Source organism: Lissotriton helveticus, chromosome 4_2, assembly GCF_964261635.1.
Source record: "Lissotriton helveticus chromosome 4_2, aLisHel1.1, whole genome shotgun sequence".
Lineage (NCBI taxonomy): Eukaryota > Metazoa > Chordata > Amphibia > Caudata > Salamandridae > Lissotriton > Lissotriton helveticus.
The window spans coordinates 14,739,147-15,315,862 of record NC_136064.1 but is presented as its reverse complement, the minus strand read 5'-3'; the positions used below and the strand labels follow the sequence as shown (position 1 = coordinate 15,315,862).

The 576,716-nt window shown below is 46.1% G+C and overlaps 1 protein-coding gene across 1 annotated transcript; it reads left to right on the top strand.

Annotated features, from left to right (window-relative positions):
- The first annotated feature begins 166,137 nt into the window (after positions 1-166,137).
- Positions 166,138-550,525, top strand: LAS1L (LAS1 like ribosome biogenesis factor). The gene is made up of 13 exons (XM_078640120.1): positions 166,138-166,432; positions 178,567-178,692; positions 186,396-186,465; positions 210,297-210,378; positions 223,340-223,507; positions 236,670-236,716; positions 321,558-321,667; positions 366,236-366,321; positions 372,903-373,118; positions 378,428-378,569; positions 466,612-466,961; positions 469,264-469,414; positions 549,860-550,525. The coding sequence occupies exons 1-13, from the start codon at positions 166,281-166,283 to the stop codon at positions 549,942-549,944; spliced, it is 1,785 nt and encodes a 594-aa protein (XP_078496246.1). The 5' UTR covers positions 166,138-166,280; the 3' UTR covers positions 549,945-550,525.
- Positions 550,526-576,716: the final 26,191 nt, after the last annotated feature.

The following is a 576,716-nucleotide window of genomic DNA, read 5'->3' as shown; positions in this document are numbered from 1 at the left end:
TTGAAAGAAGTGCGTATGTTTACAGCGCCAAATAGTACTCGTTATTATTAGTACAATCTTACTTAAAATGCATTAAAATGTAATTGCATCTAGGTTCTAAAGCCGGTAGACCACTATTTTACATATTATGGTTGTTACGTACATCTTAAGCATTAAAGAGTAAATAAACCGGGGTAGGAAAATCTCGACATTTGCGCTTTTGCAGGTGATAGGTTTGTTGAGCTTCATATAGCGCTGCATGCCACATGGGATTGGTTGTCTGATGAAACGCATTCTAATTTATGTTAGCAACTTGGTAAAAGTATATCATGGGGCCTACCACACAAGCAATGAAACGCCCGACAAACACACTGCTAGATCGTGAACGCGCGCACACCATCTGGAATGCATTACACGGCCACCCTGACAGCTCCTAATTAAGATTAATGCACTTTCCAGCACGTAGCCGCACGAAATATGCCCAAAATGGCGCCCGAAAATTACAACTGCCCAATAGCATCTAAACTACTAAAAATACATCACCGCGAACACCAATGACCATTCACATAATAAAAAAACTAAGGAATGTTTAAGGAATGTGTCTTTCGCTAGCCCTTAACACACTTTTTTTCTTTCTGTACTAATAGGATCTCGGCGCTGCGCCCCAAGCCCTAAAAACGTTACATAAAAGAGGTGCCCAAAATTCCGGTTCTTGTTTAATAAGATCAATAGAAAGCCCATCTGGACCTGGGGCTTTGTTCCCTACACTTTGATGTATGGCATCCTCTACTTCTATCACTGATATAAATACCTTGATGGCTGGAGGGCTAATGCTAATATCCGGGATCATTGATGATGCTGTATAGATCCTAGTGAAATGTGCCTCCCATGATTCGCTCGTTATGTTACAGCTTATGGGAGTGATATTTAAACCCATCGATCTCATAGCTTTAACTGCTACCCTAAATCCGTTTCCGTCATTCAGTGTAGCAGCACAGGCAAGGTTGTCCCAGCGTTCTTTAAAGATTGTGTCTGTTCGCAGCCTGGTTGCTTTCTTGTAACAATATCGTAACGATCTAACAAGAGTTACATCCCTGGGTGAAGCTGCTAATGCTGCACGCAGTTCTCTATTTACCCGCGAGCAGGTGCCATCAAACCATCTGGGGTTCGTACTAGTTTTTGGAGCTGGTCTTGAGATCATGTGTTTGATACCTGCACATAGGCTACTAAACCCCTCAATGATCGCTGCGTCAGAAACGCAGCATGACAGGCAAGTTCTAATAAGCAGTGGATAAGATTTTATCATTTTGGCAAATAAGGCTTCATTATCTATTCCCCTCCAAATTACTCTTAGCTTATCAGTAAATGCCACTAAGTTAGTTACCCCAGGTTCTATCACGGGGCTAGGTTTAGGGGAGAATCTAATGGATATTAAGATTGGGTTATGATCACCCAAAGTGGTACGTAAAACCTCTGCCTTTACTAACAGATCCTCCAATGAGGCTGATATAAAAACATAGTCAATTACAGAGGAGCAACCTCGACCCCTGTAAGTGGGTATTATGCGGTTCTTGTTTTGGTTTACATCAACTATTTCCATTACATTAATTAAGTTGCAAGAGGATGAATGGTCCGCTAGTTCCACTCCTCTTTTACACATAGGCTCCATGGACGAGGAAATAGCAGATAGGCCAGGGTCGCATGAGAGTCTTACGTTAAAATCACCACCTAAGCAAATTCCGACCAGTTTATTGTGGATATTATAATTTTGTAAGTTGACGATAAACTCAAACAAATTAATAAAATGCCTGTTTGGTAAAGTTGTAAAATCATTGTTATAAAAATTAATAAAGCAAATTGAAGCCCCACGTGTATAGATTGTTGCTTGAAAATTATAATTATTTGTTGCCAGGGTTTTTATACTCCCCCCTGCTGAAATATTTATCCAGGTCGAAAGACCACCGGATGGGCGACCCACCTTAGGACCAGGTACAATACTATTATTGCACACAAAACATTCTAAAAACAATTCCTTTGTACACCATGTTTCTTGAAACATTAAAATGTCATGTTTTTTGACTAGGTCAACCCACTCAGTCGAGTTTAATTTAGAGTCTAGACCAGCAACATTCCAACTAAGCACATCTAAGTTTAAATTGTAAGTGAGAAGGGTACAGTGGATCGGGGACAGGGTGAAAAAGTTCAACGGGGAGTGTGTCGTTCTCCACTTCTCCGACCCTGGGGTTTTGCCTAACATCCTACCAAACATCTTACCACCACAAAGGCGAACAACTTCAATTGTTCCATTGACTTTGGACTTCTTTTATCCTAGAAAGGGAAGCGGACCAAACTCAAGTATTTTAAGAACCAAATGGAACATTGTGACTAAGAGGGGGAGGAAGGATGTTGCTTCAGTGGACTGGGGTCTGGGGTTGGAAAATCGTTTTTCTGCATTTTCTAACTTAAGCGACTGCGATTGACAACCATTTACCTGTAATACTGTTGCCGTGCCTCTTTGTGCCAAAAGTATATCTGATTTAGCCTGTAATTTTAAAACAACTAGCCCTTTGGGGCTTCAGACTGTTGATTTACCTGGGTTATCTAATCTTACAACCATTGACCAGGCTACTGGGGGTAAGGTGTTAAATGTGCATACTACAAACCCCGGTATTCTTATGACACCTACCTCAGGGAATCTTTTGTCATGGAATGTGGCTGGAATATCTTCCAAAATGGACAGCGCTGATTGGTTTGAATTTATTAATAAGTATGACCTTTGTATTTTTCAGGAGACTTGGGCCTGTGAGCCTACTTTTGCATTGGGGTATGTAAACTTTTATGTTCCTGCTAATAAGGGCCCTAAAGGGCGGCCGATGGGGGGCCTTACTATATGGGTTAGGCAGTCTTTAAAAATTGCTGTAACATGTGTGGAACTTGACCAAAAAGATATCCAGCTTATTAGATTGACCAGTGATTTACCCCTCTCCATGGATATATATAATATCTATGCTAGAGGTGGTAGCAAAGGTAGATCCGAGGTTCTAATGTGCCTTTTTACACTTCTTGAGACCCAATCTGCAGGAAAAAACATTTTAATTGCAGGTGATTTGAATCGGACATTCGAACCTCTCATCACTGGTGATTCTCCTCTGGGATCGGAGGAAGACAAGCTTTGGGACATTCCCACACTAGAGTCCCCCCCGATAACTCGGTGGACGGCCGACATCCTAGGTCTAAACGCCATGTGTTTGGAGCATGGGTTACGAGCCCTAAATGGCCGAACCCAATCAGACCGTGTTCCCGCCATGACGTTTAATAACGGGCGAAGCAAAAGCCGTATTGACTATGTCATTTGTAGTACATCGTTATGGCCATCTCTTAGTGACATGGTAGTTACAGCCAGGATAGAAAGTGACCACGACCCGCTATGCGTTTCGCATAATTGGTGGACATCTAATGTAAACACTCCAAACCCTTGTGACTTACTTGTGCCGCCAACGATCATGCAATCCAATAATATGCGTAGGTTAAGATGGTCTGGTGTTAAGACGGACCAACAGGCCCTGGAAAAGATAGGAGCAGCGGCAGACAAGGCCATTCTGGCATTGGAAAATATTACTGCTTTTGAACAAGGACAAGAAGATGTTAATAAAGTTCATACGACTCTCTTTGATGAAGTCAAAAACTTTTTCTTAAAACCTGCACGAAACAACAGGGCTTGTCCATTTAAATCAGCAAAGTGGTATAACCAAGATTGCAGGGCAGCAAGATTTAAACTAGGAGCTGCAATCAAAAACAGTAATCTGAGTGAGATTCGGTCTGCCAGGAAGGATTACAAAAACTGTATCGCCAGGGCAAAAAGAGACTGGGACGAAGACCACTGGCAGAAACTGAGATGTGCTAGTGAAAGTAAAAATTCTAGACAATTTTGGCATATTGTCAAATGGGGCCATGATAGATCTCCAGAGCCTCCTAACAACAATGTCCCTCATGATGCCTGGGTTAAGTTCTTCAGCGAGCAGTACTCTTCCAGAGATCAGCCTGGTAGTAATTCCAACCTTATGTATCTGTTTGCAGATGAAGATATTTTTATGCTAAGTGAAATCCTGACTGCCCTGAAATCTGTTCATAGGGGCAGAGCCCCGGATAATGACAGAGTCCCGGCGGATGTCTTCTTAGATGACATCGACAGGTGGAGTAAATACATCTGCCTTTTATTAAACCATATAGCCAGGGGGGCTGAAATCCCGGTATCCTGGCGGGGTGCTGTCATTATACCAGTATATAAAAAGGGGGATCGTGCCCAACCCTGTAATTATCGCCCAATCAGCTTAATAGACACGGTCCAAAAAGTGGTAGGACGTGTACTCATTAATAATCTGCTTGATTGGGCTGAGGAGCAGAACGTTCTATCCCCTTTTCAGGCTGGTTTTCGCAGAGCAACTAGCACTGTAGACCAGGTCTTCCGCTTCCAACTGATACAATGGCGGACAGTGGTCCTGGGCGGATGCAGTCTCTATGCAGCTTTTGTTGACCTACGGGCTGCATTCGACCTGGTGCCGAGGGCAAAGTTGTGGGAGGTGTTGGCAGCCCTGGGGGTCCCGATGATTATTTTAACCTTGATCATGAGACTTCATGAGGGCACTTATGCTAAGATCCAATGGGGTGGCTACGGTAACGATACCATTGACTTCCCTGTCGAGCGTGGGGTTCGGCAGGGTTGTTCAATGGCACCAACATTGTTTACTCTTTTTATAAATGGAATTGTTCCCCTTATGCAAGCTGAGCCCGTAGATGCTCCCTCACTTGCTGGTGCAAAAGTTCCTATTTTAATGTTTGCAGACGACACCTTAATTTTATCAAAATCCCCAAGTGGTCTGCAAAAGGCATTGGTAATCTTTGACAAATTTTGTTGTGATCATGGTTTGGAGGTAAACGCAGCCAAAACAAAACTCATGGTTTTTAATCCTTGCAGGAATTTAAAATCCAAAATAACCATGAGTGGGCGCTGCCTTGAAGTTGTGAATTCTTTTACCTATCTAGGGACACATATCTCAAATGACAACAGATGGAACCACCACTTGAATCTGGCAGTATTAAGACACAAACAACTGTCTGGTACCATTATTAAGGAGCACAAGAAATCTTTAACTAAGCCAATCAAACCGCCGCTAATCATATATGAGGCTAAAGCAATAGGGTCTGCACTCTATGGGGCAGAGCTGTGGGGGCAAGAAAACCTCCAGGAGCTACAGAGGTCAGAGAATAGTTTCCTCCGAAAACTAACTGGTACCCCACAGAGCAGTCCCCTTTTGCCACTCAGATATGATCTTGGCAGGAAGGAAATCTCGGCTATGTGTAAACTTCGACCGATATTATATTGGCGTAGAATTTGGACCACCCCCGAGTTGTCACAATATGCAGAAGGATTTGCTGATGTGATCAAAGCAGATCGATTTCATGAAATTAAATGGTTTAGATCATTGAGAACAGCATTAAGTGAACTAGGGTTAAGTGAATTGTGGTCTGATCCAACCGGGTCATCCTTTCCATCAAAGCTGTTTATAAAAAACCTTTATTGGGAACAGGCTGAAAACAAGAGTCTCCTTAACAACAATAATGGGTCTATGACGACTGCCTTCCTTGAAGCTAAATTGTTTCCAATGTTTGAAATGTACTGGGACATCATAACTAAATCCATGGACAGGAAACTGTTTTTCCAAATGAGGGCTGGCTCTCTACCTCTTGGTAGTTTAACATCTAAATGGAGAAATGGAGGTCCAGCAACTTGCCCAGTTTGTGGGGAAGGCAATGAGACGCTGGGTCACTTTTTGTTTGTTTGTCATGCATATTCTGTTCCTAGACGTGTGTGGTTGGCCCCCATGTGTAGAAATTTGGGTACTAAAAGCAGCATGGTTGCTCTACGTATTGTTAAAACTACCTCCTTAAATTGGATTATCATAGCGACCGCAAAGTACTTGGGGTGGGCGTGGGTAACTAGGCAGAGATTGCTAGTAGGGTGACTACTCTCTGCCTAGCTGATCAGAGACTGCTAGTTTATCTATTCTCTGTTCCCATGCTAGGTGTCTATCTGACGAAAAAACTTTTTATATTAATTTTTAACTATGTAATTGGATTGTTTTTTATATGATTTTATAATATGAACTTTGCACCTTGATGGTAAATAACTGGATGTAATGTTATTTTAAACTTCTTTTTTAATGTGTATTGTGCTTAAAGTCATGCCGACTTAGAAATTTAATTGTATTTTATTATGTGTTTGTTTGTCTGCTTTTATGAGTAAACACTCGAATAAAGCACTTTTGAATTGAATTGAATTAGGCAGTTCAGGGCCTGCAGCAATGGTAGGATCTAATAAGGGTCCGTTATCCACAGGTACAACAAGTGATGGACAGAGTGGTGGTCAATCTAGACTCTCTAAGCCAGACAGTGCAGAAAACCGGTTATACAAGGTGTGTGTAGGAATGGCAAAATTATGTAAAACCGGGGGTGGTTTATAGAAAACCCCCAGAGGCTGTGACCAAATAAGAGTTGGAGAGTTGTTATTAAATACCTGTGCTGACAATAACCATTTTAACAGTGGTGGGCATCTAAAATGTACAACAATAGAATCTCCTTTGATATTCTTTTGGGAAGAGCCAACCCAACCCACCCTGCACACCATTAATATCTCACTGACACTTGCCATCCTTAAACCTTTATGTTTGGCCAACCAGTCTGCGCTCTTATTCCTAAGTTGCTCCCAGGACTCAGTTTGATCTTTCTTTAATGGAGGGGTGCCCACTAAAACTAAAACATAAGGGGATGCTTTAGGAGGTAAATTAAGAAAAACTGTGGATGGCATAATGTCCTGGTTGTTATGATTCGCGCTAGTAGTGTTTGTGATGTTTGGTGGTGTAGGGTGAAAATTTCTAAGGTAAGCTGACGCAACATTACAAGGCAAGCTATTACTTGTATTGTTAATACTATTGTGGCTGGGCACTATACCTATTGAAATGGTCTCGCTAGGGATTTGTTTGGAAAGTGAGCTAGTGTTTTGATTGCCACATGTTACGCAGACGGTGTTACAAGGAGAGGGCGTAGAGTCACTGGTCTGCTGTGTCGTGTTTAAATTGACTGTTCTCGGTGACTTTATAGGCATACCCCCCAGTTTTGCCAATAGCACTAGATAAGCCTCTTTGTGTATCAGGTTTCTTAATCAAATTCTCCAACCAGTCTAAGCGTTTCGAGAGGGCATTAAAATGTTTGTCAACCAGGTTTTTCAAGTGTTCATACACCGAGTCCACTATAGTGTCAATTGAAATGTCACCAGGTCTAATCCAAGTAGTTGGAGCTATTGTATGCTTGGTTTGGGTCTGGATGGAGTGGACAGGGTGAGCTGTGGCTTCTGATACAGTTAGATCAACAGTAGTGTCAGTTATTGTGACAATGGGACCCGCGGGTATGGCCGTTGTGCCTTGTATCCAAGAGCTCAAGACTGTGGGCTGTAGATTAGGGCGAGGTGGCTGTTTTCTCTTAGTGGTGATTTGTTTTACCACAGTCCTTTTCCTTTTAGCCCCTGTTATTTTGGGGTCTGTGACAACACTTTGGGCAAGGTGCTTGATGTGATTCAGAGATTGCCGGTCTGTTAAGACTTCAGTGATCTCATTACCCTCGGAGTCCATCGGCTCAGGGGCATCTGGCTGGATTTGTAGGTGGCTCACAGTGCTGACTGTGACATTGGGTGACAAAGGTATCAAGGGAGGGTCGCTAAAGTTCCCCCGCTCATCTCCTTCCAGTAGAGTGGAGTGGGGTACAGATAGTCCCACAGAAAGTCTCCTCTCCGTTAGCTCTATCTCTGTGGAGAAAATACTGACTGCTCTCTCAAGCATACTATCAATAGTAGTGGTAGGCTGTGGGCCAGAGGTGGCCGTACGTCTTCCCATACTTCGGTCGCTGGTTTACCACTCACCTTTCTCGTATGACACTTTTCAGGTGGATACCGCGTCCCGGCCTCCTCCAGCCTCTGACGGGCGCAGACGGGCCTGCCCTTGGCCCGGGCACGCCCGCACGCGTCCCGTGCTGCGGGAGGGCCGGGCCGATTTTGAGGGCCTCAGGCAGCGTCACGGGCTCTGCGTATCGCAGAGCCCTCTGGGGGTTGTGGTTTGAGCCAAGCCGTTCCCCTCACCGCTGAGCTGGCGGCTCAACGATGCAGCAACAATGTCATCGATGGCAGCAGGCTCCCGCTGACTCCCGCAACAGTAGGTGACGTTGGCCGTTCCCCTCACGGCTAATTCAGGCTCTGCAGCGTCCCATGCTGCGGGAGGGCCGGGCCGATTTTGAGGGCCTCTGGTGCCCTCCGGCAGCGTCATGTGCTCTGCGCCTCGCAGAGCCCTCTGGGGGTTGTGGTTTGAGCCAAGCCGTTCCCCTCATGGCTGCGCTGGCGGCTCAACTATGCAGCAACAATGGCAGCGATGGCAGGAGGCTCCCGCTGACTCCCGCAACAGTAGGTGACGTTGGCCGTTCCCCTCACGGCTAATTCAGGCTGTGCAGCGTTTTGAATTAACATATGCTTACCAAATCTGAAAGTATGTGTTTGAAAGAAAAATGTGTGTATTTTGAGAATTCATAAGCTGATATTTGAGAGATAAAAATCAAACACTGTAGGGGAGACTATTGCAAATTTTATTACCTTGGTGCCAGGGCATTGCAGCTTTCGCTTTTATCTACAACCCATGTAGAGGCATTCCACATTGACAAAGTGTTTTTTTACATTACTGCTGGCAACCATGCCTGAAGCACAGAGGTGATATCTGCTACAATCCCTCTCAGGTTTGGCGACTAGAATGTGGAGCTCCTTACCCTCGAAACTAAGTACCATCACCTTACTGTCAATCTTCGAAAAGGAACTGAAAGCCCTTCTCCTTCAGACAGTTTCGCTTGCTGTCCCCTTAGGCAACTTCCCCCAAGATATTTTGCCCAAGACTAAGCCTAAATGTACTGCTCCTGTCTTATCTCGCTGCCACTGCCTTTACCACCTACCTCACACTCCTGTAATCTGTATGTATTACCTATAATCTGTGTATATGACATGCCTTTGTAACTAACGTTATAGGCAAATCCTTTTGGAAACCTTGAAAACGTGTTAATGCGACCTGTTTTATTGTAAAGTGCTCTATTTATTTATTTATTTATTTATTTCCAAGGTTTTATATAGCGCTACTCGACCCGGGGGTATCAGAGCGCTTTACAAGATAGGTAAACAATTACAACAAAGTAAACCAATGTGCATTAAAACATGAGTTACATAAAATAGGGTGATAGAATGTGCTGGGTGTTTAGGGGCGATGGTGATCCTTAGGGGGTGGGAGTGTCGAAGTTCAGAGGGAGAAGGGAGTGAAGAAAAGGGAAGAGGCAGAATGAGAGGCGGGGAAGGGGTTGAGGAGTGTAGAGAGTCAGACATCAGTGAGGTTCTTCCACTCCTGTCTGTCTAGGCCAGTTTCCATAGGGTGTCCCAGCTGTGGTTCTGCACATGGCCGGACTAGGAACCGAAACGGCCCTGGCCAACGGCTCTGCTGGCCCGAGAGAGGGGGGGGGGGGTTGTGTGGTGATCAGTGCGGCCTAGCTGTTTGCCTAGGACCGTATTTGGCCAATTTTGTTACAGGGGGCCGATATTGCAGCTGTGCTGCAAAACATGCCCCCGGTAACAAAAACGGTCCCCAGGGGCCCAAAACCAGCCCCTGTGGACCCTGGCGGCCCACCGGGGGAACACCTGGTGCCTGCTACGGCCAGTCCAGTCCTGGTTCTGCGTCTTCATTTATGTTTCCAAGTGGTCTCTATGTGGTTTTACGGTGAAAGACATCAAACGCTAGGAGAGTTTTTCCTCCTACCCCAATACTCCATGGCATGTGAGGGATTAAAAAAAGCATTTTTAATCAATGTGCGCTCCTTGCAAAAACATGTGGTTTTCATTCATGATCTTCTCTACGATTAGACGCCAGATATGCAATCTGCTACTGAAAACTGCCTGTCTACCACATTGAAGCCAGTGATTGAAATGGCCATTGCACAAGATACTGAACCTTGACTGTCCTCATGGGAGAGGAGGAGGTATTTACAAGCATGTGTATACTTGCTCCACCTTCCCGGTGGATGATTTATCTTCCACAGAAGCAATTGGCTTCTGCCTTTCATTCAATGATCAACAGTCAGTGGGTGGAGTGGCTAAGATGGCACCAGGAGCAGTCCCCTTTCCGTGATCCTCCACTCCGGATCCTTGGATCATCATCCTGCTAATCAACACCCCACGAGTCCCCCAAACAAAAGAGGGACCCTTCCCCGCGACTCCTACCAGCAGGGCTTTAAGTGGGATGAAAAAACTGCGGGGTCTCTCAAAAGGGCGTGGCCAATGTAACTAAGGGTGTGGCTTAAAAACAGTAAGCGAAAAATCTGTGATTAGCATAGTGTGCCGCCAGACTTGTATTTTGCTGTTTCTGTCATTGCATCCATATACATGATACAACAAGTAACACCATACCTACAACAAGTCAGGACTAAGGGCTTCGTAAATGGTTGTTAGTTGCATAAGATAAATAAGCAACAACTATGGCTTGCATATAATATTGAAAAAGCTTCCACTTAAAGCCCTGATGACACCAGACAATGTTGCTGTTCCTGAGATTCAAAAAGAGAAGAGAAATCCAGAGAGAAAATGACTCTCTTTAAAGGATTTCTCTTCCACCTATAACACTCACCTGGCATGACGTCATGCTGTAATTTCTCCACTAGTGAGAAGTGATCAGTGTGAGCAGGCGCACACCGATGTGCCTGCTGTCACTGCAATCTGGAAAAAAATAGACCGCCTGTACCAGGGCACAAAACTGAGCCTGATAGAGACCCGTTTTGAGGGCCCCTGTAAAAAACTGCTGGTGCTCAGCACCGGTGAGACCCGGCCCACTTAAAGTACTGCCTACTGGGCAAACGTGTCAGAATTGCCCCCTGGTGAAGCTGGCGAGGCTGTGGATGGCCTGCATGGGAATGTATGACGTTACAACGCATACTTTTACCAAGCATGCCTTTACAACGCGGTATTTACAACGAATACCTTTACAACGCATAGTGCTTTGGGGCGCTGGATAGTGAATAGTTTAGTTTACTATTCCAACTCCAGTCCCCGTGGATAGTAGGGAAGGTGTTGGATAGTAAATTAAATCTATTCCCTATCCTAGAGCGCCCCCCAGCGCTATGCGTTGTAATGGTTTGCGTTGTAAAAGTTGCGTCGTAAAGGCACTGCGTGGTAAAAGTTGCGTTGTAAAGGATGAAAACCCCTGCATGGTGAGCCCGGCTGCGAGGCCCAGCACATGCCAGCAATGAGATCCAGACTGGAGACTGAGGCACCGGGACCGGGACCGGGACCTGGAGTGGCAGGTGAAGGGCCACTTCCCCCTATATACCGCCCAACCAGAGGGGTGGACCTAGGGTCTGGGGTGCATACTACATCACCGCCTGTTGTGTCGCACCCCTGTTCTGGTGATGGACAGCACAGGGCCTGGCCACGTGGTAGGCTGTTGCTAGAAATAACGAGGCACACTCTGTGTATGTTACTGTGTGCCCGGCCGGAGTCAGCCATTCATCCACCCTCGGCCCGGGGACTATATATTGAAGCGGCCCACGTGACATCGGGGCCATACTAACTACTCTCCTGAACCAGGGGCCACACACTCAGACCCCGACTTCTTCGCCAAACACAATGCAAGAAAAACCCAGACACAAAAATAGTGCATTCACTGTCACCTCCAGAGTCCTCTTCAGCAGTCCAGAGCTCAGACACAGGTTACTAAATACCTGACCCATAACGAGTTACCATTAGCATTAAATGCATCCCAGTTACTTACACAACGTGATCCCTCAGTCGGGTGGATGGACCGGGAGAACTTCGGAGACCATACCTCAGGGGGCTTCAAACTGTGGGGCCCGACCCCCAGGGGGGCCGTGGAGCGATGCAAAGGGGGTCGCGCCTTCACAGTGTCACTTCTGCCCTGGCCTCCAGGGCTTCAGCCCCCCTCCTCCCCCATCCTGTGTCTCAGCCCCGGCTGCTGCAGTGCAGCTCGGTCTGGAGTCTTATCTCTGGCCGGAGTTTTTCACAGGTCTTTAAAGACCATTAGCATATTTACATACCTTTGCTAACTGATTACCAAAGCTTAGTTTTTTTATGGTTCCAGTACCCCCTGGGCCCCCACTCTGCCTATTCCTCACATTTGTATTTTTACACTTACTGCTGTAGTGTGAGAATGCATTTAATGAAAAGAAATATAAAGTTGGGTTGCCAAAAGAAACATGCCTGCTATGTGTTGTTTAAAGATCCTGCAGAGACCTGCTTTTGACACTAAATTGAGTTATAAATAAAAAAGTATGTATTAATTAGTTATGTGATCATTGAGGCATCACTAAAACACAATTAAAAGTGATTTCTATTTATATTTTCTGTTCTAAGTATTCACAGATAAGTGCAAAAAATACAGCTGTTGGTGACTGCTTATATCTGGGCCATCAAAATAATGAGCTGGTAACCCTAATCATTAGACTAGAAGTTTGTTGCAGGATCAGCACATTATTTATTTCCTCCACCCTCGAACCCTGATTAATGCCATTATAGCAATAGTTTAACTTATATCTGAAACCCTACGCTTCAAGTTTCTGGGAATGCACCCTGCTTTCAGACTACTCACTTCTCATTCTTGCCTTCACTTTCATGTTCACCCTGCACTCCCAGCGATCACAATGCACTCACACTGATCACCATGCACTCATAGCGATCACAATGCACTCACACTGATCACCATGCACTCACAGCAATCACAATGCACTCACACTGATCACCATGCACTCACAGCAATCACAATGCACTCACACTGATCACCATGCACTCACACTATTCACCCGCTCACCCTGCACTCACACTGATCACCATGCACTCACACTGATCACCATGCACTCACACCAATCACCATGCACTCACACGATTCACCCGCTCACCCTGCACTCACAGTGATCACAATGCACTCACACTGATCACAGTGCACTCACACTGATCACCATGCACTCACAACATTCACCCACTCACCCTGCACCTACAGTGATCACAATGCACTCACACTGATCACAATGCACTCACATCATTCATCCGCTCACCCTGCACTCACACTGACCGTAATCACAATTCACTCACACTGATCACCATGCACTCACACCATTCACCCAATCACCCTGCACTCACAGTGATCATAATGCCCTCACACTGATCACAATGCACTCACACTGATCACCATGCACTCACACCATTCACCCGCTCACCCTACACTTACCGTAATCACAATTCACTCACACTGATCTCCATGCACTCACACCATTCACCCGCTCACCCTGCACTCACAGTGATCATAATGCACTCACACTGATCACAATGCACTCACACTGATCACAATGCACTCACACTGATCACCATGCACTCACAACATTCACCCACTCACCCTGCACTCACAGTGATCATAATGTACTCACAGTGATCACAATGCACTCACACTGATCACCATGCACTCACAACATTCACCCGCTCACCCTGCTCTCACAGTGATCACTCTGCACTAAAAATTTGCTTGCATTGTTCACTCTGTACCTCACCCTGCAGTCACATGAGCACGCTTCTCACCCTGCACTCATGTGACACTTCACTCACCTGCCCCCCCCTTACTGCTCAATCTGTAGCTCACTCAAACAGGGCTATCACTAACCATGCACTAATTCGTCCCACTCTGCACTTACTGCCGAACCCAAATTCATATGGTCACCTCACTCACCCTGCAGTCACTCCTTTTACCCTACTCTCACACTGCTGCATTGCTCACCGTGCAGTCACATGGGCACTCTTGTCACCCACACAGTGCAGAAGGTTAAAGTGCCTGGTACAAAGAAGATGTACCATGCACATCACAGAACTGAGTGTGAGTAAACTATGAGCAGCGCTATAAAAAAATGAAATGTTTGTCAGACAGGTGCTATAGAGAGATGAGGTGTATTGTTGGTGAGTGGTAGTGAGGGAATTCATGGAGAAGGTGGAAAGACTGTTGCACCGTGTGCTACCAGTGCTTGGACAAGCCCTGGCTGGGAGTGTTAACCCCCCCCCCCCGAAGTTCGGGTCTAGTGGATCCCCTGCTTCTGCCTATTATTTACATTTGTAGTGTGCTACTGTTACCAATAGGTGTCCTGGGGCTAATAACCATCTGCCTGCAATGTGAGAAAGGTATCCGGGGTTGGGAGAGGAGAGAAGAGAGGGATGGAAGGAAGGGGGTGAGAGGAAAGGGCATGGGTAAACTGCTTAACTCTGCACAAGACCGCCATGGTTTGAATGCACCCTTGCTGCTCGCGGCCATGGCCAGGTGAGCTTCTAATGTGGCAGCGCGTATTCCTGCGGATTGGGAGGCCCTTCACAGAGGTTGACTAGACATCTTTCTGATGTTAATTGCTGTATTTTGGTTATAAACTGGTACTGATAGGGTGAAATCTTTCCTCAGTATTACTGTGTTTAAAAAATTTCTAAATAATAAAGCAATGCTACCCCAAAATACGCAGCATCACAGAATAATATTTACATTTACAAATTTAGTCAAGCCTGTCGCATAATTTGGTCCTCACCTTCCTCATAACCTAGAGGTTTAGAAATTTTTGTCAGGAGGGGGTCCTTACGCTTGAAAATGTTGACAGGGGGGTCTCGGCATCCAAAAGTTTGAAGACCTCTGCCATACCTGGTATAACTGGCTCCGCCGCTCTGGGGCAATGAAGGTCCAATAGGGCTACTCACCACCGGCAGTTCAGACCTGCCAGAGGCCACAGGAATAGAGGGGTCCCCTGCAGCCATCTCTCGCCCAAGACCTTCATCATCACTACGAATGCTAGAGTCATCCCTGAACGATGTCATATCAAAACTTCCCCTCTGACAGTCACTGCATTGATAAAACGTTTTAAAATCTGACATGTTACAGGTGATGACTTCACGGCCTCTCCAGGAAGTTTGCTGGTATCCAGGATACCAACGATGGCCCAGTGATGCGTTTGTCACCGACGGTTCACCTTATCATTGGACTTTTTCTCCTGTCATGCACGGCAGAATCATTAACAGGCTCAGGCACCCGGGTAAGATAATGCAGGAAGATGTCCTCAAATGAACGACCCATAGAGCGGTGGAGGGTAGTGCACCCCGTGGTCGAGTGGGTAGTCTGACGCTAGTCTCCCATGAACAAGCAGATTGCCAATTCTATCGGTTGGTGACTGGCAGAGGCAATTCTGATCACTTTATTCAGAGTGCTCATAAATCGTTCCACCTCTCCGTTGACCTGGGGCCACTGATCCGCTTTTGACTAATTCGCAGAGATTTTAGATAAGATGCCAGCTCTGGTCCTTGGAAAGGCAGAACGTTGTTTGTTCGCAACTCTTTTTGGGCAGTAACTCACTGGCACTCGGGGATGAAATAACTTCCACCTCCGGATACTTGGAGTAATCCTCGATCATTACGAGGATGTGTCATCCATCCGATAGATTTCCAAAATCTAAGCTGGTGCAGACCCAGGGCCTTTGGGGGCCAGGTTCAGTGACGATTAAGGAGTGAGTGTTGGCACCCCCTGCTGCCTGACACCACTATCAAGGCCGGACTAGTTCTTTGACCCGTTCGTCCATTAATGGGAACCACACCTTGCTCTGTAGTCGACTCTTTGTCTTCAGCATGCCCTGGTGTCCAGTATGAGTTAGGTGAATGACCCAGTCTGTGACACTGGCAGGTATGACCAGGCGATGTACCCTCAACAGGCATCCATTGATGTCAATACTTTACTCTTGGCAAACATGGAACAGACTTTCCGGTATTCGGTGCGCTTGCGGAGTTACGGCCGTCCACTGCTTCTTTAGCTGATGCCATTTGTTGTTCTTGACAGCATCCAGCGTCTTCGGGAGACATTCATCTCAGCGAGTAGCCTTGCAGAGGTTTTCCACGGAGAGGGGGGTCGGGTGAGAATGAGTACGTGACGTATCCCACGTACTCCTCAGTCTCTTCCGCCTCCGCTTCTTCCTCCAAAGTGGCAGTTCAGGGATGGTGTAATAGGTAGTCTGCTGGATTTAGTGACCCCGGTTGGTACTCCAATTGACACTCCTGTGCGCTGTAGCATCCACTTCTCAATCTGGGGAGGAGGATTGGCGGCAGTGCCGTTGAACAGAGGGATGAGAGGCTTGTGATCAGTTGTCACCGTGAACAGCTTGCCATACATGTACAGGTGAAAGTGACGACATTCCCAATAAATCACAATGCCTCCTTCTCTATTTGAAAGTATCTCAGTCTGGTGGAGGTCCGCGTTCGACTCGCAAATGCCACATGGACCCACTCCTCGTCCTCCGTAGCAGTGGCGGCTAGTAGACGGTAAAATTTGTGAGGCGGAACACTGCAGGACTTCCCGCACCCCCCACACGTTACAAGTGTAAGAGTCTCACCCTGTGTGTAGCGACGCCAAAGAAGTATGAGCCACAAACATGATCTCAAAGTGTGGCCTCACGGAAGGGAGGAGGTTCAATAGCACTCAACATTCACACAGGTAGGCGGGGATGCTGCCCTATCCTGTTCAGTGCACCCCGACAACTTCCTCTTCAATAACAATAGACGGTAAGCGTGTACAAATACCCTACCTACACTGTCCCTGTAGAGAGCATGCATGGGTCAGGAGAGATGGAAAAGAGGGGTCACAGGAGACAGATGGTGTTATATCAAAAGTGGGAAGGGAGAAATTAAAACTTATCGTCCCGCTTCGTTATAATTCACTCGACTCCCGCCATCCTTGGTTGAATTCCTGGCTGCAGTGGCGGCGCTCGTCATCAGGAAGGCAGCCTCCTTCCCCTCCACCAATCACAACGCTGCAAAGGCAGCATTGTGATTGGTGAGGCCGCTGCCCCACACGGGTAATTTTTCTTGTGCTTTTAAAGTCCCACCTGATTGCTCTCCCCTCGATCTTCTCCTCCCCGCGCAGCCGAGTCAGGCGCTGCAGCGGTTTGCAGGAGGATCGCCGTGACCCCCGGGCACCGCCCACTGACCGAGGCCACGCCCCCCCTACTACTTAAGGCGCGCTTTCAGACCGGCGCATTGTAACTGATAGAGCTCTTGAGGCGGAAGCCGGGAGCAGGGGAATTTTTTTTTAAAAGATTACTTTTTAAAAATTTGTGTGTGATATTCTTGTGCTTTTAAAGTCCCACCTGATTGCTCTCCCCTCGATCTTCTCCTCCCCGCGCAGCCGAGTCAGGCGCTGCAGCGGGTTGCAGGAGGATCGCCGTGACCCCCGGGCACCGCCCACTGACCGAGGCCACGCCCCCCTACTACTTAAGGCGCGCTTTCAGACCGGCGCATTGTAACTGATAGAGCTCTTGAGGCGGAAGCCGGGAGCAGGGGAAAATTGTTTTTAAAAGATTACTTTTTAAAAATGTGTGTGTGATATTCTTGTGCTTTTAAAGTCCCACCTGATTGCTCTCCCCTCGATCTTCTCCTCCCCGCGCAGCCGAGTCAGGCGCTGCAGCGGGTTGCAGGAGGATCGCCGTGACCCCCGGGCACCGCCCACTGACCGAGGCCACGCCCCCCTACTACTTAAGGCGCGCTTTCAGACCGGCGCATTGTAACTGATAGAGCTCTTGAGGCGGAAGCCGGGAGCAGGGGAAAATTGTTTTTAAAAGATTACTTTTTAAAAATTTGTGTTTGATATTCTTGTGCTTTTAAAGTCCCACCTGATTGCTCTCCCCTCGATCTTCTCCTCCCCGCGCAGCCGAGTCAGGCGCTGCAGCGGGTTGCAGGAGGATCGCCGTGACCCCCGGGCACCGCCCACTGACCGAGGCCACGCCCCCCTACTACTTAAGGCGCGCTTTCAGACCGGCGCATTGTAACTGATAGAGCTCTTGAGGCGGAAGCCGGGAGCAGGGGAAAATTGTTTTTAAAAGATTACTTTTTAAAAATTTGTGTGTGATATTCTTGTGCTTTTAAAGTCCCACCTGATTGCTCTCCCCTCGATCTTCTCCTCCCCGCGCAGCTGAGTCAGGCGCTGCAGCGGGTTGCAGGAGGATCGCCGTGACCCCCGGGCACCGCCCACTGACCGAGGCCATGCCCCCCTACTACTTAAGGCGCGCTTTCAGACCGGCGCATTGTAACTGATAGAGCTCTTGAGGCGGAAGCCGGGAGCAGGGGAAAATTGTTTTTAAAAGATTACTTTTTAAAAATTTGTGTGTGATATTCTTGTGCTTTTAAAGTCCCACCTGATTGCTCTCCCCTCGATCTTCTCCTCCCCGCGCAGCCGAGTCAGGCGCTGCAGCGGGTTGCAGGAGGATCGCCGTGACCCCCGGGCACCGCCCACTGACCGAGGCCACGCCCCCCTACTACTTAAGGCGCGCTTTCAGACCGGCGCATTGTAACTGATAGAGCTCTTGAGGCGGAAGCCGGGAGCAGGGGAAAATTGTTTTTAAAAGATTACTTTTTAAAAATTTGTGTGTGATATTCTTGTGCTTTTAAAGTCCCACCTGATTGCTCTCCCCTCGATCTTCTCCTCCCCGCGCAGCCGAGTCAGGCGCTGCAGCGGGTTGCAGGAGGATCGCCGTAACCCCCGGGCACCGCCCACTGACCGAGGCCACACCCCCCTCCCTGACATATATTTGAATGTGCTGTTTCCGGAAGCGCAGCGGACGGGCGCAGCGGGCGCGCCGGCGGTGCGCCGAAGGCGCGCCAACGGCAAGCCCGTCTGCGCCCATCCGCGACCAAACGGGACCAGGGTCCACATCCCCTGGGTCCCACACATCCCATATCAGGACTTACAGCTCAGCAGCCATCCACAACATCGGAACTACAGCTGTTGCATGCTGCACACACATCTACTCACCAGCCGAACTCCCTCCCCGCTGCTTTGGCTGCAAACATCCCTTCCACAACACTATGTTGCCAGCTATGACGCAGGAATATTGTATGTATCTGCTAAACTGTAGGTCACTACCGAGACACAGCACGCAAATTGCTTTGCTGCTAGAAGAGTGCAAGCCGGATGCCGTCTTTCTGACGGAAACATGGCTTACATCCCAATCTGAGCCATACCTAGTCTCAGCCTTACCCCCTGGTTTTCAAATATACAGACTAGATCGGACGGAGGGGAGAGGAGGAGGCTTGGCTATTATACTGAAAGACCAGTACCGATGTCGCACTACAGCTGAAACAATCCCTGAGTGCGAGAGCCTAGCATTCAGCATTGATTTCACTGCTAATAGCTCCTTTTCCGGCACTCTGATATACCGTCCCCCAGAGCCGGCAAAAATGTTCCACAGATCGCTTCCAAACATTATCGCCGAACGAATCATGTCCACAGCTAACTACACGGTTCTGGGAGATCTTAACCTTCATTTTAATACTCCCACAGATCACATTGCCATGGAATTAACAGACGATTTAGCAGCCTTACAACTAAACCAGCTTGTCACAGCTCCTACACATGAAAAAGGCAACCTACTTGACCCGATTTTTAGTAACTGCACCGATCTGGTGGTGAGCCAACCCATTCCCCTCCCCTGGTCTGATCACTCCTTAATCCCGTTTACTTGGCACACCTGTAAAGCCCCTCCGTCCACCCCCCAAGTCAAAACTAAGAGGAACTGGGCTAAACTACCCATGGAGGCTTGGCTAAGCAATTTAGACTCCACTTGCCCATCCCTCCGCACAGACCCCAACTTGGCAAATAAGGAATACGAGAGCTGGATCATGAAATCTCTGGATACTAGTCTCCCCTTCCGGAGTTCCATATCCAAGAGACTGCATAAATCAGCACCCTGGTTCTCAGATACCCTAAGAGAAAAAAAATGCCTCTGTAGGAAACGAGAGAGAGCGTGGCGTTTAGACTTCCTACCCGAGAAAAAGCTCCAATATAGAGAGGCAATTAAGGCCTATAAACATGAGGTCAGGTCGGCTCAAGCTGCCTACTTTGCGGATAAAATCATGGAAGCCAAATCCAAACCTAAGGAAATCTTTCACTTGGTAAAAAAACTTACTAAAGTCAATAACACAGCCCCACCCTTGGCAAAAACGCAAGCACAGTGTAATGAGCTAGCGGAATTTTTCCATAACAAGGTTACCCAGATCTATTCCTCTTTCCCGACAATAGCCACAAATCCAGGAGTAGTCGACCAAATACCTCTGAAACATCCTACTCTCCGTGACCGGCCAATCCTTGAACACTTTCCCCCTTTAGATCTTGAAATTTTGAATCAACTGGCCTGCCAAGTCAAATCTGGCTCTCCACTCGACCCAGCACCTCCGGAGATCATGTTGCAGGCAAGCCAGGCCACCCTACCCGTAATTCTGGATTTGTTAAACTCTTCCATCTTATCTTGTACAGTGCCCACTGTATGGAAGAGAGCTATGGTGCGGGCACTGCTAAAAAAAAACAACCTTGACCCAGAAGATCACTCCAGCTACCGCCCAATCTCACTGCTCCCCTGGGTAAGCAAGATCTTGGAGAAATATATAAACATCCAGCTAATTCAATTTCTCGAGAACAACTTGCTACTGGATACCACTCAAACAGGCTTTAGACCCAAGCACGGAACTGAAACCGTTTTGTTAGTGGTTACCGAAGAGTCACGCAGGATACTGGACCAAGGAGGATCAGTGGCAGTGATCCTCCTTGACCTAAGTGCAGCCTTCGACACGGTCAGCTATACCACTCTGCTGAACCGTCTATTTAGCATCGGAGTAACCGGCAAGGCACTTAGGTGGCTTGACTCTTTCCTGAGCAATAGATCTTTTCAGATCTTTGACGGGGACACAGTGTCAGCCAGCAAACCACTGAGTTGTGGGGTTCCGCAGGGCTCCTCCTTGAGCCCTGCGTTGTTCAACATATATATGAAACCACTGGCTGGGGTCGTCGAACCGCACGGTATCAAGATCATATCGTATGCGGACGATACCCAGCTAGTGGTTTCCTTGGCTCAGGATGGTAACAGGCAAACCTCGGAAGGCCTGATGAAATGTCTAGAGGATGTCAAGGAATGGATGACAGCCTCCTCTTTAAAACTTAATGGAGATAAAACAGAGCTCATGCTCCTGGGCCCAGTATCACCAGTGCCATTTATCTCCCTCTGGCCTCCCTGCCTGGGCACCCCCTACCCCCAAGGAAAGTGTAAAAAGCCTGGGAGTATGGCTGGATAAAAATCTCTCTTTTACCATCCAGGCCACCAAACTGTCTGCCACATGCTTCGGCTTACTCAGAACATTGAGGAAAGTTCTGCCTCTTTTGCCAATGGAAGCCAAACAGGTGGCAGTACAGGGCTTGATACAGTCCCGGCTAGATTTTAATAATGCCCTTTACTTGGGTGCCCCAGAACTGACATTGCGGAAGTTGCAGGTTGTACAGAACTGTGCAGCCCGTACCCTGCTACAGATCCCCCGCACTCAGTCAGCCAGGCCCGGACTAAAAAGATTGCACTGGCTGCCGGTGAAGCAGAGAGTCGCATTTAAGGCATTGTGCATCGCCCACCGGGCATTCTGGAAGACGGGCCCAGCAATTAATGACAACCTAGTCACCCGCTACCACCCAAGCAGGAATCTTCGCTCTACGGAGGCTTTCTTGGCCGTAGTGCCCAAAGTTAAAAGAGCTAGAACCGGAGGCAGGATGTTCTCCCTAAATGCCTCCAAGTTGTGGAACTCACTTCCAGCACAACTTCGTTCCAACCCTAATCTGCTCTCATTCCGCAAACAATTAAAGACCCTTTTGTTTGCAAAGTCCACCGAGGCCTAGCTTCTTCCTTATCGCCCAGTTCTGTCTAGAGACTCAGCGCTTGGACGCCCGTGGGGCAGCAATCGCGCTCTATAAATCGACATACAATACAATACAATACAATTTTCTCTCTGTATGCTGCAGCATAGAGTGAACAGGGAGAGTGGGCGGTGTTTCTCGAGGGCAGGGGGGAGTGGCTTGTCCACTGTTGTTCATAGTGAATGTTTGGGCAGCCTCAAACAATCAGTATGTACAACAGTGGGCAAGCCACTCCCCCCTGCCCTCGAGAAACACCGCCCACCCCCAACCAGGAACTTCTGCTTTCTCGCCTAGCGAGAAGGCAGAAAAAAATTGTAGTTATTACAGTAATAACTACCATTTGTTTCTGCCTTCTCGCACGGCGAGAAAGCAGGGGGGCGGTCCCCAAACGCCCCTATAGAGGAGCCGCCACTGCTCCGTAGACCACTGCATCAGGACTGAGAGGGTCTCCTTGGTGGCTTGGAAAGCAGCTTCTTGGTCGGACCCCATGACCACGGGATTGCAACCTTGGTCAATTCCCTCAGGGGCTGGGTCAGGGTGGAAAGGTTTTTGATGAACCTACCACAATAATTGACCATCCCCAGAAAACTCCTCAACTCTTTAACTTTCTCCGGATCCGGTGTGACTCCATCTGCAATACATATCCAAAAAGAATAGGCCATGTTATAACGCATGCGTTCAGAATGTATGCCATTACAACGCAGTCATTATAATGACCACGTTGTTACATTGCATACCATTGCAATGATTTGCTGTAGGGGGGGCGCTGGATGTTGGAATAGTATATTTTACTATTCCAACTCCAGTCTGTGCAACAGTAGGGAAGGTGTGGATTTTTAATCCAACACCTTCTGCCCCCTACAGCAAGTCGTTGTAATGACTTGCGTTGTAATAGCATGCTGTGGAAACTTGACAAACCCCAGATTTCAACATTAGGATCGCCCATACCAATTCCCATATTTCTTTTATGACTTACAGGAGCCTTCTACTCTGTTACTGAAGCAGCAGCTCATGCATTTGTGGTTAAAGTGTCTCAACACTTACCAAGTGGATTAAATAATCAAGTCTGAGACATATTTGAAGTATTGTTGTGACTTGTAAGTGTATAATTCTGTCACGCAAGAGTGATTTTACTGCCCTACATTTCTTTTGGTGCCTCGTCTAAGGTTGCCTGCAAGAACCATTGTCTGAAAGTCTGTCACGAACATGAACAGAGATTTCACAGGCTGCACTTGTACATCGCCCCGAAATACAGGTGCGCACTCCTGAATGTAACGGCTAAAGAATTATAGTTTAGGGAAGCACGGAAGAGAGGTAGAAAAGGGAGAAACACTGAACTCCTGATAAGATTCCCGATGGGAGACTGCCTATATGGTCACTGAAGGCCTATCTAAACTCAGTGAATTATTAAAGTATAACAGGAAATTTCACAATTTCAGTAAGAAGTACTCACCACTAGAGGGTATCTGGACTTCCCTCCCAGTGGAAGTAGCAACCATGAAGAAAGATCTATGGAAGTTCAAGGCGGGGAATCAGGATGAACAAGCCAGTCTCAGCCCCAGGATAGTACAAGTGATAAGGAAACTGAAAGGGTGCAAGAAAAAACAAGCATTAGGAATGCATTAGGGCTCGGGTTTGTTTGAGTTAGAGATAATGGCATTGTAAATGGCAATGTGTTTTAGGCATGTGTTTTGGAGTGGAAGCATGTGGTGTGTTTTGGAGATATGTGTGTTGGATTGGAATGTTATCAATGGTGGCATGCTGCACTTTAACGCATTATCTTTAAACGGTAAAGTGCAGCATAGTGCGATAGGTACAATATTAATTGGTGGATGCGTTATCAATTGGTGTGTGCATTGATGGGTGGTGGATGTGTGTGCCTGTAGGAATTGTGCAGTGATGGCTGTTGGTGTGTGTGTTTGGTGGAAGCGTGTAGTGGTGGCTTGAGGTGTGTATGACTGGTGGTAGCGTGCAGTAAGCGCTGTTACTGAGTGTGGCTGTCAAGCGTACAGAGCTGGATGGTAATGCGTGTGGTTGGTGAAAGGGTGCACTGACAGCTGTTGATGATTGTGCCAATTGAAAGAGTGGCTGGTGCACTGTCAGCTGTTGGTGTGTGTGTGTGTTTGGTGAAAGTTGCACTGACATTGTTTGTTGTGTGCGTGGGTGTTTAGCGGCACTGATGCATGGTCGTGTTTGTTTTTGGTGAAAGCGTACATTGATGGTTGTTGGTGATTGTGCCTGGTGAAAGCATTCATTGACGGCTGGGGGTGTGTTGTTGTGTGTGTTGTTTTGTGTGTAGTGGCGAGTGTGTGGTGGTGAGTCTGTGGGGGTGAGCCTGGGGGGGTGAGTATGTGGTGGTGAGTGTGTTGTGGTGAGTGGTGACGAGTGTGTGGTGTTGAGAGAGTGAGGTGTGTGTGGTTTGTGTGTGTGTTATGTGTGTGTGGTGTATGTGTGTGTGGTGTGTGTATGGTGTGTGTGTGTGTGGTATGTGTGTGTGGTGTATGTGTGTGTGGTGTTTTCTGCACACTCACACACTGCCCCTACACATTCACACACTGCTCACCCGCACACTCCCAATGTCACCCTGCATAGTCACACACTGTTTATCCTGCACACTCATTCTGCACACTCACACAATGTGCACCCTGCACCCTTACACACTGTCTCTGCAGTCACTCTACACTCACTGTCTCTTTACACTCACTCTGCACTCACTGTCACTCTACACTGACTCTGCACTCACTGTCACTCTCGCACTCACTCTGCACTCACTGTCACTCTGCACTCACTCTGCACTCACTGTCAATGTGCACTCACTTTGCACTCACTGTCACTCTGCACTCACTTTGCACTCACTGTCACTCTACACTCACTTTGCACTCACTGTCACTCTCGCACTCACTCTGCACTCACTGTCACTCTGCACTCACTGTCTCTGCACTCACTCTGCACTCACTGTCACTTTACACTCACTCTGCACTCACTGTCACTTTACACTCACTCTGCACTCACTGTCACTCTACACTCACTCTGCACTCACTGTCTCTCTCGCACTCACTCTGCACTCACTGTCACTCTGCACTCACTGTCAATGTGCACTCACTTTGCACTCACTGTCACTCTACACTCACTTTGCACTCACTGTCACTCTGCACTCACTCTGCACTCACTGTCACTCTGCACTCACTGTCACTCTGCAGTCACTCTGCACTCACTGTTACTCACCACTCATTTTACATGCACTTTGCAGTAACTCACACTCTGTACTCACTCACTCTAATTTTGCAGTCATTGTACTTTACATTTGCACTTATTCTGCACTCACTTTTGTAATTCTGCAATAAGTCACACTAGGCACTCACTCTCACTCTTCACTCAAGCTAAAACTGTACTTACTCTCACTCTATATTCACTTTCAGTCTGCATTTACTGTTACTTCGCATTCACTCTCATGTATCACTAATTTTGCACTCAGAGTACATTCACTCTTATTCTGCACTAGGTGCACTGACTCTCACTCTGCACTTACTCTGGACTTACCTTGCTCTCATGTTCCTGTCACTCTGCGTACACTATACATACTCACATTTCCCCGCAAACTTAAACAGTGATTGCCATTGACACCTAGATTTCATAGAATGTTGTCTCTAGACACCCACATAGTGCTTATCCTGAACACTCACACACTAGACATAAAGACACTCTCGCACTCAAAAGCACACAGCAGTCTGCACTCAACAGCACTCTGCACTCAACAGCACTCTGCACTCAACAGCACTCTGCACTCAACAGCACTCTGCACTCAACATAACTCTGCACTCAACAGCACACAGCACTCTGCACTCAACAGCACACAGCACACTGCACTCAACAGCACACAACACTTTACAGCACTCTGCACTCAACAGCACTCTGCACTCTGTACTCAACAGCACTCTGCACTCAACAGCACACAGCACACTGCACTCAACAGCACACAACACTTTTCAGCACTCTGCACTCAACAGCACTCTGCACTCAACAGCACTCTGCACTCAACAGCACTCTGCACTCAACAGCACACAGCAGTCAACAGCACACAGCACTCAACAGCACACATCACTCAACAGCACACAGCATTCAACAGCACACAGCACTCTGCACTCTACAGCACACAGCACTCTCCACTCAACAGCACACAGCACACTGCACTCAACAGCACACAACACTTTACAACACTCTGCACTCAACAGCACTCTGCACTTAACAGCACTCTGCACTCTGCACTCAACAGCACACAACACACTGCACTCAACAGCACACAACACTTTTCAGCACTCTGCACTCAACAGCACACAGCACTCAACAGCACACAGCACACTGCACTCAACAGCACACAACACTTTACAGCACTCTGCACTCAACAGCACTCTGCACTCAACAGCACACAGCAGTCAACAGCACACAGCACTCAACAGCACACAGCACTCAACAGCACACAGCACTCAACAGCACACAGCACTCAACAGCACACAGCACTCAACAGCACACAACACTTTTCAGCACTCTGCACTCAACAGCACTCTGCACTCAACAGCACACAGCACTCAACAGCACACAGCACTCTGCACTCTACAGCACACAGCAGTGCTGCACTCAAAGGCACACAGCACTCTGCACTCAGTTACAGAAGCAAAACAGTAACGTAAATATTCCCATGGAGGCGGGGGCCCAGGGCTGCCACCCGGCCTGGAGGCGTGGCTGCTCCAGTTATGTTTTTCCCAGTGCAGAAATCACATCTCCTACAGCTCCAAACATTTTTGGAATGTTTCTGCTCGTTGTACGTCTTGTTCTTGCACACTGACGCCGCGTCCCCTTTCCGGTTTTGACACAGTTTGGTTGTGAGGCAAAGCCGTATATCACAAATCACACAGAGCTGTTCCGGCTGACATGCAGGTCTGTGTGCAAAAGCGAATGCAATATTCTGAGACACTGTGAGACACATTCCGCTCCATCGTTTTTAGCTTGTCTGCGTCATCACGGGCAGGGACAACGCATGGGAGCATTAGTTTGGCCCAGCCATTCAATGGACGTTCTGTTGGAACAGCTGGGCAATTTTTAGCTGCTCAGGTAAAAAAATACTGCACCAATGATGCGCTCCCCATATAGGGTTTTAAGGCAAATTACCAGTAACTACTAGGTGACTCCACAAGGGAGCGTCCTTACAGGGCTTTGCTTAGACCATGTCCACTCTGTAGGGGAACATGTGCATGCTCAAACGCAGCAGGCGTAAAACACAGAGCATGGGTGCACGTTTGGTGTGTAGTCGTAGAACATACAATAGGACAGTCGGCACCAGCACACGCCGTGTGTCTCTCGGGCAGTGACTCAGCGCTGACCTCTCTTGAAGTCCAGGAAGATGGGCAGGAATAGTCTGGTAACGTGATAGGAGTATTTGTGTGCATTGAGGCTGCCATGAACTGCTGCTCTGAAACAGATCAATACTGCAGGGATGCTGAGCGCGGATGTGTCCAAGTCCCTGAAGCATAAATAGATGTCGCGCCGGCCGCACACTTCTCACTGCCTCACCAGTCAGAAGCAGGAACCATCTATTACTTAACAGAAAATATGTACTCCTGTGTTGGAACACCAGACTGCATTATGTGTATGTAGTGCATTCCTCTTCACAGCCCCATCACACAACTAATGCAAGAACAACAGTAATAATAATACAATAATAGTGATGATCAGTTGTGTAGCTCACAGTAAACATGCAGTGGTCTCTTCTTGGCGCTTGTTAGTAAGGAGAAGGGACACTGGAATGATGTAGTTCTGTGACTGACATTTCCTGTAACTGTTCACTGTTGGTTGCTGATTCTTGAGTACAGGCGTTATACTGGTACTAAAAAGGTGAACTCTGCTCAGACTATTAATGTGCATTAAAATGTTTTTAAAAAAACGCTATTTGAATTGAAAGGATGCAGATGAACGCGCGCCCACCAAACTCACTGCAGACTGGTGAACGCGCCCGGAACATCTGGGTTCAATTACCGCGGCACCCTGACAGCTCGTAATTGATAATTTATTGCACTCCCCTGCGCGTAACCACACAGAAAATACAGGAAGTGCACAAACTAAAATCCAGATGGGCTATTTTGTGAAGGCTACTAGAAACACAGCACTGCGAGGACCAATTAGCATGCAGATGCCAAAATAAAGTACGGAAAAATCTCGCGCACTGAGGAATTTTGACTTCACTATTCTGAGCCCCGTAACAATACGGCTCGGAGCTCCGCCCCACTTCTGACGAAGTGGTGACGTAGGCCGAGCCCTAAAAATGGTACTGCTAAAGCATCCAGGTGCAAACTCTGCGTTCAGAGGAAACCTATCAAAAACGCACCATTGCCAAGCACACCAGAGAATGCTTAGCATAATGTATACTATTGCCACTGTGCCAACTTCTTTCCTTTACCCGGAAGTGAAAGTGCTTCCATCTTGGAGTGGAAGAGTTACATTGTTCTTGTAAGGTCGGGGTGCCATATTGCACTGGGTTACACCCCAAATCTGGTGATAATTTGTTAATCTCTAGGACTCATGTCGCCATCTTTTCTGATAGCCTCTTGGACAAGTCGTTCCTGTAGTTATTCGTCTGACTGGAACTCTTCTTACGTGTGTGAACCCAACTTTCCTTCCATTATTTTCTCTTATGTTCATTATTGACTGGTCATTGTTGTTCATTACTTCTTCGGACTTTAATATTCATTCCTGTCTGGGCTCAATGAGGTTCATTATTGCCTGATCTACTGAGGCATATTACTGCCAGAGGACCCTGAAGCATAACTATTACCTGTAGGTCAATATGTGTAGGTACCTGTTTGTCTACTGATGTTTTGGTGTGTTGGTCTGTGTGTACATTGATGTCTATACATGTTCTGGTCTGTCTGCATAAGTGCATTGATGCATAGTCTTTTTTAATGTGTGTGTGCCTGTGTGCATGTTGTTTCCTTGCAAAGTCAAAACTATTGCTTTGTCAATGGATTTATGTCTTCGGTCTCATTAAAAGAGCCTCCCTGCAATAGAAAGATGAGCTGAGAGATATTACGCCTAGGTTCAAATTAATTAACTTTTGGGTTACCTAAGTTTGTTGGCCTGTTTTGCACAGTGTAAGTAACAGTTTAGCACAAACAGTGCTCCCTTGTGTTTGTCTGTCACCAGTAACAGCAAGATCACAATAGGGGCTACGTATTAATAATGCGAAAATTATGTATGGTTGTCCACCCTGTCAGCAGAGGAAAAGAGCTAGCTTGATAGTGACTTCACCAACGATGAAATAGCACAGACTATCAGGAGTCTCCAATCCGGTAAGGCCCTGGGCCCCAACGGTGTACCCATCGAGCTGTACAAGCTAAAGCCAGACAAAATAGCCCCACACCTACGGGCCATGTTCGAGGAGAGCCGGATTTTGGGTATGCTCCCGCTGGACCACAGGATAGCAACGCTGCTTACCATATACAAAGAGGGTGAGCCAAAGGGTAAATGCTTATCCTACAGGCCCATCTCATTACTCAATGCGAAACCCAAAGTCCTTGCCAAATTGCTAGTGAGTCACCTTTCCCAAGTAATATGTAAGTTGGTGCACCCTGACCAATCGGGCTTCATGCCCAATCGTAATACTGCACTAAACCTACGTAGGCCACGATTCTGGAGGCTGCGGTCGTGGTCTCATTAGACGCCACAATGGCGTTTGACACCATAGAATGGCTGTATCTCTATGCAGTCCTAGCGAAAATAGGTTTGGGCCCGGCTTTATCAAGTGGGTCCGGCTCCTCTACGCTGAACCCCTGACTCAAGTTGTGGTTAATCTACTCCCCCCTACAGAGATTGAGGCGAGACATCTCGAGTTGGAGGGCGCTCACGCTTTCGCTGTTGGGCAGAGCAGCGCTCTTCAAAATGATGTCACTACCGCATTTTCTCTACATTTTGCAAAACTCCCCAGATTTGGTCCCCGCAAGGTATTTTAGGGAGATAGAGGGCCTGCAGACAGAATTGCTGTGGGATTGTAGGCCCCATATAGCCTTGAACAAACTTGCTCTAACCTGGTCTAACCGGGGATCGGTCTTCCGGACCTCAATTAATATTACTGTGCAGCCCATTTGGCTGCGATCAAACACTGTACCTATCACCGCTGGGATGACCCAGGATACGCAATGGACAAATGGCTACTGCCAGATAGAAATTACAACAGGGCTCTTTATTCTAGACCCCGACGATTCCCCCTAACAGGCTTAACTAAACCCTCAGCCCAGATCTGGCATGCAGGGAACAGAAGCTTAGGGTGAGACCGGAAATTTGCATTGGCGACTCCCTTGTGGGATGTGGAACAGTTAGGTACCCTAAGGAGCTCAAAGGGGTTGGATAAATGGGATTTAATTGGAATTTCAAAAATTGGTGACCTCTGGGTGAAGGGCGAGATGATAATATTCACATCGCTGCAGCATGAATTCGACCTAGCAGACACAGAGGACTTTAGATATTTGCAAATCCGGCACGCTCTAGTGTCATGCCTAAAGAAAGGCCCATCTCCCCCCAAATCCTCGCCATTAGAAGACAGACTGTTTGATGGATACTTGTCAAAGAAAGCTATATCCCTGACCTATGAAAAACGGATTAATAATACCTCCAACCCCCTTATGCAGATAAGAGAGCTGGAACTCGATGACGAGGAATGGCAGGAGGCGGTGGCCTCCTTCCTCCACGCGAGAGGTGGCGATCTCTGCTAGGCTGCGCCTCTTTCAGCTTAAAATATTACATAGAGTGTATATCACGGGGCCCAATCTGGTTCGTATGGGAAGGGTTGATGAAGGAGAATGTAGAAGGCGATGCGGTCATGTTGGCACATTTATGCATATAATATGGGATGGTGGGTGCATCCAGCGATACTGGAAAAAGATACTTGATATTATGAGTGAGGTACTAACAGTTGTTATTTAACCTGAAGCTAAACGATGGCTTCTGAACGTATGGGAACCAATCGACCTAAATAGCAAAGACAAAATATGGGTCACACTGGGTCTAATGATGGCAAAACGAAACATTGCACAGCAGTGGTGAGCAGTGGTACCACCCAAAATCGAGGAATGGATGGCAGATTTGGACTGGTGTATGTTCAGGGGAAAAAAACTGTGTACGTAGCACAGGGTTGCCCTCCAAAAATGTCCTCTATATGGAGCAAATGAAATGCCTACCGGGGAAATATATGTATCCCTCCTCCTGTTCCCTCAATTGATGAGCCATCTACACCGTGATCGTTGTACCCCCAGATGCAATTTCTGTGTGACATTTGAACACTGTGACTATGATTTAATCTTTGCACAAATTCCTCTTAATGTACTCTGAAATTTCTCATGTTTAATATAAAGAGTTATAAAAAAAAATAATGCAAAAATTGTTAGAATAGGCCGTTCCTCATTTATTGCACTAATCAGGAAATTGAACACAAAATCTCGGACATCACCCTGCGCAAATGTGTTTGAGCTTGGGGTGTTTTGTCCCTAACCATACGCTGAACCTTTGAATCAGGCCGCTGCCCCATTGCTCCTTCTTGTGCAAGAGATCAACTAGTAGAAGTTATGTGGCAACACAAGTGAGTTGCCCACACCCTCGGCACACTGGTCTTCTTGTGACGCAATATAATCCTTGTAGCCCAGTGTGTCTGACAGTAAAGTAAAGTCCACATTTGTAAAGCGCACAATCACCCGTAAGGGTCTCTAGGCGCTGGGGGCCGTCGGGAAGATTAAGCGAGCTATTGCCCAGAGTCACATGGTGCTGGGCTGACCTGCCGCCGGAGCCGGGGATCGAACCGTGGTCCCCAGATTCCAGCGTCAGTCGCCCTGGCCGCGGCGCCACACCTCTCACAGTAAATGCCCTTGAAGATGTTGCTGGAGGTGGAACAAGATTCTGAAAGTAGAGTATGGATGGAACCCGCGGTTTAATGCCCAACAACCGGAAATAATATAGGAAATCCGCCTTTATTATTTATAGTATAGAAATATAGACAGTGTTCTAAAAAAGTAGAACTGTTTTTATTGTTAAATTATCTTACATTGGTGGCAGATGGAATCCTTCTGGCCACTTTCTGTCCAGACTTTGAAACATTCCCTGAGATGGTTACAATCCTGTGTCTTGTTCTAGCCATTGCCTCTGCTCCCTGTTGAGGTGTTGCTCTGGTTTTGTGACTGCTGCAGGTCAGATATCGCTACTGTGAGACAAACGGATGAGTTTACACCCAGATCTTGGGAGTCTCCAGTAGTTGACTGTATTGTGTGCCTCATCTGGGTGTGCTGCACTGCGTCTGGTAACCATGTCTTGGTTGCAAGATCCAAGAAGGAGTGTCTCATTCTCTTCCACTTTCTGGTGCCTCCAGGGGCTATCTGTGCGAGTTATCTCTCTCCACCAGGAGGAGAACTCCAGTTCACCTGTGTTCCTCCCACACAGCTCTTCCCAATTTTGATGATCTTCCCCATCATAGCTTGATGTGCCCTTCTCAGAAGTGTGTCTGTTATTGTGGACATTTTTGTTAACAGCACCACTGGTGGGGATCACTCGCTCAACTTTTGTCTTATTTACTTTCTTTAAATTCTTTGATATTCCTATTCTCTCCAGGTTGTCTTCTGAATGGGATATGCAATTTTTTTCCATGGGTTTTTGAGAGGGGTTGCTCTTTGCGTTCGATATCCTTTGGTTTCTAGAAGATATGTACTTAGGAGGTGACTGGGTTGCTATCATGGAGGGTAGCTGGTCATGCTCAATGTGGGCCATGTCAGCCTCTCTCTGTTTCTCTCGGTTGGATCTTGGGACCGAATCATCATTCAAAGTTTCTTGCTTTAGGGGAGGTGCTGCGGCTTTCCCAGAATCTAGAAATCTGTCTACAACTGGGCCAATTCCTTGAGCCCCAATGGTAATGGGCCTATCCTGGAAATCTTCCCACATCTTAGATAGGCGTATCTTGAATGATGACATAACCGTGTGAAGCAGCGTGTTCTTTTTCAATGAGGAATCAATGAAGTCCTCATTTTTTCTCTTTTGAGTCATGTTGCTAATATTGTTGTTCAGACTATTTTCGCTAACCTGTTTCTGCACCAGTGGACCATCATCTATACAACCAGTTGGATGCAAAGGCTCTTTTCCATTGGTTCTTTTACTTTCTAGATTTCTCTCTAAAGAATCCAATCTATTTATTTGCAGTGGTGAACCCACAGAATAGACCTGTGTACTAGGGTTCTTAGAACAGATATTGCTTTTAAGGAGTCCAGGAGCAGCGGCATTGTGTTCCGTGGCGGGATTCTGATTTGGAGACAAGCTATTGGCCGGTTTGGTTTTTAAGCACTCACATCTCGAAATGGGCATTAAGCAGTGATATCTTTCATAAAATGTCTTGTTTGTTGGGCATTTTGTACTAGTTTCTAGAGAGTTAATGAGTAAATATTTATTAATGTTAACTAAGTGCTTTTGTTGCCTATCAAGGCAATCCACTACTGTCTCTTTCTTCAGGTCTTGCCCAGCTCCCATGGAAGCTTTTAATGTTACTTTGATTTTTTTAGTTTCTTCCCTCTTCTTCTGCTTCAGGCTATTTCGGTGACTAAGTCTTGACTTGATGACATAGTGCGGCAGAGAGAGAACATTCATAACAATTTTCTGTTTCACATGAAACTCAAGGCCCCTTTTTGCATCCTCAGAATTACTAAATACACTGGTCTCAACGACAGATATCCACAGAAAGGGCCCTACAGAACTGGTGACCCTGCTTGAGAACAAGGAGATACTTCCAAAATGGTAGTACCGGGAGAGACTCAATGCTGCTTTCTTGGTCAGGGTCTGATGTCCATCCAGCAAGGGGAGCTCAGTTCTATTCTGATTCTTATATTGGTTTTGCATTTCCATTTCCAATTCCCCTGTCATATTTCTGTCAAGTACATTTAGTGCTAGAAACTGTCCAGGCATGTAGGACTCATATGCTGGCTCATTAGATATGCTAAAAGGGTAATACCAGCAAGTGAAATTCTTACTTTTTAAGGTGAATGGTGGCTTGTGTTCCCACCCATTTGGTAATGTGCAGGGAGAATATCTTTTAAGTATCAGTCTCCTGAACTTAATTTCCAACTCTTGCGATATATTTTTTTTATCTACAGAGGACATGTCCAGAACAGCTTCATTCACTTGTGATTGATAATTACACACAGAATTTAAAAAGGGTTGTGCGTGGCTATGCCTATTTTTGTTCTTCCTATTCAACAGAGTTGATTCAGTTGTGGGAAGCAAAATATTTAATGATCTTAGTAGAGGCTTGGCCAGTTTGATGTACTCATGAACATTGAGGGACATAACTGAAGGGGCTTCCTGAATTGACAAAAAATCAAAGGCCAAAGTCATGTGGGGAATGTTTTGAAGTATGTTCAAGTTAGGAACAATGCCATTAATGATCACTGTATATAGCTGAGATCGTTCATCTGTAAAGAACAAAGTTGTTGATGGGTTGCACAATTTCCTTGGGTGGTTCATAAAGCGTAGCATTGTGTCCAGCCATGACAGCGGCAGCCTCTTTACCATTGAGCAGTCAATATACTCAGTCATTTCTTGACTTTCAGAAACATCTGGAAGTAGATTTGCAAAGTCCAAAACCACTATGGTTGAAGATATTTCAGCTAAAAATCGATTCAAATATGATTGTCCTTGGGAAATCATCACATATTGTATCCTACCAGACACTATAGAATGTGTGTCATCAGTGCAATATGCCCTATACATATCTCTGTGTCTCCATCTAATAAGATAATGGTTAGGACTGCTGGCCTTTTGTGACAGCTTGGCAGATGTCAAGGAACCAGCTCTAGCTGTTTTTTGTTTTTCCACCTGAAGCTGTTGTTGCATCTTTTTAGGCCATTGGCCTCTATTCTTGATATTTCCTAGTTCCTCCTGCAGCAGCATTTTACATTGTGACGTACATGTTTCTGTAAAGAATTTGAGTAGAGACACTGAGTGTTGTCTCAGAAACGTGTCACCTCCCCATACTTTTACAGGTAAATGAGGCTTGCTTGTTGATCTTGCAGCCGCCAACACCATCAACGGTTGCTTGACCCCTGTTATATGACTCTTTGTCTTGCATATTTCTTGCCTCTGGAGATGGCCCTCCAGCACCCTTGTAGTATTTTTGTCAAGTAAAGTAACATCAAGTCTCTTAATCTCTATCTCTGTTTGGGTTTTTTGGCTTCTTTGGTGTTGTGGTTGATATGGTGCTTCTTGGATGAAGACTACAAGGTCCCTTTGGATGTTGGATGGCAAACGCAGGTGTTGATGTAACATTTTCTTTTTCAAGTGCCACTCTAAAGTGTTTCTGTTCTTTGAGTCAAGAAAAGGGGTGTCCATTTCTGAAAACTCAATAGAAAACCTCTGTGCCAGAATATAAGGAACCGGTATGGAAAATGTAGGCATCATAGTTTTCAAGGACTCTGTCTGATGAGGTATCAGCCCCCAGAGCAACAAACACTGCTTGTATTTGAGATTGAAGTCAAGTTGATGGAGATTCTTTGGATTAAGAAAGGACAGAGATGTGCTCCCCTGCTTAAACTTAGGCTTTAAGAAGATGTGTGATTTCTCAGTCAGAAAGGCTATTCTCAAAGACCTTTGTACCACAAGAGGCAACAGCCCTAACTTAACTTCCAAGACTTTCTTAGTAGCGTGCTTCTCTAGCTTCCTATTGCAGTTCGACTTCGCTCTCATGAAAGTTGATTTGGAAGACAATGTTTCTTCAGTACTGCCACTCTCATTCATGTCTTGCACTGCATCTGAGACTTTGGGTAAAGCTCTTGCCAGTGGCTTCAGGTCTTGAACTTGACCCTTTTCTTTAGGGGGAGAAGGGAGAACCTGCCTCCACAATGAATCCTTGATATGGCTGGTGAGACCAAATCTCTTCTGCACGAAAAGCTTGCAGGTATGAAATTCCAGTTTCTTCTTAGTGTCTTTATTAATAAACAATAACTTACTTGTGAGAGGTAGACTTGTTAATGCTGGAGCTTTCCGGCCACAAACACCAAAGAGTTCTTGAGTCAAGGGAATAAATGTCTGTCTGGACATCCATACCTGAGCTGGAAGCTGGCACTTTTGCTGCAACTTCTTTTTCTTGATGTGCCACTCCAGATGTGTTCTTAATTTGAAGGAAAGGAAAGCAGTTGCCATCTCGGAGAACTCAATGACCACTGGATCTGGAGTGGAAGGTTTAGGAATTCCAGCAGAAAGGACCTGTGGATTCTGAGCATAACTGATCCAGAGAATGGCCTCTTTTTTGTGTTTCAGGTTCAAGGGATTTCTTTTGAAAGAGGCTCGCTTTATACATATAATATCGTGGAGCTTCGCCTGGTTACCTTTTTCACCTGAAGATATGTTTTTAGGGCGATGGATTGTCTTCTTTGAAAAATAAATGTTCTTAGAGTTTTTCGTTGGTGGAGTAAAGATTCCACACTGTAATTCAACGATTCGCTTGATATCAAACTGTGATTTATCTTTCATCTCATTGGACTTAGTTTTTGGTACATTGTTAGGAGGGAGGCACAGACAGGGAAAATGTGCTGCGTTATCAGCAGCTGATTTAACTTTTCGTGTACAATTCATTGGTACCCAACAGTTTGATACACCGGTGTTTGTTTTGCTCATTATACCAACTGCAAAACTTCTTTGTTTATTGGGAAAAAACAAAGGAGCCTGCATTGGCAATGGAGGATTAGCGGTCTGAATCTTCTTGGGAAAACCAAGTGTGTGGTGAAGAAAGTTGCTTGTTAGGCTAGAATTCAGAGATCTCCTGTTCACCTCATCAAAATACATGATTTCGACTGAAAGGGGGATCACATTCGTCTGAGATTTTAGTTGTACAGCTCTGAGTTTTAAAGATGTTGGAGCCCCTTCAGTGATGGGGCTCTGGATCAGTGCTTGCAATGCCAATCCCTGCTGCAGGATCTTCTCCAGACCATGCCACTCTGGCATATTTCTTTGGTCCTCTTTTTGAAAGTTGATCAGCATATCACTTGCTATATCTGTCAGAAACTGCTTGAGTTTTCTGGGGTCAGAGGTGAGAGATGTGCGAGCGTTGATGATGTCCCAAGATGCTTCATGCACTTTGGGTGCTCCCCATATAATCATAAGATATCTGTGTGCAAATCTGAGATTCATTAGATATATTGCATTGTGTTGGATTTGTTGAAGGAATGCGGAGACTGGCATGTAATGTCCAAAACTAAATATTTTGGATAGACTATCAACTTGAACAGAATACGCCTGTTGCCAAGACTCCATTACATGTGACATAAACAGTTCCAGGTGGGTATCACAAAATATTTTATCTAAGTTTCTTTGTAGCAAGCACATGTTTTGTGGCCGAATAATACGGAGAGTGGGTTTTTGAGAAAAGTTTATTTGCCCATGTATTGGTCTATATCGTGTTGAATAGCTCGAGACCACAGCCCGTATGGCAGCTGGTACCCTCTTTTCCTTCACCTCTTTAGTCCACCTAAATTGAGCAGCGGTGAGCAAAAGTCGAATTAAAATATTACGTTTTTTTTCACCAAGCCTATATTTTTGCTGTCCTCTCATTCTCCGTGCTTGGAAATCCATACTATGTTTTGTACTGGTTGATTGAAGCCCTTCTATCATGGAGGACACAGTTTTCATCAGGTTCTCAGACTGCTTTGGATCAAGGATTGCAGGAGTCTCGGACATGAAATAGTGAATGTCCTTTTGGGTGTGGTCTAGCAGTGTCAATCCAAGCATCTGCACATTCGTCCTGATGTGCCACTCCAGTTGCTGTCTCGTATTTTCATTAAGTAATGGCATTTCTTGTTCTCCAAGCATCATGTTATTCATGGCAATAAACTCTGCTTTGTCCTTCAGCGCCAGACAGGGTTGTGTTTGTAGGTAGTATGAGATGGTTGCCTGGGATGCGGTTTGTGACTGTTGAAAAGAGATGGGTGGACCCTTTTTATCCTGCAGTCTCTTTAAGTGATGATTGAATGTAGGCTTCACCTTAGAGAACTCAGTCACAGCTCTGCACTCATAAGACTTTGGAGACATATGCTTGGCTTTGGGAATCACATTTAATAAGGAGCCTATATTTGGAGAGGGAATATAATGCTCTAAGTTATAGAGGACATAGTCATTCAAAGAAAACAGGCTACCCGTTGAGATGAGGCCATACAGCGGCTGATTCATCCTCTGAAAATAGACACCTTTGCCAGTAGTGTGTAATAGTATGAAAGCCTGGCGGGATTTTTCTTTTAGTTGTGATACATCCCCATACTTGTGATGTTTTACCTTCTCCATGTACTGTGTGTGCTTCTGTCTGCTGTCATACTGGAGGAAAGACATGTTCACTTGCCTGTACTCATTCCCTGCATGACAACTTTTAAATTCCTTAGTCCCAGGTAGGGCTCTTATGATAATTGTCAATATCAATACACTCTGGCTAAAGGGTGTCTCTAAAAGCAGCATTGGATCTTTAGGATATATTGGTCTTTCTTGAAAAAACAGTAAATTGGGTTTAAGGAATTGATTGCGGTTGTTTGCAGGGTCGTTGAATAGCGTCCTAAAGTAAGCGCTTTTGGAAACCACCACTTTCATGTAGAAAAAAACAACTTTCTTGTACCTTTTCATTGCGGTTACTTCCATGTAAATTTCCAAAATTGTCATCTCCCAAAAAATGTGTTGAGTTGTTTGATCAACAGATTGATGTTGATTAGCATCATATTGGATTAACCCACAACTTTGTGCTCTAGATCCCACAGTTTCGATTCTGTGAATTTCACTGGGAAGCGATTGGCATGGTGAAGCATAGATTGATCCAAGGTTGGTACCCTTCTTTGTGCGGAAAATATGTGTGTGAAAGATATGAGACAATTGTGGGTACAACCGCAAAGGTCCGAGAAACATAAGTGGCAGCTGTGGATCACTGTGTAAACACCTTCTCTGTGAATGATTTCCCAGATTTATACCAGTTTCCTCTTTCAGAAAAGAGTTCTGTTGAATGAAGATGAGTATTTCAGCAGCATCTAGGTACCATCTTGATAGAATGGGAGTCAAAGCTGGTAGAGCATCCTGGAGGAAGGCTGGTACCTCCCACTCATGTTCCATCCTCTTTACATAATTGTTCAGAGAATCTCTCAACCTTGGTTTCATTAAAAGCTTCATTGCTGCTTGGAACTCTTGAGAAGCCCCTGTTACTTGGAGCAGTCTAGGAAAAAGGGATGTTTTTGACACTGAACGTCTACATGAATGTAACTGACCTTCCAGAAGACACAAATGAGTGAGAAGCTTATGCGTCAGGATATGCTCCAGCTTCTGAGTGTTTGCCAGATCCATGCCTCTTGAGATCGAGACTCTGAACATCTGCTCCAGTTCTCTAAGATAAATGAGTTGTGGTAGGAATCTTCTCTTTGGGCTCTTCGAATGATCTTGCTTGGTCCCACGTTCATCTGTCCAGGATGTGAAGTCTGGGATACTCACACAATATTGACGATCTGCACGCACAGGAGTGCACTCTTGTAGGAGACAATACTTGAGTGAAAAAGCAGGTGTGCTCATAGGTAGCGTTTCTGCATCACTGGGGGTTTTGAGAATTGGGGCTCGGAGCTTGTACCGTCGGTGACATTTCGGGGTGTTGGCTGGAATCAGACATGTCTTCTGTAAAGTATTCTTCTTCAGGGGGCATTCTTGCCTTTTCCTTATCGAGTTGCAAAATAATGGTGTCTCTTTCTTGGTGAACTTTTGTATGGACAGTTGAGCTTTTGTATTCTTTGGTGACCCTGATATACTTTCAATGCTTTGGGGGTGAGTTGTGGGACAAGTAAAGGTTGACTTTCTGTACTTATTTGCCTTATTTTGTTTTACCATTAGATGCGAGGTTACAGTGGATGCATCTGGGACATATGGAAGTAGTAAGAGTCTCCTCGATGGATCTCCAAGCTTAGCAGCCATAGCTTTATAAGGAAAGTATAGGAAACATACCATAGAATGAATGGAAGAAGTGAGATGAAGCCAGAAAGTAAGGTCGAAGAGGTGACAGGTGTGCATGAATGCAGGTTCCTGAAGACATGGTACCTTTGAGGCAGTGGGATGCAGGTTGACTGGAGTAGTGGAAGCAAGAACTGAAAGCACTTCATCTTCAGAGGGCAAAGATGTGGATGCTGCAGAAGCCACGAGTGAGGCCTGCACAGCTCCTAAACCTGTTTTTTCAGAAGGTAAAGATGGCCATAAACATGCGGTAGACTTCTGCAGGTCAGAAGCCATCGAGTCCCTGTAATCCGAGTGAGTAGCTTTCTCCTGAGACGAGTTGGAGAGCTTTTCAGATTTGTTATAAGATGATAAGACATCAGGGTTCGATACCCATCTCTCCTGATCCGGCACCGCCTTATCTAAGGAATAGGAAGAGCATGGTGAAAAGTTTACGTTTTTATGGAAGGTTCTGTCTTTCTTTCCAGATTTAAGGACTAGAAAGGACTCGCATCTTATTTGGCAACACTTGCGGCTGTCATATGGCTGCTCCCTCAGTCCCAGCGGAAGGGACGTGTTTGTTCCTCTGGAGAGTTTTCGAGGATAGTTTCTAGACAAGTCTGTTGTAGGTACTAACAAGGAAGGTGTTGAAAAATGAGAACTATTTTCTACAGTTTGTTTTCTGGCTGTACGTTTTCTCATTGTGCTTTGTTTTCGGTTTTGATGGTGCTCTCGTTGCCTCACTTCCCTTAGGTGGTTGTCTTTAACTTTTGGATTCCAGGCTTTCGACAACTCAGAGGTGGAAATAGAAACAACAAAAGCCTCATGTACTGTTTTTCCACAAATCCGACAAGTTGCCAGGCCTAGCGGTCTGCCTTTGATTTTACTCAATGTGGAGAACTTCTTTGTGATAAAAGCTACTGCTCTGAAAAATGAAAACAAATATGTTATGTTATATATGTTTTAAAGTGTATTTACAACATAGCTTATTGACACTGGAAAGACACAAAAAACACAACAGTAGTTCCCTCACCTAGTCACCTACAAATTTAAATGCCGGGGGACCATGATAAAAGTGACGCAAAAGTGGCGCAAGGGTCTCGTAATTCTGCCCCCACGTTTTCAAACACTTGACAGTGTAGATGGGCTGATTTGGCCTACAGCAAAGGGAAAAGAACCACAATTTGGCTACTGCAACAGAAAGCCCCTACCTCATATTAATGCCACAATAACATTGAGTACTACCTGGAGTAGCCGATCTGGTTGTTCGTTCGCCGATCACAATACCAGAGAGGAGAGTCATATCGATCGAACCTGATAGCAGGGAATATAAAGACATGAATAGGTGCAGGTGCCCAAAACCTTTCTTGGGAGCCTACCAGAGGTGCCTCCCAAGGGGTAGTGGGACACCAAGGCTGCCTAGTCTTGATTCCACATCGTGCCCCATTATTCGCCCCTCCTTACACTTCCTGTCTCTTCTTGCAAGTTCTTTTTATCCCTGCCTGCTTTCTTAGTTTGCCACTATTTTCCTATTGTTTCTTTTTCTCCTTTCTATCTTTCCTGATATTCTCTCTCTTGCTCTGTTTCAAAGTCTAATGAAGAAAAATAACTAGGGGGCCCATTATGATGTCGGGCGGATTGCCCCCGCCAGCCTGGCGGTAGCCACCGCCAGCCTGGCGGGGCAATCCGCCCGACATCCACACTCGTTTTCCCCCCGCCATATTAGTATGGCGGGGGGACCTCGGAGGACGGAAAGACCGTCCGCCGCTTTTCCGCCCCGGTCACCTTGCGGTATACTTCTCTCTCACCGCATGCTAATGGCTGTTTAGTGTTTCATTCCTCCTCCTCTTACTATGTGCTACATGAGGGACCATTTTCCATCTCAAAAGAACAGCAAATCATCATACATTAAATTCCTTATCGCTTAAATGCATTGTATACAGAAATTAATTAATAGTCGTTTTTTCACTGCAGCAGGTTTTGTTAGTGGTTTAGGTTGGACTCAAAAAGTAAAGCAAAGTTATTGGGTTTGTCGGTGCTTTTTCCTAGTGTATCCAGGTAAATGTGGTTTATAATAGCACCAGAGATTTTCTAATAGCTGGGTGCAAATGAGGTCTGAAGTATTGCAGGGTTCTTCTCAGAGCTTTAAAATGAGAAAGAAAGTACTGGCAACACTTGCTACCTGGACATCTAAGGTGTGTTTCTAATTACTAGGTAGGCTCATATGCTTTACAGAATTTACCCGAGGTAAATAAACAACTGATGAGTGGCATGTTTGAAAGAATCCAAGCTACTGGTAATTACTGTGGACGGCATTCCAGAACATGTTTTTTTTGCCCACTATGTCACCTCAGACGTGGACAGCTATATGCTAATCCGTCTTGGTCCTCCCTGAATAAGAAGAGTCCAGCCCAAACTGCCAAGCCTGGTCCCCTCTGAACGAGAACACACACAACTCCAGACCAGTTTCTGCCTATGTGTGTTTCTTCAGTAGATGATATGGTGGGCCTAGTCAGAAGGGGTACAGCTTGAGTCCTAAGGCACAATGAGCATGGGACCCATGTCCAGGCATACTTGCAACACTTAGGGGCTCATTACGATGTTGGTCAGGAATGTTCCAAATGGCAGTCGGATTCGCCAAAACTGTGTTGGAACCTATGTTTCCAACTCGGTCGGAATCATTTCCGACTGACCGATTACGATATACTCGGTGAGAAAGCAATCTGTTCTGTCAGCCTGAATTGTTTCTGACTGGCATTCTGAAACTCAGAGTCGGTCGAAGCCGAATCGTGCAGCTCTACGAATCGCGTTGCCGACCTACGTATTATGATGTCGGATTTGGCCAGCCTTTGCAAATTGGTCTGTCCAACACGGAAAGGCTGTCGGAAACTGACTTTGGGGGCACCTAGCAGGCTCCCTGTCATCCTGAGGCCTCTTGTTGGGGGCCGTGAGGGTACCCATGGAACCCCTCTTTCAAACCATGCACAGTGTGGCAGGCACCATGGGGAGCCCGCCACAGGGTGTAGGGTTTTCTGGAACCACCCCTTTTTTCAATGAGAGCCTGTTTTGTAGGTCGGAACACAGGCTCCCATTGAAGTCAATGGGAGACTTTCCGAACGGTGTTTGGAAGCATCGTAATCAGTCGGTCGGACTCGCCAAACGCAAGCCGGTCGGAGCCGATTCCGACAAGGAGTCGGTTGAGTTGCTTTCCGACCGACATTGTAATGAGGCCCTAAGTGTGTAAACAAACAAAACAGTGATGGGTGGAATGCTTACATTAATCTCAGCCACTTGTAATTACTCTTGGCAGCATTCCATTCTACCATTCTTTTGGTCACCACACAACATCAGACAGGAACTAGCCATATGAAAATCAGTCTTATTCTGGCTTCATTAGGATTCCAGGGTGGGTTGAATGATGAATTAGAGTGGCATTCAGAACAATTCCCAGTGGGTTAGACTATTTAAAAGCATTCCTCTCATCACCTTTTGTGTGTTTGATGTAACATGCTAAGTGGTCTCGAGTATGCCCAAATGTGAGTCCCTTGCTAGCGAAGCCACAGGAAGCAAGCTAGATCTCACTTATGAGGCTCAAACCAGATTGAGTTAGCTTGTGATACGTTTTGCAGCGGGTCTCACCTGCAGTTCAGAATAGACTGTTCCCAGGAAGAGCAGGGCTAATACTGAGTTACAAAAGGCAGGTCTCTGTCAGGAGTGTCGCGGGAAGTGACAACAATATGCTTGAATGCTACCCAGAACAATCGCCAGTGATTTGGATTATTTCCAAGCACACCACCATCACCTTTTGTGTGTTTACAAATTTTAAAGCCATGGGCCATTCTTGACTGAATAGAACCAGAGGGTACATCCCAAAAAGGCGATTCTTAGTCAAAAGAACCCACGTCTAGTTGGGTTAAACTTTAAAAAGTTATCCAACATCCACCATTTTGTTGCAAATGGACAGTGATTGTTGTGCTTCCTGGCAATATTTAAACAAGACTTAGAAAAGTATTGCCAGTAGCTACATTACTGTGGTGGACCATGAGAGTCATAGTTTAATTTCCATGTGTGGGGCAACACCCAGGCTGGCAGGTGGACATGTTGCCAGCTTTGCTTAAGCACTGTCAGTGGCTCTGTCAGTGGTCAATCAGCAGTCTCCCCACTCTAAATTGGGACAAACACACATTTTGTGCGACAGGAGAACATTGATTTACGTTTCTACCATCCCTGTTAAACTCCCAATGACGCTCTTAATATTGCAAATCGTCCTAGCTCATTGCCGTCAAGTCACAAATGCAGATCCCAAACCAGCAGCAACTATTTGAAAGCGCATCAGATTTTGATATCTGTATTATGATTTTTGTGTTTAGAAATCTGAGAAGGTAACATTTCATACTAATTTATTGTGTGGCCATAATTTGATGTATTGTTTATTTCTCTTTCTTGATGTATTGTTTATATTTATTGGCATGTACTTCTCAATAAAAATATACAACTACAAAAAAGAAAGCACATCAGAGACATGAAGGGGTTTCTACCTCGAGACATGTAACAACTCAATGAGGTCCCTTAAACGTGATCCAGTCTTAACCAGGAAACAATGCAGGTTGCAATAACCCCTCTCCGGCGGTTCCAATGTAGCAACTAAGAAACTAAGAAGCAAACCTTCTTAAAAAGACTGTGTGTCCAAAGTAACACATTCACGGCCCAAACTACCCCCAAGCAGTACCTGATAGTTCATGTTTACTACCCTCTATGTACCACTCGCCAACATGAAAAGGTGCACATGTGCTCAAATAGTGCACCTTGTTACATGCTGCATTACCAAACATGTAAAAATAGCATACACTATATAAAAAACAAGCCATTGTTTTGGATAGTATTGTTCCTGCTAACAATATTTTAAATTTAAACCATATTTGTAGGAGTAACAGACGTAGTAGTAGCAGTAATAGGAATAGTAGCAATAATGCCAAAACAAATAAAATGACTACTCTTAAGATTACCACCTTACTAATGAGGATAATAATACTAATGATGACATTTTATTACGGTCAGTTAGATTTATGATATGTCATGATCGATGCTTCTTTGTAAGATTTTAATTAATCGAATACAAATAAAGATTGATTTGATACTATTAATGACAGTAATAACAAAAATAGGAAGAAGAAGAAAAATAATACCAAGACAACTACAATTACCACTCCTAAGATTACTACTACTACTAATTAGGTTAATAGTACTGATCATGACAGTAATAACAAAAATAATAAGATGAAGAAAAAGAATACCAATATAACTAGAATTACTACTCGTAAGATTACTATCACTACTAATGACAACAATAGTAACAGAAATAAATAAGAAGTAGAAGTAAAGCAGAAGAAGAAGAAGAGTATAACATTAAAATGTAGTCAGCAATCCTTGCTTGCTTTGCTGAAATGATTTACTAAAACTGATGGGAGTTTAGCAAATCAAATCACATCAGAAGGCCCTTAATAGCTTACTTTTAAAAAAGAAAATGAAGCCTGGTGGTTGCTTTTAGGGGACGGCTCTGTAGACCTTCTAGTCCTTACCAAAACCTACCTCTGCCCTCAACCTCCCTGTGACTCTTGTTTACTTTTTGAAGCCCACAGGTATGAAGAGTGTAGATTAAATAACCTTACAGCCATGACTGTGATATTGTTTCCCCTCAAACTTCAGTTCACTGAAGGCTTGGCCATCTCCCTACTCACCCGCCTCTTTGACTCACAACCCGACTCATTTTCTAGCAGTAAATCCTAAATTCACTCCAACATTGCCCTCTCCGTCTCCTGTCATCCTTTCTACCACTCCTGTTACTCTTTCCAATCTTCAACCCATCCCTCTTCCACCTTAGCCTATATAATACCTTAACCCAAGATATTCCCCTGTTCATAACCAGTACATACCCTCTCTCACGCCTCCTTGAACTACTGAACTAACATGCAGCCTCCTCTTCCAATTTCCCATCCCATAGGCCTCTCCCTGCTATTTCCTAATTTCACCTACCATCTTTTTGCAATTTCCTTTTCTATTTCTGTGGCATCCCCAATTTGTCTTGGCTTTACATTTCTCGTTCAGTCCAGCCCGGTTCAAGCTGATGAACAATGAGGTCCAGAGATCTGTAACCCCCCTCTACCCACATCTTCCTAATCCTTTTACATTTCTCCTAAGACTATTTGAGGAAGACTCAGCTATTCCCCTCTTACACTTTTTCCCTTTCTTCTTCTTCCCCCTTACCATTTTCAGTATTACTTTCATCTCCACGAGCCAACCTCTCTTTCTCTGCTTTTACTTAACAAACCAGACTACTGGGCTCTGATTGCGTAAACTGACTGTCCACACTACCCGGGCATCATGCAGGGCTACCACTGACTCTGAGTGGTCCAGACTGCCCGCTAGAGTAGCCTTGGTGGTGGGTATTGGTATCTGGCATTAAATGTTTGCCGGTGAGAGAGAAAGTAGCCATGGACAGCAGTGAGCTGTACAGACAAGACCACAACATAGAGCTGTGCGGCAAAAGAGGTCCTCCATGCAGATGTGCCTTTTCTTCTTTAATCCCTCTTTGTCCAGTCGGTACTGCCTGGCGGGAAAAAAATAGCACCTGCCATAAATAAGTTCTGCCTTAGCTTTTTCTAAAGGTCATTATTTGGCTGTTTGAAGCTACCTTGCAACAGTCCTTGATCCAGTCAAATGTTTTCAATAAAGACTGTTTTAAAAAAAGAATAAAGCTCTAAGGGCAGATGTACAAAGCCAGTTTGTGGTAGTGATGGAGCAAGTACTCATAGAAAAGAGACTTGCTTGGATGCAATCCTCTCACGTAACCTCTCACCTCATGTTAACCTTGTATTGTGTAAATTAATACGCCTAACAGACGACACAAAAGATAGAGAAGCTTGCTTATGTGGTTTACTAATGAGTAACTCGAGTGAGACTCTAAAATGGCCGCTAACTGACAAACTTTAGTGCGCATGCGTCTACTGCATCTATGTAGTATGACGTGCTGTCGCTTGGAGGGAATTTCTTGCGCTTGCGCAGTTGCTATTAAAATGGCTGCTTCGAAACTCACATGCTCGGCATCTGCTTTGCTGAAAACGGAAACAAGCTATTTACTAATGCTAATTTCTTTCAATAGTGCGTATAGGGGGCCTTTTTACGTGAACCAAGGACTGTTTCCCTCCTGATTGCTGCACATGCATAGTGCAACTGAGCCAGAAGAAGTGATGTGATTCTTGAACACCGTCCGAGGACAAAATGAGAAACTGTGCGACACTCCACTGACACGGATGGGAACCCATGAACATTTATACTTTTGTGACAATTAAGATGTGAATGCGGTGGTCATAAAGACTTGTGAATAAAAAATTAAGGGGTGGGAATTTAGAACAAAGAACCGAAAGACTATTTAGAAAAATAAACATGGTGTGATGATCACTTCCCCTTGCCTGTGCGATCGGAGTTATTATTTTTGCGAGTTTGAAACATTAATGGGTGGTGCATGAATAACGAAGAGTATAATTGAGGTAGTTCTTAGTTAGTTAGTTAGACGCAGATTTACTGAATGCTGCAGAGCTTGGGATGCTGTCCTAGTGAACCAGAAACGCTGATGAGGAATCGAATACAGAACCATCAAATTCATTCATTTAGATGAAGATCGCAGAAGAATTTCGAGGAGGAAGAGAGTGTCAGAAAGGGGTGCTATGCAAGCGTCGGTGGTAGAGAGGTCATCTATCCTGTCCTGATTCCTGTCCTGAAGCCTTTGGTCACCAGATCCTTCCTTGGGGACCCTTCCCAGCTCCTTGGCCAGGAGGTTGGTTTTCACACAATTCTTGGTAAATATATTATACATATCTCTATATGTGCCTATGTTCTTTTCTCTCTATATTCTCTCCTTTCTGAGCATGTCATTGCAAAGTATAAAATTAATGCATTTAATGATTGTTTAATTGAATCTTCCTTCCTATGAGAGACGGAGACGGTTCTGTACTTTGTAAGTGGTTCACATGAAATTACTCTTAAGAAAAAGATTTAAAATATTTCCTGACTCTGTGATCATTTCATATTGCAAGTAGGTTATGTAGGTTATGTTTTTAACTGAAACCTGGTTGCGAGATAGTTCCAATCCGCATATAGCATTAGCTACTCCAGCAGGATATAGGATTTCTAAGGTGAACCGAGTTGGAAATAGACTGGGAGGTGGCCTTGCCATAATTATGAGAGAGGATTGGGAGATCCTGTATAAGGGAATTGAAAATTTAGGGCAGATTGAGGCTCTGTCCTTCTGCATTAAACTCTCCAAAGCCTCCTCAATGGCTGGACTGCTGGTCTAAAGCCCCCTAATGCCCCAGCTGCCCAGATGTTGAAGCTTTATGAAATAATTGCTGACCTGTCACTGAGGAATACCAACTTTACAGTCCTCTGTGATTTTAATGTCCATATGGACAATGTCAATTGCCCCTTAGCTGTTCAGCTTGCGGATACACAGAAAGGGCTCAATTTGACTCAAAAGGTAGCGTCACCTACCCACGTGGCTGACGATATGCTTGATTTACTTTTTACCCCTCACTGGTGACGGGGATCTACCCTGCAAGCTGGAAAAATGCATTTGTTCAGCCAATTCTCAAGAAGGAAGATGCTGATCCAACAGAGCCCAAAAATTTTAGGCCAATCTCTCTCCTTCCTGATCCAGCTAAAATTCTACAAAAGGAAGTCCAGAAACAACTAGGGGACTTCCTAGAGTCGAACTGTCACCTCCATGATTCCCAGTCTGGATTTAGATGCGGTTACAGCAAGGAAACTGCTTTGCTGGAAGTCGCAGAGACTATCCGTGAAACTTTAAATCAAGGAAGCTGTGCGATATTGGTGCTGTTGGACCTACCGCAGCTTTTGCTACGGTGTTGCACAGAATTCTCCTAAATAGACTTAAATGTCTAGGGGTGTCAGGAATGGTTTGGGCCTGGTTTCGCTCTTTTTTAGAGGGGCACACACAGCAGGTGACCCTCCTTCCTCATGTTTCCACCTCTAGCCCCCTTGTGTGTGGGGTCCCGCAGGGCTCGGCCTTAAGTCCTACGCTTTTTAATGTGTACCTCACCCCCCTTGCGGCAATTATTGTGCAATATCGGATGAAGGTCGTCTCGTACGCTGATGATACACACCTGGGGTTCTCCTTCAGAGACCACAGCGAGACAGCCTTTGTCAATTTTAATCAGTGTCTTCTGAATATCTCCTCATGGATGACGGAGAACTGCTTAAAACTGATCACAGAAAAAACGGAGGTCCTGTTTTTTGACCAACCTACAACTCCACGGCCAGAGCTCTGGTGGCTGGCTGAATTAAATCCACTACCTCTTCCAGCTACCTCTGCTAGGAGTCGAGGCTTCAAGTTTGATGCGCAGCTAACTGGCAAAGTGCAAATTGCCCATGTCTCCGCGCAATGCTTTTGGAAGTTGAAGGCTCTACGTAGCTTCCTTCACTATCTGCGAATGGACTGTAGGAAGACTGTGGTGCATGCATTGGTCACTGCCCAGCTTAACTATGTGAACAGCCTCTATTTGGGGCTTCCTGAGTATCTGTTCAGAAGGCTGTGGATTATTCCGACTGCGGTGGCTAGGCAGGTTCAGAATGTGCCAATGCGTCACCACATAACCCCCATCTGCTCAGTCTACATTTGTTACCAGTGAAAAGAAGAATAGAATATAAAGCACTCACTTTGGCCCATAGAGCAATGAATGACACTGGTCCGCAGTATTTGAGGCAGACTTCAAAAATATAGTAAGAACAGAGTACTCAGATCAAATGACCAGAATCTTCTGGTCATTCCACGATTTGCGAAAGCCAGGACACGCTACACTCTACACTCTGGAACTCTATGCCTGAAAATCTGAGGAAGACCAAATAGGAATCTATGTTCAAGAGAGCTTTAAAAACATGGCTCTTCGTTCTTCCCTAAGCACTTTCCTCCTTTGACTCAATGCCCAGGTCAACTGCACTATTAGCACGGGGACACCTCCGTCGGAGGTAGCCGTGCGCTCTACAAGTTGCAATTATAATGATAATAGGTTGATTGATGTCATTTCACCATCAACTAGTTTAACTAATGGTCCATCGACCAGGGAACAGAACTCTGATCAGTGAAAGATTAATTAGGAACCAGAGATAACTAATCTTGATATGGTAAGAACTCATAAAACAAGACCCCAGCGGTTATTGCCAGATTGTTGTGAGTATGTTTATGGGCCCAGGTGAGTGTATGGTGTTGGATTACCTGTTGCTGGTAAGCCACTGGATCAGTAGCAAAACCTGAGATTCTTTAATAACTGGGTTTATGACTGCCATTAGTATCCACTAAATCCATTTAGCATTTTTGTAAGTCCTTACAAAATGGTAAAATAAGTTTAGAAATCTATACCAAATCACAGTTTGTAAGGGCTGTGTTTGCTACACTGCTTCCAAATTGTGGTTCGGATAAGGATCCCCGTCCTCTTTGCGAAAGTGAAGAAAATAATTTCACTGGGGAAAGTCTTCATGTTTTTTAAAAGTATTTTTTAATGCACGTCTGTTTCCAATAAGAAAAATAAGCTGCATTAAAAAAATCATTTAAAAGCATTCACAGGCATGGTGGTCTGCTAACCCGTCAAATCAGAGTGAATTGCAAATTGTGACCTCCCTCATAAATAGTAATAATGTAAGTTGGATTACGACCCACTCCAAATCGTTCGTTTGCAAACAGTCCGATTAATACATAGGTTGGTTCGCAAAATAATTTAGTGGCCGCAAAAATACTGGTTGTAAATTGCAACTAATTTTGTGTGAGCACATCTATGTGCATCTGTCTCCTAGTGGGAGGTCAATCTCTGTAATGTCACTGAGGTAAAGCTGCTGCTACCTCTCTGACGCTGGTGAAATGATGTCACTGCAAAGACCAGTTCTGTTCTTAACCCACACTTTAGCAAAACTCACCTCACTGACCCACTAATTATTGACTGCATCATTACATACGCACCAAGCCATTATCTTTATGAGTGACCCCTATACAATGTCAGCATCCTGCTGACTCCCCTCATACAAAAGTGCCTAACGTAGATCCTAGAGGACCAATTCCACAAACCTTTCTGGATAACCACTGGCCGTGCAATAATGTTTACTTACATCCCTTGTATGCATTTGTTTTGCAAGCAGATCATTGACTTTTGGATTCCTTAGAGCACTAGTACAACATGATAAAGCCTGGCGGAGGGGGCTTATAGTCTAATCTAGTATTTAACACTCACTGCATTAATTTCGCTGTATGCCATTCCTGGTACAACATTCCTAGGAATGGCATACAGCTATTCCTGGCATGCCATTCCTGGCACACTTGGCATGCCATTCCTGACACACTAGTAGTTAGCTGCTGCTCTCAAAGTCCTTACTCCATGTTTTAGTCTTTGGAAGTCTCTTAGGTCTTGATGTGCACTGTTGATGACAACAGGATTTCAGTGGGATGGTTAGATTGTGCTATGCTCAAGGGCCTGGTCTAGTGGTTAAATCGTGCAACTTGCACCGCTAAGAGAGATCCAAAAGCATCAGTATATCAACAAGTAGCAAACTGCAGACATAGCTCTGAAGTTGCCAATTGACAGATATCAGAAGCCCACCTAGTCCTTGTTTTAACTCCGCTTTCTGGAACGTGTAGTTAAATTATTCCCATTACAAATGCAGGACTGCAAATACCAGCATGCAATGTAAGAAAAAGGGTTGGGTGACCTACTCACTCTAGACCTGGAACAATTTCAGCCCTTTGTCCATAGGCATCAGTGGGTTCTGAGGAGGGAGCAGACAATTGCTGCTTCCTGGGCCAAGCTGGCATCTGCCATTGCACGAAGAGATCCATCTGGTGACATTTCAAGGGTCAACACAGGTGCTGTTCTGGAACCTGCTGCTCTGGATGGTGTAGGGGTGGGGTGGCAGAACTCTCAATTTGTTCCAGGTCAGGTGTTAGGGCTTTACATCCTTTACATTCTAGCACGTGGAATATTGCTGTTCCTATTATGAATGCAGAACTACAAGTCCCAGAATGCAAAAGATACAGCACAATTATCAGCTAATGAAGCTAACTATTAAAACTCAAGATCTGTTGGTGCGGAGTTGAAACAGAGGTTAAATATGAGATGGTTAGGTTGACCACCTCGATTCAGGTCATTATGGACACTATCTCCAATCCCTAATTTTTCACCTCCTACTCATGTCATGAGTGATGTAATATGTGACGTCATCAGCAGTGCATTGCGGGGGCGCAAGTTATAGTTAGCTAAGCTAACGGTAACAGCCGAATTTCTATGGTTTGTACGAGTGAAATGTCAGCCTAACTATAATGTCTCTGTAACCTTTGGTTGTTTCAGTGAATTTCTAAGGTTTTTTTAAATTGAGATTGCTAACTATGACGTCGCTGAAACCTGTGTTTTTTTCAGGGAATTTCTAAGGTTTTTTTAATGCTATTTTCTAACTATAACGTCCTTGAAACCTTTGTTTTTTTCAGTGAATTTCTAAGGTTTTTTTAACCAGCAGTCACGTTTGCAGAGTGGTGGAGAAAGGGGTCTGGGCCTCCGACCAGCTCTCAGGAATTCCGATGTGTAGGGCTTACAGGAGGTGCCAGGAGGTCTTCTCAAGTGGCAAGGGGACGTCATGCCTCAACCGAGATCGCGCCAGAAGGCGCGTTTGCACAGTGGGGGAGAAATGGGGACTGGCCTGCATCTACAGCTGCGTGAAGGACCCAAAGAAATGTCTCCTGTGACCTTGTGTGTCTGTAACTTGGTCACTGAGCGGGAAACACGCTGGGTATCTTTCACCAAGCTGTCCATCATTCTGGGAAAACGGCGGGAATATGTTGCATTCCACTAATGTATATGGGGCAGGGCAAAACGGGCGGGGCTTCTCAGCAAATTTACATGCCAGTTATAAAAGGTCAGCAGACTATCTCTTGTTTAGCAGCAGATGACGAGAAAGAACCTTGTGGTCACAGGAACTGCATGAGGTTTTGCGCTCGAGAAAAGCAATGATGCAACCACCTGCAAGGATTACAGCGATATTTTCATGGCTACCCCGCTATCCCCAGCCATAGTGTGGTGGGTGGCCTTGGTGGGCACCAGGGCACCCACCCTTTGTTGGCTGGTCCCTGGGTGAATGTGGACCCCGGGCTGAAATCTGCTGGGGACGGGGCTTATGTGGCCTTTTGTGAGCAGCAACGTTTGGATTAACATATGGTAATTAAATATTACCTTATGTTAAGAAATACATTTACTGAAAACAACAGTTAGAGGGGCTTTACAGTTAGGAAATAGCATTAAAAAACTGTAGAAATAGACCGAAAAAGCGAAGGTTACAGGGACGTTAAAGTTAGGAAATAAAATTTGTAAAAAAACCTTGGAATTTCACAAAAAAACAAAGGTTACAAGAACGTTATAGTTAGGTTCAGAATTTACAGACATAAAATCTCTGAAATTCACCAGTTATAGTTATCTCAAGTAACAAATCATGCCCTATGGTAGCTATAACTCACGCCCTCCCCATGCAATGCATATTACCACACATATTACATCTTTCATGACATCTTCTATGCCATCATTGATATTATCACAGCAACATTTGCAATAAAATTATGGATGAGAAAACTGTGCATGGCAAATACTGCAAGGTGCTTTAAAAAACAACCCCCTTGGTTTCAGCAGAGCAGAAAATACTTATGAACCAATTTAACTTACCGTGTAATGGTGAAATATATATATGGAAACCATGCTTCGTGCACTTCCTGGCTGTTGGCGCGAACACCTTGAAGTAGATAGAAGAGAGTGAGCATGAGTAGACGTGAAGCTAATACAATCTGCAGTCTATATGTACCATATTTATTGGAAACTCTTTTGTGCACATGGGGTGTATCTATGGCTGCAATCTCTAGCAATCTGAGATAAGCATTTTTTTTAAATTAAAACGTAGTATCCATACTGTCATTTAGCTAATTTCCAAGCCCCTACAATTTTGATTTATAAGGGAATTGTGGTGCAAAGGGGTACCTTTATTTGCTCAGCATCACACAATGTGCTCTGATGAGAGGACCAGGATTAAAAACAAGAAAAGATCTCAGACAACAAAGAAGTGTCTGGGCCAGAGTTGTCGAACACAAAAAGGGCCACGGGTCCAGGATACGCGAATGGGGTGCAGAAGGATTTTATCAACCATGTACTAGAGGGGGGTCCCTTTAAGGACGGTTCACCTCACACACCAAAGGTGTCATGCTTCATCATAGGTGTGCCTTCTCACGTAAAAGACCTGGTCTCCATGCGGGCTACAATCCCCTCGCTGCGAGGGAGGAGCAGGGGTATGTTTTAATGTTGATGAGGAGGGTTGGACTAAAACCCTATGTGAGCGTGCTGTGCTCAATGTGAAGTGCAGTGCTAAAGTGAACGTGGCTAAAACTGGCTACAAGCTTAGCTATGTGGCAACTTGAATTGGCTAGCTTGTGAAAGGATTAAAAACAAATAGCTGATAATACAGCTGCCGTCATTAGAGGCATCTGTATTAATGTATGACCCAAATAGAGACTCTCTGGTCTAAAGACAAAAGAGGAGCCTCCCCAACAGGCAGGCGAGTACTTTAAAGGGCTGCTAGACAATGAGCACAGCCTAGAGACCCATAGGAATGAATGGGACAGCAATTCGAAAATTGCGATTACTAGTTAGGGCACCCTAATGCTCCCCAAAAAGCGTATGTGTGCACATGTGGCGCACACACATGCCCTAAGGGCATGTGTATGCCCCACATGGCACTTAGAAAAATTCAATTTTGTGCATTTTTTTAAGGATTTGCAAATTAACATCAACTTGAAGTTGATATTAATTTGCGATTCCTTAATGCAAAGTCGTATTCTGAGAATGCTTCATGCATTGCATTTGCGATTCCCTAACTGCATTCGCAAAATAGGTTATCGCAAAAAATTCCGATTACCTATTTTGAAAATGCATTTTGTGTTGATGCATCAGAAATGGCGTTTCACCGGTCGCATACGGGCCGATTCTGTGCATCGGCTCGTTTGCACCTGCCTTCCTGCACAAAAACAATGCCCTAAGGCATTTTCCTTTATCTGTGTGTGCTTCAAAGTGCAACACACGCAGAATAAGAAAAAAACTAGGAGAAATAAACATACTCCTCCTCGTTATGCCTCCCCACGGAAGGCGTAACATTTTGGTGCATTAAGGGGTCTACCAGTAATGGTAAATCTGGGAATGTGTCAAAATCTATGGGTGTTGCGAGGTAACACCCATACAGCGCCTATGGAGAGCCTTCCTGGGGCAGAGTACTGCAACGCAGCAATTTGCACTGCGTTGCATTACTCTGGATTTATCAAGCCACTCATGCCAGGTGGCCTTGCGTGGCTTGATAAATTCCATTTTAGGCTTGCAACGTGCATGCACCATGTTGCGCGGTGCCAAGGCGACTCAACCCATATATAAACATGGCCCTGAATTCAGTTGCATTATTAGGCAGACCTGTGACCAGTCACTCTTAGTTTGGTGTAAAAAGCAGTGCATTCATCCATATCCCTGAAAACAGGCATGTTTTAAAAAGAAATAAACACTTGCTGTTTGTTCGCCAATCTGTGAGGGCCTTGGTGATTCAATTAGTGTCAATTGAGAGGCGCTGTTGGTAGAACCCCCACACTTCCTCCCAGGATCTGGGGCCTGGTTCCCCAAGAGTGGGGTGACCAGGCATCCCGGATTTGCCCGGACGGTCCCCGTTTTTCACCTGCTGTCTTGCAAGATTTCATGAAATTTAGCTCCTGTCCTGGTTTTTAGAGAGGGGTGAGTGAAAACTTTGGGAGGTGCTTTTTATGTTAGACAAAGCAGGGATAGCTAGCAGTTGTTTCAAGAAAGCAATTTAATTAACAGCCAAGCTTCTGGGTTTAAAATTTGCATTTTATGTATGTTCTAGCTGCCTGTTCTGTAATTAAAAATTTGCTAACATTCGTGCCAAGAATTTTCAATTCTATTAAGGACAGGAGGCGAGGATTATGCTTTCTCCATTTCTTTACTGAAATACACAGCAGCCAATCAGCACACAGTAAAGAAAGTAAAGACTACAATACCCATGAGGCATAACAGTATAAATAGGGTCACAGATGTCACAACTTTCTCTCTCTTCGTCCATAACAGATAAATAATGAAAGTCAAAAGTGTAGAAGAAAAAACCAAGGATCCATGAAGAACATCTGGCCGCAGGTCATCCATAGGTCAAGTAGAAAGGCAAATCCGAGGACCGGAGGGACGAAACAAAGCAGCAACCGGAGACGCCGGATCCAAAGTTCATTTGAGGTCGGAACCTGAAAAAAGCAAACATAGTCGTAATACCTACACCCATAACTCATCAAAGAAGATAACCATGATAGGGCGGGATACATTGCATAAAAAACATTGCATAAGATAGTCAGAAACAACCAGGTATATCATAACTGAGTAGAACAATGCAATTAGCAATCAGAAAAAACAAGGGTGGGATAATCCTCGCCTCCTGTCCTTAATAGAATTGAAAATTCTTGGCACGAATGTTAGCAAATTTTTAATTCTATGGCAGGACAGCGGCTCCGATTATGCTTGTTTAAAGCTTAGCCACCACTACAGATGCAACATCAACAATTGGTTTAAAGTAAAATGTCTTGAACACAGATTCAGAAGACCAATCTGCGGCCCTCATGATGTCATGAAGACTGGCACCCATAGAAAAAGCTTTGGAAGCCATAGCTCCCCTGGGGGAATGAGCACCAAACAGTGAAGTATCAATGCCTGCTTCCTGCATGAGCCAACGTAACCAACGCGCTAGTGTAGCAGGAGTAACAGGTTTGAAAGGCTTCTGCAAAGCAATAAGGAGCTGACCCTGCAAATCATGTCGAAAAGATGCAGTGCTTACCTCGTAATCCTTGATACATTGGACCACACACAATTGAGGATTGTGAGGAAAAGAAGGATAAGAAACGGAGGAGGTATTACATTTCGTCCGTTTAGAGATAACAAATGTGACACCCTCAGGGGAGAAAGTGCGACCGGCGAGGTCCAAAGCCCACACATCAGAAACCCGCTTGCAGGAGACCAAACACAAAAGCATAGTCAGCTTGGCCGAAAGTTGTTTACGTGTCAATAAAGAATTGGAAGCCCAAGAAGAAATGAAACGTAGAACAACAGACCAACATACTTGGGGCAAGGAGGTTTTACCATCCGAATGCTTCTCAGCAATTTAGAAATCAGGGGATGTTCTCGCGCTGGTTTGCCATCAATAGGAATATGACCTGCCGAAATAGCAGAACGAAAGTTGTTAACCGTTCTGTAAGCCAGTCCAGAAGATGCCATAGAGGCTAAAAAGTTGCTAATCAAAGCGAGATCCGCTGAAACGGGATCCACCGACCGTTGTGAGCACCAATCACACCAGCGTTTCCAACTTGACGCATAACACTTGCGTGTGTTGGGGGCCCAAGCTTCATTGATAAATCGGGTAGCGTCTCCCGATAATCCTGGGACTTGCCAGCGTCCCCCGAAATCCTCCATGCCACCAGCAGGAGCTGCCCCGACAGCACCAGAGGATGAGGGTCGCGAAGAGGATCCAAAAGCAGGTTCCACATGTGTGGAAGAAGGAGCGGCGTTGAGCAGCTCTTCTCCAGAAGCACCGGAAACCACGCCTGAGCTCTCCAGAGAGGAGTGATCAGAACGAGTTCCGAAGAGAACTGACGTGCCCGGGCCAGAACCCGGGGAATCATTAGGAACGGAGGAAACGCATAGCATAGGAGAGGAGGCCAAGGCTGGAGAAACGCGTCCGTGGTCCAGGCCTCCGGACCCGGGCGCCAGCTGTAGAAGTGGGGAAGCTGGGCGTTGAGACGGGAGGCAAACAGGTCGAGATGACAAGGTCCCCAATTGAAATGAAAATAAAATTTATAAAGCGCTACAGCTGCCCTCAGGCGTCCAGGCGCTGTGACTAAATAAGAGTGCCCTCAGATGAACAAACAGAGATTCTGGTTACTGAAACAAAACAGTTTTAAGCTGCTTCCGGAAACTGGTTAGGTTGGGATTGCTTCTCATGTGCAGAGGGAGGGTGTTCCATAGTCTTGATACATTATAAGAGAAGGAACGTCCTCCTGCTCTGGCTTTAAAGATCCTGGGAGTCTTGGCCAGAGATGCAGACGAGGAACGAAGCGCCTTGTTGGGCAGATAAGGGGAAATCAAAGAACAGTTGATTTCTGGGCCCATTTTCCAGAAAGCCTGATGAGCGATGCACAGAGATTTAAACTTTACTCTGTCCCTGACAGGCAGCCAGTGCAACGTTCTTAACCCAGCTTTTATTGAAGTTCTTCGTGGGACTCCAAGTAGCGCACGAGCAGCACAATTTTGGGTGCGCTGAAGTTTTTGTAGGGTGTAGTCCGGTGCTCCAAGATAGAGGGCGTTGTTAAAATCCAGGCGGGATTGAACGAGGCCCTGTATAATTATCTGCTTGGCCTCAAATGGAAGAAGGGGAAGGATTTTTGTAATCACCCTAAGGAGGCCGAAGCAGGTGGCCGCCACCTTGGTGGCCTGTGTATTGAAGCTCAGCGACTTATCTAGCCATACCCCCAGACTTTTGATGTTATCTCTGGGGGCAGGGGCCGCCCCCATGCTCGCGGGCCATAGCAGCTCCAAGGTGGAAGGGGCCGCCGGGCCCAAAAGCATGAGCTCGGTCTTATCGTCGTTGAGCTTCAGACATGAGCTCATCATCCAGCTCCTCACCTCCTCCAAACACACTGCTAAGTTGGGTGGTGATTGGAGGCCACTCTTCTGCACAAGGGAGACCACCAGCTGGGTGTCGTCCGCATAGGTAATGCTGTTAATACCATGCGGACGAACAATCCCAGCCAGCGGCCTCATGTATGCATTGAAGAGCGTAGGGCTCAATGATGAACCCTGAGGAACTCCACACCCCAGAGGCCTGCTCGATGAAACGGATGTGCCGTCAAAGACCTGGAAGGTTCTATCAGATAAAAAAGACTTAAACCAAACCAGGGCTTCTCCAGACACTCCTAGGTCGGCGAGACGGTTCATCAGAATTTTATGATGGACCGTGTCAAATGCGGCACTCAGATCGAGGAGGATCACTGCCACTGACCCCCCCCGATCCAAGATCCGTCTCGCCTCCTCAGTCACAGCCAATAGAGCAGTCTCTGTCCCATGTTTTGGGCGAAAGCCCGTCTGGGAAGCATCGAGGAGATGATTTTTTCCTCGAGAAACTTCGTCAGGATGGTATTAATGTGCTTCTCCAGGATCTTAGATGCCCATGGGAGCAGATGCGAGATAACCTCCGAAAGACCCGAGGATGAAGCCTCCAATCGCTGAAGTCGCGGAGATGGCGAGAATTCCAGTCCGCAATCTGATTGCAGGAGCCCGGCAGGTATTCTGCAATAACAGTGATCCTGCGTTGCAGACATAGGTGCCAAAGTCCTTTGCAATCTCCGATAGAAGCCTGGACTTGGTACCCCCCAGTTTGTTCACATAACGAACTGCAGAGATATTGTCCATCCTGAGAAGAATGCAACAATTTGCCTGCTGAGGAGACAGACACCGGATCGCGAAAGAACCTGCCAGAAGTTCCAGGCAATTGATGTGCAAGGACAGTTCCTCCGGTGACCAACGACCCCCCGTCGTCACCGACCCGCAGTGGGCCCCCCAACCCCAAAGCAAAGGCTGGCATCGGACTCGATCACAACATCGGGAGACTTCCCGAACAGGGCCCAGCCGTTCCAGGACTCCATGTGGTCCAGCCACCACAACATTTCCGCGCGGGCATCCTCCGAAAGGGGAACAAGATCGGAATACCGCAGACCCTTTTGGAGGTGTCTGATCTTTAGACGCTGAAGGGCACGATAATGCAGAGGACCCGGAAAGATCGCCTGGATTGAAGAGGACAGAAGGCCTACAATCCGAGCCACCGAGCGCAAAGAAACAGTCTGTCTGGCTAGAAGCAGACGCAAGTCCCTCTTGATGGACCTGATCTTCTGACTGGGCAGGAGACAGAATCTATCCGAAAGCCCAGGAAATCCATCGAATGAGACGGAGTAAAGTCGGATTTCTGAGGATTCACCAGGAAACCCAAAGATTGTAAAAGATCTATGGACCATTGTAGATGAGTACGAAGAAGAAGAGGACATTGCGCCAAGAGGAGGATATCGTCTAAATAGACAATCAGTCGAACTCCGCGCGACCTCAGAGACTCCATCACAGGACGAAGAAGCTTCGTGAAACACCACGGAGCCGAAGAAAGGCCGAAAGGAAGGACCTTGTACTCGTACCATCTCCCGAGCCATTGAAACTGAAGGTATCGACGATGAGGGGCATAAATTGGCACCGAGAGATAGGCATCCTTTAGGTCCAGATGAACCATCCAATCGCCCTCCTGAAGCAGATCTCTGAGAAGATGGATGCCCTCCATCTTGAAATGGCGGTAAACTACCCCGCCGTTGAAGTCCCGTAAATTGAGAACCAAACGAGACCCTCCCCCTTTTTTCTTGACGAGAAAAAAATTGCTGACGAAACCACGGGGATGAGGAATCGCGGGCATGATGGCTCCCTTGGTCAGAAAGGAAGCGATCTCCGCGGAGATAACCTCCGGATCGTGTCGGGAAAAAACAAGAGGCTGAGACCGAAGATGCTGGTGAGGGCGAGCGTAGAACTCTATCCTGTACCCTTGCACCGTCTCCAGCACCCAGGCAACGTTTGAGATCAAACGCCAATTGGGGAGAAAACACTGCACTCTTCCCCCCAACACCACATTGGAAGCGAGAATGAGGCTCACCTGAGGCGGAATCCTGTTGTCCTCCTTGGTTACCGTTGTAACCACCCTTGCCGTACTGTCCTCTGCCCTTTTTGGAGGGATAGAAATTGGACTTGTTGGTGGAGAAATTCTGATTTCCTCTCTGGGACTTGTTGCCGCGCTGCGAGGCCTGATCCGAGCCACGGCCGGACGAACGCCCCCTCCGTCCGGCCCTGCCAAAAAGTGGGCAAAAAGCTCTGCGTAAGTTGGCTTGGGCTTTATCCAACCCACTGAAGGTCAATTCCTTTAGAAAAGGAGCCCCAAAAAGCAAACCCTGAGCTTGGGAACCCGATTCCGAAGAAGCCAAATCGGTTAGCCTGTGGTCTAGCTTCATTAGAATAGAGCGACGACACTCTGAAGACAAAGCGCAATTTGCATTCCCCAGGATGCAAACTGCCCATTGGGACCACCCCACGAGTTCGTCTGGGTCAATCAGAGCTCCAGACTCTTTGGCCCGGTAACCCATGTCGAGAATTTTGGTAAGAGGCCCCAACACATCCAAGAGCTTATCTTGACAAGAGCGCCAAGGTCGATCCAAACCTTTAGTGGGATCCTTGGAATACTTTTTCATATAGGTGATCATGGTAGGATCCACCTCAGGAGTGACTGCAAGCTTGTTGGCAAGGTCCAGGCGAGGAAACTCAGAGCGCAAACGCGCCCGCACATCTTTCTCAAAAGGGGTGCGAATGTGGGCCTGGACGTAGTCAGCAACTTCCGGAGAGGGCAGCCACGAGGAAGATTTCGGATGTATAATATCCGAAGGATCACATGTAAGAACCTGAGGCGTGGAAGGAGCATCGACATAATGTTCTTTTCTCACCTTCTTGGAAGGAGGCGGCTTAGCAGGTTCCGAGGAAGAAGTGGAGGAAGAAGTTCCGTCGTCCGAGTCAGACGAAGGAGTAGTAGGACGAGCAGCGGCAGGACGTTTCTTAGCTGCAGGTTTAGAAGATAAGGTCTTTGCCAACTTGGCAAAATCGGAATGATGGGGGTTTTTGGGCGACTTCTTACTGTGCCCAGAGGAAGGAGGCAGCCAACCTTGCTGCGCAGCATACTCAGACAAATGCCGCTTCAAAGGCGCAATCGCCTGGAATAATGCCGGACCCATGAAATCATCCATGGATGCAGAGGGCTCCTCCTCATCATAATAATCATACCCCTCCTCATCATAATAATCAGCCATGGCGACAAAGTCAGCCCAGAAGTGCCCACAGGAAGTATAGCAATTAACTGGCCAATGCCAAAATTGGGGGAGTGGTACCCCTAATGCAAGCCGAGAATGCAGGCACGAAGCCTGCCAACTATGACAAATAAAATGTGGAGGGAGGGCTTGCACCTTAAAAACACAGTTTTGCCACTCTACGCAGAGCCTATGCAAAATTTATACAACCCTCGAAATTAACTGAGTAAAGGGCGTAAAGGAGCTCAAGCGGCAGGCAAAGGGCACGCTTTTTGGGTAAACCGGTTATCTCCTCCTGAGGCGAGCGCTGTGGAATGCGCGCCGGCAGAGGAAGGTAAATAAACGTTGCCGCGCATGCGCGAACAACAGCCTGCCGATAGGAGAGATGCGCGACACGCGCGTCTCTCCAGCTCCAAATCTCCCACTCCACAAGAAAAAAGACGCATACACAGCGCGTCTCACAAAGGAGGCGACACACACGCTCCCACTCTCCGCGGCAAATAAATGCCAAAAAGGAAAACCGACACACACGCGGCAGAGCAGAACACAGCGGGGCAGGCGCGGGGACAAGGGAGCGACGCTGAACAAAGCGGCAAAAAGGCAAAGAACAAGCGCACACAGCGCACAATAAGGCAATAACAACAGCGCCAAGTAAGAAGTAGTAATAAGAACAAATGCACTTAACTGGCTGCGAAGCAGCAAAGAAAGAGGAAGTTGTGACCTCTGTGACCCTATTTATACTGTTATGCCTCATGGGTATTGTAGTCTTTACTTTCTTTACTGTGTGCTGATTGGCTGCTGTGTATTTCAGTAAAGAAATAGAGAAAGCATAATCGGAGCCTCCGTCCTGCCATAGAATTCTCTGTTGAGGAGCTCTGTCATTCTGTGTGCTCCCTTGAAACAAAACTGTAGTTCTTCTTCTATTTTCATGAAATGTCCCGGTTTTTGGCTTTAAAATTCTAGTTACCCTACCCAAGAGGCAATGTAATACTGATGACAATTTCATGTTTTACGATTACCGTTGTTAACATGCCTGTCCACCTGGAGTGTGCTTTTCTTCCTTCTTCTGTACTGCTTCTGTTGCAAAGCAAGGACAGAAAAGAGGGGTTATTAAGGCACGCTGACCACCAATCAGAATTCGAGCCTGAGAAGTCACTGGCAGCTCGTGCATACCTTCAGATCTTCAGCCCTTGGGTCCTTTGATGTCTTATCCAAACTCTGGAAGTTGAGGACCATCATGACAATACTAACAAGCAGAGCAGACGCACTCCACAACCAATCCTGCATTTCCGAAAGCGAAGCGGGTGTGTCTTCTTGCGGCGTGGCCATTATTTAGATTTTAATTCGTACAGCGGTGAAGATGTCAACTTATTGGCCAACCCCTGAGTGGAGATGAAGCTGCAGGAGCTTGAGGTTCTGCTGTTCGCTGGAGAACCACTGATGATGTCAGCAGAGCATCATAATGAGGTTCACTCTGTTCTATGGAACCTGTTGCAGTGACACAAAGTAAGATTCAGTAGGAATCCACTGGAGGCAAGATTGTAGATAAGAGTTGGTTTATTAAGATAGCAGTACAGGTACAATCATCTTGTTATGTCGTGGTCCAGGCCAGAGTGATCCCTCAGTGGAATGCACTCAGAGAACATAACTCGATTCTAAATCCATGGTAACAGAACTTAAGGGAAGAACATAAGATTGTAATGCAAAATCAAAGACATGAAATACATAGAATATTACATCACCTCCCTTTCTCAAAAGAATAAAATAGTAAAAAATTAAAAAAAATAAAAAATAAAGAAGGCAAAACAGTAATGAAAAACAGAAGTATTACTCTCTAAACCTCAAAGGTCTATTTACAATGCGAGAACTCTTTCTGACTCCAAAGTCAGCGGAGGAAGTTTTGGTGGGGAAAGAATCAGTGGGAGTTTTTTTTTAAACAGATGAGTTTGAAGATGGCTTAGAGACAACAGAAGTGCTACTAACAACCTTAGCAATTCTGTTCAAATTCCACCAGAAACCTCCCTCAACTTGTACAGCATTACCTACAATCTTAACCACTTTTACAGGAGGCCCAAACTTGCTTTCCCCTTTGTTGACATGGACAGACTTCCTAATTCTCACAGAATCCCCTACTTCCAAAACACTCTCTTTCGTACCTTTCCTTACATCAAAATATTCTTTTTGTTTGGACTGGGCAAGCAGAACATTACCTTTTACAATGGACATGAGATTTGAAACATCAGAATTACACTTCATCCACTTAGACATCCATCCAGGACAAAATGAAGTGTTGGGTTTTCGACCTCTCATTAACTCAAAAGGAGAGACCTTAGTGGAGGAGTGAGGAGTGGTCCTATAAAACCAAATCATGCTCTTCAATGCTTTGTTGACCTCAACATTACTACTCCTGGCCCACTTCACACAGTCGCCAATAACTCTGTTCATCCTCTCGACAAGACCATTCCCTTGAGGATGATAAAGAGAACTCCTGACATGTTTAACACCTGAATTGGATAAAAAGTCAACAAACTCATGACTCACAAATTGTTTCCCATTGTCGGAAACTAACACTTCAGGAAAACCTTCCCTACTCCAAACGTCACACAAGAACTCAATGACACTTTTAGTATCAGCATCTTTAATCAACTTAAACTCTGGCCACTTAGATGCATAATCAACTAAAACTAAAATGAACTTGGAACAGCCACTCAGCACAGAATAAGGTCCCATGATGTCAATGCCCAGTTTAGCCCAAGGACGATCTGGGCACTCAACAGGCATAAGAGGAGGAACCCAAGTCTTGAGACTCTTATCAGAAGATTTACAAATACAACAGTCCGCAACAAAAAGATCGATATCCGAATCCATAGCGGGCCACCAGAACATTTCACGAATTCTGCGTTTGGTAAATGAACAACCCAGATGACTTTCATGAGCCTTCACAATGATATCTTTTCTAAATGCAAAAGGAGGAATAATCTTGTCATTGCGAAGTAAAATACCATCTTCAATGGAGATCTCATGGCTAACCCTAGAAAAGGGTTGAAGAGAAGGGGACAAGACCTTTTCACGCAGCCAACCCACCTTAACAAAATTACAAACATTCTGAAGAACACTATCTTCTTCAAAAGCCTTTCTCCACTCCACTTCAGAACAAACTTGTAATTCAGGGATGTCAACACAAGCAACTAAACAGTCATCACAGTCTTCTTCAATAAGATTTGAAAAGGGGATGTCAACATCATCATCACACACAGCAGGAGGAAACCGGGACAAAAAATCGGCCCTTACGTTCTTCCCACCAGCAATATACACAACATCAAAATGGTATTGTAAAAGCCTGGTTACCATTCTTAAAATCCTAGGTGTGCAACACTTGGTAAGACCACCCCCCAAAATGTTAACCAAAGGTTTGTGGTCAGTTTGAAGTAAGAAACGCCTTCCTCAAATGAACGGTCTAAATTTTTCAATGGCCCATGTACAAGCCAAAAGCTCCTTCTCTATCACGGAGTATTGAATTTCAGCAGATCTCAAAACCCAAAGCTGATAGTTCTTTCAACACTACCCTCACTTTGCGTCAAGGTGGCACCGAGACCAACACAACTTGCATCGACAGTCAAACAACATGGCAAAGCAGGGTCAAAAGGTTTAAGGACAGAATCAGACGTAAGGGACAGTTTCACTTCTTCAAAAGCCTTAACGCATTCCTCGCACCAAACAAACTTAACTCCCTTTTTCAAAAGATTACTAATAGGACGTACAATGGTCGCGTAATGAGGAATAAACCTGGAGTAGTATTCACAAATACCTAGAAGAGACTTAACCCCAGTTTTGTCAGACGGAATTGGAGCTTTAGAAATAGCGTCCAAAAGTCCAGGTCTAGGCTTTATTCCGTCCTGTGTCAAAATGTGACCAAGATATTCAATTTCAGTGCACATAAACTTGCACTTTTCCAATTTCAGAACTACACCATGATCTTGAAACAAACTCAGAACATTATCAAGAACTGAATCATGAGAAGGAACATCCTTGCCAAAAATCAAAACATCATCTTGAAAAACTGTCACTCCCTTAACACCTTCCAAGATATTGCCCATAACTCTCTGAAAGACCGACGCTAGACCAAAAGGCATACGTCGATACTGAAAGGTGCCCAAAGGAGATGTGAAAGCAGTCAAATGACGGGAATCAGGATGCAACTCGACCTGGTGGTAGGCACTGGCTAAATCTAATTTAGTGAAAAATTTTGCTCCTTTGGTAGCTGCAAAAAGGTCATTAATTCGGGGAAGGGGATGAGAATCCACCCAGATTACTTTGTTGACAGAGCGGAGGTCAACACAGACCCTGAGTTTGCCATCGCTCTTACGAGCTACGACTAAAGGCGAAAGCCAAAGAGAAGACTCTGCAGGTTCTATCACACCATTCTCACACAACATCTCAAGTTCTTTCTTCAAGTCATCTCTGACACTGAAGGGTACACCCCGAAGCTTATGTTTAACAGGTGTTGATCCCTCTTTAACTATAATCTTGTGTTTGAACCCTTTTATTTTACCCAATCTGGAACTAAAGACAGAAGGAAACTTGCACTTAAGCATTTGTAAATAATCAGAGCATGTAGCAATAAAAACTTGTTCCTTAGCACCAGGCTTAAGTGTCATGCCGAAGAGACCCTGATGAAACCAGCCCAAAATATTGAGCCCTTTAATTGCAACATAGATTTTCCCTCTAATTTTCCTCCCCCGAAAACATAATATGTCCTCAAAAAAAACAAGAAGACTGATTTTCCTTCCTTCGTATGACACAGGAGCACGGTCTGGAGGAAGAAGAGGTTGTGTATCACTCCATGTAATATCAAAAAGTTCTTTGTCTATCATAGTGATTTTCGCACCAGAGTCGACCAGAAGCTTCAAAATCTTATCACCAACAGTAACATCGATAATGGGATCAACACAGGAATCAGGATCACCTTCAATGATAGACTCTTCAGGGCAATCAATAACAACTCCAATAGTTATTTCTGATTCTGAAGAAGAATCAGAATCAACAACACCAACAACAGGCTTATTGAAAACCTTTTTGTTTTTCAACTTTAAACAACTTTAAACAAACTTTTGCAAAGTGTCCCACCTTTTTGCAATAGTTGCAAGTTACACTGGAAGCAGGACATGAAGAACCCTTTTGGTGTTGAGGATTACCACACCTTATACACATTTGAGACTTATTCAAAACTTTCCCTTTAGTGAAGTTAGGCATGGACTTCTTTTTATTGAATCTTGAAGAAGAATTCAAACTTAAAGCGTTAATAGGTTCAACTACTTTGTCTTCAAGTTCCTTGAGAGAAACCATGGACGTTTCTACGCTTTTAGCTAACTTAATAGTGTCATCTAGGGAAGGATCACTCATAGCTAACAATTTTTGCCTAATGTTTTTATCCTTACAATGACAAACAAATTGATCCCTAATAAGCTGTTCATTAAAGTTTTCGAACTTACATTCAGATGCTAAACTGCGCAAGATAGAAATGTAAGTATCAATATCTTCCGAATCAGCTTGTTTTCTCTTAAAGAAAGTGTGTCTACGAACCATTAAATTAGGTTGTTTGTCAAAGCGAATCTTTAGTTTCTGCACAGTGTCACTATATTCGTCAGACACAACACCTTCAATAACAGGTAAATCTGGGAGATGCTTAAAGACAGACCTGCCCTCAAAGCCCAGAGAATGTAAAAGTAGGCACTTTTTTCTTTCAGGGCGAAATCTAGATGCTCCAATCGCTCCTAAATAATTTTCGAAAGCATCATGCCAAATTTCCCATCTTATTGGAGGTTCACCAGGTGTTTCTAAAAAAGCTGGAGGTGGATTAACAGATTGCAGGGTAGACATAACTTGAAAGAACGTTAAAAACAAAATAGTATGAGTAAAAATATTTAAAAAATCAAGCAAAACAGCAATGAATAATAGAAGTAAGCAAGATGTGTATATCAGTATTAACTGGAGATGATACGTGATGATTACATCAAGGACTTGAAACTTGAAGCTTGAAGCTGTATACACACAAAATGAACGTTGTATAACACTTGCTGTAACTTGTTGAAATGTATATTATTAAAGTTGTGCGCACCAGCGGTGAAAAGATGTAATTTGCTGAACTCCTTCTGTAACTTGTTGATAAAGCTGTGTGCACTAGCGGTGAAAAGATGTGGCTTGCTGATATGAATATGGTGAAATGAAAGCTGTGCGCACCAGCGGCGAAGAAATAAACAATTTTGTAAGAGGTGCGCTTTAAGTTGAACAGGAAACACAACAAGAGCTGTGCGCATCAGCGATGAACACGAAGAATACGTTGCTAAGTAACGTGAGCTGTGCGCATCAGCGATGAGCAATAAGCGTAGATTGTTAAGAAACGTGGACATCACAATAGCTGGAAACCAATCCAGAGTATCTAAACTAATATCCAGTAGAAAGACAGGAGACAGCAACGTAGAAGCGGGGTGATGCACTGTACGCAAGATAGACGCTCTAACAACACGGCAACGTGAAGATGCGTTATGCGCTGCACTGACGCCTGCGCGCTGCATTTGGTTCCACAACGAACAAGAATGTTGGAGCTCAGAGACTCGGCCAAGGAAGGTAAGGCTCGAGGAGGTTCTGAGTGGTATTATTTAAATAAGTCAACGGTCAAGCAAGAATGTAGAAGTCCCAAATGTCGAGAATATAACAACAATTATCGCAAAAGTTTCGGAGTAGAGTACAAAAAACAAAACACTTGAAATTGCCACCCTTGTTAAGTAGGACGATAAGTCAAACACACAGACATGAATATAAAAGTCTTACGGTTTAGATGATGTCACGGTTATTTCAAAGTCAGTAGAAATTTGTGGTTTGTCGATGTCTTGGTGTTGACAATGTCAATAGAAGGTGGTACTTTGCCGAGTTAAGTGATGATCCTCAAAGTGACACAGAGTCAGTGAAAGGAGTTGAGGATGTTGAACGGAAAATAGAGCTCTTTCTTTCTTCTTAGCCGGTCCCGAGGAGGTTACAGATGTTGAGTACGCATCGTCGCCAATACAATTATGTAGGAATCCACGGGAGGCAAGATTGTAGATAAGAGTTGGTTTATTAAGATAGCAGTACAGGTACAATCATCTTGTTATGTCGTGGTCCAGGCCAGAGTGATCCCTCAGTGGAATGCACTCAGAGAACATAACTCGATTCTAAATCCATGGTAACAGAACTTAAGGGAAGAACATAAGATTGTAATGCAAAATCAAAGACATGAAATACATAGAATATTACAGATTCCTTCTGCTATCCTGACTTCACATGAAAACTATTCTGAAAAGGGACTGGTGGTTTCCAATCAGCACCTCATTCCACTTCCCTTTCATACCAGGCCAACTCTATGACAGCACAAATTAAAGCTACCCCGACTTAGCTCAGGAAACAAATTAGAAAGCAAGCACCGGGCAAAATGACATTTTCTCGTCTAGGTGCTTGTAATGAATACAAGTACTAGTTAAAGTATTAAAATGCGTTATTGGCAACATCAGGACAGCACTGGTATATAGGTGATAGCACGTCCTCTCCTACACCGTAACTGACTCCCTGAGTATTCTAAATTATACATGCAGAATACAGAATAAAGAATAACAGAATGCTCTACACTCTACACTCTATTAAAGGCATATCACTACACATCCCCCTTCTTTATTTAAACAACACCCTTCTCCTCTCTATATAAAGAAACATAAAATAAAAAAAATGTAATAAAAAAATAATTAAATATAAGTAGTACAAATATCATCTTCAAGTTTCTTGGGTTTAGTAATACTTCTACCAAAACTGCTAATTTTATTAGAGCAATCTTTGTTTGAAGGTAAGTTGGAAACTGTATTGTCAACATATGAATTTGATGTATGACTAGATTCAGCATCAATAGATACATGTGATTCTTCATTGGAAACAGGTATATTAACAGTGTTATCGTGATCAATGGTGATCCACCAGTACCTATCAGTCTCAGAGTCAGCATTAGTACAAAGCTTTTTCTCCTTTACATCAGACCTTTTGGCAATGGCTAATTTGCTCATATGGTAAATAGATCCATCTTCAAGTTGGACTGTGTTTCTATTATCTTCAAAAAAAAAAATTGGGTTCACTAAATCAATTTTCACCTTTCACTATTTTTGCTACTAGATTTCACTCTTACCCATTGTCCTACATGAATATTTACATCCTTGACTCCATGTTTGCCGTCAAAGTATGTTTTGTTCTTCGGTTGAGTTTTATTCATGCATTCCTTGATGTCATTGATGTCCCAATCAATTTTTCCTCCTTTGTTCATCCAACCAGGATTTACTTTGGAATGGGGAATCCTACCTCTCATGATGATAAAAGGACTATTACCAATAGAATCATGTACAGTGACCCTATGACTCCACATCATTTTCATCAATTCTTTTTTTAAATCTTTCTTATTGTTCATGGCAAGCTGTACAATGCCCTTAAGAACTCTATTCATCCTCTCAACAACTGCATTTCCCCTAGGGTGGTATAACGCAGTAAACTTTTGCTCAATTCCAGCATACTCCATGAATTTTTTCATTTCTAGGGATTTAAATTGGACGCCTCGTCGCCAAGTTTATAATGAATACAAGTACTAATTAAAGTATTCAAATGCTTTATTGGCAACCTCAGGACAGAACTGGTATGTAGGTGATAGCACGTCCTCTGCTACACCGTAACTGACTCCCTGAGTATTCTAAATTATACATGCAGAATACAGAATAAAGAATAACAGAATACTCTACACTGTACACTCTATTAAAGACATATCACTACAGTGCTCCTCTCTCTGTACCAGCATCCACAGATAGCAGTCAGCAGTCATGTGATTTACAAGTGGAGCATCAGCACCACACCTCGTATTCATGGCTACCCAGCCAATTCTGCGCTGTTTGACAATTTTAGATATGTCCATACATTAGTTTCTCGGTCAAAAGATGTTGCTATGTATGGTTTGTAATTAACTGTGTAAAAATTCAACATGTGAACAAATATAGCAGTACAATTCTTGACATATAATTTGACCCTATGTCTTCGTAAAAACGACGCAGCAGGTAAATAGCCTTAATTAGGCTGTTTTCGAAGCTGGCCTAAGGTAAACATTTAACATAAACAAGCCTTAATAAAGGCAACTAGGTCTGGCTTACATTTTGATCCCTGATTAACATACTAAAAAGCCTGGTGCAGGTAAAAGGCAATCAGTTTCTGCATGCTTTGCATAAATAGGATTAATAATTTAATGATGGTTCAGTGTACATCTGAGATTGTAAAATAGCCCCATATGCATTACAATCACGCCATAAGAAGCCACACAATACACCAAATAGCCAATAGCACTAGGTGAAAGCAACACTCTGATGGGCGGAGGCAAACCACTATATGTTTAAATGTTTATACCAATAGCTGTGCAGGTAACAAGCATTTGCAATGCAACGGTCTCGCCTTTGCAAAAGTTAGAGCTATTGGCATTGTAAATATCAAACTTTTAATTTATGTGTTGGTTTTGAAAACAGATAAATAAATAGCATTGTCATTTACAATGCCAATAGGTTAATCTCTCGCAAATGTGAGACCTATTGCATTGCATTTCGCTGCCTCTGCAAGGAAAGTGTGGGGTGCAGGACGAGATACAACAGGATGCATGCATATTCCTCTAACAAGTGCAGTGGATAAAGGAGTGAGCGAGTGGGGGAGAGGCACGGGGCAGGGGGCGGTGGGGTTCAGGGCTCGAGTCGGGGTACCACGCGGGTGGATGGCGTCCCCCCACTTATTTTACCAGGTGGACGCCGTCCCCCTGCCAAACAACTGGACTTCACTCTTTGGCCTCTCTGGGACGAGATTGGAGCCCATTCAGAATGCTGCTCACACGCTGGCTTCTCAAGATGCAATCACATATAAGGGGTGAGCAAGGGGGGGCCATGAGCCCGATGGTGCAAGCCACCTTTTGTGACGTCACTTCCTGTCGTGACGTCGCTTCCGGTGACTGCGTCCTCCCACTTCTGTTTTTTGTACTTGTGCCCTGGTGGGGTTGCTGGGGCCGAGAGTGCGGAGGGTGGGCAATTCAAGCACATAGCACAGCAAATGTTAAAAGAGTGGGTGGCATAGCAAGCACTGAGCAGGGCTACGGCGGAAGGGAAGTGAAATTTTGTTAGTCACTACCTGCAATATCAGCTGACTATCGACGGCAGAAAGGGGCTTCGAAAGATGGGGGGAGCCGCTGGTGTCCTTGGTGCTTGCGCAGGATGGTGAGGGTCAGGCATGGCGCTTTTGAGGGTTGGTTCTGGGCGGTCGAGGTGCAGGGGGGATGGAGATATGCGGGCAGCTGCATGGCTTGTTGCGGCTTGAATGGTGGTGCAGTCTGACGGGAAAGAGGTCTTATGCCGCACACGGGCAAGGACCGTGGACCAGGGGTTAAGCGCTGTCGGGTAATCACGAGGCTGCACAATTGCGCTACACTACCGGCTTCGCCCGGATGCCACGGGGGGCCCCTCACAGTTGAGTGTGACAAAGGTCTCGTAAAGAGTGACAGGATCAGGCGGGCATCCATTTGGGCGCCGGGGGGGGGGCTCTGAGGGAGGCAGGGAGCTGCTGCAGGTCGCTGGAGAGGGAGGATTGCTGGTCTGGTGGATTGTGGACGGGTTGTGGTTTTTGGGTGTGCGGGGCATAATTGGCAGCGGAAAGGAAATACTGCGGGGCTCTGAGAAAGCGATGCTCGGGTTGGCAGGCATTGCAAGGAGACCCGGGGTGCTGTTGGAGGCTGCTGGCTTGGTTGGTTGCTTATAGTTGTGGTTGCCGTGGCCAGTGGCTGCATATTGTTCTGCGAGTGAGAGCATTTGGGTTCCCGAGGGTGGGGAATGCGGGTGAATGTCGCGGACCAGTTCCCCTAAGGGTTGCTGTTTGGGAGGCCCCCCACACTGCGCAGCTCCCAGCGGACGGGCCCAGGCGTGGGAGCGCTCCGGGGCCGCAGCTGCGGAGAGGGCTGGTACGCCCCCTGGTGAAGGTGTCAGCTTCCACGCTGCAGGGTGTGCAGGAGGTCTTCGTCGGCGGTCTGCAGGAGTGCTTCACTCATGGTTGCGAATTTGGGCTTGGTGGGCACGTTGTGTGGGGGTGATCGAGGTGCCTGTTGTATGCAGCACTTGGCACGGAGGTGCTGACTGAGTCCTTGGTTACGAGGGTTGGGCGTGCTCTTTGTGTGGAATGGGAGCCCTTTGCGGGTGTTGTGTGTGGTGGGCACTGGGACCGCGCGGAGGGCGGCAGCTGGGCCAGGATGCGGGCCACACTCCAGCACACTATGCCTGTGGTAGCGGGGGATTAGCGCACAGCAAGTCAAACCATTTAAATCATGCAGCGGAACCTGGACATCAGCAAGCGTGGGGAGGTGGAAACACAGTTCTCGCGAGGAGGGAGCGTTGGGGCCCGACTTACTGCTGGAGTGAAAGGTTCCTTATCTTCTTTATGGGGTGAAACAGATGGCCCCATAAAGAAGATAAGAAACCTTTTATGCCACCAGTAAGTCAAATGAGCCAGTATGAAAAGGACGGGGCTTACAGAGAAAGATGAACGTCACTAGGACCTCTTCTCGAATGGCTGGCCACCGTTTAGGACGCCAGCCAATAGAAAAGAGGGGTGGGGCTTAACCTCGCTAGTGAACAATCCTCTATCTCATTAAATCTCGCCAGCTTGACTGCGCATGTGCGCAGTCTTTCGCAGGCCGAGACCTAAAAAGGAGAACACGTGTGAAAGTTGCAGCTTCAAACTGAGGTAAACAATGCATGCTGTGGCCCGTATCACCACTCTAACATGCCAGCATCACCTGCAGTGATAAGAGGTAGGAACCCCATCGACCCCCCTCTGCTTCTCCACCAACCACGTTTCAACAATTAAAACCTCTGAAAGTTTTGGAGTCGCGCGAGTGCACCGATCAAGATGGCCGCCTCCCGGTGAGCTGCAGCGAAGTATGCCCGTCATCGACAATTCTGTGGTGATTAAGGCTAGCACATAAAGTTTCAAAATAACAACAAGTTTTTTTAACGGGAGTTCTCTTTAGCCATTATCGTTTTGTGCCTCTTCCTGAACTTTTACTGTAGTTACTCGAGGTGACTTCTCTCTGGTGTGTTGGGAGGTCGTTGTTACAAATATGAGTTGTAGGAACTCCAACCGTAGCCATGAGCTATAATTAAGTAGAGGTTTATTTAAGCTTAGATGCAGTATGGTAGTTCCAAGATTGTAGTTCATAAGTTGAGTAGTTAAGATGGTTCAATGCCCCACCAGGAGCAGCATCCTTGCTGCTCAGCCCGGATGCTGCTCAGCCCCCAGCCCCCAACTGTCTCTCTCTCACGCAACCAGGCACTCCAACATTCTGCTCTCTCATCAACATTTTAACACTCCAAATCAACATCACATTCATACTGGCTGAGCAGCAGGGAAAGAAAATCAAGGTACAGCACTCGTGTTGCTGAAATTTTGGTCAGGAGGTTGGATTGAAGCCCAGGAAAGGGAACGGCTGAGTCCTAGGCCACTTCCACAATTGGTTGTAGCTGCTGCACTATACTTATTTAGGCAGAATTTTACTTCTACCTACTTATTACTCACATAATATTGTGTCTAGCTTGCTCCTTTATTTTTACATATTTCTTTTCTTTTGAATATGAATGGCACGCATTCCCAAACTATGTCTACTAAACGAAAACACTTTGCTGGAGGAGTTACAAGCTGTACGTTCTAACACAGACAATATTGCGGCTGAGATTAAAAATGTGCATAAAGATATGGCTGGTCTTTCCATGAAAGTCTCTGACAATGCTATTACATTTCAGGACAATAAAGCTAAAATTGACCATCTTATACCAATTGCAGCCAAAATTGCACCAACGAATAACTTTTTGCTGGATTAGGAAAATCGCAATAGACAATATAACCTGCAAATTATTTATTTACTGGAAGATGTGGAGGGTTGTGGCTGCAGGGTATATTTAGAAAACGTACTTCCTGGTCTTTTGCGTATTACATTTCCTGAAAAATTTGAGATTGATAAGGCGCACAGAATCCCTTCTCACCGCAACTCAAGACAGGATAAGTCTTGTCAAATGATATTATAAGTTTTATATCATCACCATTTAGTTTTGATATGAAAGGCTGCCATAGACATTCAATGGGAATAACATTTTATTCATCAAGACTTTGCTAAAGACACTGTCAATATTTGCAAGGAATTTGCAGATTTTCGTCCCAGGCTGAGAAATACTGGATATAAATATGGTTTATTTGATCCGTCCACTATGCGAATTTGGAAAGATGGTTCTTCTAAGTCTTTTCAAAACACTGAGTACCTGACCTTAATGTCACTAGAATTTTTGTTGCTAGCATTTTTTTTTAATAGAGTATCTTATAAGGGAGTGTTGAGTAGGTCATTCTTGGCATGCTTGTGTGCGATTCAGGAGTACTATATATGTGTCTGTGTTGTATAGTCGTTATTTTTGTTGTCGGTTGGTGTCTTTTGTGTCTTCTCTATATTGATATTCGAGCTACTATTTGTAAGGTATTATATAAAGCAGGGATAGAACCTGTCTTTCTATTAAAGGGTATGTCTTTTCTTTATTTTATGAGGGAAACAAAACAGTCAAAAGAAAACCACAGTAAACAAAGTCTCAAGAGGTCTCTTGGCTGCACACAAGGCTCTTCTTTCTTCTTCTTTAGGAAGTGATGGTCCTAAAAGAATTGAAAAGAATTCAAAACAAACAATGTGATATGGGTTCATATGAAAGAATGTTCATATATGTTCTACTGGCACCAGGCAGGGCAGGTCGTGCATGGGTAAGGTTAAGTGGGGGGCTTGAGCAGTGTGATGTGGTCTTACTCACTAATCTTGCATACCATCTGTCACCAGAGTGCTCCCTATTCCGTGGCACCCCACCAACCCCACCAAAAGCACCATTTGGGTTGCGGCACTTGCCTTGGGCCACGACCTGTCTACTGGGATGTGGTGAGTGGGACTGGGTGGGGTCTTCACTCTTCAGTTCACCGGTACTGCAGGCAACTCCGTAGGTCAGCTCTTTCTTTGAGTCTTCTGCCCCGGTCTTCTCTGGAAGTCGAGTCGTCCCTTCTTCCGTGCCTTCTGATCTGCGTAGAGCTCTGGGTCCGTTCTCTCTCCATGCCTGCTCCTTCTCATCTTCGCTCCCGTTCCTCCAGCAATAGCACTATTCCAGGCCCGCGCTCTCTTCCTCAGCAAAAATGGAGTGTGGCCATTCGCACTCCCCATTCTCCGGGGAAGCTAGAACACTTTCTTTTCTTCCGATGTGGGCCGGAATGTCGGCCATGTTTGAGTCATGTTCGTTCTCACACTATTCTTTTTTTATTCTATATTTCTTGTCTATCCTTTTATCTATCTTCATCCTTTTTTTCAGAATGTCGAGTGTTAATGGTATTACAATTGTTTCATTTAACGTTATGGGTTTATGGCATCCTGTTAAATGAACTAAGGTTTTAGAATATTCAGCTGCGCATAAAGCAGATTTTTGTTTAATTTAAGAGACTCATGTAGATGATAAACTTTTATCCTACATGAATAAAAAATGGGTAGGGGGTAGCGGTTCCTTTTGCAAAAAAATTACTTGACTAGATTTTACATAAACATTTTGATACTGAGGGTCACTTTATTATAGCCAATATTAAAATTGTCAATAGGGTTTTCGACCTAATTAGTGTATATGGGCCCACAAATGATGATCCTGATTTTTGGTCCAGATTTACTTCAGAGGTTCTAAAATTGGGTAATGTGCCTCTGATCATCGGAGGGAATTTTAATCTTATTTCTGATTCATAACTGGATAGAATCTCCCATTCCAAATTTCGTCCTCCAAAAACGCCTTTCACTCTCAAATCCTTCTTTAACAGTACCAAAATGGTAGATATATGACATCTACATAATCCTACAGACTTTTTTTCCTAATCCTCATAATTCCTTTTCTAGGTTGGATTGTTTTTTAATTTCCCGAAGTCTAATTTCCTCAATTTCTAATACCACTATTCAGAATAGAGATGTTTAAGTTTTCAGGACTTATTTGCGACCATTCAGATATTGTTAAATATGAATTGCTCTGTAACTCTGGGGTCTATTATGATGGCGGGCGGAGTCACCACCGCGGTGCTGGTGGAAAATTATTTTTCCGCACACCAGTAGCGGTCCTCACAACCGCCAAATTAGTATGGCCAAACATAGCCCATTTCCCGTCTGCCGTGGTGCGACGCAAACCGCCATCAAAGTGCGCCCGCCACCGCAGCGGTGGGAGCCAATGGAGACACACCACCGTGCGGAATGATGTCCCGTCCGCCGTACAAATCAGGATGCCCCAAACATCCAGTCGCACTGCAGTGGAGAAACCGCCCAACCAGAGACGGCGCAAGCACAACAGCGGAGCGCGAAACCAGAGTCCCGGTCCCTTCCACCCAGTCCTGACCGCAATGGATCCAGCTCTACACGTCTTCCCGGTGCTGTACCTAATACATTACCAACAACTCATGCACCGTCACGGACGCCGCTGAAGGTACGCAAACACACAATCCAGCACACAACCACAACACACAACTCAGGTGCTGATATAGGGTTCCTGTCCACACCAAACACCCTGGTGGGGACAGAAACACATCCACAAGTGTACCCATACATGTCCTACCTGTCACCAAATCACCCCTCCGCATCGAGGTCACCCATCTACCGCGATCATGAAGTAATGTCCCAGTCACGTCACTGCAGTGGTGAAGACGAGTGAAAACAAGCACACAATGCAGAAGGCAGGGCCAGCGCCAGGCATGAGCAGTGCACAAAGACCACAGGGCTACACCTCCACACTCCATAGACTAGCCCCCCCCCCACATGAAGGGACATGCCATGTGCCCCTCCTTTGCTCCACCATGCACAATAACCAGCCAGGTAAACCCACACCCTGCACCACACACAAAACAACTAGGGAGACAGCCACAGCAGGTGGGGCTGCAGAGGAACACATAGCACAGAAGCACCGGGCCAGGGCAACCCACACACCACAACAACACCACACTCATGGCAAGAAAACTGAGTCCAAGCACAAAATGAACACACACACAGATAATGAACAATCACTCTACTGGACACACAATCTGCCAGGTTACACAGACATACCCCACACTGACACACAGCCACATACACAGACCACATGCCAGCAGCAATGGAGTACAACATATAGGAAAGCTAAAGTGAGGTGCACACACATAGAAGGCCAAGGAGCCAACCACCAAGCATGTGTACATCACATGTAAGAGAAGGAACATATAACATCGCCCCTAGCCCATCAAATCACACATGGCTGGCACAGTGAGTGAAGTCAAACCACAGTCACCTCAGTGCAACAACTCAGGGAGACAGCAAGGCAACCCATGTATAGGCACAGGAATGAAAGGAAGGGTATGAAGTCAAACAGTGAACAGCTACACATTGTGGAAAATTAGTGCGTTTTGGTGAACATTATCTGCGCCATCTTGCCTCTTCCCCGATGCCACACTTTTGTCGTGCGCGCCCGCCATTTTAAGATGCCCCGATCAGAGCAAACCCTTTTGCATGCCGCTGGCCCCTGACATAGCCCTTTGCCTTCGCTAAGCCCGCACGCTGACCACCCCCTGCTTGCACCTGCCTTGAGTCATAAACCCCTCTTCGGCGCTGCTCTGCCCCAGGCTCTCATCCTGTTCCCAGCGCGACGCCTCCCTGCTTTCCTTTCATGATCTCCGGCCCTTAGATGCAAACCCCCTTTTTCCCCTGTGTGCCCGTTTTGTCTTCCCCGTCCCCAGGCCGACACCCAGCTCTGCCGATACCATTCCTTGCCCCTCCCCGTACAATAGGAAGCCTCCCCCATCAAAGGATCCCCGGGTTGATCAAAGCCCCCCACTCCATGAGATCCGATCAAACCCCCCACATTCCGTGAATCGGCGGAATATCCAGCTGCGTGATACTCATCACCTGTTATGACTAGGGTGGGGATTTCAACTGTAAATGTGTGTGGGAACGGGCCCCAAAGGGGGGATTCCGGGTATGTCTTCCGTATATCAAAGCTTTGTCACATATATGTAAACTGTAATAAAAACCATAAACACTGTATATAAGGGGCCAGGCCCCAAACGTAAGTTAGAGCACCTCAGAACGATACCTTCTGTCCGTTTCGTTGTGTTCTCCTCCGGAGAGAATAAAAAAACCTTGTTTCCTGCTTTCCAGTCTCCAGCGCCTGCCTCTTCATTGATTTAAATAACTAGGGGGTCACAGAGGCAATACCGCCGGGCAAATATCGATTGTCCCCGACCCGATTGAACTTTTTACAATTGGCGTCCCAAGCGTGGGGCCCATCAGCGACTCGTGGATCCAGTGGGAGAGGTCCCGACGACAGAGTGAACGACTGCAACGATCGGGAGAGCTCTTGCCCAATAGACCCTCGTCTGGCAGCCGATCATCCGAACTTCACTAGTTCCGAGCAGACCTCTCTCGAGTGATCTACGGTCCTGACTGGGAACCATCAGGAGTGCCGTGAGAAATACGAGAAAAAGAGGACGATCGGGCGCTGGATTCGGAAGACAAGAAACTGTCCACATGGTCCGGGTAAGGTCGTGTTGCCACGACAAATTGCGAAAGAATTTGTTTTGATTGCTTGATTGTTCAAAAATACTAGTATTGCCTTGTTTATTTTTATTTAGAGATTCACTGTCTGCAAACGGAGAAACAACAGGCTCCCTCTCCCTTTGCAAGCAGTGGAGGATAAGTAGGGTAGCAGCCGTGCTTGTTCTTTTTCTCCCCCACTCAATAATTGCTTGAAACTGAACTGTTGTTCGCAAACTATTGTTTCCTGGAGATTCCCTGTCTGCAAGTAGGGAAGAGACCACCCTTTTTGCAGATAGTGAAAAGGGTAGGTGACGCAGATCTTTGCGGACCTACTCATTCTCCCCATTGTTATTTTGTTGGTCTTTTGGTTTTTTTGGATCCATGAGGTATTCACTACCTGCAAACAACGTAGAATAGAAATATTCTGTCTAGTCTTTGCACCTAGTGATAAGATAGGCAGTGCTGACTTTTTAGTCCCTCGTTACGAGCCGTCATGTCTGTCTTCTCCCCATTGATAAATAGCCTGTTTTGCCCGGACCGGGTGTTAGAGGTGGACCATATAGCTCCACTGGAAGGCACCCCTAATAAGGACATGTTCATAAACTATGGGTTAGTCACCATAGCTTATAATAAATTATGGCACAGGTATACCGAAGATAGCCAAGACAAACAGTGGCCACTGGCAGGATCCTTTGACCTTGATAAAATAGAAACGTTAGAAATAGCCCTTCGAAATAATAAGACGACGCCAATTATGCTCGACAGTCTCGGTATGTGGCGCAGAGAGGCTACGAAACGACAGAGAAAAGACGAGGATAAACCAAGTAGGGAAATATACCGACAGGACAACCCCAGGACACCGCTACCCACAACTTATCCCCCGACACTACGCAAAGGACGACCAGACTTAGGGTCAAACCAATGCGCTTTTTGTAGGTACGTCGGACACTGGAAAGCCCAATGCCCGACTCTACTGAGCGTGAGTAAAGGCAAAGGGCCGACAAGAACGACAGACCGACAGTACGAGAAAAGGCGCGAGACTGAGAAGAACCCGACTTACATAGACAGACCAGACAGAACCACCACGTTTGATTATGCCCGATGGCACAGATTTCGCCAGGAAAATCTCAGCGGCACGATCAAGTTCTCCTAGGTCGGACAATGTCAAGACAGGAACCCAGCCTCGTTTAAAATTCACAGACGGAAAGAGATAATTATGACCAATAACTGTTTTTATATTTGTCTTGGGTCTTTGTATGTCGTACTTGTACTGTCCCCCGTCTGAGTTTGTGTGTATGTAATGTGCGAATCTGCGTCATCCCCCTGCACGTGTTTCCGTGTTACTCAACCTCTGTTAGCAGAAACCTAGCATAAAAACAACCTGAAAAGAAAGAAATGGTAAAAGCAACATCCGTAGACCATTAATAAACTTGAACTTTTAATTTAACACAACAAACAAGGAATAATAACGATAAACTGTAGAAAATGAAAGTCAAACAGAACATTCCCCCCCCCCTTCTGGAACCTTCCAAAGTAGGGCAGGGTTACGGCTACGCCCAACCAACGGCAACCCATATAAGGCGAGCCCCGCCGCCAACTCTTGGTCAGGAAATCTTAACGTATGGGGGAGCCGGAGGAGAGGCAGGAACCCGCAGCCTGGGCATTTGCAGGTAGTCCCGCCACATGTCTCCTTGGCCGGCCGCAACGGGCCTGGAAAGACTAAGGTAGTCCCGCCACATGTCCAGAGGAGAACGAGGCACCTCTTCCTTTTCTCTTCCGTCACAGCCGCAGCAGTCCTGGACGGCGGGATGTCCTGCACGTACCTCCACAACAATCTGTCCAAGTTGGGCTGGGAGGGAGAGGCGACGCGGACGAGCCTCTCCCACCTCCACCGGTAGGAGGTTTCCCAGCCCCCAGCCCGACGCCGAACACCCCCAGTCAGGCGATGGTGCCCATACTTCCACAGCACCGGACACACCATGGTGGCACCCCAGTACTTGCGCAGCACCGAACGTACAATGGTGGCACCCCAGTATTTGCGCAGCACCGAACGTACAATGGTGGCACTTGGGGAACACCGGATGTGGAGAGGCCTTCATGCGGGGCGATGAAAAGCAGCGGCATGGAGTGCACCGGGAGAAGGAGACGATGTGAACGAGTCTCCCTCGCCCCCAGGTGGGGGCATCACAGCTGCACCCCAGCTGAACGTCCCGCTCTCACAAAACAGGGACCTCTTCCTTTCACTCCGAAGGGTCTCTTCCATTCTTGCAAACTCGACGAGAGTGGCCCCTGTAGGGCCTCAAAATGGCGTCTGGATCCGCTGGAAGGCGGGCCCCGGCCACTAGAGTAACTTTGGCCAGCCATACAACTCGAACATTTGTCCCATGGAGCACGAGCCCCCATCTCCGACAGCATCTCCGCAGCCTTGAAGATCATACAAAGGTCCTCGGCGGAACCTTCGGCCTTTGCAGGTTTCCGGTAAGGAACGGCTGCCTCGATCGCCAACGAAACAAACATGACATTGCCACACCTTCTGTTAGCGTGAATTCTAGAACTGCCGAAAAGGACTCTGGTCCAAACTGCCAGTAATGGAAACATTTCCCCCTGATGCTGCTTCCGGACTGAGCCGGCCCCGCCCAAAATGGCGCTGGTATCAATCGGAACTTACGAACACCTCGTGGTGTTCCTTCGCACTAATATAAACTTGATGTTCTGAGATTTTATATGATCCTTTGTACACTTGGCTAGAAAAGACGAAGAGAACTCACTCGACGAATAGTGTGAAAAGATCCCCGTTACACATGTTGATTACGAATGTACAATGTATTGTATTTTTATAACTGATGTAAACCTCATTTACGACGCACACGTACGGTATGCATATAGGAAATCTGATTACAACTGTTATGATTATGCTTCTAAATTATGAAAATATATGCCCCCGAACCCCCAGCCAATTAATAGACGTTTTAGTCTCCTACAAATGAAGAGTAAAACTTTCCGATGTTTTTATTGTTGCAAACGACACCCCCCACTGTACGCACTTTAGCCATTGCCACGACCGACCAAATACGACCACACCCTCCTAATCCATATGCTGAAATGAATTTGCAAAATAAAGTCTTTGAAACTATGGACGGGTATTGCATGCTTTATTTTAAAACAATATGGGATGGGTAGGAAAGTTCTTTTTCTGTGCACCCTACTCTGCTCTCTCTTTAAGGTTAAAGGAAGATGGTTGCCCAGCCCTGGAGGACGGATCGGATCGACAACACGACACTCGGCCTTAAAAGTACGCGACTGACTCATGAACTCTCGCGTAGAGGAAGACCTTGACTTCCAAGGATGGGTAAAACGAATGGTGTAAATGAGGGAAGGTAAAAGGAGGGTGAAATGAAATAATGTAAATATTGTAAAATACAACGTTCCAAAGTAGCAGGGACCCAAGAACCGAAGAACTTTAGAACGCCACGGCGTTGAAAGAGGTTTAAGGATCCCGATAGTGAGATATATCCTTTGACTAGATACCTCGCACTAGGCACCTCTGGTTTCCTTTTTATGTTTCCCCGCACACGCCCTACATGAACACACTACCCCCCCCGACTCCGAAAACTATATCCCCGGGGACCCTGCCCCAAGGAGGAAAGACGAGTAAGAGGTAAGTAAAGGACTTATGAATCCATGTATTTGAATGCGCGCGAATGCTGTCTCCCCCACCCCCCCCCCCCCTCTTTTCCTCCCTCTGCAGGTTACGTCAGAAATTACAGCCGAGGTGTGGCGAAGATCTGAGACCTTGCCATGTCTAAATACACGAAACGGACTAGCGCCGCAGGGTGGTGTCTAAGCACGCCTGCAAACTACTCACGTATCGAACAAACCCGAAAAATTAGCACAACCTGATAAAAAGTGACCACCCTTAAACCAGACCGGAAGAATGAACCCATGTCACGTATGATGCGAAACTGTGAGGGAATGTGTGTGTGTGACCGAGGCGTTGACCCAACTGGTCAAAGGACCGAGAATGCGAGAAAGTGCGACAAAATGGTACCCCCTTTTTCTTCTTTCCTTTTCTCAAAGCACGTCCCCTCTACCCTGTCTAATGCTCAAACTGCATGATTACAAGATTCTAACGCGGACTCGTGAATACCCTTTACTGTGTAATGCACTAAATAGCCTTCCTTGAATGCACTGCCGCCCTCTCTGTTGCACGTGTACTATTTAGCCTGCCGTTGCACTCTCTCTCTCTCCCTCTCTCTCCTCTCTCTCTCTCTCTCTCTCTCTCTCTCTCTCTCTCTCTCTCTCACTCTCTCTCTCTCTCTCTCTCTCTCTCTCTCTCTCTCTCTCTCTCTCTCTATTTTTGCACTACCACTCTCCCGAGTGGTTAGCCCCGAAATTGGCAGATTGCCACCCCTAGCACACCACCTAATTGGCTTCAAATACCGTCAGTATTTGCACAAACGCTTGTCTTTAATACAATCACCCTGAGGCCGCGTCATTACCTCTCCTTTTCCGATAGAAGTCAATGAACCCAGGTTGGGCCGTAAGGGAAAGGACAGGTAAGACGACAGAGGTTCCCTAATCTGGCCCGAAATGAGGGAACTACATGTCAACGGCTCCTATAGTATAAAACAAGGACCTCAGAATACGCGACCCCCCCCTCCCCGAAACGTCGCAATACCCAAACCAGAAAAACGATCACCCCCGTTACCTCCCCTGTCTATGTCCCTGGTTGTTTCCCATAAAACCCCTGTCCTCCCTAGTTAAGTAACCGGGCTGTAAAAGGTTACGTAGGACCCAGAATGATGTTTTACAAGGTTAACAGACTAGACCAAGGTAAAGAAATCATCAAAATGAACCCCGCAGTAGTTGAAAAACAGGATGCACCGATAGAAAGGAAATGTTTAGCCATGTTCGTCCCTCAGCAAAATATCTGTGTAGTACCATGTTGACGACTCACTGTACCCTTTTGTAAATGTGAAACTCTAGAGAACGGCATATCTTTGCCAGATTTGTCTCCCGAAGGTGGGTTACCATCAGATGAACTGTCATGCCTGTAATAAATGATTATGAAGGAAAGTCATAGTAAATCCAACAGGTCCGCCACCGGTCATTCATACGCCGGTTGTGAACATTAAATGTAACGGACTTTTTCATTCTTTACCTGGAGCTGGGAGAAAAATAGACTTTTTGATTATCTTCATCTGCAAATTTTCTAAAGACTGTCTTTTCAAACTTGTTTAAGGGTACTGCTGTTGGAGGAGAGAAGGACCGGATGTGGGAGCACGAGGCCCGACTGCCGACTAAGGGACACCTGCGACATTAGCCAAGGCGAGACCACGACTGAAAGGAGCTGCAGGACGAGGCACTGTTTTCGACAGCATGAAAAGAAAGGGTCGACCTGATGCCCCTGCTCGACGTCCAGTGCCTTTCGACAAGTCCCCGCTCTCTGAATTCCGTCGCACGCCCGCCCATTTGAAGTCTCTCGTTCCCCTAGTTTGTTCCCAATTTGGCCTTGCTCCATCCCCCTTTTTCCTCTGACCTACCCTATGGACTGTTTTTGAACGCTCTTCTTCCATCGGAACTTTCTGACAATCACCCCAAAGGACACAGGGCGAAAAAGGACCTTTCCGACCAGAAACGCGAGGAAAGGGTCGTGCCCTGCAACGCAGAACTTAGAACAGAGCTGGACTTGTAGCTCCACCGCCGGTGCTCAACAGCGCCAACGAAAGACCACAAAGAACAATGAGAACTCATAAAACTTCGAACATTCGACATCCTCAACCACCGTTTTGCTACGCCTCATTTCTCTCCCAGCCGCCATTGTATTGATCCTGCTCCAATCCGAATCCGAAATATGTAATAACCTGCCAGTTCACGTTATGATATATACTTGCTGCTCTCGCTGCAGAACCGTTTTTTGTATTGCATTCCTATGACTTTCCTGCTGAACAAGTTTATCAAAGTTTATCAAATAGGTGCACCTCCTAAAAACTAGAAACCTAAAAATGTATTATTTACAACTCTTTTCATCTAGGGTTCCTACCGTTTTCTTTCTCATACTCACCACCGCAGAACCGAATAGGAAATGAACCAGCAAGATGTCTTGAATATGTTAAAGGGAGGACTGTGGAAAATTAGTGCGTTTTGGTGAACATTATCTGCGCCATCTTGCCTCTTCCCCGATGCCACACTTTTGTCGTGCGCGCCCGCCATTTTAAGATGCCCCGATCAGAGCAAACCCTTTTGCATGCCGCTGGCCCCTGACATAGCCCTTTGCCTTCGCTAAGCCCGCACGCTGACCACCCCCTGCTTGCACCTGCCTTGAGTCATAAACCCCTCTTCGGCGCTGCTCTGCCCCAGGCTCTCATCCTGTTCCCAGCGCGACGCCTCCCTGCTTTCCTTTCATGATCTCCGGCCCTTAGATGCAAACCCCCTTTTTCCCCTGTGTGCCCGTTTTGTCTTCCCCGTCCCCAGGCCGACACCCAGCTCTGCCGATACCATTCCTTGCCCCTCCCCGTACAATAGGAAGCCTCCCCCATCAAAGGATCCCCGGGTTGATCAAAGCCCCCCACTCCATGAGATCCGATCAAACCCCCCACATTCCGTGAATCGGCGGAATATCCAGCTGCGTGATACTCATCACCTGTTATGACTAGGGTGGGGATTTCAACTGTAAATGTGTGTGGGAACGGGCCCCAAAGGGGGGATTCCGGGTATGTCTTCCGTATATCAAAGCTTTGTCACATATATGTAAACTGTAATAAAAACCATAAACACTGTATATAAGGGGCCAGGCCCCAAACGTAAGTTAGAGCACCTCAGAACGATACCTTCTGTCCGTTTCGTTGTGTTCTCCTCCGGAGAGAATAAAAAAACCTTGTTTCCTGCTTTCCAGTCTCCAGCGCCTGCCTCTTCATTGATTTAAATAACTAGGGGGTCACAGAGGCAATACCGCCGGGCAAATATCGATTGTCCCCGACCCGATTGAACTTTTTACAATATCTGTATCCAACTACTTGACAGGAGTATGTCAGCAGCACAAACCAGAGGGCCCATTGCAACACTCCATAACTGTCAAACACAAGTATGGACCTACACACATACCCCCCAACCCCATCATACCTGCAGCACACAACACCAGTGTCAAACACACAGAAGGGTGGCAATAATGTCCAGTCAATACACTGACACTCACACTCCCTGGGGGGTCCACAAACTTCACACACACACACACACACACAGGGAAGCCTGAACCAATTATGCACAAAAACAACAGCCAAATACATAACTCAATAAAAACACACACAGAACCACAATAAGACCAGACATGACCTGTGCAGCAAAACTGAGGAAAGGCAATGGGAGCACAGACACAACAGGAGTACACAACCTCATCAGTCAGGAACAATGCACAGACAACATACCACAACACAGACAAGACGTGCATCATCACAAAACAATCATGTACACAAACTGGGAGAAATGGGCCCATAATGACACACAGACAGACATACCACACCACCCATCAAGTTAACATGGTGTCATAGTGTACCACATGCCTGCACATGCACGAGAATGACAAGAGACAGCTCAAATATGAGAGGAGGAAACACCAAGGACGCACCAAACAAAACCACAGGAACTAGAATAGACCTAAGTTCATGTGACAGACACACAAGTAAGGCACAATACACTGGCAACACACATCTGAATGAACACACCAACAAAACACACACACTGACATGCAAATAGAACACTACACACAGAGCATCTGTCAACTGCAAGAGACAACACAGCCCAAACACTGCACAGAGCCACTTCAGACACACAACAGATGCACATGCCACAAAATCACATAGCAAACAAAGCAGTACATCAGGGGATGCACATCAGGCAAGGACAAGGCAACATACACTCACAGCACTGCATGCACACCAAGCAGTGTGTGCACAACAAACATACCAGAGCCACACAGATATGAGTGACACACCATCAACACCCAGAACAAACAAAACAGCACACAGACAACACCACACCCAGGAAGGTAAGTAGTGCTACAGCAAACACACATACAGCTAACCCAACACACACAGATGCACAAGTCCGGGACCCCAAAGTGGATAAAACATGATCAGAGTAAACAAGCCATTGGCAATGTTGAAGTGGCATATAGTGCATGTGTCACAGTAAGCCATACACACACAGAAAATGTTTAATTTAGCAAGGACACTGACAAGTCAGACAACAGGAGTAACTGTTTTTTTCACATATGACACACATAGGCACCAAAAGTAGACAAGAGCAAGGTCAGTGGCTAGGACAAAGTGCAGATGAGGCACATGAGATCCAGCACAGGCAAGTGGCAAACAGCAGTGAACATCAAGGCCAGTGCCCAGCATAAAGTGCAGATGAGTTACATGAGATCCAGCACAGGCAAGTGGCAAACAGCAGTGAACAACAAGGCCAGTGCCCAGCAGAGAGTGCAGATGAGGTACATGAGATCCAGCACAGGTAAGTGGCAAACAGCAGTGAACATCAAGGCCAGTGCCCAGCACAAAGTGCAGATGAGGTACATGAGATCATGCTCAGGGAAGGGGCAAACAGCAGTGAACAACAAGGCCAGTGCCCAGCACAAAGTGCAGATGAGCTACATGAGATCCTGCACAGGCAAGTGGCAAACAGCAGTGAACAACAAGGCCAGTGGCCAATCCAATGTGTATAGTATGTCCATGAGATCCTACACAGGGAAGGGGCAAACAGCAGTGAAAAACAAGGGCAGTGGCCAGTCCAAGGTGCAGTTTATGTCCATGAGAAGCTGCACAGGGAATGTGTGTGACTGTACCATGCCATGGTCAGTAACACAGTCAGGGTGGTAACAATGGGCAGTACAGGCACCGCTGTGGGCGAGACAGGTGTGTGAGGGGGACTTCCACTCAGACTTGGCTGTCGGTCTGACTGGGAGGTAGCTGTGTGTCGGGGACAGTTGGAGGACTGGACCGGGGAGAGAGAGTCCCAGCTGAGGCTGGGGCATCAGTGGCCTGGGAAGCTGGAGGGCTGCTCGGACCAGGTGGTGCAGTGGTACGTGGAGGTGGAGTCATGCTGCCGTGAGACACAGTGTGGGTGGGAGATTGTTGAGGGTTGCCTTTCCACTACTTGGGGATTCGAAATGGCTTCCTTGTCTGGGGATTAATGGAAAGTGGTGTGGACGCAACAGGCACACTCACCACCAAAGCTGCATCGGGTGCAGACGGTGGCCCTCCCTCTGGGGACATGCTGGATCCAACAGGACGCTTAGCCTGGCCTTGCCTATGCCCCTCCATCCCCTGTTTGCCAGGTGTACCCCGTACAGTGCCCTCCTTTCCCTGCTCCACAGGGCTTTGGATGGGAGTTGAGGTTGTGGGTGAATCTGCCTTTGAGCTCTTCTTATATGTACTCTTAGCAGGCACCACCTTTTCAGCGGCCACCGAAACAGACTGCTTTTCTTTGCTAGACGCTTTTGGGACAGGAGAGTCCTGGGATCGGGATGCCTCTGAGGTATGTGACCCTGAGGCCTGCTTATTTCCTTTGTGGCCCTTGGCGTTGCCTGACGGCCTTTGCCTTTGTGCTCTGGGGTGGCTTTAGTTTTCGGTGGGGATGGTGTCTGTGCCCTGGACCTCTTTGGCTGCTGCTGCTGTGTGCTGTGTGTGCTGTATCTTGCCCTTGAGGTCTGTGGTGTGTGGTCACTATCGTCAGATGTGGCCACCGGCAGGGGGGAGGACAAAGGGACTGGAGCAGTACTCTGAGATTATGCCAGTTGAATGGCTGCCGTCACAGCGGAGGACAAGGACTGGACAGTCCGGTGTAGTCCACCCACGTCTGAATGAATGCCCTCCATGAAAGCAAACACCTGTGCCAACATTTTGTCATGGTCGACAAAGGCATTGAGGTTTGCTGTCTGGCCCACACCCAGCTGGTGCAAAAGGTCCACAGACTCAGCACTGATGGCAGCATGAGGGACAAGGGCAGGAGCAGCGGTGCCTGGGGTGAAGGACATTCTTCCCTTCGTCCTGGTACGAACACGGGCAGCACTAGTGGATGTAGGTGGGAGGGTGGGCACTGGATGATGTGTGGTGGAAGATGGGGCAGAGTCCCCGTTCCCTGTGCCTGCCAACATAGATGCGTCACTGCTGGCGTCCAATGACGTTGATGTCTGCATCTCTGGCTGTGATTCCTCAAGCAGACTCCTGTCCCCCTCCGAGGCGCTGGTCACATCTGTGTCACTGTGCTCGTGTCCAGCTGTTGTGCTTGATGTCTCACCACTGGTGTCCGTCCCCTGACCTTCCGTGCCCACGGAAGATGCTGCATGAGAGAGAGAGTTGTAGGGTTAATTAATTGGCAGCAACAGAACATTCATATGCAAGCAAGCATCACTAAAGATGATGAAATCTCGTTGTTACACACCACCCTGTGCAAAAACATTGTGCATCCCCAATTTTTAACTCAATCTTTGCCTGTCAACCAGCTAACGGGGCACAAGTCAGCAATGTGATGACCACACAGCACAATAACATTCCCGTGGCTGTGTTCAACCAGACACATAAATAGCTCTGAGCACACCTAGGGCCCTGAAGGGGGCAAAGATGTACCCCACCACATGTTGCCACTGTCATATCTAGATGGAGCAGAAGGGGACAACACAGATAAAGACTACAACATAACAGTCCACAACAGCCATTCTGAGGTCAGGCAATGCACACTCAGATTATGCACACTGCCATTCCCTTAAATGGGATTTCCCACACTAACCCAATGCAGACGAGATCTGAAGCCCACAACTCTGAATGCAATGTCAATGTAAATGCCCATTACTCAAATTATATTAGGAAGTACAGGTAGGGCAAAGGCATGACAGCTGCACCCAACACAGAGGCCACTTACAAGCCACTGCATCACACTACCAACATCACATAGCCCAGTGCTGGCCCAGCCTGCGAACACATGCAGCCACTCACAGCCAAAGTCACCCTTCCAAGAATACTCACCCCTGGCTTGCTGCTGATGCTCCTTCAAACGTGCATCCAGCTCAGGCTATGTCACGGCCAAGATGCGGGCCATTAGTGGTGTCATGCTCTGCCGCCCCAACCTGCCAGTCCGAGGGAGCAGCTTCAGCATCATCTCCGCCACGTTCTTGCTCAGACGGCAGATGTCATCCCACCTCTTGTGGCAGTGTGTGCGCCGTCGGTTTGAGACACCCAGAGCCCACATGCATGCAATGGCCCTTCACACGGCCTTACGCTGGTGTACTTTGAACTGCAGGTATGGGAGACAAGGGGGGGAAATCATCAGTGACACAGTGTTATGTACCAATATCTCTCGGTACAGGAGCATGATACTAACTCATCCCAAATTCACAGATATGTCTAACAGTGACAAGAATGCATCTCACATGGAACAACAGCATGGGAGAATCACACGTAAGTGCATGCAGGTGTGAGGGTGGACACAGTACCTGCCCATCTCAAACACATGCAGGATGCCAGCACAGAAAGCCATGTGTAGCCTGCCCACATCTACTGTCCATTTTTAGGTAGAGCAAGACATACCTTACATATCAATATATGTTTGGGGTTGACTCACTGTGTATCAACACTGCTTAGCCCTCTATGTCCTTGCCCTGTGAATGGCTCACTACGTCATGGATGTCACATTGAGGGACATGATCTCACAAAGCCACACACTTCTCCCAAAGCCTGTCGTGTGCAATCTACAGGAATTAGATGACTCATTGATGGAGAGTAAGTAAAACAAAAATAAGGTAACACTGTGCATTCAGTGATGTGTCCTTGTCAGATTGGGCGGTGACTGTGCAGGCCAGGTGGGCTCACACTGAGGGGAACAACAGGGACCCACACAGCCATTCACACAAGCAATCACTGTCCAGACTCCTGCATTACCAACTTGCTGCGTCACTGTATGGCTGACAAGACAATTCATGTCCCTCAAATCCTGATGTGCAGGCAGGTAAATGTGTGAAATAGGCTACACACCCCTTTCCGCATGCTAAGCAGTGCATGACTAAACCCCACACTCTCAGGCACATACTGCAGAAGCTCAACTTCATTTTTGCCCCCCCCCCTGCATCTCACTCCCTGTTACCACCTTTCTTGTGATTTAGCAGTGTGCAGAAACTTGTGACATTCCCTGGGATACTGAGAGTACTTTCCCTTTAATCCCCACTTGAAAACGATAGATGGGAGGGGGTATATAAGTCCCTCCCTTCCGCTGAGCCGGTGCTTGGCTTTGAAGCATTACCCCTGTTCCAGGCCCTTCCCCGTAGCTATTCCTCATGTCCCGCAGTACCTTCCTTTCCCTACCTTACTTTCCAGTTCCAGTTCCAGTTCCCTCGTTTTGTGCTTAGTGTAAGCTGTTACAGGGTTCCAGCCTCTAATTGTACCTAGTCCTTTATCTCCACCCATTCATCCCGGTCCGCGGCTGGAGCCGTGTAATCCAGATTGCAAGCAACGGCCGTGGCCGCCTTTCTGCAAACTTACGCGGCGGACGCCTTGTCGGTTAATCATCGCGGCAGCCCCCACCTCACAGAGGTGGGAGCCTCATGTGAGTACGAAGAAGGGTTCCGGTCCCTTTACAGAACCAATATTCCTTTTCCTGAAAACCGCGGCAGGCGGTTAGCGGTAGTTGCCGCTTACGCATCACACGCGGCTGACACCGCGTACTAGTAATTAGTGCGGTTGGGACCGCCCCTCGGCAATTGTTGAATACGGAAGTCTGTTCAGTTGCCACTCCACTCCCTGGCTGAGCGGAGAAACTTGTTTCGTTTGAATTGGGTTTTCCATTTAGATGCAGGTATTTGACCGGCTCCTCATTCACCGGTACACTTACTGCATCGAGAGAGAAAACGGCGAGTTTGCTACGCCCCCTTTCCTCTGAGGAGTTAATAGAGGATACTCTTGGGGGTTATCAGCTGTTTTATTTTATTTATTATATACTAGTCCTTTGCCGCAGACAGGGTGAGCAGTACATCACCTAATTACGTGACAGAGTTCTAATTTTCTTTACCACGCCACTGGATTTACAAAGCGAGCTGGGATATATGAGACTAATTAGCTGATCCTCTCGAGGCGCACGTCAGGCGCCGGCAGCACCGCCTCCTACGCTACTTCCGTGGATCATTCTACTGTTCTAGGAGGTTCGCTCGAGGCGCACAGCAGGAGCCGGCGCATCGCCTCCTTCATTCCTGAAGGATCTTCAGTGGTCCAATAGATCTTCATATGAAAAGATTCCAGTGAGGAAAATTGCAAGACCTTTCCTCTCACTTGATTCCCATTCTGAGCGTGACATCATTCCCGCAAGGGTAAGAGAAAGACTTGTGCTCAGTGTTCTGCTTTGTGCTGATTATCATATGTAAACAGTGCTGACTTTTGGGTAATTAGGAAGCTGGTTTTCTTTTGTTGTTTGCTCCAGGGCTGCTTGAACTGCACTCACTGGATGCCCTGATTCCTTGTGGACCCAATCCCACATCCTCGCCCCACCTAGACTCCACCTTCCCTACGGACTATGCCTCTCCTCCTGGAGGTGTGTTCTTCCCCTTCCCCTGGAGAGCAATTGCCCTATCAGTGATTATCCTGTGTGGAGAATTGCTCTGTGGGGGAGAGAGGAAACTCTCGTCGTTCCTGTGGTACCTGGTATTCAGGTGAGTGAGGTTGGTACATAAAGCCAAGCCCATGATAATTACACCACCCGAATGATGATAGATCCGGAGGGGCTCAACGAGACCCAGATCGCCCATGATACCTCTCCTCTCCCCGACGTACAAGAGTTAGCCGCAGCATTATTTACCATGTAACAGGAGGTACAGGGTTTACGCCAGGAAAACAGGTCATTAAAGACTGCCCTACAGAGTAGGCAAATGCCCAATCCCTGGGGTTCTGCTCCAGGAGCAATAGCCAAGGGCCAGCGTTCTATGGTCCAACCCACGACCTTTCTATTTGAGAAACCAGCGGCAGAAGGAGGGCCCGCCCCCTCCAATATTACGGTCGTCACTCCTATTCCAGTGCCCCTGGCTAATCCGGAACATTTTAACGGAGAAGCTGGGAAATATCTCACATTTGTGAATCAATGTTATTTACAATTCATGTGTAAACCCATGGCCTTCCCGGATGACACTGCCAAAGTGGTGTTCATGATTTCCTATTTGGGCGGAGTGGCCGCGAATTGATCTGTTCCATTGGTAACGTCTGACGATCCACTTTTGCTTAACTTTCCCGCATTTCAGGAACAAATGAGGAGGCTGTCCGATAAACATCCTTTTATGCAAGCCAGCGATACAGAACTCTGAATCTTCGGCAGGGAAAGAACTCTTTAATTTCCTATGTGACGGACTTCAATCGCTTGGTGGCCGAAACCAGATGGCCTCAAGAGAAGCGTACTTCTATATTCTATAAAGGGTTAACTGATGACCTCAAGGATGTGTTATCACAAATAGTTGATCCACCCGAGGATTGTTCTGAATTCATAAATTTGGTGGTCAAACTCGATCATCGACTTCGAGAAAGACATGGAGAGCGAGGGAAGGGGGATGCCCCCCGTTTCTTGCAATATAAAAACATCAAGAAGGAGGATTCAAGAGTGAGTTCGGAAGAACCCATGCAAATAGGAGGGATACAAGGCCCTTTAACAAAGGAGGAGAAGGACAAGAGACGTCGCCTTAATCTATGTCTCTATTGTGGTAAGGGAGGTCACTTCGCCAGGGAATGCCCTATACGCCCACAGATGGGAGGCTCTAAGAAGGTAGTGGCGCTAGCATAGAATCGACAGGAGGCGTGGGTCGCACGAGTACCTAAACATTTCACCATTAGTGTAACCTTGATCTTGTCAGTAAGTAACCGAGTAACCATTTCGGTCCTGTTAGATTCTGAAATTTCTGGGATAATAAATTAGCGTTATCCTTAGGACTCTTGTGGGTACAGAAGGATGAACCCGAGTCAGTCAGAGCAGTGGACGTTCGGCTTTGTCATCTGGCCCCATTACGAGACAAACCACTCCCTTAACATTGGTATGTGACAATGGTCATTCGGAAGCGGTCACCTTTGATCTCATAGACACCCCCGCTTTCGGGGTAATTCTCGGAGTACCATGGTTGCAGAAACACAACCCCAAGATAGACTCAGTCAAACGAACAGTGACGTTGGACTCTCATTATTGTATCCAACATTGTTATCAAGAAGCCATTGATTGGGCTTCTCCATTGGTCTGTGCTTCTTGTAATATCCAGAAGACGTTTTTGACGAGGTGAAAGCCACTGCCTTACCACCTCATAGAGATTTTGACTGTCGGATTGATTTAGAAGCTGGCAGTATACTACCTTGTAGTCGGACTTATGCCTTGTCTGAACCGGAAACGAGGTACCTCAGGGAATATCTTAATCAGATGCTGTAATGTGGGTTTATTAGACCTTCGACATCCCCGGTATCATCTCCCCTCTTTTTTATAGCAAAACGGGAAGGTGGTCTTCGCGTGTGTATCGATTATCGGTCACTTAACAAGATCACCATCAAGAATAAATATCCGTTGCCCCTTATTCCGGTTTTGTTGGACCAGATCAAAGATGCTACAGTGTTCACAAAAATCGATCTACGAGGAGCCTACCACCTCATTAGAGTAAGAGCGGGGGATGAATGGAAGACCGCGTTCAGAACCAAATTTGGTCTGTTCGAATATTGTGTGATGCCGTTTGGGCTCTGCAATGCCCCAGCGGCCTTCCAGTTTTTTATCAATGAGGTTTTTAGGGATTTTCTGGATAGGTTTTTAATCGTCTACATCGACGACATCCTGATCTTTTCCAAGAATTATAAGGAACATTACAAACACGTTACTCAAGTGCTGCAAAGGTTGAGAGACCATAACCTGTACTCTAAATTAGAGAAATGCACTTTTCATGCTGATCAAGTGGATTTTTTGGGGTTTGTCATTTCGGCCAACGGCATTAAGATGCACCAGAAAAAGGTAGAAGCTATTCTGTCATGGCCTACTCCCACTAGTGTCAAGGACATTCAGACCTTATTGGGATTCGCGAATTTCTACAGGAGATTCATCTCCCATTTCTCTGACCTTGTTCTCCCCATTACCAAATTGGTAAAAAAGGGTGTACCATTTGTATGGTCCTCAGACACTCAGAAAGCTTTCGAGGCACTGAAAGGCGCTTTCACTTCAGCCTCAGTACTCATACATCCAGACCCTACACTTCCGTATTTTGTAGAAGCAGATGCCTCACAATACGCAGTGGGAGGGGTTCTTTCACAGAGAGACGGTTTTGGACTAATGCATCCTATAGCCTATTTCTCCAAGAAATTACTGCCAGCGTAACAGAACTACACTGTTGCCGAAAGAGAGCTCCTAGCTATTCGAAAGGCCTTCCAAGAATGGCGGCATTATCTTTGGGGGGCTAAGTATCCCATCACCATTTATTCGGATTACAAAAATCTTGAGTTTTTTCGTACGGCAAGAGCCTTAACCCCCAGACAGATGCGATGGGTCTTTTTCTTCAATGAGTTTGATTTCACAATCACCTATAGGTCCGCCACGTGACAAGTTAAGTCAGATTCGTTATCACGCTTATGCGTGACGCCTCCACATCAGAGAACAGAACCTGAACTCGAAGCATTCATACCTCCTGGGAGAATCCTTGGGTATGTTTCCTTTGATAATTTCTGTCACAAATTGGAGGAGAGGCTCAAAGACACGGATTTGACCCCTTGGTTGGAAAAACCTGAATTTCACATGAGAGAAGGGCTCCTCTATCATGGTGATCAGTTATATTTCCCAGATCTTTTAAGAGAACAAGTGTTGCACTGGGTTCATTCATCCGCTCTAGTGGGTCACCCGGGAGTAGCCAAGACGCATGATATTTGTCACCGGTGGTTTTGGTGGGAGCGGATGGTGAAAGATATCCAGAATTACGTATCCCATGTCCCGTGTGTGCCACTCAGAAAACGCCACGTACTAGCCCGGAAGGACTATTACTCCCTCTACCAGTGCCCCTCTACCCGTGGCATACGGTGAGCATCGATTTTGTCACAGACCTTCCATCAGAAGACGGGTACACCACCATCCTGGTTGTTGTGGATTCCTTTACCAAAATGGCGCACTTCGTACCTTTAGTTAAACTCCCCAACGCAGGCGAACTGGTAGCCATTTTTCTTCAGAACGTAATCAGACTACATGGTATTCCCTCTGTGGTCGTGTCCGACAGAGGACCTCAGTTTATTTCTAAGTTCTGGCAAGAAATGGGTTCCGCGTTACAAATGGATCTTTGTCTTTCTTCAGCTTACCACCCACAGACCGATGGACAGACGGAGAGGGTGAATCAACCATGGAGCAATTTTTACGCTGTTTATTAACAACTCTCACAAGCAGTTGGGCCCAAGCACTACCTATCGCAGAGTTTGCATACAACAACAGTGTTCACTCTGCGTTGGGAATGTCACCTTTCTATTGTTCCATGGAATTTCACCCTAGAGCGGTTCCTCTACAACCTAGTTTGAAGGTACCGGCTGTAGATACATTGTGTACGGACCTGAAAAGAATCTGGAAAACGGCCCATTCTCAGTTACAAGAGACAAAGAGGAAGATGAAAAAGGCAGCTGACCTACATCGAATTCCAGCCCCAGAGTATGCGATAGGAGAGAAAGTATGGCTATCCTCTCGAAATTTAAAATTGCCAGGACCAAAGAAATTACAACCCCGGTATGTAGGTCCTTTTGAGGTGACACAGATCATCAATCCCGTAGCCTTGAAGCTAGCCTTGCCTCCTGATTAACAAATACATCCCGGCTGTCATGCCTCGAGGTCCGCAAACGGGCGGTCCCTTTAAGAAACCCCTTCATAAGCTGTTAGAGCCCTGGGAGCGACGCTTTACGTCCTTGCGTCAAGCTCCCGTTACAGCGTTTCCTGTCCTGGTTTCCTGTTGCCTGATTTCCGGATATCCTTAGTGGTGGAACGAGCTCTCCACCGTTCCTCTGCGTTTGAGGTTATCTTCTTGTTCCTGCTATAGTTCCAAGCTCTGGAACTAGTCCTTGAGCCCCGTTTGTTTATAGACTGCTCCGCCCGACGGCCGGGTTTGACTCCGCCGTCCGGCCGGGCAGAGTGTCAGTGTTCCCCTTGGTTTGCTGCTCCGCCCGTCGGCCGGGCTTGTGCTCCGTCGTCTGGCCGGGCAATCACTGACCTCTCCTCCTTTTTCCTTGGCTCCGCCCGACGGCCGGGTTTGTACTCCGTCGTCTGGCCGGGCTGTTTCTCCCCCGTCATTTCCCTATTCACTGCTCCGCAATTCAGCCGGGCTTTTCCCCCGCTGACCAGCAGGGGACCCTTTAGGTATTTAGCCGTGTTTATGTCCTTCCCTCACCCGGCGGCCGGGCTTAGTCTCCGCCATCCGGTGATTCCCTTACCCGCAGTTTGTTTCCTTCTTGGTACTTATCATCTTCCCTCACTTCCTGGCCATACTTGCTGTGTGTGGGTTCTGCACTTGCGTGGACTCGTGAAAGATTCATCTACACTACTCCCAGAATCACGGTAACAGCGCAGTGCGCTATTTCTATGTTATTCTCTATGAAGTCATACTTGTATTAATGTATGTTTGTTTTACATCTCAGCCAGTTAATTCTACGTGAATGTTACCGTCTGGTTCGGGTGGGCTCTACTGCAATACAGATGTTGGTTTAAGAGTCTTCTACATATGACCAAGTAAGACTACTATAATCCTGAACAGTGTAGACAAGTGCACAGTATTCCTCGAGTACTCATTATTGTGTTTCTTGTTTGTTCCTCCACCTTAGCTCAACCTAACTCCTGTCCCCCATACACAGTTATATGCCAGCAAAGTTTATTTACTCTTGGTATGTAGTACACATAACCTATAGATGTGCCTACTGTTCTTTTGTGCATGTTTCTGAGGGTTAGTAATTCCTGTTTTGGTTTTAGCCCCTACAACCATCAGAGGTCCAGGCCAGGTGCATGTACAACCACACAGAAGTCGTCATACCAAGAAGAATATTTTTTCCCCGCCTTTCCTTGTTTTGTCTCCCTGTTTTCCCCTGGCGAGCCTCTCGGTACTCTAGTGCTTGATAGAGTCGGAAGGCCGTAGGGGAAGGCTGTGGAATATTCATCGGATCCTTGGCGCTCCTGTGGAACCTGCCTGAGAACCATTACAGAATGTAAAGCCCACTTGGTTTGTTCTGCCCGAGCGTCATGGATCTCGATGCAGTATCCCTGGCTGATGTTGCTAGTATGTTGGGGAATTTACAGGTAGAGACCCAAGCATTGATAACTAGAATGGATGTATTACAGCGACAACAGTCGAGTGGAGCTACCGGGGGAAACCCGTCGGTGGTTCAAGTAACCACACCCCCTTCTCTACCTTTAGCACCACCTGAAAGGTATTCTGGAGACGGGGCACGATGTGCCGCCTTCCTTAGTCAGTGTCAGCTACATTTCTCCTGTAAGGCTGCATGTTTTCCGTCTGACCAGGCTAAGGTGGCTTTCGTAATTTCCTACCTTAGTGGGGGTGCTGCAGATTGGGCCATACCATTAGTTGACAGGGATGATCCGTTGCTACACAGTTACCCCGCTTTTAGGAGGGAGTTTCGTAAACTTTTTGATAGACATGTATACACCCAGTCTGCGGATACAGACTTATTAGCATTGAAACAGGGCAATCAAGATCTCGTGTCCTACATTACTTCTTTTCGTAGACTTGTAGTCGAATCCCACTGGCCAGAGGAGAAACGTGGTACCATGTTTTACAAAGGTCTCAGAGATGACTTGAAGGATGCTTTATCACAAATCGTAGATCTGCCTACATCATGTAACGAGCTCATTGATTTAGTGGTAAAGATAGATCACAGACAACAAGAAAGAAAGAAAGAGAAGGGTAAACCTGAAGCAAGGTATCTGCCTTTACGTGAAAAGAAGGTCACTGCAGAGAAATCCACTGACGAGAGTGAGCCCATGCAGATAGGCATAGTGAGGGGACCTCTCACACAAGAGGAAAGGCACAGAAGACGAACACTCAGACTGTGTCTGTATTGTGGGAAGGCAGGCCATTTTTTGAAGGATTGTCCTATAAAACCCGCACAGTCTAAGTTTTCGGGAAACTAGGAAGCCTGGAGTCCTGTGAGACAAGGACTCCAGGTAGGTTAGGATTAACCGTCTCTTCCACTGACTATAGAAACACCCCAACGAATCACATGTATGTGTCTGCCTTTTTGTCTAGCGGAGCGCATGGTTTACATGCGCTAGTAATGATTGATTCAGGGGCATCAGGAAATTATATGGACCAAGAATGGGCCAAAGAAAACATGTTACCTTGTACTCCAAAAACAATAGCCAGTCATGTCACCACCATTGACGGTAGTCCCCTTGTCTCAGGCCCTGTGACACATCATACCTCTGTATTACACATGACTATAGACCCCGAACATCACGAAGACATAAGTTTTGACCTTATTTGTTCTCCGCAATTTCCAGTACTCCTAGGCATACCCTGGCTCAGAGCCCAAAACCCTAACATCAATTGGGAAACCTCGACCATAACGTTTCCACCTAAACCAGGAGAACCAGTGGGAGGTACATTAGTTGACATGGGTTCCTTATGTAGCAGTAGTGATGAGAGCAAGACTAAACTACCCTCGTGTTACCAAGATCTGCACTCGGTCTTTGATGCTAAGGAAGCAGAGATCCTCCCGCCACACAGGGTGTATGACTGCCGCATAGACCTAGAGTCGGGAGCAAGAATTCCATGTAGCAGAGTATATGCTCTTACAGAAAAGGAGAATATATATTTACGCGATTACTTGGACGACATGCTTGCTAAAGGCTTTATAAGGTCTTCCCGTTCCCCGGCCTCCTCTTCTCTATTTTTCATCCCTAAACGAGAAGGAGGTCTGCGGTGCTGTATTGACTACAGGAAGTTGAATACTGTCACGATCAAGAATCGTTATCCATTGCCTCTGATCAATTCCCTCCTTGACCGAATCCGCAATGCCAAGTTTTTTACCAAGCTGGACTTGCGTGGCGCATATCATCTTGTGAGAGTCAGGGAGGGAGACGAATGGAAGACCGCGTTCTGTACTAAATTCGGGCTATATGAGTATCTGGTGATGCCCTTTGGGCTCTGCAACGCTCCTGCAGCGTTTCAGTTTTTTATAAACGAGGTCCTGAAAGAAATGCTGGATCTATACGTCATTGCATATATTGACGATCTTCTGATTTTTTCTTCAACTTTGGGTGAACATGTACAGCATGTACGCAACGTGTTGGAACGTTTACTTGAGAATCGTTTGTATTGCAAACTTGAAAAGTGCAACTTCCATACACAAGAAGTCCCCTTTTTGGGTTATATAGTGTCTCCTTGGGGTCTCAGCATGGATCCCGCGAAGGTGGAGGCAGTCTTGTCCTGGCCAGAGCCTCGTACAATAAAAGAGATCCAAAGTTTTTTGGGATTGGCCAATTTTTACAGAAGGTTTATACATGGCTTCTCTACACTTGTAGCACCTATCACTGCTTTGTTGAAGAAAGGCATCCCTTTCGTTTGGTCCCTAGCGGCAGCAGAGTCTTTTCGCCTGCTGAAGAAGGCCTTTACTAGCGCTCCTGTTTTGAGTCATCCGAACCCGGCCTTTCCCTTTGTGGTGGAGGTAGACGCCTCACTGGTGGCAGTGGGTGGAGTATTGTCCCAAATAGACACGGAGTCAGGCGAATGTCATCCGGTGGCCTATTATTCCCATAAGTTCACCCCTGCTGAATACAACTATGCAGTGGGAGACAAAGAATTACTGGCCATCAAGAAAGCATTCGAAGAATGGAGGCAGTATTTACTGGGTGCCAGATATCCCGTGGTGGTATATACGGACCATCGCAACCTACAATATATCAATTCCGCTAAGGCACTTTCTATGAGACAATTACGTTGGTCACAATTCTTTAGCGAATACAACTTTACAGTTCACTACAGACCAGGGAGAAAGAATGGAAAGGCCGATGCTCTGTCAAGATTAGGGTTTGAAGTTCCTACGGACGTAGTTGAACAACCGTACATCATCCATAGGACTAGTATTGTAGGAGGGACTTCAGAGGAAGAAGATTTCATAGCACAGGTTCAGAGGAGCCAGGCTGCAGTGGACATGACAACGTTGGTGGGTTCCCAAGACATGATTTTGAAAGAGGGTTTAGTCTGGGTACAGGGGGGAGTGGTGATACCTTCTACTGACCTACAACAACTAGTTTTGAAGTGGTATCATTCACATCCAGTGGCAGGACACCCAGGTATAAAGAAGACCACCAAGGCAGTGAGGGAGAGGTTTTGGTGGCCTGGTATGCTTAAGGATATAGAGACCTATGTGAAGACATGTCACGTTTGTGCCCAAACTAAGGCTTCTCACCTTAACCCAGTTGGCCTGCTCATGCCGTTGGCTTCTCCTCCTAGCCCTTGGCATACGGTGTCACTTGACTTTATAGTGGATCTGCCTGTGACTAAGAGGAAGAACAACACACTACTGGTAGTGGTAGATTTATTTACGAAAATGGCCCATTTCGTACCTCTACAGGGCTTACCGACAGCAGCTAGCTTGGCTTCCATATTTCTACAACACATAACCAGACTCCATGGGGTCCCTTCCGTCTTAGTGTCCGACAGGGGTGCCCAATTTGTGTCACGTTTCTGGAAAAGTTTCTGTTCCATGCTCCAAATCGATGTCCGACTGTCCTCAAGTCACCATCCGCAGACAGACGGACAGACAGAAAGGGTCAATCAATGTTTTGAACAATACATACGTAATCAAGTATTACAGTCATTGAGTGATTGGGATGAGTTAGTATGGTTGGCCGAGATTTCATACAACAACAGCCCGCATTCTTCTATCAACACAACCCCTTTCTTTTGTTCTTATGGGTATCACCCCAAGCTATTGCCTTCAGTAGTCCATACTGATGGATCCAATCCGGCTGCCATTGACAGACTAGAGAAACTTCAACAGGTACACAAGAATACCATCGACTGTCTAGATATGGCGAAGGTGCGGTACACAGAAGGTGCTAACTTACACAGGAGATTAGAACCCATTTACACTCCAGGAGACAGAGTATGGCTTTCCACAAAACATATAACATTGAGGGGTCCACGCAAGTTCAACCCTAAATACATTGGCCCCTACAAAGTGCTGAAGATGATAAATCCGGTGGCCATGAAACTGGAACTTCCACCCTCTTTCAGGATTCACCCCGTGTTCCACGTTTCCCTGTTGAAACCGGTTGAACCAGGTACCAAACTGCCCCAAAGACCTGCTCCTGTGTACCTCCAAGATTCGGATGAATATGAAGTGGAGGAGATTCTGGATTCCCGTAGAAAAGGAAGGGGATTGCAGTATCTAGTGCACTGGAAGGGTTATGGAATAGAAGAGCGTACATGGGAACCTGACACTAATATCCATGCCCCACGTCTGATTCGTTTGTTTCACCAAGGTCATCCTGACAAACCCAAACCTGGAGAGGGGAGTTGTGGGGGGAGTGTGCTGTCATGCCTCGAGGTCCGCAAACGGGCGGTCCCTTTAAGAAACCCCTTCATAAGCTGTTAGAGCCCTGGGAGCGACGCTTTACGTCCTTGCGTCAAGCTCCCGTTACAGCGTTTCCTGTCCTGGTTTCCTGTTGCCTGATTTCCGGATATCCTTAGTGGTGGAACGAGCTCTCCTCCGTTCCTCTGCGTTTGAGGTTATCTTCTTGTTCCTGCTATAGTTCCAAGCTCTGGAACTAGTCCTTGAGCCCCGTTTGTTTATAGACTGCTCCGCCCGACGGCCGGGTTTGACTCCGCCGTCCGGCCGGGCAGAGTGTCAGTGTTCCCCTTGGTTTGCTGCTCCGCCCGTCGGCCGGGCTTGTGCTCCGTCGTCTGGCCGGGCAATCACTGACCTCTCCTCCTTTTTCCTTGGCTCCGCCCGACGGCCGGGTTTGTACTCCGTCGTCTGGCCGGGCTGTTTCTCCCCCGTCATTTCCCTATTCACTGCTCCGCAATTCAGCCGGGCTTTTCCCCCGCTGACCAGCAGGGGACCCTTTAGGTATTTAGCCGTGTTTATGTCCTTCCCTCACCCGGCGGCCGGGCTTAGTCTCCGCCATCCGGTGATTCCCTTACCCGCAGTTTGTTTCCTTCTTGGTACTTATCATCTTCCCTCACTTCCTGGCCATACTTGCTGTGTGTGGGTTCTGCACTTGCGTGGACTCGTGAAAGATTCATCTACACTACTCCCAGAATCACGGTAACAGCGCAGTGCGCTATTTCTATGTTATTCTCTATGAAGTCATACTTGTATTAATGTATGTTTGTTTTACTTCTCAGCCAGTTAATTCTACGTGAATGTTACCATCTGGTTCGGGTGGGCTCTACTGCAATACAGATGTTGGTTTAAGAGTCTTCTACATATGACCAAGTAAGACTACTATAATCCTGAACAGTGTAGACAAGTGCACAGTATTCCTCGAGTACTCATTATTGTGTTTCTTGTTTGTTCCTCCACCTTAGCTCAACCTAACTCCTGTCCCCCATACACAGTTATATGCCAGCAAAGTTTATTTACTCTTGGTATGTAGTACACATAACCTATAGATGTGCCTACTGTTCTTTTGTGCATGTTTCTGAGGGTTAGTAATTCCTGTTTTGGTTTTAGCCCCTACAACCATCAGAGGTCCAGGCCAGGTGCATGTACAACCACACAGAAGTCGTCATACCAAGAAGAATATTTTTTCCCCGCCTTTCCTTGTTTTGTCTCCCTGTTTTCCCCTGGCGAGCCTCTCGGTACTCTAGTGCTTGATAGAGTCGGAAGGTCGTAGGGGAAGGCTGTGGAATATTCATCGGATCCTTGGCGCTCCTGTGGAACCTGCCTGAGAACCATTACACCGTCTTCCATACCTCGCTATTAAAACCCTTCACTTCTCTTCCCTCTTCCATGACTCCCCCTCCTCCTGTGTTGATCAACAGCCAGGAAGAATACGAGGTGAATAGCATACTGGATTCACGTCGAAGAGGAGGGAGGTTGTATTATTGGGTAGACTGGAAAGGATATTCTCCGGAAGAGCGTTCGTGGGAGCCTGCTAAACATATCCATGCTCCTCTGTTGCTTAGGAGATTCCATGCTCGTCACCCAAATAAAGTTCGCCCGGTCAGGAGACCCTTGAGGTGGAGGTAATGTTACCACCTTTCTTGTGATTTAGCAGTGTGCAGAAACTTGTGACATTCCCTGGGATATTGAGAGTACTTCCCCTTTAATCCCCACTTGAAAACGATAGATGGGAGGGGGTATATAAGTCCCTCCCTTCCGCTGATCCGGTGCTTGGCTTTGAAGCATTACCCCTGTTCCAGGACCTTCCCGTAGCTATTCCTCATGTCCCGCAGTACCTTCCTTTCCCTTCTGTACTTTCCAGTTCCAGTTCCAGTTCCCTCGTTTTGTGCTTAGTGTAAGCTGTTACAGGGTTCCAGCCTCTAATTGTACCTAGGGCCCGATGTAGGTAATTTTTAATTACCGGTTCATAAATACCGACTCATACCGAATCGGTATTTATGAACCGGAAACCCAAATGTAGGTAAAAATCCGGTAAAAAATACCGAATCGGTATCAATCGGTATTCAAACTCGGTAAATACCGATTCGGTGTCTACCGAATCGGTAATATCCGACTCGGTAACACCCATACAACCCTATAGCCTTCCAGTCCCATAGGAATGAATGGGAGACACCGAATCGGAATTTACCGAATCGGTAAATACCGAATCGGTAAATACCGATTCGGTAAATTCCGATCTCGAAAATTCGAATACATGACATGTGAGCCTGTGCACCAATCAGGGACACCCACCACACCCCACAACCAAGCATCTGAGCGATCAGCCAATCAGGTGCAAGTACCACACCCCAGTACCTGGAGGTGGCCACACCCATGCAGGTGCAGAGCAACAGAACTGCAGATAGAGCTGGCAGGGAGACAGAGGAGCAGGCTGCACTGGGACCAGAAGAGAAACAGCATGGAGTCCCAGGAGGCACAAAAGGATGGAGGGTACAGAAAGAGAAAGGTGAAATTCAGCCCAACAGAGCTCCAGGTGCTGGTGGAGGAGGTTGTGCAGCACTACAGCCAGCTGTTCGGGAGACAGTCTCTGCAAGTAGCTGAGTCTGTAAAGAGGAACACCTGTCTGGCAATACAGAGCAAGGTCAATGCCCTAGGAGTGACCCACCGAGAAATTGACGACATGAAGAAGAGGTGGTATGATCTGAGGATCACCACCAAAAAAAACTAGACACCCAGAGGAAGGAATCAGCAGCAACCGGTGGGGGAAGAGCCGTGCCCCAAGCCTCACCGACCTGGAGCAGCTCGTGGAATCCACCATGGAGCCTGAGAGCATACATGGGATCGGGGATGCTGATAGCTCAGCCAGAGCTCCAAGTAAGAAAGGTAAGATGCATGGACATGTACCCCACCCATTCCCAGGCCCCTTCCCCAATGTGGGTGAATCACTCACAATCCAGCACACATGACTGTAGTCCCCAGCAAAGCATCATGGTAGTGGTAGTCATAGGTACATACATCAAAGCTGCCAACACCGAACCCTGCATGCCATGCCACACTCCCCATACACAAACAGTCTAGGCAAATGAAAATGTGTGTTAGGAATCTGTGTTGGGAAAACAGGCAGCTGATCATTGTCGATGTCTGTTCACAGGAGAGTCATCGCGCAGAGCAGCGCTGGGAGGGGAGTGTAGTGCCACAACATCGTCTGCGAGGGAGAAGGCCAAAGACACAGCTGGACCTAGCACTGTCCCTGAGGATACAACCACACCCCAGGCACCCACAGCAATGGACTTGACTAACTACAAGGAGTAAGATGGTCTAATATAATGCAACTGAAAAAACAACTGGTGTGAAAGCAAATACAGTTCACCAATATTGCATCACCTGTCAAACTCGGACATGAGTCCAATTTCCATCAGCCCACCCATTTTGGCGGAAATTCGTCATCTGGAAAACTGGTAGAGAGGGGGGAGGAAAAATTTCACCTCTAGCTAAGGAAGTACCAAAGCTGGTGTACAAGGTGATAGGCCTCCACCGCTCAAACAAGACTCAGCCACTTGTTTTGTACAGGGTATGTCAGGACTGATGAAGTGCAGTGCAAGTGTAGATAGTGCGTGAAATAAAAATGGCTAAAAAGGCAAAAAATATGTTTATTGAAGATTGCCTTAGTGTCATATAATAAAAACCGCCTGATAGTAATGAAAATATTAATAACTATCTGTTGGCTAGGAGTGGGGTCAACATGTTTCAGCCGTCTTGCTAATTTGCTCGGCCTTCTTCAGGACCTAACTAAAGTGAATTATGCTACTGCAAAAACCATAAACAAAGTGTGATTTGAACTTGGTCCAGGAGAAGAGTTGAAGAGAAGGTAAGTTAGTGGTAACATACCACCTTACCCGACATGTGATCCATGTATCTGAAAATACTTCTTCATCCTTTAAAAATAAAGATGTATTATAAAGACTGGTGTTCAAACAAAAACATTTGTGAACAATACTATTGCTTCACACATAGAAGTTGAATAAAGTTGCCTGTTCAGAAGAACATTGTCAGTAACTAATTAGTTGTAACGCATTGGTTGAGATTTATAAAACCGTAATATTCATTTTAACAATTTCAGAAAATACTCACCCAGCATTATGTGGGGATAAGCCTCACCTCACACGGCAATCGCTCGGTGACTGAGGCCCCGCTCTGGTGGTGAGAAAAACAACAGCAGGGGAAAGGGTAATCATGTTATCCAACTGAAGAACCCCTAGTGTACTCTCACTAAAAACCTCTCTCTATTGACCTCACACCATGTGTCTCTAAAACAGCAGTGGACGCAGGTAGGCAACGACTGGAAAAAGTAGGTCGAAAATTGCTTATTGTTGAAGTGTGTTTAATTATGCCTACTAGATGGTAAGGGCATAATTTAGAACAAGACCAATTGCTCAGGTTAAAAGCACCTTGGAACAATGACTAACAAAATAAGGCTTTGATTGTAATAGTCTCTTGAATAGATATTAAGCACAAACATTTTTTTGTGAAAGGTAAATACAATAATAACGTATTCCCTCAGGGTTGGGCACCATATATCCCAAATTAACATTGGGAACCACAAAGGCAGACACTGGTTGATAGAATAGAAGTTAGCCACAAACACGACCTAATGCTGGATCTCAAAGTGCAAAACAGGGTGCATAATAGGCAACACTCACCTCTCCGTCGGTACCTCGTTGTAAACTCCAAGCGAAATGGGAGGTAACGAGGGAGGAGCGGAGTCCGTATTTATACTCTTAATGATTGGCTAAATTGAATAATGGCGATGATTAAATGCGACTGCATATCGCATGTGAACGTTGCCATAGCGACTTCTTCTCAAGTGTGCTCCTATAGGTGCCAAGTGAAGGTGTGTGCTATAGCGCGATTGGTGTATGACTTATACTCCATTGCGCATGCGTCTAGGAAGATTGCTGTTCACTGTCGAAAAGGTGTCATCACAGAGCATGCGTCTTCGCCAAGGCACTGCTCTAGCTTGCCCGGTTTGTCAAACAGCGCTGAATGTGTGAACTTCTCGTCATCAACAGAGGCAGCGTCAGCACAAGTCGCGCTGTTTTGTGCCGGTGTGACGAAAAGTATATGGAATTTTAAAGACTCTGAATAGTTAGTGCTCCCTGTCTAGTTTAATGTCAATGAATAAATCATCATGTCATTATGTACCATGTCTGGAACTGTTAGTAGTGCACCAGACAAGAGAAAACTTTGTAATTTGAAGTCGAGGTTTGGACTGCTCTTTTGTGTCCTGTAATGTCGGGGAGAATTAGTGCACTAAATATCACTATCTGACTTCGAGTCAAGGCTTGAACTACTATGTAATAGTCATCTAGTATCAGGAAAAATTAATGCACTAAAGTAAATGTGAAAAATAAAATTCTTGAGCACTGCGTTGAAGTGTAAGTTATTCATATAGAAAACCAGAAAGAGACTTGTTGAGACATAGCTTCCTTTGATGACTTTCTATCATAGGTAGAACGGTCTAGATAAACAGCACATGTTAATGAACTCGATATAATTATGGGACACCACGCTCAAGTGTAAGTGAATCATAATGAAGATATAAATGTCTTTCAAAACTGTCATGCAAAGGACGATCTAGGAAAAACCCTGTGTCCGAAAAGGCATATATAGGTTTCATCAAAAGGGATGTACAGTGGCACTGATCCGGAATCAAATATATCCCAGACGCAAATGCAGTTCAAATCTGGACCCATGGGATGGTGTCGTTCAAACCCTCCGTGTCAGTTTTTAATCTGAAGATCCATTTTTGTTCTCTGATGAATAGGAACCTTGAGACATCTGTCACATGTTGGGGAATCATAGGACGTTCCAATATAACCCATTTCATGTCGTCTGCTTGGTGCTTGGCTCTTAAGAAATGATTGGTTAGGCAAGTTGATTGCTTGTTGCATCGTATCGTGCTTTTGTGTTCGCTAATACGTAACTTGATTTTGCGAGTAGTGTGGCCTACGTATCTTAGCGAGCAAGGACATGTGATCAAATAGATCACACGATCCGTATTGCAATTCGTGTGATGCCGAAGAATCCATGGGCGGTCAGTGCCAATATCAACTGACTCGGTCTTTGTTGTTTGCGGACAGACACTACAGGAACCACATGGATAGTGGCCCTGTACTGGAGGTAGCCTCCAGAGAGTATTGGACTCTTTGGTGGATTGTTGCTTAGGTCGAGTGTGCACTAGGCTATCCCTCAGACTGGGGCCCCTCTTGAAGGCAAACAAGGGCAACGGAATATTTTCTGTGGCGATGTTGAGAATGCGCCAATGTCTACGTACCAACTTCTGCACTTTGTTAGACAGTGTAGAGAAAGTGTTGACAAATGTCAGCCTAGTGGTAATAGATTTCATAGTTCTTGGTTCGAGTAAGGCATCTTGGTTGACATTAGATGCTCTCTTCCATGCTTTCCGTACCAAAGGTTTGGGGTACTCACGAGCCTGTAGCTGTAGTGAAAGTTCTTGAGCATGGTTGTTGAAAAGTACTGATGTGGAACAATTTCTGCGTACTCTTAAGAACTGTCCTACAGGGAGATTCTCTCGCAGACTTCTTGGGTGGTGACTCCCGAATGTCAATAAGGAGTTCCTTGAGATCGGTTTTTTAAACAGTTCACATAATAGCTGACCATTCTCTGCAAAGATGGAGATGTTGAGAAATGGCAGACGAATCTTGCTGTGTTCAAGTGTGAATCGCAGGAAGGAATTTTGTTCATTGAGCCATGAGTGAAAGGCTTTGAGCTCGTTGGTAGTGCCTCGCCAAACTACTAGAACGTCGTCAATGTACCTCTTCCACAGCAACACTTGATGGAAAAACGGGTTGCTGTGGTTGAGGACATGATTCTGTTCAAAGAGGTGGACATATAGATTGGCGAGGCTGGGCGCAAATACGCTGCCCATTGAGGTTCCCGAGACTTGGAGAAAAATCTGTTCTTCAAATTGGAAGTAATTCTCAGTCATCGCTATTCTGGCACATTCCATAATGAAGCTGACTGGAGTAATGCTCTCAAGCTCTCTTGTTTCAAGTAAATTCCTGATGGAGTCCAGTGTCTCTTGTTGAGGAATACAAGTATATAATGACTCTACGTCAAAGCTTGCTAGTACATCTGTGGAGGCATCAAACTCAATTGCTGGTAAGATACGAAGTATATCCGTAGTGTCTTTCAAGTAGGTGGGCATCTCTGCCACCATAGGACGAAGGAAAAAATCAACAAATGTTGATAAAGGCTCCAATAGGGAACCAATCCCAGAAATAATGGGACGCCCTGGGGGCGGTCTTTGGACCTTATGTATTTTCGGCAAGCAATAGAAATACGGCATTACCGGATGTGAAGTGATTAGGTATCTTGCCTCATTTGGTGTGATCCAACCTTCTGCCTCTGCTTCCTCTACTAGTTGTTTAATTTCTAGACTTAATCTGCTGGTGGGGTCTAATTGAAGAAGTCGATAAGAGTTTGTATCGGACAATTGTCTGAGACATTCTGCACGGCACAGCAATGGAGCACGACACCACTGCTCAGCCACTGTCGCCCCTGCTGTTCGACACACAGACTCAGCCAGCACCAGCAGAAGCCACAACACCCAACTCAGGGTCCCCTGTGCATGTGAGGCCAAGGAGGCAGGACGTACCACCTTTAAGGATCCTGGAGAGCTCCGATGAGGAAGTGGTAGTGGCTCCCAGACCTAGTACACCAACAGGGGCTGGCCACGCTGGACAACTTGGCTCACTGGGATCTGGCCGTGCAGGTGACCGTGTCCGTAGGACACGAGAGCAGGATGAGGGGCAGGATATGCAGGGTGTCTTTGCTGGGCTTGAAGCCACAATGGTCAAAGTCCAGCGTATGCAGGCCAATGGCATCATGGCTGTGGACCGGCAGGTGCGCATCCTGAATACCAGGATGTCGGGCATCGATCGGGGGATAGATGCCATGGCAAGGGGAATGGAGGCCATGGGCAAAGGGATGGAGGCAATGGGCAAAGGGATGGAGTCCATGGCGGAGGGGGTGAGGGGCATGGAGGTGCGCATGGGGACCCTCTGTGACAGGCTTTAAAGTGACCAAGAAGAGAGGCGCAGGTATAGGCGCGAGGTCAGGCTGCTCAATCAGTCGATTAACCGGTTGGCAACTTCCACCACCCTGCAGTGTCGCCGCTCTGTTAATCTGCAGACTGACATTGTACACTGCTGCAGTGACTTGTCCCGGGGGATGGGGAGGGTGACCTCAGCAATGGAGGCAATGCTGACACAGCTGACAGCCACAGGTGGCAACATGGTTGTTGGGGACACTGAGGAGTCAACGAGCAGGAGTGGGTCCAGCACACCTGTTCAGGACATTCGTAGGAGCTGCAGACTCCATGCCAATGACACCGGCACCACTGCACATGTAGACCCCCAGCCCCGTGCCTCGTAAAACATCATGCGTAAGCGCAAGCATTGAGAGACATATTGATCACAGGACAGGTCAAAGTGAGGTAAACTTTGGCCAACCATTGTGCAAAGTGCATTTAATTTGATATATGATTTTTTGGAAGGTGCAGTTGTGTACAGTAAAGTGAGTGTTCCTAACACTGGACATGGCTGTGTGTCATCGCTCAATTAGAAGTATCTGTTGGTGATTTCAGCGCGTCGCAGTCGACCATCTGTTGCTGGTGCTGCTCCTGCTGCATTGTGATCTGCTTGTACTGTCCCATCATCAATGTCCTCATGATATGTCAGTTCTATCTCTGTGCCCTCCTTGGTGGCAAGATTGTGCAGCATGGCGCAGGTCGCAATAATCTTACAACAGATAATTGGCGTGTACTGACGTGCACCTCCACTCTTATGGAGGCACCTAAATCTACTTTTCAGCAGCCCAAATGTACGTTCCACCACGCAACGTGTTGTTCTGTGTGCCACGTTATAACGCCTTTCACTCCTGGTGGATGGGTTCAGGTAGGGGGTGAGCACAAATGACCGCAGGGCATATGCACTGTCACCTGGGTGGGAAAGGATAATTAGATTAGTCACATACTCAGGAGTGCTCTTTCTGCATGAACTGTCAGGGTGTCTCACACATACTTACCCAGCAGGTATCCATCACCAAAATCACCAGCAACGAGGCATCTGTATATCCCACTGTTGGTGAATATGTAGGAGTCGTGGGTACTCCCAGGATATTTGGCTACAATGTCCGTCATCATGTTGCTAGCGTTGCAGATCACCTGCACATTTATTGAATGTGTGGACTTCCGGTTTCTGTATATGTGCTCAGTTGCTGCAGGTGGGCATAGTGGGATGTGCGTCCCATCGATGCAGCCTATGATGTGCGGGAACTGTGCAAGTTGATAGAATTCGGTTTTTGTCCTTGCTAGTTCTGCAGGTGTCTCAGGGAACTCAATGTAGTGCTCCATCCTCTGCATCATGGCGTTTAGGAATTTTCTGAAGAAGCGTGACAGGCAGCTCTGGGACACTCCACCTACAGAGGCTATCACGTGCTGGTAGCTCCCAGAGGCAAGAAGGTGTAGGCAGCACAGCACCTGTACATGGGGTGGGATGGCATGTGCTCTTGGGGTTGGGTGTTCCAGATATGGGTGGAGGTCCCTGATCAAGTCCAGGATGGTTCTGGGGTGGAGTCGGTACCTTTGCAGGATCTCTGCTTCAGTGAGTTGGAAGAGAGTGATCCTCTGCCTATATACCTGCTCCTCCCTTAGCCAGACCCTCTCTCCTGCTGCCTGTATCCGTAGCCGCCTTGCAATTACGTAGAAAGCCGCCATTGTGGGTGTACTGTTGCATTTTGGGAGCTTCCTATATATCCTGTTCCTGGTTTCCACCTGCTTCCAATCCATGTTAAATACCGACTCTTAAATACCGAATTTCACGAAATTCGATATTTCCTGACTTTGCTACATCTCAAATGGCCTTTTTTACCACTTCTTATTTACCGACTCGGTAAATATGAATCCGGTATTTACCGATTCGGTTACTTGCCATTTCTTATTTACCGAATCCGAGAATATGTATTCGGTAAATTCCGAATCGTGTAATACCGAATCGGTGTTTTACCGACTGGTATTTACCGATTCTGTACGTTTTTGGTGACATACATCTCGATGCACTAATACCGGTCGGTAATGGCCGAATTTACCGATTTTCGGCCGTTACCGACCGGTATTTGGCTACCTACATCGGGCCCCCAGTCCTTTATCTCCACCCATTCATCCCGGTCCGCGGCTGGAGCCGGGTAATCCAGATTGCAAGCAACGGCCGTGGGTGCCTTTCTGCAAACTTACGCGGCGGACGCCGTGTCGGTTAATCATCGCGGCAGCCCCCGCCTCACAGAGGTGGGAGCCTCATGTGAGTACGAAGAAGGGTTCCGGCCCCTTTACAGAACCAATATTCCTTTTCTTGAAAACCGCGGTAGGCGGTTAGCGGTAGTTGCCACTTACGCATCAGACGCGGCTGACACCGCGTACTAGTAATTAGTGCGGTTGGGACTGCCCCTCGGCAATTGTTGAATACTGAAATCTGTTCAGTTGCCACTCCACTCCCTGGCTGAGCGGAGAAACTTGTTTCGTTTGAATTGGGTTTTCCATTTAGATGCAGGTATTTGACCGGCTCCTCATTCACCGGTACACTTGCTGCATCGAGAGAGAAAACAGCGAGTTTGCTACGCCCCCTTTCCTCTGAGGAGTTAATAGAGGATACTCTTGGGGGTTATCAGTTGTTTCTATTTTATTTATTATATACTAGTCCTTTGCCGCAGACAGGGTGAGCAGTACATCACCTAATTATGTGACAGAGTTCTAATTTTCTTTACCACGCCACTGGATTTACAAAACTAACTGGGATATATGAGACTAATTATCTGATCCTCTCGAGGCGCACGGCAGGCGCCGGCAGCACCGCCTCCTACTCTACTTCCATTGATTATTCTACTGTTCTAGGAGGTTCGCTCGAGGCGCACGGCAGGAGCCGGCGGCATCGCCTCCTTCATTCCTGGAGAATAGCCGAGTCCAGTGCAAGATCCTAAGGAGGCGCACGGCAGGAGCCGGCGGCATCGCCTCCTTCATTCCTGAAGGATCTTCAGTGGTCCAATAGATCTTCATATGAAAAGATTCCAGTGAGAAAAATTGCAAGACCTTTCCTTTCACTTGATTCCCATTCTGAGCGTGACATCATTCCAGCAAGGGTAAGAGAAAGACTTGTGCTCAGTGTTCTACTTTGTGCTGATTATCATATGTAGACAGTGCTGACTTTTTGGGTAATTAGGAAGCTGGTTTTCTTTTGTTGTTTGCTCCAGGGCCGCTTGAACTGCACTCACTGGATGCCCTGATTCCTTGTGGACCCAATCCCACATCCTCGTCCCACCTAGACTCCACCTTCCCTACGGACTACGCCTCTCCTCCTGGAGGTGTGTTCTTCCTCTTCCCCTGGAGAGCAATTGCCATATCAGTGATTATCCTGTGTGGAGAATTGCTCTGTGGGGGAGAGAGGGAACTCTCGTCGTTCCTGTGGTACCTGGTATTCAGGTGAGTGAGGTCGGCACACTCCCACTGTTGAAGACTTACCACGACATTTGGGGCACCATATAGCCTTGGATACTGTATGAGCACCTCGTCCACCAGGACCTCCAGCACGTCGCTGGTGAAGGGCCTGGCCTGGATCTTCTCAGTCCTCAACATCACTGTGGCCAGGAGACAGCAGCACCAGCAGTTGGTGGTGCGGGGTGGCAGGCAGTAGTCCCTGGAGACAGGGGCAGCAACAGGTGGTGGTGAGGGGTCTCAGGCAGCAGGCTCTGTGAGCTGTGGAAACGTGAGGCTCTTTCCCACACATATAGAGCCCCCTGGGGCCGTTTCAGTGGTTCTAAGCTGCTGCAATTGGTGCTTCAGGTCAGCCTTTTTCAAATGCATCCAATGACCAGCTCCGCGGTGGCGGAGATCGCCTACAGTGATTTTCAAAATTGCATTAGGCTACCGCGATTACGGTTACCATAGGCTGTAAGGGCATGGTCGATGGCGGTGACACACCGCAGGGGCCAGGCGGTAGCTACCGCGATTTGGGTGCCATACATTGATATGAGTGACCGTGATTTGGGTGGAGGAGCATGCCAACCGCCATTTGAGCATGTGTATATGCCTATCACTACCGTAATTGTGTATTGGGCATTGGTGGTGACACACCGCTGGGGCCAGTCGGTAGCTACAGCGATTTGGGTGCCATACATTGATATGAGTGACCGTGATTTGGGTGGGGGAGCACTTTGACACATCATGCTGTGTCAATGGCCAATGGGCAGTTATCAACAGTGCACAGTGGCGACATGAATAATGGCACATCATAGTGCACACAATGCCAATGTAACATTTACCACACTGCTGACTATGCATGCCATGTTTGTGTAAGTGATTTTGGACATTTGGATGTACTCTCTCACATGTTACTTGTGATGTTGATGTGAATGTACATAGAACAGTGTTGTGATGGACTCTCCAATGTGTACACATGTCAATGTGTGAAAGTGCTGGGGAAATCACAGTGATGTATGTCCCAGTGAACAATGTGCAGATTTAACGTATACTTTTCTTGGCTCATACACATACTTGTCAATAAACGCACTGTCTTGGGTCATTGTGTAGTTAATGTGTGCCATGATCAACTTACGCCTGAAGGTGTGGCAGGTACAGCATCTAGGTATGAGACAGTAGTGTTGCAGTTTCACACATATGCTGTATGAAATACTCTTAGGGACATCGTTCTAGTTACCTGTGGCTTCTGGCGAGAACTGTCAGGGGGATTGCCTTGTGTCCGTGAGGCGCTTCAGCTCCTTGACTGCTTTGCTGTCCCCCCCCGCCGCCGCTTACCGGAAACACCAGCGGCCGCCGAGCGGGGGGGACTACACTTCCCAGGACCACCAGCGCACCACAACCTGCCCACCTGATCGCCCGGAGGCGCACAAAACACCCGCGCTCCCGCAGTGGAGCGGGACATCGTTCTAGTTACCTGTGGCTTCTGGCGAGAACTGTCAGGGGGATTGCCTTGTGTCCGTGAGGCGCTTCAGCTCCTTGACTGCTTTGCTGTCCCCCCCCGCCGCCGCTTACCGGAAACACCAGCGGCCGCCGAGCGGGGGGGACTACACTTCCCAGGACCACCAGCGCACCACAACCCGCCCACCTGATCGCCCGGAGGCGCACAAAACACCTACGCTCCCGCAGTGCAGTGTGAAAATCGTTCTAGTTACCTGTGGCTTCTGGCGAGAACTGTCAGGGGGATTGCCTTGTGTCCGTGAGGTGCTTCAGCTCCTTGACTGCTTTGCTGTCCCCCCCCCCCGTAGCCGCTTACCGGAAACACCAGCGGCCGCCGAGCGGGGGGGACTACACTTCCCAGGACCACCAGCGCACCACAACCCACCCACCTGATCGCCCGGAGGCGCACAAAACACCTGCGCTCCCGCAGTGGAGCGGCACATCGTTCTAGTTACCTGTGGCTTCTGGCGAGAACTGTCAGGGGGATTGCCTTGTGTCCGTGAGGCGCTTCAGCTCCTTGACTGCTTTGCTGTCCCCCCCCCCGCCGCCGCTTACCGGAAACACCAGCGGCCGCCGAGCGGGGGGGACTACACTTCCCAGGACCACCAGCGCACCACAACCCGCCCACCTGATCGCCCGGAGGCGCACAAAACACCTGCGCTCCCGCAGTGGAGCGGGACATCGTTCTAGTTACCTGTGGCTTCTGGCGAGAAATGTCAGGGGGATTGCCTTGTGTCCGTGAGGCGCTTCAGCTCCTTCACTGCTTTGCTGTCCCCCCCCACCGCCGCTTACCGGAAACACCAGCGGCCGCCGAGCGGGGGGGACTACACTTCCCAGGACCACCAGCGCACCACAACCCGCCCACCTGATCGCCCGGAGGCGCACAAAACACCTGCACTCCCGCAGTGGAGTGTGAAAATCGTTCTAGTTACCTGTGGCTTCTGGCGAGAACTGTCAGGGGGATTGCCTCGTGTCCGTGAGGCGCTTCAGCTCCTTGACTGCTTTGCTGTCCCCCCCGCCGCCGCTTACCGGAAACACCAGCGGCCACCGAGCGGGGGGGACTACACTTCCCAGGACCACCAGCGCACCACAACCCGCCCACCTGATCGCCCGGAGGCGCACAAAACACCTGTGCTCCCTACGCGCCACGGGACGCGCCGCGGGCTAAGCCCGGGCAAAGGGCGGGCCCTCTTAGGCCCTCAGAGGCCGAAGGAGGCTGGGCTGGGCTCCCTCCTTTTTCGGTCGTGTTTTCATACATGATTAGGATTATAACTACAACTGTGGACTTCGTAATCTTATGTAAAGTATTTTATTTTTCTTTCTTGTTATGAATGCATATTTGGTGAGGTGTTTAAGACTACTCTTATTGTTTTAGCTGTGCTTGAACTAGGTCTCCATTGTTCTTACACTGACTAAGAGACTATTACAATGACGCCATCCCTCCCCAAAGAGAAGTCCCTATCGGTTGGAGGAGCCAATCGAGGTACACTGGATAATTTTGTCATCAGGGCCACCACAGAAATTGATAGGGATATTGCACTTGAAGAGCGAAATGCCGAAAGACGACGCTCAGTGGAACTTATTAAGAATAAGCGTTCGTCTTTGGGCCCATTACAGTTAGCTATCTCACCCGTACCGAGCACAGAATGTGGCAGGGAGGACTGTGATGTATCTTTAAGCGATAGTATCCCAATACTTCTGCGGGATAGATCCCTCTGTCTAGCTGAAACTAGTGTCCGGACCATAAGTGCTTCAGCCTCCTTTTGCAATTCGATACCAGAGACTGAAGTTTTGCCGGATACCCCATTACCACAAGTAAAGTCTGTTCCAAAAAGCAAGAAAACCCCACATGTCCGAGGCCCCCCCCGAAAAAAAAGAGAAAAAGGGGGAACGGTCCACAAAAAATATTCAATTTTGGGAACTCAAAAAGCTTCTCATCTAATGTACCACCCACACCTGCAGTACATACCCCTCCACATGTTCCAACAAATGATTTATCCAATATTAACCTAGTGGGTAGTATAGAACAGCTAATTAGATCACTTATATCCCCACTAATAGAGAGGCTAAAAAGAATAGCCCAACAATTGGATAATCTGGAACACGCTATTGGGGAATTTAAAGGGATAACCAAGGACCTAACAAAGCCCATATTAGCCCACCCAAGTTCTGTTTTAGCTCCTAATACCATTGCTCTAAAAGAGATCGCAACTACTAACCTAGCTAAAACAAAACAGGCGACACTAATTTCTCCGAAAACAACAGGGTCAAACACAAAACATAAAGAAAAGGAGGCTCAAGTAGGCAGAAAATCTATCCCTTCAAGAAATGTTCTAAAACAAAATCCCCTTCAACCGAATGGTCCTGAAAACCCTGTGAGGTCAACTGCACATAAGAGGTACACAGTAGAACTGCCCCCGGAAGCTGTTCCGTATGTGGTGGTCCTTACAAGAGTCCCACCATTAGAGGAGGGTCGTAGAGAAGCTAATTACCAATTGAAAAATAAAACCATATTTTGGTTTAGACAGAATCGCCCACTACCTCCCCATATAAATGGCGAAATTTTAAATGTCAGGCGTCTTCCTTGGTTAGGGCAAAGAGCAAAGGATATAACCGGTAACATTGTAATAATACATTTTAGAGACGTTAGAGCTGTTAGACACATTGTAAACTGGTTTCCCCAAAACAGCAGCAACTCAATGACCACATATGATTTGACCTATTTCTATCCTAGAGGCCCCAGTAACTAATGTTATGCCCCTGCTTTCATTCCAGAGCAACTACACCGGGCCTTTATCTTATAATCAGGATGACTGTTTTAGGGCCCCATTCCAAAATCAGGGTGACCAACCTAGGTTCACTTTTCAACAACAGGCTGATTATTCTATTCCTGTTTACAATCGATATGCTGCCCTATCAGGCCTGGAGGGAGTAGATTGACTGCATTCTGAGGGCAAAGGAAATGTTGCTGTTGATAGCCTATTTAAGGCTTCTTTAATGACCATAGAACCAGCATCCAATGGTTACGTATGTGTCCCGCACTTAAAACGCAGCACGCAGTATCTGATTCTGTGGCTAAGACAGCGGGCCAGAATCAATCCTGTTCACCTAGTTTTTTTTAACAGGATTTAATTTCCAAACCTGACACTGGGCTGCTACTAGATAACGTGGGACATAAAAGGGGAGAGAAAAACCCGCGTCTTGCAGTTTTATTCTGGAATGTGGCAGGTCAACGTTCCAAAGTGACTAATGACAAATGGACGGTTTTCATTCCTAAATTCGACATTTTAGCACTACAGGAGACCTGGTCATGTGAAGTGATACATTTGGAGGGCTTTAAAACTTACTTTTCACCTGCCCAACCATCCACCTCAGGCAGAGCAAAGGGAGGTTTAACAATTTACGTTTCAAACCTCCTTAACACACTGGAAGTAGTCTCCATAAAACTAGATCCAAATTTTCAGATTCTTAGGATACGTCTTAACACCAAGGATAGCTTCCTTATAGTTAATTTTTATAATAATTTGCCCGATGCCGAGGCATTGAATGTGGGAGCCCTGATCCGCTCCATATTATTAACTCAAGCAAGAAAGGCAATCAAGGAAGAGGTAACTATTTGGGGGGGGATTTTAATTTGGGTCCATGCCTGTTCGACAGAAATGACATCTGTGGTATTCTAGACGAACTTGGGAATCCCTTTACACATTTTAGGCATTCAACCCTAGGTAACCTCTTCAATGAAATCTTGTTCAAGCTAGACTTAGTTCTAGCAAACAACCTGAACAAGGCAGATTTGTCACTTGCCCCTACATTCCACGGGAGGGGGCTCCAAACAGTTATAGATTATATTTTAGTCTCAAATGGAGAAAGGACAGTAGATGCAGTGTCACCACACACGCAATAGCATTAAGTGATCATTGTCCGATTAGTATTTCTATGTCATTGTCCCAGAAGCCATTGAGCGGTCTTAGCTCTATTTTAGCACAAAATAACATGGCTTTAAATAGATTAAATGGATACGCGTTGAAATGGAAGAAAGTGGACCCCACAGAAATAACAAAGTCAGTGGTAGTAAGGGCCTTTCCTTCCTTTACAAAATGTCTTGCTTCAGACGCAACAGATCTAGAAATTATTGCTAACTTTGAGATAATTATTAAAACGATTAATGAAGCTTTGTGGGTTGAATTAAAACATAAATCCAAACAGAAAAAGGGCTGGTTTAATCATGACTGTACGGTTGCCTACTCTAATTTAAAAACTGCTTTGAGAAAGACGGTCAGAAACCCACAAGAGGTAATAAACTTAAGGAAGCTATATAACCTCGCATTGAAAACAAGGAAAAGAGAACTAAAAAAACAATTATGGGAACAACTGCATGAAAGTTGTACCCATAAATATTCGGCTGCTTTTTGGCAAGTAGTCAAGTCTCCCTTTTTAACAGATAATACTAATCACCCAAAGTTAGAGGTAGCAATAGAGGAGAAGGGCTAGGTCCTTCATTTTTCTAAGATTTTCTCCTGCAGTCCGGACCCTCTCAATCCTCAGGACCCAAAATTCAAGGATTCTATCCTTCGGGATGACTCTGTCAGCCCCTATCCTATCGATTTAAAATTCTCAATGAACCAAATTGTACAGGCCTTGAAACTTAGTAAATGTGGGAAGGCACCGGGGCCAGATGGTGTTCCCATCGACCTGTTCAAAGCCCAAATGGACCTCTGGACTCCCCTTTTAACAAGAGTCCTAAATGCAACTTGTAATGTAGGCCTAATGGAATCATGGTCGAGGTCAGTACTAGTTCCTATTTTCAAAAAAGGAGATCGGGGCTCGGTTACCTGCTATCGCCCAATCTCTCTTTTAGACTCCCTTGGCAAGGTGGCTGGTAGAGTCATCTTAGAACTACTGCAAGATTGGGCAGATGACGGCAGAATCATCTCAGATCTCCAGTACGGGTTTCGTCAGGGTTTGGGGACCATTGAACAGGCCTTAAATCTCTCACTCCTGATTGACAAGTATGTTTCCATCAAAGGAGGAGACTTGTACATGGTCTATGTGGATTTATCGTCTGCATTCGATTGTGTCTCTCACTCCAAACTTTGGTCATTATTGACGGATATGGGGGCACCATCGAATGAAGTAAAGTTTCTGCGAGAACTTTATTCAAATGCCACAGCTAAAGTGCGCTACGGGGTAGGGGGGGAGCTGACGGCAGAGTTCACAGTAGAAAGAGGGGTGAGGCAGGGGTGTGTCCGGGCACCCTTTCTTTTCACATTATACACCAATGGGTTGGAAAGAGAAATGCTGAAGAGGTGTCAGGACCTTCCAATGGTAAACAATCGCCCAATCCCCGCACTCCTCTATGCTGATGACACTGTCATATTAGCTCGTACTCCCCTTGAACTTCAAAAGAATTTGGATAGATATTCCACATTTATGGCAGGTTTGGACCTAAAAATAAACATCAGTAAAACCTTTGTTATGAGGGCAGGATCAGGCCACAAAAATAAAATGAGGGGTATCTACCTTAACAAGGAAAAAATAGCGACAACACAAAAATACTCATATTTAGGCATAACAATAGATCATAAACTTTCCTGGAAAGCAGCAGTGGAAACACGCAAGCTGCTCTTTTTAAGAACTACGGCAGCACTGGTTAAATTTGCCAAGAAATTGGGAAAGAGATCTCCCTCTGAAATTATCATGATCTATAAAGCTAAATGCCTATCTGTGGCTATGTATGGGGCTGGTCTCTGGGGCTTTGTGGCTACGGACAGTATCCAGAGAGTAGAAAATTCTTTTTTGAGGTTCCTTCTCGCAGCACCTGGGACTACGGGTACTTTTGCTTGTCACACTGAGCTGGGTCTCGCATATGTGATGGACCTAGCCAAAATCGAGCCTCTGTTATTATGGCGAAGGATTTGGACCTCGGACAAAGCAACCCTCACTCAATCAATTCTTTTAGACTGTTTATCCTTGGACAATGTCAAGAACTCAAGATGGTTGTGTTATATAGGAAGGTTTTTCCATGATCTGGGATGGGATCAATATTTTTACAGACCCTCCTCAATCTGCGAAGTATCGAGGAAGTTTTTAAAAAAGAAATGTCTCGCACATCTTGAAGATCTAAGACTGATGAGCGAGGTCACTAAACCTTTTGTCATCCACACCTTGCTGATACAGTCAGTACCAACCATGCAGCTGTACCTTACCAATAACACCACGAGCTATGAGCGCTACCTTTTGGTAAGGTTTAGGTTGAACTTTTTTCACAGACTGGTTGCATTTCCCACCAGAAATAATTGGGCCAAAGAACTTATGCCCGGTCCCTGCGACAATACTTCTCCTCAGTCTACCCTGCATGCAATTCTTTTTTGCAAATGTTATTGTGAATTTAGGATAAAATGGCTTGTTCCCTTTTTAAAATGTCATGGTTTTAGACAATGTCGTTCGGCTTTGCTTTTTTTACAGTTGTTACAGGGAGAGCACTTGGTTATTTTAATGGCTAGTTTTCTTAAATGTCTTGTTCGACATCGTATGAACTTGGACTGTACTTTGCACAGCAGCCAGTTTTAATGCTATAAAAAGCCACGCCATATTCTTAAAACGTATTCATTCTGCTGGTTGTTAATCGTTATATGTCTTTTTTAACTTGTAAAGATTGTTCTATTTTCATATTGTACCTATTCATGATAATTTTAATTATGTATATATGTACGTTTATTTTTTGTCAAGCTTTTATGATTTCCAACCAAAATCGAAATAAAGCAAGAATTGAATTGAATACTCTCAGGTCTGCTCATCCTAGATGTGTCTATATTCCTTTGCGCATTCTCATAGTCGTATGTTGTTTTGGAGGTACTTGCTGTGTGAAAGGGGACCAGTGTATGAGTAGTATAGCTGAAGGTGTTCCTACATGTAAGCTGGTCTGTAACTCAAATGTGATGACAGTATTATTGGCGTTGTGTCAGTCAAAACGTAAGATGTTGTACACATCTCATGGTGTATTGCATCGACATGTGTCCACTTTCATCTCAACTAGGAGGAGACCAAATCTGCATCGTCCCTTCACAGTGCTGGCAAACATGGAGAATGAGGAGGTCATCCACAAATTCTTTCTGGATAGAGCCACCCTACAAAACCTATGTGCTCTGTTGGAGCCCCACCTGCAGCCTCGCAGAACATATCCAACTGCTTTCACCCCAACTTCTAAGGTGATGGCGTCCCTGCATTTTTTGCCACTGGATCATTCCAGCACACGGTGTCCAGCACAGGTGGGATGTCGCAACCTATGTTCAGCATGGTGTTCCGTGATGTCCTGTCCGCTATGATGATCTACAAGGACAGATATATACATTTCCCCGGGGGGCGTGAATTGGTGGCTGTGAAGGGAGATTTTTATGCCCTTGGACAACACATCCCCATGTTGTTGGTGCCATTGCTTGCACTCATGTTGGGCTTGTTCCACCACAGGAACGTGAGCCCATCTACAGGAATCGCAAACATTTCCACTCCATTAATGTGCAAGTGGTGTGCCAGGCGGATATGATCATCTCGCACGTGCGTGCCAAATTTCCAGGCTCGGCCCATGACTCATACATCATGCGTAACAGCATTGTACCACAACTGATGGCTAATCTGCTTCCTGAGCGTTCATGGATTGTGGGTGAATAAGCATAGTCACATAGCGTGCTGTGTGAGTGACATGCTGTCCTCTGCCACAGTAACAATTACAAGGTTTCCCTGTGTTTCTCACACCTAGGTGACTCTGCATATCCCAACTTTCCTTGGTTGATGAGCCCACTGCGGAATGCCAGGAAACTTGCTGAAGTCAGCTACAATGATGCTCATGGGAGGACACGTCATATGCTGGAGCGTACTTTTGGTCTCCTGAAGTCACGAATTTGCTGCTTGGACAAGACCGGAGGTGCACTGATGTACTCGCCCAGGAAGGTGTGTCAGATTGTAGTGGCATGCTGCATGCTCCACAACCTTGCCATTCACAAGGAGATCCCCCTGCTCCTGGATGCTGATGAGCAGCCAAGGCCCCTACCTACAAACCAACCTGTGTCCAGTGACGAGGATAGTGGAGAGGAAAAAGGTGTTGACATGCGTCAACAGCTCATCAACCGCCTCTTTGCTTGAAGGTGAGTGACGATGTACAACAGACACATTGTCTGATGATGTTGCTGTTGTTGTCAAGGTGTATGTGAGCTTTGTGACTGCAGCCGGTTGTTGACTCAGTGGTGGCTGACAATGTATCTGGGACAGGGTATTTTGGTACATCTACAGGATGTGTATGTTGGCACTGTTGCTCATTGTGATGTGTGCATGATTGGTTAGCTTGATGGTAAGTGTTGTGTGCTGTCTGTGATGCCACACCCAGACTAGTGAATGTTGTTCTGTTGTGTTTTCCTAGGTCCCTTCAGCCTCTCCTTGCCTACATACATTCAATGCTCCTGGTACATTGTAATCATGGTGAAGACTGTACATCCTGGAATAAACACAGAGACTAAACAACAACATGTATGTAAGGATAATTTGTTTACAATGGTGACATGTGAGGGGGGACATTTACATTGAGGGGATTAGTGAAGCAATGAGTTGACAGTTATGGTAAATGAGAAAATCAAGTAGTCACCAAATTGATGTGGTGACCCAGTCCAACAGACAGATGCCATTCAGAAGGCAGTGTGGGTAAGAACAGTACAAAAAGTCAATGCAGTATTGAAGAGTGTTGCCATCATGGATGGCTCCGTTTCTGGGGTTTGGCAGCTGCTTTGCCACAGGGTACTCCCAGGGATTTTTTTGGACTGCCCCTTTGTCGTTTGGCAGGGGGGCCACTGCTGCCACTGCTGCCACTGCCTGTGGGGTCTGAAGACTCACCCCTCTCTGTGGGCACAGGGGAGGATGGTGAACTGTCATCCTGCGGCCCACCAGAGGGAGGTGGAGGTGTTGTTTGTGGCGAAGGCCTGTCCCTCAGTACTACCACTAGCTGGCCCAAGAGGTCCACAATTTGGCCCATGCGGGTGTCCATGGGCCTCATCAGCAGGAGGAGCTCGTGCGAATCTTCCTCAGCCCGGCCCCTTTGTCCCTGGGCCCGTTCATAGGCCCCAAGGACTCTGGTGATGCTGTCCAGGGGCCTGTTTGACTGACCCTTGCCCTCCTACCTGCCCTGCTGCCATGGTCCTGTTGCCTCACCACTTAAGGCACCCGAATCCTCTCCCTGCCCTCCTCAGTTGGTGGTGTGGGGTGGTCATCCTCTGGGACAGGGAGGGTGTTGCAGGCATCACTGGTGGTGGTAGTGGAGTACGCACAGGCCGTTATAGAATGGGTCTGCGGATGAGGTGGTATTGCTGCAGATGTGGTGGGGGGATGATGGGGTCCTGGGACCTGTTGCGCCCTGGCACACCAGATGGGCCAGCTAGGAGCTCCTTGTCCTCAGGATCCCAGGAGTCAACATCCGAGAGGGGGACGGGACTGGCTCTGCAGGTTGCTGGTGTTGTCCTCTGCAGTCAGTTCTTGGTCTCCTGTGGGACAGAGGGGAAATGGTCATTGAGATGCACCCCTCAAGCTTGGTGTTAGATTTATCTTATTCACAGGTTATACACCCCACAGTTTACGGGTTATCACATTGTTTGTCTGCACACTACTGTGCATCCTGACATGATGTTGCAGTACATGCATTACTTGTCCATGGTGTGACGTGTCAAGACATACCAATGCGCCACGTGCATATTTTGTGGTTACAAGAAAATGTTGTCATCTAACGACTATCGCCATGATGAATTTATGTGAAGAATCTTTGTTGATTACTCTGCCTGGCAGATTTTACATTTGAGCATGGACTGCCCATTGTTATCTCATGCATACCTTTGTAGAAGTCATGTGCAAATTTCCATATGTACTACAGACCATGCTTGCTTTGTTTTCATATTGTCCTTGCTGCTCTGCCCACATGGCACTTACACATGGCATTCAGTGCTGTGTATGATTGTTCACAAACTTTATTCAACATGTGAATTAGTGACTCACACTCTGGTTGCTGTGACAGTTACATTCGCTAGCTGTCTGCACACTGTAAGTGGCAATTGGATCTGTGTGAATTTTTGTGGGATGTGAGTGATGGTGTTGTCTTATGGCACCATGCTTTTAGAGAGTAATGGCTGGGTGCATGCACTGGCTATTTACCTGTAATGCTTTCATATTTGGGTGGGACTTGTGACACATCTCTCTGTGTGTGTGGTGAGTACTCCATCCTGCTCAGGGGTGGGACAAGAGAGCATATGATCGCTACCTACCTGTTAGTTTGTAGTGAAAAATGCAATGGCTGCCACATGCATCTGGGTGGAAGGGAGTGTGCCATCTTGATGAGCTGGGAGACAAGGGGGCATGGTGGGAGTAGTAGTGCAGGCCTCCCACCCACAAACAGAACAACCTTGGTAAATGGCTACCTACCTGCTGGTTTGTTAGTAGTGATACAATGGCTGAACATGCATCTGGGTGGGAGGGAGTGCCCCATCTTGATGAGCTGGGGGACAAGGGGGCATTGTGGGAGTAGTAGTGCAGGGCTTCCACCCACAAACAGAACAACCTTGGTAAATGGCTACCTACCTGTTAGTTTGTTAGTAGTGATACAATGGCTGCCACACACATCTGGGTGGGAGGGAGTGCTCCATCTTTATTGAGCTGGGGACAAGGGGGCATGGTGAGAGTAGTAGTGTAGGCCTCCCACCCACAAACAGGACAACCTTGGTAAATGGCTACCTACCTGTTAGTTTGTTAGTAGTGATACAATGGCTGAACATGCATCTGGGTGGAAGGGAGTGTGCCATCTTGATGAGCTGGGAGACAAGGGGGCATGGTGGGAGTAGTAGTGCAGGCCTTCCACCCACAAACAGAACAACCTTGGTAAATGGCTACCTACCTGTTAGTTTGTTAGTAGTGATACAATTGCTGCCACACACATCTGGGTGGGAGGGAGTGCTCCATCTTTATTGAGCTGGGGACAAGGGGGCATGGTGAGAGTAGTAGTGTAGGCCTCCCACCCACAAACAGGACAACCTTGGTAAATGGCTACCTACCTGTTAGTTTGTTAGTAGTGATACAATGGCTGAACATGCATCTGGGTGGGAGGGAGTGCCCCATCTTGATGAGCTGGGGGACAAGGGGGCATGGTGGGAGTAGTAGTGCAGGGCTCCCACCCACAAACAGAACAACCTTGGTAAATGGCTACCTACCTGTTAGTTTGTTTGTAGTGATACTGTTAACTATTAAACTATTTTTAGAGTGAAAACTACCTAACCCATAATGCACCACAAGTGTAGAGGCGGTGTACTTTCCCATACTGCACTAACATCCTGTCACCTGACCCACACTGCTTATTAGCAATGTGAGCCCAGACTCGAGTGCTTGGCTTTGTTTCCTGTTGGACCACGCCTTTGCCCCTAGTCGGATTCTTGGCTCCCCTGCTGCGCAAACCTGAGTTTTGGGAAGGTTTGAAGCAGTATCTTTCGTAGTAAATATCTTACCTATCATCTCATCCTGCCAGCGCGAGGATGCGCTACACTTTATTCCTCGTTTGTTTCTTCGCGTGTGGAGAAAAGCAAGCAACAGCTGTCTGCTGAGTAAGGATTACCAGCTTGTAGAGCGAAGACGCGCTGCAAAGGAGATTTCGGTGCTTCTCCGCCATTGTGAGTCACGTGCGTTTCGCGCATGAACCACACTCCACACTGTTACTTGAAGCGTAAAAGGCCATTTTATTAGGACAAGGTTGCAATCCTTTAGACTTTATTACATAGTACATAAATGCAATACATATACTTTCCCCACCCCATACCGACTCATTCTCCATTCCTCCTTCTCAAAACCATCTCACCTGTTTGACTCTTCCCCATTCACTCGGTGACCTCCTTCCTCTCTCCATTCTCACCTTCACTTGCCCTCCGAGCATCCTCTGTTGAATTTCCTTCATTGCCTCCCGCTATCAGTCACCTGTGTACCGTTCTCCCCCCCAGAGGGGTGGATCCGCCCGTATGTGACTCACCACCCCTCCAAAGTACCGCAACGCCTCTGCCCTGCAACCTGCCCTAAACTGGCACGCTCTGACCCAAAAAACCACCCCAAGCCCATCGCTTAAGACCTGTAGGGTGGGTGGGTGGACAAAGTTTCTCTATGTCCCCCTGGTGGTGCTCAGGTGTTAAGAAGAGGCTGTTTCTCCTCTCCCAACACCTTATATGTCCTCCCAGATCCCACCCCTTGCCCCTCTATTCCCACCCCCCACCTTGTCCTTCCGGTCTTTGCGCGAATTCCCCAGGGGAAGACTGGTCTGCGACCTTTACTTCCCCTGGGGGCCGCATCGCGCATGAACCACACTCCACACTGTTACTTGAAGCGTAAAAGGCCATTTTATTAGGACAAGGTTGCAATCCTTTAGACTTTATTACATAGTACATAAATGCAATACATATACTTTCCCCACCCCATACCGACTCATTCTCCATTCCTCCTTCTCAAAACCATCTCACCTGTTTGACTCTTCCCCATTCACTCGGTGACCTCCTTCCTCTCTCCATTCTCACCTTCACTTGCCCTCCGAGCATCCTCTGTTGAATTTCCTTCATTGCCTCCCGCTATCAGTCACCCGTGTACCGTTCTCCCCCCCCAGAGGGGTGGATCTGCCCGTATGTGACTCACCACCCCTCCAAAGTACCGCCAACCAGGGAACCCCCGGAGGGCGGTTCACTGCCCCACCCCCCGCTCAGCCAGGCACCTTTCGCCTCCTGTCCGCCGACCCCGCGGCACCCGGTGGACAACCAAACCACCACCCAAACGTATGTTTTATATAATTCACCGTTGATGAGACAACCGTCAGTCGCGAAAGGTGCCAACCTGCCCAGCACCACTTGAAACCCCAAGTTCCTGTGCGGCTAATGCATCCGCCACCTTGTGGCAGCCAGTGGCCGACCAGCCACCACTTCATCATGGGTCTTGCGCAAACAAATAGCCTATCCAACGCAATCCCATGTCCAGAAAATTTGTCCCCCCTGTCCGTGAAAGACCATGCCCCCTTTTTCTTGTACCAGTGTAACCAAAACCTTTACAAGCCTAACCCTGTCAGTGACAGGAGTCCCCCTTTTTATTCGGTGAACGACCATCCACCACCATTGTCTGACCCAGATTACAGAGCACATTGCGTCTGGCCAAACCGTGGCCAGGAATGTGCCCCCCATCGCGGTCATTGCGTCCCGCGTAAACCAATCACCTATGGCAAGCCACTCCTCGGCTGTAAAAAGTACCCCCCCACGTGGCGAACGACCATCCACCACCTTCGCCTGCATCCCGTGCAAAACAGATAAAATTAACTTGGAGGCCAAACTTTGTTGGCGACCAGTGCCCCCTCTGCGGTGAACGACCATCCACCCTTTTGCTGGCATCCAGCGTAGACATATATGGTTCTCGGGCTAACACCTCGTTTGTGCCAAGTGCACCCTTTCCAGTGAACGACCATCCACCTTTTCGCTCGCCTCCATTGTAAACATATAGGATTCTCGGGCCAAAACCTATTAGTTGCCAAATGCCCCCCTTTCGTGGTGAACGACCATCCACCATTATGCGTGCAACCAGTGTAACTGAACATTTTTTGGGCCCACATGTTGCCTGCGACGAGCACCCTTTCCCGGGTGAACGACTATCCACCCTTTTGCTGGCATCCAGCGTAGACATAAGTTTCACGGGCCAACACCCGGTTTGTGCCAAGCACCCCACTCATGTGGACGACCATCCACCCTTTGCTTGCATCCCGTGTAGACAGACAGGGGTCTCGGGACAAAACCTATTAAGTGCCAAATGCCCCCCTTTGCGGTGAAAGACCATCCACCATTTTGCTCACCTTCAGTGTACAGATAAGATTCTGGGGCCAAAACCTTGTTCATGCCAAGTGTTCCCTTCGTGGTGGATGACCAACCACCCTTTTGCTCGCCACAATTGTAAACAGATCAGAGTTGTTGGGACCGAAATTTTGTGACAAATGCCCCCTTTCGTGAACAACCAGTCCACCCCTCTGCTTGCATCCTGTGGAAACATACTCCGAATATTTGGGCCAAATGTCGCTTGTGTAAAGAGCCCCCCCTTAGTGGTGAACAACCATCCACCACCAGTACCTGCACCCAGATGAACCAGAGACGTGTGTGGATGAACAGATCCCTGTCCATGCAGGTGACCCCCATCCTGGCACAATCCCCCTCCTCACACGAGTCTCTGCGTCCTTCACTAGTCCCCCCCCCCTTTGACCCACCCTGCTGCAAGGGCCCGAGTCATCCCTGTGACCAAATCGCCCCCATTATCCGCATCAGTGCACCATGTCCCCCTCCATGCATCACAGTGTAAAGCCATACCCACGACATCCTAGCATACGTCTGTCTCCCACCTGTATCCTCATACCGGGGCAACTCCTTATTTCTCAGAACACATTGCCAACCGTCCAGGCCACAAATCCCCACGTACATCCTGCAGATTCCCTCATTATTGCACAGCCCTTGAACAAACTGGCCAGTTCGCCTCTTCTGTCCGTCCAAGCCCAAGAAAAGGGGGGGGGGCACCCCCGCCAGGCGATCGCCTGGGGTTCTGTTCCATTCCTAACTCCTGCAGTAGAAAAGAATAATTAGTCCTTCATGAAGTGTATCCCTCTTCCCTTAGCCCCTGTTCGGCCAGCGTCCAGTCGCCACGTCATCACAGAAACAACTATTTGTATACCCGTAGCCCTGAAACCTGCAGCCGCTACCCCCTTCGGCCCCACAACCACTAAAAGCACAGCCACACCATTCTCACAAAGCGCCTCAAAGCATCCAAGTCGCCCTGCTTGAGAATCAGGCGCTCCATTATGTAACCCAAGCACACCAGGCGCCACACCGCCGGTCACCCTATGCATCGCCCATTCACCCACTGCTTCACGGTGACCACAGCAACCCGCCTCCCGGGGGAACTAACGAACTCCCAGGTCCCCTTTAACTCTTGAGAAGCATAGTTGCCAGTCTTTATGCCGCTGCCCCGCACACCATCTCCCCACACCACATTCCAAAAACCATCCCTACACCCACCCTGAACACTCCTCCTGCACCAGTCTGCCTCGCACTCTGCGCACCTATTGAAGGTTCCCCTGCCACACACCAAACTAAACCCCCCTCCCCCATGTGCAGCACTCTCAGACCCGACATACCGTAAAGCCGCCGAACCTCAGGACCCCCAGCGCCTCAGACCCCCGGCCACCCTTGTTCGTTACAGCATGTGCGTAGAGCGCTCCAACACCCACGGTCCAACGCTATTAAAATTGTACTTAAAATAAATAAAGGGGAACAACGTATCAGTCAAAACCATCTCACACCATAGCACAAACCTCAAACCGCACCACTCTCACCGCCAGTCTTAAGCACCTGCTGCATTTGTGTCAGCAACCCATGGCCCCGCCCAAGTAGGGCCTCATCGCAGCCGCCTAATCCGCTCCTGCGTCCTTGGACCCGGGCAAACCCTCCCCCCAGGCCACCCTCAGTCAAAATAATACCTGCGCCAGAGTCCCGGCTGTCTCACCCACGACATCGGGCGCCACCGCCCATGGCCTCAAACAGATGGACTTCCTAACCCCGTCAAACCCCTGCACGTCAGTGGATCTTCCAAATCTCTACTTGTAAGCCATCAAACCTCCTAATGGCCCCCCAATTAGTCTGCTTGCCTCAGCTGTGGGCAAGCCCCTCCTGCTCCACAGATCACCCTCTGCGCCCGTACAGTGTGTGTGTACGCCCTGCTGCTTATTACATCCATAACTGCTTGCGTGGCAGCCATCACCTCAGGTCCCCAAGCGCCCTTCCCACTCTGAGAATGTCCCGTGACCCCTGCCAAAATTTCCAACCATGCTGAGCTGATCAACACCATTATCGACCCTACTAAACCAGCAACTTGTGTCGTCCCTTCAGTACCCCTGTCCAGTCCCATGCCTCCCGTCACATGACCCTAAACAGCTCTCCAGCAGCCTGCCGTAGCGGCACCTGCCTCTCCCTCAACAATCACCACCCAATGCCCCCGCCAACCAGGTGTAGACCCTCAGTCCATGCAGCTCCCCGGCCCCATCCATAGACCCGTACCTGAGAGTCCGTCCAGGACCTCCTTCTCCTGCACAGTCACGGATGTTCCCAGACGTCTTCCTCACGCACTTGTCTGCAGCCGTACCGGCCACCTGGAGCAAAACAAAACAGTCCAGTTACCTGTAAACACCCCCCCCCTGTCGACCCCTCTCAACCGCCTTCCCATTTGTACTGCATCTGTCATTCCACAAACACACTCCCTTCCCCACCAACAATCCGCCACATCCATGACAACAAAACCCCATACGCATCCACAGACCCCCATGCCGCACGCCAACTGTCACACACTGGTCGTAACTTCTGCAAAAATTGCCATAATGCTGAAATGTATATACTGCGCGATCCCACGATGGAGGGGCAGGCCGCCGCAGACCCCCCTGCAGCTTCCGGCCAGCATCCTGAGGCCGTTGTGCGCCCCGCTGGCATCCACTGTACTGCCGGCACAATACCGGTCTTGGCCCCCCCCCACCAGGTCGCTCCAACCAGGTGAGGCCTGAGCACCACCGAGCCTCGCGCCGTACTGGCGGTCCCTCACCCCTACTCACAGTGCCCCAACAACACCTGCGCCCCCGACCACATACCATGTCCCTCCCGCACAGCAACCCCCAAAGAAAGGTCCCTGCAATAACCATCACGCGCTCCCGTGGCGACATTCACCCTAACTGCCATAATTCATTTCTGTTTTTACTTATAGCCATTGGATTCCTATATACATAAGAAGCTGCTTGAAACCCCCTCGGGCCCAACCCTGCGCCGACTCCCGACCACTCCAACAAGCCCAGACAGCAGCCCCCCTTCCCCCCCGCCCCCCCCCCCAAGGCACTCAGTCCACCCGCCCAACCAATCGTGCTAAATAGCAGTAGGACACAAGCGGGGGGGGGGGAGGTTAACACGGTAAAGACAATAATTAGGCTCAGAGAAAAACGTATGCACCAGAGACCGCCCGATGTAATACGAAGACCGGGCAAATTATACCGCCTCTGGCCGCTCAGCCGCCGGGTACATTCAATAACGCTTAACCTATGCACCAGAGACCGCCCGATGTAATACGAAGGCCGGGCAAATTATACCGCCTCTGGCCGTGCAGCCGCCGGCCTCATTCAATAAACGCTTGCAGTGAGTGAAAAAACCCTAACACAGTTCAGATGACAAAACGATGCAGGCGGAATCACGAATATCACTCGGCCTGCTCCTGAACCTAGGGTAGCCAGCCACTGCGCATGGACTAGACATTACTGCCCCAGGAGATATCATCAGCATTAAACTAAACCGGCCCGTGCGCACCACGTGGCAGCCGCCGCCGCCTCCCCACCCCCCCTCCCCGCAAGGCAGCGAACAACGCGTAGGAGGCAAAAAACGCACAGCCGGACCAGCCGCCCGCTTGAACTCCTGCCGGACGCCAACACTGGGTGCCACATAAAGCTGATCGTCGACATATTCAGAGGATGCACATGTCCACACGGCCCAATATCTAAGCAACCCCACGATGCCCTCCCACACATGCCCGCAGGCCAGACCGTCACCCGCCCGGAGAACACGCCAGCCGCAGCCCCTCCCACCGGCCCCGCACCGCCGATCCAAGCAAGACACCGTAACTAAGAAAACCGCTCCCCGCCCTAAAACCGGGGAAAAATGGACCCCGCCCCCGCCAAATCGTCCCCTGCCCCCAACCACCCACCTACCGACCACAAAGTTTCTCTATGTCCCCCCGGTGGTGCTCAGGTGTTAAGAAGAGGCTGTTTCTCCTCTCCCAACACCTTATATGTCCTCCCAGATCCCGCCCCTTGCCCCTCTATTCCCACCCCCCACCTTGTCCTTCCGGTCTTTGCGCGAATTCCCCAGGGGAAGACTGGTCTGCGACCTTTACTTCCCCTGGGGGCCGCAAGGTCGCGCTGTGTGTAGGACCTCATAGAAACTCCCACATGGTAGCGCCAGGTCGCACTATCATTTTCTTCGTTCTTGCCTCTTTTTTCTGAATTGGTGCAAGCGCCAGGTCGCGCTATATTTCATTTTTCATTCTGCCTCTTTGTAGAAAGGCTACCAGCGCCAGGACGCGCTATTTCGTTTTCTTTTATTTTGCTTATTGAGAACACTTACTGGATTCCTAAGTGCATGGCAGTGCGCAAACCCTGGGACATCAACTCTTTATTGTCGGCTGTGCGAGGATTGTACAGCGCAACAATCGGTAATCTCTTCCTACACGAATATTGATAGAAGTGCATGGACTAATTGGATTCTCCTCATTGCACTCTTAATTTGAATTCATGGCTGACGTATGCCATTGGAACTGAGACCTGAGTTTTATTATTTCCTTTTTGTGGATTGCACCTGAGACTTCAGCTGCTACTTCAGCTAAAAATACTGTGAGTATGCAAGGGTACACAGCCTGCATTGTCATTGAGTATAGCTGCTAGGGGGTCAATATATATATCTCTATAACCAGTGCTTCTTATCTCTTTGTCTATTTTGCTGCAGGATTCTCTCAGTCCCTAGCTGTACCCCACTGGCCTTGGAATTCACAAGTGGGTTAACTACGTCTCTTTACTCCCTTGGTGATCCGTTCTACCTTTCTGTATATCCAAATAGAGGGTGTTGGAATCTCAGGGGAGAGGAAAGACTCTCACTTCGCTCCTGGGACTTTGGACATCTGGGTGGAACCTTGAGGCCCGACAGATACAATGGCCACATGCATCTGGATGGGAGTGAGTGCTCCACCCTGCTCAGGGGTGGTACAGGGGGGACTGTTGGGAGTTGTACTGCTGGCCTCCTGCCCACACACACCCCTCCCAGGGAAGATGGCTACCTACCTGTGAATTTGTTTGTAGTGATACAATGGCTGCCACATGCATCTGGGTGGGAGTGAGTGCTCCATCCTGCTTAGGGGTCAGACAGGGGGGCCTGTTGGGAGTTGTAGTGCTGGCTTCCCACCCACCCACACCCCTCCCAGGGAAGATGGCTACCTACCTGTGAGTTTGGTTGGTGAGATACAATGGCTGCCACATGCTTTGGGGGGTAGTGCTACATCCTGCTCAGGGGTGGGACAGGGGGGGCCTTTTGGGAGTTGTAGTGCTGGCCTCTGATCCCCCCACACCCCTCCCAGGGAAGATGGCTACCTACCTGCGAGTTTGGTTGGTGAGATACAATGGCTGCCACATGCTTCTGGGGGTTTTGCTACATCCTGCTCAGGGGTGGGACAGGGGGCCTATTGGGAGCTGTAGTGCTGGCCTCCCACCCACACACACCCTCCCATGGAAAATGGCTAGCTACCTGTGAATTTGTTGTGATACAATGGCTGCCACATGCATCGGGGGGAGTGCTACATCATGCTGGGGGTGGGATGGGGGCCTGGTGGGAGTTGGTGTGCAGGCCTACCAGCCCCAAACAGCCCTCCCTGTCAAGATGGATACCTGCGTGTAAGTTTGTTTGTAGTGTTACAATGGCTTCAAAATGTTTCTGAGGGAGAGAGTGCTACATCCGACTCAGGTGTATGACAGGGGGCATGGTGTGAGTTGTAGTGCAGGCCTCCCACCCACAAACAGCTCTCACAGGGAAGAAGACTACCTACCGGTTAGGTGAGGGTGAACGATACAATGGCTGCCAACTACTTCTGGGTTTGTGTGGAATGCTCCATCCTGCTCGGGATGGGACAGGGGGCATGGAGAGAGTTGTAGTGCTGGTTGCCTGGACACATACAACCCTGTAAATGTTGGCTACCTTTGTGATGATTCATATGGAGTGAATGTTGCATCTGAGAGACATGTGTTGGGTTATGTGATGCATATGGTACTTGGGCCTCTGACATGTGGCTTTGTTGTTGTTCTACATAGTACATAGCAGTGTAATGGTCTACGTTTGTTTGTACTTACCAACCTGCACTCCCCCTGCTATTCCTGTGAGACTCTCTAGATGCAGTATGGCAAGCACCTTCTCATGCAGTGAATGTTTTGGGTGCAATGGGAGGGCCACCGCCAGCAATCTGAGCCAGCTCATGGTTCTTGTTCCTCTTCTTTTTGACAACACTCTTCAGGTCGTGCCACAGCTTCAAGATCTCCTGTTTGTTGCGTGGGGTGGTCCCTACTGCATTGATCTTTTCAACTATCCTTATCCACATTTGGGTTCTGGTGGCTAATGGTGTCTGTTGGACCAGTGCACCAAACAATTGTGGTTCCACTCTGATTATCTCATCTACCATGACTGTCAACTCACTCTCTGTGAATTTGGGCATTTTGTGTGTTGCCATGGTGTGTGATGTGCTAAGGGGTTATCGGTACAGGGGTGTAAGTGGTGGGGGTGGTGGTGATGTGTATTGTGTATGATGTGCAGGGGGGTTAGAGGTGCAGGTGTGGAAGTGGTGGTGGTCCTGTGTGTGGTGTGAATAGTGATGGAGTGTCTCCTTTCATCTGTGTTGTATGTCCCTTCACTTCTGAAGAATTGCAAAGTATTGTGGTCAGGGAAGGGGCTAGTTTTATACTCATCTATGTGGGTGTGTCCAAATGGGGTATTGCTGTCAGGTGTGTAGTGTGGGTTGTCCTGGGATTTGTAGTTTTGTAGTTGCCATGTGGTTGTGTCATTGGGGTGTGTTGGGTGGTTTTGGGGGGCATGGCTAGTTTGCTGTCTGCATTTTCTGGTGTTATTGTGAGTTTTTTATGTCGACTGTCATATTTGTCACGGAGCATCTGTAGCAGTGGCTATGCTACAGCTCTTCTGCCGGCTCTCCCATTCCTCACTGTTGGCGACCGAGGCGGTCGGATACAGCGGAACGTACCACCGCGTCACATCGGGAATATCCTAATTTTCCGTGCGGTGTCCCTGCTATCATGGCGGCGGATTGGTGATTTTCCACTGCTAATACAACCACCACGGATGGATTTTAGCCTTCTCCGCCCACTACAGGTGGTTGTTCGTTGCCTCGTTCCACCGCGGTCTGATTTTTTGGGAGGTTGATCATAATTGTACCTCCGGTTTTTCCGCGGTACCGACGGGCGGTTGATTTCCACTACCATGGCGGTCGGGGGGGGGGAGGGAGGGTTCCGACCGCCATCCTAATGGGCCCCAATGTTTGGTATTTATTTAGAAATATGTCTGTGATGAGTACCTTAAAATTAGTTGTTTGTGACATCATCCCTGCACACACGTCCCTCTGGAGCTCTTGCAGCAATAGATCTTGTAGGTGGCAGCCGAGATGCATTTCCTGCATCATCTTCATCCGCAATGTCATTTACAGGGTCAATTGGGACTTTTATATATGGCTAGATTATGCATTATAATAGGATGCTATTTTTGCAGCTCATACTCTAGGGCAGGCTTTGCCAACGAGTAGCTTTTGAGTTACTGGTAGCTCTCCAGCTACCTGGGAGTAACTCTCCTGTGTGAAGCCGAGACTACTAAATTGGAAACTCTTGCTTGGTTGAATTTGTATATGTACACCAAAATTGAAAAGTGTGAATTCAAGAACACAATGAGGGCGATTACAATGACACCGACTCATAAACGGGGCCGACCGACCTCCGATTGGCAGTCCCGCACACCTCATTAGGATGCTACCGAACACTGTTCGGTCACATTCCAACATTTCCCTATGGGAGCATGCATTATGGCCATAAACTGGCTGTAGTAGATGCTCCCATAGTGAAATGGGAGGTGTTGTTTACCCCTGAACCTTATGGCAGGAACCACAAGGTGCAGGGATCAACAGGAGGCCTCCAAACCCGCTTACCGATATGGTTTCCATATCGGACAGGCCGGCATGGAAACCATGCCGGAAGCCATGCATCCTAATCCAAAGGGCGGAAAGGCTCACCCTTTGGGATTATAAGCTGGTTTCCGACTGGCCGACGGGCTCCTTGAGCCCATCGAAAGCCAGCCAGAATGACCGGCCGGTTTTAATTCCGGTCGGAATTGAAACCGATGATGGGGGTCAGAAAGCCTCCAACCAAAGATCGGAGGCTTTCCTACCTCCATCATAATAGACCCCAATGCGTGTATTTTCAGAACCAATAAACTGATGTTTGGTGAAAAAGAGGCGAATTCCCACAATTTAAATTTAAAGGAGATATTTGAGTGATAAATCATGGGGAGTTTGAGAGACTTTTTACCAAATTAATTTTGATGACAGGGCAATACGGCTATTTATGTAATTTATGAATCCATTTAGAGGCTTTCTACAATCACAAAGCATCTTTTAAATTACTGCTAACAACCCTGCCTGAAGAACAGACGTGCTCATTTCTTGCATATGTTGGCCAGTAATGCAATCTTGTTGGTTTTCCATCAGCACATCGACTACAGAATATCACAGGTCCAAAATAGTGTGGCAAAAATATCAAGGATCAAAATATTGTGAAGGTAAATCTATATAGGTAGGCATAGTTTTACTCTACTTACCTCTGCACGTATGCACCTTGACAACATATATATATGGTCATGGAACACACATGTGAAGTTTATAATAGTAAATCTATATTTACCTATATGCACCTAAATTATCAATATTTTGGTTCCCACATTTTTACCACAATCTTTGGCCTCACAATAGTTTTGGCCTAGATATTCTGATTTTCAACCAATCTTGTCTGATGCAGTCACTATTAAAATACTAATAATATCAGCAGCTTGGGATGATTTTCCTTGACCTTAAGTAGCTCTTATTACAGATAAGGTTGGAGACCCCTGCTCTAGGGTACATCAACTTTTATGCGGACATTGGAATCTGCCTTTAAGTAAACCAAATATCTGCTCGTTATTGCTCCTTGTTTACCTGTGAACAGCATTGTACCTCTTTTGTTTATGGGTGTGGGAAGGAAGGCATGGAGTTATGATCATGGCCTTAATAGTCTGCGTGTGCACTGTTTATGAAATAACCAAATATGACAACTAGGGTTCAATTTTAAAAAACATCCATCTTCAAGCTCTCCTCTTGCTAGCACACTCATATAGTCCACAGTGTCTAAAGACATAGGAGTTATGAGCACCCGCAGGATACCGAGCAACTAGGTCTGTGATTAAACCTGTGGCATTACATATTATTTGGATATATAATGAATGTTGGATTTCGTTATTGTGATAACCATACTCTGTTTCAGGGGGTGGAGAAATTAGAACATGTGTTCAGTGACTTGAGGGACATGTGCTAATGCATAGAACTTGCTTTTCGTAGCTTCCAAACCGGGAGAGGCTCCTAAAAATTCAATATCTGAATTAATTCTAGCCCACATTGAATCAAGAACATTTTTAAATACCCTGCATAGGCCACTCTGTGATATCCATCCTGCAACAGAGTGTTCGTAACTACCAGAAGCTAGAAGGTGCAAGCCACACAAAAATTGAATATGTGTAGGAATAACAGCACAGCGTTGTGTTGGCCTACTTAGTACAGGGTCCACTCGTTAAAGGTAAAATTGTCTCTGTAGTAAACCTGTACAAAGTGCAGACCTCTTCGTCTATTTGTTCTGTCTGACAATACTTTGTCTCCTCCTATTCTGCTGAGCTCCAATAATTCATATCCTCCTTACTGCAGCATTGAGTGTAGTCATTTGAAAAATTGAAATGCATTCTGGGACCCTTTTTAGGTCTGGCACTAGTCAAGATTTTTTGATTTTATTAAAATATATCTAACATACTTACATGCAGGGGCGTTCAGCCACCTCTTTTTATCCATTGGTCTGTTGTGTCATTCACATTTTGTTTCTGCCCACTACAGCATATAGCATGAGACAGTGGATCCGCCTACTTAAGCCACTGGTTAAGTTCACTATGAGTGACTGAATTTTGCTCTTTCGCCAGCAGTGCATCTGCACACAAGCTAGTTCCCATCAGTGCCTGTGTTTTTGTTTTTATATTATAATCACTTTAGTGTTTACTTTGTGTTTAGAGCTTGATGTGATAGCAGAACACTTCTGATGTGAACCCAAGGCACATTCCTCTTTATCAGATCTCATCTTTGGCGTGTATTGCTTTTCTTACTGCTGCTATTTTACAGCACACCAGATTTTGTCCATTTGAAACTGTACTGTATTAAGTTGTCCTCTTTTACTTATTTGTTTCTTTGTTTCTTTCTTTTTTTCTCATCCCTCAGGTCAACCCTCTTCAACATCTACATCACACCACTCGCAGACATCGTCAGATCGCACAACATCAAGATCATCTTGTAAGTTGATGACACATAGCTCGTCCTCTCACTCTCAGCTGACCCTCCCTCGATGAAGACTAACTACCACAACTGCATGAAGAGTGTCACGACATGGATGAAAGACAACTGTCTGAAACTCAACACATACAAAACAGACATTCTGATCTTCGGCAGACACACCACCCTGTGACTCCCGGTGGCCAGCGAAGCTTGGACCTAACCCCACACTGAAAGACCACACCTGCAATTGGCATCATCCTGGACAGCGAACTCTCCATGAAACTTCAGGTCAACACTGTCTCCTCATCCTGCTTCCACACGATCCATATGCTTCGCAAAATCTTCAGGTTCCTCCACATCATCACAAGGAAAACTGTGACGCAGACCCTCATCAGCACCTGGCTTGACTACTGCAACACACTTTAATGCTGCACCACCACCGAGCTCATGCAAACACGCCATACAATCTGTAATACAGCAGCCAAACTGATCCTCAACCTACCCAAGAGGAGACACAACACCCAGCACCTAAAAGACCTCCACTGGCACCCTGTCCAGAAGAGATGCCATTTCAAGCTCCTGATCCATGCCTACAAATCTCTCCACAACTAAGGACCAGCGTACATGAACCACTGCCAGATCTTCCACCAGCCAACTAGAAATCTCCGCTCTGCACACCTCGCCCTTGCTCAGACACCATGTATGTGCTGCAGCCACTCCGGAGGACGCTCCTTCTCCCACCTCGCCACCACAGCTTGGAACCCCCTCCACCTTCGCACTGCGACCTCGCTGACCCACTTCAGGAATGGACTCAAGATCTGGCTTTATGACTGAGACCTGCAGCATAGCATCTGGGCCCCCCCTTCCCCCCCCCCTCACTCCCCCTCCCATCCTCCCACCGGGGTGATTAGCTGAGCTATACAAATACTACTTGATTGATTGATCTAATTTTTCTTTCTTTCATTCCTTCTTTCCTTCCTACTTCTTTAATGCCTACATTCTTCCTTGTTCTATCTTCCTTTTCCTCTTTCCTTCCTGTCTTTTTTCTTTCCTTCTTTCTCTTTCCTTTCTTATTTCTTTCATTCTTGCTTCTTTTCTCTATTTCTTTCACTTTCTTTCTTGCCTACCTTCTTTATTTTCTTTCCTTCCTTCCTTTCTTCCTTCCTTTTCTCTCTTTCTTTCCTTCCTTCCTTCTCTCTTTCTTTCTTAAAGGCAAGAGGCTTGCATCCAGAGTCAGACTGATTGTACTTTTTAGGTCTGTGTTAGCTATTACCTTTTGATTTGACTAAATTATGTGTATAACATAGTTACTTATAGGGGTTTCAGCCAGATTCATCCATTAGTCTGTAGTTGGTGTCATTCACATTTTTCTTCCCCTCACTCCAGCATGCGTTAAGGGGCAATGCATCGGCCCAGTTCAGCCATTGTAAACTCCAGTACGAGTTACGGCATGCTGTCTTTTCACAGAAACACATCTAAACACAAAGTAGTTCCCTTCAGTGCCCATAGCTGCCAGGTTTTCAGAGCCCTAATGTGTGACACTTCCATGGTCTCAGCCTGCTTAGGTGGGAAATTTGATTGAATTATGTGTGACACTTTGAGTGCCACTTTATAGCTAAGAAGGCCTGGAACGACCTCCACCTTGGAACCTCACCTCCTCTTCAGGAATTCAGCGGGAAAACTCGAGACCTGGTTATTCAACTGATCCACCCTAAGAGCTTGGCCCTCAGTGCCTGGATAACCTTGCTGGTGATAGCAGCGCTTTATAAGTCCTGTTTGAATAATTGATTGAAATCCATGAAATGAGAAATATCACTAAGCACCATCTTTTGCTCAAAGTTCTGGAAGTCGTACTGAAACAGCTGCACCACTCCTGGAGTGCTTATGGATGTGAGTCCCTTGCTCACTTTGCCACTGGATTCAAGCATACCGGGCTGAAGACGGCTGAAATGCCAGAAACCGGTCCTCGGAAGCTTGTTTTCGGTCCAGGGAAGGCATGGCTTGGCAGTTCGGGCTGGACTGTTCCCCTAGGATCTACTTAATGCAGGCCGCAGCATGACTGGGCAGTGCAACTGCACAGCGGACGCGCCGCAGGCTCACCAAAGGCAAGCCCGTCAGTGTCTGTCGGCACCAGGACCGTGTCCAGGGCCAGGAACCCTCCAACCCAACACCATAGCCTTAGCCGCCACTGGAGCCAATGAATGTCACCACTACTCCTTCGCCGTCTCAACAACACACACAGGCAAACATCATGCTGTTGTGCGTCCCCTGGCACCATGGTAGGACCTTTCTCCTGCACCCATTGCGCTTTCACGTAGACACCAATACCACCAGCTCCAAACAATTGATGCACGCCATCACCACCACCCCAAATCAAATGTCTGCCATGCTCCTCAACGTACGAACTGGACCAAACCCCTACAGGAATGCCCACCCAACCACACCGGGAACCTCAAGGTCAATATCAAGCTCTTCTGTAAATGGCTCACCGACTGCCCCAACTGCACAGCTCCCACCAGAAACAAGACCTACAAAAATATCAAACGACCCAGAGGGGACATGAACAACCTCAGGGAGTCCAAGCGCCACTGCAAACAGCTTGAAAGAAAATGGAGACTCGACAAAAACACCACCGCAAGATACACATACAGAGCCGCCCTCAACCTCTACCACCAACTATGAGACACAAAGAAACATGCCCTAACACTCAGACTCTAAGCCATCTCCAAAAATAGCAAAGAACAGTTCACCACTGTCAATAAGTTCTCTAATCCCACGGTGGCCAAAAACAACATCATCCATTCTCAAGCACTCAGCAATGATCTCTCAAACTTCTTAGAACAGAAGATTGCCAAGATCTAAAACAGATTTGGCCCACAACATACTGATACATACTCACCCGACCAGCTGGACACCTCCTTCATCACCAAAGAGTAGCTGACCAATTGGAAGCCCCTCTCAAATAAAGTTACCACCGCCCTGATGAATACCATCCACTCAGGAGCCCTCTCAGACCCATTAACCCATTTTATATACAGCCTTGAAAGAAGCATCCTTTCCCCCATGCTCACCGCTATCATCAACACCTCCATTACTGATGGGGCGGTAATTTCTTCTGGTAATTTCTCAATGAAAAACCCTCATGCTACCTCTAATTTACCGCTCAAAAGATGTTGGGCCCTTCACACCATGTATCACCTTCAGGAGACTTAAATAAACCTGAACAGTAAAAACTGCAATTATTATTCAAGCCAATAAAGAGAGTTGTTGAGTATTTTAAAGGGTGTTATTTTCTAGTCAAAAGTTAATTTTTCTCTGACCCTTTATTCATTAGTAAAATATCAATCAGGTTACAGAATTTGGAAAACAGGAAAAATATCAATAATACAGAACACATTATAGTCTGCATATAAGCATTACATGTAGTTATGAAAAATGTGGCGCAAAATATCAGTCAAAATTCTTAAAGAGTTTCTAAGAAAAATAGTCTTGCAAAGCTAATCAATAATTAAATAGTTGGCAAAAATCTCCCATTAAGAGAAATAAATGCATAAACAAATAAATCTTTTTAGACCTAATTAATTAGTCAAAACATAAACTTAAAGTTTAGCATCTAAATCTAAAGAGCCTTTCTATCTGTTGCTGCTCCGTGCATCTCTGTGTCTAAAGGGCAAAAAGGAGGGAGACAGCCCGCCCTTCACCAGACCTCAAAGGAATGTGGCCTGATGTGCCAAGATATGACGTGGAAGCAAAAAACCTCCTCCTGAATCTCCTCGGACGCACCTCCCCTTCAGCAATCTCCCGGGACGTTTCTCGTACCTAACCCATAGAAGCCAGCTGAGCTGAGAAAAGCCAGCCCCCATCCAGAGAGGACATTATTTTATACCCTAATTATTGGCAGACTACACAAAGATGTAGCATCTTTCAGGAAAACCTGTACGTGATTAGTCAGTCATGATGGCATGAGTTCTCATTACCCTGACTCATTCTAAAATCCTGACTTTACCAGTTTTAACAAAAGAAGCATACATGAATAACTAAATTTATAAACATTTGCAACATTTACTAAGAAAAATGTTTCATTCTAATTCTCTTCCTTCCACAGCGCAGTCAGATGGACACTTTTAACTAACACTGGTACATTGGCAGAATCACAAGAATGTACAGTTGAAGATGTCCTTCACTTCTTGTCATGAGGAAAGCTGCCACAGTCTGCGCATGCTCCCTTCTCATTAAATTACAAGCCATAGCCTTGATGGATTCACAGGCAGCCATGTTTTGTGTAGGCCCCAAAAATAAAACAAACACAAAGATAATATTAATTTCATGTAAATCAGCCCATTATGTTTCCCTCCCTCATACTAATACCCCTTATAAATGTTTACCTAGCCAAGCTATTAGTTTCAAGCAGCTTTTCTATTATTTATGACAAGATGCAAAATAAATGTGCAACATAGCATTTTCATGCATTTAGTGTAAAATGTAAAAGCACACATAGTTAATACAGCGCACACAGTTAATACAACTCACACAGCAACATGCTTTAGTGTTTTAGATAGCTTTTCATGCAAAAAAACATTTAGTCCCCTGTGTAGTGTTTGGTGCATTTGTTAATTCACACACATTATAAAAAGAGGTGTTATTAACTGAAAATATGTATCAAAATATGCAACAAGTCAAAGTCTATTAAGACAGGAATATTAAATTTAGATTGGTAAGGGATGAGCTGGGAAGAGAGAAACACATTCTATTAATCTTCAAATCTAAAAAGGCCACTTTTCTCTACATTGCAAAAAAACACATGTTAATTCAGCAAAAGCATTTCAGACTGAATAGGCCTCACTTTCATGTTTTTCATGTGCCATGTTTTTAACTTGCACCAAAATGTACGTGGCAATTTAAATGCAATCTGTCTGAAGCACAGAAAATAAAACAATGCCTGACTGCAGATGAACTCTGCTCCATCAATCCACCCTTCTGATGATTCAAATCATAATAACATGATTTATAATTCATCACACATATTTAATTTCAAAAGTGACAATTTCTTATTGCAAAAGCTGAGCATACAACAATGTTACTTCTATTTCTAAGGCAAACAGAAGTTTGGTCTGTAATCAGATCATATATAGCCAAGCTCAAATGTTTTAGTGCAGAGTTCTGTAAGTAGCTTCTTGGAGCTGTTAGTCTTCTTTAAAATAAGTAACTAAAATAATAAAAGGAGAATTCAACAGGACAGTTTCAGCATTTCTTTGCTCTTTGTCATCAGCTTGCCATCAGAATGGTTCATACAGTGTGGCATTCTGTACTTTTTCTATGCAATTAGACTACTTAGGTGCTGAGAAACTCTGACAGAGCACCATCAATCCTTTTGCACTTTTTCAACCAAGGCCTTTCACTCTTATTTTCACTTTGATCAGATTCAGATGTTTCACCACAGCATCTCTCAGATCAAAGTTGTTGCACCATCCATTATGCAGATCTTGTGTAGCAGCTGCAATCTGGTGAGAAACTGCACACTGTACATCAACCAGACCTACACAGCAATGGCTAGTGTTCTCATCAGTGTTTTCCACAAGTGCATTTGCATATGCATTTTCAAGCCACTTTGGTGATGCTGAAAAACAGTCTTTTGCAAAAGGTAACTCTGTGCTGCCATTGTGTTGCTTTATTATGCTTGACAATTCAGGCAGATAGCTACAATCCACTCCTTGTCCAATCTGTTGTTCTGCACTCATTATCTTTGAGACTTCATTATGATCTGATTTCAGAGAAACTGGCAATCTATACCTGGGCATCAGTCTTTGCAATAACACTTTTGCCACTATGCAGTTGTCACTTTTCTCAAAAACAGTTCTGATACAACCCTGTTGTTCTGCTTCAAAAACATTTTCTTGAGCCTCTTTTAATTCAACTGTGAAGATTCCATTGAATGTATATGCTAACAGAACACAAATTTGTGCAACTGAATTAGCATTTCTCTCTCCCATGACAACAGTGACTCTCATTTGAGCAGATATACTGCAGGTTATGATAAGGGCAATCAATTTCGAATTTTGGGCTGGGGTAATTACTAAAAGCCATGAAGCTTTGACAACATAATGTATAAGGAGCACAGCATGTGCTGCTTTTAATGTGTCACCTTTCAAACATGGGTCATCTACAAAATGGACATTGTTGGGCTGACTCAGACATTCATCCTTAAAGTCTGAATTTGGCTTTATGCATATTTTCATGATATTTAGACACTCATATTCAGTTTCATCACAATCCAATTCATTTGCTGACATTTCTGTGAAGTTAGGGTCAAAGGTCATTGGGCAATATATCACAAGCCTTTGAACACAGTCATCTTTTTCAATATGCAATGAGAGAGCGCAGCCCTCCCTCTCACTGCAAATTAGTGTATTTTCTTTCAAATAAACTTTCATTCCTAGTGCTGGGGCGCGACATTTTTTCTCTTTCAACTCTAGGAATGCTTTTGTGCAGTTGTTGTCCAATGGAAGCGGATCAGACACACCTGAGTGTGTCAGCCTCAGTAAAGGCTTAGCCACTAGGGAAAGGTTTAGTAACCACTCTCTACAGCAGCCAACCATTCCCAAAAATGTCCTGACTTCTTTCTGTATTTGAGGTGGATTTATCTTGTGAATTATTTCCACCCTCTCTGGTGACACCTTTCTACCTCCCTTTCCAATTTTGTGTCCCAGACACTCAGCTTCTTTTTGACAGTACTCCTGACTATTCTCATGCAATGGCACTGTGACATGAACTTGGCAAAAATCAATAAAAGTAAGCCATTCTTCAGCACATGGAATGTGAAAAATATATTGGCTGTATTCGGTACCACAGGACAACATGGAAAACATATGCTTTTAATCTTCTGCACTATTCTGTTCTTTTCATTTATTTTCTGTGAACCTGTGATCAGAAAGTTACACAAACTTCCAATCAATTCCATCAAAAATCTTTTTATTGGTAAAATTCCTGCATCTGATGGTGTTCCTGAATACATGTAATCTGGTTCTAATTTTAATAAGACATGTTCTGCACATTTTATTAATCTGGCATCCTTCTCTGTGAACGCTCTTATTTCTGTGTTTATTATTTTTTCCAAAGCAGAAGGTAATTTTTCAACTATCTTTTCTGACAACAATGCTACAACTGTCTGTTGTTGGGCCATTTTAAAATTTACATCCACATCAGGAATCTGAAAAATAACATTATCTGATGTACAGTAATCTGTGCTGTTTAATTTGCAAAACAATTGTTTTTCTGCTAGGCCTGAGTCACAGACAACAACTTTGCAGTTTTCCTTAAATGGGCCTATTTTTGGTGCAAATTCTTCTAAAACTGGGTTTGTAATTTCTTTGTTTAAAACTCCTGCAATTAAATCTGGACTTTCCACTACCTTCACAAGGGACTTGGCAAATTCAGAATTGTGAGGGTAAAAACTCTCATTTGCAAACAGAGTAACCTGTTGGACTGGGTTCTGTTTTTGTCTCTGGAAATAATTCACATTCGCTCTGGACACCTTATTTAAATTAATTTTAGCATTTTCCATATTTTGTGGGACCATCTGTGCTTGAAAAATTCCTGCCATTGGTACCTGTTTCTGAACTGACATTTGCATTTGCTTAACTGGCATATTTTGCATATGCAATTCTCCATGTTTTTGTGCATCATGTTTAAATTTATTTTTCTTCTTCCAATGCTCAAATCTGTTATAAAGATGGCAAAAGGACACATTTTCCAGCAGTACAACATCCATACCTGAATTTGCACAAACCAAAACACCTTTACTTCCATCCTGTGTTCTTTTAATCTGTACCCAATCAACATCCTTTGTTGGCACTCTGCCCTTTATGAAATAAATCACTGCTATATTTTCCTCCATAACAACAGAAAATGATGGTGCATTCATGCAAACCCTTTTCACTGTCTCTTCACCTGGCTTTTTCACAACAACTTTAGATTCAAACCACAATTCAGTCTGCATAACAATGTAAAAGAACATTTCCAAATTAATGCACAACTCTTTCAATATTTCATCAAATCCATCAACTTGTGGGTACCACAGCATAATTTTGTCTTTTAATTGTGGGAATGTGTTCAGAAATGCTGCAAGTTCACTTTTATTCTGTGGCATATGCACATACATTTGTCCCACCTTTTCTCTCAATGAGTAAGCAAAAGCTTCTCCCTCATTCTGCTTATTATTTTGCTTAATTATATCTGGTGGCTTCTTTTCCTTATCCAGTTTCCTTGCTAGGTCTGGTGGTTTCTTTTTCTTCTCATGTTTTCTTGCCCACTTGTCTCCTAATTTCTCAAACTCATTGCATTTGAAAATATATTTTATTTCTGCAATGTGCAAATGCATTCCTGAAGAACACATTTTCTCATTAGCTTCATCATCCATGTGTACCCTTAACCTTTTCTGAAATGGAAAACTTCCTGAAACATCAGTTTCATATTTTTGAGCCAAATCTGTCAGTCCATTATGTGTAGTTAATGCACATGCAGCTGTTTCCTTACTCAGGGAAATTAATTCTTTTTCCTGACACTAGTTCACATTTTTATTATTTAAACAGCAGGGACTGTTAATTTCTTCATGTTTACATGCTGATTTTAAAAGACTAAGCTGTTTCTCTTTTTCATGGCCTGTATTAATATGTTCTCCCATGCTCTCTATCTTTTTAATCACTGCTGCTTCCTCAAAGCAGGCTTGAAAAATCCCATTTTCAATTACATTCATTTTATCCTGGGCTGCAGATGTTGTAAATACCATTTTTCCCTCACCTTTCAGTGCTTGGGGTAATTTCTGTTCAATCATCTCTGTATTCTGATTGTCTGAAATAAACCCTGCCATAATCACTGATTCTGCAGCTCTTTGAACCTTTTCAGTAGGGGCCATATTAATTTGGACAGTCATCATTTTTCTAGGCATTATCTGTGCATCTGCAGTTTGCAATTCTTGAACTGAATCAGTCATATTTGAAGCAGTAACACCTGGAGGTATCACTGTCAGTACTGAATCAACAGGTAATGGGTCAATATAAAATATTTGCACAGTTTTCTCAATCTGTATTTCTCTCTGTTCAACAGAAGCAGTAGCCACTGTAGTATTTACTGGTGCACTATTTTCAGTATTTTTCATGGGAACCACATAAAGTGGTGGACACTCAGTTAACAATTCATCCATTATTTCATCCCCTGAATCATTATTTATTTGAAGCTCTTTTTCATCACTAATTTTCTTCTCCTGCATCTGGTGCTTTACCTTTTTATCCTCACTTGCTTTCTCTCTTGCTGTCTTTTCCCACATGCTTAAGGCCTCACATTGTGCAGCTTTAGATGGTGTCTTTATTTCACATATCACTTCCCTTAATGTGTAATTCAGTAATCTTGCACCATTGGTGAACCCACATACATGTGTTTTGTCCCACATTGGTAGACATAAAATGCACAGGTGTTCCTTCAGGAGCATCACCAATAAAAAACGAATTTTTCACTTTACCTCCTAACAGCTTCTTTAAACCTTCAAACAGTTTCATTTTTGCAATAGTTCAATGCAATTTCTTTTCTCCAAAGCTGTCAGTCTCAATTTCAGTCAGTTTTACTCCTACCACTGACCCTCCACAAAATCTTACTTCAATATTTCTCTTAATCAATAACTCTGTTAGTAACAACATAAATATATTCGCTACTCTGTTGTGCTAAATAAAGGATAGATTTATATTCACTGCGAGTAACACATTCTGCTTACCCTTCACAAAGTAAGACTTTCCGTTTACTCTTCAAACACTACAGGTAAATCCCTTCCGCTTATCTTTCATCCAAGCTCAGAAGAACCTGCTACTCCTTTGGACTTATCCTTCAGGATATATCTTAGTCCAAAGTTTCACCAGCGAACCCTTTTGCTGTCAATCAAGCTCAGAAGAACCTGCTACTCCTTTGGACTTATCCTTCAGGATATATCTTAGGCCAAAGTTTCACCAGCGAACCCTTTTGCTGTCAATCAAGCTCAGAAGAACCTACTACTCCTTTAGTGTGACCCTTTCTAGGTGATATCAGACCAAAGTTTCACCAGTGAACTCTTTGCTATCAATCACTCACACAGAAAATAGTCCCTAATTTAACACTGCCAGCCCTACCTAGCTTCTCAGTGTTATTCCAACAGACGAGTAACCTCAGTGCAGTGTGGCTTCCATTTACCACCCGCTATTCCTTCCCGGGATTCCACAGGTGTGCATACCTGCATGTTCCAGACAACATAGAACAAGACACTAACTTAACATGAAGAGTTAAAACATGTAATCAATAACCAAAAAAGTATGTCCTATGAAATTACCAATATAATCAATAACACCATCAATTCAAAATTTGCAAAATGTCACCAACAGTAAAAAAAAACTTAATATTTTCAACACTTCAAAAATACATGCTAGCATATTAACAACATTTCACAACCCTATTGATACTCACACCACTTCTTGCATCACCTGCGAGTACTGCTTTGCCAGTCTTCAGATCCTGAGCATTGGAGTCAGGAATCAGGACTTGGACATTTATCTAACTTGGGCAATTATTTTACTTCCCTCTTAAGGTCAATGATCCATTAGTTGAGTAGTTGATGGTGAAATCAATAATCACTAATCACCAAACTAATCAATAATGACCATCAGGAGCCCTCTCAGACCCATTAACCCATTTTATATACAGTCTTGAAAGAAGCATCCTTTCCCCCATGCTCACCGCTATCATCAACACCTCCATTACCACCACCTCCTTCCCAGAGGACGCTCTTTCTCGGATGTATGACGTTCCAACGCAGGCTATTACAACGCCTGCCTTTACAACGCGGTTTTTACATCGCAAACCTTTACAACGCATAGTGCTTAGAGGTGCTGGATAGTGGTAAGTATAATTTTCTATTCCAACTCCAGTCCCCGTGGACACTAGGGAAGGTGTTGGATAGAAAATTAAACTTATTTCCTATCCTAGAGCGCCCCCCAGCGCAATGCATTGTGGTTTGCGATGTAATGACCGCGTTGTAATGGTAGTGCGTTGTAATAGTTTTGTTGTAACGGTTGTTCACCCTCTTTCTCATACCTCGCAGCCAAGACCTGGAATGACCTCCTGAAACACATCAGAATCGCCCCCTCCCACATGGACTTCTGAAGGAACCTCAAGACATGGCTCTTCCAGACGAAAACAAGCATGTTCTGATCCTTCCCCCTCAGGCCTGCCCTACTCAGCACCTGGAAACACGAATGGGTGATTAGCCATGCTCTACAAATTCACATCACAAAAAATGACACGCCCATGTGATGTTGTTCTTATGTGATCAACATTCAGCACAATTATTGATAGAAGACCATTCATCAATTTCTACCTTGAGCACACCACACACTGAGGACATCCCAAGTGAGGGGCCCCATGAGGTGACCACCATTGATTCTACTCACATAGCTGAATACTATATCATATCATACCCCTGTATGCAGCCCGTGTTGTGCCTTTGGTCTCACTCTTCATAGTGGAGCAGGCAATAAGCTGGACTTCTGGTGTCACCCACTGGTCAAAACTAATTAGATTTCGCCAGTATATCGATGTTATGTGAAGGACGTGAAACTTTTAAAATCCAGGGTATCTATGGCTTTTAGAAATTGGACATAGCGATTAACCACGCCATGAAATCTGTTTTTGCCTGTAGTGCTGGGTTACACAACATATAGCTTAATTCTAAAATATAATTGCTTTGGGTTTCTGTAATAGTTTATTAACGACGTAAGAGGACTAGGAAGAGCTATCAGAATTACATTACAATATGGTGCTATGTGGGATTCAAGTCTTTGTTAAATCCTTGGAACACTTAGAGTATTAGGATTAGTTGCTCTCTCGGTGTAAAAAGCTTTTCTGAGTTGTTTGACTTCACTCGCAACTTTATGAGACTGAATATATGTATATATAAACTGTTTTTTTGACATGTTGAATGTGATGTAATGTATTTATGTATTGAATTTCACTGTGTGTTTAAATGTATTGTAAATATATGTGGAGATATATGTACAATATGATATAATTTAGTTATTGTCAGATTGTTTTGTATTAATGTGACATTTTTTTTGGTCGATGATGTGTTCTTATTGTGGTTAAATAAATATCCTTGATTCTATAAAATAATTTAAAATAAAGAGGCGAAAATTATTGCCGAGATAAACCTAATAATTTTTGTTTATCTTACGTTTCATAAGTCTTTATTTCGGTATAATTAACCATAAAAGACATCCCAATATAAAAGACACAGTTTAAAACATACAGTAAAACAATAAAGCCACTATGACACATGATTTGCATAATTCATAATACTTCACAGTAATATACATAGTAAAAATAACAATGAACTATTGTGACGGGGCAGGCGGCCTGACAGGGACTCCCCCCCTTGACTGGTGGTCCGCCGCCCCCCTCTCACCTGCCACGTTCTCCCCACAGCTCCCACCGGACGCCTGGACTGAGGAGCCGGAGTCCGGATGGCCGGACGATCACACAACGTTCGGCGCCTTTAAGGAACAGACTTCGAGGGACGAGACCCCGCCCATCGCAAGCGTGGTGACGTCAAAAGGAGGAAGTAGCGGAAGAACGACGGACGGCGATTCCCTGGTAGCGGAGGTGAACGAGGAGGACGGAAGGCGTGATAAAGAGACCCGAGAGACCAAGGACGACAAGTCAGGAGGCCCACGGTTGGACGCTTCGCCCCGCCACGCACCCACGGGAGGGGCGTGGCTTCAAGAGGTACAGGGCCGGGTCACGGGGTGGATAGGGAGGAGGAGGCAGCCCCCGGTGTAAATAGTGTACAGTCCTAGTTGTTAAAGACTGCCTGAGCACGAGCACTTCTTGCACTCCTGTTTTTGACCCGAGCACTTCACACTAGCGGTTTTTCCCTCACCCCCGGCCCTTTCTACGGTATCCTGTGTGGCTCTGAAGGCTGACCCGAGTTTCCTTTCTGTTTTGGGTACCGGCGAGAATCAGGAGCTGTGAGACCATCCATCCAGGAAAAAGAACACACGGTTCCTGACTAAGCTGGAGTACGTGCTTGTGACTTCGCACCGAACATCCCGAGACTGAGTCCCCGTCCCGATGAAAAAGACCTATATCCCAATAAAACCATCGTTGAAACCCCTACTGAAGGCCCCTGTCTTTCTGTTTACCCAGACTCCCTTGGCCAGTACTAGTCCGGTGGTTGAGGCCCCTCCCGTCCCGGAGCCCCCGGGACAACTATCAAGCTAACTAATGCTGTGCAAATATTTCCCTCTGATCAACCAGGACCATCCTAGAAATTTGGCTACAGATATGGCCACCGGGAGAGTTGTTAACGTCCCCAACAACCTTAGAGCTTCCCCTGCCCTTCTCGTTTTTAACAACTGGCAAATCGGTTTTAGCCATTTTTTCCGTGGGCTGGCATATTCTGGTCTTTACACCATGGACATGAATCCATTTCTGTGTAAACGACCTCAGGGGTAATGTTCCTACTCTAAATTGATTAAAGAGTTTCCTGTCACTGCTCTTTAATATGGCATCCCAACAATTCTCTAAAGTTGTATCCACTTTGTGGCTCAAAAATCTGCCAGAGAGTGTTGTTGAGCTATGTTCTATGATCAGCCTATATCTATAAGCAGCCCAAAACTGATCTTTAAAGTCCTTCTTTCCAGGAAACACACTGTTCCTTGGATCAGACCATAGCTGGGCAAAACCCATATCTACCAAAGTGGTTCTAACAGCTCTAAACCAAGGAAGATTGCCACTGCCTACTAATCGTCTGAGGTCTTCAATACCCTCAGCAAAGGAAACTAATTCAGGGGTTACCCAAATTCTCCTCCATAAAAGGATTATTCTCAATTTAGCTACTTCCTTTATTGGATAACAGCCCAAATCCAACATAAGTGGTAGCATAGGGGTCAATTGGGGAAGACCCACCAAGTTACGTAAAAATTTATTTAGCAATTTCTCAAGTTGGGACAGATTAGCGTATCCCCATAGGTCCGCTCCGTATGTAATAGCCGATCTAATCTTGGTGTTGTAAATTTTGAGGGCTAGGCTCACCCTTTTTGTTAGCGAGGATCTTTGCTCCTTTACCAGTGTCCCACTCAGCTGTGAAAATTTTAAAGACAGGACGTCTAGCTGAGCAGACCATCTTAATCTGTGGTCCAAAACCACCCCCAAGTAGGTCATCTCATATACCTGTTCTAAATTTACACCATCAAGACTAACTTGTCCCAATCTTGATCTATCTTTTGTAAATACCATAAACTTGGTTTTGTTTGTATTTATTTGTAGGTCGTTAGCATCACAAAATTTCCAGAATTTGTTAAGGGCCAATTGTAACCCCTTTTGGGTTTTTGAGAGTAGAAGCGTATCATCCGCAAAAATCAATAGCGGGACCTTCATACCTCCCAAACTGGGTGCGTCTGTAGGGGTATGTAAAAAAAAATCAACAACTCTGTTGATAAAAAGGAGAAAAAGGGTCGGGGCAAGGACACATCCTTGACGGACTCCTCGGGTCATTGGAAACTTTTTGGTGACTTGGCCCTGCATACCCCAACGGACCTGTGCATAATTCCTCTTGTGAAGTCTGACAATTAAAGACAGCAGACCCAAGGGCAAACCCATTTGTGCCAAGGCCGCCCACAATTTGGTTCTAGGTACCAAATCGAAGGCGGACTTGAGGTCTACAAAGGCCGCGTAGATCACTCCTTCATTTAAGACCACCACCTTCCAATAGATTAATAAAAATCTATGGATCTGGTCTATTGTGCTTACGCAAGGCCTAAAGCCGGCCTGCAGTGGTGATAGAATAGATTTTTCGTCCATCCACGCTATGATCTTAAATAACACCATCCGAGAGATGATTTTTTTGGATGGCGTCTATAAGGCTGATTGGACGATAATTTGTGGGTAGGGAGCGGTCCCCCTTTTTGAAAATTGGGATGATTTCCGCCCCCTGCCAGGAGTCTGGTATTGGCACTCCACCTGCCACCGCATTGGCAATCTTCAATATATATGGAGCCCAGACTGCCTGATCTGATTTAAAGAGATCAGAGGGGATGCAATCTATGCCGGGTGCTTTCCCACCTTTGGTCTGAGTTAAGGCCAACTCCACATCTAAGAGGTTGAAGAGGGGGACTTGACTCAAGGAACTTAGATAGGCCTCCTGAATGCTTACAGCATGGTCTTCTGCAGGGCCAGGGTCGCCGAATTGCACTCCAAAATGTGCGACCCATCCTTCATCGGCTACATGGTTTGAGGGGAGCTGGGATTCATATGAATTCCCCCATTTAAGGACATGCCAGAACCTTGATTGGTTCGAAGACAAGCTCGCCTCGTATAGGTCCTGCCAATGTTTGACATCCCAGGCCGACTTGGCCTCTTTCAGGCGACTTTTGTAATCCTGCCTTGATTTTCGTATGCCAGCACTATCTCGTGATTTAAGTGCAATAAGTAAATCATTATGGGCTTTGCGGCAGGATTGGTTGTACCACTTGACCCTTCTCCCGGCTGATTGCTTTTTTTTTACAGAATTACTATTTGTTTTAGTAAAAAATGATTTCAAAGAGACAAAAAGGTTATCGTGTAGCCCGCAGATTTCGGCTGTCTCTGTCGTTGACTCCATGGCATTCAATACCTCCACTACTTTCTGTGAGATCAAACTTAGATTAGCGGGATCCTCAACAACTCTACTCCACTGAACCCTTCTACTGTTATTCTCCAACAAGACATCAGCTGTGCTACAGTTGTTGGGGGCTCTCAAACGGCAGTTACTATCTAGGGCTAGCCTAAGGACTAGGGGATTGTGGTCACTCTCTGGGCGATCCTCCACCAGCATATCGACCAGAGAGGACCAATACTCTACCTTAATAAAGAGGTAGTCAATCCGGCTCGTCCTGCGTCCATTATCAAAAGTGTGCTTCCCTTGACGCAGTTCACCCATTTACGGCTCTCAATCCTCGTTCAAGGCAAAAACCCAGCCAATGAAGGGCAGCCTCTGTCCCTTTTTTGATGGGAGATAATTCTAAGGACGGGATCTTCCATCGTTTGTCCTCTTCTTCCTGGAAGTCCATCTCTCTAGCCGAAAAAGGCTCAAAAGTGCAATTTAGGTCGCCTGCCAGGATAACAAAAGATTCCTTTTCACATTGATTAAATATCAACTCCAGGTCATTAAAAATGCCTATTGGACTACGACCTCCTGGAATGCCCCTTGCGTAAACATTTATAATAACTATCGTCAGAAAGCCTGGATTTGTAAGCTTAAGTACAAGAATATCAGGATTAGAAGAGGGTAACTCTGTAGTGTGATAGGCCAGAGACTGCCTTATCCAGACACATAGTCCCCCTGAGGGTCTGCCCACTCCACCCCTACAGGCAGGTTTGTGAAAGTTAAGGAACCCGGGAAGTAAGATGGCATCAAGTGCCCAGGTCTCTTGAAATAGCAGTATGTCCTGATTATTCACCAGCTCCACCCACTCCTCAATTTGGAGCCTACCTCGTAGGCCGGCTATATTCCATGAAACAAGTCTCAATGACGATAGTTTGTTGGCCCGGCCCAGCAGGACCAATAATGCCCGAAGATAACGGGTTTCCCCCCTAGGGCTTAAGGGCACCTGCGACAGTGCATCATCTGTCGTGATATGGGAACTAGTCATATTATTTTTATCCATTCCACCAGCTACTAGCACGTCAACTTTCTTTGTTCTAACTTGAATCCCTCTGTGTGTACTAAGCTCCTTCTGTTCGTCTTCTAATGCCACCACAATCTGACTCTCAGCCTCATCTAACACAAAACACTCACCCCCTTCCCCTCCACAAGAATCAAACTTCTCATTCCCAGTTTTGTAGAATATTATCTCCTGATCTTCTTCCAAAGATGGTACTAAATCTGAGTCTGGGGTGTCAATGATACCCGTACAATCTTGAATGGACTCTGATTCTATAGATGGTACTTCCAGTCATTAATTTAGGTCCAACCCTGAAGAGGGATCATAAAGATTGTGCAACAGGATATTCCAGTACTCATTGTGATTGGTGTATTTAAAGTGGTGATTATTCGGTAGAGGGAAGCGTCTAGGAGGATGTTGGCTTACAGGAAAAAAGGAGGGAGTGATTGGATTATTGAAGGGACGAGAAAAAGGTGAAGGACAGTAAGCCAGAGTCTGGGGGTTAGGATGTCTATTGGTCCTAGCATGGGTGGGGGGTCTAAAGAGGGCCTCTGGGTAAAAATAGCTCAAGTTTCTTGTTGATATTCCACCCTCATTTTTACCTGGATACCAGTCGCTTAAGAAAGTGACAACTCTGTGATCCTTAAAATTAACAATCACGACATCACCTTCAATGTCTTTCGGTCAGGGACCCACCCAGTTGCATCTTCTTACAGAGATTATATCTCCGTTTAGATGAGCAGGAAGAGGCCTGTTGGATCTCAACCAGAAAATGATTTTATTTTTCAAATTGTCGTTGTGTTCAAAATTTCCATTGGGAATAGGGGGGACGCCTGTTAAGAGGATCACAAAGTTGGCTGACTCTGGCGGTAAGTCTACTATAGTCCTATGTTTTAAAGTGGGTCTTTTGATATTGGGTACCCCCGAGGACGAAGTAGTCTTAGTCGTCGAGGCTGGAGGTTTATTTGGAACCAACAGTTTCCTATCTTTTAGTGACTTATGTACAACCGTCGACTTGCTAGGAATGGTTGGGGCAATTTTATTATTTGCTGTTGGAATTCCTTTTGATATAATTGAGCTAGTTGGTTTTGCTGTAGCAGAACCTGTCTGACAATTTAATCGAGCTTGATCACTGGGTTTCTCGGAGTCAGGAGTTGTACTCAGGTGGGCAGCTGACAATAGGCAGTCCACTTTATCCCCCAGGATTCTAACTCTTTCCATTAGAGGGAGCATATAAGCTTTAAAAAGCTGTTCAAGTATTTCTATTGGCTCTTTCTTAGACGTGATTGGCAATTCCCCAGTAGAAGATGGTTGGAAATGATTACCTGGTAATACATCACTCACTAAAGGACTAGCTGATTTATTTATGGAGCCTAGTGTGGGAGATGTCGGGGTTGATAGGTTTTCCCCTTTTCTTTTTACCCCTCCTTTTTTCCTCTTTTTCCTTGGCGGGGATTGAGGAAACCTCCGTGGTTTCTTGCTATCAGTTATAGCCTTGCTAACAATAAGTTGTGAGGTGATCTCAATGGGTTCAACAGTTACAATTGAGTGATTAGACGGAGTTGAATTCAATAGTGTAACAAAGGTTGGAGGAGCAGGGGAGTTTAGATCAATTAGGCTGTTAGAAACGATAGGAGGGCTGCCCAATTTATTTTGACTAATAGTAACAAAAAGATCTGGGATTATGCTATACTCTTGGAAGATACTAGGTATAGGTTTGGGGTCAGAGCTGAGCGACTCTGCTTCTGCCTCCACCCCACCAGTAGTTGCTAGGTCTTGTGTAAGAGTTATGTTTTGGAGAGTGTTCAATGGTTTCTTTTTTAACGATTCTATTGAGCGACGACGCTCTGCACGTTTCTCCTCTAACAGGAGTCCTTTGTCAATATCTTTGTTGGCCCTCACAAAATATTTATCCAGAGGATCAAGAATGGAAACTCCAACACTTGAGGGCAAGGAACTAAGCGAGTCTAAAGACATCTTTTGCACTTATGGTGTCCCACAAATAAAAAAAAATAATAATAAAAAAATATATATATATTATTCCTTTGGCAGAGATGTGCACACTATAAATGTTAGAGACCAGGCCCAGCCCAGCCTCCTTCGGCCCCTGACGGCCCCTGACGGTCCCGCCCTTGTCCCGGGCTTCTCCCGGTCGCTCCCGCGCTGCGGGGCTAGTAAAAGACCTTTAAAGGGTGGAGCCAAAGGGGAGGCGTAGGCAGGGAGAGCGGCCCAGGTGCTGCAAATTAGGGCTGGCGGCGGGCGCTCCTGGGAGTTGGAGTCCCAAGCCCGCTGCACGCTCGCAGCCCTGCCTTAAAATCCTCTTCCTCGAAGCAAGGTCACAAGAACACCAGGTGCAATGTCTTCAATCCGGCAGTGTGGACCCCTGCGAAGCAGGACCCGCGAAGCGGGTTCCGCGAGCAGTTGCAGGGAAATTCCTCACACCACGGCAAATGCGAGGGCAGTGTCAGCACAGCAAAGCGTCCCACGTTGGATTTAGGGGCTGGGCTTTTTAAAATCAATTGATGGGAAGGCGCAGGCAAGGAGAGCGGCCCAGGTGCTGCAAATTAGGGCTGGCGGCGGGCGCTCCTGGGAGTTGGAGTCCCAAGCCCGCTGCATGCTCGCAGCCCTGCCTTCAAATCCTCTTCCCCGAAGCAAGGTCACAAGAACACCAGGTCCAATGTCTTCAATCCGGCAGTGTGGACCCCTGCGAAGCGGGACCCGCGAAGCGGGTTCCGCGAGCAGTTGCAGGGAAATTCCTCACACCACGGCAAATGCGAGGGCAGTGTCAGCACAGCAAAGCGTCCCACGTTGGATTTAGGGGCTGGGCTTTTTAAAATCAATTGGTGGGAAGGCGCAGGCAGGGAGAGCGGCCCAGGTGCTGCAAATTAGGGCTGGCGGCGGGCGCTCCTGGGAGTTGGAGTCCCAAGCCCGCTGCACGCTCGCAGCCCTGCCTTCAAATCCTCTTCCTCGAAGCAAGGTCACAAGAACACCAGGTCCAATGTCTTCAATCCGGCAGTGTGGACCCCTGCGAAGCGGGACCCGCGAAGCGGGTTCCGCGAGCAGTTGCAGGGAAATTCCTCACACCACGGCAAATGCGAGGACAGTGTCAGCACAGCAAAGCTCTTTGATCGGAAATCTGATCTAAACTAATGGAGGTGTGGGTATATTTTTCTAGATTCTGATATTGAGGCCCTACCCCCCTCCATCCCTTTGGGCCAAACACCTTCTTTGCATATAAGTGTAGGAATTCAGCATGGATTAACAATTTGCGTTAGTCTAACTTGTGATGCGTGGCACTTGGCAAGACTGAGTGCCAGGGATTACAATGGTAATGTGTGTTTTATTTTTAGACTAAAACACCTTTGTACCTGTAGCAAATTATTTTTGTTTAGATTTATGAGAGCCTTGCATGTTTCCAAATGTAGGGTTAGGGCCCTAGGCCCTAATGCAGCCACACAAATGACACACAGACACATAGTGTATGGTACTGGAACTGGCCCAGAGCACATGCACCTGACACCTTTTATTGGCAGGGTCACCTGACCGGTGACACCTATGATGTATGGATGTGAGATGAGTGTAGAGGCCAGCCTCCAGGAGTGGATGGTTACACATAGGGCATATGATGGAACACAAGAACGTGTTCAGCAGATCACTACATCCCTTACAAACTTTATTGAAAAAGAAAAAAACACAAGTCCAACCTGTGGGAAAGAACAAGCAACAAAATAAAAAACACCACTGAGTCTCTACAGGCAGTGCGCTTGGGCACTATTGCTCTGTCCTGCCTGGTCTCGCTGTGTTGGAATCTATATACACAGTTCACTTGGATGGTGCGACAGGAGCAGTGATGGAGTCCACTGCAGAGATATCTTTGAAAACAACCTGTCTCCATGGATGGCCAACCTGCAAAGATGGAAAACAACAGATCTGTGGTTGAGAGTCTTCCTCAGAGGCCGTGGTGCTTCCCGGTACCCAAGGGTGGATCGGTTTCAGACTTCCCTCTCTTGCCAGGAGCCCTTCATGCAGGACGTACTTGAGGCCCTTTTCACTAGTCTTCAACGGGACTGTGTGGGCTGTGCGATATGTCTCCTAGGGTGCGCTAAGGGGCAACTGAGGAACCGCGAGCAGGACAACTTACACGTCACCTGTTCCACCACAAGGGTGGTGGTCTCAGGATCTGCGAATTCTTGCCATCAAGACTCAGGTGCACAGGCATCTGCTAGATTGTCTTTGGATAACCAGTCTGGCTCCGTGACCTCGGTGCTTCCCGCAGCCTGTCATGGAGCTGCTTCAGGCGCATCTCTCTTGTCGGGATTCCCCTCTCACTAGAATTCTCTAGAGGCCCTTGATCTTGGATTCCAACAGGACTGCATGGGATCTGCAATGGGTCACTGTGGAACTCCCAATAGGGCCACGTCCAACTCTCGTGCAACCCAAGGGTCCAGTATGCTCTCTTCAGCAGGTCTCAGGTTCAAGTGGGCTCACAAGAGGTTTCTGAGTGGCTAGCCTCCCACAGCGCCAGGAATGTCTGAATAGCCACTGGTTATTTTGCAGTCATACAGCTCCACTCTGATGGTGTAATCCTCCTTCGGTGACTTATGTGATGCACATGAAGAGTTTTACCACTGGACAACCCGTGCTGCAGATGGCGACATCTTGTTCGGAGTGATGACACTTATCATGCTTCTTCCTGCGTTTGGTTGTCGGGCTCTTCCGTGTTTAAACAATTAAAGGAGCACAGAGGGATGCTGGAGCGGGTCGCCCTCCACTCAAAGTCAACAAAACAATAAAGACCCACTCCCTCGGCGTACGACCAAATCAGTGACTAGAGGGGGGGTGTTCCAAACGTCCTACTCCCTACCACTCCCTTACCAATATTGTAAGAGACAATATGCACTGTTCTCCGCCAATGTATAAAAACCTGTTCTCCAGGGCAACACACCAGAACCCACACTTAAGGTGTACCCGAATCCCGGGAATTACCACTGTATCCACACCCAACGTTGGACACTGCTCTTGTTAGAGCAAAAAATGTGAAAGACGCAAGTGACACCTCACGGAAACACCACCGTCGGGGTAACTGGTATCAAATTTCCAGACAGGCCCCTGTCTCATCATCGGTTGTCACATGCGTCTTAAAGAAAAATAAGATGAAAGGAAAGAAGTGTCCAAAACAACAAACATATATAGTGACAAACTAGTGAAGGTGCAGAAATATCTGCTAGTGACCAACACATATAAACAAAGTGAAAATAAAGTAACAAAGTGCATAAAAACACACACCCAATCAACCGTCCCTTTCCCAACTTTATTCATAGGGCGGAGATGGTGTGCTTATATAAAAAAGGGGGGCTGGTAGTTAATCATATCTACCACAACCTCCTGCCAGTGCCGACATGTTTCACTGCTATGTTGTATTAAAGCAGTTTCTTCAGGGCTGCACTCTGGGAATGTCACTTCACTGTCTTGGACACTAGTTCTATAGTGTGCAAGGGGCAGCCAGGCCATTCATACCGGCCGCTCCTGTGTCTTATAAGGGCAATCAACACTTCTCACGTAAGTCTGTGCCTTATTGCTCCATTATCAAATCGTGCCGTGCTCGGAAGGCGCCTTTCCTCACACGGCTCTTCCGTGTGACAGGTCCATCACACATGCCTTTCTCTCCTCTTCTCCTTTACGCTGTGGCATCATGCCACTGTTTTCTCCTCCTCTTCTTCTTCGCTGCGTGGCATGGTGACATGCTGCTATGCTCTTCTCCTTGACTCTTCCACGATGTGGCTTCGTACCATGCTCTTTTTCCTTTTTAACCAGGCTTCTTTATGTGAAGTGCTCTTCACATGGACCTCTCTGGTCACATCTTACTCCTAGAACTGATTCTCTCTCCTCTGTCTCCTGACCAGGCCTCTCGCTGCGACCTTCTCCTATCTGTAGGACCTGACTCTTGTCCTGTTGGTAGGACATGACTCTTCACCTAGTGGACCTCTCACAGGTCTTCGTTCTCCTCATGGACCTCTCACAAGTCCTATCCCCTTCCTCCGTTATGTTCTTGGGGCTCCACTCCCTGGCTGGAGGGTCATATTTCTTCCTTCGCCTCTTCTTCACTCTAGGACACACTGCTTGTGCCTCGTGGCTATGCTGTGGCGGCACTTAGTCCTGCCCAAGCGCAGGCGTGCTTGGCAAGGTCAGTCACTCCGTGTGACATGCTTGGTGGGTCAACGGTGGCCATTCTGTGCTCGGGTTGCCGGCTAGTGCGGCCCCTTGCTTTACCCCTCTTCTCCTTATCTGAGAGCTCTTTTATTACAGGGGCTATCAAACAGCCTCTCACTGCGGATAGCCACTTTCACTCAGGCCAAAACACCTTGAGCCTTCTCTAGCAGCCTGTGGCTCAGTGACTCATACTGCTCTCCTCATTTTCTTCTTGTGCTTTGCTGCTTTGCGTTCAGCTGCTTTTTTAGTATCCCTGCTTGGGCTGGGGCAGCTTTGGACTTCTTGGGGCTCTTTGTGGGAGTTAACAATCTCTCCCCTCATTGCATAACTCTCCAGCAGTCAACAGGGGACTGCAGCTCCTCTTACCATGCTGGCTGGCTTTGCAGGGGAAGCAGGGGATGATTCTCCCAATTGTCATGGTCTCACTGCTGGACTGACAGCAATGCTGCCTGCAGCCTCTGCCACTTCCCCATGCAGGCTAAGAGCCAAATGTCTCCCTGGGGAAGTCCTCCCCTTCCTCACACACCAGTTTATCTGCTTGCTGCTGAAGGACTTCTGGGCTGCAGTCGCCATATTCAAGATTCCTCAGAAACTTGCACCATGAGCATCGAATCCGCAGGTAGGGACACGTGGTGCTACTGAGTACCAAAGGGCACCGCAGCTCCTTGTGCTCTCTTCCTCAGTCTCTGGGACACAACAGGTGTCACGGAGTTGCTATTGCCGGTGCGTGCCTCTCTCCTTGCTTGTGCGGCCCTACCTTCTTTGCCAGCCGAGGCTGTGGTTTCCTAACGTGTCAATTTCAGTGAGGTGGCTTGTCTTAGGAATGCGCCCAGTCGGGCTGTCGCCTTGCAACCCCTCAGAAGGTGGTGCTGCGGTCGGCGGCTATTGCCCACATATTAGCATGTCACTTCCCAGGGCAATGTGATGACAGTGTAGGAGGCAGACAGGCCTCCATGTACAGACAGCGGTGGCAGCCAAAATACCTCATGGGGCGCTGTTGGAGTTGCGAGTTGCTCTTTCCCTTTAAGGGCGGCTCGTGATCTCCATGTAATTTCCATCTGCTTTGTGAGCGTGCCTTCACGCTCTGTTACCTTTTGATTATCCTTGTATTAACATTAGCATGTTGAATTTCTCGTGCCTTGTTATCCTTTAAAGTTATGTCCTCGCAGCTGCGTGTTCGTTGTAACTGCCTTATAGTTGTTGTAGGCAGTTGCAACGAGGACGCTGCTGGAGTAGGTTATGGGCTTTATATTATGAACCTACATACTTGAATAAACACTTACTGATTAAGTGCAACGCTTCTGATTCATATTTCCACTTCCACAGGCGCACTGGTCTCCCACTGCACCACTAGTACTTCAACCCTTCCTTCATCTCTGGGGGTACACATGCAGGGCTGTGGACGCTGGTGCAGGGTTCAGGCATGTCACACCATGTCAGGAAGGCAGTCCTCTGCCCACTTCACTGGGGAAGACAGGTAGGGTAGCATGCAAGTGCCTCAGCAAGTCAGACCATGGGCATGCACTTCCTTACTTTGAGGGTCCTGGGGTGCATTCTCTTGTCGGTTCTGTCCCCTTTTGGTGCAGTTCCTACTGGTGCTGCCTTTTCTCGTCCCCAGGTGCCGTTACCCTTCCCTTTTTCTCGGCCCACTATGCTCCAGGTCAGGTCATCCTGCTGGCTTACTGCAGGCAAGAGCTGCACGGGATACATCTCCCCACCCAAAACACGACACATGGCAGCCGGCACACCCGCGGGGTGAGACCTGCTTGTCGCCATTATAGGGATTAGGACCATAGACCCTCATGCAGCCATAAAAATTACACACGGACACAGTGCATGGTACTGACACAGACCCAGGGCAAGGGTGCCCAACCCCTTTTATTGGCAGGATCACCTGATCGGTAACACCTGTGATAGATGGGTGTGGGGTGAGTCTAGAGGCAGGCCCTCTGGGAGTGGCTAGTTACATAGGGCATATGCTGGAACACTAGAACGGGTCCAGCAGATCACTACACCAAACAAAGAAGTTTAGCAAAAACCATGAAAAAACAAAAACTGTGAGAATGTTGCGGGCCAACGCAAGACTTATTGGCTTTGACAATGCTTGTTATAGTTTGCACCTTGTTACCACCTGTTCCAATTGATGATGTTTGGCATATGTGCCAAATGCTGTGTTTTAACTAATTTCCTATTTGTAAATGCTTTTTACATCTAATAGCAATATGATATTTGGTAACTGCATTAAGATATTCAGAGTTTAAGGAAGGACTAAATACTCATTGCAGTGCACTGATTTAAGAAGTATGGTATCTGTGAATCTTTGTAAATCGAATTAAATTGCACTGTAAATCAAAAAATCGCTATTTAATGGTCTCTTAGAGTACATCAGGCCAAAAGTCCTGATTGGCCTACCCCAACTACTTACTTTTTCTTTTCAGTTCTAGAGGTTTAGAACCTGAACAACATTAATATTGAATCTTAGATCAGGAGCAAGTCGTGATTTGGAATGCCAACCGTTGGCATTCCAAACACGTACCAGTACGTAAAATACATAATGAGCCCTCCCTTCTACACAACATGATAGCTCAAAGACTCAACTCAAACATTCCAAGATGGCTACCGGATCTGGACTCGGTGCTACGTCGTCGTGTCCTTCTTTTGTGTTCACGTATCAGAGACGCTTCTTCCTTTCAGTTTCATATCCTAGCGTTTTATTATTAGTCAACCAGCATGCGCGGTGGGTGTGGTTTAAATGACAGACTCTCCCCGATTGGCTGGGAGTAAGATGCCAGCATGCTCGGTTGCTCCTCTCCTGTGCAGCTTACCTGTCTCCCGTAATTGTGTACGGCGGGAGCCGGTACAGGCGGCTGGAGATGGGTCGGAGGTCCCGGTGGCGCGGGCCCAAGCAGCACGTAGTGGCCTGGCTAAGTAAGGCCGAGTGGGACCAGGTGCTGGAGGATCTGTACTGCAAGGACTGCGAGCGGCAGCGCGCGGCGCTGCACAGGATCTCTGCCTGGAAGAGCCGGTGAGACTCACGCAGGAGTAGTTGTCGGTAGACCGTAGATATTGCCACATGTAATGAATACATGGATTTTGACCTAGTTATCTGCGTTCTGCTTTAATGCACAGTTGTTTGAATAATTTAATTTAAATCCCTACATGACTTCTGTGGACGTTGTAGCCCTATACCTGTTCTTTGTTCATCTTTACTTTGGACACATAAGTGCATCAGCACTAGTTTCTGTTGAAGCTCTTTACCCCTTTTTCAAATAGTTGCATTGGTGAACTAATTAAAGCAATCTAGTTTTGCTTGAAGTCTTTGGCATAAACCAGCCACGAGCACAGGGTAGCACAGTACTGCTACAAATATCATACTTTGTAGGTGCTGGTAAAGGGGCTTGAAATGTGAGCCAGATTAAAAAATACATAGAGATGAGTGTGAATCAAATGTGTAGTTCCACTTAACTGTGTTTTAGAAAGTTAGCAGTTGACATTATTGTTCGTCATCGTCATCATTTAGAAAATTAATTGGATAACTTCTGAATAACGGCGGTGTTTTTCAGCGAGGTGCACTGTTTTCCCTATTGTTGACATCAAACAGGAATTAGTGATTCAAAGAGCATGAGGTTACTTGATCCCAATCAAGAGGAAACTAAATGTCTGCATTATGCTTAATATTGTTCAACACTGCTAATGTTTATATGGGAATGCATGTGCAAAAAGGTATTGAAGTGAAATTGGTGTAAAAAGTTAGTATGTGAAAGCCTTGATTTCACAAAGATGCTTTCTTCTGTTAACATGCAACCTTTATTATCTGTGGGTAGTTGGAAATCCTTTTTCATTTTGAGGTAAACAAAGTGAATATGACATACGAATCAAGAAGGTGACAGACTTCACTTATGTTTCTTCTGATATTTTTCTATACATAATAATAAAATACTTTTTATATATGAATGTTATATTTGAAAACAACTTGGACGTACACAAGCTAGATAGCTGTCCTACACTGTAGTTCCTGGCACCACAAGGGTTTGTTAAAAGAACACTCGCACACCAACCTGGTTGGTGTCATGCTTCATCATCGGGTTCCCAGCCGAGTAGCCAAATGCTACCCAGCTGTGCTACGACACCTGGTTACAGTGGAGCTGTTTTTTGGGTTTATTTGTGAATGTGATGAAGTGATGTGAATTAAAAATACCTCTGGGAATACTTATTAGTAAATACTTTATTCCCAGTGGCCCAGGGAATGTTTAAAAACAATATGTGGATAATATTTAAGACTAGTGATTCGGTCTTAATTTTCTCTGGTCTACATGTTTCAGCCCTGTTTGAAAACATTATAGGGTTTTCTTCAGGACCTATCTAATATACTAGTGGTGATTAAATAGTGAAAAATGTGAGTGGTAAAAATTATACCACGTGTATTTGCATTTTAAGCACACACACTAAGGTGTACTATGCATGCTGTGGACTTACCGATATTAGGGTCCACTGTTAGACTGCCTGTAAAAAAGACAGAACAACACAAGGAACTAAAACTTGCTATTTATAGATTCATCTTATACCATATTCGTGGTTTGCAAGGCATTCAGTGTCACGCATACATGCGGCCACACTCAGGCCCAGATGTAGGTAATCCTCATTTACCGACTCTAAAATACCGAAATTTACCGATTCGTTATTCTAGATTCGGTAAATGAGATGTAGATAAATCTGTATTTTTTACCGAATCGGTAGGAGTCGGTAATTACCGAATCGGTATTTACCGATTCAGTAATTGCCATTGATTCCTATGGGCCTTGAGGCCCATAGGCATCAATGTCAATTACCGAATCAGTAAATACCGATTCGGTAAAATTACCGATTGTGCAAGGGGGACAGGGTGTCACTTTGACACCCTGTTGTACCCCTGGTTTTGGCTTGTGTGCCATGTGGCACACAGACATGCATGTCTGTGTGCTACATAATAATATCCACATTTGTAAAGCGCACAATCACCCGTTAGGGTCTCTAGGCGCTGGGGGCCGTCGGGAAGATTAAGTAAGCTATTGCCCAGAGTCACATGGTGCTGGGCTAATCTGCCGCCGGTGCCGGGGATCGAACCGTGATCCCCAGATTCCGGAGTCAGTCGCCCTGGCCGCGGCGCCACACCTCTTGTACATGCACAGATGTGCATGTACACCAGAATTCGTTATTTACCATGCAATGTTATTACATGGTAAATAACGATTCGGTAATGGCCTGTGGCACTGTTTGAGTTGCCACCTACATCTGGATTTACCGATTCGGTAAATTTACAGATTCTGTAACTTACAGTCCCCCTACATGTCAAATCCCAAATACCGGTCGGTAACGGCCGAAATTGGCCGTTACCGACCGGTATTTGGCGACCTACATCTGGGCCCTAGACACATATCATGCAAGCGATTTCAAATGAGCAATTCATCATGCTTGTGACATATTAGTGTACATGCATAGGCTATAAAGGCACTTAGTCGTGGCCTTTCTGGAAAATGCTTAACGGCGTGAGTCTTGTGGTGCAGTAAAACATGTGGACTACCTTTCTAGTTACTTGATAGTCAAAATATCGGCAGCAAAAAGCAGCTGCGTGATGCCGGTTTGCGCCGTGTAGTGATTTTGGTGGTATCACTATTGCTTCGGGATAGCCTGCATATGTAGACTGTTAGCGGCTTAAAAAAACGATTGCTAAGTAGCTCGTCACGTATAATTACTTTAGTTATGAGATTTCCACAACTAATCTGGTCCTGGGAGGAACGAGCCCCTATTGTCACACTCTGTAAAAGAACGGGAGGGGGAGGGGCGGGGGATAGAGAATTAGATCCTGGCATGTCTCTGATAGTAATCAGCGTGTTGTGGCAGAAAATGAAGGGCTACATAAGAAGTACGCCGCCAATATTTAAAAAGCTTAACACCCAATATATAAGAAAAGTCTTACTTTGTCAAGGTGCTTGCCCGCTTTTACGCCTACTGCAGTCTCCTGGGGAACAGGATGCATCCCGCTGTGGTGACCAGAGCAGGAATTTGAAACACAAACCGTGGGAAACTTCCTGGTTGTGTATGTGACACGTCATCGTGTTGGAAGCTACAACGCGTGTGGTGTGAAAACAACCAGGCCGTCTCAAGAGAGTGCGTGAAGTGCTTAGGAGATGAGATCTTGTGGGGCGTCCACGTTACTATGGTTGCTAGGTAACCGCTCGAGACGGGCTGTAGTGTTTGGCCCGGCTGTTAGTCAGTATAGTACCCAAATGAGGCATCATATTGATTTAAATGTCTATGCGGGCAAGTCGTATAGCCACTAAGGGCGCTACAGGACTGATAACGTTAAACACAAGATCTGTGTACACTCAACAAAAATTTAAGTTATATGGTTTTCATAAAAAGAGGCTATCATTTGAGTGCAGAGGATGGGGGTCCCTAAACGGATTGTTTTCCACATTTGGAGGCCATAAACTATATGGTCCATATTAAACTCTGTGATAAACCCCAAGCATTGTGCGGGTTGTATGTGCAGCTGGTACCTGTTTTTTTCAAAGATGGATATATTAAAAAAAAAAGGTAACAGAAGGAGGGTGAAAGTAAGGAAACATTTGGAGAAAAGATTATTTATTTTTTAAATCTGAGGTGAAAGTTTATTGGTGTACATCTCAGTTATATGCTCCTCATTAGTTTGTGGGCAACATGGAGCAAATGTTGATTGGAGCATGCCCACCTTTTTCAATGCTATTTACAACAAGGGGTGGTGATGGACAGAGTCTCTGAATTGAGCAGAGTACTCTCACCCAGTCAAGAGATCAGGGCTAGATCCAACACCGTTTTTTAGCTCATTGCACCATCCCAGTTTCAGAACCTGGCTGTATGCAAATTAGTCTGTCCCTGGCCCAGTGCATCATGGGAACAGGGCAGACCAGACTACAAAAGCCAATTCTTACACTGGGAAGGAAACAAGCTTCCGGGGACCGGTTTCTGGCATTTCAGCCGTCTTCGGCCCGGCTTGCTTGAATCTTGATGGTGCAATGAGCAAGGGACTCACATCTGAGTATACCCTTCCACGCTTAGGGTGGACAAAATTATTTACAACAAGGGGTGGTGATGGACAGAGTCTCTGAATTAAACAGAGTACTCTCACCCAGTCAAGAGATCAGGGCTAGATCCAACACCGTTTTTTAGCTCATTGCACCATCCCAGTTTCAGAACCTGGCTGTATGCAAATTAGTCTGTCCCTGGCCCAGTGCATCATGGAAACAGGGCAGACCAGACTACAAAAGCCAATTCTTACACTGGGAAGGAAACAAGCTTCCGGGGACCGGTTTCTGGCATTTCAGCCGTCTTCGGCCCGGCTTGCTTGAATCCTGATGGTGCAATGAGCAAGGGACTCACATCTGAGTATACCCTTCCACGCTTAGGGTGGACAAAATTATTTACAACAAGGGGTGGTGATGGCCAGAGTCTCTAAATTAAACAGAGTACTCTCACCCAGTCAAGAGATCAGGGCTAGATCCAACACCGTTTTTTAGCTCATTACACCATCCCAGTTTCAGAACCTGGCTGTATGCAAATTAGTCTGTCCCTGGCCCAGTGCATCATGGGAACAGGGCAGACCAGACTACAAAAGCCAATTCTTACACTGGGAAGGAAACAAGCTTCCGGGGACCGGTTTCTGGCATTTCAGCCGTCTTCGGCCCGGCTTGCTTGAATCCTGATGGTGCAATGAGCAAGGGACTCACATCTGAGTATACCCTTCCACGCTTAGGGTGGACAAAATTATTTACAACAAGGGGTGGTGATGGACAGAGTCTCTGAATTAAACAGAGTACTCTCACCCATTCAAGAGATCAGGGCTAGATCCAACACCGTTTTTTAGCTCATTGCACCATCCCAGTTTCAGAACCTGGCTGTATGCAAATTAGTCTGTCCCTGGCCCAGTGCATCATGGGAACAGGGCAGACCAGACTACAAAAGCCAATTCTTACACTGGGAAGGAAACAAGCTTCCGGGGACCGGTTTCTGGCATTTCAGCCGTCTTCGGCCCGGCTTGCTTGAATCCTGATGGTGCAATGAGCAAGGGACTCACATCTGAGTATACCCTTCCACGCTTAGGGTGGACAAAATTATTTACAACAAGGGGTGGTGATGGACAGAGTCTCTGAATTAAACAGGGTACTCTCACCCAGTCAAGAGATCAGGGCTAGATCCAACACCGTTTTTTAGCTCATTGCACCATCCCAGTTTCAGAACCTGGCTGTATGCAAATTAGTCTGTCCCTGGCCCAGTGCATCATGGGAACAGGGCAGACCAGACTACAAAAGCCAATTCAGGATTCAAGCAAGCCGGGCCGAAGACGGCTGTAATGCCAGAAACCGGTCCCCGGAAGCTTGTTTCCTTCCCAGTGTAAGAATTGGCTTTTGTAGTTTGGTTCTGAAACTGGGATGGTGCAATGAGCTAAAAAACGGTGTTGGATCTAGCCCTGATCTCTTGACTGGGTGAGAGTATTCTGCTTAATTCAGAGACTCTGTCCCTCACCACCCCTTGTTGTAAATAATCACCTTTTTCAATGCATCATGGGACTCCAGTCATTCAGTGGGACGATTGGATTCACATGTTTGACAATTTCTTGATGGCCTTGGGTAGTGATGATTTAAGTTCTGAAAGGAAAAAGGCAATTCTTTTTAATTCCTTAGGCTCAGAAGGGCAGAGATTGTTTAAAGTTTTGCCACCAGCATTGAATACCGGTGCAAGGATTAACAATGTGTACAGGGGAGCTAAAATTAGATTGAGTAATAGGTTTGCAAAGGAAACAAATTTGGTGATGACAAGATACAAGTTCTATATGCATCCTCAAAGCGTGGGAGAAACGATTGATGAATTTATATCAAAGTTGAGAGAGTTGTCGGTCAAGTGTCAATTTGGTCGTATGGCGGTCCTCCGTGGCAAGAATGCCCCAGGAAGGGGGGGATAAAAACAAGGTTTAATGCCTCAAACTCTGATCAGGCTGCCTTCTTTTATGCGCTCTCGCATATGCTGTCAAGCTAGGGTGCTACTCCATAGCTCATCGGTGGGGACTTCCAGCAGTGTTATGGATACTGCCCTTGATTGCTCCTTCCCCCCCCTTGTTGTGCACAGCTTCGTCCTCCAATGCACAAATGCTCACAGATTGGCTGCTACAATGGTCAACTTGTGTTGGCACCAGAATCTGAATACAAGGGTGTATTCCTTTTACTCAGGACCTTACAACTTACATGTTTGCATTGACAGGCTGACTGGGACACCATCGCTACTTCCCTTTATCGACCGGGTGGAATACATGAGCAGCACCCACTCCAACCATAACCCCCAAACTTTGCGACTGCAGTGGGCGGCTGAACGGCAGCCCGTCCCTACCTGGTGACTCCAAAAGGCATTGCTGGGAAATTCCCCCTCACCCCGATCTCCCCACTAAGAGCTTCTCTGGGGGTAGCGATTGATGACTATTTTGATCACAACACTGGAACCGCCTCCTCTGAGTTCTTTTCATGGGATGCCTTCAAAGTGATGCTACGGGGACACTGTTTGGGTGTCCAAGGCAACATGAGGCACACACTTACTGTAGACATTACAAAGTTAAAACGCACCCTCCTGGATCTGGAGTCTCTGGCTGCTGGAGATCATGGTGCCAAAGGAGAGCTGGCAGAAGTGCGGCGCGAACACATCACACTGTTCGGCTACAATGCCTTAATTATGCTGCACATTCGGCCCGCACGCATGTCATGGCTGACAGAGCTGGACTTCTCCTACCCTGTCTTATCTGGCAGGATCAGCCTCTGGGGCCAGTAGTGGTAATATGCTCCGAAACATGCTCCGTCCTCTACACACAATGTGGTATTCACTAGAAACTTGCTCGTCATTATACACAGGTGTACCAGTCTACTGCAGACGCTAGTCTGGAGAACTATGACCCCTTTTTTGCCAGCTTGACACTGCTCCACATTACCGACCAGAGAGCTGAATTGGATGTCCCTCTTACACTGGAGGAAATTAAGTCTTCAATTGTTGGCCACTGGCAAGTCCCCTGGCTCTGATTGGCTGCCGGTGGAACTGTTCAACGCTTATTCACCTCAACTGGCTCCACACTTGTTAAAAATGTTTGAGGAAGCCCTTTCACTTGGCAAACTCTCTGCCTCCCAGAGAGAGGCGACAGTCATCTCCCTACCTAAACCCAGCAAAGATGCACTACTCTTAGGCTCCTGTAGACTGTTCGCACGGCTCGAAACAGATTACAAGGTTCTGGCGAAAATACTTGCTGATCGCCTGGCACCCCTGGTTCTAACTTTGGTTCATCCGGACCACAACAGAGTTTTCCCCTCTCGCAGTACCTCCTTAAATTTGCCCGACTGTTCCCATGAGGCACAGGGTCAGACTGATTTGCATATAGTCTTGTCTGAACTGGGGTGGCAGAGTGGGCTAAAGAACGGTGATGGATCAAACCCAGATCTTTTGACTGGGTGTGAGTGTTTTTATTGTTTCAGACGCTCCGTCCATCACCACCCCCTTTTGTACCGCTTTGGCCGCCATAAGTGTGGCAGGGTATGCTCAGACGTGAGTCCCTTGCTCACTTTGCCACTGGATTCAAGCAAGCCGGGCTGAAGACGGCTATAATGCCAGAAACCGGTCCTCGGAAGCTTGTTTCCGGTCCAGGGAAGGCATGGCTTGGCAGTTCGGGCTGGACTGTTCCCATGAGGCACAGGGTCAGACTGATTTGCATATAGTCTTGTCTGAACTGGGGTGGCAGAGTGGGCTAAAGAACGGTGATGGATCAAACCCAGATCTTTTGACTGGGTGTGAGTGTTTGATTGGTTCAGACGCTCCGTCCATCACCACCCCTTTTTGTACCGCTACTTCTTTAGAGGCATGACTTATGGTCGAAGCAGGCGTGCCCTTGTGCCTGGTTGCCTAGTCTTAGACCTTGAGAAGGCCTTGGACTCTTAGGAGTGGGGGTGTCTTTTCACCGTTTTGGCCCGATATGGTATTGGTCATCGCTTTATTCATGTTGTGAAACTGCTGTATACTAACCCCCCCCCGAGTAGGGTTAAGACAGGGCCTCTCATATCAGATGTCATCACTATACCCAGGGGGGAAAGACCGGTCTGCCCGCTGTCACTACTACTGTTTTCATTGGTGATTGAACCCTTGGCGCTGGCAGTGCGCAATATGAGGATACAGTGAGGCATCGCTCTGGGAGATTGGCTACACATGATATTATTATAGGCTGATGATATGTTGTTTTATAATCGGGATACAATCCGTTTGTAACCATTTCTGGTTTACGACTAGATTTGGCAAAATCTTGTCTTTTTCCATTTCACCCTGATGTGGCAGATACATATTTTGTTCTCGGTGGGATGCAGCTGGACTGGCAAAACTCTCTTTCAGATATTTGGCAGTGAGGGTTTACTACTTGCTGGCTGATATGTGTGAGGGTAATGTCGGGCGGTCATATCATTACAAACCCTGTTCGCCACTTGGCACTGACTGATGCTGGCGGTAACACGCAGAGTGGCATTGCTGAAGATGGTAGTTTTGGCCCGCCTTCTGTATTTCTTTACGAATATATCCACACATCCCTAGTGCGTTCTTTTGTGAGTTAAAACAACAGATTCGCAATCAAGTCGAGATGTATCAATCAATCATTTGTAAAGCGCACTACATAACCGCGAGGGTTTCAAGGCGCTGGGGGGGGGGGGGCGCTACTGATCGAACAGCAAGGTATTGAGTATCCTCCTGAAGGTCAGCAGGTCTTGGGTCTGTCGTAGGCTCAGTGGGAGGGTGTTCCATGTCTTGGCGGTGGGGTGGGAGAAGGATCTCCCGCCGGTGGTTGTTCTTCGGATGCGAGGGACGGTGGCGAGTGAGAGGTGGCGGAGCATAGCTGGCGGTTGGGGATGTAGAAGGAGAGCCGTCTGTTGAGGTAGGCTGGGCCTGTCATGTGGAATGCTTTGTGTGCGTGGATGAGGAGCTTGAAGGATATCCTCTTGTTGACGGGGAGCCAGTGCAAGTTTCTCAAGTGGGGGGTGATGTGGCCGTGTCGTGGTACGTTGAGGATCAGTTGTGCCGAGGCGTTTTGGATGCGTTGTAGTCGTTTGATGAGCTTGGTCGGGGCTCCCGGGTAGAGGGCGTTTCCGTAGTCTAGTCTGCTGCTGATGAGGGCCTGGGTGACTGTCTTTCTTGTATCTGTCGGGATCCATCTGTAGATCTTGGGGTTCATGCGGAGGGTGTTGAAGCAGGAGGAGGAGACGGTGTTGACTTGCTTGGTCATTGAGAGCGTTGAGTCGAGGATGATTCCCAGGTTGCGTGCGTGGTCGGTGGGTATCAGGGCTGCCCGCAGTGCTGTCTGCCACCAGGAGTCATCCCAGGCTGAAGCTTCGGAGCCGAGGATGAGGACCTCCGTCTTGTCTGAGTTCAGCTTCAGACGGCTGATCTTCATCCATTCGGCGACGGCCTTCATTCTTTTGTGCAGGTTGGCTTTGGCGGTGATGGGGTCCTCGGTGAGGGAGAGGATCAGTTGAGTGTCGTCGGCGTAGGAGATTATGTTGAGATGTAGGGTGGCTTTGGCGAAACTTTATTTACCCAAGGACGGGGTGGGGGGATTGGCTGCTCCACATCTTGAGTAGTATTGTCTTGTCGTCCAAGTCCAATAGATAGCTAACTGGTTAGCGGGTTTCTACCTGTTGGACACTCCCGCACTCTCCCCTGGCTTGGGGCCTGCCAGCTCTACTGCATCCCCTTCACCCCTGCAAATGGACGTGTTTGGCTGATCCCTATTGCTGGGGGTTGCATTCTGGTGCTTTCGCAGATGCCTCCATATCACTAAACTTATGATCCCCCTTCTCCCCAGGGTTGGCTTTGCTGGGTATGCCTAGAACTGCGGACCCCACATCAGCGGCCAAATTGGCGGTATGGCATGATGTATGCATGCATACATACACTGGGGTACCTATACAAGGATGGTACATTGGCAACATTTGAGGTGCTAAGGGGAGTTGGGTTCCTGATATCCTCCTCTCTGGTGCTGTCGGCCACGATTGAATCCTCAACCGAACGACCAACCTCAACTTCGTCCGGCCCTGGTGAAAACCGGCCAGAAGGCGCATAATGGTTGGCCAAAGAGGAGGCCTTCGGCTACAGGCCCGCCTCCGAGGAGGACCATTCTGCCAACTTGGGGTCCAATTTGAGGAGGATAGACCTTCTCCTCTCACTGGACATGGCGCAGTTGGTGTTGCCCAATTCGCATACCGCCCACTGCGCCCATCCTATGAGCTCATCTGGGTCCACTGGGGTCCCGGATTGCTTGGCCTGAAAACCCATCTCAAGAATTTTGGTCAGGGGCCCTGACAAGTCCAACAACTTATCTTGGAATGACTGCCAAGTGCAGTCAATGCCTCTCTCGGGGTTCTTTGAATCTTTTTTCAAATAGGTAATCCTAGTGGGATCCACCTCTTAGTGGCTAAATCCGGTATGGGAAACTGACGTCTTCAAAGGGACGACTGAGGTGTGACTGGACATGATCCACAACCTCCTGCGCTGGGAGCCATGTGGTGGAATTAGGGTGGACCATGTCCGCAGACTCGAACGTGAGGAGCCAAGGCTGTGAGGGGGGTCGATGTGGTGTTCCTTTCTTGACTTTTTTGCTGGTCTGGGGGCTTCCTCCTGATCCGAATCTTTCTCTGATGAGGAGTCCCCATTCTACCCCTGAGTGGAGTGAGCAAAGTCCTCTGTCGCGGTGTAGGCGTGGTCATTTGCCAATGCCTTGTAGAGACAAGCAAAATCCTCTGCATGAGGATTGGAGTTCTTCTTGCCGCTGGTTTGGGGGCGGGAACTTGCTGCAGGGATCCATCCCTGCTGTAGTGCTTAAGAATTTAGATGGCGTTTGAGAGGTGCAATTGCGCGCACTAGGGCCGAATTAACAGAGCATTGCACCCCTGCATCTAAGGCCTCCACTTGGCCCTAGTCTAGTGAACCTACTGGCTCAGGCTCCAAATAATCTTCCTCAGAAAGAACACGGCCGTTGCTTAGGACTACTTACATGCCACCAATTGATTGCCAATATCGAAATTGCTCAAGCAGAATGAGGAATCACGGGGATAAGAACAACCCCAGGCAAGCCAAACCAATTGTCAATCAGGAGTAATGTTTTGTAGTGGAGGGAGGGCTGGCCACACCTCTTTAGGCAGAGCCTGTGCGATATTCTACTGCCCTCAGTATCTCAGGAGCGTTACCGGGGCATAGGACGGAGCAGTAAATACTTTTTAAATTTGGAGCGTTTTCCCCCTCTGTCAATTTCTTCAGAACTCCGATGGAGAATGAGTTAAAATGGCTGCTGTGCATGCGCGGTATCGACCGTCCGTCACTATAGAAAGAGGACTCGCGTGATCGTGTGACGTGCGGTCCTCGCCCCGCACTCCCACTCCACCTGAAGCTGCTACGGGCACGGCGCACCGGGCAGGGGAGGCCAAAACGCTCCATACGGCACCGCGGATCGGAAAACAGGCAACGCTTCGACAAAGCACCATGCACTGTGCAGTGCCGAGCAATACCGATAAAACCACAATAAGAGGTAACGTTGTACCTGACTGACCTGTGCGAGGTGAAAAAATAGCCCAATATCACGTTACACACAGTAAGCAGCAACACGTTAGCATAATCGTATACACGCAAACTTAAACCAATGCCCCAAACCCAGACACTACCACACAAAGAGAGTAGTAAGGGAAAGGCACTTAACTGGCTGCGGAGCAGCAAAAATAGAGGAAGTGTTTACCTCAGTTAGACCTTATATAGTTACATTCTCTATGGGGTGGGGCACCTAGTGCTCATGGGATTTGTAGTTTTTTAAGAAGGTGTTTTTTTATTGGCTGCTGTGTAATGAATGCAAAGAAATGAGAAGCATAATCGGAGCCTCTGATCCTGACATAGAAAAATGAAGGACAAAGCACGCTGTAAGCACGGATTGTCAGAGGTTTGTTTTTAATACTAAAGAGTTCTTTGTACCACTCCTTCGATTATGTTTGGATATGTCAATATAAATATTGTATTTACTTCTTTGCTGTTGAGCTAATTTCTAAGCACAGTTTTGCCTAATTTAATTCTTCACTCACATCTCTACCCTAGATATGGCAGTAGCATGCCTTTTGCGGTGGAGTGTACTGCAGATTTGGTTCGCTGCAAAATCATGGACGTGACAAATTCTGCTGGGTCTGATGCACTTCTCCTGGTGTATGGATTGGCTTTGGTGAGGTAAGGCAATGAAAAGACCGAAAATGCATGTAGCTCATTAAAGATGCATGGTTTGAGCAGAGGTAGGCTGCAGCTGGGTTGCTTTTCCTTAGATAATGTAACCAGGATTCGTGGGATACTGTATGTGATTGCGAGGATTTCTGTACCAGGAGCTCAATAATAAATAACGTGGCATAGTTTTGTCTAACTATATTTCTTGTCATGGCTGTTTTTTGTTTTACCTCAGAATCCGTAAGCAATGATCACCTTAGCTGTATTTCTAAATAAGTCCACTGGATTCGTTTATTACATTAGTCTTTCATTTTGTACTAGTTGTCTTCAGCAGTGGATCAAAATGCACGTGATCCTAGCATGAAGTCCTGGTCAAGGCTTGCTTCTTTATTTACAACTGAAAATTTTAATTACTCTTCAGTTCTGATTTAATTGTATGACCCAGATATGCAAGAAGTCAGGATTTTACTTTAACAATAAAATAAAATAGTCTTTTAACTATAATCAATCAACAATTGGATTTAGCAATTAAGTATTTTGTGCATGGTGCAGCATTTTTTTTATGCACCCTAGAGCTGGCTTAGGTCTTCCTGAAAGGCTAACCAAGGAGTAGTAACCTGTGCCTGCTGGGACGTTTGAGTCCAGTGCTCGGGTTTAGAAGGGATTGCTTGAGATGAATCCCCATGTTTATTGTTTTAGGAAGATGCTTCTGATGTGGCACTGCACAAGCGCATAACTTCAGTCTCCATATATCAATTATTGTACTCTCATGCTGCAAACCTACAGGAGGTTCATATACATGCAAATGATTATGCAGAATATTGTGGTGTCACTCTGTTCCCTCTCCCACCACTCCTGCTAAATTGCAGTACTTGAAAAATAGACTGCTCCACTCCCGGCCTGAGGACAGGAGGACTCACTTGGAAGGAAACACAGCCCACCCAAGCAGACTAATAGGCAGCATTGTTAGTGAGTTATCCTCTGTCCAGGCCAGCATTGCAGGCCTTCTTCCCACAGGTAGGGCTAGGGTTGTTAACGAACGATGGCCCTTTTCCCACAGCTGCTAAGGGAGAGAAGGCGAGGTGTATCCTTTTACTTCTCTGAATTAGTCGTCCTAAAGGATTATGACACAATGAAGCTGATGTCGTGGACCATGGCAATATCAATAGTGTTGTCTCAGGGTCCTGCCTTGCGTTTTAAAATTTAACAGAAGTGCAACTCAAAGGGCAGAGTAGGTCTAATTGCTGTAGTTGAGACAAGTCACCGCTGACTTGAGCACATATGGTCAATCTAAGGAGACTGGTTTCTCAGCATGGTTTTATGAAAGTGTGAAATCCAAAAGTCAAAATCTGGTCCAGTGTTAGACCATAGCAACCAATTGACCTCCACAGTAAGCCAGCCTTGAAAGCACAGAGTTTAGGCTTTCCTGGCAATGAAGAGCAACAAGAAGCCCGGGAATTATTTACATTACCTAGTGGCGGTAGCTTTTCCATAGAAAGAGTGTTTTTTTAGTTTGCTAATAATTGACAATGAAAAAAGTTCATCCATCTTTGCTCTTTCCTGGAAAGTTTCAAGGTGATCTGTCAAGCGGAAGCTGAGGAAAAAGGGGAGTGAGGGCACGGGGGGGGTCCCAAAATACAAATTCCCCATGAATTTGCCATATACTTCTTTAAGTAAAAACTGTTAAATGGAAGTACACCAAATTTGGTAGGAAGCTAGATCTTGATTTTCCTGCCTACTGTAATACGGGCATGGAAACCTGTGTTTGCTCTCGCTTGGTGGGAGCATATTCAAAACTCCTGCCAGCCGCTAACAAACACCAAGTCTGCTCCCAGCTGACGGAAACTTCAAAAATGCTTCTGCTGTCTGGAAGCAGACTTTTGATCAGTAATGCAGGCAAGGAAACAGATCAAAATATTGCTCCCACCCACAGAGAGCAGCAGTGGGAGCTGCTCTCTGCGGGATGGGAGCAATGCCGGCTCCCGCTGTATATGAGGAGATGGCTGGGGCCACACGGGTTTTGGGGCTCCCCTGTGGCCCCCCCTTTTATTGCCCGGGGATGGGGTCATCTGAGCTGAAGTCAGCCTGGGCACGGGGCCAGAGGTCCGCACCGCGTCCGACACTGGCGTCGTCTGCGCCGAGTTGATGTCACGGAGAGTACTTGGGCGCCACCCAAGAGCGCTGACGTCAGTTCTTTCTTTTTCCGCGCCAGTAAGCGCAGATCCGGATTGAGCACTTACCTTGGTCACTTTTTGACCGCTATTTTGGGACTTTTGTCTCCTCGCATTTTTCTCCTGGTGCAAGTAGGGATGCCCGGCTTTAAGTCTTGTGGGGCTTGTTGCGAAATTTGTCAGTGGCGGACCCCCACGGTGTTTGCCTCTACTTCCTGGAGACCGATCACAGCTCCCGGGACTGCCGTGACTGTCGTGCCATGGCCCCTAAAGTCTTGCGGGAGAGACGCAGGAAGTTGCTGGAGGCCTGCTCCTGGTCTAGGGGCCGTTCCCGGGACTGCTCGCAGGACCAGAGCTCTCGCTCCTCGGACTCCCAGTCTTCACCTTCGGATTTCAATAAGCGTCGCCATAAAAAGAAGTCGAAGAAGCGTGTTCGCTCTCCGACGTACCCCCGTCGCTCCTCGGAGGCAGACGAGGGGGACAGGGGCCTCGCCGCTGCGGCTCCTCTGTAGCCTGGGAGTACCGCAGCTTACTCGGGTACGTCCGCGACTCCCGAACAAATGCAAGAGTTCCTTGCTGCCTTGGACCGCCTTTACGGGTTGTTGGCTCCCACCGGCGCGCCTTCGGCCCCCACGGTCCTTTGACCAGATCCTGTTGGCCCTGCGGCTCCGCCACCGGCTCCAGCCCCAGCGCCACAGGATCCTGCGCTGCTGGCTCCGGCCCCAGTGCAATGAGGTGCAACGTTGCCGGCTCCGGCCACGGCGCCACCCTTAAACCACCACCGGCTCCGCACTGGGTGCCATTTTACCCACCTTTGTCCCGGTTCCCGGACCATTTTGTTCCGACCTGGGATCCACATTGGGAGCCGGTGCCGGTTGGACCCCGGCCGGCGCCGTTCCCGAATCCGTTAGTCCCCTCTCCGGCTCCTCTAAGCCAGGGGCGGACGACGACTGGGAAGGGTCTGAGGGCCCGTTTGCTCGGCAATGTGAGTCCCTCACAGAAGCTCCCCTTCATTGGAGCGGTTCTGGATTCCACGCAGTTTCGGGTCTATCCTCCCGAGCATCGAGTCCGGGATATTCAGGCTAGGATTCCGATCTTTCAGCCTCTATCCTGGGTTTCAGTCAGGATGACCCTCCGGCTCTTGGGCAAGATGGCCTCCTGCATCCTGCTGGTACAACATGCCCCATGGCATATGCGGGAGGCCACTTGGGAGATGCGGAGATCAGAGGCCTCTTGTCTCCGGCGGAGTCCCGGCTCCATATCAACCTTCTGGAGCTGCGGGCGATCCGACTTGAACTGAAGGCATTCCTTCCCTCTGTCCGGGGGAGTGTAGTGCAGGTGTTCAAGGACAGCACCACCGCCATGTGGTATTGCAACAAACAGGGCGGGTGTTGTCCTGGACCCTATGTCAGGAGGCTCGGCGCTTCTGACATGGCTGGAACATTAAGACATTATCTTTGTGGTTCAACACCTGGCAGGTTCTCTGAACGCCAGGGTGGACGAACTTAGCCGCCGGTGCTTGATGGATCACGAATGGTGTCTGAACTCGGACGTGGCACAAGATCTCTTTCAGCAGTAGGGAGAACCTTGGTAAGATCTATTCGCCACCGAAGAGAACGCGCAATGTCATCAGTTCTGCGCGTTGGAACTTCCAAGGCGGCATTCGCTCGGCGACGCTTTTTGTCGTGAGTGGAGTTGCGGTCTGTTGTACGACTTTCCGCCTATACCACTTCTGCCCAGAGTGCTGAAGAAGATCAGGCGCGACCGGGCCCAAGTTATTCTTGTGGCTCCGGACTGGGCTCGAAGAGTATGGTATCCCGAGCTACTCAGTATGAGCATCGATCCCCCGATCAGACTGCCTCTTCAGGAGGATCTTCTGTCGCAGCAGCAGGGGACGGTCCTTCACCCAAACCTGTCCAGCCTCTACCTCCATGTGTGGAGATTGAGCGGCGACAGTTGACTGCTTTCGACCTTCCTCCCGAAGTCTGTAATGTCAATCTGGCAGCCAGGCGACCCTCCACTAAAATGGTATACGCCTGCCGATGGAACATATCTGTGGCATGATTGTCACGCCCTTCCACATCGGGCAGACCATCACTTCTTTCCGCCTCTGCATCCTTCCAGGGAAGAGGAGAGGCTCCACCGTCTGGACCCAAAACGTGCGCTTGCTTTCTATCTGCAGCCTACACAACAGTTCCAGGTGGATGATCAACTCTTTGTTGGCTACGTGGGCGCCAAAAAAGGTTGGGCTGTGCACAAAGGGACCATTTCACGGTGGGTCGTTCTGTGCATTAATGCATGCTACTCCTTGGCCAAGAAGGAGCTTCCTGTGGGTCTGCGTGCCCATTCGACCATGGCAACTGCAGCCACTACTGCCTTGGGACACAGCGTTCCCTTGCTGGACATTTGTCAGGCAGCTATGTGTGCCTCGCTGCACACGTTTACAAAGCACTACTGCCTTGACAGTCCGGTCCGGAGAGACGGCTTCTTTGGCTGTTCTGTGCTCCGTGACTTCCTGGTGTAATTTTATTCGCAGACCCACCACCGGGGTTGGTATTGCTGGGGTATCTATTCTAAGGTAAGGAATCTATCACTGATGTGTCTCTTTCAGATGCAAAGTTACTACTTGTGTAACAATATATCTGTAAGAGACATTAGTTAGTGATAGATTCCTTACCGCCCCACCCATCCTCCCCTTTATGCGAACTGATTACTAGGGTTAAGGTCATCCTCTTTTAGGGCCCTAGTTTTATGCACCAATGGTCAGTATCTTGCATGGCTCTACGTTCCTGGCGCAGAAAGTCATGTACAGAACTGACGTCAGCACGCATGGGTGGCGCCTAAATACTCTCCGTGATGTCAACTCGGCGCCAGTGACTGACGCGGAGCCGCAGGACGCCACCTACTGACGCGCAGGGGTACTGCTAAGCAAAAACGTTCCGGATCCAGTCTGACGCCTGGGGATATTCTAAGGTAAGGAATGTATCACTAACTAATGTCTCTTACAGATATATTGTTACACAAGTAGTAACTTGTGCTTCACAGCTACATGATGGCGTCACTGAAAAGAGCAATGTTTGATATCAAACATCTCTAATTAATAAACCCTCACTGATGCAAATGTCGGATTTAGTAATACATGCACCAAGAGGGCACCTTAGAGGTGCCCCTGAAAACTTAACAGCCACTGGTGTGCTGACTGACTGGTTTGAGCCAGCCTGCCACCAGAGATGAGTCGCTGACCTCCAAGGGTGAGGGTCTATTCTTTCTGGGGGCTATAAACCAGGCCTGCTCTGTTAGAGAGTGCTTTGTTCCCCTTTCCACTGGATGACCTGTGGATTACCATTCCAAGGGCTGGGAGCTTCAAAGGGTCTACCACCTCTGTTATGCGAATGTGGCTTCTATCACAGGAGAGAATATCACCCCCTTTTTTTCAGAGCCCTTTGGCAACTGGACAGGCAGGAAAATTTGCTAGGCAAGCCAGGTGTGTTCACCCTCAGGCAAAAGGAAGAAGGGGCGAAGAGCTGCAAAAGCAAGAACTGCAGAAGAAGCAATTGACTTGGCAAAGTAGTCTCGCCCTAGAAGTTGCTGATCCTCCAAAGCCTGGGAGGACTGCCAGCTGTTTCCTTGCATCTTGCAGGTACCAAAGACTGAGATGTGAGGCTCCAAGACTGCAAAACTCCGACGCTGGGATGCACCTCTGCACCCAGCCACCTAGCCTGGACTGTAGTGGGCCAATGTTGTCATAGGGGTTCCAAGTCTCCAAAAACAGAGTCCACGGTGGTTTCACCCCTCGTAAACTCTCCGAAGTCACCTGTAGCCTCAGCATGCAGGCCCCCTTTAACCGCGAGTGCCCTTGGACAGGAAAAATCTGACCTCTACAAGACCCTCTGCACCTGGCCACCCCGGCCAGAGAATAAAAGGACCATTGGGGTCCCTACATCCCCTAGCATCACAAGACTTGAATCTTCTGTTGGTTCAGTCCATGGGTCTTCCAGCCCGATACTGCAGCATCTGTTGGCGAAGACCGACCCCCATTAACTTGCATTGGGCACCTGATGCTGTTTGGCACCACTATACCTGGCCACCCTGGTGCCGCTGGAGGTGATCAGCTGCCTTGGGCTTTGCTCGCTACACACCTCAAGTCCGTGAGGTTGGTCTCATAAGTTGCTGCGAAGAACTCGTATGCTGTATTTGTTTTTTAGGTCTTGCGTGGGTGTGGCAGCGAAGCTGCTCCACCTCTACGAGAGATATTGTTAGTAATTTTTTTCTAAAGGGGACTCTAAGCCCGCCCCTCTTTTCCATCGGGTAGCGTCAGCGTTTATTGTAAACGTTGGCTTCCCAATGGAAAGTAGTGTTTTGGGTGCCACCCTGTCTGTTTTTCCGACAGCCCCTCCGTACGAATGTATGTCCTTATTCCGCTGTTTTTCTCCCCGCAGGGAATCACAACGCGGTTGTGACAACGACTGCGTTGTGACTCCGCATACCATTACTCCGCAAGTCGGAACTGCAGAGGGGGGCGGGGGCGGGGGGGGGGTGCGCTGGATGTTGGAATAGTATAATTTAGTATTCCAACTCCAGTCTGTGCGGACACTAGGGGAGGTGTTGGATTTTAAATCCAGCACATTCCCCCCCCGCAAATTATTGTTCCGACTTGCGGAGTAATGGTATGCAGAATCACAACGCAGTCGTTGTTACGACTGCGTTGTGATTCCCTGCGGGAGCAGCGTTCAAAATACCTCCCACTCGGCACCCGCATCCGCATGGATGCCGAATCCTGAAACCAAACATGGGTAAAAGACTGAGGTTGCATCCCACCAACAGTCACAGTGGCACCATGGGACCCAATCACAGGTGCACCCTGTACAGTCCTGCTGAATCGGTAGTTAAGGTTTACCCCTAATACACCACGCGGAGAAACCAGAGCAAACCATGCCAAGAACAAAACCATCCCTCATACGGACAGCACTATTCCTTATCAAATCTATCTTAAATAAACTTTTAGCCATTTTTATTGTGTGGTACTTTTCGATGTAATATTTTGTTTTTGCTGCATACTCAACTTGTGTTTGTTTTCCAACTTGTTTAAGCTTGTCTTAATTGTAATAAATTGCAGGCTTGTGAAAAGGTTTTAGCTTGAATCGTTCATTGCTCTGGAAAAAGATATAAATATAGACTGTTCAAGTACAAGAAGAGACTGAAGATGCGGACAAAACCCTATTTTCCATTGGTGACAAGTGTGGCAGCTCTGCATCTCGGAGCATTGCACTTTTTATTACTACTTGGAGCAACTGGTCCATCTCAGCCTTAATTGTTTAACTAGGATCGAGTCAAAGTGCGGGTTATGGTTTCATCTTCTCTGTAACACTTTAGTTTGTCATGTTTTTCTGAATTTAAAAACTACTTGGCCATCAGTATTTGTTTTGCTGTTTACCAGTTTAACCTTAGTAGCATGCGCAGACATAGCTGAAATCTAACCTACCTTTGGCAGTGCTGTCCTAGTTTACTTAGGAGATTTTATTTTCTCTCTTCCAATCTAAGGTTTGTGAACTTGATTACAGAACGGAAGCAGAAAACTGTGTCTATTCCCTTGCGTCGCCTTGCAAATGAGGTAAGTGCCATGTTGATTCCGTTTCTAGTCCCACCAGATTTACTTCATTTTTCTGAAATAGTGAAGCACTGCAACGCACCACTAAGCACGGTTATCGGTGCATTCTAGGCTGACATCCTGTTTGCCTGAAAGGATCTGTGTGCCCTCATTTAGAACCACTACACTTTAAAATGCCTCTCATGGAAGATCGCTTTCCTTGTAGCTGTTACATCATTAAGTCGAATTAATGAACTGCAGGCTCTTATACTTCAGGAGCCTTTCTTTCAAGTTCACAGCAATAGGGTTGTTCTCAGGACTAACGGTAGATTCCTACCCAAAGTTGCACCACCTTGCCATCTCAACCAAACTATAGCGCTCTCAGTGTTTTCCCCCTAAACCAGACCTGGAAGTCGAAAAGGTACTTCACACATTTAATATTAAATGTGCTTTAATGTATTCCATTGACAGGACTAAATACTTTCGAAAAACCCAACCGCTTTTCTTTGCTTTTGCTATGCCCAATAAAGGTCATTCTATCAAAGGCCGATGGATTGTAAAATGCATTCAGGCCTGCTATCTTGAAGCCGAAAGAACATTAGCCGCCCCTCCCAGGCCACATTCCACCTGGAAGAAGAGCACAACAATGACTTTCCTGGGAAGTATGGCCATAGCTGACATTCGTAAAAAAGCTCCATGGTCAACTCCACACAATTCTATAAATATCACTGTGTGGACATCCTAGCACATCAACAAGCTAGAGTTGGCTAAAAAGTATTAAAGACTTTGTTTAATGCATCTGTACCATCCCAGGCTGACCACCGCTACGAGAGCACTGCTTTACCGTCTATGCATATCATATATATTACCAGCCACGCATCCTATGGGCGTAGTATGTTATTTCCCTTTTTAGCATCTATTCGTAGTGTGTAGTGATGTAATTATATGTGGCCACACACCTCACCGAGAGCCACGGGATGCTACAGGTATCCTTTCGCCTTTAACATTTTATTTCTAATATACACTACACTCATGTTCACCATACTGTCATACTTTCCACTGACTCTCACCTTTTGTGGAGGAAACAATCGAATAATGGAGTCGATGCCCATGCACACTGCGAACTAAAGTAGCAGTAACATCATGCACTGCACATTTGGCTATACAACGTAATTCAGTGAGACTGTGGTGGTATATTGCAATTTTAGATGGAACATCATTAAATATTACCGTCAGGAAGGCAAAATATCCACCTTTTTCTCAGCGTGGGAAGGCAGTATGTAGAAAATATATCACAGGGTAAAAATATACACAAAATGAATTGCATCTACTAAGAAGTCTGATCAGGTATGGATATTATTTTTTTTTAAAAGGGTGAACTGTTGTACGTTTTCTTGATATATTAAATATATAACAAATAAATTAGTAATTTGGCTTTGTAAAAAGACAATGAAATTGTAACAATAATACAGTGTAATTTTGTGGTGTAGTCATTTTAGCAGATTTTAAATTAGATTTGATAAAAACTTATATTAACACATAATGAGAGAGGAAGGATTGAAAGGTCCACAAGACACCCCACCAAAGTAATCTAAAGGATGAAAAAAATAGGTTAGCAAACCTATATTTCAGATATAGAGGGATTAATTAGATCGCCAAGGGTATCCTTTCTTAAAGGACGTGAAACCTTCATACAGTACTGATGGCATCCTCTTCCTGTGCTGGCATGTTTGTGTGAATGGGCTCTAAAGGAGCTCTTTTGGAACCGGTCTTTGGTTGACAGTGAAGAGGATATTGTTGGAACATGGAATGTGGGATCCAATTCGTTTTGTAATCACATTGCCTGTGGATCAATTTAAAATCAATGTATTCAGGTGGCTTTGGCAGGTTTAAAATACAGGGTAATTGGGACTAACAATTAGTCTTTCAACATGTTTTGGCCAACACTTTGATCCCTCTCTCGGTATGTGGCCTTCGCCAGGACCCAGGTATCCCCTAAATCAGACGCTTCCATCTACAGGTTGAGATGTGTACTGTGTAGGTACAAATAGGAAAAAGTGATAGAGATACACTTGCAGTTAAACATTTTTCCCAAATAATTTATAGGTAAGTAATTTGCTATTCATCTATGGCTGTCTTTCACCCTCCTCTGAAAAGTGTAGACAGTAAATAAAATACACATAATTCTTTTAATGCAATATACTTTCATTTTAAACAATGGGACCCTTACCCTTCCTGAATATTGGATCTGATGGGGTCACTGTACAAATGTGTGCAAATGAGTACATTTCCTGGAAAAGTACATGGATTGTTGATAAATATTTAACGACACAAAGATTGAGGTTTACCTTTTGGCATAAGTTGACAAATATTTTTGGGAGGCTACATTTGGAAGGGCAGAGTAATTCACAACACTTTATCCTGGGTGTTTATGTAAATAAACTATCAGCCAGGGTTTTAAAGGGAGATGCATTCACTATTTGATGGTGTGCCAGAGATATCCTTCTTTATAATGGTGAGTGGAAAGATGACACAACAAAATGTTTGGTATCTGGGATGGTAGCTGCAAGTCTAAGGGAAACATTTTGTCAGATTGGCCCATGAAGGTTCTTTATGAGGTAGAGTCACCCAGGAAAGAAAAAAAGGCTAATACTACTGGCCTGAAATAGATATTGATAGTCTGGGTATACAGAAAGATTAACACAAACCGCATTGTACTATGTGCACAAACAAAGCTGCACAAATTCCCTGTTGTGTTCAATATTAGCACAGGATATTTGGCGTAGTGCGTGCCAGCTTCTGATACACCTCTTAGTGGAGTACATCCCAGTGGTGGACAACAACTTTGCAGACCTGCTCAGCAGAATGCATCAACAAGTCCACAAGTCCTACTCCCATACTTCTATCGCTGGGGCGTCCCAGAGATAGACTTCAAAACCATTTGCAAAAACGCAAAATGCCAAAACTTTGCTTCCAAGGTTTTCATACTCACTCCATGTGCGATACTGTATAGATAAACTGGTTGGGGATCTTTGCCTACACTTGTTCTCCTCTCTACTTTCTTCTGTATGTTCCTTAAGCTTCGTCAATCCTCCTTACCCTCATCCTGTGGTATCCCATCTTGGATCATTACGCTCCCCACGAGAAACTCCCCAACAGTCTCACACAGAACCAAAGTAGAGCCAGACACCCAAACTCAAGACAGGGAGGGCCGACTTCACTTTTCAGAATACCAGTCATCAAGGCTTTCATGAAAGGCCCTAAAAGCATCATCTCACTCAGGGTTCCTCCAGCACCAGTCTAGAACCATACTGTTGTCCTTACGAGGCTTATGTGCTTTTCTTTGCTTTTGCTATGCCCAATAAAGGTCATCCTATCAAAGCCCGATGGATTGTAAAATGCATTCAGGGCTGCTATCTTAAAGCCAAAAGAACCGTAGTCGCCCCTCCAAGGCCACATTCCACGCTGGAGCACAACAATGACTTTCCTGGGAAGTATAGACATAGCTGTCATTCGTTAAAAAACTCCATGGTCAACTCCATACACTTTTATAAAATATTACTGTGTGGACATCCTAGCACATCAACAAGCTAGAGTTGACTAAACAGTATTAAAGACTTTGTTTCATGCATCTGCACCATCCACAGGCTGACCACCGCTATGAGAGCACTGCTTTACCGTCCATGCATGGCTGTAAAAGGTTGGAGAGGGACTGGCGTAAAGGCTACAAGGAAACTGATAAGATTAATTTAAATTGTAGCCTCCTTGAATATAAGAAAATTATTGTGCGGACGAAACAAGAGTACTTTACAAGCCTTATTAATTTGGCCAGTAACTCGTCAAAGGAACTATTCAGAACAGTCTCCTGCCTCGCATTCCCGAAATTGTCTGGACCCCAACCTCGTCAAGAGTTGTGCGAGGCCCTGGCCAAGTTTTTCTTGGCCAAAGTAGACACTATTTTTAAGGTCTTCTTGGACGCAGATAGGAGTAGCCCACTTAGCTTCAGCCAGAACGTCGAAGTGGGAGAGTTCCAGGGACCCAGGCTAGACCAGTTCACACCGGTGAGCATGGAGGAGACAAAAAAATTGCTTCTAGCAGTGAAACCAGGTTCCCCCTATGACCCGTGTCCGGCAACGGTAGCCAAGATGGAACCTGTACCTATTGCCGCAGCGTTAACAGTTATTTTCAACAACATGTTTGCGACTGGACATTTTCCCTCTTGCTGGAAACAAGCATCTGTCCTTCCGCTGTTGAAAAAAGCAAATTTGGACAAAACGGACCCCCATAACTATCGTCCTATCTCTAGGCTTCCATTACCAGCCAAATTAATTGAAAAAATTATGAATCCTCAACTCAGTGCGTTTTTAGGGGCCACTCGGGCCCTAGACCCCTCCCAACATGGGTTCAGAGCCGGCCACAGTACTGAGTCCGCTCTAATTAAAGCAACGGAGGAAATTAGAGGAGTGATGGACCTCGGAGGCAGAGCGGCCCTGGTCCTATTGGACCTATCCGCGGCCTTCGATACGGTACATCATGGGATTTTGATGGACCGGTTGAAGGAATGTGGGGTACAAGGGAAAGCATGGGACATCTTGAAAGCTTTCTAAACCAACAGAGATCAGTGTGTGGCAATGGGTGACTACGTATCAAAACCTTTCGTGTTGCCCTGCTGTGTGCCGCAGGGCTCTTCCCTAAGCCCCACACTGTTCAACATATATGTTACCTCGTTGGCCCCAATTGTGAGGTCATTTGGCTTCGATTTAATCTTATGCAGATGACACACAAATTGTGGTGTCTCTGTTACCTGGTAAGGAAGAAGGAAGAAGGAAAGGCCATGCAATTTCAGGAATGTATGTTGGCAGTGGGTAGGTGGATGGCTGATAACTGCCTCAAACTAAATACAGCAAAAACAGAAGTCATTATATTTGGCGCAAAGGAGGACTTCTGGAATCCCCGCTGGTGGCCGGAGGAGATGGGTACCCCTCCCTTACCGGTCACTAAGGTGAAGAACCTGGGTGTCTTTTTTTTTTTTATAACATTTTTTTTTTATATTTCTTTTTATTAAAACAAGGCATCAATAAATACACCGGTGCATAGTACAGAAGGGGGTCAATCAACATCAATATTCAATACAAAAATTCTTGGCCGGGGGGGAAAGGGAGCCATACATCAATATCATAAACGCTTATTCAATCGGGTTATGGGGAAGTTGGAACATCCAGGACTACATTTGCGGGTAGTACACAAATATTCCCTCTGTATTCATTCCAGGGGCCCCAAATGTCATTCTGAGGACGACCCCTTGCCAGGTAAACAGTTTTTTCACGGAACATACATCAATCCATACTGTCTTTCCATCCCTCTATCATTGGTGGCCTATCAGAACCCCACAGTTGTGCTACATTTCGTTTAGCGATAATGGTTCCCAACGTGACCCATTGGCTCTGTTTAGTATTTAGATCCGTGGGCTCCCAGATATTTAGCAGGCATCTCCTAGCCTCCGGCAGGAGAGCCACCCCTGTAACTTCATGCATAACATTGTAAACGGAGCCCCAATAATTCACCATATGTCGACATTCGCAGATGATATGAAGGAACGTCGCCAATTGGCCACATCCCCGCTTACACAAACCCTCCTCCGCTAGACCCATTTTAATCAAACGTGGACCCGTGACATAGACTCTGTGGAGTATCTTAAGCTGGACAAGTCTCAATCTTGCTGGGATCGCGACCTCCTTTGGAGAGGAGATCGCCGATTGCCAGTCCTCATCATCAATTTCAAGTCCATCTCGGGTCCACCTCTCCCTCAGATCTACCAAAAGATCAACTCTGTGATTAATCAATTTTTTTATATACCAGGAAAATGGTGCTATCGGGCATATGTCCATCTAGTATACGGTCCTCCAAGGGGGATGCCTCCGGTATCCTCTCCCCCTCGGGGAAGACCGATTGCAGTGCATGTCTGACCTGCGCATAACGAAAATACTCCGTACCACTCAGCTCATATTCCTTTTGTAGGTCAGCAAATGATTTAATCTTTCCCTTCACCCAGAGATCACCTACAGTGGTTATTACAATCAGTTCCCATTTATCAAAACCCTTCGTGTTCCATAGTTTGCCAAATCTATCCGAACCAAAGAGTGGGGTAGCCAGAGTCAAGCGGTCTTTCCAACCAAGCGAAGTAGTAACATCATCCCATATGCGCACCGCCACCCTAGTCGGCCCTGTCAGGGTTTTTTTCCACTGATTTAGTGTACAGTGCTCTGCTATAATTACCACCCGGAAGCACCCACCTATCCATGGCATAGCCGGGATCAGTCGCAGATCCATACGTACCATGATTTATAGCCCCTAGCTGCGACGCCCAATAATATCTCTTGATGTCGGGGAGGGCGATCCCTCCGTCATACCACGGGAGCGTTAGTTTGGCCAACGCAATACGTGGCCTACCGTCCCAGAGTAGTTTACGCTGCAAACCCTCCACTTTGCGGCAACAGCCTGCAGGTACTACATCTAAGGTGTTTTGGAGGGCATAAAGGAAACGCGGCAGGGACATCATTATAAAAAGGGCCGCTCGTCCCAACATCGAAAGTGGAAGTCTCTGCCACCCAACCACCTCACTTTGCAGCCGAGCCAATGGAGGAAGAAGGTTTCGCTCATACCGGATCGTAGGATCCATGGAAATATAAACACCAAGATATTTGAACCCTTCCCTTACAATTTGAATGGGGCAGCAAAACTGGGGCGTCACCATGTAGAACATACAAATACGATTTCGTCCAATTCATAATCAATCCCGAATTTCTGCCATACGACGCCAACACATCACAGAGGACAATTAGAGGCTTCCTCGGAGAGGAAAGATAAAGCAAGATATCCTCAGCGTATAGAGAGATCCGATCCTCAAACTGTGGAGACCAACGAATACCCTTAATCAAAGGCTCCCAGCGGAGCCAAGCCGCTAATGGCTAGAGAGCCAGCGAAAACAGAAGTGGGGAGAGTGGGCACCCCTGCCAAGTGCCCCGCCCAAGACAAAATGGCGCCGAGACACGACCATTAACGACTACCTGCGCGAGTGGCTCAGTATACAATAAACGCACCCAGCTAATGAACTCCGGACCAAAACCGAACTTAGCCAAAACAGCCCATAAATATGGCCACTCCACCGTATCAAAAGCCATCGTCGCGTCGAGTGACGCCACGATAGCAGGCTCCTGCAAGGTATGGGCCCTCGCAAGAACCCCATGCAATCGCCTCAGATGCAAGGCCGTATTTCGATGTGGAATAAATCCCGATTGATCGGGATGGACGAGTTCACCGATAACTCTTACCAATCTATTGGACAGTATCTTAGCCAATATCTTAGGCTCTGCATTCAACAATGAGATCGGCCTGTACGAAGCGCAGCTAGTTCTGTGCTTCCCTTCCTTATGGATCACCACATTCGATGCCAGTCTCTGATCTCGGGGGAGAACACCACACTATCGGGACTCCAAAAACATATCTCTCAAATAGGGGGCGACTCTATCGGGACGGAGCTTATATAATTCGATGGGGAGACCAATGGGACCCATCGCTTTTCTGGTATTCAAGGAGCGCACTGCCAAATCTACTTCATCGGCGGTAAGTTTACCGTCCATAAGGTCCTGATCCTCAACCGACAGACACGGAAGCTTAATGTCCCTCAATAGTAGACACAAATCTTCCTCCGGCCTATCTGAGACGGATGTATAAATATTGCGGAAGTATTCAGCGAAGCGGTCCACTATCTCTTGCGGGTCGGTCACACAAGTCCCGTCCGTAGCTTCAACCTCTGGGACGACCCGATCTGCTCTATCTTTCTTGTCCAGCCAGGCAATCAACTTACCGGCCTTATCACCTAGATCATACAGACGGCCCTGTTGTTCACGACCAAGAGCCCTTGCGCTGTCGGTGACCAACGTCCTATACTCAAGCTGCTTAAGCTGTAAAACATGCCATCTGGCGCGGGTCACCTCCTGCTCCAATTTCATTTCTATAGTAGCTATTTCGGGCTCAATTCTCACTACGTCCTCCTCCTTCTGCCTTTTAACACCAGCGATCAGGGATAAAGCCTGACCCCTGACTACAGTTTTTTTTTTTTTTTTTTTTATTCTTTTTTATTCAGTAAAGAAACAACCACAGTCATTTAGTTGCAGTCAGTGTGAGTCTGTTACAGCACCAGAAATACATTTGAAATTTATACATTTTTGCACGTATAGCAATATGAAAAACATTTTAGTCTATATCTTCTGAGCGGGGCCGCGGGGCATGTGGAGGCTCACACAAGTTGCCCCTAAAGACGTTCCAGCTGGACCAGATCTCTCCCCATTTGCGGGGGCATCCACTCGCTATAAATACAGTCTTTTCTTGCAGCATGCACCAGTCCATGTCACTTTGCCAGTCTACAAGTTTTGGTGGATTGGGGGCTCCCCACAGTCTAGCAATGTTTCTTTTCCCCACCATCTGCCCAAGTGTCACCCATGTCTTCCCTTTTGAGGGCAGGTCCGTGGGCTCCCAAATGTTCAGGAGGCATCTCTTGGCCTCTAAACGGATCTCCACCTCCCATACCTCCCGCATACACTGCACCACTCGTCTCCAGTATCTTTGCACCTTCGGACAGTCCCACAGTATATGGAAGAAGGTGCCTCTCCCTCCACATCCCCTTCTGCAGAGTCCTTCTCCTCCCCTCCCCATAGCTTGTATCCTGGTACAGGAAATGTACACTCTATGCAAAATTTTTAATTGGATTAAACGCAGTCTGGCCGAAATCGCCACTTCCCTAGGGGAGGCAAGAGCACACATCCATTCTTCCTCGTCTATCTCTAGCCCATCGGCGATCCATTTCTCTTTGCCAGGAGCAATTTAGAGCTACTGCGTGCAACGTTTTTTGTACTTTTAAAAATCGCCGAATTTTACTGCTAAATTGTTGAATTTTCACACTGCTTGCACTCAGCACACCTGGCACCCACTTGGCACCATTTTCGCCTTGTTTTGACGATCCCAGCCGACTTTAGGGCTGAAGATCGAGGTGCAGAGCAAACAGATTCTACGGCGGCCATATTGGGTGAGGGGGCGAGAGCGGTGAGAGCGCTCCAGTCTCCTGCACTTAAGGAGCCCCTAGGAGGCAGGCGCGTGATTCTAGAGCCTTGCCAACACTTTGTTTCTCATCTGAACACGCCAGGAGCAATTTAGAGCTGCTGCGTGCAACGTTTTTTGTACTTTTAAAAATCGCCGAATTTTACTGCTAAATTGTTGAATTTTCACACTGCTTGCACTCAGCACACCTGGCACCCACTTGGCACCATTTTCGCCTTGTTTTGACGATCCCAGCCGACTTTAGGGCTGAAGATCGAGGTGCAGAGCAAACAGATTCTACGGCGGCCATATTGGGTGAGGGGGCGAGAGCGGTGAGAGCGCTCCCGTCTCCTGCACTTAAGGAGCCCCTAGGAGGCAGGCGCGTGATTCTAGAGCCTTGCCAACACTTAGTTTCTCATCTGAACACGCCAGGAGCAATTTAGAGCTACTGCGTGCAACGTTTTTTGTACTTTTAAAAATCGCCGAATTTTACTGCTAAATTGTTGAATTTTCACACTGCTTGCACTCAGCACACCTGGCACCCACTTGGCACCATTTTCGCCTTGTTTTGACGATCCCAGCCGACTTTAGGGCTGAAGATCGAGGTGCAGAGCAAACAGATTCTACGGCGGCCATATTGGGTGAGGGGGCGAGAGCGGTGAGAGCGCTCCAGTCTCCTGTACTTAAGGAAACGGTCGTTCTCCGCGCTAGCGGTCGCGTTTGCGGACACGCCTCCTCAGCGCCGGAGTCACGCCAGAGTCAGCCCGTCTGCGCCCGTCAGCGTTCCGGCAGCAGACGGAGCAGGACGGCTGGCTGGCCTTTACCTCTGGTTGGTGCCGCACTCTTTTCGGCTTTAGCTATGTGTTTCTCTTACTCCTCAGAGACCCTCTTAAATATTCGTCCTCCGGTAGGTCGCTGCCACCCTGTCTTTCCTGGTTGCCGTGCCCGTAGGAAAGGTTGCACGGAGTGCGGATGGCGCTTTCCTATACATAACAAGCCGATGTTGATCCATCAACCTATTTCCTCCACCTGCCTACTCCTTAACACTCGTTCCCTAGGCTGTCATGCGCTAGATATCTGGAATTTGCTTGCTAACTCTAATATATCCTGCCTCTTTCTTACTGAGACTTGGCTTAGTGATACCTCGGCCCCTGACTTAGTCAACGCCATCCCACCAAACTATTCCATCATCAGGAGGGACAGAACATCTGGGCGCGGGGGTGGTGTGGCTATCATAGTTAACAACCAGCTGCACTGCACTACCTTCCCGATAGACAATATTCAGGACACCGAGGCGCTCGGCTTCACACTTCATCTGTCTCCCCACCAGGCATGTACCGGCATTCTCGTATATAGAACTCCCGGTCCCTTAGGCTCTTTCCTGGATGAATTACAGGTAGCACTTTCTGTCCCATGTCTTAAATCAGAACATTGTTTATTTTTAGGCGATCTAAACATACACATGGATGAGGCCACAAATTCTGACACAATGAAACTCATGGAGGTCACAACAGCATTAGGACTTACACCTTTCATTCATGATCCCACGCATAATAAGGGCCATACTTTGGACCAAGTTTTTTCCACCGTCCCTATTAAGGCACTTGCTCCTCAGCCAGTATTATGGTCGGATCATTACTTAATTTTCTTTTTCCTATTGAGTACCCTTCCCCCTAGACCAAATCCCACTACCTCTGTTAAACGACTTTCCAGGCCCTTTCATCTGCTCTCGAATGAGATGCTACTACAGGCCATGTCATGTTCACCCTGCACCTTGTCAGGTAATGTGGAAATCGATCTAGCTCATTACACTGACTGGATTACGACTATACTGGCGGATCTCGTGCCTGAGAAAGCCGCTAAACCCGGAAACAAACGTCCTTCTGCTCCTTGGTTCACATCTCAGCTTAGGGAAGCCCGTCAGAACTGCAAGAGAGCAGAAAGAGCCTGGAGGAAAGACTACAATCCTCTGGAGAAAGAAAAATTTAAAAACTTAACTAGATCCTACCACAAGATGATTTGGAGTGGGAAAAAATCCTATCTTGAAAGTCGGATAGACGAATCTGTAAACTCCTGTAAGGAACTCTTCAAAATTGTCAAGGATTTTACTTCTCCGTCCCTAGGCATCTCTGCTCAGTGTCACTCAGAACCTTGGCTGACTGAACTGGCACACTATTTTGTAGATAAAATAACATCTATTCAAGCCTCTCTTGCTATTTACTCAAAACAGCCTCAGGATGCCGCTCTTGGTGCCCTCGCCTCTTCACAATCCACCCTCTCCTCTTCACAACCCACCCTCTGGGAATTCCCGCAGCTGAGCCTTGCTGCCTCATTAGACCATCTGACAAGCTTGAAGTCGGGCTCTCCTCTAGATCCTTGCCCGGTCTCTTGCCTTAACAAAATAGCCCCTATGCTAAATGGCCCCATAAATTCCATTCTCAATTCTTCATTGTCTTCTGGCGTAGTCCCCCAGGCTTGGAAGAGTGCTCTCATCCTTCCACTCATAAAAAAACCCAGCTTTGGATCCCATCATACATGCCAACTACAGGCCTATTTCTCTCCTCCCCGCTCTGGCAAAGGTGGCGGAAAGACATGTGCACAGATCTATCTCTGACTTCATCGAGAATAACAATCTGTTGCACACCACTCAATCTGGGTTTCGTGCGAATTACAGCACAGAGACCGCACTACTTGAAGTCACCACTGCCATCAGAGAGATCTTGGATACTGTAGGAAAGGCCATGTTGGTCATGTTGGACTTGTCGGCGGCGTTCGACACCGTTCTCCATGATACCCTCCTAACTCGACTCTGGGATTGTGGTCTCCGGGGGACGGTGTGGAACTGGCTCAAATCATTTCTAGCTAGCCGTCGACAAACGATCTGGGCGCCAACTCACTCCGCAGCTATGGCTACTCTGGAAGTGGGAGTCCCTCAGGGGTCTATTCTTAGCCCCCTGCTCTTTAACATCTTTCTGGCCCCCCTTGCAGAGGTTGCGGAGTCGTTTGGCGCTCAGATCGTGTCTTATGCTGACGACACCCAGCTCTTGTTCACTTACGACAAGAATGAGGTGTTCGATGGGATCCGCATTAGAGGCTGCCTAGAAGCAGTCTTTGATTGGTTCAAAAGACACGGCTTAAAATGCAACTCCGATAAATCGGAGCTGCTTTTTTTTGGATGTGTCTCTGAACCAAACTGGAAAAGTTGGTGGCCACAAGACCTGTTTCCTCCGGTTAATGCAAGTACCAGGGCCAAAAATCTAGGTATCATCGTTGACAATGAGTTAACCTTTGGGCCTCAAATATCCTGTCTTTCGGGGAAATGTTTCGGGATCCTGCGGATGCTCAGGAAATTCCTCCCCTTGATTTCTATGAACCACCGAAGGGTCACTGTCCAAGCACTTGTCGGGTCGCGCCTGGACTATGCAAATGCCCTCTATCTAGGACTCCCTAAATATCTCGTGAGGAGACTTCAGGTAGTCCAAAATTCAGCTGCCAGGGCTATTTATGGACTTCCTAGACGAGCTAGTGCGTCTGACTTGCTGAAGGAACTGCACTGGCTTCCTATAGCCAAGAGGGCTCTCTTTAAAAGCCTGACGCTTACCTACAAGGCCCTTCATGACTCAGGCCCTAGGTACATTAGGAAGCGCCTTGCTTTTTATAAACCGAGCAGAACCTTGCGATCTGCCTCCTTGTCTAAAATGGTTGTTCCATCCATCAAGCGAACCAGACAAGGGGGGCGCTCTTTTCATTACCTGGCCCCGCGCGCCTGGAATGAGCTTCCCACTTTTCTCAGACAGGCCCCTAGTCTAATGTCTTTCAGAAAGGCATTAAAAACCTGGCTGTTTTACCAGTTAACTTCGCTGTTCCTCTTATTCTGCAGTTATGTTTCCTCTTCCTTAAGGACCTCTTCGATAAAGCGCCGGGACACTCCTACTGGAGTAGCCGTTGCGCTATAGAAGAACCCTAATAACATAACATAACATAACATTTTAGGGGAAGGAAGATGTCGGGGGGTTATTAATTAGCTTTTTGTAAGTGAGAGAGATGGCGTGATCTGATATGTGCCCATCAAGTAATCTGTCCTCGAGTGGGGAGGCCTGAGGCAGCGTGGTGTCTGGTTGAATATTCGCTTGCAGGGAATGTCTCACTTGCAAGTACCTAAAGTGTTCTGTAGGGGCTAGTTCATACGTGTCCTGCATGTGGGCAAACGTGTGGATTCCCGTAGGGCCCCAAATGTCTCCGATCCGTGAGATCCCTATCGGGTCCCAGTTACGGAACCCCTTGGTGCGTCCCAGGTTGCCTAGTTTTTCGGACGCCCATAGTGGAGTGGCCATAGTAAGGACACCCGACCATCCCATTTTCCGCTGAGCAGTGTGCCATATCTGTACTGAGTGTTTGGTCGGTCCCGTGAGTTGGTGTTTTCCCGGTTTAGAGTAGAGTGCGATCTCATAGTTCCCCCCAGGAAGTAGCCACCTGTCCATCCCGTACCCTGGGTCATTTCCGTCACTATATGTACCGTGGTTAATCGCTGAGAGGTGGGCAGCCCAGTAATATTTGCGGATGTCGGGGAGGGCAATTCCACCGTCATACCACCCCAACGTGAGTTTGTGTAATGCTATCCTAGGCGTCCCTGCCCATAGGAGGTCGCGCTGCGCCGCTTCAACCGCTGTAAAGTATGCGTTCGGTACTAGGTCCGGATAATTCTGTAATGTGTAAAGAAATCTGGGCAGCGCCATCATTTTGAAGAGGGCTGCTCTGCCCAGCAACGACAGTGGGAGTTGCCGCTAGGATTTAACATCACGTTGGAGCCGTTTCAGAGGTGGCAGTAGGTTCCTCTCGTATAGTAGAGCCTTGTCTGTGGAGACAAAGACTCCCAGATATATGAATCCGTCCTCCGCCCTTGCAATGGGACAATTAGCGGGAGCCTCGGGGGTGTCCCCTCGGAGTACGTAGAGGTGAGATTTGCTCCAGTTGATCCGGAATCCGGAGTTTCGCCCGAAGCTCGTAAAGATATCAAGTGCCGCCACGATAGATCTACGTGGTCTAGAGAGGTAAAGAAGGATATCGTCGGCGTATAGGGAGATTTTGTCCTCCCAACCCTCCGTCCATGCTATCCCTTTATGGTAGACGTCCTGCCTTATCCAGGCCGCAAGCGGCTCGAGGGAGAGCGCGAATAGGAGGGGAGAAAGAGGGCAGCCCTGTCTTGTCCCTCTTTCTAGGGTAAAAACTTCGGATGCCTTACCATTCACTACCACCTGGGCCAACGGTTCAGTGTATAGGAGACGGATCCAGGATATAAAATTCGGCCCAAAGCCCAATTTACGAAGTACCGCGATCATATATGGCCACTCTAAGGTGTCAAATGCCATAGTGGCATCAAGGGAGAGCACAACTGCATCTTCCTGCAGCCTATGTCGTTGCCCGAGTACCCCATTGAGGCGTCTGATGTTTAGTGCGGTGTTGCGATGGGGCATGAACCCTGATTGGTCCGGATGGACCAGGGCAGAGAGGACCGGCTGAAGTCAATTGGCCAATGTTTTAGCCAGAATTTTTGGCTCCGCGTTGAGCAACGAGATCGGCCTGTACGAGGTACAGGTTTCTCTAGGTTTACCCTCTTTCGGTATTGCCACTATAGTTGCTAGGCGTTGGTCTCTAGGCAGCATTCCCGCCTCTCTACTTACATCAAACATGTGTTTGAGGTGGGTGCTGAGGGCATCTGGTTTCAGCTTGTAGAGCTCTATTGGGAGGCCGTTGGGTCCCAGGGCTTTCCCCGGGCGAAGGTCGGCTATAGCGCGTTGAAGCTCAGCGACCTCAAGTGGGCTCTCAAGGATAGTCCGGTCTTCCTCCGACAGACAAGGCAGTCGGATATCCGCAAGGAGGGCCACCGAGTCCTCCTCCAGGCGGTCGGACTCACGGCTGTATACCTGTTTGGAGTGCCGGGCGAATTTGGCCACTATCTCCCGAGGTTCAGTTACAACAGTCCCTGCGGCCGTTAGTATTTCCGGCACCACTTTACTGGCCTGTTGCTTTTTATCGAGCCAAGCTATAAGTTTCCCAGCTTTGTCGCCTTGGTCATATAGCCTCCCCATCTTATGCATGGCTGCCGTCTTGGCTTCTTGTGTAACCAAGTCCCTATATTCGGCTGTCTTTAGCCGCAGGCGGTGTTGCACGTCAGTCGCCCCAGTCTCATGCGCTTCTCTCTCTAAAACTGCCAGATCCACTTCCACTGCGACAACCTGCTTTTCTTTATCTTTCCGCCTACCTGCTATGGCTGACAACGCCTCCCCCCTGATCACGGTTTTGAAGGCGTCCCACAGGGTTACAGGGGAGTCAACTGACCCTACGTTATCTTCAAAGTATTGGGTAATGGACTTAGATAGCTTCCCACTAGTCTCCTCATTCCTCAAGTGCCAAGCGCTGATCGGTGCAATGCAGCCCTCACGTCGAGTCCCGAACATTATATGGGCTCTAACCGGCGAGTGGTCAGATATGCCACGAGTAAGGTGTGTAGCTTCAAGTACCGTCGCGTCTTGTTGCAACACAGTGAGGATATAATCAAGACGAGAGAACGATCTGTGCGGCCCGGAAAAAAAGGTGAAGTGAGTATCTGCGGGGTGTAGTAGCCGCCACACGTCCGTGAGCCCGAAGGCGTCCAGGAAGTCCGCCAGCCACCTCTGCCCCTGTGGTATGTCTCGTGGGGGGTGTCTGTCTAGGGTCCCTGACACCACCGCGTTGTAGTCTCCTCCCATTACCAATTGACCATCCGGGAGGGAGAGAAGCAGTGTGCCCAAATCAGTGTATGCTTGGGTCTGCAGGCCAGGCGGGATGTACACTGAGAGTAGGTTAAGGTGATAGCCCTCCCATCTGCCGTACACCACTGCAAAGCGGCCCTGTGGGTCCGAGTCTGTGTGATCTATGTGGAAGGGTAGTGAGCGACGCAGCAGGATCCCGACACCCCTGGAGCCTGAAGTAAAGCCGGAGTGGACTGCAAGGGTGTACCCCCACCTATTGAGGGCCTGACATGTGTTCCCCATGAGGTGTGTTTCCTGCAGCAGGACTGCGTCCGGCTGGTACCTTTTAATAAATCTCAGGACTATGGTGCGCTTGAGCCTGTCTCCTAATCCGTTAACGTTCCAGCTCAGAACCTTGAGGCTTTTTTCCCATTTCCTAGCCATAACCGTTGCTGTGTGACATGACTCGCTCCTGCATTCTGGCGATCGGATCAATACTGATAGTGCTGACTACACATGACTGTTAAACTTCCCAAACTCCCCCGTCCTCCCCGCTACCCCCCCCAACATCCATTGTCAATACAATCTTTGATCAGTACAGCGTGAATGGAACTCTCTGGTGCCCAACTGTACCCAACCCCCCCCCTCCCCGTCCCTCCCTACCCCAACTCCCCGAGTACCATCCCCCCTCCCTGCCGCCCTGCTCTGCGGGTTTAGAACTACCCACATCCCCAATTAGCAGAGTGCCTTTCGCCCCAGAGACAACCCCCGAAGAGGAAACTACAACAGTGAACTATCCACCCCCCCCCCCTCCCCCCCCGTAGAGGACCTGTCACGGGAAGCGTGTACTGGCCCTGTCCCCCCCCGCCGCCCACGCCCCCCCGCCTCACAGCAGGACAGTACTTAAGTCCTGCCACTCAGAATTCCAGTGTCTATATTTAGTCAGTAGTGTCTTATAGGCAACAAACCCCCCAGGCAAAATCTAAGAGTTTGGGCAACATAACTATACAATACAGGGACACTTATCAGTTCCTTGAGTCTCGTGGAGGCCGTCTTCTGGCTTTTCTCTCTCGTGTCCTTCAGCTCGTACTTGCGGAGCGGGATCTCCATGAGCGTTGACTTTGGCCATCTCGATCAGATCTCCCGGTCGCAGAGCCCGGAGATGCAGTCTGAGTGTCTCTCCAGTTCTGGCCCTCCGCGCCCTCGCCCGTCGAGGCCACCTCCTTGTCAATCCAGTCCTGCACCTCCGCCGGCGACGTGAAGAAAAAAGACTTTCCTCCCTTGAGCACCTTGAGTTTTGCGGGGAAGAACATCATGTACTTGAGACCCTTTTCCCCGGAGTGCCATTTTCACACCCGAAAACGACCTTCTCTCACGCTGAACCTGGAGGGTGAAGTCCGGAAAGAATCGTATCACGGCGTTCTCATACAGCAGATCCCCAGATTGTCTGGCCGCCTGAAGGACGGCGTCTCTGTCTCTGTAGTTAAGGATTTTAGCTTTAATTGTCCGTGGTGGTGCCCCCGGTTTAGGTTTGGGGATAGGTGCGCGCGCTTGACTGTGAAGATGGTAGACAGGTGTTTCGGCTTGAGGTGGTGAAGGATGAGTACCTCCACGAACAGCTCCACGCTAGGCCCCTCGAGGTCTTCCGGAATTCCAACAAGGCGTATGTTACTCCTTCTGGCCCTCCCTTCTTGGTCGTCCAGCCGTATTGCCATCTGGCGATGTTGATGGACCAAGTCATTCACCCTTGGTTCCAGATGTTTAGTGGACGCCCGCAGGTCCGCTATGTCGGTTTAGTTGGCCTTGGTCTTTTCCGACGTTTTGTTGAGATCGGTCCGGAGAAGATTCACCTCTATGGCCATCTTGTCGATTTTGGTTTCAAGGGTGGTGCCCAGTCCCTGAATAGCCGTCATGATACTGGCCAGAGAGGGTTCCTGTGGACTTTGTTGGCCGCTCGCGGGCGTCTCTGTACGCGGCACACCCCTCTGCACCGTGTATTTATCCAGATTGTTCGATTGCGCGGTTTGGCCCTGCTTAGGCCTCATGATGGATCCGGTGTCGAGAGGCCGATCCGTAGGTCAGGATGGCGCTCACCACGGGCCAGGTGTCGAAGCCCCTCGTGGTTTCAGCCCCCCCCCTGAACTGGTGATGGGGGGGAGGATCGCCAGGGCAGAGGGACAAGTCCGCGGTCCGAGAGAGCGCCCCCAAGGCCGGGCAGTGCGATGCGACTTGCGTGGGCCACAGGGCAACACCCTCCCGCCAAACGAGATCTCAGCGGTATACCGGCCCAGGTGATCCACCACAGCCGCGGCAGAGGCACCACAGTCGTCAGGCAGGGCTCCACAAGGTCCGAGTACTTCCTCAGGTCTGAATGCCACTGCTGCAGCGTCTCGGGCGCATTCACAGGCCTCTGTCAACATCTCAGATACCCTTCGCCGCTGTTGCAGACCGTCCGCCGGCACCTCCCTGGGGCCCCTGGCCCAACTCGTTCCCCACTGACCGGGCGCCACGTGTGGGACGTCGGGCGCGCTCCGGTGTGCCAGGATCGCAGCTCCTCGCCTCCAAACGTTGCCGGAGTGGTCCTACCGGCTCCAGGCCAAGGTCCGTGGAACGTGCGCCTCACCCACCCCCCCAGCGCGCTCCGCGAAGCGGAGGCCGGGTTTTTTCCCGCCGCGCCAGGCGCGCCCCACCTGACCCAAGGCCTTAAGCCGGGGATTGTCGTTGCGCGGCACGCCGGCCGCGAGTCACGCACCCTCCGGGCCCTCTCCCGACCCGCTCCGGCAGGAGTCGTATCTCGCCGCTTGCTGGACGTGGAGGAGCCGGAGACAGACCGCTGTGTGCGGCACGATCAGGGGAGCTTGCGGACACCGGAGATCCGTGCGAAGCAGCGGATTGTGTGCGGCTGTAGCGAGGCAAAGGGGTAGGGTCGGCGGAGCTACGAGATCAGGCGGCCATTACAGCCGGCGCCAAGCCACGCCCTCCCCTGACTACAGTTTTAAACGCCTCCCACAACGAAATAGACGACGAGACCGATCCCTCATTATCCTTAAAATAATGCTCCAACGCTTTTATCAAGTATTTCCGGATTTTGGGATAACGCAGATACCAGGAATTAATGGGGGCCACTCTACCATTGGAGCCGGTAGCGAAGTCGAAACTAAGCCAAAGAGGCGAATGATCAGATATACCACTGGCTAAATGCCGTACTTCAACAATAGATGAGGCCTGGGCCGCAGGTACCAGGCCATAGTCAATCCGAGAGACTCCCATGAGCACCAGAATGAAAAGTGTATTGCCGTCGAGTAGGATGAAATAATCTCCAACTATCCACCAAACCCAGTGTCTCCACGAAGTCCGGGAGCCATCTTTGAGCTCGCCTCAAATCCCGTGACGGAGATCTATCCAGGGTGCCAGAGACTACCGCATTGAAGTCTCCCCCTAAAATCAACAATCCACTAGGAAGGTCAAGTACAACCTTACCCAACTCAAGGAAGGTCGTCTTCTGCTGACCCGGGGGGACATAAACCGAGACCAAAGAGAGGGTACGCCCCTCCCAACGTCCCGAAACCGCAGAATATCGTCCCCTTTCATCCCCAACGACCGAGTCAACAACAAAAGGGAGAGAACCCCTGATGAGGATCCCAACACCCCTGGACCCAGAAGTAAAACCCGCATGCGCCACAAGCCGATATCCCTTCCTATTCATTGCCTTACACACATTTCCAACCAAGTGAGTTTCCTGTAGGAGGACCACATCTGGGGAGTGTCTCTTAAGGAATTGTATGACCACACTATGCTTGATCTTGTCCCCCAACCCATTGACGTTCTAACTCAATATCCTCAACCTCCTACCCCCCATCATGAAACAGAAAGGAGATCCAACCCTCCTCCGAGTCCAGCACCTTACAGGAGTAAGCTTGAAATACAATGCCTTGTGAAAACTCAAACACAACACCAAAAAACAACAGTTCTCCCGCCCTTTCCCCCCAAACAACCCGTTACGCTACCCCCACCCTGCACCCCTGCTTACGACTTTCAAGCCTCCCCAACTCGCAGTGTGCCTGTCGCCCCCACATCTAGACTAAACTACAAAAAGTAAGTCAGAGGAGGAAAGAGGCCTACCGATATCCCGTTTATCCCCCTAATTTATCGTGCTAGGTGTGAATCAAAACAGTACAGACAAAAGGAAACCTTTCCCCCATTGTCCCCGGGTCACAGAACCACAGTTATCATTCTTGTTCTTGCGCACTTCCATCTTCTCCTCCACTCTGTTTCCGGGGTTCCTACTGGGCCTTCAAAGTGTCTAACCAGTCTGCAGCTATCTCCGGCTCATCAAAAAAATTAGTTCTATCTTCATGTTCAATCCTCAGTTTAGCCGGGAACAGCATGGAGTATTTAAGTCTCATATCTCGAAGCCTTCTCTTCTCCCCCATAAAGTTCAGTCTTTGCTTCTGGACTGTTTGAAACTGATGGACGAGTTTTCATACTTCAAGGAGCCTCCCGATCTGGAAGCCTGAAGGATAGCGTCTCTGTCTCTCAAATTGAATATTCTGGCAATCAAGGGCCGAGGCGGGGCACCGACACGCGGTCTCCCTCCCGGAATTCTGTGGGCCCGCTCGACGGTAAAAAAACTTGCTCAGGCCTTTGGGGCCAAGATGGTTGGTTATGAGACCCTCCACAAAGAGATCAGCTGCCTACCCTTCCGCATTTTCCGGGACCCCAATGATACGAACGTTATTCCTCCGGGCTCTGCCTTCAAAATCCTCCAGTTGACGGACAACACGGTCATTAGAGGCTTTCAGATTCTGTACTTCAGATTGTAGCTCCGTGACATCGTCCGTGAGACTAGCGGTTTTAATGTCCAAGGATTTCACCTTCTCACTTGCCTTCGTGAGGACAGCCCGAATCAAGTTGACTTCGATGGACACCATATCCAGTTTATGAGCCAGGGTCTCCATCTTCTGTCCGGGCGAGGATTTGATTCCATTAATGGCGGCCATTACGTCTTGCAATGTAGTCTCCGTTTCCAGGACAGAGGCATCCTTTACTCCTTCCTGTGACTTTCCTAGTCCACTAGGTGATCCCTTAGTTTGGGCGTAACGATCCATGTTGTTCGACTGCGTATACCGTCCCCCTCTGGTGGCCTTCTGCTGCCGTTTGTCCCCCTCCGGCTTGGTCGCCATTTTGGGGATACCGCTATACACGTAGGCCGATCCAGGGAGCAATCGTTATTCGTAGAACACGTCAAGTCCATTACTTCCGACCCTCCAGGATAATATGTCAATTATCCGTGGCCACCGATGTCAACTAGGGTGTCCAACAGTCAGACATACTCTTTAGCTGGGTCGCGAGTGCACCCGCCAAAATCGAAAGTGAAACCAATTGAGGCTGTGGGGCGGACCGGCCACTTCCGGTATACAGCGCCGTTGTTGTTGAACTACGTCACGGCCACTATGCCAGTCCAAGCTCCGGGCATCCAAGAGAGACAGACCGCAAACTTTCCGAGTCCATAACTCCAGTTTCTGGGGTGCCTTCGGGGTACGGCTTGCAGCGTTCAGATCGTCTGTGCTTCAACTGCACGAATCACTCCACAGCATTCAGGATTAATGACAGGATATAAGCGGGTGGGTCTCGGGAGCCCCAAGCTCACGCGGCTATCTTCGATGCGCGCGAAGCTCCTCCTCTCGAACCTGGGTGTCTTAATCGATGATCAACTTACCTTCAGGCCCCAGGTCAACGCCGTAGCATTGTCAGTATATTTTATACTTAAAATGATTCGGAAGATCCTCCCTTTCCTCACGGAGAGCAGTAAAAAAACAGTTATTACTGCCTTAGTGCTGTCCCATCTAGATTACTGCAACAGCCCGCCTTTGAATGCCCAACAGGGGCTTCTCAATAAAATGCAGGTGTTGCAAAATGCGACAGCTAGACTTCTGACGGTCACACCGAAGTATGCCTCCATCTAGTCGAAATCACAAAATTACACTGGTTGCCAGTGCGGAAGCGGATTTCTTTTAAGGCCTTGTGTTTGGTCTTTAAGGCCTTGCAAGGTCTGGGGCCTGCCTGCCTGAAGGAGTATTTTCAATGGTACATCCCTCCGAGACATTTAAGGTAATCTGGGCTGCGGTTGGTCAAAGTCCCTCGCATAAAGAAAGCTTGGTGGGGAGGCAGGAGCTTTTTGTTGGGGCAACGAAGGCCTGGAATGCCCTGCCCCTTGCCTTGAGGAACATGACAGATTTGATGGCTTTCAGGAGAGGCATTTAAACCTCGCTGTTCACACAGTAATTCTTTTTTTTGGCCTGCACCTTTAGGAGTATTCAATTAGCGCCAGGACACCCTCGGGTAACAGCACGCTGTATAAATGTTAAAAATAAATAAATAAATGCATATTTTGTATATCACCAGCCATGCATGCTATGGACGTAGTATGTTATTTCCCTTCTTAGGGGACGATTCTGATCTGCGTCGGAAACTCTCTGACCGAGCTGGATCCAGAGTGTTTTCTGACCGAGCCGGAGTCCTGCAGTCCGGACGAGCGAGTACGATGCGGCGGCAAGCTGCTGGACTCTGTTCGGTCAGACTCCCATAGCGCGTACATGGGCTCCCATTGACTGAATGGGTATGGTTCGTACAAAGGCGCCCCCTACAGTTGGTACGCGTTGGTGCCATCCATACCGCACACGCCTGTGTTGGGGAGACCCTTGGCTCTTCCCCCTGTGTCTGAGTCGTAAGGCGGCGGATGACAGGGGGTCCGACGCGGCCCCCAAAGGCAACGTCCAGGACGTTTTGCGAGCCGGAAACTTCGGCTCGAACGGGTTGTCTGACGCGTGCATCGTACTGGCTCGTCGTAAATCGCATCCATTGCACGGCACGGTAAGCTTACGGCCGAGACGCAAGGAGCGGTTCGGACCCGGAAACGACTCGGTTGGTGAATTTCACGTAGCTCGCATCGTACTTGCTCGCTTGTACAGCTGTATGAGTCGGGCAGAAAACAAGCGTACGGCTTGTGGTTTTTCCGGCCGGATCGCGTTTGGTGCCCTTCCGACCCGGATCGGAATCGACCCCTTAGCATCTATTCGCACCGTGTACTGATGTAAATATATATGTGCCCTCACACCCCACCTCACACCTCCCAGAGAGCCAGGGGATGCTACAGGTAGCCTTTTGGCTTTAATATTTAATTTCATGGATACACTACACTCTTGTACACCATACTGTCATACTTTCCACTCCATACTTATTCTCACCCCTTGTGGAGGAAGCAATCGAATAATGGAGTCTCTGCCCATGCACATCACACCCCTTGACTCAAAAGTCGTCTTCGAGCATTAACAAGCTGCAAATGTCTAAGCCTAAAACTATCTGGCAGGAGTATGCAGAGCATGTAAATCTACTGCACTAACTGCTACAGACAGATACTTGCAGAGTAAGAAACACATTCTTTGCACTACACCCACGACGTTGGGTTATGCTCCTTTCCCCTGCACACCAAGGAAGAGGATTTACTCCAAACCCCTAACTGTTTTCAGAGTGGAACGGGTAGCCTGGGAGCTCATGGGCATACACAAATTTTAGAGCTTGTGGACATTGACAGGCTCAAAAACTCAATCACAAACTAAGAAAGGCTTGATTCACACACTCCCTAGCCTCTTTACATGGGGTTTACTACTGCTCGGTTGTTCGCAGTCTTGGCATACAATTATTCTATTGCTCAGTGTCCTTTTGCGATGCCTGATAGGTGTAAATACTGCCATTTTCAATCATCATAAACGGGTTTGTGAACTGGGCCCTAGGACTTTTCTTAAAAAACATAATCTCGTGTCTCTGTCCGATTACAGTGAGGTGGATTTTTGCACATTCAAAAGCTGAATTCTTAAAGGCATGAAAAATATTTCTAGTACATCAACAGGATCTGTTAACAAGGCTCAGTTTAAATTTAGTAGGTTTGGTTAGCTTGTTTTCACCTCTGTCCTGCTAGGTTTGATTGTTTAAAGGTTTGCTTGTATTTCTCTTTTTCTATTATTGCAGATGAATATCCCTGAGTGGATTGTGAATCTTCGCCATGACTTCACTCACGGAAAGCTACCTAACTTGAGCTGGTGTCGGAAGGGTGAGCACTTCTTCCCCAATTCTCTTCCTGGGGTTATGTTTCTTCAGTCAAATGACTGAATGATTTGTGTGCTGAGATGCCACAGAACACATGGTCTAATCTCGCTTTCTAAGTTGTGCCAGTGGTTCGCAATGTTTAGTTTTGGTGAATATGTAGTGCTCTACAAGGTGCTAACTTGTATGGAAAAGGACAGGATGCAAACAGTAGCTTTATTTTTTTCCACATAGGTGTCTTTGCGATGTGAACATTTTTGTTGACCAATCTATTTTTTCTTAGCAAGTCTTTCTTCTCCACCATGAATTTACACCTTGTCAGATGTCAGCCTTCATCTTCACTATTAACTACGCTTCTACAATGGTGGAAGATTATAGAATTCTTATTTATTATTAAAAATGAAGGTTTACAAAAAATATATTCTGTGTTCAGGTGAGGTCTGCAGAAAATCATGAATTCTTTTTGCAGTCTTTACCAAGCCAAGAAAGTTGAGACAACTTGCATATCAGTCTACCCTCACCCCACAAGAAGCAGATGAGTCACACATGCAGGGGATTTGTTTGCTTCAAGATTGTGTTACAAAAAGGGTTGTTGGCAATTATTCCCTCTTGTTTGTCCCATGAGATTGTACGTAAAGTACTTCTTGTAGTTGGTTCCAAATCACCACTGTAATAGTCTTCTGCATTGCGCTGAGATATTGGGACATTTGGAGACCGTTTTAAAGTACACTACCAAACTGGTATCCAATTATTACTGTTTGTCCCTCGATTTTGAGTCATTGCTTAGTAAAGAGAGGAATGATGTTTACTGTGGTTTCGGTGTAGCACAAGACAGCACAACTCCCTCTGGGCAGTCTCATTAACATGTGTGGGCCCAGAATTCAATGTATTGTATTCCACAAATGAGCAATGGATCTGGGGTGGAGTTTCACAACCTCCCTAACGTTACCAGGAGTCTTAAATTTCCTTTCCCATTCTAAGGGATTGTCCTGAGGCAACCTGCTTCTGATGATTTATGTTGGGAATACATTAAACTACCTGCAGTCTCAGCGCTCACGTTATCTCTCTATCTCTCTTTCTTTCTCTCTTTCTCTCTATCTCTCTTTCTCTTCTCTCCCCCCAAATGTTACAGATACCCCTAAACGAATTCTATTGAGTAACACCCACTGACACAAGCTAGCCATATTCCACTAGAGCCAATGAATCTTGGATTTTAAAGTCCTAGTTTTACCACCCCACTTAGGGCAAGCAGATTTCAAGTAAAGAAACAACATTACCCTCAGTGATGAAAGGATCATACATTCTTCAGTCACAGCTGAACATTGCCACAATCATACCTGTGCCTGTTGTGATCAGGCGTCGCTATGGGCCGTGAAGGTCAACGGAATGCTGGATTTAAAGTAAAACTTCAATGGCCTATGGTCTTCCATAATTCAGTCAAACGTCCTGGAAGAGTAGCTGTTAGTTCTCTTAGCTAAAGTGAAATGCCATTCGCTCACGAAACTGCTCCCCCTGGACCTTGCTCCTTCCTCACAGGGCACACTGGTCTTGTCAAGCAGGCATGCGCTGGTGTTCCTTGCTCCTGGTCAAAGGCAGAAGTCTTGTAGAGCTTCCCCTCCTTGCACAGTTCGGTTGGCTGCTCTGCAGATGATTACTTTTGGGGTCTCAGACTCCCCTACTTGCAGTTCTTTTCCAGACACAAAAATGCGATTTAATGTGATTTAGGGTCTGGACCTTTGAGGTTTTATGTTGGGCTTCTGCCTCTTTGAAATGGACATCTCCACCTTTCTTCTTCCTCCTGAAGGTATTCTGTCATAGCAGGCAGTGTTCCGAATCTGATTCCCCCACAAGATTCCTGAAAGTGGCGAGAATTCAGTACCAGGTGTAGGGTAAACGTAGCCTTCTTAACATTGCTTTGAATCACGAATACCATGTGTCTTTGTGAAAAGATCCTCTGAGCCATCGTGGTTCTTTAAAGTGTATTTGCTTCAGCCAAAATCCTCCACCTTATGATTCTATATTAATGACTAGTAATATTTTCGGCTGTAATCTTGAAGAATTTGAAAGTACTAATAGTGTTTTTTTTGTTTATTTAGTACCTGAAGATTGTGAGTCAAGAGCAAAAAAACACTGAAAGCATGTATAACACCATGGTCTAATATATAGACTCATTGGTGTACTAAATCTTCTAATTTTAAGATGATAGAATAGTTAACTAATAAGTACTTTACCTTTTTATGATCTGTGTCCCACAAGCGGACCCATTAGGGATGAAGAGAGTGAAGGAGTAGTAAAAGAAGACAGACGCATTGTTTTGTAATGCTTAGAGGAGCCAGCTCCTTCGCATTCCAGGTGTTGACTGAAGGAGTAGTAAAAGAAGACAGACTGTTGGACTTGGCCTTTTCCCCCCAAATTTTTCGCTTTTGACCCCCTTATCTAGACTGTCTCCCCCATGGGATTAAACCTGTATAGGCCATGAGTGGTGTGAGACACCTTTGTGTAAATGTAATTACATGTAATAATATGAGCACTTGTAAAATCCCCCATTTTAAAACTGCACCTGATTGAAATGTATTGTATTTAAAATGGATGCCATGGCCCTGGGTTTTGCCACTGGACTGCCATAGGTCAGCGGTCTAGATAATATTACCCAGCTACCCCTAGCTTTTGGAGGGAAAGCCTGGCACCCAGGGTGCTCACCCCCTCCCCTAGAACCAGTTTAGGCTAGATGTGCCAACATTCTAGAAGGTCCTGGCACTGCCTGGGAGGAGGGTATAAATAGGGAGAAGTGTCACCAGAGAGTCAGTCCGCGCTGGGACAAGGAAGGGAGGGGATATGCTGTGAGGTGCTACCGCCACATGGGCCTGTGAGCTGGGCCCTGCACCCCTAGAACCCCCCCCTCTGCTGTCCCCATGGGCCCCTGACAAGGGAGGGCTCCTATCCAGGTCACTGACGCTGTTTGACCGGGTATCACGCCAGCGCTGTGTGAAGAAGCGCCCAGGAGGTGAGGAGTGTGCCCCGGAGGACCTGCTGTGGGACTGTCTGCCCCTTTGAAGCACCATGGGGAAGATCGTGACCCCAAAAGAAATGCTGCTGGCTGAGGTGCTGTGAGGCCCTGTGAAAGCGCTGGGCCCTGGGACTGTTGTGGCCCCCTAGTGCTGTAAAGCCTATCTGACAAGCGCTATAACTGCGAAGCGCTGAGGAAGTGCTAGATTCCTGCCCCCTCTGCGTAGTCTGAGGAAGGAGCTGAGGTTGTGGGCAGAGGGAGGAGCAGTGCGCTGTGAATAGCGCCGTTTTCGCTGTTTTCTGAGGAGACTGGCAGCCTGTGAATAGCGCTGTTGTGGAGGTGCGCTTTGGCCGATATAAATAATTAATTAAAAAGGGAGCCTACCCCTTGTTGCCGCCAGAAATTACCGCCGCGGCCCGGCGCTGTTGTGGGGACCCCCCCACTGGGGTGGTTATCGTCGCGGTGGCCCCCGGTACCAGGAGAGGGCCGCCGAAGTGAAGGAAGGGCTGCGTTAGGCTCTGAGGCCGTCAGGTTCCCCCATCACATGACGGGGGCTCGGCCGCGTCATCGGCCCGCCCCCGCCGCGCACTGATTGGCCTGCGGGGCCGTGACCTTGGAAGGCCGCGCAGGGATTGGCGGACGGCCGGGAAGGCCAGGAGTAGGGGAATCGAAGCCCCGGGTCCCCGTGAGGTAGGAGGGGGACCCGGGTGAAGCTCCGTTGCGGGGCCCCCGCGCCTTTAAGGGAGCCCCGAGAGAAGCGACCGGAGCGGGAGGCCACCACGCCGGTCTGTGCCCCACGCGAGGGGCCGGTGAAGAAGGCGGGGCCGGGGCACACTGTCGGTGCCAGCCCGCCTCCCGACCAGAGGCGACCGGAGAAGGGAGCCGTGCGAGGTGGGAGGAAAGCCAGGCAGGCTTCCCCCCACATGTGCCGAGACACTGCGTGTGTCCCCTGAGGCCTCTCTGAGGTTGTATTGGAACGCCGGGCCCCTGTGAGGGAAGGAGGCCCGGGTGAGGCGAGTGCGGCTGCCCAGAAGTATAGTGGCCCCCGAGAGGAGGAGGGGCCCGAGTGATGCCGCAGGGAGGAGGGGCCTCGAGGCACATTGCCAGCGCCTGCCCCCATCCTTTGGAAAGGAGCCCTGTGTCCTGATGAGGAGAGCCCGGGTCCCTGAGAGAGGAGTGAAGCCAGCAGGAGTTGTGTAGCGGGGCCCCCCCCCATAGTGAAGAGGGAGCCCCGGTTGCGATACTGAGGCCTTGTGGGCCAAGTGACCAGCGTAGAACACTGGGGAAATCCTGCGACTCGAGGCACATTGTCGGTGCCTGGTCCCCCCCCTGCAGAGGAGACCCCAAAGGACGCCCCGCAGGACCTACTGAGCCCCACAGAAGCCATCGAGGAGAGCCTGGTGAGTGGGGCTTGTCTTAAGTTGGTGGAAGGGGGGGCAACGGGGTACATTGCCGGTGCCCGCCCCTGGGACCGTGTTGCCTTGACAGGCGCCCCGTTTTGCGGAAGGCACCTGTGACTTGGGCTCCAGATTTGTTGAACTGCCCTAACTTTCCTGCCACAAACTGCCCTAAAAGACAACTCAGGAGCAAGCCGGTTGCCCTTATTGCATATTCTGGGGTAGAGAGTCTTATTCCCCCTCATTGCAAATTTAGGTACCTACCTTATGGGTTGTCCTGGGGTCCCCAGTTAGAGAGGAAGTCTGGGCAAGGAAATGTCTAAGGGAGTCTAGAAGTAATAAGGGTGGGCTGTTGTGTACACCCTGTTGTTGATACCCCAAGGTTGTTGGTAGGGGGAACCTAGCTATTTCCTTACAGGTGTTCCTGATCTATGAGGAGGGTCCCTACCTGATATCTATGCTGGGCGATGTATGTTCCGCATAGGTTGGTCAAAGGATTGGCCTGATGTGTTAATCCAGGCCCTTGTTTATGTACCCGATTGATGGGCCAGATAGGCTGATTTATTGCAGGTGTTCCTGCCCATGTTATGCCGTGATGCCCTAATGTTTTCTTTCCCTAACAGGGGTTGGGTTGGTGTTAATGTGCATGATGGTTAACTATGCTAATGTAGAACTTTTGCAATTACAGCCTTCCCTGTAGGATGAGAGCCTGAGTTGGCCCCGCCAGATTGGCCCCAGGTCTAGTGTTAAGTTAACCATCCTTTTTCCTTGCAGCATGGACTTATGGACTCATCCCTTTTGTCCCATGTAAATAATTCCCCATGATGTATTTGGCTCTGGCGCCAGTTGGCGCCTTGTTGTGATTACCAGTGTATTTTTCCTTTTTACCTTGCAGGTTGGAGATATCACTAAATGTATTCTTTTTCCAACCAAAGGTGGTGTCGTGACTCTTTTGTAGTGTGATTGGTGTGTCGTCTGTGGGTACTGCGTGAATGCTTCACATGTCCTCGAAGTTTGGCCTGCCCGCTTGATGCCATGCTACCCCCTTGGAGATTTGGACAACCCCCATTTCCAACACAGACACATTGTTTTGTAGTGCTTAGAGGAGCCAGCTCCTTCGCATTCCAGGTGTACATATAGTCTCTGAGGTCAGGGACCCAAAAACAGCTAGCCAGCTGCACAAACAGTTTGAATGACACCCATCTATCATGAGTTGCAACAACCTAGTCGGTCCCACCTGTGTAAAAGATTATTTCCCCTCTTATGCTACATGGGCAGCCTAAGGTTGCGGCGCAAAGTTCCCTCTTTGTTTATGTCCAGAAGGCCTCTCTTACACTTCAAAGTCTCAGAGCTTAGCTCTGTGAACAGATGGAGTTGATGGGAGCTGTAATGCACCTCTTTCCCCAGGATTGCATTGTGAAACGCACCATCTGCCTCAGCTCAGACTTTCTCAGAGGTACTTTTAGAGGATCGATTTCTGGCAGGGGCAGTACCTCCTTGGGAGCGTATGGGCGTTGACCTCCTACTGAGTTCAGCCACGATCATATCATTTTTTTATTCCCCAAGTCCCGACTCTTTAAAGGACTGGCCTTGACCTGGATGATGTGTTTATTTGTTATGGCTGGTGCCAGGGTTGAGCCTATCCTGATGATTGCCAATGGCATTAGGCTGTGGTCCAGTGTGCATGTGGGCTTGGATAGGGTTGTGACTGTTTCCAATCCGCCATGCGCACTGTGAACTGCTCAAGTCAACTCTCTTTTAGGAAGTCTGGGAAACACAGCACATGCCCTCCAGTCTCTGTTAGAGCACTGGTCTCACTTGCTCACACCAATTCTGACATTGCTCTCATGCTTTTCCAACTTGAACTGCAAGAGAGCAAACTATGGATTGGTTGTGATGAGGTTAGCCTGTCCCCGCAGTCCTGCGTTTGGAGGCAGTGTGGGGGCAGGATGGTTAAAAATAACCAATCACAGTGTAGCTTTATGTTATATTCTCCCTGTCCTCAGCTTGCATCTCATGCCGAGCTCGTGCTCCTCAGCTTGCATCTCGTGAGGAGCTCGTGCTGCCCGCTTCTGTTACGTGGCCAGTGTTCGGTCCTAATGGCGGTTATTGCCCGTTTGGTCCCGGTCTTGCTGGTCGGGTTTTTCTATGCTCTAACTTAAATAAACTACCTAACCAACGTGACTTCGTTGTGCAGTCTAGTCATTCATTTACAACATTTTGGCGACTTCGTGTCAAAGACGAAGGCGGAGGGTAGCCGAAGAAAGAGAAAGCGGAAACTGACGAACGACACGTCAAAGGAGAGAAAAGCGGAAAACCCGACCAAAAGAGAGCACTGGTGATCGTGTGAGAAAGATCGCATAAAGAAGGGAAAGTACTGTAAGCCTCATCGGAAGGTATGTTTAAAATAACTCACCGGGGAAGGATATAACTCTGGGTGAAGCGTGACGGAGCAGTAACTGTAAGCCCCTCAGCCCATCAACGCAGGCAACAGCGCATCGGCGTCATCGCTGTTAAAGGGGAAATTACTCTTTAAATGGAAAGGCAATATCGGTGAGCCCCACCACTACGTGAGACTAATGAAAAGAGCAACGCGCTCAAGGAAGTGAAGTACTTTTGATTAATTAAAAGGATAGCGCACTCGAGGTGAAGTGCATTTAAAACCAAAACAAGCATCAATTTGAAACGGCTAACTTTCGAAATGCTGACAACAGTGACACACTCACTTTAAAATAATTTCGTCACACCGTGTGTCATATGACAGCCAATCAAAACAACAGTGACACACACACTTGTATTCGTTGTACCTCGACATCTACAACAGCAGTACACAGAAGTTCACATCCTGATTCATGTTTCCTCCTGTTCTTGATATTTAAACTGTTTATATTGCTGTGACTTTAGCTCAGTGTATACGCTATGAATATAAGCAATACCATCCAAGCCCCTGTCCCTTTCTTGAGTGCCCCGGGTGAGCCATCCATGGAATGGGATGATTGGTGTGAGGCATTCGAGAACTACATCGTAGCCTTGGATGGCACAAAGTTTTCTGCCATTAGGAAAAAGGCTTTGTTACTGGGTGCTTTAGGGAAGGAGGGACAGAGAATTTTTAAATATTTACCGAACCCGCCCTTAGATATTGATGATGTATATAAAGATGCTTTGTTTAGATTATATAATAGGTTTGCTAAGCAAGAAAATGTAGTGATGCGCAGACATAAATTTTACACTGCTCCTCAAAGAGAGAATGAGACAATTGATGAGTTCGTCTCTAGGCTAAGGGAACTTTCTGTAAAGTGTCAATTTGGTAATATACAGGATGAAATGATCCGTGATCAGTTGATTGTGCAATGCCTTAGCAAAAAAAGACAAGAAAAGCTGTGGGCAGCCAAAAACCCCACTCTCACAGAGGCTATCACAATTGCTAAGGTTGCTGAAGAGAGTGACAGATGCATGAAAGAGCTTAAGAGAATACAACATGGGCACGCCAGCAGTCAAGAAATTGCAGCGTTGCAAACAGATGTTTCAGAGGGCGTTAGTTTAATACAAGGGAGACAGACAAATAGAGGGGGGAAGGCCACAACCTCGTTTAATAAGAATGGGCAACCAAACAGGTTTAGACAGACCACACGTTCCTGCAACAGGTGTGGTAGTCCTTTTCACCTAGCTGATTCAAAGAGTTGTACAGCTTTGTCTAGAGATTGCTTGAAGTGTGGAAAGAAAGGACATTACGCACGTATGTGTAGAACAAATAGTTCCAAAAAGATTGCTATGGTTGAGAGTGAAACCACTGATGATGAGGCGGAGGTAATGATGATTACATCTGCTGGGAGCCAAGAGATAACTGAAGATGTTATTTTATCTCGCCCTAAAGCAGATTTTGAGTTGAATGGGTGTGTAATAAATCTAATGGTAGATACTGGGTCACTATATACAATCATTCCAAAGAGTTTGTTTAACTCCTCATGCAAAGAGTCGAGTCTTATCAAATCTGATGTCACTCTGAGAGGTTATCAGGGGGTGAGCATTGGTGTTCTTGGGTTCTTTGAGGCCAGTATTAAGTTTAAAGGGAGAATCACTCGAGGGAAGGTTTATGTATCACCACACGGCCCTGCTATTTTGGGATGGTTACATCAGTACGAATTAAACATAAGGGTGAACCCAAGAGCAGATCCACCTGTGATATGTGTAGATGGTGAAAACGAATGCAATAGTGTTCATGGAGACTTAGAAACCATTCTTAAAAGGCATGAGAACATCTTCAGTGAGAAACTGGGGGAGGCTGTTGGTTACCAACATATTATTAAAACCAAGAGGTGTGTTGCACCTGTAAAACACACCGCGAGGAAAATACCTTTATCCGCCAGAGATGAAGTCAGAAAGATTATCAGACAGTTATTGGATGATAACATAATTGAACCAGTAGAGGCCACACAATGGTTGAGTCCTGTAGTTATCACACAGAAACCGGACAATTCTTTGCGTTTCTGTGTGGACATGAGAAGTCTAAACAAGGCTGTGATAATGGACAACTTTCCACTTCCCAACATAAATGAAATTATTCTGAGTTTGGGTGGAGGCAAAGTTTTTTCGAAGTTGGATCTTCGCAGCGCATACCACCAGGTAAAACTTCATCCGGACTCAAAGCAATTTACATCGTTTATCACCCCGGAAGGGACATACCAATTCAAAAGACTTCCTTTTGGCCTTTGCTCTGCGGCAAGCGCATTCCAAAGAATCATCACCGACGTTCTCAAAGACATTGAAAGAGTAGTATTTTTCCAAGACGATATCCTGATTCATGGTTTAAACGTTGATGATCATAATGTTATTTTAGACAAAGTTCTCACCGCTCTTTCAAGGGCTGGTTTGACCTTGCGAAAAGAAAAATGTGTATTTGCTGTTGGGGAGGTAGATTATTTAGGATATCATGTGTCTGGCCTTGGGATTCAGCCAAAGAAAGATCTAGTAAGCGCAATATGCAATGTGTCTGAACCTGATGATAAAGACAAATTAAGGTCTTTTATGGGCATGGTGGAGTACTATGCAAAATTCGGTAAAAATTTTGCAGAGAAAGTAGAACCCTTGCGAGTCATCATGCCGAAAGGGAAAGGTTTTACATGGGGAGCTGACCAAAGAAATGCCTTTTTAATGATCAAACAAAGTATTTTGGATGCCAACATTCTCTCAAGTTTTGTACAGTCGTTTCACATCATTCTCACTGTAGACGCCAGCTCTGTTGGGATCGGTGCAGTTCTTACACAAAAAGGTGGTGGTAAACAGAACACTGTTGCGTTTGCTTCACGTTCCCTGACTGAGACTGAAAGAAATTACTCCGTCATAGAGCGTGAAGCATTGGCGGCTGCATGGGCTACTCGGTATTTCCGGGTGTATTTGTGGGGGATCACATTCACACTCAGAACTGACCACAAGCCACTGTTGAAGGTTCTAGCCCCCGGGGGTATTAGGAATTGCTCAGGGCGGTTAGCGAGACTTGCTGTCAGTGTCCAAGAATTTACATGCAATGTGGAATACCTACCAGGTTGGTGCAACAGTGTTGCGGACTGCTTATCGAGGTTGCCTGACACTAAAGTGCAGCCTAAAGAGATGGTAACTGAGAGTGTAGTTGCGTTTTTAGATGACCTGGAGAGCGATTTACCCTCTTCCATATCTAAGGAGGAATGGATGGAGGAAATGAAAAAGGATCTTGTAATGGAAGGGTTAATTAAGATGTGCAAGAAAGGGGTGTCAAGGCAAAGTACGGTCTCACCTGCTCTTAGGCCTTATGTCCAGTTACAGGATGAAATTTCTTTACTAACTGAGTTCATTATTGTGCGGGGTGAGAAATACATACCACCTGTTTCCCTTAGACCCCGTATCATTGCCTTGGCGCATGAGGGCCACCTAGGACAAACCCTTACTGGCAAACGCATTAAAGCTGACTTTTGGTGGCCGGGAATTGATGCACAGGTAAAGAATTGGGTTGAACAATGTCAGTCGTGCAAAGAGTCGGAAAAGAGGTTACAGGTTCGTGCTAGTAAGGATACTATGGGACAGATCGTTTCTGATGATGGTGCGTGGCAGAAGATCTGTATTGACTTCATAGGTCCTTTTCATGACCTGCTGGATTCAGAGAAGTTTGCTTTGGTGTTGGTGGATTCAGCTTCAAGGTGGGTAGAGGTTGCTTTTATGAAGAACATCACTGCTGAGTCCACTATTAAGGTATTGGAGGAGATTTTTAGGCGAGAGGGGATCCCTTCAATAGTGTTGACAGATAATGGCACACAACTCACCTCGGCAATCATGGAGAACTATTTTGTGTTTTTGGGCTTAAAGCACTTGCGCACGTCGCTTTACAACCCGCAAGGGAACGGACTGTGCGAGAGGGTGAACAGACTTATAAAGGGCACTATGCAACTTGCTTTAGCCTCTGGTCGGTCAGTGCAGAAGGAGATTAAAGAAATGTTGTGGGCATACCGCACAACGGTTCACAGCAACATGTCCGCTACACCTTTCGAACTCATGAGAGGGAGGCCTGCGGGTACGAAGCTGATTCCTACTTGGCTACATGGGAAAGTAGAGAAGGCTGGTCATAGTAAACTGGGAAATTATACTTCCACTCACATAGCTGAAGGAGATTTAGTAAAGGTGAAACCTGGCGGGAGTCAGAATATGTTCAACAAGTTTAGAGGACCTTACCAAGTGAAGTCTGTGGTTGGTAACTACATAAGGCTACAGAATGGACAAACTTGGAATCTCCGCAGGGTAGCTCTTTACCAGAAAAAGACAAATCCGACCACTCATGTGCCTGTCACTAAAAAGATTGTTGCTGGAGAAGCTTGCAGACCGATTCGCAAGAAAGTTGCTCCTGCTTAACCCCTTCGACGCTCATGACGAGCTGGGCTCGTCATGAGGTAGCCTCCTCGCACGCTCATGACGAGCCCAGCTCGTCATGTAAAGTGCACTTTACGGATTCCCAGCGTGCTGGCGGAATTCCGCCCGCACGCATGCGGTTATTTAAAAGATTTTGTGTAATTTTCGCTTATCCAAGGAAGGGTGTGGGGTTACATAGTCCTATGTTACATGGTCCTTTGTTCTCAAGAGAAAAGTGTATGTTCTAAGCAATGTCATATTACATGATCCTGTGTTGCTGGGTTCTTTGTTCTTAAAGTGTAAACTGCGTGTTCTAAGCAATATCTTTATTTTTGTATTTTAGTGTACATTCTTGCCTAATTTGTTTTAGTACAATTTCCTTTTCCACTGTTTAAGGAAAGGAGATGTGTTATATTCTCCCTGTCCTCAGCTTGCATCTCATGCCGAGCTCGTGCTCCTCAGCTTGCATCTCGTGCCGAGCTCGTGCTGCCCGCTTCTGTTACGTGGCCAGTGTTCGGTCCTAACGGCGGTTATTGCCCGTTTGGTCCCGGTCTTGCTGGTCGGGTTTTTCTATGCTCTAACTTAAATAAACTACCTAACCAACGTGACTTCGTTGTGCAGCCTCGTCGTTCATTTACAACACTTTATTATCAAGCCACACAGTGATTGATTATTTTTCTCTATGAGCGATGCAATGCTTTCCCCTCATGCACAACGCCAGTGATGGCATAATGCTGGCTGGGAGTGGGTTATAGCAATCACATTTTGTCACACATCCTCTGTGAAGTTGATGAGATTTTGCAAAAAAGGAATTTCTCTGTGCAGAAGAGGAGCCGATATAAAGCCTGCCAGCTTTGGGGTGAAACGGTTTTTAAATGCTTCTCAGGTAGTTGAGTGCAGTTTATGACTATCGTACAGTATCTATGCTTTATGTAGTAGAGAGAGAGAGAGAGCGCGAGAGAGCAATTGGAGCACAAGAGAAAGGAACCACTTTTTCAGCTCTGAAGAGAAAGCTGTCCAGATTTGCGATAAATGCTCAGGCTTGTTGGCTCCTTCAGCTTCTGCAAGTTGCTTTTGTGTCAGGGGAAACAAATTCACTCTGCATGACTGTGACAGTCCGGCCTGAGAATTCACTCTGCCTCAAGGACACTGACTCCTCACTCGACTATTAAGCTTGTTTGCTTAATGCGTTGAGGCAATAAGGCCTGGAGTGCGATCGTCCTTTGTCACCTTTCATTGCTGCCAAAGGCCGCCTAGTCTGCTACGGTTGAGCCCTGAGATGTGCGTCGCTTGGTGGAGTTTTTGGTTTAACTCTTATTTGGTAGCTGTGACATCTGCTCTTTGCCCGGTGGAGCTGTGGGTTCTGAACTGTGTGGATGTGCAATGAACGGGTTTTCCTTGGGGTTGTTGAAAGCATCCAATCTGTGTTAGTCAGGGGCAGCAAGTGCCTTGGTATAGATAGCCACAGATAATGAAATAAACGCTTGAGCAAACCATTGGATCGTTTATTTCACGTCATGGCACTCTCAGCAGCCTGAGTCTGCATTTCCAGTCGAGTCCAGATTTTTTCTCAGATCAGAATACTGATGGCTGCCATTTGCTTACTTTTGTCTGACTGCGAAGGCATCTTGGCGGTATGTAAATGCATGTGGTTACCAACTTGCAAACTGAAATTTTTCCATGTTTCTCAGGTTGTGACTTTGTCATGGAATGGCTCAGACGTGAATACTGGTCTTGCCAGTTGGGCAACAATCTTCTATCAGAGTGGGAATCAGAAGAGGACTCTGAGACAGAGGAGGATGATAGTGATGATGACCAGAAGCTGTCTCCGGAGGAAGAGAAGCGCCTGGCGCTCGTTGGTGAGTACCGGAATATGCTATGACAGCTGCTACTGAAAGCGTCTGTGCTTTGGGTTTGATGAGTAAGAGCTCGTAGGGTTAGCCAGATGTTGACAGTATTGTAAGTGCTCCTATGTCGTAGATCCTTCCCATGCGAGTACCCTGCATATCTAGTGGCTGAACATGAAGCTGCCTCCAGTGTGCATCCTTGCCAATTTCCTTTGTTCAACTAGTATGGATCGAAATGTATTTCTCTCGCTTTTAGAACTTTACTAACCCAGAGTCTTGGCCCAGTGCTTGCTAGATATTTTTCAATCCATTTTTGTTTTTTCCTCTTGTCTCTTTCTTTCGAATAGCGTTTGCCATAATGCTGCCCTGATGATTGTCATGTATTTGACCTTTTGAAGTAGATGATATGGATATAACCCACTGCTTCACTTTGGCAAACGGGCATCTGCTGCACACCTGTGTTCTTTGCGAGGTCTCTCTGGAACTGCCTGGTTTGCATGCAGAACAGCAAGGGTACACCCTTACCATAAGAGATGTAGGATTTCATCTTCAAGAAAAAGTGTCAAGAAGTGAGCACCGGGTCTCCACCATTAGGGACAGTTCGTAACCCTATTTCTGCTAGTGAGGTATGGGACTGTCACATAAGATTTGTGGGTTCCATCCACTCAAGTGGAAATAACCCCTAGAAAAGAAAGTGAAGGCATCTGGTCTCAAAATGGCCTTTCCCCGTGTACAGGTCCACTTCAACCAGATTTAGTCAAGAAGGCCCTGGCCGTGCCCTGGGGAACTTGGGACTTTATGAATACACACCCTCTTCTACTAGAGAGACCCTGTTGCACCCGTGATAGAGCCTTACTCATCATGGTGTGATGATCCCATGGCACCTGGTTGAGCAAGGCTCTCCTCTGGGGTGCCCGTCCTCCAATCTCTCTACTTTGGCAAGTCTCTCTCCCTTAGTACTGTTCAGGAGAAGTCTCTGGTGGCTCTAGAGACTTGTAACAGGTCCCAGCTTCTGTTGGAGTCCCAGCCTGTACAGTTAAGTCTATCCATATAAGTGGTAGCAGAGAGGGAGGGAACCACTTGATCAGCAAGTGGAAAGCCTTGCTATCATCCTTCCCCTAGCCTAAGAAGCAAAGTAAAGCAATGACCTCTGGCCAGCTTACCTCTCAGGTCAATGAACTACAGCAGTTTCATTTGTAGATTGCTGGGTCACCGGAGTTGCACTATACCTAGAAGGTCATGACCCGACCACCCTCTTGTCCATCCAGATGTTTCAAGAACAGGTGTAGGTACTTGTCCTCTGTAGAGAGTGGTATTTAATTGTTGTATGTGTACCTTTAAGAAGTGGTAATAAGAATGTAATGTAGACAGGATTCTGTAATCCAGAATGTTTGTAATGCATGATTCATTCTGTGCCAGACTGTTACTGGATCTGTCATGGGTCTCTGCTGTGGAAATAAACCTTTAATCTCAACTTTACAATATTTGAAGCCTTTGCCTTGCAATTTCTTGAAAGGACATTCCACATTTATTGGTGATGATTTAATGTGACTGAAGACCCACCGACCTATGCGTCCTATTCGACTGTTCCTCTGATTTACGAACGATACCACAGTTTCCTCTACTACTGCCTTTAATTTATTTCAAAGGCAAGCTACCTTTCTTGACGTTTATCGGAACATTAGAGCACTCGGCAATTTATCAGAGCACCTTACATTCATTTTGGGAGGAATCTGGAAATTCGAACAAGATTTCAACAAGGAATAAGGACTATACCGATATCAACGTAACGCGAGTACGCCACCTTGTGGTTCTACATTTTAGGAAACTAGTATCCTAAAATTTTCTTACAAATTGATGTTTCTACGTATTTCTTAACCCCTTCCGTGCTAGTGACGAGCTGAGCTCGTCATGAGTTGCGCCGCTCGCATGCTCATGACGAGCTCAGCTCGTTATGTAACGCGGCTTTTTTCAAAATGCCGCACAGCGCGAAAAAAGCCGCCGCGTGCATGCGTTTAAGGTTTGTTTGCCTTCAACCTCTTCGGCCGTTAAATGCCCTTTGTGCCTCGTTCCATCCCCTTCAGCGAGTGTCACCGAGAGCCTGGAATCCTGTGAAAGCTCTTTGTTGGAATCTTTTTCAGAATGTGGAATGTATCTCTGTTAGTGTGCATTCGTCATACGTACAGCACGTCTTCATCTAAGGTCATTAACGTGACCTTACTTTGCGTCTATGTGCGTGCTGCAATATATATATATATATTTTTTTTCTGTTTCCATTTAACTTTATTTACGATATGGAAGAAACACGGAAGCAACATTGCGTCAGTCACGTTTTGGTGCTATTTTCTTGACGTTTTCTTCTGTAATAAATAACGAACTGGGAACCTTTTCTCACTTGGAGTTCACCTGTGTTTAGCTTAAGTGACAAATTTCTACTCTTCTTTTTTGACTTTTCAGCGCATTGTACCTCATGGTGTTAGCTGGTGCTTGTCTTCCATGATTAGCACATGTAATTGGAGCTGTTGCTGTTGATCCTTCATATCATTCAGCTTGGTGACAATGATTTTTTATTTTACTTTTATTTCTGATATTCAATTTACTGTACAACATGTTCCTTAATAATTTTACTTCTGGTTTGTTTCTCACATTACTACTTTACTTATTTGTCTTCACTATTCCTTACATTATGTCTTACTCATCTAATAACGTTATGCAACCACCACCTTTTTTACAGAACCCAGGTAAACCGCTCACTCCTTGGCACAATTGGTACATAATTTTTGACAATTATTTAGAAGCAATTGATGCTACTAAATATTTTGCATCTCGGAAAAGAGCACTTTTGTGCAACCATTTAGGTAGCGCAGGTCAAGATGTGTTGGATAATTTGCCTGTCATTCCAACCCCATCTAGTGATGAAACATGGGATGTTTTTTCTGAAGCCTTAGCAAGATTAGGTAAACATTATGTAGAAGAACCATCTGTCATGGTTGAGCGTCATATGTTCTTTAAACGTAAACAAACACAAGATGAATCGATTGAAGATTATTTAGCTGTCTCGCATGTTTTGGCAGCTAAACGTCAATTTGGCACTTATTTAGACACATCTTTGCGTGACCAATTCGTTTTTAATTGTTATAACAAAAAGATACAAGAATGTATCTTGACATGCAAGAATCCTTCCCTTGAGGATGTAATGGATATCGCTAGAGGCATTAAACGTTCTGTTTCGTCGAAAATTTTAACTCCGGATTCTGTGAGTAATGCTTCTTGGAGTACAGAAGTTATGCATGTTGCTTCTAATGCAAATTCTAATGAACCGGATGTTAATGTTGTATCCACAAAACCTAAACCAAGCATTAATGCTGAGAAAAAAAGTTCTTGTTCTAGATGTGGATCTAGGTATAATTTAGGAAACAATATGAATTGTCCTGCACAAGGTAAGAGGTGCAATACGTGTAAAAAAATTGGCCACTTTTATACAGTTTGCAGATCAATTAAATATAAGAGAAAAGTTAATTTCATCATTGTTGAAGAAGATGATGTGTCAAGCCATGAGTAATACGTTATCTACCATTGAGATTAACACTTTACATGGTGACACCAAAAGATATAAGGGTCCTTTATGTAATGTACAAATAGGACCTTTTGATATCAACATCATGGCTGATTCAGGTTCCCCAATCACAATACTAGATGAAAAGACTTTAAAAAAAAATTGGTCTTCAATGGTCGTGACATTTTGGGGTGGCAAGACCAAGTAAATTTAGGGATTATTTTAAGACCTCGTCATTCTGAACTGGTTACCTTAGGAGATCTTCCAATGTTATCTGTTGTACAAGAACCTGCAAATGTTCTCCAATCTAGTGTGGATTCTGTTATGGAGAATTTATTCTCAAAATATTCAAGTGTATTTTCTGACAAAGTAGGCTTGGTCAAAGGTTTTTGACACTTTATTAAACTAAAAAAAATGCTGTTCCAGTTGTTCAAAAATGCAGACCTGTTCACTTGTCTGCTAGAGATGATTTAAAAAAAATGCTTGATGATTTATGTTTACAAGGTATTATAACACCTGTAGAATCAGCTGAATGGGTTTCCGCTGCGGTTGTTGCACGCAAAAGTTCAGGTGAGATCCATTTATGTGCGGATTTAAGAGTGCTTAACCGCAATATAGTTGTGGACTGCCATCCCCTACCCAGAATTCAAGAAATGCTGGCTAATCTGAGTGGTAGCAAGTATTTACCACAATTGATCTTCTAGTGAGGGCTGGGCCTTGTTTGCGCACATTGCTATGTTACCATAGGCTTATTAGAAGGTTAAACGCCATTTTACCTTGTGCTGCGTTTTGCACAAGACACTGCATATAGCTGTTGTAAGTTAGGCTGTGTGAATTATTTCACATGAGAATGGCTTGTTTTCGGCAACCCTAGACTTACATTGCGACCCTAGTCTGCACAGTGAGTGCTAAAGCCTCCAAGGTGATCATAACAAGGTAGCTGTTGTTCGGGCTGATCGGCTCACGTTTTAGACATAACATACATGCACCTGCAGCCTACTGAGATTCTGGCGCCTTTAATATTGCACTGTAGGCATGATTTTTTGGGCACTTGGAAGAATTCCGTTTCCAGAGAGACTGAGCGCTTTTGCAGATCCTGATGTGATTCACTCCTGCTGATCTTAGAGGTATGGGGTCCCCCACACAAGCCTAAGAGACCTTCTATATTTTATAAAAATGAGTTCCTATCTAGGGAGGGTGATTTACTAGGCGCTATAAGACCTGTTCTCACCATCATTGTAATATGTGCTTTATGGAATTGTAATAATGCTGATCATATTATTTCTAATCATATGTCTGCTTGTGTTAGCAAAGATACTGCATCTTAGAGCACGTCGTTAAAATAAAATGTGTAACCTTTCCCGTGTCTCTTTTACTATTGTTGTGGGGGTAAAAAAGGTGAGGGCAGACTGTCTATCACGTATTCCTCTGAAATGTACTGAGATGGATGTTCCTGTTAAGGACGATGATTGTGATGTTGTTTTCACCATAAATGATTTGAAACAGAATAGTTTGTTATCTGAAAACGAATGGGTTGAATGGGATGGAAAAGATCTTTAGCTTCAAAGAGTGAAGAGGTTTTTAGTCCATGGTTTACCGTGTGATGGTAGCATGTCTATTCAAGACCAATGTTTTGCGCAAGTTGCTGCAGAATTATGTATTATTAATGATGTTTTCGTTCGGGTAGACAAATTAGTGCTACCTTAGTGTTTAAGGAGCAAAATCATTCATCTTGCTCATGAGGGACATTTAGGAATTTCTAGCAGTGTTCGCAAGGGCAAGGATGTATACTGGTGGCCAGGTATTGATGGTCAAGTTAAGTCATTTGTGAATAATTGTCCCGAATGTTTATGTTCTGTTAAACATTAGCGCACATCCACCACTCCTTTGTGTCCAGTAGTATGGCCAAAAGGTCCTTGGCAGAAGTTAGGATTGGATTTTTCTGGTCACTTAAACCTACTAGGGAGTGATAGTAAGTTTCTAATTGTACTTATTGATTATTTTTCGAAGTGGCTGTACTTTTTTCTTTTGTGAGTAATTCAGATTCAAAGTCAGTTATTTTGTTTCTACAACATCTATTTTTAATAGAAGGTCTGCCTGCAGAAATTGTGACTGATAATGGCACTCATTTTACATCGAAGGAATTTGAACATTTTATTGAGGATGTTTCTATTAAGCATAGTCTGTATAGTCCAGCTTCAAATAGCTTTTAGAGAGAGCAAACAAGATGTTGAAAGGAGGAGTCCAAACAGCTGTGGCGAACAGTTTGGATGTGTTCAAATATGTAAGTCAAAAGGTTTGGAATTACAATACTACTTCCCATTCGACCACTGATGTGTCCCCGCATGTGTTTTTGAGGGGGAGGAAACCGATTTCCCTGCTTAGTCCATCGTGGCTCAAGGACAAAGTTGGAGGTACAAATGCTCACGCTGTGGAGTTCTATAAGGTCAGGGAACATGTGAAAGAAAAACAAAGATTGTATAAGGAGAATTATGACAAGAGAAATCAGGTTAAAGTAACTTCTTTGTTTCCAGGTGATTTTGTTCTTATTAAAAAACCTATTAAGGTTATAAAAGGTCAATCTAGGTATTCCAAATCTGTTAGAATTGTTAAAATATCCAAAATGGCGGTTGTTACAGAATCGCGGATGGTGGAATCGTAATGCTGTAATAAAACTTACAGAAGAACAAGCAAAAATAATATGTAGGAGAGTCCAAACTCAAACTGATTCCAACTAGTTTGATCTGGGTGATTACTACAAAGAAGGCTGGGCTGTTCTTCAAATGGGCGAATGTACGTGTCACATTAGTGTCTGGATACTGTTGGTCTCAATGAGTCCTACAGTTGGGCATCCATTTTGTTGGATGTAATGCCCTCACACACCCTTTCAGGTGTCATGCTTCATCATCTGGGCTGCTCCTCGTTGGGTCGGCGGTGGAATACCCAACGGGCAACGCCTCAAAGAGGGGCACTTTGGCGGAGATCTTTTATCCAACTGCCGTAAGGTGAAGTGCGGGTGTGGGCCAGAAGAGCGTAGACGTATATGTGAGTTAAAATAAAGCTAGGAGTACCAGTATCCAGTTTATTCTGGGGGTCCCCTGCTTTAATTAAAATGAAAAACTAGCCGGTACTCGTTGGAATTCAATATTTCCTATATGAGTCTCGGTTAGTGTGTGATCTAAACGGTCGACATGTTTCTCGCGTGTGTACAATGACTCGCGATTCTTCAGGACCTCAGTAAAGAAAATTATCTTTAGTGGGAGACTGTCTACGTTTACAGGATCTACCGGAGTATCTGGTGTACTATTCTAAAAATCTCACAAAAAGAAAATGTGCTTCATGTGGTAATGTACCTGTGTTGCGCTGAGTCTGCCTAAAATGGGAGACAAAAAAGCATGTCACAACAGGTATATGGTTACACACAGAAGAAATGGTGACCTAGTACATTCCATGCGTCATGCTAGACAAGGTGAAGCTAGCATATGGGTTAAAACCAATTAAAACCAGTGTGGATACTATTCCTCAGTGAGCAAGGTGGTGAGCAAGCCCCTGTGGAAAAAACACGACACTAACAACAGCAATATAGTAGGTGGTTTGAACACCGGACTCACCTAATCTGTTAAGTATACAGGCAACAACAGTACCCGGCGGACTGTACATCGGGTTCAGACATCGAAAGTATGGCTGGATATAGAAGGATTGTTTGTAAAAAGGGTGTTGACCATTGAGGTATTATCAGGGCGCCGGCTTAGTAATTAATTAAAATCATGGATGATACTCTATTTCACCATGAAGGAGTTAAACTAAACAATTTGTTTGTATGTTGTTAATTAAAGGTGTAATTGATATGTAGTTTTATGTCATATCTATTGATCGATGGTTTGATCAATTGACGCTCTGGAAATGGTGAATATTATTTATTTACATTTGCGCCCCTAAATGTCAGAGTGATGAGTAGTTCTAGGTTGAAGACTGCCCCTAAACAACTCCCATACTGATATAGTTTGTAAAATACTGCTGCCGTATCCTGAGTATTCGATATCCCCCCAGTAGTGTTTAATCCAGGGTGGTGTAGAATCAGGACTGTTCCTTCTCTGTGAAGAAAAGTCGGGGGCTGAGCGGGGAATGCTCCGTGGCTGTAAAGTCTATGCTTCTTGCCCCTGACAGTCGCCCTGCTTGTGTGAACCTACACCTTCGCCTCTCGCCGTTAACAACTGCGGGGGGCTTATATGTGGTATGTACCGATCAAAAAGCGGGAACCGTAGTTATAAACCATGCCCGTAATCAATTAAGGTACATTCGCCCTGCTTGCGTGAGCCTACAACTTTACCTCTCGCCGTTAAGTGCAGGGGGCTAGACGTCTTGGGATTCGCTTCAAGGACCAACCACCTTAAGGAATCAGCCGTGTGGTTGTGTTCTAAGTAGTGTTTGCACATTTTTGTGTTATTCTTCTTGCAACGGAAGTTGCTCTAGTGTTCAGAAATGCGTGTCTTAATAGGGCGAGTTGTCATTCCCACATAGTATAATTCACAAGGGCAAATCAAGAGGTAAATGCAATTCGTGCTGTTGCAATTTGTGTGACCCCTCATTTCCCAGATGAAGGAGTTCTTTCAACCTGATTGTTTTGTGTGTGGTTGTGAAAGAACAAGCGCTGCACATGCCACAGGGGGTAGTGTCCCTTAACTGTGGGCAATTGCCATAGGGTGGTCTGACCCCCTGATGGTTTTTTCTTTTGCCTAGTCTGGATCAGGATGTCCTTAATGTTCTTAGATCGTTTAAATGCGAGCCGGGGTGGTTCAAGATCAAGGACTCCTGTGTTTAGGATCTGCCAATGTCGTTTGAGAATTTTTTTCAGTTCATTCGAGGCCGGTGTGAACGTGGTCACACACGTCATCGGTTCATTGTCCATGGGATTCTTAATACTACGTTCTAAGAGGCTCTCGCTGTGATTGTGCTGTGCTCTTTTCCTAGCTCGAGCCACTTCTCTTCGAGGGTAACCTCTGTCAGTCAGGTTTCTGGAGAGGATTGTAGGAGTTTTGTAACTCCATATTGCTGCTGGGTGATCTCACTCATAAGCATAATAATCTTGATGACTCGTTCTTCTCATTCTTTAGGGAATAGAGGGGAAGGTGATGCTATTTCTGTTCCCAGCTGCACGGATGATAATGCTAATCCTGATAATATTAGAGGACTAGCAGCCTGTCCCGACGTTGTCCGGGAGCAATTAGGCTTCAGGGCCCCCGCCCGCCCCGACGTTGTCCGTGTGTCCCCCGGAGCCTTCCTCCATATATTGCAGTATTATACCTCTATGTTTACTTAGTACGCTTTTGTAACCTGCACACGTAACTTCTTCCTCCTGTAATGCACCGTTTGGCTCACTTTTTTAATGCTTGGTTTGCTTCCTCTTGCTACCTGCACACGTCACTTTTTCCTCCTATACCTCTGTTTACTTTCTACGCTTTTGTAACCTGCACACGTAACTTTTTCCTCCTGTAATGCACCGTTTGGCTCACTTTTTTAATGCTTGGTTTGCTTCCTCTTGCTACCTGCACACGTCACTTTTTTCTCCTATACCTCTGTTTACTTTCTACGCTTTTGTAACCTGCACACGTAAATTTTTCATCCTGTAATGCACCGTTTGGCTCACTTTTGTAATGCTCCGTTTTGTTTCCTCTTGCTCACGATTTTCATTTTTGCTTAATTTTTCCGCCGCTCACCGCTCCTAAATAAATAAATAAATAACCTACCCCATCCGCCGCTCACTGCTCCTCCCCGCCTGTCCGCCGCTCCTCCCCGCCTGTCCGCCGCTCCTCGCCGCCTGTCCGCCGCTCCTCCCCGCCTGTCCGCCGCTCCTCACCGCCTGTCCGCCGCTCCTCACTGCTCTCCCCGCGCCATGTCCGCCGGTCCTCCTCGCGCTCCTGGACGCCGCTCCTCCCCACGTCGGGCACGCACGTTGCGGCCGGCGCTTCTTCCAAGGGACTACGTTTTTTTTTGGTACATTTTTTAAATAACGTATATTTATTACCTTTATATAGCCTATGTCCATCTGCACACCCGGACGATTACAACGATGTATCGGGTGTGTGGATTGGCACTGTGGTTCCCGAGTTTACCCGCCTCAAAAGTTCAAAGTTCTTCCTTTATAATAGTAGTATAGATCTAGGGATAGTAAACAAGTAAACAAGTTCTCGAATTAGTCAGTCCTTTTCGTACTAAGGATTTTGTGTATTATTAATGTTGTTTAATTGATTTTACTTTTTCATTTTTGTTATGTTTATTATAGGAGGAGGGTTGTATAGAGTGTGGTATTTAATTGTTTTATGTTTGTACCTTTAAAAAGTGGTAATAAGAATGTAATGTAGACCGGATTCTGTAATCCAGAATGTTTGTAATGCATGATTCATTCTGTGCCAGACTATTACTGGATCTGTTGTGGGTCTCTGCTGTGGAAATAAACCTGTAATCTCAACTTTACAATATTTGAAGCCTTTGCCTTGCAAATTCTTGAAAGGACATTCCACATCCTCCCAGTGCAAATAGTTCAATCCTGTCCCCCTCACCCCCCCATCCTTCCTTGGCTGTCCTTGCCCCTCTCCCTACCCTCCTAAGGAAGGCAGAGGGTCAGACTCCTCTGTTCCATCAGATCATTAACAGCTGGACCAGGTGGTAGGATATCCCTCCCTGCTTCACTTCACTCCTACATCAGTGCAGGATTTGCCCCAGTGCTGTTTTCAGCTGGAACCACTTTTTAGGTACTATGAGTACAGCTCTAAATACTTCAAACTCTACTTCTTCGGTGCTGTTGTAGCTTCCACCAACCCTGCCAGCTCATGCCCACACCAATGCAGTTACTGCTGACCGTGGTGCAGTTTTCGCAAACACCTCTGCAGCTTCTTACAACCAGCCCCAGGTCTGATGGAATTACTGGTCCAGCTTCCAATCCTGGATCTACTCCATACCATGCTCCGGCTGTAGATCGCTGTGTTCTGACAGTAATTGTAGGTCTCTCAAAGGCATCACAGGTTTAGGGCCTCCTTATGAGTGCCTTGATGTCTTTTGTAATAATTATCTCACACAATAAAATTTTAAACTGAGTTGTTCAAATTTAAAGTGGAACATTGGTATGTTGAGAATTCCATTGAAGACAATGGAGTAGCTCCCGGCTTATAATGGCTGGTATGTGTCCAGAGCTCCAGCATTCCAATGTTTTTCTTTCTGTTTCTTCCTTTTTAATTTAGAAAATTCTACCCTTAGTAGGTGGAATGTTCTAATAGCCGGTTGTTAAAGGTCGTCTCCCTCATTATAGGCCCTTGTCTGCGGCTCTGACCTATATCTTTAGCTCAGGGCCTTTAACAACCGGTATAACCCTCAGGAGAGGACTACAAGGCATTAATGTGCATTAATTATCACTTTTTACAAGTTTTGCCTTAGAATTGAGCCTAACTTGGTTTTTGTTGCTTAGTGCACCAGAACCTGCATGTTCTGGTATTTTCTAGGCTTATTTTCCCTGATTCATTTTTACACATTTGACCTGCTCAAATATATCCGGCAATGCAGATGTTATCATACCTGGTATTTACTGAGTTCGATAAAATCCCCACAACTCATAATTCTTATATATGTAGTAACAGAACACTTTAGAATTATACAGTTGTTCAGGTAATGAGGCCCTTAGTTTCCAAACGCCCCCCAAAAGTCTGTAGCGGTGATGTACACACTTCCATGATGGATAAGGCATCATCCTCGCACATGAGTCAGGAGGCCAAGTGTCTCTAGACATACAAGAAGAAAGTGTACCAGTTATGTGGTCCTTCTCAGGCAGGCATATGCCATGATGGCTAACTACTGACTGTGTCTGTAGCCTAAGACTGATGAGTACAGCTCTTTTCTCCCAGACTTTGTACAGGGTGATGAGATTGTGCTTTACCTCGACAAGAAGGCTGAAAAACAGAAACTGAGGATGTCGCATGACCTTATCGAAACTGCTCTCTGGCCCATTTAACCCATTATGTACAAGCAGTGGCCGTCATGGTTTCGGTTTGTGGACCATATTCCAAAGTCCCAGGTAAAAGTAATCAACTTCACTGCCTGCATTTTGTTTTCACTAGATTGTTGTTCGAGCTAATCGCATCCTTTGACCTAAAACTCTTTTAATGGAACACAGCCTTCTTATAGGCCATTACATTGGCCATGAAAATAGATGCACTCCAAGCCCTTTGCAACTCAGAATTTTGCCAAGGAACAGGGAGATTCTCTAGGCGTATCCTTCCACCATTCAAACATGAGTACCATCTGAATGAGGACATTTTTCTTCCAACATTCTTCTCGGATCCAAATCCAACATTCTTCTCGGATCCAAATCCAACATTCTTCTCAGATCCAAATCCTGACTAATTTTGGCATTGCTTTTAGACTTTTATCTGGAATGAATGGGATCTACGGTCATCAAACTAGTTGTGCTACTTTTGCTGTCAACTCTGATGGCTTAGCAGCGCCAGTAAGACCACCACTGTCAGTGAAATACCATCATGCATCATCCATTACTATACATTAGTGTTGAGGCACTTTCTACTAGGTCTGAGTCAGCCCCTGGAGTGGTATCCAGTAGCGCTAGGTGAGACAACAAATTAACCAGGAGAGTAGAGCCAAGGGTATGGCTTGGCTGTAAGAGCCCGTGCACAAACTGAACCATGAAAATGTTTGGCACACGATTTGTGCACCAAACATCATTTAAACAACATGTCAAAGTCGCCTCAATATTAAAAGAAGTGATTCTATCACTCGAATTACTGTGAAATTAGTGAAGTAAGAGGCAAGTTAGTTGTCATCTATACCCTATGTACATGGATCAACATTATAATGTATTAGATGAAAACCAAGAGAGAGATTTGCCTTGGGTTGCACAATTTGGTAAAGCAGTTAAGTTTGATCACTGGTTTCTTGTTTTCACATTCTCTAATTCAGCCACTAGACGAGTATCTCTTTCTCTCTCCTGTTTAACATAAAAGAATATTGATTTGCCTTAAACTAGTGCCACATGAGTTTATACTGTGGGAGGCAGGCAAAAGCCACATATAATAATAGCATCAAACCAAATTTTGACGTTTATAAGGAAGACTTTTTTCATAAAGAAGAAAATCTGTTGAAGGATGTTTGCAATGTAGTCTACAACATAAACTGTTTTTATTCCAGTAATTTGAATATTGAAGCCTAACCATGTATTTTATTGTCAAGAAAGAGTATGAAGGCAACTAAAACCTTGAACTTCTGGGAAGGAACTCCTTGGTTGTTTGAGCTCTACGGGACCCATATACATTTATTTTTAAACAGGTTGGGGAATCTGGCGTTTAATAGTAGAACTGTATTGTTTCCTGAAGTCTTCTATGTTTTCCTGAGGGCTGTGAAGAAGCATAGCAGCCCTGGCATGTAAAGAAATGGGTCTGGTTAGACAGATCCTCAACAACTCTGCTTCACTGTGCCATAAAAAGGGCATGCAACAAGAATAATTTGGGCTTCACTTTCTCTTGAGTTATTATTGAGTTATTATCTTTGTGGCTTGTGTTACTGATCATTCAACGAAATCTGCTAACTACACATCTGTTTGTTTTTTTCATTTAGAAAACGTGAAGCATGTTTTATCGTCTTACATAAAGTATCAGTACAAGGTAAGTGTATAACACAAAACATCATTTCTGCATCTCGTACACCTCATCTGTATCAGATATGTGTATCATCCCTTGTTTCAATATTTTCACCCAGCCTATTTTGTTGTGGCTACAATAATTTGTAGCTGCGTAGATGTGTGTTTTTAGTTTTTGACATGCACACAGGTTGTTAATGTGCATCCACACTATTTGTAGCCTATGCCTTACCTCTTTTGCCTGCTCATGCCACAGAGGTGTGACCTTGAGTAAGCAGTGCTAGGTGCCAGTGGGTGACGCTTATGGTAATCGTAGCTATTCCAAAACATCACAGTGAACTAGCTTCATTCATATGACACAGATTAACTCGGCAACTAAAGCAGATGCATGATATTATCATTTAAGCATTTGATTGAGTCACAGTAAAAGACAGGCCTATTATAGCCACCGAGGTGCATGCGCTGGTAACAAACTAGCAGAAGGGTTCTAGGTCCAATATTAAATATTTTTTGCAAAAAAAAAAAAAGTATTGTTATTAATAAGTTTGCTTTCTGGTCATTATCATACTTGGCTGTACTGTGGTTTACTGTTCACTTCTGAACATGCACTGGTGGTGTATTAACTGTACACTAGTTGTTGCATGTAATGTGGCCACATTTTTCAAGAGAGAGACCATTCTATAAATCTGTTAAATACATAGAAGTTTACTATATCAAGTTGTTTGCTCCTTTGTGGCATAAACACAACTAGGATTTGAAGGCACACAAGACCAACATATCGTACTAATCCTCTTAACACCACCGATTTATTCACAACCCATCTAGCTCCTATTCCATGCGCAAAAAATCTGCACAAATAATGAAGCTACATTAATGGATTTCTACTTACAAGATTAGCATATACAAATAATTGCAATCATATTCTCTCAGATAATCAAAACATTGAATCAAAAGCATTGTCACTGAAGCAATTTCTATGTTCAGTAATTAAAATCCTCACTATTTATTGAAAACTACTCAAGCGTTGTGGGTGTCAAGCATTGATCCTAATTGATACACCGATTCTTGATTTCATCACACATGCACAAATACTGTGGAAGTTCAAAGCATTCTTTCTCCCTCTAATGTTGGCTAGTAAATACGTTTCGGGTTGCTTGTCGTTGGCAACTTCCTTCATCAGGTTATCTTCTGGTCTCACTAACGTTGTATGAACATGCAGGATTTTATTTTATATTTTGCATAGTGTTTGGGGAATTTATAGTTATTTGGTCATTGGAAAGTGTTGAATTCAATGTTATTTGATCTTATTTATTGTGGTTGTTGCATGTTCTGTTTGTTTAGTGAATGGTTGTGAGTTTGTTGTTAATTCTGAAACGCGGAGTGGTGATCTTAAGGCTTGGTGTCTTTGTAGATGATGTTTCAGTGTTCTGGGAACAGTTACTGGTAGTAGTGTGCTTACAATAAAAAAATATTCCAGTTTGCACCTCGCTCAGGCTTGTTGTTGCAGTTTATTTATATTTTGTCAATTTGAATCCACTACAAACCACTTTCTTTCCATAATGGTCCTGTTGAAGTGTCCCATCGCATACACTCAACTTCCAGATCCAATCCTCTTTTTCAAGAACATTGTAAACTGCATTTCATTTCAATTGTCCCATGGCTCACTTACCCTACTTTTTGTTTACTCCTGCTCTGTGTTCCTGTCTTTGGTGCTGACTCCCCATGCCCAACTAATACGGAATTGCTACTTCATGATTCACAACATTTTCAGGCTGCAACTTTTACGTTGCTTTAATACACATGTCCCCGCATCCTAGCAGGTTAACTGTTGCATTCTACTGGATACAGATCTTCTAAGTGAGAACATTCATGAAGCATGTTAGAAAGTATTATGCAGGCCACCTAAGTGCTTACTCAGTAGTAAATTGTGAAAGCCTGGTGACTACATTCACAAGTCCACTTTCTGTGATTGCTCTTCGTGGGTTTTGCAGTCAGGTTTTAGAATAGCATGAATAATCTCCACCACGATAAGTCTAAGCTAGCAAAATAAATCCTAGGCAAAGCAAATATTTGGTGCGGACACCACAAAAGTGCCTGTGCTGTTAAGAATTGCCATTTCCAGAGTCTGTCGTGTAAAACCATTGTAAACAAGGCCCAGTTTTGCCACTGTCTTAATATCCCTTTTGAAATTGGACATAGGACACGCTCCAAGTGTCCTTTGCAGTGTTGCTGGACCACTTTTCAGAGTGGGGGTGCTGCCGTCGATGTTACATCACTGAAGTCATAGGGATTGTGAAAAATCCAAGTGTCACACAATCTCTAAATGTAGCAAATGAGTCACACACATTCATCAGGAGAGTGGTACGGGTGTGGTATGTAGCCGGTGTGCTTTTACGAGCATACTTTCGCAAATATATCCTAAAGCTTAGTGTTGTAGCAAACTTTCATTTCAGACCACACAATTTCGCTTGAAAGGGCCAATAAGTTTGCAGAGACATAAAGTCTTACTGATAAAACTATAAAAGGCACAAACAATAGATGATGTGTGGGGGTTTCATGTAGTATTTTTCCTTTGTGCATCACAGAGTAGAGAGTCTTGATTTGTTGTGTACAGTTCATTTACAGGTATTTAAATGTTGCTGTTAAATATAGACATCCTACAGCCTTCTCTTTCACTCACCTACCCCCCATTTATGCCAGGCAATATTTCTCACATAGTTCAGATTACAAAATCGTACAAAACTGCAGTTGGAGGGGGCGTGGCTAACCACTAAGCATGGCGCACGTATCCTAGCCGAGCTCCGGACCGGGGCCCCTTGTCCTGACAATATATATGCGGATCCGATGTCATTGGGTCTTTGCTGGCTGATCCCGGGTAACTTAAGGCGACACCCGGCAGCGGGAGGGGAAAAAAAAAACAGGCGGAATCCAAACAGAAACTGAGAATCGAACGGCTTTCCCTGTGCCTCGGCCTGAATCAAAAGAAAGGCAGAGGCCGCACTATGCAGCACGGTGCCGGAGGCGACTCAAGGATGACGGATATACAGAGGAGTCAGAAAAGTCCTGCGGAGATCAGCCAGCTCTGATTGTGATCAACCGGAGACACCGCCTTGACCGCCACAGACTAGTGACACGGACTGGTGTGGAGGAGGAGTCTCAGACGAGGTATGCTGGGCAGATAATGGCGGAGGCTGTACTACGCAGAACTTCATCGGAGGTGGCTGCAGCTGAAACAAAGGTGCTGGGCAGCCGTGGCGTACCTGCAGGGCATTCTGACCTTAACCCGGGTTTGAGAGACCAACACTTCCTCCGCTGGCGGCTAGAGACCCCAACCGGCTGAGTCAAAGAGCCCCGGATTGCGGATTGCTACGCGGGGAGGAGATCGGGGATAACACGAGTCTCAGTACAAACACTGCCGGCCACAAGGACAAACTAAGATGGCTGACACGGATGCCCCCTCTAGTATTTTTATACGCTAGTGCCTCCCTCCGGCTGCATACCAGGACCGGAGTAGTCGATCTGAGGAGATGCACAATCCAGCATGGAGAAGAAATAACCGTGGCTGAATATGCAGAGGCTCTTAGGGGCTTCTAATCAACTCTAATTGCCCGCAAAACAGACAGACATTGGTCCTGGATTTCAACAAAAACACTGTGTCGTTCATATGCCCACTGTTAAGAGACCTGTCCGGATGCTTGAACACCCTGGACAGCTGATATAGAGCCAAACAGTGAGTACAGGGACAGTGCACATCACTCATCCAGAACTCTGGGATTGGGGCTCAAGGTTTGGTGTGTTTTTCCAGCATTGTGGGGATTTGTTGGTGCTGCAACGGAAACATGCATGGAGTGCTATTGAGGGAAGCCTAACTCAGATTTTTATAACGTACTGCTGCCTTGGATAGGGTGGACTTTACTTGAACTGCCTAAAAGCACTGATACAATACGGCACGTAGTGCGCAACTCTACCGATTTTATATAATGGGACGTACGAGAGAGAAACAGACTGACCCACTAGCGTCAGGAAAGCACGACCATGCAGAGCAGGAAGATGCAAATAGTGCCTCAGACCGAGATTATATACCCCCGACTAATGTGGATACTCAAGCTGTTAATTAGACCTGATCTTTCAGGAAGTGCTTGACTCCCGACAAGCAATTGAACAGCAAGTGAGTGCACTTGCGACTGGACTCAAGCTTATCCAATCACAATTAACTGGCAGATACGGTCCGCAACAACAAGTTACTCCTCGCAGAGATTTTACCTCAACAAAAGAACCATTCTGAACAGATTCAACACTTACGACAGGAGCTCTCTGACCTACATGACAGAGTGGATGATGCTGAAGTAAGAGCCTGTCGCAACAATATCCGAATTGTAGGATTACCGGAACGGAGTGAAGGATCCAACCTTACCCGATATATAGAACAATGGATTGGGGATGTGATCGCACCGGAAGGCCTTACTGAGCTCTTCAGTGTGGAGAGAGCACACTTGATACCAGCCCGACCTCCTCCCCCAGGCGCGCCACCTAGGCCAATGATAGCGCGCATTCTGAATTTTAAAGATCGTGACACCCTACTTCGTACTACCCGCGAAAAAGACCCAATACAATTCGAGAACAAAAGAGTATCACTATACCCAGATTTTACTTTGACGGTACAAAAACTTAGAGCATCATTTCAGGAAGTTAAAACGCAGCTCAGAGGCCACAATATAAAATATGCTCTCCTTTTTAGGTCTTGGCCTGCGTAGGCTGCGCTTGCGCAGTCTCGCTGGGCAAGAAATTATGTCTTAGAGTAGGGAGGTAAACGAGCCAGCTCTTCTCCATTGGCTGGCTTCCTAAACGGCGGCCAGCCATTGGAGAAGAGCTCTGCCTGTCACTCTAAGCCCCGTCCGTTTCGGATTGAGGGGCGTGCTTTTGCTGTCCTTTCTATCCGTGACGTCATCCGTCACTCAACAAAAAACACGCCCCCCAGTCTGAAAAGGACGGGGCTTAGAGATGGTGAGCGCTTGTTCCTGGTATACTGTTTCTCGTCGGTGCCGTTTCCCACTCGCTATCTCTCCCGTCATTGAGAGCTGAGGGGAGGGTCTCGGCAGACTCTCTGCTGCTGCTGTTACCTTGGCAATGAAGCGCTTGCCACAGATCGCATTATGTATTTAGACTCCCGATTCTACAGGTATTGAATCACTAAGTCAGCCTTTCGTAGTCTGACGCCGTGCAGCGATTACAATCACTGAACTGGAGGAAAGGTTTGAAAGGCAAAGGTCACCACACCTACTTACTTTCAGCAAACAAATTAAACAAAAGTTATGCAATGAAAGGAAAACAAGCATTTGCAATGCAATAGGTCTCGCATTAGCAAAGTTTGAAGTTGTTGGTATTGTAAATGGCATTGTTTTTTATCTATTTGTGTTTTAAAAGCGTCCGTGGTGCATTATTTATTCTAGTGTTATGTAGCACTCTGTTCCAACGTTTTAGACGTCAAAGCGCTAAAAGTAACATCTGTTACAGAAAACAGCACGTTGCTTTAGTAACTGGGTTTTAATAATGTAATGCATAAACGTCTGTATTGTAGAAAAAAAGGCCACCATTGAAAATAACAATGCCTTTTATGTTTTTTTTTCTTTACACATAACAGCAGCCAGGGGTGCCCTGTAGGGTTGTGTGCACACCTGCTTATCGCGTGGGCAGTGGGACGGGTGTGGCGGGCAGTGAGACGGGTGTGGCGGGCAGTGAGACGGGTGTGGCGGGCAGTGAGACGGGTGTGGCGGGCAGTGAGACGGGTGTGGCGGGCAGTGAGACGGGTGTGGGGGCAGTGAGACGGGTGTGGGGGCAGTTAGACGGGTGTGGGGGCCGTGAGACGGGTGTGGGGCAGTGGGACGAGTGTGGGGCACTGTTGGGGTGTGTGGGCAGTGGGACGGGTGTGTGAGCAGTGAAACGGGTGTGAGGACAGTGGGACGGGTGTGGGGCTGAGGGACAAGTGTGGGGCAGTGTTCGGGTGTGTGGGCATTGAGATGGGTGTGTGGGCACTGTTCTGGTGTGTGGGCAGTGGGATAGGTGTGTGGGCAGTGGGATGGGTGTGTGGGCAGTGAGACTGGTGCAAGGACAGTGGGACGGGTGTGGGGCTGAGGGACATGTGTGGGTCAGTGTTCGGGTGTGTGGGCAGTGAGATGGGTGTGTGGTCACTGTTCGGGTGTGAGGCAGTGGGACGGGTGTGTGGGCATTGAGACTGGTGTGTGGGCAGTGAGACGGGTGTGTGGGCAGTGAGACGGGTGTGTGGGCAGTGAGAAGGATGCATCTAGTCACAGGTTCATGCCCAGTGGACAGTGAGAATGGTGCGTCTAGTTACAGGTGCGGGCCCATTACCGCAGCCAGCAAGGCCCTGTAGGGCCGTGTGCACACACCTGCTTATCGCATGGGTAGTGGGACGGCTGTGGGGCAGTGTTCGGGTGTGGGGCAGTGGAACTGGTGTGTTGGCTGTGAGACTGGTGTGGGGCAGTGTGGCGAATCCGAATAGTTACAGGTGCGGGCCGCATGGCACCAGTGCCCCGTTGGGATGTGTGCACACACCTGCTTATCGCATGGGCAGTGGGATGGGTGTGGGGCACTGTCCGGGTGTGTGGGCAGTGGGACGGGTGTGTGGGCAGTGGGACGGGTGTGTGGGCAGTGGGACGGGTGTGTGGGCAGTGGGACAGGTGTGGGGCAGTGGGACAGGTGTGGGGCAGTGGGACAGGTGTGGGGCAGTGGGATGGGTATGTCTGGTTACAGGTGCGGGCCCCATGACAGCAGCCAGCGGTGCCCTGTAGGGCTGTGTGCACACACTTTTTTTTATTGCATGGGCAGTGGAACGGGTGTGGGCACTGTTCGGGTGTGGGGCAGTGGGATGGCTGTGTGGGCAGTGAGGCAGGTGTGGGGCAGTAAGATGGGTGTGGGCCACTGGGACGGCTGTGTGGGCAGTGAGGCAGGTGTGTGGACAGTGAGACGGGTGTGTGGACAGTGAGACGGGTGTGTGGACAGTGAGACGGGTGTGTGGACAGTGAGACGGGTGTGTGGACAGTGAGACGGGTGTGTGGACAGTGAGACGGGTGTGTGGACAGTGAGACGGGTGTGTGGACAGTGAGACGGGTGTGGGCCAGTGAGACAGGTGTGAGCTCTATGACCGCAGCCAGCAGCACCCTGTAGGGCCGTGTGCAGTTCGTCTGCAGATATTGCGCAGCAGTCCGATGCGGTTCGGGTAGTTTCCTGTCAGTTGTGAGCAGTGCCCAGGGCGTGGCTTGCAGTGTTTTGCTCCTAGTGAAATGCTGCATTGCACAACCACGCTACCAGCCCAGTCTCGAGTGAGTGCTGCCTGACCTCAAGCCCCAGGCGGTTGTCGACTCCACCAGAGCCCTCTTATACAAGAAACATACCCGGAAAGTGCCCTCTTGCAGCCCCATTTGTGCATGCGTGGGTCCAGTGAAGTCTCAGTGCGGCCTTGTTATTTAGTAAATAAAGACTGAATGAGAGGCTGCTGGGACCAGAACAAGTGGAGCCGGGGGTGGGGAGGGCGGGGGAAGTGGGTGCGCAATACATAACCAGCAGACAACAAACAGAAGAAACTCCTAAATATGCAGTTATAGGAGGACCATAATTTAAACCTATGCGTACTTGGTTTTCACGGGCCTATAATCCAAACCTGAGAGTGACGCATGTGTAACATGCTATTTTCTGTGTGTTGCCCAAGTGTCAAAGAAATTACGTGCCTTAAATTAAACGCCCCTAAAAACACATTTACCTCCAAACATCCTGATGTGGATACAAGTATTTAGGTGCTCTGCAGTGCACAAATAATAACAATATCTAAAAACAAATTTTCTGTTCGCCACATATGGATTACAATTTTACGACCACAATGACAGGCAATCTTAGATCAAACTTGAGAATAAAAGATCAAACTTCATGAAACGGTACTCTCCAAACTGAAAGATTAACAAGCTCTTGGCATTGCTGTGGGGAGGGGGGGAGGAGAAATGCGAGACACGGCCTGGCGGCCGTGAAGTGTGAAGCAGTGGGCGGGGGAGCAAATGGTAAAAAGCACGTGCATGAGCACATGCACTCGACGAAATCCGCGATGGTTTCAAAGCTTATTTGGACCACAATACTCTCGTCTATTTATTGCAGAATAGAATAGTCGAGACCTAAAAAGGCAAGCCCTTTGACTGGATGCTTTGCAGTCAGCCGATGCCTTCTGCTGTCGGGGAAGCGTTTTCACACAGCCGGTCTATCAGACCTGTACACATGGTGTGAGAGCGCCCCTTCCAGAACAGCGATAATTGAACTGGCCGAGCAGACCGTAAGAGAGACTCCTGCCTTGAAATACCATTTGAGACCCCAGGGAGGGGGAGCAGGAGGATGGCCGACGATGCCATCGAAGTTCGATTTTAAAGGCTGTAACCCGGGACTGCAGAGACGGATGTGCTTTCTAGGACACTGGGTCATGTGTTTGGCACAAAATGAATGGCCAGGGATTACCGAGGGGGGCGAGAGGGGGTTCGTAGGCCGTATGTCACGCTGCCATGGCTGTGCCTGGGATGGCAAGGAAACGCGTAGGCGCTGTCTGTGCTGTCACAATGTAAGTGTCCATACAGGGGGGATGTCTTGCTGCCCCAGGTGTGGTAACGCTATCGGGAGACCGACTCGTTGCTACTCTCTGACAGTGGGTTGTGTTATTGATAATTATTATTTGTACATCGTATTGTAAGCATTAATGTAGCACTTTCTGTTCAGGACGACGCACTGAAGCGCTTCGTGGACGAGTGGCAGGCAACTCCGTGGGGTGCGTACAGCTTTAATCATAGCGCCTGCCTTACATAAATACACATTCTTGTAGGGGAAGATTAAGTGATTTGCCCAGAATCACAGGATGTGGACAGGACCCCGCGGCTCGAACCTTGGTTTCCAGCACCAAAGTCGTCAATCTAGCAGGCAGACCCCATCCTCTCCCCAGGTTACAAGTTACCAACAGGCTTTTAGTGGTGTAGTAGCTTTAATTGGGTTACCAAGCATTTTGAGGCGTCAGAAATAGCGTAGCCGAGTCACAAGTCTTAATTTAACAGCATAAGGCATTATGGGAATAGTAGTCCAGTTATTCAGTTGAGCCTCTTGAACGAACACCCCTGAAAACAGTCAATTGTAAAATAGAAGTCCAGGAATGGAGTATTGTATTCTCAGTGGCACATAATTCTCCGTAAACTTAAGCGGCTGCTGCAGTTACTGACTGACACAATGCATTGACATGTTTGTTGATGCAATGTAGGGCACAAGTCCTATAAAAAGAAGTGGGGGGACTGACCAAGGAAGACCATGTACAAATAACCTCATGACGTCTGTTCCGTGTGTCATGCAAATAGCGGCACAGGTACATATTTGGTGCGCTGTGGATGGATGTAGAAAAGCACTTGCATAAGATATGATGTTCTGAGAACTTTGTAGAGCTTTCCCACTACACACAGTTAGACTGCCCAGTGGGTTGAGTGCATGCTGTTGTCATCTTTGTTAAACCTGCAGGTCACAGATTCAAAAACCTACTGATTGGACATTTTCATTTGTGCTGTATAACTCGTGCATCATGTATTGCCTGCAGTGGGTCCAGTAGCGGCTTAAATAGTTTGCTATGTGATGCTTCTAAAGCGCGACATCTGGAAATGTCTTAAACTCTAAGCGCTGAAGTTTCATTTACAGATGTACACAAAACGAGGGGGGCTTGGGTTAATATGCTTGCTACATTGTTTTGAGTATCTTTTGCTGTTGTCAACACTACTGTGCTTCACAAAAGATTTCCTTGTCTGTGCTTTTCATGAACCTAGACAATATTTTCTAATGCCAAGGAGCTACTGAAACTAATGTTTCAGGAAATATTGAACTGAATATTTACGACTGGATATTTTTAAAAAACCGTAGTCTTCCCCTATCAGTCGCGTACCTTCCTGAATTCAATCAGCACTGTGTTTTCTTACAAGCAGTAAGTTGACCTCGGCGGCTTTTGCATTGATCGGAGGCCATCGCAACCGGGTTATGTGTAGAATTTTGTTTTTACAACACAGGTCTTGCTACGTCTCAAAACAAGTTAGCGAGTTGTGTTTTTTCTGGAAAGCTTGTTTCAAATGAGCACCCTGGGCCTTCAACAAAGAGGTGTGCTGTTCAGCAGCTAACAGGTGACAGGGTGAAATCTGAGTGTGTGTGCGCACGAGCGAGCATTGGAATAAAGGCTGGCCACTGTTGCCTACAGACCTACAGCTCTGTGTGTGTGGCTCTGTGTGTGTGGCTCTGTGTGTGTGGCTCTGTGTGTGTGGCTCTGTGTGTGTGGCTCTGTGTGTGTGGCTCTGTGTGTGTGGCTCTGTGTGTGTGGCTCTGTGTGTGTGGCTCTGTGTGTGTGGCTCTGTGTGTGTGGCTCTGTGTGTGTGGCTCTGTGTGTGTGGCTCTGTGTGTGTGGCTCTGTGTGTGTGGCTCTGTGTGTGTGGCTCTGTGTGTGTGTGTGTGGCTGTGTGTGTGTGTGTGTGGCTCTGTCTGTGTGTGTGTGTGGCTCTGTGTGTGTGTGGCTCTGTCTCTGTGTGTGTGTGTGTGTGGCTCTGTGTGTGTGTGGCTCTCTCTGTGTGTGTGTGTGTGTGGCTCTGTCTGTGTTGCTCTGTGTGTGTGTGGCTCTGTGTGTGTGGGTGCGTGTGGCTCTGTGTGTGTGTGCAAATGCAATAGGTCTCGCATTTGCGAGAGATTACGCTATTGGCATTGCAAATGACAATGCCATTTATTTATATGTTTTAAAAACAAAAATAATGTCATGAGCAAGGCCAATAGCTCTAACTTTAACAAAGACGAGACCATTGCATTGTAAATGCTTGTTCCAGCAAGGCTGGAAGTAATTCACAAGCAAAAGTCCCTGTTTTTTCATTGCCCTGCTGAGGCGGAAGAAGGGATGGAGGTTATGCTGACACCAGATCCCTCACAGAGTGCATCCTAGACCTTGAGGCGACACCACGCAAAGCTCTGAAGACTTCCCAGGGAAAACAAACCGTCTGGACCTAGCAAGTCCCTCCCGGGAACAAATTATCGAAGGACCGAAATTTGCGATAAAGGCGGATGCGGCGCTGGATGACCAAGATGCACACACAACAGTGGAATCGCAGGATTCCGCAGAAGATAGCACTGTACATTCTGACTCTGAAAGTAGCCTGGCACTATTTCCTTCTGTCACACCTCAGACAGTGAACGACTACTTGGGTTGAAATCAATGGTTTGTAGGTATAAGTGTTCGGGGGAGATACTGCTAGCTTTTGTAACTGTTTACTGATAGACAGGAATTTGTGGCACCATTACATATAGATTGTGAGGGGGCCCAGAACTGGCCGGCTATGCAGCTATTCCGGTATAATGCACCCCTGGGCTACCTACTGACCATGGTTACCGCCCCCTCCTTACCACTGCTAGTTTGTTTGAATTACTAGACCATATAGTTCTTATTAACATATTAGTTCGGTCCGCTGATGTTTTACGGGGGAACCTAGTATTGGAGATTGTTGTTAGTTTTACAAGACTCACCCACTGTCTATTTCTTCACTGTCACCAAGACTGCACAGGGTTACACATTGGAAGACAATGTAGCTTGTATTATGCCTACTGCAGGGAAATACAACATTTTAACCTGGAATTTTAGGGGGATGGGGTCGGTGCATAAACAACATAGAATATATGCACAACTGAACAGACGAAAAGCCCGCATTGTACTGAAGCAGAAAACGCACATTACACATAGTGAAGCTGTTAACTTGTGGAAAAAAATGGCAGGGGCAACTATTCGGTGCATCTTACTCTGCCTTTGCGAGGGGAGCGGCTGTATGGGTTAGGACTGGCACCCCATTCATAGAGAATTCGACTACCTAAATAAAAAAATTCCCTAGGATTCCAATCCTTTATCTTTTACCAAAAATCCATAAAAGCCTAAACGAACCACCTGGTTGACCCATAGTATCGGGGTGTGACTCCTGCCTAGAGTCCATATCTAAATATGTAGATTTTTTTCTGAAGCCGTTCATCAAAGATGTAAGATCTTACCTAAAAGATACCACCGACTTTTTACTAAAGGTTGAGGGGACACCATTTGATCCATCCACCCAAATAATGGTTACAATGGATGTTGCGTCCTTGTATACACAAATCCCCCCAGGACGAGGCCCTAGAGGTCATGGAGTGGTATCTAGAAAGTAGACCAAGGCCACACAAAGTACCTACATCATTCATCTTGAGATTAGCTGAAATAGCTTTAAAAAAGAATAACTTCATGTTCAACGACCAGTTTTACATGCAAGTAAAGGGACCGCGATGGGTTGCCCTTATGCCCCAGAGATGGCGGTGCTGTATATGGCACAATACGAAATGAGATTTGTTGAAAGGAATAACCCCTTTTCTGAAAATATTGTCCAATGGTTGCGTTATATAGATGACGTCTGGCTCTTGTGGCAGGGGAGCCAGACCGATCTATTGGCGTTCCATGGTTGGATTAACGAAAGACACAAGGACATTACATTTTCAATGGAGGCAAGTACTACCCGAATGACATTCTTGGATGTCGAATTGAGTTGCACCGAAGGGTGCCTAAAGACCTCACTGTATAAAAAAGCCACGGACAAAAACACAATTCTGCATCATAGAAGTCATCATCCGAGGAATCTTAAAGCAAACCTTCCCTATGGGCAACTACTACGGATACGTAGAAATTGTACCGAAATAGGAGATTACGATAATCATGCACAGACTTTCTGTGCAGAGATGAAGCATTGAGGATATCCTAAAAAGCCTTTGAAACATTCATATAAAAGGGCACGGTTCACACCACGTGAGTGCCTCCTACAGACTAGAGAGAAGAAAGAATTGGACCGCCTTGTCTGTGTGACCACATTTGGTCCAGACACACATAAAATGCGGCAAACAGTATTGAAAAATTGGCATCTCTTGGAAGGGTTGGAATGCCCCTTCCCTCGCCCAATATTTGCTTATAAAAAGAACAAAAGCATAGGGCAACAAATTGTCCGCGCAGACATTTCAAGACCAAAACAAAAACCTGATCTTCTCTCTCTCTGGAATATGAAACCATTGGAAGGACACCACAGGTGTGGTAACTGTGTTGCATGTGCTAACACTGTTGAGGGGAAAGAATTCCAACATATGAATGTGAAATGGAAACACTCTGCTTTTTCAAACAGTAAGACAAAGAACGTAATTTACGTAATTATTTGTCCGTGCCAAAAGATCTATATCGGAAAAACGAAACAACAGGTCAATGCACGCCATAGGCCAGCATAAATCACGGCTAAAAAAGAAAGTACTTGCCGCTCCTATGGTCGAGCACTTCATTGAAAAGTCACATAATGAAAACGACTTCAAATGGTCTGTACTATTTACTTTAAATAGTGCACAGTGCCCTGCTGACGTTGACAAGGTGTTGCTACAAAAAGAAGCATACCTTATCTTGAAGTTCAATACCATCCTGACTGGACTAAACAGTATGTCTGAATTGGCCAGAGTGTGATTGCGACTGCAATTTGAAGAATCTATATATACCTAATTAACACTAGCCCTGAACAAAATGTGGCCGTGCCATGCCGCCGCCGCTGCTGCTGCAAGGAACAGAGTATGCTGAGTAACATTTGCACCAGGTTTTATTAAAACGACCTTATCGATTAAGACTTAAAAGTTTTCTTTAAAATATGAGGAACTACGTCTCCCATAATTCCATAGGGCTAAGCTTGCACCCATAATGCAATTGCAAAATGGAGTTTTCACCATTGCGAGCCGGTCATTCGGCTCCTAACTTCGCGCGGAATCAGACGCCTGTGCGCTCGGCACAAAACGTAAGTCCTCGTCCTCCCATCTGATAATCAAAATTAGATTTCGACTCTTTGCGCGTGGCACTTATCTGCCTTTTCGCTCTTTCTTCATACAGAAACAGCGTGTATTGCATATAATTAGTAACATAATATGGACTGCTAATGATGTATATCGTCTAAGAGATCAAAATGGATGTAACAGGGATTTGAGCCGTACGAGGAGTCCGAATTAACACAGGTACGATGTCCCCTTTAAATGGTTGAACGCATTGGCGTCGGTATTCTTTAATGCTCTTTTGGTCTGAAATGTAGACCGCATTTTGATACATATCTGTTTCAAACGGGAAATCAACATATGCAGGCCGCGACCAGCGACCTTGCCCGAACTGGACTATTATCAACAATTAGGTATGACGTATGCTCGATGATATGCATTGTACTAGTTTAAGTGAATGGTAGCTCAAAAAACTAAAAACTACTTTTGACAGTCATCCTTATTCCTTGCCCCAGGAGCAGCAGCGCCATGACATGTCCACACCGTCTGATTAAATACAAAGCCTTGTCCACCTGAGAAGTTGTGAATATACCGTTTCTTTTCTGATAAAAAAAAATACAGGTACAATATGGCAAACAGTAAAGTAAGATTTAAGGGGTGCACGAGGCTAAGGCTTTTTAATGATAAGTGATTGTCTTTCTTACATCCTACACAGATTATTCATAAGGCCCTGAAGAGAGTTCGGGAACCTTCGTGGCCCTAACTCGAAACGCGTTGGCATACCAACGGGAACACATTAGAATATTGAGTATACATTAGGACTAATGAAAAGCTACTATGTTCCTGGGCATTTGACGATTGTCTTGTGATAAATCATGAAGTTGATCTTTGATTGAGGAAATGATAATTGTAATGCTTATTATTTAAATGTGATTTGGATGTAATTGTGAATAGTATTTTCGCTGTATCGTATGAAATGTATATATATGTGTTAAATGTTAATGTGTATCAGTTTTTCTGCCTTAAACACGTATGAAATTTTGTTAAAAATAAAAAGTGAGTGGTACAAAGCAAGGTACCAGATCGAACATAAGTAAATAGTTTGGTCTTTATTGGAATAACCACGTTATAATAAATAAGGAGGGTGCAGGCACTTGTTCTGCTTTTTCCAACCCCATTCGTAGTAGCAGAACAACAAATTTACACAAATGGCAGAAACGTTTTTCCCCGTGGTACGCTAGATGGGGAACCACTTATACTCTGCAGCATCTATGCCCCCAATACGAAACAAGACACATTTTTAACATCACTAAACACGGTACTGGCGGATTTGAAAGGCTACCCCTGGGTGGTGGGAGGAGATTTTAACACTGTATTGAATACGGACCTGGACCGTTCACACCCACCCATAACTGGAACCAGTAGTAGGAAGCAATCCAAAGCACTAGCGAGATAGGCAGCGGGATGGGCACTCGGAGGTGTATGGCGAGTGCTGAACCCGGCAAGTCGGGAATACTCAGTTCGAGGCATATGGGCTGCAGATGGTACATTTATGAATAGATCGCCATCTGGTGTTGGGCTCGGATGATTGCACTTTGTTTTTCTTCTGGAGAAGTCTTTTTCGTCATAGATGACTCCTCCTCTCGGTGTTAGTGCGCATGGGCATCGGCTCCATCCTTAGATTGTTTTTTTCCGCCATCGGGTTCGGATGAGGATCGAAGCGCTCCGGACCGACTTCAACAAAGAAGGTTATATCCGGCGCGTATTCCTTTCCAAATCGACGGTATTGTTATCGAACGCGACTTCACTCCATACCGACGCATTTCGAAGGACGACGACTACGAGAAACTCGACGTAGTCCAGCCCAGGGTCCATGGAAAGGACTCCATTCAAAAAATGTCCAACGTGTGGTGCTAAGTTCCCACACAAGGACCTACACGAGGTGTGCAACCTCTGCTTGTCCCCTGAACACGAATCCAGGGACTGTGAGGCCTGTGCAGCGTTCTCTTCAAAATCGGCGATTAGAAACCGTCGAGCCCGAAGACACGAGGTATCGAGAATGCAGTCACAAGCAATCCCGGAGCTGTTTGAGGACCAGCACCCAGAAGAGGAGGAAGAAGAGGCCGACGAGGCGGGGTCTGAAGCGGACGAGTCTGACGTCGAGGAAATCGACGTCCAACAAACCGTGAGTGACGACGTCCCTTTACCAAAAAACAGACCCCACACGGTATCGACCCCGCCTTCGAGCCCGGTCAGACAACCGAGAAAAGTTTCCAACGCCCCGCCTTCGAGCCCGGCAACGAAACAGAAACCGAAACACTCGGTCTCCCATCATAGTGGTTCCGGTTCCGATAAACGGACCACATCGACACCGAAGCTCCAAGTCAAGGAAAGCTCGAAGTCAAAGCAGTCCATGTCGACACCGAAGCACGTTTCGGCGTCGAAAACACCCTCGACACCGGGAACATCTTCGATACCGAAGAAATCGGATCCGAATAAAATCTCGGTACCGAAAATACAAATGGACATTCTAAAGAAAAAAACACCTTTCGGACCCGAAAACTGCGGTACCGACACAGGAACACGGGACTGATCCTAAACAAAAGACTCTGTTTATTGACCCAAAGACTGGCAAGGTAGTCACAGAACTACCTAAAAAGAGGAAGAATGAACATTCGGACGACAAGACTCATCCGAAGAAGAGAACAATGGGGACGAATACAACTCCTCCCTCTTCTCCCAAACCTAGACACACACCATCTTCTCCTCTTCCGCACAATAGGCCAAATATTCCTCCCACACGACCATCTACACCTACAACAGATGTAGAGAGTGACACAGGGGAGGGGGAACACCCTGGGGATGATGAAGACACAATCCCAGAGGAGGCAGACCCATGGGAAGAGTATAATGTAGGGTCAGATAATGATAACGACCCTGAATTGTATCCCTCAAAACCTTCACCTCCTGATGACAATACTGGTTTTGCACAACTCATTAATAGAGCAGCAACATATCATAAGGTAGAACTACATGCAGAACCTCAAATAGAGGACTTCTTATTAGAAACACTACCTACTGCACAAAGAACATCAGGAACACTACCAATGCTTAAGGGCCTTCTCAGTCATACATCAGAGATATTCAAAGACCCAGTGAGGGCTAGGGTATTGAACCCAAGAATCGATAAAAAGTATAGGGGAGCTCCAAAAGACCCAATATACATTAAAGGGCAAATTCCTCTAGACTCACTAGTGGTCACAAACGCTCGTAAGAGAGCAAACTCTTTATCTACAGGAGAAGCTCCACCTCCTGACAAAGAGTCTAAACTAATAGATGCCTCTGGCAAGAGAGTGGCATCTCAGGCGGCAAACAGCTGGCGCATAGCTAATACACAAGCACTACTTGCAAGGTATGACAGAGCGCATTATGATGAGTTAGAAAAACTCATCACACATCTCCCTAAAGAACATCAAAAGAGGGCAGATCAACTCATACAAGAAGGGAAGTTAATTACTAACACTTCAATAAAGTGCGCCCTAGACGCGGCAGACACTGCAGCAAGGTCTACAAACACAAGCATCATGTTAAGGAGGCATGCATGGCTCAGAGTATCAGGGTTCAAACAAGAAGTACAAACATCGTTACTGAACCAACCTTTTGATGGGAAAACACTCTTCGGCACAGGGACAGATGAGGCCCTAGAAAAGATGAAGAAGGATACCGAAACGGCTAAATCAATGGGAGCATTGCAACAGCCGACACAAAGAGGTTCCTTTCGTAGATCCACCTATAGAGGAGGATCCAAAAATACAGGTACAAGCCAGCAGCAAACCTCTTTTACACCTACATCACCCAGAGGTAATTCTAGAGGTGGCTACAGGGGTAACAACAACAAGGGTAGAGGTCGCGGAAACAACAACAACCGCAACTCTCCAACCCCAAAACAGTGACTTCATACAGCTCCCCACAGACCATATAACACCGGTCGGGGGACGCCTAGCACAGTTCCTACCTGTCTGGGAAAACATCACATCAGACAGGTGGGTGAGACAAATTATCCAACATGGTTATTGCCTAGAACTCACAGCTACCCCACCAAACATCCCCCCCCCAAGCAGCGTCCAATGAAACAAGATCACCTGACACTGTTAAAACAAGAAGTACTATCCCTGCTAGGAAAGCATGCCATAGAGAAGGTTCCACAGCACCAACAAGGAACAGGAGTATACTCCCTATACTTCCTAATTCCCAAAAAGGACGGGTCTCTAAGGCCAATACTGGACCTAAGACCTCTCAACGCATACATAAATTCGGAACATTTCCACATGGTCACGCTCCAACAAGTACTGCCTTTACTGAAGAAAGGGGACTTTCTTTCTACACTGGATCTAAAAGACGCTTACTTTCATATCCCGATTCACAAAGCCCACAGGAAATACCTCAGGTTTGTGGTAGAAGGACAACATTATCAGTTCAAAGTCCTTCCGTTTGGTGTCACAACGGCACCAAGGGTGTTCACAAAATGCCTGGCAGTGGTGGCAGCTCACCTAAGAAGACAACAAATTCATGTCTTCCCATACTTGGACGACTGGCTAATAAAGGCCAGGTCACAAGAGGAATGTCTTCAAAACACACAAAAGACAATTCAGCTACTACACCAACTAGGGTTCACGGTGAACTACACAAAGTCACACCTACAACCAAACAAGGTTCAACAATATCTGGGGGCTACTATAGACACAGAAAAAGCCAAAGTGTACCCCAACCCAGTCAGGATACAAACAATGCTTACAGTCATTCTAAGATTTCAGCCACAACACTCACTACCAGCAAGAGTGTTCATGCAGCTATTAGGGATGATGTCATCCTGCATACTGCTAATACCATATGCCAAACTACAAATGCGTCCGCTACAAGAATGCTTAGCGACACAGTGGAATCAGGCTCAAGGGCAGATTACAGATCTGGTGTTGGTAGACGACCGCACACACCGCTCTCTGAAGTGGTGGAACATAACCAACATTGCCAAGGGGCGGTCGTTCCTAGAACCAATTCCACAGGTAACAATAACAGCGGACGCATCGCTCACCGGATGGGGAGCACATATGGACAAATACACAGTACAAGGAAGGTGGAGTGTGCAGGAAAGAAGACTGCACATCAATCATCAAGAACTACTAGCAGTGTTTCTAGCATTGAAAGCCTTCCAAATACATGTTACCAACAAAGCAGTCCTGATCAGAACAGACAACATGACAGCAATGTATTATATTCAAAAACAGGGGGGGACGCACTCTCTCCAACTATCCAGACTAGCACAGGAAATTTGGAGATGGGCCATTCCTCAAAACATCTATCTGTTAGCCGAACACCTACCAGGAGTCCAAAACCAGATAGCAGACATCTTAAGCAGACAGTCGGAACAAATACACGAATGGGAACTGCACCACCAAATACTGCAGCCATTCTTCCAAAGATGGGGACAACCAGAGATAGACCTCTTTGCCACTCATCAGAACGCAAAATGCCAAAGCTTCGCGTCCAGGTATCCACATCACCTGTCGCAGGGCAATGCGTTATGGATAAATTGGTCCAACAAATTTGCATACGCTTTTCCCCCTCTCCCACTAATCCCATTAGTGGTCAGGAAGCTGCAACAACATTCAATGACCATGATACTAGTAGCACCCACGTGGGCAAGACAGCCGTGGTTCACCACGCTCCTGCAACTCTCACAAGTGCCACATCAAAAGCTACGAATTCTACCCATGCACCTTACACAGAACCATGGAGAAATAATGCACCCAGACCCAACTCAATTGAACTTAGCGATCTGGCTCCTGAAATCCTAGAATTTGGGTACTTAGATCTACCCCCAAATTGCATGGAGATAATTAAACAAGCGAGACGTCCAACCACCAGAGCATGCTATGCAGCTAAGTGGAAGAGGTTTGCTATACACTGTACTAATAACAATATCAACCCTCTGGACGTATCAACAAAAGAGATTATTTGCTACTTATTACACTTACAGCAATGTAATCTAGCGTACACATCTATCAGAGTACATCTAGCAGCTATAGCAGCGTACCTACAAAACAGGCAACACATATCACTGTTCAGAGTACCAGCGATAAAAGCATTCATGGAAGGCCTCAAAAGAGTCATTCCACCAAGATTACCACCTTCCCCAGTCTGGAACCTCAACGTAGTACTCACCAGACTAATGGGACCACCCTTCGAACCTATGCATAGGTGCGAAATACAATTCCTTACATGGAAGGTGGCTTTCCTTATAGCCATTACCTCACTCAGGAGAGTAAGTGAATTACAGGCATTGACAATACAAGAACCATTCCTACAGTTACACCAGAATAAAGTGGTTCTTAGAACAAACCCAAAGTTTTTGCCTAAAGTAATCTCAGCATTCCACATCAATCAGCCAGTGGAATTACCAGTCTTCTTTCCAAAGCCACAGACGGTGGCAGAAAGGGCTCTACATACACTAAAGTCAAAAGAGCCATTTTGTACTACATAGAAAGAACACAAAACTTCAGGAAAACTAAACAACTATTTGTAGCATTTTCCCCAACACATAAGGGCAATCCTATCTCTAAAGCAGGCATCGCTAGATGGATTGTAAGATGTATACAAATATGTTACATTAAAGCAAAGAGAACATTAACTGTTCCTCCTAGAGCTCATTCTACACGAAAACTAGGAGCATCTATGGCATTCTTAGGGAACATTCCCCTAGATGACATATGTAGAGCAGCAACTTGGTCTACACCACATACATTCACAAAGCACTACTGTGTTGATGTACAGGCTGCACAACAAGCCAGAGTGGGCCAAGCTGTATTAAAAACTCTATTTCAAACAGTTGCGACAGACACTGGTGACCACCGCTAGGGAGGTAACTGCTTTACAATCTATTCATAAATGTACCATCTGCAGCCCATATGCCTCGAACGGAATATGCTACTTACCAGTATGCATGTGTTCTTGGCATAGAGGGCTGCAGAGTGGTACATGCCCTCCCTGCCTCCCCGGAAACCTGTGTCTGTCCCAACATTATCTTATTTAGATACACTTACATGGGCATATCTTTATGTACTATACTACACTACTCCATCTAACCCTACTATGGCAAAACAATCTAAGGATGGAGCCGATGCCCATGCGCACTAACACCGAGAGGAGGAGTCATCTATGACGAAAAAGACTTCTCCAGAAGAAAAACAAAGTGCAATCATCCGAGCCCAACACCAGATGGCGATCTATTCATAAATGTACCACTCTGCAGCCCTCTATGCCAAGAACAGATGCATACTGGTAAGTAGCATATTCCTTTTGTTCCCCAACGCATATGTTGCATACACGTATTGATAGGGTGTTCTGCTCAACATCTTTACTCTGAAACGTAACACACGCTACCTACCTTGGGAAGACACTATCAGATCATAATCCCTTGGAGTGAATACTAGAATGGGGTAGGATCCCTACACCAGTACCAACATGGAGACTACAGCCAGTTTCCTTGGAGGACCCTGTCTTTTGTACTGCTCTCTCCACTGGCATAGAACAATACTTTAATGAAAACGCACACACTTTGCGAGTACACGCCAGGTGGAGTGGGAAGCGTTCAAGACTGTCATCTATGGGGTAGCTATCGATACAAAAGTAGGAATCCGGGCTATAGTGGATAGAGGAGGGCTGGAAAGCGCTGCAGCATCAGATAACACACATAAGGAAGCACTACAGAAAGCGCGCATCAAGCATGCCAAACTGTTAGAACAACTGAGAACAATTGATCACCGTACCTATACCCAAAAACATGTAGAAGCAGATAGGGCCGGGACATTGCTTCCCTATACACGAGGTACACACACCGAGGGAACTTCACAAGCCAACATTAACAGGGCATTCAGAGACTAATATGCAACATTATGTGCTGCACCTGTGGAACTGCAGAAGGAGGAATTGACTAGCTTCCTTGAAGGCCTCGAGTTCCCCCAAAAGAAGGAACTTGCTAAACCCATAACAAAAGCTGAAATTCGATCAGCCATAAAAGACCTCCCACATAATAAGACCCCAGGGTTTGACGGGCTGCTTGCAGAGTTCTACGAAACCTTTTCGGCACAGCCGACCACCCATCTTGAAAATCTATACCAAGCAGCATTGGAGACAGGTTTCCTACCCCCACCACGAGACAGGCTTTGGTTACTTCACTGCTGAAACCTAGTCGTGACCCAGGGGATATGATGGGATACCGCCCCCTTTCCCTATTAAATACTGATTATAAAATCCTTAGTAAAATACTAGCTCGTAGCCTCCACATCCATCTACCGAGATTGATACATATAGATCAGTGTAGCTTCGCACCAGTCAGAAGTACTTCACTAAAAACTAGACAACTACGTCGGATACTAACTTGAGGGGACGCCGAGGCAGGCTGTATTTCACTCGACGTGCGTCAGGCGTTTGACACTCTTCATTGGAATTATATGTTACTTACTCTTTCACTATTTGGCATACCACAGGAATACATACGCTGGGTGAAACTGTTATATACGGACCCAATGGCGCGGGCCCGTACAGGGACCAATATCTCACTGCCTTACGAGGTGGCCAGGGGTATAAGGCAGGGATGCCCATTGTCGCCCCTGCTGTTCGTATTGGCACTTGAAACACTGGCCGCTAAATTGCGAGTCATAGCACAGGATCAACGTATTAAATTAGGGAATTCCACACACATCACACTGTCAGCTTACGCGGATGACATTATACTTTACCTCAACAATCTCCGAGGCCCCAATGAACCCCTTCCTACGGTGTTCCAAGCTCTTTCAAACACTTTCTGGCCTCACCATAAACCAATCCAAATCCTATGCTTATTTTTTTAATGACACTGGTCGGTCAGAACAAGTTCAGTTTGGGCCATGGTCGTTCACTTTAGCATCAACCACATTTAAATATTTAGGTATACAAATCTACATAGAACCACAGGACTTGTTGGAGGGTAGCTTGGGGCGAGCAATCAAGGCACTAAAAACTCAAATTACATTCTCCCCAGTTTATTTGGCCTTTAAGGACCTATTGTCCACTTTTGATTTATTTAATAGATCCAAATTGTGGACCATTTTATTGGCCTATGTGCTGGATGAGCCTTTGATAAATTTTTTGGAGCATCTTCACAAAGATCTCAAGGCTCAGGTTAGGATCGGTAGTGGCGGTGAGGTCTCTTGGGCTATAGGGGTGGGCAGGGGTGTCAGACAGGGATGTGTTCTGGCACCCCTGCTTTTTATTATTTACATTAATGGTTTGAACACTTCCCTGAAAGCTTTGACAGCAGAGGTCCCCAGAATCAATGGGATACAGCTGCCGGTACTGCTATACGCAGATGATGCGGTCTTAATTGGCCGTACTCCGAACTCTCTGCGTATTTTAGTAAATTCCTTTGTAAACTACATGGGCAGCCTAGACTTAAGAGATAATTAAAAAAAAATCTTACATAATGTCATGTGGCCCTGGAAAACGTAAGCTTTATTCAATTTGTGTAGGCAGCCAAAAATTGAAAACGACAAGCAGTTTTCCCTATCTTGGGGTGGTCCTTGCTGCGAACTTCTCCTATTATTATTATTATTATTATTAATGGGCATTTATTAAGCGCCTGGTTACGCCACTGGCGTGTCCCCGCGCTATGACAAGTGGAGTGACTGTCCCCCCTCCTCCCAACCAAGCTATTTGCTGAAAAGGTGCGTTTTAAGTTTTTTCCTAAACTGGACTTCGGAGGGTTCAAGCCGAAGTTCCTGGACTGAGCATTTGGCTCACTACAGGAGCAAGTTCTCAAAGGCCAGTAATTCAATCATTAGTCTCCCACGTCCATAGAATACAGGTGCTATATGAGCCATTTAAATTTTTTTTAAACTACAATGTCTCCCTGTTGCCACTTACGGGGCTGAGATTTGGGGCAATGTGAATACACACTAAATTCAGCGAGAGGAAAATAGGTTTTGCAGAAATCTGTTGGGTGTCCCAATTTCCACCCCTCAATATATTTGTCACAGGGAGCTTAATTTCAATTTTATTAATGATTTTATTAATGCTCGCCCAGCTCTTTTTTGGTTATCAGGACGCCTCGCTGTACTTGTGTTTCTGACCTGCTGAGGATTGCTGCCATTCACCTACTTCTTGCGGAACCCGCTCCGCGGGTCCCGCTGCGTTGGGAGGCTTGCCTGCTGCCATCGGAAAGGGGACGCTGAGGGAAGTCTACTTGTCGGGGCTGCGAGCGAGTGCGAGTGTGCGCGCTCAATTGGGACTACACATCCCAGGAGCACCCGCTGCCTGCCTGATCTGTTCCACCTGGGCCGCTCTCCCCGACCCCTCCCCCCTACACGGAGCATTTATCATCTGCACCTTTGGACCTGGCGAGTGGGACGCCTCGCTGTACTTGTGTTTCTGACCTGCTGAGGATTGCTGCCATTCACCTACTTCTTGCGGAACCCGCTCCGCGGGTCCCGCTGCGTTGGGAGGCTTGCCTGCTGCCATCGGAAAGGGGACGCTGAGGGAAGTCTACTTGTCGGGGCTGCGAGCGAGTGCGAGTGTGCGCGCTCAATTGGGACTACACATCCCAGGAGCACCCGCTGCCTGCCTGATCTGTTCCACCTGGGCCGCTCTCCCCGACCACTCCCCCCCCTTCACCTATTAGCGACCTCATTCTACATTAAGCCCCTTGTATCCCCGCTGCGCGGGAGAGCGCGGGAGGGCGCCGGGAGAAGCCCGGGACAAGGGCGGGACCGTCTGTGGCCGTCCGGGGCCGTAAGAGGCCGGGCTGGGCCACCCCTTTAACATCTAGATTCCCAGGTATTGTTCCACCGTTTAATATACTAGTCGATACGTGACTTGTTGATACTTTTGCAGGGGAGCTCTCTATACTATGGCTGGCACAACAAGTACTTCCACATTATTGCCATCAATGTCAGACTTAGAACCGGCCGTCATGGGCCCTCTTGACTCTTATTTCAAACGTTTGCCACAGGATATTGACAAAGAGATTGCCCTGGCGGAAAGACGAGCTGGGCGTAGGCTCTCGATAGAGCTTTTGAAAAACCCGCCTGAAAAAAACCAAGGTTTAAACTTTCCTGCGCTGGTTACACCATTGTCATCTATTGTTTTACCTGTCACCCAGGACTTACTATTTGACATACCCCCCCTGATTGAGCTAGTTGATACCCCTCCAGCAGTCACTGCAGGAACTGGTTTGTCTGTTGAGCACCCTGATGCACTCAGTCATTCATCTAAAGAAAATGTAGTTCATGAAAAATCTTGTTTGCATGTGGATATGCTTAAACCCAAGCCTGGTGTTAAAAGGAAATGGGGAGTTACTGTCAAAAAAGCACAAGCACAAAAACCTGTGAGAAAGCATAGGAAGCTGGGTTCTAAATCATCCTTAAGCCATGCCCCCGCAAAGAATGAAGTAGTAATGCCGAGGGGGGAGGAAGTAGCAGTCCAACTAGAAGTGGACTCAATAATTCTGTTGCCTCCTGCAAACTTGGCAGTCCCAGCCAATGATCCTATTTTTTCAGAACCCCCGGGGTTACCCTCTCCTAATCATGATTTCCTGGTAGAAGTGGGGAAAATAATGCGTTCCCTTTTACACCCTGTTGAGCTTAGACTCCAAAAGCTAGCCGACCAACTTGACCATCTAGAGCAAGCTAGCTTGGATAATTTCTTTTCCATTAAATCTTTAATCAAGTCTGGAAATAGATTGCGTGAGAATGGGAAACCCCCACAGTTAGCTATCAAAGACCATGAAGTTGTGTTGGTGGATTTGCAATCCCCGCCTGTAAGTGTCACCCCTGCTCAGGAAACCAAAGGGGTGAACAGTAAGAATGTATCCAATACAATTCCCTCTAAAATTAGCACTAACAGTGGGAACACTAAATCCTCTAACAATGTTAATGGGAGTTGTAATGTTAGTGTAAAAACCCCACCCACCACAACTAGAAAAAATACCACGCTTTTGCCGATCGGGCAGGGGAAAACCATGGCCAAAAGGCCAGGAAATGGTAAATCGCCCTCCAGTAATGGCACTGGGAACAAGGTGGGGCCTACGACTAATACAGGAGTGGGTAGTGGTCCCACGAGGGAGGCCCCTAGCATTGGGAATAGGACCAATACTGTTGCGGCAGTGGATAACACCCTTATACATTGCCGTGCTCCCCCGGAGCAAGCACCCACAAAACCCCATATAACTAAATTCCTGGCTAAGACTCCTCCAGTACAGCTCACCCCGGACTCCTACCCATATGTGGCCATACTCACTAATGTCCCACCCCTAATGGAGGGTCAAAAAGAAACCTTTGACATGCTAAAAAACAAAGCCATGCACTGGCTTCGTGTCAATAGACCTCTGCCAGGGGGAGTGGACGGCCTGATAATTGGGGCAAGAAGAGTCAACTGGATAGGGAACACCCTAAAAAAGCAGGGGGGTGAGTGTATCATAATTAATTTTCAGGATCCTAGGGTTGTGGGGCTGATAACGGGACCAGGATGGAATATTAGTATTGGAGGGATTGGGGTTGTGGACCTAACTTTCTTCTACCCGAGACCTGTCACCCAGTCAGGGGGTTGTTGGGAGTACCCGAGATCTGTTATTCCGATTGGGGTAGAGGCTGGTCCCATGGCTGTGCCCACCGCAAGTACAAACAAGTATTATATACCGGCATGTATCCCACAGAATGGGCAGGGACAGATGAGGTGGGGATATTGACAGAGCCCAGATGTCCAATCACCTCCGGTGGGGGAATGGGTTGGGGGAAGTAACACTGGCGGAAAAATGTTAAATAATGAAGATGAAACGAGTTTAACCTCGGAAATAGAGAATATGGGTGATGGGAGTATTATTGCAAGTCCCGTGGGCTATGTGGGTGAACTAGCTATCCCAACCACTATTAGCATCAAGGAGGGAATAGTTGCTAATTGTATAGATATTGTCGTTGGAGAGAACTGTGATTGTAGGACGCTAGTTGATTTGTTGCCTATGGTATCTATTGAAAAGGGGACTTGTATCGAAAACACCATGGAGAACTTTTTATCGTGGAACATAGCGGGGCTGGGGGCTAGATTATTGTCACAGCAATGGATTGACTTTGTAAGTGGATTCGAAATGTGCCTATTCCAAGAGACGTGGGCTTGTGACCCAATATTTTTCCCAGGTTACTTACATTTTTGTATACCAGCTACGAGAGGCCCCAGGGGCAGACCCATGGGTGGCCTCGCAATTTGGATCAAGCAAAATTCAAAGGTCAAAATAAAAGTGATTGATCTAGGGTGCAAGGACATACAATTATTAAGGTTATCTGTAGGAAAGGGTGGCGTGATAGACATTTACAATATATATGCCAGGGGCACGAGTCTTGGGAATTCTGCCACCTTAGAGGTCTTATCCGCCTCCCTTGATTCCCAGTCACTTGGAAACAGAGTAATTTTGGCTGGCGATTTGAATAGGACATTTGAGCCTCTAGAAAATACTGCACACCCAATAGGAATGGAGGAAGATGCCCTCTGGGGCATCCCAAATCTAAACCTCGTACCTGTGAAGCGGTGGTCAAAAGATATTCTTTTGTTGAACGCGCTATGTCTAGAGTATGGTTTGAGGGCTCTTAATGGCAGGACAAAAAGCGACCAAGGTGGCAATTGCACATTCGATAATGGGCATAACAAAAGTAGGATCGACTACGTCATCTGTAGTTTTGAGTTATGGTGTGGTGTGGGTGACATGGAAATTGTGGGGAGAGTAGAAAGTGATCATAACCCCCTTTGTGTCTCCCACTCATGGTGGAGGTCCGCACGAACTAATCTAGTTTCAGGTAATGGGAATGTACCTGTCATGACTAATGACTTAAGACGGGTGAGATGGCCGTATGTCCTGGCCAATTTGTCCTCTTTGGAGTCCATTAAATTGGAGACAGTTAATGCTATTGCTGCCATGACAAAAGCTGACCCTGTAATACCAGACTCGGTTGAATTAACTGATATACACGACACCTTCTTTTCTGTGATAAAACCGTACTTTACCAAGCCAGTAAAGTATAACAGAAAAGCGCCAATCACTATGGCGTCCTGGTTCAACAAGCAGTGCAGGGTAGCCAGACTGGAGTTGGGCAGAGCACTTAAAAGCAGAGTTAGGGCTATGATTAGCGCCAGTAGGAAACACTATAATGATAGTATCCGCCTGGCCAAGAAGTTGTGGGACGAGGAGTATTGGGAGGAGCTACTCGCTGCTTCAGGGCAGAAGGATTCCAGGCTTTTCTGGAAAACCGTGAAATGGGGAAGAGGGGGCGTCTCTAATCAACCCGACAACAATGTCGATGAGGCATTGTGGGTCGAGTATTTTAAACCCCAGTATGCTGAGAGCAGGGATCTAATGGCCATAGAACCAATCCCTATGATATTCTGTAAGGGTGATTTATTCTCATGCAAGGATGCGGAACACGTAATAGCAAGCTTGCAGGGGGGGAAAGCCCCTGGGCTGGATGGAATCCCCTCAGATATCTTTAAACACGACAAGGCCCAGTGGGCAAATTATGCGACCTTGTTGGGAAATGGCCTAGCGAAAGGGGCTAAAATCCCAAATATATGGAAGGGGGCAATAATAATACCGATCTTTAAGAAAGGCGATCGGTCACTACCAGTAAATTATAGACCAATAAGTTTGTTGGCCACCATGCAAAAAGTGGTGGGGAAGATGCTGGTCGACAAACTTATGGCCTGGGTAGATGATAACAATGCGTTATCCCCCTTCCAGGCAGGATTCAGACGTGCAACCAGTACGGTCGACCAAATCTTTCGCTTCACCATGCTGCGGTGGGGGACTGTACTCCTGGGCAAAGGCAGGCTCTATGTAGCATTTGTAGATCTCAGGGCCGCCTTTGATCTGGTGCCCAGGCGCACGCTGTGGGAGGTTCTGTTTAAATTAGGGGTCCCACCTGATTTGCTCACGCTGATAATGCGTCTGCATGAAAGTAATTACGCAAAGGTTCAGTGGGGGAGGAATGGGGAATCCACTGCTAACTTCCCAGTTGAGCGGGGGGTCCGGCAGGGATGTGCTATGGCACCCCTGCTGTTCTCCCTGTTCATTAATGGCATTGTGGACAGGATGTTGGACGCAATGGTCGATGCACCTTCGTTAGCGGGCATCAGAGTCCCTATTCTGATGTTCGCTGACGACACCCTGATCGTGTCCAAAACCCCGTCGGGCCTCCAGAGAGCTTTGAACATTTTCGACTCATTTTGCAAGGAACGGGGCCTAGAGGTTAATGTAAACAAGACTAAGCTGATGGCCTTTGGGCAAAAGTGCCATTCTCGACCCAATGTTTCTTTGAACAATATCAAGCTTGAGTCGGTAGATGTTTTCACGTATCTCGGGGTCGAGATATCAAGTAAACCGGGTTGGACACGACACATAGAGAAGGCGGTGTTGAAACACCAGCAGATTTCTGGTGTACTCAGGGTTGAGCAAATAAAATCTAAAACCAGGCCCATAAAACCTGTTCTCATGGTTTATGACGCAAAGGCCCTGGGCGCAGCCCTTTACGGGGCTGAAGTCTGGGGCTTTGAGAGTCTCACCACTCTTCAGAGATCTGAGAACAGGTTTCTGAGAGGGATAACTAGTCTCCCTCAAAGCACCCCACTTATACCGCTTGGTTTAGACTTAGGTAGAGGATCGCTTACCGATCGTGCCCGACTGAGGCCTATCCTTTATTGGAGACGTCTATGGACAACCGTGGAAATAAGACACTACGCCGAGGGGTTCTTAGCATTAGCCAAACTGGATGTTTTCCATAAAATCGCATGGCTAAAAATGTTAAGAGATGCTCTTTTTGAGCTTGGGCTCTCCAAACTGTGGGAAAACCCCCTAGGGGAAGTATTCCCCAGTAAATCCAGTATTAAAGAACTATATTGGAACCACATTGATCAAAAACTTTGGAGAAGCGTAACCTCGGAATCCTTGGGGGGTAGATTCATGGAAATTAAACATCAGCCATCCTTAGAAAAGTATTGGGATACTATAACTTCCCCAACAGACAGGAAACTATTTTTCCAGTTAAGGGCAGGCTCTCTCCCCTTGAGGTGTATGACGTCCAGTTGGAAGACTGGAGGCAGTGCGTGTTGCCCGTCATGCGGGGCCCCCAATGAAAGCATCGCACATTTTCTATTCTCATGTGTGGCTTATGTAAATCCAAGGAAATCTTGGCTGGCCCCAGTTTGTAGGAATCTCGGTGTCCTAAGTGGTGTTGAGGGGCTAAGAATTATTTGTTCTTCCACTGAAATGTTCCTTGTAGTCGGAACTGCCAAATATTTGGGGTGGGCGTGGTCCTTAAGGAGGAGGGCTTTAGCTACCAGTACCTTCTGAATTCTACATCCTCCCAATTTCCTGTGTATGATTTTTATTTGTAGATAGCAACTGGGAGATATATATGAATTTTAAATTTAAAACGCGGATAACATGTATGCTATGAGTTTTATTGTATAAACCCGGGAATGGTCCGTAACGTGGAGGTTTCTATACTGTAACATGCATGTAGTTTCTGCATTGTATGAAAAAGCTTATATTAATCCCAATTGACAAATAATTTTTTATGTTTGTGTACTATGTATTTTTTAACTATAAACTAAGTGTAATAGATTGTTTGATGTTTTTAAGAAATGTATGTAATTTATATGTGTGTGCTTTTATGAGTGTACAACTCGAATAAAGCTTTTTCAACTCAAGGTTATCAGTTTGGAGGAATCAAGCTGCGTCTTTAATTAGAGGAATTATTAGCGACTGTCTTAAATGTGAGAGAGGAATGGATATTCCATGGTTATCGGGAGTCTACCATAGTTTGTGTAGTGTTAATAAAGGCAGTCTCTTCCTAAACCCAAGCACAGCCGAAACACTACACAAAAATGAGCTAAAAAGCGCACTCTATGCAATTTATAACACAGAAAGGATTTGTATGGAATGAAAGAAATCCTTTGCATTAAGTTATATGTCCATAGAATCATATAGGCACCCTTTACCAATGTATCTTACTCTACCAATGAGTCACTGGGAAAGGAGTCTTTTATTTCGCCTAAGAGCGGGCACTGTTAAATTTCTCTTATGTTTTCCGCTTGGCTATCAGCCCAATCTTGATCACGTACTTTGTCCATGTGATGGTGTGAGTGGCCAAACTGATTTACATTTTTTATTCTCTTGTAAATATTATTTAAAATATACTAAGTGGTTTTTAACCCCCTTTTTTTTAAAGCAGAGACCTGTCTCTTTGGATAATGCTAATCAGTGGTTGCTTACTTTGAATATCGAAGAATTCGTTTTTTCACACCAGCAGTTTTTTTAAAATTGCCACTAGAGCACGTAAGACGATGTGTAACCCCTGAATGTTTTTATCCTGGTACGATCAGTATTCTCAAATCAATTAACGACTTGCTATTGTACAATATTGTAAACTGAGTAATATGGAATCAATTTTATTAACTTTGTTGTAAATTTGTGATTGTGCTTTTATGGATTTTTTGGAATCCGAATAAAGTTAAACTTGATATATTCCTTAAATATTCATAATCTATGCTCTCTATCTAAACATTCCTTTTTCTCCTGAACTTCGTTATGCTTCAATTCCTTATACTCCTGATACTCTATCTTCCTTTCCTGCTTCCTTTGTACCTTCTCTACCTTGAGCTGCCACTTCTTCACTTATTTCCTCCACAAACTGTCAAACATAGCTGGCCTAACTTTCTTTATAAAAAACCATAGTTTCTCTAGATACTCGAGTTTGTGAGGGTCCATGGTTCTCTCTAATGGCCATTGCAACTGGGGATTCCCTTTTGTATATTTGTTCCATAATCTAATATACATGATGGGACAAAATCCATATTTGATGTACATCTCAAAATTTGGCGTACCTTCTGGTGGCGCCGTCTGACTTGCTTCCAAAATGCTCTGCTTATTGCAGCAGCAGCAACAAAATTTCCAAAGGGTTCTAAACACAGGCATGTTATATAAGATTTAAAAAAACTTATAAACTGGGAGAAATAAAAAATATTTTCATATTTAACTGTAAAAAAAAAAAATGTTAATCAAAACAAATAGCAAGCTTCAAATACCAAGACAAAAACAGGTTTCAAATACCAAGTCAACTTCTAACTAAATGAACCAGTTCAATACAACTGGCGACTCCGGCGCCGGATCTGCGCCGGAGTCGTGCCAGAGTCAGGCCCGTCTACGCCCGGACGGGCCAAGGGGCCATGGACCCTGCTACTTCCGACCACCACGGCTCCATTACTACTTATACGGGTGAGGAATTAAAACGGTTTAGTTACCCACCCTCTGCACAGTGCACAACATGCATATTGCCGAGCCACAATTTTAAATGCACTCACTGCAGCTTTTCTACGGGCTGGATGGCCATGTGTAATCAAATGAAACTATTACATAAACGGGGTAAACCTAGGGGTAGAACTAGAGGCTCTAGATTTCCTCCCTCTTGCACAAAACTACAGTTTTGTAGTGTAAACTGTAGATCACTTCCGAAACATAAGAATAATATCTATGATTTTGTAGTTGATGTAAAACCTGATGCCCTGTTCCTTACGGAAACCTGGCTTCATGAGAGCTCTGGGCCAGATATTGCCATGGTGGTACCCGATGGCTATATAATGGTCAGGAAGGACAGAGACTCTGGTAAAGGAGGTGGCATTGCGATAATCCTTAACTCAAAATATACATGTACCTTCGATGCTTTTCCTATGCCCGGATGTGAAGCTGGCTTTTTTAAAATCTCTATCCGCTCCCAGTTTACTTTGTCAGGTCTTCTGATTTACCGCCCTCCTGGAAACACGAAGGCCTGGACGGCATCCTTTGCAGACACCATCTCTCCTCTATCCTTGAAGGCTGCCAATGTTACTATTCTTGGCGACCTGAACCTCCATCTGGAAGATGAACTATGTAATGTTAGCAAACTGTTTCTATCTGAACTTGAAGCCTTAAACATCTTGTTATGCAACTCGGGGCCTACATATTCTGCAGGGCATTTATTGGACCCTGTTCTCTCCAATCTATCATTTGAATGCTCCTCCCTTGCTCGTCCTCTGGAATGGTCGGATCATTATGCTGTACATTTCTCCCTATCTCGGACTAAAACCCCGACTAGTGGTAATGTCAGTAAGGACGTGTTTATACGTCAATGGAACAAGCTTGACATCTCTGATTTCAACAGGCGCTTGATGGACACTCTCCCTAGCACCGATATGTCCACTTCCATGTTGAACTCAGAAGTATCTAAATGGTTGAGCACTACTATTGATGTACTCCTCCCTCTAACATCCAAAAATTCTATGTCCCATCGGACTCCTGCACCCTGGTTCTCTGAGGACCTAAAGCGCATGAGATCTAATTGTAAGAACTTTGAAAGGAAGTGGAGGCGCTCTTACTCGTAAAGCGGCCTATAAGGAAGCCCTTAGGGACTATCACCATCAATGTAAAATGGCCAGAGCCGCCTATGTTTCCAATATGGTTACCAATGCCCAAAACTGCCCTCGTACTCTTTTTTTCGGTGGTGAAAAAGTTAACAGGGGCAGATGTGGTGCCGGCCCCCCCTGCTCTAGATGAGACTCAGTGTAACTCTATTGCAAATTCTTCATAGCTAAAGTAGAGCGTATCTATGACTCATTAAAGTCTTTCTACATCTAATGATGAGCCTCAACTTGAATCAACAGTGATTCCAGATCATCTGCCTCTTGCAGTGAATAGACTTGCAAATTGGTTACCCTTCGATGATGCCTCTTTCTCTCTCTGCCTGAATAGCACTAAATCTGGCTCCCCAAGGGATCCGGTACCGGCAAAAATGTTAAAACTACTTGAACCTGGCCCACGTCATGTATTAATGCAACTTCTCAACTCTTCATTATCGGAGTCTCTCATTCCACAGGAGTGGAATCATGCAATGATTGTTCCTTTATTAAAAAAGGCTGGAGCTGATGTTGCCAACTTGTCAAACTTCAGACCAATCTCATTGCTTCCAATTCTGTCAAAAATCCTGGAACGGCAAATTAATACGCAATTAACTCACCTTGTGGAAAGCACGGGATTCTTACATCCGTCCCAGTCAGGCTTTAGAGCGCATCATTCGACCGAAACTACACTCCTGGGAGTTACCGAGAGTCTGAGACACAGTGTCGATCGTGGAGAAACATCTGCCCTCATTCTTCTGGATTTGAGCGCAGCGTTCGACACTGTGTCCCATTCCATCCTCCTTACGACTCTCCGGTCCCTGGGTGTAGAAGGCGCTGCTTTAGCCTGGATAGCCTCTTTTTTAAGTGACCGCACTCTTCAGGTGTTTTCTGCCTCTGCTTCATCTACAATTTGTCCATCGGCGTACGGCGTGCCTCAAGGGTCTATAATTAGTCCTCTACTATTCAATATCTACGTAAGACCCCTGGCCACTGTCATAGAGGAGGCCGGTCTTACCTTATACTCCTACGCCGACGACACACAGATCATCTTCTCTCGCTCTAATACAGAGGGCACTGATACCTCTGTTTTGAGAGAAGGTCTGGTTCGTGTCTCCAGGTGGATGAAGAACAATTTCTTGAAACTTAACGGTGACAAGACCGAGGTTGTGATACTTGGCAGGGGTAAGGATCTCTGGGGCCCCCACCATTGGCCCAATCATATGGGACCTACCCCATAGCCTGTAACAGTAGTACGCAATCTCGGGTTCCTCATTGATGAGAAACTCACAATGAGACAGCAGGCTGTAAAGGTAGCCTCAATTTGCTTCGCCATTTTGAGATGGCTTCAAAAAAATTCTGTGGATGTTGCCCCCCTCCACACAAAGAACGGTAGTCCAGGCGTTGGTTGTATCCCGCCTGGACTACGGCAACATTCTATACCTTGGAGCTGATCTGACAACCATAAAAAAACTTCAGGTTGTTCAGAACGCAGCTGCTCGGCTGCTTCGCAATGTCCCCAGGAGAATATCTGCCTCTCCAGCTCTTCACGACCTACATTGGCTCAGAGTCCCGAATAGAATCAAATTCAAGGCCCTTTGTCATGTTTTTAAAATTAAACAAGGCTCCGCTCATAAATACCTTCAGGGCCTTATTCAGGCCTATAAGCCAAATCGTATCCTGAGATCTTCAGGGAATGGTGACTTCTCCGTCCCCAGATTTAGGCTAGCAAAAATTGGAGGCCGCTCATTTGCCTATCTGGGTCCTAAATTCTGGAACGCTCTTCCCATGACCGTAAAGACAGAAACTAATCTTTTTCGCTTCCGTAAAGGACTTAAAACTTGGCTCTTTCAACAGTAAATTGGAGCTTCCTTTTAGCACAATCAGCATGCAAGTTCTTCTTTAGTCTGTCCCTCAGCGCCGGGAAACCCACTGCGGGTAGCTGTGCGCTTTATAAGCTTAAATAAAAATAAAATAAATAAATAAATACCTGATGTGTAGTCTTCAACTCCCACCTGTCGATCTTCCCTGATCCCAAAAAAAATGACTGTCCGAAGGCCCCAGTCAAGACCAGCAGCCGCCAGGAAGATGAAAGTAGGAGAGCTGAAAAATCACCTTGTACCATGAGCAACACTAGTCTCTTAAGGTGGGGCGCCCCTCAGCGAAGTTCATCTTACCGACACGATCTCCTCCCCTGGTCCGACTGCAAGCCTTTGATGGGGCCACGCGTTGTGGAGCCAATTTGTGAAACAGATTAATTCTAATCTGCTGGTGCAGGGTCACCACTCTTGCCACGGGTTCTTATCAAGTAATGAGGAATCGACACTGGAGCGAAGTCAAACTACAGGTTATTTATTAATCATTCATGAATGGGTCTCCATCCAAAGAGCACCATGGAAATACTCAAGGATAGAGCACACTGAACGATGGTTACATGGGTTTTTATGGCAAAGATCACAGACAAGGAACGCCCAGAGGTAAATAGAGCTCTGGGAAGAACACACAAATGAGACAATCTGTAAAAATCAACAATCTTGGTGTCTTGCTTACTGTCATGTCCTGAAGCTGCACAACAAGATAGGCTATCTGATCAAACTTTATCTAAGGCTTTACCATTGTTTAAAGAACCCAGTGCAGACATCAGCTGTTCTTCTGTTCTGACTTTGCATGTTTACTCAGCCTACAATGTCTCAATTTAGATTTGTTACCTAATGTTTATGCAGGTGTGGTGTCAAGGATAGAGCCAGGCTGAAAACAGGACAGAGGTGAGCATGGATGAGGCACAGCTGTAATAAAAAACGAAAGAATCAGATTTTACATTTTCACAAAGAAGTGGTCATAATCTGCGTCTTATTGAGACCCACAGTGGTGGACTGAACTTAAGTCCCCTGTTGACCAGCGGCATGAGGCAGATCTCTTTAGATTTTCCCTGCCTGTTTCATTGTTGACTGTTTGTTTGCTGTGAACTGGTACAGTACCGGGTCATGGTCATGACCCGTCGCAGATTTGACATATGTGAGTGTTAGAGTCACACAGTATGAGGGAATTATTATGCGTTCTGTATGAACTACAATCTACCACCGAGTGTAGGCTAGGCACAGGTCAGCCCTTCATAACATAGTCCATAGCGTTCTAACTTTTGCTTACTTGCCTGAGGCACGTAGGTCAGTGCTGTGCCCCCCTGACGTAGGTTTGACATAGAGAGGACCGTGACCTCATGGTCACTCATAGGCTGCATCTTTTACACTCCTGTGCACCTGGCCTTAAGCATGACATTTCCCAGCAAACAAAAACTCATTCCAGCTCCTAGCAATTCACAGGCTGCCAAGCTGCATGCCGCAAGTGAGACACACTGAGACTGCTATGTTAACTCAGTCTCTGTCTCAGTCTCGAACTTCAGGGTTGGCTGCCTGAACTGTCCAGCATTGCCTGAGTGGTCCCTTCTAGGGAAGCAGCAAGGTGGTTCCTTCTGGAGCAAGTGAGCCTTCTTTTCTGGTGTGAGTTATTTACTTCATCTGTTTATGGGGCAGAACAACCACGAGACCCTCCTAGCACCCCTTCTTAACATAGCAAATACTATAAACTGGCTTTAGAGTAGAATACGTCTAACTGTCCTCACTTAAAATTATTGGTGTCATTAATTTGATGCAGTCATTCCCTTGTGGGAGCACCATAGAAGTCATTGGATTCTCATTATCTTAGGACAGGAAGCAGAAGGTTAGGCCACTGTTGAGGATGCTTCCACCTGATCCAGAGGGGTTGGGGTGTATTTAGGGTTGAGATGGCAGCGTGAGTAGGAAGAGGGAGTACATTGAGAAATGGCACAGTAAAGAGACACACTTCTGCACAGACCAATGTGAAATGAGTGTGCTCCATAGGTCAACTTGACCTTTGTATTCATCTTCAGAATAGGCCATAAATTTAAAAAAAGGAACAACTTACAATCCTTTCACATTCCTATGCGTTTAACCTGAATCAGGCGCTTTAGCAGAAAGATGAGGCTTTTCCAGGCAGAACTAAAAAGCTACTTTCTGCATTATATTTGCTCATTTTGCGAACAAAATATTTGAACTGCTATCCAGTGGCGGCGGATGACTTTTACATTTGGTGAGTCGTAGAGTATCTAAATTCCAGCCAAAAATAATAAGAGGTCTGAGAGCTGGATCCCAAACTTCAATTCCTATAGGGAAATGAAAGACCTCGCCCCTCTGTATTTCCTTTGTCAATTTAATCTTTTTTTTTTCGATTTTGGTTGCAAATCATAAAAGCATACAAAAATAAACATACATAAATACACAAAGAAATACATTTAAATAATCATACATAAGTACAGTGTAATAATAATACAGTATTTACAAGTTAAAATATAAAACGATTGACAACCTTTAGAATGAATACGTTTAAAAATGTAGTGTTGCTTATTATGGTATTACATTTTAGAATTGACTGCTATACAATGTACAGTCTAAGTTCATACGGTGTCTAACAAGACATTTAAGAAAATTACCCACTATGAATACCGACTGTTCTCCCTGTAGCAGCTGTAAAAAAAGCAAAGCCGGACGACATTGTCTAAAACTAATGTGCCTTAAAAAAGGAATAAGCCATTTTTTCCTAAGTTCACGATAAAATTTGCAGAAGAGAATGGTATGCAAAGTGGATTGAGGGGAGGTATTATCACAAGGACAGGGCGTAAGCTCTTTGGCCCAATTATTTCTGATGGGGAATGCAACCATTTTGTGGAAAAAGTTCATCCTAAACCTTACCAGAAGATAACGCTCATAGCTCGGGGTGTTGTAGGTAAGGTACAGCTGGATGGTGGGTGTCGATTGTATCATCAGGCTATGAATAACAGAAGGTTTAGTGACCTCGCTCATCAGTCTTAAGTCCTCAAGATGAGCAAGACATTTCTTTTTTTAACACCTTCCTTGATACCTCGCAAATTGAGGGATTGTGATATTGGTCCCATCCCAAATCATGAAAAAACCTTGCAATATACCGCAACCACCTTGAGTTACTAGCGTTATCCATGGTTAGGCAATCGGAAAGAATGGATTGAGTAAAGGTTGCTTTATCCGATCACCAAATCCTACGCCATAATAACAAAGGTTCGATTTTGGCCAAGTCCATCACGTACGCGAGGCCCAACTCAGTGTGACAAGCAAAAGTACCCGTACTGCGAGAAGGAACCTCAAAAACAAATTTTCTACCCTCTGAATGCTGTCCGTAGCCACAAACCCCAAAAGACCAGCCCCATACAATGCCACAGATAGGCATTTAGCTTTGTAGATCATAATGATTTCAGGGGGAGCTCTCTTTCCCACCTTCCTGGCAAAATTAACCAAAGCTGCTGTAGTTCTTAAGAAAAGCAGTTTGCGTGTTTCCACAGCTGGTTTCCAGGAAAGTTTATGATCTATTGTTATGCCCAAATAGGAGTATTTATATGTAGTCGCTATTTTTTCCTTGTTAAGGTAGATGCCCCTCATTTTGTTTTTATGACCTGAACCTGCCCTAATGACAAAGGTTTTACTGATGTTTATTTTCAGGTCCAGACCTGTCATAAATGTGGAGTATCTATCCAGATTCTTTTGAATTTCAAGGGGGGTACGAGCTAATATGACGGTGTCATCAGCATAAAGGAGTGCGGGGATTGGATGGTTATTTACCATTGGGAGGTCCTGACACCCTTTCAACATCTCGGTTTCCAGCCCGTTCGTATATAATGTGAAGAGAAAGGGTGCCGGGACACACCCTTGCCTCACCCCTCTTTCTACTGGGAACTCCGCCGACAGCTCCCCCCCACCCCATAGCGAACTTTTGCTGTGGCATTTGAGTAAAGTTCTCTCATAAACTTTACTTCATTCGATGGTGCCCCCATGTCCATTAGTAGTGACCAAAGTTTGGAGTGAGAGACATAATCGAATGTGGACGATAAATCCACATAGACCATGTACAGGTCACCTCCTTTGATGGAAACCTACTTATCAATCAGGAGTGAGAGGTTTAAGGCCTGTTCAATGGTCCCCAAGCCCTGGCGAAACCCGTACTGAAGGTCTGAAATGATTCTACCATTGTCCGCCCAATCTTGCAATTGTTCTAAGATGACTCGACCAGCCACCTTGCCAAGGGAGTCTAAGAGAGAGATTGGGCGATAGCAAGTAACCGACCCCCGATCCCCTTTTTTGAATATGGGAACCAGCACAGACCTCGACCAAGATTCCAATAAACCAACATTACAAGTTGCGTTCAGGACTCTAGTTAGAAGGGGGGTCCAGAGGTCCATTTGGGCTTTAAACAAGTCAATGGGAACACCATCTGGCCCCGGTGCCTTCCCATTTTTACTGGCTTTCAGGGCCTGTGCAATTTGCTTCATTGTGAATTGTAAATCAATAGGATAGGGGCTAACTGGATCATCCCGATGAATGGTATCCTTGGATTTTAGGTCCTGGGGGTTAATAGGCTCCGGACTGAGAGAGAAAATTTTAGAAAAATGATGGACCCAATCCTTTCCCTCTATTGCTACCTCTAACTTTGGGTGATTAGTATTATCTGTTAAAAATTGGAGACTTGACCACTTGCCAGAAAGCAGCCGAATTTTTATATGTGCAACTTCCGTGCAGTTGGTCCCATAGTTAGTTTTTTAATTCTTTCTTCCTTGTTTTCAGAGCAGAGTTATATAACTTCCTTAAATTTGTTACCTCTTGTGGGATCCTAACCAGTTTCCTCAGAGCAGTTTTCAATTTGGAATAGGCAACCGTACAATCGTGGTTAAACCAACCCTTTTTCTTTTTGGATTTATGTTTCAATTCAACCCACAAAGCCTCATTAATCACTTTGATAATTATCTCAAAATTGGCAATGATTTCTAAGTCTGTTGCGTCTAAAGCAAGACATTTTGTGAGAGAAGAGAAGGCCCTTGCTACCACTAACTTTGTTATTTCTATAGGGTCTACTTTCTCCTATTTCAGCGCATATCCGTTTAATCTATTTAACGCCATGTTGTTTTGTGCTAGAATGGAGCTAAAGCCACTCGATGACTTATGAGACAATGACATAGAAATACTAATAGGACAATGATCACTTAGTGCAATTGCGTGTGTGGTAAACACTGCATCTGTTGTCCTTTCTCCATTTGAGAGTAACATGTAATCTATTACTGTTTGGTGTCCCCTCCCATGAAATGTAGGGGCAAGTGACAAGTCTACCTTGTTCAGGTTGTTTGCTAGAACTAAGTCCAGCTCAAACAGCGTTTCGTTGAGAAGGTTACCTAGGGTGGAATGCCTAAAATGTGTAATGGGATTTCCAAATTCATCTAGGATACCACAGATGTCGTTTCTGCCAAAAAGGCATGGTCCCAGATTGAACCCCCCCCCCCCCCCCCCCAGATAATTATCTCCTCCTTGATTGCCTTCCTTGTTTGAGTTAGTAATATGGAGCGGATCGAGGAACCCACGTTCAATGCCTCATCGTCACGCAGATTATTATATAAATTAACTATAATGAAGCTATCCCTGCTATTAAGACGTAACCTAAGGATCTGAAAATTAGGATCTAGTTTTATGGGGACTACTTCCATTGTGTTAAGGAAATTTGCAACATAGATTGCTAAACCTCCTTTTTCTCTGCCTGAGATGGATGGTTGGGCAGGTGAGAAATACGTTTTAAAACCCTCCATATGGATCGCATCACATGCCCAGGTCTCCTGTAGTGCTATAATGTCGAATTTAGGAATAAAAAACGTCCATTCGTCATTAGTCACTTTGGAGCGTTGCCCTGCCACGTTCCAGAATAAAACTGTAAGGCACGTTTTTTTCTCGACCCCTTTATGACCCTCATTATCTAGTGGCAGCCCAATACCGGGTTTGAAATTTAAGTCCTGTTCAGAGATAAGAGCTAAGCAAGGTTGATTCTGGCCCATGGGCCTAGCCACGGGATCAGTCACTATGCCCTGCGAATTAGTTTGATTTAGATGCGGGACATAAGGGTTACCACTGGGTGGTGGTTCTATGGTCATGGAGGACACCTTTTGTAAGCTGTCTACAGCAACGTTCGCTGTGCCTCCAGAATGGAGTCAATCGACTCCCTCCATGCCCGATAAGGCCGCATATCGATTATAAACGGGAATAGAGCGATTGGCCCGCTGTTGGAAAGGAAACCTAGAACAGCCTTCCTGATTTTCAAATTGAGGCCTAAAGCGGTCGTTTTGATTTCGAGATGGAGACCCAGTGTGGTTGCTCTGAAATTGAAACAGGGGCCTAACGTTGGTTACTGGGCCCACTAGTCATCTAGGATAAAAATAGGACAAGTCCTGTGTAGTCATTACGTCACTACCATTTTGGGGAAACCAATTTACAATATGTCTAACTGCTCTGACATCTCTAAAATGTATTATTACAATGTCACCTTTTATATTCTTTGTTCTTTGTCCCAACCAGGGAAGACGCCTGACATGTAGAATTTCGCCATTTATATGTGGTGGTAATGGGCGATTCTGTCTGAGCCAAAATATGGTTTTATTTTTCAATTGGTAGTGTGCTTCTCTAATACCCTCCTCTAAAGGTGGTACTCCAGTAAGAACCACCACGTATGGAACAGCTTCCGGGAGCAGTTCTACTATGTCCCTTTTAGATGCAGTTACCCTCGCAAGATTTTCGTGACCATTTAGATTTGGTTTTGGGAGATCTGGTTTAGGGGTATTTCTTGAGGAATTAAATTTTCCACCTATTTGACCCTCCTTGTCTTTGTTTTTGGTATTTGACCCTGTTGTTTTAGGGGAGATCAATTCCAGCAGTTTTGTTTTAGCTAAGTTGGTAGTTTTTATCTCTTTTTGAGCTATGGTATTTGGGGCTAAGACAGAGTTTGGATGCACTAGTGTGGTCTTTGGTAGGTCCTTAATAGGCCCTTTAATTTCCCCGATAGCTGGTTCCAAATTATCCAGTTGTTGGGCTATTCTTTTTAGCCTCTCTGCTAATGGGGATATGAGTGATCTAATTAGGTGTTCCATACTGCCCACTAGATCTGTAGTGGATGAATCTTTTATTGGGACGTGCAAGGGGGTAACTACTACAGGTATTAGGGGTGCGTTAGGTGAGGAACTTTTTGAATTCCCAAAATTGGAATGGGTAATCTTATTTTTCTGAGGACCATTCCTCCTCTTTCTCCTTTTATTCGGGGGTGGGCCCTGGGCGTGAGGGGTTTTGAGAGTTTTCTTAATTTTTTGGACAGATTTTGCTTGTGGGAGGGGAGTATCCGGGAGAACTTCAACCTCCGGAATCAAATTACAAAAAGAGGCTGAGACATTTATGATCGAGTCATCGAGTCATTGATTTCGGCTAGATGAGGGGATCTGTCCTGCAAAAATAGCGGGATACTTTCACTGAGAGATACCTCACAATCCTCCCTTTCACAATTTGTGCTCGGAACAGGTGAGATAGCTAGCTGTAGCGGACCCAGAGACGAACGTTTGTTCTTAATAAGTTCCACTGAGCGTCGTCTCTCGGCCCGTCGCTCTGCAAGCGCAAGTTCCCTATCAGTTTCTGTATTGACCCTGATGAGTGTACCTTGATTGATTCCTCCAGCCAATAGAGACTTATCTTTGGGAAGAGACGACATCATACTAATCACTAGTCACTATGGTGACCTAATTCAGACACACCAGAACACTAGAAGTAGTCTAAAACAGCTCACCAAGTGTACAATTATGCCAAAGACAAAAGAAAATACTTTAAGTGAATCTGCTTGATCAATGGTTGAAATAGAAATCCTTGTTGTATGTGGAACATCTCTGGAAAAGGGGGGCCCCAACCCAGCCACCTCCGGCCTCTGAGGGCCTAAGAGGGCCTGCCCTTTGCCCGAGCTTCGCCCGTCCGCGCATTCCGCGGGGCGGAAGTGGCCGGCTGGAGATATCCGTTAGGGTGGGGGCGGGGCTGTGCGCGCTGGTGGTTGTTGGGACAGCGAGTCCCTCGCGCTATTGTCCGCCCGCCGCTCTGCCTCTCACAGGGCTCCCAAGGTCCAGTTGCACTCTTCACTTGCCACAAGAGCGCTGCGTCTCCCGCGAAGCGGGAGGCGCGAGGTCAATTTCAGGCTGCCCGGTAGGTCGGGGCGGGGCTGTGCGCACTGGTGTTGTTGGGACAGCGAGTCCCTCGCGCTATTGTCCGCCAGCCGCTCTGCCTCTCACAGGGCTCCCAAGGTCCAGTTGCACTCTTCACTTGCCACAAGAGCGCTGCGTCTCCCGCAAAGCGGGAGGCGCGATGTCAATTTCAGGCTGCCCGGTAGGTCGGGCGGGGCTCTGCGCGCTGGTGTTGTTGGGACAGCGAGTCCCTCGCGCTATTGTCCGCCCGCCGCTCTGCCTCTCACAGGGCTCCCAAGGTCCAGTTGCACTCTTCACTTGCCACAAGAGCGCTGCGTCTCCCGCAAAGCGGGAGGCGTGCCCGGTAGGTCGGGGCTGTGCGCGCTGGTGGTTGTTGGGACAGCGAGTCCCTCGCGCTATTGTCCGCCCGCCGCTCTTTCTCTCACAGGGCTCCCACAGTCCAGTTGCACTCTTCACTTGCCCCAAGAGCGCTGCTTCTCCCGTCAATTTCAGGCTGCCCGGTAGGTCGGGGCGGGGCTGTGCGCGCTGGTGGTTGTAGGGACAGCGAGTCCCTCGCGCTATTGTCCGCCCGCCGCTCTGCCTCTCACAGTTCATCACCACCCCCTTTTCACTGTTCATCACCACCCCCTTTTCTGAATCTGCCTCTCACAGGGCTCCCAAGGTCCAGTTGCACTCTTCACTTGCCACAAGAGTGCTGCGTCTCCCCTCCTTTGTCAAAATAATCTGACTCTTCCTTGTCCTTCCAGTGATTACTGCTTTTTTTCCCCACTTTGCTCTTGGGCAGAGTTTGATGATAAGAAATAATTCTCAAGTATTGAATCTTTCATAGATTCATATGCTTGTCGTCATGGTGGGCGTCTCATGGTAAAAGAATAACCATGGCAGTAAAAGAAAAAACTGCCTAGAAATCATACAAAAGTATATCCTTGGGTAACCACTTATCCTCATGTGGTCCAAACAACAGACAATCAGCTGCCAGCCCTGAGTTACACCAACCCCAGCAGAGCCAGCATACCTCAGATTTCCAACCGCCATTGTGTGAGAAGGAGTCTATCCTGAGCCTAGCTCAGTTTGTTCTTAGCTGAACTTTTGACCTTCAACAGTTGGTAGTGAGGTACTTCTTTTCGCTTATATTTCATTCAGAAATGTCTGGGAGCTCAAAAAAGAGGCTTTTCAGATCTTGCAGATCCTGTGGGAAAGCCAGATTATTTTCTGAGGATCCCCACAAGGAGTGCTTGTACTGTCTGTACCCCAAGCACGTTCCAAAGTAGTGCAAGCATTGTGGCACCTTCTTTGCAAAGACACTTAAGGACCGAGAAGCACGTATGGAATTAAAGCTTCAAAAGAAGAAAACCACAGAGACTGAGTCTGATGGAGATTCTAAAGGACATTCATCCAAAAAGCATAAGAGGGAGTCTTCTGAGGAGAAAGTGGAAAAAAGGCAAAAATCTGGTAAATCTAAAGAAAGAGTCATCCTCTTCTTCTCGGCCTCATACTCCACACAGAACTACCTCTTAGACGAAGGCTCCGTCGTTGTTGCCGTCGTCAAAGTCCAAAGAAATTCCTGTCAGCCCTCCGACGAAGGCATCGACGACCCAGACGACGATCACCTCGTCGACGACCATCTCGACGACGACTTCGTCGTCGACTGCAGTTACGACGACGACATCGTCGACGGCAGTTACGACGATGACACCGTCGACGGTGAGTGTGAAGCCATCGTTGACGACATCTACGCCGTCGACAAGCCCGCCGACGAGCAAGCTGGTGATGGTTTTTAGCTCTCCGACGACGAAGTCCTCCACATTCATCTCAATTAAACGATTTGCTCCGTCGGCGTGCTCGTCGACGGACAAGAAAGCGGAGTTTTCCACGCCAAAAATGTCACTATTTCTTCCTTCCACTAATCTGTATTGTTGGGAGTCTGAGGAGGAAAGGCCTTATGGAGTAGCCTATAGTCACTCTCAACTGCACATTAAAAGTCAAGAGTCAGACGAAGAAGAATTCCAGGAAGTACAGGAACAATTCTCCTTTAAAGATCGCCCAGTACAGGGTTCTAAGCGTTATGAATCTCTCCATCAAGCTTACAATTATGAGGAAGAGGAGGAAGCGAATCCCAATGTCCAGGAGGAGTCTGTCAGAACCCATATCCGTAATATCTGATTTAAGGCTCATGATAAACAGCTATTGTCGAAGTTTTCCAGAAAACAATGCTCCTGCCTCCACCACAGCAAATATACACAGACAGTGGGTCATGCCCCAGTAGATAAATTTCCGCCTCCAGTACATCGAGTAGACACCCCGAAAATAATAACTATTCGGGATGACCTTGTGGAGAGTGATCACGAAGACCAAACAGAGGAAGGAGAGCTACCGCAAAATTACATCGTAGAAGATTAATGGGATCAATATATTGTCCCAACATCACCTTCATCGCCTTTACCGCAGGCGAGCTCGCCACCGGAGGACATTGCCAGTTTCCATGGTCTGATGGAAAAAGCCTCAGAGGTTTGAACTTTCATTGCCAATGATGGAGCATGAATGTTTTCTATATGACTATAAGGAAACATCTCGAAAATATGTAAGAACTATCCCGATAATCCAACATATATGGGATGAGGGACTGAAATTGATGGAAAATCCGACCTCAGTGCCTGCATCAATTCCAAAAATTGAGAAGAAATACCGTGCTCCTGAGACTTCACCAGCGTGCTTGATAGGACATCCACGTCCTGAGTAGGTTGTTACGCAGACAGCACAGAGACGCTCCAAAAATCCGGTCTCTGCCTGTTTGGCTCCCCCTGACAAGGAGGGTAAGAGGATGGATGCCCTGGAAAACGCTTTGCAGTGATGGCAGCGGCTTCCATCATGGCAGCAAACTCACTGGCACTCGTCAGCAGATACAATAGACAAATGTGGTCGGACATCGTCCCAATTCTGTCTCACCTTCCAGGCGACAAGAGAGAGGAAGCGGCTACAATTCTCCAGGCTGGAGCCAGAGCAGCGTCGGAGTCCATTGATATAGCGATGGACATCGTATCAATGGGCTTCAGGCAGATGGCTGGAGCAGTGGCGCTATGCAGGCAAGGATGTCTGAAAGCCATATCTTTCAGACCTGAAGTCCAAGCCAAAATCATGGACATGCCCTTTGATGGGGCGAGCCTTTTCAGGAAGTACATTGACGAGGCGCTTCAGGGGATAAAGGCGGACACCGACACAGCAAGAGCTCTGGGGTCCCTACAGCCGGGCCGTTTTCAATCTTTTCGTGGTAGATGTTAAAGAGGACAATAACATTAATGATCCTCCTTTCAGGTACCAACCTTACCAACAGCAGGGGTACAGTCAATTCTCCAACAACCAGCAGTATCTGTCCACTAACACCACCTATCAACAGCAGGCTAGGAGAAAACCTGCTGCGAGAGGAAAGACGCAAGACTCCGGTCGGAGACCGAGACGTTCTTCAGGCGCCCCGGCCCCGTCTCAAGCAGATCCATTACCTGTCTCGTTATCTCAATCATTGGCAGTCAATAACATCGGACAAATGGCTGTTGGACATTATACAGCAAGGCCACACCCTAGAATTCTTACAAAAACCTCCAACTCGACCACCTATTCACAGGAAGCAAAGCCATCTCTCAGTCCTCAAAGGCAGAAGTCTTATCTCTCGTTGTGAAAGGAGCAATAGAAGAGGTTTCCCCAGAACAACAAGGGAAAGGATTCTATTCAAATTTTTTCCTTATAAAGAAAAAGCAGTCTACCAAATGTAGGCAGGTAATGGACCTCAGAGGTCTGAACAAATACATAAGAAAAATTTCGCTCCGCATGCTGTCTCTGCAGGAAATCCTTCTATTACTACGCAGAGGAGATTACATGGCATCATTAGACGTCTTGCATGCGTATTTCCATATCCCAATTCACAGAACGCACAGACAGTATCTGCGGTTCGTGGTGGCGGGGCGCCACTACCAATTCAAAGTATTGCCTTTCGGCCTCAGATCTGCATCAAAGGTTTTCACAAAGTGTATGGCGCAGGTCGCGGCGCACTTGAGGCAGCAAGGTCTCCAGATATTTCCATACCTGGACGACTGGCTAATAAAAGGTGCATTGTACCAGGAAACGCAACGGTCCCTAGTAAGTTGCATGGATGTATTCCAAGATTTAGGGCTTCTAATCAACAAGGAGAAGTCTTCCCTTATCCCGACACAGTCGCTTCAATTCCTCGGAGCAATGTTAAATACTCAGGGAAGCGAAAGCATACCCTTCGGAAGAACGTACACAAAAGATTTTGCATTTGACAGCAACAATAAAATCAAAAAGGTCCACTTCAATCAGGATCTTCAAATCTTTGCTGGGAATTACGTCATCCTGCATCCCATTGGTTCCCAACTGTCGCCTGCGTATGAGACCACTGCAAGAATCTCTAGACAAGCAATGGGTTCATTCGAGGACAAAACTCAATATCAACACTCAGATCAAGCGCACTCTGTCATGGTGGGGCATCAGGGACAACTTAACAAAGGGTCTCCTCTTCGAACCTCAGTCTCCCAGTTACGTCATGACATCAGATGCTTCCTTACAAGGTTGGGGAGCACACTTGCAAGACCTAGAGATTCAGGGCCATTGACCAGCTCAAGAGGCAGCACTGCACATCAATCTGTTGGAATTAAAAGCGGTATTCTTGGGTCTTCAACCCTTCCTTCCCAGAATCCGTGTCTCGCCGGTTCTAGTCAGGACTGACAGTACAACAACAATGTTTTACATTTTGAAGCAAGGTGGCACAAAGTCAAAATCCCTGTCAGCTCAAGCCCGGGAATTTTGGAATTGGCTCTTACAGCACAACATCGCACTGAAGGTAGAGCATGTTCCTGAAGTGCACAACACAAAGGCAGATTACCTAAGCATATCACCTTCCATCAGCCACAAATGGGAACTGAATCACGAGCAACTCCTACAAATATTCAGTCTACGGGGCAAACCGAAATTAGACTTGTTTGCAAATCAACACAACAAGAAATGCAAACATTTCGCAAGCAGATTTCCACAAGCAGGATCGCGGGGAAATGCTCTGCACCTTCGCTGGACAGGGATGTTTGCATATGCGTTTCCTCCATTCCCTCTAATTCTGAGGAGTCTAAGGAAAATGAGGTCAGAACCATGCCACATAATTTTGATAGCCCTGACAGTTCTGGTACACGTAACTTATCCAATTGTCAGTGGAACCCAGAGTGCAATTTCCAGTAATAGAGGATCTAATTTCCATGAGACAAGGACAGGTTCTTCACCTGCAATTGACCTCTCTAAAATTGTCAGCTTGGACCCTTATCAGCATGAATTTCAATCGTTCGATATTCCTCAAGAATGCCGACAGATACTAGCAATTTCTAGAGCAATTTCTATTAACGAAACCTATACAGCAATATGGAAGAGATTTTGCAATTGGTGTTCAACACAAGCTTTACACCCTTTTAATTCTTCACCAGAGCAAATACTTCTGTATCTACTACACCTAGCCAAGGCCGGTCTTTCTCATGCATCAATAAAAGTACATCTGGCGGCTATCTCCAGATACCGCAGAACACCAGATTGTCCATTAGTCTCAAAGAGTGATTAAAGAATTCCTAAAAGGTCTGTTCAGAAGGTACCCACCAGTTAAACATCCACGCCTCCTTGGCAGCTCAACAATCAATCAATCAATCAATCATGCCATTTGTATAGCGCACTACTCACCCGGGAGGGTCTCAAGGCGCTTGGGGGGAGGGGTACGCTACTGCTCGAACAGCCAGGTCTTGAGTTGTTTCCTGAAGGCGAGATGGTCCAACACGGTTTTGTCTCGTGGAAAGTAGCTTTACTTCTTGCCCTCACTGCAGCCAGGAAGGTCAGTGAGATCCAATCATTTTCGGTTGCGGATCCATTCCTACAATTCAGACAGAATAAAGTAATTCTCAGGACAAACCCAAAGTTTATTCCTAAAATTCCTATGGCTTTTCACCTTGAACCAATTGTGTTGCCCACATATTTCAAAGACCCATCTTCTGCAGCAGAAAATCTCTGCACACGTTGGACATTAGGAGATGCCTCAAATTCTACATAGACAAAACAAAATCTTTTCCTAAAACAAACCAGCCACATGTAGCTTATGCTGGGCCCAGAAAAGGTATGGCGCTCTCAAGATCTACCATTTCTAGATGGATTGCATCTGCCATCGGTTTATGTCATGTAAAAACAGCAAAACCTTTTCACATGCGAGTGCGCGCTCATTCCACTCGGAAGATGGCAGCTTCAACAGCAATGCTGGCGGGTGTCTCGCTCCGGGACATCTGCAGAACGGCAACATGGACAAATGTGCACGCATTTACCAGGCAATATTGTCTGGAGTGGAAAGCAGATTCAGCAGTGGATCAAGCAGTTCTGCGGCACCTGTTTCACCAAGGTATTTCTCTTTCAATATATGTTTTGATAAATATATAATATTGTGTGTGTGTATATATGTATATATGTGTGTGTGTAATATATATATATATATATATATATATATATATATATATATATATATATATTCATTCATAGCTGTACAGGACTGTTTCGTAGTTATTAACCGCATCGCTGCGGCGGCTTTTCCCCGCTGTGTGCGGCAATTTTCAAAATACCACGTTACATGACGAGCTCAGCTCGTCATCAGCGTACGGCAGGTTATGCTAATGACGAGCTGAGCTCGTCATCAGCATGGAAGGGGTTAATACGTTTTTTGTACAGCAATTACAAAATATACAGTATAGTTAAAAAAAAAAAAAAAAGGGACAAAGCAGAGCCCTAGAGACAAAGGGGTCTATCCTAGAAACGCTCCATAGAATAAGGACTGCTATCTATTCTGATACAAGCATGTGAATCTAGGAAAGATTCAATACTGGAGAAAAAACTAGTTACCTACCTGTACACCATGGTTCTCCAGTATTATCTTTCATAGATTCACATGCAGCCCGCCTGCTTCCCCGTTTCTTCTTAGGTAGACCGCCTTTATCTCTGGTTTCATCCGTGGCTCATTCTTGGGCTGTTGGAAATCTGAGGTATTGTGGCTCTGCTGGGGATGGTGTATCTCAGGGCTGGCAGCTGATTGGCTGTTGTTTGGACCACATAATATATACTTTTCTATGCAGTTTTTTCTTTTACTGCTATGGTTATTCTTTTACTGTGAGACTCCCACCATGACGACGCGGAAGATACAAGCATGTGAATCTATGAAGGATAATACTGGAGAACCATAGTGTACAGGTAAGTAACTCGTTTTTTACCTGCACAGATCTGTTTCATCAGACGTTCTACAGATGTGCAATTACCTCACTCAGCCCAGTTCCAAGTGATTCACTTGTGATACAGTACTGCATGAAAACACTGCCTTCCCCAGTAGCCTGCAAATGGGATACTCAGTCTGGGGCTGGTAGCAGCCACGACAGGGAAGTGGGGTGGCTACCGGTCATGAAACAGACATGAACAGACCTCTGGGTTCTGTGGAGATCCCTCGCTTTCATGATGAAAACAAGGCAGGGCAACATAGCGCTGCGGTGAGTAGACTAATGTGATGCACAGAGAAAAGAAAAACAATGCGGCAGCTCCAACGGTGCATCACTTACTGTTGAGGTTAGTATGTTATAAGATGCACTGAAGAAGGAAATGTGGGCTTGTTAATTAGTTGCTGCTGAACAGAAATCCCTAGTTCTAGTCTATAACATCAGTTTCCATCTATTATTAAACATGTGTGATCCTCAGCAAATCTCTTTGGCTCCGAGTTTCTCTGTCTCAATGGAAATACCAATAATAAGGATAAAATTAACGCATATGCAGTGCACATGATCTTGAGTTGTCACTTGTTAGTACGTCGCTTCATACAGTGACGTGTTTTTCTTTCCATTCTGGTGTTCTTGGTGTTGTTTTCCTCTTAATAAAGCAAAAACCACAATTTCCATAGTGCTTACCCTAGTTCTTTGCCTGTGCCGCCAACTCTGCTTCCACTTTCGCAGCCTTCATAGTGTGGGCCCATAGACAGACTGCAGCTATTTAACCTTACCAATCTAGATCCTGCTCTCATGTTGTTCGTAATATTAAACAGCATGAGAGCAGTGCACAGATTGGTTCGAGCAGGCAAACCCAGTGCTCATTAGGAGACTGGGGGCTTGTGTCTGCGTTTCCACATCTTCTTAACATAGCACCAGTTGAAAAGGCCTCAAGTGCACGTCTGGCTGGCCATCACAAGCCAGCCAACCAATCCGACATGCGCACTTCGAACCTTAGAGCATTACTTGTCCCTGCTGCCAATCATCAGCCATGGACCTGCCCCGCCCTCCAAGACACTCAAGCAAGACATTTTGTTTTGTGACTGGTAAAGATGATATATTCTACATTATTGTATGTAGCGGATCGCAGGATGGTTGGGAGGACAACTCTCTTTTGCCCCAAAGGAGGAACTGCCCCTACTGCTTTCAAACTGTACTTCCATACTTATACTCTAGAGAAGGGGCCAAACATTCTTAGCCCGCTTGTGACCGGGGCATGACCGTTGGTGGGGTTCAGCGGTGTGTTGAGTCAGTCAAAACCATTGAATGCAGACAGGATACCTTTGTGCTGATGGTTGGGGTGTTTGTTTTGTTGGCCGATATAGGAAAGTGCCCATTTTTACATGGTTGCCCCCACTTTTTGCCTAATGTTGATGTACTTTGACAGAGTGTGCCCTGGGCTCCTGCGAACCAGGTACCCAGGGCCTATGTTCTTTCCCCAAACTGTACTGTTGCAAAACCCAATTAACAACTCTCTGGCCTAATGTAAGTCCTTTGTAAAAGGTGCCATGAGTACCAAGGGCACAGGGATGGCCTCTAAGGGCTGCAGCACTTATTGTGCCACCCTTAGAACACACACACACACCCTCACGCTCTCTCTCTGCAGGCTGCAAGTTTTTGGTGCAGAACAAAGTGAAGAGTCGACAAGGCACACCTCCCTGTGTGTCATGCCTACAATCCACTTCCCTAGCATGGGCAAGCCACCCCTCTAGCTGGGTGCACTATACCAGTGGACGTTTGTCATTACGAACTCCACTGCACCATAATTGCTTTACTGAAAACTGGGAAGTTTGGTACAGAACCACCAGACATGTTTCTGCACCCCCGGAACAAGACACTGCTGCTCTCAGGGGCCTGCAACAAAGCACATCCTTGGGCAAGGTACCGAACCTCCTCTCCAGGATGGGCTGGGTCCTCCCAGGGGAAGCTTCAAAGTATTGCTGCCTTTGTTAGCTACCCCAGCCATTTGTGGCTCCCAGCAACTGGCACCCACTGGTTCTGACCCCCACTTTGGGCTGGAGAATCAGCGTGAAAACCAAATTAGAAGGAGAGGTGTGTCCACCTATGACAACCCCACCCCTCGGGGGGGGAGGGGCGAGGTGAAGCACAACTCTCAGTCCCCACCATCTTGAAGATTAGGGACCCAATCAACCAGAGTGAGGCTTATGCCCCCCTCCCCCTGGAGGATGGCATAATAGGGGGTGTTCCCATTCTAAAGAAGGAACCCATTAGTCTCAACCAGCCCCTATCTGTAGCGCCACTAAATTTAGTATTTAGGGGCAACCCTGAAACTTGCCTCCTCAGACAAGACAGACAAGATGAGAAGAAACCATAAGAAGGACCGAAGAGGAGGACATCAACTGACTTGGCCCCAGCCCCACCGACCTGTCCCGACCTCGGTCGACTACAGCAAATTCCCGGTGTATCCTGCAGTCAGCAGCCCTCAAGAACCCGGAGACGCTGCCCTGCCTTGCCTTTGCAACACAAACATCAACACAACACAACACAACACAACACAAACAAAAACATCAACACCTCATTCGACACCGCCACCTTCCCTGAGAGCTGGAAGCACGCCGAACTCAGCGCTCTACTCAAGAAACCAACAGCGGACCCCACCGAACTGAAGAATTACCGCCCCATCTCGCTCCTCCCGTTTCCAGCCAAAGTCATCGAGAAGACCGTCAACAAGCAACTGGCTGCCTTCCTCGAGACGAACGGATCCCTCGACCCCTCACAGTCTGGCTTCCGAGCCAACCACAGCACCGAGACCGCCCTCATCGCGGCCACCGATGACATCCGAACCCTGATGGATAACGGAGAAACAGCGGCCCTCATCCTCCTAGACCTCTCCGCGGCCTTCGACACCGTCTGCCACCGCACCCTAGTGCAGCGCCTCTACAATGTCGGAATCCAGGAGAAGGCACTGGAATGGATCATCTCCTTCCTCGACGGAAGAACCCAGAGAGTCCGCCTACCTCCGTACAAATCAAAGGCCACCGAAGTCATCTGCGGCGTACCCCAAGGATCCTCGCTGAGCCCAACCCTCTTCAACGTCTACATGAGCCCCCTCGCGGCCATCGCACGCCAACACAACCTGAACATCATCTCCTACGCCGACGATACCCAGCTGATCCTCTCCCTTACCAACGACCCCGCCGCCGCCAGAGCCAACCTTCACGAAGGAATGAAAGAAGTAGCCGAGTGGATGTCGACCAGCCGCCTGAAGCTGAACTCGGACAAGACGGAAGTCCTCATCCTGGGATCCTCGCCCTCCGCCTGGGACGACTCCTGGTGGCCCCCCGCCCTGGGAACTGCACCCAAACCGACAGACCACGCACGCAACCTGGGCTTCATCCTGGACTCCTCCCTCTCCATGACCAAGCAAGTCAACGCAGTCTCCTCGTCGTGCTTCAACATCCTGCGCATGCTACGGAAAATCTTCCGGTGGATCCCCACCGAGACCAGGAAGACTGTCACCCAGGCCCTCGTCACCAGCCGACTGGACTACGGCAACGCCCTCTACGCCGGAACCACCGCCAAGCTCCAGAAGAGACTCCAACGGATCCAGAACGCCTCGGCCAGACTCATGCTCGACATCCCACGACACAGCCACATCTCCGGACACCTAAGAGACCTGCACTGGCTCCCGGTCAACAAGAGAATCACCTTCCGTCTCCTCACCCACGCACACAAAGCCCTACACGATCAAGGCCCGAGCTACCTCAACAACCGCATCAACTTCTACGCTCCCAAACGACACCTCCGATCAGCCAGTCATGCCCTCGCCGCCGTCCCCCGCATCCGAAGAACGACAACAGGAGGAAGGTCCTTCTCCTACCTGGCTGCCAAGACCTGGAACTCCCTCCCGACGACCTGCGCCTGACCCAAGACCACCTCGCCTTCAGGAAGAAGCTCAAGACCTGGCTGTTCGGGCAGTAGCAGCACCCCCCCCCCTAGCGCCTTGAGACCCTCCGGGTAAGTAGAGCGCTCTATAAATGTCTATGATTGATTGATTGATTGAAAGACTTTGTCTCCAGTGAGCATTGGACTTGCTCAAGACCAACCGACCCTGACTCCAGCCCACTCTGTGAGTCCCCTTTCACTCCACATCCGGCACCCTGAGCCCGAACCAGAGTGGCCCAAAACCCATGAATCCTCGACCGAATCTGCCGCATGGACCAAGACCGAGGGTCTCCACTGAGAAACCCTGGGATTCTGACAACCGCATCCTACATCTGGCTGTCTCTGTGCCGCTGGCAGTGTAGTGCTTGTGCTGGCCCATTGGGTCCTACAGTGCTAACCTTGACAACCAGAGCTTTTTGCTCCATCAGCCAGGTGTCCTGCTCATCCCCAGTCCCCAACAATCATGCTTAGCCCGTTGACTAACAGGTGGTCCCTGCACTCTGCACCCGGCTGCCTCTGTACCACTGGCGGTACGAATCGAGTGTCCATTTGGCCGAGTCCTACTCACGGACTGAAACCTCTATTTTCTATCAGAATTAAGAGGGTCTCATGATTAATCCTGCAAAACTGTCATTGAATTACAAAACGTGTTAACTTCCTTCCCTTCTCTTAGGAAATATACCAGCGTGGTATCTAGGACTTTCTCGCTGAGTAAGAAAAGAAACTGCAAAGTAATTTCGACTGTATATTACCAAAGTCTACAAACCTTTGACCACATCCAAGTTATTGTCAAATGCATATTCGTGATACCTTGCCTTTGATAGTACGAATTGGCTATGATTTGGTTCTAGTAATAAAATAACACTAAATAATATTTTCACACAAACAAATTGGTCTGAGTTAAGTGTGTGACATCAATTCTTGCTTGATTGTGTACAATAAATGCTTAGCGCTACCCTCTGATGAGGCGTTACTGCTTGCCCTCACTACCACAAATGGAGAGTATGGTATTAACTACTTTTACCTCAGCCAAGTTTTGGGGTTCCACTGGATTCTGTGCACACTATACCTTACTTGGGTATAGTATATACAGAGCCACCTTCCTGCAGCTGACAGCAAAATATGAAAGTCTTGTGTACAGTTTGGGTGTCTTGAATTAAATTACAGTAAATTGATCCGATTAGATTAAATATTTAAGCTTTTTTTCAAGGGAGAAAAATCTGCAATAGGCTTTACACTCGCCAAATGCAGTTGCCCCCGCTACTAACTCTAATGTCAGTGCCAGGACACCCCAGGGTAACAGTGCGCTTTATAAGTGCAATTAACATAACATAACATGATAATAGTGCCACTCCTCCATCCCCTCTTACACCACCCCTCCCCCCCAGAGGTGGTAGTGTCTTGGGCTTGCATGACCAGAATACATTGCATGCCCCTGACAACTCCGGAGTACTCTCTTGCATTTCCCCAGGCCGGATTTCCTAAATTTCCTGAGACCTTCACGTGACCTATACCCCTGGACAGAGCACTTAGACAACAGGTGACCTTTCCCTCAATGGTCGGCTCAATGCGTTTGACCAGCTAGTTGCAGGCTATGTTCTACCCCGAGGGGGTAATTCCTTCTTCAATAGCACCTCACACATTCATTGCTGCAAAAACAAATTGATTTATCTTTACCAAAGAAAAGTCTTGAAACGTACCAAAGAAAAGTCTGGAAACGTACTACTTTGGTATGAGATCAGCAGTTTATGGTGAAAGAGTAGAGGAACAAGTTACTGAATTGTACAGGTTAGTCTCATCATGTACACATGGCTATCAAACAGAAGACCGAATACAAGCTCACTTTTTTAAGAAGTGTAATGGTAAGGGAATAGTTTAGTTTGAAGAACGGTCCTTCACTCATTACATTTCTTATAGTAGCAAAGAGAGTGAAACATACCATAGTGTACCTGGAAGAAATAAAAAAAGAGACTGAGAGGTGTGTGTTTGCATGTGGTACAAAGTAAGAAGGGTGAGAATTTTAGACAAAAGAGTACACGTTTCAGGGTCAGTGTTTTAAGTGCAGATTAATAGGTTATATGGCGAACAGGAAAAGAGTGTATTCTTGTCAAGCAAAGTTAATAAAAAACTGTGAGCAAAGAACATTTTGCTAAATGTTTTAAGAGTGTGAAGGGGAGTAAAAAAGTGTGAGAGATTAAAAAGGGCTAACGGAATTGTTCTAGAAAAAAGCAAAAAGTGACACTAGCAAGCCTGTGGGCAAAGTGTGACTGGAAGACATACAGGTCAATATGTTTATTTATTTGTCTTAAGGACTATTATTCCGAAAGAAGTATATATAAATAACATTCAAACTTCTGGTTCAATAGACAAGGTTTGATGTGAGACCGTAGAGATATGTCGGAGAACCTATTAAAGTGTAGAGATCTTTTGAAGGCTGTGTGCCGTATAAGGAAATATACTTCTGGGAAAAAGTTTACATGTCAGAAACAGGAGACCGTATTCCGAGTCTGCCCCATCAGAATGTAATAGGGATAAGACTAGATCGAAAAAGATGTATAGAGAATTAATTTCAATCATAATTTACTCATTGTTTTAACAGAAGACTGGGTTGTCCTATAAATTATGTGCATGAGATAAAAATGAAAGCCAGTTCCAGACTAATAGTGTGCGAGAAAACATCCTATTAATTTAAGAGTTGCATTTGTCAAAGAGCTAGACTAATTATTCAGAATAGTGTTGATAGAGGCAGTTGAAGCTCTACGTTGGTTGCCTCTATGATGATGATGGAAAAACTTTGAGGGAGGGGAGATCATGGCGAGGAGGGGCTGTGGGGAGGCAGTAGGGAGTGATCTACAGCTCTGTATAGATCTCTGAGAACTTACCAAGTGTGTAATAGTGGACAGCTTCCCTTTACCAAACATAGCTGAGATTGTATCAATTCTTTATGATGCTAAAGTCTATACAACAGTAGATGTAGTCTGAGCATGCCAATAGGGATCCTTACAGGAGGAATCTAAAGATCAACAGATCTTCTAACGCCTAAGGGAGCATTTAGAGCTCCCTTTGGCCTCAGATCTACTGCCCCTTTTTTAAAAAGAGCAGTGACTAAAATCTTTGTGGTATTACTGTTGTAGTTAACTTATAAAACGAATTGAGAGGAGCACAAGGAAAGGGTGTTGTTGGGTAATCAAATGGCATTGATTGTCTTTAAAATTGAAGTCTAGATTTGATGTCAAATACAACTTTTGTCCTCTCCATTTGGTTGAGACTTCAATGCATTTATTAAAGAGATGTGATCATCCCAGAATAATGGTTCAGGTGGTCCAATTGCATTGGCCAAGGAGTGCATATTGAAACCCCATTTTGGAATGTACTGGAACTATTTGCACATCTGAGTTTTACTGCTATAATGATTAGGTCCTTGAGTAAGCTCAAGAAATCCAAAGAAAGCAAAAGTAGAATGCCTTGAAAAATATGCACACACAGGTGGGGTTTCTACACAAACTGCTGATTTTTAAAAATCACGCTTTCAGATGCCAAGCAAGTTTCTTAGCTACTTATCTTGGCTATTAGAGGGAAACTGCCAGTTAACAGGTTTACTAATGTCAAGACAATATGACCATTGTGGGTTAAATTATTTAAGGGCTGCTTCCTTTGCTTGGAAGTAAGTTAATTTGGGACATCTGATTACTGGGGATGATGTCAGACCCGTCGAGGGTTTGATTAAAACCATTTGATAATATCCCACTCACTGTAATGGGAAGGAATTGTTTAGTTTCTTGGGCATGGGTGAGTTTTACATCAAATTTGTTTCTAATTTTGGCTGCAAAATTGATATTTTAAGACCAGTGTTGGGGGGGGGGGGGGGGGGGAATAGGGTGTCATTTGTGCGTGGAATGCGATGAGTTTTGGGAGATTAACGACAATTTGTATCATGCACCGAGTCTACAGTGGTTAGTCTGTTAGTGTGAGTGTAGTACTCCTAACTCACACGAGTAACAAAGAGTAGATGCACTTCTAGCGCAGCTAGGGAAAAACACCTCTAGGGTTCCAAAAAGCCGACATCAAACTTATTAAAAAAGATGTGCATTTTCAGTAGTATGGGCTACAGGGAAGTTTGAATTTCCTTAACGCCATACTTTTGCTGCTCAAATATTACCATTTACTTTGATTTCAAACCTTTTGGAGGGGTTTTCCCAAAAAAGGGCTTAGGTGCCATATCATCTCATAAACAAGTGATTCGATTGTAGGAACCCACTTTCAATGTACAGTTATTACAAATATCGAAGTAGCTGGCTGCTTGTCAGAGGTTAAGGGAAGAGGTGCGAATGGAAGTAGAAGGTGACTGTGGTGCAGAACTTTGTCATTCAGGAGCGATACCGGTGAATGAGCAGAAGAAGAGAAAGTAGGGAGAGATGAGATATTACACAAAATGAGACCATTTTTGGAAGCACAACAGAGAACAGAGTGAGGATTGCAAACTTTATTTGGTGTTGATGGGTTTTCCAAAGTGGGCCGTGTATAATTTAGCTGCACAGGTTTGGGATAGGTATCACCTATGAGAACTTGTCATGTTGGTCATTTAGGAATTATAAAGTCTGAAGAAATATTAAGAGCAGATTCTTGGTGGCCAATCCTAGATGTTGATGTAGAAATGTTGGTAAGGGGGAGTACATAGCACTTTGGTAGCAGTAAGGTGAGCAAAGTAAGAATACCTCCAGTGATAAATTGACAATTGCCTTTAGACCCATGACGAGGGAAGCGGCATTTGACATTTTAGGTTCTATTTAAGGAGAGAACAGAATCCCTTATGTTATAGTATTATTTTTGGGTAGCCTAAAGTTCTGTGTGTTAGTGCTATTTACATTCAGAGTTATCAAATGCCTGAACGGCATCAACAAGGGGGAGTATTGCCCCTCTTTTTTTAACTGACAGCGGGGTACAATTATATGAGTACATGTCTTGGTAACTAAAGGAATCTAACATACAATGTTATTTGTGCCATCCTAAGACTGGATGGTAGAAAGCTTTAAATGAGCAATTAAACGTGAAATTAAAATTACAAGATGTTGGAAAATTTAAAAGCAGACTTACAGGATCTGATTGTCTGTGATAGAATGACATCTCATGCTTCTACTGAGAAACCTCCTTTTCAATTGATTGAAGGACAGGAAGTCCGGCAACATCGTGTGTGAGATGGATGAGGTGTGATAAAGGGGTGGTGAGCATGAGCTGTGATGAAGAGTTGAGTATCAAAGCATTGAAAAGGTAGTTATATAGAAAAGCTGTAACAACTGATCTAACTAACGTGTGGTATAAGGTAATGGTAAGAGTGCCTGCTAGTAGAAAATAATTGTTCAAACTCTTTTCTGGCTAGCGGCCATCTTTGGAGTAGATCTTTAGCTTTTCTGGAGCTGTACACATGCGGTAAGGTGCAGCATCTTTTTTTTATCTTTCACAATAGAGATATAGCATCACTGTTTATTCTTCAACCTTCTGATTTTTATCTCTTAATCCATAGTGCTTCTAACGACCTTTATACGCGAAGAAGCAAATACATTGCTCTACTTTTTAGACGGGTTTAATCTTACCCATTACTTTTATTATTGAGGGGAAAGGATTTCCTTTTAGACAAATTCACCCACATCCCTGCAGCGTTTCCAGGTCAGTCATTTTTTGACTCAAATTATTGATTCATTCTTGAAGTTTTATTGTTATACGGGGTCTGACACAATGTATTATATTATACTGGTGTGTCCATATCTAGTCCAGATGATCCCCACCATGATGTAATAAAAGTTCATGCTTTTCGGAGGGTCAAAATGTCAACAATCTTATATCCAGCCTGTATTAATGCATTCCGGGGCATGGGCAATTAAAAGATTGAGGTATTCAGTTTATTTATGGTGAACCACGGTTTTACACAGATTGAACAGGCATAAGAAAAAACTGGTGTATAAGTGTTGTATTAGTTCCTTCTTCTTGATGCTCTGCACAAGCACTATCTTTTCACTTATCTGTGGAGCACTGATTTGGACTTGTGTAATTGTTTGACACTTCGCATTGAGATGCATTCTGTACTTATTCTGACCCTTATGTTTATCTCCTTCACAAATGAGAAATTGAGTTGCTCAAGTTGCTTTTAAAATTGAGTTACAGTGTAGAATTTGGTACAAAGTGAATAATCCACCTTCCTCCAATTTGATAGAACCAATTGTATTTTGTACTGCCTAGCATAAAAGGTCGACAGCCAATGCAGACTTATTGACTTTATCAACGCTTCTTTATTTTTGTAGAAGAAATACATTTTTCACGTTGTAGTCATTTTTACAAGAAAAACACATTTAAGCTAAGATAATAGTTCATTATTTAACATTGTTCTATTTTAAATGCAGAAAAATGTAATCTTTTCTTTCTTTGGAATATTGGTAATATAGTACATGAGCCTGGTAATTTGTAGTGCAAACAATCAAACAAACATCTTGTGTAGAAAATGATTGTTTCCTGTTAGTTTAGCCACTAATGATGCTTCCAGAGCTAGGGGAAATTGTTATTCTCAACAGAAAGGTCATTTTTATAGAACAAAATGTGTCTTTTAAATGGCATCTAATTTTAGAAGGATCTTTAAGTAGCTGCCAGAAGAGCCCTGAAGTGTCTGTCTGAAAAGTGAAGAGGAGGTGCTGAGCTCTTCTGGCTCAGGGCAGACTGGAGAGTTTGTATGGTTTTGTTCTTTGTTAATTTTTGATCCATCTTTCACACTGTCTGAATGTTAGCCATGATGTAACTAGCAGCTATTTCTGGATTCTCCCTTTCCTCAGAAGAACTGTTGAAAACATTGTTGAACAAATTCTCCTTTTTTTCTAAACACCACAAAAAATGTACAAGAAGACAGGATTTGTCCCAATTAAAATAAGTACAGAAAAGGCCAGTTGCAGTCATTAAGAATCTATTGTGTGGCCTTATGTGTCAACGACAAACAGACGCTATTTTGGTCATTTATATACAGATGATATAGGGGATTAAGTCCCCCTGCCGCACATTATAAGGATATTGTAAGTCATAGAGGAGATCCATAACTATATAGCCGAACAATGGCAAAAGGCGGAGTTCCTTTATAAGGTTATGGAACTCCAAGGTGACTTAAAACATCCTTATCCTGTACGCCAGGGGGTACTTTATCAAATATAAGACATTGTAACCCCATCACCTTTACCAGAATACACCAAAAAACCTTGGTGCGTAGTTCTTTCATATGAAAGAGTGAGCATGTTTGCAAATTTCAAGAATAACAATTAAACCTCTAGTGAGGCATCAAAAAACTGTTGGTTATCTGTTGCAAACAGATATTAGAAACAATTGAATTTATTTATTTATTTGAGAGTTTTATATAGTGCTGGCTAGATAAGTGAGTTTCTTTTTTATTTTATTTAAACATGCAGAAAGATTCTACCTTTTCTTTAACTATCTGAGGAGTGCAAAAAATAAACATATTCTGTCTGCTTGCCTTTGTAAGCTAAAACAAAATAGAGCAGATGAAAGAAAAGCAGCGTTAATTTTCGTTTGCCTTAAAAACCTGCTTCAATTATGCTCCGTGACTTGCCTTTCAACTTGGCTGCTGGTTCTTGGAACAGGAATTGTGACGTTGGAACTAGACTATAACAACTTACAATAGTCTAGTTCTGACGTCTTTTCTTTATAATCGGCGACTGGGTGCATCACAAGTCGGTGATTATAAAGAAATTATAGACTGGCGTTTATACAGGTACCTCAGAATTCCACTTAGAAATGTACAAATATATAACTGGTGTTCCATTCACCCATATCCGCATTCTCCTGGGCCAGTTAGAATACTATAGAAGGTGGTGATCTGGACATCAATGGACATTGTGTAGAGGGGCACCCCCGTTTAACGCAGGTGTCTCTCTGATGTCATTGCTGCGGGCAACCCTTCAGTTCAGGATGCCTGGGCATTGAAATCATGGGGATCCCAAACAGAAAAGCTTTTACTTGTCCCACTACAAGGGGAACTGTTGTGCGATTTCTAGAAATGGCACACAATTTGGGGGATAAACTTTCAGGAACCCTGTTGTTGTCACTAATTCAAGCAAACTGACTGAGGATGGCAGAAATATTGCCATAGTTTCAGTCAGAAGTGGCTCCTGTAAATCATGCAGTAGAGGTTTTAAGGAAATGATCCGCCATTTTCAGTGTTGTCTTATTGGGAGGTTCTTTATTTGGGCAAACCGACAAGTATGCCTCCTTTAGACAGGGTTTTCTTAAACTTTATTGTTGTGACAGCATTCTCCTCTACTATCCAAGTTCACAAATATAATGCTCCCAGGAACTTCCCCTCTCCTCCAGTCATTGCGTGAGACCAAGAACACTTAATATCTGAGTAATTGGTTTCAGTGACCTAGCTATATGCTTTTTATGAACCTCACCGTGATTATGTTCCCAATAGACCCTGGTCTTTCAGACAGTCTTATCTATACAACAGGCAACCCACTGAAATCGACCTACCTCCCTGTAGTTTCATCACCATACATTGCTCTTATGTTGGCTCATGAGTACTTATCACACACAATCCGACAACCTTGTCTATATTGGCCACTTAGATTAAAATTGTAAATTATAAATATATAGCGCTTACTACCCCTTCTGAAGCATTGAAGCACTTTGCGGAGAGTACCATGCTACTTGGGGACCCAAGAATAGTGTTTAATATTAGGTAGATTAGTAATAAGTGTTTTATTATGTGTGCATTAGTTGTGTAAGGTCTGTGCTCTTGATTTTCGTATGTGTTTAGTAGAGTTTAGAGGAGGGATGGGAAAGGGTTGGAAAGGGAAAGTTGTAAGTTGTGTTTTTTAAGTTATGGTTGTGTGTGCCTGCTAGTTGGGTGATATTGCTAAAAAAAGGAGGGGGAGTTTGAGAAGGATTTTTGGGAGTTGATAGTCGAAACGTTTTGGGATGAGTCAGAGAGGTGGGGAATGGAACAGGTAGAAGGGAGTATTTTTTTATAACAAAACTGAAATTAACTAATACATACATATATGCAAATGACATTTGGTAAATTGTTAGTGACTAGAGTAAACCCCGCAATAAGAATATCCACATGTAAATAGAAGCAGCACAGCATACATGGTCTGATGTGCACATTTATCTAATGCATGTTTTCTTTCAAATAACTAATTAACTTATATATACATATGACATGTCCTCAAGTTTTAATAGCAGACATAAACTTTATATATGCACCCATCTGTAGCTAAAAGCAGCAATTATGTCATGGTCTGATTTATGAATGTATCTTGAAGTGTAGTATACATTTTCTTCCCTACACCTGCTTATAACAGGAAGCATACTTTTATGTACAATGACACATGTATAACCTCATCTCCATGCAGTAAAAAGCATAGTTGGTCATGTCTGAGTAGACTGTTGTGGTACACTATTGTGAGTATAGTCATCATGTGGGGAAGATCTGGCTCTTGATTATTCTTCTGAAGTTTAGTTGGTTGTCCATGGATCTGGTTTGTCGTTAGCACATTCCGTAGTCTTGCTGCTTGAATAGAGAAAGATGTTTCACCCATGTTTCTTTTCTTGTATGTAGGAATTTTTAAGCGGGGAGCCACTCTTGAGCATAGGTTTCTTTTTTATGTGTATTTGTTGATTTTCTTCTTGATGAAGAGTGGCCCTTCACCACACACTGCTTTGTGTATGATACAAAGAAGCTTGATGGTGGATCTTCTGAAAAACTGGCAACCAGTGTAGCGCAAAGCATGCGAGTTGTGTGCTTGTGGTTTTACATTTTGGAGCAGTCCAGCAGCAGCACTGTAATAGTCTCATAGTTGAGAAAAATTAAGCATAATATAGACCATTGACTTAATCGAGTTTTGATAGGACAAGAGAGATGGTAGGTTGAACATTGTAGAGGTAATCCTAAGTGCAGGAACAGCCATTGCAGTGTTTTAATTGTGAGAAAGTTTGATTTTGGCTATTTTATTCATTTGTTCATTCCTTGACAGCTTGGCATCTATGGTAGTTCTGAGGTGTCTTACCTCCTTAGATATTTTTGGTAGCGGTCCTAGATGGTTAGGGCAGGTTCAGAGAGGGTCATAGGTTTTCCCGTCACCACAGGCAGGTATTTCGGTTTTGGAGGCATTCAATTTGACGTCATCCACTGGTCAACAGCCTGGCGACAATGGAAGATTTTTGATGTTACAATATTCTTTGAACTTTTCAATTTCAGAACCATTTGTGATTCGTCTGTGTAGTTATAGCCGGTGAAGTGAAAACCATTGATCAGATCTGGGAATGATTTCATGTAGATGTTAGAAAGCATTGGTGAGCTGATTGAGCCTTGAGGTACTCCTGCTCTAATGCTGTATGGTCAAGAAGAGAATGGAGCAGTATGTATAATATTTGTTCTATTCTGTAAGCTCAGTGTGATCCAATAGAGAGCCTTTCCCTCAAGTCCGCCTTCTTCAATTCTTTAGATTAGTTTGTCATGATCCACTGTTTCAGAGACCAGAGAAAGATCCAAGATATGAAGGGCAGCAACCCCGTTCTGAACTACTCTGCATTTAAGGTCATCCCAGATAGAGATTAGCCTTGGGTCTGGGGGCTAGCGAGTGGGCCAGTCCACCAGCGCCCCTTCTGCAGCAGCCTCCAAACCCTCCTAGTCAGACCTTTCAGGGACAACAATCTCCAGTGGGCAGCTGGGTTCGCCATCACCTCCCCCACTAGCGCACCATTGCGTCGGACAGGTGGGTTTTGCAGATAGTCCAAAGGGGCTACTCCCTCCCCTTCGAGATAACCCTTCCATCCATCCCACCTCGGTACCATTGCATGTCGGAGGATCATTTGGCCCTTCTCCAACTGGAAGTTACGGCTCTCTTGGCCAAGGGAGCTATCGAGCAAGTTCCTGCCCCAGAAGTAGGTTGTGGTTGCTATTCCAACTATTTTATGGTGCCCAAGAAAGACAAAGGCCTGCGTCCTATCTTGGATCTCGGGAACGTCAACCGCTTCCTCCGGAAAGAGAAGTTCAAAATGGTGACACTAGCTCAGGTCCTGTCTGCCCTCGACCCTGGAGACTGGATGGTAACATTGGACTTGCAGGACCCTTACTTTGACATCCCCGTCCTCCTGTCCCACCGGCATTACCTGCAGTTCACGGTAGGCAACAAGCACTTTCAGTTTACTGTGCTCCCATTTGGACTTACCAGCACCCCTCGGGTGTTCACGAAAGTTATGGCAATGGTCGCAGCTCATCTGCGCAGAACAGAGGTTCCAGTCTTCCCCCTATCTCGAGGATTGGCTGTTGAAGGTGGGCTCGCCCCAGGCAGTCGTCTCCCACCCCCAGACAACGGCGGACCTCCTGCACTTGCTGGGGTTCACTATAAAAGGGGTGAAGTCACACCTGATTCCCTCTCAGGAGTTCCTTTTCATCGGAGCGGTTCTGGACTCAACGCAGTTTCAGGCTTATCCACCTGAGCATCTAGTCCAGGATATTTGTGCTATGATTTTGATCTTTCAGCCTCTATCCCGTGTTTCGGTCAGAATGACCCTGAGGCTGCTGGGCCTCATGGCCTCCTGCTGGTAGATCATGCCAGATGGAATATGTGGGCTCTGCAGGGGCACCTGAAGTTCCAGTGGGCACAACATCCGGGGAATCTGTCAGATTTCGTTCAGCTCTTGGAGGGCACCAGTGGTGGCTAACGAACCAGGATTGGGTCAACGGCAGATCGCTCTCACTTCCCCAACCGGAGTTCACAGTGGTGACGGATGTATAATTTTTGGGGTGAGGTGGCCACATGGGAGAGGAGAAGATCAGAGGCCTCTGATCTCAGGCGCAGTCCGGGCTCCATATCAACCTTCTGGAGCGCCGGGTGATCCGTCTTACGCTAAAAGCATTCCTTCCCTCTGTCCGGGGAAGAGTAGTGCAGGTATTCACGGACAACACCACCGCCATGTGGTACTGCAACAAACAGGGTGGGGTGGGGTCATGGACCCTGTGTCAAGAGGCTGTCCGCCTTTGGACATGGCTGAAACATCAGGGCATATCCCTGGTGGTTCAACACCTGGCAGGTTCTCTGAACGCCAAGGCGGATGAACTTAGCTGCAGGTGCTTCACTCGGAGGTCGTGCAAGGTCTATTTCAGCAGCGGGGAGAGCCTTGGTTAGATCTATTCGCCACCGAAGAGCATGGGCAATGTCAGCAATTCTGCACGTTTCAATTTCCAAGGTGGCACTCGATAGGCGACGCTTTTCGTTGTGAGTGGGCTCGCGGTGTTCTATACGGTTTTCTGCATATACCACTTCTGCCCAGAGTGCTGAAGAAGATCAAGCACGACCGGGCCCCAGTCATTCTTGTGGCTTCTGATTTGGCACGAAGAGTCTGGTATCCCGAGCTGTTAAACATGGCCATCAGTCCTCTGATCAGACTGTCTCTGCGGGAGGATCTTCTGTCGCAGCAGCAGGTCCTCCACCCGAACCTGTCCAGCCTCCACCTCCTTGCGTGGAGATTGAGCAGCGACAGTTGACAGCCTTCAACCTTCCTCCCGAAGTCTGTGATGTTATCTTGGCAGCCAGGCGTCCCTCCACTAAGACGGTATACACCTGCAGATGGAACAAATTTGTGGCATGGTGCGCAGCAAAGACTGTGGATCCCCTTTCTGCCCCTCTTTCTGAGGTTCTCTTGTACCTCCTTTCTTTGGCCCAGCAGGGCTCTGCTCTGGGCACTCTTAAGGGCTATCTCTTAGCCATTTCAGCCTTTCATAGGCTTCCTGATCAGCTTTCTTAAGGGCATTACTTATCTTTTTCTTCCTGTTCCCTTCGTAAGGCCTTAGTGGGACTTGAACTTGGTTCTTACTTATCTTATGTGCGCTCCCTTTGAGTCGCTACATAACTGTCCTCTCCGACTTCTCACTGTAAAGACTGCCTTTCTGGTTGCCATAACCTCTGCTTGCAGGGTGAGTGATCTCCAGGCTCTTTCTTCAAAACCTCCCTTTCTGGCGGTTCATCCGGACAAGGTTTTCCTTTGAACTAACCCTTTTTTCTTCAAAAAGTGGTTACTTCTTTCCACATTGGTCAAACCATCACTTTGCCCACCTTCTTTCCGCCTCTGCATCCTTCGAAGGAGGAAGAGAGGCTCCTCTGTCTGGATACAAAACGAGCGCTTTCATTTTATTTCAAATTCACCAAGCAATCCGGGTGGATGACCAGCTCTTTGTTGGCCATGTGGGCGCCAAAAAAGGTTGGGCACATACCGACCATCTCTAGGTGAGTCGTTTAGTTAATTAAATCTTGCTACTCTTTGGAAAAGAAGGAGCCTCCAGTGGGAACTGTGCAGCCATTCCACCAGGGCGACTTCAGCTACCACTGCTTTGGGACGGAGAGTCCCCCTCAATGACATCTGTCAGGCAGCTACGTGGGCATCTCTGCACATGTTCACAAAACCCTACTGCCTGGAGAGCCAAGTCCGAAGAGACGGCTTCTTTGGTTGTTCTGTTCTCTAGGACTTTCTGGTGTGAACTTGGTTCGCAGACCCACCTCCGTGGTTCGTATTGCTGGGGTATCTATTCTTAAGGTAAGGAATCTATAACTAATTGTCTCTTTCCGATGAACAAGTAACTTACCTTCAGTAACGATTAGATTAGATTAGTTATAGATTCATTACCACCCCACCCATCCTCACCTTTCTGCGAACTGACTTCTAGGGTCACCTTGTCAACCTGCTAGGTGCACCTTGTGACCACTTGTGGTCCTCTGTAGACCCTCTGTGCACAGCGTACCTCCGCCTGCCTTAGTTGATTTCAGCCCCGTACCCTCCCCCCCCAATCAACAGCTCCAAGCCAACTACTCCCAGCAACTACTATTGGGAGGTGGGGGTCCCAAACAACGCATGCTCCCCTTCGAGAGAACCAGACAGTCTGGTTAACCAGACTATATGTCAGATACTGAGGAACGGGGGTCTGACTCTGCCGTCGCAGAGCAACTGATAGGGGCTAGTGCCATCATGGCTGAGCTGCTTGTTGGGCTCCGATCTACAGACCCATTATTTGACACACTGACAAGCGATTTAGATCGCATGGAGGAGAGGTTCAACCACCATGGCACCCGTCTTGATGGCCCAGAAGAACATATATCGGCCTAGAGGACGGCGCTACATACCTCAACAAACTTCTTGACAAGATTAAACTGCTTCTAAAGGCAGTCGCTGTTAAGGATGAATATTTCGAAGCAAGATCTCGCAGAAACAATATTTGTATAATGGGCTTTCCAGAGTCCACAAGTTTGGGAGGCACAGACCAGTTTGTAGAGCAGTTCCTTGTAGAAATATTTGATTGCCAAAGTTTCACTGACTCATTTGTTGTGGAGAGTGCCCATAGATAGCTGGGGCCCCAGCCACTGCCCGGGGCGCCTCCTCGGCCCATAATTGCTTGCTTACGGAACTTTAGAGACAGGGACACAGCGCCTCGGGTAACGTGCGAGCGGGGTCCAAAGCACTATCAAGGGTCTTCTGTCTCTCTGCCCCGACTTCACATTGGCAGTGCAGGTTGCCCACTGCAATTTTTAGGAGGTCTTGGCTCTCAAATATGATATACTGTACCATGCTAGGTCGCAAGTGGATTTGCATGGGAAAGCTCGGTTCTTCTACTCTGTCAGAAACTCTCTTCCAGCGGTGCCCCTTCGCCTCTGTCAACTCCTGACCATGCACCGGCAGACTCGCAAGCTTCACAGAATATGGACCTCTTTCCTACTGGCTCATCTCCCAACCCCTGGCCTCTACAGTGTCCCGCTTGGATTGACTACTTCTTGATAGCCTCCTATGCTCACCCTAGTCGTAACGTTCTAGAAGGGACAGCTCGTACTCACCTATAACCATATTTTGTTATACATCAGGTACCTTGATCATGTGGGCTCCATTAGCCGTGGTGTTGGCAACCCTCATGGTCTATACCTTACTAAGTCTTCTGGTTTCTGTTCAAATATCCACATTTGTAAAGCGCACAATCACCTGTTAGGGTCTCTAGGCGCTGGGGGCCGTCGGGAAGATTAAGCAAGCTATTGCCCAGAGTCACATGGTGCTGGGCTAATCTGCCGCCGGTGCCGGGGATCGAACCGTGATCCCCAGATTCCGGAGTCAGTCGCCCTGGCCGCGGCGCCACACCTCCTCCTCCAAATGTTTTGTTTTTGGGGGGGGGGGATTCGCTGGATAGTTGTGTGCCTTGTCTGGTTGGGGGGGGGGGGGATCATGTTTACTTGGGGTTTGTTAGTCTTTTTCTTTATTTATTAACAACTGTTTGGAGGGGTCCACTTTTGCTATCAGCCCTTTCATGCAGACCGTACATTTCCCATTATGACTGAGACTTTGGCGGGGCAGGTGCAAATGGCTGAGATCACGTTCTTAACATGAAATGTTCGGGGCTTAAACAACCCCAGTAAAGGCAAACAAGTGCTGGCTTATCTCAGTAGGCACGGGGCAAATGTTGCTTTCTTACAGGAGTCGCATCTGCCCTCACAGGACCCCCCCCCCCTCCGTATTTGCGAAAGCATGGGGTTCTCACAGATATTTCTCTAGTTACAGTACGTACTCGCAGGGAGTATGTACAGTTATTTACAAAAGCGTCCCCTTTAGCCTCTCAGCCAGCTTTGTTGACAAGGAAGGCCATTATGGGGTCCTGGAAGGCCGGTTGGTTGACCCAAGTGGTGTACAACACGTAAATGTTTATTGCGTGCACGCGTGTTTCCAGCCGAACACTGGTTGTGCTTGCTGTCAGCAGTTTCTTTTACCGTGCCTGGCAGTTTGTTTGCTAGTATATTGGGATTATATACTTACAGGAGCAGGCGAGGTTAAAGGTATAGAAATGTGGCCTGCTGTACAGTTGTCCGTATGAGAGCTGCCTCGCATATGCTGCACACATAAAGTAATCTTTGGCAACTTATTAAAATTGTCACTTCTGTAACATAACCATGATATTTGTTTATGCAAGCAGAAAGAATGGGGGCAACGTAGCAATCCAGAAACCACAGGAGCACTGAGATCTGGGCAGATGTAGTGTACCTGGAGCAGGGAAATTCCATGAATAAATTCAGTTTGGTACCCGTCGCTGATGTATGTTGTGTGAAAATCTGGTTTCTGCTGTACATTATATGCCAGATAGTGCGGCACACCTGTTCCTTCCTCCCCTCAGTCTCAAAGGGCCTGCGGGCATTGGGGTATCTCCCAAGAAGCTACAAGAATGTAAGTCTAGACCAAATTAGAAAGTGGGTACAAGACCTGTGCTCCTCCCCGCCCCACACACTTAACCCATATTGCTCCCATTGAACGGGATTTAAACCTTCAACCAGCTACATGCCATAATTTGCCAGTTGCACTTGTCTTCTCTGCCCTCCATCCCCCTTTCCACATAGCTTCTTCCATGGTCAAGGGCCATGGCATTTCTCCCCTCATGCCAGCACTTGCCAGTTACATTGGATGAAACCACTTGTGTGGGTGTAGGAATTCCTTCCTGTACATGCAACTCCTCCCAATAGAAATAGACGTGAGGGTAGGTTGAGATAATCACGTGTGTTGCTCCTGAGGGGAGTAATCAGCAATTCGAGTATTCACCAGGAAGATAGTTACTGAAGGGAAGTAACGCATTTGAGTTTAGTCAAACTTCAGGGGAGTGGTGAATTTGCTACTATATATCCTGTGGTAGATGTCCTAAACTTTTTGTAAACAATAATCAACATTTGTCATTCGACATGTTCACTACAAAGTAACATATGGGTGTAGATTTTTGTGTAAAATTACACACAAACTAGCACTAGAGTATCATATACAAAATGTAAGACCTAAAAATGAGCATCAATTAACTACTTTAGGGAACGTTTAGATTTGAGACCAAACAGTAGACGAAAACAGTTTGAATTGGGAAGATTTAGAATAGTATATTGGCAACAATCTTAATTAGAGCCCCTCAGCATGCCTGTACGCGCAGACACAACCACCGCTCGCCTCAAAGCCACTCAACCACCACTCGCCTCAAAGCCACTTAACCACCACTCGCCTCAAAGCCACTTAACCACCACTCGCCTCAAAGCCACTCAACCACCACTCGCCTTAAAGCCACTCAACCACCACCACTCACCTCACTGACACAAAGCCACCATTCACCTATCTGACATACAGCCACTATTCACCTCACTACCCCCGCAGCATTCGCATCACAGCCACGCAATCCCCAATCATCACACTGGCACACTGTCACTATTCTCCTCACTGCCATGTAGCCACCGGTTAGAGACGTGGCTTAACGGCTAGAGCGGCCGACTTTGACGCTGGGAAATAAGGTTCGAGTCTGGCAGAGGCTCAAGCATCCTGTGACTGTGCAAATCACTTAACAGTTAATCTCCCCTCACGTAAAAAAAAATGAATGTGTACGTCTGTAATGCAACTGGTGCCCCTGTAAAGCGCTCTGATATCGAGTTCGTGCGATATAAAACTGCAACATCCCAAAACTGTCCCACAGCTATCTAAGCTCACTCATTCGGAGCCAACACTCGCATCCCTGCCATGCAGCCCTCACTCACCTCACCGCCCCAGAGTCCTTACTCATCTTACCACCACAGAGGCTTCTCTCACCTTACCTGCACACACACACATCGCTCATCTCACTGGCTCGCCGAAACCACTCACCTCACTTTGTATTGCAGTCACCATGCACCTCACGTACACACAGGCACCCCTCCTCACTGCCATGCAATCAAAACTCACATCGCTGCCACACAGAGCTAATACTCACCACAAGCCATCACTCCCCTCACTCCCACGCAGCTTTCTAATGTGGTACAAGAGACGCTCAGAGCACAGGTCCGTGATTGTTAGATTTGAGAATTTCCTATTGACAACTGTACATTTTAAAAAATTAAAAACTGGAATTACAAGTTAAACAAAAAAAAAGCTCCAATTCAACTAATTAAACAGTAAGACACCCCACGAAAATGAATCAAGTTGATTGTAATATTCTACTGTTGAAGCCTGACTGTTCTGAGAAGCCCATAACTTGAGGCAGGAGAAGTAGCAATGGAAATGCAGACAAGGCCTGTGTTCCTCTGCAGGCAAAGTGCATCTTCTCCGCAGAATCTCCAGTGCAGTATTACCCGGCGGTGAGCGAACGCTGTGACTCTAACAGCTTCTTGCTCAGCAGCTCTGCTCATTTCACCACATCCTGCTGCGTTAAGGGGATTGCCTACTGCCATATTGCCTATGGCGCAGGGATATTAACTAATTTGCACAGAATCACTGGGCAGTGAGCAAACGTCATAACTAGATTCAAAACTATTGTAAACATATAGGCTAATTTCTTAGTCTTATCTATACCACAATCTATTGTGCGCCCTGAATTGGGTCCTAATAGCAGCGTGTTGTGGCTCTGTGTGTGGCTCTGTGTGTGTGTGTGTGGCTCTGTGTGTGTGTGTGTGTGTGTGGCTCTGTGTGTGTGTGTGTGGCTCTGTGTGTGTGTGTGTGGCTCTGTGTGTGTGTGTGTGGCTCTGTGTGTGTGTGTGGCTCTGTGTGTGTGTGGCTCTGTGTGTGTGTGTGGCTCTGTGTGTGTGTGTGGCTCTGTGTGTGTGTGTGTGGCACTGTGTGTGTGGCTCTGTGTGTGTGTGGCTCTGTGTGTGTGGCTCTGTGTGTGTGTGGCTCTGTGTGTGTGTGGCTCTGTGTGTGTGTGTGGCTCTGTGTGTGTGTGTGGCTGTGTGTGTGTGTGTGGCTCTGTGTGTGTGTGTGGCTCTGTGTGTGTGTGTGGCTCTGTGTGTGTGTGTGGCTCTGTGTGTGTGTGTGGCTCTGTGTGTGTGTGTGGCTCTGTGTGTGTGTGTGTGGCTCTGTGTGTGTGTGTGTGGCTCTGTGTGTGTGTGTGTGGCTCTGTGTGTGTGTGTGTGGCTCTGTGTGTGTGTGTGTGGCTCTGTGTGTGTGTGTGTGGCTCTGTGTGTCTCTGTGTGTGTGTGTGTGGCTCTGTGTGTGTGTGTGTGGCTCTGTGTGTGTGTGTGGCTCTGTGTGTGTGTGTGTGGCTCTGTGTGTGTGTGTGGCTCTGTGTGTGTGTGTGGCTCTGTGTGTGTGTGTGTGGCTCTGTGTGTGTGGCTCTGTGGTGTGTGTGGCTCTGTGTGTGGCTCTGTGTGTGTGTGTGGCTCTGTGTGTGTGTGTGTGTGCCTCTGTGTGTGTGTGTGTGCCTCTGTGTGTGTGTGTGTGTGTGTGTGTGTGTGCCTCTGTGTGTGTGTGAGGCTCTGTGTGTGTGAGGCTCTGTGTGTGTGAGGCTCTGTGTGTGTGAGGCTCTGTGTGTGTGAGGCTCTGTGTGTGTGAGGCTCTGTGTGCGTGTGGCTCTGTGTGCGTGTGGCTCTGTGTGCGTGTGGCTCTGTGTGTGTGGCTCTGTGTGTGTGTGCAAATGCAATAGGTCTCGCATTTGCGAGAGATTAAGCTATTGGCATTGTAAATGACAATGCCATTTATTTATCTGTTTTCAAAACCAACACATAAATAAAAAGTTGTCATTTACAATTCCAATAGTTCTAATTTTTGCAAAGGCGAGACCGTTGCATTGTAATTGCTCGTTATTGTTGCCATGGACCCACTAGTGCACCATCTCCAGGAAAAATATATGCATCCCAGACTCCGCTTTCGTCAGGCTCCTCTACTTATATCCATGTACTGCGACAATATTTTATTGTTTGTACAGCACCCAGCTCAAAACTTGCTGCTATCATTCTGGAGATTACAGGGGTCGGGGTTTGGGGGAGTGTTTCAAGACTTGATATGAACTGGGCAAAATCAGAGCTGTTTCCCCTCACAGATGCCACCTCGGAACTGCTGATAGAATATCCCCTTATTGTGCATTGACTTTACTAAATATTTAGATGTCATGCTCCATAAGGAAGAGGAACAAGTAATTTGCCTGAATTATGGTTGTGTTATTGATAAACTCACTGTACAAATTGAGCGGTTGTTGCGTCTCCCTTTCCATGGCAGGCAGGATAGCCATTATTAAAGTGGTCGTCCTACCCCACTTTCTTTACCTCTTCCTACACATTCCTATACCCTTAACCAATGCATTCTTCCCCACCCTTTGGGGTTTGGTGTTGTGCCTCATTTTGGCTGTCTGTAGGCTACGTATTTGATGGGATACACGTGTGCTTCCCTATGAAAGGGGCGGATTTTGCGTTCCCGACTTTCAGTATACTACTTGTCGCTCAGTGCCAGTTTGTATCACCTTGGTTCCATGCTGACGCTAGATTGCCTTATGCCATCCCAGAGCGGGTCCAAGCGTCCTACTGGAGGAATTCAATTAGATCCCACTGACATATAAACCCTACCCACCACGAGTTGGGCTTGGAGAAAACTCAACTGCCACTTATGGAGGGGTCATTTGTATTCTTCTCTACTTCCACTGGTGAATAACCCGTGGCTCCCCCCGACTTAAGAACGAGTGTTACAATGTACACTTGATACATTCGATCTGCAAACGATGGTCATGTCATTTCACATATCGATGACACTAGACTTTGAGGGGGTAGGTTGATTTCCAGGCTATAAAGCCTGCATGTCCTTGGAGGCCACCTAAGAGGAGAAGATATGTGCGAAATGGGGGACAGACTTGGGGCGCGCCCTAACTGACAAAGAGTAGTACTACTGTTGTGAACAAACTAAATTGTGTCTCCCAAATCACAGGCGTAAACTGCTCCACTTTAAATTCCGTGACAATGCATATGATACCCATAGCTCACTGGTCAAAATGGATCCCACCAGATCCCCCAACTGCCCGAAATGTACTATGCCAGGGGCTGACTTTGCACACCTGACTTGGACTTATCCACTTATCGGTAAATACTGTTGCAAAGTATTCAAACATCTTTACCTAATGACATATACGGAGTTTCACCCAGACCCCCATACAGCTCTTTTGGGCTATGTGGCAGACGTCCCTAAATCAATTTGTAGATTCACGGCTATGGTGTTATTATAGGCTAAAAGAGGAATAGAATTGAATTGAGGTAGCAGTATTCGACTAACTATCAAGGCTTGGATAGCTATCATGATCTATTGTGACACCACAAGCGAGGTGTATGCCACGCTGCAACTGCCCACCTCCAGGCCAAAGGATATCTGGCAGCCTCTTGGGGACTACCTTTTGGCAACTAATCCGTATGCCTCTTAGCTGCCGCAGGTACATGACTGCAATTCTCTAGACACCATACTTTTTACCTGCCTGATCCAACTGGCACCTCTGCTTTATTGTACAGCTTTGCCCTGCCTACAAATAACATGTACTGTTGGTTCTGCCTATATGGAATGCCTATATTCTTGACCCCTCCAACAGACTGCTATTAGAATCTAATGCTGTATGGTCCGACTTGTGTGCTTGTTGTCTTAATTTTTCTGTCTTGCAAAAGTAATAAATAACGTTTTTTTCTTTTTTTTAAACATTGTGGTGCACACTTTAGCTACCCATGAAGTACTAAATGCAAACACTACTTCATTAAAGCACAGAATAGACTGAGTGTAACTAATGTAAGTTGCACTCATACCTTACACATAGGTTGTGCCTTATTTCAAAGGCTTGTAACTAAAATTGTCAGAAAAACTAAAGCTCCTCCTCGCAAACCTGTTCAGAGGCTAGTATGTAGGAGTTTTCATGTAATCTACAGTCACTTACTGTAAAAACTGAAAATTTAGAAAGTGGAGATATATATTTCCAAAAGTTCATTGACAATTCTGAGACGTCCATTGTTGTAGAATGTAAAACCTATGGCTGATTTACTCAACACCTTCAGCGCGGCGCGAATTTTCGCGCTGTGCTGAAGGTTCTAAAAAAACGGGTGTGGTCATGACAGAACGGTTCCGTCATCAGCACAGCTCAACCGACGCTGATGACTGAACGGTTTCGTCATTAGCACAGCTCAACCGACGCTGATGACTGAACCGTTCCGTCATAAGCATCGAAGGGGTTAAAGACAGTTCAAATCGCATTATGATTGGAAATGTTCTTAAAATAATGTACACCATTCTTCTTGTTTCTGGAACACGTAAAAGGGTTTGTCTAATATCACGGAGGGTTGTGCATAGGGCCTGGTAGTGCATGCATTATAATTTATTAATGTATAGAAGTGAGGCAGTTAACTCAAAATTGTATATCAGATGAGGTATTTAACAGACACACATGGTATGTAAGGTTTATTAAGTTCATTCTCCCGCAGGAGCAAGCGCTTTGATTGGCTGCAAGCAACATCAGAAAAATGTTGCTGCTGCTGCTGTTACATGGCTTAGGAACTTAGTCCCCTGTCCTGAAGTTTTTTTTTAAAGTGATATAAGGGGGCAGGATAGTGATACCCTGACACATTACACCCCATGTGGGGGACCCAAAGGATTCTCCATCGGGCCAAAATATTAAAAAAACCTTCTTTTCCTGCAATGCCGAGGCATCGGAAAAAAAAACCCGGGCCGCACTCCTTAATCAAGGGCAGAGGGTCCCAACCCCCAAGCTGTAATAGGCCACAGGTACCCCATCCTCGAGGGCCCACTAAATCAAATATGGGGAGAGGGGGCCATGTTCGGCCCCGGAAACCCCATCCTCTGGGCCCACTGTATTTTTTTCTGAAGGGAGGGGCCACAGCCCCCCTCCTCCCCCCAATATCCCTGAGCCTTCATTGGCCACAGGGACTCCTTTCCCCAGGGCCATCTCACTTGCTATGTCTAGTGGAGCCCTGGGACACAGCAGTTTCCCTGCTCGCACCTGCATAATAAGGGAAACTTGTGTTTGCTTCTGATCCAGCGCCCCTATAGGAAATATGCCATAAGCAACGCTACCCAACTCCACAATACTCACCATTAATCATAAATCATTCACAAGGCCCATAAACTAACATGACATATCTTGAGCGACTGAATCATGTGACCTAATTAATAAAACCTATTCACAGATTATATACACATTCTATATACAACTGCAGTATAATGTTTTCACCATGGTTATGTAAAACTTGCACTTAATTAAGCCACTTAGGCGAATTAATCTGCTAATGGTAACCTAAAACTCATAAAATAACAAGGCCAGCTTGTATTTTAGAATCTTATTTATTAACTATTATTCAAAGAAAGTGCATTTTTATTAAAATCTTTTTTATTCAATCATTATCATTTTAGAGGATTTGGCAAAAGTATTGACAGTCATAAGCAAAATCAGTTAGCATATTTAAAAAATGAAGAAACAGTTTTTCATTACCTAAACCCTTAACATCCCTGTCTAAAACTCACTTCACCTAAAGGAATAAAGTAAAAGTCTTTTAGTCCTGTTAATGCTTACGTATTCCAAGAAAGTTCATCAGCACGTCACGGTCACAGGAGAAGATGAGCAGCAAGCGCGCTCTCCCTCCCAAAGGGTCAATTTTTATACCTTTCTAACTAACTAAAGTAACAGCAGCGTATATTTTTTTCATTAATCCAGATATTTCATTGGTCAAGCCACGACAGTCCACAATGAGGTCACACGCTCATGACCAAGTCCGGGGCTTCATCTTTGCCCTTATTGTTCTTAGTCTCACCATCCTTTTTGCTTCCTCAAAATGATACTTTTGACGGAGGAAACTTTTGCTTCCTGAACTTGGCAGAACCACATCCGTCCTGTCTTTGACAATGCCACCAAGGAACATATTTGATATGACTAGGATTTCTTCTGCATAGAAATTATCAGCTCAGCAGAAATGTACCGCGCATGAGTGAAAAGAACTGCTCTGGTCAAGTCTCGAAGGCTGCAGTACTGGCAGCCATCTTCTTTAGGCCCACTCTCAAACTAATGCATAAACAAACACAAAACATCAATTAATGTGAGAAATAAAGTTCGTTCTGTTACCCACCCACCTTTGCTAATAATTACCCATTAATCTATGTCACCTAGCAAAAGCGAATGAAGCAACAAGCAGGTTCGTGCAACTTTTAAAGACAGAAAAATAAAACACGAGCACATAGAAATAACCACATGCAATTATAAATCAGCCGCATTTAGTACTGACAGAAACGATAAACAAAATTAGTTTATTATTACACACACACATGCATTTGCAACAAAAGCACATATATGAGCACATATATTAGTAACCCACGTGTTGTGATCTGCAATTTTAAACTAAGTTGGTTAATATTTCACTGCACACTTTATTAGTATTTTTATCTGTTATGGGAGATTAACTTTGCGAGCTGAAATAAATTTATTTCTAAATCTCGCTCCATCACTTCCATCTAGCAAGAGCACTTCTAAAACTCCCGCCAAATGGGAGCAAACAAAAAGTCTGCTCCCTGCTGGCAAAAGCTCTAAAAATGCTCCTCCCGGCTAGGAGCAGACTTTTGGTTAGTTTGTCTGCCCTCACTGATGCGGGCAGGGAACCAGATCAAGATTTTGCTCCCGCTCGAAAATACTTGAGGCCTTGGGGTGTGGGGTTCCAAGGGCCTAATGAGGCTCGGGGAGGGGTGTGTGCCCTGAGCGAGCACAATGGCCCCTACCTCTTTAAATGGAGGCTTTTGGGGATGGATCCCTGGGACCAACATAGGCTCGGGAAGCAGCCCTCTTCCCAAAGGAGGCCTACCGAGGCTCATGGTGGTGGTGATTTTCCCTTTCAATTGCTGTTGAGTACGCACAGATGTTAAATCACCTACAAACTCCTCCCGTTTGGCCCAGCCCCTTCCACATTAGAAGTCTGCAACGTTGTTCCCGCCATTTTGCAGGCTGATACAGTTTTATTGGGGGGGGGGGGCTTTTATATAGCGCAAACAATACACAAAGGTGTCAGAGTGCTTTACGTGAAACGCACTAGTTGCGTTGCAGATGGGCACATCCATTTTTTGTTAGGTACGGGTAGATTAAGTGATTTGACCAGAGTCACAAAATGTTCAGCATCCCTACTGAAATGCGAACAAAGTTCCCCAGGTTCAAAGTTGACCGCTCTAGCTGTTTTTATTTTTTTTTTACAATTGCTCGTTGAAACACTATCTGAAATCCTTGATGAAGGTGAATGTCTCATTGATTTATTTTGAGCGCAATCTCTATAGTGACTGCGCTAGGCCGGGAGACAAGTAAGTTCCCATTTGTCTTGGACAGAGTCCACGGCTTTCCCTTTTAATTTCTGGGGAGTATGCAAAAGTGCCAAATCCTCGGCCAAGCTCTGCCTATTTAACCCCGCTACTTCCACGTTGCTAGTAAGCAATGGTGCTGGCTCCAGGTAGTTTGGCCACTGTGACCAGGCCCTCTTGCCCACCTCCTGCTTTGCATGTGAGCCACAGGGGAATGGGCTTTATGTATAGTGATAATATATTACTTTGTTAAGAAGAAAGAAAACTAGAAATTCACTGAAAAAACTAAGCTTAAAGTAACGTTCTATTTAGGTGAACGTCAGTGAGAACATTAACCTTTTTGAACAAGAAAAATAAAATCAATGATTTCATTTTAATTTTGATGTCATAGACCATGTCATGAGTGATGTGATTTGTGAGGTCATAAGCTGTCCCTGGCAGGGATGCAAGTTATAGTTAGCTCTGCTAACTATAACTTGTGAATTTCAGTATTTTTTTGTTTTGTTTCAAAAACTTTTTTTTACAGTGAATTATATATTCTCACTGTAAAAACAAAGGTTAAAGTAACATTATAGTTAGGTGAATATGCCAGTGACAAGATTATGGTATTGAACAAAAAAAAAACACATTGAAATTCACCAGTTATAGAGCTAACTATAACTTGCGCCCCGCCATGCACAGCTTATGACCTAACATATTGCATCACTCATGACATGTTCTGTGACATAGTTTATTGCATCACTGATGACATCTCAAATTACATCATTGATGACATCGTCCAAACTTTTTTTTAACACATTGCTCTATAAATGGGTAACATTTTAGAGCCCTTAATGTAAGTACAAAATAACTCAAAGGAATATGAGCCATGATGAATACCATCACAGAAACAGCTTCGCTAGCTGTTGAAAGTACGGATTGTGCACCACATTGGCCCTATGCTTTATACTTTGCGGATAGTGTAGATCATGTTAAGAATAAACCACAGCTATATGGTAAATTCATTGGATACTGTGTCCAATCTGTAAACGCCTGTTCAGAGCAAGCCATGATCTGAAAAATACTGACCGTTTCTTCCAAAAACAATGCGCTAGTATGGACCTCTTTTATCTGTATCAAACACCTGACAGTCACATAACCTACACTGAGAAATGAAGTTGATACAAGTTAAGAAGTGAATACTGCAAACAGTATTCGCTCTATGAAGATCGTTTATTCTGAACATGACTGTTTGCGGACAGTGAAACTCTCATGACAAATACACCATAGAGTACTGAAAGTATCTACTAAGCACAGTGTACAGTATATGCAAAACTTGTCCTAAGAGCAACTATTTGCTTAAAATAGCCAGGGTCTGAAGGTGCTAAAGATCATACTACCTGCAGCCATCATACTACCTGCAGCCTTTATTCTGTGATAAGAACTTTACGGATAGCCCATCTTCTGAAGCAAGACAAGCACATGTACATAGGTTAGTAGCTGGTGCATACAGTCTTCTATGGTAAGTAGAAATTATCATGCTGTGACAATACTTATTATGTACTATGTAGAATCTTTGCCCAGTGTAAACTTTCTGCAGAATCAAAAGACTTTTTTGAAAGGTATTGAACATAAGTCAACTGTCACCTGCACACAGAGATTTATAACATGTCCAATACCTCTACACACCTATAGTACATTAAGGGCACATGCGTTTTATAAACACTTCTATGGATTAGCTGGACAGAGGCTGTACAAAAATAGGTAGAAAAGTAATATGGTAGTTACCTGCCACTATGCAAACTATAAAACAAACAAACTCATTGAATGATGTCATGGAACATGTCATGAGTGATGTCATATGTGAGGTTATAGACAGTGCATGGCAGAAGGCACAAGTTCTAAATAGTACTGCTAACTTTAACTAGTGAATTTCTTAGTTTTTCTTTTGTTTAGAACTTTAATGTTCACACTGACAAATTTACCTAACTATAACGTTACTTAAGCCTTTGTGTTTTTTCAGTGAATTTCTTTGGTTTTAAAAAAGAAAGATCCTTCTGTCACACCTTACTATTATGTTACCTTTGGTAGTACCTTATATGTATTGTTGCATTTGAGAACTAAAAAAAATCCTTATTTTTTGTACGATCTCAAGAGACCCGCGAGACACTTAGGAGAAGAAAATAAAGATTGTGATTGGTTCATGTGGATGTCTTTATTTAAGAAAATAAAGATTCCTTCCTTATTGCTTCAATTGGCTATTGGGTTTGCTGTGGTTAGACCTTTTTGGCTGCCTCTCTGACATTGCTGATTTTCTGTCACCAGCATGACAACGTACAACTCAGCCACCTCAGGAGTGTTTGTTGTGGCAATTTTGTTTAGATTGTGCCAGGTGGTAAAAAGTATCTGAGAAATATCTCGTATGTAAAATATGTGAAACGTGGTTCAGTTAGGGCAGCCAGAACAAGCAATACAGCATGAGTACCACTGGGATGTGGCGACATTTGAGTTATGCAACATTAATGCCTTGCTCAGCCTGAGATAGCCCTTGATGAAGAGCTTGATAAGTCCCCCGAGGCGTCCACTTCTTTTCAACCTGGTGACACTGTGCGTGCCCAGGTACTCAACACTCCAGCAGATAGTAACCTTTTGTGTTTAAATAAATCCCTTTTTGATGTTTATGCAAGCATATCGTTTTGTCTTCTGAGACAAGCAGGACAGCACAGAACAAGCTTGTCTAAGATCATACATACCCACCTCGGCAGTAGTTTATTTTTTTTACATTTTTTTCTAGTGTTTTTTCCCTTGGTTTGCAGGAGAAGTTTTTTGTTTAACTCCCTGTTTCTTGTTTCTGTTGTACCCTTTTTTTTAAAACAAGATACAAAAAAGTTAAAAATGTTAAACTGTTTAAAAAAAATGTTAATTAAAAAAAGCTCTTTTCAGACCTACCCTATACTTTCATTACATAGTGTGCTTGTATTATGTTACCCTTTTTTCCATCTTGATGCCTCTAGTGAGAGCAATGATGTTCTCACGCAATGCATTGTTGAGTCTCGTGAGCCTCTCGTGAGAGCCAGGCGCACAGTCCTCTGCAGGGGGCAATGTTTGCTGCTCTATGCTCGCGAGTGTGTACTTTTGTAAAGGAATTTACATTATAACTGAACATATCTTCTTGTAAAATGTATTACTTATACTAGATTTTCTGTACCCATATTTTTTTTTTTATATACGATCCAACAAGACTTTTGCAAGATTGCAAAACTACTTTAAGGAGAGGAATTTACATTTTTATTCATTACAATATTTATCCATTGCAATTCCCACTACTAGAGTATGGGGAAAGACTGGCCTCTCCACTTAGACCTTGCATGAAGGTAACCATTGTGTAGAGTAGGGTGTAACGAGACAGTGCCTCTCCAATCACACCTTTTCCCAGGCTCAGTAGTATGCATAGCAGGTTGGGGAATGTACTCACCTCGCATGTAAGACCTCACTATTCCATAGTAAGTATAACAAGTGCTAATCTCCCCGCTGAGCCCTCTCCCCAGGGAAATTATTAAACATATTAGCGTGTGGGAATGGATTTCCCTGTCCACTCACCCCTCCCCAGCATGACAGACATATACAGTGAAGATTGTCTTCTGCCTATCTCCTGGACAACATGGAGGTGTAGTACAATTTAGTGTAGGAGTGGTCTCTATGCTGACACCTCTCCTTTTAACTTCAGCAATATGCAATGCGGTCTGGGAAGGAAGTGACATTACGCTAACACATCTTACCAGGGTGAGAAGTGTCTGTAGTAGGGTTTGTAAAAAAAATGTATCTCTCTACTCATACGTCCCCTCATGCTGACACGTATACTTAGTAGGCTGTTTGGAGAAACTACCATGTTTCCTGACACAAGCCTCTTGCATGATAGCTGTGCATTGTATAGAGTGGGGAGATACTGGCCTGATCCTGTGACTTGCCTCATGGATTATGGGTATGCACATTAGGGTGTGAAAAGTGGCTTACCTCTCTGGTAACAGCTCTTCAAACTAGGGGTTGGGCTCCCCTGAGGGGACCTTAAGTCATCCCAGGGGGCACCTGGTTTTGCCCAAAACAAGCATCATGTCGATGACAGAGCCTTTGTTTAAGTGGAAAAAAATAAGCACCAGTAAGCCTCTTTGTAATGGACCATCATTGACATCTTTTGCCACTTATATCCTATTTAGGAGTAGTTGTCAAAGGGGAAGCAACTCCAAGTATTCCTCAAACCTCCTGCACCCCTCCCCCCCCCCTCACCCGTCCCCATTACTGATGACCGCAGTATGGATAATTTTACACTTTAGTAACTCCTGGTTGATCAAAATAGTAAATGTAAATGTGAATGTAAATGTAAATGTGAATGTAAATGTACAGGAATTTATATAGCGCAAATCACCGAGCGGTTTCTAAGCGCTTGCTTAGGGAACCCGTCCTGGTATTCCCCTAAGTATGCTTGGCAATCATGTATTTGATTGCATTTTAGAAAGGGAAACATCATTTAACTGCAAAGTTTAGACATATTTAAAGATTGCCAATTTAAAAGAATATTTGCGAACAATTCTGGGAGGAGAAGGGGACGGGGAATGATTTTTTTTTTTTTACCCTGAGGGGGCATGGCATTAAAAAGTTTGAAGACCACTTCTCTAAGGGCATTCCAACCCCAGAACTACTGCTTCCTAATCTTCCCGCCCCTTGCATGTAGGTTTGCAGAAATGTGGCAAATTCATGCATTGCTAAAATCCAAACCCTGATATAATGACTCCTGGCATAATCTGAGAGGCTACACACATGGTAACCCAAGAGTTAAACGGGGCTAAGGCACAATGTGGGCTTGATATGTAGACTTGGAATTCTGCGTTTTTCATGTCTTGCTCCAAATATTATGTCAATCAACCCGCATCAGTTATCTAAAGTGCTAATCTGTTTTTAACCTTTTGTATATTTCTCCTCATTGGTGGAGAAGTGCTGTATTTTGTAATGAAACAGAGATCAATTTGGATATGTTAGTAGTAAAAGCCATGTTGGAGGGGCACTAGTTCCTCCCATTTGACAAATTGTGTTTTACGTTACATCTCATGCAGATCCTCAAAGACCTCCAGCAAGTCTCCATGGCAAAGAAAGTTTGGGATTGCCCGACCTCAGAAGTTGAGTGGATCATAGCGCAGGTGAAAGCTCTGATGAAGGAAGACGGGTAAGCTTGGTGGTAACATTTGTAGCTTTAGAATGTGCATGGCCAGTTGCTTGTAGGCTTGAACGTCATTTTTCTGTCATGGGTTAAAATCTAACAGTGCCCACATATTACTTGATTCTGGACAATATATCCACAGATTTCAGTTACTCAGTCCAGCAACTGGGGTAGACTTCATTTATTTTCACTTCCTCAGGAGGACGTTCTCCCTTACAGCAAAATATGTTATCATTATCAAACTTCATAGCTTTTTGCTAGGAAGTTATACATTCTTTAAAGGACTCCAAGGCTAGGATTATGCTTTCTTTCTTGCTTTGTTAAATTCAGCAACAGAACAATAACCTATATTGACAAAGACAACAAGTCACTGCTTTAAAGACTGAGCTATTGACTTCACTGGTGCTTTTTGGCTCTGACATGCGAGCGTGTGTCAAAACGCATGCGTGACTGGCAGTGTTTCATGAAAGGAAATCCATTCGATGATGGCCACTCTTGCTACGTGTGAAAAAGCGACTTATTTGTGCTAAGAGAATGGGTCACATTATTATAAAGGAGCATTGGTCCCTCATCAGAAAATATGCTGCAGTGGGAAAATAATTATGCCCATATACGTTGTCCAATAGACAGATAAAAATCTCATGTGTTAAATAATTTAATTTAATAGGTGGGCCCTAATATTATGTGTATAGTAACGAACAGAAGTGCTGTTCTGAACTGTGACTAACCTACCTTCTTCATTTCTTTCACATATGAGTGCCTGAGTCTTTTTGCTAATTTAACTGTTTGTCATTTGCATTTTCACGCACCTATTTAATAAAATGTTTTAATAAATGAGTTTTTAATCTGTCATTTGTCAACGTATATGGGCATAATTGTTTTCACAATACATTATAAGCAATATTTTCGGCTGAGCGACCCCTGTTCCGTTACAACACTATGTACAACTGGCCTCTTGATATCCACGGGTTTCCCTTGCTCTTCATAAACGAGAGAATGTGTTATAGCACTTGGATGATAACATTGTACTGTCCAAATGTTTTGATTTACAAATGTCTGTAAAACAAATGGTGCAGATATTTCTCCTAAGCAAAACATACACATTATGGCAACCCTACAGATCAAACCTTTATTGCACAAGGGGATTACAATAGACAGGCAGAAGACTGGCTTACAGGTGTCTCAGTAAAGTCCGGCAAGGAAAGTAGAAAAAATCTGGTATTCCCAGGTACTGCATCAGACTTGAGGGTGTTGTGTGCGGGTTATGTACAATTATAACATATTAGGTGCAATTATGGAGCACATTTCTTTGTGCTATTCACAGGTGACATGTTTGTCACCTGAATCAGTGGCGCTCACTTTATCGACCTCAGAGTTGAAAGACTGAGTGAACCTGCTAGGATTCAATCCCAAGGATTTAGAACTTCACAGAGGCTCCAGTTCAAGGGTGTACCTATTATTTGTGGTATTTTAGAGCGACATGTAATACATGTTCGAAAATTACAAAAGATAGATACCCATAATTGATGCTCCTATGCTACACCTTTTTCAGACTTTTTGGCTTCCATAACCTTGCCTTTTGGTTGAAACAAACACATGAACAGAGAGGGAAGCAATAGGGTCAGGAGCAAAGAAGTGAGATAGACCACAAAACCATCCGGCATGAGCCAGAGGCTGATTCGTAGCCTTTTCTAAGCATATTTAATGTATTGGAAACAGGTTGTCAGACAGCTAAAGCTCTTTGTAGCTCAGCTCTAGAAACTACAATTGCATGAGCATAAAAAATTGCATTACAACACTTCAACCAACAATGCTGAAACTACATGCAAATCCATTTTCTTTAATGGTCTATAGACTTTATTCCTTATTCTGCTAGTTATCTGTGATTAAAAAATACATTAATTTCAGAAAGACTTCCGTGTTTGAAAATGTCCAGCATTAACCCACAGTAAATATTTATAAAATCATACACATTCAAAAATCGATATAATAAGAGTTAATTTGATTGAATACAAGGGAGGGACGGAACATCAGCTTCACAAAGTTGGAGGATGAATAATCCTTGCCATAAAGTTCTTAAGAGAATTGAAAACCTTTAGTTTTAAAACTGGGATTTTTTTTAGCCCATGTCAAAACCTGAGGCTAGAATTATGACTGGCAAAATTTTACTGAGAACCATGCAATGTCAGTAGCAGATTTGGAATAACCTTAAGTCGAATCGAAGTAGTGGAAAGATTTCCTAATTTATTTCAACTTGACACATAAATGAAGGATTTGATCCATAACTTGTTTTGTGGAAGGAGATCCAAGCTTAGACCAACACTTATTTTGCCTATCTCACTTACGTTAGTAAAGAAGCCAGAGATAATGGTTTCCTAAACAAAATAAGAAATTGTTTGGCCCTCTGGGTCTGAGCTCCCTTGTTACCGCTAGATCTAGTTCTTGAGTTGGTTCTCCTATTTATCATAAATGTAATCCACCCTGGACTTAAGAGCTTTGCAGCCAGCTCCACGGCCTTCGCTTCTGGTATAAGACATACCAGGAAGGTCAGTTGTGCAGACAAATGCCTTCTGGACAAAAGCCAAGGTTTCAGAAAACGAAGGACCACATTCACTTCCCAGAGGTGAGATTATCTAGGTTGTAATAGATTTGATGATCTGATACCCATCAAGAGTTAACATACTAACAAAGGTTTCCTACCCCCATTTCCTTCCTCGGAATCCTAATGTGACAACATGACAGGCTGAAAGGGCCTACCTGTAAGCATTCACTGTCGCTTATAGATGGTGCCTTCTTCCATTAAGGAGGACAAAAAATTCACAACATTGACAATATTGGTCCCCTTGGTATCAAACTCCTTTGCCAAACACCGACTGGCTCAAAGGAGCCTGGTGAACCTATAATATTAGTTAGTACTATCTGTCCCACCATATTAGAAGTGAATGGAAGTTTTCTCTATGGGTCCAGGGACCTGCCAACATGCCTTGACATTTTCCAAGCCTTCAGACATAACAGGCTTGAAAGCACCAGGATCGATCTTGTACCTTCTTGCTCTTCTGAATTTTTTGGGAGGGGAGGAGGAGGTATGTAAAACCGCAATAATGTTAGTCAGTGTTCCCTCTAATTGAGTTACTTCATGTGCAGCAATTAATGATTTCCGTGCACCACCCCAAAGCTGTGTGCACCAAAGACATGCATCGTATCTCTATGCCAGTGAGTTTAACACATCTGTGTCCATACCAAGGCAAACATCTTTACGTTCAGTTGACAACTACTCTGTCATCCTTAGTAGACTCTAGACGCGAACAGTGGAATAGTTTGGTTTTCAGTAGTGTAAAAAGTGATGGAAGAAGTATTAGAACCGAATTACTTACGTAATTTCTGTAAATCTCACTTTGGCAGAACCTTTCTCTGTCAAGAAATTAAACGTTTGTGTACACACTACTGACACGAATAACCTGCTTCTAGATAGTTGTTGAGTCTGTCCAAGCATGGAATCAACTTCACCTTACGGTTGCTTTGTCCATCTACAACAATAAAATCAGATTTGTGGTGTTGAAAGTGAAATGTTGGGACTACTGACAATCCCAAGTAGTATCCATCATAATAAAGCTAATCAAAAACCATCTAGAAACCTGGCTGCTACCTAACACGTGATCCATCAGGTGCAGGTTATAAGTCATGGCAGCACAGCTCACTAAGCACAAGAAATAAAAGAATCTGCACAAAATAAGCAGAGTCCGTTCCTCTTTCTGGAGGTAGTGAACCGTGGAAGAAAAAGGTATATACATATACATATATAACCCTTTAATACTGCAAGTACTTCATTATTTCACATTAAGTGATTAGTATTTTTTCCATGCCTACTAGGTTTTGACTGTATAATGTTGAAACGAAATGGCGCCTACCAGATTGATAAAGGCTGCTGAGTCAGCCGAAACGCGTCTCCTCGTTCTCTGGGTCGAGGGATGTCCTTTTAAATAAAGAAGCCTTATTCCTTCAGCCTTAGTGTGCGTGCCATCTTCTTTCTGGAAGAAGAATTGCTGTGGATATTATTCAGCGCTGGCGGTGGGCGCTGTTCTCGCGTCACCAGTCGGTCTCTGGGCTTGTCACTTTCAACTGCTTTTTTTCCTGGAGCAGCATCGCAAGTGCTTTGATGATGAGCGCCAGGGCTCGAGTCGGGGTACCACGTGGGTGGACGGCGTCCCCCCACTTATTTTAACGGGTTTTTACCAGGTGGACGCCGTCCCCCTTGCCTCACAGTTTTTTCCTGGAAGAGGTGGATGCCTGAGGCTCCGGAGCTCTGCCGGGGCAACCCGTGAGATCGAGAGATACAAATAAATCCGACCATGCCACAGTTGGTGAGAACGCGGGGCTCTATAACAAAACCATATGTAAAGCACACACCAGTCGTTTCTTGGCACTTTAAATCTGCATCATTAATCTACTAATTTCATAAATCTGGACAAATATGATGCACTAAGTTAGCCAGCCAGGCCCTGAGCACGGAGGGGCGACAGAGGGTCAAAGTAAAGGACTCCCAGTAATGAGAGGGGACTACCTTTCGTGACGTCACTTGCTATCGTGACGTTACTTCCAGTGACACCATCTAACTTTGAGCATCCCCCCACTTCGTTTTTAGGTCTCGCCTGTCAATGCGCATGCGCATTGAGCGGAGCGAGACTATAGGGGCTTGAACAGACTTTAACTAGACTGGCGATTTGATGAAGTGCATGTGCGCTTTTATCTCAATGCGCAAGAGCAATGAGTTAAAATGCGCGTGCACGGCATCAAATCGCCAGCCATCTGTTGCCCAGCTTGGTGCCGCCAGTAGCTCTTCCCGCTCCACCCCTTGCTGGATCAAAGGCTTTCACGGCCGGCCGGCCGTGCTTGCCCAGCTTGTTTTCCCTCTTCTCATCTTCATCTCCCCCTTTCTCCTCCCCCCTAATTATTCACCCCTGCTTTTGTTCAGACCCGCCACAGCAATGCTGCCCTCCATCGCCGCCGGCCGTCAAGCATTTTCTGCCTGCAGTCAGAGCTTGTTTAAACCATCAGCCACGCACCTTTCTTTATGCCTTATTTGCCCTATTTTTAATTAATTAGATTATTAGATCTATCTCCATTGCTCTGCCTTCCACCTCTCATGCCTCTCTCCCCAACTCATCTTCTCCCTTTCTATACTCAACTCTCTCCCTTTCTATACTCTGACTCCCTCTCCTGCTTCTCTCTCTTGCTTTGCTCTTGGGCTCCCTGTCCGTACTTCTCGCCCCTGATACACTCTGTTTCCCTCTCCATACTTCTGTCCCCTGCTGCACTCTCAGGCTCCCTGTCCGTTCATCTCACCTGTGCTTCACTCTTGGGCTCCCTCTCCGTGCTTCTCTTCCTTGCTGCACTCTCTGCCCCCTCTCTGTGCTTCTCTCCCCTGCTGCACTCTCGTGCTCTCTAGAGATGTGGCCTAATGACCAGAGCTGCCATCTAAGTCACGTAAATACAAAACATGTTGCATTCCAAATGCTATAGGTGTCACATTCGCGAAAGTTATAACTATTGGCATTGTAAATGACAAAGCTATTAATTTAGCTATTTTAAAAACCAACACATAAATAAAATATTTGTCATTTACAAGACCAATAGCTCCAACTTTTCTAATGTGAGACCTATTGCATTTCCAATGCTTGTTTAGGACTTGTGCCCTGATGAGTCCCCAGAGGAGTCGTCGGGATGAGGATTAAAGGATGACAGCAGTATTGCGGGGCGGTTTGACAACTGCCAGCACGGGAGTCCTGTTTCCCCTGACGAGAAATGCCCTACTCTGAAGACCGACGCGCATCTGGTGTCTGGGCCCCGTGGAAGCCTACGCGGAAGCCGGGAAGGCTGTTCAGGCTTAATGATTTTTTATTAACTGGTCTCCTCCGACCCTGCGATAAGTTTGTTGTGAATACATGCTGCTAACAAATGGACACAGACCTCTTGTACAAAGCCATGTTATGAAACGTTGTGACTGTTTATGCCATCAAGATCGGACCCTTTTCAGTTCTTCTAAGAGTGTTATTTACTCTGCACTGAGCACGCCTTGTGTGTCAGGTTCTGCGAGACATTAACTCATGGTGCCTTTCAACAATGCATTTTGCCAGAATGAGGCATTATGGGACTGGTAGTCCGCATTAAGATGAACAAACCAGCAATCGAGCCTGACACAATATGCATTGTAGCATCAACTATGTATCTACAAATAGTCGACGATCATGTTTGTTTTACACTATACAATAGATCGGCTAGGTGGCGCTCTTGTGTAATGAATTGATTGTTTAAGGCTTAACCACAGCACTTGCCAGGCTTGTCGAGACACAGCTTTGTGGGATTGTTAAGGCTCCCAATAGAAGCAAATAAGCATAGCCTATCTGAGTCTCCCACATTTGTCGGATTTTATTAGCAGTTTTTTTTTTTTAAGTATTATTTGTGGAGGTTGGCGCCATGTATATGCCACACAAATAAAAGTTGGTACGAACCAAGCATATACACTCAATCTTTCAATATATGGAGAACATCAACAAGGCAGGACACCAGGTGTCGCACTTGTACAAGCTGCTCCGCCCTGACTCCTCCAAACTCAATACCAAGAACACCAGTTATTGGGAAATGCAGCTAGGCTCCAGACTCCCAGAACAAGAGCTGCACACCCTTTGGGCGGCCCCATCAAAAAATATGATATCCCCAGTGCTAGTACGAAATTCTGGTTATTACACCAAGCATATTGGACACCAGCGCGCCTAGCATCGATAGGTCTGAGAGATAGCGACTGCTGTTGGAACTGCGGCTCAGAAAAGGGGGACTTAGCACAACTCGTCTTCCACTGTTGTGCGGTCAGAAAACTCTGGGGGAAGGTGTTGACTTTCATCGACAAGGCTCTGGGCTGTACTCTAAAACAAGATTTTGCCACAATTATCACAGCACACATCACAGCAGACATAGCCTCACAGCAAGACAGAAACCTCCTGGACTTCCTCCTGACATCAGCAGCCAAAACAGTACTAGCCAAATGGAAGGACACCAACAAAGCCACATTCAAGGGGTGGCTGAACTGAGTGACATATCTCAGAGGGGCAGACAACACCGCACTAAGACTCGCACCATGGAAAAATCCCAAGAGAGAGATGTGGTCAACACTAGACAAATTCCTAAACCCATACGAACCCCCATAAAAACAACGGAAATATGTTACACCAGCAAAATGAAATCCCACGAGGGTCCGGCCAAACAGAAGGGAGTGAGGGCAGCAGGGGCGGAGAGGTTGCAAGGGTCTCAAACTTCCTAGTGGAACCGGCGGTCAGCCACTAAATAACTGGCAAGCATATATATGTTTTGTGTTATACTATATATATCGACTAGATACGCGACCAATCGCAAGTACCTTTATGTTCAGTGTTAAATGTGAGCAAATCAATAGGGCAGACAAGCGAGGACCAAAAGACCAATCGCTTATCCACAATCTAACATAGTCAATATCGCATGCCGTATGCCCTGATTTGATTGTCCGCGAAACATGATATTTGTTATATGCCACGACGTATTTTGTAATATGTAAATACCAATAAAAATATTTTTTTTAAAGTTGGTACGTCAGCATTCAATGCCCCTAGATCATTGGCAGACATGGGATACATTAGGCATGTCAATTATATAATTGTGCACATTTTATGGTGGATTGTCGTTGCATTAGGCAGACATACATTACATTTTAACACACTCCGTGTTTCTAATATTGTTTATTCATTTACAATTTTCACCATGCACTTTTTTAATAATTATATTACATGTCTATTGTACATATTTACATTTCAAGTGCTTTATTATTTCACATTAAGTGATGAGTATTTTTTACATGTCTACTAGGTTTTGGCTCTATAATGTTGAAACAAAATGGCGCCTACCAGATTGATGAAGGCTGCTGAGTCAGCCGAAACGCATCTGCTCATTCTCTGGGTCGAGGGAGGCCCTTTTAAATAAAAAAGCCTTATTCCTTCAGCCTTTGTGTGCGTGCCTTCTTCTTTCTGGAAGAAGAATTGCCTGCAGGGCCGGCTCTACGACCCGGAATGGAGAATCCTGTTACGAAAGGTTTTGCCAAAAAATATGCAGAGCCCATCTTCGACTTCTTTTCAAGATGACATTTATTCATCAATATGCGCAGCAGCATTAAAACCACTCATTTCCTCCTTACGCGTTTCAGCGTTTGCCGCCTTGATCACAGGTGAGTGTCATTTTTAAATTCCCATTGGTCACATGGGTCATATTCACAACTACAGGCCCCAGAATGCACCATCGTAGTAAGTCAGCAGCGTGACAAGGTGTAACATTCCATTTTGCTCAAATAGAGTGCCGTCCAACAACAGACATTATGCCTTTCACATGCGCACCTTTTTAAAGACATGCATCAACATCACAATGCTCTTTAATTGTTTTTTAATCAGCCTTCACACTCCGTAAAAGACTCTGGGCGCTTTGAGGAAGTAACATGCGCGCACCCTAAAGGGAACATAAGTTCCAGTACAACTTGAAAGCAGTCCTACCAGCTCAACAGAAGAGTAATTGTGGATCAGGTCTGTTTTCTGTCTCCTGCCGTGTGAGGTCCTCTTCTAGATCATAACAAATGGAGGAGCAGCATAATTGAGTGCCCTCTCCACACTTGCAGAACAGATTGGTCCAGCACCTTCAGATCTGGACTCCAATGGAAGAACTAAGGAAGTTGTCTGTCTTGAAAGTTTTTCAGTGTTTAATAAGATCTTTGAAAATTCACCAACATTCAGTCATTAGAGTCGCGTAGAAAACAGGAGTTCCAGACTGCCACCATGTTCGATTTCTCTTGCATGTATTCTGCGGTCACAGGTAAGTGCATTGAAGACAATAATGCTAGAGCTTCTTCACCGGGTACACAAACATCTTGGATCGGGTTCCATCAAGTCAAATGATATACTGAACCGCTGATATGGAGTCAATACTCAAGAGGCTGTAATGTTTCATTTAGTCTTTTATCAAGTATATTACTACAAAAGACCTAGCTAGGAGCGCTAACCAGTTGATACGCAGCTGAGGTTTGCTTTTGCACCATTTTCCACTCAAACACAGGTAATCACACTTGCATTCCCATCTTCTGCTGGCATCTGACTCTCACAGTTGGGGATGGAACTGAAGATCTGACATTCTAGAACTCAATATGGTCTCAATCACAATACATTTAAGTTGTTATATGTACCTATTCAGAGAATACGGACAGACAATGAAGGACATTTTTGGACAAGACTGACTAAGGACATATACCACAAATTATTACTATGGTGTTCCCAGCATTAATGATTTGAATTTTTTTTTTTTTAACAATTTTTAATTGTCAAGATGCAAATATACTGCAGGGCTCTGCTTTAAAGACAACTGCACAATCAAACCCTACAAGAATTATTACTTTGACATTTTTCCACTTGAATATAATAAAGCATAGATAACAATATAAAGATTGTCCCAACTCCCTCCCACCACCGTCCCGGCACCCCCTAGCAACAAAAATGCATTGTTCCAGCCCCATACAAAAGTCCAGACCATTCTTCCATGCGGCCACCGAGGGGGTCCTCGGCGCTTTCCATGCCTTGGCTATGTCCCTTTTCGCTAGAGTCAAACCCGATTGCATTAGGTGCTGCTTGTAAATATTGCCTCCTATTCCTTCCATAACATGGAGCAAGGCCAGCCGCGGTGTGCGGGGGAGTTCCCACCACAGGACCTCCGAGAGGCAGGTAAATACCCCCCTCCAGAAATGGTATTGATTTGAATTTTGGTTTTATATAGCGCTTGAATGCCCGGAGGCATCTTGGTGCTGCTGCTGTCTTGTGCAGTGATGAAGGGAGATTGGTTACTGTTGATTCATAGCGTTTGAACAGCCAGTTTTTTATTAACTTCCGAAAGGTCAGGAAGTCAGAGCATTTCCTTATGGCCAACGATAGGCCATTAAGGCAGCCATTTGCTTCTTCCTGCAGAATCAGATATTGTGGACTATTTTACTCTTCAAAATGCTATCAGTATGGACACCGCGCCAGATTTGGAAATTGATTGCTCTATTCAGGAAAGCTGTGACAGAGCCCATTAAAGTGGCATGGGATAGGCCAGTGTCCACCGTGCGGTCAACAGACTTATCGCCAGCATCAGGAGTTCCTGATCTACTCTCTTCCCATTCTTGGCCGGAAAGCTTTGTTGTCAAAGCCTCTTTATGCTCAATGCAGAATTGATGAACATTTTGTTCAGAGGTTCCATGCAGAATCAAAGAAACTGGGGGACATGGGTAAAAAGGCATTCTTTGCTGGGAGTCTAGCACCTGAGGCAGAGAAACACCACTTGCCTGCTCCCAGGTACACCCCTGCACTCAGAGATGGTGGGCATGATGGAGACATCTGCATGACCACCTAAAGGATAATTTTGATGAGATGGTCATGATTCTTCCAGACATACTCTGGGCAGGTCTAGACACTGTGGATTTGGTGGCCATTGCCTTAAGGAGGCATACATGGCTATGTTGCATGGGGTTCTCAAGCGATGTACAAGCTAGGCTGATGGACATGCATTTAATGTCTCTTGTCTATTTTTCACAGAGGACTCTAGTACATATTTACAAACCATTTCTGAGGTCTGAACCGGTTTAATCGGGCTGTTACCACATCGCAATTTGTGTTTGCGATTTGGTTTTTGGAAGGGGCGTATTTAGGGCGTCCCTTCCAAATACAGAATCTGAATGGGATATATGAATGTTGTGCGACCGAATTACAGTCCCAAAACATTCATATTTTATCTACTCCTTGAATGAATTTTCTTTCTTTTTTAAATCGTACAGTGGTCCCACGGTCCACTGCCTACTCAATGCATCAAGTTTTCCTTTATTAAAAAGCAGTCACAGACATGGTGGTCTGCTTATCCCAGCAGGTCACCATTCCTCTGATGGCTGCTATTGCCAGTGCGTCGCAAACTGCGACCTACCTCATTAATATTCATGAGGTAGCTCGATTTGCAACCCACCGGGAATCGTTACATGAAACTAAAAGAGTTTCATACCTTAGGGATATCTATTTCCTAATTGCGATTCGCAGAGAATTGCAATTAGGAAATCACTATCCCGAAAATCTGCACATATAACGCACTGTCCTGGAACGATATAAAACTATAAAACTAGGAAAGCGACTGACTGATTTATTTGGGACTAGGTTCTCCAAACCAAGATTTCCACTGAGAATAGAAGACGTTTTGAGGCTAGTCCAAAGGGCTACACTTTCCTCCACCACCACCCAGAATCCTTCATTAGTTCCCCCTTTTTTTTTTTTTTTGAAAAAACCTTTATTGGTGGCAAGGAGAATGTACACAGCCAATTGCCTACAACCTGACTACCGCAGGCCGGCAGCGATCACACTTCAAGCTTGTACGGAGGCGCATCAATGTTGAAAAGCAAGTCGGTATTAAAGACACAGCAAGTCGCCTACAACCCATAGGGCCGGCCGCGGTGCAAAGGCTGAAATAACTGTTAAATTTTAGTACAACAAGCCTGCAAGTTGGCCGCCCACAATCATAGTCTTATGACGTGAGGTTTCATTTATCTAGTAATGCAGTCAAAGAAAGCAACAAAAACGAAAACAATCCCAACTGTGATGCCCCAATCATTTAAGTGTGATGTAGGGGGGTGTCTAGGGGGTGCGAAGCGGCATACGAAGGCATAAGGAGAAGGGGGGAAGCCGGTGAACCCATTTAGATAGCAGTAGCACATGACTTAACGAATTGGACACCTCGCGAGGCTTGGGGAGTGAGGCATGGACGCGGCAAAGACGGGGAGCGGTGTCTGCGCGGCTTCTGCGGGAGGGGGGGGTGGGGGGGGGGAAGTAGGCCCAACTCGTGAATACGCGCCCTGTGGAAGTGTGTCCAGAATAGTGGTTGTAGCCTATCCCAAGTGTTGGCAGCTATCAAACAGTCGTGCAGTAGGGCAATGCATGGGGGGGGGAGACGCAGGGGCGAATTACGGACCAAGGGAAATAGCGCCTCTAGCAATCACCCTCAGCTCCTCCAGTCCGGGGGTCACCTATCTCTGACAGCGATAGGAGATACGTGGTCAGGGGGGTCCAGAGATCCTTAGGACGCGACTTCGGTGGTAAGAGATCGGCATATGTGTGGAGATGTTCTTGCCACGTTGACATCGTAGAAAGCCATACCTTAAATTTGGGTGCGCGACCCCTACCCCAACGGCACGCCACATGTCTCTTGGCCAAGAGGAGGCTCAGCGCAAAAAATTTCCGATGCACCCTGATCGAAGGCGGTGGCAGGCCCAGCAAAGCGATCTTGGGGCATGGCGCGACGTCCACGGCGACCATATCGGACAGTGCTTGAAATATTTCCACCCAATATGCAGCAACAGCCGGGCACGACCAGGCCAAGTGGAGGAAGCCCGCCCCTTCGGAACCACACCTCAAGCACCTGTCGTCATCGCGCAAGCCAAAGCGGAGTAGTTTGGCGGGGGTATAATAGAGTCGGTGTAAAAATTTATAATGAGCAAGCCGGAGGCGCGCGTTACCTGTGACTGCATTTGTGTGAGAGCAGCTTTCTTCCCACTGCTCGTCCGACAGTGGCTCATCCAGGTCTCCATCCCACTCACCGCGCGCTCTGAGCGTCGGGGGGGAAGGGGGTTCCTGGGTGTGTTTGTACAGCATAGACACCACATGTTTCGGGGGGTCAGGATGGAGTAGAGCATGTAGCGGAGCCACTGTTTCCGGCTCAGATGGGAAATCAGGTGTGACCGACTTGACATTCTGTCGTAGCCGGGTATAGAGGAACGTGTCCATGATCGAAGGGGTAAGGTCCCAGGTGCGAAACTGCCCCTCAAGATACAAGTCTCCCCAGGTATGGAACGCGCATTTCGTAAGCAGTTTACGGCCTATCTCCTCGCAAGCGACACTTAATCTGGGGTCGTGCGCTAAGAGCATACGTGGCGAGTATAAGAACTCGACCCCCATCCGAGTCGCAATACGACTCCAGGCCCGTACCGTGCAATCAACTGTGGTAGGGTCCCGGTCAGTCGCCCGGGTCGGGATATAGAGGTACCCCGATGGTTGAGCCGGCCTCATATAGCCGTCTTCCACCGCAAGGTGAGCCATGAAGGGAGGGGGATGCAGCCAGTACACAGCAAAGTTACCCTGGGCGCATTCGTAGTAGCGCTGAAAATTCGGGACGTCGAATCCGCCCTGGTGGTACGGCAACATAAGCGTCGTGAGACCGAGCCTCGCTTGTTTGCCACCCCAGATCAGTCTAGACAGCTGGGAATTCAGGACACGAAAGAAGCTGGCCCCTGGAGAATACGGTATGTTAGTAAATAGGTACAGGAGCTTGGGGAGAACCACCATCTTGATAAGGGAAATGCGGCCCGCCATCGAGAGCGGAAGGTGGATCCATCTGGTGATGGTGTCGGTCAGCTTGTCTATAGCAGTACCATAATTAGCTCTGATGAGGGCTTCCAGATCCCTGGTCACAATTACACCAAGGTATTTTATTTCGTCAGCTTCCCATACCAAGGGGTAATCCAGCGGGAAGGGGACGGTCTTGTCCGTCAAGGGAAACAGGGCCGATTTTGACCAGTTAATCTGAATCCCAGATATGGCCCCAAACTTAGTTATTTCCCGCAGCAGAGGGTTAAGGTTCTCGCGTGGGTTGTCTACGTATAGGGTCACATCGTCCGCATATAAGGCGACAAGCAACTGCCTCTCCGGGTAGATCAATGATCGGTGGTTATGGTGCTGCCGGAGTTTGGCCGCCAAGGGCTCAATGGCAATCGCGAAGAGGACCGGCGAGAGCGGGCAGCCCTGCCGGGTGCCCCTATGGATCACAAACTGGGCAGAGCGAGATACATTCAATAATACGGTGGCCTGGGGTCTGCAGTACAGCAGCCTGATCCAATCAAGGAAGGAGAAGGGGATCCCCATTCGTTCCAGGAGGGCCAGAAGGTAGTCCCACTCTAGAGAGTCGAACGCCTTCGTCGCGTCCAGGAAGACGGCCGCCGCCTCGCAGCATGGGTTGATGTCCTGCAGGACAGCTTGTAGGGTGCGCAAGTTGTGAGACGTCGCACGGTTGGGGACGAACCCAGCTTGGTCCGGTAAGACCAGACGCTCCATCAGTAAGTTCAGGCGTGTCGCGAGCACTTTTGCCAGAATTTTCACGTCTGTATTAAGCAGCGACAGGGGTCTGTAAGAATCACAGAATTCCGGAGGCTTACCAGGTTTCAGCAAGGAAGCAATAAGGGCTTCCCGCATGGTGGACGGCAGCGTACCTTCCTCCAGTGCAGAGTAGTAAACCTGTTTCAGCAGGGGAGCAAGCAAGTGTATATAGGCCTTGTAAAAGTCTATTGGAAGCCCGTCCGACCCAGGCGCTTTGCCGGATTTCATAATTTCAAAAAGGGGGGTGGTGATGGACAGAGTATCTGAGTTAATCAGAACACTCCTACCCAGTCAACAGATCAGGGCTTGATCCATCACCGTTTTTTAGCTCACTGCACCATCCCAGTTCAGAACCTGGCTACATGCAAATTAGTCTGTCCCTGGCCCAGTGCACCATGGGAACAGGGCAGACCAAACTACCAAGCCAATTCTTTACTGGAAAGGAAACAAGCTTCCGGGGACCGGTTTCTGGCATTACAGCCGTCTTCGGCCCGGCTTGCTTGAATCCTGATGGTGCAGTGAGCAAGGGACTCACATCTGAGCATACCCTTCCACACTTATGGTGGCCTAAATAATTTCAAAAAGGGGGTGGTGATGGACAGAGTATCTGAGTTAATCAGAACACTCCTACCCAGTCAACAGATCAGGCCTTGATCCATCACCGTTTTTTAGCTCACTGCACCATCCCAGTTCAGAACCTGGCTACATGCAAATTAGTCTGTCCCTGGCCCAGTGCATCATGGGAACAGGGCAGACCAAACTACCAAGCCAATTCTTTACTGGAAAGGAAACAAGCTTCCGGGGACCGGTTTCTGGCATTGCAGCCGAATTCGGCCCGGCTTGCTTGAATCCTGATGGTGCAGTGAGCAAGGGACTCACATCTGAGCATACCCTTCCACACTTATGGTGGCCTAAATAATTTCAAAAAGTCTGCCCTGTTCCCATGATGCACTGGGCCAGGGACAGACTAATTTGCATATAGCCGGGTTCTGAACTGGGATGGTGCAGTGAGCTAAAAAACGGTGATGGATCAAGCCCTGATCTGTTGACTGGGTAGGAGTGTTCTGATTAACTCAGATACTCTGTCCATCACCACCCCCTTTTTGAAATTATTTTGGCCACCACGAGTGTGGAAGGGTATGCTCAGACATGAGTCCCTTGCTCACTGCACCATCAGGATTCAAGCAAGCCGGGCCGAAGACGGCTGTAATGCCAGAAACCGGTCCCCGGAAGCTTGTTTCCTTTCCAGTGAAGAATTGGCTTGGTAGTTTGGTCTGCCCTGTTCCCATGATGCACTGGGCCAGGGACAGACTAATTTGCATATAGCCGGGTTCTGAACTGGGATGGTGCAGTGAGCTAAAAAACAGTGATGGATCAAGCCCTGATCTGTTGACTGGGTAGGAGTGTTCTGATTAACTCAGATACTCTGTCCATCACCACCCCCTTTTTGAAATTATTTTGCCGGATTTCATAGACATGATGGCGTCTTTAATTTCGTCCAGTTCAAGTTCGTGATGTAGAAATTTCTGTTGGGAGGGGCCGAGCCAAGCGACCGCAGTGTCCTCTAGATAGGATTGCAAGTCGACGGACGCCTGACGGTGCGAAATGTAGAGGGTAGAGTAATGGTGAGTCAGGATTCGCATTTGTTCCTTAAGGTTTCTCTGTGGTGCCTGATGTTCGTCCATTAGGGTCGAGATATAATTGTGATATTTCGCAGGCCTAACCGCAAAGGCGAGGGCCCTGCCGGGCCTGTCGCCCTCGCCATATAAACGGGCCGTGTACGGCTTCCCAAGGAATTTGCATTCCTGTTCGGCAGCCTCAGCGTATTCATTTAGCTTGTCCCTTAGGAGGGCCTTAGGAGTAGGACTTTGTGGGTCACGGGTCACGTCGCGCTCGAGTATCTTGAGTTCAGCCTCTAATTTGTGTAGTAGCCCACGTAGCGATTTAAGGACACCACCACCTTTCGCCATACACCAGCCTCTAACAGTAACTTTAAAGGCCTCCCAAACCGTAGTGAAAGAAGTGACGGAGCCAGTGTTTCGGTCAAAAAAATCCTGAATGTCATGTTCAAGTTCCCCCCTGAACGCTGAGTCAGTGAGGTGCGCGGGGTTGAGGCGCCAGCTCAGGTACGGGGAGGTATCAATGGGTATGCTCATAGTAAGGAGAACTGGTGAGTGGTCGGAGAAAGTTCTAGCGAGGTGAAGAGCACCAGCCAGCCAAGGGAGGAGGCCAGCCGAAAGGAACACATAATCAAGCCGTGCCCAGGTAGAGTGTACCGCTCAGTGATGAGTACCTTGATTCAGAGTGGGGTGTAGGTGCCGCCATGCATCAATGTAGTGGTGGTCCCTGATCAGGTCAGTTAACGTAGTTGGGTATGTGTGTAATGGAGTGTCTGGGGGTGGGATCTGTCGCAGGTCGGTGTCAATGCCGTGTTGAAGTCTCCTCCGAGTATGACGTGGCTGATACCTAGCGTTTAAATCTTACCCCACATCGTAAGGAGTGCAGAAGTGTCATCCGTGTTAGGGCCATAATAACAAGCTAGGAGGATCGTGTGCGAGTGTAGTGTCCCCCACAGCAAGCAGTATCTCCCGCCCGGGTCTGCCTCAGTGCCAGCAGGTAGGAAGCGCAACCCTCGCCTAACTAAGATCGTAACCCCTCTGGCATAATTAGAGTAAGAGGAGAAAACTTTACAAGAAGCCCATCTAGAGGCAAACATAGGGGAGCTGTCCGGCCGCAAGTGAGTTTCCTGAAGCATGGCGATAGAGACCCCCTGTCTGTCCAGGTAACTTAAGATTTGTCTCTTCTTTCGAGGGTCATTCAGCCCCCGAACATTCCAAGTCGCTAGGCGGAACTGCTGTGTCGGGTGAGGCGGCATTACGTCACCCATGTGTCAGAGTGTAAGCGCGTGTAGCGTAGTAATGACTCAAATCGGTTCACTTCATTATTAGGTGCATGAAAACAACATTTCCCCCCCTTCACCCACCCCGCAGTCAGGTCCATCCCACCCCACAACCCCCCAGCATCTATGGCTTTGTAAAACTGGAGCATCAACCCACCCACAACGGCTATCCCAACTCGCCGTGTAGTAATTCCCCACCCCCCCTCCATTAACCCAAACACAACTAGAACAAAAGCCAAGAATATGGCATCGTAAGCCTCAACCCGCAGTAGGGGAGAGGGAATCTGGGGGATACCCATTGGGGGTCTGAAACTAGGGGCACCAGAACCTGCCAACCACCTCCCTACTCGCACCCGTTTACAACCAGGTCGGCCCGGTCGAAACCACGGGACGGAGGTGGTCAAGTGAGCACACAGTATACATTTAGACCAGTTACATGTGCAATAAATCAAAGACCTCACCGGGATATAGAGGAGTCGATGCGCTCAGGGCCTTTGCACAGGGAATAAGAAGTTCAAAGGGGCCAACGAGCAATGTCACGTGTCAATCTTGTTGGGATAGTGGAGATTGCGATCTGGAGCGGCGGCGGGTGGACTCTTCTCTGAGCTGGTCCTTTTTGCATTGTTTAAGGTAGTCTTCCACCTGCTGCGGATTCTGAAAGAAGCGGTCTTTGCCCTGGTGAGAGAGTTTTAACTTGGCCGGGTATAACATGGCATAGGGAATCTCCAGGGCTTGCAATTTTTTCTTCACCTCTGTAAATTTGCGTCTGGCTTCCTGGACAGCAGGGGTGAAGTCAGGGAAAAAAGAAAGCGTCGTGTTTTCATAGCGCACTGTCTTCAGTTCCCACGCGCGGCGCAACACAGCATCCCGGTCTCTGTAGTTAAGAAAGCGCGCTATGATGGGTCTAGGCGGGAGACCGGGGGGAGGTGGGGCAGCCAGGGAGTGATGGGCCCTCTCAACAATAAGGAGTGGGGAGAAGGAGTCCTTACCAAACAGGTCTGCAACGAGATTTTCAACGAAAAGTTCCATCTTCCCCGTGTTGGTAGTCTCCGCAAGGCCCAAAATGCGAACATTATTCCGTCGCGATCTCGCTTCTAAATCTTCGTTCTTGTCCGCGATGATTTTGAGCAGTCTGTCCATTTGGGTAATGTGGCGTTGCAAAGAAGTAGCGTTGTCTTCCAGCCCCGAGATCCTCTCCTCAGCCTCCTTTATGCGAGTGTCGTGATGTTCGAGTTTCGCGACCACGCTGTCCATGCGCGCATTAATGGTGTCAATTTTTGCGTCAATCGTCGATAGGCTTTGCTTCATGCCTAGTAAGAGCGTTTTCCAGTCCTCCTCCGGGGGGGGCGAGGTCGAGGGACTCCCACCGCCATCTGATGTTGTCTTGGAGGTCCTCTTCGATTCAAATGGGATTTTCGATTGCCGTGCATCAGTGCGTCCCATGTTGCGCAGCTGCGTCTGGTTCATTGCAGAGGAGATGGGCGCCAGGCCTCGAGAGGGAGCAGGTCAGGAAGAAGGACGGAGACAGGAGTCGTTGCCAGTAAGTTGTGGGCGATCGCCCTCAGGGTGTCGACAACAGCTCGGGGCAAGGAGTGTAGAGGGTGAAGACCCTTCCCTAGGAGCTAGAGACAGTTGCGCTGGGGAGGCAGTGTTATGTTATGTTATGTTATGTTATGTTATGTTATATGACTTTTATATAGCGCACGGCTACTCGAGATGAGTGTCCCGGCGCTTTCCACCTGCAACTCAGAGTAAAAATAACACAACACAACGAAGATGAGAAAAAACAACAGAGGAAAACAATAAAAGCAATAAACAATACAAACAGACTAGAGATTAAAAAGCCAGGTCTTCAGGCTCTTCCTGAACTAGAGCAAATTAGCAGTGCTGCGGAGCGAAAGAGGAAGCAAATTCCACAGCTGGGGAGCTCTGCAGCTGAAAGAACGCCCTCCCACGCGGGCCTTCCTCACCCGCGGGACCACCGCTTTAAAGAGGGATTCCGAACGCAAGGAGCGGACTGGTCGATAGAAAGCCAGTCTCCGCCGCAGATATCCAGCCCCTGATCCAAACAGGGCTTTATGCATCAAAGTCAGGGATTTAAACTGGATCCGCTTCCTGATAGGCAGCCAGTGTAGCGCCTGAAGCAGCCCGGTAGCTCAAGCTAGTCTGCGTAGGCCAAAAATAGCCCGGGCGGCAGAGTTCTGCACCACCTGTAGGCGCTGAACCAGGTAGTCAGGGAGGCCAAGAAAGAGGGCATTAGCATAGTCTAACCTTGAGCCGACAAGAGCCTGCACAGTAATCCTCCTGTGCTCCTCAGACAGCAGAGGCAGGAATTTACGGAGCATTTTCAAAATTCCGTAACCGGTGCCAGCCAGACCAAGAATATGAGTTCTCAGCGACAGCTGGTTGTCTAGTTTGACACCCAGATTTTTGGCCACCAAGGAGGACTGTGCCGGAGGGCTCATGTCGGACGGCCACCATTGCTGCCACTCCGGATCGGCGACGCAGCCAAAGAATAGAACCTCAGACTTGCTTGAGTTGGCCCTCAGACTGTTCCGCTGGAACCAGTCGAAGACCAATGCAAGACAGTCCCGAATTCTCTCTCCATCAAACTCTTGGTCTTTCCCGCAGGTGAAGAGGAGTTGTGTATCGTCGGCATAAGAGACGATCTGGGCCCCATATGCCTCCACCAAGGCCGCCAAAGGGGACATGAAGATGTTAAACAACGTGGGGCTCAACACAGAACCCTGTGGAACCCCGACTCCCAGTGGCGGCATCTCGGCAGAACTCTGGGAAACCCAGACCGTCTGGCGGCGGCCTTCAAGGAAGGAAGTAAACCACCTGAGCACCGTCCCCCTAAGGCCGATGTCATACAGCCTAGCTAAAAGCGCCTTATGGGGGACGGTGTCGAAAGCCGCCGATAGGTCTAACATGACCAACATGGCCCTACCGCCGACATCCAGGGTCTCCCTGATGATCTCAGTAACCTCCAACAAAGCCGTTTCCGTACTAAAATTAGGACGGAAACCGGATTGGGATATATGGAGCAGATTGTTAGCTTCCAAAAAGCTCGACAGGACGCCGTGGACGTGTTTTTCCGTGATCTTCGCTAGCGCCGGAAGAAGCGAGATTGGCCTATAATTGGCCAAAGCCTCGGCATCGAGACCCGTTTTTTTTAGGAGGGGGATCACCATCGCTCTTTTCCAAGAACTAGGGACCCTTCCCTCCCTCAAGGAGGCATTGAGGATGGGGTTGACCAGTGGATTCACCACTGCCGCCATCCCGGCCAGGAATTTGGCGGGGCAGGGGTCAAGTGGCGAGCCAGATTTAAGATTGGCCAGCAACGACCTAGACACATCACTGGAAGCCACAGGGAAATCGGACAGCACCGCCGCAAGTGTATGCGGAAGTCCACAACCCGCCCTGATGACGCCACTTCCATCCGGTCCCTCCACGAAGGTGGCCTGAATCGCCTTGATCTTATTGGTGAAGAAACCGGCGAGATCACACGCCCATGCATCCGAAGAAGCTAATGGGGGCGGATGAGAGCTGGGGGTCGTAAACTCCTTCACAATAATAAAGATCTCCTTACAGGAGTTCGCAGATGCCTCGATCCTCCTAGCCAGATAGTCCCTCTTGGCACCCAGGGTGTTCCAGGGCCAATCAGCAACAGCATAGGTGGTGCTATCGAGTCCTCCCAGGGTTCACACGAAGGAAGGAGAATTCAGCCAAGGCCTGTAATGGAGCAGCGCTCCGAGATGCACAGAAGCAACAGGAAGGCAAAAGTGACCAGCAACTCCAGGGGGTGCAAGTACAGCAGCAGGGCGAGCTCACACAAAATGTCAGCTAACCAGGCACTGCCAGCAGAGGTAATGGCGGGGAGGGTCTGTTCAAGCCAGAGAGGAGTTAGCCGCCGTCAACATGGGGGGCAGCCGTACCAACACGGGTACAGCAGGAAGCATGTAGCACGCGAGCGCCTCCCGCAGCGTCAGATTCTGTGCCCGGGGTCCGCAGCGGCCGAGACCGTCAGCGCCACAGGTGCGCGGGTGTGACAGGGCCCGCAGCGCGACCCGCAGCAGTCCAGGCGCGTGGCCGCCCCCAGCACGCAGGAGAGCCCGGGGGCAGAGCGTAGATCAGCAGCGCCGGCAGTGCGGAGCTGGCGGGGGAAGCAGGCACTCACGAGGCGGGACCCCTCAGCAGGTAACGGGGCGGCAATTCCGGCCTCACGCGATGCAGGGCCTGGGACTCCTCCGCCCAGGGCCCCGAAGCCCCGGGCTTTCCCAGCCTGGGTGACCAAGAGGGGTGATGGGGTGGCAGAGCGCCAGGCGCCGGCCGCGAGGTCCGGGCCAAATTCCGCCGGCTCCGGTTGAGCAATGCGGTAGCAGCAGGCACCGGAGCGGTCAGCGCTAAGGCGGTCAGGATGCCGCCGCTCAGAAGGCAACGAGACTGGTCAGGATGGGCTAAAGGATGGCGATTAGGCTCAGCAGGGCGAGAGCCTCACAACAGTGCGGCCATCCTGGTCTGGCGCCACCTAGCGCCCCCCTAGTTCCCCCTTAAGAAAACATATACAACCTTATGGAGGAAGGCTGGCATCCTTTCTGTAGGCCAATTATAGTGGCCGAGTGGGTCCTACAAATTACAGAAGGAGGTTATGCCATTACTTTCCACGAGAGACCTCCTCCATTCAGAGAACCCCACACTCATTTTCGAAAAGGAGGTGGCAGCACTTCTCCAGAAAGTGATGGTGGATTTGTCTCAAAGCAGGACATATGGGGAGTTACTCACTGTACTTCCTGGTTTCCAAGAGGGACTGGTGTCTTCGTCCGATCCTGGATCTCAGAGTCTTAAACTTTTACCTGCTCAAGATTAAATTCAAGATAGTCTTGGCTCAATATTGCATGGTGTGCAGCTTGTGTACTAACAGAAAACGATCCTTCAGTCACACAGGAGGAACTTACTGTTCATGGTAGGCTTCACACAGTAAATTGTTTCTGTTTGGACAGACTTCAGTACACAGTTGATATGGTAATTATTTAAAAAACACTATGTGCTTCCCACCAATGTAGGAAACACATGCAACTCTAGACCGTGATTTTTTTTCTCCTATCTTACGAGGGTGGATTCTATTTGTTCTTTAAAATATATGGTAATTATGGCACGTCTGCCAAGATGGGGGATCTGTGATCTCACTGTTTCCGTACCTGACGTTTGGCTGCTTAATTCGGGCTATTTGGGGCTTGTAGCGGACAATCTAAAAGCCACAGCATCTCTGATGTTCTATTTGGGCCTTTCCATCAGGCTACCCAAGTTCTACAAGGAAGCCTCCCAGTGTCTTCTGTTCATATGGGCGGTACTGGACACAACATCCCTAAGAGCTTTGTCTCCTCCCCAGAGTATCCGGAACATTCAAGATATGATTCTGATGTTTCAGAAGGGAGTTTGAATTCCCATCCTCACTGTATTTAGTTTGTTGGCTTCCTGCATTATACGGGTCACTCCTTCACACTGGCACATGAGGACTCTCTAGTGGTTTCTTCATCTGCTCTGGCCCCAACATGAGGGTAATCTGTCGAATATCACCGGTGTACCCTGAACACTGCAGCAGATCTTATTTGGTGGTCACCAGCTATGGTCACAGTAGTGCCTGATGCCTCCACCTTAGGACGGGGTGCCAATCTGGAGGGACTCTACATCAGGGTCCTCTTGTCTCCGGATGAGCAAAATGACTTCACAATCTGCTTATGCTGAGGGCAAATTTCTTGGTCTTCTAAACTTTCCTACCCACTCCTTGAAGCCGATTACATAAACTGGTCCAAATCTTGACAACATGACAGTGATGTGGTATGTAAATAAGCAGGGAAGCTTGGGATCTCACCTTTTGTGCTGGGAACTGATGAGACTCTGCACCTGGCTGAATGTGAATGTCACCTGGCTGGTTGCCAACCAACTGACAAGTTCTCTGAGCACGTGACCCTGCAGCCTGAGTGTACATAATCTTGCCGGCCCTTAGTGGCGTATCTTTCCAGAGGTGTAGTCAGGACATCTTTGCCACGTGGGGCATGCCTCAGGTGGGCTGTATCTCCACTCGTGAAAATGGACATTGCCTATAGTTCTGTGCTTTTCAGTTTCAGGGAGCCTCCGCAAATACATTTCGGTGTAAATGGAATTTTCTGCTTCACTATGCATGTTCCTGCATCCCTTGATTCCTCTGGTGTTGTGGAAGCAGCACCTGGACTGGGCCAAGATTGGTGTGGTATGCACATATTCTACATTATAACAGGTCTACTGGCCCAGTGTGTATTAAAAAATAACATATACTATTTGCTGTGTAAAACGCCCTTGAGGCGGAACACAAAACCCTTCTACTGATATTAAAGCTTGTTATGGTGAGAACTATGTTACGCATTGCACCAAAACAGTGACAGGAGTCGCAGCAAATTTCATTAAATTGTGGTGATGACTCTGCTCTGACTATTCAAAGTGTTTGCCCCCCTCCCAATTTTGAGTCTAGTTACGCTGCATATTTTATGCTTAACTGTCTTTGTCTCTGGCTGAATTGCTTTAAAAACAAGCACTTTCAATGCAATAGGTCTTGCATTTGCAAGGGTTTCACCTATTGGCCTTGTAAATGAGAATGTCCTTTACTTTTGTGTTGGTTTTTAAAAACAGATAAATTAAAGGCATTGTCATTTACAAATGGCAATAGCTTAAACTCTCACAAATGCAAGACCTTTTGCATTGCAAGTGCCCGTTTGGTCAAATGTTGAACCCAGAGTTAGACTCCGGTCGTTGGCGACGCCAGGGCTTAGCAACTTAACTGCTGCACAGTTTGTTTTTGTTGCGTACAGTTTTCTCAGCCAACCCAGTGTGTTCTAGGAATTGTAGTCATAGCTGCTGCCATTAAACTAATTAACACACCTGCTGACTAATTAGTACCAGTTTGAGCAATCTAAGGATTCATGTCCAAAAAGCCAGGACTGGAGAGAGAGAGACGATTCCATAATACAGTAGGTGAGGGTCTGGTGCGCACAGGGTGATTCTTGGGTTTGGAGACAGAAAATGTGAATATAAGGCTACAGTGTGGACACTGCAGTATTTTGGTGACCGACTGGGGCGCCATAAACATTGGAGCGAGTACACCTTGTATGGCGCCAACTGCAAACCGAGTCCCAGTCCCTCCTTGTTGGTGGTTCGGTGAAATTTCAATTCATGGTGTGCGAGTGGACGTGCCCTGTCTCGGCAAACACACCCTGCCCTCTGTAGCCGGCGCTTGACACTGTCCACCTCATATAGAGGTTGCCACTGTCCTCCGTAGCCGGTGCTTGACACTGCCCTCGGAAGCCAGCGCTTGACATTGACGCACTAGAGTGTGACTCTGCCAACCAGTGTCTGAGACTGTCCTCAACAGTCAGCACGTGGCTCTGCCCTCCATAGCCAACTAAGATGATGAACTACTTTTATTTGATTTCTTTAAAATCATAAAACGATGGAGCGAACCACCAGGGTACTTAAAACATCAAAGCAATCGATTGAGTTAAAATTACAAAAAGAAACAAATGAAGATACATTTGTATAAAGTAGAACAAACTTCTGGGGAAATTGATTAAAAATCCAGGGTATTATGAAGTGCAAGTGCAGCTAAATCTCAAATAGGTAAACAAAGCAGTACTGTGTAGACAAGTTCGCTTCATAAGTGCCCCCGAGACACTTGTGACAGCAGCTCTGCAGGTTCTTATTTGTTCTTTCCTCGTTAGTTCCCGAAAGAGGGTTTAACGAGTGTCTTGTAGAACAGGACCAATGATTAGAAAATGTAGTAGCGACTCGTCTCCATGTCCGCAGAGACGGCATTCGTTTGTCGTCCAGGTCTGTTTCCATTTTGGAGTGAGGTCTTTCGAGGGGAATGATCTCAGCCTCAGTAGGGTCAAGTTCCGCTTCTTTTGGTTTGAGAAATGTTCTGACCAGTACGATTGGGGTTTCAGCGTTTTGTAAGATGACATCAGAGCCCAAGCAGGAGTTTTGTGGGCCAGGGTGGCTTTGTCTATTAGCCGCGATTGTTGATTGATGGCTTTGTTAGCTGTGTGTTTGAACCCAGAGTAGGTCAATATTGTGAGCCAAGCCACATCTAGCTTTAGTGACGTCAATTGTTTTAGGACTAAAAATATAGATTTGCTTAGCCTGAATTGTTTTTCGATCTCCTGCCAGCAATGATGGGCTAAGAAGTTGTCTTCTGCTGCCCTCATCCTCCAATAGTATTTGACCAGGGATCCTCGTCTTGCAGGTATCTGCTTTTTTAGACCGTATTCTATTCTTGCCTATGCTTGTGAAATATGACGTGGGATTGCGAACAATTTCTTAAAAAGACTGGATTGAGCTGTGTTTAAGTCCTTTAAGTTTGTCATTTCCGATCCATACGGAATGGATGGCACAAATTTTGCCGCAGCGACGTTTAGCAGATGGTTTGTTGAACTGCTGAGTTTTTTTCTGCAAGATTTTAAATGCAAATAGCAGTTGTTTGGCTTTTATTAACCCTAGGTCCAGATGTTGCTTAAAATTAAAGTGGTGGTCTAGATGGAACCCCAGATATTTGTATATGTCCACCTGGGACAAAAATTTATAGTTTAACGTCCAGGTGAATTTGGGGCAAATCCACCGCTGCAGACCTCGAGGCGTTGGAGATAGTAGGACGATATCGTCTGCGTATTGGAGACTTTATATTGGAATTTCACCCAATTTTGGCGGGTCGCCTTGTGGTAGGTGAAGATTTTTCTCCAAGTCGGCTGTGTAAATGTTGAATAAACAGAGGGCCAACACGCACCCCTGTTTTAAGCCGTTGCTTGTTGGAATTTTGTTTGTTAGGTTACGCCAGTCTCCTTTTTTTTATTTTCACCCATGTTTGTGAGTAGAGGTTTATGATGGTCTCTAATAGATTGGTTGGGGCTCCTTATGCTTTCATTTTCACCCATAGCTGAGTTCTCAGCACTTTGTCGAAGGCTGCTTTAAGGTCTACAAAGCATATATAAAGGACTTTCGATTTTGCGATGGCTTCGTTGTCCAGAAGGGTGACTGCGGATTTATTCGTTAAAGTACCCAATCCTGCCCGAAATCCTGTTTGTGTGTTCGGAATAAGATTTGTCCGGCTGACCTAATCCTCCAGGTCTGCCAGCTAGTTAGATGCGTAGATTTTAACCTCAACATCAATGAGTGCTAGCAATCTGTAGTTGGTTGGATCGGAACGTGCCCCTGATTTATATATGGGTTGTAGAATGCTTCCTCGCCAGGAGTTGTGGATGGAGCTGGACCCTAGGACGTGCGTGAATAATGGAGTGAGATGGCCGGACCAGAAGGATGGATCTTGATTGAATAATGCGTTTGGCAGGTCGTTTGGCCCTGGTGCCCCATCTGGTCAGAGATTTTTTTTATGGTGTTCAGTACCTGCTTTTGCATGATTTGTGGAAAGTGTTCCGATGATTCTAACCTTGTTGTCTCCCGAGCATCTGGTTGAGGTCTGTCTTCTTTTTCATTATTATGATGGTAGAATGTATTTTTGGACTGTAGTGTGCCGATTTTGGTCACTGTTTTCTCGATGGCTGTTGGTGTTTGTGCTGTGTGGCATGTTGTCTCACTGGTATCTTTCCCTGTCGTTTTTGCAGCTTTTGAGGTGTTTTACTCACCTACAAGTGAGATGGTGTTGTTAGTTGCTTCAATGTGTGCTCACCATGTGTTTTCTGTAATATCCGAGTTGAAGTGTCTGTTTTTGCTGTTTGCTAAGATGTTGATGTTTTTCCAGAAAAGTTTGGAGTCTCTTTGCTTACTGGCTTGGAGTAGTGTTAACCAAATTGTTCAATGTATACTTGCTTGGCCTTCTTGATTTCTTTTTTTAAGTCTTTTTTTCTTTCTAGCTATTGACGTAAGGAGCTGCTGAGACAGTTCTGGGCCCTGGGTTCGCAGTAGTCTTAATTGTTTGTTCAGATGTTTTTTTTGGTTTGTCCTCCGGTTGTTGGTATACTAAGCTGCCCCCGTTGGTCTGTGGGCTTGATGACCATTAGCTCGGTTGGAGTATTTTTTTTTTAATTCGTTGGTGAGCGACTCCCAGGCCTCTATGCGAAGTGGTTCTGTTTCCGTGACCCCAGTAATTTGAGGCATGTCCCCATGATGGAGTCTGTAGTGTTTGATTGATAGTATTAGGGTTATGGTTAGCGTAAAAGTTTGAGGATCGCTTTCTGCTCTTTTCTTTTTTTTGGAAATCATGAGTAAGAGGAAGAAGGTCTGGATCTGTCAAGGTATAGTAGATGGTTGTGCCTGTTTTATTCGTCACTCTGGTGAATGCTGCGGGACAATCCAACTGTCCTCGTCGATTTAGCATGTACAACAAGCGGTCCTCCAGGCAAGCCATGCATCTCTTGCCCTTGTTGTCCCTTCTAAGACCTGATACGTTTTTTTCCTTGCCTTGCAGTAGGTTCATATTGAAGTCCCTGGACAATATTATGTTGGCTTGTGGATGAGTGAGTTTTAATGTTTCAAGTCCTGCACTCAGTAGCTCAATTCTTGGGCCATTTTGTTTGGCAGCCGGTGGATGTATATGTTCAGGATTAACAAGCTAGTTGAGGGCGAAGCATCGAGTTTGGTGCATTGCATCCAAGGGGAATGGAGGTCGACGGCAGCGAGCTCCATGGAATGTCCGTTGAGATGCCCTTCCTTACTTTACCTCCTTAGTGGCTCGGCTGAGGTATTCTTTGTAACTTGCTATTGGTGAGCATTTGGTCTGCCATATTTCTTGTAGTAGTAGTATATCGTGCTGTAGGAAGAATTCTACGAAGTCAGCATCTTCGAGTTTTGCGCTTAGACCGTTCACATTCCATGAACAAATCTTGCAGCCCTGGCTTGATTTGGAGTCCTTACGAGATTTTAATCATGCCACTCTGTTTTTGTTGTTTAGGCGGTCATCCGAAGGATGTCGAAGGATTTGGCAACTTCAGGATGTGCGATTGTGATGGGGATTATCCTTCTTGTTTGACCGGCGCCGTTTGTTGTTCTGGGCACGTCCGGGCCTTTTGCACCTTTTAGGACGCCCATTGTCTGATTGAATTGTTGTAGCGGACATGGGTAGCAGATATACTCTGCCTTTTTTTAGCTCTATGCCCCATTTGGAGAAGGATTCCTTATGCTACCAAATTTGCTCAACGAAGGAATGACCTATCCAGGTTGCTATTGTAATTTCTTGACCAGTTTGATTGGGATTGGGTTTAAATTCTATGCTTTCAAGATCACTGGTTTTGATGTGACTCAGAGTTGGAAGAGCCTTAAATAATTTTAATAGTGCGCTTCTATTTAGAATGGTGTGCGCTCCCCTCGACACGTAGTGTGGAACTAGCTCTTTCTTTTTATGGCCTCTACAGCGAGGGTCGATACGTTGTACTTTGGCTTGGTCACTAGGGGACTCTGTTGTGGCCTCAATAGGCTCTAAGATCTGAGATTGGATTTGAGGTGTGTTGTGTTCTATTTTGTTGAGTATCTCAGCGGTTCTTGGCAGGTTTGGCCAACATCGCCACCCAGGTAGTATGCTCTTGCCTTGGCTTCTTTGTTGTTACACCTTTCTTCCGAAACAGCTAACCTGTTGCTGTCAGCCTCCTGTGGGCTGACTGTTCTGGCTTCTGTCGTTTTACCCTGAGGTGTTAGTGTGATGTTCGTGTTTTGGTTGACCTGGGTTGTTGGTTTGTTTGATTCACGCCCTTCCGAGGGATTGAATATGCTGTATAAGTTCTTTGTTGAGGATTTTGTGCTTTTTTGGTGTTTCGGGCTACTTAAGACGGCAGCCTTTATTGTGGATGAGGGGAGGTGGTCCTGGGTGCGATCTGCATTCCTGGTGTCTTGTTCTATGTTAAACTTACCTGCTTTTGTGTCCTGGGTGAGAGCTACGTTCCTGGTATTTTGTTCTATGTTGTCCTTAACTATTTTTGTGTCGCTCTCAGATATCGGTGAGAATGCGTTTGGCCCCTGTCTGTTTGTTTTGCTTTTCTCACATTTTTTCTTTCCCTCTCCGTCAGGGAAGTTGTCGATTGTTTCTGTTTGGGGCTTGCTCCTGCTGTCGAATACAAATACTGTTGGTTTGGCGATGCTTCTGGTGCGCCTACTTGACATGCAATCGCTCCAGGCATCGAGTGCCTGTGCTGGAGCATTATAGGTCTCCTTTTCTCTAGGACTTTGACCCCTGGGGGTCTGGAGGCTCGCCCAGTCTTCTCCCCCAAATGCGTCTTGTTAGGGCGCTTTTGTCTTTTTGGTCTTTGATGGGGCCTCCCTGACTGCCCATAGCAGATCTGATATTAGAGTTGGTACCAACGCTAATTTGTCAATAATTTGGGGGCTGTGACATTTATGATATGTAGTGTCCCGATCATGCTGGGCCTTTGCGATCATGGCCTTGAGAGTATGCAGCTTTTATTCAATCCCAACGTGGTTGGCTAAGAGGTTTAGGAGCTCGACTTGGGTGTCTAGCTTGTCGGCGTGATATTTCATTGCCTTTCCAATGGTTTCCATGGTATTTAGCAAGTGGGGCCGTGCAGCTGATGTTGAGGAGCTGATTAATGCTACCAGCTGGGGACGGTCTAATTGATCTGGTGGGTCCGATTGGTCCTGTGGGATGTTGATCCTGCTTAGTTGTTCGGCTTTATCTTTGTGTAGAGTCGTGGATACAGTCGTGGGCGCTGGTATGGATTTTTCAACCTCAGTTTGCGAACACCCGCTAAGTTTGTGTTGAAGTGGTTCCTGACCACATTGTTGTGCCCTTTCATATGGAACTGGTGATAGGGCAGGAGTGTTGAGTCTTGGGCACAGGCTTTAACAAAGCTCACCTGTTCCAGAGATAGGAAGGCTGCCGAAGACGTGGGAGAGAGAGCTTATCCGAATGGGCTTACGATGTTAATATGCTGATGCGTTGAATCGTCCTCGGTTTTTTGAGTTGATATTTGCGGTTGCTGGTGGTCTGGGAGGGACATTTGGCTGATAAGTAGGTCCCAACTTGGGTCAGGCTGGGTGTGGACTAGAGCCTCGACAAGCTGATGGTGGTGCCTTTGGCAGATGGCAGGTGAATTTAGGACTCGAGATATTGATGGCTCCTGGTTTGTTGTTTGCAGGCTTGAGGCTTCTTTAATGGGGGAGAAGAGAGCGTTTATTTCCGTACCCTGGGTATCTTTTTTTTCACTATTACAACTGCGACAGGCACAGCCGTGCGAGAGGTCCTTATTGCATTCGCTTTGGGGATCTGTGTTGTTGCTTTGATTGGCGTCCTTGTGGTCTGTGACATACTTTTAGGAAGGTTGTGATCAGAGCCCGCTTGCTGGTTTTGAGATATGAATGGTACGTGACGGGTGCTGTTGGCTCTCCTTCCTTTATGCTTTCTAGGTCTCCTTCTAGCTCTTATGTTTACGTTGATCTCCGTGGGAGGGACCCGCCTGCCTGCGCTACTGTTGTGGAGATTGTGGTGGTTGAAGACCTAGACAGCTTACTGGTTTTGGGTATGTCTGATTCTAAGTGAGTCAATGACTCGGACTCTAAACCAGGTAGATTGTGTATGGTCCTTGCCTGATTGCCACCCCCTTTTCCTTCTTAGGCCTGACTTGTTTTTTTTGTCTCCGTCTCTGGTTCTCCCTGACCTCATGCCGGGTATCTTTAGCCCAACCTGGATAGAATAGTGAATGCAGGCTGGGGCCCTGTCTGAGGCTAAGAGTCCTGGGAGGCGGGTTTGTTGCCGCTTCTACCCTATGCGAGGGCTGGCCCAAGGTTCTGTTTTAGGCTGTTCTGGGCCTGGGTGGCAAGTGTAAGCAAGGGCTGGTTTTCCAGGATTTTCTCTTTTTTTTCCCCTTGTTTTTTTCCTTGTTTTTTTCCCCTTGTTCCTGTTTCTCCAAGCAAGGAAGGAAATCCTGAGGGTGGCTGTGCCGCTGGGGCGCTAGGGCACTGGGGTGCTGAGGAGAGGTGTTGGAGGGGAAGCTGCTGATTGGGGGCAAGCGGGACTCGCGAGGCAGTTCTACAGGTTGCACCCGGCCTGGCTGGGCCGCCTCCGCAGGACCACCAAGGGCATTACTGCGGCCGCCTGCTAATGGCAGTCGCGCTCGCCTCTCACCTCGACTCGGCGATCCGCCTCGACTCCATGGTCCATAACGCCAACCAGTGCCTTTAACTGTCCACCAGATAGAGTGGCTCACACTAACCTTTAGAGCTAGTGCCCGATACTCCATGCCAGCGCCGGATTCCAACCACTCCAATGCCGCGTTTGCATGTTTATAGCGGCCCCGCCCCTTTCTTTAGACAAACTGTGTCTAAAGAAAGGTCCTTGGCCGCTATTAAAGTGAAAGCGGGTATGGGGCGCTTTTAACAAAAAAGCCTTTTTTTTTTTTTTGTCAAAGCGCCCCGTGAAAGCCCGCATGGCGGTTTGAATGTTGCAGGAACGAATGTTGGGCCTGCAATAAGTAAAACTCAAGTGCTTACAGACTAAAGTAACACATACCGTATAACAACCAAAGTAAAAGGGCCACTTTTCATGGGAGGTTACAAATGACGATTAGGCAGTACTAAAGTGTGACTAACAAGCCAATTTATGAATCAGAAGCCAGCATTTAAGAAGTTCAATGACTCAAGCCACTTAGAAATATGGGTGGAGATTGGGCGGAGCTTCAAGTGCATTCTCCAATACAGCATGGCTGACAGAGTAGCGCATGAGCTGCCCAGCCTCGACCTAAAAAGTTGGGGGATGGTCACAGTAGCGCTGGGATGGTGCTATGTGGATTCACTCATATCACATCCGCATTGCTTCCAACATCAAGAAGGAGGTGCCGCCACCTATTGGTGCAAGCGGGCTTTTGCAAACTTTTCAATATCCATTTTGGCATCTGAGGATATTTAAAAATGTGAGGAATCTGCATGTTAACTAGTATGGTGCGGCGGATGGCTCAGTGCTGTCCTCTGCACCAGTGGCTGTGTGCCAAAGACCGTTCCAAGCCTTCCACACACACAAACAAGGGATTCCCTTTTACTGAAATCAGCATCGGGAGCTGGGGAAGAGCTTCCCCAGCACCCAACGGTGATTTTCTTCCCCCCCCCCCATTGAAATGACGATCAGCGTGCACAGCGCTCTCACGTCATTACAATGAAAACAAAAGTGAAATAAGTGCATCGATTTGTTTCACTTCCACTGCATCTGTGCTCGGGGGATAGCTCAGCCCCCTGAACACCGATTCAGATGGTAGCGGTATCATTGGAAAGGGGAGAATCTCTGCTTTCCATTGGTACCTTTCCCAAGTGGTCCCAGCTTGGGGATCGCCGCAGGAAGGCGATTCCCCATGCGGGAATCCACTCCACTGGACACTCAACTTTTATGGATTCCTCCTGATTCCGGAAGTGCAGTTGTAGGCAAAGTATGAGGTTTTCAGGGCATTTTGGGTAAGAATACTTTGTGGAATCCACATGAGGCATACCACCCTGGACTCCCCTGGGTGACTAGTTTAAACAAATATACAGGTTTTCTAGGCTTCCATAAGTCCTGGGTGAGCTAGGACCCACAATCCACAGCTATCCACTTAGCAAAAAACTGGACTATTTTGAGTGAAAAAATGTGATGTATCTATTTTGCGTCTTGGGCCGTGTCCTGTCACGGGTCATAGTCCTACCTACACAAGTGAAGTACTGTTTTTATCAGAAGACTTAGAGGAATGCTGGCTCCCCACAAATTCATTCCAGAACTGTCAATCACAAAAAAATTAGGAAATGCAAGGGCTTCCATGTAATCCAGCCTGGTGAAAACCACGCAAGTCATCCCATCCTGGATTCTACTAGGTGTCTTGGTTTAAAAAATTTGCAGGTTTCTATGTTTTCCTAGCCGGCTGAGCTAGGGCCCAAAATCCACAGCTACATACTTTACAAAAAAATGGTCAGTTATGAGTAGAAAAATTTGATGTATCCATGTTGTATTTTGGGCCGTTAACTGTCACGGGCACGAGGCCTACCCGCACAAGCGAGGTACTATTTGTATCAGAAGACATGTGACATAATAGTAGGCTGTTTATTATTTCTAATTGGGTTTCCCTATGTTTGTGCCTTCCAAATGTAAACCAGAGGGTAAAAAAGAAGACATTTTGAAAAATACTCTCTAAATCATATGCTCGTGCAGGAACCCACAAATTCAGAGATGTATAAATAACCACAGGTCCTAAACTTTATATCTTGTACCCATTTCTGAAATTCATAGGTTACCTTGATACCTATTTTTCACTCTACATATTTCACCATTTGAATTGGCCTAGACTCAGTACACAGTGAAAAACCCTTTTACGGTGCTGCTCAGTTTTTAGCTCTGGGTACCTCAGGGTCTTGGGGAAACTACAAACCCTATATATCCCCACAACCAAAAGGGTCTAGCTAACATAATGGTACATTGGTTTTGTAAATCAACCATCATGACAAAAAGTTACAGATGAAAACAATGTCACAAAGTTTTCAGTATTTATTTATATCAACAGTTTGTTTCCTTTGGGGATCTACACATGTGACCCCTTGCTGAATTTGGAATGTTGTCTACTTTTCAGAAACATATAGCTTTCCTGGATCACACTTGGGTTTCACACTGATTTGCACCACAAACGGGAAGTAGGTTAAAATCGCGAAAATAGGAAAGATGGGCTACCTCTTTGAAAAATGCCAAAACTGTGGTTAAAAAAAAAATTGGATTTTTGATTCAACTTTGCATGTTTCAGAAAGCTGGGAAGATGGTGACTTTACCATATCAAACCGTTCGTTGATCCTATTGTTGTGAAAAAAACAGGCATTTTTATCCAGACCGCTTTTTCCCTACTTTCCCCTCAAAACTCAAATGTTTGCTAAATTTTGGCTATTTTCTCAGTCCCCTCCAGGGGAGTGCACAAACCCTGGGTACCTTTATAATCCCCATGATGTTGGTAAACAAGGACGCGACTTTGGCGTGGATACCTTATGTGGACAAAAAGTTTGGATGCCTACGCAACAACTACTCCAAATAGCCAAAAAAAGACTTGGGACTGAGAGGGTGTGGGCAAGGCCTAGCATTGACAGAGTTAATAGAGTGCCCACCAGAAAGATTGTTACAGAAGGTAAGTAACTTTTTCTTCCCTCCTAATCTCATTGTCATTATTGTAGGCAAAACAGAGATTTTATCACTTGTACATTTGTGGTAAATATTAATTTCTACCCTCCAAATGGTTGTAACTTCACTGGGTAATCGAATCTGTTGGTTTAAGACTGTGATCTTAAATAGCTGCTCCTTTTGTATCTCTTTGACTGACAAATGATGTACACTTCAGTGGTTTTGTAAGTAGCGTATTGGTTTTGTATTTAACACATCTCGGTTCGATATGCAATACTTCACATGCATAAGTAGTGTTCACTAATTTTATAGTCAACAAAACCTTATGTTTAACACCATCAGTTGACTTCCTGGTATTAGTCATACAGTTATGCCCGTCAGGGATTTACTAGTAGGAATAACCTTCTATCTGTGGGGATTGGAGTGCACCAGAATGCTTCCGCTCCACTGGAGGAAATGGCTGTGTCATAAAACAAATAAGCGGTTTTAACTGGAACATATTCTGTGTGAGTGAATTACTCATGCCAATGCTAACATGGCACACCTCAGAGAAGCAACTGAACTTAGAATGAATACAAAGCTGGTTATAAAGCGTGGGGAATCTTTAATTGATGACTTATCATTCCTGGTAATAGATTTAACCCCTACTGTTTAACATCCTTGTTTACCTAATGCTTCTTGGCATTCCTGAATCAGGCTGATGAGTGGTTGCTCAACACATCCTGAGGAGTGGAGTCATTCACTCCTTTAGTACTTTTAATACTTCCCAGATGTGTTTCTTAATAGCGTTTTCTCAACATTTTCCAGTTAATGTAAGTTATTCCGGAGCTTACTCATTCTAATTGTGTAGGTTTAGACTGCTCACCAGGCCAAAGAGTTAGTTTCTCTTGCACCTTGCTGAGGAAAGAGCCCCGAGGTGATATCACAATGGAATACCCCTCTGAGGCCATCTTCACACTTCAGACTCAGTGTCTGGGATTATGGATCTGCCCATCCTTTCTCCTCACCCTTTGTCTCAACTCTCTTAACTGTAATTCAATTCATTCAGCCTTGGAATTCTAAAATGGTTGTGGCTAGCATCCAAAATGCTGCATCCGACAACAATCCGTCAGTAGCACTGGGGCTTGCATAGAACTTCTTGCTAGTTTCTGTCATCTCACATTTCACAGTGCATGGATAATGCACCTTGATAAACATTTTCACTAGAGCAATGCTCAGTCATGACAATGTAAAGAAAAGCCTCATAAAGAAACTGATTGATCAGTTTAAACTACCCCAGATACTTTCATTATATTATGTATAAATCTCCCGTTTAGGTCTCACCTAAGACAGCACATGCTCTGTCTGTTGCAAGACATTTTTTTAGCTTACAGTGGCCTTAGAGCCCGCCCATTGTTTACCATTTGGTTGGCCTCATCGGCCCTCTCATTTGCTATCTTCCCTTTTGTATAGCTTGTCGGACTTTGCTTCCCTTTTGTAAGTTTGTCCTTGGAGCAGAGACACATTATTGTGTCCCTACACTGCTTGTTTTTTGGTGCTACTTTTCTTTCTAATTAAACACTCTACAAGTGTAATAGTGTTTTCCAGCTGTCTACCTTATGTGCTTCACTGTCCACCCCATCTCAAAGTTCAAAGATAGCTTTATTCGATTTACAATAAAATCTTAAAAGCAGGTAAAATGGATACATCCAAAATGGCATATACAATAAACATTTAAAAAAAGAAGAGGGTACATATGAGCATAATTCATGATTTCAGCATGACCCTTTCTCATAGGGTGCTACAATAAAATAACAAAAAAAAAAAAAAAAAAAAAAACAATAAAATAACAGCACATTCGTTAGTTTTCATAAAAGGTGCAGTTAAGCCATAGTAAATCTACATCTAATCGCAAATTTCAGGTATCTAGACACAGCAGTAATGGTCATTTCATCGGGCAAAGTAAGTAATTTGAATAATGCTGGTCTACATTGTCTCAAGTTCCAAAGCTTAAGAAGAGGTAATAAATATCTCTTCCGCCCCCAGTCATAGAATCTGCAGAACAAAACCCAATGTATGGTTGATTGGGTAGAAGAATCGTCACACGGACAGGTGGTTAATTGTGGCGACCAATCATTTGAATTAGGAAAAGTTAACATCCTGAAAAAGCTTCCAGTTCTCAAACGGGCTAAGAGCATTCTGCTGTAGCTTGTCTATTGGGGTGATAAGTAGAACTGTAATCCAGAGTTCTGCAGCGAAAATAGGTGATGAATAACAAACACCTTTTTCCCCTCTAGACACCAGCGTCGATCTTCCAGAAAGGCATGGCAAGTTTCCTTTAATGTCTTTCTGGAGATTTGGGACAATGACAGAGGTGAATAATAAAATTCAGGGCTCCCTATGTTTTTAAAAAATTCCTGAACATAGGAGAGCCACTGAATCTGATTGGACCCTTCAAGTTTTATACAGTCCGCAATAATTGCCCTATTGAAAGCAGTTTCTGTCGAGGTCCAGATCTTATGCCACAGCAACACTGGGCTAATTTTGATTAGATCTGAAATAAAGGGCAAAGCTCGTTCTTTATGACCGACATAAGTGGAGGTGGAACGGGGAACAGCAAGCAAGTAACAAAGGAAACCTTTTTCCTTTGTTTGGATTTCGTGGCAATCAGCCACCCCCCATATACCAGATCCATACACTGCTGTCGATGCACATTTAGCCCTATATATGTCGATCAGGATGCGTACTGGCCTGTCCCCTAGCTTATTTGCGAACTGTTTCAAAGCACCAATGGCCCGTGAGAAAGCTAGGTTCCTGGTCATAATAGCCGATTTCCAGGTACCCCTTTTATTAAAATAAATCCCTAGATATGAGAAAGTGTTGACTAAGCCTATCGTTGATTTTTCTAAGTGAGTATTACAAGTGAGTTTTGTCTTGTTCGAGGAGCACATGGTAAAAGTCTTCCCTATGTTAATCTTAAGGCCCCTATCTCCCATGTATGCCGAGAAGCAGGATAGAGCCTTCTGAAGACCTATTTGAGTTCTAACCATAATAACCGCATCATCGGCATACAGTAAAATAGGCACACGTTCTCCATCAATTTGGGGGTAATCCACCTTCAATTTTATTAAATGGTCTGCCACCCCATTGATATACAAATTAAAAAGAAATGGAGCCAGGATACATCCCTGGCGGCCACCTTTCCCAATTGGGAATTTGGACGTGCATTCGCCTGCTTTCCCGTAGCGGACTTTGGCCCCTGCTCCTCTGTATAACTCCTTAAGAAAGTTAAGAATGTTAAAATCAATATCTAGATCAGCTAAGGTAGCCCACATAATATCGTGGTTCAGGCAATCGAAGGCCGAGCTAAGATCTACAAAGGTCATGAATAGATTTCCCTTCTTTGCTGCCGAGTATTTTCCTGTAGCATTGCCAAATTTAGACCTTGTTCGACAGTACCAAGACCTGACCTAAAGCCGTACTGAAATTTAGAAAGGACGGCCTCCTCCTCAGCCCATGTCTGGAGGCGATTTAAGAGAATTCTACCCGCCACCTTCCTCAACGAGTCGAGGAGTGAGATCGGCCTATAGCATTTGGGGTCATTTCGGTCCCCCTTTTTAAATATAGGCACTACAATAGCCTCCTGCCAAGTGGTTGGAAAGCCCTTGATGGTGCAGCTGTTTAGGACATTGGTCAAGAGCGGTGCCCACAGGGCGACGTTATCCTTATATATGTCAATTGGAATACCGTCTGGTCCCGGTGCTTTGCTATTTGTACTGTCAGATAATGCTAATTCCACCTCTGCTAGAGAAAAGACTACATTGAGGGGAAATAGATCTAATTCATGAGATTCTGTAGTACTCACCTGTCCCAGTCCTGTGGGCATTAATTCAGGTCGAGGCTCTTGGTAATATAGCTCGGTAAAATGTTTAACCCAGAGATTTGCCTCAATAGCAATCTCTACCTGGTCTGAATTCCTTTCCACAAAAAAATGGGGCATTGACTGCGTTCCATAATGCAGTGGTATCTTTTAGTGCACTCGCCTTAGTTAATGCTTCCCAAGCTGCCTGCTTCAAATCACTCTTCCGATTTTGAATGGCAACCTTATAGGATGCCCTAGCTGCTCTAACATCTGGCAGATTTCTGGGAACTTTTTTTAAGGTTTGAATCAGATGAGTGTGCTTTTGTGCACTCGTGATTAAACCAGCCCACAGCTCTACCTCGCCCTGCTTTTCGTGCTGGACCGGTTTATTTGCTGCTAATGTGAGCTGAAATATTATGAAAAGCTGCAATGACCTTAGTGGGATTAAGATTCTCCTCTAGACAAATCATAAAATCATCTTTCTGATCCTCTACTAAATTCTTTAAGAAGTTGGTTGGATTAACCTTATTCCATTTGATTACATAGCCGTTGGTTCTAGCCAAGGAAATCCCATGTAAGTATATGTTTTCAGCTACGTTAGGAGCTTTCCTGCCACACCGCCCTATTTCGTAGCTGGAGCTAATTGGAAAATGGTCACTGAGTGCAATGTGCTCTGTATTAAATGAGAGAACATTACGATGGTAACTACTCGAGACCAATGTGTAATCAATAATAGACCGGGACCCCCGCCCGACGAAAGTGGGTTTGAAATCAATCGGTGGATCACAGAATTCGTTTGCAAATCCCAAATCCCACTCAAATAATAGATGATTAAATAAATTCCCGAGCGGAGAATGCTCGAAGTGTGTACAAGGATCGCCCCTGAGATTCACCATACCACATGTCTCCACTTCACTGTGCGTGCATAAATGACAATTAAAATCCTCCGTCAGTATAATAAAACTTTCCTTCTGGTCGGCTCCCAGTCCCCTATGCATGGCATCATTTAATTCCTCTAAGGCCCTAGGTTGATCGGCCTTTGGGATGTTATTGTAGAAATTTATCAAGAGGATGGGATGATTTTCGCCTGACCTTAGGGAAAGAACCTGATAATACTGTGACCCCCCTTTAGATAAACAGTTAGTAGTTAAATTGGCTTTGTTAGATATAAAGGTACATAACCCCCCGGAACATCTCCCTCTATTATTAGGTTGTGCTGCTAAGAAATGTGTGCAGTAACACACTAAATGTATCTCAACCTTCTCCCAACATTCCTGCTAACAGCATACGTCAAAATTATCTACAAGTTCCAGGAAGGTTGGGTCCTTTGTTTTATTCGAGAGACCTGCATGTTCCATGATAAAAGCCCCATTCTAACCCTATGGGCATATCGTGGTGTCCCTACGTCTTGCAAGATAGGGTTAGTGGTTCGACCTGGGGTGGGTGTGTAAGCAAGTCTAACATCATCGACCCCCATAATCTCAACGGGTGATTTACTTCGAGTTGGGCTACTTATACTGGACATCTCGGTAACAGTTTTTACTGGGGAACTTGACCTTAACTTATCGTTTACTGTATGGCTTGAAAAAGTAGGGTTTGCTACTAAGACCGTATCCCTTCCCTCGGGGGCCGGGGCCAGTCAGTCTACCATCTCCAAACAGTCATATCTATTGGTAGTCTGGATACCTCTCCAGTTCTCTCTGAAGGCTCGGTCTCTATTGAAATTAGAGTTACCGCTCCAACCCCCCCCAATTACCCCCCCAGTCTCGTCTACCTACTCTTCGACAATTTCCCTCATAAGCGTCATAATCTAAACCAAAACGCCAGCTAGGGGGATAGAAAAAGGAGAGGCCTTTGGTCTCAATGCCTTCAGTTCCGCCTTGCATATTCCATGAGCAGATGTGATCAACCGTATGTGGATCCTCAAAGTTTACTACAAAGCATTCACCCTGGGTTGTTTTCCTTTCGTTCCCTATCCAATGTACCCTGCGGACCGTTAAGATCCTGCTTGAGCGGTTTGGCGGGGGCGGTCTGTTGTTATTTAACCAGTGTTGAACCTTGTTTTTCAATGACTAATTCGCTTCCTCCTTATGGTCAACCAACTCTGGACCCCTGTCATAATCACCACATAGGGGGCTGACTCAGGTGGTAAATTCACAATGGGTCTGCCGTCTCCTGCACATACTTCGACTAACTGTTTCTCTATGCTGGACAATCTGACCTCTAGAGGGGAAAGATGGAATTTGAATAGCTCACCCATTTTTGTTAGGAAACGCCCCTAGGCTTCGTCAGTATCAGTGTCGCCCACAAGGATGGCAGAAGCCTCGAGGCTCACTGAGCTGACGTCCCCGTTTGTCAAGTCTAATTCTGGATGTGCTTGACCCGGTTGTGCTAGTTGGTCAGATTCCTCTCTAATATTGTCAGGTACATTATATATTACCCTGGTTTTTTCTGTATTCTTCTTTTTGTCCTTTTTTTTCTTCTTTGGTATGGCGCCCTCCCTCCTCCCCATAGATTGCCCAGTAACATTGTTGCCTACCGATAAGTTTAGATTTAATTCCGGGGATTTTACCAAGGCAAGACTTAGCTGTGAATCAGTTAAGAATTGTGATACTGATAGATCCACCTCTTTCGGTACGCTATGGATTTCAGCTTGGGCATGCACAAGGCCTCTACCCTTAGCCTTATCAGGGGTTCTAGCAGCAGAAATAAGGCCCAGGGACGATATTTTTTTTTGCCAGGGCAAGGTCTTGGGAAACTCTACGTTCTATCTGAATAATCTCTTGATCAATAAAAGAATTTGCCCTAGTAATAAAGCTGTCTATTGGGCCTGTACGTTTTTCCCCACCCGCTGCCGTTTTACTCCGTGAGCCTCGGGTAGTCATGGTATTGCCTGGGCCCCGGACGTAAGCACGAATGTGCGCCTGGAATACAAATAAGTAAGGTATTTAAGGGGAATTCTCGTTAAGTAACAAAATTAAACTTACAAATTGGACATGGTCAGAGTTTAGAGGGAGGGCCCAGTCCAGTCTTGCTCAGTCACGAACGGGCACAAACGGGCCCGCCCTTGACCCAGGCTTTGCCCGGGCGCGTCCGCGCGCGTCCCGCGGGCCGGAAATGAGAGTTGGCCTATGTAGTGGGAGAGAACACGCCCCTTCAGCAAACACAGGTAATGAATGGCCAGCCCAGATTTTAAAGCGCAGAGTGGAGGCGGGAAGAGGACCAGCTGCGGCAGATCAAGCCGCACTGCACGCTGGTCCTCGCAGTCCCGCTGTGGGCTCTGTGTAGGTATTCCGCTGGAAAGTTGAGTCCTGGAGCGATGAGCAGATGGGGGCAGCGCTCCCTCGATGAGAAACAACAAACAGCACGAGTGGCGCCCGCGAAGCGGGGGCTGCGAGCAGTGGAGACAAAGGTTCCAATATGATTCCCCAAAGGAGTAGAGTCCATGGGGCTTCAGCAACACGCCCCTTCAGCAAACACCACCCCATCTCTGTGTTACTGTCTGTGTGCTCTCCCACCCCCCAACCCCCGTGTTGTCCTGTCTTATCATGTGCTTCTCTGCTTCCCCCACTCCCGTTCTCGGTGTTCTTCTGTCTCACTGAGTACTTCTCTCCCTCTCCCCATGTTTTTTCTGTGCGACATGTTGCTACCTTTGTCACCTAGTTGGTCTAACTCTTCATGTGCTTCTGTTTACCCCCTGTCTCGGTGTTGCTGTCTTGCTGTGTACTTCTGTGCTCCACCCGTGTTACTTTATTTTGTGTGTGCTTCTCTGCCCCTCCCATGTTGTTTATGTCCGCCATGTTGCTTCCCCCCCACCTCAATCCCTCATTTTCCTTGCTTATTATAAGTTTCCTCTTAGGAACACTCTAAATTTTGTTCATCACAATGAGACATTTGGCTTTGACAGGCATCTTCTCTCAAGGTTACACTCAATGCTGTATGTTTTGTTTACATCGTGCAAGTACTCAGATTCAAAATTACATCGTCTCCGAAGCTAAGAGTCTGCTCATGTAAATTGGAGATTGCCAGATTAACAGTAGATCCCTGAAAGACCATTGATCTTGAGTCCATAGAACCACAGGCAGTTGGGAGGTATTTCAAGGGCGGCAGTTCAGTTTGATTAACCTGTCCATTCTGTGGAAAAAGGGCTTCCAACCTGACAGAAATAGTATACTGCCCTGTTTTACTCTCTGAGATCAGACAAATGACCAAGTTCCAAAAATAGAGTAGCAGACCTAGAGTATTTGACCCAAGCTTCTAGTGCACTTATTTGTGGAGAGCATTGACCTGATCAGTGCCAAGCCACTTAAAGCATGTACCAAATGCACCATTATTTTTTAAGCATTACCAACTTCAAATAAAGCATTGATTAAAGCAGAAAATAGCAGTGGGATAAACGAAAAATATAATAGTGGCCACATAAACTCCCATCTGCAATGAGAAGCTTTCACTACCTCTAGGACATCATTACTATCCAGCTTTCAAACGTCTGGAGTAAATACCCTCACTCCAGAGACTCCGCTGAGGCTCAAGGTGCTTCTCTGCTGAGCTTGGATGAAATTAACATGTACTATCCATCAGACCTTCCACCTACAGATCTTGAAATGGCTCCAGAAGCTAAAGGCTAATTATTAAGTGCTTTGTATCTAGTTTGAGTTTCTCTGGTTCTTGCTGTAGACAAAGCCAGAGAAAAATGACAATAGCTGGGAGAGTAAGAACGGTTGTGAAGTAGTGGTGTCCAAACTCAAGGATTAGGGATTTGGTTCACCCATCGGTTGTTCTAATTGCAAGTCACTAGTGGGCAAATGAAGCCAGGCCTGGAAGGATCCATGCCGGCCACCATTGGCCAACAGCCATCTCTTGTTGATACCCAGGAATGGTCTGCTCCCAAGACTTCAATCTTTCATAACTGCCATGATGACCATAGTGGTCTATCAACTTTAGAGAAGAATACCACTCCCTTTTAGCTGTTAGAGAGCATAGTTACAAAAACTCTCAGTGAATAAAACTTTGCCTCCTCTTCAAATCTTATCTTCCCAGTAACTGCCATCCATTGTTTACCAGGACAACCCCACAAGTATGCTAAATGCGAGCTAAGCACTTTTCTATGAATCTCTGGTCTTTGTGAGGAGACTAATTGTCTTAATTGTTCATATTCTATCATTTTGTGATTGCAATGTGCAATTACATTTTCTGATAATGGGTACTTAGCCCATATGTGCCAACAGACCCGATGAAGGCGAGAGACTCAAAACATTTTAAGCTAAAAGATGGCTTGATTTTAGCGGTCTCATACCTAAAATTGCATCTGTAACAAAATAAGTCTATGGGGAAAGTACATTCCCCCAAATATTTGTTTCAAAATCTCCCACTTGCCAGTTGTGAAATGTTGCATGTATCTTAACCTCCTGAATGGACTAATGTTCTGCAGTAATTAAGGATGTGTCTTACATTTGAATTGAAAATTATCATTTGAGATTAGGTTTTTATAAAATCATTGGGCCAATATTTTCCTTTTAATTTCCATTTTTCTTTGTTGAAGAGTTGCTTGTTTTGTTAACTTTGAGGTTTTCTGGTGACTCACATGGTAGTACATGTTGGGAATCTCCTAATAGCCTAACAAAACAGCAGTTACCAATGTTAATAACAGAAAAACCAGCCACATCCAATAACAATCAGCCCATGTGCTGTCATGTAAAGATCACCTACACCCTGTAGGGATTCCCTCAGACATTGTTGAGCGGCGTTCTTCATGAAAGGTTACGAGAGATTTTATCTTTTCAAAGATTTGGTATGCCTGCCTCCACCCTTGCAGGGATACGATACAGGAGTGGTTTCAAAGCCTCAGGCATGCGTGTAGATAATTGTGTTTTGCTTAGAAATAGTTCACCCGTGACCTACTTGAAGCGTGTAGGTGTGTGTCAAAGATGAGCTGATACAGAATGTCACTTCTCTGTGTAATCACTTTACGTAAGACGTATATTGATTACATGTTGCTTACATTAGCACTTAACTGCATATTACTACCAAAATAATGCTCAACTTTTCCAAGGTTGTCTGCTTTACAGTTGTTGGTTTGCAATTTCAATGAAGATGGCAGCATTTGGAATAGAAACATTTAATGATTTTAAGTCTTTTGGTGGTAACTATATTTTTGGGACATTTTCATATGTTACGTTCTTGACCGTGAACAACTCCTGAACCTTTTATCATGTGTGGATAACTTTGTGACAACATTTGAAAAGCGTTGCAGCCCTGTATTGAACAGTTGTGTGCAGTGCACCCAATGTAAATGAGTGTGTTTAGTATCCATCTGTTACATGCTGCCAAGAGCTAGACACAACAGGAGGCAGAATGTAAACCTGAGGTTCATTGTCTCCAATCTGTTTAATTGATAAATTAGCATTCTCATTGTTATCTGATTCCTTCTGAATGTGTTTTCTGTTTGGTGCTTTTGTGTGCCGTCATGTGAAGCATTATTGACTTTATTCCCATCTTCTTCCAGCGAGGTTGTGGCAGAGCTTCTCCTTCAAGACGGCTTTCTGATACCAAAGCCAGACCAGCTGAAAACTTTACACATTGAATGTGAAGGTTGGTACTTACAGCATTGTGCTTCACAACCACACAGCAACCTTGTGCGACATATGTGTCTTATGTCTGTGCGCTAATTAGATCTGCATATAGTCAAGTGCACAGTTACTGTCTACACCTGCATGGTGCATCTGAGCACCAACTTCACCAATGCAGATCTACAAAGCACATACCGATACACATGTTCCTGAAGCATGTATTTCTGGATTCCGGTTTTGCAAACCTGCATTTTAGTTCCTAGCTAAACATAGATTTAATAAGTTCTGCAATTTATTAAGCTCATGCAAATATGTTGCCACTTTCAATTTTCACAGTCCAGATCAGCCAAGAAGAATTAAAAGCAGGTTTTCAAGGAGCCAACTCTTTGAATAATTGCAGCCAAACCTATTTGGGCCACTTTGGCCCAAATGATGCAGATCGATTCCAGTTCTTTGGGAAAAGCCTTTGTCGTCCACATGCCTCTTGGCAACAACCTCCAGAGACTGACTTCTCTATCAACTCCTGACCATTATTAGATCCTCTGGTCCTCTTCACACACCGCTAGTCTTTGACCATATTTCCTCAAAGAAGGTACTCTGTGTTGGAACACCATTCCAATACTGTCCATGTGCTATTCCAAATATCTATTTTCAGCTCAGTACAAGGTTTGTAACGTATGTCTTTCCTCTGCCCATGACAACATGCCAGGCATGTCTCACCTTCCACTCGACAATGAGCCTATGGTATCGACGAGAAAGAAAGTGATGTTCAGACAACAGGTTGAAAAAAAATCATAAAGGAGACCGGACCTGCAACATCCATGAGTGCCCTTCAAACCACTCCACCTGGGGGCTCCTTTCATGCACAGTACCACAGGGTAGTCACCAAAGCCGCTTCCTCTGACCCTGCTCCCTCATACTAGAAGCAGCAGCAGGCATACCATCAGCAGTCTGTTGCAGGGCAGCCCCCTCTTAGACCCCATTCCACAAGTCACCAAGGAGGCCTCTCAAGTTGGCTGCAAGCTGCATTTACAGCAAGTGACCAGACAAGCTCTGTGGGCTCCTCTTCAGTTACCTTAAGCTTCTTGCCATACATCTCATCCTGAAAGTCTTCCTTCTCCCTCATTCAGAGCAAGGTATTACTAATGAAAACATGTGACATAACAGCTATGTACCACCTCCAAACAACAGTATGATACTCACTCTCTCGCCCTTTCACCACTGGCACTCTACCACCACATTAATCTCATGGCAGAGCTACTTCAGGGGGTGGGCAACAACCTGGCAACCTTCTCAGCAAGATTTATCAATAAGAAAATCACAAGCAAGTCCTGCTCCATTAGTTTCAGCGTTGCGGCATGCCACAAATAGATCTGTTCACCACACCTGAAAATATAGAGTGCCCAAACTTAGCCTCCAGGAACCTACAGTCCATGGTCTATGCACTGTGGATAAACTGACAGGTATCTTTGCTTAGGCTTTTCCACTTCCCCCGCTGTGCTGGGGGGGGCGCACAGCGCCCCGGTGCTCATGACGAGCTCAGCTCGTCATGAGCCACGTTTCTCGTGTGCTCATGACGAGCTGAGCTCGTCAAGAGCATGGGAGGGGTTAAAGGGTTTATGAAATAAAACCAGCCTTATGTCCGTCTGCTCAGGCCTGTTAGCCTAGCTTAATTTGAAGGTGATCGGTGCATGAACCCAAGCAACTGAAGTTAAAGGAGAATAAAAGTCCTGTTTCTTTTTCCAACTAATAGAATCGACTGGACTCTTAATTTATAGTGTTCTATTTCTTTGTTCGCACTGGGTTCCATCCCCAGCACCACCTTCCAGAGGTAGCCTTTGACTGCTCGCACACAATGTTGCAGGAGAGCCAAGTGTCCAGGAGAAGAGGTTTTGGACGTAGTTGGTGCCCAATTTCGGATCTTCTAGGACAGCTTGAAATATTTGCTACAATGACTGTCTAGTGTCTCAGAGTTTCTAGGCCTCACACGTTTAAAACCTTTATAGGCAAAGGCATGATCCTGTTGTCCCATTATCAAAGTAGTCCTTGTTGAACTTTAGTTCATCAGTGCTTCCTTTAAAAATACCTTCCCAGTTCTTAGTGAAACATTTGTTTGTGGCATCTAGTGCTGTAGATTTGCATGCTGTGCATAGTCCTGACATCTAGTGTTGGGCTCAGATGTGTGCATCTTGTTTTTGTTCAATGAAGATTTTTTGAATCACAAGGTATGGTGACTCTAACTATTGTAGGTAATGTAATGGGCATCGACTCCATAGTTATATTGTTGTCGGTCCAAACGATCCCGCTGTTTGTCGTTCTCCACCATCAGGTGTTGCTTTCACTCCTTCTCACATTCGACAAAATATCCTCATCAGGGCTCTTCCCCTCTCAACTTCCATCACTTGGGCAACCGACAATATCCACATGATGGAATGGACTCCTTTTCAGTTTTGCTCAACTTGCCACGCCAAGTTTGCAAGGACGGATTTGCACGAAGTCTGTAACTTGTGCCTGTCCCTGGATCACCGAGAAAATTCTGCGGGAGACAATTCCTATGAAGGCCTCGCTGACCGAATGGCGAGCTCACCTGCAAGACTATACAATACAGGGCTTGTGGAGTTCCGCACATCCGAGTATTCACATCAGTGACTTGGAGTTGGTGGCAATTCAGTTTGCGCTCCAATCATTCCTTCCACTCATTCACAAAAATGTTGTTAGGCCATAAGGACAACACCATGGACATGTTTTACCCCCAAAAAATCAAGGGGGCATGCACTCGTACCAGCGGTCTGCTTTAGCCCAGAACATCTGCCAGTGGGCGATGCATCACAAGGTGCATCTGGTCATACAGAACATTCCCGGTCAGGACAATGGCTTGGCAGGTGGGAACTCCACCCCGAACTCCTCCTTACATCCAATGGTGCAGTTTCCTCAGATAGGTCTGTTTGTCACTGCTGAAAACGCAAAATGTCCAAACTTTGCCGCCTGGCTACCACCTACACAGTCCATGGGCAATGCACTTTGGATGAATTGCTCACAGATTTGCCTCCCCTTTTTAGCCTCTCCCTCCCATACCATTTGCCGTCTGCAAGCTGAGGCCGACATCCCTTACTCTCATCTTATAGCCTCAACCTGGGCAAGCCAGTCTCTTAGACCTCTCTCTAATTCCCCACGAGGAGCTCCGCAACAGGCTGGACCTTCTCACATAAAACTACAGCTCTCTCCAATACCCCATTCCTCAGCAGCTCAACCTTGTGATTTGGTTCCTGAGGTCTTAGAGTTTGCTTATCTCAGCCTCTCGTAGAAATGTCTGTCTGTTCTTTTAGAAAGTAGAAGGCCTACTATCAGGACCTATTATGCAGCCAACTCGAAATGTTTTGTACCCTATTATCTTCCCAAACATATAGGATAGGGTAGTATTTATAAAGTGCACTAATACCTGGGGGGGAGGGGTCAAGGCTGTTTGTACAGGACATTGTTTGTTACCTTCTCCACCTTTAACAATCACGCTTCGCCTACACTTCTGATCGATTATATCTGCCTCCTGAGGCTGCTTACCTACAAAATAGGCAACACGCCCTTTAGGGTGCCAGTCATTAAGGCCTGCATGGAAGGACTTAAAAGGGTTATCCCACCCGGACGCCTTCTATTCCGGTGTGGGATCTTAACATCGTTCTTACTAGACTCATGGGACCTCCCCTTGAGGCACTTCACTTTTTCCTGTTGCAATTTCTGTTGTGGAAGGTAGTCTCCCTTCTAGCTGTCGCTTCCCTCAGACGAGTCAGTGAGATGCATGCTCTTACCTTGAAAGAACCTTTCTTCCACGTTCCTCACTCTAATCTGGTTTTCAGAACCAGCTCCAAATTCCACCCCAAGGTCATCACTAGATTCGACCTTAATCAGACAATTGAGTTACCAGTCTTCTTTCCACATCCAGAATCTGTAGCAGAACATGCTTTACATACCTTAGATGTCAAAAAGGGGTTAATGTACGATGTCAACAGAAACATCCCGGACCCCCCTCCCACCCTCTACACTCAAATTCCACTCGCAAGAAAAGGGCTTCTTTGGGTTTCCTAGAGAACATACCATTAGCTAACATCTGTAAAGCAGCTACATGGTCAACTCCTCACACTTATAATAATAATAATAGGAAAGTTTATAAAACGCCTGGTTACGCACACCGGCGTGTCCCCGCGCTATGGTAAGTGGAAGCAACAAAGTCTCAGCAGCACCTAGAGCCCATCTACTGAACAAACAGGTGAGTTTTCAGTTTCCCCCTAAATCTGGACTATGACGGTTCCAAGCGCAGTTCCATAAGCGTTATTGTGTTGATTGCCTGGCTAGAAACCAAGCTAGAGTTGGCCAGGCTCTAAATGCGCACACTTTTCAGGTCTTCTGCAACATCCCAAGGCTAAGCCACCACTTTAGGGAGGACTGCTTTACAGTCTATGCACATCATGTGTATCCACAGGCACACATGCCAGAAACAGAAAATGCTGCTTACCCTTTAAGCATCTGTTCGTGGCATGTAGTGTACTGTAGCGCCCACCCTCCTCCCCAGTTGCCTGGAGTCTGTTGCAGATGATCTTATTTTACTTCTTCACCTCTCATGGTCATCTTTACTGTATCACTCTGCTCCATCTACTTATTCGCCCTCTGTGCGGAAAAACAATCTAATATGAAGTGTATGCCCATGTGCATTGCCTACAATAAGTGGATTCATCACACCTCGTGACTCAAAAAGACTTCTTCGAACCAAAACAAGTTGAACACATCTGAGCCCAACACTAGATGGCGGCAGTATGCACAGAATGTGAATCTACAGCACTACATGCCACAAACAGATGCTTACAGGATAAGTAACATTTTCCTTCCTCGAATAGCTAACATCAACATCTGTGTCATCCAACGCAAAGGAGAATCTAATTCTGCATTCTTTCACAAGGCGGATAGTCACTGCTTAAGTTTCATTAATAGCAACTGTGAAGGACTACAACATAGTTCCCTGTTAATGGACTAGACAAAGTCGACGTTTGTGGGCTTCGCTGGTGCCATTAAAGATAATGCTGTCTGCAAAAGTACAATTTCATATTGGGTCACCTTGTGCGAGGCCTGGCTAAGATAGATCCTCGTGCTCATTTGCGCACACTCCACAAGGGCAATGGCAGCTTCTACTGTACTCCCCATCGGGTGTCCTAGTGGCTGTTTATAGCGTAGCCACTTGGTCTTCTTTTCACACCTTTGCAAAACATTACTGTCTCGTGGCTCAAGCACGTAGCAATAGATACTTTGCCAGAGCTATGCTTTGTGCTGTCGTTAGTTAGCCAGCAGTATTCACTCCCACCTCTTAGAAGGTATTGCTTTGAGTCTTGTTCATCATGTGATGAATAGTTGTATGACAGTACAACGCTGGTAAAAACATTGCATGATTTTAAAACGCATTTGTTACCCCACATTTGTTTAGAACACATATGCTTTTACCTTGCATGCCATTACCATGCATTACTAAGGTAAGTTTAAATATAAATATTTTTTTTAATCTTTTTGGGGTAAGACCCCACCACTTCCCCCCCGTACTTACCTTAAATGCATGGTAAAGATATATGAGGTAAAGGCCTATACGTGCTAAACAAATGTGTGGTAAAAATCCATGGTTAAGGCACTGCGATGTAAATATCGCGTACCAAAGAGTGTTTCCAGTGATAAATTTGTGGCAAGAAGTGTTCATTGGAAGAAACAATTAATTACCTTAGGTATTGATAGTCCTGTTGGATAGTATATTCGACTTCTTCACTACCCTGCTAGCTCCCATGTGAGAGCCATTACTAGGTAGCACCCAAGATCTGCAGATTAGCTTCTGCTGTTATTGTGGCTATTATAGAATCTGTCTCAGTTCCTCTTTACATGCCTTGATTGGGTGCAGACAAAATACAAGAAACTGATTATCAGTGCTCCAGTAAGGAGCCTTGCTTGGCGGCACTGAAGAGCTATTGCTGAGAAAATAGTTTTCCGGTTCCAGTCTGGTGCCTGGAAGATATTTATAAGGAGCTGGATCTGCAAGAAGATGTAATATCCAGCACAAAATCATTATTGAAGGTAAGTCACTTTTTCATCAGCTTCCTCTGTTAGTGTTTGCCTGTGAACCATGAACACCCCGCTGGAAATTGTAATGCATATAGCAGAGGATGAATAGTCTTCAGTGGTATTGAGTGGTCACAGTGGACTGTTCCTTGGTGTTGTCGCATATCTTCGCGCCGGAAGCAGACCTTTGAAATTTGACTTGTCTTTTATGTACTGGATTGTAACTTTCGCCTTCTTTGAATGCTGCAGATGGCAAGGCATTACTATATTGGGAAAGATAGTTTTCTTTCCAATGTCTTTGGGTTTGTTTCATTTAACTGTCTTGGCTTGAGAATTATCTCATTATTTGCTCTTTTCCTTCATTTCAGTTTATAGCGGTTAATGACCATGTACATTGCCAGGAATAAGTTGTTTGCCATCTGCATTTATTTCTGCAATCTAAAACGAACGTAGCACCAGATGTTCTGTTCTGCATATTCAACTGGTATTGATCTTGTCTTCGTGTTTTTTTGTCATCAGACAACCAAGAACTTATGAACTTGAAGATCCCGCGCACGTTTTACAGATTTTGGCAGCAGCTGCTGAAGGGGCTCCATTCGCAGTCTTTCACTCAGATCATCCTGGAGAAGCTCTTTGCTGAGCTCCGATTGTGTTGCAACGAGTCCATGCTGGGGATACGACCACAGTTCCTCGCGTGCTGGATCTCTGAGATGCTTGCAGCTAACCGTAAAGCTGGTGAGTCCGATTCAGAGTTTCCGGCCTTTTCTCACCCTTTATTTTTAGCTGCTTTGAGAGCATCCGACGTATTGATATTTTCTTACTTTGTGGTATTTTACAGAATAAATTAATTCACCCAGCTTGGGATTTCTTGGTAAATCACTGAAACTGCCTGTGAATTCCAAACAAAAATTGGATTATATGAGTAGCGATGTGACTCCAAACGGCAATTTTGTTGCACAATATTTTCCCTCCTAGGGAGGTAGTACCTTGTATGTAAAAGCTTTCTAGTGCTAGAACGCCCCTCTCCCAACAGCTCATCCAAGACGCAGTGGTATGTATATTGTGCCCAGTCTTCTGCTAGAAAGCAGCAGTAGGTCTTGAAATTGAGCATAAATGACAGTAAGAGAGGTGGTTGGGATGAAGGAAGGAAATGACAGACTGAGAAACAAAGGGAAACCTCATCTGACGCCATTGATCGCCCTGTATGGTGGCATTCAGAGACCATGAGTCCAGTTGAAAGAACATCTTTTTGCGTGTTTCCCCAGAGTTTTTGGTTTCTGACCTCTCGGTTTTGACTCTGTTTTTGCTGGCGTAGTGTTTCTGCGCACTTTTCTCACTGCTGATCAGTGGTAAAGTGCAAGTGCTCCTGTGGTAAATTGTGTTATGGATTGGTCTGTTGGTTATGTACAAATGCTTTGCACACTGCCTCTAAGATAAGCCTGACTGCTCGTGCCAAGCTACGAAGGGGGTGAGCAGGGGTTATTTTGTAACTCCCTTATCCTGACTAGAGTGGTGGTTCCTGCCTGGCTTTAGCGCAAGCCCTAGTCTACCAAAAATCCCATTTCTAACAAGACCCATAGTGTTGCATTTCATATTTTCTGCCAGTGTGAATATCTGTGTGCCCTGCCACACTGCCTTGCGATAGCCTCCTGGTGAATCACCTATTCATGTAGGATATATACCCTGCACCTAATGCTCTGTGGAACAACCCACTGTTGGAAACTGATCTTCTGCCACAATGAAGGCATGGTTGTTTTCATATCGCTTTGGTCAGACATCATTGGTCAATGCTCTCTTCTAGAAGAGCATACATTTTAGAACCCCAACTTTGCACAAGCTTTCCTTCAATCATTTTGCGGTCTGCAGCTTCTGCAGGGCGTGACTTTTACGGTGGGCACACATATTTCCCTTTTTAAAACTACATCATACATCCTGTGCAACCTGCTCTGCATCATTGCGTTCTCTTTTTATTCATTTTAGGATAACCGTTGTTTAGTACATCATTATTAGCCCATCTGTTGGAAGACGTATACCTGGATCAGGCTACTGATACCTACCACATTCTTCCACAGTTGCTTCTATTCTCTGTTACAATAGTTCTCAGCACCTACATCCACTCCTCTCTCATGTGAAAATAAAGCTGCAGCTCCGAGGAGCCTAGCTCTTGACAGTACCCATCTCTTGTGTGGTTCTCCTGCATGTCGTCTGGGCAAAATTGGGAGTTGGTTTGGGCCACCAATCCACACGATGCTCAGGAGATGCAGAGCGGAAACATCCGCTCCTGCACATGCACCAGTTTACCTAACGCTCTTCATTGAGAGGTCCCACACGTATTCTCTATTTTTTCATTCTGGACATGACTACTAAAAGAGACTGTCACAACACCGTTCTTGACATCCCACAAATATCATAACTGGTCTGAGATAGAAGGCAAAGAGTAACACCTTAATATGAGTTACTCGCAAGATTTTCTGTAAGCTAAGCTAGGTTCTTATTCAGCTTAGGAAACAGTGTATTATTGCCATGCAGATTGTCTAAGATGGGCAGATCATTTCGTCCTTTACTGTGAAGTCAGGACAGAACTTGTTGCCCTGTTCGCTTCCCTGGACTGGAGTGTTGTGACCTTTCTCTGCTGCCTGCCCTTCCTCTCTTAGTGGAATGCCAGCAGTTATACGTGTCTGTCTTTTATCCCTGTTAATGTATACTTCACGATAATTGTTAGTTGCTTCATTTGTCTCATTGGATGATGTCCTAACCTCCACTGCCCAGTCAGTTATAGCACTATGCCTAGATGTTTGCTTTCTGTTCATAGATCAGGCCAGAGTCAGGTCAGAACTGCTGCCCTCCTTGTATTTACTAAATCTTTAGGGTTTGTGCAGATGGTTATCTTTCTGTTTCTCCTTATTGTTTATGCTTGGTTCATATGAAGAAAGCCCTGTCCAGTGTGTGGTCTTCAAGCCAAGCAAAGCAAGCGATAAGACTCAGTAAACATATTGCTTTCAACTGAGATATAGGTTCCTCTACAACCCGTGTAAAAGTTACCCATAAAGTGGCATAGTTTTCCTCTGGCCCTATATTTGCATGAGAAATACTTTCAATTTCTTTTCAAGCAGCTGCTTGTAGACATTGCCAGAAAGTGTGGGTGTGTTGAGCCTCCGTGGTGGTCTGTCCCCACATCACCCTACTAGTACCAGCTCTAACTTACTGGGGAGTTTTCTGAATATGTATGAGGTAGATGTTAGTCAGTCATTCCTTTAGAATAGTTTATAATAACGTTTTACAGCAATAGCTACAACAGTTTTGGAAAAAATAAGAGAACATAATACAACAGTAGCATAGTAAAGATACTGAGAAAGAGCTGCTTGGTAGACGTCAGACAGTGAGGTACAGTTTGAAAATGTGTGTTCACAGGTCTTTATAGAAAGCCAGTAGATCCGGTTAACATTGATGAGTCAGGGTATTCAGGAAAAGCATGCCACGGGAAGGCCTGTTTGCTATCTTGCTTTTTTGGATTTAGGATCTTTCTGTAACTGCTCCTTGTATTCTTTTGTCCACTCTTCAGCTTCAGTACTCTTTCATGAAGGAGGGTAAACCACAGTAGATTGGTTTTCTGAGTATGCATGGTATTTTGAAATTGAACCTGGCTTCCCGAAGAAGCAAGAAGAGTTGCTTCAGGCCGGTGTGATAAGTGTTTTTTTACTGCATAAAACGAGCCTGGTAACATGCAAATAAACTGTATTTGTAAAGCACACATTCACTCCTCCAGGCCGCTTGGCTCTGCATAACAGATATGTATTGTTACTCAGCTTGGGGTACTCATTTTATCAACCTCGAACAAGGATGTAAGGCTCAGGGAACTTGCGACGTGAGAGTGGATGCATTTGTCCACTTAGCCACTGGACAGCATGCACTTGGGAGGCCTACCAGAACTGCATTCCCTCTCTCTAGGTGCATGACAGCAAGTGAATGTACTATGTTTATGTAGTGTGAGTTAGGGATTGATGGCTTTAGTTTTCTGAAAATATATCATTCTTAGGATGCACAGCAGGGAAGTTTAGCACTATAGATATATGTTTTCGACAATGAAGCCATGAGACTGAACATGGGGACTAAACAATAGAAAATGCAAAGCAGATGTATTGAGCTGAGCCATTTTGTTTTACTGGAGGCAGAAAGGCATTTAAGAAGTGGGAAATAATTCAGTTTTGATCGGAATAAGTTATAGATAGTAAATAGATCTTGTCTGAATTTATCTAAGATTGTCAGTTTTCTTTGTTAATAGGGTCTGAAACACAAAGGTGAATCTGAATACCATCTGTGTATTGGTATTAGGCGGAAGGGTTTGTCTTGAAGTGTTGAAGAGTAGCGATACTCAGTTTAATGACCTCTGAAGGATGAAATGCGGAATCAGCATGCATGGATTAGAACTTCTGACCTGCAGCTCTCACACGATGACCGCAGTGAGAGCTGAATTTGCTGATCCGCCATGCATTCATAAAAAAAGGTATCCTTCAGACTACGTTCTAAACTGTAGAGTGAATGTGCATTCTTTATTGTCTTGAAATGAGAATCTCCAAAAATCTGCAATCTCATAATGTTGTGTAATTGATTACATTTTCCACAAAGGCTATGTGAGTGTCAATCTATTTATCTCTCTTGCTCTTAGCAGAAAGTCTTTCCTCGTATAGATTTGAACTCCTCTACCCAGTATTAGACTGGCAGGTAATATATCTCCGTAAGTGTATGACATGAGGTTCTTAATTAGTTGCATCAGTGCAAAGAAGACTTTTCTGTGCTATTCTAGCAGGGTAGCTAGCTGATATTGTTATAGGACACCAGGCACATCAGTCAACAATAGGCTCACTAGACCCACAAGTGCAAACAAGATGGCAAACAGTATTTTACTTCTCTACCAGGCAGGCAGGTTCTATGCAACGGTACATATATCATCTGTCACAGGTACTGTGGAACAGCCACCCAGCACAGCCCACAACCCATCTCACTCTATTCACCTCTCCCAAGCCAGTGCCAGAGAACGCCAGTACAGCCAAGGCCTCCGCGTTTACCCTTACAGATCTTTCTAGTTACATCCCTTACTCCGCTTACCACCATCCTGCTGGCACTGGAAGAGAGCCCATCAGTATCTTTAGCCCAACCTTTTCAGATACTAGCTAGGCCCAGAGGCATTCATGGCATAGGGGAAGCCCACAAAGATGGGAACAAATAATGGGGACAAAAGAGGTGACCCCAGAGGGACAGTGTAGAATGAAATGGTTATGAACCCCCCTGGTATTCACTTAAATCATTCCTTGACTTCTTAAACCAAAATGTAAATGTTTTTTTTTCCACGTTCCTCCTTTCCGCAGCCAAAAACACCTGATCTACGGACCGTGCTACACACATGGATACACACTCTTACCTTTTCTTCGTTACCACACACTGTTCATCAGCCAGTATCTAGCTTTCCTCCAACTCCTGTACCCAAATCTATGTATCTTATGACTGATTTCACCTCCAGCAAACAACACCTAGACTCTCCTGACCTTTTCAACTGAAGTCCCAGTTCCTCTGTGAACTCACTCTTCATCCCTGTACCTGTGTGAACGTCCTCTTCATTCATCTCAGCCTGCAGGCAAGAGATTGGGCCACTCTCCACTGTAGATCTCCATGTTGCAGGAGACTAATTAGTACTCGCACAAACGCGCCATGAATCCAGTGCTGCAGTGAAGATTCTCAACGTTCACTTGTGAAAAGTGCTGTACACGTGAAACTATGGCAAGTGCAGGCTGGTGCTCAAGCTCTTCTACCAAAAGAGCAGAGGACAGAGAGAAGTCCTAGTTTCTGTCATTATTGGGTTGCAACTTCTCCCAAGGGTTTGTGATGTAGGTAAGCTATCCTACTATGGCAAACTTAACCAAATGACATATGGTTCTTCATTGTTAATGGAATTGTGCTCATCTTAGAACACTATCTGTTTAGCCAGGATTTACTCTTGTGGAAGACATTTCTTTTTAGAATTATAAATAATCTTTTCTCAACTGCAGGGAAGAAAGGAAAATACCTTTCCAACACTCAACAAAGTGACAGGTGGACACTGTTTCATCACAAGGTTCCCCTGCAGTGGAAAATACTCTTGGACAAATGCCTGGAAGCCCCATGTCAGGCCACGCCACATCTGCTGCAGAGGTACACAAACGCTTTTTCTTGTGGTATTTAGTTTGAATTTGAAAAGTTGGGTGTTGTTGCGCCTACTTTGTACTGCTGATTTGGATGCAGGTTGGTGCGAGTAAAGCAATGCAGTGGGGACATCTTTGAGCAATGAGATTGGCGTTGAGACCAAATGTGCAGTCCTTGACAGATTAACAGTGGTATTCTCCTCCCACCCACACCTTGTCGCATGGAATAGCTGTACGCGCCCCATGTTCTGCTGCACATGTGAATGTTCATATCTTGCGGCTGTTCTACCCTTTACTTATGTCCTTATCAGGCTGCATATCATCAGGTGGCTGATTCAAGTCCATGTGTTGGGGTTTTCTTCTCAAATATGTCATATTGTAGACAGTACCAAAGGTTGAATTGGGCTTTGGGTTAGTCTGTTGCTTACCATTGGTTGGCTTCCTTGCCACTCTTTGGTTTGCTTCCTAGTCAAAGACGTTGCTTCCTCTTGTTGAGTTATCCGTCCCTCCCTTGGAGCATAGCTACCGTACCTTCCTTTTTAGGTCTCGATTAAACAACACATGCACTGTCTCAAAAAGACGTGTTATGTACTACAGGCCGCCCATCTCCTACCATTGGTAAACTTCAGCGTCACTTATTTTCTTTTATGCCATTTGTCATGTCATGCAGGCATCATGCCCTGTTCTTGTGCTTGGCCCTCCTATAGCCCATGGACCAAGTGCATGTCTCCTTACACTGCACCTCGTTTGCAGAGCTATTTTTTTCATTTTTTTCAAGCACTCCATAAGAGTACTTATGTTTTCAGGGCGTCTCCCTTGTACACATATCACTGAAGTACATGCATGTGTATATAAATGCATTTCTTAAAAAGTTGTAAAAATATGAACAGCACCGGATTCTTTTTTTGTACAATCTGATGGTATTTGAACGCTCGCTCCGTCGTCTGCCTTCCCATAGTGTTAACACCAGCCAGGTATTGGAGTGCTTTCAGTGTTCACCAATTGCATTACACAATGAGACATTCATTGCCTAAGGAAGTGTAAGTGAATTGCCCAGAATCACAAATTGTTCACCCGACCTCGAGATTCGAACCAGTTTCCCCAATTCCCATGTTATGCCACATCCTCACCTCACAGCTCCTCAACTGTTTCTCACTATCACTTCCACTTCTGTTCAGCAAGACCCCCATCAAGACTTAACAAGCATTGGCAAAGCCAATAGATCTTGGCAATGCCCGAGCTATTGGCCATGTCAATGTGAATGTCTTTTAGCCATGTTGTCTAGCAGCACATCTGCTGTTCAGCAGGACTGAATGTCACTGAAAAAAGCGCAATGATGCGACCACGTCATAGCACTTTTTTGTGTTAGGAGGGGTTAGTTTAATAAACTCATCATGGGAGGGCGAAGAGACTTGGCGTCGGCTAAACATCATTTGATTCCGGGCTTTCAGTAACTTTCAGCCATGTGCTGCTAGACAACATACCTAAAAAACATTCACGTAAACAAAGCCAATAGCGTGGGCATTCCTGAGACCTATTGCCTTTGCCAAGGCTTTTTATTGGATGACTTGTGTCCTTCCACTGCTCACAATTGGGCATCTACTTGTTCTCTTTTGCCTTTAGCACTCCATGGGAGAGCATGTGTTTTCTTAATATTCTGTGTGCTGTTTTTCCCCATCCCATCCTCTTGCCCCAAGCCTCTACATGTTGATCCTTCACAAGCTTTCAAAAAAAGGCTACTCTGTTGCTTCCCTCTGTCCCATTTGCTTCACTTTTTGATTTTTGAATACTTTTTTATTTTATTCAGGCACCCTTGTACACCGCCTCTGCTGCCTCATCCATTTGTACGATAACCTTGCCACAGTTTACGTGCCTCCACATGTCTTCACTGTTGTTTGTCCATTTACCCATACTGCCCCCTCCCACTCCCCACACCTTCCTTTTTTTGTCTTTTTTTTGTGGAGGACCTGACAGCTGCAGTTTGCTACTCCTTTTGTAAAATGCACTTTTTGTACAACTTCTTTTTCAATTTTATTTACCTCCTCAAGAAATGCATCTGCCACCTTGAAACACTAAATAAAAATAAAAAGATGCTCACGTCATACCATATGCATGTAAGTGATGTTGCTTGTCCTTCGACATCATCCACAACTCGCGGTGACGCAGGAGCAGAAAATTGCACAGGAACTACATGAGATGGGACTCCGAACTATTGGGGATGTTTTCCTAAACAAGGAATACATATCACGGGATGACTCAGCCTTGAGTGCATATCGCACTACCTTAAAAGTTTTCGGCTGCGTATGGCGGTCAGGGCCCTGTATCCCTCCTTCCCATCTGAACTACCAACGCACAATGCGCTACAGACACTCCTGACATCCGCCACGCGACAACGCCTAGTTACTAAACTATACACCACGTCACAACGTGAACAGTTCTGCGCACTGGACAGACCCCTAGCTAGATGGGAGGCAACACTGGGCAAAAATATTCCTAAAGAAGACTGGGGTTACGGGTGTACGCAACTACAGCTGCTCACATCTAACTGCAACTTGAAAATCATACATTTTAAGTTCATACAGCAGGTATACTATACATCCAAGCAACAGAATGCATACGGGCTGATGACAGGTGCCACAGATGCCAAGCCCCCAAAGCAGACTTCTTACACATGGCCTGGGCGTGTACAATACTCCAATCATACTGGCAGGCGGTCACTGACACTCTCACACATATGTTTGGGGGAGTGTGTTCCAAATACACCCCTGTTGTGCCTTTTGTGTATCTATAAGATCAAACAAGCGTGTAGACGTAAGTTCTTGGCGGTGTCACTACTGCTGGCTAAGAGAAGGATAGCGATAACATGGTGCAGTAAACAGACACTGAAGCACACAGACTGGATCAGGGACATGTTATATGTAAAACACAGTTAGCCACGTATGCAAAAGACATACCCCAACCCTCTCGGCCACATGACTTCTGGGACCCACTAGTGCAATATCTTCTCTCCACGCAAACAAAAGACTGTTTATAATCATGGGCTAGCTCACAGTCGCGGTAGGATGCGTGGGGTGTCTGACCCATAGAATCCTACGGATGGGCAATAGCATGGTCCATAAGCACATATATGTACAATTGTCGGCCCAGTGCTCCTTAATTAGTTTCATGATGGTACGGGTGTGGTGTTTTTATGCAAGCGGTTGGACCTATAATTCAATGCCCCTCAAGGCAGCAATGTGCTACATATTTGTGTATACACCTTAATGTATGCAAAGCCATTGTAACTCTGTATATACAATGTGTACAATGTGAGCTATTTGACTGACCACGAAAAAAAAAAAAGTTATGTTACTTGTATACGACATCACACTGAGCTGCAGTAACAGTGAGGTGTATACGCACCTGAGAGATGATTTGTATACATGTCATTGCGCATTTTGCCCATTTTTCTGATATGCAACATCATTGACAAAAAGCTTTGGCACAGTCACTAAGTCTGCATTGGCAGCTAAGTAGAGAGACTAATTACCTTTGCTAATGCTTGTTACAAATGGTAGAATACTTTCCTCTTAAAAGGGGAAAACCTTCCATCTCCCTGCTAGAATCGTAGAATTTCCATGGATACCTTATCAAATATTGGTGAAATCAAAGTGCTTACTAATTCTGTGACCCTCTAAGATGTACAAATGTTTCTTATGTGAAAACGGGATTATAAGATGAAGGTGGTTGTGATAAGAAAGGTAAGCTGTAGTACCCTTTTTTTTTAGGTTACTTCAGATGTCAATGTTGTGTGCTTGCTCAGTTCAAAAAGAGAGAAACTTTTGTATTCTCTTAATAATTTGTAGTTGATTTTCCCAATTCTTGTTATGTTCTAGAGAAGCTTGTCTGTTATACTATGCTCGCTGAAAGGTGCTGCGAGAGTTAGAGTTGTGATGAGAGAGAGAGTGTATGTGTTTCCACGTGTATTTATAGGCAGGTTCCTAAGTCTGTATGTGCTAACCATAGTTATTGCTGTAGTAGATTGCAAGCCAGTTTTGGAGACAGCACTGAACAAGGGTATCCCTCCCCCTGTAAAGATGTTCCCTGAGGCAAGTTCACATAATAACAGTAATTCCTCTCTGGCCCTAGGTATGAGTCAGGACAACATGACCCTAAGGAGCTGAAAGGAGTGTGGGAACAAGAGGAGAAAAGAGGATCGAGTCTCAGAATTGCTTCATACTCCTTCACGCCCCTTTATTAATATCAGGGCACCTCTCTTCATTGGCTAAGGGAGTAAAGAATAGAAGTCCTCCAGCAAATTCAGTATGTTGTGGTAAAGGGAAGAAAGCAAAGTTTTGTACAGGCATTTTCCCAGTTATGTCTTGGTTGTCTCTTAGTCACAGTTTGGCAGAAGGCTGGTAATGTTCTTGGTGCTTGAGGTAGGTAGGATCCTCAGACCTGGTTGTCAATATAACACAAGCGGACCCCTTACTGCGTGGTTGTGGTGCCTGCATCTGTGCCCACAGTGACTTCTCTAAAAGAAAGATTTGCCTGATAAATAATGGCTTTGCAGCCCAATGTTACCTCAGCCCAACTGCTGCTTTCTATGTGGCAGCAGTTAGTACTACTCCCCAACAATTCATTTCAAGTTACAACAACTTTATATATAAATAAATACATACTTGATTGTACATGATGACCTGCAAAGGAGTGTGATGCATGAAGAAGGGTTTGGTAGATGATTTGAGATGGTGTACGCCAAGCATTGGTGTGAAAAGTATAGTGGGGCCATTCCATGGTGGTCACAGGTGAGCGGTGGGAGCTGGAGGGTCCTTGTTGATGACTGGCACAGTACTCCTATTTGTAGAGGTGTCTTCAGCTCTTTACTGACTTCTAGGAGCGAAGTGGAAATGGGGGTTCTTCGTTGTGGGTTCTTCTTTGATGTTCAACATCATTTGAATATCTTTTCCTCTATACTGGAAGAAATGTTAAAGGTAAAATGTATGTTTTTGAAAGTTATCTCATCCAGAAAACGTCTTTATGAGCAATTATTTTCTCTTTTATTAAAATACACTTACCATTTGACACTATTAAAAGTTGGATATCCACTTTAATGGGTCCCCAAAAAGAAAACCAGACCAAGGAGTGTAGTATGTAGTGGCCACCTCTTACATGAGCAGATTTTTACATGGCTTCTCTAGGGAATGCTGATGCCCCATGGCTTAAGGATACACAGGAGTATTAGTGAGGCAAGTATTTTTTCTACTTTCTGCTTTGTGCTGAGATTTTTTTAATTAAACTTGTGGCTTCACGTATCTTTTTAGAGTGTCAAGTTCCAAATCCATTCTTTTTTTTCCTGAAGAAAGTCTCTTTTCCTCTGTCGTTTGTCCCACTGTGCCCCTCCTAAGGAGGATAGACATCTGGAATAGTTCAACTTACAGCTTGTGAGCTTTGTTTTTTCCACTTTGCCATTCAGGAGTGTGATATAGTTCACCATCGTATTCGTTCCCACTTCACTTTAATATGGTGGAATCAGAAATGGAGGGCCTTGACTGCTCCATTTCCAACGTTGAGGGCATTGAGAGTTTTTTCTGCAGGCGTCTCAGGATCGAGGCACTCTTTGCCATTAAGACATCAATCACACCAGTCTAGGTTATCAACACCTGAGAGCAGGACTGGATCATGATTTGTAGAAGCACAATCTTCAGAGGACAAGCTGTCTTTTTGCACTGAACACGTCTTTAACTATAGCATATCCTCAGCATAGAACCAGACTGGTTTTCTCACTTAATAACAAAGTAGACTGCTATCTTCATAGTCCTGTTGAATGAAGTACGGCTTTGGCGTAGTTCTATGAAGTTTGCTTTCCCTCCCACGAGTGACACAGGTGAACAAGGCTCAATGCAAATACGCTAAATGTGTTGGAAGCAAGAAGGCAGTGTTCCCTGCGAAGGGCAATCACACTGCGATAGCGGCCTTCCTCCGGAACTCTGCTTTATCAGCGTCACGTGAGATGTAGCATCTTCGTAGTGCCCTAGCAGTAGGTGACACCGTGTCTGGCAGAATCTCGGGCGATTATCTGGGTGAACGACCTCTACTGACAAATGGTCGAGTGGCAGCCCTTATATACTAAACCTTAGCACAGATTGGAATTTCTGACATAAATTATGTGCATCAAGGTGTGCATTCCAGAGGGTTTCTTGTGAACATATAAGGAGAAAGGACGTCAATTCAGAAAGCACTATTTTGGCTACATTTCTGTATTTGCTCCTATTTGACACTTGTCTCAGATGTCACATCAGGTGTTAAATCTATTCCATTAGCCAAATAACTTGACTCTTTCACCGATCCGAGAAAAATAAGGACAGACGACTTCTGCGCCAATGGCAGACATGACAATTATTCTGCATAAATCGGGAAAACAAGGTAACTAAGATGCAATTGGGGCCTACTATAAGAAAAAAAGAGTGGGACCATTAAACTTTACGTAAGTCCCTGCTTCCAGAATAAGCATGATGCCATTATGCAAGTGTCTTTCTAGAAGATCAGTGGTGCGGACATCGGAACAATGTAGGGACAGACTAGTTGTTCCCTGCAGTCATTTTCGTGGTGCTGCCAAAGAAAGCGAATGCTCGGGAGCTTTCCCTTCCAGATATCCTTTCTAGTCTGCTCTTACTGACAGTTGAGTAAATGTTTGGGGCCCTCAGGTGGAGCAACCGACGGTGCAAGTATAATAGTCAACACCTGCAAAGTCATACCAGCCATACCATAAAAGTATCATGGAACTAACTGCTCTTACCCTTCATAACATTGGGCTCTAAGTTAATACAAACGGGCAGCACTACACCAGTAAACAACCTTCACAAACAGTGAGGGAGAACATCCAAGACCCTCTTTAGGACCGCTATGAACGTTTGACATCGACTGCTTCCTTGAGATGGCCAGATCTTGGAAATTCACCTACCAGCCTTGGAAATATTGTACATGCATCTCATAGAAGATGGTAGATGAATTCTGCATGGCAGGGTGCATGAAGACGTTGCCTCCAAATGGAGGACAACCGATCTCAAACCGTTCTGTCACAGCAAGCGAAGCAACGTTTCAAGAGTCCATGTTCATGCCACGTTTCCAGAGGTAAACTCTAAGCACAGTACCCGTTTCATATACTAAGCAGAAGCTCATCTGTATTATTTTCTGCTAATTACTCTCCTCCTAAAGCTAATTTTCAAATTGAAGCAGCACAGAACTAAAATGGTCGTCTTTGATCTCATCAGACAAATCCATTGGTAGTATCCAGCACTATCCCATCGGTCTCAACCACCATGCAGGAGGCTCCATTGAACGCTGAATCTCTTTTCCCTCGATGTTGGGTATGAGGCACCCTCAAATACTGTTATTGCTGCGATTGATAGCCTGGTTGCTGAGTATCTCCAGTAAGGATCCGAACCTTTCCTAACCACTGCATGGCCATCGCGGTGGTGGAAAATTGTCTGTCAATGACATCACATGTATTAAAATGTTACAGAATATCGTACCCAAAAATATTGTGGGACAAAGTATTTTGTCAATAGCGAGGCTAAAAATATAGTCCAGGTAAGTTTGCAACTCCATATATATGTACGTTGACTATATATCTGTAGATATTTATACATATATATATACATATATATATATACATATATATATATATATATATATATATATATATATATATATATATATATATTCACTGAAAAAACCATTGGGTTCAGGAGTTATATAGTTAGGAATTAGTTTTTAAAAAACCTTTGAAATTCACTCAAAAAACTATAAGTTTTAGTGGTGTTATAGTTAGCTGGACGTTTTACTCATACAAAACCAATGAAATTGCTCCTATATAGTTAGTTGTACTAACTATATTTCGCGCACCCGCAATCCACTGCTGATGTCACATATTAATTAGATCATTCATGACATGGTCAGTGACATCACTGATGACATCTCAAATAACATCACTGATGACATCACTGATGACATCATCCAGTGAATGTGGTTTGCTTCGTTATTTAAATATGCATTATATATATAGCAATTTACATTGAAGAATGAGTGGATATATATATAAATAAATATTTGGATGGAGGATTTAGTAGCAGTGTAATTGACTGTTTACTTGACCAATTTATAATGTCTCACTAAATATAGTGGATAGTGACTAAACTGTGTGAATATCTGTATCACTTTGTCAGTTGTTGTGTAAACTGATTCTACAGTTGGTTACTAGCTATGTGAAAGTCTATATTAGTTATTGATTAGTTAACTGAGTATTTGTACGGGAGTGTGAAAGTGTGTGTGGTTCGGTGGGGGGTGTGTGACTGTCCAAAGATGTGTGAATAGTTGATTCAGTAGATATATGAAGTTAAAACTACATGTTCTAACAGTTTGGGTGAGGGAATCTGTTTATGGGTGTGGTGATGAGCAAATATATTTCTCAAAGGTACAGGTCCAACAAACTAGAAAAATAAAAGGCAGTGTATGTGTCAGTTGTTGTATATAAATAAGTATACATAAGACACAATGATTGTGTTAGTGACTGTATGGATAACTGTATACTTGTAATAATGATTTTATAATTCACTAAGTATGACTTACTATCTAAATGAATAGAAGAAGTGGTGTTTGTATAAGTGTTTTGCTAAGTAAATATGTAAGTATGATCCATTGTTTGCATAAGTGAGTAGGATGACTTCATATGTGAATAGGATGCGTGCTGTTGTTTAATATAGATGTATAAGTATTTTTGATAGTGTTCTATTGTTCATTGACAGCATGTATGAGTGAATCCATAGGTAAGTGATTAGATGTGTGTATACATCTATGAATCACTGAGTGGATTTTTAGATACTTGTATTGCTGTGACAATGGATTTAAATATGATACTCTGTATTTTACAAACAGTGATGAAAAATTGTAATAGTGTATGAAAAGGTGTATGTGATTGTCACGTGGATGATGTCATCAGTGATGTCATCAGTGATGTCATTTGAGATATTGATGAAAAAGGGTTCAGGCAGATCAGGTCGTTATACCCCTTTTCTAGGTTTGCCCGGCGTTAGCCGCTTCTCACCCAACTCACGATTACCAAATAAAGAGGCAGGCGCTGGAGACTGGAAGGCAGGAAACAGGAGTTTATTTCCGACGGAACAGAACACGTCAAATCAGACAACAGGGTATCTTCTCGAGGTGCTCTAACAAGTTTCTCTACGGCTCTGTCTTTTATACACAGGTTTATGATGTACAAACATTCCTTATTGTAATAAAGACACTTTGAAGTACGAAAAGGCATGTTTGGAATCCCAGCTTCAGGCCTATTCCCATACCGGTCGCTCTGATGTTGTTTCTCCCTCCCAAATGTAACATGTGATCGTAATCTGCAGCCGGACATTCCAACCGGACACGAGGGCAAGAGGGGTGGTCGGATCTAGGGTTGGGCAGGCAATAAGATCACGTTCCGCTATGCGGGGCCGGGGGGGTACATCCACGAGACCGAGGTTTATGACATGGGACTGGGTTGAGAGGCCAGGTGTAGCCGGTGGGGGGTCATCAGAAGAGAGGAAGGGTGTTCCTGGGAGGAATACAGGGGTGTCGGTCAGATCTAGGGGTGTGAAGGCCTTGATTAATCACCGTTCCTCTGATGTGAGGCGAGATCCTACTGTAGGGGCAATAAACTGCATCTGTTGAACTAGGTGATGGCCTGGGATCAGGCCGGGCAATCGGGCAGGGAGGAAGAGTTTACCAAAAAGGGCCTGTTCTGTGGGTAGGATGAAAGAGCGAGGGGGCAGGGGTTCAGCACGGAGACAGGGTCGTGTTTAGAGGTGCGTTTATGGCCCGAGCAGGAGAGACCGGGGGCTGTCGGGGCGCGGGGGAATACTCGCGAGGCTGGGGAGTGGGGGAGAGAGCGAGAGACGCAGGTTATTGGCAGTGGGCAGAGGGGTCATAATGCACAAAATGGCTACTATCTCTGTTCGTGATGGGGCCTAAAAGGGGACAAGATGGCAGGGCCACTGTTACGTGACTTTCGCTTTACCTTCAACAGTAGCGAGGGTGAACACAAATGAACGCCGCTTATGTACATATACATTGTCATTTTCCACAGTCGCCGCTTTTTAACATAAGTAAGGTCATTTGCGTGTTTATCCTAGCTGACGAGGTGTACATATAGTCGTGTGTTGTCAATGGAATAGCGTTTGTCAATACTGGTGGATTTGCATATAATCGTGTGCAGTTGATGCGACATACGAGGTGGAATACATATACATTTACATTTGTCGTATTTAAAAAGTGACCGATGAAACATTTTACAGGCAAAAGTGGTTAAGGGGAGGAATTTAGTCCAATACAAGTAATTAGTCCAAGGGGGGTAGAAAGTTCAGAAAAGGGGGGGGGGTCTTCGCCACAGTGTCTTTTTAGTCGTGAGCCATCATTGGTAGGCTCTGGTAGTTCGTTTTCTTCCGTTGGCGCTGTTGAGCACCGGCGGTGGAGCTATAGGTCCAGCTCGGGTCGTTCTGTACACGTCGCAGGGTGTGACCTGTCCTTTGCTGTTAGGCCACAGTCCTGTTCCTTAACTAATCTCCTTTAAGGGTGCCTCATGCTGGGCACCTGCATTTCTTTCTCTGAGTCAAAATCCACGTGAAAAAGGAAAAGCGAGAGGTTTTGTCAGATAATCGGGGAAAGAGAGGGCGGAGTGGGACCAGATCTTTGGGACAAACCAAGGGAGCAAAGGGTGATGCGCAGGCAGGTCCATCAATCGGGCTCAAAGGGGCGGGGACTTCTGGCACGCGTGGGTCAACAAGTAGAGGGCTTCAAAGCAGCCCTCCGTTCCTTCATTTTCTGCGTTTGGGAGTGGTGCATCGTCCCGTGTCCCGTTGCTCTGCGGCTCCATCTTAGGTCGAGGTCACACACGCCTCCCGATCTGTGGCCAGGCTGTGCATCACGTCCGGCCCCTCTCCTCCGGTGACTGTGTATCCTTGAATGGGTACAAAACAGGTTTTAGCGAACTGGCAAGAGAAGGCATTTATACATTTCAATTCCGTCCCAGGTCTAGGTAGTTGGGGGTACGTTTCATCGGTCACGGTCAGGAGTTATCACTGTGGAGCATGTATACAGGCATGTCTACTGAGTTTGCACTAAGTCTATTTGGCGTTCATTCATGACGTATGTGGCTTTCTGACCCTAGCCCTGGCAGTCTTCTATCACCATGAGAGAGGGGGATAGTGGCTAAACATTCTTTTCTCGGGGGGGGGGGGGGGGCAACAGTTAATCGGGGTCATCCGTTATACTTCGCGGTATGGAGCTGGGGTCATTCGGGAGAAAACGGGGACGTTTGGACATCCGTATTTGGGCGCAGAGGGGTGGGGCAATCTGGGCATTGTTTCTAACGAGCTGAGAACAGAAAGCCACTGACATATAGTCCTCTTGTAAGAAGGCCAGATTAGGGGACTTCAGTCGTCTAACCTGTCCTTTCCTTCATAGCCAATTCAAGTTCCATCATTTTACAGAAAGGAGAGGTAGTAACATGGCAAATGTCAATTGTTTTAGTTTCTGTCAATTTACCGAACACCTTTGTGTTCGAAAACCAATTAGGCTCGTGCCGGCGGGGCACAACGTTACCACACAAAGGAAGAGGGAACAGGGGGACCCTCGGAGGGAGAGTCGTCTGCATTTTAAATGAACTATTCGGTACACGTACAACATGAAGAGAGAGAAAAAGAGAGAGAGAGACGTGTACAGTAATAGGCCATTTAATGCGCACACAACACGAAACAGTAGGGTCACGTTATATAGAAACACAGACTGAGGGACAACGTAAATCCATATACTACGTACACATGAATTCAGGCGGGGGTACATGGATTATATGCAGAACTCAAGACAAAACATAGAACAGTACTTGGCCAAAAATTTTCCTCCTGCATGCTGCGCATCCTTAGTATCCTATTTAACTCGCCTGGCTGTCTTTTGCAGTTGGCCTCTGTTGCAAATATTTACACTTTCGTCAATTGTTCGGGAACTAACCTGATCGAGCAAGTACTTACGGTGGGATCTTAGGATCGCTTTTAGCGAATGGGCATCCAAGCTGAGGCAACGGGGGGGGGGGTCAGTCGGGGGAACAATGGGCAGTTTCGAGTTTCACGTCTATGAGGGTGCAAGTGGGAGGTGGTAAATCTTAGACATTTGACAATTTTCTTAGTCTTCCAGGAGGAGGGTACTTGGGTAAACCTCATCCTGGAATAGTCCTGAACCTTCCCCCACTTAGTTACCGTATGAACCTACTCGTAGGTGCACGTCATTCATGGTTGCATTGTTCATCGTGTCTAGGTGCCATGCTCAGACCCCCTTTTTCCCCATTCCACCGGTCGTTCGTTCATCACTCAAGTCGTACGAAAACACCTCTCTTATCGAGTCAACGCGAGCAACGTATATCCAGTCGAGTTATACACATCCGGTCATACACGCGTGCATTCATATCACCCAAAGTCGTCACGTCCTCAGGGGCAGTCCCCATGGATAATGTATCACTTGTCCCCGCGGAACCATGGCGTGTTGCTTAGGTCTTCTCCATTCTTTAGTCGATGTTCCGATGTGACCTGCAGAAAGAAGGGGAAAAAGAAGGGGTGGGGGCAGCGTTTTAAGGCACATCCGCGCGCATAAACCCAAAAGGCTTTTACTTACCACGTATTCGACCTATCTCCGCGGGGTGCAGTCCCTTCCATCTCGGCGTTTTAAGGCCAGAGGGACTGGCAGTGCGGGAGGCATAATCATTGATGGACTGCACATTGCATAGACTGCTCACGTGTGGTATTGCGGATCTTGTGTAGGGGGGGTGTCGAAACAAAAGGGCAGTCAGTGTAAAGTGGGGTGAACTCGTGTTCTCCTTCGAGGAGGCGGGGTGGTCTACAGTGGTACCGGGTCAGGTTTAGGGGCATCTGAAACAATTTCCCTGAGATATGTGACATACAAAGTAAAACAGAACACCGGGACCTTTGTCGATTGCCTTACGTTGCACAAAAGTAAAAAAAAAACACACGCAACAAACTTGGACCATTCACATTTTCAATATTTCTGGGTACTTTGCTTTTTAACCTTTCAGTAATCGACTTGCTTTATTTCGCCTGTATTTTACGTAGATCGGAAACAATGGCTATGTATTCGAACTTACCAATCCAAGAGCTACGACTATTTTTGTTTTTCACAAAACCTTTATTTAAAAATGTTTACGTACAAATGCAGGCCTACAACCACGTGGGCCAGCCACGGAGCAGACTGGAACTGTACATGAGGGCATATTTATTTAAGGAAAATATAACTGAGTCGGTGGTCGTTTTATTTCATCAAGGTACGATAAGTGCAATAAAATCATATCGAAAATTCATTGTGGGCAAGTAACATCAGTGTCAAAAAAATTCGAACTTTCAATAATACTGTAATCAATGATGCGTCAGAACTTAATATCAATTCATTGTCCGAATGTTCAAGCAATACTCATCCCCTCCCGCCATGTGCTTCAACAACTGCATACATATCTCATGATATCAAGTCTGAGCATCCGGAACACAACGGGGAGTTGCGAGTTTCGTTTGTACCGGCGCCATTTTGGGTGGGGTCAGGCGGGTCCAAGTATAGTCAAAATGTCTCCACCAACTCTGGGTTGGACCAGAATCTCTTTCGGCAGTCCAGAAGTTCCGCTAAGGGGCAACAGAAGGGACCGGTGACATGAACCATCAATCAAAGAAAAGGGGGGGGCAACAATCTTTCCTACCGGGTCATACTGGTGTTCCACCGGAACTGATCGAATCAGTAGTCTGCAGGATTTTTGGTCATTCAAACTGAGGCTGGCGTCAGCATGAGAGCGCCAACGTCTCGTGGCTACGTCTTGGTCGTTCTGTGGGCAATCATGGCAGCCATTTCCCATCGGGGGCGGTCGGGGGCCCGCGGAGGTCGAGGGCCCTCCGCAGTTCTCGTAGAATCTTCAAAGCTGAGGAGAACGCATCTGGACGAGGGCCCATTTTCTGGTTGACAGGCGACCAGGCCAACTTTTCACGCCAGGCCCATTCCTGCAAAGTTGACCGCCATTTTTAGGAGTTCTGCAGTTACCGGCAGTCACTGGGTCAAATGAGCAGACGGACTCCAGCCCGCCGGGCGAGGCGTCGTTGCACCGCCACAGTGGACGAGACACTGCTGGGTGAGTGGAGCGTCGCTGCACCGCAAGAGTGGACGAACCCTTTGCCGGGTGCGTGGAGCGTCGCTGCACCGCAAGAGTGGACGAACCCTTTGCCGGGTGCGTGGAGCGTTGGGGGTGCAGCTGAGGGGCCTCCACCTGGGGAGGCGGGAGAGGCTCGTCCGCGCCGCCTCTCCCTCCCAGTGCACCCCACGGCGTCTCGCTGACATTTGTTATGGCCGGACCAGGCGATGAAGAAGAGGGGGGGGGGTCGGAGGCATAAGCAAGACATCCCCCCCCCCGTGGCCTGCAAGGCGCCGGAAGAAGAAGAGAATGGGAAGACTAATACATTCCGGGCCGGGCCATTCACCCCACGGCTTCTCCGGCTGATGGCAAGCTGAGTGTTGGAGGCGACCCCCTTCCCGGAGGGGGAAAGGGGGGGGGTCATCCGCGCCACCTCCGGACATCCTGGGGACAGGCCTTGGCGCGTGGTGTCGCCTCCGGACTATTCGCGTAATGGTCCTCCACCCCAGGCCGCCACCGACGGCTTTTGTAGACTTTCTGACGCCCAAAAACCTACTAGAAAGTAGCCCAAAGTAGCCCAACATTGCTACTTTGGGGAAGGAGGGACAGGAACGGCGTCAAGCAGACGGCGAAATGCATTGTGGGTTTGTTGTTGCAGCCGTTTGCCATGTAAATAGTTGTTTAATTTTTTGTTCAAATAAAAACGTTTTAACCTGTCCTTTGCTATAGTGTTGTATATTTCTAATATTTGCCCAGGGTTTGTTGTTAATTGGGCGGTCGGCGGTGGAGCCGAGCTGTCTTGCAGTCGTCATGGTGTTGAGTTCGGCTTTCCTCACTAGTTTCATATTTCCTGAGGGGTTGTTCCTAATGCTTCCATTTCAGTGAGGTCGAAAAGAGATCTCATCAGTGGCCTACTGATTTTACTCGATTCCTTTTGTTTTTCCTAACGATTTTTATGTTCTTTTATTTGCTAGCACGATACAGCGGCTAATCCGCATTTTTCTTTATGTCCTTTTTATTAGGGGTGTCCTCCGGTGGAGCCAGGTGGTCTACCTCTAATAAATGGTCCGGGCTGAACCAACTACTGAGCAATGGGGAGGAGATAGGCATGACGGGTTACAACGGGGACAAAAGTCAGCACTACCTATCCTTCACTACTTTGCGGAGACTAGATAGAATATTTCTATTCTACAGTATTCGCAAATAGGGAATACCCAAAGAGAGAACCAATTCCAAACAGTCAAGTTCGGACAAACAATCAATCAATCAAATGAGGAATAAAATAGGCGCGACGGGTTACAACGGGGGCAAAAGCCTGCGCTACCTACCCTTCACTATCTGCAAAGAGAGAGATCTTCCTGTTCCTCTCTGTTTGTAGGCAGAGAAGATCCTTTCCGAGAACCAATTCCGAACGATCAATGTTCGGTCAAACAATCAATCAGTGGGGGATAAAAATGGGCACGACGGATTACAACGGGGGCAAAGGCCTGCGTTACCTATCCTTCACTATCTGCAAAGACTAAACAGAGTATGGCGACTCTGTGCTTGTTTGCAAATAGAGAATGATCCAAAGAGAACCAATTCCAAAACAATAAATGCTTGGATAACAATCAATCAATTGGAGAGAAAAATAGGCGCGACGGGTTACAACGGGGGCAAAAGCCTGCGCTACCCACCCTTCACTATCTGCAAAGGGAGAATACTCCTATCCTTCCCCGTTTGTAGACAGAGAATCTCTCAGGACAAAACAATCAAAATTGCGTAATACTAGTATTTTCCAATGACAATCAAACAATCAATTCGCAATTTGTCGTGTTTACACGACCTTACCCGGACCGTATGGACAGTTTCTCGTCTTCCGCTTCCAGAGCCCGATCGTCCTCTATTCTCCGTAATTGCTGTGGCACTCCTGATGGTTCCCAGTCAGGACCGTAGATCACTCGAGAGAGGTCTGTTCGGAACCAGTGAAGTTCGGATGATCGGCTGCCAGACAAGGGTCTATCGGGCAGGAGCTCTTCCCGATCGTTGCAGTCGTTCACTCTGTCGTTGGGACCTCTCTCACTGGATCCACGTGTCGCTGACGGGCCCCACGTTTGGGACGCCAATTGATGAAAAAGGGTTCAGGCAGATCAGGTCGTTATACCCCTTTTCTAGGTTTGCCCGGCGTTAGCCGCTTCTCACCCAACTCACGATTACCAAATAAAGAGGCAGGCGCTGGAGACTGGAAGGCAGGAAACAGGAGTTTATTTCCGACGGAACAGAACACGTCAAATCAGACAACAGGGTATCTTCTCGAGGTGCTCTAACAAGTTTCTCTACGGCTCTGTCTTTTATACACAGGTTTATGATGTACAAACATTCCTTATTGTAATAAAGACACTTTGAAGTACGAAAAGGCATGTTTGGAATCCCAGCTTCAGGCCTATTCCCATACCGGTCGCTCTGATGTTGTTTCCCCCTCCCAAATGTAACATGTGATCGTAATCTGCAGCCGGACATTCCAACCGGACACGAGGGCAAGAGGGGTGGTCGGATCTAGGGTTGGGCAGGCGATAAGATCACGTTCCGCTATGCGGGGCCGGGGGGGTACATCCACGAGACCGAGGTTTATGACATGGGACTGGGTTGAGAGGTCAGGTGTAGCCGGTGGGGGGTCATCAGAAGAGAGGAAGGGTGTTCCTGGGAGGAATACAGGGGTGTCGGTCAGATCTAGGGGTGTGAAGGCCTTGATTAATCACCGTTCCTCTGATGTGAGGCGAGATCCTACTGTAGGGGCAATAAACTGCATCTGTTGAACTAGGTGATGGCCTGGGATCAGGCCGGGCAATCGGGCAGGGAGGAAGAGTTTACCAAAAAGGGCCTGTTCTGTGGGTAGGATGAAAGAGCGAGGGGGCAGGGGTTCAGCACGGAGACAGGGTCGTGTTTAGAGGTGCGTTTATGGCCCGAGCAGGAGAGACCGGGCGCTGTCGGGGCGCGGGGGAATACTCGCGAGGCTGGGGAGTGGGGGAGAGAGCGAGAGACGCAGGTTATTGGCAGTGGGCAGAGGGGTCATAATGCACAAAATGGCTACTATCTCTGTTCGTGATGGGGCCTAAAAGGGGACAAGATGGCAGGGCCACTGTTGCGTGACTTTCGCTTTACCTTCAACAGTGGCGAGGGTGAACACAAATGAACGCCGCTTATGTACATATACATTGTCATTTTCCACAATGTCATCAGTGAGGTCACTGACCATGTCATGAATGATCTAATATGTGACATCATCAGCAGTGGATTGCGGGTGCGCGAAATATAGTTAGTACAACTAACTATATAGGAGCGATTTCATTGGTTTTGTATGAGTAAAATGTCCAGCTAACTATAACACCACTAAAACTTATAGTTTTTTGAGTGAATTTCAAAGGTTTTTTAAAAACGAATTCCTAACTATATAACTCCTGAACCCTATGGTTTTTTCAGTGAATTTCAAAGGTTTTTTTAAATGCTAATTCCTAACTATATAAGGCCTGAAACCTATGGTTTTTTCAGTGTTTTTTAAAAAACAAAATTGATTGCTTAACTGGCTTATTAAGTGTATCTTAGTGAATACATATATTAGCGAGTAATGTTTAAATATTTAAATATATGCATGAGTGATGTAATATGTGACGTCATCAGTAGTGCATTGCAGACGTGAAAGTTATAGTGAGTCCAACTAACTATAACGTGGGAATTTCAATGGTTTTATGCGAGTAAAATTTCCAGCTAACTATAACTGGTGTGAAACCTATGGTTTTTTCAGTGAATTTCAAAGGTTTTTTTAAATGCTAATTCCTAACTATAACTGGTGTGTAACCTATGATTTTTTCAGTGAATATATATATATATAAAATTTCTATGGCAAATGAAACCCCTCATTTTGTTCCTTTTCAAATTAAATGTATTAAGTGTTACCACTTTATTCCAATCAAGATGACTTCAGGTGTGCCATACTTTTGTCATAAGCAAGACTGTTAGCGTTCTAGTTGTTCTTTAGAACACTCTGGGACATTCTGTCATTGGGCTATAGTTGGGCTACATCTGGCTGATAATTGGGCTACATTTGGACTCTTTTGTCTCTGTTGGCCATCTTGGGAGACTGCATATCAGAATTGTTTTAATGAAATATAAGAGGATTTGAGAAGTCACTCAAAATGTGCCCTAATTTTTCTTTCTTCAGCACTAATCATAATTTCTATGGCAAAATGAACCCCCTCATTTTGTTCCTTTGCAAATTAAATGTTTCAAGTGTTAACACTTTATTCCAATCAAGATGACTTCAGGTGTGCCATACTTTTGTCATAAGTAAGACTGTTAGCGCTCTAGTTGTTCTTTAGAACACTCTGGGACATTCTGTCATTGGGCTATAGTTGGGCTACATCTGGCTGATATTTGGGCTACATTTGTTTTTTTTTGTCTCTGTATATATAGCCCAATGTAGCCCAATATATATTTTTTCAAAGTTAATTTTCGTAAAAACCACTGGAGCACATATCTTGAGACATAGCAAAGGCACATCGGGCTACCAGTCCCTACAATTTTGCCAAGTTTGGTGGAAAACCATTCAGCCGTTCGGGCTAAAACTGAGTCCAACCGCCCTATGGAAATTAACATGGGGAAAACACGTTTTGGGACCCCCCTTTTATCTCGGCCCCCGCTTGACGAATCCCCCCCCCCAAACTTTCAGGGAAGGAGCGGAACGCCGCGAGGCAAAGTTAAGGAAAATTTCAGGAAGATTCCTCAACCGGCGCCAAAGTTATTCCCAATAGAATGTTACGATTTCCCTATGGAAAACAATCCTAACTATATATACCTACTGGCTAGATATATATATCAGTAGATATATATATCTATAGATATATCTTCAAGGTACATAGATGTGGAATTAAGAATAGTAAATCTGTGCTTACCTATTTGTACTTACCTTATCGATATTTTGCTCCTCGAAATTTTTGACTTAATATTCTATGCACACAATATTTTTGGTTCCGATATTCTGTCAGTAATCCCCTCCTCCCACATCAGTATCTGCCCAGTGAATAGCCTGAATTTGTTGTAGGCTGAATCTGGAAGAGTTCTTCACGTTCTGCCTTAGATGTTAGTCCTAGTCCATTAAAAAGTGTATCCCAGTCTCTGGGAGTCCAGTCCAATTCTCAAGAAAAGTGGGTCCTTCAGTCCTGACGAAAATTCTGGGTTATGTGTGAGTAAAGTCATAGGAGAAGGATAGGCGGTTGCCTTTGTCTGACTAACCAGGCTGGCCTCATGAGAGATTTCCTAGATCCTTATTATGGGTTGGCCAGGGTAAAATCCACCCAGGAAATGGAGGGGAACAGCATCACTCTGACCAATAATTTCGAGTGGCCTTGTTTTCCAGCACGCAGGATTAGGGGATGACCAGGTACAGGAACACCGGACCCAGTTTTCCTAGGTGCACATTTGCACTAGTAAAACAGTGGGCAGGGTCTGTAGGCAGAGGTGCAACCTGGCTCTCACCCGCATCTGCCAGTACAGTAAGGGAAGCGGAGACAATACTCCCTCCCTGGAGAGGCCACAGTGTCCCTCATCCCAGATGCCATCCCTGCCCCCACCCAACATTGCACCAGCTGTAAGCCATCTTCACCCCCACGACCCAGGCCCATGGAACTCCCCGCCGCCTCCGACTGATGTGTTTTTGACTTGCTGCGAGCAGGTGACATGTGGAAATAGACTAGGTATTTCAAGGTCAATGGTGTTATTCCCCATTCCAGGGACAATGGGCTCATGATGAGTCTCTTATATGTAAAGGGCGTCTGCTTGGACATGTGTACACACTGTTAAGAATTGGATCTTGGTACCTTCACGTTTAACAAGGATCTCCAAAATTAACACATTAGCCCTCTGAGCTATTTCAGAATGATTTAAACCTATGCTCTGCGGCTGCTACATTTACACTTAAGCTACTTTATGGTGATTGCTGGCTGTGACCAGCGATTACGCACAGATCTCTGAAGCAACCGTCTTAGATGCCTTACATTATTATTCTGTTGACTTTTTTTTTTAAAGGTGTCATTTTGGGTGACACGTGCGAGAATGAATGCATTTTACGATGACTGTAGTTGTAACTGATGAATTAATGATGTTGCTCTTAAAACTACTTGATAGAAATAATTGGAAGTGTGATTAATGATGTGGTTTCGTTATGCCACATTTTCACGAAGACACCATTTTATTTAAATGGTTGCAGTTTCTGGTGTTTTGTTCATACTGCTCCTGCTCATTCTAATCTCCCCTCCCAATCAATGTCCTCTTGCGAGTTTTCTCTTCCCACAGTTTCCGCGGAGCACAGTACAACATGACGCAAGGGACTATTTCTTAGAGAGAGCATGTAGTGTGAGTGAAGTGTTCATTGTGATCCTGAAGATAACTTTTTGAAGTACACGTCTGCTAGAAGTTCCAATGCTGGTTTGCCAGCTCATTAATGTATAAGTCTTTGTTAGAGAATGTTTCTTATTTTGTTTTGCGCCTTCAGATTGCTTTTGCCGCAGGAGCTAATCGAAGATTCTTGATGAACCTTGGAAATGGCATAGTATTAACCCCTTCGCTGCTAGGCCTTTTCCCCCTCCTGTGCTAAGGCTTTTTTTGGTGTTTTGGGGTAGTGCGCGCTTAGGCCCTTGTAACTTTTTGACCACATAAGGGATCCGCGCCAAATTTGCGTCCTTTTCTTCCAACATCATGGGGATTCTAAAGGCGCCCAGGGTTTGTGGATTCCCTTGGAGGGGTCCCAGAAATTAACCAAAATATAGTGTTTTTTTTGTTTTTTTCAGAAAAATGGGAAAAACGGGCTGCAAATGAAAGCCTCTGGCTTTTTCCCTGAATATGGTATCAAAAAAGGGTTTGTGGGGCTGAATTCTCCATTTTCTCAGCTTTTAGGGAATGACAGTGTTTTGTCAGAGAACCGAAATTTTTCACTCAGTTTTGGCATTTTTCTGGGACATAGCCTATTTTTGCTATTTTTAGAGCTTTCCACCTCCTTCCAGTTAATGGTAGAAATGAGTTTGAAAGCAATAATGGATCCTGGAAAGCTTTACATTTCCGAAAAATAGACAAAATTCTGAATTCAGAAAGGGGTCATTTGTCTAAATCCATGAAGGGTTCGTTATAGAAACTAACAGTTAGATATTGGAATATTTGAAAATTTGTTGAAAACAACGGCCTTTTGTCTCAACGTTTTCACCTATAACTTTCTCTAATTTTGACAGCTCTTGGAAAGCAATATACCGTTACATCCGTTAGACCTTCCTGGTTGTGGGGATATATGGGACTTGTAGTTTCACCAAGAACCCGACGAACCCAGATCCAAAAACTGAGCAGCAACTTGCAATGGTATTTTTTCATTTACTGGGTATAGTGCACTTTGTCTTGGAAAATGTACACATGGAATAATCTGCATGAAAGACACCTATGTATGTATGAATTGGGTACAAATTATAGAGTTCAGAAACAGTATATAATTGCACATTTTCAAAGTTGGGAATACTCATACTAGCATGAGAATTATTGGTCATTTTTCATAAAGTTTTTTTTTCTACACAATATCTTTCATTCAAAGGGAGAAATGCAAGAAAGCTCAATTGGTAATAACAGTTGATTTACAAATCTGAATTACCCCAAGTGTCCCGATAAAAACGGTACCTCACTTGTGTGGGTCGGCCTTGTGCCTGCGACAGGAAACGGCGCAAAATGCAACGTGGTCACACCTAAATTTTGCAGTTACAAATTGACCCTTTTTTGGCAAAGTGCCTACCTGTAGTTTTTGCACCCTAGTTCTTCCGGCACCTAGGGAAACCTAGCAAACCTATACATTTTTGAAAAGTAGACACCCAGGGGAATTCAGGATGGGATGACTCGACTGCCTACCACCAGGTTTTGTTACCCAGAATCCCTTGCAAAGCTCAGATTTTGAAAAAAAAAACACATTTTCCTCACATTTCTGTGGTGGAAAGTTCTGGAATCTGCGTGGATCAACAAATTTCCACCCACCCAGCGTGCCCCCAGGTCTCCCGAAAAAAATGGTACCTCACTTGTGTGGGTCGGCCTTGTGCCTACCACGGGAAACGGCACAAAATGCAACGTGGTCGCTCCTCAATTTCCCAGTGAAATCTTAAGCTCTTTGGACAAAGAGACTACCTTTTGTTTTTGAGCCGTAGCTCAACCAGCACCTAGGGAAACCTAGCAAACCTATACATTTTTGAAAACTAGACACCCAGGGCAATTCAGGATGGGGTGACTCGTCTGCCTACCCCCAGGTTTTGTTACCCAGAATCCCTTGCAAACATAAATATTTGACCAAAAAAACACATTTTCCTCACATTTCTGTGGTGGAAAGTTCTGGAATCTGCGTGGATCAACAAATTTGCACCCACCCAGCGTGCCCCTAGGTCTCCCGAAAAAAATGGTACCTCACTTGCGTGGGTAGGCATAGTGGCTGCGACATGAAACCGCGCAAAACGCAGCATGGTCGCATCTCAATTTCCCAGTGAAATTTAGCACGATTCGGACAAAAAGACTACCTTTTGTTTTTGCGCCGTAGCTCTGCCAGCACCTAGGGAAACCTAGCAACCCTATACATTTTTGAAAACTAGACAACCAGGGCAATTCAGGATGGGGTGACTCGTCTGCCTACCCCCAGGTTTTGTTACCCAGAATCCCTTTCAAACAAAAAAATTTGACCAAAAAAACACATTTTCCTCACATTTCTGTGGGGGAAAGTTCTGGAATCTGCGTGGATCAACAAATTTCTACCCACCCAGCGTGCCCCCAGGTCTCCCGAAAAAAATGGTACCCCACTTGCGTGGGTAGGCATAGTGGCTGCGACATGAAACAGCGCAAAACGCAGCATGGTCGCACCTCAATTTCCCAGTGAAATTTAGCACGATTCAGACAAAAAGACTACCTTTTGTTTTTGCGCCGTAGCTCTGCCAGCACCTAGGGAAACCTAGCAAACCTATACATTTCTGAAAACTAGACACCCAGGGCAATTCAGGATGGGGTGACTCGTCTGCCTACCCCCAGGTTTTGTTACCCAGAATCCCTTTCAAACAAAACAATTTAACCAAAAAAACACATTTTCCTCACATTTCTGTGGTGGAAAGTCCTGGAATCTGCGTGGATCAACAAATTTCCATCCACCCAGTGTGCCCCCAGGTCTCCCGAAAAAAATGGTACCTCACTTGCGTGGGTAGGCATAGTGGCTGCGACATGAAACAGCGCAAAACGCAGCATGGTCGCACCTCAATTTCCCAGTGAAATTTTGCACGATTCGGACAAAAAGACTACCTTTTGTTTTTGCGCCGTAGCTCTGCCAGCACCTAGGGAAACCTAGCAAACCTATACATTTCTGAAAACTAGACACCCAGGGCAATTCAGGATGGGGTGACTCGTCTGCCTACCCCCAGGTTTTGTTACCCAGAATCCCTTTCAAACAAAAAAATTTGACCAAAAAAACACATTTTCCTCACATTTCTGTGGGGGAAAGTTCTGGAATCTGCGTGGATCAACAAATTTCCATCCACCCAGTGTGCCCCCAGGTCTCCCGAAAAAAATGGTACCTCACTTGCGTGGGTAGGCATAGTGGCTGCGACATGAAACAGCGCAAAACGCAGCATGGTCGCACCTCAATTTCCCAGTGAAATTTTGCACGATTCGGACAAAAAGACTACCTTTTGTTTTTGCGCCGTAGCTCTGCCAGCACCTAGGGAAACCTAGCAAACCTATACATTTCTGAAAACTAGACACCCAGGGCAATTCAGGATGGGGTGACTCGTCTGCCTACCCCCAGGTTTTGTTACCCAGAATCCCTTTCAAACAAAAAAATTTGACCAAAAAAACACATTTTCCTCACATTTCTGTGGTGGAAAGTTCTGGAATCTGCGTGGATCATCAAATTTCCATGCACCCAGTGTGCCCCCAGGTCTCCCGAAAAAAATGGTACCTCACTTGCGTGGGTAGGCATAGTGGCTGCGACATGAAACAGCGCAAAACGCAGCATGGTCGCACCTCAATTTCCCAGTGAAATTTAGCACGATTCGGACAAAAAGACTACCTTTTGTTTTTACGCCGTAGCTCTGCCAGCACCTAGGGAAACCTAGCAAACCTATACATTTCTGAAAACTAGACACCCAGGGCAATTCAGGATGGGGTGACTCGTCTGCCTACCCCCAGGTTTTGTTACCCAGAATCCCTTTCAAACAAAAAAATTTGACCAAAAAAACACATTTTCCTCACATTTCTGTGGTGGAAAGTTCTGGAATCTGCGTGGATCAACAAATTTCCATCCACCCAGTGTGCCCCCAGGTCTCCCGAAAAAAATGGTACCTCACTTGCGTGGGTAGGCATAGTGGCTGCGACATGAAACCGCGCAAAACGCAGCATGGTCGCACCTCAATTTCCCAGTGAAATTTAGCACGATTCGGACAAAAAGACTACCTTTTGTTTTTACGCCATAGCTCTGCCAGCACCTAGGGAAAACTAGCAAACCTATACATTTCTGAAAACTAGACACCCAGGGCAATTCAGGATGGGGTGACTCGTCTGCCTACCCCCAGGTTTTGTTACCCAGAATCCCTTACAAACATAAAAATTTGACCAAAAAAACACATTTTCCTCACATTTCTGTGGTGGAAAGTTCTGGAATCTGCGTGGATCAACAAATTTCCACCCACCCAGCGTGCCCCCAGGTCTCCCGAAAAAAATGATACCTCACTTGCGTGGGTAGGCATAGTGGCTGCGACATGAAACAGCGCAAAACGCAGCATGGTCGCACCTCAATTTCCCAGTGAAATTTTGCACAATTCTGACAAAAAGACTACCTTTTGTTTTTACGCCGTAGCTCTGCCAGCACCTAGGGAAAACTAGCAAACCTATACATTTCTGAAAACTAGACACCCAGGGCAATTCAGGATGGGGTGACTCGTCTGCCTACCCCCAGGTTTTGTTACCCAGAATCCCTTACAAACATAAAAATGTGACCAAAAAAACACATTTTCCTCACATTTCTGTGGTGGAAAGTTCTGGAATCTGCGTGGATCAACAAATTTCCACCCACCCAGCGTGCCCCCAGGTCTCCCGAAAAAAATGGTACCTCACTTGCGTGGGTAGGCATAGTGGCTGCGACATGAAACAGCGCAAAACGCAGCATGGTCGCACCTCAATTTCCCAGTGAAATTTTGCACTATTCGGACAAAAAGACTACCTTTTGTTTTTGCGCCGTAGCTCTGCCAGCACCTAAGGAAACCTAGCAAACCTATACATTTTTGAAAACTAGACACCCAGGGCAATTCAGGATGGGGTGACTCGTCTGCCTACCCCCAGGTTTTGTTACCCAGAATCCCTTGAAAACATAAATATTTGACCAAAAAAACACATTTTCCTCACATTTCTGTGGTGGAAAGTTCTGGAATCTGCGTGGATCAACAAATTTCCACCCACCCAGCGTGCCCCCAGGTCTCCCGAAAAAAATGGTACCTCACTTGCGTGGGTAGGCATAGTGGCTGCGACATGAAACAGCGCAAAACGCAGCATGGTCGCACCTCAATTTCCCAGTGAAATTTTGCACGATTCTGACAAAAAGACTACCTTTTGTTTTTGCGCCGTAGCTCTGCCAGCACCTAGGGAAAACTAGCAAACCTATACATTTCTGAAAACTAGACACCCAGGGCAATTCAGGATGGGGTGACTCGTCTGCCTACCCCCAGGTTTTGTTACCCAGAATCCCTTACAAACATAAAAATGTGACCAAAAAAACACATTTTCCTCACATTTCTGTGGTGGAAAGTTCTGGAATCTGCGTGGATCAACAAATTTCCACCCACCCAGCGTGCCCCCAGGTCTCCCGAAAAAAATGGTACCTCACTTGCGTGGGTAGGCATAGTGGCTGCGACATGAAACAGCGCAAAACGCAGCATGGTCGCACCTCAATTTCCCAGTGAAATTTTGCACTATTCGGACAAAAAGACTACCTTTTGTTTTTGCGCCGTAGCTCTGCCAGCACCTAAGGAAACCTAGCAAACCTATACATTTTTGAAAACTAGACACCCAGGGCAATTCAGGATGGGGTGACTCGTCTGCCTACCCCCAGGTTTTGTTACCCAGAATCCCTTGAAAACATAAATATTTGTCCAAAAAAACACATTTTCCTCACATTTCTGTGGTGGAAAGTTCTGGAATCTGCGTGGATCAACAAATTTCCACTCACCCAGCGTGCCCCCAGGTCTCCCGAAAAAAATGGTACCTCACTTGCGTGGGTAGGCATAGTGGCTGCGACATAAAACAGCGCAAAACGCAGCATGGTCGCACCTCAATTTCCCAGTGAAATTTAGCACGATTCGGACAAAAAGACTACCTTTTGTTTTTGCGCCGTAGCTCTGCCAGCACCTAGGGAAAACTAGCAAACCTATACATTTCTGAAAACTAGACACCCAGGGCAATTCAGGATGGGGTGACTCGTCTGCCTACCCCCAGGTTTTGTTACCCAGAATCCCTTACAAACATAAAAATGTGACCAAAAAAACACATTTTCCTCACATTTCTGTGGTGGAAAGTTCTGGAATCTGCGTGGATCAACAAATTTCCACCCACCCAGCGTGCCCCCAGGTCTCCCGAAAAAAATGGTACCTCACTTGCGTGGGTAGGCATAGTGGCTGCGACATGAAACAGCGCAAAACGCAGCATGGTCGCACCTCAATTTCCCAGTGAAATTTTGCACGATTCGGACAAAAAGACTACCTTTTGTTTTTGCGCCGTAGCTCTGCCAGCACCTAAGGAAACCTAGCAAACCTATACATTTTTGAAAACTAGACACCCAGGGGAATTCAGGATGGGGTGACTCGTCTGCCTACCCCCAGGTTTTGTTACCCAGAATCCCTTGAAAACATAAATATTTGACCAAAAAAACACATTTTCCTCACATTTCTGTGGTGGAAAGTTCTGGAATCTGCGTGGATCAACAAATTTCCACTCACCCAGCGTGCCCCCAGGTCTCCCGAAAAAAACGGTACCTCACTTGCGTGGGTAGACATAGTGGCTGAAACAGGAAACGGTTCAAATCGTACGGTGGTGAATTTACATTACCTTATTGCAAAACTACCTTGATTTTGGGGGGGGGGATCTGAATTTGTGGCCCGGGGCTCGGTGGTATTCTTTGCAAAGTAGCAAACCTAAACAGTTCTGAAAACTAGACACCCGGGGGAGTCCAGGGAGGTATGGCATGCATGGGTCCCCCAATGTTTTCCTACCCAGAACTCTCTGCAAACCTTAAAATTAGGTAAAAATTGCACTTTTCCAAACTTTTTGGCGTGGGATCGCCGTGCCGGCAAAAAAGTCGTACCACCCTGCGTTCCCCTTGTTCTCCCGAGTAAAAGGATACCTCACTTGTGTGGGTGCCCCAAAGCAGAACACCCCAAAAATGAATTTTGAAAAAAGTAGTTTTTACTCATATTTACGTTTTACAAATTAAGCACCCCAGCCTAAGTCACTTGCCTTTGGCCCACCCACACAAGTGAGGTATCATTTTACTCGGGAGAACAAGGGAAACGCTGGGTGGTAGGACATTTGTTCCGGCAGCGAGATCCCACCCAAAAAAGTATGGAAAAGTTGGTTTTTGGACCAAAATTTCAGGTTTGCAGGGGTTTCTGGGTAGGAAAACATTGGGGGACCCACGCATGCCATACCACCCTGGACTCCCCCGGGTGTCTAGTTCTCAGAACTGTTTGGGTTTGGTAGTTTCCAAAGATGCCTGCCAAGCCCCGGGCCAAAAGCTCAGGTGACCCTCTCAAAAAATAAGATTATTTGGCTAAAGGTAATGTTTTCGTCTCCACAGTATGAATTGGGCCTTTTCCTAAAGCAGCCGCTATGCCTACCCACGCAAGTGAGGTACCATTTTTATCGGGAGACCTTGGGGAACGCTGGGTGGGAGGTAATTTGTGTGAGCCCAGTGATGCCACGCTTTCCCACACTAAAACGTGTGAAAAAAAAAGATTTTTTCCAAGCAAAAAATGAGGTTTGCAAGGGATTCTGGGTAAAGGAACGTTGGAGGATCCACGCAAGCCATACCTCCTTGGAAGCCCCCGGGTGTCTACTTTTCAGAAATGTGTGGGTTTGGTAGGTTTCCCTAGATGGCTGTCTCGCACGGGGCCAAAAACCCGGGTAACCCCTCTTGCAAAAGCTGGTGGACATGAATTCTCCAGCTTTTGCAAGAGGGGTTACCTGGGTTTCTGGCCCCGTGCGAGACAGCCATCTAGGGAAACCTACCAAACCCACACATTTCTGAAAAGTAGACACCCGGGGGAGTCCAGGGAGGTATGGCATGCGTGGGTCCCCCAATGTTTTCCTACCCAGAACTCCTTGAAAACATAAAAATGTGACCAAAAAAACACATTTTCCTCACATTTCTGTGGTGGAAAGTTCTGGAATCTGCGTGGATCAACAAATTTCCACCCACCCAGCGTGCCCCCAGGTCTCCCGAAAAAAACGGTACCTCACTTGCGTGGGTAGACATAGTGGCTGCAACAGGAAACGGTTCAAATCGTACGGTGGTGAATTTACATTACCACCTTGCAAAACTACCTTGATTTTGGGGGGGGGGGATCTGAATTTGTGGCCCGGGGCTCGGTGGTATTCTTTGCAAAGTAGCAAACCCAAACAGTTCTGAAAACTAGACACCCGGGGGAGTCCAGGGAGGTATGGCATGCATGGGTCCCCCAATGTTTTCGTACCCAGAACTCTCTGCAAACCTTAAAATTAGGTAAAAATTGCACTTTTCCAAACTTTTTGGCGTGGGATCGCCGTGCCGGCAAAAAAGTCGTACCACCCTGCGTTCCCCTTGTTCTCCCGAGTAAAAGGATACCTCACTTGTGTGGGTGCCCCAAAGTAGAACACCCCAAAAATGAATTTTGAAAAAGGTAGTTTTTACTCATATTTACGTTTTACAAATTAAGCACCCCAGCCTAAGTCACTTGCCTTTGGCCCACCCACACAAGTGAGGTATCATTTTACTCGGGAGAACAAGGGAAACGCTGGGTGGTAGGACATTTGTTCCGGCAGCGAGATCCCACCCAAAAAAGTATGGAAAAGTTGGTTTTTGGACCAAAATTTCAGGTTTGCAGGGGTTTCTGGGTAGGAAAACATTGGGGGACCCACGCATGCCATACCACCCTGGACTCCCCCGGGTGTCTAGTTCTCAGAACTGTTTGGGTTTGGTAGTTTCCAAAGATGCCTGCCAAGCCCCGGGCCAAAAGCTCAGGTGACCCCCTCAAAAATAAGATTATTTGGCTAAAGGTAATGTTTTTGTCTCCACAGTATGAATTGGGCCTTTTCCTAAAGCAGCCGCTATGCCTACCCACGCAAGTGAGGTACCATTTTTATCGGGAGACCTTGGGGAACGCTGGGTGGGAGGTAATTTGTGTGAGCCCAGTGATGCCACGCTTTCCCACACTAAAACGTGTGAAAAAAAATGATTATTTCCAAGCAAAAAATGAGGTTTGCAAGGGATTCTGGGTAAAGGAACGTTGGAGGATCCACGCAAGCCATACCTCCTTGGAAGCCCCCGGGTGTCTACTTTTCAGAAATGTGTGGGTTTGGTAGGTTTCCCTAGATGGCTGTCTCGCACGGGGCCAAAAACCCGGGTAACCCCTCTTGCAAAAGCTGGTGGACATGAATTCTCCAGCTTTTGCAAGAGGGGTTACCTGGGTTTCTGGCCCCGTGCGAGACAGCCATCTAGGGAAACCTACCAAACCCACACATTTCTGAAAAGTAGACACCCGGGGGAGTCCAGGGAGGTATGGCATGCGTGGGTCCCCCAATGTTTTCCTACCCAGAACTCCTTGCAAACCTTAATTAGGTAAAAATAGCACTTTTACAAAAATTTTGCCGTGGGATCGCCGTGCCGGCAAAAATGTCCTACCACCCAGCGTTCCCCTTGTTCTCCCGAGTAAAAGGGTACCTCACCTTAACAGAGTTACTCAAAAGACAAACATTCAAGCACGGCTATCTATTCCTCAAAGACACACACATACAGGTTGGATTTGGCACGAGGGCGAGTGATGGTTCAGTATATAAAATTTTATTAACAAGATATTTCAAAAAAATGAAATGCTCTGTCAATAAATAAATGCATAAAAACCGAACTAGTGACTCGCAACTCGTGAGCTGTAAAGCCACGACAAGGCACCAACCGTTTTACAGGCCATTCACGCACCTTTCATACCTGATACAAACAAGACCACTGACACCATCTGGAATAAAAGCAACACATTACAACAATCACAATAAGGGACAAGGTACACCCTAATGCAGAAAGAGAAAAAAAACAATTATTACTGCACACCCATCTAATCCGCAAGCACACACACATACTGGTTGGATTTGGCACGAGGGTGAGTGATGATTCAGTACATACAATTGTATACGCAAGTAATTTCACAAAAATGAAATACACTGTGTATAATTGCAAGTATGATAAACTGAACCACTGACTCACAGCTCGTGAGCTGTAAAGCCACGTCAAGGCACCAACCTCTTTACAGGCCATTCATACACCTTTCGTACGTGTGACACATTCAAAACATTCACACCGCCAGCCGCGGACCCATCACATTTCAACACTCACACCAGCAAACAGCGCCATTCAAGGGCCCATCACTTTCACACGCCCACATTTCTGACACTGGAACTACACAAATTGATGGACTGCGTGGAGTGTCACTCAACAAGCAGTGTGTGCAGTGACCAACAGAAAGTAACTACTCACACACCGCCAGCCGAGCGCCAGTCCACCCACACCACCAGCCAAGCACCAGACCATGCACACCGCCAGCCAAACACTCAGCGCACACCACCAGCCAAGCGCCTCTCCACGCACACCGCCAGCCAAGCACCACTCCGTGCACAGACAGCTAAACACCGCTCCACGCACACCCTCCAGCCAAGTACCACTCCGCAAACACCACCAGCCAAGCGCCACTCCACACACACTGCCAGCCAAGCACCATTCCACACACACCGCCAGCCAAGCACCAGTCCACACACACCGCCAGCCAAGCACCACTCCACACACACCATCAGCCAAACACCACTCCATGCACAGACAGCCAAGTACCACTCCACGAACACCACGCCAAGTACCACTCCACGAACACCACCAGCCAAGCGCCACTCCACACACGCCGCCAGCAAAGCACCACTCCACACACACCATCAGCCAAACACCACTCCATGCACAGACAGCCAAGTACCACTCCACGAACACCACGCCAAGTACCACTCCACGAACACCACCAGCCAAGCGCCACTCCACACACGCCGCCAGCAAAGCACCACTCCGTGCACAGACAGCCAAGCGCAAATCCACACACACCGCCAGCCAAGCACCAGCCGGCACACACCACAAACACATTTAGAATTCTTTTTTTGAAAATGACACTAAACAAATGGAAATACCTACAAATCAGGTAACACAAATTCTTAAAATAAAAACTTTGCACTAATGCCAATCCTTGAAACAAACTAAAAATGTTTTACAGAATGCAGACCAAGCAATTCACTTTACAGCTCAATCAAACTCCCAATAGTTCTTTTGCGTGTGGTACGATTTAAAACAAGCTGACATACACAATGCAGGCTTAGAAGGACAGTCAGGACAGTATATACGAGACTCCTTCCGCACGCCTCTTCGCCAACAGACTCTGCATCTTCTAGTCGGAAAGTCTCTAGCAGTAGTGGAAGGAATAGATTCAGGAAAGTGGCGATCTTGCAATCTAGCCACTTCCTCCACCACTCCAAATCTAGGAACACTTGCCTGCTGCACAAGTACAAGGCTGCCTATTATAGACTCCTGAAACTTAAGAAAAGTCATCTTCGTCCCAGGACAAGACTTCTGGTACACAACGAAAGCATTAAATGATGCCAAGTGGAACAGATGGATAGCCAACTTCTTGTACCAAACGTAAGCCTTTCGAAGAGCAGCATAAGGTTCCAACCTCTGATCTACTCTGTCAACACCACCCATGAACTTATTGTAAGCTACAATGCACACAGGTTTGCGCACTTCAGCACCCTGACCCCAAACAGGCACAGGTACAGTACTTTCATCGTGGATAGTAGTCAGCATGTACACATCTCTCTTGTCTGAATACTTCACAGCTAAAAGCTCCCCACATCGCAATGCCGTAGACTGTCCCCGCACAAGCCTTTTGCAAACAAGTTCCTTTGGGAAACCTTTACGGTTACTGCGCATTGTGCCACAAGCAACAGTGCCCACTTTGGCCAACTCCTTGAACAACTGCACACCAGTGTAGAAGTTATCTACATATAAATGATGGCCTTTGTTAAATAATCCTCTACCTAGTTCCCACACAATTTTCTCAGTTACTCCAAAAGTAGAAGGACAACCGGGAGGGTTAATGCGGGACTCCTTACCAGTGTACACCCTGAAATTGTAGACATATCCAGTCTCACTGTCACACAGCATATACAGTTTGATTCCATAGCGTGACCTCTTACTAGGAATGTATTGCCTAAAAACCAAGCGGCCCTTGAACAACACCAAAGACTCATCCACTGCAATTTCTTTACCAGGGACAAAAATCTCAGAAAAACGATCAACAAAGTGATCAAGGACAGGCCGAATTTTAAACAAACGGTCACAATCAGGGTGATCGCGTGACAACGCTAAACTATTATCAGCAAAATGCATCATCCGAAGAAGAAGCGTATACCGATCACGACTTATGACTGCTGGAAATACAGCTGTTACCATCAAGGGACTAGTGGACCAATATGAAGTAATTGATGACTTCCTTATCAAGCCCATCAAAAAAGTTAATCCCAGAAACTTCTTCATCTCTTCAACATTGGTGGGAGTCCACCGGATTGCTCTACAATAGGGCTTAAGGCTGGCACTGTTGGCCCTCAAATATTGTTCTGCATATAAATTGGTTTGCTCAACAATCTTTTGCAAAAACACATCGTCAAAAAACAACTGAAAAAAATTAATTGGCAGAAAATTCTCTGTATTCACTCTACACCCAGGAACACCAGTGAACTCTGGCAATGCCGGCTGCACCAAGCCAGGGGGAACCCAGAGGCCATCCCTATCAACGGGGGGAGCAGCCACCCCAGCCTGCAGCACCGAAACATCTTGCTGCTGTTCTCCAACGGGAAGCCTAACAGCCACAGATACTTCTGGCTGCACAACACCAACAGAAGACGTAGCATCCCCAGAGGGCTCTTCCTGCACTACACCAACGGGAAGCCCAGCAGCCTGAGATGCTTCTTGCTGCACTACACCACCGGGAAACCCAGCAGGCCCAGATGCCTCTTGCCGCTCTACACCAATGGGAAGCCTAACAGCCCCAGATGCCTCTTGCTGCACTACACGAGCAGGAAGACGAAAAGCACCAGATGCCCCTTTGCGCACCACAGCAATGTGAAGCCTTTTGGGTGCAGGCTCCAGCCCACATGCCTCTTGCCGACGTAAAAAGAAAGGAAACCTTGCGGCCCTAGGCAGCAGCACAGGTGCCTCTTGGCCCACTACCGGCAACACAATGTCCTCCTGTACCATAGGCCCTTCATCAGCACTAGAAGAAGAGTCATCATCCGATGATGATGATTCCATGCGAAGAGAAAACTCACTGCCTGAATCTTCTGCCACTTCCTGGGAGTCCGAATCGGACTCAGACTCTGAACCATGGTCCGAGGAAGACTCAAAAAGCAAACCAAGAACCTGCTGAGCAGTAATCCTGCGACTAGCCATTATCCTTACAAAGCAAGAAGACTGCACACACAAGTGAACAACAACCTACACTGTGCAAAGTAAGAAGTAAACAAGGTAAGGCTTTCACTAAAAGATAAATACAATCCAAAACAATTTCACTCTTACAAAATATAGCTACACTCACCAGCACCTACTCTGTTGAGACACAGCGAAAAGAAATGAAATCCCACTAGAAAGAAAAAAAGAAATGACATTAGAAAACAAAGTGCACATCAAACACTAATCCTGAAAAAAAAAACACAGAGCCACACAAACTGCTAGAGGTACAACCTTTTTCAAAAAGACAAACATCAAGGAGAAGTAGTACAAAATACATTCACTTACCAAGCACAAGCAACTACACAAGCTGCAAACAGACACGCAACCTACAACAATCCAAACAGCAAAAGCCTGGAACAAGACAAAAATAGAGAAGAAAAAAAAATTACTACCACATTTCACAAACAATATAACAATTAAAAAAACAACACACAAATTTGCCCCCCAAATTAAAATTCGGCCAGATGGGCCATCAATTAGGGCTTAGACCAAATGAGATTAGATGAGTTTTAACATCAAGACACTGGATAATTTTTTGAATTTTTGTAAAGTGCCTGACCACTTTGGTGCCAGTCAGTCTTTTGCTACTACCAGTACCCATATCACACAGGGGCAGTAAGGACATTCATACACCTTTTGTACGTGTGACACATACAAAACATTCACACCGCCAGCCGCCCATCACTTTCACACGCCCACATATCTGACATAGCAACTACAGAAAATGATGGACTGCGTAGAGTGTCACTCAACTAGCAGTGTGTGTAGTGACCAACAGAAAGTAACTACTCACACACCGCCAGCAGAGTTCCAGTCCACCCACACCACCATCCAAGCACCAGACCATGCACACCGCCAGCCAAACCCCACTCAGCGCACACCGACAGCCAAGTACCACTCCACGCACACCATCCAGCCAAGTACCACTCCCCACACACCGCCAGCCAAACACCACTCCCCACACACCGCCAGCCAAACACCACTCCACACACACCGCCAGCCAAGCAGCACTCCGTGCACAGACAGCAAAGTAGCACTCCAGCACACCACCAGCCAAGCGCCACTCCACACACACCGCCAGCCAAGCAGCACTCCGTGCACAGACAGCAAAGTAGCACTCCACGCACACCACCAGCCAAGCGCCACTCCACACACACCGCCAGCCAAGCAGCACTCCGTGCACAGACAGCAAAGTAGCACTCCACGCACGCCACCAGCCAAGCGCCACTCAACACACACCTCCAGCCAAGCAGCACTCCACGCACACCACCAGCCAAGCGCCACTCAACACACACCTCCAGCCAAGCAGCACTCCGTGCACAGACAGCAAAGTAGCACTCCACGCACACCACCAGCCAAGCGCCACTCCACACACACCGCCAGCCAAGCAGCACTCCGTGCACAGACAGCAAAGTAGCACTCCACGCACACCACCAGCCAAGCGCCACTCCACACACACCGCCAGCCAAGCAGCACTCCACACACACCGCCAGCCAAGCAGCACTCCGTGCAGACAGCAAAGTAGCACTCCACGCACACCACCAGCCAAGCGCCACTCCACACACACCGCCAGCCAAGCAGCACTCCGTGCACAGACAGCAAAGTAGCACTCCACGCACACCACCAGCCAAGCGCCACTCCACACACACCGCCAGCCAAGCAGCACTCCGTGCACAGACAGCAAAGTAGCACTCCACGCACACCACCAGCCAAGCGCCACTCCACACACACCGCCAGCCAAGCAGCACTCCGTGCACAGACAGCAAAGTAGCACTCCACGCACACTAACAGCCAAGCGCCACTCCACACACACCGCCAGCCAAGCACCACTCCGTGCACAGACAGCAAAGTAGCACTCCACGCACACCACCTGCCAGGCGCCACTCCACAAGCACCACCAGCCAAGCACCACTCACCGCCAGCCAAGCACCATCCAGCCAAGCGCCACTCCACACACACCGCCAGCCAAGCAGCACTCCGTGCACAGACAGCAAAGTAGCACTCCACGCACACCACCAGCCAAGCGCCACTCCACACACACCGCCAGCCAAGCAGCACTCCGTGCACAGACAGCAAAGTAGCACTCCACGCACACCACCAGCCAAGCGCCACTCCACACACACCGCCAGCCAAGCAGCACTCCGTGCACAGACAGCAAAGTAGCACTCCACGCACACTAACAGCCAAGCGCCACTCCACACACACCGCCAGCAAAGCACCACTCCGTGCACAGACAGCAAAGTAGCACTCCACGCACACCACCTGCCAAGCGCCACTCCACAAGCACCACCAGCCAAGCACCACTCACCGCCAGCCAAGCACCATCCAGCCAAGCGCCACTCCACACACACCGCCAGCCAAGCGCCACTCCACACACACCGCCAGCCAAGCAGCACTCCGTGCACAGACAGCAAAGTAGCACTCCACGCACACCACCAGCCAAGCGCCACTCCACACACACCGCCAGCCAAGCAGCACTCCGTGCACAGACAGCAAAGTAGCACTCCACGCACACCACCAGCCAAGCGCCACTCCACACACACCGCCAGCCAAGCAGCACTCCGTGCACAGACAGCAAAGTAGCACTCCACGCACAACACCAGCCAAGCGCCACTCCACACACACCACCAGCCAAGCAGCACTCCGTGCACAGACAGCAAAGTAGCACTCCACGCACACCACCAGCCAAGCGCCACTCCACACACACCACCAGCCAAGCAGCACTCCGTGCACAGACAGCAAAGTAGCACTCCACGCACACCACCAGCCAAGCGCCACTCCACACACACCGCCAGCCAAGCACCACTCCGTGCACAGACAGCCAAGTACCACTCTACACACACCACCAGCCAAGCGCCACTCCACACACACCGCCAGCCAAGCACCACTCTGTGCATAGATAGCCAAGTACCCCTCCACGCACACCGCCAGCCAAACACCACTCAGCGCACACCGACAGCCAAGTACCACTCCACACACACCGCCAGCCAAGCACCGCTCCACGCACACCATCCAGCCAAGTACCACTCCCCACACACACCACCAGCAAACATGCCCAAGGGGTCGCTTCCTAAAAACTTTGTGTTAGTGGGCATTTTCCGCCCCCCCTGGGGGCAAAACGGCAAAAAAAACAGGCCGATTTGCCCCCAGGGTGGACAGAAAAACAAAAACACAATCATGTCCACCTGGAAGCGACCCTTACCCAAGGGGTCGCTTCCCAAAACAAACACATTGCCCCAACAAAAATCCCTGGTTCTAGTGGGTAATTTCTGCCCCCCCTGGGGGCAAAACGGCCGAAAAACGGGCCGATTTCCCCCCAGGGGGGGCAGAAAAACGAAAACATACTCAGACCCCACCTGGAAGCGACCCTTGCCCAAGGGGTCGCTTCCTAAAAACTAAAATTACATCCCTGGTGTCTAGTGGGCATTTTCTGTCCCCCCTGGGGGCAAAACGGCAAAAAAAAACGGGCCGATTTGCCCCCAGGGGGGACAGAAAAACGTAAACAAAATAAATGGCCGCCATCTTTGTACAAATCTATATCCCTGGTGCTAGTGGGGAATTTCTGCCCCCCCTGGGGGCAAAACGGCCGAAAAAACGGGCCGATTTCCCCCCAGGGGGGGCAGAAAAACGAAAACATATTGCCAGCCAGCCTGGAAGTGACCCTTGCCCAAGGGGTCACTTCCTAAAAACTAAAAGTATATCCCTGGTGTCTAGTGGGGGCATTTCCGCCGCACAATCGCGACGCTGTGCGCGATCGTGAGGCAGAAATGCCCTGCAAAGAGACATCAGGGGAAAGGAAAATCTCTTTCCTCTCCCCTGATGCCTCTTCGCTGCCCCAAACCCCCGCCGGAGTCCCAAAACCTACCTTCTTCTGAAGCGCGCAGGAAGCAAATGGCTTCCCGAGCGCTGGGAATCCCTGATGATGTCAGCGCGCGCTGTGCGCGCTGACGTCATCAGGGATTACCATGGGGGGGGGCGGGGGCGGCAGCGGAAGCTCTTCCACTGCCGCCCCCAGCAAAACAACGACGATCAGAGAGCCTCGGGGGGAGCGCCAGCGCTTCCCCCGAGGGTGGGGCTGATGACGAGCTGGCCTTGTCATCCGCGCAGGACAGGTAAGCGCGATGACGAGCCCAGCTCGTCATTAGCCCCGAAGGGGTTAAACACTTTAATGATAACAATCCTATTTCAGAGGAGGAGCTACGCAAGCAACCAAGATGGCCGCATAAGCTCCCGGCTCCGCCGACCTCTGCCGGTTGCTTATAAATCCTGACTTCCATCCTGATTTCCCACCGGACTCCCGTGCAGCGGAAATACGCCTGACTTTAAAGGTGCAATCCCGGAATTTCTAGCTGCTCAAATGATGAAGATACGCCGTGCGCCATTCTCGGCCTAACCCGGAGTTGAAGCCGGGGCCTCGAGTTCCAGCCCAGCCGGGTTGGAGTTGAACAACATCGGCCGCGGGACGCGGGTGGTTCCGGTCTCCCGAAGTGGCGTCTTTCCCTTCCGTTTTGGATGGTGATCCGGTGGCAGCTTTATCCCGCAACTGCGGCGGCTTGACTTATCTACTGCGTTGGTCGGGGATCCGCTGCCCGGAGGCCCCGTTGGCGCCCGGGGTCGATGGGCTTGGTTACTCGCTGGCGGCGACGGTGCTGAGATCGTGCTTTTGAAGTGCCCGCAGTGGTCATCTGCATTGCCTCTGCCTGGTATCCCGGAGAAGTCGAGCTCCGGGGTTCAGATACCCGCCCGGTCGCTCACTGAGGGGCGATGGAGCGGGCTGACAGTACACCGTCGCTGCACACCATAATGGCCGCCATTGAGGAGCTCCACTTACGAGTCACCGCCACCGTCCAGAGGATGGTTGTAACGGTTGATAATATCTGCCGGAGACCGGACTCCGACCCTTTGCTGGTTGTCGACCAAGATGCCTTACCCGCGGAGCAAGCTCCGATTGCCACCGAGGACCCTGTGCGGAAGTCGGACTTTGAAACTGTTTGCGACCTCCAGATGGCAGCGGGCGAGCCCGAAACTATCGGATGTGCGTTTTGCCCTATATCGATATCGCCCGAGATAGATGCGACTATTCCTGCACTCCAGTGTGAGTTTTCCAATGAATGTCGGATTCCTACTTCGCCCCTTTTCACTCAGAGTGAACAAGAACGCTTTGCTGACTTATTGCTGGTGAGCAGCGAACTTTGTTTGACTTTTGGATTCTGTGAACGTAAATTCTGGTATCACTCCTTTCGTGTGGACTTTGGAACTTTTCTATTTCTGGATATCCTTTCTGTGATGGCGGTTCGAATGGACAGGGCTCGCATGAAGGATCGTAGCGGCCAGGGTTGACTTTGACCGTATGGGTTTGGAAACAGACTTCATTTAACACGGGACTGTACTCCATGATTGCACGGGAGGGGGGTGGGTCTTTTACGCGCTACCCCCCTGTTGGATTTTACTTGTTGTTTATCTTATACTGGAGACTTATGGGGTGGGTTGCGGCTGGCAAGGAGGACCGGGGGGGGCATGTACGATATTCCCTCCTCCACTTTCTTCTTTCCTTCTTTTAGGTATAAGTTCCGGGGCGACAGGCACGCTGCTAGTGGGGATGGGCCGTAGCCATTGCAGAGGTGTAGGGTGGGGGGGATTGGGGAGGGGTTTATTGTTTTCTATTAGTTTAGTTCTATGGCCTTTTTTTTTTTTCTTCTTTCTGTCTTCCTTCACAAGAGATGGGTTGATCATCTTGGGTCGATTTTCCTATTGATCGGGTGTCTGCTTTGCCTCCTAATATTCTGTGTCATGGGTGGGCGGGCTTTGTGAAATACTGTTTTGTTGGATTGTTGTAATTTTTTTTCTCTTTATGTACATATCGTTGCTACAAGTGTATCGGTTGGTAAAATTGTTTGCTACACATTGTGTCCTCGCTCGCCTATTGATGTATCGTTTTGGGAAACTGCCACCCGATTTATGTATATTCTCTTGTTTTTCTTCAATAAAAACCTTTACAAAAAAAAAAAAAAACATCCTATTTCAGATTTGTCTGAAATGCGTTTCAGCTATCAAGCTATGCTGAGTTTGCAATTCAGCTCATAGTCTTTGTGTGAAATGTGTATAAAAAGGAGCCTGGTTTGATGATGATGATGGCAAGTTTTACTTTTCCTCATGGATCTTTATCCGTTTGGGGATTGCATTTTTACTTTTCCTCACGAAACTCTGTTAGTGTGTTGGTGTGGGCGAGATTGTCATTTCTTTTCTAAATGATGTCTGATTATGGAGAGATTTCCTTTTTTTATTAGAAATATTGTTAGAATATCCTTTATGGAATTGGCTTTTTAGAGAACTCTTAAATGATTTGTGACTTTGTACTCTATTTTGTAATTATTCATAGCATATGCTGCATTTTTCTGTAATACATCGTTCTTAGTGCTTTACTATGATTTTCTGTAATAAATCCTTTAAACTTTTAATTGATCTAGAACTCTGTTAGTGAGTGGACCCAGTAACTATGTTGATTTATTCTGCTAAATCAATGTGTTTGATGGTGGTGACTCTTATCGCAAGATCAAGGGTACTGAATCTTGATCGCCAAAGGTCAATATTTGGTTAATCAAGATGTTGGGGTTCAATAAATTATTGGGGTTTGGGCTCCCACAACACCATGAGACCTGCTGGTACACATGACTGTTTATAGCCATCTTAGCCCTTTAATCCAGCATTTCCCAAACTGTGGGTCGGGAACTGATTCTTGGCAGATCACAGAAGTCCTGTTCTATCTGTGAGTAATATTTAAAAATATTAGCCCTTTTTGTGCACCATTATAAAGGTGCTGAACAGTGTCTCTAAGTCTAGGTGTAAAACAAACCCTTGCAAGTATTTCCACTCAAGACGCCTGGTGAACCTTCTGGTATTTATTTTTGTTTCTTTTTTTTAACCTCACAAAGTCGTTGCAACAGAGAATGAGCGCGCTATACGCGATCATACACAACCTCAACACTTGTAAATTACTTTCACACACATTAAAAGAAATACAGATGTGGCTTAGCAGCCAGAGCTGCCAACTTTCGAGAAACCAAATTAGAGCCTCGGAGTTGGCTCAACATCTTTTGATTGTGGATAAATCACCTAATATCCTGTGCTTATAATTGAATGATTTGGCCTTGTGTAATGTAATCTGATGCTCATGTAAAGTGCTCCATGTATCATCAATGATGCAATTTGAAATGTCATCAGTAATGTTATAGAATATGTCATGAGTGATATATGTGAGGTAATAAGCAGTGCATGGCAGAGACACAAGTTATAGCTTGCTCTTATTAGGCCATGGATACCCCATCATGGTACCTATAATCAATATAGACATATTATTCAACACAAAGGACTTCTATATATATCAATTGCTAATAAATAAGTGGCTGTTCTGGAAATGTAGCATGGATCCTGTCATGTAGGACTTCCCTTGGACATCTGTGAAATAAGGAAATAGTTCAGAAAAGAGAATAAGAAATGTGAATTTAGAAACTTGAATACAGCTCATGCACGCGAGGACCTACCGGGACAACATCAGGAGTAGGGGGAGAAGACTGGAAGATGGTGTCCGTTGTGCAGTCTGGGTTGGAGGTGGAAGCTGGGAGGCATGTAACTGGTAAATTGAGAGCTGGTCTACGAAGTGTGTACTTTCTCCCAAACGATTGGAGCCATTGGATTTTGAGTTAATACACTGAATGTATAGCATTCCACTTGACTACACACAATAGGGTTTCAATCATGTATGCCATATGCACGCACCCCAGAGCGCACTTCATGTACCTGCACGTGAGCACCACCTGATGGCTACCCACTGGAAACAAATATTGACTCAAATCAAAGAAATGACTGATAATAGACCATGCCATAGGTCATTGATTGCCTCGTTGGGCTGTGTCAGAGACCCCTCCTTTCCCAACACTGAGACAATAAAACATCATTAGGGCTATTGTTAGCCAGATTTAGAGTCACAGTGTGTTATAAAAGAGGACTAGTCTGAAACTCGACCAATGGATCACAGACCTTGGGTTCTGTAATGATGCTGAGGACAGGAACTCTGCCTCCTCGCACGACCTAAGATACATGGTCTCCAATGAGCCACTACTTAAACCTACACGAAAAGGGGCCTGCCACTCAGCTGTCCAGTGTGTGAATGAGTGATGGTTAGAAAACACACACAAGATTGTAAGATGACAAATTCAAGTCAAGCTGTAGCATTCGCCAGAGTTGCTGTCTGATGGGAAAGGGGGCGTCGCAATGAATAGGTCCCCAGTGAATGTACATCAGATACAAAGGGACGGTGAGTGACGTCAAGGAAACTAAACTTTTGTTCCACCTACATGATACTATACATAAAAAAATATGGAGGTTTGAGTGGGGAAACAGCCACTACAACGCAGCCGTTTCCACGCTATACTTAACCATGCATGCTTTACAACGCATGCGTGGTTACCACGCATTCCATTACTACGAAATACGTAGTAAAGCAATGAGTAAAAGGAAGAAAAAAAAAGGGGGCTTAAAGGGGGCTTGAAGGGGGGGTTGAGGGGGTCTCCCCCCACCCCCCCCCAATAAAAACAAACACGAGTGGGTTTAATTAAAAGAAATAAAAGTCTTACCTCTAAAAAGCTCTTCTGTGTGTCCGTCTTTCAATGAGCCACAAAACCAACGTAATAACGTACGTGCGACTACGTACTGAATTAACAAAAAAATAGAAGGACCACATAAACAGAGAATGAAGGAGAAGTCCGTCGATAGAAAAATAAGGAAAACTGTGAGTAATTTTTATTTATTATAATACATTTAAATATTAGGCATATTTAAAAATAGATTAATAGTTATAATAAAAAAAACAGGCAGAAAAGGTGTGAATGGATTGGGGGCTGAGGGCGGAGGGACCATATAAGGTATTGGGGCAGGGATCGGAGAAAGCATTTAGCATGAAAATACCATGATCATGCATAGTTATACAACGAAAATCATTGTATAACTATGCGTGGAAAAGATATTTTCGTGGTAAAGGTATTTATTTATTTATTTATTCAAAGTTTTATATAGCGCGAACAAGATCTTTGCAGATATCAGAGCGCTTTACAGAGACAGAGGTAGGGGCAACAGGAGGGTGATTGATACACTATTGGGTACAATATAGTAGCATAATAGGATAACAATCATGTACAGATATGATATCAATAAACAATCAAGTGACTAATAATACAAAACGGTGCAGAGTCTTTGATCCAGCAACAATAAAAATCAGGTGAGCTTAGGCCATAAGGATGGCTTTTACCTCTTACTTAAAACTTGCAGGAAACAAGGGGTAGGGGCAACAAGAAGGTGGTTAGACCAACTATTGGGTACAATATAGTAGTCGGTAGTAAGTGAAATAGCATAATAGGATATCATTCCTGTACAAGTATAATAACAACAGACAATCAGGTAACCAGTACTACAGCAACGGTGCAAAAGTCTCTGTTCCAGCAACAATAAAGCTCAGGTGAACTTAGCCATAAGGATGGCTTTTACCTCTTTCTTAAAAAGTGCCGTGGAGGAGATAAGCCTTGTTTCAGGAGGGAGTGCATTCCAGATCCTGGGAGCCATTCCTGAAAAGGAGCGTTTGCATGTTTTTTCCTTCCGGAATCTACGAGGTTTCAGGAGTAGAGTTTTTGTACTTCTATTGGATCTCGAGCCTCCAGATATAGTCAGCTTTTGAGTGAGGTAGCTGGGTGACTTGTGGTGTACAGCCGAGTGTGTCATAACGGCTATTTTCAGCTGTATTCCGGCTTCAAATGGCAGCCAGTTCAGGGATTTTAAGTCAGGGGAAATATGCAAATGTTTCCTTGAACCAGTGATGAGTCTCGCGGCAGCGTTCAAGGAGGCTCTTAGGGGTGCGGTTGTTGAAAGGGGGAGTCCGCTAAGGGCCACAATTCCGTAGTCTATGCGAGGGATGACTAGGGCTTGTACAGCATTTTGGAAGTCCTTAGCTGGGAAGAAGGGTTTAAGTCTCCTCAGAGTGTTGATTTGGAAGTTTGCTCCTTTAGTTGCTTTGCTAATGTGCTGCTGCATGTTGAGCTTGGCGTCAAGTGTGATACCTAAGGATTTCGCAGATTCCACGATGGTGGGTTGGACATTGAGCGCAGTTAGGTGATTGAGCCAGGTTTGGGTGACGGCAATTTTCGTGGGAGGTGAGATCAGAAGGAATTCAGTTTTCAGAGCATTTAGTTTGAGGTGATTATCGGCCAACCATGATTGGGTGTTTCTGAGTGTGGAGTTCAGAAGCTTGATGTCTTCCGGGGATTGTAGCTTGAGATAAAGTTGTGTCATCGGCGTACATATGGAAGTGTATATTAGATGCTTGAAGCAAGGTGGTGAGTGGTTCCATGACGAGGTTGAACAATGTGGGGGATAGGGAGGATCCTTGTGGGACGCCTAAAGTTACAGGCAGAGGTGAGGACAGCACGTTGTTGATCTTGAACTTCTGAGACCGGTTATGTAGGAAGGAAGTGAACCATTTGAGAACAGTCCCGGATAAACCCATTCTGGTATTTAGCAGCTCCAGTAGGTTCTCATGTTTGACAGTATCAAAAGCTGAGGAGAGGTCAAGAAGGATGAGGAGACAGGAATCGTTGCGATCAAGGATTTGGAGGGCGTCATCAATTATGTGCGTCATAGCCGTTTCCGTGCTGTGTTTCGCTCTGAAGCCTGATTGATGAGGGTTGAGGAGGTCAAACTATTATTCGTGGTAATTGCATTCCGTTGTAACGCATGCGTAGAAAAGGCATGCGTTGCAAGGGAATGTGTTGTAACAACATACAACCGTTTGAGTGTACTATTGTTGCTGTTACGCTACCAGCATTATGGTACTATTGCTTTATTTGTTTCTTTATTATTCACCGGGGTTAGCCTTAAGGTGGTTTCCCCCAAACTTTTTGCCTTTTACCTTTTTGATGATTTCTTTTTGTTGTTCTTAAGACTCTTGAGCACTTTACCACTGCTAACCAGTGCTAAAGTGCATGTGCTTCTCCCCTAAACATGGTTTGATTGACTTCTCCACAATTGGCATATTTATCTATAAGTCACTGGTAGAGTGCACTACATGTGCCCAGGGCTTATAAATGAAATGCTACTTGGGGGCCTGCAGCACCGATTGCGCAACCCACACAAGTAGCACTTTAAACTTGTCTCAACCGGCCACTGCCGAGTCTGTGTGTGTAGTTATACCGCCATGTTGGCCTGGCTAAATCCCTTGCAAAGCCTTAGACTCCCCTTTTATTACATATGTCACCCCTAAGGTAGGCCATAGGGCCGGGTGCAATGTAATTAAAAGGTAGGACATGTACTGTTAAGTTTTACATTTCCTAGTAGTGGAAAATACCCAAATTTGTTTTTCACTACTGTAAGAGCTACCCCTCTCATAGGTTAACATGGGGAATTCCTTATTACACTTATGAGCTGTAATTACTGATTGAGAAGGAGTGGCTTTGTCATGCTTCATTTCATGGGAATGGTAATGATAATGCTTCTTTGCTGGCACTTTTAGAAAGATGGCATTTCTCTGCTATTAGCTCTGTATACCAGCAGCCTTCCTCCAGTACACGTTTGGGGTGGTTGACAGCTAGACCATGTGTATTCCCTCTAGACAGCCACACACAAGGATCTCTGTGCACTTCAAAGCACCTTTTTGAAGTCACCCGACTTCAAAGGCACAACTGAGTATAAGTTCTGGTTCAATTACCCCACCAAATGAAGCACTACTGAACCTGTGAAGAAACTGTCAGGAAGAAGGGCTGTTGTGCTGCTATTAGGTCTGCCACTCTGATGGACTGTTGCTCTCGAAAACCTACTTTTCTTCTGTGCTGCCCTGCTGCCTGCTACCATCTGCCTTCCTGAGGAAGAACTGGACTCTTAATCTTGAACCCAGAGTGATCTACAAGGGCATGCAGGCTTGCCTCATGTTTTAAGACTCCTGGAAATCAAAGTCTTACCCCCTGCTCCTGTGCCAGGTCCATTGGAAGTGGATCCAGGTGCTTTCTCCAGTGGAACTGATGCATCCTCTGCTACGTCAAGCAGAATTGATGCTGGAAATCTGTTGTGGGAACGGAACCGGTACATCACCATCGGAACCACTGCTTTGCCGCCACTGCACAGAGATGTTTGACGCATCCCATCTACTGCGTGGAGAAGCCTGAACATTTGATGCATCGCCTCAACTGCAGGATCACATTACTCAGCTGCACCCCGCATCTCGCTGATGCAGCCAGGATTAAGGTACTGTTGTTCAGCGGGCCTTGCTTGGCTCCTGTATCGACCCGCGCTCCATCATGGTTGATCTGAACTGTTGACTTTGCCCCAGTCCAGCACGACTAGATAACTCCATAGGAGCTCACTGCTTCTAAGTGCTATTTTTCACTTTTAATCTTTAAAAATGTATATCTTGATGTCTACTTATTTGATTGATGTCACGTTGGTCTTGTTTTATTTATAAAATCATAATCTATTTTTCAAAACTGGTGTGGAGTCTTTTTTTGTGGTGTTTTTCACTTTATTACTGTTTGAAGTGTTGCACAAATACTTTACACATTGCCTCTAAAGTTAAACATGCCTGGTCTGGTCTGTGCCAAGCTACCAGAGGAGGAGCACATGTTCATTTATAGTGTGTATCTGATTTACACTGACCAAGAATGTGGTTCCTGCTTGGACAGGGTGCATACACCTGCCAACCAGAAACCCACATTTTAATAACTTCCAAATTAATATATGAAGATGAGTCATAGATGGAATGGAAACAATATAAAAAAAAAGTTGGAAAAACAATAATTAAAAATAAACTATTATTGAGGATTTCTTTGTTGAGAAAAATAACTTCGGAAAACCAAAAAAAGTATTGGATGGAATGCTTGAATTAATCACTGCCACCCAGATAAGGCCTATCCATATGCAGATCACCCAATCCAAACAGTCCTCCTGAGCTCCCAGGCCTGTGTGCACTAAGATTGTGGGCAGGATATCTGAAGGTAAAAGATAAACTCAAGACATTTGCTTAGTACTTTGTCCAATTTTGTCTCTCATTTGTAGCGCCATAAGTAACCACCAAAACAAATTTTGCTTTTAATGCCACTAGAATCTACTAAGTTGTTGGGCTCTGCAAAGTTACATAGAACTTCATTAAAGAACATTCCGATTATGTCGTTTTTTAGGTCGAGCAGCGTAGTCTGCTCGAGACCTTATGTTGCCCGTATCTGGGAATGTGGACAGCAATGTGCCACGCGCTTTTCCTTTCCAGTTTTCACCGCGGGAGCGCGCCTCTCAGACGCGCTTGCGCAGACACGCACACACAGCCCCTGCTTTCCATGCAAACACGGCGCACACACACACAGCCAGCCCACAGCCCCTTCACACAGGCGCGCGCGCACATACACACGCTGCCGCCCCCCCTTCACACGCACACACACACACACACATACAGACACGCACACACAGACACGCACGCATACACCCGCCGGAGCCCCCGAGCCCCCAACCCCCCCTGCACACACACACACCCCCGCTCCCCCCCCTTACAACTAAGCCCTACTCACCGCATCGCCGCCACTCCTGACTTCGGCAGCTACCGCGGGGCTCTCCCTCAGGCATGGGAGCCCCGCCCGCGTCACCAATGCTGCTCTCTGGCACTCCGTGGATGCCGGCTTCACGCTGCCGAACTTCCGGTTGCGCTGAGCTTGTGTTTTTTTGGATCCATTTCACGGCGAGCAACTAAATCAAAACAACCGTGACGTCAGTGTGGGGCCAAGCGGAAACAATTCTATATCTAATGCTGCTTCCATCAGCTGGCCTCCATGAAGGATTGTCGCAGCAGCCGACGGGGTTGGTGATTGTCCCCTTGTTTTTTTTGAGTTTCATATAGCGCGAAGTACAGGAGCACCAGTTTTGTTACAGACAGACACATTCATTTAATAGGAAAATACCAGCACTTATCTGGCGGAAACAGGTATTCTATAGAGTGAACACCTGCGCTTCTACATTTCCTTTTACATCACTGCGAGTTGTGCACCATTGGCAAGTTACTGGTGTGTGGGGGGGGGGTGAGCGAGACAGACGAGTCTGCCACATTTCTCAGCTTCGTTCTACAACACTCCCGTAAAGTCTCCCACATTTTCAGCAGCATTTTGCCGTCACACTGTCACCTCGCGATTCATTTCCAATGTTATTGCCATGCGAATTAAAATGTTTCCCCAGTCCCACTCCTTTCTTCAACCTAACATTTCTTTGGTTTAAAATGACCTGGCATGCATTTGTCACCAGCTATGCACAAGTGACTTTAATTTCACTAGTGAGCATTTAATTGAACTAGTGTAACATGAAAAGTGAAGCGACTAAGTGTGCTTCGCCTTCATGTGACATTCTTTTCTCATCCACCACATTAGTCCTCAATCACCTCTGTGCCTGGTACTCTTCGAGAGGCACCTGCATAACATATCTCCGCCCCCTGATGATGCTGGTGTTGCCAGAGCTTTAAGTGGGCCGGGTGCCCTTTGGCGCTCTGTAAAGCAGGTGCTGAGACGGGTCCCCTTCCCGCTTTCCATTTTTGCCCTCACACTCAAGAGTGAAAATAAAATCTCTGCCTTTGATGTAGCTTCAAAGAGACTCGTTTTCATTATTTCACAGTCAGCACAGAATTGAAGCATGTTCAATGTACTACTATACAACAAAGTCCTTGTTGTTACTTATTTATTTTATGCAACTAACAACCAATGTCAAAGCTTGTTTCAGGTGTAATGCCAGTTGTTGTATTGTATCTGGATGCGATAAAACAAAGAGGCAGCAAAATAGAAGTCTGATGACACACTATGCTAAGCACAGATGTTTAGGTTAGGTGTTTAAGCAATGCCCTTAATTAGATAGGCCACGCCCGTTTTGAAGAACACTCCCCCCACACGCACACACTTTTTTAATCCTACTTAAAACACTCAGATGTACTATGTTTATTTGTATGTGAGGTACTGGGGAGGAGAAATGTACCTTTAAATTTGTTTTTCTTATTTACTTACGCTGAAAAAGTAAATCTACAATGCCCACAATGCAAGGTCTTGCACTGGCTGAAAAAAATCAAGAGTTTACTGAACGTGTCTCACATGACTTGAAGTCACTCAAAAGCTATGGCCAGTGGCGTAACATTATCCCCTACACCCCCTGCAGTGCAGGTGGGACCCGGGCTCCAGGTGCCCCCCTCCTGCACTCTGCACGAGAGGCGGGCCCAAGGCCCTCACAACCCCACACCCTCACCCTCACAACCCCACACCCTCACAACCCCTCACCCTCACACACCCCCTCACCCTCACACACCCTCACACCCCCTCACCCTTACACCATCACCCCCCTCACCCTCACACCCCCTCACACCCTCTCACAACCTCACACCCCCTCACAACCCCTCACAACCTTACACCCCTCACCCTTCCTCAATAACCCTCACCCTCACACACCCTCACCCTCACCCTCACACACCCTCACTCACCCTCACTCACTCTCACCAGCATAGCATAACAAAACATATCATAGCATAACAAAACACAGCACAGCGTAACAAAAAAGCATAGGATAGCAAAACATAGCATAGCATAACAAAACAAAGAATAGGATAGCAAAACAACACATAGGATAGCAAAGCAAAACATAGCATAACAAAACATAGCATAGCAAAACACAACAAAGCATAGCATAGCAAAACAAAACAAAACATAGCATAGTATAACAAAACTTAGCATAACAAAACAAAGCATAGCATAACAAAACATAGCATAACAAAACAAAGCATAACAAAGCATAACATAACAAAGCATAGCAAAACATAACATAACATAGCATAACAAAACACAACAAACATTGCATAGCAAAACATAGCATAGCATAACAAAACACAACAAAACATAGCAAAGCATAACAAAACAACATAGCAGAACATAGCATAACAGAACATAGCATAACAGAACATAGCATAACAGAACATAGCATAACAGAACATAGCATAACAGAACATAGCATAACAGAACATAGCATAACAGAACATAGCATAACAGAACATAGCATAACAGAACATAGCATAACAGAACATAGCATAAAAGAACATAGCATAACAGAACATAGCATAACAGAACATAGCTTAATGAAACACAACAAAAAATAGCTTAGCATAACAAAACATAGTATAGCATAACAAAGCATAGCAAAACACAACAAAACAGCATAGCACAACAAAACACAACAAAACATAGCATAGCATAACAAAACAAAGAATAGGATAGCAAAACTAAACATAGCATAACAAAACAAAGCATAGGATAGCAAAAGAAAACATAGCATAGCAAAAGAAAACATAGCATAGCAAAACAAAACATAGCATAGCATAACAAAACATAGCATAGCATAAAAACATAGCATAACATAACAAAACATAGCATAACAAAACACATAATAGCATAGCAAAACATAGCATTCCAGACAACATAGCATAGCATCGCATAACAAAACATAGCATAGCGAAACAGAGCATAGCATAATAAAACACAACAAAACATAGCATAGCATAACAACACAAAACATAGGATAGCAAAACATAGCATAGCATACAGCTTCATTCAGCACCACAGCATCACTCAGGGGCAACACAACATCACTATGCGCTACCACAGCATCACTGAAAGCCACAGCATCACTCGTTCGCCATCACAACATCACCCAGCGCCACCACTGCTTCAATCTGTGCAACCATTCAACAACACCTGGTTCAAATATGTTTTCTCAATGTTTCAAGCTTTATTACAAATGTAACAAAAATATGTTAATATTTCACTTCTGTTCTTGGATTTTCGTCACAATAAAATACACTCAACATAATCTTCACAAAAGTTATTTACAAAAGTTTAAGCTATTGCCATTATAAATTACAATAACCTTTATTTAAGTAGTAATGTTTAACAAAAAAATAAAAGCCATTGTTATTTGTAATATCAATACATGTAAGTCACGTAAATACAACACATATTGCATTACAAATGCTATAGGGGTCACATTTGCGAAAGTTATAACTATTGGCATTGTAAATGACAAAGCTATTAATTTCGCTATTTTCAAAAACAAAACATAAATAAAAAATAAAAAAATTACAGTACCAATAGCTCAAACTTTCCTAATGTGAGACCTATTGCATTGCAAATGCTTGTATTTTTACTGTGTTCTGTCAGGTTTTCGATAGAGCTTGCTTTTCCTCCCAGCCTCCCAGATGGCTTTATTTGTTGACATCTGTCTTTGCACATCGTGGAGTCCAGCTTAAATTTCTCCCTGATCTACTATAAACAAAGGTTTTGGTTTTATGTGTGCTGTCCACTAGCTCATATGCTTGCTTGCTTGAAGGCATCATCCTTCCCCAGTGCCCTCTGTAGCCCGTGTGGAGTTGTATCCAGGATGGCAGTGTAATCTGCTTTCTGAAGGTGGTGTATGTGCTGACCTCCCAGTTGGGAATTAAAATTCCTGTCGCCATGGAGCATGTGGTCCATGTTTGCTGTATATTAGCTAAATAAAACCAGCACACAGCCCTGCTCCATTCCTCGAATGGTGGGTATGAGGGTGTCATGCAGAATCCAAGGCCAGCTTTAACCATAACCCAGGTGTTCCACTGGTGTAATTGCATAGCTTGGAGCAAAGCAGTTGAAATCCCTAGGTGAAACTTTTCTTCCATAACTTGCCACAATTAAGTCTGTCAAATGCTGTTGAATAGTCCAGGATACCGGCAGAAAGTCTGCTTCCCCTCAGATAGGCCATCAAGATTAAGGCTAAGGTATTATCATGTTTTGCATCCCTTTTTGAAACCCTCCTTGTAAGAGTTTGGCTTCTATGGTGTTTCGTTCCAGTTCATCAGTAATGTTTCAGCGTATACCTCTGCTTCACCATCTAGAAGAACGATTAATATGTCAACTTGTGGGTCACTGACATTGCTGTTCTTAAAAACAGGATGAAGCACTGACTCGTGCCACAAATCTGGAATTATCTTTTAATTTTTAAATTACAATTTCTTTTTTTCTTTTAATCTTTTTGTATAATTACTGTTTCACTTACAAAGCAAACAAAAGCAGCTAAGTAGGCAGTGAACTATGTAGTTGACATGAAGTACCCAGTTTTCCAACCACATCCTGCATTCTGAATTCAAAATTTAAATACAAACAAGATATTATTCAAGAAACCTAGGTCACGTTAGAAGGGGGTCGCTGCAGTAACACGCACACAATTGGTGTGTTCCATAGTAGTTCTAAAGTAGGTTAACTATGTATTTATCTTCCCAGAATGTGTGCAAGAAGCATCAGTGTTCTGTAAATTGGTGAATGCTTACTACAGATAATTTGCAACGTTCTTCTCTAATTCATCAAAGTAATGCTCAAATGGACGCGATTTGGCAAGTTGGAGGCTGGAAGATGTCTTGGTGTTTATATTACTTGCGACAGCTTCTTTGAGCCAGTCCTAAGAGCTTGGCTGAGACCCACGCAAACACGCTGTGACCGTGTGCAACAGTACAGCAGTGAGCCTCCTGCCATGTTTAGGCACGATTTTGACGTATCCAAGCAACATCCATAGGGGAGACATAACAATAACAATATTAATAATTATAGAAATTGTTTCCATAACATTTCAGCAGAAATCATTAATTCTAGGACAACCACAAGATACGTGGAAAAGGACAGCGGGAGAAAAGCCACATCTACGTGCTGGATTGGAATCCAAATTGAAGCTGTGTAAAGATTCAGGAATGTAATAAACACTGTGTGGAAAGGTGTAGTGTAATTTGTGTCTGTAATTGACAAAGCTCAGTTGTCCTTGGTTACAGCACAATTCCCATTGAGGACCAGTTATATGCCTCTTCCATTTGTTCTGGGGGGGGAGTTTGAAGGGGTGGTGGAGTGTTGTACAGTGCAGTGCTCTGTGGACAAGCCATATCATTTAGTTACCCAGCCTCTTGTGTTTACAGCACGGCGCATGCACGTCAGTGAAGGAAACTCTGGGATTCAAAAGGATTAGTCTCCTTATATGGCCTTTGTTGCTTATTGGAGCTTACAATATGTCAATAAGTCTGCTGCATTTGTCTCAGTCTCTCCTTTGTATTACTCCGAATTCCTGAACCTGTTATTTGTAAAAAGATGCTCCATGTTGGAGATACTACTCTTAGTAATCGTCCCATGACTGTTTTCAAGCATAAGGTGTAAAGTTGGGTTATCTATCTCGGGCACAGCATGAGAATACAACTGCATCGGCCTAGCTTTCCTGACCATCCTCCGGAACACAGAATTCCTACCCAAGACTGTTAGGATATGGGAGGACTCCTTCATCTGATCTTTTTCAATCAGGATATGTGATGGGCGGGGCACTTGATTGAACCAGTAGATCATCTTGTTGTTTGCTCCCCTCCTCATTATACTGATGATGCCTTTTAGCTTGATTTACAGAACACCAGTGGTATTGGTACCTTCACTTACCTGAGATGTAGAGCTTAGCTGACCACATGAACCACCAACCACCTTGGTAATATTCTAAGGTGAAGAATCTGCAGTTAAATACTCTATCCACCAGAAGGAGCATTATTACCAAGAGCAATGACTATGGTCGCCACCAAAAAGTTAAATCTGATTTAAAGATGTTTATAGAGATCCCGTGGGATCAGGTGCCCCCGACAGACTTGCCTCATCACGTTACTTTAGAGAAGCTCTTCCAGGAGAGTTCAGGAGAGTGGTGGGGAGGTCCTGGTTGCTACCCATTGTAACAAGTCAGAGAAATAATATAGTATGGAAACATGGAACATCATGCATTACCCTGTATTGAATTGATACTATTTATAGGTGTCTACGCGCTAATAACTCATATTATTGTTTAATCTCATGTTTCTCTCCTATGTTTATACTTGGCTAAGTAATTATGGAACCTGTAACTCGCTGATCCTCAAGTAAAGCGCTCGGATACCTACGGGTCTAGCCAGTACTATATAAAACTCTGCAAATAAATAAATAAAAATACTTACCTTGCCATCTAGATTGTGCACTAATTCCTAAAATGTTTCAGAAACGTGATTATGAACTAGTTTAGTATCCAGCCATCAATTGCAAAAATAGCTTTGTCCGATGGCCCAGACCTTCATTTTGTAGTTTTTCTGCAAACAATTGATCATGTTTCTCATCTTAGACTGATGCAATTTTTTCTTTTGGTGGTTACATTGCTAGGGATGTGCGTAATTACACTTGCATAATAAGGAAGAGTTTTGAGAAAATTACTTGAATGCTCAACCCACATTTGGCACTATATTTTAGCTTCCTTGTTTTCATTTTGGACGCAATTATGTTTTTCGCTGTAAAGAAAGGGCACAAAAACAGAAGTGCAATGAACAGTAGCGGCTCATGTTCCACTCGTCTGTGTTGTTTCCGTGTAACGGTTTACCACGAACACCTTATACTAACACAACAGAGCATATTTCAGGAATTTGACACGTTTCATTATGAAAAATACACAAGCGTAAGTTAGATTAGTGTAAGATACTTTCCCACCCTCTCGAAGAGATCAGCTAGAGAAATAACTTAGACAACCCATACCCTGTTTTTTGTTTCCTTTCCACCCGCCATCCACGGGATGAGGTGCCTGCACGAGGCCGGTTGACCCTTTCCCCTGATATCCAGGTGTGCATGAACAACTGAAAATTGTAATGGGGGCCTAGTGAGCCACCACCGGAAAGGGACTCGCTGACAAGGGTGGGAAGAACTCCCTTCCTGAGCATAGTACCTTTGATTTAGAGCGATTGGGAATTTGCAAAACAAATTCAAGGATCACAAAAACAAGCCAAAATTCGAAGCTGTGGCTGCTTTTTTGTTTTTTTGCAATGGCATGAGAAGGCCTGTCGCAGGGTTTCTGTACTCACACAGAACTGTGCACAGAGGAGTGGAGCCTCGGCAAATTAGGGTGTCCCAAAACTTACCTTAGCAACCAACTCACCCCTTACCGAGCTAGCTACAGTGTCTCATTGGACATATCAAACTTCCAATGTTTAGACAAACCAGAACATGAACTTACAGTACCTCAGGGTACGTGGGACTCATGAACACTCTTTCGTTATATTATCATTACAAACCAGAACATGGAGTAAAGAAGACACATGTGCATTTGAAATGTTTATTTACTAATGCCGTCTTCTCAGGCGCAGTATCTTAGATAATACAAGTATACTTATTATCAGTAGCAAAATTATCAGCATAGTTACTAAGACATAAAAAGCGAATGGTGACAGCATGTTAACATGCTGTAATGAATAAGAGTTAACAACACTTATATCTCACCCTCCCTAACACATATATTATATTATTAGCTAAGAAGGTCTCTTTGGGTTGTTTTAGGGCGGGCCCATACCTTAGTGTCCTAGCATGAAGGAATCACATCAGCATACACCAGCTCTCTCTGCATGTGCACCGCATCAAGTGTGTTAACAATTCTCGTGCAAAGCAATATCAATCCCGCCTCAAGCCCAAGTTGGCAAAGGCTGCACTTGTGTTATGACTATGAAGGCGTGGAGATCAGACCTCATAACAATACCATATCGTGTTGCTCCTGAAACTTCAGCACTCTCCGTGCAGACATGGTTTATTAAACAAAACTGATATCAGAGCAATAACATATCATTCTCACATACACCACGGCAAACCACTAGGTTGAAAGCTAAGTCAACAATTAAGGGTCGTGTGCAGAAGTTGCAAGAAAGGAAAAATGGCGTTTAAATCTTAAATGTACCTATGCTAACTTAACACGATATAAGGATATATAGGAGCTATACAACACCCCCCCATGATCCGTGAACGGACTAAATAAGATAACAGAAGTGCCATCACATGAGAGCAGAATCCATCAATAAACGAGCATGAATAAAAATTCAATTATAAAAACTAATGCTAAAAATTAGCCCACAAGTATAATGTGGCTCAAGCCAATAGGCAAGCAAAAATAAAATGTCTTGACCAAAAGTCAATAAAATCAAGGAAATGCTATTAATCAGCATGTCAATTTGAGGCAGTGTTTATGATAAGACTGTATATGAAAAGTAAGCTGCAACAGCCTCCAGGAGGAAGTCACTGTCCTCATCCGAAAACAGTTCAGCCATCCAATTTAAAAGATGAAAGGAACATACGTGATCTCCCAGCACCGGATCCTCTATAACCATCAGAGGACAGCTCGGTGGGTTTTCAAGAAAACTTCGTTCCAAGAAATTTTGCGCTGCCGACAACACATCCCAGGGACCCATTAGTCCATGTGCCACCGCCAAGGCCATAATCCTTTCGTCAGAACAAACCAACTCGTGAGCAATGATAGGACTCATCAGTTGATCAAAATCGACGTCAGAAGAAATCGGTCCGCAGAGACACAAATCAATGGCCCAAAGGAAATCACAGGTCAGGCAGCGAAATACAGGCTGGACACAGGTGAAATAGGAGAACCGAAAAGATAATCCAAACGCCGTGCTTAGAGTCGCCAACGGCAGTGTGCCATAATAATCAAGCATGCGGTCGCGAAACCGCGTCAGTAGCAGTTGAGCGTGGTCTTGCACAGGAAGGGCATCCATATTTAAAAAGGCAGAAAACCACCAAAGCGCCAGCCGCTAATGCAAGTAAAAACGGGAACCCTCCAAATAAGGACGAAAAAATAGAATGGAAGAAGGCAGGGATGACTCCAAAAATCTTCTCAAAGGAAGTCACGAGACCACCGCTAACAACTTTAAAAAAATGTGCTAGGCCCGTTGTGGAGGATGCGTTAAAGATAGAACGAACCATGGCTCCGAAATGCAAAGGCAAATCAGTATTTAAAAGAGCCTGAACCTCCGTACGGGTGTTAGCAATGTGAAGCACGAAAGTTTCACGGGCCGAGCTCAAGGCCACCTCTTTCTGGGACAATAGAGCTCTTATTCTAGCCATGCCGCTGAATTCTGCTCCCAAGGTCGGTATCTGTGGCCAAATGGAAGACTCCCTATGTTCACGTGTGGGAGGATAAAGAACATTTCTGCAGCAAATAACTCGCTCACTTACTGTTACTATGAAAGCTATACCTTTAATTAACCCACAACAGTTTTCATTATTGAGCATTAAATAACTACCATTCTCTAACAATTTAAACGTGGGGATGATAGCAGGAACTGGCGTGCCCTGTAAAACGCAAGCCATATTCGGTCGGTCCTTGTTACATGAACCGTGTAACTGTATGTGTCTGCACATTAAAGAATGATCTGGCGTCTCAGTACACTCATCCCCTGTTAGATAAACCTCCTGTTCATCCTTGAAACATCTGTATGTGTATGGGAGTGACCAGACCTCATGAAGAAAACCGCTACCTAAGGGTTCAAAACGACCTATTGGCACATATTTCATACAATTTGAAAACTTATATAAAGCAAAAGGCAGTGTTATTAAACCGTGGATAAGCCACGTAGCAGCAGTGGCTTCTGCCACAGAAAAAGGTAAAGATTCCAACCTTTCAATATGTAGCATAGAAAAGGAAGCATCACGCATAGAAAGCAAGCGTTGTTTGTCTGTCAAATTAAACGGTGCAAATAAAGAGGAAACGTTCATGTATCCCCAGGGAACTTTACCCATTTTCAGAGTCTGAAGTGTCCATGCAAACTGCATGATTGACCGTAATTGATTTTGACCATGGTATAATACTGACACTTCATCATGCACAATATCAACAACAGACGACACAATATTATCTAATGTGTAAATTCTAGAGGAAAGCACGTTAATGCTATTGTCAACAACTGCAAGCACTTTCTCAAGATTCGCCTGATCAATAGCCCTAAGGCGTGAAGCAGCCTCAATCTGTGACAGTTTCCAAATTTCATTGTAAACCCCATATAACCACCTTTTCGACCTGCCACTAGCTGGGCCTTTAATGAAATCATTCAAATCCACGTCTGCATTCAGTCTGGAAAGGTGATACTTAACCGCAGGTAAAGTTGAATGTTTCAGCCAAGCTTGACACAACTTGCCCACAGAGTAAGAGGTGACAGTATGACTCAAATCAAACCGGGGATCAGATCTAACAGTCTTAAAACCGTCAGTTATATTTAAAAATCTTTTTTGGCAAGAATCAGCACTACGGTGCCAAAGCAGCCAACCCTTAGGATTCATACTGGAAATGTTAAAGGAGGAATTAAGAAGCAGAGCCTGTATATCTTTAATGGACAATTGAGTAAAATTACTCCAATCCTCATATTCCTCCAACTCCGGGAAAGACGGGGTGTTTAACCTTTTAGATGTAGCCAATCCAAAGCATGTGGTCTGGGAAATGGTTTCATTTAAAAACAACATATGATTCGGGATGAGACATGCACGGTGCAAAGCCTCAGTGCCTCGTACCTGCCAGGCCCTTGAACCCCAAACCGATTTAAGGTCTATTGTTTCCTTCCAGAACTCATAGCCCCCAGTAACTAATTGATCTAGGAAGGCCTTCGAATACAACAATTTTGTATCGGTAAGTCTAACCTTGGACAGTGGCTGTTTGTGAAATTTAAAATAAAAGGACTCGGGATTGGACTGATTAAAGTCAGTGAAATAAGTATACTTTTTAAGAAACGTTTCTGAACTCCCTTGTGTTGGTGCCGGGCAATGTTCCCACTGAGTAAAATTAACAGCATCCCTTCGGGAAGATGTCTTGTGTAAGAAGTGATTGCCATAATGTTGGTAACAGAACAATTCACCATAATTAGCAGATTCTAAATATAAATCCTCAGCATCAAAAGCAGCATAGTACTTCAAATCAGAAAACAAACTTTCCACAGCATTAACATCCCAATCATCAGAACGAATGTTTTGTTTCACCACATCCCCCATATTCACTCTAAGTACATTAGGAACATTAACGACTTCCGTTGGGCCATGAATTTGAAACCGAACTGCATCCCACGCGATTCCATCCAGAACAGGCCATGCTGTGATGTTAACCAATGTCAAGTCTCTTTTTAATCTGTGTGTAGAATGTGAAGAGGAAAGTGGGGCCAAAGTTCCATTTAAATGAGTAATGCAAGTTCTCTCCTCGACATAGTGTCCATTCATAATTCGAAAAAAATAAAACACAAAACCAATTGACATAAAAAGGTAAACCGAAAAAAGGACCAGCCAAATGTATGTCCAAGGAGGTATCAAAAAATGTTTTTTAAACAGGCTAGCATAAACTGCAAATTGAGAGGGTTTTTTCGAGGCAAGGGAAGCAGAGTCAAATGAAAATCTGGATTCCGTGGCTAAACGAGCTTGCAGGTCAGGTATGGACAAATCAGTGGGATAGGCATAGTCTGTCTCATCAATGTTAGTTCCCGGTAAATTATTTAATAAAGGACTGGAAACAGCAGGTAATTCGATGGCCACTTCAGGTTCAATATTAGAAGCAGTGGGCATAATTGAATTTCTCACAATGGAAGGACAGGAAACAGCTGGTGTCATGCTAAGAAGAATCGGCCACTCTGTGTATCTTGACATTGTCAATAGAAATAAACCTGTTTTCCTTACGACCCGGAAGTGGTGGTAAAATGATTGTTCTTGTGCCCTTCACTCCAAGCACTGGGACTGGAGCTCGATAGGAGGGACCAAACTCTTTCTTGTTGTCGATCTTCTCTCGAACCAGTTCTCCAACTTGGGGTAGCCAGCCAACTACCGGGATCTGCAACGCATCATCCGATGTGGAGGGCAAATGTTCCTTTGCAAGACTGTCTCTGGTCTTTTGTAGATTCTGTAAAACATTGCAATGTTCATCTGCGTCAAAGGAAGTGGCGCGAACCACAGAGTCTAGACCGTCAAGGTCAGGGACGTACATCTTGATGCCAAAGAGCATTTCGTATGGGGTCCGCCCACCCAGAGACCTTCTAGGGAGATTATTAAGAGCACGCTGCACGCCATAGAGGTGAGCCAGCCAGTTTCTGCCAGTGCCTATAACTCGGGCTGTCAAAGATTGCTTTAAATCACGGTTCATTCGTTCAACTACACTATTACCCTCAGGTCTGTAGGGTGACGAAAACTTGACTTGGACCCCCATCGAAGTCATGGCATCCTTATACGCCTTAGAGGCGAAAGCCGGACCCTGATCCGAATGGAAGGTACCACAGGCAAAAATCCCTATAAAGATACGCAAATCTCTAATGACAGTCCGTGAATCAGCGCTGCGATGTGGCCATACCCACACAAAGCGTGTGCATGAGTCAACTGCTACTAAGATGTACTTATATGCAGTATCAGATGAAAAAGGACCGCAGTGATCTAAATAAACACAGCCTAGCGGTTTATTAGAAATGTACAACTGAGTCTGTGGCGGACGCGTAGCAGTTGAAGGTTTAATCTGCTGGCATATGTCACAAAGAAGGACATAATCACGCGTCTGTTTGTACAGTCCCCGCCACCAGAAACGTAGTTGTAATTGTGTTACAGTGGCCGAGACGCCCGCATGCGCAGACGCCACACCTTCATGAGCCGCTGTAATCAAGTCTGCTCTGCGATCCGAGTTGGGAATCAGCCGTTCCCCAACATCAGGAATTGTCACAAAAGGAACCTTTTCGGGACTTAAGTGGTATTTATACTTCGAAGGGAATCCCGCAGGATGTTTACTTCCCTTCTCAGAGGCAGCAATCGCTGCCAAGATGTCGCTATCAATCTTGGTTTTAGACCTAGTAACTGCTGCAACTAAGTATGTAGATACTGCTGATTTCGCTGCTTCATCAGCAAGCGAGTTGCCAACAGCGTGTACTCCTACGCGCTGATGACCGAGAGTATGAATAACAAAAACGAGTGGCAACTTAGCCTTAAGCTCTGCCACTCGAACCCAGATCATTTTATGTTTTATTGTGCTACCCTTCGAATCATGAAAATCATTTTGAATCCAAAAGAACAAGTTTTCATTGTAAGACTGGACACAGTAGTAAGAATCACTTACAATTAGAGTAGTAACACTTGGATCTGCGTACTCTAACGCTAGTAATAGAGCACGAAGCTCTGCCAATTGTGCGGTGCAATCGCCCAGGGGCAACATGTGCACTTCCCTGGAAATGAACTCATCATTCAACATAGCACCGACCACAATGGCGCATGCGGAAACGTAGGCATGTTTAGAGCCATGCGCAACCTGCGCCGACCCATCAGTGTAAATGATGCAATGGAAGTCCTCCAAAGGTCGCATAGCCAGAGGAGCAGGATGAACGAGTTCATACTGCAAGTACTCTTGCGACCGTAAGGAGGCGTCAAAAATAAACATGACATCCGTGGATGACAATGACGCAGCCCACTGAATCCACCGAGGGTGCAAAGCTTTTGAATTTGGTACACTGGCTTTCGTGACTGCCTCCAAATGAGGACAGGGTGTTACCACTAGCATGCGTTTCCCCTGAGACAGTGCTCGTTCCTTAAGAATCGCCATCTGTACAGCAGTTAAAACCTTTTCCACTGTGGGAAACCGCAACTCAGCCGAAGTGTACAAGTGTGACTTGTAAGCAATAGGTACTGTGTCACCTTCATTAAAAGTGAGGTATGTGAAACCCACCGTCCCAGGAATTATTCTTATTACCAGGTTGGTGTGGTTATCACGAGTCAGTAAATATTTAGAAGCGAGCAGATCAGCCTGCAAGGATTGCAAAATGGCTGAATGCTCAGGCAGCCAGCATGATTTTGAGAAAGTTGGTTGTATCAAAGCATACAAAGGCTTGATACGCTGGGCATATTCCGGAATGTAAGTTCTGCCGAAATTCAAAAAACCCAGCAAAGACTGTAATTATTTCAGTGTTGTAGGAGCGCGCAATTGTGCGCATTTCTCCAAGAAGTGAGGAGCCAAACCTCTACCTTCATTGTTCAGCTCATAGCCGAGGAACAACACCGTGTGTTCTGCAATGTGCGATTTAGCAAAATTAAATTTGTAACCCATATCAGCAAAGGTACAAATTATGGAATTCACTCGACACAGATGCATCCAAATCTCGTCGTCTGTGAGATAAATATCATCTACATAAGAACATGCATCTGGATCGATTCCCTCCAACAGAGTGACTATTCTGGAGGTGAAGACTCCAGGACTATTTTTGTAGCCCATTGGGAGTCGCCGGAAGCGTTTTTGCACCCCAGTGGACGTAAAACTTGTCCACTGGGAGCTAAAGTCATCCAGTCTGTGGGCATAAAAACCATTGGAAATGTCAAGCGTTGTCTTGAAACGCTTACGCACTAGACTATCCACTAGGGCAGAGCCGTGAGTATTCTGTACTGCACAGTTACGGCAATGCGAGTTCAAATGCCGGTAATCCAATACCAAACGATATGATCCGTCAGGTTTGGTCACAGTAAAAAGGGGATTATTCATTGGTGACACACACGTTTCAATAACTCCCTGATATTCCAATTGTTCAAGGATTTCTGCGACGGCTGCTTTAGCTTCACGCCGTATGGGATATTGAGGCTGAGGCTGCGGCTCAGACCGCAAAGGAATTTCGTGGCAAGGGGACAATTTGTCCCAACCACATTGGTTGCGGTAGAGAGCCGGTGCAAGAGCCCGAGCCCACTCTTCTGCAAAATGCTGCGCATGCTCAGTCGAGACAGTGTGCGCGAAACTGGGAAGGATTACCTCCTCCCCTCGCGGCGCTGCGAGCACAAAAGGTGGGGGCCAGTCAGCCTCGGAAAGCAAAATGTCGTACGTAGACGAAAGGTTCTCCCAAAACACCCCTCTGACAGTACGCTGTATGTCACCTTCAATTAACAGGACAATTTCAAAAAGTCTTTCAGGGGGAGCTAATCTCGTATCGGCTGTTTCTATTACAACAAACACTTCAGTCGCTGTCACCCTCAGTAGTGGACGGAGCGCCTCTCTGACTATGGTAATCTCCGCCGCGCTGTCCAGCAAGGTCAGAGCCCACGTCAGATTCCGAAGCCGCGTTCTCACTATCTGTGGCATATCTATGCGCTGTTAAGGCTGCGACTTTCTTTTTCGCAAACTGCGGACGCTTAGGCGTAGAATCCTCCTGCTTCACTGCGCCGTCCGTCTGGCGGGACTGACCACGTCCTTGTTGGCCACCACGTCCACGTCCACCCCCTCCTCCTCCACCGGTCTTCGGGGCCGATGTTTCCTGAAAGGAACGAGGAGAGCGTTGATCAGAACCCTGAAATCGATCAGGTGATTTAATCATCGCGCGATCGCGCAAATCATAAACTTTTTCTGTCGGCGCAGGTGCTTGTACTGCAGGAAAAGAATCCTGAGTCTGTGTATTCTTCTTCCCCTGTGTCTGTTTCTTAGGCCAATTTTGTTTTTTGGACTTGGGCTGGACATCTGTCACTGCAGATTGTCCCTGAGGTTGTTTTTTTCTCCTTTACTGGAAAATATTTCAGACCTCTACTTGTGCGGCCAATTGTCTTATAAGCGGCCACCACAATCTTTGCTAACTGGCGGGGTTTGTCGGCATCGGGCAGAGCCGCCAAAGCATTCGACACCTGAAAGTTAACTGCATCTCCTTTAACATTGGAGAGAATGAGATCACTTACAATCTCAAAAGAACCACACAGGCGCATACCCAATTCAACCGCTGCCTCTGGACCGTGATCATTCTGAACACGTCTAATTATTTCAGGCAGGGCAGTCATAGACGGGGTGCCGAAGCACCTTGTATAAACTGCCGCAAATGTTTTTCCCCAGCTTTCACAGTCAACAAGTTCAGGAGTTATATCCTTCGGTAGAGTAATCGTTAACATTCTATGTTTATCAGCAGGAGTAGAATTCGGAAAAACCGCCTCCAGTTGATCAAACTTCTCTGCTAGCCAGAATGGGAAGTCATCGTTGTCAACTGGACGCGCACCAAAAACCGAATTAACCATCACTGGATTGAGACGCATTCCGCCTCGATCCACGGGAGCGGCCGCACCCCCCTGGGGACCACCAGGAAGATGTCGACCGATGTATTGCACTAAAGCACGAATCACGGAAATGGAAACAACATGTAGCCTGCGAATTTCTGCTAGGGTACAAGCCCCGTGATTCGGGTGCGGGGTAAAGCCACCCAACGCAGGCCAATTCGTACCTGGAATTGAGAGCGGACCTAACCTCGCTGCGGACAAAGAGTGGGGGAGGGCGCCATCAAACCATACTCGATGCTGCCAATGATCAATAGGTATTTCCAATGCCCTGTACGGCGTATACTCAGCCGGGACATCCGAGGCGGTGTAGGAGTGGAACAAACCAGAATTAGCGTCCACAGCCGGAAACGTAACCCAAGAGTAAAACAACTCGTAAGGAAACGCCGGATCTGCACATACCACGAAAATCACAGCCATCCCATCTACTGGGACCTGGTACGTCTGAAGATGGTTGCGTACCGCTACGCGACTATGCTGCGCAATAGCCACCGCCGCCATGACAACACTGGAAACAGGAAAACACAAAGAATACTTTGTAGCACAACTGGGTAGTAATTCAAAGAAACCGTTTAAGAAAAAATCAAGCTTGAATAAAGACCTATTTCAAAAAATAGGTAGGTTTCACCGACACCCCGTTTTCCGGAAACGGATGTGAAGGGGTTAAGGCATGAACGATAAACTACTCGAGTGTCATGATATAAGACCACCGAAACCGTTGGGCGCCATGTCGCAGGGTTTCTGTACTCACACAGAACTGTGCACAGAGGAGTGGAACCTCGGCAAATTAGGGTGTCCCAAAACTTACCTTAGCAACCAACTCACCCCTTACCGAGCTAGCTACAGTGTCTCATTGGACATATCAAACTTCCAATGTTTAGACAAACCAGAACATGAACTTACAGTACCTCAGGGTACGTGGGACTCATGAACACTCTTTCGTTATATTATCATTACAAACCAGAACATGGAGTAAAGAAGACACATGTGCATTTGAAATGTTTATTTACTAATGCCGTCTTCTCAGGCGCAGTATCTTAGATAATACAAGTATACTTATTATCAGTAGCAAAATTATCAGCATAGTTACTAAGACATAAAAAGCGAATGGTGACAGCATGTTAACATGCTGTAATGAATAAGAGTTAACAACACTTATATCTCACCCTCCCTAACACATATATTATATTATTAGCTAAGAAGGTCTCTTTGGGTTGTTTTAGGGCGGGCCCATACCTTAGTGTCCTAGCATGAAGGAATCACATCAGCATACACCAGCTCTCTCTGCATGTGCACCGCATCAAGTGTGTTAACAATTCTCGTGCAAAGCAATATCAATCCCGCCTCAAGCCCAAGTTGGCAAAGGCTGCACTTGTGTTATGACTATGAAGGCGTGGAGATCAGACCTCATAACAATACCATATCGTGTTGCTCCTGAAACTTCAGCACTCTCCGTGCAGACATGGTTTATTAAACAAAACTGATATCAGAGCAATAACATATCATTCTCACATACACCACGGCAAACCACTAGGTTGAAAGCTAAGTCAACAATTAAGGGTCGTGTGCAGAAGTTGCAAGAAAGGAAAAATGGCGTTTAAATCTTAAATGTACCTATGCTAACTTAACACGATATAAGGATATATAGGAGCTATACAACAGGCCCATAACGAAAATATGAATCCCAAGTGCATGCTATCCATGTACCATATAGAGGCAGATCCTTCTCCTACCTAGCAGCTAAAACTTGGGATTCTCTTCCCACTCATCTTCGCCTCACTCAGAACCACCTAGCATTCAGAAAGCAACTTAAAACTTGGATATTCGACAAGTAATTCCCCACCCTTCCTCAAGCGCCTTGAGACCCTATGGGTATGTAGCGCGCTATATAAATCTCTTGACTTGACTTGACTTGACATGCTATGAAAAATACCCAGCAGAAGCTGGAGTATCAAATAGGTCAACCACAGTCCTTAGTCCTTGTTCCCTGGATCCACTCTGACTTGATGAGTATTAAGGGAAAACAGTTAGGGAAAACCAAACACCGTTCCAAGATGAACTACAAAGTGTTTTTGAAGTATACATGCACAATTAAGTTGATGTGAATCGGTTACTGTGATTCAACGTGCTGAGCAAGCCGAGAGACCAGCTGGTGGAAAAGTCGTCATGGTTGAGGATTGATCCTGGCAATGATGGCTCATGGAATGCTGCAAAGGATGCATTGTTTAATGCAATCGCAGATGATTGCCCTGTGAACACTGATTGGACTAAAACCTCGAACTATAAGCAAAGTAAGGGCGAAGCACCCTCCAATAACTGAGACAGGCTTAAGGGATCGCATGGAAGGTATTAAGGCATAGCACACCCGTCGGAGATTGTTCAGGAAACTGTAGGTGCAGCCATTTTGCAGGGATTGTAACTTAATGCAAAAAGCCAATTAATGATGGCAAACCAAGAAGTTATCTGGGTTGGTAACTGTTGTACTTCATTGTGTGACTTTACAAAAAAAGAGAATTTTGAATCCAATTATTGAAACTGCAGAATATACAGTGGAAGAGGAAGGAAAGCCTCTCAATTAGGGGGCAAACAAGTTATAAGAAGGGAGGACAAAGCAGTGGGAGAGCAGGCTGAGGAAACCGGAAGGACATAGGGAGAAGCTGCTGGAGGATCTTGTTTTGCTTGTGGCCTGCTCAGACATTGGAATCAGGTTTGCCCTAACACGTGTCTAATGTGCAATGTCTTACCAACCAACCTGAATTTCATCACGTCACTCCCAATTTTTATCCTGAATTTTAGGACCACCCAAGTGGTTCTGATTGTGTCATAAATACACTAATCCCTATAGAGCAGAAAGGCAGTTATGTAAATTGCCTTATTAATGTTGAATTCACCATTTGCTTAATTGACACTGGTGCTAGTCACTCTGATTTGAAAACTTTCGAGTTTACCTCCTTTTCTCTCTCATGATTGTCCATTGAGGCTGTTTTTTTATTTTTATTTTATGTATTGAGTTTTAACGTAGTGAGTTAAATACTTTCAAAGGGCATTACCATCTCACAGCCTGTAACAGTATGCAAAAGATATCAGTAGCGCTTGCAGTGAACAAACACATTAATATTCCTCAAAATGTTGCTGACAAAAGGCTGCTTCTGCCAGCAATCTGAGTGTTGGGCCGATGTTATGTCCCCGGTACATGGCTATCCTCCACTTGGTCAATAGAAGCAACATGTCTATCTTTTGGCTCACTCCAGCTGAGATATTTTTCATGTAGTTAATAAGAGCATTCAAGGGGATCTATGGTACCGGGTGATTAATGATTTCTCCAAGACCGGCATATGCAGAAGTCCAGAAGCCCATTTAACATATAAAAGGCAACGGTGATAATGAGGGGAGAGTATGCATGTGGTGTTGCAGCAGTATTTCTATTTCTCATCAGTGAAGTCCTCAACAGTGTCCCCCCGCCACCGCTCAAATGCCTGGGGCTTGACCACAGGGGCGCTCTCTTGCATGGTCGCGTATAGCCTAGTTATCAGTCTCTTGGGGAGGGGGTGTTTAGAATATTTTTTAGGGCATGTAGAGTCATAGGCTCTTGAGGGAATGTGGGACGGGCTGCTCCACAGGTGCTTCTCATCTTATAATAGAGAAATATGTCTAACAGGGTCCAGCCAGTGCACGTTTGCACATCATGTATGTGCAGTTCCACCTCTGTGGCTGCGCATCTTGTTGAAGCCTCTGAAAACATTGTATTGAGTTCCCCCTTGATTGTAGCTGTGCCCCATGCTGTTGTCGCCCTCACCCTTACCATAACACCCCAGCACCTCTCTGAAACCCTGGTATCCTGATATGAGATGATATTGTTGTCCGCTTCTCACATCAGTCTTGCCGTTTGTCCACTCTGATTCCTCCTTCTCTGATGCCTACTCTCAAGGAGGAGGAACCCTACGACTGCTTGATTGTCACTGCCCATGCCGCCAAGCACCTTGCTGTTTTGACTGCTGGTCCTATTCCTGGTTGTGAGCTAATGTCCTTTGGATGAATCTTGCCTTAAGAATGATGGAGGGGCCCTGGTTGCTGGTTATGCCGTATTTACTGTATATCAGAATGTAGAAAGCTGTTGCTTACCAAATATGAGGTCCGCACAAGCAGCTAACCCTGTGGCACTCACCCGAGCTTTTCTCCTATCCGATGAAAGGATTGTAACTTGTATGCGGACTCATGTTATGCATTTAGTGGCAACGGTGGTTCTTAATGTCTGCTGGAAACCCCATTACAAACAACCAATATGTGCGAAATCTTCTCAGGGTTCTACATATGCCAAAGTAGCCCGGAGCGGTTAAGTGTCCTTCTAATCAGTTTCCTTATAAAGAGGTATCTAAAGGAAATACCCTTCCGGACTCAGACGCTAGAAAAGCAGCTTTGTTTGAAAATGCCTATGTTGCCATTCGTGTTGTACAAATTGATTTCTTTCCTGTACCATCTCGGTGTAGAGAGACAGCATTGGGTATGTGGTTGCATTGACATTCTTCTCCTCTACCATGTACAGTTGTGTAAAGGAACAGTCCATGTCGGTAGGGATAGCATGTTACATGCTGCAGCAGCCCACTGGTATATGCTTTCCTTTCCTTCTATGCCGTGCTTTATGCTAGTGGGCTAAGCCGCCAGAACCCACATTCTTTGTCTACCCCTCCACATCCGTGCAATGCTTCACCCATCATGCCTCATTACCACCTCCCCCTGAGGTAAGGAGCATTTCCTGGATACTGTATCCCTCCTTAGGTATGGCCTGCTTTCTTTCCCAGTGCCCTGAGCATCTGGTTGTTGAAGGGATCCTCATAGTTGTGGAATGGGGTGTTATCAAAAGGCCTCACTGCACTTAACCTCTCCTTGAGTGAAGCTGCAGCTCTGTCTCCTGAACAACTCCTGCTTGCAGTTACTTGTGAACTACAGACAACAATTTACCTCTGTTCTTGGTGGATCTGCACTCACATGCCTTTAAAAGTATGGAGCAATGTGTCTTTGATTGTAGTGCTTCTAGAGAAAAATTAAACCTGCCCCATTTTTATAAATGTTTCTAACAAGGGTACAGACAGCCAAAATGTGCGTGCAGCTGCCCCTAGTCTTTCCATGGACTTGAAAAGTACAACCATACTCTTGGTTGTTACAGACCTCATGTTGCTATGACCAAATGGGGGATGGTTTACAAGCGCTGCAAACCAAGCAACAAAAGTGGCTTCGTGGTTTTCAGCCTGCGCTGCAGGCTTCTTTAGCCCTTCCTCCACCTCCTGAGACATCCGCAGATCCCTTGCCTTGCGCGGGACCTTCCGCGGAGTCGACGGCGGCTTCTGCCCCGGAATTTTCGACTCCAGGTTGTAGGAGGGTGGCGTCGTTGAGGTTTGGTCATTCGGGGCTCCCCTTTTCGGCGTCTGGCATTTCTGCCTCGCCGTAAATCCCTACGGGACTCCCTGTGGCTCCGCAGGAGGCTGCCGGGACTCCGGGCTTGCCCCTGAGTCCCCCTCTGTCCTCTGAGCAGGCGGTTGCCTTACCAGAGGTCGAGCCGGCGCCGTTTCGGCGCTGGGAGCCTTCCTCCCCATCCCCAGTGGAGTCGCGGGTGGAGGCAGGGACCTGGGGGTGCTTTCCCGAGTCCCCCTAGGGCCTCGGCACGGACGGCTGCCCCGTCTGAGGCCAAGCCGACGCCTTTTCCGCGCCGCTCCCTCGCCATTCTGGCATCGACCCTGCCCCATCCTCATGGAGAGCACGTGGTGGCAGAAGTCGACCCGGCGCCACGAGTGTCCACTCCAGCGCCGATCGGCGTAGATCAGGTGCCGGTGGCAGACTCCACGGAGCCGCGCCGGCGTCTGCTTCTGGATTCGTCCCCTGAGGTCCCTTCTTCTCCAGAGGTCTGCCACCTGTTGGTGTGTTCCTCCCCGGAGACAGGGCGCCGTATTTTTGCCTTTTCTCCGGCATCTTCCAGAGAGGCTCCTCGCCATCCCCACGGCCTAATTCCTCAAACTCTTCTTTCCGTGGCTCTCAGATGGCTTTTCCCCGGCCTCTTCTCCTCCTGGGGCTCCTCAGGTTCCCCATTCATCTGTGAATCCCCCACTATTCCGGGGCTGGCCGCTTCTCCCTGGACATGGGGACGGGCGGCTCAGCCTGCAGCCATTGCCCACCGAGGAATTACTTACTCCTCTGCGGCGCCCCACGGAGGCTATTGTTGCCTTTGTTCGGGCCATTTCCACAGCCGCTGGTATTCTGCGGATGGGTGAACCTGTCACTCCGTTTCCTACGGACAACCTTTTGGAATGTCTCCACCAGGGCTCTGGTGGACAGGAGTTGTTCCTTCCCTTTGAAGCGTCACTCCACAATTGTCTTATGGGGATTTGGGGGGCGCCCTGCCACGGGTGATCCGGTGCCTCAGGCACTTCTGCATCGTCACCGCCCTGCTCCGCAGGACCCTGTTTGTCTTTCTTTCCACCCTTTTACTCAAGGCTCTCTTCTGCGGAATGCCTTTCCGTGTTCGCCTGGTGTTGTTTTCTCCGTCTCGGGAGGCCCGGTGGTTGGATTCATGGGGGCGTAATGTCTTTGCTTCTATTAGCGCTGCCTTGCGGGCGCTTAAGACTTTGCGTGTGTTGACCAGGGCTTCTTCCAGTCTGTGGGACGGTGTGGAGTCCCTTCTTTCTCATGTCTCTCAGGAGGGTGCCCATGCTGACCTACGGAACTGTGTGTTGGATGGTAAGAAGTTGGCCGCATTTATTCTTCGTGCGGCCTTCGATGTTAGCAATGCTCTAAGCCGTGCTATGGCCACTTCTGTGGCTCTCCGTTGCCATGCCTGGCTACGTGATGCTGTTTTTCCTGAAAATATCAGGGAACGTCTGGTTGACCTACCCTTTGACGGGGTCCTTCTGTTAAACACTCATGCAGACTCCGCCATTCTGCGACTTCTTGCGGGGCTCCGTCCTCCTCCTCCTCCTCCTCCCCCCCCTCCTCCTCCTCCTCCAACTCCCCCTCCTCCTACTCCTCCTTCTCCCCTGCCTCCTCAGTAGGTGGTTTTGTTGATCCTCCGGGTCTTAGTGGGAGGTGTTATCCCACTGCTCCTGGAATCTAGTTTTGGGGTGAACGTTACACTTTCTGTGAGGGATACTGTGCCCTCGGGGTCCTGGGTTGGCCTACCTCTTCAGTTGGCTACTGGTTTATCCTTTTTTGGCAAAGGGTGCTCTTTTTGGCTGCTTACTAAGCCTTCTGTGGTTTCTGCCACAGGCTTTCTAATTTGTTCTCTGATGCAGTGCTTTCTTCCCTAAGAGTGGTTCCCATACTTCTTGGGCCGTTTCCTACCCTACATGGGGTATTTGTAGCTATTGGTCTTTTGGTCTTTCACTGGGAAGGTGTGGATTCCCCCTTGCGGGTTCCACGCCCTTCCTGGTGTTGCTGTATGCCGCTGGTGCGTTTTCTTGGGCAGCTGCGGCGTTGTGCTGCGCTGTTTTTGCCCTTAGTCTGCCTTTTAACCTGGTTCTCTGTCTGGTATCCAGAAGGATTATTTTCCAGTGTTGACCACTTGGTTTGTCCTACTTGTTTCTCCTCTAGTTTTCCGGTTGGTTGCTTTTTGACACCCAGCTGTTCCCGCCTGGACGTTGTGGTCTGGACGTTTAGTTTAGTGGCGCTTGTCGGCGTCCAGCTGCCCCCGCCTGTTCTTCTGGTCCACAGCCAGGGGCCTTGGAGTGAGGCCTGGTGCCCCTGCTTCATGTTTTTCGGGAGCCTTGTGGGACTATGTTTTTCTCTTCCACCTGCCTTATCACTGAGTCGTTGTTCTGCCTGGCCTGTTGACGTCCAGCTGTGATGGATTCGGCCGCCCTCTTCACTGGGTGTGTTCCCGGTGGAGGGATCTTGCCCTAGTTTCTACTCTTTTCTTTGGAGTCTCTGGGTTGCTCTTCTTCTTCAGTACTCCCCTGCGATGCCTGTACCTGGGGCTTCCGGTGGAGGTCCCTGGTACATTGAATACTGACCTCCTTTCATATTGCATGTACCTGGGGCTTCCGGTGGAGGTCCCTGGTACATTAGCTGCTGGTCTCCTTTCTTATTGCCTGTACCTTGTTGCTTGCACTTCTGGCTTTGGCAGTCCTTGGGGTTGAGGTACCTTGGCTGTTTTCGACCCTTGGCATTCGGGAGACTTTCTCCCTGCTCGTATTGTCTGAGGTTGAATGGTCATTGCTCTCCGTTCTGACCTTGGTGTCCCTTTCTGTTAAGGGCGGTGGCTGCAGACTTCTTGGTCTGCTGTTTATTTTTCACATACTTCTTCCCCCCCATGGAGGCTGTTAAATTTGTTTGCAGGTTTGCTATCCAGTAGCTGTGCCCTGTTCTTTCATTCCAGATATTGGTGCCTCAGTACCTGGCTCTATTCTGGATGGTACTGTTCTTCACCATTTGTTTCTTTCCCTTCTGTTTAGCGGGGTTTTTCGCACACTGTTTTAGTATTCTCACAGTTTTTTTTTGTGATGGCTCCGCGTGGTGGCGCGGAAAAGTTCTCCGAAGAAAACTGACGTAGGCGCGCCAGGGTGGGACTTATGTATCCTCGCTGACGTCACAAACACAGACGACGTCAGGGCGGAGTCACGTGGTGCCTCCCGCCCCCCCCCCCCACTCCCCACCCCTCAACCCGGCACGCAGTGATGCTGTAGCAGAAAAATTTCCAGATCCAGTCTCATGCCTGGGGATACTTCTACGTTAAGGAATCTGCGGCTAGAATCATCTCTACCAGATATATGATTTCCGAAGCTAAGTAACTCGTACTTCTGCGTGTTGTAATTTCGAAGGCGGCACTCGCTCGGCGATGCTTTTCGTCACTAGTGGAGCTGAAATGAAATGAAATGAACAGAATCTTATAATGCGCAACTAAGCCCGAAGGCATCAAGGCGCCTAACACAAATCCATAAAACCAGTATAAAGCAACTACGGGTACACCCTAGCGAAAAGCCAGGTTTTCAAGGCCTTTCGAAACAGCAGAGCAGAGGGCCTAGATTTGATTTCGCAGGGAAGGGTATTCCATAACTTAGGAGCGATGGAGGAAAAAGCCCTACCACCCCATTTATTCCTGCGAAAACGAGGTACCACAAGCAAACTCTTTGAGGAGGAGCGAAGGTCTCTGCCCGGTACATATGGTAGCAGCAACCTCTTCACCCCCCCGCACCTTTACCCGAGAGAGCACTATAGGTGAGACAAAGAATTTTGAATGTAATCCTCGATTCGATGGGAAGCCAGTGTAAGGCCTTCCTGGCTGCTGTTGCTGACGCTAATTTGGGAGCGTCAAGAACAAATTTAGCGGCCGCATTTTGAGCGGTCTGAAGGCGCTGTAGCAAGCTCTTATTCATGCCACTGTATAATACATTACAGTAGTCAAGACGCGAAGCGACCAGGGCTACAACCACTTGCTTCCACGCCTGAGGGGACAGATAATGTTTTATTTTTCTGAGTATTTTTATAATGCCCCAACAGGTGGCAACCGTTCTATTTACTTGCAAGGACATGGAGAGAGCGGGGTCAATCAACACTCCCAGGTTCCGAGCCGACTCCGTAGGCGAGGGACAAGCTCCCAGAGAGGGGGGCCACCAGTCAGGCGACCAGATGTTCTGGTTGGGGCCGAACACCAGAATCTCGGTCTTCTCGCCGTTCAGCTTTAGTGAATTGTGAATCATCCACAAGGAAACTGCTTCCATGCAGTTCCTAAAGCTGAACGACGACAAGCAGGGCCGGACTGGGAACCGAAACCGGCCCTGGCAAAGTGCTCGGCCGGCCCCCCCACCCCCCGGGGGGTTTGGGGGGTGCGACCACGCTCTTTGCTAGGGCCGGTTTTCGGCCGATTTTGTTACAGTGCCGTTTTTGCAGCTATGCTGCAAAAAACGACCCTGTAACAAAACCGGCCCCTGGGGCCTAAAACCGGCCCCCACCCTCGCGGCCGACCGGGGGATTGCCTGGTGCCTGCAACGGCCAATCCGGGCCTGACGACAAGTTCCCCAGATGAGAAAGGGACACCAGGATCTGTGTGTCGTCGACATAAGAGACTACCTCCATCACGAAAGATCTTACAAGCCTAGCAAGCGGGGTCACGTAGATGTTGAAAAGGGTCGGACTTAATGCCGACCCCTGTGGGACCCCGCATTGCACAGGTAGGGATGGAGATAAGAACTCTCCCAACTTGACCCTCTGCTCTCTCTGGTCCAAGAAAGAGGCCAACAGACTCAGAGCCGTCCCCTCCACCCCTATCTCCCTCAGGCGAGATGTTAAAACCGAGGGAGACAGGGTATCGAAGGCGGCTGTCAAGTTCAGAAGGACCAGGATGGTGGTATGTCCCTGGTCCACCACGACTGTCAAGGCCGACTCGGTACTATGGTACCTCCTGAATCTGTGCTGAGAGTGATCCAGGAGGCCGGAGGAGTCCAGAAAAACCGTCAGTTGTTGATTAAGATAGGTCTCCATCATCTTTGCAGGTGCTGGAAGCAAAGAGATGGGGCAATAATTCTTAAGCACCTCAGGATCCAGTGTGTTTTTTTTTAAAAGAGGCTTGACCACCGCATTCTTCCATTGTGAAGGAAAAATGCCCTCACTGCTCGCCCTATTCATGATTTCCAGCCATGCGGGCAGTAGGCAGTCTCTGCACTCCTTGAGAACTTTAAGGGGGCATGGGTCAAGCGGGGACCCCGACTTTATCTTATCCAAGAGCAGATCCAGCTCTTGGTACGATATAGGCGGAAACTCAGACAGAGTCATTACGATGTTGGGTAAAACCTCCTTCGTGATCAAAACAGGGGAAACGGGTGGCAGAGAGATGGCGGATCTTTGTGACTCAAGATCCGAGTAAATATCCACGATTTTTTAATGGAAAAAGCCTGCGATTTTATCGCAAAATTCCTGCGAACTGATTGGCGACATGCTGAGGTGGTGGTTTTCCAGAAACCGGGTAGGCCGCCTGCTAAGCACGACTCGTATCGCCCCATATCGCTGCTTAACATAGAGGCTAAACTACTGGCAAAAGTGCTGGCGAACCGGCTTCTCCCCTATGTAGCGGATCTAGTTCATCCGGACCAGGCAGGCTTTATGCCGCACAGGGCGACGCAACACAATGTTAGACGGGCACAGACAGCCGTAGATGCGATGGGGGCCACGGGTGAGCGGGCGGCCCTGTTTCTGGCAGATATAGATAGGGCGTTCGACTCTGTGAGTTGGGCCTACTTGTTTGCGCTCCTGCCTCACCTTAATCTGGGCCCGGTCTTTATCTCGTATGTTCGGCTGCTCTACACTGATATCACGGCAGCTGTGCGGGTCTCGGGTGCTGTTTCCGCGCGGTTTCCAATCGGACGGACTCGTCAGGGCTGCCCACTGTCCCCTTACCTGTTTGCGCTAGCTATGGAACCCCTTGCCTCCTGGGTGCGCATTGATGCGCAGTTGCAAGGTTTCAGATGGGACGGGTGACGCACTGATAGGATTGTGCTGTACGCGGACGACGTCCTATTCTTCCTTACCGACCTGGATAGGTCAGGCCCGCGGGTATTAGAAATTATACGCATCTTCGGAGAAGTCTCGGGTCTGTACCTTATCCCGCGTAAGTCCACCCTATGGGTATTGGGCGATGGAGCGCGAGCGGGCCACTGGGCGTAGGCCCTGAAGGTGGCGGTTGGAGGCCTGTTGTACCTGGGTGTGTTCCTGTCCGACTCTGCATCGATTTCTTGGGAGCGAAATGTGGTGCCGGTCTGGGATAAAGTCCAGTCGGACCTTAAAACGTGGGCGCGGATGCCCCTTACTATCTTTGGCGGGTCTACGATATTCAAGATGGTTGCACTTCCGCGCCTTTTATATCAGCTACAGAATCACCCACATCCGATTGCACCCCAGTGGTTTCGGCAGGTTAACTTGGCATTAGGACGCTTCTTATGGGCTGGTGGCGCCGCCAGAGTGGCGCTGCGTACGTGTTTTCTGTCCACTTACTGTGGCGGGCTTGCGACATCGGACGTACTGTCCTACTACCAGGCCTCCCACTTGTTAGTCCTAAACGAATGGTGGTACGGGGATAGAGGGGACCCAGCATACGCCTTGGAGCGCCTGCTGATGGGAGGCCACACTTTGCATACGATTCTCTACTCGGCCAGACTGCGGCGGCGGCTGCCCCGTGCCACACAAGTGGTTTTTACGATATGGCGACAAGCGCTGCGCCGCATGGGTTGGTGGGGCAGACTGACGGCCGAGACCCCACTGTGGCGTAATGGGCAGCTCCCCGCATTGGCCACGCTGTCTGGGTTTGATGGATGGGATTCCATCGGGATCTCATCGCTAGGACATGTTGTGTCCGGCACGGCACTCAAGTCGTTTCAAGAGCTCAGAGTTGAGTATCACATGCCCAACACCCAATTCTTTAAATATCTTCAGCTCCGCCACGCGCTTGGATCTAGTTTGGTGGGCTTGGAGTCGCTGCCGGAGTTCAGCCCTCTAGAGGCGAAGGTTTTTATGGGAGACCTAGGCGATAAGAAAGTGTCCCGCATATACCAAACATTGGTCACTCACTGCTCCTCCTCCCTCCTTAAACTGAAGGAGGCCTGGGAGCGGGACATTGGCCCACAAGATGAGGATGATTGGAGGGAGGCTCTGGAGTCCCCGCGGGGTGCAGCTATAGCGGTGCGCCTGCGACTGATTCAGTTCAAATATCTACATAGGGCCTACTATACGCGAGAGCGATTGTGGAAGGCGAGCTTGATTGGGTACCCGGAGTGTTTGCGATGTTGTACTGAAACGGGTACGCTGCTGCATACTGTGTGGTCCTGTACTGGTCTGTCCCGGTTCTGGCGGGTTGTATGGAGCTGTCTGTCGGAGGTACTGGGATGGGATCTTCCCCAGACTCATAGTCTGGTCCTTCTCCACATACTAGAGGGTGTTGGGGGAAACATTTACAAGCGTCATCTGTTGCTGCAGGGCCTTGTCGATGCCAAACGGGACTTGGCGCAGGCGTGGAAGAGTGAGCGGGCTCCCCCGTTGAGTGCTTGGAAGGCAGGGATTGATTATTGCATGGGGTTGGAGCGCCCGGTGTTTGAAGCAAGAGGGTGCCTCCGTAAACATTTCAAGATCTGGAAGAGGTGGGCGGAATATAGGGGTTTGCAATTGGATCCCCCGGTGGAACCGGATGATGGAGAAACAGATTCGATGGACGAGCAGCAGGCCTGAGGAGACGCTAGCTCTCTTACTGGATACGAACGATTACTGGTGACCGGTGATGATTACGTGCACGGGGTTAGGGAGGGATAAGGGGTGGGTAGTGGGTTAGTTGGGGGGTGGTGGAGGGGACGGGTGGGGCTGTTTCTGATTGGGCTTGCATTTTTGCTCCTGTATGCTTAACATTGTGGCAGGATTCTCCTGACTGTGGAGGACTGCGTTTCTGCTTTACCTGATCGATAAAATCAATAAAATTTTGTTGTGAAAAAAAAAATTCCTGGGAACTTACTACAGGGTCCGGCAACTGTAAGGTACAGAGCGTGTCCACAATTTTAAAAAGATCCCTAGGAGAGGAAAGGGCGGTAGTCAGGTTGGCAAAGTACTCTTGCTTCACTCTGACAATCTCCCTCTTATACTCCTTGAGGAGATTCTTATGTTTGTCCCTCTCCTTCAAGATCCCACTCTTCCTCCACACCCTTTCTTGCTTCCTACACCCCTGTCTCATGAGCCTAAGAGGCTCCGAGAACCCGGGTGCCAAGGGTTTTTTTCTCGCCGAATAGCAAGAGGACAGAGGGGCCAGCACATCGACTGCTGCTCTGATGGCATTGTGCAATTCCGCTGCGGCCGAATTAACATCCTCAAAGAGGTCCGCATTGTAATTATGCATCAGAGGGACCAACGAGGCACTCGTGATGTTTCTAAAGTTCCTCCTTGATGTAAATTTACTGGGAGCCCCAGCCTTTGCCGATGACGGGGCAGTCTGCAGCTCCAGGGGGGCAGCGAAGTGGTCGGACCAGGCAATGGTATGGGCACCTCAGTTTTGAGCCTGTCATCATTGGAGAATACCACGTCCAATATATGACCGGCCTGATGAGTGGGACGTTTTACCAATTGTACTAGATCACATGCGGATAATGATTCTAGAAGGGCCAAGGAGTCTTTGGAGTCAAGGTCATCTAGATGATAATTTAAATCGCCCAGTACAGTCAGATTGGCAGATCCAAAGTAAGGCTCCAAGATTCTGAGGAGAGACTGACAAAAATCAGTCCTAGGCCCAGGGGGTCTATACACCAGGATGCCAACAAAAGGAGCAGCCTCAGGGGATTTTATCAGATAGTACAGGGCTTGAAAAGAATCAGATGGCCTAGAAAGTTGGATGGTATGACAGGTGTGAGTGGATTTGTAAAGAATACCAAGGCCACCTCCTCTGCGCCCAACTCTGTCCAGTCTGGCAAGAGAGTACCCATCCGGGACAGCTTCTACCAGGTCCGATCCCAAAGACTCAGTTGCCCAAGTCTCGGTGAGAAACACCCATGTGGGCTTCCTTGCTGTAACAAAATCCCGAAAGGCAATGTTATTTTTTACCAAGGATCTGGTATTAATCAAGAAGCCCAGTTCCTTCCGGGAAAGCAACAAGGGGGCGGTAGCAGTAGGGAGGGAAGGTCTAGGAAGGCAAGCAGTCTGGGGCTTACCATGCGTGATGAAACAATTGCAGACAAAAGCATCTCGAAGAGTATCTGGAGAGCAAGTAAAATGGCACGAGAGCCGAGCAGGTCTCAGACGTATAAGTTCGTGATGAGAATATGCAAGTCCAGCCCCGGAAGACATCTCAATACAGGGCGAAAGTCCAGAGTAACACAGCCCTCAAGCCCGTCCTTAGCGCAGACGGGCTGGACTCTGGCGTGACTCCGGCGTCACTACGGCGCTAATGCTGTGCGAAAAATGGGCGCTTTATATGCAGGTCAGCTGGTCTCCTAGCCCAAATGGCACCGCCAGGCGTCCAAAACTTCCCCCAAGATGGCGGCCAAAGAATGAGAGGTGAATCCGGGGACCCGCCAAAACGCGGTGTGCAAACAATTATGGTGCAGGTAAGAGGACGGCGCAGAAATGAAAGCAAGGTAAAAGCGAACTAAATACAAAACGAAGTTAAAAACGCTATCGCGTAGGTAGCTATTGTGCCCTTTAGCGCGCTGTTACTATCAGGTCAGGCGCACAAGTAATTGCTGAGGTCTATTGTACGCCCTTCCGCCTATACCACTTCTACCCAGAGTACTGAAGAAGATCAGGCGCGACCGGGCCCAAGTCATACTTGTGGCACCGTACTGGGCTCGAAGAGTTTGGTATCCCGAGCTACTCAGTATGAGCATGGATCCCCCGATCCAACTGCCTCTTCAGGAGGATCTTCAGTCGCAGCAGCAGCGGACGGTTCTCCACCTGAACCTGTCCAGCCTCCACCTACATGCGTGGAGATTGATCAGCGACAGTTGAGTCCTTTTGACTTGCCTCCTGAAGTCTGTGATATCATTCTGGCAGCCAGGCGTACCTCCACTAAATCAGTATACTCCTGCAGGTGGAACAAATTTGTGGCATGGTGTTCAGCATAGGCTGTGGATCCCCTTTCTGCCCCGCTTTCAGAAGTCCTTTTGTTCCTTCTTTCTCTGGCCCAGCAGGGCTCTGCTCTGGGCACTATTAAGAGCTATATTTCTGCAATTTCGGCCTTTCTCAGGCTCCCTGATCAGCCCTCTCTTTTCAAGTCTCCTATTGTGAATAGATTTCTCAAAGGCATTACTCACCTTTTCCCTCCTATTCCGTTTGTGATGCCGCAGTGGGACTTGAATCTGGTTCTTACCTATTTGATGTGCGCTCCCTTTGAGCCATTTCACAACTGTCTTCTTCGTTTATTGACTTTAAAGACTGCTTTCCTGGTTGCCATCACCTCCGCTAGGCCTGTGAGTGAGCTCCAGGCTGTTTCCTGTAAGCCTCCTTTTCTGTCTGTCCATCCAGACAAGGTTGTGATTCGTACTCGTCCTTCCTTCTTGCCAAAGGTTGTCATTGCCTTCCACATCGGGCAAACTATCACCTTGCCCACTTTCTTTCCGCCTCCGCACCCTTTCAGAGAGGAAGAGAGGCTCCACCGTCTGGACCCAAAATGTGCACTCTCATTTTACCTGAATCGCACACAACGGTTCCGGGTGGATGACCAGCTCTTTTTTGGCTACGTGGGTGCCAAGAAAGCCCGGGATTTACACAAGAGGACTATCTCCCGCTGGGTCGTCTTGTGTGTCAAGGCCTGTTATTCTCTGGCCAAAAAGGAACCTCTGATAGAGCACTTGCACCAGAGTAAACTTGTTAGTACATGCTCCAAGGTGAATAACTACTACCACACTTGTGCACTGGACGTAAGACGCCCGGAACATTTTCATATATTCTGTCTCTGTTTTATGGCCATGCTCTTTCATAAGGCACCATTTTGTCTTTAGTGTATAGCTCCTATTCTTCGTCTTTCACTCCTGCCATGAGTTGGTGGCAATGAAAGTAATCCATGGACAGACTTGTACTTGAGCCGCTAGTCGTCTCAAGTTCACTAATGCCATAAATCTATTGCTATTTCCCCTTATGCTGCCATGCAAAATAAAAAAAAATACAACAAAATAGATTATGCAGATGAGGCATTTCATTATTGGTCTTTGCTCAAAATATGAAGCATTAAACAGAACAAAATAGCGGAAGACCACATGCTCATAGGATGCATTGCTGTAGAAACTTATTGCTGCATGGTCAGTGCACAAACACTAATCAGCAGTTGCTTAGAGATAACCATAAGCTTCTGGGCATAAGCGGACGTACAGAATTTGAGGCACCATTCTCTGCATGCTTGATGATGTGATACCATATTTCTGTCACTGTGCTTCCAGCAGAAGTAAATATACCAACAGAACGTATGCAGTAGAAGTAGCTATAACAGAAACATCTCATCTGCAGGTGCTCGGTGGATCGTTACTGAACATTGGTCTATGCTCTGCGTATGTGACTTGGTCTGATCGGGTTAGGCTGGAATAGGAGTAGACTGCATGTTTAGCATAAGAAACCTCTTACTGCATGGTCTGAGGAGAAATATTATTCAGCAGAGCATCCACAGATTAAACCACAAGCGCCTGAGCATAGCTGAACTCTTACAACTTTAGACACTAACTACCACATGTTCAGTATCATCATTATCTGTCTCCTGTGCATGAGCATCAAGTTGTGCCTCGGTAACAATAGTAACTCTACATAGGCAGAACCCAGCAGCTTATCCACCAATTAAAAGCCTGCTTAGAGGAGATACAGCAACCACCAGTGCATGCTTAAAAAGACCTTTGGACATGAGCAGCACCTTGGCATTTCCAAATAATCTTAATCTGTCTTTTGGGCATTCTCTTTAATGGGTTTTCCTTATATGATTCGTATGTGACTTCTATTCATGCTCTTTCACTCCTGGCATGAATCAGTGGCAAGGAAAAATAACTCCTTAGACGAACTTATACAACTTGATACTAATTGTTCCATATACTCATATTCCATATTCTCTGATTCCAAAATTCGATTGCTACCCCTAGTCACTTTTTGACAGTCCTTTTTCGACTTTTTCTAAAAGTCTATTGAGATTGGTCCCATAGTATGGCAGGGATGTCCATGAAGGCTGGAATAAAGCCCTACGGCACATTGCACCAAAAGATGTTGATGATGGACCCACACCGTGTCTATCTCTGGTGCCTTGAGTGTCACTACGACGCCAAGACCAGCATTTATTGTCATGCCATGCACCCCAAGACCTTGAGGGAGTGATCCCTCAAGCTCCTTGCCACTAGATGTGTGATGCTGTGACGGTCTCAATCCTGGTCAAGAGAAAGGTCCCAGAATCAGTTGCGGAGCCATTGATTTTCGTCAAAGTCGTCCCACGAAAAGAAGAGGAAGAAGTCGAAGAGGTCTTCGACTTCGAGGGCAGCCGCAGCCTCCAATTCCCTTTGGTTTGCCCTTCGGCCATCATGAGCAACTAGTTGGCGGCAGGATGCACCATCACCTGCACCATTGGAGGTCAATAAGATCAGACCGCTGTGTTCTTCAGATTGCCTAAAGGGCCTACTCCGTTCCCTTCGTGTCTACCCTGCCACCCATGCCACCCCCTTATTTATTTAGTATTGTATTTACTTAGAGAGTTTTATATAGCGCGAACATGGCCCATGCTGGCATCAGTGCGCTTTACAAGTGAACAGAGGGTAGAGACTGAGTAAAACAGACATTGCACCCATATACAAATGGATACAAAAGTACATGCATAAAAACAGTAAATACAACAAATGTCAAAAACAGAGATGGCCAACAGCCGTCATGCGAGTAACGGATGCAAGCACTTACCACAGGTTGACAAGAGGACCAGCTCTCTTGGCCCAGGCAGCCTTGGAGAGGGTGCCAGCATCTGAAGTAGGTCGTGTTTGCTATTCCTGCTACTTTCTGGTGCCAAAGAAGGACAGTGGTCTTTTTTGTATCCGAGACCTACCCCCTCTCAGTTTCTTCCTGAAAAAGGAAAAATTCAAAATACTCACACAATTCCTGTCTTTTCTGGAGTCTGGAGACTGGATGGTGATGTTGAACTTGCAGGATGCTATTTCCACATCCTTGTCCTGCCTGCCCACAGATGTTACCTCTGCTTCACAGTAAATCTTAAGCATTTTCAGTTTGTAGTAGTACCCTTTGGCGTTACCAGTGCCACTCGGCTGCTCACCTTGTTGATGGCAGTGGATGCAGCTCATCTGCAGAGATCAGGGATGCCAGTTCCCCAATCTCAATGACTGGCTGTTGAAGGCAGGCTCGTCCCAGGCAGTCCTCCCACACCCTAGACCACGGCAAACTTTCTGCATTAGCTGGGGTATACTATCAACGTGCCAAAGTCACACCTGACCCCTTCTTAGACGCACCCTTCCATCTGAGCTGTTCTGGACACAGTGCAGTTTTGTGTTTATCCTCCCGAACGGCGTGTCCGGTATAATTAGGCTATTATTCTGATGGTACTGATGTTACAGCTTCTATTCTGGGTGTTGGTGAGACTGACTCTGAGGCTGCTGGGCCTCATGCATCCTGCTTGTGACATATGCAGTAGGACCTAAAGTTCCAGTGAGCGCAGCATCAGTCCAGATCTTTGAGGGCACTACAGTAGTGATAAACGAACCGCGATTGCATCCGCGGCAGACCCCCTCTGTCTTCCCAAATCAGATCTGACAGTAGTGACAGATGCGTCACTCCAGGGCTTTTGGAGAGGTGGAGATCATAGGCCTCTGGTCACTGGTGGAAACCGGACACTGATCAACCTGTTTCAGCTCCGCGCACTCTGACTGGCATTAAAAGCTTTTCTGTACTCCATCAAGAGAAGACAAGTGCAGGTGTTCACCGACAACACCACAGCCATGTGTTACTGCAACAAACAAGGCTAGGTGGGTCATTGATCCTTTGTCAAGAGGCCCTACATCTCAGTACATGGCTGAAACCTCCAGTCATTTCCCTGGCGGGCACTAGAGCGGACAAACTCAGCCAAAGGTACCTAGTGGGTCACGAATGGTGTCTCCATCTGAAGGTGGTGCAAGGTCTCTTTCAGCAGTGGGAATGGCCTTGGTTGGATCTGTTCGCCATCGCCGAGAAGGCTCAATGTCAGCAGTTTTGCACGCTGGAGTTTCCAAGGCGTCTCTCTCACTCGAAGACGCTTTTCATCTAGAGTGGATCTAAGGCCTCCTGTACGCCTTTCTACCCATACCACTCAGAGTTCTCAAGAAGATCACGAACAACTGTGCACAAGTCATCCTTGTTGAGCTTGGCTCTCCCTGCTAGAGGATATACCGTTGCAGAAACAGGGGAGGGTTCTTCATCCAAACCTGTTCACGCTCTGCCTTCATGCTTGGAGATTGACGTCTACAATTAATAGCTTAAGACCTTCCACCCGACGTCTGTAATGTTATCTTGGCAGCCAGATGTCTCTACACCAAGATGGTATGCACAGGATATTGGAATAAATGTGTGGGCTGGGGTGCTGGGAAACCGATTGATCCCTTATCTGCTCCCCTTTCCCAGGTTCTTTTGTTTATTCATACCTTGCCAAACAGGGCTCTGCATTGGACACTTTGATGATCATTTAGCTGGCATCTCTACCTTTCTGCAACTGCCAGATAAGACCGAGACCTCTCTCCAAGTCCCCTATTTTGAATAGATTCCTTAAAGATCTATAACATGTTTTCCCCAGCTCCCTTTGTTATGCCTCAATGGGACCTTAACTTGGTCTTACTTTCTTAATGTTCACTCCCTTTGAGCTGCTTCATACTTGTCTCCTCACCATCTGGTCCTGTTAGGCTCCTCACCATCTGCCCGAGTGTCAGTAAGCTGCAGGCACTGTTCTCTCAGAGCTCCCCACCCCCCTCCTACAGCTCCTTTTTCCCCAGACAAATTGATCCTTGTTGCCGAAGGTAGTTGCCCCATTCCATGTAGGCCAGTCCATCACTTTGCCTACCTTTTATGCTCCGCCTCATCCCTCTCAAGAACAGGAGAGACCCCCCAACTGGACCCAAAAAGAGTGTTATTGCTTTACCTTGACTTCACAAAACCCTTCCGCTTGGATGTTCAACTCTTCATGGAGTATATCTGGGCCAAGAGAGGGAACGCTGTGTAGAAACGGACCAACTCCCAATGGATCGTGCTCTGCATTAAAATCTGCTATGCACTGGCAGTAAGCCACCCCCTGAGGGGTGGCTTGCTCATTCCAGCAGAGCCAAGGCGGTGAACACCGCATTGGCACACGGACGTCTGGTGCCATGCAACAACGTGGGCATATCTGCACATGTTTACCAAGCACTACTGCCTGGGCAGTCAGGTCCGTAGGAATGGGTACTCTGCCTGTTTTGTCCTGCAGGACTTTTCAGTGTGAAATTGTTTTGCAGACCCACAGTGGGGGTGGGGGGGCGGTACTGCTTGGGTATCTATTCTAAGGCAAGGAATCTGCGACCAGATGTCTCTATCAGATGAACAAGTTACTTATCTTTGGTAACGCCTTATCTGGTGGAAACTCTATCCAGCCGCAGATTTCTTACCGACCCACCCAACCTCCCCGCTATGTGAACAGATTTCTATGGTCAAGGCTGTTCCCCTTTCAGGGCCCGAGTTTTTCCACACCAGTAGTCCGTGTTCTTTGTGACACTGTGCTCCTGTTGTGACAAAATCATAAAATAAAACTGACATCCACGCGCATGTGTGGTGCCTACATGGGCAAAAAGTCTTTTTATTTTCATTGCTTCATCATACCCACTTGTTTCGACGAACAAATTCTCATTAATTCAATTGACTTTTCAAATGATACAACTTTCCAACACCTACAGCTACACTTTTGATGAAGTGACGAAGCAAGCCTGCTTGGAGCTTTTTTCTTCTAATACATAGCAGAAATTCATGCTTTAAATTTCTTAAACAAAAAAAAAATATTTAAAACGTTAATTTGGACACTCCTTGGGTCAAATTGTGTAAAAAGACTAATAGGTTAATTTTGAGTGTCAGCGTGTGCTCGCAGCAGGGCCGTGAGGGCCGGCCCTAGGCATGTGCAAAGTGTGCACCTGCACAGGGCCGCCAAACCCCAGGGGCCGCCACGACGAGGATCGGATCGGAAGGATCACTGGCACTGGCAGGATTTGGCGGCCTCTGGCTCCGACCCCGGTCCGCAATCTGCACTGTCACACACACTAATAAATCAGCCAGGTTGAATTCCCGAAGCCGGCGGCCCGACCCAGTTATACCACCAAGCAATGGCACTGCAGCGTTGTTTTAATTAGTTACTTTCACTCTTGCCGAGCCAGCCAGCAGTTTGGGTCCCAGGGCCGTCAATCTTAGCCCTACTACCAATGACGTGACGGCCCTGGGACAGTCAGCCCCCGCGCGCTGTGCGCAACTCTGACGCGTCACGGTGGTCCCGCTCCCGCGAGGGAGAGTGCGTGAGTGAGCGGTGGTGCCACTGTGACTGTGCGTCGTCATCGTCAGAGAACAATTAATTATACCAACGCCACCGTGACCGACGGAGGGGACGATCATCAGAGAACACCACACCTGTCCGACTCCGGCACTATCTCGACTCTTCCCGGGAGTCTACTAGGACAACTGCAAGTGAGTGAAATGAACACAAGACTTTGTAAGGTTTGCTGATTATATCACACGCTTCAAGGCTCTACCACTGTGGGGGCAGGTGGCTTGGAGAAAGTATTTGTCCAATAAGGGGCTGCTGGATTCCTGTGCCAGGGACCAGAGTTACAACCTCAACACAAAAAACGTCGCAATAGATATGACTCTAATTGAGGTTACAGCAACCAACCACAGGGCTATACTACTATTAGTTAACATGCAAAACCCCCACGAAGGTAGGAACCAAGGGGTTGGTTTTTAGAGGCGCATGGACAGGGGATCGCCAAGTATGTGGCACAGAAACCGCCTCGAGGAAAACCCCGCATTTTTCTTACGGCAACATGTATAGCTCCGCATTCCCGGCTGGAATCATTCGCTACACTAGTGGTGTAAACAACATTTTCCAGGGCTGCTTTTGACTCCAAGTCCCACACTGGCCGACCTTCATACAAACACACACACTGAACAATATCTGAGACAACTACACCAGAGTCGGGGGGGGGGCTGGGGTGGGGGGATCGGGGCTCCATGTGAAGCGCTTAATCATCATTATGCATGTGTCATTCCACAAAGGCCGCAACTTCCTGCCTTTATGACAAGCATGCGATTCACTCTGAAGCCTCAAGATCCCATCAGCAAGGTGTGAACAGAACTACCTATGAGGACAAGCCGCTCTCGGTTAGGGTTTAACAGCAGTCAGCCCTGACTGCCGGAAGTTCTAGGTGGGAGTTGGCTGAATTTTGTATTCCATCAGGAATGAGGCTTATGATTGTAAAGAGGGAGAAAACCTATAACCAGGGTCACTGGAAATATGCAATTGTGCAGCCGCGGCAATTTTAGCATTATAATATATTTGCCACATTTGCCAAACAATTCATCACCTGTCGCATGATCCGCATATTTTAACAAAAATGTTGTTTGTAGCTCAAGCAGTTCAACATTTACAAAAAGTTCAGCAACATGTGTTGCCATGCAGTGAAAGGTCGTTTGAAAAGGTTGACTGGTCACCTTTGTTGCTTATTGCTATTTTTGGGTGTTAAACTGGTACGAATGAGGTGCAACCAATTTTCCAGACACTATTACCAAGTATATCAATAACGAAATAATGAAGTACTATTATGCCGCATTATTTTCCTTTTCTTGCGGCATAATTCCAGTGGCCCTGCCTATAACTGGAATACTTAGTACTGAATACAAAGGTAACATCTAGGGCGATGCTAATGTGAAAGATGTTTGTATGTAAGACAGATGTTCAAATTAGAAGTAGCCAAAGGATATAAAAGGCAAAGTGGGACAGTTCTGTTTGTGTGACTTGGTACAGGTTCCCCGGGCCGACCCTTCAATTTGGAACGTATTATTAAAACACCTTCCTGAGCTCCGCCCCGTCCGGACCCCCTCTTCCGGGGCCCCCACCTACGCTCCCTGCACAGGGCCACCATGAGCCTAGAGCCGGCCCTGATTATTACATAGGCAATATTAGCATTTCCAGAGATATTCAATAGAAATGTTGCTCCAGTGAAAAATATCAAAACGTGATTGCTGTATGTGTAAAATACATTTATAACATGGACAATTGAACGTGTGATGATTGAGTGCACTTTTCAAATGTAAAATTGTTCTTGTGCGTTGAAATGCAAGTACTCTATGGTAAGTGGAACAGCCAGTACAATGAAGTGTGAGAAATATTCTAATGGGCTGGCCAACGCTCACTGTGTGTAAATGTATACTACCACTGTGTAGTAGTAATACTACACATGCAGAGGACCAAATGGTGCATATGTTAATTACCTGTGTAGTATAGCAAAACTCTTTGTGAAAAATGTACCCCAAGAGTGTATTTAGAATGCATGAAGAAGCAAATTCTGATTACAATATGTATTGTTTCTAGGATACTGACGGACATGAAGCCCAAGTTGCCTTTGGATACGCAAGAGAAGCTTATGTACCTTTGTTCTATCTACGCCCAAAGTGGAGAGTGCTTCTCCAGCTCCGAGGCACTGGCAGAGTACAGAGAGCAACCTATTTATACAGTTGAGAGTTTACAGTGGAAAACAAGGAAGGATAACCGTGCCAAAGGTCCAAGCCCAAAGACTGTAAATTTTGATCTAAGCGTGACTCTGGAAGACGAGACAATGGAAGAACAGACTAATACAGAGGAATATCTTCAAAGATTTAGAGCTGAAGTGATTGCTGAGAAAAGAGCAGCCTTGCAAGGCTCTGCATGGACAGTTGATGCAGGTAAGAGTAAGGTGTTATTAAAATTCAATCTCCTCTTTCTCGTTATTGAATATATTTTATTATATCTACGCTTAAGCCTGTATGACCTAGGCATGCCACTAAAAATCAATTTATTAATTCAAATAATGTTCTAAAGTTTTAAGTTTTACCCTAATTCTATAATGCTGCTGGAATTGATTGCGCTTATTTTTTAATAGGTACTCTGGTTGAAATATATAGCCGAGATCCAGTTGTTACTTTTGTAGACCACTTGTACCTAGCTGCTCTCAAATGAAGCTATTATCCATATGGAAAGGGCAAGCTCCTCCAAGCTCCTGAACACCTCAGGTTCACACTCCTGGGTCTCCTGGTAGTGCTACAAGATCCTTTTGTAGGCCATGGCATCATCAACTGCAAACAATAATAGGCGAAATGGAAAAGTTTCTGTATTTTACGCTACTTGTAGCACTCATCAAGTGCTTCCTTATCCCCTACGTCTAGATGAGAAGTGCTTAAAAAAAGCTCCTTCATGGTTCATATGGCAGCAGTCTCTTTAACGTGACCATTACTATTCTCCCAATTATAACCAGGATTCTCTAGGGACTGTTCATGGCTCACCTACAATTGCCCAAATCAGGTGGAATTGAATTGCAGTTTTATTGCAGATGTGGAAAACCCCTTTCAAACGTATTCACAGGGAAGAACTTGAATATCAACGTGCTCTGGTCCTGTTACAGCAGCAGAAAAATCTCCTCATTCCCTAGATTTTTTTGAGGCGCCTCAAGTTCTATATAAAGATACCGGAGAAGTTTAGGAAGACAGACCGCTCTTCGTCTCTTTCAGAGTATCATGCAATAATTGTGCTCTCTTGAACAAATTAATTGCAAGATGAAAAGCAGCTGCCATCATCTTTTCACTGCAAAAGCTAATCTATCCAAATAGACAAATATTTTAGTTCCTGCAAGTGGCACTGATGCTTAGTATAGCACACATGGTGTGATAGCCACAAACATGTACTTTTATTTGTGCAATCGGTGCTCCCTTACACATATCCAGAGCTTGGCAAGTGCACTTCATAGGGAGAAGTGTCACGCTGCACAGTGTTTGGTGTTATCCTGCAGCCCGACTTTGTCTAAGGGACTTGGTCTAAGGGAGCGCCTTTGCTGGACCACACATATGCTCAAGGTTACTACCACATACAATTACACCAATTGGTCTATATAGAATTTTCAATGCCTTGAAGAAGTCATGTGCCTGAGGGCGAAACGCGTTGGCTGTTTGTCTTTAAGGAAGGAACTAATAAAGAAGAGAAAACTAGATCTTTGTACAACTGCTTCGTTGAACATTTATTATTGACATGAATTTGATCTTTTTTGAAAGTGGTGCAGCTCTGATATAGTTTTTTTCAATTTGTTGCCCCTGGCACTAGGGGAGTGCTCGTGGACAGGGGTACTTTTGGAGACTTGCACCCGATTGCTTTGTATTGCCTGACTCTAATTGGTGACCTTATGTGATACGTGCCTTATTGGTTGCTTTCGGTCCACTGTCTGACTTTTGTGCTTTCACCTCATTGGTTGGAGTTGCAGATTTTTTAATGAGGTGATTTGGTTACTAAATCACCACTGTTTTCTGGGATCTTGGACAGTTTTTTTGTGTTATTGCTGCTAAATGCTTCACTTGGGACTCCCAGTTTGGCGATGTGTAATGATTTCAAACATGTGAGTTGATGCAATGTACCAAAGCTTGACAAATTTAATTACAGGTAAGTGACCTATTTCTTCCTGGCCTTGTTTGATGTACAGTGTCTGACAGCCATCCCCTGTTACCTTAGAAAAGTGAGTGTTCTTGGCATTGGCATGATCGATGGTGTTATATGCCTGTGTTGTAATGGATGTTGGTCAGATTTCCTTTCTTATGTGTTATATTGTATTTGTGTGTGGCGTCTCATAGGCATAATATCGGACAATATGACTTATCTTTTTATTGTAAATGTTCTTCTAAATTGAATATTCTGTGAGCAGTGTAATAGTTGACTTTGGCTGTTCTGTGTTGGGTGTTGCTTAGAAAAAAGGCTGTAGTGTTCTTTTGGATTCAGAACAGCTCTAATTGTGTTGCTCAAGCTCTGGAGGTTGTAACATTTTGTTTCTGCCTCTCTTGGCAGTAGAGACAGTGCTGAGGATGGTGTTTCAACAAATGGTGGAAGAACCACAAAAAAATCTTAACGTTTCTAATGTTATTGTAACTTTTCATTTTCTGATTCATATTTGAAGTTTCATGTGCCTTTAAGAATTTGTTGAACCCTCGTCTATATTGTGTATTGTAGAGAATGAGAAGTGGGAGGAGTTCCCACTGGGAACAGTACCAGGCCAGAGTGAAGACCCTGACTGTCTTCTCTTGGAAGGTTACCATGTGATGTCAGTTTTAGAACAGCCAGTGTCAGAGGACCACAACAACTTCTATGGCACGACCAAAGGGTAAGTAGCTTTACATATGTAGCATACTATTTTAAAAAGTGTCTGTTCAACTGATGGGCAAACTCTGCTGGAGAAAATGCATCTGCTTTTGTCTCTGGTTGCTCCAATTCAAACATTACATAACTATGATTCATAGGTGTAAAAACGGTCGTTCGAAACATAGGTACCAGTTTATCTCTGTGCCGTCATGTGACACACAAAAACTGGAGGAAATGCATGGAACAGTTTCCTAAGAACGTGAGACTCACCCAATAGCAAAGAACCACTGAAATAATCTCTAACTCTGAGTTCCCCCATGTATTTTTTTTTTTATTTATTTGAGTTTTATATAGCGCTGGCTAGACCCGGAGGCATCTGAGCTCTTTACATGAGGATCAGAGTTACAGGTTACAAGTTACATTTGTTCCAAGAGCAAAATCAAACATAGGAAAAAAGATAGCAAAGTAGGGTAGTAAGCGCTGTATGAATTCAGTTCCAGTGACTTTTAACCCTTATCTGCTGAACATTTCAGTGTGTCATTTAGTGTGAACATTAGCTCTGAAAATGGTGAATTTGGCAATGTTATTTGTCTAATCTGTGCCTCATCTACTCTTTGATGCTTGTTTTTGTTCACAAGCACTGAGGATACGTACGATGCCATGTGCTCGTTGTCACCGCTAATGACCTGTATGACAACAACTAATATTAGAATAAACTGATAGAAGTTATGCTTGGCGAACTGACAGTAGAAAGTTGTTTGGAGGTGCACCTGCTACGTCATATTAACCTTTCTGCAACAAATTCTAGAGCACTTCTTTTGGGGAATCCTGAAGTGAAGCATTGAAACGTTGCTGCTTTCGCTCCTATCGTTGTGAAAAGAAATGTGGGTGCTTTCCAGCATTACTGCAGACGCTGTACATCAAAAAATGATAGTGTGCACGGTTACTGCTCTAATTTCTACAGGCAGTCCTCACCTGGGCAGCAGTTCTGTGCTAAACATTACCAAGGGATTGGAAGGCGATGTAGGATTGCGGACATCAAGTTGGGATAGACTTATTTGAATTACACATGGCTTTACATTTCTTGAGGTTGAATGTCAACGCACTTTCTGAAAATGCTACCTCTGAAGAATACATTGGTACTGCTCCAGAAGTTAGACATGTTATGAAGATGAGGTGTAAGGAATAGTTATATAGAACAGTTTTTTATGGAGATTAGAAACTTCGGTCTGCGGAGTGACACATTGATTAGGATCAAAGAAGTGTATGAGCAGGACATTAAGAGAGAATGGTTTGATGATCAAATAGATATTTTAAAGAGGGTGCTTTTAGGGAGAGTCAAGGACGCTTGTTCGTCTTTGGATGGATACATTTTGGAATTATTGCTACTGGATGCTACAGGAGAGATCTGGTTTGTCATGATCATTGTAAGCTTTGTTGTTGTTAGTTTTGATTGTATTCATTTTTTTACTTCTGACTTATGTTGGATAATTTTTGCAATGAGTAGATTTGTGTGTGTGTAGGTGCAACGCCTCATTTCTTTAACCCAAGACAGAATCCAACACTGGCGGGGGAGGGAGTTACAAAGCTTTGTGACCCGTGGGGGACACGTATTAATGCATGATTGATTGTTCCAGGTCCCCGTTTGTTTGCTTTGAGGGCTATTGATGCACATAGGGTTTAGAAGTCTCTGCCCAAGGAAAGTGTCTTTGTGCAATACTCAGTACTAAGACTTGTTTCGATTTCTGATGATTTCATATATTGACCCACAATCCGGGGGCAGTATAAGCAGACCGAGGCCAGGTTGCATCGTGTAGAGGCTAGCCCTGAGACCAAGGAGGTTTTTAATCTTGTTGGTATTTAGGCTTGCCCACTTGTTTTCGATTATACCTGAAGTTGAAAAGATGCATTTTGCATGAGCTCTTTTGCAGTCCAAAACGGGAAATGGATATTTGACTATCCTTTCATTTTTGTATTTCTTTGATACACAACTAATTTAAAAGTGAGCCACAGCAGTAGCAGTTGTACCGTGGGGCAAGTCATTTGTTTGGAATAATTTATGCATATGGTCATGTGAACATTATAGGTTCTAGTCTGATTTCATTCCAATGTCTACTTTCACTCCATTCAGTTTCTAGATGTAGATTGAGGCCAGAGCTTAATTGGTGAGGTACTTTCCCTGTCTGAATTTCTTTTGCCTCTTTCAGTCTCATTTCCCTTTTCACTTTAACTTCCCGTTTAGCGTCCGTTCACCACTGTTTGTTGCTAAAACAAAGTGAACCCTTAATGTGCCTCTCTCTCTCTAGGTTTGACGTCTTTCAAGACAGTGGGGGTTGATTATCACCCACACCATTCACTCACTAGCTCTACTACAACTCCTGATGCCCACAAGTTAGTCGCATTGATTCTTTTCATTTGTTGGATGTATCGCGACCGTGTGAAGTTTCCTAGCTTTTGTTACAGGAATGAATTGTGTATTGCAGACTGAACAGAAAGATCTAATCAAGGACTTTTGATGCATGTGTTATTTTAGACGACGACCACGGCAGTGGATGAGTAGTTCTGGAGTGCCAGGTGCTCCACTGAAGGTAGAACCAGTGAGTAGTGGAGCAGGGATTGGCCTTTTTTATTTTTCCTGTAAAGAAGGGTAGGGTGCGGATTGTTACCAGCATTCAATTAATGGACTGATTTGCTGGAATGCATCCTTGGACCTAGACCAGCTGGAATCATGCTCTTCTGTCCCTCCCTCTTTGTGTACAGGAGCCATGGCGTGCTCAAGATGGACCAGTGATCACATCTTCGATTCTCATTGGGACATTTCTCTAATGTCTTGCTTCTTTCCCTCTGAGGTTTAACACCTTTGCCGTTACCATTTTGTCATTATTATTTTTAGGAAGATATTGAAGAACCTCCGTTCTAAACTGCTTCCCTCTTATGACTGAACTCAAAAAATGTGTTCCCCAGATGTGTTTGGTTTTTGCTTAACTGTCCCAGGGCGAAACAAACTACTAAAACAAATCTCCTACTATTCAATGAATGAACAGAGACATTAATATATAGATCTGTTAAATACCTGGGCCTCCTTACCTGTTCATCAGTCATGATGCCAGGATATTAATATTCAACAGACCGGCTGCCTTAATAAAAGTGGTACACTGCTTTCTTTTTGGGGGAGGGCTGAAAGGTTCAATAGCCACAGGGCTGCCACATAAAGTAAAGCTGGCAGTGCCTTTATCACTCACCCTCATGATGACGTTTTACAATGTAAAAAGATTTTTTTAATTCTGTATTTAAGTACAGTATAACAGTCCTATAAAACAGCGGCTTGGCTACTCAGTAGCTTATACACCTACACGTGGATTCCATGTGTGTCGATATTTAAAAACATTGAGATTAGGTGGACGCTAAAGGTGGATCGTTCATGGCCAGTGGTATGCTTCCTTTTGAACCATCTTAATTATAGTGGGACCCTGTTTTCCTGGTTAAAAAAAAATGACTACGGGTTCAGTCATTCAACATGGATGGTACATTCATGTACCTTACATTTGATGCATATTACTGATTTGTCCGTTAAATATAGTATGGAAGGTGTTTAATTCCTCTTGCATAAAATATATGACTCTGATTTTTCATTTAATCTGTCATCTGGTATGTTATGACCACACTCTCTAACACGCTCCAAATTCAGACTCATTGCTGATTCTGGACAGTGCTCTTCTTTTAGAAGTTATCATGTGGTCTAATCCAGCTGGTTCACTGAGAGCAAACCATGACTATACCTTCAAACCTATATCTTCAATTCCTTGTCCGGAGTCTTAAGTGCTGTCTATATGATACATTCGGCTAGCCATCCCGCGCTAGAAAAAGGTGCCCTGATGCTGTGAAATGAGATGGAAATCCCAGCACTGGTATTTCCTATCAGTGCGTAGAATCATCAATGTTATATATATGTGGCATCAGAAAGCTGACATTATTGATGAATGACATCCTGCCTCTCACTGCCTCTCGTTGCACTACTAACTCTGTCAGGCAGAGGGCCCAATGTCTCAGGCATTGCAAAATCTCATAATTTGTCTCCGCTAACTAGCTCCTTGGAAGAAAATTACTTTGAACATGCACCATACTAGAATGGTCTGAACTTCCAAAAAGCTGTAGCTACTCCAAATACGTTCTCAATCCCTGCAAGCACTTTAAAAGACTGGACCGCCGGTCTGAATCTCTGATCCCCCAGTGCATCACGGAAAAGGATTGCTTGTTGAAAACAAGAACTCTGGTGGATATTTCTATCCCACCATCACCTTGTTGTTGTTGCTTTTCAGGAATATATCAAGGGTTTTACATACCAGCAGTCAGGCTCTTCAGCTAGCGCAACTTGGCTTCCAACCCTTTTGAGGTCCGGCCATGGGCTCGCTTGTCAATGACCCTGCCACCACAAGCAGCATTCATCCCAATCTTCTGCCTCTCTGGCCACAACCTTCCGACCTATTTAGTGTGGCCTTACTACCACACAGCTACCAAGTAGGAGGCAGGATCAGCCACTTCCTGCAGGGATTGACACCAAATCACTTTTGACAACGGATCCTGTAGATTGTCCCACAGGACTTTGCCCTGGTATTCCTTTTCACCTGCAGTCTACTTCAGACCACTTCTCGGAGGACCACATGTCTGTTTTGTGCCAGGAGGTGCAAACTCTTTTGGCTAAAGGAGACATGCAGAGGTTACTGGGCTCGGGAGTAGGGAGTGGGCTTGATTCTTCTTTCTTAGGCTGAATTCTCCCTTCCTTTCTACGAAAAAAAAATCCAAATCCTCACGCTGGCCCAGGTTCTGTGTGCCCTGGATCCCGGCACTTATTTTTACGTCCCCATCCTGCTCGTCCACAAATGCTACCCACAGCCACAGTTCATGGTGGACGACTACCACTTTGTTTGCCATGCTCCCTTTTTGGCCTGACCAGTGCCCCTCGGGTGATGGCAATGAGTGCTGCCAGTCTTCCCTCAACTTGACAATTGACTGTTGAAGGCGGATTTGGCTTAGTTGGTCACGGACCACCGCCCGATGCCTTTAAACCTCCCTACATATTTGGGTTTCCCAATCAACCTACAAAGGTCACACCTAACTTCTTCGCTCCCCTTCATTGGAGTCATTCTCGAATCAGTGTGCTTTCGAGCCTTTCCTCCGGACCGAATACAGGACATTCGGGCAGGCTATGATCTAGATGTTTAAGCCTCTGTCCTGGGTCTCAGTGAGGATGGCTTTGAGGCTTTTGAGTGTACTCGACTCTTGGATTCTGCTAGCCAACCAGGCACTTGCAAGCTTTGCATTGGGACCTGAAGTCTCAGTGAGCTCAGCACCAAGGGAACGTGTCCGATTCCATCCAGGTGCAAAAGGAGACTGCTAATGGCCTGCACTGGTGGCTGCTTACCTGCTACTGGACCAGCAGCAAACTCCTCTCTCTACTCAGCCAGAGTTGACAGTGGTGACAGACTCGTTGCTGCTGGGTTGGGGAGGTTATCTGGGAGAGGTGAGATCAGAGGACTGTGGTCTGTGATGGACACCCGCCTCAACATCAGTTTCCTGGAGTTGTGAGCTTGCTGTTGAAGACCACCCTACAATCCACCAAGGGAAGACTGTGAAGAATCTCACAGTCAACACCACTGCCATGTAGTATTGCTACAAGCGGGGTGGAGTTCTTAGTCCTGTGCAAAGAGGCTCTCTGTCTCTGGAGCTGGCTGCGTTATTTGGGTCTCTCTCTGGCGAGACACCACATGGAAGGATCTTTAAATGCCTAGATGAGCAAACTCAGCCTGCTGTGTCGAGCAGATCGCGAATGTCAGTTACATCCAGAAGTGACACAGGGCATCATCCAACAACAAGAAGAACCCTGCCTCAATTTCTTTGCCACCGCAGAGCCAGCACAATGCCAACCTCTGTGTGCTGAAATTTCCAAGAAGGCTGTCTCCCAGAGACACATTTCATCTAGAGAGCAGCATGGGACTCCTATATGCCTTCCCGCCACTACCTCTCCTACCCTGAGTTCTGAAGAAGATCGGTAAGGACTGGGCCCAAATTATAGTACCTGGAAGTCCCGGATTTGATTATCCATCCTCCGATCAAGCTGCCACTTAGAGTGGAACTACAGGGTCCTGCTCCCAAACTTGCACAACCTGCACCTCCATGCTTGGAGATTCAGCAGCAAAAATGTATCTCTTTTGAACGTACTCTGAGATAGTTGTTGTCCTTTAATAAAATGTGTATGCTGCGCTTTGGAAAACGTTTGTTGCTTAGTGGACCCGCTGCTGGCAAAACTGTTGGATGTGTTTTGTTTGGTTTGTTTTTAGGCTGACCAGGCCTTGCTCTGTGCACAGTTAAAGATTCCCTGTTGGCTATTTCGGCCTTCTTACGTTTGCTGGACCAACTGTTCTTCAAGTCACTAGTCGGAATGCATTTTCGTAAAGGTTACCAACTAAGCCATGTGTGATGCCACAGTGAGACTTAAATCTTGTTCTCACATTTCTAATGTGTAACCCTTTTGAACCAATGCACAGTTGTCCACGGCAACTACTCTAAATTTAAAACGGTCTTCCTTGTTGCATTAACATCTGCATGACGGGTGAGCGGGCTGCAGGGCCTTTCTGTCCAGCTTCCTTATACCACCTGTTTTCCCCCAAACAAACTGGTGTTAAGGACTCAAGATGTTTTCCTACCAACGGTGGTGACGCCTTTTTATGTTGGACAAGCTATTATGTGCTCCGCCTCATCCCTCAAACGCGGAAGAAAGACTCCTTAATTTGTATCCAAAGAGGGTACTTAGTTTTTACATCAATCCTAACAGAGCTAATGGTTCACCTGATGTTCTATTAGTGGGACAAAGAAGGGCACGGTGAGGCAGAAGCGAATCTTCTTTCGACAGATAGTCCTCTGCATTTAGATCTGCAACACATTCGCTAAGAAGCAGTCTCCAGAAGACATAAGGACCCACTTTGCCAGGGCCAAGGCTGCTAACACTGCGTTTCCGCTCAGACTGCCTGTTCTGGATATTTGCCAAGCAGCTATGTGGGCATCAGTGCACACTTTCACCAAATGCTACTGTTGCAACAGTCTGGTCTGTTGAGATGGGCATTTTGACAGCTCGGTCCTGCAGGCATTTTTATTTTAAGCCTTTCAACAGACCCCAATACCTTAAGAGGTGCTGCTTCGGTATCTATTCATAAGGTGATGAATATGCAGTTGGAAATATCCAATAAAAAAACAAGTTAATTATCGTCAGTGATGCTCTTTCTGATGGATACTCTATTTAACTGCAGATCCCTCGTCGCCATCTCAACTCCACGTTCTGTGGTATGGATTCTTTTGTGTAAAAGATCTGAATCTAAGAACCCATCCAATGATTTGTTGAATCTTCTGACGAGTTCTGCATCTGAGGGTGTGAAAGAGTTCATGAAAGAAGCTTAAGACATATGGCATGGATGGTGCTCATATGCGGCTCCAGTCATCACTTCTGAAGCAGAATTTAGTTGAAGTGGAATTGCACAACCCCACCTACCAGTGTTCAGGATCACTGCTTTTGAGTTTTCTGGATCCAGTCTGGTGCCTGGGGTATATTTTCATGGTAAAGAATCTGCAGTTAGATAGAGCATTGACCAGAAAGAGCGTTATCAAATGTAAGTGAAATGAAATGAAATGAAATGATTACGCTCTTGTATAGCGCACGACTACCCGTAGGCATCTCGGCGCTTGCTTAGGGAACCCGTCCTGGTATTCCCCTGTGAGATACCCCGGCAGGGTGTCCACAAGGTGAAAGCCAGGCATCCCGCCGCGAGGGGCCGTAGTGGAGATTAAGCAAGCTATTGCCCAGAGTCGCAGAGTGTGACCCCGTGAGTTGAGTAGGCACCGGAACGAGAATTATCGAGTCCGTGGAATTTTTGAGCCCGAGACCCGCCGAGGCAGGGAATCGAACCCTGGTCCACGGCTGATCTCAGCTTCCAGGTCTGCCGCCTCTAACCACTGAGCCACGCTTCTCCACCTGTCATGAACTTCTCTGCATGGATCGCCAATTGTGCCAACAGAACTGCCCTGTCCAATCCACCAAACCAAGGAGATCTTCTTCCAGTTGGTTCACCTCCAAACTGAGAACTCCAAACCAAACTCCAAGCGAAACAAAAGGAAATGACGTATCAGCAAAGAGCCCACTGACTGTGCATCTTTCAAGGCCTCCCTCAACAACTACCACTAACTCCTTTAAGAGACGAAAAGGACCGCCCTTGCTGATCGCATTGAGGCCAGTTCAAACCACAGCAAAGTACTCTTCAACATCGTCATAGAATTCTCCAATCCTTCAGCCACTAAAAGCATCATCACTCCCTATCAGGAACTATGTAAGATCTCCACCATCTACAAAAACTTTGCACCCCCAACCCACCACTGCTGACACCCTCAGCCTCCTCGCTCCAACAGACATGAAACCCAACCTGAAGCTCGCCACCATTCTGCTGACTGCCGGAACTTAAGAGCTATTGTCCCCGCTCCCTTACCCCACCAAAATCTTTGAAATGGCCATCAACCATCAACTCACAGGGCACCTGGCGAGAAACAACCTGCTGAACACCTCACAATCTGGATTCTGCTTTAACCACAGAACCAAAAGTACCCTGTTTGTGGCCACTGATGCCATCAGAACCCTTCTTAAACAAGGAGACACGCCCTGATCCTCCTTAAGCTGTCAGCATCATTCAACACTGTATAACATCACACCCCTATCAAGAGGATTCACTACATCAGAGTCCAAGAAGATGCACCCATATTGATTGCCGCCTTCTTTACCAGTCGAACCCAGAGAATCTGCATACCTCCTTTCACCTCAAAACCTAAGAATATCATCTGCGGTGTCCTTCAAGGCTCATCCCTACTCTGTTCAACGCCTCCATGACCCGCATAGTCAGCATCGTCAGAACCTATGGACTAAACATCATATCCTACGCAGGTGACACCCAGCTCATCCTCTCTCTCTTTCCACCACCACGATCAACTTCCACAGGTGCATGAGAAGCGTCGCCTACTGGATGAAAGATGACTGCCTAAAACTCAACACAGACAAAACTGAAGTATTCCTCTTTAAGAACAACACCTCCCTGTGGAGCGACTCCTGATGTCCTTCCGAAGTAAGTAACGTATTCATTGTGAAAGTGCTCAATTACTAAATGAAAAATACTCGTTCCTCAGCAAATCTATCAGTCCTAGGGCAGTTGTGGATGTAAATCATGTCCTAAACCTCGGACACGTAAAGGTTTATGCAACCTGATCCTTTCGACTAACCCTGCTATATTTGCTGAATTCAAAAATGCTGTACTAGAGTTCACCCAGAATACTTTTCTTTAGGGGTTTGGGGGTGTGCATTCACTTGGAGGTTGCTCTCCCAACCTGAGCAGCTGGATGCGGTCTCTATGTAAATTGTGCTGTACTTATCAGGGTAAGTTAAAGCGATAAAATGTACATGCGTGGATGTCTTAGAAAGGAAATAGGCATATGAAATACAATAACCTATTACACAAATGCATCATCTCGTAATAAATACAGTTACATCGTGGTCTGACTGCTTAAATTGAAAAAATAATCATAAGATATCATAAAATTACAGAGTAATGCAATTCGATGAATGAAAATAAATTACAAATAAGAACAATGCAATTCATGCAGGAGAAAGACTAGTTATAAAGCATTTATAAACCTGTATGCAAGCATTACTTCAATGTAAAATTATAAAGCTACATTCCTCCAAAGTGTTTAGCCCCTTATTAAATATCGCCCCTATGTAGAGATTTCTGTTTTTATTCAGTCACCTGCCATTTTATTTCATCAGGTTAGTTTAGCTCGTGGAAATGAGATACCAAAGGGGCCTGTGCATTTCTTATGCTGCTTTTGTGTTGTTAAAGGCTAGTCTTTAATTTTTGGGTGGTTTGACTCACGTAGATGAACTTACACGAGCACCACAAGGCATAAACTACATTTATTTTGAGAATTGCAATTTGTATGGTTTCTTACATTATACATTATTCCATCGTGTAAAAATTGTTTCGTGTTAGATGTAGACTCACACATTGTACAATTACCACATCGATAATGGCCCACGATCTTAAGCCCCACATTGAAACCAAATCAGGGGAATTGACCTTTGGCAAGGAGGCTCGTCTCTTTGTTCCGAAATAAGACTTTGAGCTGTAATTTTCAGAAGAATTCTAATTGTTTCATTTGGATGTGAAAGAAATGTGTCTTCTCATTCGGTACAAAACTGAGCCTTTTGCAGAGTAATGCAACTTTGGCTGATGAGAGAACATCTTCAGAAAGATTAAAAATAGGGATAAGGGAAGAGTTGGGGTCAATAGGGGAACCCTCAACTTTTTGGGCGGGCCCGTTGGTAACATTTCCTGCAAGTCTGTCGTTCTCCAAACTGGAAATTCCATTGTGGAGGTCTACCCTTCCCCACGCCTCTCCCCTGACCACGTTGTCCTAAATGATGGAGGTATCCAGAAGTTGATTGACTGGTACCCAGGCCTTCACTTGTGTCCTCAGCTGAACTAACTGAAAAATCAGAAAAGGTAACTGCTGTATGTTTGTTAAACCAACCCCACGGGTGATAGTTTTCAAAAGTGTTGTTTAGGTTGTGAGTAAAATTCATCCAACAGATAAGGGTGTGGTTTTTCTTGATTAAAGTTAGCGATATCCTTTTGAACCTTTTTTGTTTTTTTATTTCGCTCAATCTTTTCAAAGTCAGCAATGGTCTTATTAACCTTTTCGATGGTAGCTTTGGCATCAGAGATTAAATTACCCTTATTTATTTTTCTTTCAAGATCAGCAATGATTTCCAATTCCTTTTTAGTATGCTCCAAAGCTGTATCAATACCAAAGACCAACCAATTGCAAGAGCAAGTATCACCGATATGGTTAAATCCCTTGTGGAATTTCGGATCATTAGTGAAAATCACTGCAACATTCCGTACTTGTAAACCAACAGGAATGGTGTCCTTTTCAAGATACTCGGTCATCATTAAGGCATGTAACGTTCTACGTGCATGTTTTTTTCTATATTTTTCCAATTCATCTGGAAATGTCTGAGCTTCCTTAATGACTGGTGTAGCTATATACAGTACCAACAACGATGGACTGCTTTTAATCCTAGAGATATATTCCTCCGAATAAATCGGGATGCGAACCCCAGTCATAATAATTTAGACATGATGTCAATGCATTCAAGCCCTCACAATAATTAGCTGTACTATAGCAGTCTACAGGAGAACATCAACAGCATTGCCTTTTACATTACCCGTACCTAGCTCTTTCAGGTACTACCAATCTGCAGCTAAAAGACAGGTGCGTTACAGAAGCAAAGTGACTGCACTTATCCCATAATTTTATGGTCATGTTCTATAATATGACCGCTCGCTCCCCTTTGAGAGGTGTTTGGAACAGTTGGTGCTAAAGACCGCCGTACCTTGCAGTCTGACTGCACGCGGGTCATGGTTTTGTCTAAATATATATTGAGACCAAAGGCCCCGGACCACATGCAACGGGTGCTTTCCCTACCTGACTCACTTTAGCCTCTTTCTACTACACTTCCCCTTTCCATGATCTAACTATAGTGAGTTTCAACTTCACTGCAGTAAGTTTCATTAAAGGATGCATACCCACAGTATTGTGAACATTTAAGTAATTAAGACATTCTGCTGATCTAGGTTTATATGTGTATATATTTATATATTTCAATGATTACATATTGTTCAACCTCTAAAATAAAGTGAATACTAAAGAATTTAATTAACATTAATTGAATACAGACTGACAAAGTGTTCGAATGCACAAAGGGAGACCGGAAGACTAATGACTTGCATAGTGAGTTCTCAATCCAGAACAGTTTTTCAAATAATTGCAATCTAGAAGTTCTATCCAGACGAACTAGAAATAGCTTTCTTCTTCTCGGTTTAAATGTTATTTTCTACTAGCATTGAATTCACCACATCCACAAACCATACACCACCCATTGAATTTTAAGCAGTTACAGCATCCCACAATTATATTTTTAGTTCTCATTATTCCATTAACCAGTGTTATCTCCATGTTTTGAAATTGTCCAACTTTTGGTATAATTGAAAATAAGTTCCTTGGTAGATATTACCATGTCGTTTCCTAAACCCATGTTTGTCCCTTGTTGAACCTCCTTCCACTAATCAACATTAACGTTGCAATCTTAAAAAACATGTTGCGATATCACAGAGTAACCTGCACCTATCCCAGTAATGGGCCTGGATTAAAATGGCATAAGACTAGTCTCTCTTTGCTGTCTTGGGTATATAGGATTCTTGCACCGGCTCTCTTGTTAACTTAGGTTTCTAAGCAACCAGCCTCTTTTCGATGCTATGATCCAGTGGAGGCATGTACATCACTCCCTCAGTAGACCTGTAATGTGATTTAGCCAATTAGTATTATTTTGATTAACCAAGCAACTTCCGGCTCTAAAGATAGGGAGCTGTGGTAACAGTTCAATCAATTACATTGTTTTAACTCTTCCTACAGTTGGAGATGCAGGCTAATCGTATGTAAATTCGAGGGGATGTAAACAACAGCCAGTTTGGTTTGTTTCGTGTAGGGTAGACAATGCCTCGACCATTTGAGAGGAGAGAGAGTATTCTGTGGTGAATCGTGGTCCTGTGAAGAATAAAATAGTGTTTCTCTCTACCTCAGAGTAAACTGATGATCCCATTGCGGCTTTGCTTTTTTTTGTCATTGCACCTCCTCACACATAATAAAAAGGATCATAAATAGAAAATTACACAATGCACTTAATGTGTGTGATGTAATACTTTCAAGTAAATGTGTTACTTGAAGAAATGTTTGCCAACCTTCTGGATCCGTCATTGTTCATGTTTCCCAAGTAGGGTCTAGTGAGGTGGTCCAGGCTAGAGGTTCTCGATCCAATACTGAGATGGAGCTGGGAGTTCTCCTCTCATTTATGAAGATGGAGGCTCGCTCTACAGCGTCCTCTACAGACGGTAACCAGCTAAGGAGAGGTAACTCAACCTGCCACCTCCTCTGCATGCAAGCCACACAGAAAATGCGCTTCAAGCAAAGATTCCATTCAGAGCTTGTTTTTATTGTTGTAGTGTTATCAAAATTTTTAAAGCGCGGTCCTCTCCTTGTGTGCACCATAGTGCTTTATTAAAAGGCTGGACTGGAAAGTAGGGGCCAGGAACTTGGTGGTAGGCTGGTGGTTAGGTGAACGGGGAGGAGTAGGAAGATCAACAAATAATGGAGTAACCGTGTGTGTCCGCGAGCTTGTACGATTGGGCAGGAGTACGAGGTGGGTGCCAGAATCTGGACCACTAAGGTATTAATAAAAGTAGTCTGCGCAGAGATAATAAATCCAGGAAAATCCAAGGAAGGTGGAGGCTGCCACCTCCTCCACCATCTGTACTCGCACTACAGCCAGCTGCCTCTTCGGGGATGTAAGCCGAGGAGATGGCATAGGTAGTCTCTCTTTCATTTCCAGAAGTGCTCTGCAAGGGCACCAGGCAATCAGTGTTTAAAAGAGCCCGGCTCCTAAGGGTTCTGAAGTCCATGCCCTGGTGCCCACCTAGCTTGAGTACCAGGGCTAGGCTACCAGAGGTTGCCGAAGTCCCTACCCTGGTGCCCACCTAGCTTGAGTACCAGGGCTAATCTAGCATGGGTTGCCTACACTGCAGCTCTGGTGGGGTCACTGTGATGGTAGCCCAGTGAGGGCTCGTGGAAGGACTCGTGGTGCACAACCTGCCCGGTTGGTCCTAGAGGCAGAGTGACTAGCTGGGAGTTGTGTATCTGGGTTGGAGGAGGAACATGGCTACGGATAGGGAGTGAATGAGTAATGAAGTGACTGACTGAGTGAGTGAATGAATGAACGAGTGAGTGTGCTTTGTAGAGGGTTGTTGAGCGGAGAGTGTCTGTAGAAGAATGAAAACTCCCACCCCCGCGGTGTGGGCCGACGCAGCGTTCCAAAGCCAGGCATGTGCTCCTGTGTAGTGAAATGCAGGGCCAGCTATTTCAGGACCGGTAAAAAGATACCTGCACGCCCGGTCCTGCTCCGCCCTCTGCACGCACGCACTGTGCGTGCCCCGCGGCGGCGCGCGTCATAGCGCGGCCGGCTGTATTATAATGATAGAGGCGCAGAGCGGAACGGAATGAGTGCATTGTTCCCACGGAGACGCAGACACGGGCACCTCCGAAACCTCTGCATTTGCCACACTATTAGGTGGATTACGTCAGCGGCGAGGAATGCACCGCTGCGGCGGAAGAGCACACCTGTGGCGGAAGAGCACACCTGTGGCGGAAGAGCACACCCGTTTCCTCTGTTGACCTTGGCGGGCGGGTGCTCTCCGGCCCTTTGTTCTCACAGCAGAGACTGAAAAGGCTGCGCAGGTCTCCGCCGTCGGCCTAAACCAACCATTCCCTCTGCGTACCTTGCTGGGAAACAGAAGAACTTTCTCGATTTCCTCTGAGCCCGATTCACAAAGCCTTTTACTCGCTGACCTTGTATTCTGATGCTCAGTGTCGTCTACCTGCGAAAACGACACCTCCCGGTTAGGGCCGGCATTTCTTCTCAGCGCCCCTGGCCAAACTGCATTTGGCGGCCCTCCCGACCCTTCACCCTCTCTCTTTCCCGTCGGTGATCCTGTGGGGGGCCTTTATTTGCTGTCTGTGCCCACGCTGTGGCTGTACACTTCAAACCAAAGAGTAGCTTTTTAACACATTTGCCACGTCACAACTCACTTTAATGATCTATTAATTTGCTAAACTGGGGGTGAGAGTCCATGGAGGTGAATGGTAGAAACATATTCGGGTGCCCTGGGCCCAGCTCGCCCATGCCAAAAGCAAAGGTCAATTAATCCGGGTATGCCATCTTTTAAAACTGAATAGGCAATTTACCAGAATTTTAAATCCGCCACTTGGCCTGATTTCTTGTAGTTATAGGACTGAGAAAGGGGTTAGAATGTGGCTTGTGACATGGAGTCCAGCAGGGTGCTTCCATTGTGAATTTTAGAGTCCCCAACATAGGTTGAGAGTTCTGAATTATATAGATAAAAATTTGTATGAATATACTTCAGAAAAAAAGTATTGGGTTCAGTTTGGGTGGAAACAAGTCCCAAACAAAATGCTCCGCAGGATCTTCAAGTGGATCCCCACTGAGACAAGAAGAACGGTCACCCAAGACCTCGTCACCAGCAGGCTGGACTACGGAAACGCCCTCTATGCAGTAACGTCGGCCAACCTCCTAAGACGATTGCAACGCATCCAGAACGCCTCCGCACGTCTGATCCTCGACATCCCCCGCCGCTGCCACATCACACCCCACCTGAGAGACCAGCGCTGGCTCCCCATCGACAAGAGGATAACCTTCAAACTCCTCATCCACGCACACAAAGCCCTCCACAAGACCGGCCCAGCATACCTCAACAGACGACTCAACTTCTACTCCCCCACCCGCCAGCTATGCTCTGCCAGCCACGCCCTCGCCACCATCCCCCGCATCCGAAGAGCGACCGCCGGTGGCAGATCCTACTCCCACCTCGCCCCTAAGACCTGGAACATCCTCCCCACCAACCTACGGCAGACCCAAGACCGGCCTTCAGAAGACTCCTCAAGACCTGGCTATTCGACCACTAGCACCACCCCCCCAACAGCCCCCCCCCGCGCGCCTTGAGACCCTCGCAGATATGTAGTGCGCTGTATAAATGGCATGATTGATTGATTGATTAAAACAAACACGTTTTTTTTCTCGCTCTGCAAGGAAACGTATTTACATGTATGTAAGTAGGAAATACTGTCTAAATGCACATTTCTCCTAACCACTAAATATGAAGATATCCACATGAGAATTTTACAAAGCAACAAGAGCTACTCATAAAACCACGAGTCCAGGGTCATTTTTTGAAAGAAAAATTATTACACTCAAAGGTATGAGTTAGTGATCTAAAACATTTCAGAAGGCTAAATAGCCACATGCATCTGACGTAAATCGATAAATTCACTTACATAACCATCAAGGCACTTCAAGAAAATATGCATTATAATGTACAGCAACATACAGGTTTATACACCTGCTCCCTGCCAGTCACTTGCCCGCCCATGGGCATGCAGGGCACGGTCTTTAGACGTTTGCCATCTTTTCTGGGCAGCGGCACACTTTGTTCAGAAGGGACCAGCCATGTGTTTGCACTATCTATGGGTTGTGGTGCCCTTTAATAATAATAATAATAATCCACATTTGTAAAGCGCACAATCACCCGTAAGGGTCTCTAGGCGCTGGGGGCCGTCGGGAAGATTAAGCGAGCTATTGCCCAGAGTCACATGGTGCTGGGCTAACCTTCCGCCGGAGCCGGGGATCCTGATCCCCAGATTCCAGCGTCAGTCGCCCTGGCCGCGGCGCCACACCTCTCCCTTTGTGCCCTCCTGGTCTGAAACCTCTTCGGATCCTCCTCACTTATGACAGAACACATATAGACTGGCGTGGCAACAATACGCAAGTCTGTTTTATGGAGTCAATAGGCGCTTAATAGAGTATCTTGACTAGAATCCCAGTTTTCCGTTTTTACTCACTTTTACAGAGAAATACAGACCGGGAACAATGTGTTTTCTATCAGTATTTTTTTAAAGCGGAAAAATATAGAAAATTGTGCTTCTAATAAGGGATTTTCCATAATGTCTGCTGTGAATTCCAAGACAACAGATGAGAAGAGAGACAGCATGGGGAGTTAAACAACAGGTTAGGATATCTTTAAATACAGGCATCTGTTAAAATATATTTGCAGTAAATTGCTAATATTTACTTGTGTGTGTAATGTTTTGCTATAATTGGCTGCTGAATTTTCTAAAACGTGACAGGCATCAAAGTATTAGCACATGTTTATTAGTTAAATTTGGAAATGTAGCAATTTTGACTCCACCTATTCACAAACCACAAATTAAATATGGATACAAACTTAATAAGATGGCCAAAAATAAATATGGATAAATACAGACAAAAATGTTAAAAAATGAAATACCATAAAACCGGGAGCCCTAATCTTGGCGCTATACTATAGGTCCTTATTGTCAGTGGGTGACATACACTGCCTGAGCACGTGCCTTCAGTTTTTCCAAAGCTTGGTTTGCAGCTCAACATAATTGGTCCAGTATCATGTTATAGTGGATGTTATTTTTGACAATTCCTGACAGTGATGGATTTGGGATGATATCATTGCCACTTCCTGACATTGATCGTCTGATGATGCTACAAGTACCACCTGCCACGAAGTTCAGTGGTAATTCAGACCATTTGCTGATGGCTACTTTTTATAAAAGGTATACAGAGAGCAGCAATTGTATAGCTCTGCAGTTCAGGGTGGCACAGCACCCAGGACAACGTACTGCATGGCTGAACACTTATAAAGTCCCAAAGGCGAGATATATTGGCTATGTCAGTGCTTGTTCTCTTTTGTATCTCTCTTCAGGACAAAATGAGTTGAGGTGGATTTAACTTATTGGAATCTGGCCGGGACTCTGTATCCTTGTGTCAATGAGTCTTACGCCCTTAAGAGTGTGAAAGGACCCCGTGTATTTAGTTTTTTTGTTATTATTGTTTTACTCTTTTTCATTTTGTGTATTGTATAGTCTGGACCACAAGTGAACTAGTTGACACTGACCAAACCCCATCCTCTCTTTCAGACATACACTCCTCTTCTGGTAGCATCTGAGCTTGGCATGCACTCCACATTCCAAGCCTTCTTTTTATGCAGCTTTTTCTGCTGCTTCCTGATGTGCACACACCGGCCATTACAGGATTCAGACAGTGATGGTCAGAGGATGATCTTGCTTTGAGGAAAGTGTTCTCCCTTGTAGGGTGACCAGATGTCCCGGTTTTTCACAGGCGTTCCCGGTTTTTCGAGCAGTGTCCCGAAACTTTGCTCCAAATTAAAAGAAATGTCCTGGTTTTTGATCAGTGCACGGGTTAAACTGAGAAATGTCTTGGTTTTTAAATAGTGTCTCAGTGCACATGCTTCCTTCGCACAGTTGCTGAGACGGGTCTCTATTGGGCTCTCCATTTATGCCCTTGCGTGAAAAAAAAAATCTTACCTCTGCAATACCACCCTTAACTGCCTTCAAAGAGACCCGTCATAGTTCTTTTACATTATCATCATTCCTGAACTGAAACATTTTCAATGTTCTGTACAACTAAGCCAAAGTTGATGCTTATTTAGCTTATGCAGCTAACAATTGACAAAGCTAATAGTCCTGGCTTGTTGTAGGTGTAATGTTACTTGTATTATTTATCTGGATACACTAACAGAAGCAGCAAATTTTCGGGCGGGACACTGTGTTAAGCACAGATTTTTTAGCTTGTGTGTTTTAAGACACAGGGTTAGAGGTGAGCTCTGCTTGCTGTGACCTAAAACACAACACGTCCATGCTGTAGTAGCCTTCTCTGCACTACTCAGACTCCCTACCTGGAAGAAATCTGGGCACTGGACAGTTCTACCACATGACCAGAAATGCTGGCTTGTAATTGGACAGTAACTGCCCCCTGGAGAAAGGCACTCCCCAAAATGCAGTCAGGGAAATGTTTTAAAGTACTAAGATGGTTTATCATAGAGTTTTATCACAGCAAAGAATGGATGTATACAACGTGCCTATAGGTGTTTTTAAAGATGCTCAACAGGAGACCCTTATGTACGACCGCAGCGTGCCCAGAGCGGACATCACCAGTAACCTACTGCGTCTATTTTAGAGTTATCCTCGTACCTGAGAAATGCCACGTTTCCCCCACCCCCTCATCTCAGAGGCACAGGCAGGCTTTCTCTCCCTTCCAGCATCATAGTGCCTTTTGTCTTCCTTTCTCATCCTTCTTCCTCTTCCCCTCTCTGCTTCTGGCTTGGGGTAAGCTTTTTAGACATTTTGCAAGTTAGAAGTTTTGAGGCCATACTTGGCATTGATAAAGCGAAAACCCCACATCCTTTAATGCACATTCTGTTGCTTAAAAATCCATTGTTGTCTGTGTCACACATTTGATTTGTCATCTGTAATTATTCATCTGTGTCTGTGGACCCAGCTGTCATTGTAGTCCTTTTTCTATGCCTATTACAGCTGTCAAATAGTCCTACTTTTATGTCGATGGTTACTGCACACTGTAGTTCGCTTCTATGTCTATGACCTATCCTGGTTTTTTGTTTTGAGAATCTGGTCACCCTATCTCCATTGTTATCTAAAGAACCTTGCTGTCCACACAGATATTTATTTTGTTCTAGGGGTAAGTGGGTTTTGATTCCTGCGGGATACGAGACTTTATTTGAAGTTGGTGTCCTGTATTTACTTTATTATGTTTTTCAGGTATTCTGTCTCTCCCCCCCTCCCCCTCTAGTAAGTCATTCGATCTATCTGCTTACGAGGGTGCATTAACTTTCCATTTTCTTTCATTATTATCTGGATGAAGGTACTTCCGTACACCAAATCCCATTTTTTTCACACTCTGCCACCTTTCAATTGTTACTAATTTGGTTGTATTGTTCATCGTTTCAGATGGTCCCTTTATCATAATAGGTCCTTATGAGACCCAGTCATCCCTTCTTTTGGGTCAAAATGTCGTTGACAAAGTGTAGCAAACGGTCAATTTGGTGCCACTTTCAGGCCGATGGACTATTTGTGTTAACGTTATTTGGTTGGTTGTTACTTGTAACACACATGCAATTTTATATTGTGTAAACGTTACCTATACTCTGTGATTCTGCTGCACTGGGGACACGATGCACATATGTATTTGTTTTTATGGTAGACTTCTGTAATTGTGTATAAACTTGTATGTTGCTGTACATTATAATGTATATTTTCTTGAAGTGCATTGATGGTTATATGCGTGCATCAGATGTGTTTGGCTATTTAGCCTTCTAACAGTTTTTTATTTCACTAAAAGATACCTAAGAGGGCATTTGTTTATCTTTAATAAAGATATCCACATGAGAAATGTTTGTAAGCATGCAGTTCAGTTAGGATAATTTAACATTTGCCTGGAAAGAAGAAAGCTACGTTTTTTTTTGGTTTATTTTGTAGTTTTTCTATAGAGCAAATTTGCCCCGAAGGTAGCAGATCGCTTGACATGAGCACCAGGTGCTACAGACGGACACATTCATTTTTAGGCAAGTGATTTGCCCAGAATCACAGGATGCCTGCGCCTCCTGCCAAACTCGAACCTGGTTTCCCAGCTTCAAAGTCGGTCAATCTAGCTGTTAAGGCACATCCTGATGATATGAAGGCTGTAACTTTGAATGCCACAGCTATCAAATAGTGTGAGACCAGAACCACATCAATAGCTGTTTTATAGAAATGCATATACCTGGTTCAACACGCACATCTGTAAGTCAGATGGATGCACAACCCATTGCCCAACAAGCAATCACTTCCTGGGTAATTCCCTTATTAAGCAAGAATGACCAAAACCAGTAGGTATGTTTACAACATTAGAACAATAGAGGGAGACGTATGGAAAAGAGCCAGTTTGAGCGAACGGAGAGAGCTGTACAGTTGTAAAGTAGTCACTCACGCAGTTCTTTACAAGCACTCGTTCGGGGGTGAAAAAATGCTCACCAAACAGCCAATAGCATTAAAAGAGAGGAGTCCTCCACTGTTCTAAGGTATGAAGTGATTGACAGTGTCTCGAGCCAGTGGCTGAAAGAGTTTGCCTGAAGGAAGTCAGTGGCTAAAAGTGGCAGACCCAATGCCCACTCTATGTATATTGCATGTGTTCTGTCGTAGCAATAGGTATGTGTGCCAGCTGTGCCATCAAAACCCAGAGTTTAAAAAGAAGTAATTAATTTCCTGTTTTCATCCAATGTCTGAGATGTGGGAGAGTTGGTTCTGTTAATTTGAGAGAGCCTTCAAACCTGACTTACATTGTTCCTGAGTATTTGACTTCATCGTAGTACTGTCTTGGCTCTTTCCCATTCTTATGTTGAGTTTGCGTTGTTCAGTAAATACAGAGGGAGTACAAGAGTGCAGCATCAGGCATCTTAGACTTAAGCAAGCAGCATCCTTAGATCCTTCTAGCCAAATGGTATTTTCATTTAGTGTAATGCCTTCAGTGTAATGCCTACAGAATGCTTGGTGGTGGCCCACATAGCCACTCTTACTCTACAGCGGTCACAGATCTGAAAAAAACAATAAAGCCTCCAGTGTGGTGGATTGTGCTGTGGTACTGCATGGTGGGTATGGGTTATGCATGATAACCCTAGCCTTATTACACAGGCATCACTGCCGCAAAATATTGCAAAGTCGAAAGAATGCAATTTTGTTTTTATACTTATAAAACCACCAGGCTTGCATGCTATCAAGATTGTGCAGTGTTTTCCTCAACTGAGGAAGCATGTTACTGTGGCCCTATTGTTGGGGAATAATGTACTCCTGAGGTGAAACTCAATTAACAAATTGGTGACAAATGTAGGATAAGTACTCCGGACTCCTTTGTGCCAGTAGAATATGGTGCACAATTCAGAGGCACATAGCAGAACGTCACGGCCACGCCTAGCCAAAGTGATGGCGACTGGAGCTCCAACTGCCAGGAGGCCAAAACCTGGTTGAGATCCCTGGAGACTGTGCCAAGTGTAGGGAACAGCTGTATCCCTTCCATTAGATGTTTGAGAATTTTACTTAAGGAACCAGACACTCAAATTGACCTGTGTTAGAAAGGAGGGTTGCTGTAGTATCTCTGCTTCATGGACGGCAGTTCTTTCTTAGGACTACAGATACATAGCCCCAGACTATTTAGGAAATGCAAGAACTTCAAGTGAAAAGCCCACACCAGGGCCACAAACCAAATAAAGGAACAAACCTCTCCCAACTGAACATCAGGTCATTTCCCAGGGAGGCTTCACTTCTGCTACTCAAGGAGTCGAATCTCTTGCACATGGATTCTTCTTGAACACAAAAGCGTCTGTGGTTGCAGACTCAGGCCTCAAAGCTAGATTACTCACTCTTGGTTGGGGAGGAGTGGCTCTCCCAGCCCATTAGCCCCTAAGTTGGGTTACATGAGACTAAGGCCTGAACTTGCAGTTGTTTACTTAGAAAGTTGAAGAAGGAGAGACTGTCATGGAATTCAGTAGGGAGGACTTGAGATCAGCTTGCCAGGAACAAGAGGTATGGAGGCAGGAAAGACCACATCAATTGGTCAAAGAGCAACGGAGACGGGGAATGGAGGAAAAAAGAGAATGACAATTTGAGAAAGAAATAGATGTAAAGGCAGGACATTTTAGAAATGCCTGAGTTCAAGATTGCTTGCACAGCGCAGACTTTAAAATATGTACCTAAGGCATTACCAATAATGAGTCGCTTGCCAAGACAGCATAGAAGCATTTTTGGAGCTCATTTGAGCTGTTCAAATGAACTATAAGAAAATGAAGGAAGCTCTGATCAGTTGCTTCGGGGTGAAGAGTGCTCAGTATCTTCAGAGGTTCAAATAAAACAAGGGAGCAAATGGTATTCCGTTGATAACTTTGATTTGTGAGGTGTTGTGTTTTTCAAATGAGTGAGTGACCGGGATGAGGGGCAGGGATTCTCATTCTCTTACCTGTTGATGGTGACAGAGTGACTCAAGGAGGAGTGCTTTCTCCATCTTTGGCAGTGCCTGTCAGATTTGACAGAGAAGGATCCAGAGTAGCCAGCAGTGTTGGTTGGCAAATGGTTAGCTAACAAGGTAAACAAAAAGCAGGAGCAGCATGGCTCTACGCAAAAGCGAAAGATCTCCCAACCAAAGGATAATGGCCAGGCAGTACCAAGGATCCTAGGGGAACTCACAAGTAGAATGGGATTTGGGTTTCAGGTCAAGGAGTCAAAAATGGAGGACAGCAACATACTTCTGGGCCCAAGGTGATTACTTGTTAAAGGTGTCACAGGGATAGGAGCTCCACACTACTGTGCAAGGTGCACCCTTCGTAGAAAGTGTATTGGCTGTAGGATAAGGGACACAAGAGGACTCTGTTGCTCTCATCCTAGTAGCAATGGGCATTTGGAAAAGGTACCCAGATGCATATCTATCTAACATTTTTGTGTTGGAAAATATTATCAAGGGGAGTAAGGTTCCTATGCAGAGGGCTACAGGTGCTCATAGTGCTATGGATGACAGGAAATATGTCAAACCAAAGGAGATTCTCCCTGATCACAGTGGTAACCATTGTGAGATGGCGGAGTACCAGATAGGCCTAGCTGAAGTTGAAATCCTTTTCAAGTCTGCCATGGTTGATGTGGGGGTGAGAGACCAGCACGGTTTTTCTTTGCCCCTGTGCCCTACTTCCTCCAGACCCCCTTCCCCTCCCACCCGACCCTCCAAAGTTAGGGCCAGAAGGCAGCATGCCTCGGGTGTGTTCACCATAGTATAGGATCAGGGTAGATTCTGAGATGGCGCAGGCCATGGTGTCCACCATCTCTGCTCCAGATGAAGAGGAGAATGAGAGACCTGAATTTGGCAATGTGTGAGTCTGAGTCCCTGCCAGAGGCTTAGGGGTTGAAGGCCAACTCAGAAGGAATTCTGCCAGGCATGAGTTGAGTGCCCTACACTTATGGGGATTTGGAACTAAGCCTAGGAACAGGTCAGCAAGAGAGCAAATGGAAGACATTATGTTGATTAGGAGGATAGGATGGCCTGCTGTATAGTGAGCCCATGAACCCTCATCCTGGAGCTACAAAGAGGCGGTGCCCCTAGAGTTCATGAGCTTACTTTTGTCATTGGCCCACAAAGTACCATTGGCAGGAGGTTTGGGCATAGGAAATACCAATGATAGCTTAGACTCTTTGTTGTTCTGGCCTGGGATGCACAGAGATTTTTTAGAACCTAACCTATTTGCCATTTGCATGATAAGTCAGGAGGTAAACCCAAGGCCAATACCAGTTCTAAGTGTTTCATTGGATTGGGTGGGAATTGACATTGTTCATCCTTTCACCCCCCTCCTCTTCATCAGGCCACAAGTATATCTTGATTGTGGTTGACCATGCCATCTAGTATACAAAGACTGTACCTCTCAGATGTCCTCATGCATGATAGAGATTTTGGCGCATGCTGTTGTGATCTGCCACTTCTCATTTCATCCTCAAATCAATGTTTTGAACCAAATTGTTGATGGTAATGAAGATAGAGAATCTGATATAGAGATGGTTTCTCATTACAAGGCCTCAATTTCACAATTTAGCACAAAGCATGAGTAAGTCATTGAAAGGCTGATCTGATGACTCACTACTTCACAGTTTGAGTAACGATCCAAGTAGTCCAATATGGAGACATCTCTTGAGACTCCCATGTCTTCTGCATGGTATACGGGTCTGTACCCCTGCCCTGAGTGCCTATCTTCATGTATATTTGGCATCCTAATATGTATTATGGCGCTGTTGTCACACTAACCTAGTTTATAAACAGAGGCTTAGGCCAGTCGTCAAATATGTGAGATCATGCACCTGTCCTGTGACATGGAGGGGTACACCAAGTGTGCCTTCATAGTGAGCAAAACGGCTACTGTCCCTCTCCTGGACGTAGCACATAAAACTGTGGTGGGAGTGTACTGTGTTTTGAGATTGATAGTTCGACCGGAACTTTTTCTCTGAGTTTCTGAAAATGTGGCCCCGTGTCCAAATTCTGTTGGCCCGTCTGCACCGCCAGCGGATCCAGCTTCGGCGACACAGGATCCTTCGCCGCTGGCTCCGGCCCCAGTGCCACGAGATCCAGCGTTGCTGGCTCCGGCCCCAGTGCCGCAGTCGGCGCCGGAGTGGATGCCGTTCATTCCGCCTTTGCCCTGGTTCCAGGACCATTTTGTTCCTACTTGGGACCGGAATCGGGAGGCGGCGCCGGTCCGGATGCCGTTTATCCCGGCTCCGGCTCTGCCGCCGCAACAGGCCCCTCCTGCACCATAGGCGGAGGAGGACTAGTAGGGGGCCGAGAACCCTCTTGCCCGGCAGTGTGACTCCGAGCAGGATTGAGTGGACGACCTGGAGGATGCAGGCGACCTCGATGTCTCTACTGACCCAGGGTTTGCCTCCACCCGCCTACGATGGAGGAAGGGGCTTCCTACACGATGGTGCTCCATCGGGCTGCGGAGGCCCTTAACCTCGACCTCCCCACAGTGACCCTCAAAACTAACCTCCTCACCGAGGTGCTGTAGACGGCTTCTACTTCATCGGAGCCGTTGTTTCCCTTCAATGATGCCCTTACCGAAGTCCTCTTGGGCACTTGGCCTCGGCCGGCCACGGGGGCCCCTGTGGATAAGAATGTCACCAGACTCCACTGCCCGGTGCCTGGCGACCCCGCCTTTCTGACTACTTATCCCACGCCTGAGAGCTTGGTCATCCAGGCCTCGAGGTGGCAGAGTGCCTTTCCCACGGCCCGCCGGATAAGAAACTGGAACAGTTTGGTAAGTGGTTGTTCTCTTCGGCCAGCTTGGGGCTGCGGTCGGTGAACACCGCCTGCTTATTGGGCCGCTACTCCCATGCAGTATGGGATACTGTTGCTCAGGTGTTGCCTCAGTGTCCTGAGGAGGTCCAGGCTGTCCTTTCTCAGGGGATTGCTGAGATTAAGGATGCGCCTAAGTTCATCATTTGGTGTAGTTTAGACACTGCCGACTCGTTGGGCAGGGTGATTTCTACAACTGTGGCATTGCGACGCCACGCCTGGTTGCGTTCAACTGTGTTCTCGCCCGATGTCCAGAGCTCGCTCATGGACATACCCTTTGATGGCAACCGCCTGTTTGGCGATAAGGCCGACAGTGCACTAGACTGCTTTAAGGAGTCCAGGGCCACGGCCAAGTCCTTGGGTCTTTCTGTAAAGAATCCGGCCACTCCTGGTTTTCGTTCCTTTCGTGGCCCGGGGAGAGGCACTCGGGCACGTTCCTTAAATAAGCCTGTGCAGAACCAGCCTCCGCGCGGCCGTGGTAGCGGCTTCTTCAGGGGCGGGTCTGGGAATCAGCGTGCGGGTCAGTCAACCTCCACCCTCGCTGCTTCTACCTCCAAACCTTGCTAATCTGAGCTACGCGGAGCCCCCCACGCCGGTGGGTGGCAGTATCCGCCACCACCTCCCCCACTGGCGCGACATTACGTCGGACAAGTGGGTGCTGCAGATCATCCGCAGGGGCTACTTCCTCCCCTTTCAGTCCTCCCCCCGGCCATGCTACCTCGGTGCCACCGCATGTCGGCGGGTCATTTGGTCCTTCTCCAACAGGAAGTCACGGCCCTCTTGGCCAAGGGGGCCATCGAGTACGTTCCCGGGTGGGAAGTAGGGAGTGGTTGTTATTCCCACTACTTTCTAGTCCCCAAGAAGGACAAGGGGGGCCTGCACCCCATCTTGGACCTCCAGAACGTCAATCGCTTCCTCCGGGAGGAGAAATTCAAAATGCTGACTCTGGCTCAGGTCCTGGCTGCGCTCGACCCTGGAGACTGGATAGTAGCATTGGTCTTGCAGGACCCATATTTTCACATCCCCGTCCTGCCGGCCCACCGGCGTTACCTGCGATTCACGGTAGCCAGGAGCATTTTCAGTTCACCGTGCTCCCCTTCGGCCTTACCAGTGCCCCTCGGGTGTTCACGAAAGTGATGGCGGTGGTCGCAGCTCACCTGCGCAGGTTAGGGGTGTCAGTCTTCCCCTACCTCGACCACTGGTTGTTGAAGGCTGGCTCGCCCCAGGCAGTCGTAACCCACCTTCAGACTACGGCCGACCTCCTGCATTTGCTGGGGTTCTCCATCAATGTGCCGAAGTCGCACCTGAGTCCCTCTCAGAAGCCCCCCTTTATCGGAGCGTTTCTGGAATCGACGCGGTTTCGGGTTTATCCTCCCAAGCAGCGAGTCCGGGATTTTCAGGCTATGATTCCGATCTTTCAGCCTCTATCCCGGGTTTCAGTCAGGATGACCCTCTCGCTCCTGGGTCTGATGGCCTCCTGCATCCTGCTAGTGCAACATGCCAGGTGGCATATGCGGGTTCTGCAGTGGGACCTGTAGTTCCAGTGGGCACAGCATCACGGCAACCTGTCCGATCATGTCCAGATCTCAGAGGGCACTGCACAACAGTTGCGGTGGTGGCTCACGAATCGCGATTGGTTCAATGGCAGATCCCTCTCCCTTCCCCAACCGGAGCACACAGTGGTAATGGATGCGTCCCTCCTGGGATGGGGCTGCCACTTGGGAGAGGCGGAGATCAGAGGCCTCTGGTCTCTGGCGGAGTCCCAGCTCCATATCAACCTTTTGGAGCTTTGGGCGATCCAAATTGCACTGAAGGCATTCCTTTCCTCTGTCCGGGGAAGTGTAGTGCAGGTGTTCACGGACAACACCACCGCCATGTGGTATTGCAACAAACAGGGCGGAGTGGGGTCCTGGACCCTATGTCAGGAGGCTCTGTGCCTCCGGACTTGGCTGGAACATCAAGGCATTATCTTGGTGGTTCAACACCTGGCAGGTTCTCTGAACGCCAGGGCCGTCCGCCGGTGCATGATGGATCACGAATGGCGTTTGAACTCGGACGTGGTGCAAGGTCTCTTTCTGCAGTCGGGAGAGCCCTGGTTAGATCTATTCGCCACCGAAGAGAACGCGCAATGTTATCAGTTCTGTACGTTGGAATTTTGAAGGCAGCACTCGCTCAGAGACGCTTTTCACCTCGAGCGGAGCTGCGGTCTGTTGTACGCTTTTCTGCCTATACCACTTCTGCCCAGAGTGATGAAGAAGATCAGGCGTAACCGGCCACAAGTCATTCTTGTGGCTCCGGACTGGGCTCGAAGAGTATGGTATCCCGAGCTACTCAGTATGAGCATCGATCCCCCGATCCTTCTGCCTCTTCGGGAGGATCTTCTGTTGCAGCAGCAGGGGACGGTCCTCCACCCGAGCCTGTCCAGCCTCCACCACCATGCGTGGAGATTGAGCGGCGACAGTTGGCGGCTTTCGACCTTCCTCCCGAAGTCTGTAATGTCATTCTGGCAGCCAGGCGTCCCTCCACTAAAACGGTATATGCCTGCCGATGGAACACATTTGTGGCATGGTGTACAGCAAAGACTGTGGATCCCCTTTCTGCCCCTCTTTCTGAGGTTCTATTGTTTCTTCTGTCTTCAGCTCGGAAGGGCTCTGCGTTGGGCACTATCAAAGGTTATCTTTCTGCCATCTCCGCCTTTCTAAGGCTTCCTGATCAGCCTTCTCTTTTTAAGTCCCCGGTTGTTAACCGTTTCCTCAAAGGCATTACACACAAGTTTCCTCCCGTGACTTTCATAATGCCTCTGTGGGACTTGAATCTTGACTTACTTAATGTGCGCTCCCTTTGAGCCCCTTCAAAACTGTCCCTTACGTCTTCTCACCTTAAAGACGGCTTTCCTGGTAGCGATCACCTCTGCCAGAAGAGTGAGTGAGCTCCAGGCTCTTTCTTCCAAACCTCTTTTCCTTTCAGTTCATCAGGACAAGGTGGTTCTAAGGACCCGTCCTTCTTTCTTGCCAAAGGTTGTCACGCCCTTCCACATCGGGCAGATCATCACTTTGCCCACCTTCTTTCCGCCTCCACATCCTTCCTTGGAAGAGGAGACGCTCCACCGTCTGGACCCAAAACGTGCGCTCGCATTCTATCTGCAGCGTATACAACGGTTCCAGTTGGAACATCAACTCTTTGTTGGCTATGTGGGTGCCAAAAAAGGTCAGGCTGTGCACAAACTGACCATTTCCGAGTGGGTTGTTCTGTGCATCAAAGCATGTTACTACTTGGCCAAGAAGGAGCCTCCTGTGGGGCTGCATGCCCATTCGACCAGAGCAACTGCAGCCACTACTGCCTTGGGACAAGGCGTTCTCTTGCAGGACATTTGTCAGGTAACTACGTGGGCCTCGCTGCACTCGTTTACCAAGCACTACTGCCTTGACAGTCGAGTCCGGAGAGACTGCTTCTTTGGCTGTTCTGTTCTCCGTGACTTCCTGGACCACCGGGATTTGTATTGATGGGGTGTTATTCTAAGGTAAGGAATCTATCACTAACGTGTCTCTTTCAGATGCACAAGTTACTACTTGTGTAACGATATATCTGTAAGAGACATTAGTTAGTGATAGATTCCTTACCGCCCCACCCATCCTCCCCGTGCTGGGAACTGATTACTAGGGTTAAGGTCATCCCCTTTTAGGGCCCTAGTTTTATGCACCACTGGTCAGTATCTTGCAGGGCTCTGCGTTCCTGGCGCGGAAAGTCGTGTACAGAACTGACGTCAGTGTGCATGGGTAGCACCTAAGTAGTCTCCGTGACGTCATCTCGGTGTTTAGGACGCCAGCGACGGACGCGGAGCCGCAGGACGCCACCTACTGACGCGTAGGGGTACTGCTAAGCAAAACTTTCCGGATCCAGCCTGACGCCTGGGGATATTCTAAGGTAAGGATCTATCACTAACTAATGTCTCTTGCAGATATATTGTTACACAAGTAGTAACTTGTGCGTTTTGTGAATTCCCAGAACCTTGTCCTAACATCCTGAGTGTGTCAAGTGTGTGTCTATGTGTGTGTTGTATGTGCAGTTGAAAGGCTCCGAGTGCGAGTGAGCATGAGAACCGAAGCCAGTGGTTTTCATTGTGGATTCTCCTCTTTTTGCACAGCAGAAGATGAAGGATGAGGGCAGCTTCCTCAGACTTTGGAACTGTTTTGCCTGAATTACTTTGAAGAGAGGAGATAAATACCCTGAAGTTGGGAGGATGTAGACATGGCTACTTTTAGACATTCAATGAGTACTTTTGTTAGCAGAGACTGTTGATTAGTTCTTCCGGAGCACTGCCATTTGGTAGATGGTAGGGTTGAAGCATAAGACTGCAGTTTCTTTTGTGTTGGGTGAGGAAACTTCTATGTCAGGCCTACTATTTTGTTTAGTCCTGATTACTGCTTCAGAGCAGCTGATAACAATCCGATGGAGAAACTTCACACTTTATTGTGCCTATGATGTGGGTGCTCCTGTTAGGAGAACCCCTGCTACCTGCTGATGAGAAGTATCACTTTACAGAAAGGCTGTGTCTAGGGAGAAGCCTAAAAAGGAAACCTGAAATGATAAAACACCCAACCTGGTTTTAAAATTGGAGACCGTGGATCCAAAAGCCCTTTTTATAAAATATGTATAAAGTGGGACCCACCACCTCACTTAGTTTCGTTTCCACGTCCTTTTTGACCAAGGAAGGGAGTGACTTGCAGAGTATTTGATGGGCTCCTGTGTGACTTAGGCTGATGTCTGCCGAATAGCAAGTTTCCCAGATATAAGGGAACACCTAAAGTGTGCACTTTCTGCTGGAAGATTTGAGGATCTCTTAATCGCTCCCACAAGTGAGAAAGAGGAGACATTTTGCCTATACATCCTCCTATGCAACAGAATATTACACGAAACTGTAAGGCAGATGTTGAGTTAATTGATAGTCTGTGGAATTGACAGAGAAGACATGTAGGTGATGAATCCAGTCGTTTTGGAAGACGACCTTCCCCCACCTCTCATTGCATGCTACATCATAGGAAGCTCCCCCAGTCGGGACTGTCACCTACAGGGGCCCACCATGCTTTGCGAGCTCTAATATATATGTAAAAGGGATTGAGAATGAGTTTGAATATAAAAGTGCCTACGGGAACTTTTGTTCAGGGGTCCCTGGTAAGGTCAAAGTAAATACAGAGGGACGTTTTTGAGAATCAGTGGTTGCCACAACCCAACATCACTACTTTATCGCCATTCCCTGAGCTCTGTGGTTCAGTGGCTTTCATCAGGGCAGCACAAATTTTTAAAAAAAGGAAGGAGGCGGTATTCCTTGTAGAGAATCAGATGAACAAAGTGTCTTGCTTCTTAGGTCAGCGGTTATAATCTATATTGTCTGCATGAAGTAGGCAAAAAGTAAAGAACTTGCTCCATACATGTCAGGTCATGAACCCAATAAGATCTTTAAGGGAAATTACCCAAGGGTGCACTTGTAGCTCTACAGTTCTTCTAGCTTTTAGGGCATTACTGTTTGCTTCTAAATAGAAAGTCCAGTTTGAGAACGCCAGGCTCTGACCTGTCAAGGGGCTCCTAGTCCATGATGTCATCACGCTGAGTCAAAGGACGGCAGGTTTATGACACCCACTCTCATCGTTCCTCTGCTAGAAATAGACATTCACTTAAAACCGCTTCTGCGTCACCTCATATAAGAGTGGAACAGGAATCTTAAAATGGTAGTTTTGTTAAGCATCACTAGCGTCGCAATTACAGGCATTCATTAGGAGACTTACAAGTGAAAAAATAAATTCCTTTCAGTTGTTTATATATAAAAAAGGCTACTGAAAGGTAATAGCCCAAGAAAAACACAGTCGGGCACAATGTGTTTTCATTCGAACAGGCTGATTTTGTAGTCCTACATTTTTTTTAACCTAAAATTAAAGGATGCATTTGTGGGTGGATCATACGTGTTTACCTTAATGAAAACCCACCACTCTATATCATTCTCAGTGTGACCAATTGCAATATTCTGGTTTGTTAGTCTCCAATGACTGCACTGGCGGCCTAATTGGACCTAAAACTTGTGTAGTGACTACGCCGATCTGACTGGGACTACAGCTGCCATGTTGACTGCATCGGACTGAGCTCCCATGATGAATGCACCAACAACGTTGGGCCTGTATAAGAGCTGGCCAAATAGCCCAGGTAAGGCTAATTCCATCCAGAGGCCAGACAGGGCCCCAGTAACTGGGCCTACACCTGCATGTATGCACCAGGCCCTCTGCGGGGCAGCTGCATATACGGAGACACAGGCCACATCTGGCCTCCTCAGCGGCCCCTGTGACTGCCTTGGCTCACTTCTGGCCTCTGCCTGCAGGAGGACGGCAGAGCCTCAGATCCACTTAAGAGACTGAACTCATTGCACTCTACAGCACCTGGAGTAAGAACTTCGAGAAACTGAGTGCACATTTGAGTTGAGTGGGGTAATTGTCACTGCACCTGACCCTGATTCAATCTACTGCTGTGGAGACAAGCTATCCAGGGTTCCCCCCGGTGGGGTTAGCATGAGGGAAACCAGCAGGTGTAGTGCCACCAGGGAGACCCGTAACCAGGATCACTGCCCTATAAGCAGGATTGAATAGTTTTGTATTGCTGTGTGAATTAAAAGTGTTTTCATTTCTTAAAATGGTAAGTGATGGGCTGGACATTGATGTTCTTGGGAATGTTGGTTGGTTGGTTGAATATGGAGTTCTGAGCTTGTGCACTCTGACACTACCTCCCTGAGAAGCCTGTGAATGCTCTTCCTCATTACCCTGAGAGTCTGGTGCAGGAAGGGTTGTGCTTGACCCAGTTTGCAGAGGCTTAGTAGGAAGGCCCGGAGAACACCATTGGCAAACAAGACAACCACCAGGTAGTTGTTGCCTTATAAATCTGTAGTGACATCATAGTGCGTTTCTTGCCAGTTTCTCTATTGCTGGGACAGTAATAAAGGGAGTTTCATGTTATACCACCCACCTCATTGTCTTGTGTCCTATTGAGGCAGATAGCTGGCACACCACACTATGTACTGAACTAGATTCTGTTCTCTGCCCATCTTATCTCCTAACATGCATTCGAATGAATGAAGTGCGGAGTCAGGAACCTTATAGCTGAACTGAGATGTTTTACATAGAGCCTTAAAACGGACATTTTCTTGCTACATTCTAAAGGGAGAATCTTGCATTTATTAAAATTATGCTTTTTTATCGTTGTGCAGAATACCGATCTACATTCAAACACATGCGTGCACATATATGATCCAACGGCCTTTGAAACAATGTTACTGTGACCTGTTAAACGGTCTTTTCTTGGCTTATGCCCGGACTTGCCATAGCGGGCACCGGGCAATCCCCCGGTGCGCCGCACGGTGGGGGCCGGTTTTGGGCCCATAGGGGCTGTTTTTGTTACAGGGCTGTTTTTGCAGCTTAGCCGGCAAAGAGCTCGGCGGCACCTCTAACCCCAACGAGTGGGGAGGGGGGCCGGCCGAGCACTTTGCCAGGGCCGGTTGTGGTTCCCAGTCCGGCCCTAGGGCTCATTTAGGCCCCTTCGCCATCTTGTTCAAAACGGATGTCTCACACTGCATGTTCACTGTTTATTATTTATCCTGTCCACAGTCAAGCAAAGCCATGTTTGTTTATTTCCGAATTACCTTGTTCTCGAAGAAGTCTTTCTAACATTGGCTCATTAATGTTAGTATATTCAAGAGATCTCCCGCCAACTGTCTGTAATGCATTCATTCACAATAGTTCATTGCTATTTTTTAACTCAGTTGTTCTACCATCTCCAGATAATTTCAACCCCCTCTAGCAGAATCAATATTCATTAGGTGGGATGGTGCTTAGGTGTTAAGACAATATTACGTTTAATAATTCTGTGCTCCGATTTACTGACCTTATATTCTTTTTTCCCACACCATGATGAATTTGCACTTTCAATGTTGGTTTATGAGAAGATTTCCTCTCTTATCCCAAAAATTTGGGGTAGAGCGAGTAGACTTTCCAATGCTACTGGGGATTCTGTCCGATTCCATGCTCATTTTGCTGGTCATTTGGGACTTAAAATAGTTTATTTTGCTTACTATTCTGTATTGTCCTGCTACTGAGAGGCTTCATGGCAATGACTTAATGCATCTACATTTTGCAATTTGTGTATTGTACCCTTTGAGTTTTTAATCTCCCTGCATTTTTGAATTCCGCTCTAGAACTCAGTTATTGAGTCTGTCTTTACTTTTAATTGTCTGTATAATTCATGCGTAGGTTTGTGCCTTGTCTCGGACAGATTGCCTCATGAAATTAAATTTTGACTCCACCCCCATGCCATCCACCTGAGGGTCTTTTTTTGAGGCATCTTATTGGGGGTGAAAGAATTTAGGGGTTTCCCACACCCACAATTTGTGACAGAAGAAAATCGGGTTAGGGTCCCCTGAAATGATTTATCTTTAGATTTCCCCTTTTTCCTCCCGATGGGCTTCTGGCTACATCTCCCTACCCCACCCCCAACCCCTCCCACCCCACGTAGGTGTAGCGCTCTGAGATTGACCTGCAAAGCGTTACATCAAACTGCCAATAAACATCGGGTGAAGCCAAATATAATCTTAAATTTGAGGCCCACCTGTAGATAACACAATACATGAAGTGATAATAATAAAGACAGCACTTTTAAAAACGTTATACTGATGTTTACACAGAAATACAGATGTCACAGCACTCCACAACTTCACATATTTGAGGCTGAATCTCCCTCAGTTTGCACAAAGAGACTTTATTTCTGTATACAAATAAATATGGATATATAATATATATATATATATATATATAGAGAGAGAGAGAGAGAGAGAGAGAGAGAGACTGTCTCTACCCATCAACAACTCAGAAAGAGCTATCCGAGCACGGGCGATGAAAGGAGTTAGTTGTGTGTGGGTGAATAAAGGGGAAGAGAAGGGGGGGTCCAAAGGTCACTGTGCTAAGCAGTGTGTAAAAATGCATAGCGGAGGTAGTACTGGTGTCAGTCGCGTCTTTTTATAGCCCAGTCCTGGAAGCCCCTGTCCAACCGTCGAGAGTGGCTTCTAATTGGAAAGATGTCCTGTCATCTCAGTCATATGACTCCGGGGCTTTACGTGGTGTGTTGCAGAGCGGTTGTAAATTGAAAACTCTTCCTGGCTGACTCAGAGACACATGGCTGGCCTTGAAGTCATGCTGATAGGGTTACAGTTGGAAAACAACTGTTCTACAGTTGGATCTTAAACGAAAAGAGGAAGAGGCGATATGTGAAGCTGGGAAATAGCTTTTACTGTAAACAAAACTTAGCCTTAAACCCTTGTATCAATGTATAACCGAAAATGTGTGTGGCCAGGGCCCATTCACAGCCCTTCTGTATGGATGGATGTATGTCTATGTCTACACCAGAATCGAAAGCGTCCTTGTTTTAATCCCCCAGAGCACAGACAAGAATTATATAGTCCCCCCCCCTCCCCTCCCCTCCTCCCACTTAGAACTGTCACAAGCTCTGAGCGAAAGGGTGAGGTAAGAAAATATGGCAGCCATTCAAAAATCTGCTCCCCTGGAGGACATGTTTGAATTCTAACATTTCCTTCCTTCTATTCTCCATCCTTTTTTCAGTTTTTTTACTTTCCTTATCTGTATCCTTTTGACTTTTTCCATCTTCCTTTCCCATCCTTTCTATACGTTTTCCCCACTATCCAACTGCTCATAGTTTAAGTTTAATAGTTCATAAAACGCTCACATCACCCTGGGGCATCGCGGCGCTCATACTTCCGCCCATCGTACATCTATCATCTCCCACTCTTTTCTATCCATCCATCCATCCATCCATCCTTATCTCGTCCTTCTTTGTCTTTTTCCTCGATCCTTCTTGCAATTTACCCTTCCACTCGCATTTCCATCCTTATTCCGTTTCTGCGTTCTTTCAAATTCAAATTCAAAATAGTCTTTATTCGATATATTTCAATCATGAAAGACATTCTACAATTAAAAGAAAGAATAATTGTTTGTTTGTTTTTTTGATACCCCACCCACAATCCCACAAAAAAACAGGCCCATGATGAGTTATTTCACATACACACATATAAAGAAAAGAAAAGAAAAAAGAAAACAAGGTAAAATAGATAACACACTATCTCATCCTATTTACATTTTTACAAGATCATAAGTTAAGCCTATTTTAAAAAGACATTTAAAAAGACATTTATAAAAACTGGTATAAAAACAATTTCATCAGTACCAAAATACAAATTGACAGTAACTAGAGTAATGTACATAGTTAATGCCTTATTAATGTAATATGCAGAATTAGTTAGCAACAATTAAATAGCAGCACATGATAACTTTCCCATAATTACTCCAAGCTAATTTTCCGTGTACGTATAATCCATGTCCAATGCAAAAATTTTGACATAGCTATGACTACCGGCTGGGATGTATTAGTTCTTAGGACCCTAACAGCCTCAATTGCGGTTTTTAAGCCCAGCTGGGCACAGATCGGTTTTAGCCATGTCCGTCTGGGAACGCAATATTCGGGGCAAGCAAACAACACATGGGCGATATTTTCATTTTGATCAGGGCAAAAGGGACACCTTAAGGTTTGGCTCTTATTCCATTTCCCCGTTAGGGCATTTAAAGGTAAAGTCCCCACCCTCAATTGATGGTACCTTTTCCTATCCCCTGGCACAGTAATCCAGTCCCAGTAAAGTTCTAGGGCAGGTGCATGCTTAAGTTCTAGAAAATCGTTTGTAAAAGATCGATCAATACGATTTCTAAAACACTTCATTTCAATCATGCTCAAGTATATATCCCGAAGTACCTTTTTTGGTGGAAATGCATTATTAACAGGATCATCCCAGAGGTGGGATAGTCCCATCGCCCTATAGATGCTTCTTACATCTCTTAACCAGATTATTTTACGCCCTTTATCCAGGGTTCGTATCTCTGAGAAGCCTTGAGCATACTGTGATAGCTCTGGAGTTACCCAGAGCCTTCTCCAGTAGGCTACTGATCTATATCTTGCCATATCCTCAAAGCTATGAAAGCCCAAATCATATTTTAGTGGTATTAGAGGTGATGACATTGGTAGCCCAGTAATGTTGCGAAGAAATCTATTCTGTGCCACGATCAACTTCGCAAGATTACTTGGCCCCCAGAGTTCGGCTCCATAGAGAACAGCCGCTCCTATCTTGGCATTGTAGATTTTCAAAACTGGTCGGATAGGTTTAGTCTGAGATGCAAAAAGTTCCTTAATAAGGGCTCCTGTTAGTTGGGCATGTCTTGTTACCAACTCATTAGTATGATGTTTCCAATCTAGGTTATGGGACAGATTAATTCCAAGATATTTGAAAACCTGGGTCTGTTCAAGCTGTACCCCATCCATAGTAACCTTCCCTCTAATGTGTCGTCGTTTGTGCAGAACCATAAATTTTGTTTTACTTGTATTAATTACAAGACCGTGATCTGCACAAAATAATTCAAAAACTCCAATTGCCCTCTGAAGTCCCTGTTGGGTCCTAGATATCAACAGGGTATCATCCGCAAACATCAGCAGGGGGATCAGCCTACCTGCCAACTTTGGGGCATCTGTTGATTGATGTTCAAAATATCTGATCACCCTGTTGATATATAGCGAGAAAAGCGTTGGAGCGAGCACGCAACCTTGGCGTACTCCCTTCTCAATAGGAAATTTATCAGTGACGCAGCCCTGTTGATTCCATCGCACTTGTGCGAAATTATTTTCATGCATTCTCATTAATAAGGACAAAATTTCATTAGGGATGCCCTGATCTCGGAGAATATTCCACAGCTTGTGGCGGGGGACGAGGTCAAAGGCCGATTTTAAATCGACAAAAGCAGCAAAGAGCATCCCCCCCCCCAAGTATAACTACACGCCAGTAGGTTAGGACAAATCTGAACACTTGATCTATGGTGCTTGTGTGGCTACGAAAACCTGCCTGCAGGGGAGACAAAATGTCCTGGTCATCTATCCACTCATGGATTCGGTGGAGTAGAAGTCTTGCAAGAACTTTCTGAATGCATGCGATCAGGCTAATGGGCCTATAGTTGCCTGGATCCGAGCATGCCCCCTTTTTAAAGATGGGGATGATCTCGGCTCCCTTCCAGGTCTCGGGAATAGGCGAGCCCTTTGCAATGGCGTTTACTAACAAGTGAATGTACGTAGCCCATACTTCTTTATCATGCATAAAAAGGTCTGCTGGAACAGAGTCTAGGCCTGGTGCTCTGCCTTTGGGTATATCCCTTAAAATGTTTAGGACGTCAGTTTTACTAAATATTAGGTGGCTCCCCAAGATATCTTTGGGGGCCAAACACTCCTCTCCATCTAAGGGCTCAGCAGCAAACTGAGTCGCATAATGAGTTACCCACACTTCAGGTGAAACATGGTTCATGGGCTCTCCTCTTATTGCCCCCCTTCCCCATTTTACAATGTTCCAAAAGGGTGTCATGGATCTTTCCTCACTTGCTTTGAGAAGATCCCTCCAGTAGCCTTCCTCCCAGTCCCTTTTAGCACTTATTTGGGCCTTTTTATACTCGACACGTGCATTCCTTATTTTATTAATGTCTTTTGTCTTCACAGCATCAGACAATACCTTGTATGCCCCCCTGCAGGTTTTATCGTACCACTGGTCCTCCTTTCTTACTGGCCTGCGTTTCTTCTTAGTCACTGTTTTGACAAAAAAAGATTTTAAGCTATTAAAAAAATTATCATGGATCCTGCTAACTTCTGATGTATGAGTATCCATAGCGGTTATACTCTTTAGATCTCTGATAGCCTGAGTTGTTAAATCCCTCATAGCAATTATGCTTTCCTCATTGGCTGCACAGGTTGCCCATTTGATGCGTCTATTGTCATTGGAAAGTTTAATTGGGACAGCTTCCATCGGAGTATCTTTAGCCAATACTCCAAACAAATTGAATGTCAGAATTAGTGGATCATGGTCACTTTCCACTCTTGGTTCTATCCACATATCAATGACACTGGACCAATTCTCTTTATTGACTAGAATGTAGTCAATACGACTTTGTGAGTTCCCATTGGAAAAAGTGGTGGCGCCCTGTTTATCAGAAACCACTCTACCATTGGTTGCCCGTAGCCCAGATTCGACACACAAAACTTTTAACTGCAATGCAGCCTCTGACCATTTTTTAATTGGTGGTAAGGAAAGCTGAGGGATATCCCAGATGTAATCCTCCTCTATCATGAGATCTACATCATGGGTGTCTAGGGGTTCAAAGCAACAATTAAAATCACCTCCAACAATAACATTTGCGTTGAAGCAATACTGTTTTAAAAGAGAATCTAACAACTCAACCGCCTCCGTGGGTTTACCCCCTGGCATGCCCCTTGAGTAAATATTAAATATATAAAGGTCCTGACAGAATGATCGTTGTAACTTGACCACCAGTATATCAGGGCTATTGACATCTATATGTACGACTGAATAATCACTGCTTTGCTTTACCCATGTCACTAGACCACCTTTGGGTCTTCCCCTCTGGCTTGGTATGGCCGGGACAAAAAAGTGTGAATATCCTTCGACAGGATCTGGCTCAAGTTGCCAGGTTTCCTGGAGAAGGATTACATCCTTTGAATCCAGGAAAATTTGCCATGCCCGCGATGCTATCTTACTTCGCAAGCCTGCAATGTTCCAGGATGTTAGGGTAAATTGGGCAGAGGCCTTGTCGTTATTGGATTCGATGTTAGTTGACAAAACAGCCCTGTACTCTTGAGTGGGATTGTGTACACCTATATTGTGTAAATTTACAGCCAGTTTTGGGGAAAAATTAACATTTAAATCGCTTCCCATAACGTAATTAATACGACCAATAGGGTGAACATCATTACATTTCTCAGTTAAAGCACCCTGTGTTCTGTTTCCATTTATCAAAATATCAGTTACAACAGAATTTGGCTGTACTTCCACTTCCCCCTCTGAATACTCTCCATTAGGAATAGGAACATCAGTGTGAGAATTACTGCTACCCAGTCAATCACAAGCATCTAAACCTGATAACACTTCATATCTATTTCCTAGGACCATGCCCCAATCATTAAAAGGGGCCATTGGGCCTCTATTATTTCTCACAATTTCCCACATTGGGCCAGGAGTTTTTGGAAATGTTACATTCTGTTGCTCCCCATAAAAGAATTTTAAAGTGAGGGGAACAATAGACCCGGCTCTTCTTTGTGGCGGAAAGATATGATTTAAGACATTGGGTAAAACAGCTGCATGGCAAAAAGTCACAATAACACAATCACCTCTAAACCGTTTGGGCCGATTCCCAATCCAAGCCACCCTTTTCACTGACTTAATTTCGCATGCAAGCTGATGTTTGCCACCTGGTCCCATATGCATGTTAGATGTTAGCCAGTGTAGTGCCTTACTAGACAGAGATGCTGGTGTTTCAGGCTGAGTGTCCGTTGGCGAGGGGACATTAGCAAGCACCAATACCACTGGCGATGCCTCTTCAATGAATTGAAGAGGATCTGGATCCTGACGCATTGCTGCCGGGATGTTTATTGTCATTGGTACACTATCTTTTGGCACAGTCTGGATGGTGGGATTTACCCCTTCTTGCGATGGGCATTCAGGGAGTAATCGGTCAGGCTCTTTCTCTACAATACTCCTCTCCTTTATCTCTGCTGACTTTCCCATTTCTGACACCAAAGTAGATAAATTATCAACCCCATCTACAGTCTTTGATTGAAGGGCACCTATTCTTTTTAGTTCTGCATTTAGTTTGTCAATCTTAGCGACTAGCGGCTTGATGATGGTTTTAATTTTTAAATCGATGATGTCTGCTATTTTCTGCAGTAAGTCATCCTCATTGTAGCTATTGTCGTAATCACTTTTTTCTGGAATAATATTCTCTACCACTTCAGTGAATTTCGCCTTAGTTTTCCCCACAGGTGATGCTTTTTTCCTCCTGTTTCCTGATCGTAAGCCCGATCGTTTCTCCTGGACTCTTCTATGTCTTCTCGGGGGTAGAATTTCCTGTTCAGGAGATAAGGGATCATCGGATTTGTGATCCACAGTTATATTATCAGTATCAGAGAAAACCTCTAGATCTGGATTTTCTATATTCGCTTCACCATCTAATATAACGATGTTGTGTTCGTCCATATCAGGATTAGAGTGGGCCATAAGATCTATGAGATCGTTCGAGACATCTGGAGCTAAAGAGTTTGACTGATTGCTACATTGAGTCGGACTTTGAAGATGTAGGACCGGAGACTGACTTAGGCCCAATGACTGTCTTCTTTTGTCATTAATTTTACTGACGACTTGGACCATGTAATTGTCTATTGTCTTAGTACTCAGTGTAGGCTGTTTTTTGGACATGTTTTTTGACATACAGGGTCTCGGAATGTGTTTCTTCCGACAGTAGAAAGTATTACTCGTTCACCTCTCCCAGGAACTACCAAACAGGATACTATGCAGTAGCTGGTATATATCTCCACTTTACAAGTGTCTAGAATGGTAGATAGTAACAATGTTAATTCCTTACTTGTATATAGGTGTAGACGTAAGGGAGGTAGCCCAGTCCAGTCCCGGCCAGTCTAGGACTGTCTAAGACTGTCCCGCCCTTGTCCCGGGCTTCTCCCGCGCGCGACTCGCGTGTGCGAGAGGCGTTCCCTGCTGATAAGGCGCCTCCTGGCGCGTGGGCGTCGTCACACCCGCCGCGTCCACCCCCGGGGCAGCTGGGTGATGTAGTTCCCCAGCTGCTGCTGCACCGGGTGGATGGCGGTGGATGTCGGTATGGGCGCTAAAGCTGTGCGCTCTGGCCGTTTCCCTCACGGCGCGGTTCTAGCAGTTAGCAGGCGCTGGGCAGGGGTGAAGAAGAACAAAGCGAGTTGGCCGTTCCCCTCACGGCAAGTACTGCGGTGTCTGGTTGTTCAAAGAGCGCTTCGGCGCTCCCTGCTGATAAGGCGCCTCCTGGCGCGTGGGCGTCGTCACACCCGCCGCGTCCACCCCCGGGGCAGCTGGGTGATGTAGTTCCCCAGCTGCTGCTGCACCGGGTGGATGGCGGTGGATGTCGGTATGGGCGCTAAAGCTGTGCGCTCTGGCCGTTTCCCTCACGGCGCGGTTCTAGCAGTTAGCAGGCGCTGGGCAGGGGTGAAGAAGAACAAAGCGAGTTGGCCGTTCCCCTCACGGCAAGTACTGCGGTGTCTGGTTGTTCAAAGAGCGCTTCGGCGCTCCCTGCTGATAAGGCGCCTCCTGGCGCGTGGGCGTCGTCACACCCGCCGCGTCCACCCCCGGGGCAGCTGGGTGATGTAGTTCCCCAGCTGCTGCTGCACCGGGTGGATGGCGGTGGATGTCGGTATGGGCGCTAAAGCTGTGCGCTCTGGCCGTTTCCCTCACGGCGCGGTTCTAGCAGTTAGCAGGCGCTGGGCAGGGGTGAAGAAGAACAAAGCGAGTTGGCCGTTCCCCTCACGGCAAGTACTGCGGTGTCTGGTTGTTCAAAGAGCGCTTCGGCGCTCCCTGCTGATAAGGCGCCTCCTGGCGCGTGGGCGTCGTCACACCCGCCGCGTCCACCCCCGGGGCAGCTGGGTGATGTAGTTCCCCAGCTGCTGCTGCACCGGGTGGATGGCGGTGGATGTCGGTATGGGCGCTAAAGCTGTGCGCTCTGGCCGTTTCCCTCACGGCGCGGTTCTAGCAGTTAGCAGGCGCTGGGCAGGGGTGAAGAAGAACAAAGCGAGTTGGCCGTTCCCCTCACGGCAAGTACTGCGGTGTCTGGTTGTTCAAAGAGCGCTTCGGCGCTCCCTGCTGATAAGGCGCCTCCTGGCGCGTGGGCGTCGTCACACCCGCCGCGTCCACCCCCGGGGCAGCTGGGTGATGTAGTTCCCCAGCTGCTGCTGCACCGGGTGGATGGCGGTGGATGTCGGTATGGGCGCTAAAGCTGTGCGCTCTGGCCGTTTCCCTCACGGCGCGGTTCTAGCAGTTAGCAGGCGCTGGGCAGGGGTGAAGAAGAACAAAGCGAGTTGGCCGTTCCCCTCACGGCAAGTACTGCGGTGTCTGGTTGTTCTTTCCATTTATCACTCTTTTCTTTCCATCCACCCATTGTGCTTCCTTCTCCCTATCTATCCCTTCACCTATTCTCCATCTAACTGCATCCACTCATCTCTCTGTCCCCCTCCATCTATGCTTCCATCCACCGCTCCACCCACCCATTTCTGCATCAATTCATTCTACCTCCATCCTACTCTCCATCCCCCACCCACTCTCTTTTGACTAGACCAGAGTCTCCCATCTCAGTTAAAGAAGCCATAAATGAGAAGTTAAATATTTCATATGACAAAGAATTACCCATGGACACTGACCCCCACTAACGCTGCTTAAGTGGGGTGGGGCGGGAGGGTGGTAATAACGCCCTGGTTCATGGCCATCAGCATTGTGCCCTTAGGATGCCTGACAAATAACCTTGACACAGGCGGTTGACTGCAGAATGAAGATGGTGAATGGGGACATGAGGAGAAAGCTTTAAGGAGCATGTCCCTTCTAATGAATGTTTGTTTACAAGTCTAACTTTTGCTTCCCTGCTTTCGCAATTAGTGGGACAAGCCTAGGACTCTCGCATCTGTACGGACTCTCATGAATTTTGCTCTATTCCTTCCCTTCATTCTCAGGCAAACACTCAGTCAATTGTGGAGCCCTGAGAGGAGAATTGTATTTTTTCTATTCCTCACGTCTTTAATTTGCCACAGCTTTGCAACTATACAGACAAACCGTTGGTTCAGTCAGATAATGGGCAATTAATCGTGTATAGATTTCAACATAGAAAGAATATGGGAGTCAGACAACAGATTTACTGTAAATGATATATATTTTGGTAGATATAACCATATCAATTTCCATAAATTAAGCAATGAGGTGCTCCATAGCTGATAGGTGAAGTAAAGTGTTTGTGCAGTGCCTCAAGAAAATTGGTGCTCAAACATATGTACAAAGATGATTAATAACTTCATTGTGCCTGTCCAAGCTGTTCAAATCACTAATCTCTGAATCATGGGGCAGGTGTGTCAGTTCATAAGGTGCCCAAGACCCGGAATAGTTTGGTATAGGCTAAGTGTAAAAACTGTACGTGTTTCGTCCCTTCTTGGAAGCTTGTGTTTTCGCTACTTCATAACGTGTCTTCATCAATCAATCAGGGGGTTTATAAAGTGCGCTACTCACCTGCGAGGGTCTCAAGGCGCTGGGGGGTTGTGTGGGGGGGGGGGGTGCAACTCTGTATCAGCCGAAGAGCTTGGTCTTGAGGTCCTTCCTGAAGGTGGGCAGGGTCAGGGAGCGTTTGATGTTCACAGGGAGCTTTATTCCAGGTCTTGGCTGTGATGTAGGAGAAGACTCTTATCCCCCCCCCCAACCCCCGTTCTATTTCTGAAGATGCTGGGGACCTCTGCCATGGCAGGTCGGCGGAGCGGAGGTTCCTCTTGGGTGCATGGAAGGATACTCTCTCATTGAGGTATTTTGGTCCGATGTTGTGGAGGGATTTGTAGGTGAGGGTGAGCAGTTTGAAAGTGACCCTCTTCTCGACCGGGAGCCAGTGGAGGTCTCTTAGGTGTTGGGTCCTGTTTTCGTAGCGCGGTGTCCCGAAGACGAGTCTGGCTGCAGCGTTCTGGATGGTTTGGAGTTTGTGTAAAAGAGTTTTGTTGATTACGAGATTTGCTGTAGTCCAGTCTGCTGGTTATGAGCGTGTGGGTGATCATCCTTCTGCACTCGGGGAGGATCCATTTGAAGGTCTTACGGAGGATGCGTAGGCAGTTTAAGCTAGTGGAAGTGACGGCGTTGATCTGGCGGTTCATGGAGTGGGAGGAGTCGAGGATGATGCCAAGGTTTCGTGCGTGGTCTGTAGGGGTGGGCGGATTCCCGAAGGCGGGAAGCCAACAGGTCTTGTCCCAGGTGGATGTGCAGGGTCCGAGGATGAGGACCTCGGTCTTCTCAGAGTTGAGCTTCAAACAGCTGTCCTTCATCCAGGCTGCCACGTTCTTCATTCCTTCCTGGAAGCTGAGTCTGGTGTCTTTGGGTGTGTTCATGAGTGGGAGGATGAGCTGGGTGTCGTCGGCGTAGGATACAATGCTGAGCCCATGCTGTCTGACGATGGCGGCGAGTGGGATTATGTAGATGCTGAAGAGCGTGGGGCTGAGCGAAGATCATTGGGATACTCCGCAGTTGATGTCGGTGGGTTCGGAGAGGAAGGGAGTGAGTCTGACTCTGTTTTCTGCCGGAGAGAAAGGATTGGATCCAGTCGAGGGCGGTTCCTTGAATCCCTGCGTCGTGAAGCCTGGCTTTGAGCGTGCGATGTGAAACAGTGTCGAAAGCTGCAGAGAGGTCTACGAGGATGAGGGCCGCAGTGTGTCCCTGGTCGAGTAGCATGCGGATGTCATCCGTGGCGGCGAGGAGGGCGGTCTCGGTGCTGTGGTTGCTGCAGAAACCAGACTGGGAGGCATCTAGGATGGAGTTCTCTTCAATGAAGGTGGTCAGCTGGGTGTTTACGAGTCTCTCTGTGACTTTGGCCGCGAAGGGGAGGAGAGAGATGGGCCGGACGTTTTTCAGGTCCGTAGGGTCGGCCGTTGGTTTCTTGAGGAGGGGTTTAACCTCCGCCCGCTTCCAGTAGTCTGGGAAGATGCCTGATCTGAAGGAGGTGTTGATGGTCCGTCCTAGTTCTGGTGTGATGGCGGGGGCCCTGTAGAAAATGTGGGGTGGGAGGGGGTCCATAGGGGCTCCGGAGTGGTTTATTTTCATGGTCGCTTGGTATGTTCGACGGTGGCGGGATCCCAGGTCATGATTTGTGGCTTATCGGCAGCGGTGGGAAGAGGGGTGGTCGGGTTTGGCGTTTGTTCGCTGAAGTTGTCGTAGAGGATCTAGATCTTCAGATGGAAGTAGTAGCTTGTCGCAGAGTTCCTGGGAAGGTGTGATGTCCGTGGCTTCACTGGGGGGTTTTGTGAAATGCTGTATGACGTTCAACAGTTCATTGGCGTTGGTCTGGACTTTCTCTTCTGAAGGTCTGCTTGGTTTCTCTTATGCGTGGTTTTCTGGTTTCGCCAGGTTTCTCAAGGCGTCTGCAGGAGCGTCTAGGGTCTTGTAGTTGTGGTGAACCAGGAGGCCTTCAGGGGCGTTGTTTGGCGGGGTTACAGAGGGGTGCGAGCTTGTCAGCGCAGCAGGAGATCCAGCGGTGAAATGCTGTGGCTACGGAGTTGGTGTCGGTCATGGCGCTTTGGGGGGTTTGGAGGAGGGTGGTGTTGAGGTGTTCCTCTGTGGTCTTGCTCCAGTTCCATCGTGGAGGGAGCGGGGCAGGCTTGGGTGTGGCCGTGATGTTGAAGTTGAAATGGAAGCAGTGGTGGTCCGTCCAGAGGGAGGGAGTGGGTGGTGTGGCTGAAACGGATGTTTGAACCTCGCGCGAAGATGGGGTCGAGGGTGTGTCCAGCTCTGTGGGTGGGCGTGTTGACTAGCTACTTCAGTCCGAGGTTGTCGAGGAGAGTGGTGGTGTCAGGGTTGTTGCAGAGGTGGAAGTTCAGGTCCCCGAGTAGAATGTAGTCCGCGGAGGTGATGGCGTGGGGTCCGGCGAGCTCGGCGATGGTAGCGGGCTGTGTGCGAGGTCCTAGCGGTCTGTAGATGAGGGTGCTGCATAGCGTGGTCATGGGGCTGGTCTAGATCTGGAAGTGGAGGTGCTCGTTGCTGGAGTGAAGGTCAATTGTGCTGGAGTCCTCCTCCTGGGCAGCGGAGGTGGTCCTTTCTCTAGATCTTGTAGCCGTCTGGGATGGCGATTTCTGGGCCAGAGGAGGTTTTGGTCCAGGTTTCCGTGAGGAAGGTGACGTCGGGTGAGAGGGTGTCGAGCAGGTCCCAGATTTCTACAGCTTGTTTGTGCAGGGATCGCACGTTGAGGAGGATGCATGTCCGGGTTTCGGAGGTGCTTGCATCAGGCAGGCCTATGACGGTAGTGGGAGCTGTGTCGGAGGTGAAGGAAGTGCTGCAGTATCTGCACATGAACTGTCCATGGGTGGTGGTCAGCGAAAATTGCTCGCAGTCGACGTGTCTCCCGGGATTGAGTGCGTGGAGGGTTGTTGAGTCGTAGCGATGGGGCCTCGGCGAACCAGGGTTCCTCATGCTGGTTGCGGACGGGCTTGCCTTAGACGTACCAGCGGCGCACTCGCTGCGCGTGTCATGCATCGGTCGCCATTAAGTAGGGGAGGGGGCGGGACCAGGTAGGAAGGCAGGAGCTGGGATTGTGTCGGGGTGGGCGGGGCCGCAGGGGCAGGAGCGGCAGGAAACTGGCTTGGTAGGCGAGAGGAGGAAAATAAACTCGGGGAGTCCAGTGGGGATAGAAACAATCACAATCCCAAGTAAAACGCAATCTCAAAAGTAAAAAGTAAACGCAGAGAAAATACAAAATCCAATGAGCACAAATGAACACAGCTTCAAGAAAATGCACCCGTAGGTCGGTCGGGCTGCAGGCGCGAACCCTTGGTTTGAATCTTTTTAGAGAGTGTTGGTCCCCCATGCCAATGCTAATGTATAATGAAGTGTCTGAATACAACTTTTGGATGACTAACTAAACAAGCATTGGAAATGCAATAGGTCTCGCAACTGCTAGTTTTGGAGCTATTAGCATTGTAAATGGCAATGCCTTTTTAGAAAAATTAAAAGGCATTGTCATTTACAATACCAAAAGCAACACCTATTGCATTGCAGAGTGCGCTGTCCGTGAAGCAGGAGCCGCGCTCATTAAAGCTGCCGCATAATTTGACCCCATCCTGCCGCCTAATTCCAGTGACCCCTGATGGCAGGGTACACACTCGCGGGATTTGTAGGTGCCCACTGTTCCAATAGCCATTCTGTGGATTATCCGTGGAGGAGGAGTAGCACTTGACGTCACGCACGTCAAAATAATTTCTGCAAAATCAAACTCCCAAATAACTAAAATCTCGACTGTGCATTTGGACTCCTAGAAAAAATGAATACTTCTGCGTAAGCGCCGTGGTGGACCTAGGATCTAGCTGGCAGTAGCCCAGCCGTGCTCTGCAGTTTGGCAGCCATACATTGGTTTAGCAACAAAATATATCCTGCGCTGATTACAAGAAGATTGTCAGTATTTATTTAGGCCGGTTGTAAATCATGCTGAATGATTTCCCAAGGAGGCCCTGAAAGGGGGAGGGGAAAAAAATCAATGGAATGGCTGTTTAATGTGGGACTGACTACAGTGCGTCCAGCTGGAGAGGCACTCCGGGGGTCCCCCTACCCCCTCAAACTGTGCGATAGGCAGCCTAGAACCACCAGTGCGCAAACAGTTCCCAAAAACTCAGAAAGGGGAAATGTGAAAAGACGTTACACATTTTTACAGACTAACCATGCACGATCCTGTTCATGATGCTGAGTGGCAATAAAGCATGTTTATTCACCCGCCAGCGGTGTTATTAATCACCCCCCCCTTCTCCAGGACATACACAGCGGTTGCCGATATCTTTAAAAGCTGCGAGTTCAGCTCTCACTGGCAGTGGCAGACACTGTGTATCCAAATGTGGGGTCTGAGGCGCGCATGGGTTACTGGGGGGCAAGGGAGATGAATTCATAGAACAAATGTTGGGGGATTCGGAAGGGGTGGGAGGCATTGGAAATACACTGGGAAACCAGCGCTGGAGATTGGAACATGGTAATATCACATACAAGTAATCCCGGCGGGCGTGGGGAGCTGGAAAATACAAGAGATATATTGCAGGACACGATTCCATAAAACGATGGGGCAGACATAACAAATGCTGGGGGGATGCCATGAGCTATCAAGATATAAACATAATCACAAGTTATAGGGAGAGGTGAGGGTGCAAGCCAGCTCCAAGAAAGGCCAGGAGGAATCTTGGAAACCGACGGGAAATCCCGATGGCAAATAAGCAGGGGGGGGCGGTTTACAAATCCTGCATGTGTGGAGAGGTGGTTGTGCGAGTACGTGTGAAACGCTGAAGGCAATCGTAGCACAAGCTTCTGTGATCTGCGACACGGCGGGCAGGGGAGGGGGCGGAGCGGGGAGAGGTGCGACACGGCATGCAGGGGAGGAGAGTAGGAGGAGGAGGGGGGAGGAGAGTAGGGGAGGCACGGCCTAGCGGCCGTGCGCTTGAAAGTAGATAAACAAGCTTCTGTGATCTGCGACACGGCGGGCAGGGGAGGGGGCGGAGCGGGGAGAGGGTGTGAAAACAGCAGGGGCCTGGAGTGCGGCTGAGGGAACTGATGTGCACGCGCTTCTAAGCTCAATGCACATGCGCATTGAGCTTAAAAGTCACGGGCACTGCAAGGAATCGCCACGATTCCTTGCAAGTTAGTTAAAGACTGTTTAAGCCCCAATAGTCTCACAAGCTCGATGCGCATGCGCATCGACAGGCGAGACCTAAAAAGAATGGGTTATTTCCCCTTCCTCATTCGTTTTTGCCACAACATCCAACTATCCTCATGGCCAAACACTGCTATGTACTGTATAAATCACGTATGCTAAGTTTATTTATGCACCCGCTCGGCGAAAGCTAGGGATTGTTCTTGGTGGTGTGGTCGTTCCTGTAACCTATTGCCTAAACCAGCGCAAACCCCTTGTCATCTACACAAGATTGTAGTTTTTTATTTTTTATTGATTTAAATACTGGATCCTCAAACAATTTTCCTTCGGCCAGGAACTGGTTATGGCAGCTGCAGATTAACTGCTGGAGCTTGCACGCTTTGAGAGGCACAAAAACTTTGATCGGTTTTAGTAATGCTTGTATCCTAGGAATTGTAGTCAGGTGTATGAGCATATATCTCAAAATTACTTGTGATTCGGGTAGAGACATCTAAAAGTATATATATACAAATTCGGAGAGTACTCCTGTCGTGATTCGAGGACTGTCTTGATGTGAAGCCATATACATAGGAAAATGGGGGCGCACAAGGTATTAATTTAGCAAAAGCCAGCTTTTTCGCACAACTGGCAAAAAGTGGTAGCCAGTTAGGCTTAAGAAATGGAGTAAGGGGAAGCAGTAAAAGAGGCTGGGAGGAAGATGGGATGAGACATAGAAATTCAATGGTGATTGGAGAGAAGGTGATCACGTTCAAGTGACAATGCACAGCTGAACAGGTTTTAAAACTACACAAGCTTCAGAAATTACAAAGCTGGTGAAGTTTTAAAAAATATTTTCTTATAAAGAAGGGCGAAAGAGGATGCGCATGGTCTGTTCTGCTCGAGTGTTCTAATTGGGTGAAAAACATTCTAAACGCATATATAATAAAGAGCTTTGAAGTTTTTGATTCCGACATTTATATTTTTTGTTAAGTGTATTTTTGGGACAATAGTATGACGTGTGTCGAAAGTTGTTTACTTTTCGTAAATTAGTGTCTGTCGGCCTCTTGTTATCCGTCTTCCATTGCCAACTGTTATCCCTGTCCATTGTGAATTTACCATGATCTGAAGCATATCTTTGAAAGGGAGGTGGGGGGAATAAATGCACTCATTAACATTCACTACGTCAGTCATTTCTCTTTTTTCTGGCCACCGCAAGTTCTCGTAACGAAAGCAAAACCCAGGCAAGGGAGCCCCAGGTTGTGACTGGCACGCGCCTCGCTCGCATGTATTAACTACAGCTGTGACGCATAGAGTGACGTAAGACGCTGACCGGCACCTACTTGTACGGACAGGTTCTCACCGGCTACTACCTGAGAGGAAGTCCCGGCTGAGCACGCGCAGCGACGCTGCAGGCAGATGCTGAGACTGCTGCACGAGGAAGATCCCTCTGTAGAACTTGTCACTAATTACACAGCCGGCGCCCAGCTATTAATAGACTCTGACATAACCCCGCCTCCATTAAAGGCGACTTAAGTAGGTTGCAGGAGGAGCGAGCTCATGAATGGAAGGCAATGCAGAGCAGAGCCAAAGTTGTGCTTATTTTAGCATTCACGTCCAGTGCTTTAACCCTTCCTTTGCAGTCATGGAGGCACAAGTGGACCCCTGAATCAGAATGGGCAGAAACGAAACCAAATGTATGCCTGGCCACAGAAACTCGGGAACAAAATATTTTGTGATGACTAGAGATAGGGCTATCAATGTTCAACACCACTTGTTAGCACAATAACGTCCATGCAAACATCATCACACGATGAATATGGGGTTCTTTGACATCACAGGAAAATCACATCACATGGTATCGCCTACAGATCACAATAAATCTGTGTGGCCATTAACCCAAATGACATAATGCGAAATACATGACATTACATAAATGCGTGCCATAGCACCAGGGCAAGATCTAACCACACTAAGGCACCTCTTCGCCAGCAGACCTACTTGTGCAGTGCTGTCAATTTGTAACTCCATTTTCTCGCTCATTCTCCTATATCGTACCCAAGACATGAAACAACCTCTCTCAACACAGTAGAGTCTCAGCTTTACTTCTTGAGTTCTGCAAGAGGCTAGAGACCTGGCTCTTCAAATAACTCTGCAGGGGCTGCACGCATATACACCTCCTCAAGCGTATGGATAACCTCACAGGTGATTAGGACACCATACAAATTGCCATACCACTCAAGTCCCAACCAAAGCCACCTCCTTACTAACCTATTTGAACCATAGCACACCTATCCATTCTAGCCTCGGCCTGTGCAGGTAAGAGCGGTAGGGCCAGATAGGGGGGATTTCGACGGATGATGACAACGAGGAAAAACTTAATAATTAATGTTCCCTCGTGGTCGGCTGTCAAAATTCACCCTTCCTCCCCCCCACTGTTATTACCTGCACGGGCCACAGCTGATCAATTCATTCACAAAAGAGAGGATGGAGGATTCACTTCACAATAAAGGAGAGATGCTCTGCGTCCATCTGAGTAGGCATGGACCCTTCCATGAAACACACAACACTCCAGACTCGCAGGACGCCAGACCAGTACTTCCATCTCCAAACTGGTCATTTAATTAATTGTAATGAGTTGCACTTCTTGGCTTTTTTTTACATGTCATGCCTCATGTCTCACAAGTTCCACTTTCTGGTGGCTCGTCCATTTATTTCGTTCCTATATGCATTCGCCAAAAGCATAATAACCTAGAAACTCAAGCTTGCATATTTACTGTGCTTCTGAACATTACAGATTATGGACCCATATGGGAATTGAGGAAATCTCCTCTTAAAGCCTCTGAATTTGTTTCTTCATCCTCCGATAAAGCAGGCCTCCCTAAAACTGATCTCAGCTTCCGTAGTCTCACGGTCTGCTTGGCTCGCCTTCCCTTTCAGTTGCAGTAGGAGAACTTAATACCATCGAGATTGTTGTTCAAGGCCTTTCTCCTCCTTCTGTACAGGGACATTCTGTTTGTATAAATGTTTATTTTAAAGCATGCAAACACACATTTTCTTGGCACTGGGCTAGAACAGATCCATTAAAAAGTTAATGCATAGATTTCAATCACAGGGAAAAGAGGAAAGGTGAAACCTAAAAGTAACTAAATTGGCTTGCACATGCATATCAGCGGAAAGAAGGTTCCAGAGCTTGGCGGCTGACGTGAGCAAGGGTCGGTCACCATAGGCTACTGTTCTGACTGCGGGAACAAGATTGACTCGATTAGCAGAGCATAGAACTTAGATTTTTTTTTTTTGGGGGGGGGTTGAATCTTTAAGCAATAGGCAGAGTCTGCAGGGGCTCTTAAAAGGGGTGAAACAACAGTAAGGCCTCATTAACATGCAAATGGTCTCTTAAAGACCTGTGAAGTGCTCGGGTGCCGCTGTATGTGTGCCCGGGAAGCAGTCTCATCCCGGGCTGCCACACACGACCGGGGGAGGAGGGCCGCTGAAGCCCTTGGAGTCTAATGTGTGTTGCGTGCCTGGTACTGTAAGTGCTTTAGAAGGTCTGCCCCTCTGCTACACCGATCCACTGGAAATGTATTCTTCTCCATCCTACAGGACTTCGGAGGGGGAGACACGTATGATAAGAAATATCAACTCAGTTTTCTAAATCCAGGCTCTGCAATCGGATCACTTCTATATCTAGGCCTACTCAAGAATGCCACCGATAATAACAATTATAATAATAATCGTGTTAAATACAAGCTCCATAATGATATAATTATAGAACCTAAAAATACTGCGTTATGTATCCAAATGATAGAAGTTAAGTTGTCCAGTAAGCGGTGGGTGCAGCTCCGCTGCTATGTGTAAAATAGACAGTTGTATCCTCATAATGATGTGTCGGCTCGTTGTAGGAGTGTATGTAGTCTTCGTTCTAGTACCACAGGTGTGTGCCAGCTTGTCTCTGTAGCGCTGAGAGAGTTCGGAGGAGCTGTGCTCGTTTGTAAAACTGGTGACGCATCTCGTGTGTTTATGCGTTATCGATAAATCGTCAGCGGCGGCAATCATGGGAGGGGCAGAGGTCACAGAGCAGGTCACAGAGCAAAGGTCGCTGTTGTAAATAAGCTTCAGGAAACGTTGCTGAATAAAAGTATCTTCTTTATTCATATAACGATAACACCCACAGGTTTGTGCTGCCGCTCGACTCCAGGACTCCGGGCAACTGACTATCGTTGCTCAGAGTACTAGAACCGAACGGAGGCATGGAACAGCAATACGAATGAAAACATGAGGGAATTCCTCGTGCTGCATGCAGCACGAGGTAAAGCATATATTACAACTTCTCCCTTTTCACAATATTTAAAATTGAGTAAAGGGAAGAAAACAAATTCATTAATCTGTGACATTAAAAGTGTTTCAAGCTGAAACATGAAAACAAATTTCAATTTAGAATATAATCATTAAACCTGACAGGTAACCTCTTACATCGAACAGATGATGTAGAAGCTTGATGTAACACTTTCCCACCAACCTCAGAATCAGCTGTTGAGGGAGAGGAACACATTAATGAGGCAGATGCATCAGAAAAGGAAGATGAATCTGATAATGATGCGGATGCACCTGACAAAGGACTGGAAGAGGAGTAGTTAGAAGAAACTGGAAGATCTAACCAAAAAGACCAGTCACACTGATCAAATTGTTCCTTATTCAAGGACAATAATGAGCGAGCCTGTGAATTGGATAAATGAACTAAAGCTCTCTTGTTCCACCATCCTCTGTTGCCAAGTAAAGCAGAAGCCTTACTGACAGCAGTCACCTGGACTGGGGTGGAGAATTTAGATATACCTTTAGCAACCTTTCTTGGGTTTTTAATGAGTACCCAATCACCAATTTTTAAGACAATAGGACTGAAACATTTACCTGAATCATGTTTGCTCTTCATGACAAGTTGTTTTTGTGAGACTTTTTCAGATAAAGAAACATTAGAAGGTTGAGGGATCTCAAAATTTTTCTCAGATAACCACTTGGGACACAATTTGGTGTGAACATTCCTATTTCTCAGTAAGGAAAAGGGAGACATCCCAGTTGTGCAATGAGGAGAAATGTTGTATGACCAAAATTTTTCTTCAACAAAATTCTTTACATCATTGTGGGAGGAAATGGCGGTTTGAATAGCATCTTTGAGAAGTCTATTAGCCCGTTCAACTAAACCGTTTGAAGTGGGCGAATAACGTGCGACTTTGAAATGAACAACATCATGTTCCAGTAAAAATGAGTTAAATTTTTCGGATATGAAATGGGAACCATTATCGGTAACTACAACAGAAGGGCAACCTTCAATGATGAACAAATTCCGTAAAAATTTGATGGCATTGGTAGAGGAGGGAGAGTCACAAAACATGTGATACAACCATTTAGAATGATAGTCAATCAAAAGAATGACATATTTCATGTCATGGGGAAGTATATCATATGGGCCAGAAAAATCCAAACCAACCTTTTCCCAGGGTTTGACTGGAAAAGGAACAGGATGGAAGGGTGTATTAATGAGTTTCCGTTTCTTATCCGATAGTAAACATTCATTACATGAATCAATGTAAAACTTAACTTGGGACTCAATAGAAGGCCACCAATAATGGGATTTGATAAGTTGAGATGTTTTTGTTATGCCCAGATGCCCTTGATGTGCAAATTTAATGATGTCAGGTCTGACATCAGAGGGAGGAACAAATACATCATGCCTCATTATCAAATTGTCAACCAGAGAGAGTTCAGAAGAAATCATGGAAAAAGCTTTCAGCTCATTAGACAATTTCCTATTCTCAGGCCAGCCTTTTGTAATGTATTGTGCAACCAATTTTAAAGTGTGATCATTCTCATTGGCTTTGGACCAAGATTCTTCTGTAATGCGAGGGCATAATTTGGTGGCGTCAAGGGTGGCGACTACACACTCAACGTCACTAATCTCTTGAAAATCGGATGAATCATTGAGTGACATGCGGGACAAACAGTCAGCATGAAAAAATTTTACCACCCGAAATGTGCTTAATATTGAAGTGAAATTCATGCAATTTGGACAAGAGCCTGACAAGTCTAGAAGAGGCTCTTCCTAGGCCATCCCCATTAAGAAGTTGAGTGAGTGGCTTGTGATCGGTGAATAAATCGAATTCTCGCCCCCAAATGTAGTTTTTGAACTTTTCGATGGCCCAAACGCAAGCCAAGGACTCTCGTTCAATGGTGCTATAGTGGGTTTCAGAAGCTTTAAGTGTCCTAGAGGAAAAAGTAACTGTGTGTTCTCTACCAGAAACCCACTGACCTAATACGGCACCTAAACCAGTCAAACTGGCGTCAACCATAATGAAACATCTGGCAGAATCTTGAAAAGGATGCAATGCGGGAGCACTAACAATCATGTTTTTGATGTTGGTAAAAGAGGCATCGATCTCTTCAGACCAAGAAAATTTAGAGCCTTTGCGAAGCAAATAACGAAGGGGCTCAACAATTTGAGCATAGCCTTTTACAAAACGGGCATAATACTCCGCTAAACCCAAAAAGGAGCGGAGAGCATCCTTATCCTTGGGTGGAGTAGCATGAGTGATAGCCTCAATGAGAGAAGACTTGGGTTTAATGCCTTCAGGAGTAAGAGTATGACCCAAGTATTCTAAGGATTGAGAGCCAAATTTGCATTTGTCAGCTCTGACAGTCATGCCAGCTTCATTGAGTTTGCCCAGAACAGAAGATAAATGAGACAAATGGGAATTCCAATCAGGCGAAAAAACCAAAATGTCATCCTGATAGGCTTGTACTCCAGGAATAGATTCAAAAAGATGTTCCATTATTTTTTGAAAAACACTAGCTGCGCTAGCGAGTCCAAATGGAAGTTTTAAGTATTTGAAAACACCAAATGGGGTTATAAAAGTGGTGAGATCTTGAGAAGGTTCAGTTAGGGGCACCTGATGGTATGCCGAACGTAAATCAATTAAAGAAAAATATTTTGCACCACCTAGATTGGCGAGGAGGTCGTGAATTTTGGGGAGGGGATGGCAATCAACCAAAATATTTTTGTTTAATGTGCGTAAATCGGCACATAGCCTAACCTCACTACTCTTTTTGCGAACGATAACAATGGGCGAAACCCATTCGGAAGAGTCTGAAGGTGCAATGATACCATCCTTTTTAAGAGAAGCAAGCACAGATTTGAGCTCATCCCTGGCACTAATAGGGACAGGGCGAACTTTATGAACAATGGGCTGAGCAGAAGCTTTCAGCTTAATCTCATGTCGAAAGCCTTTGACAGTACCTGGTTGATTGGAAAAAACTTTAGGAAATTTGTCCAAGATTTGTTTAATGTCTGACTCATGATCATTAATGAGAAGACAATCAGGAACAAAAGGTGGAACAGGGGAATAACCCTCAGGAGGATCACCCACTCTAATGGGATCATCCGAACTAGGAACTAGGTAGATACCCATTTTGGCGAGATCTTGCCAGCCAACAATATTGCGACCCTTAATCGCAACATAAATCTTTGTAATGATAGATCTGCCAAAACATTCTAGCCTATAGTTAAAATAGCCAAGCATGATAATGTCTGATTCACCAAATGCCTTGGGACTGAGGTCAGATTCAACCAAAGAAATGGAATTGTTCCATTTTTCATAAAAGAATATATCGTTAAGAATGGTTATCGGAGATCCAGAATCTGCCATTACTGTAACTTCAATGTTCCCAAATAGTGCAGAGCAGTATGGACCTTTGACTAATTTAGAAGCATCGATGAAATTGCAATGGATAGATACCACCATGTCTTGGAATTCATCAATGCAATCATCCAAATCAGGACATACAATATTATTAATGGAAGGTCTGGATGTCCTTTTGACAGATTTGCACATGCCCTGGAAATGACCTAATTTTTTACATAAAACACATTTTTTACCTGTAGCAGGGCAAGAGGGATTATTGGCAATATGGGATTTAGAACCACACCTGTAACAATAAGGGTTAGGTTTTCTTTGTAACTGTCTAAAAGACTTATTCATACTAACTAAATTAACAGAATTAGAATTATCAAATGAAGAAGTGTGAGTAGAAGTATGAGGTTGATCTTTCTGAAGAGCATTGGATGTATTGATGGATCTTTCAATGCTCTTAGCAATGTCGATAGTTTCTTGAAGTGTAGGCTTCTTGCAACTTAAAAGGCGTTGTTGAATCTTTTTTGAATAACACGCAAATACGAATTGATCCCGAATGTATATATCGGGGTTAGATTCAAATTCGCATGTAGACGCTAATATTCTCAATTGGGCAATGTATTCTTCAACAGACTCATCTTCTTGTTGTCTCCTTTTAAAGAAATTGTGTCTTTCCAGCATTTCATTTGGTTCTTCACCATAGTGACGAGCTAATCGAGACAAAGCTTCCTTATATTCGTCCCAACTATCACCAGCATCACCAGATGGAGGAGAAGACCTTGGAAGATTTTCAAATACATTTTGTGCAGCCACACCTAAGCAACCATATAAAATGCCAACTTTCCTTTCAGGAGCAAACTTGACTGCGTCAATTGCCACTATGTGATTGGCAAAAGCTCTAACCCACTGACGCCAAGGAATAGTTGGTTTGCCAGGAAGTTGTAAGAAAGGTGGAGGTTGAGCAAATTGTTGAATGGAAGCCATTGGAGATGAGTTATGGTTAAATTTTGATGAAATGAAGTCAAAGAATTGGTAAAAATAATATCATATGTTAATTAAATGAAAGTGTTTAAAGTCTTGAGTATTATTGAGAAATAAGATGTATTGTAATTGTCAATGAGGCAAATTGACTCGAATAAATTAGTGAAATTCGACACTCAATGTAAGTAAATAAAAGCATAACAAAATACCAGAAGTGTTGTTTTTGAATGAAGAAGGAAGCGCTTGATTTTGTATGGCTGAAGGAAGTTAATTTCGCTGAAGCGCTTCTGTTATATCGGCTCCGTGTAAGTGAAGCTGTAACTAGGCAACCGAATAATAAAATGGCCGCCGTGCGTGAGCGTGGTGACGTAGTAACGTTGGAAAGAGCAGCGTTGATTGTGCCTCAGGAAGGAGATGGCTGACGCGCTGGTAGATGACGTGGTACTCACGTGATGATTGATGACGTGGTACTCACGCAATGGCAGGCTCGAGATGGAGACGTTGCGAGGCTCGAGACGAACAGCCAGGGAGATGGCAAATTTGGGAGGAAATCCCTTCGAAAGAGAACGGACTGCAACCAGCAAAGGAGCACATGAGTAGGAAGTTGGAGGAGGAGTCCAAAGGTGAGGAGAACGATGGGAGTGGAGCCGGCAGTTTCTGAAGGTTAGCCGAGTTTCTTCCTGGTGGGTGTTGAAGAGGTTCGGTACCCGCTCTTCGCCAATTGTTGTAAATAAGCTTCAGGAAACGTTGCTGAATAAAAGTATCTTCTTTATTCATATAACGATAACACCCACAGGTTTGTGCCGCCGCTCGACTCCAGGACTCCGGGCAACTGACTATCGTTGCTCAGAGTACTAGAACCGAACGGAGGCATGGAACAGCAATACGAATGAAAACATGAGGGAATTCCTCGTGCTGCATGCAGCACGAGGTAAAGCATATATTACAGTCGCCGAGTGAACGTGACGACGGACTATATCGGAGGCGCTATAAATAATCATATTCATAGCTGAGCTCTCTTGGCCTCGTTGTGCCGAGCCGCGCTCGTTACTGGCTGCGCTGTTTATAAGTAGCTCCTGAAACGTCACCAAGTGAGTCACAGACGTGGAGACTCCTAACTAAGGCCCGGGAGCGTAGTGACGTATGTGCGTCGGAGGTGCCAGGCTTCTGATGGGAGCACAGGCCGCCGACGCGTTACTCCGTTACATTACTCAGTTACTGGTAAAACCCCGACTTCGTGGAAACGTTTGGCTGGTGTTGTACAGGTGTGCAACCCTGGAGTATTGTGAGGCACGGAATACCCCGGGCAGTGCCAGAGCCACGCGGCCTGATGCAGAAACATCCTTATGTGGTTAGGATTTAAACCCAGAATTACGTAAGAAAAGTTTAAGAAACACATTAATGCAACATCGCTAAGACAAGCACTCTCCTTAAACTAAGCATAGCCTCGGTTTCAAATCTTATATACAAAATGCTTACCCGGATTTCAGACAGAAAATATTTCAGAATTAACATATATCAACTTTGCGTTTTCTGTATTGTATGTCGGAAGTTTTGGTTTTACCCGTCGGAACTGCAAACATTTTGGTCGCCTAACGCATGTAGCCAACTCGGCCAGTCGTGATAGGGACTCTTTTTATAACAGTAAATAGATGCATGGTGTGTGAAGCAGTGCACCACACATCTTGCCCCGCCATCAATATTTTATTTTCTGAGGGAATGACCTTTGCTTCATATATGTGCGTGTGTGTGTACGTTTCATTTATATATATATATATATATATATATATATATATAATGTCACGATTCTGCCGACTTCAACTTCCACACAGGCGGTGAAGGAAAGGCACAAACTCCTCTTCAGGTTTGGGAAAAGATTTATTGTTCACATCGAGTAGCCATTACGCGTTTCGAGTGTCCTTGCAGCCTTGATCACATTAGCAAAATACATTTTGCCTTTGCTTTTTAATACCACCCATAGTGTCACGTGATACCCACTAAACATAGAAGACATACTATGCAATTGCAAATATTTATGTGCAAAATAGGGCTAATATTGTCACAATAAATAACAATAATGTGTTAAACTTGCACCAGCCGGTGCCTTAGTGAAACATGTTAAAACAGATATTAAAAAGGAGAGAGTAAAAGCCACAATAAATATCGAGTAAAATGCGAAGAGTAAGCTGACCTAATACTGTATCCACATATTATTCTATCTGCATAAATGCAACTTGTTAATTGCTGCCATTACATGTCTATACAATTATATTGTTTAAAAGACTAGTTAATATAAAATGTCTGTCAGCAAAATGGGCCAATTTTTCTTTATTATTGCTTTAACCTGCCTTTGTTGTTGACTATAGGTAGTATTCAACCTTGGTGCAAAAGACTCCTCATTGCATAGATGGCTAGTTTCCTGTTTTGCTTCACATTTATTTAAAAGAGAATCTTTAGACCGGAGAGTAGCTTTCTGAGTGGCTTCTTTGAGTATTTTTTCCCTGTACCCTCTTTGCGGTTTTTAACCTGTGGTCTGGGGTCCCCTGAGAGTCTGAATACAAAATAGGAGGCACATGGTCGGAAAGGCAATCAATGTGTGTATGTTGTGGAAACAATAAGTGGAACAGAAATAGCACTGGGCTGAAATATTCCCATCAGCCCACCAAACGTGGCGGAGGCATCGTCATGTGGGAAGTGGATAGTGTATTCCAAATCTCACCCACCCCATCAAAGATGGTGCAGAGATCGGAAAACTGTGATGACCTTCAAGCCACAGTGTATTTCGGAGTGATGCTAATGGATGTGCAGTGCTCAAAATAAAGTAAACATAAAAAATGTTAAAAACAACTACAAGAGCAGAAAATATGTTTATTGGATACTGCTCTGGTGTCGTGGTTAAGAACAGGTGCCTTGTAATCTGAAATTATGACTACCGTAAGACGCTAAGCAGTGTGGTCAACATGTTTCAGCTATAATAAAGCTTTCGTCAGGACCAGTGGTGGAAAAGATGCAACTGCAATAATGAAACGGCAATTCAAAATGAAAAGAGTAATCCTACCAGTATTTTGGAGCCCCAATATTAGCTGGAGGAGACTCTAAATGAATTGTCCTTTTCCTAAGGAAAAATTAAAGTAAACAACAAGTATCCTTAGTAATCCACAAATACCAAAAACAACACACACACAGTAAATAAGAACATTATCCTTACTGCAACAGAAGATCAAAAGTACTCCTGTGTAATACCAGAAATGGTTTTGAAAAACTTTTAAATGAATTAAACTTACCCAGCATTGTGTGGGAAGTAACCTCACCTCACCCGGCACCTGCACCTTTTTTAGGAAAAGGACAATTCATTTAGAGTCTCCTCCAGCTAATATTGGGGCTCCAAAATACTGGTAGGATTACTCTTTTCATTTTGAATTGCCGTTTCATTATTGCAGTTGCATCTTTTCCACCACTGGTCCTGACGAAAGCTTTATTATAGCTGAAACATGTTGACCACACTGCTTAGCGTCTTACGGTAGTCATAATTTCAGATTACAAGGCGCCTGTTCTTAACCACGACACCAGAGCAGTATCCAATAAACATATTTTCTGCTCTTGTAGTTGTTTTTAACATTTTTTATGTTTACTTTATTTTGAGCACTGCACATCCATTAGCATCACTCCGAAATACACTGTGGCTTGAAGGTCATCACAGTTTTCCGATCTCTGCACCATCTTTGATGGGGTGGGTGAGATTTGGAATACACTATCCACTTCCCACATGACGATGCCTCCGCCACGTTTGGTGGGCTGATGGGAATATTTCAGCCCAGTGCTATTTCTGTTCCACTTATTGTTTCCACAACATACACACATTGCCTTTCCGACCATGTGCCTCCCTATTTTGTATTCATGTTCTCTAGGGTTGTGAGGTTCCATGGTCATTAAACCAACCCATATTGACCCCCTCTAAAGAATTTTATATTTTGGTCCCCTGAGAGTCCACACCACCTACTCTGAGGGTGAGGAAGGGTTTGCATGGTCCGCAACTACTTTGAAAATTGAGTATTATTAACTGATTAATAAAATGTATGTAAATAAAGAAGCAAACGATAAAATTTAAAATTTAAAAAAGTTTTGTAAATGTGAAGAAATTTGATATAAAAATTAAGTTGGTATCCTCAGAATAATCTGTGGAAGCAGTGCAAGTGCATCTAAGAGTTAGGTATGGATGATGGGTCACCTCAACTGAATTTAGAAAAACTCCAACCTTCCCATTAAAATGTAGATTTATTTTTATGTATCTGGCTGTAAATTAATTGAAATGTTTTATCAGTTGTGTATTTGATAAATACTTGTTTCTGTGTTCTTATGTATTGTTTTGCAGTTCAAATCATTGAAATTGCCTAGCCTAGATCCCCATATTCCAATAATGATTCAGTGGGGGTCCCTAGATTCCAGAATGATTAGGTGGGGCCCACAAAAGTCAAAAGTTTAAGTACTACTGCTGTAGCATATCAATGCTTTTTTTGCTCCGAATGTGTGCTCTCTTTTGGTGGGCCCATACCAGTACTTCTGTTGAGGCCACCAGACCGGATTCTGTTTGCTGTGCTTGTGGTGTTGTCATTAACCAAGATAAGGATACCAATTAAAATTTTAGTTTCCAATTTCCAAATCCTTTACATTTACAGAATGTTTTAAACTTTACATTTTTAATTTAGCTTTTTTATGTATTTGTACTTTAAATAATTACATTTGTTACCAGATTAATAAACAGTTGCTGAGCTCCTAAATAGGTGTCACAGACGCTAAGTTTAGAAATCCTTTGGTAGAGGGTTCAAATTGGTCCCCAACAAAGACTTTCACAGAAACTGTCCATTTCAGATGGAATGTGGCAGACTATTCCCAGTCGTGAATTAGAGACCGCTCTCAAGGCACCCTCATTTTTTAAAATATGACATCCAGGTGCTTTACTACCATTTGTATGGTCTTGTAGCCCCTTTGCAATCTGGACACCCTTTTCGTTCTGTGACTTTTTTCAGAAGTGAAGATGTATTTGGTTGCCTTCATATTGTGTAGAGGTAATTCTTATTGGTTCGTGAGGTTAAAAGTACCCATGTATTTACAGAGGTAGGCCTGATCATATTGCGAAGCTGAATGGAGTATTATGTGTCGGGAAGTGCATTTCCTTCTGCTGGGGTGTATGATTGTCCATCCTTGGACTAGAATGACTGTTAAGTTTTGACGCATCTTACCTATTTGTAAAGCGCAAACTAATCACCCGCAGGGGTCTTAAGGCGCTGGTGGCCTTCGGGGAGATTAACAGCCAGATTCATCAATGTCCCGTTTTGCGAGTCCTTAATAGCGATTATTAAGGAATCGCTATTAAAGACTCGCAAAACGGGATTCATGTAGAAATCGCAAAAAAAAATCTATTTCTAGAGCTTCCTTATTTGGAATTAGCAAATTGCTAATTGCAAATAAGGAATGACTCCCCATTCATTCCTATTTGTGCCTAAAGGCCCATAGGAATAAATGGGAGTCATTCCTTATTTGCGATTAGCAATATGCCAATCGCAAATAAGGATGCGATTTCAAGGGTGCCAGGGGTGTCCAAAGGACACCCTGTAGCACCCCTGAAATGAAAATGTAGACTGATGTTGCTCACACACATGTCCAAAGGACGTGTGTGTGTAACATACAACTTAGAAAAATGCACTAAAGTGCATTTTTCTAAGTTTTCGCTATTTACCACGAAGTCAGGCTTCGTGGTAAATAGCGGCCAAAAATTGCGAATTCGCAATTCTAAAATGGTTCTCAAATTGAGATTACTTAAATGCAATTCCTCGCAATATAGCGATTTTGCATTTTGCGATTTTTGCATTTGGGATGATGAATCCCAAATGCAAAAATTGCGCTTGCAAAGGGCCAGATTCTCAGAATCTGGCCCTTTGCGAGCCGATATTCCCTTGATGAATCTGGCTGTTTGTGAGCTGTTGCCCAGAGTCACATGATGCTGAGATGATCTGCCTCCGGCGCTGGGGGTCGAACCGTGGGCCGCGCACTCCGGGGACAGCAGCGCTGGCTGCATTAAGTAGCTTTGATGCGCTGCTCTATGCATGTTGGTGGGCTAAATGTAAATGAACGTCTTTTGAATAGATGGTTTGTGGATTGATAAGTGGATATGGTAAGATTGTTACCATGGTGTAACTTGGAGCCTTGTTGTGTGCTTGGCGGTTGCAGAACAAAAGTCAAAGTGCAGTTTCCGATCCCGGTACACTAGTGTTGTGCCTAATGTGTATTGTTGGTGTAGTGCAGCATATATTTATTTATTGAGAGTTTTATAAAGGGCTCTGGACAGTATAAAGAAGCAACAGTAGGCGGCCAGGAAAGACCGTCTTATCAGAGCATATGAGGTCAGGATAAACACCCAGTATATGGGACACCGAACTGGTTAAGACAATCCAGTTCTGAAGTTAAATAAGCTCAGTATACAAGAGAGAGGGAAAACGGAGCAAGCAAAATCAGACCTGTGTGGTACGACCAGCTTTCTAAACTAAATTGTTAGTAAAAGAAACGAAATCATCCGAGTTACTGCTTTGACTTTGCATAATATTAGCATGGTCCATTTCAGAGCAGAGCTCAAGGTGATGAAAGCGCTACAGTTTCAGAGGGACCCCTTGGACGACTTCTGGGGCAGAGATCTAGAAGATGGAAGCAGCGGTTCCCCTTGGAAAACAAGCAGAACCCAACTGAGAAAAGGGTGGCCTATTTGATGAGGCGGAGGAAATGCGTGGACCTCAGTTACCCGGAAAAGATGCCATCTCTGCCCTTACAGGAGCGTATTGTAATTCTAGCAGGCCTTAAGCCATCCGGCAGTACAATGGAAACCCCAGTGCAGTTACGTCATGCAAGGACTCTCCAGTAGGCGTTTGCTGATCTGGGACACTTGGTTGCATCACCCCACCTTGTAGTCATTCAATCGCCTATCAGCAGATACAGAGCACATTGTTGATGCATGAACACGTCACATCCCTTTGCAGTGCCAGGAGGGTGAAGAGATTTAGGAAAACCAGGTGATCTCGGTTCAAATCCACAGTGACATCAACACTCTTGAGTCAGGTTATTGAAAACATTCTACGCAGCTGCCCTCAGGGACGTCTGGTTTGCACTTAATTGTTCTGTCAGCTGCTATGAGACGTTTTAATATGTGTAAATGCGCAGGTATCCGAATTCTTCAACGTAAACCCGAATGGCATAGTGACGCACAGGAAGGTGTACTGATGGAAATTAATACACACTCATGTCTGCTTCGACATTGCTTTTCATTCAACTAAAATCTAGATTTGCTACAAAGAATGTTGGTAGCTTATAAATGGAGAAGCTGCCTGGGGGTTTCACATAAAAACAGGTTGGACCAGTGTGGTGCAACAATGAACATTTCTCTGTGTTTTCCTCAAGGGTATTCCAGAAACCGTACTAACGACATGTAAAGTTATGATAAGTGCTCTTTCACCCCTAGGGGTTTCATGGTGCCAAAGATCCAGGGCAGCTCCCAGACAGATACTTTTGTTCACAAAGATATTTTTTGAATAGCCATCTTGTTTTCAGGTTAGAAAAGCCAACTCTTTCTGTGCACGCCTAAAAGTCAATGGCAGAGTTTGCAAGGAGGGAACAGGAGGGAAGAAGGCTCGCCCACCTCATCACTGTCATTGAATCAGGAAACAGGGTGTACCTCCATGCCTGCAGGCACTATTTGCTTGGAGGCACACAGTGTCTGGTGGTTGTCAGTCTGGCAGCCATGCTTTGGAACGTCTGAAGCCATTTCAGTGTCTTGGGTAAGATAAGGTGTGAAAAACAAGGACCCCCTTGGTAGTGTATATTGAGAACTCCTAGGGCAGGGTAAACCAAATATATGCAAAAAAAAATCCTAGGCAGACTAAATGCTAGACAAGGGGATGTGGAACCCAATTATGACTAGGAACAGACAAGTAAAAAATATATAAGTGGTCATAAGTGCAAGACAGACATATTTTTATATGAAGAAGAATTTACTCGACGCGCGTTTCGGCGAAAACGCCTTCAGGAGCCACAATTAAAAATCTGTAATTACATATAAAAAAGAAAACTGGAAAATATTATAAACTACAATTCTGTACCAGCTTGTATCTACTAAGTAATATAGTTGCATCAACATACAGTACATATGGTTTCCACAGGGGCTGTATATATCTATAGCAGCCTGTGTCTACTAAGTAATACAGTTGCATCAACACATAATACATATAATTTCCACATATAATTTCCACATAGATTGTATATCTCATGACCACAGACCTAACATGAGAGGGTCCAAAGTTCCTACCTTGTGTCTAGCTAGTGTTATGATACACATTTTTCTTGTAGGTGATTGAATAGTACTCTGGGGTTCACGTTCAAAGACTCTGAGTAACGCAATAGTGATTCATTATAATTTTTCAAGAAAGATACAACTTCTAATACATGGACATTTGCATAAGTTGGCAAAAACAAAACTTACATGGATAGATAGCAGCCAACCAATTCAAAGGAAGATAATTTCATTTACCGGACAGGTCAAGCATATACCTGTGAAACACATATATATATAACATATAGTTTAGGATCTATACAACTAATAATTCAAAATTAATGCAACAGATCAGTCAATGCTAAAAACTTTTTTGATGAATTAAATAAACAACACGTTGCCCAATTGATGCAAACATATGTGTTAATTTCTATCTCTCTATATATATATATTACGTTTTCAGATAGACCGATGGGGATACATATATTGAATTGATAATGACAATACTACAAGCTATAATTAGGTAAAAAATTCCCTAATGTGACACACATGGTAGTTATTTCTCATAGTACCTGTTTGAAAAGGTCTGACGTATCTTAAATGGACGTAGGTTCAGGTTCACAAACTATGATGATATGGAGTCTCTTCACCGGATATTAAGAGGCTGAAAGATATAGTGATAGCGCCAATGGGAATATTATCTGGAGGCTACAGCCTTTAAATAACAGCGACGCTATTAGATGAAATAAGTACCTCAAGCCGTAGATATCTTAGGGCGCCGTGTTTTCACAGTCCATAAGGTCAAAGAATGTTGATGGAGTACGAATGATACGCTCATAGAATCTATAATTGACAAACATATGAACATAAATATCTAGTGTTGTGAGGACCGGCATACTAATGAAACTGATAACCGGAAAAGTTACCTGAGCAAAAGAAAGTAGGGTATCTGCGTCTATTCATATAGGTACGCTCGAGAAAACATTGATAAGAGACCTCTGCAACTCTCTGGCCACCTTTTTTCACCGTAAGATCGTCGACATACACAACAGCTTCGGCGCTCAGAACTCGTACCTCACCACCGAACCTACACCCCCCACCACCACCCTGTGCGCCTGGACTCAGGTCAGCACGGAAGATACCACCCACACGATGAACACCATCCACTCGGGCTCCCCAGCCGATCCCTGCCCACACCACATCTTCAGCAAAGCCGACTCCATCATCGCACCCAAACTTCGGGACATCATCAACAACTCCTTCATATCCCCCACCTTCCCGGAGAGCTGGAAGCACGCAGAGATCAGCGCCCTCCTGAAGAAACCCACGCAGACCCCTCTGACCTCAAGAACTTCTGCCCCATCTCGCTCCTCCCCTTTCCTGCAAAAGTCATCGAGAAAACCATCAACAAACAGCTGACAGCCTTCCTGGAGACGAACGGCTCCCTCGACCCATCGCAGTCCGGATTACGAGCGAACCACAGCACCGAGACCGCCCTCATTGCGGCCACCGACGACATCCGGACCCTGCTGGATAACGGAGAAACCGCCGACCTCATCCTGCTCGACCTTTCGGCTGCGTTCGACACGGTCTGCCACCGCAACCTGACAACCCGCCTCCGCCATGCCGAGATCCAAGGAAAGGCCCTGGAATGGATCACCTACTTCCTCTCCGACAGAACCCAAAGAGTCAGTCTCCCGCCCTTCCTCGCAGAAGCCACCAAGATCATCCGCGGCGTACCTCAAGGCTCCTCGCTCAGCCCCACCCTCTTCAACGTCTACATGAGCCCCCTCGTAGCCATCGCACGCAAGCACAACCTCAACATCATCTCCTACGCCGACGATACCCAACTGATCCTCTCCCTCACCAACGACCCCACCTCCGCCAGAGCCAGCTTCCACGACGGAATGAAAGACATCGCAGACTGGATGAAGCTCAGCCGCCTGAAACTGAACTCAGACAAGACGGAAGTCCTCATCCTTGGCCCATCCATCTCCGCCTGGGATGACTCCTGGTGGCCCCCTGCTCTGGGCCCCCCACCCAAGCCCACGGACCACGCACGCAACCTTGGGCTTCATCCTTGACTCCTCCCTCATGATGGCCAGGCAAGTTAACGCCGTTACCTCCTCCTGCTTCAACACACTCCGCATGCTCCGTAAGATCTTCCGCTGGATCCCCACTGGAAGCAGGAAAACGGTCACCCAGGCCCTCGTCACCAGCCGTCTGGACTACGGGAACGCCCTCTACGCTGGGACCACCGCCAAACTACAGAAAAGACTCCAGCGCATCCAGAACGCCTCAGCACGACTCGTCTTGGACATCCCCCGACAGCCACATCTCCGCCCACCTGAGGGACCTGCACTGGCTCCCCGTCAGCAAGAGGATCACGTTCAGACTCCTCACCCACGCACACAAGGCTCTCCAGGACTTGGGCCCCGAATACCTCAACAACCGCCTCACGTTCCACACGCCAACCCGCAAGCTCCGCTCCGCCAGCCTCGCCCTCGCACCGTCCCACGGATCCGCAGAACCACCACCGGAGGAAGATCCTTCACCTACCTGGCGGCCAAGACCTGGAACACCCTCCCCACCAACCTACGACTCACCCAGGACCATCTCTCCTTCAGGAAGCAACTCAAGACCTGGCTTTTCGAGCAGTAGCAGACCCCCCCGCCCCCCCCCCCCCCAGCGCCTTGAGACCCTAGCGGGTGAGTAGCTCGCTTTACAAATACTCTTTATTGATTTATTGATTGATTGACTCTTCATACAAAGAAAAACTAGCATTGACCAGGCCGATAGGGATGACTTTGAAAATGTTGCGTCTGATGTTAAAAACTTCAAACAAATTATAGGTTGTTCATTGATCTATAACCAAAGCAAGGATTGATGACACAGGTTAACCTTTTGGTGATTTATAAAATGAATGTTGCTTTAAAATAATGAATTCTGTCACTCCGGTTCCGAAAAGGTACTGTTAACTAAGTGGTGATGCAACTGCTCACCAGTTGTGTCGGCATAATAATAAATTTAACCTACTTGACAAATTTCAGTCAGGATTCAGAACAGGGCACAGCACAGTATCAGCCATTGTACACGTCATGGATGACACCCTTAAGATGCTAGACCCCAGCAATTCATGCCTACTCATCCTCTAGACCTCTCATTGGTGTTTGACACAGTCAATCACAACAGCCTACTAGAATGGCTAAAAAACAGAATGGGGCTGTCCATGAACTGGCTCTCCTGGTTTGAATCCTTGGTTCAGAACCGCTCACAACAAATCAAATTAAGCAACTCACTCTCAAATGCCTCACCTGTGAGATGCAGAATCCCACAAGGGTCGACTATTCCCCACACACTCTTTAACCTCAATATGGAGCCACTAACAGAAATCCTCAAATGAACCTTGAATATGGCATGTATGCAGATGACAGACAATTATACTTAAAGCTTTCCTCCCTAGAGGATGTCATCCAACTAAATAAAACTCTAGTCAAAACACAGACCTGCCTATCTCAAAACATCAAGCTGAATCCTCTGAAAACAGAATTCCTATGTTGTCCCCTCATAACAGCTCCCCACACATCTAAGATTGGCTGAATCACCTAGACGCCCACAACAGCAAACCTACCATTATAGAATCCACTACATCTCTTGGAATAACACAGGACAATATTCTAAACAGGCTAGCACATATCAGTGCAACCACATGCAGTGCGTTATTCCAGCTCAGACTACTAAAGAAAGTGAAACCATTCCTGCCACCTCCAGATTTCAAGCTAGCAGTACAATCACTAGTGGTCTCCAGACTAGAATACACATGCTTCTTTTCAGGATCGGCTCCAAGAATATGGCATTCCCTACCACTCGATATTCGGTCAAACCCATTGACCCGCTTTTGAAAAAAATGAGGTGAAAAGGATCCTAATGAACAGATTCCTCACACAAAGTCTTTGTTAGCCACTCCCTGTGGGCGCCATAATTGCATTAATACTAATACAGGGCAGAAACACATTCATCCCAGTAGAACTGAACACAAACACTGTTTCCCTCGAGTACCTGGAACTGAATTACACATACAGTAACAGTGAAAACACTACAAATGGACACCACTCCAATCTTTATCTAAACAAGACCAAACAGCAAAAATCCACAACACAGTATCAAAAATAGGCTCTTCAATGGTAGAAATAGTTCAGTTCAATGCAAGTTGTAAATGCGACACTTTTCCAACAAAATACCTTAGATGCGATATGCAAAATAAGCAAAAGGTTCGCAGGGAAGGGGATGCATCAGTTCCTTGCTTCGGGGGAGGCAGCGCACCTGTTTCCTACTGCAGCGCAGGGGAGGCAATGCTTCTGTTCCTTACCGGAGAGGAGGGGATGCGTCAGTTTCTTACTGCCTTCCAGTTACGATGCGACAAGATGGCGCCTTGGTCCGATGCGACAAAATTGTGGCTTGATGCCATGCAACGATCCGGTCGATGCGTAAACATTTGCAGCCATGCGGCAGGTGGTGCGACGATCTACTCGGCGATGCGTTGGGACTCGGTGTGGATGCAGCGCACTTCTTCTCCGTGGCTCGGCAAAGTGGCGGGACCAGGTGGGCATGCAGCACGCGACTTCTCCGTGACTCAGCGATGTGTCGGGATCGGTGCAGATGCGACACGTTTCTTCCTCGTTGCGTCGGTCTTCCAGCTCCCAACAACTAACAGTCTCTAGAGGTCCTAAACAGCAGCAGGCACCTCTTTGCAGGTTGGAATTCATAGCAAGGGAATTCAGGGGAGCTGGGGGTAAAGTTTGTGTCCTTGAGACTTCAGACAGAAGGCAAGCTCAATTTGAAGCCCTTGGCGGTCTTCCTCTTCCTGTTTGCAAACAGCAAAGTACTTTTCTCCTTTCCTTGGCAGCAAGCAACCACTGCAGACCAACCCCTAAACAGCAAACCGCACAGGGCAGTAATCCTCCTTCAGCTTCTCTGGTTCTTCTCCTTGGCAAAGGTTCCTCTTGATTTCCCAGAAGTGATCTAAAGTTCTGGGGTCTGGGTCTCCCTTTTTATACACACAAATTCTTTGTCTCTGAAGGCAGAGAGTGTCTGTACCCAGCCAAAACCAGTTCTGTCCTCACTGGTGCAGCTTCCTGGCAGGAGGTGGAGACAGCATTGTTGAAAGCAGACCTGGCCCTGGCAGGTGAAAGGAAATCTCCTCTCCCTACTGTACATTCAAACCAGGTCCCATTCAGCCCAAACCTAACTCATCAGACTGCTGTAACCGCAGCCCTCTCCTAGCTGCTGTCACTCACAAGCCAGACATGCAATACACAAACCTAGCAGAGGCACACTGGATGGTTAGGCAAGAAAATACCTACTTTCTAAAAGTGATATTTTCAAACGCAGAATGTTAAAATCACCCACACTAAAAGATGCACTTTTAACATTCTGAGTTCAGGCATACTAAACTTTATTTTTCTATCTTGTTCCTTGGGTCAGTTATGTTTATAAGATGTTATAATCAAACTGACTATTGTGGCCTATGGGAACAGCTAGCCTTGCAAAAGCGAAAAACGAAATTGCCAGTATTTCACTATCATCAGAACATGCCACACACATCAGGGCATGTCCTATATTTCACATACAATGCACCCTGCCCACAGGGGTACCTTGGGCCTACCTTAGGGGTGACTAACATGCAGAAAAGGTAAGGGTTGGGGACTGGCAAGTGTGTGCACTTGCTAAGTCGACATGGCATTCCCAGACTGCACACAGGCTCTGCAATGGCAGGCCTGAGCCATATTTTACAAGCTGCTTCAGTGGGTGGCACAATCAGTGCTGCAAGCCCACCAGCAGCATTTGATTTACAGGTCCTGGGCACACATTGTGCACTGTACTAGGGTCTGACAAGTAAATCAAATAACCAATCATGGAATCACTAATCCATCACAACAATTTACAAGGAGAGCATATGCACTTTAGCACTGATCAGCAGTAGTAAAGTGCGCAGAGTCCTAAAACCACCAATAACAGGTCATAAATAATACAGGAGGAAGGCAAAAAGTTCAGGGATGACCCTGCAAAAAGGGCCAAGTCCAACAAATGCAATAAAACCTTAATGGAAGTGAACATGTCCATGCAGCCTTTCTCCAAACGGGGGTGAAGAGGGGACAAGGGATTGTCAGCGTAGTTGATTTCTACGTCATAGGACATGTACATTGGACCCCGGTAAAAATTGTCCACGTTCTATTCCCCCCTCTTGATATAATTGTCAGCGTAGAGGCATGTGAGGGATGCGATCTCATCCTCCAGGGCCCTGTGCTGGGCTGCCCTCTGGGCATTGGCAAGGGCCGCATCTCATGAGCTAGCCGCGGATAGTTGCTTTAGCGGCCACCATAAGACCCAGTGACAAGTGACAGGCCCCCTATTCTGTTCTAGATAAGTGGAAATATGGGATCGGAGCAGAGAGGTGCCCTGGGGAGTACAGTAGCACAAAATGTTTAAATGCTATTGCTTATGGACAGGGGAGGAAAGTGCCAGGTCCAGAGTGAGCAGGACTGGGAAATGGTCGTCAACACGCCCTCCAGCATCCGGGAGAGGACAACCACTGGCTGGGAGACCAAGAAGTAGTTAATGCTAGACTGGCTTACATGCCCTGGCGATTAAAAAAAAAAAAAAGTATACTCCCGGTCCTCAGGGTGCGAGAGTCGCCAGAGATCCACATGGTCAGGAGTAACATCCTGATCCGCATTATTACCAACATCCAGTGGGCTGGTGAGGTCAAGTACCGCGTCCCATACGAGGTTCCAGTCTTCTCCTATGAGATTGTGGAAGGTCCCGATTTAAATGGTGTGAGGGTTGAACTGCAGAAAAAATTGGCGCTTGGATCCCTTAGGCACAAACACCGAGCCAACACAAAGTGTCCAGCCACCAAGCCAAAGTTTAGCAATTTAATCAAGAAAAGTTGATTAAATGCAAATGTAATATATGTGCCAAACAAAAATGAATAATTATAATGTAAATATGTACTGTGAATTTTTGTTTGCAACTAAACAGTCATATGAATGTTGAAAAATGAATTGACAATTTATCAACAAAAGGGTATACTAAAGAAATAAAAGGTAAATTCATGAAAATACAAATAAGAGTGGTTTAAACTGGATTGAAAAGGAATAAATTACAGAAAGCGCAGTAGCGCCAAGTGAACAGTGCGTGATTGGGTGGAAACTCAAAGTTTAGCAAAGGCACAGCAGCCTACTCATTCTCCTCGACCTGTCAGCGGCATTCGACACGGTTGACCACAAGCTCCTCATCAAGTCCCTCAAGGAAAGTGTAGGTGCTAACGATATGGTCCTGCAATGGTTCGACTCCTTCCTCCAGAACCGCTTCCAAAGAGTCAAAATAAAATCCTTCACATCCGACCCCCTCCCCGTCACCAGAGGGGTTCCCCAAGGATCCGTTCTCTCCCCGCAACTGTTCAACATATACATGGTACCCCTCACCATCATACTGAAGAAAGCAAACATCCCCTTCCTTCTTTATGCAGATGACACACAGATCTACATAGAAACCACCTCCTTCAACGACATTCTAAAGCTCAATAACACGCTCAAAGAAATCCAAACCTGGCTTGGGAAAAACCATCTCAAACTCAATCAAGGAAAAACAGAACTCCTCCTCATCTCCAACAAGGACGACAACCCCCAAATAACAGAATGGATGGAAGCTATCGACGCCCTCAGGGGGAATCTCACTCTGACTAACTCAGTAAAGTCTCTCGGAATCACCCTTGACCATAAACTTTCAATGACGAACCACATCAAGAACTCCGCAAAGAGCGCCTTCCTTAATCTGAAACTCCTCAACAAAATCAAACCTCACATCCCGCAGAGGGATCTCCAAACAGCCACCCAATCCTTGGTGCTATCCAGACTGGACTATGGGATCGCAACCTTAACAGGCACAGCCCTATCACACCTAGCGCCATTGAAAACAACCCTCAATGCAGCCGCCAGAATGGTCTCAGGGGCAAAGAAATTCGACCACATTTCCCCAGCACTTAAAGACTTAAAATGGCTCCCAATGGAAATGCGCGCCAGCTTCAGAACGGCTTGTCTGACGCACAAAGCCTTGCACACAGGGAAACCGGAATACCTTGCCTCCAAGCTCAGGAAAGCGGGCCAGTCCAGAAACCTCAGAAGCTCGAACACCCTACTACTCATCCCCATGAAAACCCGGAAACAAAAAACTGCAACGCGCTCGTTTACCGGCAACGCCCCAAAAATCTGGAACTCCATCCCAGTTGACATCAGGACTACGTCCTCATTTCAAGATTTCAAGAGACGCCTCAAAACACTCTACCTCAACCGTGCATTCCCGAACTCTACCTCAGCAGCTCACCCTGCAACTATGACTACCTCTAACCCACTACCTCAAACTCGCCCCTCAGGCGCCAATTAACAATGTTAATCCTTGATCTTACATGTATCTCCTCTCCTTGATATATTATTTTGCAACTGCTCTCTCCAGCTCGACTGTAAAGCGCTCCGATACCCTCGGGTCTGGCCAGCGCTATAGAAAACTCCAAAAATAAAATAAATCTGGATCCGTCCATGTATTAAGGATAGTGAAAGGCAGGGATCTGCGTAAAAGAATCATGACGCAGCACTCTCTTGTTTGCCCAAGGCCGTATGCTGGCGCCACCGGGCAACTTCTGTGAACTACCCACCCCACCTAATCATGACGCAACTTTTCGGACTCCACATGAGAGGGTTGGGTTTCTTGAAAGACTGCCACGTCAACTCGCTTGGACTGCAGATAAGAAAACACCTTCTTATCTATATATATAAAAACCAAAGTATGTCCATTTGTCCTTTATGTATTACTACACCATTCATCCGATTGGCATGAAACTTTGGTAAGTTGTTGAGTACACTCCCGCGAAGGTTTCTGGCAAAAAAAAAAAATTGTTAAATATCGGCCACCCAGGGCCCTCATAATCTTTCTAATACTGAACGTTTACAGTTTACGGTGCGACTCGCTTTTGCAATGTCCATCAACAAAGCGCAAGGACAATCGCTGCAAGTGTGTGGACTAGATTTGGAGAATCCGTGCTTCTCACATGGACAACTGTATGTGGCCAGCTCACGCGTCGGAAAACCTTTTGATTTATTCGTGTACGCAACGTTTACAGTTTCCGGTGCGACTCGCTTTTGCAATGACCATCAACAAAGCACAAGGACAATCGCTGCAAGTGTGTGGACTAGATTTGGAGAATCCGTGCTTCTCACATGGACAACTGTATGTGGACAGCTCACGCGTCGGAAAACCTTCTGATTTATTCGTGTACGCACCAGACGGAAAAACAAAAAATACCGTGTATCCACAGCACTCGAATAAATAAACAGAATTAAAATAACTCCTTAAAATAATTTCCATATTAAAATGAATAAGTTTAAAAAAAAATGACACAATGTAAATTGAATGTTATCATAACAAGGTTCCTCAAATTTCCTTTCTTCTGAGATCACAGCAATGCGCGACGGGTAAGCTAGTGTTTTATAAAATGTGTCAAGCCATTAACATTCCAGGAGAGTACCTGCAGGGGTTAGGGGGTGCTGGAGCAATGTTGGCCATCATGGCAATGGAGCGTCAGAGGTGGGGGTTTGGGGCCAGTGAAAAGGGACGGAAGAGAGCAGGATTAAAAATAGAGGGGGAAGAGAAAAGGAAGAAAAGCAAAATGAAAAAAGGTGGAAGAAAAGAGAAAAGGAAATTAAGAACTCCTTGAGCGTGGGCAGGTAGCCCTGGGCAGGTAGCCCTAAGCAAGTGCTTGACGCTTAAATTAGGGGAAGACTAAGGTAAAATAAATGATGGTTGGAGTAAGAAGGAAAAGAAAGGGGAATTAGATGGCTAGGAATGGAGGGAAGAAGCCTCTGGGGAAGCCGGTGACTGTGTACTGCGGGTCTAAGCCTGGGAGGCCAGGCATTTCAGTGTTCCAGTGAAGAGGGGCAGATTGAGCTAGTGATAATGAATCAGGTCAGTGACAGAGCCATGGGGCTGGAAAGAGAGGGGGAGAGCGTCGGGGGCCAGCAATCCCAAAAACTGGCTGGGAGGGGAGGAAAGGAAAGAAAAGAGGGCATGAACAGCAGCAGTTGTGGTGATGAACAGGGGGGCGAGGGAAACAGAAGGCTCAGCTATAAGGCCCTGGACCCAGGAAGCACACCATGGGGGCAAAAAGGAGGTGTAACCGCAGCAATAAATGAAACAGCGGTGATTGAAACGACAAGGCAGACCTAACATTGCAATGCATAGCAAAACACTGCAAAATACAACTGAAGATGAATAGGCATGATACGACACAGCTTTTATACAGAGTAAGAGAGAGGCATGTTGACAGTAGTATTATACTCAGCCGTTCATTCTGAGAGTTCTGGAGGCCTCTACGTGCAGTGGCCGGTGCATAAAAAAAACCAACAACAATAATGGGCAAGAAAGTGTGTGTCTCAGACACTGGGCTGATTGGGTTTCAGTAGAGAGCAGGATTTGTCATGGCCCCTGTCCTGAGGAAGAGCATCCAGTTCTTTGAAGGCCATGTCCTTTAATCCTGGGAACTGGCCAGGCGGTCCAGCTCCCTGCCCTCACCAGGAATCCAATTTTCACCAGATGTGAGGGGCGGGGGGTGTAATTTGCCTGATGGGTGGGGTTCAGCAGATGAATCCGACGGTGTATACTTCATCTTTTGCTTACAGAGTCTATGCAGAAAGGAGCGCAGTGACCCCAGGTTGGAAAAGTCCTTGGACCTGCAATCCTTCGGGATCCCCATAGGGGCAGGTTCAAACAGTCCAAATTTGATACCCAGTTTCCGTAAGTGGGGCCGCAAAGCCAAGAAGGCCTTCCTCTTGTCGTTGGCCACCCGAGAGATGGCAGTGGCTATGCAAATTTCATACCCCTCATAAGTGTGTGTACCCTGAAACAGGCTGGGGTCAGGAGTTGTCATACCTGCTCATGACGAGGAAAGCAGGCAATAAGAGGGTCTGGCCGGTCTGATGTAGCCAAGCGATGGGAGGGCCACACGATGAGCCCGCTGTATTTCCAGGGGAGGAGAGAAGTTCAGCCCCGTGAGCACAGGGAGAAGTTCCCGGAGGAAGCCCCTGACATCCGAGCCCTATGCATAATCAGGAAATCTGAAAAACCAGACATTGTCCCTTCGTCTTCTATCTTCCAGGGCTGTGAGCTTGTTCTTCAGGTGCCCGAGTTCCTGGTCTCTATCCGGGATGCAGTTGAGACGTTCTTATGCGGTCGAGAGACCATGCTCCACCCCCTCCTGAAAGCCTGCAATGTCAGATCGTATGGATTTAGTCTCAATGGTGAGGTCCAATATCTTGGAGTCCAAGCGGCGACCTACCTCCTGCAAAGTGTGGTCCATTGTAGTATCCGGCTGCGGATGGGGTGGCCACAGTAGCCGAGGCAGTAGACGTCGCCATGGAATGTAGTTGGGAGATCACCTCCGTGATGAGCAGCTGGCGAAAGGTCTTGCTGGCAAATTTATTGGAGGGCATCAGCGAGTTGGAAGCGAGGAAGAGACAAGTCCGGTCACCCAGCGTGGCGGTACAGGTTGTGGCCAACAGATGAACCACTTCCTGTAGTGCCGCTCAGTGAGGATGGACCATTCATGGACAGATAAGCCTGAAGGGTGACATATCGAAGTAGTGTTGTTCAGTTCAAGCTGCACACCCCAAATCCATCCAGAGCTGCTCCAAGGGAAACTGTTCAGCCGCCCCTCAGGGTTTACTCCGACCTCAAACACTGGAGATCACAAGCGTTGCCAATGTCTGTTTCAGGACCTACTAGACGCCAGCGGTCAGATGCCACAGAATGTTTGAGGGGGCGCAAGGCCTCTATGTTCGGGTTACACAGCTGCTCTATTCTTTGGTGACCATGGTTCCACGAAGTCCAAATGAGTATTCAGACAGCCAGGAATCTTGTAGGCATCAGTAGGGTGGGCCAAGAAGGGAGGTGTAGTGAGAGGGTAGGCACTCCTGTGGCCAACGGGTCCAGCGCTGCAAGCTACTCACTGAAGATCCCAAGGTCTGAAGGGCGAGGCGGGCCCCCGACTGCAGCTGGAGGTGACCTGGCAGCTCCAGGAGGGTAAGGTATGACGAGGCGAATGTTGTCGAATGGTATCTGGTAGGCCACGGTGAAGCCACTAGGCCCGTCGGGGGTTAAGGACGCTGCGTGCCCCAGTTTTGCAGGTCCTCTTGTGCGGCTGTTAAGCAAGCGGCAGGTGAGTGACGTCTCGGGCACGTTGAAGCAGCTAAAGGGGGGTTAAACGTCTTCCTACTTTAGTTCTAACGATTTGCAAGAGGAACAATTAGTAGTCTGAACTGCTCTTGATCAATGAAATATGAGAGAGTGCTCAACCACTCTTTTCTATTTCACAAAGGCTGGGTGTTTACTCAAATCCTTTTGGGTGTGTATTGACTGGCTTGGATCATATATCCAGAATCAACACAATAAAGGTATTATCCACCCTTTTGTTGTAGTTGTTTTAAATCTTCTGTCAAAGAACCCCTGCTGCCACTATTTCCACAGGTCCACATTATTGTCTTATCTGCACGGGGGAATCGGTCTAAGCTTTTTTTTTTTTTTTAAACATTTTTCCTGAAATATCTCTAACTGGGCTACAGCTAAAGTTCAAAAAGTGAAGCAGAAGTAAGTCAGGCATGCAATATCTTCTTTACTGTTCTGATGCTGTTCCTGCTGAGTGCTCTTTTCGGCTGTATATATGTTGAAACAACGGCTTATTCCTTTTTGTTGTGGTGATTTATTTTTATAAGGTGCCATATTTGACTAACAAGCCAGTAAGTCCCTCAGAGACTAAACAGCTCCTGGTGGTCCGCGGTGAAGCTGCGTGGCCTGTACAAAATTGAGGACGCTTATGGAGGCATGGGCCTTCCTGTGATGCCGCAGAGAAGGCAGCTGGAGCTTGGCATCTTTGGGGCTCGATAAAGTGGCCAGGACCTCCCAGTGGCATCGCGAGGGCAAGGAGGTAACCTGAGCCGATAAGGATGCGGTTCCCACAGCCATTAGTTCTTCCTCCATCTGTGGGAACACTCCAGCATGTGGAGCTCATTAGGGCGTGGCCATCTTAGTCTGTGACCAGACCATGCTCCCAAAAAAGGATCCCGTCAAGTTGGCTACTCCTTTGCAACAAAATCTCCTATGAGCTAGCCGGAAGCAACCCTTTTAGGGCATACAAGCCTATTCCACATGGGCTAAGGCCTCTCCGAAGTTCATTAGCAAGAGGGGTGCCAGGCTGTGACATTGGCGTCTGTGCACATATTCACCTTAAGCCAAGTGGAAAGATCCCTGGAGGAAAATTATCAAGGCTTCACACTATACTTAAATCTTTTAGCACTCAAATGTCACATCTTACACACCATTTTGCCAATGAGCCAACACCGAACTCAAGTACACTTCTCCGCGCTGAAATGCAATGCTTATACTGTTTTATTTATAAAAAAAATTCCCCTTATGTCTCTAAGTTTAAAATTTCAGAAAAGTTTTTCCAAAAGGTACATACAAACAAAATATTAAAACATTTTATACAGTTTATACATTCCACTGTGTGTGGTCCCACAATACAAAATAGTAAAAGCACAATATAAAACAGAAGGCACAATCATAAAACAGTGCATACAGTATATGACCCCAATGAAGCAGCAGCTATAGTTATCTGATTAAACATCAGGCGGATCCCTTAGCCCTATATGATTGACACGGAACCACTTGTACAGGGGTGTCCCTTGTATCTAGAAATTCCTTGGCTTTTTTGGATTCCTTAATTGACACAGGCGTTGATGCGTTTCGGTGGTTACATTCAATGTATAAAGGACCACCTTCTTCAGGACACTACTGCCTTAACAGTCCGCTCTGACTGGTAGGCCATTTTGCCCACTTGGTCCTGCATGACTTTCTGTTCTGAGTCCACTCCCCAGAACATGCCACCTGTTGAGGAGGTATAGTTGTGATATCTATTCTAAAATTAAGGAATCTGCTGTTACAAGTTACTTCTAATTGGTAACACTCTTTCTAGTGGATACTCGACCTAACCACAGATTCCTCGCTGTCTTCTCAGCTCTACATTCTATGCAGAAGATTCCTGAACGTCACAATAAGTCTCTAGGATAGATTTTGCCAATTTTTCTTAGCCCTTTGCCGAGGGCATAACAGGAGAAAGCTGAGAAACTGGCTTTAGCACACGAGTGGCATTTATATGCAGGGACGGTATGGAGCCACATGGTTCCACCCATCAGTATGCAGGAGCACTAATGAGAAAATTCTCTAGTTCCAGTCTGGCACCTGGGGATATTCCTAAAATAAGGAATCTGTAGTTAGATGGAGGATGCACCAGAAAGAGCGTTTGACAGTGGTAAGTAATTTGTTCTTTCCATTTCTCGTTAACTCAAATGATTATCTAATCTATGATTTTTCTTGACATTTGTATGTCTTCATTTAAAAATGGTTCTTGCAAATAACATTCATTACCAAATGATAACATTAGTCTGGTCATTGATACCGATTTGTCAAGCTTTATTCAGCCAAACTCAGTTGTTAGCGGACTAACAAGCATTACTGTGTAAAGTGCTATATGTTGAGTAATGCAGAACTTTTCTTTGATCTGTAGAGCTGGAGAGTTTAGGGCTTCAGAAGGACTGCATTGGACACAAGCCGACCTTCATCGGATCAAGACTGGAATACAGTTGTTCTAACTTGCCATATAAGTGCAGTGAATCCAGGTCCGGATGATGTGCTATTCACCACGTACTATTGTAAAGTGCTTATCTTTGTGTTGTTGCTATTATCCTTTTATTTAAGTTGTATATACCGTACAGAAAAGAAACCATTGAACTTCAGAAGGAAACGAGTTACTCAGCCTTTTAATTTTTTACTTACGCTCACTACAACATTTGTGTGTGTGTTTTTTTTAGTAGTTTGTTCAATGTGACAAAAACACGGTGGTTCAAGTATTGAACAAATATTATGGTTTTACTTCTCTGTTGGCCTTACAGTTTGCAAGCCTTGGTAGCCAGTGTACCCTCATTCATGTTCAGCTAAATATTTTAGTAGCTATTGACTACCCTCTGTTTTCTATTTGAAAGATGGAGTTGACAGCCGGGTTTCTTAATTCATTTAGTTATCAAAGTTGTACCAGTGCATCAAGCGCTGTTACCAAATTTCAGGGGCATGTTGTTGTGGGGTGTGGAGGAAGGGTGACAAATAACAGTTTTTTGCCTATTTTTTAGTTTCTGTGTAATGCTAAACTCAATTATTAAATAAAATATTTCAATAATGTGGTCGTTTTTTTATTCACAATTGTGTGTGTTTATAGACAGTGCGTGGATATTGACAAAACAGCCCACTGAGAAAACAGTTATTTAATAGAGGATGCAAACACAAGCTTGCAGGTCACTGCCTCAAAGTCATAGAAATAACATTTTGTATTAAGCAAACTCATGACTATGCTCTTGTTCCATTGGTTGTATACCACAATCAAAAGCTTGAAGTACTGCCCACGAATTTACGAATTGTTTTATTTCACCCACTACAATCGCACATTTTTAGATATATACGAATTATGACCCCCAGAAATTAGCACATTCAATCCGAGTTTCATAAAGTTATTATTTTATTCATTTAAAAAATAAGCCAATAGATCAATATTTCATTGATATTAACAATTAATCCAATAAATATATTCGTTTTAAAGTAAATAGTACTGTATAGGTAGGATAGTGTACATCAGTGCGATGCATAGAATTCTCAATTAAGATGCCAAACAACGATGGCCTCATAGGAATCACCCAGTTTTGTACAATCATGGAGACCTGATGAAGACTCCATCAAACTAAACTGACCATTTGTAGTATGTATGATTATTAATTTATACTGTTTCTTTAAAGAATCTTTCATGAGGAATCTTTCATGTGGTTCTTATGTATGTCATAGATATTCTTAGAATGTGATGATTCCAATGTCACAGTTATTGTGATCCAGTTATTCTTCTATGCTGGTCGTGGGTTACTTACTCTGGAATAAAGCCTACTTTCTAATATCAACTAAATCAGGATTTCCTCCTCATTTATGATACCATTCTAGTCTTTATTTCCTAATGTGAGTGATTGCTTAAAATATAGCTCTATGCTCTGCATGTCAAATTGCACAAGGGTTGCGAACGTTCCGAATAATTTTTAATTTCTTTTTCAGCACAGCTTTACAGGTACCCTGTTCCATATTTTTGCACAGTTGCGAGATGGACATTGTAAAGTATTTGGTTTCTTTGCTGGTAAGAAGAGTCAGGAGACGTTGTATAAGTCGTTAGGTAAGGTTTATTACCATAAACCAAAAGCACACCACAGGAGCACATCCGCACTTAGTAAACTCCAACTGTAGAAGTGACAAACTTACAGTTGAAGCTTACAGGCAAGAAGTGTCACGAGAGATGCGTCTCTTGAAAGATAACATTCTTCAAGAGACGCGCGTGATAGAATACATCATAAGAACATAATGCACGTGAGTAACATAAGAACATAATGCACGTGAACATTAGAAGAACACTTACTAAACTCTATGAACTCCACATCTCCTCCCTTCTCACCAAATAAAGAAACTGAAAGAAAACTTAACTTAAAGAAATGAAACTTAACAAAAATAATAATCTCTAAAGCGAGTGGGAAAGGAGCAGTTCCTATGAGTTCTAGATGTACCATCAGTAACTTGAGTAAAGGTGTCATCATTCTCAAAATTGTCAGGAACAGGAAGTGAAGCCTCAAGTGAAGGTGAAACTTCCTCATTTGAAACTTGGGTGACTTGAGAAGGAGAAGTGGTATCATTAGAAGTTGGAAATTCCAACTGTGGTAAATCAAGAAAAGAACAAGAATGATTTCCATTTTCACTCTTGGTTCTAAGGATGCTCTTGGCTTGTTCAGAGGTTAACTTAACAAGTGAACGTTTATTACGCCACCCTCTTTTATCTAAAAATAAAGAACCTTTGGACACCTTAAGTACTTGGGTAGGAAGTGAAAACTTAGATAGGCCTTTCTTAACTCTATCTATGGACTTAAACATGACCCAATCACCTACTGCAAAAATTTCAGGGGTAGAGACAACTTTGGCATTAAAATTCCGTTTTTGTACAGCTTGTTGTTTCTCAACATTACCCTTAAGAACTAATTTGTCAGAACAGGCTAGACAAACAGTTTTCTCTGAAATTAAATTTTTAATCCAGGAAGGACAAACAGTACCATGTGGGTTTCTTTTTTTAAGTAATCTGAAAGGTGATATGCCTGTGGTGGAGTGTGGGGTAACCAGGTATGCCCAAACTTTTTCTCTTAGGAAAACCTCAACGTTTTCCTTACAAGAATAAGCAGTCTGAATGCCCTCTTTTAAAAATCGGTTCATTCGCTCAATCAAACCATTTGATGCAGGGGAATACAGGGCTACTCTCAAGTGTTTGATATCAAACTTCTTGAAGAATTCCTCCATAACGTTGGAGCAAAAATGCGAACCATTGTCACTGACAATTTCTTTTGGGGGACCTTCCATTCTAAAAACCCTTTGTAAGAATCTCATGGCTGAAATAGAATCTGGGTTGGTACAAAAATCAAAGTCAAACCACTTGGAGTAATAGTCTACAACAGAGATTATGTAGCGTTGAGATTGAGGAAGAATCTCAAAAGGTCCGGAAAAATCAATGGCCAACTTGACCCAAGGGTCATCAGGAATGGGAACATTATGTAATGATACATTTTGTAACTTCCAATGCTTATCAGAAGCTAAGCAAGTGCTACAGGCATCAATCCAATCATTGACATTCCTTTCCATGGCCGGCCACCAGAAATGCTCCTTTAATTTGCGTGAGGTCCCGCCTACACCTAAATGACCTTGATGCGCAGTAAAAAATAATTTTTTGCGTAATATTAAAGGTGGAATACATCGATCACCTCTAAAAATGATTCCATTTACAATTGTTAAATCTTCAGAAACCTGTGCAAAGGACTTCAAAGAGGCAGGAAGAGAACGAATTCTGGGCCAGCCTGAAATTATTAGATTCTTTACTGCTACAAGAGTTTCATCTTCAGCATAGTATTTGAACCAATCTTCCTCAGAAATAGAAAGAGGAGAGAGAATTAAATCCTCCAAGGAAGCAACGACGCACTCAATATCATTTCCAAGCACATCATTATTATTTTCTAAAGGCAACCTAGAAAGAGCATCAGCTCTCATGTTCCTGCCTCCAGCAATGTGGTGAATGCTGAAATTAAAGTCATTCAATTTGGAAAGAATTCTAACTAACCTCGAAGAGGCTTTACCAGTGCCGTTTCCATTTAAGAGATGTATTAAAGGTTTATGATCAGTGTATAATAAAAATTGAGAACCCCAAATGTAAATTTAAAATTTTTCTACAGCCCAGACACAACCCAGGGCCTCTTTTTCAATGGTGCTGTAATTGTATTCAGCATTGCTGAGTGACTTTGATGCAAAACCAATGGTATGTTCTACTGAACCATTCCATTGACAAAGAACAGCACCAAGACCTTTTTGACTTGCGTCTACATAAATGCCACATTTAAGACCTGGTGTAAAGGATGATAGAGCTGGAGAATTTATGATGACTTTCTTAATGTTATTGAAAGCCAAATCTGCTTCATCATTCCACAAAAATGAGACATCTTTTTTTATTAAAATCCTAAGGGGTTGAACCAATTGAGAATAATTTATGACAAATCTCGAATAATATTCGGTGAGACCAAGAAATGATCTCAAAGTATCCTTGTTGTTCGGACTAGGTACATTTTGAATGGCCTGAGTGAGAGAAAGTTTGGGTTTGATACCCATGGTGGAAATGGAATGACCTAAGTAGTCTAATTCCTCCACAAAAAACTTGCACTTTTTTTTACCAAGGGTGATTCCAACATCCCTGAAGCGAGATAGTACAATACGTAAATCCTTAATATGTTCATCAACATTTTTTGAGTGAATTAAAACATCATCTTGATATGCTTGCACACCCTTAATATTACATAAAACGCTGTCCATAAATTTTTGAAAAACACTTGCGGCACTTGCTAAACCAAAAGGGAGTCTCAGATATTTAAAGGCCCCAAAAGGAGTAATAAATGTGGTAAGTTCAGATGAACATTTGGTCAAGGGAATTTGGTGGTATGCACTCCTTAAATCTAAGAGCGTAAACAATTTGGAATCAGCAAGTCCGGTGAGAAGCTCTTGAATTCTAGGTAAGGGATAACAGTCAATCAAAATATTTTGATTTAATGATCGAAGGTCGGCACACAAACGAATGCTAGAATCTTTTTTTTTAACGACCACGATCGGACTGACCCATAAAGATGAATCAACAGCTTCAATTATCTTCTCATCTACCATCTTCAATAGTACCTTTTTCAAGTCATCTCTCACATTGAGAGGAACATTCCTTAATTTGTGAATAACAGGAATAGCATTTGGTTTGAGACGAATGCGATGTTCATAGTTCTTAATCATACCAACAGAATCATTAAAGACTTCTGGGAAATCTGAAATGATTTTGTTAACTATCCCTACATCAATGAAATTAACAAAGGACACATCACATTGTTCATTTATCTGAACAGGACAATCAGAACCAGGGACAAGTTTGAGACCCATTTTGGCAAGATCTTGCCATCCAACAATGCATTTTCCATCAGTTGCAACATAGACCTTTGTATATATACATCTGCCCAAACAAGTTACACTAGTAATGAAAAAACCCCACATTTCAATGCTTTTCCCAGCATATGCTTTTGGTATGATATCCAACGGTTCAAGAGTAATTCTGGAAGACCAGTGAGTATTGAACAGCAATTCAGATATAATAGTAACGGGGGCACCCGAATCTGCCATCATGTCAATTGTTAAATGATCAACAATTACTTGGCAAGTTGGATCTTTTGCGTGTCCCAGACCATTGGAATCAACCATACAAATAGAAACTGAATGAATAGAAAGAATTTCTTTTTCAATTAAGTTTCTACTAGGAGTAACAATTTCAACAGTATTAATAGTAGTATTTTTCATTTCAGAGTCAATAAATTGAACATCATCAGAGTTTTCACCTGTAAAGCAAGAAATGTTATTAATCTGAGAACTTTTCCGGTTACGACAAACAGTTTGAAAATGCCCAATTTTTTGACAAAAGGTGCACTTTTTCCCTTGGGCCGGACAAATTGGGCTGTTACTCAAGTGTGTTTTAGAACCACAACGAAAACAAAAGGTATTTGTTCTCCTTTGAAAAGGTTTCTGAAAGGGCCTATTTCTAGTATAAACAGCATTAATGTTTAAATCAGGTTGAGGGAAAGAATTAGTTTCAGTAATGCATTTAGAAGATACGATCGATCTTTCGATACCCTTAGCTATTTCTAAAACTTCAGATAAAGAAGGGTCTCTGCAACTCAATATTCTCTCTTGAATCTTCTTGTGACAGCAATTATATACAAACTGGTCTCTCAAAGCAGTTTCTAGGTAAGTTCCAAAACTGCACTCAGCAGCAAGGTTTCTCAAAGCAGAAATGAATTCTTCGATAGACTCATCCTGTTCTTGACGTCTTTTCATGAAATTAAAACGTTCAAGTATGACACTAGGCAGTTCAAGGAATTTCCTTTTCAATTTTAAAACTGCAGCGGAATATTCATTAATATCACCTCCACCACTAGAAGACGGAAGAGGATTGGGTAAATTGTTAAAAATCTGTCTGCCTTCTTTACCTAAATTGCTATAAAGGATTGCCAATTTCCTCTTAGGAGAGTATTCATCTGCTCCTATGGCAATTAAATAACTTTCAAAGTTTTGAAACCAATGTCTCCAAGGTTCTTTAGGCTTTCCAGGTACTGGTAAAAAATAATTCAAAGTAACTATCTGCTGGTTCGTGGCCATGTTGCTTATAACGAAGTATTAATGAAAAATTGTAAAGTCAAATTTGTAAAATTTAAATCCACTGAAAATTGTTTGATTATTCTTTTAAAACTCTTCACAAGAGATAAAATTCAATGTAACCCCTTGAAAACCGCTCACCGTAAATCCTTTAAATAAGTAAACGAAGTTGTTTCCTTTCCGACTCCTCCGATCGGTAAATCGTTGTCATGGTAACGTGGAAACAATCCAATATGGCCTCCAAGCGTAGCTACGCTCCTGCACGTATGCGCGATGACGTATGCTCGAGACGAGATGATGATCTCGCTCCCGTCATGAGTGACGCGCAACAGGGGCCCGTCAAAAACTGAAGAAATGCATAAAATTATGCAAAATTTCGAGAAGACGGCCAATCAGCGGCGGATTTTCCGGTAGCAGAGCTTGAAGAGGTCTTGAAGCTGGCGGTGAGGTTAGGTGGGATCGTGCAAGGTAGGTGATGTGCTCTTTTTGATTAAAATGAGGGTCCTCGTCGCCAAATGTAAAGTATTTGGTTTCTTTGCTGGTAAGAAGAGTCAGGAGACGTTGTATAAGTCGTTAGGTAAGGTTTATTACCATAAACCAAAAGCACACCACAGGAGCACATCCGCACTTAGTAAACTCCAACTGTAGAAGTGACAAACTTACAGTTGAAGCTTACAGGCAAGAAGTGTCACGAGAGATGCGTCTCTTGAAAGATAACATTCTTCAAGAGACGCGCGTGATAGAATACATCATAAGAACATAATGCACGTGAGTAACATAAGAACATAATGCACGTGAACATTAGAAGAACACTTACTAAACTCTATGAACTCCACAGACATTGATAACAGTTAAATCACAATACTGCCATTACGCTTTCTCTGATATACTGTCTAAATAGGGCTTGTGTTCATCCGATTGTGTGGCCTCGTCTGTATAAATTAGATTAGTTTTGAAATCATAGGTGTCGCCTGGAGCGTTACTCTTTTCAGAATTATTGTCCTGGTCTCTTAGGAGCTATAAGTCGTCCCTGCCACTTGACAGTATCTATTTCTTTCCTTAGCAAGCGACTCAAAATAGGATTTAATCTTGTTACTAGAAATGGATTATAATATTCCAAATATATAAAGGATTTTGCTAGCATAACAGTGAATAGTTCTAAGTGGCTTTCCAGTTTCTATTGATATTTGAAACCACCAATCGAAGTGGTCTGGCCAGGCCATTAGTGTTAATGTATGACATCGTGTAAAGGTTTACGTCACTTGCCCAGTGAGGAATCCCTGCATGAGCACAAGTAGATGCAGGGCATAACCGGCACAGCAGGTTCACTTTCAGTGGACAAGAGGAGATTCAACACAGCTCCTACTTATGTTTAAAGCAACCAATCAGGTAGGCAGAGTGCAGGGCCCATTTCTACCCCATCCAGCCTGTAACCAATGCAATAGAGAAGGTCAGACGGATTATGCTGCGCAAGCAGCAGAGCAGGATTCCGCTGGTGTAGGCGTGAGATGGGTGAAAGTGGTTTGATGGATAAGGTGCCTGTTTAGGAGGGGAACAACCATTACAACACGGGTTTTACCACGCGTTGCTTTTACATCGCATGCATTACAAGGCATGCGATGTTACAACGCGTGGTAAAACTACGCTTACCATTACATCGCATGTGCTTTTACAAAGCATGTGATGTAATGTGTAATGGCCGCGGCGGCGCCTATCCACGTCATTGTGAGGAAACTTAGGCAGTTTCCTTACAACGACGTGAAGCAAGCAGGAAGAAGGAAGCAGGATCCGACGGCGACGCTGGAGAGGAGAGAGGTAAGGGGGTTTGTGCATGGGGTGGGGGTTACTTTCGTAGGGTTTAGGGTAGTGTTTTTTTAAAAACGTTTTAGTGTGTGTTGTGGTGTTGTCGTGTATGTTTAGTGTAGTGTATTAGGGATGGTAGTGTAATGTTTATGTAGTGTAGCGATTTAGGGTAGTGTAGTGTTGTAGTGTTTGTTTATTGTAGTGTATTAGGGTAGTGTAGGGGTGGGAGTAGTGTGGGTAGCGTAGTAGTGTTATAGGGTTTAGGGTAGTGTAGGGGTGGGAGTAGTGTGGGTAGCGTAGTGTAGGGTTTAGGGTAGTGTAGGGGTGGGAGTAGTGTGGGTAGCGTAGTAGTGTTAGGGTTTAGGGTAGTGTAGGGGTGGGAGTAGTGTGGGTAGCGTAGTAGTGTTGTAGGGTTTAGGGTAGTGTAGGGGTGGGAGTAGTGTGGGTAGCGTAGTAGTGTTTTAGGGTTTTTGGGTTGGGGTAGTGTAGGGATGGGAGTAGTGTGGGTAGCGTAGTAGTGTAGGGGTGGGAGTAGTGTGGGTAGCGTAGTGGTGTTATAGGGTTTAGGGTAGTGTAGGGGTGGGAGTAGTGTGGGTAGCGTAGTAGTGTAGGGGTGGGAGTAGTGAGGGTAGCGTAGTAGTGCTATAGGGTTTAGGGTAGTGTAGGGGTGGGAGTAGTGTGGGTAGCGTAGTAGTGTTGTAGGGTTTAGGGTAGTGTAGGGGTGGGAGTAGTGTGGGTAGCGTAGTAGTGTTTTAGGGTTTTTGGGTTGGGGTAGTGTAGGGATGGGAGTAGTGTGGGTAGCGTAGTAGTGTTTTAGGGTTTAGGGTAGTGTGGGGGTGGGAGTAGTGTGGGTAGTGTTTTAGGGTAGTGTGGGGGTGGGAGTAGTGTGGGTAGCATAGTAGTGTTTTAGGGTAGTGTAGGGGGCGGGAGTAGTGTGGGTACTGTAGTTGTCTGGTAGTGTTTTTGGGTTGGGGTAGTGTAGGGGTGGCAGTAGTGTGGGTGGCATAGTAGTGTTTTAGGGTAGTGTAGGGGTGAGAGTAGTGTAGGTAGCGTTGTAGTGTTTTAGGGTTTAGGGTAGTGTAGGGGTGTGGTAGTGTTTTTGGGTTGCGGTAGTGTAGCTGTGGGAGTAGTGTGGGTAGCGTAGTAGTGTTTTAGGGTTTAGTGTAGGGGTGGGAGTAGTGTGGGTAGCGTAGTAGTGTTTTAGGGTTTAGGGTAGTGTAGGGTGTGGGAGTAGTGTGGGTAGTGTAGTAGTGTGGTAGTGTTTTTGGGTTGGAGTAGTGTAGGGGTGGGAGTAGTGTGGGTAGCGTAGTAGTGTTTTAGGGTTTAAGGTAGTGTAGGGGTGGGAGTAGTGTGGGTAGCGTAGTAGTGTTTTAGGGTTTAGGGTAGCGTGGGGGTGGGAGCAGTGTAGGTAGTGTGGTAGTGTTTTTGGGTTGGGGTAGTGTAGGGGTGGGAGTAGTGTGGGTAGCGTAGTAGTGTTTTAGGGTTTAGGGTAGTGTAGGGGTGGGAGTAGTGTGGGTAGCGTAGTAGTGTTTTAGGGTATTGTAGGGGTGGGAGTAGCGTGGGTAGTGTAGTAGTGTGGTAGTGTTTTTGGGTTAGAGGTAGTGTAGGGGTGGGAGTAGTGTGAGTAGTGTGGTAGTGTTTTAGGGTTTAGGGTAGTGTATGGGTGGGAGTAGTGTGGGTAGCGTAGTAGTGTAGGGGTGGGAGTAGTGTGGGTAGCGTAGTAGTGTTTTAGGGTAGTGTAGGGGTGGGAGTAGTGTGGGTAGTGTAGTGTGGTAGTGTTTTTCGGTTAGTGGTATTGTAGGGGTAGGAGTAGTGTATTTTGTAGGGGCAGGGTTGTCACTTACCTTGCATACTTTTACCACGAGTATAGCTTTACCACGCATGCCTTTGCGTTGTAATGGCATGCGTGATAAAGGCATATTCGTGGTAAAAGTATGCGATGTAATGGAATGCGATGTCATTGACATTGCGTACTAATACCCGCGTTGTAATGGCATGCGTGGTATTAGTATGCGAAGTAATGACGTACATCCGTTTAGGACTACTGCTGTAAAGTGCTTTGGTCAGATGTTAACTTGAGAGGGCATTCAACACCAATAGCCAAAAACTTGTTCCCCTAATAAGACATCGTCCTTTCCCACAGCTTGTGTTTGCCTCACCAGCATGGTAATTGGTGTGGAGCTATGGGTTGATCTGTATAGTGGTTGCCCTTCCGCTGTTATAGCATGGCATGCTTGTTAGAATTCCAGATGGTTATGATTTTTGCTTTTGGATAACTTTAAAGGCCATCATCTTATGTTGCGTAGACCTGTCTGTCGTCCTTTTCCAACTTATCTGATTGACCTTGTCTGTTTTCTCCCTCAGGATCTGCAAGGCCACTAGAGGCGCTCACAATGTATTTTGGCACTGTTTGTCTGGAGGTGCTCCCACAGTGGTTCACCATTCACAATGGGTGTGCACACGTCCCTCACTAGACTATGTGAAGATTAAACGTTGGTGCCTTTTTTTTTAACAAATGCCACAGGAAGCTATTTCTATAACCCACCGTTCAGTCCTCCTTCGCTTCCCACTGGGAGAGCTTGTCTTATGCAAAGTATTTATTTAGCAAGTGGTGTCCTCTATCATGACATACTGCAGCACACGATTATGGTTCTTGCTAAAGTGTCGAGCTCTTTCTGGCTTCCCTGTCCTGGGAGCAGCGCCTTGGGACTTAGTTTCAAAGATCTCATTATGGTATCTCCCAGGTATGATTTGTCAGGAGCTTCTTCGATAAGAGGTCTCAAACTTCTTTGATTTACATGAGAGACACAGAAAGAACAAAAGTAACACTTTTTAAGGAAGCAATCAATGGTTCAGAAAAGAAGCCACAGCTAGTCTGTAATGGGGATACCCTCCACCTGCTGGAGGTTTGCAGGCAGTCCCTGACTAAAAGCCACTTGATTCAGCAAAATTAGCCTGAGCTGCCTCACAATTTAAAACTTACAAAATGGGCGACAAGACAGGAAAGCTTCTGTACTGGCAGGCTAATAGGGGCATAGGTTTGAGGTTGATACCTGCTGTCTGATAGAGACGTCTACCTACCCATTCTTTACCTCAGAATATTACCAAAGCGTCAGAGTGGATCTGGTAACTTTTAGTGAACATTACCCCTGCACTCCGATAGGTGGCGTCGTCCGTGCCAGAAGTGAAGTGTGCGTTGTGCCTAAATATGTGCCACCCCAGGGCGTTGACATGCGTTTCTTTTCGCGACTTTCCACGCCAGAGGTGCAGTGTTATGAAAACACTGACCACTGGTACGTTAAGCTTGCGCCCTTAAAAGGGGAGCAACCTTTTAAATCTGAAATCTGTTCGCAGAGTGGGGAGGGTGGGTGGATCAGTAAAGAATCTGCAGTGAGTAACTTGTTCATCTGCTAGAGATTTCCAACCACAGATTCCTTACATTAGAATAGACACCCAAGTAATAACCTCGCGGAGGTGGGGCTGAGATACGGATTAGACTAAAAAAAAGTCCTGTAACACCGAAAGGGCAAAGTCACTGTCACGGCGGACTAGACAGTCCAGGCAGTAGTGCTTAATAAATGTGTGCAAGAAAGCCCACATTGCTGCCTGACAGATATCCAGGACAGAAACTCTGTGAGCTAACGCAGTGGTCGCAGCCTTGACTGTAGTAGAATGAGCTTGCCAACCTTCAGGAGGTTGCTTTTTGGCCAACGCATAGCAGATCTTGATGCAGAGCTCTATCCATCATGAAACTGCCTTTCCTTGCTTTGCTCCAACATACCCCAGGAAGAGTTATTGTCCACCTGGAACTCTTTTGTGTGGTCAAGGTAGAATGACAACGCTTTTTTTGGGTCCAGTCGATAGTCTCTCCTTTTCTTTAGAGGGGCAAAAGATGGGTTGGAGTGATGTTTTTATTGTAAGAAATCTAGAGTAGACCGGTTTGTAGTGGCTCGAATGGGGCACACATCAAAAATGTGAGGACTAGGTGAAGGTCCCACTGCTTCATAATGAAAGATGCTGCTGGGAACACAAGTGGAAGACCTTTAAGAAACTATGTACAATACGAGACTTGAAAATGGATGGCCGATCTTGCAACCTCAGAAATGCAGAGATGGCAGAAAGATAACCTTTTAATGTGCCCAGAACAGAGCCCCGCTGGGCTAATGTAAGAATAAACAAAACCTGGGATAGGGTTGAAAATAGAGGGCAATATTTTTATCTATACACCATACCTTGAACTTACTCCAACAGCAGGTGTACATAGTCTTGGTGGATGGACACCTAGCTGCAACGATAACATTGCAGACTTTGGCAGATGGTCAAAAGCTGTCAACTGTGGCCACTCAATTTCCATGCATTAAGGTGAAGCACCATCAGGTTTGGGAGCAGAACCCTGCCCTGCTGCTTCAACAGAAGAATGTCCAAAAAAGGCTGACCGATCGGAGGATATGTGCTCATTCTCTACAGCACTGGATACCAGACTTTCTGTGCCCAATCCAGAATGACAAGAATGACTTTGGCCTGGTCGTTCCGGATTTTCTTGAAAATTCTGGATATAGTAGTCCGGAGCTCCACTTGAGATGAAAAGCAACTCCGAATGAGTGTAGCCTTGGAAACTTAGGTGTGCAAAACTGCTAACATTGCATGTTTGCGACGGAGGTGATGAGATCTAACCAAGTCTCTCCCCACTCTTGGAAGAGACCTTGCGCCACCTCCAGATGGAGACACCATTCATGATCCGCTAGGCATCAACGGCTGAGTTTATCCACTCTGGCGTTTGGAGAGCCCTCTAAGTGTTGAACCACTAAGGCTATGCCCTGGTGTTACATCCAAGTCCAGAGACTCTAATCTTTTGACAAAAGGTCCATGACCCCACACTGCCCTGATTGTTGCAATACCACATGGCAGTGGTGTCCGTGAACACCTTTACCATCCTTCCTCTGATTGAAGGAAGAAAGGCTATCAATGCAAATCAGATCGCCTGAAGTGCAAGTAGATTGGTGTGGTGCAAGAAGTTCTCTTATCTTCCTCTCTCACAGATGGCTGTCCATAGCCCAGGAGGGAAGCATCTGTCACTACAGTCAGCTCTGGTTGGTATGCTACCCCAGTTATGGATCGTTAGCCGCCACTGACGGTCTTCTGGAGTTCCATCCGAGATCTGGACCATGTCGGAGAGATTCCCCTGATGCTGCGCACACTGGAACTTCAGGTCCACTGCAGAACCCTCATATGCCCAGCAACCTCAAAGTCACTCACTGAAATCCAGGATAGACTGAAACATTGGTATCTAGCCTGAATATTCTGGACTTGCTGCTCAGGAGGATAAGCCCAAAATTGCACTGTGTCCAGAAGAGCTCTGATGAAAGTGAGAGGAAGTCAAGTTTGCCATAGTCTGGAGGTGAGAGAGGACTGCCTGTTGCAAACCTGCCTTCAACAGACAGTCATCGAGGTAAGGGAAGACTAGAATCCCTGACCTCTGGAGGCGAGTTGGGACCACCGCCTCACTTTTGTGAACAACTGAGGGGCACTGGTAAGTCCAAAGGGTAGCATTACATACTGAAAGGGAGGACGGGTATGTGAAAATATGCATCCTGCAAGTACAAGGTACCATACAGGCTCTTGGGTGCAGGGCACACTGGATTTGCGCAAGCAAGAGCATCTCGAATTTCTCCTTCAGGAAAAGATTGAGATAGCACAGCTCTAGGATAGGACGAAGCATCCTTCTTGGCCACCAGAAAGTAGTAGAAATAGCAACCATGGCCTACTTCTGATGCCGGCACCTTCTCTATAGTTCCCTTTGCCAAGAGCGCTAAAACTTCCTGATGGACAAAGGAGAGGTGGTCCTCCACCAGCTTGTCTTAAGTAGGTGGGGTGGTCACAATGGAAGGACAGGAAGAGAGTAGCCCTTTTGGATGAGCAGCGAAACCCAACAGTCGGGTGTTATTGACCTTCAGTGGTGCAGGTGATGGCATATTATGGCCCCCCCAACTCACACTGGATGCTCATGATGGTTGGAGGACAAAATAAAGGGGGTTTGGAGGCTGCAGCTGCCGGGGGTGGGAGGGGAGTGGACTGGGGGGGCCACGTTCTCTGCCACGAAAAGATTATGCAGTTTGTTGGCCGTGGCGGCTTGGTGTGTAAATACAAGGTTGAAAGCCCCTTCCGAGGCCACGAAAGGGTTGGAAGGCGGATTCCGGTTGGCGAGGGCCCTGGAAAGGCCCAAGGGTCTGCCTGATGTCCCTAAAGTGCTCCAAAGAAACAGGAGCCATCAAAGGCATGTCCATGAGCTAAGCTTGGACATCAACCCAAAAAGTCAGTGGTTTTCAACCAGGCATGCCCCCCCCCCCCTCCCCAAGGGCCACCGACGATGAAATTGTTCTGTCCAGCAAGTCCGTTGTGCCCAGCCCACATCCTATGGGGTACTTGGCTGCATCTCTCTCATCAGCAATTGCTTGAGAGAGTATGGCTTGGGCCTCCTTTGAGACCTGGGCAGCAATTAACGCAGTGTCAGTGGGGAAACACTAGGCCCTAACAGCTTACCAGTAGAGTATGTTATAAAAAATATATAGTTCCCTTCTGGCTCAGCACAAACTACCGCTATACCCGGAGTCTCTATGGACTGCCTCTCTGCCCTGCGAGACACCACTATCTCAGTAATATTGTAAACTGACAAGCCTCTGACAGCTTGCACCTCATTTCAGTTCACCTCACTCAGGCCACGGCACAGTGCATGCAACTCCATACCTCTGCCTGCATACGACTCTATCAGTCTGGTCACCTCAGAGGGCATAGTACTTTAGTCGCCGAAGGCTTTGAGAAGGACTTTGATTCTGTAGACAGGTTGTCCATGTTCCGGATCCTGGACTGTATACATTTCGGCCTACTGTTTTGGACGAATGTTTATATCCTGTATAAAACTATGAAGGGAGTGATCACCCACCCCCCAAACCCCTTTTCTCAGGTCCGCACAGGACCAAGCAGGGTTGCCCCATCACCTTTCCTCTTTGCACTTGTAATTGAGCAGCTCGCAAGATCTGAAAGAAACAGGTTAGTATTAGATTCCTTACCTTAGAATATCCCCAGGCGTCAGACTGGATCCGTAAACTTTGCGTAGCAGTACCCCTGCGCGTCGGTAGGCGTCGTCTGCAGCTCCACGTCTGTCGTCGGCATCGTTGGCGCCGGGATGACGTCGCTGGAGTACTTAGATGCCGCCCTCGCGCGCTGACGTCAGTTCCTATTTTTCCGCGCCAGCAAGCGCCGATCCGGAAAAAGTGGTACCCTTAGTCAATTTTTGACTAAACTTTTTCGATAATTTTTTATCTTTCTTCGAAGTCGAACGACTCCGACAGTGCCGGTAGGGATGCCCGGGTTCAAGCCCTGCATCGACTGCAACCAACTGATGTCGGTTACCGACCCCCATCGCCGGTGTCTTCATTGCCTGGGGCCCGACCACGATGACAAGTCGTGCCCCGACTGCCGGGCCTTGACGTCGAAGGCTAGACGGGAGCGGTCCCGCAAGCGCCTCAAGCTCCAGCAGTCGGCCCCGCGACGTTCGAGGTCCCAGTCCGGTAGGAGGTCGATGGACCGGTCGCGGGGCCGGAGTCATCACGGCTCGGAGGATCGTCACCATTCCTCGAGCTCCAAGTCCCCAGGTAAGAGGCACAAGAAGTCAAAGAAGCAACATCGCTCTTCCGACTCCCCGCGACGCGGCCGGGGGTTCGGGCGGCACCGCCCACGTGGCTCCGCCGGAGCCGCGGGCATCGCGGCCTGCTCCATACCCGCCTGTCTGTGGGCAGAATGCGACGCCGGAGGAGATCGAAGCCTTCCTCACGGCCATGAGGTCGCTCACTCCTCAGTCGGGTTCCGCGGCGCCTTCAGGCCAAGCGGCCCCGACTAGGAGCCCAAGCGGGCTGGGCGCTTCGGCCCCGGCACCGTCGGGCGCTTCGGCCCCGGCACCGTCGGGTGCTTCGGCCCCGGCGCTGTCGGATCCGGTTCCGGGTCGTCGCCGGTCGACCTTACGACCTCGCCGGCGCCGGCCCCTAGGGTGTCGCCTCCGGCGCCGTCCACGGACAACGTCGTCCCCGGTCCCCCCCTCGACCAGGTTCCGACGCCGGAGCGGGTTCGCTCGACACCGTTGGGAGATTTTTTCTTCTATAAGCCAGTCCCATCATTTGACCCTGAGTACCAGGAGATGGGTGGCGAGGCGGATTGGGAGGGGTCTGAGGACCCTCTGCCAGTCTTATCAGGACTGGGCAGGTGAGCTAGGGGATGCCAGTGGTTTGGACACTTCGCCAGACACTGGTTTTGTCTCCCCCTCCTACCGTGGCTACGGAGGAGGGGGCTGCGTATAGTGTGGTGTTGACGCGGGCGGCCAAGGCCTTATCCCTTCAACTCCCCGTCGCGGCCGTGAGGACCAACCTCCTCACTGAGGTCCTTAAACCGCAAGCAAGCTCTTCGGAGCCTCTGTTGCCGTTTAATGAGGCCTTGTCTGACGTTCTTCTGGGCACCTGGTCCAGGCCCGCTACAGGTCCCCCAATAGATAGGAACGTGGCCAGACGCCACCGCCCGGCTTCGGGCGACCCTTGCTTCCTGTCCACCCACCCCACTCCCGAGAGCCTGGTCATGCAGACCTCTAACTCCCAGACCGCATTCCCGACGGCTCCCCCTGATCGGGAAGGCAAGAGGTACAAACAGTATGGCAAAAAAATGTTCTCCTCCCAGAGTTTGGGGTCGCGTGCCTCATGGGCCGTTATACCCACTCTCTGTGGGACACGGTCGCGGACTTGCTGCCACAATGTCCGGAGGAGGCCCGGACTAAACTCGCCCAAGCCCTTGCGGAGGGTCGAGATGCGGCACGGTACTCCATCCGAAGTGGGCTGGATACAACGGACTCGCTGGGCAGAGCGATGGCAACGACGGTGGCGATTCGTCGCCACGCCTGGCTGAGGTCCGCCAACTTTTCGGCTGATGTCCAAAACACCCTTCTGGACATGCCGTTTGATGGCCGTCGCCTCTTTGGCGACAAAGCAGACAGTGCGCTTGACCGCTTTAAGGACTCCAGGGCTACGGCCAAGTCCTTGGGACTGTCAGCCCCGCGCCAGCAATCTGCTGCCTTTCGCCCCTTTCGTGGCCAAGGAAGGGGCGCCCCCACACGTGCTGCCAGCCACGGGCCGCAAACTAACATCCAGCGCGGTGGCGGACGTGGTAACCGCCGTGGCGGCGCCTGGGGACAACGGCGAGGCCAGTCCACATCTACCCCTGCAGCATCCGCCTCAAAGCCCTCCTAGTCCAAGCTTTCAGGCCTACGTGACACCAGTGGGGTGCAGGGTGCGCCATCACCACCTCCACTGGCGCAACATCACATCGGACAGGTGGGTGCTGCAAATCGTCCGAAGGGGCTACTCCCTCCCCTTTGAGGCGACCCCTCCAGCCAATCCACCGCAGTACCACCGCGTGTCTGGGGATCACTTGAATCTTCTGCGAGAGGAAGTTGCGGCCCTCTTGGCCAAGGGTGCCATCGAATGCGTTCCTGAGCCAGAAGTAGGGTGTGGTTGTTATTCCCACTACTGTCTGGTTCCCAAGAAGGGCAAAGGGGGCCTATGGCCTATCTTGGACCTGCGGAACGTCAACGGCTTCCTCCAGAAGGAGAGGTTCAAGATGCTGACACTGGCTCAGGTCTTAGCTGCCCTGGACCTGGGAGACTGGATGGTAGCGTTGGACTTGCAGGACGCTTAGTTCCACATCCCCGTCCTGCCGGCCCACCGGCGCTACCTGCGGTTCACGGTAGGCCACGAGCACTTTCAGTTTACCGTGCTCCCCTTCGGCCTTACCAGCACCCCACGGGTGTTCACGAAAGTGATGGCGGTGGTCGCAGCTCATCTGCGCATGTTAGGGGCTTCAGTCTTCCACTACCTCGCCCCAGACAGTCGTCAGCCACCTCCAGACTACGGCCGACCTCCTGCACCTGCTGGGGTTCTCCATCAATGTGCTGAAGTCGCACCTGTGTCCCGCTCAGAAGCTCCTCTTCATCGGAGCGGTTCTAGACTCGGCGCAGTTTCGGGTTTATCCTCCCGAACAGCGGGTTCGGGATATTCAGGTTCTGATTCCGATCTTTCAGCCTTTATCCCGAGTCTCGGTCAGGTTGACGCTGTGGCTTCTGGGGCTGATGGCCTCCTGCATCCTTCTGGTGCATCACGCCAGGTGGCGGATGCACGCTCTCCAGTGGGACCTGAAGTTTCAGTGGGCCCAGCATCAGGGCAACTTGTCCGACCATGTCTTGATTTCGGAGGGCACTGTAAGACAGTTGCAGTGGTGGCTCACGGACCGCGATTGGGTCAGCGGCAGATCCCTCTGTCCGGGGGAGTGTAGTGCAGGTGTTCACAGACAACACCACCGACATGTGGTACTGCAACAAACGGGGTGGGGTCGTGGACCCTATGCCAGGAGGCTCTGCGCCTCTGGCAGTGGCTGGAATATCAGGGCGTGACCCTGGTGGTTCAACACCTGGCAGGTTCCCCGAACGCCAGGGCGGACGAACTCCGCCGTCGGTGCATGATGGATCACGAATGGCATCTGAACTCGGACGTGGCGCAAGGCCTCTTTCAGCAGTGGGGAGAGCCTTGGTTAGATCTATTCGCCACAGAAGAGAACGCGCAATGTCATCAGTTCTGCGCGTTGGAATTTCCAAGGCGGCACTCGCTCAGAGACGCTTTTTGACGCGAGTGGAGTTGCGGTCTGTTGTACTCCTTTCCGGCTATACCACTTCTGCCCAGAGTGCTGAAGGTCAGGCGCGGCCGGGCCCAAGTCATCCTTGTGGCTCCGGACTGGGCACGGAGGTTCTGGTATCCGATCTACTCAGCATGTCTGTCGATCCCCCCATTCGTCTGCCCCTTCGGGAGGACCTTCTGTCGCAGCAGCAGGGGACGATCCTCCACCCGAACCTGTCCAATCTCCACTTACATGCGTGGAGATTGAGCGGGGCAGTTGAGGCCATTTGACTTGCCTCCTGAAGTCTGTAATGTCATTCTGGCAGCCAGGCGTCCCTCCACAAAATCGGTATACGCCTGCAGGTGGAACAAATTTGTGGCATGGTGCACAGCAAAGGCTGTGGATCCCCTTTCTGCCCCTCTTTCAGAGGTTCTCCTCTTTCTTCTTTCTCTTGCCCAGCAGGGCTCTGCTCTGGGCACTCTGAAGGGCTACCTCTCGGCCATTTCCGCATTCTTAAGGCTACCTGATCAGCCCTCTTTGTTCAAGTCCCCGGTTGTAAATAGGTTTTTGAAGGGCATCACTCATATGTTTCCTCCAGTTCCTTTCGGGATGCCTCAGTGGGACTTGAACCTTGTTCTAACTTTTCTGATGTGCGCTCCCTTTGAGCCTCTTCATAACTGTCCTCTTCGCCTCCTTACTCTGAAGACCGCTTTCCTGGTTGCCATCACCTCTGCCAGGAGAGTGAGTGAGCTCCAGGCCCTTTTTTCTCAGCCTCCTTTCCTTTCAGTCCATCCGGACAAAGTTGTGTTGCGGACACGACCCTCTTTCCTGCCCAAGGTAGTCACAGCCTTCCACATCAGGCAGTCCATCACTTTGCCCACCTTCTTTCCGCCTCCCTCGAAAGAGGAAGAGAGGCTCCACCATCTGGACCCAAAACGTGCGCTCTCATTCTATTTGGATTGCACACGCCAGTTCCGTGTGGATGACCAACTCTTTGTTGGTTACGTGGGCGCTAAGAAGGGACGGACGTGCACAAACGAACCATTTCTCTTTGGCTCGAAAGGAGCCTCCGGTGGGGCTTCGTGCCCATTCCACACGGGCCACGGCAGCTACTACTGCCCTGGGCCGGGGAGTCCCCTTGCAGGACATCTCTCAGGCGGCTACGTGGGCCTCGCTGCACACGTTTGCAAGAAACTACTGCCTGGACAGCCAAGTCCGGAGAGATGGCTTTTTCGGCCGTTCCGTTCTCCGGGACTTTCTGGTGTGATCATTGGTTCGTAGACCCACCACCGGGGTTGGTATTGCTGGGGTATCTATTCTTAGGTAAGGAATCTAATACTAACCTGTTTCTTTCAGATGCACAAGTTACTTACCTTTGGTAACGATATATCTGTAAGAAACAGTAGTTAGTATTAGATTCCTTACCTCCCCACCTATCCTCCCCGTTCTGCGAACCGATATCTAGGGTTAAGGTCATCCCCTTTCAGGGCCCTAGTTTCATGGCACCAGTGTTGGTTTTTATTATGGCTCTGCGTTTCTGGCGCGGAAAAGCTGTGTATAAGAACTGACGTCAGCGCGCGAGGGCGGCGTCTAAGTACTCCGGCGATGTCAACCTGGCGACGACGGACGCAGAGCCCCAAACGACACCTACTGACCCGCAGGGGTACTGCTACGCAAAAGTTTCCGGATCCAATCTGACGCCTGGGGATATTCTAAGGTAAGGAATCTAATACTAACTACTGTTTCTTACAGATATATCGTTACCAAAGGTAAGTAACTTGTGCAATTGGTTAGGCATGTTGCACTACTGAAAAAATTTAGATACAATGATCAGCATGAGCATAGAGTGGCTCTCTATGCAGATGATATGCTCTTGTACGTCCAAGACCCTGATAGTTCCCTACCCAGACTGTCGCTGCAGATATATGCCAAAGTCTTGGTGTGAACTGGGTCACAATTGTATACGTACCCGTCACAATTGTGCACCTTAAATCCTCAGCCACCGCTAAACTCAAGTGGGCTACTGATCTTTTTAAGTATGTGGGTATTTACATTGCAAAAGACCAGCAGATGGGCTTTGAATTGAACATTGCCCCACTATTCAAACGAGTGAGGAAGGATATGGAAACCTGCAGCTGGCTCTCGCTTTTTTGCCAGTTCTGGTGCATTATTTTAGATGATTTCCCTTCCACAGTTGCACCATGTGACGCAGAATCACCAGTACGAGAACTCTGGACAGTCCTTTATCAATCTGCAGTCTTTTTTGAGGCCACTTCTGCTCGTCAACCAAGAACCAAAATATCAAAAAAGTTGGGCTCGCACACCGCTCACTCATCAGCGGGATCGCCCCACAGGATCATGGTGATTGTAGTTGCATTAGTTCAGAACGTCGTATCTTCTTTTAAATTTAAATATCATATTCTTCGCCATCCCTGGACACGTGTTTCGTGGTATTTGCCACTCGTCAGCAGGGAGCAGGTCATAGCTTCTGGGGTTGCCGATGGCTGCCGCATATCACCAGGTATAGTACCAATACAGAGGCACGCAGGTGCAGAGTTCCCATGCTCGTCAGCCAAGAACCAACCCCGGAAGATATGACCTGCTCCCTGCTGACGAGTGGCAAATACCACGAAACACGTGTCCAGGGATGGCGAAAAATATAATACTTAAATATAAAAGAAGATGCGACGCTTTGAAATAAAATAACTACAACTACCATGATCCTGTGGGGTGATCCCGCTGATGAGTGAGCGGTGTGCGAGCCCAACTTTTGATATTTTTGGTTCTTGGCTGACGAGCATGGAGCTCTGCACCTGCGTGCCTCTGAATTGGCACTACACCCGGCGATATGCGGCAGCCATCGGCAACCCCGGAAGATATGACCTGCTCCCTGCTGACGAGTGGCAAATACCACAAAACACGTGTCCAGGGATGGCGAAAAATATAATACTTAAATATAAAAGAAGATACGACGCTTTGAAATAAAATAACTACAACTACCATGATCCTGTGGGGTGATCCCGCTGATGAGTGAGCGGTGTGCGAGCCCAACTTTTGATATTTTTGGTTCTTGGCTGACGAGCATGGAGCTCTGCACCTGCGTGCCTCTGAATTGGTACTACACCCGGCGATATGCGGCAGCCATCGGCAACCCCGGAAGATATGACCTGCTCCCTGCTGACGAGTGGCAAATACCACGAAACACGTGTCCAGGGATGGCGAAAAATATAATACTTAAATATATAAGAAGATACGACGCTTTGAAATAAAATAACTACAACTACCATGATCCTGTGGGGTGATCCCGCTGATGAGTGAGCGGTGTGCAAGCCCAACTTTTGATATTTTTGGTTCTTGGCTGACGAGCATGGAGCTCTGCACCTGCGTGCCTCTGAATTGGTACTACACCCGGCGATATGCGGCAGCCATCGGCAACCCAGGAAGATATGACCTGCTCCCTGCTGACGAGTGGCAAATACCACGAAACACGTGTCCAGGGATGGCGAAAAATATAATACTTAAATATAAAAGAAGATACGACGCTTTGAAATAAAATAACTACAACTACCATGATCCTGTGGGGTGATCCCGCTGATGAGTGAGCGGTGTGCGAGCCCAACTTTTGATATTTTTGGTTCTTGGCTGACGAGCATGGAGCTCTGCACCTGCGTGCCTCTGAATTGGTACTACACCCGGCGATATGCGGCAGCCATCGGCAACCCCGGAAGATATGACCTGCTCCCTGCTGACGAGTGGCAAATACCACGAAACACGTGTCCAGGGATGGCGAAAAATATAATACTTAAATATAAAAGAAGATACGACGCTTTGAAATAAAATAACTACAACTACCATGATCCTGTGGGGTGATCCCGCTGATGAGTGAGCGGTGTGCGAGCCCAACTTTTGATATTTTTGGTTCTTGGCTGACGAGCATGGAGTTCTGCACCTGCGTGCCTCTGAATTGGTACTACACCCGGCGATATGCGGCAGCCATCGGCAACCCCGGATGATATGACCTGCTCCCTGCTGACAAGTGGCAAATACCACGAAACACGTGTCCAAGGATGGCGAAAAATATAATACTTAAATATAAAAGAAGATACGACGCTTTGAAATAAAATAACTACAACTACCATGATCCGGTGGGGTGATCCCGCTGATGAGTGAGCGGTGTGCGAGCCCAACTTTTGATATTTCTGACTTCTGATATATTGCTCAAAACACTGGTTAACACTCTGTTTGTCCATCTGTCTGTGGGTGGTGACTGGAGGAGAGTCTAACATCTACTGATAACAAGGAACACAGACCCTGCCAAAACTTGGACACAAATTGGGCCCCCCTGTCAGATATTAAAACGGAGGGAAGTCCATGCAATCTTACTATGTGTTGTAAAAATACAGAAGCCAACGACTTGGCCCTGTCAATGGGATTAAATGGGCCATCTTAGTAAATGTGTCAACCACTACTAACAGGGTGTTATTTCCCTTGACGGTGCGGGGTAGTTCTACTATAAAATCTAAGGACACCGTATGCCAAGGGTGTGGAGGTGTGGGCAATGGTTGTAGAAGTCCTGCAGGGTTTTGGTGAGAGGCCTTACTTTGATCACATACATAACAAGTTTGTATGTACTCTTTTGTATCTTTCCCCATCCCTGGCCACCAGAAATGTCTTTTCAGGGCTTCTATTGTCTTCTTGTATCCGGGATGCCCAGCTAACGGAAGAGAATGATACCATTCCAAAGCCTGCCGTTGTAACTCTGTGGATGGAAGAACTAAACGGCACTCAACGTAATAATGATCTCCCACTAAGATGGCTTCATGTGCTCGTATGATCTGTTTCATGTTTTCTGACTCTTGTTGGGTCTTTACCTTGGCTAAGAATTCTTCAGTTCAGACCCCTCCCACAAACCTGTCTTGGGCTATGATAAGGGGTGACTCTGTTTCTTCTCCCACTGGACCATATCCCAAGCATGATAAAGCATCCGCTTTACCATTCTTCTTTCCCGCCCTGTACATGACGGTGAAATCATATTTGCTAAAGAATTGAGTCCACCTTAGTCGTCTCATAGAGAGTGCTCTGGTGGATTTCAAAAACTGCAGGTTACGATGGTCCGTGAGTACTGTCACCGTGTGGTTGGCTCCCAACAAATATTGCCTCCACTCAAACACCTTTTTAATAGCCAAAAGCTCCTTGTCTCCGGTGCTACAGTTGATTTCTGCTGGTGTAAGTTTGCGTGAAAAAAACGCTGCTGGATGGTATATCCCTGTTTCTGGATCAGGTTGTGAGAGAACCCCCCCCATGGCTACTTGGGAGGCATCAGCTTCGACCAAGTATGGGTAGGCGGGATTGGGATGGCGCAATATAGGAGCTTGGGTGAAGGCATTTTTCAAAGCTTCAAAGGCGGTATCAGCTTCCGGAGTCCATAGAAAACGCACCCGTTTCTTCAGTAATGTCGTTATGGGTACCACTAGCTTGGAAAACCTGTCAATGAAACGACGGTAAAAATTAGCGAAACCCAGAAGACTCTGGATTTCTTTGACAGTCTGTGGAGTAGGCCACCTGTAGATGGCTTCCACCTTTTGTGGATCCATACTCAATCCCTTAGGTGATACTATGAACCCAAGAAAGGCTACTTCCTGTACATGAAATAGCCATTTTTCTAACTTACAATATAGATGGTTATCCTTTAACCGCCCCAGCACCTTTCGTACATGACACTCGTGTTCATGGATTGAGGAGGAGAAAATAAGTAGATTGTCAATGTAAGCTATGACACATTCATCCAACAATTCTACCAGTACCTCATTGATGAAGAATTGAAATGCCGCAGGGGCATTACAGAGCTCAAAGGGCATCACAAGATATTCATACAACCCATATTTTGTACAGAAGGCGGTCTTCCATTCATCCCCGTCCTTGACCCGCACAAGCTGGTATGCTCCCCTTAGGTCTAATTTAGTGAATATGGTGGCGTCTTTTACTCTGTCAAGGAGGGAGGAGATCAGTGGAATAGGGTACAGTTTTTTTATAGTAATGTCATTCAAGGTTCTGTAATCGATACAGCATCTCAAACCCCATTCCCGTTTGGGTTTAAAAAAGAGAGAAGAAGAGGCCGGGGACCTAGAGGGCCGAATAAACCCTATCTTAAGCATGTTATCCAAATACTCCCTCAGATACATATTTTCCTTTTCAGTTAGGGAGTACACTCTACTACAAGGTATTTTCGCCCCATCTTGGAGATCAATACGACAATCGCACGGTCTATGGGGAGGCAGGCTTGTGGATTGTTCTTCATCGAAAATATCCTTGTATTCCTGATACATTGAGGGCAACTTGAGTTCTTCCAGAGGAGGAAGGGTTTCCACAGGGGTCATTTTGTGTATAGTCCCTACTAAATGTTCCCCACAAACCTCGGGTCTAAAGTCCAGAGAGAAATGCACCCAATCAATGCGAGGGTTGTGAGTGCGAAGCCAGGGCAATCCGAGTAAAACTGGAAACTGTGGAGACTGAATAAGGTCAAAACTTAAACATTCATGGTGTTCTTGGGGCAGTTCTAAGTGTAAAGACACGGTTTGGTGGGTTATGGGCCCGGATTTCAACACACTACCATCAATGGTAGTTAACCTTTCCCACATTTCCTTAGGCTGTTGCTTTATATTGTGACTTCTTGCCCACTCTATGTCCATGAAGTTCCCGGTGGCCCCAGAGTCTAGCATGATGTTTACTTCCACTATATTACGCTCCTAAAGCAAAAGAGCAGGTAGAGAAAAATGGCTGCTCCTGCTGGATTTCAACTGACGAGACTATCAAACTGGAATTACCCGAAGTCCCAGCCTCAAAGGATCTCGGGCTCTCTAGTTTTCCAACCTCTTAGGCTGAGAGGGTTTGGCAGGGCAGGTTTTCAGGAAATGTCCGGCTTTACCGCAGTAGAGACACAATTTGTTGTCTCTTCTGCGTTTTCTCTCTGCGGGACTCTGATGGTACCTATTTGCATGGGTTCTGTTTCATCAGCTGTTTTCTGTTATAGCTTTCCTTTCTCTATATACATAACTCTTGATGTCCCCCTTGCTTCTCTCCCTCCTACGCTCTTGGATTCTATGATCCAATTTCACCACTAGATCTATGAGTTCAGGGCATCCTTCAGGAGGATCATCTACTTGGGATAACGCGTCCTTAAGGTCGTCTCTTAACCCTTTATAGAACAAGGCACTACGCTTTTCCTCAGGCCACCCTGCTTCTGCTATTAGTCGGTGAAATGTGGTAATATAGGTAGAAAGATCTTTTGTTCCCTGTTTTAAGGACAACAATTCAGTAGCCGCAGAATGTGTGAACGTTTGTTTGTCAAAGAGCTTTGTTAGTTCTCTCCTGAAGGCTGCATAGTCTTGCAATAAAGGATCATTCCTCTCTATCAAGGGTGTAGCCCAATTTGCCGCCGACCCTCCCAAATAGGAAATAACAAAGGCAACTTTAGCTTGATCATAGGGGAAACAACTGGCTTTGCACATAAAATGTAGTTGGCATTGACTGATGAAAGCAGCGAATTTGGCTGTGTCACCTGAAAAAAGTTCTGGCGGAGCTAAAGGGACGTTTTGTGGGGTGGATACATGAATGACCGGATTGGAGGTACAAGGTCCACCTCTTCCTCCGTTCGTTTATCTCTTTGTAGGGTGTCAACTCTGGCAGACAAGGCTTGAGTTTCTAACTGCAGATTTCCTAGATTGTTGGCTAAATCTGCCATTGTTACCTGGGTCAGTTCCATACTACTCGGGCGGAAAAAACAGCGTGGGCTTCGCGCTCTGTAAGGATCCACGAGCTGTTTCTGCAGGAATACCAGGAACCGCAGATAGACCCAGCCCCTCCTACACCCCTTGTGTCTATCAAACTCTAGAACACAATGGTGATAAGGAGGGAAAGGAGGGAACAAAACAAGGGAAGGAAGGGGAATTCTCATTGGACCGGACTCCACCAAGTTGAACGCTGGTGTTAAAAGAAAGGATAAGGGTCAGAAACACAAACAGTGTATAATGCACAATAAACCAACAATTTCTAAGCGTATTTACCTA

Excerpts from the sequence above, each read along its gene's own strand:
- LAS1L (XM_078640120.1), top strand. The coding sequence starts at position 166,281 with ATGGGTCGGAGGTCCCGGTGGCGCGGGCCCAAGCAGCACGTAGTGGCC. Across the intron at positions 166,433-178,566 it reads ATCTCTGCCTGGAAGAGCCG|ATATGGCAGTAGCATGCCTT; the intron begins GTGAGACTCACG and ends TCTCTACCCTAG. Across the intron at positions 321,668-366,235 it reads GCTCTGATGAAGGAAGACGG|CGAGGTTGTGGCAGAGCTTC; the intron begins GTAAGCTTGGTG and ends ATCTTCTTCCAG.